Here is a 576716-nt window from a genome sequence, read left to right as displayed (position 1 = left end):
AGGCCACCGCTGTTCTATCAGTTCCCACTGGCAGCGCTGCCGGCGGAGCCACCGTGGTTCTATCAGTTCCCGCTGGAGGCGCTGTTGACGGAGGGCTGTCGCGGTTCTATTAGTTCCCGCGTGCGGCGCTGTCGGCGGAGGATGGGGCGGCTCTGTCATTTCTCGCCGGTGGCTCTGTCCGGGGGGGGGCTGCTGCGATTTCATCAGTTGCCGCTGGCGGCGATGTCGGCGGAGAGCGGCGCGGTTCTATCAGTTCCCACTGGAGGAGCTGCGAGTTAATCGGTGTGGTTTCTGAACCGGACGGAGGCCTTTTGTGCGATGGAGGATCAGGAATTGGAGGCGATCCGGCGCCAGAGACTCGCCGAGTTGCGGGCTCAGCGCGGGGTAAGGCGATGGAGTGAAGAAGGAGCGGGGCTGTGGCTGTGTGCCCGCGGTGGGGGCCGGGGAGGGGGCGCTGATAACCCGGCCGCTGCAGCCAGGCTCTCACCGCCTCACAGCAACCCGGCCTGGGGGCAGTGTCGAACCGGGGCTCCCTGATCATTGTAACTCCCATCGCACCCTGGCTGTCTGCATATTGAATTTCATTCACCCATTCCCCACCTTTCCCTCTGATTAACTCCACTGACGCCCTCCCAATGCCTCTCAGCCCTCAGAGGCGAGTTTGCTCCACCTGTCAGCCAGGGAACAGGCCGGGGAAGAGGCTGCAGAAACCCTGTCTGATTTCACCCTCCAACTGCCCCGGAGCGCCTGCCAACACTACACACGTTGCTCAGCAATATAGTTCATGGCCAGGTTGTTGGAATAGCTTGCATTGCGCACAGTGCAAAAAGATTCCCCTTTATAAAACGCGAGAAGCTGCTAAACCCAGCATTGCTAGTGAATTTAGCAGCGTTCATAGCCCACGTTTGGCCGTCAAAATATGTTCAGTGGGCTCACCAACTAATGTGTAAGTAATTCAGCGACTTGTGAGGGAAAGATACTTGCTGGATTCCAATACAGGATGATTTGCTCTGTCATTCGCCTCGCAAAACCCTCACCATGGAAAGTTAAAGGCCTCTACTGAACGGCACAAGTACGCATTTTGATGATTATATTGATGTTGCTGCAGTGCCAGTCAACCTCTCTGGCCCAGAAAGCGAACAGAGGTATTTGAGAGCCAAGTGTGATATGGGCCAGTCTTCAGCAGGGATTGAAATTAACATTACAAAAGGAACAGGTGAAGGGGGACACTCAGTGGAGTGCATTCCAAAATATGTTTAACTCAGCATCATTACAATTATGCAACTCTTGAAGCTTTTCAGTGCCTGCTTGCACAAAGCTGAAAATCAATCTTATTAAGAACTTTAATCTTACTCAGGAGGCTGCAGGCCAATCGACCTCTAACAACCTGCTCTGAAAACTTTGTTCACATTTTGATAGCTGTGGCAAGTTGCACCAAAGCAGCTCAGACAAGCTACAACATTCTGAAACAATTGGCACAGTGTAAATAAAACAACCAGCAACATTCTATAAATCTGCCTATTTCCCACCAATGGAGTTTTAAAAGCTTCCAGAATACAGATCCACATCTTCACCAAATTCCAATCAGTACTTCCATATTTATGTTGATTCTTGTTGAAGTCTGTCTATTAGTTTTTGAGATATGTTGTTAACAGACTAATTAACAGGGGCAAGAGCATTTCCATCGTCCACCTTCAGTAGCAGAGGTAATTATTAGTTAAGATTGCTTTTCAGCTAAATATGTTGCCTACACTACCTAATATATGTAATTTTCCACAGATTGAGTAGCTCTATTCACTTCTTTTGGCCAGTGATAATTTGAAGCTACGCAGGGTTTTACAAAAACTTTTGTCAATTGCCAATTATTGGTTGTTGCCATTTGCAATTAATTTTTTAAAATAATCTCTATTGTCACAAGTAGACTTGCATTAACACTGCAATGAAGTTACTGTGAAAAGCCCCTAGTAGATGAAAACTGTCAATTTGTGTAACCGATCTTTATTTCATGTATGACGCAGTCATGGAACTTCAAATATTGTGAGGTTCTTCAATAATCATGCCTTAGACATGTTATCTTGATCAGTATAATTGTCGAGTGTTTTTTTAAATCAACGTGCATTTGTGAATAAATGTCATAACCTTTGAAGTATTTGTATCTTAGGATGCTCCCGACGAGCAGCAAAACCAGCAAGAGGCGAAACAGCGGTAAGAATGCCAACCATTTAAAAATAAAATATACCGCAGTATTTACTCTTAGTCATTTGCCACTCCCAGCAAAGATTTAGCAATTGCCTATTTGTAAATGGTCACTGTGGAGGAAATGGGAATGTGTAAGATTGGGAGGGGATGATATGCCCCCTGCATTTTCTTTCCCCCTTTCGAAAAACCCATGGCCTAATAGATTTGGCAATTCAGCAGTACCAAGTATGAAAATGCTTTAAACTGTTATGTGGTGTGTTGACACACTGAATTATTCTTTGTTTGAATTTGTTTCTTTAGCAGAACTTACAATAGAGCATGTCATTATTTCAAATTATTTTAACTACATTAAGTTCACATGCTGATTCTTGCATGGAAAACTGCCCCAGTCCTCAGCAAGTAACATTGTTTTTATTTTCTTGCTTTTGATTTTATTGGAAGCAATGCAATACTGATTCATACCTCCTAATGTGAACACATTGTGATTGCAGGGAGTCCGAAATGAGGAATAGTATTCTTGCTCAAGTTTTAGATCAGTCTGCTCGTGCCAGATGTAAGTAATTGAAAAGCCTACATTACATCTCTTAATTACAAAAGTGGTAAGCTGTCACTTAATAGACTGTAGGATCTCTAACTGATTGGCATTGGTGAAAGAAAATGGTTACAAAGTACATTGATCAATTTATTATGTTGGCCAAAATCCACTAGAAGCAGGAGTAACATAAACTTTATCAGAGAGAACCGCACCATAAGTTTCTCATCTGGATATCACTCCTCCTTCCCTTCCTCAGATTCTGCTCTGACTGACAACTCATCCTGAATCACTACTCTCTTTCATTCTCTTCTCATCCTGCCTGCTGTCACCACTTCCTCCCGTGTTCACCTTTGAGGAGTAAGCTCTGCTACCTCACTTACAGCTGCACTTCAAAGACTAATAGTTGGTAGTTTGAACCTGCATTCACCACAATACTTATGCAGCCATTAATCAATCACTCTCATCTTTGACATCCTTGTACCCTTGCGCTCTGAAAGCTCGTGTTTGAAACAAACCTGTTGGACTTTAACCTGGTGTTGTAAGACTTCTTACTGTGCTCACCCCAGTCCAACGCCGGCATCTCCACATCATCCTTGTGCCCAGCTACTATTACTTCTGGTCTTTTACTTTGAGAGGATATGTAACTTTACTCCCTCAAGTTCAAGGGTGCAGACTTTAGTGCATCTGGAACAGAAATAATTTAGCCGCCCATTGCATGATCTGGCTGGGGGCTCCCTAATTTGTCTCTTATCGTGCAACATTTGAGGATCATCCTAGAATGTAAAAGCAACCCAAGGCTTCTTATCAGGGACATCAAACAGCTGAATAATAGCAAAATGCTGAAGATATTTTTATTGTAGCGTATAATTTTGTCCCCTCGGACACTCCATTTCAAATCAGCCATCATCAAAACCTTTTGCCCTTCTGTCTTCGCAAACTCTGCCACAACTTCAGCCTCCCGTCTCTAAAGTAATTGAATGTGTTATTATCGCTCATATGTGCTTACTTTTCCTGCTTCTCCATTCCATTCAGGTTGCCACCCACAGCCCTAATTTAAAGTCACAAACTACATCCTTTGTGATGTGATTTATCCCTCCTCCTCACCTTTTTGCAGCCTTTGACATAGTTGGTCACATTATTGTTCTCTAATCCATCTCTTCAGTTGTCTAGCTGAGTGGACTGCCCATGCCTATCTGATTGCAGTCAAAGCATTTCCAGTAGAGAACTCTCTTCTGGCTGCTGCACCATTACCTTGGGAGTTCCCTGAGGAACCTTCGCCCCCCTCTTTGTCTATATCATCCAAAGATGTGGGATCAGGTACTACATGTATGCTGAGCAGCCAATTTGACTTCTCCAACACTTCTTTAGAACCCTCTGTGTCGTCAGGTGACTTGTCCATGTCCAGTTTGAATGTCACAAACATTCATTCCTTCCACCTCGGAACAAAGAGTAGTGGGCCATCTGCACTGGAGGAACTCACCAAGGTTCCTTAGACAGTACCTTCCAAACTCTCAAATACTACCAACTGGAACGACAAGAGCAGCAGATACCTGGAAAGACCATCACTCGGACCTTCCCCTGCAAGCCACTCACCATCATGGCTTGGAAATATATCACTGTTCCCTCACTGTTGCTGGGTCAAAATCCTAACTCCCTCACTTACAGCACTGTGGGTGTACCTACACTTCAGGGACTCGAGGCAGCTCACCATCACATTCTGCAACACAATTAGGGATAGGCAATAAATGTTGGCCTAACCAGAGGTACCCACATCCCATCAATTAATTTTTAAAAAAGTTATGGATGGACCACAGTTTCCTCCATTTAAACATTAGACAAGCTGCTGCTTTTGCTGGCTGCCACAAATAGCCATCAATTTGACTGCTCCTCCAGCTGTTATCTCAAGCTGTTTGCAACCCCAGGGGCACATTTTGACCCTGAACTGGCTCAGTCACTCTTCTTCCACAAATACCACCTGCTCCACCCACCTTTGTACCTGCCTCAGCCTAAGTGCTGCTGAAACACTCATCTATGCCTTTGTCAATTATAAGTTCAACTCTTCAATATTTCCCTTAACCATTTCTTGTCCGTCTGGAAATATCAGCTGAACTAAAACGCTGCTGCTAGAGAGAGGGAGGGAGGGGGGCAGTAAACGTGGGAGTGGCTGCATTTTCACAAGTTCTGGCATTACTCATCTTTTTTTATCCTGTGCACAGCCCATAATTATTTGACTTTTGTGTATATGTTCTGTGTTATGTTCCTGCCAGATTTTGGTGATAGGGAGCCCAGTTAAGTCAGGAAAATCCTTGTTTTATTGAGGTGGTCAGAGACGGCTGGGTTGGCAGCCATTTCGCAGTGGTGACTTCACTGGTGTGGGCCTATGCTTTGGCGATGCCACTGGTATCGAGATGATGGCTGGCATTATGAATGAAGTGAACAGCAACTGCTGGACAACAGTTGTGGACAACAACTATTCCCTGGCACAGATTATTGGTGCACACACTGATGAACTGCGAGATACCTAAAGCAAATGGATGAAGCAGAGAAGATAATCCTGTCAGTCAATAGAGCAGTTTCCTTAGTGGGGGTTCACCATCAGTCCTTGGAAATTCTGCTGCACGGTATGTCGAATGTTCTGGTCAATTCAGGGAGATGGGGCCAGACAGGGAGTCCGTGTGCCTGATATCCCGAGGAGAGCTAGGGGTGAATTCCCAGCCGAATTTGAGAACGGGATGCTATGCTTTCACAATCTCGATTTGAAGGCTGGGGATTTAAAGTTCGATGGAGCCCATTGTATCTGGTTTTCGAGGCCTGGGGTCGGTCGGGGACTCTGACCAATGATCTTGCGTTGTCTTGTCCTCTATGTTCGTTAAGAAGAGTTGGAGGCGGCCGAACATGACGAGTCTTTGCCACCCACTCGGGACTAGATTTCTCTTTACTGGAGCTTCAGGCCGACGATATGGCGGAGGTGCAAGGGCTTCATTGACATGCTGGATAGAGCCTGGATGTTGCTCAACAATCCTTTCATGGCTTTGGCCTTTCCAAGCTCCATGGATGGTTATCTTATCCTGCATAAAAGCAAATTACTTCGGATGCTGGAATCTGAAACAAAAACTGACAATGCTGGAAAATCTCAGCAGGTCTGACAGCATCTGTGGAGAGAGAACAGACCTAACGCTTCCAGTCTGGATGACTTGAATCGAAACATTATCTCCGTTCTCTCTCCACAGATGCTGTCAGACCTGCTGAGATTTCTTTGTATCTTATCCTGAAATTTATCATTAATCCTTTGTTCCCTTGTGTTAACCTCTGATCTTGTGTTATTGCCTTTTGTCAAGGGTGTATGATACATGAGCACGGCAGCATCTGTCACCTCTCACTGAATATAGTGAAAACCATGCTGTTGAATAACAAGGGTTGTGCAGTATTTATCGGAATAACGTGAGGGTTGTGCAGTATTTACCTGTTTTTTTTTGTGTGTGCTCTAATCCTTGTTTTTACACGGAGAGAGTACATTTTTAGGCCAGTAATAACTGTATATCCGTGTACGGTGGAGGGTATGTTGGCAGGTGAGTAGGTCACCTTCCCTAGATATCCCCTTTTGTGGGCTTCAGGACCACTCTCCTTGCGATTTGATTCCCCTGGTGATGCCGTATACTGTTGGCTGCAGGGCTTGAATGCAAACTGAGTGCTTTTGTTCAGCTTTGCTAAGTCTTTCTTCGGTCGGCGATTAGGTTGGATGCAGGAGAAGGGCGCCCACCTCCAAGTAGTCAATGATAGGCACCTGCAGTCTGTTGTCCTCCTTGAGGCTTGGGCTCCCCTGTTACTTATGAGGATATGCTATTCTGTTCCTGGTATCCTTTTGGTGAAAGTGTACGTTGCTAGACCACGTCTGACGTCTATTGGCTATTCCTGGTGTTCCTCTGTTTCTGGAGGTTTCCTTCCTTTATCTAGGTTGTAATGGTGCTGATACAGGCTCTGATTTATCATATTTAATTCTAGAGGGTTTCCCTTACCTTGTCGGGGGAGAGGAATTGTATCCCTTCCTGAGATACCCCATTGATGGATGTCTTGACCATTCTTCTTGTCTGTGGGGTTTCCATCCTGGAAAATGGTTCAAGTATTCCGGTAATGGCAGGGCCAGAATGGTGCCTCTGATTTTGCTGGAGAGGAGTGAGGTTTGTTGTGTAGCGAGTCTTGGCATGGTGTAAGAAACCTTGACTTGGCTTCTGCATGTGAAAGTGTGCTGTGCCAAGCCACGTCTTGTACCAATGGCGGTATCCTGTTGGGCTTCTTTTCCTGGGGTATCCTTTCACTGCTTGGAGGTCTTGGGAGGCTGCGTTAGGTCCCAAATGGTTGTATTTTGGCCCATAAGGGATTCAGTGTATTGTGTAGCTTTCTCTTTGTTATCCTGTGGAGGAAGGCGTGCACCATAGTACCATGTGCTCATGGCTTTATCCTGAGATCCCATTCTTTTTTGGTATTATTTTATCCTTTCATTTTCCGCCGTTGGAGCTAATATCTTCACTTTTTTTGTGCATTTTTTTGTTTTGCGGTTAAAGAATAATTAACAGGATCCTGCAAAGATACAGACAGGTCTCATCCTCTTTCCCCCATTATCTTGCTCATTGTTTTTCATTGTTTTTCCCCTGTATGTACAGAGACACCAAGTTAGTTTAATGATTAAGCTGAACCTACTGTATTGGTGTTCTCCTGTCTTTTTCTATATACCGGTACGCAGAAGCATTTAAGCTGTACTGAAACAGTTTTGAAGATTTGCGGCTTTATTTGTAAAAATGGTAAACTCTCTAATATGAAAAATACATAAAAACAACTCTGCTGCCCATTCCTATCCGACATCATGTCAGGCTCAAGCAGCACCACCGTGCACACCGTTGCATACGATTCCTATGCCCAAAGCCTCTTAAGATTCTTTTCCTTCAGCATTGCATAAACGGTAGTAATGGATATATTTGGTTGCTGCCATGACGGTATGATTAAACAATGACTCCAGAAGTTAATTTGTTTTATTACCAGTGTCGCTGTAATCGGTTGTTTGCATTGGATCACAGATACCAGTGACCAAACGCTATTGAATAAGTGTATAATTGTAATGAAGTAAAATCCTGCTGATGTTGGAAATCTGAAATAAAAACAAAACTGCTGGAAAGATTCAGCAGGTCAGGCAGCAGGAGGAAACAGAATTAACATTTCAGGTTGACGATCTTTCCTTGGAACTGGAGAAAGTTGGAGATGTAAGAAGTTTTAAGCAGGTATAGGGAGAGGGTGGGAAGGAAAGACAAGAGGAAAGGTTTGTGACAGGGTGGAAGCCAGGAGAGATTCAATGACAAAAAGGATGATAGATCAAGGCAAAAGGAGATGAAAATGGAACAAATAAAGAAACAAAAGATGTCTAGTTGTGGTGTAAATAGGAATAGCAGAATTGCTGCTGTCCAAAAAAATGGGAGCAGAGACTATGATATTATTGAACACAGTGTTGAGTCCAAAAGTGTAAAGTCTCCAATTGAAATGTGAAGTGCTGTTCCTCATGCTTACATTGGGTTTCCCTGAAATATTAGGGAAAGAGACCAGATAAAAGCAAATTACTGTGGATGCTGGAATCTGAAACCAAAAGAGAAGATGCTGGAAAATCCCAGCTGGTCTGACAGCATCTGTGGGGTGAAACAAACCAGGTGACCCTTTGTTAAAGCTCAAGAGATCAGAGTGGGAGTGGTGGAAATTAAAATGACAATCCTGATGTCTGGAGTCACGTTTATCGACTGAGCAGAGGTGCAGTATACTAAATGAAACTAAAGTAAATTGCTGTTTGACTTGGAAGGAGCTTTTGGGCCCCAGCCGGTGAAGTGGGAGGAGGCGAAAGGACAGGTGTTGCCTCTTCTGTGTTTGCATAGAAGGAAGGTTGTGTTGAGAGCAATTGAGGAGCATACGTGGGTATTGCAGAGTAAATGATCCCTTCAGCATGCTGAAAGGGGAGAGATGAGAAAGATATGTTTGATTGCACCACACTAGAGGTAATGGGGATGGTGGAGAATGATGCATTGAATCTGGAGGTTGGTGAGGTGTCCGATGAGGACAAAGGGAATGCGATCATGGTTCTTGAAGGGAGGGGAAGGGGTGAGGGCAGAAGTGCGAGAAGTCGAATGGACATGGTCAAGGGCCATCAACCACACTGATTTTAATCAATCACCCTGTGAGCTGCCAGCACTCTGACCTCTTAATATCCACCCTGAATGCCATCATCAAACCTTTTGACAAAGGTGGCACTGTACCCAGGGGAGGCTCGAATAGCGCGTCCTCCCTCCTCCTGGACCAATACCCCATCACTGGAAATTAAGTAATTTTCTCCAGGTCTATCATTTAACTTCATTTCCTCTGGACGTCTTTCCTCCGTGCCCTTTCCTCGTATGCCCCAACCTGGCACAGCTCACTTCTACCCTCTTCCCAAGATCTACAAATGGAGTTGCTCTAGTAGATACATCATTGCAGTTTGTTCTTGCCCTACAGAAAAGATTTCTTCCTCTCCAGATACTATTAGTTCTCTCCTTGACCAGTCCATTTCCACCTACATCCAAACTCTTCTGACACCCTCTGTAATTCCACAGTTCCAGTACCAATAGAACCAGAGGAAAGTTGCAGAACAGAGGGAGGCCATTCGGCCACCTGGCCCATGCCAGCCCGAGGACATCTATGTGCTCTTTCTAATCCCACCTTCCTGCACCCGGCCCATAGCCCTGTATCTTATAGCACTTGGGTCTCTGCCCCCACAACCAACTCAAGCAGCAAATTCCAGACTCCCACTACCCCCTGTCGGGGAAAAACGTTCTTCCTCATGACCCCGCTACACTTTCTGCCACTTATTTTGAATCTATGTCCTCTGGTTATAGAATTCTCCACCAATTAAAATCATTTTCTCCTGTCCACTCTTATCATTTCCCCTCACAATTTTGTACACCTCAATTAAGAAACTCCTCGGCTGTCTTTGTTCCAAGGAAAATAACCCCAACCTATCTAATCTCTCCTCGTAGCTACACTTTTCTAGTCCTGGCACCATTCTTGTAAACCTCTCCTACACTCTCCAGAGCAATTACACCCTTCCTGTAATGTGACCAGAACTGCACACAATACCCCAGTTGTGGCCTTACCAGTGTTTTATACAATTCCAACGTTATATCCTTCCTTTTATATTCTTATCTCTGCCAATGATAACAGCATCCATTATAAACCCATTGACTACCATGGCTTCTTAAATAGACTTCCTCCCACCCCTTCCTGTAAGGACTCATTCACTTCCTGTTTCTTCCTCCTGATTGGACAATACCACTTTATTATCAGTTCTCCATGTGTCGTCCTTTTTCTTCAACTGAGGATTCCCCTCAACCATGGTTGGCAAGGCTCTTAGCGATGTCCGTTCCATTTCCTGAACTTTTGTTCTCAGCCATTTGCTTCCAACCAAGAACCACAATAAAATTCCCTTTGTCCTCATCTTTCAGCCCACCAGCCTCCACATTCAACATATCATCTTCTGCAAGTTCCACCACCAAACACATCATCTTTCCCCTGTGCCCGTTCAGCATTTGAAAGGGATCATTCCCTCAGTTGTACCATAGTCCAATCCTCAATCACCCCTTCCAAGGGACCTTCCCATATAATCACAGGAGATGCAACAGTTGCCATTTTACCTCCCTTGCTATCATTCATGGTCCCAAACACACTTTCCTGATTTAACTGCAATTTACTTGTCCTTTTTTTTGTGGGCAGCACGGTAGCATAGTGGTTAGCACAGTTGCTTCACAGCTCCAGGTTCAATTCCCGGCGTGTGTCACTGTCTGTGTGGAGTCTGCACGTTCTCCTCGTGTGTGCCTCCCACAGTCCAAAAATGTGCAGGTTAGGTGGATTGGCCATGCTAAATTGCCCTTAGTGTCCAAAAAGGTTAATTGGGATTACTGGGTTAAGGGGATCGGGTGGAGTAGGTGTGTGCTTGAGTGGGGTGCTCTTTCCAAGGGCCGGTGCAGACTCGATGGGCCGAATGGCCTCCTGCACTGTAAATTCTATGAATTTTCAATTTAGCAAACTATTAGCTTCTCCCATGCGGTCTCCTCTGCACCGGTTATCCAGACGCAGATTGGCTGACCTCTTTGCCAAACACCTCCATTCAGTCCTCAAACGTGACTCTGAGCTCGTCGTCTATCATGTTAATTTTCTGTCCAATTTCCACTCGTGCTCGTGCCCTACACTCTCAGTGAAGTTCGAGAAATAGCGGCTCCTCTTTCAAATAGGTACTTTACAGCCTTCCGGACTCAATGCTGAGTTCAACAATTTCAAATCATAACCTCGGCGCCTGCTTTTTGAATGGCAGCTGTTGGTGATGATTCCCATTTGCACCACCTCTGGACAGCTTTTTGTTCATTTACTTGTCTTATCCCCTGCACCATTGTTTCTTTTCTTTAATCGGTCCTGCCTTCCCCCTTATCACAGATGTTCCCTTTTATTCTTGTCCTCTCTTCCCTTTTCCTGCTTCTGTGTTCAAAACCTGTTACATCTCTAACTTTCTTCAGTTCTGACGGAAGGTCATTGAACTGAAAGGTTGACTCTGTTTCTTTCTCCACAGGTACTGCCTGACCTGCTGAGTGTAACCAGGTATTTGATACTAGCTGATGAAAGTGGAAGTATCATTAACTCATTATTGCCCCCTGGTGGTGTCCATGTACTGTCACAATCGGAAAGGCCAGTGTTGCAACCTTGTAAATGCTATGGTATAGCTTTTACTTAAAAGGCATAATCCAGGGACGAATCTCGTAAGCAATTTTAGTAAGAAATAACTGGAATTTTCCATGATCAAAAATAAAAAAGAAACTTGCCTGTGGAAACCTTTTTTAACTTAATAGTTTAAGTGACACCGAGCGCTGAACATTTTGCAACCTTAGCAATGAGTCTGAATAACATTTCCAGCGGGCAGTTTGTCTTTAATTTTCGCGCAACAAAAACAAATAGATACAAAACAATGGAAGTATTCATCCACAACGCAGGATAGCGATTTGAACATTTTTTTATAAAATGCCGTTAAGTTAAGTTAAGTTGAGTTGAACCTTTGATCTTACAAAATGCCTAGGTTTGCAAATATACTTTTAGTTAGTCTTTCCTGACGTATTCCTTTAATATGTTTTCTGTGTGCTTTATATCATGTTGTGTATTTTTTCATTGCCAGTGAGTAATTTGGCTCTGGTGAAACCTGAGAAAGCCAAATCAGTGGAGAATTATCTTATCCAGATGGCAAGATTTGGACAGCTTGGTGGAAAAGTAAGACATTGTCAGTTTGAATATAACAAACTCATATTCTTTTGTCAATTAAAATTGAATCTTCATCATATTTTGTAGTACAAAGAAGCTAACATGCAGATACAGGAAGCAATTAGAAAGGTAGATGATATGTTAGTTTTTAATGCAACGGGATTGAAAAAGTTTTACTGTAATTCTATCAGGCATTAGTGAGACCTAGAGTACTGTGTACATTTTAGGTCTCCTTCCTAAGGGTAGATATACTTGCCTCAGAGAGAGTGCAACAAAAGGTTTCCTAGATTGATTTCTGGCGTGAGGGGATTGTTCTGTGAGGAAAGATTTGAGTATGTTAAGCCTATATTCCCTAGAATTTAGAAGAACGAGAGGTGATGAATTGAAATATGCAAGATCATTAAAGGCCTTGACAGAGTTGACACTGCAAGGATGTTTCCTTGGCTGGGGAGTCAAGGCTGAGGGATTACATTCCCAGAATAAGAAGTCGGCCTTTTAGAACATAGAACATTACAGCGCAGTACAGTCCCATCGGTGTTGCACCGACCTGTGAAACCACTTTAAAGCCCATCTACACTCTTCCCTTATTATCCATATGTTTATCCAATGACCATTTAAATGCCCTTAATGTCGGCGAGTCCACTACTGTTGCAGGCAGGGCATTCCACGCCCTTGCTACTCTCTGAGTAAAGAACCTACCTCTGACATCTGTCCTATATCTATCTCCCCTCAATTTAAAGCTATGTCCCCTCGTGCTTGCCATCACCATCTGAGGAAAAAGGCTCTCGCTGTCCACCCTATCTAATCCTCTGATCATTTTGTCTGCCTCAATTAAGTCACCTCTTAACCTTCTCTCTAACGAAAACAGCTTTAAGTCCCTCAACCTTTCCTCATAAGATCATCCCTCCATATCAGGCAACATCCTGGTAAATCTCCTCTGCACCCTTTCCAATGCTTCCACATCCTTCCAATAATGCGGCGACCAGAACTGCACGCAATACTCCAAATGCGGCCGCACCAGACTTTTGTACAGCTGCAATATGACCTCATGGCTCCGAAACTCAATCCCTCTACCAATAAAAGCTAACACACCGTACGCCTTCTTAACAACCCTATCAACCTGGGTGGCAACTTTCAGGGATCTATGTACATGGACACCGAGATCTCTCTGCTCATCCACACTACCAAGAATCTTACCATTAGCCCAGTACTCTGTCTTCCTGTTACTCCTTCCAAAATGAATCACCTCACACTTTTCTGCATTAAACTCCATTTGCCACCCCTCAGCCCAGCTCTGCAGCTTATCTATGTCCCTCTGTAACCTGCAACATCCTTCTGCACTGTCCAAAACTCCACCGACTTTAGTGTCATCTGAAAATTTACTCACCCATCTTTCTACTCCCTCCTCCAGGTCATTTATAAAAATGACAAACAGCAGTGGCCCCAAAACAGATCCTTGTGGTACACCACTAGTAACTGGACACCAGTCTGAACATTTCCCATCAACCACCACCCTCTGTCTTCTTGCAGAGAGCCAATTTCTGATCCAAACTGCTAAATCGCCCTGAATCCCATGCCTCTTTATTTTCTGCAATAGCCTACCGTGGGGAACTGTTTTTGGACCGAGATGAGGAGAAGTTTCTTTACTCCAAGGATTATGAATGTGGAATTCTCTACCCCAGACGCTGTGGATGCTGAGTCACAGAGTTTGTTCAAGACAGAGATCCATCCATTTTTGGGTACTAAGGGAATTGAGGAATATGGGGTTAAAATGGGACGGTGGAGTAGACTTGTCCTACTACTCCTGTATCTTCTGTTCTAAAATTACTGTGTTCCATTTAGAAAATTTAGGAACTAATTGAGAGTACTTCTCATTAGAAAACTGCAATGATGAAAACAATTGCAATGTTTGCTGAAGGTGGCATGTGTTTTTACATGTTCCAATCCACCGTGCTTCACACAGAACGATAGGGTATGGTCTCTTGCCAATAGTTCCCCAAAGATTGGGCCTAACCATACCATGGCCAGGAAGGAAATGAGAGTGCTGGTTGTTCCAGCCTGCACTCGAGTGTCACCAAGCAACTGACTGGTATTCAGAATGTTGCCAGCATGTTTTTCTGGCTTCGGAACGTATGTGAAACATGGAAGGCTGCCCAGGAAGGGAGATGAAGACGTTATTATTGCTTTCGTTTAAGATTTTTGGCTGTTTGAGTTTTCAATCGGTCCTGACTTTACTTGAGTAGGTAGATGAGGCTGATTGTCATTGCATTCTGCAATTGTTTTTTTTTTAAAATGCACACATCACTAGCGTAACAAAAAATAAAACCAGCTCCATTACAAACGTACCAAGCTTCATTGTTGTGTTTATGTTTTTAGATTTCTGAATCAGGATTGATTGAAATCCTTGAGAAAGTTAACCAACAAATGGGAAAGCAAACAATTGTCAAGGTAAATGCAAATATGTTGTCAGCACACCTGGCAGCATCTGGGGAGAGAGAAAATGGAGTTAATGTTTCGTGCCCGTGAGCTGTCCTAGCTCCCTCCAATCACCGACCTCCTATTCCGTTCCAGCTGCCCTACCCCATCTTGTACAGTGTATAATCCATCTCACTTCTCCCTCCCTTTATCTCTGAAGAAGTTATATGGACTCAAAACATTAACTCTATTTTGTCTCTCCACAGATGCTGCCAGCCTGCTGGGCTTTTTTGCTTTTGTTTCAGATTCCAGTATCCGCAGTACTTTGCGGTTATTTATGCAAATAGCATGTCGTTGGCATGATTTGGATTGGCTTGCCTAATGATTTAAGCTCTTAATTGTTTAAAAGCTATTCTTGCTGTCTCATTCTTTGTAGCAAAACAATGTAGTTCTAATTTTAATGTACAGTGGGACTACAGAAAAGGCCATCTAGTGAAAAACAAGCTTCAGGGCAGCACGGTGGCACAGTGGTTAGCATTGCTGCCTACGGTGCTGAGGACCTGGGTTTGAATCCCGGCCCTGGGTCACTGTCCGTGTGCAGTTTGCACATTCTCCCCGTGTCTGCGTGGGTTTCACCCCCACAACCCAAAGATGTGCAGGGTAGGTGGATTGGCCATGGTAAATTGCCCCTTAACTGTAAAAAAATAATTGGGTACTCTAAATTTAGAAAAAAAAAGAAATAGATGCTTCAACTAGTCATTTTGGTTAAATTGTGGAAAGTGTGTTTTACAGTACAGAAATAAAAATCAACAGCTGCAGTCCAAAAGATATGGTAATAAAAAATAAACAGGCCACTGTCAACTTTGACAGGAGAAACCTTGAATGTAATGTAAGTCATGACTTAAGATATAAACTGCCCATAATGCTCAGAGGAATTTGTAACCTGCCAGTAAACAAACATTTAGATGGAATATTGTATGTGAATTTAGTTGATTGGGACCCTTTTTTTCTTAACTGTGACCAAACAGTCGGAAACAGGTGAACCAAGTGCCAATCAATGCTTGTGAGAGATCTACTCTTAACATGGTGTATCTGTTTCCTTCATGCTGTGGAAGTCTCCTGTGCTTGACAGAATTCAACTATGGATTAGTCAGGAAAATCAAAAACAAAAGCAAGTTTAGAACTGCTTTTTACTGGATGTTTGCACAAATTTTAAAAACTTTTTTTTTCTGAAACTGTATTTTAAAACATCTACTATATTCAGAGAATGAATAAATATACATATAGATTATCCTTGGTGTTTCTAAAATGCAATCTGGATTATAGTTGTGATCTGCTATTAATTTGGTCTGCCTCTTTAAGACTACTGCTCAGATATTCTTTGCAGGAAAAATGGCACGCTCTTGACATTTAACAGCTACTTTCGTCCCTTGGGAGCGGTCAGGTTATCTCTAAACGTGGGAGTTGTAACATTCTTTTAAGATAGAGCTGCGAGTTTAAAAACTTGGAAGAATGATTTGAGAGTGAGATAAAAGCTCAGCGCTGAACATGTATAATTTGAACAGGACACAGACTATACCAAGAGATACTTGGAAAAACTGACACATTCACACCTTTGTGTATTTCAGTTCAACAGGAGGAAAGTAATGGATTCTGATGAAGAGGATGATTACTGAATGCTGAACATCCAAAGAAGCTAATTTAATAATAAGGGGAATAAAAGCTAGAGAGCTGTGCTGACAATGGACAGATGTATTTGATATTTTTCTCCTTGTTTACTGAGAGGGTTCCTCGCTGTAGAGTTTTGTATCTGTGGGTGGAAATAGCAAATCACTTGGCAACTTTGTCATTCTAAATGCTGTTTTTAAGGCATGGATAGAATCTCCTGGTGGTTATGTGTGGAAATTTAATCCTGAGACTGACCTTTATGAAAAGACTTTGAAGACCATCTTAAACAACTTACCCACTCATTGCTGAGGACAGCCACTAAGACTGTCCACAGACGTGTACGTGGATTCTTATTCATGTCCAAATGGAGGAAATCTCTGCAGTTTCATTTCAATCGAGGTTGAATTAAACTGTTACATTGTGGAATATCAATCAGAAACCAAACCGTTGACATGTAAAATGGGGATATTGTGGAACAAAAGCAATATAAACTTCTTTTCACACATGAGTATTGTGTCTTGTTTTAGTGTCCTCTTTAGGGCAAACCCTGGATTGGAGAATGCAGCAGTGCACTCCTGGGAAATTGCTGGCAGACAACCTGAGATTTTCAGTTCATGGGCTTCTATGAACCCATGGTTTTGGCCCCCGCTGGGAGTCTGATTGTTTTGGTTTCGTATATGGCTAATAATTTAGAAATTTTAATTTAAAGGAATACTATTTGCTTGATTTTTTTTTTAAAAAAGCAATTCCCAAATTTAGTCCAAATTTCATTGTCAGTGAGTAATAAAGATGTGCTTCATTGCAATTCTGTTGGTGTAGTCTGAAATTACTGATTGTTACAGATTGTTGAAATATTCACTAAAATTAAATCAAAACACTGCAGGTTCTGGAAATCTAAAATAAAAACAAAAGTGCTGAAATACTCAGCAGGTCTGGTAACATCTGTGGAGAGAGAAACAGTTCACATTTTGAGTCAATTATGACTCTTCAGAACAGCCAAGCAATTTGATTAGCCATATAGAATGGACCTATAAATGCAAAAGTGCACCTAGTGTAAAGGAAGCCCGATATTTAACATGGTAACTGCAAAAACAAATCCAGGAGCAATGAAATATACTTTTTTTTAAATCACGTGGAGGTCTTTCTCATCATATGATAACTTTGCTGCCCAGGACTTCCATCATACACTATTTTATGATTATCTCAAATTTTGTTTCAATTGTAGAGATTAGTCATCAAACCCACTTTTCCTCATGCAAGATCTTCTTATGGTGACTAAAAAGGTGAAATGAGGGGCAATTTCAACGGTTGTTTTGATTTCTTCATTCAGAGGAAGAAATAATTTAATTTGGACAATAAAGTAGATAGGGATTGAATTTCTTCTGTATAGTTAACTTTGGTGAAATGAATGCAGCACAAGAACATACAAGAGTAGAAAAAATTACTAGTCTTAATTGGCCACCTATGATTTATGTTCAGGAAAAGGCAATGCATTGGGGTGCTAGGTATCTAATCTAAATATTTAATACTGTAGATGAACCTCAGAGGAAATAAAAGTTCAACTTGTACAAATTGGATATTGTAAGCACAGAGGAAAATATTTCAGGAATGTTCCTGCCCAATATAGTTGGGTGTGTGTGTATCTATCTTGGCCTGATGGTTACCTGAAGGAGGCTGTATTGGCACACTGAGTAATACCTAGGGTACTGAAGTGTGTACAATGAAACAGTTCCCAAGTCAGAGACTGGAGTAGTGTAGGGAATGTAATAGGAGTCGGCCTTTCAGCCCCTTGAGCCTGTGCCTCTATTCATTTAGATCATGGTTGATCTATATTTTAATTCTATCTGCTTATCTCGATTTTGTAACCCGTAATACCTTGCAGATGATTGCTGTTTGAAAGTTCAACCAAGCATAGGCAGCCTCCACATATTCGCCAATTATACTATTGTCACCGTTTGCACTCAAAGGTCAGATTTGCCTGCTTAGCATCAAGTCCTGGTTTAGTTATAAATACCTACAGAACGAAAACTGACCTGTTTGACTCTTGATAGCATTCACTTTTTTTTTCTTCCATGTGATGGAATTTGTTGTTCATCCCTAATTGCGCTTGAACCAATTGGCTTGCTAGACCATTGCACAGAGTAGATAAAAGAACCACGTTACTGTGGGAGTCTGCAGTCACATGTGGGCCAGACCATCCAAGGATCAAATTTCCTTCTCGCAAGGGCATTAGTGAACCAGATAGGTTTTTACAACAAAAATCAACAATAGTTTCATGGTCACCATTACTGCGACTAACTTTATAATTTCAGATTTATTACTTGAGTTTAAATTTCAGCAGCTGCCCAAGGAGACTTAGCCATAGTAGCTTGCTTATATTGAGCCAGTCAGCACCATTATATTCAACCAAGAGGATAGGTTCACAGTGTGTTCAGGGTTAGAACAACATGATTGGAACCAACTGTCATAACATACACCAGTGTATCATGGTGCAGACGCACACACACACAGGGACCAATCAACATGTACAAACACCGCAGCCAATCACCAGTTAGAATACACACACTATAAAGGCAGAGGGCACCACGGTTCCCGCTCATTCTGGGTGCTGCCTCTCAATGTAACAAGAACTCATCCAGCCCAGCACAGACTCACACCATGTGCTGAGAGAATCAACTGGTTCGGACAAGGCTTAGGTCTCTAGTTTAATTTAGCATCATTTAGACCCACAGTCATCATGTGTTAGTTAGAAGTAGTTAATAAAATTGAGTTGAACCTTCATCAGTGTTGGAAGTGTCTGTTCATCTCAAGTCTACACTTCCAACACTTCATGGTTCCAGAAGTTGAGGGATGCTGGCACTTCTGAGACCTCCCTTTCAGTGATCTGCCTTCCACCAGTCTCGCGCCATCCTACAGAATGGACTCCGTTCGCTCGCCACCACCTCTCCACGTTGCCGGGAATCTGGGCTCAAACTGGAAACTTTTCAAACCGCTTCCAGCTGTACCTTGAGGCCAGGGACCTGGAAGCAGCCTCAGACGCATGGAAAATTGTTCTCTTCCTCTTCACAGCCGGGGACCATGCTCTGCACATTTTCAACTTGCTCACCTTCGATGAGGACAAATCGAAGTTCAAGACCGTAATTCTAAAGTTCGACAACCACTGCGTGGTCGAGGTCAACGAGAGTTTTGAGACATACATGTTTCAGCAGCGAATTCAGGGTAAGGACGAGCCTTTCCAGTCCTTTATTACCCACCTCTGTGTCCTTGCGCAGTCCTGCAACTACGGGTCCACCTCTGATTCCATGCTCCGTGACCAGATTGTTTTTGGTGTTCAATCTGAGCCCCTGCGCCAGCAGCTACTAAAAGTAAAGCAGCTCACTCTCCCTACGGCCATTGAGACCTGTGTACTTCATGAACATGCCTCCACGCGCTACTCCTGCATCCAGGCTGCTGAAACGGCGCGGCAAGCCCCTTACTAGGCAGAACAGGTCCAAATGATTAAATCTTTTCAGGCTCTGGATCTGAACGATGGCAGCCATTTTGCGTGCTTTTTGCGGAGTCCCGCGCTTACACGCAGCGAGCGTGCCGACGTCACGGACCGCTTCGTGCAGGTGCGCGCCACGCTGGATCGCCCCACGCATGCGCGGTGGCGCGATGAACGTCCTGGCGTGGCAACTGCAGCTCCGTCCACTTAAGGGGGCAATGTCCCGCGAAGTCCCAACGCTGCCTGCAGTGTGGCAAACGAAGCCACTACGCTACAATGTGCAGATCTTCCCTGCCTGCTGTTTTTAGGAGGTCCACCCAGCCCCACAGAGACGTCAGGGCTATCCAGCCTGCCATCAATGAACCTACTCCAGATTTTGCTTCCGACTGTGCCTGTGATGACCCACCGGTCCCGTTCCAAATCGGCGTCATTACCACGAACAGGATGTCCCCCAAGCGTGGCACTGAACCCGTCCACGTTCACAGCGACGGCCAGGATGATGAGTGGTGTGCCACCCTTACAGTCAACCGGTCCCCTGTCAGGTTCCGCCTGGACACTGGCGCTTCTGCCAATCTCATCACCTCGTCTGATTTTCGCAAGCTCTGCATACAGCCTGCTGTCTTGTAAATTGCTGGACTACAATGGCAATGCCATCGCTGCCAGCAGCTCCTGCCGCCTTGAGGTGACACATCGTGCTCACACAGTCATTCTCCCGTTTGAGATTGTTGCTGCCTCAAAAGCCTCCTTGCTTGGTGCACAGGCATGCAAGCTGCTCCACTTAGTGAAGAGAGTACACTCTCTCTCTTCAAGCAATGTGTCTGCATCCTCTGACACAGACTTCAGGGACCAACTCGACTCCATCATCCAGCAATACCATGATGTCTTCGAAGGCATGGGCACGCTCCCGTACACGTACAAAATCTTACTCAAGCCCAACGTCACGCCTGTCGTTCACGCACCTCGCAAAGTCCCAGCGCCCCTCAGGGCCCGCCTCAAGCTACAGCTCCAGGACCTCCAGGACCAAGGAGTCATCTCTAGGGTCATGGAAGCCACAGACTGGGTAAGCTCCATGGTCTGCGTCAAGAAACCGTCCGGCGAGCTGCGGATCTGTATTGATCCTGAAGATCTGAATCAGAATATCATGCGGGAGCACTACCCGATTCCGAAACGTGAGGAGCTCACGTCTGAGATGGCCCACGCCAAACTATTCTCAAAACTGGATGCCTCAAAGGGTTTCTGACAGATCCAACTAGATGAGTCAAGCTGGAAGCTGTGTACGTTCAACACACTCTTTGGCAGGTTCTGCTACAACCGGATGTCATTCGGCATCATTTCTGCATCCGAAGTATTCCATCGGATCATGGAGCAGATGATGGAGGGGATCGACGGCCTCCGGGTATATGTCAACGACATTATTATCTGGTCAACCACTCCACAGGAACACATTGCCCGCCTTAAGCGCGTTTTCAGGCGCATCCACGAACATGGCCACCGCCTCAATAGGGCCAAATGCTCCTTCGGACAGTTGAGTATCAGGAGCTGAAGGCCAAGCTTTCCACGGCCCCAGTGTTGGCCTTTTTCGACCCCACCAAAGAGACCAAAATCTCTACTGATGCCAGTCAGTCGGGGATTGGTGCCGTGCTCCTGCAATGAGACGAGGCCTCGTCATGGGCCCCCGTTGCGTATGCGTCGCGGGCGATGACCCCCACAGAGCAGCGCTATGCGCAAATTGAGAAAGAGTGTCTCGGCCTTCTCACTGGAGTCGTGAAGTTCCACGACTACGTCTATGGACTTCCGCAGTTCACGGTTGAAACCGACCACCGCCCGCTTGTAAATATTATCAAAAAGGACTTGAATGACATGATGCCTCGCCTCCAGCGTATCCTACTCATGCTGCGCAGGTACGACATTCAACTGATCTATACCCCTGGCAAGGACCTTGCCATTGCCAATGCCCTCTCAAGGCGATCACAACTCCGTGTGAGCATGATGGCTTCATTTGCCAAATAGACGCTCACGTTCAGTTATTCAGCCTCCCATTTGCCAGCTATGGATGCACGACTAATGCAAACTCGCCGCGAGACAGCGGCTGATCCACTTCTGCAGCGGGTGATGCGTCTAATGTCAGGCGGGTGGCTCAAGGGCCGATGCCAGCAATTTTACAACGTCCGCGATGACCTGGCGGTTGTCGACGGGGTGCTCTTGAAATTGGATCGCATCATCGTCCCATAGAGCATGCGCCAGCTACTGTTGGAGCAACTCCATTAAGGCCATTTAGGAATCGAGAAATGCCGCCGCAGGGCCAGAGAAGCTGTCTACTGGCCGGGCATCAATGATGACATCGCCAATGTGGTGCTCAACTGCTCTACCTGCCAGCGTTTTCAGCCCGCCCAACCACGGGAGACCCTGATGCCCCATGAGCTCGTCACATCACCTTGGACCAAAGTGGGCATCGACTTGTTCCATGCATTGGGCAGGGACTACTTCATCATCATCGACTACTTCTCCAGTTACCCAGAGGTCATCAGACTGCATGATCTCACATCCTCGGCTGTGATCAGGGCTTGTAAGGAGACATTTACCCGACATGGCATTCCGCTGACGGTGTTTCGCGAGCCAGGAATGGGCCGGCTTCACCCGACACTATAACTTTGAGCACGTTACGTCCAGTCCCCTATACCCCCAATCCAATGGGAAGGTGGAAAAGCAGCTCCTCAGCAAGGCCGCCGACGCCAGCTCAGATTTCCATCTTGCTCTGCTAGCCTATCGCTCCGCCCTGCTCTCCACTGGCCTGTCACCTGCTCAGCTACTAATGAACCGCACCCTCGGGACAACGGTGCCATCGATTCTCATTCCCAACCTCAATTATGTCCCTGTGCTCCACCGCATGCACATGTCTCAACTGCAGCAGAAAACTTCCTACAACTCACGGGCTGCTGACCTTCCCGACATCCATCCACGCGACAAGGTTCGCATCCACCTCCTGGATGGTGGCTGGTCTGTGCCTGCTGTCGTTCTAAGGCAGGTGGCCCCCCGCTCCTTCCTGGTCCACTTACCGGATGGATCCATTTGGCGCCGCAACAGGCGTGCTCTTGGCCTGGTTCCAGGGTCGTCACGGAATCCTCCGAACAGCTCTTCTACTGATCCCGCCGTGGGCTGTGTGGCGCTTCCGGTCATTCTGCCTGCCCTGACAGTGCTGCAGCCCTTCCGGCTCCTGAGGCGCCAGCCATTGCCCCACCCTTGAGGCGGTCAACCAGAGTTCGTCGCCCACCTCAGAGACTGAACTTATGAACTCTGTACACATGTGGACTGTCTGAAAAAAAAAATTCTATATCCTTCATTGTTGCATTCGTTATCCAGTGATTTGTAAATAGATTCGTTGGTTGTTCCAGTTCATAGTAGTCATCTGCACCAGGCACCTTCCTCTAAATAGTCTTGTTCCCTGTATATCGCTTTGTACATATGGCCGCATTTGGAGTTCTGGTCCGCATGCAGTTCTGGTTGTCGTGTTATAGGAAGGATGTGGAAGCATTGGAAAGGCTACAGAGGAGATTTACCGGGATGTTGCCTGGTATGGAGGGAAGATCTTACGTGGAAAGGCTGAGGGACTTGAGGCTGTTCTCATTAGAGAGACGAATGTTAAGAGGTGAGTTAATTGAGGCATACAAGATGATCAGAGGATTAGATAGGGTGGACACTGAGAGCCTTTTTCCTCAGATGGTGATGTCCAGCACGAGGGGGCATAGCTTTAAATTGAGGGGAGATAGATTATAGGACAAATGTCAGAGGTAGGTTCTTTACTCAGAGAGTAGTAAGAGCGTGGAATGCTCTGCCTGCAACAGTAGTGGACTCGCCGACATTAAGGGCATTTAAATGGTCATTGGATAAACATATGGATGATAAGGGAATAGTGTAGATGGGCTTTAGAGGGGTTTCACAGGTCTGCGCAACATCAAGGGCCGAAGGGCCTGTACTGCGCTGTAATGTTCTATGTTCTCCGCACCTCACACGTAGCTAGGTACATTCTCCACACACCCACACTATTTATTATCACATGCCTATATCAACATTTTTTATAAAAGGGGGGATGTCATAATATACACCAGTATATCATGGTGCAGACACACACTGATGGACACACACAGGGACCAATCAACATGTACAAACACCGCAGCCAATCACCAGTTAGAATACACACACTATAAAGGCAGAGGGCACCACGGTTCCCGCTCATTCTGGGTGCTGCCTCTGAGTGTAATAAGAACTCATCCAGCCCAGCACAGACTCACACCACGTGCTCAGAGAATCAACTGGTTCGGACAAGGCTTAGGTCTCTTGTTTAAGTTAGCATCATTTAGACCCACAGTCATCGTGTGTTAGTTAGAAGTAGATAATAAAATTGAGTTGACCCTTCATCAGAAGGTTCTGTTTTGGAAGTGTCTGTTCATCTCTCAAGTCTACTTTAGCCAACACTTCACCAACCAGGGAACAAACTATTTTAGACATGATAATGAGACAAGATTAATTCATGTCTTTGTAGTAATGGATCCCATAGATGCGAGAGATCATTTGGACTGAGGGTAAAATCGGTGGATCATAAACCAGTGTCTTGAACTTTAAAAAAGGCAATTACATGGATCCGAAGACAGAGTTGGCCAAAGTGGACTGGGGAAATAGATTAAAAAGTAAGATTGCAGAAGAACAATGGCAGACATTTAAGGAGCTATTACATAAGTCAACAAAGCTATATTCCATTGAGAAAAAAACGATGCTACAAGAAGGATACACTATCCATAGCTAAGATAGTTAAAGCTGGTATCAAATTGAAAGAAAATGGGTGTGATTTAACCATCACATTGGGCCCGGTGTTGATCTGGGCACGCCAATTAAATAGTGGGAAAGGCCAAAATAGAGATTCGCGCCAGGCACGAATCAATTTGCCAACTAACTGGCCCATTTCCTATGGCGAGTTCTGGATCTCGCCCAAATATGGTGAGCATAAATTTGACCCCGATTTACACTAATTTCCATCTCATTAGCGAGATTGCGTGGCACGGTAGCACAGTGGTTAGCACTGTTGCTTCACAGCGCCAGGGACCCAGGTTCAATCCCAGGCTTGGGTCACTCTGTGCGGAGTCTGCACGTTCTCCCTGTGTCTGCTTGGGTTTCCTCCCACAAGTCCTGAAGGACGTGCTGTTAGGTGAATTGGATATTCTGAATTCTCCCTCCATGTACACGAACAGGCGCTGGAATGTGGCGACTAGGGGATTGTCACAGTAACTTCACTGCAGTGTTAATGTAAACCTACTTGTGACACTAATAAAGATTATTTTATTGAAGTAGAATGCAAAAGCTTCCCAGAATTAACCAGCTCCCCAGCGACAAATCACACGGGCATCATTTAGTACTCCTTTTTAAAAAGGTGAAGCTGGCGCAAAGCTGCTGAGGGGAACTGAGGTGAGTAACCATTTCCATATTTGTGCATTCTGCCCCAGTGCCCGGGGTGGGGAAGGCGGAAACCCTCAGGGGGGTTGGGCTTGATTGTGCTGAGGCATTCTAGGGGGGGGGGGGGGGGGAGGGGGGGGGTTGCCCCTGGCCAGGGGGGTAGTATTGAGGGCTTTTTATCTCTGAGCACTTCAAGCCATCTTTAAATATTGTGAATACCCATAACCAGGGCAACTACAGTTGCTGCCTGTCCGACCAAACACTTGCAGGACAGAGCCCTGTTCTTGTTTATATGCTGACAAGTCACTTTTTAAAATTACTTTGTCAGAGTTACGAAGCCAGAGCTCAGAGTATGAACAGGGGCAAACCCCTGATATAACTCCTTGCCTGCTCCAAAAACTAATTCAAATTGAATCCAATTCATGGTCCCCACAGGAGAGACCTACCAAATCCTGGCATTACACCTGACCTCACGCTCACCTTAGCCAAAAGGCTGAGACCCCCCTTTGACTGTGAAGAATGTCTAGCTTCACAGCTGAAGGATATTACTAATAAGGAATTGGCTTTGTTAATTGTGAGAGCACTTCACAGCTGCAAGTTGTGTTTGCTGCTTGGTAACTGCAATACCTGGAAATTGCTGTTGCTGTTTTCCTCCTTTTCTGTAGCCGTAAAAAAGGACAATTTTTTCTAAGATACCTGGGTCCTGGAACACCAATTTCACACAATGTTATTGTGGGGTGAATGCAGAGAAGATTCATGGATGGAATAGGGAGGCGGGGGCTTTGTGGGTAAGGACGGAGGTGGGCTCATGTAGGGGGCTGGTGTTGCGGCCGCTGGCTCCAGTGGTGGTGGCCACACTGAAGAATTGGAGGCGGTTTCGGCAGCATTTCAGGTCGGGAGCAGGATCCGGGGGGGGGGGGGGGGGGGGGGGGGGCATGGATTTGAGCCAGGGAAATAGATGCAAGGTTCTGGGGATGGGAGGAGAGGGAGACAAAGGATTTGTTTCTGGGAGTGCCGTTTGCGAGCTTGGAGGAGCTGAATGAGAAGTTTGGGCTGGCACAGGGTGAGAGTTTCTGTTACATGCAGGTGTGGAACTTTGTGAGGAAGGTCTTCCTGACCTTCCTGATATCATCTGCTTCGTTGTTGGAGGGAGTGCTGTCAGGGGGGGCTGGAGAGGGGTTGTCTTGGCAATTTATGGGAGGATTTTGGAGGAGGATAAGGTATAATTGGAAGGGTTATGGCTGAGGGAGGAGGAGTTGGGAGCCATGTTGGAGGAGATGAGATGTGAGGTGCTGCGAAGGGTGAATGCCTCGACTTTGCTGGGGCTGATATAGCTGAAGGTGGTGTACAGGGTGGACCTCACAAAGCCACGGATGAGCCGCTGTTTGAGGAGGTGGAGGATATCGGTGAGCGATGTGGGAGGAGTCCTGTGAATCATGTGCTTATGTTCTGTTCCTGCTCGAAGCTGGGAAGGTTTTGGAGGGCAGTTTTCAGCATCATTTCGGGGATTTTGCATGTAGATGTGGAGCCCGTCCCCTGAAAGCCATATTTGGGGTGTCGGACCAGCCGGAGTTGCATATGGGTGTGGGGGCAGATGTCTTAGCCTGCGCCTCGCTGATTGCCCACAACTGGGTCTTGTTGGGGTAGAGGTCACCCTGTGCTTTGGTTTGGCGAGGGGACCTGCTGGCGTTCATCGCCCGGGAGTGAAGAAGTGTGTGGAGTTCCTCAAAAGCTGGGGTTTGTTCATTCTGAATTTTGAAGAGTTGGTTTCTGTTGACTGCTGAGGGGTGGGGGTGGGGGTGCGGTGAGGAGAGGTGGAGGGGGGCGGTGAGGGGAGGTGGAGGGGGCGGTGAGGGGAGGTGGAGGGCGCAGTGCGTGGAGGTGGGGGGGGGGCAGTGAAGGGAGGTGGAGGGTTTACTATGTTGGGTGGATTTATTGTGTCAACCTGTAGAATGTACAAAGTTGAAAATTTGGAATAAAAATACTTTTGAAACGAAACAGAGTTTTAGATCCTCAGAGGGTGAGTTTGGGGAATTAATAAGGGGGGAAAATGGCAGAAACTTTGAACAAGTATCTTGGATCTGTCTTCACGTTAGAAGACAAATAACACAGCCCAAGAATAGTACTAAATCAGGAGGGAGGAACCTCAAGTTATCATGATCACTGGAGAAAAAGTGCGAAGAAAATAAATGGAACAAAAGGCTAAAAGTCCGCTGGAACTGGTGGCTTGTATCCTAGGGTTAAAAGAAGTGGCTGCAACAATAGTTGTTGATTTGGTTGCAATTTTCAGAAATTCCCTAAATTCTGGAAAGGTTCCATCACACTGGTAACCCCCCCCCCCCCCCCCTCCCCCCTCCCCTATGTAATACCACTGCTCAAGAAAGAAGGGAGACAGGAAGCAGGAAACTACGAGCCAGTTATTCTAACATGTCAGGAGATATCTGGAATACATTATGCGGAAGGTAGTAGTAGGACATTAGAAAATTAAAATGCAACTATGGGCAGAGTCAATATGTTTCTTTGAAAGGGAAACTGTGCACACAAATGTATGAGTTGTTCAAGGATGCAATAAACAGGATTGTTTAAGGAAAGCCAGCACATGGGAGTGTATTTGGATTTTCAAAAGGTGTTCAAGGTGTGATATAAAAGGTTATTGCAGAATAGATGGTGCTGGAGATGATATGCTAGAATGAATAGGGGATTGGCTAAGTGATAGGAGTCAGGGCTGAGTGCAGGGGTCTCAACTATTTACGTCTTACGATCTTTATTTAAGTCTTAGAGGAACGGACAAACTATTATAACTAAATTTGCAGATAATACAAAAATAGATAGGAAAGGAAGTTGTGGGGAAGATATAAAGAGTCTGCGAAGGGATATGGCGAGGTTAAGTGAAAGGGTAAAGTATTGGTTAACTTTAGCAGGAAGACAATAAAGTAGAATATTATTTAAATAGAGACAAACTACAATGTTGCAGAACAGGGATCTGTGCGTCCCTGTACATGAAACACAAAAAACTAACATGCAGTTACAGAAATTAGAAGGCAAAAGGAATATTGGCTCTTACTGCAAGGAGGATGGAATGTAAAAGTCTTGCTTCAGCTGTACAGGCCATTGGTTGGACCGCTCCTGGAGTACCGTGTATAGCTACTGTCTCCTTAGGGAGGGGTATATTGCATTGGAAGTAGTTCAGAGAAGGTTCACTGGGCTGATTCCGAGGATGAAGGTGTTTCTGATCAGGAAAGGTTGCGAAGGCCGAGCCCAAACTCATGGAGTTTAGAAAAACGAGAATTGAAACATTTTAAGATTCTGAGGAGGCCTTCTGCACTGTAAATTCTCTGATTCTATTCCGCACTGTAAATTCTCTGATTCTATTCCGCACTGTAAATTCTATGATTCTATTCCGCACTGTAAATTCTCTGATTCTATTCCACACTGTAAATTCTCTGATTCTATTCCGCACTGTAAATTCTCTGATTCTATTCCGCACTGTAAATTCTCTGATTCTATTCCGCACTGTAAATTCTCGGATTCTATTCTGCACTGTAAATTCTCGGATTCTATTCCGCACTGTAAATTCTCTGATTCTATTCCGCACTGTAAATTCTCGGATTCTATTCCGCACTGTAAATTCTCTGATTCTATTCCGCACTGTAAATTCTCGGATTCTATTCCGCACTGTAAATTCTCTGATTCTATTCCGCACTGTAAATTCTCGGATTCTATTCCGCACTGTAAATTCTCGGATTCTATTCCGCACTGTAAATTCTCGGATTCTATTCCGCACTGTAAATTCTCTGATTCTATTCCGCACTGTAAATTCTCTGATTCTATTCCGCATTGTAAATTCTCTGATTCTATTCCGCACTGTAAATTCTCGGATTCTATTCCGCACTGTAAATTCTCTGATTCTATTCCGCACTGTAAATTCTCTGATTCTATTCCGCACTGTAAATTCTCTGATTCTATTCCGCACTGTAAATTCTCTGATTCTATTCCGCACTGTAAATTCTCGGATTCTATTCCGCATTGTAAATTCTCGGATTCTATTCCGCACTGTAAATTCTCGGATTCTATTCCGCACTGTAAATTCTCGGATTCTATTCCGCACTGTAAATTCTCGGATTCTATTCCGCACTGTAAATTCTCGGATTCTATTCCGCATTGTAAATTCTCGGATTCTATTCCGCACTGTAAATTCTCGGATTCTATTCCGCACTGTAAATTCTCGGATTCTATTCCGCACTGTAAATTCTCTGATTCTATTCCGCACTGTAAATTCTCTGATTCTATTCCGCACTGTAAATTCTCTGATTCTATTCCGCACTGTAAATTCTCTGATTCTATTCCGCACTGTAAATTCTCTGATTCTATTCCGCACTGTAAATTCTCGGATTCTATTCCGCACTGTAAATTCTCGGATTCTATTCCGCACTGTAAATTCTCTGATTCTATTCCGCACTGTAAATTCTATGATTCTATTCCGCACTGTAAATTCTATGATTCTATTCCACACTGTAAATTCTCTGATTCTATTCCGCACTGTAAATTCTATGAATCTATTCCGCACTATAAATTCTCTGATTTTATTCCACACTGTAAACTCTATAATTCTATTCCGCACTGTAAATTCTCTGATTCTATTCCGCAGTGTAAACTCTATGATTCTATTCCGCACTGTAAATTCTCTGATTCTATTCCGCACTGTAAATTCTCTGATTCTATTCCGCACTGTAAATTCTCTGATTCTATTCCGCACTGTAAATTCTATGATTCTATTCCGCACTGTAAATTCTATGATTCTATTCCGCACTGTAAATTCTCTGATTCTATTCCGCACTGTAAATTCTCGGATTCTATTCCGCACTGTAAATTCTCGGATTCTATTCCGCACTGTAAATTCTATGATTCTATTCCACACTGTAAATTCTCTGATTCTATTCCGCACTGTAAATTCTCTGATTCTATTCCGCACTGTAAATTCTCTGATTCTATTCCGCACTGTAAATTCTCGGATTCTATTCTGCACTGTAAATTCTCGGATTCTATTCCGCACTGTAAATTCTCTGATTCTATTCCGCACTGTAAATTCTCGGATTCTATTCCGCACTGTAAATTCTCTGATTCTATTCCGGACTGTAAATTCTCGGATTCTATTCCGCACTGTAAATTCTCTGATTCTATTCCGCACTGTAAATTCTCGGATTCTATTCCGCACTGTAAATTCTCGGATTCTATTCCGCACTGTAAATTCTCGGATTCTATTCCGCACTGTAAATTCTCTGATTCTATTCCGCACTGTAAATTCTCTGATTCTATTCCGCATTGTAAATTCTCTGATTCTATTCCGCACTGTAAATTCTCGGATTCTATTCCGCACTGTAAATTCTCTGATTCTATTCCGCACTGTAAATTCTCTGATTCTATTCCGCACTGTAAATTCTCTGATTCTATTCCGCACTGTAAATTCTCTGATTCTATTCCGCACTGTAAATTCTCGGATTCTATTCCGCATTGTAAATTCTCGGATTCTATTCCGCACTGTAAATTCTCGGATTCTATTCCGCACTGTAAATTCTCGGATTCTATTCCGCACTGTAAATTCTCGGATTCTATTCCGCACTGTAAATTCTCGGATTCTATTCCGCATTGTAAATTCTCGGATTCTATTCCGCACTGTAAATTCTCGGATTCTATTCCGCACTGTAAATTCTCGGATTCTATTCCGCACTGTAAATTCTCTGATTCTATTCCGCACTGTAAATTCTCTGATTCTATTCCGCACTGTAAATTCTCTGATTCTATTCCGCACTGTAAATTCTCTGATTCTATTCCGCATTGTAAATTCTCTGATTCTATTCCGCACTGTAAATTCTCGGATTCTATTCCGCACTGTAAATTCTCGGATTCTATTCCGCACTGTAAATTCTCTGATTCTATTCCGCACTGTAAATTCTATGATTCTATTCCGCACTGTAAATTCTATGATTCTATTCCACACTGTAAATTCTCTGATTCTATTCCGCACTGTAAATTCTATGAATCTATTCCGCACTATAAATTCTCTGATTTTATTCCACACTGTAAACTCTATAATTCTATTCCGCACTGTAAATTCTCTGATTCTATTCCGCAGTGTAAACTCTATGATTCTATTCCGCACTGTAAATTCTCTGATTCTATTCCGCACTGTAAATTCTCTGATTCTATTCCGCACTGTAAATTCTCTGATTCTATTCCGCACTGTAAATTCTATGATTCTATTCCGCACTGTAAATTCTATGATTCTATTCCGCACTGTAAATTCTCTGATTCTATTCCGCACTGTAAATTCTCGGATTCTATTCCGCACTGTAAATTCTCGGATTCTATTCCGCACTGTAAATTCTATGATTCTATTCCGCACTGTAAATTCTCTGATTCTATTCCGCACTGTAAATTCTATGATTCTATTCCGCACTGTAAATTCTATGATTCTATTCCACACTGTAAATTCTCGGATTCTATTCCGCACTGTAAATTCTATGATTCTATTCCGCACTGTAAATTCTCTGATTCTATTCCGCACTGTAAATTCTATGATTCTATTCCGCACTGTAAATTCTATGATTCTATTCCACACTGTAAATTCTCTGATTCTATTCCGCACTGTAAATTCTCGGATTCTATTCCGCACTGTAAATTCTCGGATTCTATTCCGCACTGTAAATTCTATGATTCTATTCCGCACTGTAAATTCTCTGATTCTATTCCGCACTGTAAATTCTATGATTCTATTCCGCACTGTAAATTCTATGATTCTATTCCACACTGTAAATTCTCGGATTCTATTCCGCACTGTAAATTCTATGATTCTATTCCGCACTGTAAATTCTCTGATTCTATTCCGCACTGTAAATTCTATGAATCTATTCCGCACTATAAATTCTCTGATTTTATTCCACACTGTAAACTCTATAATTCTATTCCGCACTGTAAATTCTCTGATTCTATTCCGCAGTGTAAATTCTCTGATTCTATTCCGCAGTGTAAATTCTCTGATTCTATTCCGCACTGTAAACTCTATAATTCTATTCCGCACTGTAAATTCTATGATTCTATTCTATTTGTCGGTGGGGGGAATCGAGAGCTCGGAGGCACATTTTAAAAATAAGGGGTCTCTCATTTAAGATGGAGACAGAGGAGGAATTTATTTTCTTAGAGGATCATCAATGTTTGGAATACTCTTCCAAGGAAAGCAGAGGCGGGTGGTTGCTTTAATTAAGGTTGAGTTAGACAGATTTTTGATTGACTGGAAGTTAAGGAATAGAAGGAACAGGACAGGCAAGAGGAGACAAGGCCACAATCTGATTAACCGTGATCTTATCAAATGGAGAAGTAGGCCGATGGGCCAAGTAGCCTTTAACTGCTCCTTTTTGCTCGCACAGTACTTTCCATTACCCATGAATTATCTTCTATCCTTACCCAGGCTTCTCTTACAATTGCTTAATTTCTCACAATCATGATTCCACAGTTTGGAATTGTAGATTGCTTTAAAGCATTGTATAAGATTTGACGAAAGGAGTCATCAAGACTGGAAACATTAGCTCCCTTCTCGCTCCACAGGTGATGTCAGACCTGCTGTGACTGTCCAGTACTTTCTGCATTTGTGTTTGATGTTCGTACCCAGTGTTCCTTTTGATATATTTAACGAGCTGGACTGGGTATATAAGGGTACGTGTTCAAAGCATACAGATGGTTATGAAAGTCAGAAATGTAGTCAGCAATGAGAATAGCAACAGACTTCAGGAGGACCCAAGACTGGTGAAATGAGCAGACTCATGGCCGATGCAGTTTAATGCAGAGACATGCAAAATGATGCATTGTGGTAAGAAGAGATGAGAAACAGCAATAGAAACTAAATGGTAGACTACATAAATGTTAAAAGTACTTATGAACAGGAGTAGGCCAAAGCAAAGTGGGAGGGGGAGTTGGGAGAGGGTAAGGAAGGAGGAGTTCTGGTGCGAGGTGCTCCAGAGAGTGAACACCTCCACCTCGTGCACGAGGTTGGGGCTGATGCAGCTGAAGGTGGTATATAGAGCCTCACAAGGGCGAGGATGAGCCGATTCTTTGAAGGGGTAGAAGATATGTGTGAACGTTGCGGGGCGGCCCCCGGCTAATCACGTTCATATATTTTGGTCCTGTCCAAAGCTAGGGGAGTACTGGTAGGAGGTTTTTAGGGTAATCTCTAACGTGGTGCACGTGAAACTGGACCCGGGCCCCCGGGAGGCCATATTCGGGGTGTCGGACCAGCCAGGGTTGGAAACAGGTGCGGAGGCAGATGTTGTAGCCTTCGCCTCATTGATCGCCCGAAGGCGGATTCTGTTAGGTTGGAGATCAACCTCTCGGCCCTGTGCCCTGGCGTGGCGAGGGGATCTGTTGGAAATCTTGACTCTTGAGAAGGTTAAGTTTGAACTGGGGTAGGATGGAGGGGTTCTACAAGTCATGGGCATTATTCATTATGCACTTTCAAGAACTGGATAACATCGGACATAGTTTGTGGGGGTGGGGGGTGGGGGGGGGGGGGGTTGGGAGGGTTGGGAGGAGGGGGGCTGTGTGTATTAATGGTGACTATGGGTGATCCCGGATTCCTTTTTGTCATTTATGTTAACATGCGGGCTAATATTTGGAGTTTGGTGGGAGGATGGGATCATTGTTATTGAGATTGACATCATATACGTTACTGATTATTGTTTATTGATGGTGCAAATTTGGGAGAAAATGTGAAAAAGGAGAATTAAAATATTTTTTTTTTAAATGAGCAGGAGTAGGCCATTCAGCCCCTCAAGCCTGCTCAGTTATTGAATGAGGTCATGGCTGATCTGTAGCCTAACTCCATATACCTGTCTTTGGTCCATATCCCTTAATACCTTTGCATAACAAAAATTTTAAATTAACTGATCGCACATCAATTTGACATCAATTGATGGACCATCAATAATAGACAAAGCGAGTTATGGAACTAAATTGTGGCTTTAATACACCGAGATGTGTGCCTGCCTGCTGCTGATCCCTCAGTGGGGGCAGGGCCACAGATCAGCCAACTATATACAAAACCCGAGGGGCGGAGCCACAGGCGGAGCAAACAGAGGCAACAACAGTAAGTAACAATGGAACAAACAATAACAGTGAAAATGTATATATATATATATATATATATATATATATACACATATACACACACACAGAGCAGTGAGTAACAGTGGAACAAACAATAATGAAAATATATATATATATTTTCACTGTTATTGTTTGTTCCACTGTTACTCACTGCTCTGTGTGTATATACATACACAGCAGTAACAGTGGAACGTGGTTCACCACATTCACCCGCTGTTTAAAAAAAAGTCCAGCGGGGGTGAAGTGGGCTCACAGATTGAGTTTGACAGGAGCTTTAACCTTCCGCCGTGATCACCTCAGTCCCGGCTGTGTCGAGACCTTCGACTCCTGGAGCGTGTTGTCTTCTTCATCCTGATGAGCCGACGGAGTGAGGGGTGGTGGTAATGGTCATTGGGGAGGCTGCCAGTGCCAAGTCCCGAGTGGGGGTGATGGTGGTAGATGGTGTTGGGGTGGGCGTGGTGGTGATAGTCACTGGGGAACCTGCGGGTGCCAAGTCCCTGAGAAGAAACTGTGTCCTGCCGCCCATCATGGTGTGCCATGTAGGCATACTGTGGGTTTGCATGGAGGAGCAGAACCCTCTCGGCCAGGGGATCCGACTTATGACTCCTCACATGCTTCCAGAGGAGGATGGGCCCTGGGACTGTCAGCCAGGACGGGAGCAAGACCCCCGAGGTGGACTTCCTACAAAAGACACACAAATGTTCGTGAGGGGTCTCGTTGGTGGCAGTACACAGAAGCGACCGGATGGAGTGGAGCGCATCGGGAAGGACCTCCCGCCAGCGGGAGACTGGGAGACGTCTAGACCGTAGGGCAAGAAGGACGGCCTTCCAGACCATCGCGTTCTCCCTCTCCACCTGTCCGTTTCCCCGGGGGTTGTAGCTGGTCGTCCTGCTTCAGCGATGCCATTGCTAAGCAGGAACTGACGCAGCTCATCACTCATGAAAGAGAAGCCCCTATCACTATGGTCAGAGGTGGGGAAACCGAAGAAGGTGAAGAGACTGTGCAGAGCCTTGATGACAGTGGCCCTAGGACTCCTGTTTTCCACGATGTAGCCAAGGATGGCTCGGAGAGTTGTGTGAAACACACATTTCTCCTTATTATAGGTTAAATTAAGGAGCTGGGCGGCGTGGATGAATTTCTGGAGGTTAGCGTCGTGGTCCTGCTGGTCATGATTGTAGATGGTGACATTATCCAGATACGGGAACGTGGCCCGCAGCCCGTACTCGTCAACCATTCAGTCCATCACTTGCTAGAAGACTGAGACCCCATTGGTGACACTGAAGGGGACCCAGAGAAAAAGTGGTAGAGGCGGCCATCTGCCTCGAAGGCAGTGTTTTGGCGGTCCTCCGGGCGGATAGGAAGCTGGTGGTACGTGGACTTCAAGTAAACTGTGGAGAAGACCCGGTACTGCGCAATCTGGTTGACCATGTCAGATATGCAGGGACGAGGGTACGCATCGAGCTGCATGTACCGATTGATTGTCTGACTGTAGTCTGTGGTAATCCACCACTGTGTAATTGTGTGTGTGCCTGTATTAACGGCCACGCGACCTCCTGCCTACTAGGCTCCGGAGCACCGATAGCTTCATCCACCCGGACACGGTAAGGCGCTGCTCCCTCGCGGTCCATCCCGCCAACCAGCGGATCTCCCTGGCCTCTGGATCCCACTCTGTCCCGATCCGAGGTTTCTGTATGGTCAACCTCACCGTACAAGGCGCTGAATTCAGCGGTTTCCGCCTGTACGTTCTCCCCAATCACTGTGCTACACTGTTATTGGGCCTGGATTTCCAATGTAACCTCCAGAGCCTCACCCTCAAATTCGGCGGTCCCCTACCCCCACTCACTGTTTGCGGCCTCATGACCCTCAAGGTTGACCCTCCCTCCCTCTTTACCAATCTGACTGCAGATTGCAAGCCCGTCACCACCAGGAGCAGACGGTACAGCACCCAGGACAAGACCTTCATCAGGTCCGAAGTCCAGCGGCTGCTTCAGGAAGGCATCATCGAGGCCAGCAACAGCCCCTGGAGAGCCCAGGTGGTGGTGGTTAAAACTGGGGAGAAACACAGGATGGTCGTGGACTACAGCCAGACCATCAATCGGTGTACGCAGCTCGACGCGTACCCCCTCCCTCGCATATCTGATATGGTCAATCAGATTGCACAGTATCGGGTCTTCTCAATGATTGACCTTAAATCCGCCTACCACCAGCTCCCCATCCGTAAATCGGACCGTCCATACACTGCCTTCAAGGCGGACGGTCGCTTCTATCAATTTCGTAGGGTTCCCTTTGGCGTCACTAACGGGGTCTCGGTATTCCAAAGTAAAATGGACCGAATGGTTGACCGGTGCGGACTGCGGGCCACGTTTCCGTACCTGGACAACGTCACCATCTGCGGCTATGACCAGCAGGACCACGACGCCAACCGTGCCAAATTTCTCCACACAGCATCTCTCCTCAACCTCACTTATAACAAGGAGAAGTACGTATTCAGCACAAACCGCTTAGCCATCCTTGGCTACGTAGTCCAAAACGGACTCCTGGGGCCCGGTCCCGACCGCATGCGCCCCCTCATGGAGCTCCCCCTTCCCCAAACGCTGCCTGGGGTTCTTCTACTACGCCCAGTGGGTCCCACAATACGCGGACAAGGCCCGCCCACTGATACAGGCTACTCAATATCCACTCACGGCCGAGACACAACATGCCTTCGCCCATATTCGCTCAGACATAGCCAGGACCGGGATGCGTGCAGTGGACGAGTCACTGCCCTATCAAGTAGAGAGCTACGCTTCAGATGTCGACCTTGCCGCCACTCTAAACCAGGCAGGCAGACCCGTGGCATTCTTTTCCTGCACCGTCCATGCCTCCGAAATTCGACATTCGTCTGTTGAAAAGGAGGCCCAGGCACTCGTTGAAGCATTGCGGAACTGGAGGCATTACCTGGCCGGCAGGAGATTCACTCTCCTCACTGACCAACGGTCGGTAGCCTTCATGTTTAACAACACGCAGCAGGGCAAGATCAAAAACGATAAAATCTTGAGGTGGAGAATCGAGCTCTCCACCTATGAGATCTTGTATCGCCCCGGCAAGCTCAACGAGCCCCCAGACGCCCTCTCCAGAGGTACATGTGCCAGCGCAAAAGTGGACCAGCTCCGTGCCCTGCACGACAGCCTTTGCCATCCGGGGGTCACTCGGTTTCCACCTAGTCAGAGCCCGCAATCTGCCCTACTCCGTCGAGGAAGTACGGACAGTCACCAGAGACTGACAGGTCTGTGCTGAGTGCAAGCCGCACTTCTACCGGCCTGACCGTGCGCGCCTAGTGAAAGCGTCCCGCCCCTTTGAAGGCCTCAGTGTGGATTTCAAAGGGACCCTCCCCTCCACCGACCGCAACACGTATATCCTCAGTGTGGTCGATGAATTCTCTAGGTTCCCATTCGACATCCCATGCCCGGATATGACGTCTGCCACCGTCATCAAGGCCCTCGATTCCATATTCGCTCTGTTCGGTTTCCCCGACTATATCCGCAGTGACAGGGGATCCTCATTCATGAGTGATGAGCTGCGTCAGTTCCTGCTCAGCAGGGGTATCGCCTCCAGCAGGACGACCAGCTACAACCCCGGGGGAAACGGGCAGGTAGAGAGGGAGAACGGGACGGTTTGGAGGGCCGTCCAGCTGGCCCTAAGGTCGAGAAACCTCCCAGCCACTCGCTGGCAGCAGGTCCTCCCTGATGCACTGCACTCCATCCGGTCTCTACTATGCACTGCCACGAATAACACGCCCCATGAACGTGTTTTTACCTTCTCTAGGAAATCTACATCCGGGGTGTCGCTCCCGACTTGGCTCGTAGCTCCAGGGCCGGTCGTACTGCGTAGGCATGTCCGACTCCACAAAGCGGACCCCTTGGTGGACAGGGTACGCCTGCTCCACGCAAACCTCCAGTATGCCTACGTGGAGTTCCCCGACGGCCGCCAGGATACGGTCTCACTCAGGGACCTGGCTCCCTCGGGTGCCGGTCCCACTCCCACACACCTCCCCACCCACGTTCCACCCTCCCCTCTGTAAATAATTCACGGATTCTGTCTATAGTTCCACGTCAACCCCGCCGGACTCATTTTTAACAGGGGGTGAATGTGGTGATCCACCACTGTGTAATTGTGTGTGCGCCTGTATTAGAGGATGTACAGCAGTACCTGTATTACAGGTTGGTTGGTAGCCCCTGCCGGTTAGCTCCGCCCACAGGGAGCCGTATAAATATGTATGAGTTCTCCTGAGCTGCCATTCTACCAGCTGCAGTCGGAGGATAAACATCTTACTGTAATAAAGCCTCTCTTGTACCGATTCGAGTCTTTAAGTGCAATTGATAGCGCTTCGTAGTCGACGATCATCTGGTGTTTCTCCCCAGTCCCGACAACCACTTGGGCTCTCACTAGCCTCAATGATCCCTTCCTGCAGGAGTCGCTGGACCTCCGACCTGATAAAGGCCTTGTCCCGGGCACTGTATAGTTTGCTCCTGGTGGCGACGGGCTTACAGTCTGGGGTGAGGGGAGCGAAGAGCGAGGGAGGGGCGATCTTAAGGGTCGCAAGGCTAAAGATGGTGAGAGGGGGCAGGGGTCCACTAAACTTCAAAGTCAGGCTTCGGAGGTTACACTGGAAGTCCAGGCCTAGTAACAGGCCAGTGCAGAAATGGGGGAGGACATAGAGTTTAAAGTTAGCGTACTGTACTCCCTGTAATGCAAGGTTTGCGACACAGTAGCCCAGGACCTGAATGGAGTGTGATCCGGAAGCTAGGGAGATAGTCTGGGACACAGAAAAAATCCGAAGGGAGCAGCGCCTTACTGTATCCGGATGAATGAAGCTACCCGTGCTCCCAGAGTCAAACAGACAGGTCATCTCATGCCCATTGACCCGGACGGTCATCATGGAGTTCGAGGTGATGGGACTGGGTCTGGTCAAGCGTGACGGAGCTGAGCTGCGTAAGATGGCTGATCTGGTCGGTGGTAACGGGGTGGTCCCAAGATGGTGGTCTCCATGAGTAGCATGTGGCGTCGAAGGTGGCGACCCGACTGGCCACACGAGGTGGATGACATGTCAGAAGGGGACGGTCCCGGCAGGTAAGATGCCATGCTGCGGGACCTGTGAGCTTCAGGTCGGGTCTGGCAGACTTTGTGCCTGGGAGCTTGAGGTAAAGTGCCCCTTCTTACCGCACTCATTGCAGGTCACGTTCCGAGCAGGACAACGCTGTCTGGGGTGCTGGCCCTGGCTGCAGAAGTAGCAGCACAGCCCCCCTGGAGTTGGCGGGCTGCCGCGTGGCACAGTCTTGTGACGCGCCTGGGCCGGGTGATGGCCGCGCCTCCGACGTCGTCCACGAGGGTGCCGCGTGGTCGGACATGAAGGCATCCATCTGGAACGCTACTTCCAAAGAGCTACACAGTGTCCTTGAGGTCGAGGGTACCCCCTTCGTGAAGCGTTGTTGGATATAATTAGACTGGACTCCGGCCACATAGGCGTCCCTGATTAAGAGCTCAGAGTGCTGAACCGCCGTAACTGCCAGGCAGTTACAATTCCGGGCGAGTACTCGCAGGTCACGCAGGAATTCGGCCAGTAATTCACCAGGGTACTGACGCCTCAAGACAAGGAAATGTCGGGCGAACACCTCATTCACTGCCCTCATGAACTTTCCTTTTAGCAGTGCGATTGCCTCTGCAAATGAGGCCGCGTCTTTGATCAGCAGAAAAATTTTGGGGCTCACCCGGGCGTTGAGGCGATGCAGCTTGTGCACCTCGGTGACGGCGTTGGTCGATGAGTCGAGGGAAGCCTCGAAACAGCTTAGCCAGTGCTCGAAGATCGCAGTGGCGTCGGCTTCCTGCGGGTTAAGTTCAAGTCGGTCAGGCTTAAGAGTGGCATCGATTGCAATATCTCAGTGTATTAAATTGATGGACCATCAATAATAGACAAAGAGAGTTATATAACTAAATTGTGGCTTTAATACACTGAGATGTGTGCCTGCCTGCTGCACTGGGGGCAAGGCCACAGATCAGCCAACTATATACAAAGCCCGAGGGGCGGAGCCAACAGAAGCAACAACAGTAATAACAATGGAACAAACAATAACAGTGAATATATATATATATTATATATACACAGCTGTAACAGTGGAACATGGTTCACCACAGGGAGTTCCAAATCTCTACCATCCTTTGTGTTAAGAAGTGCCTTCTAACACCTCTCCTGTACGGTCTGGCCTTAATCTTTACACTGTGCCCCCCTGGTTCGAGAATCTCTAACTAATGGAAACAGTTTATCTCGATCTACCCTATCTTAAAATTCTGGGGAAAACTAGCCTAATTTGTAAACTCTCATAACTTAAAAGGTTTATGCAAATTTTTAATATTTCCCTTATAAACAATGTTTCAATGAGTTTATTGTTTTGACTCATGGTGATATTTAACCTTCACCCTTATTTGGGGCTAGTGATATATTTTATATATATATAAAATATATAAAATAAGTATTTGAAGATGGTTACATGGCAACAGCTTGCAGTAAATTAAGTCATGACTGAATACAGTAAATCTTCTGTTTGATGGATATTGGAAGCTTGTGAAAATTAAATTTGATTTCTACCATTTATATTTCTTCAAATCTAAAAGATTCATAGAACATAGAGTGTTTGGCCCATCAGGTCTGCACCGACCCACTTAAGCCCTCACTTCCACCCTATCTCCGTAACCCAATTCCTGTAATATCCAAATTTTATCAGAACATTCTTATGGAAATTCTAGGGCAAAAATCATCATAATTCCTTTTACAAACACTTTATAACTTTCCTTTACTCCATTGATATGCCAAAGCACTTCCCCAGCTGAAGTCATATCAATTTCTTCAAAGAATCATCAGTTCTATAAACAGGATAAATGTGATCTCTGGGAAAACTTTTAGGAGCATCTCTATACTCATCACATTTTGCAGAGTGTAGGCTTTCGCATTAGAGATACATGTAAAGCATCCCACAATCTAATTCAGATCCATAGTTCGGCTTTACATATACTTTGTGCATCTCAAGAGTGGTGAGATTCAAGTGATTAGTAGCATATGTCCAGACATGCTAAAACAGTGCCACCAAATACTACATCTAAGGGACCCAAATTATGAGGCTAGAGTTACTACAAACAGGTTAGACTTGCAGCATCCATGGTCTTTAACTATCTTGAAAGCCTGATCAGTAGCGGCGGCCGGGGGGGGGGGGGGGGGGGGGGGGGGGGGGGAATAGAAAAGAGAACACATTTCAAAATCCAAAGTTTTTTCCAAAGTTTATTTTTGAATAATTATTTGTTTATCTGAACAGTAACATTCCTGAAGCACATTTATAAATTAAATTTAAGGCACACATTGTTATAGAAAGTCCTCTTGAAAAATACAGACACCGACAGAAACAAGCTTTATCTGTGCTTAATAGAAGTTGGCAAAAGTTTAAAAAAATACATTTTTGATGTTTTAATGTTAAAATCACATTGCCAATAACCATGTGTGATTTTTTTTCACGTACATACATATATACACACACACACATAAACAAAATACAGAATGATGCAGGACTATTGGAATACTACACAGTAGCTCATGGACCAAGCTCAATTTCCCTATACAAGTGCAAAGTAAAATATTGCTACTGCAATACATTTATCCGTACGGTTTTAAGTGCTTTCCCCTTTGTGACCTCAGTGGATGTGTTCTTTTTACTTGGATTTTTATCCAAGGTTTCAGTTTTAGCAAATCAGTTCTCCGGTTGAAGGAGGTACCAAGAATTCCAATCCTTTTGTGTACATAATGTAGGTTAGGTACCTTCTTGGAGGCTGCATTTTGTTTAAGCAACTTGTGTACTAACATTTTTTTGGTTCCAAACAAAATTTATATTTTTGTGGCTGCCCACTTTTGCATCACTAACTTTGAAAATCTTGTGAATTTTGTGAACGATTGCAAAGTTTTCCAAACTCCCCCACAAATTCGGCGTTGCCGTTTACATCATTCAGTTTATTGGGTAAACAGTTTGCAAAATCTGCACCTCTCTTTCCTGGATGATCAGTCTTGATATTGTTTGCCGCGATTAACATTTCTTTCTCAGTTACAAGGTCACCTTCGGGATTAAAAAACGATGGCGCACTGTGATCCTTTGTTTCAGTTTGTTTCAAATTTCTTTTGTCAAAAGTCTTGATTGCCAACTGTCAGTCAGACAAAAACAAAATCAATGCAAATGTACACAAATTAGAGAACTACCTTAGAACAAGTAAAGGACAGCATTAATAAAATTGCAGAATATGCACAAAATTGGCAAAGGAGCTTCAATGCAGATCAAATGTGAGGTGGTACATTTTGTAGGAGGAATAAGGAGACCATATATTTCTTGGGCAATAAATGTCTAAATGGACAAGACCAGCCTTTCCCAAACCCTGGGCTTCCATGGGCCTCATCAAGGATTCCGTGGTGAGTCCAGCAGTTTTAAACTTGAGAAAAGCTGTCCAAGGGCAGTTTCTCACTTTGTTGGCGACTGATGGACGCACTAATCAGCCTATGCATCGGAGACCGGCCTCTTATCGGACAAGTCAGGGTGAGAGTAAAGGCCACCAGACAGCAGAGTAAGGTAGACCACAGCCACAGGGCGGAGGAGAAGCCAAGGAAGTCCAAGACCAGGGGTCCAAGGCAGTGAGAAATGAGAGGGTGGGTACGAGAGAGAGAGAGAGAGATGTTGAAGGGAGTGTGTGTGGGAGAGAAAGAGGGTGTGTGGGAGAGTGAGGGAGGGATGTGAAGGAGTGGGTGTATAAGAGATGGGCATGAGAGAGAGAGGGGGGGGGGGGATTGCATGCATGTTTGTACCCGTTGCCCAAAAATAACTCAATATAATGGTTCATAACTTCCTTGGAATTGAAATCAGCAGCGGATTGTCATTCCGTTGTGACTTCACAGCACTTCTCAAGTACCTGTCCAGCCTGCCCTTCCTGACTCAGGCCGGAGGAGATTCAGGCAACAAAGTGAATCTCCAGAGGCGAAGTGTAAAAGGATTGGAGTGAAGGAATACTAGTGGCTGTGAAGCAGGTGACTTTAAATGTCCCATTGAAAAAAAGGCCAGAGAGAAGGTAAGTGTCTAACATTGACAAATGAAATATAGGGGCTGCAGGTCCTGACATGGGGGTGGGGGTGGAGAATTGGTGATCAGGACAATCCCGTGCAGGGCTAGTTCTGGTCTTTAAAATAGTTACTCTGAAGTTACAAGTGCTTTTCTTTCTTCTTATGCTTTCAGAATAACTAGGAGTACAGAACTGGCAGAACGATCTGAAGCAAGGGATTTAAATTGCTTTGTTGGGTGGTTCCCAGCCCAGTGCAATTGCACTGGGGAAGTTATCACTTCTGGGCAATTGCCAGGTAAACCCTTACCTGGGATCTTACAAGAGGGGCTTCCCAGCACATTTATGGGATACACCCCAAATTCGATGTTGGGGAGCAGGAAGTTATGAGCCAATAAGAACGCTTCTTAGGGGTTTGGTCAATACTCTTGGGAAGTCAAAGTGGTTCCATGGCAGGAACAGTTTTGGAAACCCTGGGGTAGGCAAACAGGGACTTGAAGGTACAGATACATACCATCACTAAGAAGTAGCAATGGAACTTATCAGGCCCAAAGAGGTAAACAAAGAACTGGGCTTACTTCTAGAGGCTTATTTATTGTTTGTCCCTCGTTTCGAGGATGACTTCTACTAAGGGTTGTGTGTTTCTGCCAGACTGATTCTTGACCCGCAGATCTGTGAGCATATGGGTAGGATACCCACGAGGGCGAGTGCGGGATTTGCTTCCTTTTCTCGTCTGTCAAAGCTCTGTCTCAAGAAATTGTCACTCAAAGCATAATGCAGTTTAATGGATAACTTATCACCATTTTGAATGATGGTCAGCTAGGTCCTCCCAGTTATTAGTGTCAATGCCGCCATTCTTTAAGGAGAGCTTCCATCATGTCTTTGAAGCTTTTTCTTTGTCCTCCCAGGAATTGCTGGCCTTTGGGGAGTTGAGAAAACTGAACTTGGTGGGGGAGGCACTTTTCAGCCATCCAGACAGTGCCCAGTGCAGCAAAGTTGATTCTTCAGTTTTGGCCGAATGCAAGTGGAGCTGATTTCAAGACGGGCATGAGCGAGTGTTCAATAGTCCTCCTATGAATCCAGAGGATGTAGTCGAGGCATTGCTAATAGAATTTCTCTAACACTTGTGCGTTGTTGGGATGCTTTCCAGGTCTCACTCCAGTACAGGAGCGTAGTCACAGCAACTGTTCTGTATACTCGGAATGTATCCGACTTGCGGGAGCCTTTGTTGTCAGACACTCACTGCCATAGTTTGTAGAAGGTCGGGCTAACGCAGCTGATCTGGTTTGGATCTTTTCATCAATGGTGGCCCTTTGAGAGGGGTGGCTGCCAAGGTATAGAAAGTCTCCAGAGTCTGCGTTGTGATAATTCTGAGATTCTGCATCTTCGCCTCAGCGCTTATGTCCCGATCCTTGACTCAGATGATATTAAGAAAAAGTTATATTCTGAACTTGATGAAGTCCTCACTATCATTCTAAAATAAGAAAAGATCACCCTTGAGAAGGACTTTAATACCAGGATTGGCAGTGACACCAATGATTCGAGAGAAAACACTGGGAAAAACAAGGTGGATAAAGCGAATGCAAATGGTGATCTCCTACTGATAAAGTGTTCAGCATGGACTCATTATGACACAAACCCTCTTCCACCAGAAGGACAAATACAAACCACATGGACGCATTTCAGACTTAAGCACTGGCACCTCCTGGGTTATGTCATTGTCTGAGTCAAAGACCTGAGTGATGTCTGTATGCAGGGGACTGATATTTACTGGACAGATCATTTGACTTGCTTGATCAATGATAATCATCCACCGCGCACCAACACATCGCAAGATCCAAAAGTCCAAGAGGAAGATTAATATCTCCGCTCTAAAGCAGCCTAACCAAAAAGTGAGGAATTCCAAGTACAGTCATGACCAACTGGAAAATCTTCACACATCCAACTAGAAAGTAAACTGCACTAGACTCTTGTGTCCAGACAATTGGGTTCCAGCATTGCCATCACCAGGACAGGTTCAACAAAAATGCTGAAATATATGAGACTTCCTGCAACAAAAATGAGTCGTCCTCATTGCCTAGCAGAATAACCCAAGTCACAAGTCAAGGCAAAAGCGTTCCAACAGCTCAAGGTTGGAAGATAAAGAACATGTGGTGGGTACTGAACATCAGAGAGATCCAACAATATGCTGACCACGACATGTGTAAGATTTTGGAAGCCAAGGTCACCTATACACCAAGGTCAAATGGGCAAAATCCCCATTCCTCACAGGATAGTGCTTCCCTTCTAAAGGATGATAATGCCATTCATTAAAGCAGGAAAGAACGTTTTGAACAGATGAACATTATTCCAGTGGCTGCCAATACTCTCCGGACTATCTCAGAGTATCCTCTGATAGGACCCAGGGGTGAACCACCATTGATGGCAGAACTGCCACAAGTAATTGAATGGACAAAAGCTGCTGCCGCAATAGTATTCCAGCTAAGGTCTTCAAGGTTGGTAGGTTTTTCATCATATCAAGTCTCCAAGCACTCATCCTTAGGATTTGCGGGAAATACAACATTGTTAACTACCTTCAGGAAGGAAGGTAAGCCATGCTGTGGAAATTACCAAGGTGTTTTCCTCTTACCTAGAGCTGGAAAAATCCCGGCACACTCCTGAATTGCATACCATCTGTGGATGAGGAAATCTTCGCGGTGCTGTTTTTAGGGCGGGGACGGGATGCCTGCCACGCCGGTCAGGGGCCGTTAGCAGCGCCACCACCCCACCGATTCTCCGGGCCACGATGGATGGAGCGGCCGTCCATTTTTGGCCAGTCCCGCCGGTGTGGGTTACGCATGGTACCACACGGTGGGACCTGGCAGATACGTTGGTGTGGCAGATAAGTCGGGGGGGGGGGGGGGGGGGGGGGGGGGGGGGGGGGAGGGAGGGAGGAGCCCCGCCCCCCCAGGTGGTCTGGGCCACGATCGGGGCCCGTTCCGTGGGGGCACTTCTTCCTTCCGCGCCGGCCCCTGTAGGGCTCCGCCATGGCTGGCGCGGAGAAGAGACCCCCCCCCCCCCCCCCCCCCCCCCCCACGCATGCACCAAAATACGATGGCCGGTCTGTGCATGCGAGGAATCACACCAGCGGTTCCGCGCATGCGCGAGATCACGACGGCACTTTCGCGCATGCGCAAACTCCCACAGTCCCTTCGGCGCCGGCTGGAGCGACGCCAATCCCTCCGCCGTCCACCTAGCCCACTAGACAGGTGAAAATTCCTCACCTTGGGGGCCGTTGACGCCAGAGTCATTGGTACCAGTTTTCCCATCTGCGTGTGGACTAGGTCTCCGGAAGGGAGAAGGCCGGCTATGGTCCTTGTTGCCAGGCAAGTCCAAGAAAAGTGTTGAAAAGAACACCAGGACTCTTCACTGCATTCATCAACCCAACCAAAACATTTGATTCAGTGAATCACAAAGCTCTGTGGATTGTGTTCCGAAGACTTGGTTGTGCAAGAAACCTTCTCACAATCTTGCAGCTGCTTTATGATTTGACTGTAACTGTTTCTGAAGCAGATGCCTTCAAGTGTCAAAAAGGTTAGATGGGGTTACTGGGTTAAGGGGATAGGATGGAGGCGTGGGCTTGGTTGCTCTTTCCAAGAGCCGATGCAGACTTGATGGGCCGAATGACCTCCTTCAGCACTGTAAATTCTATGATTCTATGATAAAATCCAGGTTACGTGATTGCCCCCATACTATCTATAATCTAGTTGACAGTGGCGAGAGACATAGAATTGAAAAGGAGAGAAGCTATGTTAAACCTGTCTAAATCCTTGGTTCGAACACCCTACAAGCACTACTAACAGTTCTGATCTCCAGGTTTTAAGAAAAATATTAAGACACTGGAGAAGGTGGTTTAAATGTTAAGTCTAGCAGGAAGGATTGGACAGGTCGAGTTGCTTTTCTTTGGAAAAATGACTGAGGGGTAATTGGAAATATTATGAAAGAGTTTGATATGGTAGATATAGAAGAGGCTTCCATTTCCAACCAAGGCCAGTATGTGGAGACATAAAGAGAAGATAGTCACCAATGACTTCAATCGGGAATTCAGAAGAAACCACTTTACCCAGAGTGTGGTAGAATGTAGAACTCAACCACACAGAGTAGTTGAGAAGGTAAAATAAAGAGGAGCAGGAGGGGGATCACATGGATGATAAACATAGGCATGTGTTGGTTGGATGGTTTGTTTCTGTGTTGTTAACACTTTCTTAATGAATTCATTAACAGGATAAATGTACAGATTGCAGAAGTTCATTATTTTGCATCAAATGGCTTCATGATTTTCTTATTATTATCCAATAAGATTAATCTAGTTAGGTTTCATACCTGATGGATTAAGTGTTCATCAAATTTAGGGATACTTTTATCTCTCGTCATTGTCTTCCTTAAATTCTTGGACCTACAGACAAGGAATTAATCAAATAACTTTAATAGTCTTAAAAAAAAAAGTCACATCCAGAACATGGATAGATTTTATTTTAAAAAAGCAAGTTCCTCCATTTGATTTGATCTCATTCTTACAGAAACATTAATCTTACCGACATCCTCTTACTTCTTCAGTGAGTAAAGGAACACTAACCTTTGAATTAATGTTTTTCTTCTTTCCTCTTCCTCCATTTTTGGATTTTTTTTACTCTTTAATTTTTCCCCAAGTTAATTACATCAAACCATTCATGTGACTGAGTGCTTGCACCCTATAGCGCAAAATATGCATTTATCTGTCAAATACGTAGCTAATCTGTAGTGAGCAGGCAGAGATCGAACCCTCCACTGCATTTCAGATTACCGGTAATATTGTGTACAGCTGGCTTCAACTTCTATAAGAAGTAAGTGACCAGATCTCTTAAAGCACTGTAGGAGAGCAAATATTTGTAACAGAACTGTGGCATTATAGAAAATACTCGGAAGACAAAGGGTTAATGTCATATCATAATTAACCACTAGATGCAGAACTATATAAAGCAGTGACTCACAGACTTCTGGGGGAGAGCTGGAGGAGAGCTGGAGGAGAGCTAGAGAGAGCCGTGATAGTGAGTTCAGTACAGTTATAGATAGTGTAGAGAGTACTGTTAGTTGAGTGTAGTTTGTAGATTATTAGATTATTGTTTACTTTTGGAGTAAGTGGTCGAGCTTAATTAAGTAGTGTAAATAAATGCTAGCTTTGTTGATGACCTTAGCTTCTGTGGGGCGGGATTCTCCAATCGCCGACGCTGGAAACGCGTTTGCTGATCAGCCGGAGAATGCGTTAAGCTTAAATAGGGGGCGGTGCCCTTTTTGCGATGCACCACCCCCTCAAAAACAGGGTACTCCGCCACACGCCATATGGACGGTCTCGAGGCCCCCCCCGATGCTCCACCCTGACGTGCCGAGTACCCGACAGCATAGGGCACATGTCCCCTCACTTTTTGTAAACCTAGCATGGCGGCTGCGGACTGCGTCCAGCGCCGCCACAGTCGGGGGGAAACATTCCACTGGCAGGGGGGGGTTTCAGCGGGGGCTGGTAGAGGGTGGTAGGTTTTGACAGGCTGGGTCCGCGCGCGGCCAGCGGATGCTGCATGGTGCGGCCGTCGCAGTGCGCATGCATGGCCACAGGCCCGGCCATTCTCTGGCCGTATCCTCAGATAAAGCCAGGGTATTTACGCCGAGAGACTGCTACCCCCCTCCCACCCCACCGGGCGGAGGATCGCTGCGGGGGTGCCGCCGACTTTCTGGCCATAGGACCTGACGGATCCTGCAGACATAGCCGCAGAATTAGAGAATCCAGCTCGTTGTCTTTGTGAACACTACAATACCCATCCTGAGAACAAGAATCACAAAGAACACCACAAGAATTACTTATAACCGAGAAATACTTTTCAAAATGTTAATCCAACAGAAGGAATTTAAAACAAGAATAGAGGATGATGGGAAGAAAATCAGCAGATCTGCCAGCATTTAAAAAAAAAATATTTCCAATTAAGGGGCAATTTAGCCCCACCTACCCTACACATCTTTGGGTTGTGGGGGTGAAACCCACAGCAGACACGGGGAGAGTGCGCAAACTTCATGCCAGCATTTATTAGGAGAGAAACAGTGTCAACATTTCAAATCATAGACCCTTCGTCTGAACTGAAAGGAGGGAGAACGCGTTGAAGCAAACTGTAATAAAAAGTAACAACTTTAAGAACAAATGACAGATGGGCAATTGTGAAAGGGGGAGGGGGGAATTTGAATTGAGAAAGTACATATATGGAATATTTTGTTATAAATAATAAAAAGATAAGAAAGGGTGCTTTAAGATGGAGGAGAAAGGTCAAAATCTAAAGTTGCTGAACTCAACATTGAGCCCCCAGGGCTACAACATGCCCAATCGGAAGAGGAGATGCTGTTGCTCCACTTGCGCTGGGCTTCACTGGAGCATTACGGCAGGCCAAGGATCGACATGTGGAATGCCGACTGCGGGCAAGGGAAGCAGCTGTTTAGTGGTGACATCTCGCTGGAGTTGGCGGAGGACGTAGAGTATAGTGGGGTGAATACCGAGGACAAGGGGGACGCTATCATCATTCTGGGAGGGAGGAGAAGGGTTGAGAGCAGAGATGCAGGGAATGGGTCGGACCCAGTTGAATACTTTGTTAACTACCTCGGTTAAGGTAAAAAGCAGACACGTCAGAAGCACCATTTCCAAAGGTGGCATCATGTGATGGTGAAGAAACTGGGAAAATCAGATCAAGTCCTCACTGGACTTTGCAGAACACCATCGCTCAGTTCGAAAGCACGATCCAACCTTCCTGTTGCGTGCCATTTTTACTCAGCATCTTGGTCTCATTCCCATATGCCCATCCATGACCTGCTGCAATGCTCCAGAGAAGCTCAGCTCAAGCTGGAGGGGCAGCATCTCAACTTGGGCATTCAGCCCTCGGGGCTCAATGTTGAGTTCAGCAACTTTAGATTATGACTTTTCTCCTCCATCTTAAACCCCTCTTTCTCTTCTCCTACTTCAAAAAAATCATACTACATGTAGTATTTCATCAATGCAAAACAAACTACGATCAAAACCTATTCCCAATCATTCTAGTGACACACACACAGACACACACACACGAGAAAACTGCTTCACTTATGGCACAGTATGCTTACATGATCTAAGCCAAAGAAACATACCATAGAGATTTTACCATGACAAAGCCAGCCTGGGTCAGCTCACAAGAGTGATTTGTAACTTTGTGAACATACAGCTTTTCCATGATTCCACTCAGAACTTACTGCAATAACTGAAACTTTATCCCAAAAGTATGAAGCAGACTTCATTGCTTAGTCACACCGCTGTGAAGTTGGCAAAGACAATGCTTCTCACGCATACATACTTAAACATAAACATAGCTCACAGCTTCCAACTACTGGTACAATCTTTCAATGGTGAAAAAGAATATGAACACGTTAAAATATAAATAATGACGTAGTGTATCAAAGCTCATTTTAATTTCAAAATGTTACTTTGCACTGTTGGAATTTTATTTTGCTGCACATTCTTACCATTATAAAACTATAAACATTTAAATAGACCTTTTAGTACGATTATGGACATCATGATGTTTTGTATTGCACATTTGGGGCCACAAACCAGCTCAAAGGCCACCAAGTTAATGCCAATGTTGTGATGTAAAAGTAGCACCGATGAACTTCAAGAATTAATTTCAAAATTCCAACAAGTGATCTAAGAGGGGATGTTATGCTGCACAATGATACATAGATCAGGCTCAAGACATGTTTGAGGTGATATCAACTTTTTGTGCTAATTGACTGGTTCAGAAATTGAAAAGTATGAATTAGGCTCCCTATTCTTTTTCAGAATTAGAAACAGGCACAGCGCTGAGTTTTACACTAAATTATGAAGAATCACATACATTTTTAAGATTTCTAAATGTAATGGTGCTTATAAATGATGACAATGTTAACTTCCTTATAAATAACAATCTAAAGTAGGTAATGCAGTGAATTGATTTGTAAATTGTTATTATTATCTATAAAAATTGGTGACTGCTTGGGTTGGACTATATTCTGGTTCAAGAAGGACCAGCCATCCCTTCACACCCACTGTCTGAATATTCCCATCCTAGATAATTTGACACATTTGAAAGATACTCTTCGCTGCAAGCTTTACCACTGTAACTTTTGCCACTTCTTTTTTAAAGTAAATTTAGAGTACCCAATTCATTTCATTTTCAAATTAAGGGGCAATTTAGCGTGGCCAATCCACCTAGCCTGCACATCTTTGGGTTGTGGGGGCGAAACCCACGCAAACATAGGGAGAATGTGCAAACTCCACACAGACAGTGACCCAGGGCCGGGATCTAACCTAGGGCCTCGGCGCTGTGAGGCAACAGGGCTAATCCACTGCGCCACCATGCTGCCCTTTTGCCACTTCTAAAGAAATATTCCAGAAAACATTCTCTGCAAAAGATTGCACATGAAAACTAATGTAACTGAATTAAAACCTGACGTTGATAGCAGCCAACTGGAGTGAATTTCCACTCATTGTGAAACTACATTTCCTCCACATCAGAGTTTCACTTACTTGTTGAATTTGTGAATAGACTGCACAAGTTGAATCCTTACACTGTTGGGTTCGTCAATCGCTTTCAGCTTCTTAACAAACACATCAGCTGAAAAGCAGAATAAATATCATAGAATCATAGAATTTACAGTGCAGAAGGAGGCCATTCGACCCATTGAGTCTGCACCGGCCCTTGGAAAGAGCAACCTACTTAAGCCCACACCTCCACCCCGTCCCCGAACCCAGTAATCCCACCTAACCTCCTTGGACACTAAGAGGCAGTTTAGCATGGCCAATCCACCAAACCTGAACATCTTTGTTCTGTGGGAGGAAACCGGAGCATCTGGGGGAAACCCATGCAGACAGGGGGAGAACGTGCAAACTCCACACAGACAGTGACCCAAGCCGGAAATCGAAACTGGGACCCTGGTGCTGTGAAGCAACAGTGCCAACCACTGTGCTACCGTGCCGCCCATCTTCTGAGTTTATACTAAAAGGGAAACAAGCTAAATTTCCTTATTAATTATCTCCCCTTTCCTGAAGACAATGACTTCTGTATTGGAGTATGGTCACCCTCTGGCTATTCAGCCTCAAGGTATCTCAGCCAAGTCCAATTCTGTCTTCACCTGATGCCCACACACATGGACTTCCACTTGTGGGAATCTTGAGTCAATTTTTCCCATTCTTGTCCCAGGGACACTTGTCAAATACAGGATCCAGACCACGATCCCAGTAAATTCAGCCAATTAGCAAGGGTTTGAGAAAGTTTAAGTTGCAGTCCAAAACAATTTTACTGAATGATTGACTTTGAAAAACTTCTTACATTTGTTTTTGATGTCAGTGGGTATTGGTTTCCGAGCAGCATTTATTCTGAAAACACCATCCTCTTCAGTTACATGATCCGAAACGGTTTCTAGGATTTTCAGAATCGCTTCATTCTGAGGTAAAAGATAAAAATAAATTTGATGCAATTTCATTACTTATACATGTATAAGTATTTAATATTTAGTATTTAATAAATCTTCATATAATCTAAATTTGTCTGCTCAAACAACATTCCTTATGTAGCTTCAGAGTGCTGTAATATTGATATGAACAAATAGGAACACAATAACATAGAAACAAGGAGATCATTCAGCCCCTCTGCCGTTCAACTGGATCACGGCTAATTTCTACCTCAGTTCCATTAGCCCATCTTTTCCCCTATATCTCCTGATATGCTTGCCCAGCAATCATTTATCTATCTCAAGTCGTGAAAATTTCAATTGGCCCAGGCTCCACAGCCTTTTTGAACAAGGTACATCAAATTCCTTTATAACTTTAAAGATCTCGATTAGGTCAATTCTCCACCTTTTAAGGACAAGGGAATGCAAGATTAAGCCACTGGTCTTCATAATTTCACTCTCACCAGCAACAACTTTCATTTATATTGTACCTTTAACATAGTTAAACATCCCAGCATGCTTCACAGGAGTATTTTCAAACAGTTGAAGGTCAACATTCCATTAACCTTTTCATTTCTTGGGTATCTAGGTACTTGGCTTTAGATTCCAGGGGAACATCAATCTCACATCCCACTAGAGAACATTCCCTTTAACTCCCCCAATCAGCATTCTTATCTCCTACGTCCCAATGAATGTCCCATCCGGCATTCTTATCTCCTACCTCCCAATCAATGTCATGTGCTATAAATAAAATTCTACGGTCTTTCTAGTGGGAAAATGGGGTTTATATTGGTTTGTCTTTCTTGTATTCAAAATAGATAACTTGACACTTCTCTACGTTGAACTGCATCAGCCATAAGTGGCAATGTTAAAAGCTTAACAAGACACAAACTGAAATACTTTTAATGGAGTCTTGTATAGAGCGACACAGTTCTGTTACATATTCAAATTCTGGAAACTGGAAAATCTGATAGACTGAGTGACTAAATTAATTAATTAACAATTGCAAAAATAGGTTGCCAGTTGCCTAGACACAATACCTACAATATGCGTGCCAAAAAAAAAGATTTACTTTGGAAACAAAACATTTATAGGAACCCAAAAGCTAAAATCTTAGGTTAGCAGTCGATTGGCAATAAATAATTCAATACTAGCCTACATCAAAATGTAACGCAACATTTCTAATAGGGCCTCTGAAATATTTGTTAAGCTATCAAACGCTATAAAATGAAAGAAAAATAAATTAGCCAATTTACCAACTGCTGACAGCACAGTACAAGACCAATGTGGAACAGAAAAACAACCCTGCGGTGCAATATTCATATTTAATGATGCAACAACTGAAGTACAAGATCTAAATTAAAACCAGATGTGCAGTAAAGAAAGCGTGGACGTATTCTCATACATGGAGTGAATTCTAAATTCCTACAAATGAGATTTGCTGCAAAGAAAAACTGCAGTCACAATTTAATAAACTATAAGGATCAATTGTCAATTCTCATAAAATTATTCCATTTATATAGTGAATAAATAGCTCATATAATTTTTATGGTAAATAGATACTTTAGTCGAGCTTATCTGTCCTTTTTTACAAAACTTTGGTGAATTCGGAATCCCTGAACAGTGCCACTTACCCAAGATTGTAATTTGCTCTTAGAATTGAATTTCAAGCCAGCTTTAATGAAAAGTCAATAAACTATAGCCATACAATTTCTCATGTGTATGCGCTTTTGCCAGAGAGCTATTTTGCATTGGCAACCTTTCAAACTGAAACTAATGTCAAATGACAAGTGCAAAGAGAGGAATTTTGAGAAGAATACATTTGCAGTTTGCAGAAAAGAAAATCCAGATTTGGATGGGCCGAATGGCCTCCATCTGCACTGTAAATTCTATGATTATTCATCACATGGTGCACTTTGTGTTAAGAATACGTTTTGCTTTGGAAGGACAGGTCGTTAAAAAAATCTCATGGACAATGAAATCAAATTAATAGACTGGGATAGATTTTATTAATATTAAATAGGAAGAATACTCTTAATTTCCAAAAGTAATCCAAAATATTACCCCATCAGTAGGTAACTGGTTTTCGTCTGATCCCGTTTCATTAACTGATGTTGGTCTGATCGTTTCATTTACATCTTCCAGCTGAGAATGATAATTCATGTAAATAAATGGCAAAACCTGCATCAATTTGGGAAGCAGAGTTGCTTGGAACAGAAAAGTCTCTCTGCAGAACAGACAGAGGAGTTGGAAGATGCAGAATTGGGATGAAACTGTCAAAGCATTGTGTGTGTGTGTGTGTGTGTGTGTGTGTGGGGGGAGGGGGGGCGCGACAGTTCGTCAACCTGTTCGTAGACTGTTCGAAGTCAACAGCGACTAGGGAAAAAGCGAGATGGGAGAAAATAGGCAGGGGCACACAACTCTAAGGGGAGGCGGGAAAGAGCAGATGGGGGGGGGGGGGGGGGAGAGGAGAGGAGGCATGGCAGGAAGAGGGGGGTGCGGAAAGAGAGGGGGGAGAAGGCCCTCCTCCCCCAAACCCACAAGGCCGGCAAAAGAAAACATAAAAGGGAAGGGCAGGAGGAGAAAGGAAGGATAAGGGCAAGGGGACAGAACACTCTGAACGAAAGAGGGGGATGCCAAAGGAAAGGGTGGGGGGGAAACGGCAAGAAAGATTGTATGTACATAAGAACCACACACACTCTAAATATTGAATATAAAGTGTTACTGTGTATAATTGAAAATGCCAAGAAAAACATTTTAAAAAAACTGTTGCACTACTGGTGGCAGGAGGTAAGCAAAGCACAACAGGTTTACACCACCAGTTTCCATTGTTAATGTGAACATTACAATTTAAAAGTGCGATTAACAGGTCAGATTTCATTGGCAGAAACTACATGCAGATGCAAGTAAAAAAAAAATAACTGAATGAGAAAAGAAATGTTCTGAATTTAACTCGTCCACATTTTCAGAAACACGTTATCCACATTCATTTTTAAACACAGACTAACCATGACTTTCTGAAAATGCAAAGGTTCTTTGATCGGCTGTACGTGGAAGAAATGCACAGGCAATGGTCCTTTGGAATAATTTTATTATTACACATATTAGGTGTAGATATAGGCCACTTGCCCACTCGAGCCTGCTCCACCATTCAAGATCATGGCTGATCAGATTCTGTTATCAACTCCATATCTGCTATCAACTCCATATCTACTTTGACTCCCTTGTTAGTCAAGAATCTACCTGCATCCGCCTTAAAAATATTCAATGATCCTGCCTCTGCCATTCTCCATAAATCATTTTCATAAGCAGATTGAACAGTAATTTCCCAAAGGAATTGATTGCACATGAAACATTTGAGAAGAAACATTTGAAAGGCTTTGGTGAAAGAACAGGGTATAAAGACAAATCTGATAGCTACTTCGAAGAGCTGGCACAGGCAAGATGGCTCGAATGGCCTCCTTCCATATGATTCCATGATACATTAGAAGTTAAATGTCAGTTTCAAGCTTGTACCTTTCCACAGACTTCCTCAGCACAATCTACTGGTGTACGCTGTTGTTTATTTCGCAAATTGACTGATGCTCCATTGCACAAAAGTAGATTCACAAGAGCTTCATGTTTTCCCTTTACAGTCTCGTGCAGAGCAGTATTTCCTTGGTTGTTGGCAAGATTAACAGAGGCACCGTGCTGAGATTTTCCAAAGTAAGCAGACATTAGAAACACTCACCAAGTGTCAGGAAACTACATACATACAAAAACAGCAAGACAGAAAACGCAGCCAAGGACCTCAGTTTATTTTCTAACAGTGGCCATGCAGTGACTATATATCACCAACGAGAATATTCATTGCTGGCCCGTAACAACTATTCTAAAAATAATGACATTGGGCTGGATTCTCCAATCCCCCAGCCGCGTGTTTTTTGGCAGTGCCCCCTTCGCTGGCGGCGGGATTCTATCTTCCCGCCGCTGGTCAATAAGATTTCTCATTGTAACCATCCGACACCGCTGCGAAATCCACAGGTGGGGGTGCTCTGCCAGCAGGAAGTGAATCACCACCCTACACCGCTGCGAAATCCACAGGTGGGGGTGCTCTGCCAGCAGGAAGTGAATCACCACCCGACACCACTGCGAAATCCACAGGTGGGGGCGCTCTGCCAGCAGGAAGTGAATCACCACCCTACACCGCTGCGAAATCCACAGGCGGGGGTGCTCTGCCAGCAGGAAGTGAATCACCACCCTACACCGCTGCGAAATCCACAGGCGGGGGTGCTCTGCCAGCAGGAAGTGAATCGCAACGGCCGGAGAATTCCAGCCATTGTGTATCAAATTGAAATATTTCTCTGATCTTTACAGAGCAGCAAGTTAGAATTGGATGGGAAAAATAATGAAACATTGTGCAGAACATGGTGCATGTAGAGCATAGAACATGTAGTGCAGAAGGAGGCTATTTGGCCCATCGAGTCAGCACCAATCCTCTTAAGCCCTCGCTTCCACCCTATCCCCGTAACCCAATAACCCCTCCTAATCTTTTTGGTCACTAAGGGCAATTTATCATGGCCAATCCACCTAACCTGCACGTCTTTGGACTGTGGGAGCAAACTGGAGCACCGGGAGCCACGCAGACACGGGGAGAACGTGCAGACTCCGCACAGACAGTGACCCAGCGGGGAATTGAACATGGGACCCTGGCGCTGTGAAGGGTCACTTGTGCTGCCCTGGTTTCTAGCTTTCTAGGTTGAAAAGGTGGAAAATGGAAAGGGGGTTGTGCGAAGATGGGACAAAAGCACTCATAACAAATCAAAGAAGAACCAGTTTGTATTCATATATCTTTCACATCCTGAAAACATCCAAAAGCTTTACAACCAATAATAATTCAGCATAGTTAATGTAGGGAAACATTTTTTCAAAATATGTTTATGGAAATGTTTTCATATTAATCAAAACAACCCAAAACAATCAACCAGATATAAATAATAGAAAATAACAAAAAAGCGGGCAGCACGGTGGCGCAGTGGTAGGACTGCAGTCTCACAGTGCCGAGGTCCCAGGTTCGAACCCGTCTCTGGGTCATTGTCTGTGTGGAGTTTGCACATTCTCCCCATGTTTGAGTGGGTTTCGCACCCACAACCCAAAGATGTGAAGGCTAGGTGGATTGGCCACGCTAAATTGCCCCTTAATTGGAAAAAATGAATTGGGTACTCTAAATTTATGTTAAAAAAAAGCAAACAAAAACATGCACACCTAACTAACTTTAACACAAAAAACTAACCTACCACCACCCCCCCACCCCCCAAACAGCTGACGGTGACTAACTCCCCCAAAAAGGAAATTAATGGTTGCAATCTTAGGGAGAACCCCTCCACTGACCCCCGATGGTGAACTTGACTTTCTCCAAATGCAGAAATGACATGAAATCACCCAGCCAAGCCACGGCACCAGGCAATGTAGGCGACCTCCACCCAAGCAGAATTCACCTCCAAACCTTCATCAAGGCAAAGGTGAAGACATCCACCTTCACCACATACTGAGCCACCCGGCAAACATTACACCCTAAAATATGGCAACCTGTGGTCATGGGTTCAAGTCTAAACATAGCGGGCATGATTCTCCGCAAATCCTGCGTGCCGTGAAGGCTGGCGTGAAACTGGCCGTGTTTCACGCCAGCCTCGGAGCTCCGTCCCGGGACCCGATTCTCCCCCCCCGGGCGGGGCTAGTATCGGGGCCGGGGGAATCACGGCGACGCGGAGTTAGCGAATGTCGCTAACTCCGCCCGGCAAGAGTCACGGCGGCTGACGCACACGATGACGTCAGCCGCGCATGCGCGGGTTGGACGGCTCCAACCCGCGCATGCGCGGATGATGTCATCACGCAGACGTGTCAAACCCACGCATGCGCGGGCCGTCATGCCCCTCAGCCGCCCTGCGGACTAATCCTGCGGGGCGGCGGAAGAACAAATAGTGCACGGGTATCGGACCCGCTGCCCGTGATCGGTGTCCACTGATCGCAGGCCCATGCTACCCCTGGCACGGCCAATTGGTGCCATGGTTGTCCAGAATGGGCACTTTGCGGCCGTTTTCACGAACGCTGAAACTAGGTGTGATCGCAGCCGTGAAAACGGCCGTAAACTCCACGGTATTCGGCCCATCGGCCTGCGGAGAATCGCTGTTCGCCGTAAAAAACGGCGAGCAGCGATTCGTGTCGGGGGGCGGCCGGAGAATAGCGGGAGGCCGTGAAAATTGTCGGGATGGCCCTGCTGCTATTCTCCGACCCGTCGTGGGCAGCGGAGAATTGCTCCCAGTATCTCTGACATGGGGCGAAATTCTCCGATCCCCAGCAGGGTCGGAGAATCGCCCGGGACCGCCAAAAATCTCGCCCCCGCCATGTCCAGAATTCTCCCACCCGCAAAAAGTCGGCGTGCTGCCAATCCCGCCGCCCGCCTCGGAGAATGGCGGGGGTCGGCGGGAGGCTACGGGTTTCTGTGCTGCCGTTATTCTCCGGCCCGGATGGGCCGAAGTCCCGCCGCTGAGAGGCCTCTCCCGCAGGTGTGGTTTGAACCACCTCTGTGCCGGCGGGATCGGCGGCGTGAGCGGGCCCCCGGGGTGGGGCGATCGGACCCCGGGGGGGTGCCCCCATGGTGGCCAGGCCCGCGATCAGGGCCCACCGATCGGCGGGCGGGCCAGTGCCGTGGGGCACTCTTTTTCTTCCTCCGCCCCCACGGCCTGCACCATGGCGGAGGTGGAAGAGAATCCCCCAGCGCGCATGCGCCAGTGGTGACGCAGCGGCAGTTGACGCACCGGCGCATGCGCGAACCGGCGAAGGCCTTTTGGCCAGCCCCGGTGCCGGGCATCAAAGGCCGTTGTTGCGGGTTTTGGTGCCAGTCGGTGTGGTGCCAACCGCTCCGGCGTGGGCCTAGCTCCTCAATGTGAGGGCTTGGCCCCTAAAGGTGCGGTGAATTCTCCACCTTTGGAGAGGCCTGACACCAGAGTGATTGGCGCCACTCTGCTACGCCGGGACCGCCCGCCCCGCCGGGTAGGGGAGAATTTCGCCCATGGTGTCAAAGAAAGACGTCCAGAAGTCTATCAACTTGGGACAGGACCAGAACATGCGTATAAGTAGCCAGCCCAGGAGAACAGCGCTCACAACTATCCTCCACCCCAGGGAGAAAAACTGCAGATCCTACCCCTAGTTAAACGTATCCTATAAAAAAAAACCTGAATTTAATCAGACTCAGCTGAGCACATGAAGATGTGGTGTTGACCCTGTGAAGGGCCTCACTCCACACTTAACCATTAAGAATGCGACCCAATTCACACCACTCAACCGAGCAAAATCCATTGAAAGGATATAGCCATATATGTCCGAAATAGACCCCCCCACCCGGTCAGGCCCAGCCAGAGACAGAATCTTCTTCAAGAGGGAAGAGGGTGGTGCCAAAGGAATGGAAGAAAAAGCTTTCCACAAAGAATTGCAAATTTGAAAATACCTGAAAAGACTGAAACTGAGCATTTGGAATTTTTCAACTAACTCCTTAAAACTAGCAAACCTCCCCTCCACAACCAGGTCCCAAACTTGATTATTAAAATGAGGACCAGCGAGTGGATAGACATATATGGATGATAAGGGAATAGTGTAGATGGGCTTGAGTGGTTTCACACGTTGGTGCAACATAGAGGGCCGAAGGGCCTGTACTGCGCTGTAATATTCTATGTAAGACAGGATAGAGGGCCGAAGGGCCTGTACTGCGCTGTAATATTCTATGTAAGACAGGATAGAGGGCCGAAGGGCCTGTACTGCGCTGTAATATTCTATGTAAGACAGGATAGAGGGCCGAAGGGCCTGTACTGCGCTGTAATATTCTATGTAAGACAGGATAGAGGGTCGAAGGGCCTGTACTGCGCTGTAATATTCTATGTAAGACAGGATAGAGGGCCGAAGGGCCTGTACTGCGCTGTAATATTCTATGTAAGACAGGATAGAGGGTCGAAGGGCCTGTACTGCGCTGTAATATTCTATGTAAGACAGGATAGAGGGTCGAAGGGCCTGTACTGCGCTGTAATATTCTATGTAAGACAGGATAGAGGGCCGAAGGGCCTGTACTGCGCTGTAATATTCTATGTAAGACAGGATAGAGGGTCGAAGGGCCTGTACTGCGCTGTAATATTCTATGTAAGACAGGATAGAGGGCCGAAGGGCCGCAGGGCCTGTACTGCGCTGTAATATTCTATGTAAGACAGGATAGAGGGCCGAAGGGCCGAAGGGCCTGTACTGCGCTGTAATATTCTATGTAAGACAGGATAGAGGGCCGAAGGGCCTGTACTGCGCTGTAATATTCTATGTAAGACAGGATAGAGGGTTGAAGGGCCTGTACTGCGCTGTAATATTCTATGTAAGATAGATAAAGGAGCTTGAAATGCTGCCCAAACCATTTCCAAATTCTCAGAGAGGAAACCACTGGATTCAATTAAAATCTAACAGGGAAAAAGGCAAAAGTGTAGTCACTATTGCATTAAAAACTAGAGATAGTACAGGAACACGCATCCATTTGACCCCATATGGATCGGGATCACTAAATTAAAATATCATCTTTTTATTGGATGCCCAATTGTAAAACAACAAATTGGGGAGGGCCAAGCCGCTGGTCTCTTGGGAGCAACGCTCCACAGACTCTGGGCGACTTACCCGCCCAAGTAAATGTAGGGGAAGATGACAGCCAATTTGAGAACAGAAAAGTTCTATAAACAGTACTCAAATAAATGACCAGGTAATCTGTTTTAGTGGGTGCTGCTTGAAAGATAAAAGCCAGCCAGGAAACCAGAAGGACCCCTCTGCTCTTCTTTCAATAGTGCCATGGGTTAGACTCTCCTGAAGGGACAAATGGGACCAAGGTTTAAAGGCTCACAGGGCAGCACTCCATCAGTACTGCACGGATGTGTCAGTCTAATGGTGCACTGAGGTCTGTGGAGTGGGAGCTTGGACCTACAACTTCCTGACCTGGCGAGAATTCTACCAATCGAGTCAAGCTGTACAATAAACTAATATTTTTCAACCATGCACATTAAAAAATTTTTTAACAGCATTAGAAGAAACCACAACACTTAAACAGAACACATTTCAGGCAAAATGGTGTTCCTACCTCCATCAACAACTGAGCAATTTCCAGATGTCCTTGAAGGCAGGCATGCAGCAATGATGTATTACCATACGAATCTTTCTTATTCAATTTTGCGTTATAATTCAGCAAGTATTTAACTATCTGTTTAAGAAAGAACAATATTTTTATAATTCTTAATTACTTAAATACAGGGATATTAGAATAATGCAAAGGAAGCAGGTTCCAAAGTTGCTGCTTTTTTCACTGGAACAGAGAAAGTCAAGAAGAAAAGTAATAAAAGTTTTGAAAATGAATGGTTTTTAGAAGTAGCGAAAACTGTTTCCGCAGGTTTACAGATTAGTAGCAAGCATAGACTCCCAGATTAAATTTAGTGTAATGAAAGGAGACATCAGAAAAATTATTTCATGCAAAAGCACCTTGGAATTACGAATAGTTTATTTGACTTTATTATTTAAAAATAAATGTTACAGGAATTTAAAAACAACAAATAGAAGGGCAAGGGAAATGTGACTGGAGACGATAACTCAAATTGAAGAGCTAGCATTGACATAGCTATACTGGGCCAAATGGCCTAAAATTCTAGACTTTTATGTTCTTCAGCGAACATAACATGAAGGCAAAATATAACAAAAGAATGCCATTATTTGAATATGCAAAGTTTTATTTCAATTTTAAAACTTCTAATTCGGTGTGTAACGGAAGTGCAATGTTTATACATGGTTAGAAATTAAAGGCTGTATATTTAAGCTTATAAAAGGTTTTGCTCTGAAAACTGAACAATGACTCCTATAATGTTAATATATGCTGAACACTTAAAATTCCAGACTGATGTTTTAAAGCCTGTTGTCAATCATGATCAAAAGGGTTTCTTGGGCCGGTGAGTAGATAGCTACATATCTGGAGTATTCTTTGAAAAGGTCGAAGAACATTTACATCTTACATTAGATATTTCTGGGTAAATTAAATTTAGATTTTTAGTTATTTTGAAAGAATTACATATACAAATACCAGGAGTAATGCAGATTGATAATCGATAATTATACAGATTTTTTCAGCTAAAAGATGCAATATCTTATTAATGAACTCAGTACTTAATTTCTCTTCTAAAATAAATCAAATAGTTTGCAGTCAATCAAAAAGGAGGAACGCATATAGTGCCTTTCACGGCCTCAGGACATGTTAGGACAAGTGTTTGGCAGAAAATTAAGTACTTGTGATCTGTAATCACTGCTGTAATGTCAGAATTATGACAACCAATTTTCACACAGTAAGGTTTCATAAATTGTAATGAAATAAACAACCAGATCACCTATCTTGTGTATTGGTTAAGGAATAAATATAGGCCAGGACATGGGAAGAATTCCTGTACTCCTCTTCGAAGAATGTCTTGCTATCATTTAAGTTCCCCCAAGAGATAGCCTTGGTTTATCATGTCATCTGAAAGACTGCACCTCTGACAGGATAGTGCTCCCCAAGCAATGCACTGAAGTGAGCGCCTAGATTATGGTTCTTATGCCTTGAGCGGGGCACAACTTTCTGAGTCAGCTGCTACTTACCCAAGGCTGACACCAGTTTCATAGTGAGTGCAGAAGGAGGCCATTCAGCCCATCTGGTCTACACCAACCCTCTGAAAGAAGACTCGACCTGGGCCCACTCCCCCACCCTATCCCTTAACCCTGCACATCGATCACGGTCAATCCACCTAAGCTGCACGTTCTGGACAGTGGGAGGAAACCGGGGCACCAGGAGGAAACCCACGCAGACATGGGGAGAATATGCAAACTCCACATGGATAATTATCCAAGCCCCTAATTGAACCCGGAACCTGGCGCTAACCATTGTGCCGCCTTGCAGTTAGAGACTACTTGCCTGTGGTCAAATTTACTACCTAGCTGGATGACTGTGCCGCAACCTAAAGTTCCCATGCAGACCATGAACAAGTCAGCCCCTTTACATTTTCTTTGTGTGGCCATACATTCATGATAACCTAAAAGGGGTTGTGCACTTACATAGATCACCCACAAACTCCAAAAAAAGAGGGCACCTTGTTTGTGGCTATAGATAAACTATTAAACTTAATTTCAAATAGGACAGAAAAATTATGAGTGAAAATATGGACTGCTAACGTATGCAACAGCCTTTTAGCCTATTCCTTCCACAGACAGTCTTCAATTTCTTGTAAAGTGCACTCTATTTAACTTATCGGATCTGAGGGGATGCATAAATATGGGCTTATCTTGAAAAGATACAAAATTTCCTCTGCAGGCAGCATAACTGTTTTCAAAGATGATGCACTACCATATTCAATCTTGATACCATATTTAATCTTAACCAGGTGCATTCTCCACTAGCAGTAAATTAACAGATATTCAGCACATCAGAAAAAGAGAAAATCTACAAATTGCTTTGAATTAATAACTAAAAGTGAACCAGCTTTATGTCAATTTCACTTCAAGTTGACTATATAAAAATATGAACAGGTCTTGATAATCTAACGTTTCTGCTGTCATACTTGGGTCTGGCACATACAGGGCTAATGTGGCACTGAGTACAGTATTACCCATGCCGTAATGTAAGAAGGCAAATGACCCAGAACCAGGGTTAGTCTAGAAATGAACAGAGATGCGTAAAGATCTAGGGTGGAGTCAGATCATGCCTTACCCTCTGCTCTATGTACTTATATAGTTAAGAGTGGTTAATAAAGACTTGCTGTTAATCTACTCAAGACTATGGCATCCAAGGCAGGACTGTGTCTGGTTCAAAAACCCTCATCCCCACAAGAATGCTGGAAAACTAAGAAAAGGACACGTCAATGAATTCTGAACTGAAATAAACTCCCAACTGAAGCTACAGGTGCAGAGAAAATTCACTGGAAGGAAAAAGCTCCAGAGATGGAAGAGCGTGGAAGCAAAAAGATAGAAGGGTTTACCTCAGCAGAAGACTCCATTGAATTGCCCTTGGAAGTCCAGTTTCAGGAAACAGCTCACAGCCTGCAAGGCTGAGATAATTGCTTAAATTCCAGGATAGCCAGTCCTGAGAAACCCCCATCAGGAGGCGCCTTTTGAAAGAAACCAGTTGTTACCCCTGACTCAGGAATCTTAACAGGTGGCTCCAGAGTTCAGCAAAGAAAAATATATATATTTTGTTCACTTTGGGTACCATGAGACTGTCTGATTTGCTGAACAGCAAGCCTGTGGTTCTTTTCTACAAGTCCCAACTCACAAAGTTTTACCACTGATTAATATAAGTTGGCAGTCAACCGACCCACGAAGCCATGGCGGACTCTTCTTGTTCAGGCAGGAGTTGTTGCTGATATTTGGAAAGAACAACAAAAACTGGAATGCATGGGACAGTCCATTAGAACAGAACAGTACAGCACAGTACAGGCCCTTCAGCCCACGATGTTGTGCCGACCATTTATCCTAATCTAAGATCAACCTAACCTACACCCCTTCAATTTACTGCTGTTCATGTGCCTGTCCAAGAGTCGCCTAAATGTCCCTAATGACTCTGACTCCACCACCTTCGCTGGCAGTGCATTCCACGCCCCCACCATTCTCTGTGTAAAGAACCGACCTCTGACATCTCCCCTATAACTTCCTCCATTCACCTTAAAATTATGTCCCCTCGTGACAGCCATTTCTGCCCTGGGGAAAAGTCTCTGGCTATCCTCTCTATCTCATCACCTTGTACACCTCTATCAAGTCACCTCTCTGCCTTCTTCACTTCAGTGAGAAAAGCCCTACCTCCCTCAACTTTTCTTCATAAGACATGCCCTCCTGTCTAGGCAGCATCCTGCTAAATCTCCTGTGCACCCTCTCCAAAGCAGCCACATCCTTCCTATAATGAGGCAACCAGAACTGGACACAATATTCCAAATGTGGTCTAACCAGGGTTTTATAAAGCTGCAGCAAAACCTCATGCCTCTTAAACTCAATCCCCCCCGTTAATGAAAGCCAACACACCATATGCCCTCTTAACAACCCTATCAACCTGGGTGGCAACTTTGAGGGATCCATGTACATGGACCCCAAGATGCCTCTGTTCCTCCACACTTCCAAGAATTCTGCCTTTAACCCTGTACAGCAGTGAACGGAAATGCCACCTTGGATGACTGTAAAAGCTTAACTTTTAAAAGCTGTACCCACAATTTGAAAAATCTTCAAAATGAATCACAATACAACACTTCCAGCTCCGAAAGGATTCATTCATGGCGCAGACCAGTCTCAGAGTCCTTGAAGGAAAAGATCTTTAAGATACAGCATTGCAGGGCGGCATGGTGGAGCAGTGGTTACCACGGCTGCCTCACGGCGTTAAGGACTAGGGTTCGATCCCGGCTCTGGATCACTGTCCTTGTGGAATTCTTTGAAGATGCAACCACGACAGTTGACAAGAGGGAGCCAGTCGATGTGGTATATTTGGACTTTCAGAAGGCGTTTGACAAAGTCCAGCACAAGAGATTATTGTGCAAAATTAAAGCACATAGGATTGGGGAAATGTAGAGAGGTGGATAGAAAACTGGTTGGCAGAGAGGAAACAAAAGAGTAGGGATTAATGGGTCCTTTTCAAATTGGCAGGCAGTAACTAGTGGGGTACTACAGGAATCGGTGCTGGGACCCCAGGTATCCACAATATATATTAATGATTTGGTTGAGGGAACAAAATGTAACATCTTGAAGTTTGCAGATGATACCAAGTTAGGTGGGAGGGTGAATTGAGACGAGGATGCAAGGATCCTTCAGCATGATCTGGACAGGTTAGGTGAGTGGGCAAATCAATGGTAGATGCAGTATAAGTTGGATAAGTGTGAGGTTATTCACTTTGGAAGCAAAAACAGTAAGGCAGATTACTACCAAAGTTGTAAATTGGGGGAGGGGAGTGTGCAGCGGTACCTGGGTGTCCTTGTGCACCAGTCGCTGAAGGTAAGCATGCAGGTGCAGCAGGCGGTAAAGAATGCTGATGGTTTGTTGGCCTTCATTGCAAGAGGTTTCGAGTATAGGTCTCCTTCTCTGAGAAAGGATATTCTTACTCTCGACAGGGTGTAGCGAAGGTTTACCAGACTGATTCCAGGAGTGGTGGGACTGTCATATGAGGAGAGATTGACTAGGTTGGGATTGTTCTTGCTGGAGTTCAGAATAATGAGGAGGGCAGGGAAGATGTTACCAATGATGGGTGTGTCCAGAACCAGGGGTCACAGACTAAGGATTCAGAGTAAACCATTTTGGGTAGATATAAGGAAACATTTCTTCATCCAAGAGTGGTGATCCTATGGAATTCATTACCACAGGAAGTAATTGATGCTAAAACATTGAATATGTTCAAGAGGTGGCTAGATATTGCACTTGGGGATCAAAGGCTATGGAGAGAAAGCAGGATTAGTCTATTGAGTTGGATAATCAGCCATGATCGTGATGAACAACGGAGCAGGTTTGAAGGGCCAAAAAGCCTCCTCCTGCTCCTATCTTCTATGTATCTAAGTATCTATACTTACTGTATTTGCATGCTAAATTTGTGTTTCATATACAAGGACACCCAAATTCTCTCTGAACACCAACATTTACTAGTCTTTCATCATTTAACAAATATTTGGTTTTATCAACCTTCCTAACAAAGTGGATAATTTCACATTTTCTCACATTGTTTGCCATCTGCCAACTTCTTGCCCATCTATTTGTCTATAATTCCTTTGCCACCTCCTTACAACTTACTTCCTTTAGTTTTGTTTTTACTTTCCTACTTAACTTTCCAAGGGCAGTGAACGTGGATATTCCGTCGCCTTATTAAAGTCATTGGTCTAGACTGTAAATTGCCGAGGTCTAAGCACTGATCCTTGTTGCAGCAGGCCTGACAACGACGGGGTGGGGTAAGAACTACTTTTAACAATCGCCGCACATTAGAAGAAATTGTCAACCCTTACAAATCCTGTTCGATCTTCATCTATGACCCCAGGAAGATAGAGTTCCAACCTCCACGCCAACACCTTAGCTAATAATTTAGCGTCCAGATTAAGCAATGAGATAGGACGGTATAATCCACACTCCACGGGATCCTTATCCTTTTCAGTAGAAGGAAATTGGTGCCTGTCTAAGCACTGAGGGAATGACTTTGGTTCAGAATGGTCAAGTCGCAGGTCTAACATACAATTTAAATCTCCTCCCAGAATCAACTGCTATGTGTCCAGGTCTGGTAAAGGAGGCCAACAGCTCCCTTATAAATGCAACCATCATCCCAATTCGGGACATATACATTTACCAGTATCACGAGCTTGCCTGCCAGTGACCCAGTGACCATCACATACCCACCACCCTGATCCATCACCACCGTGTCCGCCAAACAACAGTCCCGTTTGTTAATAAAAATTGCCACCCACCGGGCCTTACTATCGAAACCCGAATGAAATACCTGGCTCAACCACCCCTTCCAGACACTGTTCTGGTCTCAACAAGGTGGAACCTTTCCAAGGGTTTTTAAAAGCAAGACGAATCGTGTAAAAGGGAAAGTTATCAGTTCAGTGATTTCAACTGGATTTCTGGAGGAACCTCTACAGCTCATCCTACTGGGAAAAACTAACAGTAACTTCTGGGATCCACGCATATCGTCAGTTTCAGGGGAATGATAACACCAAACACTGACAGTTTTGCCCTCAAAATTACTGCAAAATTCAAGCCAATGTAATGTTTTTAATAAAAATGCAGTATTATTGTAAGAGTTACGAACCACCTTCGCTACAAGGAGCAACATAGAAATTTGATTGTGTACATACAAAACAGTGAATCTGTCGTATGGGAGGGGCAGCAACTGCACAACCTGATCGTGCAGCTCTTTATATATTTTGATCCAAGTGTAGAAGTGATGGTTGATCAACTGTTTTGAAGTTTCTTTTCCCGTAGTGTATTCAAATGGATATACTGCTGCAAGAGACAGTGGATTGAATTGTAAAAAGTAAAATGGAAAGAGTAGGATGCCGGAAATGAAATGAAAATTAAACATTATGTCAGGGACTCCCTACATTGGGAGTTCCCACATTCCCAGCCTTTAGGGGCACTCAGTGTATAATCATCAAGGATAATTACCAAGCCAACACAGGTGAAGATAGAACTTGTACTTCAAGGTACAACCATTTTTAAAGTATTTTTTCTCACAACCGAAATGCCAGGAAACAGAAGCAAGGAATAAAATGCAATACTAAATATTAATAATGATGCTTTTCTCTTTTCTTACCTGGAGGTCATTGTGTTGGCATGCCAGGTGGAGCGGGGTTGCATTATGGGCATTTTTCAAATTGACATTAGCACCATGACGCAGTAGAAGTGAGACCAGGTCAAAGTGCCCATGTAGAGCAGCCACATGTAACGGGGTAAACCCATCTTGGTTGGCAGAATTCACACCCAAACCATTTAAAGTAATACTGGAAAATTTCTACGGAGATCAAATTAGCCATTAGTCTTTTACAATTAACATGGTGTACTACGTACCTCAACTGTAGAACAACGTAAGCGTGTATTATAGTCACTCTGCTGCTTTATTAAATCAGTGAATTTTACGTCAAAATTTTAAAAAATATCTACTGAGATTTATAGAGCAGACAAAATTATTAGAATACGTCAAGTTCCCCCTTTCAGGGGCAGCACGGTGATGCAGTGGATAGCACTGCTGCCTCACAGCGCCGAGGTCCCAGGTTCGATCCCGACTCTGGGTCACTGTCCGTGTGGAGTTTGCACATTCTCCCCGTGTTTGCTTGGGTTTCGCCCCCACAACCCAAAGATGTGCAGAGTAGGTGGGTTGGCCATGCTAAATTGCCCCTTAATTGGAAAAAGATAATGAATTGGGTACTCTAAATTTATTTTTAAAAAAGTTTCCCCCTTTCTAATCTTAATTTTAGGCATCCAAAAGTATCAAGCAAATTTAGCATAGAAGCTTGTTCCTCAAATTAAATATAAATATATTAAACACACATCTCAGTTAGTCTAAGCGATGGATGTTACAGAAAAAGGTAACCATACCTTTTGTGCTGGTTCACACTTTGGACACCGACACAAAGGATGACAGAATTCAGATTTCAAAACAAGTCCTTCCTCCTCCTCTGGCTCTTCATCCAACCATTCTAACAGATATCGTACCTATAACATAAAGAAAGTTATCTTCCAGGTGGAGGGAATGGAGTTAGAAGAGAATACTGCTGTGACAATACTTCCATTAGCAGTGTTTTCTCAGCAGCAAAAAGATAGTCACCCAAGCAGAATTCGATTGTTGTCAAAAATCACAGGAGGCCACCACTTAGTTTCTGAAAATATTGCTTGCTCCATTCTGCAGTTAATAAATGTGGAAAAGTACTACTGAACCATTGTAACCAAAAGAAAAAAAAAATATCGACTGCTCATTCTTTTTACAGATATTCCTGACACAGAAAGGTTGTTCAACCTACATGTTTAAATGGTCATTGTACATTTAAAAAAGTGCATAATTGTGTGAGGTATTTGGAGACTTTTCAGCATGAAAGTCACTATTTTATATTATAAACCTTCATTCTAAAGATGACACTTAAGTGTCTGAACTGTGACAAATCACAAAAAGAATGGAGGCTTCCCCAGAATCAGGGAGCACCCAGTCCCGTTTGATACTCTGATGCCATATTACCTGCGGACCACTCTATAATCCACTCAGCAGCAAAGGAGCCTGGATTCCAGAGTTCTAATTTCATTTTTTAATGATATTTTAAAAGCTGGTGGTAGAAAATTATTTTAAGGGTGGCACGGTGGCGCAGTGGTTAGCACCGACATCTACAGCGCTGCAGATCTGGGTTCGATCCTGGCCCTGGGTCCGTCCGTGTGGAGTTTGCACATTCTCCCAGTGGCTGCGTGGGTTTCACCCCCACAACCCAAAGATGTGCATGTAGGTGGATTGGCCATGCTAAATTGTCCCTTAATTATAAAAAAATAATTGGGTATTCCAAATTTATTTTAAAAAAAGTAAATAAATAATTTTAAGCATAAACCTTTAAATAAAAAAGGAACCGGATTGAGGAGAAACTATCCACCCGAGTCTGTCATCCTTTTCTTTTTTTTTTAAATAATCTTTATTGGAATTTTTTACAGAAAATATAAAAATATAACAACAAGTATAGCAACAAGCAGTAATATGCAACTAACAGCCCCATAACACCCACAATTCCCCCCATACCGTAACATCACATGTATCACACTCCCCCCACCCCCCACCCCCCCCCCCCCCCCCCAACAAGAGAACTTAACCATAAATTAAAATTAAATAAATCAAATTTAAATAAAATAAGCAAACATAATCAACGTCCCCCCCACCCGGGTTGCTGCTGCTACTGTCCCAGTACCCTATCGTTGAGCCAGAAAGTCGAGGAAAGGTTGCCACCGTTTAAAGAGCCCTTGCACCGATCCTCTCAGGGCGAATTTAACCTTCTCAAGCTTAATGAAGCCCGCCATGTCATTGATCCAGGTCTCCACGTTTGGGGGCCTCGCGTCCTTCCACTGTAGCAAAATCCTTCGCCGGGCTACTAGGGACGCAAAGGCCAGCACACCGGCCTCTTTCACCTCCTGCACTCCCGGCTCTACCCCAACCCCAAAGATCGCAAGTCCCCATCCTGGCTTGACCCTGGATCCCACCACCCTTGACACCGTCCTCGCCACCCCCTTCCAGAACTCCTCCAATGCCGGGCATGCCCAGAACATATGGGCATGGTTCGCTGGACTCCCCGAGCACCTGACACACCTATCTTCACCCCCAAAGAACCTACTCATCCTCGTCCCAGTCATGTGGGCCCTATGCAGCACCTTGAATTGGATGAGGCTAAGCCGCGCACACGAGGAAGAAGAATTTACCCTCTCCAGGGCATCAGCCCATGTCCCGTCTTCGATCTGTTCCCCCAGTTCCCCCTCCCACTTCGTTTTCAGCTCCTCTACTGACGCCTCTTCCACCTCCTGCATAAGCTTGTAGATATCGGATATCTTCCCCTCCCCGACCCAGACCCCCGAGAGCACCCTGTCACTCACCCCCCTCGCGGGGAGCGCAGGGAATCCCTCCACCTGCCGTCTAGCAAATGCCTTTACCTGCAGATATCTAAACATGTTTCCCGGGGGAAGCCCAAATTTCTCCTCCAAATCCCCCAGGCTCGCAAACCTCCCGTCGATAAACAGGTCCCTCAGCTGTCTAATGCCCGCTCTGTACCACCCCTGAAATCCCCCATCCATGTTCCCGGGACGAACCTATGGTTCCCCCTTAACGGAGCCTCCATTGAGCCCCCCACTTCTCCCCATGTCGCCTCCACTGCCCCCAAATCTTGAGGGTAGCCGCCACCACCGGACTCGTGGTATACCTCGTGGGAGGGAGCGGCCACGGCGCCGTTACCAGGGCCCCCAGGCTTGTATCCCCACAGGACGCTCTCTCCATCTGTTACCATGCTGCCCCCTCCCCCTCCATCACCCACTTACGCACCATCGACACGTTGGCCGCCCAGTAGTACCCAGAGAGGTTGGGCAACGCCAGCCCCCCTCCATCTCTACTCCGCTCCAAGAAGACCCTCTTCACCCTCGGGGTGCCATGCGCCCAAACAAATCCCATGATGCTGCTGGTCACCCTTTTAAAAAAGGCCCTAGGGATAAAGATGGGCAAGCACTGGAAGAGGAACAAGAACCTCGGGAGAACCGTCATTTTGACGGATTGCACTCTGCCCGCCAGCGATAGCGGCACCATGTCCCACCTTTTAAATTCCTCCTCAATCTGTTCCACTAGTCTGGTGAAGTTAAGCTTATGAAGAGCCCCCCAACTCCTGGCCACCTGCACCCCCAGGTACCTGAAACTCTTCACTGCCCTCCTGAAGGGGAGCCTCCCAATTCCCTCCTCCTGATTTCCCGGGTGCACTACAAATACCTCGCTCTTTCCTAAATTCAGCTTATAGCCCGAGAAGCCCCCAAATTCCGCTAACAGCTCCATCACCCCCGGCATTCCCCCCTCTGGGTCCGCCACATATAACAGCAGATCGTCCGCATACAGCGATACCCGGTGCTCCTCCCCACCCCGCATCAGACCCCTCCATCTCCCTGACTCCCTCAACGCCATGGCCAGCGGTTCAATCGCCAGTGCAAAGAGCAGGGGGGACAGGGGACACCCCTGCCTGGTCCCACGATAAAGCCCAAAATACTCCGATCTCCTTCCATTTGTGACTACACTCGCCATCAGCGCCGCGTAAAGCAGCCTCACCCATTTGATGAATCCCTCCCCAAATCCAAACCTCTCCAGCACCTCCCACAGGTACCCCCACTCAACTCTATCAAATGCTTTCTCTGCGTCCAGCGCCACCACTATCTCCGCCTCCCCCTCCACTGCCGGCATCATGATAACATTGAGCAGTCTCCGCACATTCGTGTTGAGCTGCCGCCCCTTGACAAATCCTGTCTGATCTTCATGAATTACCTCTGGCACACAATCCTCTATCCTGGTAGCCAGGATCTTCGCCAGCAACTTAGCGTGTACGTTAAGGAGCGAGATAGGCCTATATGATCCGCACTGCAAGGGGTCCTTATCCCGTTTTAGGATCAAAGAGATCAGTGCCCGCGACATCGTCGGGGGCAAAGCCCCCCCTCCCACGCCTCATTGAAAGTTCGCACCAGCAGGGGACCCACCAGGTCCGCATATTTTTTGTAAAATTCTGCCGGGAACCCGTCCGGCCCCGAGGCCTTACCTGACTGCATTTGCCCGATCCCCCTGACTAGCTCCTCCAACTCTATCGGCGCCCCCAGCCCCTCTACCAGCCTCTCTTGAACCCTTGGGAAACATAGCCTGTTCATGAAGCTCTCCATCCCCTCTCTCCCCCTCGGAGGTTCCGACCGGTACAATCCCTCGTAAAAGTCCCTAAAGACCCCGTTTACTTCTGTCCCCTTCTGCACTACATTTCCACCCCCATCCTTCACTCCCCCAATTTCCCTAGCCGCATCTCGCCGACGGAGCTGATGCGCCAACATCCTGCTCGCCTTCTCTCCATACTCATATACCGCGCCCTGCGCCCTCCTCCACTGTGTCTCCGCCTTTCTGGTGGTCAACAAGTCAAAATTGGCCTGCAACCTGCGCCGTTCTCCCAGCAACCCTTCCTCCGGTGCCTCCGCATATCTCCTGTCCATCTCCAGAAGCTCTCCCACCAGTCTCTCCCTCTCCTTCCTCTCCCTCCTTTCCCTGTGGGCCCGGATGGAGATCAGCTCCCCCGGATCACTGCTTTCAGAGCCTCCCAGACCATCCCCACCTGGACCTCCCCCGTATCATTGGTATCCAGATATCCCTCAATGCTTCTCCGAACCCTCTTACACACCTCCTCCGCCGCCAGCATCCCCACATCCAGGCGCCAGAGCGGGCGCTGGTCCCGTGCCTCCCCCATCTCCAGATCAACCCAGTGCGGGGCATGGTCCGAAATCGCTATGGCCGAATACTCGGCATCCTGCACCCTCAGGATCAATCCCCTGCTCAGGACAAAAAAGTCTATCCGGGAATAAACCCTATTGACGTGAGAGAAAAAGGAATACTCCCGCGCTCTCGGTCTCCCAAACCTCCAGGGATCCACCCCTCCCATCTGGTCCATGTATCCCCTCAGCACTTTGGCCGCCGCCGGTCTCCTACCCGTCCTTGAACTGGACCGGTCCAGTGTGGGATCCAGCACTGTGTTAAAATCTCCCCCCATGATCAGGCCCCCTGCCTCCAGGTCTGGGATGCGGCCCAACAATCGTCTCATGAAGCCAGCATCATCCCAATTAGGGGCATATACGTTCACCAGCACCACCTTCTCTCCCTGCAGCCTACCCCTCACCATGATATATCTGCCCTCCTTGTCCGACACCACCTCAGCCGCCTCAAACGCCACCCTCTTCCCCACTAGAATCGCCACCCCCCGGTTCTTCGCGTCCAATCCTGAATGATAAACCTGCCCCACCAACCCCTTCCTCAGACGGACCTGGTCCGCCACCTTCAGGTGGGTCTCCTGGAGCATAACCACGTCCGCCTTCAACCCCCTTAGATGGGAGAACACCCTGGTTCTCTTAACCGGCCCGTTCAGCCCCCTCACGTTCCAGGTAATCAGCCGGATCAGAGGGCAACCCGCCCCCCTCCCCCGCCGACTAGCCATAGCTTGGCAGATGTTCGCCCCAGGCCAGCACACCCCGCTCGACCCGTTCCCCATGGCGATAGCGCCTCTCCTCTTCCCCCCCGGCCCCCATCGGCTCCTTCCTAGTCGTTCCAGCAGCAACCCGGTATCTCTCTCTCTCTCTCCCTCCCCCCCCCCCCCCCCCCAAGGCTAGGACCCCTCCTAGCCGCGGCGCACCCTCCATGGTACTTCCGTGAGTCAGCTGACTTCTGCTGACCCCGGCAGCTCCCGCCAAAACCTATCCCCTCCCGGCTTGGGGTCATCCCCCTCTAGCCACACCTCCTTGGAATTGCTGCAGCGCGGGAAAAAAGACCCGTAGAGGCCCCGCCCCCACCACAAGCTCCACCCCCCTGCCCCGCAGCACGGGAAACCAGAGGAAAGCCCGCGCTTTCACACTGCCACACCCCACCCTTCTGATGCAGTTCCCCAAAATCCAGTTTCCCCTCAATCCCCAGCCCCGTACAGAAGAGAACATATAGAACACAAACCCCCAACACTCCCCACCTATCCCACAACCATGCCCAACAAACAAATCCACCCGTAACCAGAGCAAACAGAAAACCAGCATACATAACACACATGTCGAAGTTGAAAAAGTTGAAACAGTTGGAACAAAACAGTCACAGCGGAAACAACGCCGGCCAAAGTATGTCCCCAGGCCCTAGTTCGAGTCCAGCTTCTCCGCCTGTACAAAGGCCCACGCCTCCTCCGGGGACTCGAAGTAATGGTGCCGGTCCTTGTATGTCACCCACGAGCGCGCAGGCTGCAGCATTCCAAACCTCACCTGCTTAGCATGAAGCACCGCCTTCGTCCGGTTGAACCCAGCCCGCCGCTTAGCCACCTCCGCACTCCAGTCCTGGTAGATCCTCACTACCGAATTCTCCCATTTACTGCTCCTCTCTTTCTTGGCCCAGCGCAGCACACACTCCCGGTCACTGAATCGGTGGAACCGCACCAGCACCGCCCTCGGGGGCTCACCTGCCTTGGGCCTCCTGGCCATCACTCTGTGCGCTCCCTCGAGCTCCAGGGGCAAATGGAAGGACCCCGCTCCCATCAACGAGCTCAACATCGTGGTCACATACGCCGGGAGATCCGACCCCTCCAGCTCCACCGCCAGGCCCAGGATCCTCAGATTTTTTCGCCTCGTGCAAACGTCCAGCTCCTCCAAGCGGTCCTGCCACTTTTTATGAAGTGACTTGTGCAACTCCACTTTCCCCACGAGGACCACGGCCTCCTCCTCTCTTTCAACGGCCTGCCGCTGCAACTCCCGAATAGACTCCTCCTGTGCCGCCTGGGTCCCAAGCAGCTTGGTCGTAGTTGCATTCATGGAGTCCAGCAGCTCAGCCTTCAGCTCAGCAAAACAACGTAGGAGCGAGGCCTGTTGCTCCTGCGCCCACTTCCACCAGTCCTCGGGTGTTGCGCCGGCCGCCATTTTGTTTTTCTTCCCCCTTTTTTTGGGGGAGTTACTGCAGCCTTTTTCACCATATAGTGTGGGGCAAGTTCTTCCAGGCACCTTCCCCCACCGGGATGCGTAGAAACAGCGCCGTTTGGGGCCCTCAAAACGGCCCAAAAGTCCCTAAATAGCGGGAGCTGCCGAACGTGCGGCTTAGCTCCGCATAGCCGCAACCGGAAGTCGTCTGTCATCCTTTTCAATCACAAAAGTCAGAATGATCATTTTTTGAAAATCTTTTCATTGGCTTTTCTCTTATTTATAAGCAGTTCTTGCCCGCGCTGATTTACTTTATTGTACAAGAATTTATATCATTGTAAACGATGAGTCTTTTGAGATTTTTGTATCAAGTTGTGGAAATAATTAAAATTAGATAACTGTTCCGCAATCCATCACTGATAACCAAGAATAAATTAATATCTTAAAGATACCTGAATTGCAAAAGAACGAAAGATAAATAGAATATTGCTCACTCACATACCTTCCATTAAATTCACTAAATGATTGATTTTGGTACATCAAACACAGCCCAAGCTGTTACAGAAATAGAAGTAGGCCTTTTGGTTACCATGGTAGTAGTACCACCTTTAATCTCATTTTCTGCAGATTCGTCAAATCTCTAATAGCCTATTAGCCATTTTGATACCTTTTTGCACCTGAAATGTAGTTTTTAAAATTACTTATGCACTTGTTTGTTTACGTACATCTTAAAAAAATTTTTAAATTTATTTTTCAAATTTTTCCAACGGGCAATTTAGCGTCGTCAATCCACCTACCCCGCACATGTTTGTGCTGTAGGGGTGAGACCCACGCATACAAGGGGCGAATGTCCAACCTCCACACGGACAGTGACCCAGGATCGAACCCGGGTTCTCGGCGCCCTGAAGTAACAGTGCTAACCGCTGCGCCATCGTGCTGCCCGGTTTATCTACATCTTCTAGCATTAGCACTTCTCCATTTAAATTGAATTCTTGCCATTCTTTCACATAAATTACTTCACACATTTTAATAAAATATTTTAATTCAAATTTTAATCATCACACAACAGAACATTTCCAACTGAAATAACCCCTAAGCAACCCCACAAACTCACCCACCCCTCCCTCTTCCCCTGACCCTTTAGCTCTCCAAAATGTAATATAAACAGAACAATCTCTTGTCGAGCCCCTCACTCATCCCCCTCAATGCGAATTTCACCTTTTCCAAACGCAGGAACTTCATTAAATCCTCAAGCCACACCGAGGCAGAGGGTAGAGAAGCTGACCTTCACCCCAATAGGACCCACCTGCGAGCGATCAACGAGGCAAAGGCAAACATCTGTCCCTGCACTTGTCTGCAACTCTGGCAAATCCGACATCCTGAATATGGCTACCAGGAGATTGGGCTCCACATGCACGATCGCCAACATGGTGCTGAAGAACGAGCCCCAAAACGTCCCAGCTTCGGACAGGACCAGAATATATGCACATGATTGCCTCGGCCCCTCCTGCACCACAACACACACATCCTCCACCACTTCAAATAACCGACTCATCCTCGACTTAGTCAGGTTTGCCCGATGTACCACTTTTAACTGACCCAGCCTCAGCCTCAGCCTCGCAGAAGAAGTGAGGCATTCACCCTCCACAGCACCTCATAACAAAACCCCTCCTCCAGCTCCTTCGCCAACCCCTCCTCTCACTTGGCTCTGACCCCCTCCAGATGACCTGTCCTCCTGCAATATCCTCACATAAATCGGCGAGACAACACCACCCCACCTGCCCTGCAACACCTCCTCGAACACGAGGAGGGCAGTGCCACCGGGAAGCAGGCAGACCTGTTTTTATAAAATCAGGCATCTGCATATACCCGAATCCCTCCCCTCGGGGGACTCCATACTTCGTCTCCAGCTCCTCCAAAGTCACAAATTGACCTTCTAAAGACAGATCCTTCACCTCCGCCAGCCCTCATTCTCCCAACCCCAATACCTCATATCCATCCTCCCAGCCTCAAACCCATGATTGCCACGGATCTTCAACGTGGCCACCACCACCAGGCTTCCGCTATATCCCCCTACGGTAAACGGGAGTGGCGTCGATGTCAGCGCCCACAACCCCAACCCCTTACAGAAACCAGCATCCAACTTCACCCATGACATCTCCGGCTCCCTAATCCAACCCTGCACCTTCTCGATGTTCACTGCCCAATAATAAATGTAGCAAATTCGGAAGGGCCAAACCTCCCGACTGTCGCCCACTCTGGAGCACTGTCCTCCTCATCTTTGCCACTTTACATACCCATATAAATGACAAAAACAACCATTCCATGCCCATAAAAAATTACTTCAGTAAAAAGACTGGAAGGCAGTGGAACATGAATAAGAACCTTGACCGCCTGTACCTGGCCAGCTAATGATGGGGGAGGACTATCCACCTCAGCAAATCTCCTCAACTCTCCTCACTAACCTTGTAAAGTTCAGTCTGCGGAGCCGGACCCAGTCCCAAGTCAAACCTCGCCTGCAGCTCCTTCCTCTTCACCAGAAGCTCTGGCGTCAGATCCTCCACATGCCTTTCATCCACCTCCAAACTTTCCTTAATCCTCTCTTACCTCCCTGTCCACCTGCGTCTTGAATGAGATAACCTCCCCCCTCACTACCGCTTTCAACGCTTCCCGTACCACCAATGGTGACACCTCCCCTGTCCTGTTAAACGCAACATAATCCTCAGTTACCCTGCCCATTTTGGTGCAAAGGTTCAGTCCACCAACAACCCCACCCCAGACCGGCCTTTGTGCTAGCCCCTTCATCAGGGCCACATTATGGAGCATGGTCAGAGATAACAATCGCCGAATATTTTGTCTACCTCACCCCCTCCAACAGCACCTTTCCCATCACAAACAGATGTATTCTCGAATACACTTTGTATACCCGCGGAAAAAAATGAATAATCCCTTTCCCTCAGATGTAAAAACCTCTGCGGGTCCACCCCTCCCATTTCCTTCATAAACACAGGTAATACCCTCACCCCACGAGAGGGTTGAGGGCCGAGGCTTAACACATATCCACCTACGATTTCAGCACCGTATTTAAGTCCGCCCCCAGTATTAGCTGGTGCGTATACCTCACACTTTGTTATGTTAAACTCCATCAATGATTGCTCTGTGCACTCAAACAATCGCATTCTGCTAACCTTTTCACAAGTTACTATGCCTCCTAGTGTCATCTGAAAACATCTTTTTTACTTCATTGTCAGCTAGTTTACCAAGTAGCTCATTATTCAATGATTGCACAAAACATCAAGCACAATGCGCACCCTCTAGGTGTTACTTTATTTAGTGTGCCGAGAGAGATCTTACGGATAGTGGTCCACAATTTATTGATGAACTATTTCAGATTGTGAGAAGTGGAATATTGATCACACAACTTCTTCTCGTCATTACCCTAGATGTAATGGTCTACCTGAATGAATGATTCGCACGATGAAATACCTAATTTTCAAATGAAGACTGGCCAAGCAAGAGCCACACACACCAGCAAACAATACCTTTTAAGTGCAATTATTCCATCACTGGCAGAGCTTATACTTGGCAGACCAGTGCATACCAATTTATCTACTCTTACCCAAACTAGAGAGCAAATTTTAAAGCTACAAAATAAGATAACCAATTTGCACTATTAAAGATGCAGGTATAGAATTGTCACGCTTACAGTTTGGCCAACAAGTTTGCATGCAAGATCCCACAGATAATGCACGACAACCAGCTGTGTTGACCAGGATTTATTCAGAACCAAGGTACTATGAAGTTATAATACACACGGGTGCATTGGTGAGGGGTAACCAAGAACAAATCAGATCCATTCCAGCTTCTCAGCCAGCCTATTGCTTTAATACAAGATCCCAAATGCATCTAGGAACAACATCCAAGAACGGCGATCTCTTCCCAAGATGACTGAGAAATTAAAGAAACCTTCAGACGAGGTTACCATCACATCATCTGGGCATGCCAGCAGATTAGCTTGATGCTTTAGAGACCAAAGATACATCAGTTCTATGCACTTGTATGATGGTAACTAAACATGAACGTGTGTTGTAAATAGTTATTCTTCTTTGGGAGGGCGGAAAGTATCTTTCAAAAGGAAAAATGGATGTTGTAATTTGCCTTTTTAAGGGAAGGGAAATGTTTCATGTGATCCAATTGTAGTTTCACTTGTGTTTTAAGCACCGTGTACACATTGCTTCGATGTCTTCAAACTGTGTATAACTGTTCCCATGTGGGTTCATTTATTAGGACTAGGCACAGTGTTTACCCAATCCCCAACAAACAATTGGTGCCTTGGGTCTTGTACAACAAATAAGGATTGTATCATTATAATAACACATTAAGCAGCGTGTGTCTTCTAGGATAGGAAAAATGCATCCTTCACATGTAAAAATTATGCCCTCCTTATATAATTAACAGGAGATCGAATAAGGTGCCCACCATGTTCACCTGTCTGTCCAAAAAGGCAGAAGATATCACACACTTGTGTGTGCAGGCTAAAACTGAGTTTTAATTGGATGTTAAGTAATATACAGGAACAAAATAATCCTCAACTATATAAGCCTGGAGTTTCTGCCTTAGATGCAATCAATGGAAATTCACCATTCTGCCCTGGGGCACCTAGATTAAACAGTTGTCATGTGGAAGCTGAGGCTACTGAATCTGCATTGAAATAAAGATGACATTCTCAGTTTAGAAGGCACTGGGATGTATGCTGGATCTGCAAACTTTCTTTCATGTACGTACAAAGGACCTGGATTTGAAAGTGTCCATGCAATGGACATGAAATGAGACGATGGACGAAGGATGGGTAGGAACTTCATGTGGAATCAGTCGTGCTTTGTGCTGACAATTACTTCAATTTAATTGTTCATATCTGGCTAACAAATTGCCTCACATGAGTCTTCTTGTCCATTCTATGCCCATGAGGTTTTTGAAGAATATCAGATCACAAAGAATCCAGCATGATGACCTGGTACCTTTTTAAATTTACTCCTCAGAAGATGTCTGGTTCATCCCGATAAGGCCAAAATGGTCTCACATGCTCATGTACTTGCTGAGTGACTCAGGCCGTCTTTCGATGACGACTTTACACGGTTTCTCAAGTGCAGAACCTTTTGCTGTTTCTTCTTGCAGCTGCTGGCATTTGTGTTGCACGAAACGTAACAGATCAATTTGTAGAACATCTTCAAGTTCAATGTCAATGAAGTGAACCGGTAGATCTCAGGATATATTTTGGGATAGACCATCTGCTAGATGTATACGACGTGACCATCAAGTTACCTGCCTTGTACCTAACCTCACAGTCGTAACTGTAACCTTTTATCAAGACATGTTGCAATCCTGGCGGTGCATGGTCAATGGCTTCTGCAAAGTCATGAGTGGTTTGTGATCGTCATCCATCATAAATCTTTTGACAAATAGGTAAGATATGAAAATGTCTGATTCCAAACACTAAAGCGAATGTTTCTCGGCTCAAAATTGGAGTAGATGGATTGCATTACAGACAGAGATTTTGAAGAAAAGTAATAGCTTTGCCTTCATGCAGCATGCACACTTTCTGTGAGGCATCGATCTTCAGGATAGTCGTCTCCGTAGGATCATAAAATTGCAATGTCAATGCTTCTGATAACGACTGTTTCAGTGCTTCGAAGGGGTATTTATTGCCTTCATGCCACAGGAAAGGCACATCATTTCTCAACAATTCCCTTAGCAATGAAGATTTCTGAACAAAATTGGGAACATATGGAGACAAGAAAATAACGAGACCTTATCTTGGATAGTTGGCATGGCTTTAATAGCATCGGTTTTATTTGGATCGGAACATATGCCAGCATTGGCATAAATAGAACCAAATAAATTAACTGCTCCATGTTGATCTATTTCAGACTGCTGAACACTATTTCTTCATTCAATGATGCTTACATCAAAAAGTGTAGATCATGCTCATGTTCTTGCTTTCTTCTTCCCACAACACATATCATCCGCAATACAGATGAATCCTGGCCCAGTGCATGTAATGCAGTCCATGTGAGCTTGAAAGAGATCCTGGCCATCAGCCCAACAAACAGCATAATCCAAATGGGGTATGAAACATAGTAAGCTCTCAGGACTACTCCATGAGATATACTAACCAGTAACCATGCTTGGAAACAAGCTGCAAGAAGAATTCTGCATTTCAAATCTCAGAGTTAACTATTCTAGTGAAAGTATTTGGCAAGGACAATGGGCGAAATTCTCCGACCCCCAGCAGGGTCGGAGAATCGCCTGGGGCTGCCGAAAATCCCGCCCCCGCCGTGGCAGAGATTCTCCGCCACCCGGGAAGTGGCGGCGGCGGGAATCACGCCACTCCGATCGGCGAGGCCCCTGCAGTGATTCTCCGGCCCGGATGGGCCGAAGTCACGCCGCTGGGAGGCCTCTCCCGCCGCCGAGGTTTGAACCACCTCTGGTGGCGGCGGCGCGAGCGGGCCCCCGGGGACCGGGGGGGGGGCGATCGGACCCCGGGGGGTGCCCCCACGGTGGCCTGGCCCGCGATCGGGGCCCCCCCGCTCAGACTCCGGGCCAGTGCCCTGGGTGCACTCTTTCTCCTCCGCGGCTGCCACGGCCTCCGCCATGGCGGAAGCGGAAGAGAAACCCACATCGCGCTTGCACCGGTGGTGACGTCAGCGGCAGCTGACGTCACCGCCAGCGCATGCACCGACCGGCGAAAGCCTTTCGGCCAGCCCCGCTGCTGGGGGCGCCGTTTTTTTTGCGCCAGTCTTCTGGTGCCAACCGCTCCGGCGCGGGGCTAGCCCCCAAAGGTGCGGAGAATTCCCCACCTTTGGGGAGGCCAGACCCCGGAGTGGTTGGCGCCACTCACCTACGCCGGGACCCCCCCGTCACGCCGGTTAGGGGAGAATCCCGCCCAATGTTTCTAAACTGCGTTCAAATCTTAAGGATCGAGGTATACTCGGAATGATCCTCCTTTATGACACATGATTGAGCTACTCCAACCTTTATGCTCTTACAGCCTTCTAATAATGCCGTTCAAAAGGCATCTTGACAAATACATGGATAGGATGGGTATAGAGGGATATGGCACAAGGACGTGCTGAGGGTTTTGGCCAAGGTTAGTAACATGACCGGTACAGGCTTGAAGGGCCGAAGGGCATGTTCCTGTGCTGTATTGTTCTTTGTTAGTTTCATTTTATCTAGTTCGACCTTCAATTGGACTTGCACATGGATGCTGCACCTCTGTGTTAGATCCATTGACAGACTTGCATTTTCCTGCAAGTGTAATATTGCAGCTCCCTTTATTTTGGCAAAACATTCTGAATATTTCGATGTTAAGATCATGCACAGAGGTGAGAGGAGTAGTTTCTGAGCTTGATCTGCCTTGGGATATTGGACTGATTCCATGGGTTGCTACAAGCTTGGGATCACGTCACACCACTAGATCTGCAATCTCCGGGCTTTTAGTTTCCACAATGTAGAATATCTGACTCCCAGGAGCATTGATTGCACTTGCAGTCCAGAACTTTGGATCCTACACATGGAATTAGAAGACCGTCGTACACCGAAAGTTGCCTAGTAGGTTTCGCCATGGCTATCCATGTCTGTGGATCCACGTCTTTAAGAATTTGCAGAGATAGTATGGTGGCACTTTCTCCTGTGTCAATCTTAGCCAATAACTAATAGTTACTAACTTTCTTGGTGCAGATAATTTGAACCTTGGCAAACGCTTTGAAAGGTGTGATGGTATTGATTTTCCATGACATTGAGAATGTAAAGCAGGTGTTCACCACTCTTTGTTTCATTGTGCACATCGTCATTTTCTGATTTGTCAACGACCTTGATGGGATGGCAGATGTTGTTGCATTCGGACATGTACTGCTTCAGTATTTAAGAGGTCTCAAATGGTGCTGAACATTGTGCGAACATCAGCAAAAAGCCCCACTTCAGACCTTATGATGGAACGAAGGACAATGATGGCTGGGCCTAGGACACTGTTCTGAGAAACTCCAGCAGTGAAATCCTCGAACCATGATGATTGACCTCCAATCATCCTGTCAGGTATGACTCCAACCAGTAGACAAGTTTACCCTTGATTCCCACCGACTCCACCTTTTGCTAGGACACCTTGATGTTACACTCGGTCCAATGCTGCCTTGATGTCAAGGGCAGTTACACTCACTTGACCACTGGAATTCAGCTCTTTTGTCCTTGTTTGAATCAAGGCTGTAATGAGGTCAGGAGTTGAGTGATCCTGTGGAACCCAAATCGAACATTAGTGAGCAGGTTTGTTGCTAAGCAAATGCCGCTTCCTAGCACGGTTGGTGACTCTTTCAATCATTTCACCGATGATCGACAGAAGACTGATGGGATGGTAATTGGCTGGGTTGGATCTGTCCTACTTTTAGTGCAGAGGATATACCTGGTTGCTGGTTCGTTGTCCTTGCTGTAGCTGTATTGGAATAACTTGGTTAGTCACATGGCACATTCTGGAGCACAAGTCTTCAGTGTGATTGATGGAATATTGTCAGGGTGCATAGAGCTTTGCTGTATCTAGTGCCTTCAGCTGTTTCTTGATAGCACATGGAGTATATCAATTCAGCTGATGACTGACATCTGTGATGCTGGGGACCTCTGGTAGAGGCCAAGATGGATCATTCATCCAGTACTTCGGGCTGAAGATGGTTGCTAGGTTGGGGTGTTTTAGCGACTGTGTCAACAATCGGATTCTACTTAGAAACTGCAAGTGTGGTTGACCTGCGAGGATCGCTTTATATTTCTGCCATCTTTCGGTAGCGCTTCAATTATACATTTTTGGCCTTGCCTTGTAGATCTGTCTGGAATGCTTCAATGGGAATGGATACGATCGCCAACTCAACATTTCTGTCTGCCAGCTCTGTGTTTGAAAAATCACTGGAATTCAGCTCTTTTGTCCATGTTTAGTCAGGAACCGAATGACCTTTGCAGAACCCAATCAGTGACCAGGTTATTGCTGAGTAAGTGCCATTTGATAACACTGTTGGCTACACCTTCTGTTAGTTTGCTGATGATTGATAGCTTGTAAATAATTAACTTCTGAAGCAGAATCATTTATTTAAAAAGTGGAAAGATTTATTCTGCCACACTGAGATTTAACTATATGCAAAACCTAATTGGTCAGGTCAATAACCAGAGTACATGAACCAACTCCTGCAATGTTAAAGGATATAAAACTGCGGTGTCTCTGCTAAGCTGATCTTACCCCATTTTCTAAATTTCCTTTACGCTAATTAAATAGGAAAGCTTGCTGTGTTAAGGAAAGCACAGGAGGAGAGCAGGATATTGAGTGACCGTTCAATAAATTATACATGACCTCCGGCTATCTAATCAGTTATCACTTTTCTTTCTTCTATTCAAGCCCATCAATTCCTGCAGAGTGGATTTCCAGGATTATGGAAAGGTTAACACAAGGCCATCTAATGTCAGCTTTGTCTTCTAATTTTCAGTCTAGGTACCCAATTATAACAAATAACAGTGACTGAACATTTAAGTAACAACTTGCTATTTTAACTTTCACTATACTTTAGGGTCCCTGCACTGACGTTTTTGGATGTTTCAGCTGAGTAATCAGTTGTAATTATATTAAGTAAAATTAGAAGAATAAATTGGAATTTTGGGGATCACTAAGTGACATATCAACTATGTTTTCCATGTTACAACCCTGAGTACAGAAACACTTTGGGGCAACTACTGCAAAATATATTTAAACTCAAAGCTAAATCTGAATTCCACAAAAGAGAAGTCAGTAAAATTCATTTGAATTTATTTATCTGGTGCTGACAAAGTCTAAACCTTGGTACTTTCGTTCATTAAGACTGCAGGGTCAACTGTTGTTCACTTGGCAGAACTCTCCACTCCAGTATCTGGGCTGACACTCCAGTGTAGTACTAAGAGAGCCCCACACTGTTGGAGGGACCATCTTTTAAATTAAAGATAAAACAAAGGGGGAAGCGCAGAGCTGGTGGTGGTGGCAGTGCAGGTGGGAGAAAGTTTCAGAGGCATAAAGGGGAAGAGACCAAGGTCTGATTTTCTGATTTGAGTGACACTGCCAATCCGAGTGGGGAAAGTATTGGCTTGGGACAACCCATGTATATATAAACCTGTATTTCTTTTTACAAAAAAAATGTTTTTTTTCCCCACTGGAACTGAAGATTGTCATTAACATCAGAACCAATCAAATGGGCCAGAGACCAGAACTGAAGATCACCAGAATCAGGTTGGCTGAGGAATAGAAGGGAAGGCTATTAAAACTAAGTGGGTAGATGTTGCTTACTAACATTGCTAATTATGGACAATCTAGAGGCAAAGAAACAACGTATTATAATGAGCTAGTAATTTCTGAATGTCAATTATAGATTTATTTTAGTATTTTATCTGCAAAGAAATTGTATATCATCACAATTAAGGCAAAAATACAACTTTTAATATAATTTTCTTCAAAGGAATAAGAAAGTCTGCTCAGGGGTGTGTCATGTGAGAGTACCTTTAAGAAATGGGTGTTTTTATAGAACTGTAGTGGGTGAACCTTTAAGAAATGGGTGTTTATTACTGCAGTGATGTCAGAATGTGGGTGGAGCTGGGCTGTCTGCCAGCTTTTAGTTTCACTTTGAGAAAAGCTTGGGTGTGTGTCTGTGTTCTTTTGACTTTGTTTCAGTGTTGGAGCTGCAGTCAGCCAGAGAAGTTGTAATGTTGATCTCTCTGCCATGTAAAGACTATCTCTTGATCATTTGGTGAATTCAGAGTTATAACTGTTCTCAGTAGTGAATTTTAGGTATGTTTTAGAGGTTAACTTGAGTTCATAGAATAAACATTGTTTTGCTTTAAAAAATATTTTCCCTTTTTTCTGTACTCCCCATACCACAATCTATTAAAAGTTGTGAATCATAGAACATAGAACATTACAGCACAGTACAGGCCCTTCGGCCCTCGATGTTGAAACCCCTCTGAAGCCCATCTACACTATTCCCTTATCGTCCATATGCCTATCCAATGACCATTTGAATGCGTTTAGTGTTGGCGGGTCCACTGCTGTTACAGGTAGGGCATTCCACGCCCTTACTACTCTCTGAGTAAAGAACCTACCTCTGACATCTGTCCTATATCTATCTCCCCTCAATTTAAAGCTATGTCCCCTCGTGCTGGACATCACCATCCGAGGAAAAAGGCTCTCAATGTCCACCCTATCTGATCATCTTGTATGCCTCAATTAAGTCACCTCGTAACCTTCTTCTCTCTAACGAAAATAGCTTTAAGTCCCTCAACCTTTTCTCGTAAGATCTTCCCTCCATACCAGGCAATATCCTGGTAAATCTTCTCTGTAGCCTTTCCAATGCTTCCACCTCCTTCCTATAATGCGACGACCAGAACTGCACGCAATACTCCAAATGCGGCCGCACCAGAGTATTGTACAACTGCAACATGACCTCATGGCTCTGAAACTCAATCCCTCTACCAATAAACGCGAACACACCGTATGCCTTCTTAACAACCCTCTCAACCTGGGTGGCAACTTTCAGGTATCTATGGACATGGACACCGAGATCTCTCTGCTCATCCACACTACCAAGAATCTTACCATTAGCCCAGTACTCTGTCTTCCTGTTACTCCTTCCAAAATGAATCACCTCACTTTTCTGAATTAAACTCCATTTGCCACCTGTCAGCCCAGTTCTGCAGCTTATCTATGTCCCTCTGTAACTTGTAACATACTTCTACACTGCCCACAACTCCACCGATTTTAGTGTCATCTGCAAATTTACTCACCCATCCTTCTACGTCCTCCTCCAGGTCATTTATAAAAATGACAAACAGCAGCGGCCCCAAAACAGATCCTTGTGGTACACCACTAGTAACTGAACACCAGTCTGAACATTTCCCATCAACCACCACCCGTTGTCTTCTTCCAGCTAGCCAATTTCTGATCCAAACTGCTAAATCACCCTGAATCCCATGCCTCCGTATTTTCTGCAATAGCCTACCATGGGAAACCTTATCAAACGCTTTACTGAAATCCATATACACCACATCAACTGCTTTACCCTCATCCACCCGTTTGGTCACCTTCTCAAAGAACTCAATAAGGTTTGTGAGGAACGACCTACCCTTCACAAATCCACGTTGACTATCTCTAATCAAATTATTCCTTTCCAGATGATTATACATCCTATCTCTTAGAAACATTTCCAAGACTTTGACTACAACAGATGTAAGGCTCACTGGTCTATAGTTACCGGGGTTGTCTCTACTCCCGTTCTTGAACAAGGGGACATTTGCTATCCTCCAGTCTTCTGGCACTATTCCTGAAGACCAAGATGACTTAAAGATCAAAGCCAAAAGCTCAGCAATCTCCTCCCTAGCTTGCCAGAGAATCCTAGGATAAATCCCATCCGGCCCAGGGGACGTATCTATTGTAACACTTTCCAGAATCGCTAACACCTCCTCCTTATGTACCTCAAGCCCTTCTAGTCTAGTAGCCTGTTTCTCAGTATTCTCCTCGACAACATTGTCTTTTTCCTGTGTGAATACGGACAAAAAAAATACTCATTTAGCACCTCTCCTATCTCCTCGGACTCCACGCACAACTTCCCACTACTGTCCTTGACTGGCCCTACTCTTACCCTAGTCATTTTTTTATTCCTGACATATCTATAGAAAGCTTTAGTGTTATCCTTGATCCTACCTGCCAAAGACTTCTTGTGTCCCCTCCTGGCTCTTCTTAGCCCTCTCTTTAGATCCTTCCTCAGCTGAGCTCCATGATACACTTTCGGGTCCTCTAAACCCTGGCCCATAACATGTGATGTTATGTGAAGGTTCATTTTCATCACAACGAGATAGTTACAGTTGCATTTTGAGAAAAGAAAGGTTCCCTTTGTGGGCTTTGTTGGAATATTCTGGTCCCAAATTGCCAGAACTTAAAGTAAAATAGGGAGTGGGTTGGAGTGATAAGTATTATTTAATTTTAAATAAATTAGAGATTTCCATGTTAACATAGAACATAGAACAGTACAGCACAGAACAGGCCCTTCGGCCCTCGCTGTTGCGCCGAGCAATGATCACCCTACTCAAACCCACGTATCCACCCTATACCCGTAACCCAACAACCCCCCCCTTAACCTTACTTTTTAGGACACTAGGGCAATTTAGCATGGCCAAGCCACCTAACCCGCACATCTTTGGACTGTGGGAGGAAACCGGAGCACCCGGAGGAAACCCACGCGCACACGGGGAGGACGTGCAGACTCCGCACAGACAGTGATCCAGCCGGGAATCGAACCTCGGACCCTGGAGCTGTGAAGCATTTATGCTAACCACCATGCTACCGTGCTGCCCAGAAGGTTACACTTTGATACACGTTAAGGTTTTTAATCACACCATATTGCTATGACGTACAAAACAATAATTTGTTAGGATATCGCACAGAAACCCAAAACTATTTTTTAATTTGTACATCAGTGGGGAAAATATATTTCAGCCCCAAGAGCAAGGACAGTGACCAATAGGTATCTTTCATGTTTAAACAAACTTTAATCTAAACACAGAATTAACCACATTATCAAAGAAATATATTTACAATCATTGGTTAAATAGTTCTTACATAAAAAGAAAAGACTTGAACTTATCAACACCTGCCACTTATTCCAATTAAGCAACCCAATACAGTTCAAATGCCACTTATAAATAAAGTTATCAAAACAGGTTACTTGCTTAGCTGTGTAGAGACTTTTGGAGAGAGATCCTTTCAAGAGTAGATCAAGTACACTTCTGTCTTGTCAGACTATAATCCTATGCCAAACTGCTGTTCAACCTAAGATCTTATAACAGACTGCAAAACTACACACAGACCTGGCTGCTCTCATTAATTACATCATCTGCATCCCACTAGGTTCCATGACCTGTTTAGCTAGGACAAAATACAATCAGTCATAAAGTATCTACACTCCAGGGAACCATCCAAAATATAAACAATGTTCTATTAGCCCTTCATCTGTAATCAAGTAAGTGGTTTGAATGAATGATTACCTCACACTTAATAACTCTTAATTACAGCTTTAACAGACGTACTGCTTGTATGTGTTTTAAACTAGGGTTTTTAATAATATTAGACATAAATATAAAATATAATATATAACAATTTCTACATTAATCACCGTCTGTTTTGTGGGTGCCTATTGTCTGACTGTGCTGTAAAAGTGAACGTGAACGCTGGTTTCAGTTTATGTCCATGCATTTGCTGAAAATCTCTGATTTTACAGTCATGTGGAGAAAGTCTGGCATGGTGTGCTTGCACTATAACAAAATATATTTCAGTGCAGGAATACCACCATATAATCACATTAGTAGTACAGATTAAAAACAGTTGCTCTAGGATCACAGCAGCACCAATGTCAACCTATCGGCAGAGCTCTCGTTTAAAAAAATAAATACCAGTGTTTAATATTCTAGATGAAACATTCTTAAAACATCTATTTTCATTAAATTCCCATAATGTTGCTTCTGACTTAAATATAGTCTGGATCAACGTTGGAAAAAAAAAAACTGTTTTAGTTTATATTATTCTAGATCTCAAGGTAAGGTTTCACGACCTATAATCAAAATCTATTTGAAAAAACAAAATCATTTTAAAATCAAATGCCCCTTCTTCAATTATTTTCCAAAGGATATTTTACTGTCTATACTGTCAAGGAACTGATGCATTGTTTAATTCTGACCAAATACATTGATATGCACAAGGTAAATTGAAAAGTTCTAAAAGCAGGCTTAAAAACTAGCAAAGTAACCCCACATCTAGGGTTTTAAACAATTTTAAGATCCAGATTTGACTAGCAGTACTCACCATTTCTACATCTCCATCAGCTATAGCTCGCAATAATTTTTCCACCTGCAATAAAATTGCAACAAACTAAGCTCCTTTCTTTTAAAAATAAGAAAAATGGATTATCCAATTTAGTGAAATACTTTGCAGCAGTTCAGTAATCTGGTAATGGACATTTTAAAACAAATCAGTTTCAATTTTTTTTTAAACGTGAGCAGGTTTGTCATGAAAGCTTTGTTTTAGGGTGCCTAATTAGCAAAGTTTTCAACTGTTTGAAAATATAAACATATATTAACCCGTAAACCATTATTTTTAAAAAATATATTTCAGCTATAAATTTCCATTATTCTCCTTGAAATCTGAAAATAAACTGGCAGTTTTCTTATGGGCTAAATACGTAATTGTACATTGATCAGTCCCATCATTAAAACATTTTCACTTTTTCTTATAAATTGCATCACTAATAAAGCAAGCATTTCCTATGTTGCTGTAAGATTATTTTAAGTCCTCAAGCTCTCTAAATTTAATGGAATGGTTCGGAGCAAGGCGATGGGACAAATATTTCTATGAACAACTGGCTCAGTGATTTCTGGATGACAAAGTATCTCAATTAGAATCATGCCCCATTAATCTGCCTATTTCTGGATAAAAAACACGATGGCACAAGATCAAAATTAAATTTACTCTAATGGAACCATTACAGACTTGTAAAGTACTTCAGTACTTGCATCATTATTAATCACAAGGCAATGTTGAGAATATCTATTGCATATCTGAGATTTTAAAATGACCCTTTATACAAATGTACAAGTTCAATACAATGAAGAAAAGACAGGAAATTACACCTAAGAATTTAACTAGTTTTGGCATTTTATTAAAGTGAAAATACTGTCTTATTATTGGCCATTTCAGAGTCAAGTTAGAGCACTGGTCACATTTACATCAATTTAATTGTATTTGTGCATTCTACAAGCTGATTACATGTTGAGACAGTGAAATAATTATTTAATCTACCTGTGTGGAACATTTTAAAGTAAAATTGGTATTTCATGATTTATCTGGTTTCCTTTGCAAATATGTGAAAGTGAACACTAATTTCCATACGTTCTATATGCTGCTTAAACAAAGCAGTGCAAGTTGGTTAGCGGAACATTAGATTTAGTGGTTGAAGAGACCCATATGTGAAAAAAACTGCACTGATACGATAAAACAGCTTTCACCTCTTTGTATTTGCCTCTCTCTTCTTCTTCTTCATGCTTGATCTCAACCGATACGGAGGAATAAGTGGAAATAGATGATTTCTGACTACCAGCATCAGTGGAAGGCTGAGTAGATCTACCAGACTGCAGAAAGAAAGTAACAATTAAGTTAGCATAAATTAATCAACAAAAATGGAATTCAAAAAGTTAAAATCTGATCCAAAATTTAAATTGAAGGCTTTGGAAAATACGGGTGCAAGCACAATAACTAAAGATGGCAAAGTATATTTGTGTGTTGACATATGTATTTAAACGTTTTAACCCACAAGGATCCTCAACTGCTTTAAACTTGCTCTTTTTCTTTAAAAGTTAAAGACAGACATTGACAATGGTAGTTACCTCTGGCATGCTCTGCCGTCTGTCATTGCTAACGTGAGGAATTTCCAGCAAATCTAGTATCTGTGAGGATACAGAACATTTTTAAAAGACACCATTTAATCAACAGCCAACAACATTGTTCCATTTAGAATGTAGATATAAATGTTTAAAATTTCTCTCCGTTAAAATATTTTACTGCGCAAGCCAAAATATTAACATGCCTTAGCTACACAATAAGGTGCAATATTCTTCCCAGTGATTCGCGTAATTTGCACAATTTTGAACCCCTCCGCCCCCCTCCTCCCTTTTCTCCCTGGTTTCATTCTGTAACTCCCTTGGGTTCCCTCCTCTTACTCCCTTCCCCCTCTGCTCCTTTCCATTGTGTGTGCTCTTATTTGTTTGTCTCCATCCCTCCTCCCCCCCCCATCTCTCTTCGGTATGGATCTAAACAGGAAGAGGAGCCTCAGGAGTACGTTCACCTTGGTCGTCTGCACTCATCCCGCCAGGGAAAGCGAGAATGCATCCCATCTCTGTACCTCCTTTTTAACTTCCTCCACCAGACTGGTCAGATTCCACTTATGTATCAGTGTCCAGCCATGGGTTATCTGGATCCTCAGGTAGTCAAATTTGTTTTGGGCTAGTTTGAATGGTAGTCCCTCCAGCTTTGTCCCTCTCCCGTTCGGGTTCACCAGGAATGCCTTGTTCTTGCCCAGGTTGAATTTTTAGCCTGAGAAGGCTCCAAACTCTTCCAGGAGCTTCATGATTGCTATCAGGCTGTTCTGTGGGTCCGAGATGTAGAGGAGCAGGTCATCCGCATAGAGTGAAACTCTGTACTCTTTGCCCCCTTCCAGCTTTTCGCGTTTCGCAGAGCGATCGCAAGGGGTTCAATTGCCAAGTCGAACAGGAGCGGGGACAGTGGGTATCGCTGCCTTGTGCCTCTGTGTAGCTGGAAATATTCAGAGCTGGTGGTGTTGGTCCGAATATGCTTGCTTTGGGCATTGTACAAGAGTTTCACCCACGAGATGAACCCCGTTTCTAGCCCAAACCGCTCCAGGACCTCAAATAGGTACTTCCATTCGACTCTGTCGAAGCCCTTTTTTGCGTCCATGGAGACGATCATCTTTGGTGTTCTCTCCCTGGATGGGGCCATTATTACGTTCAGCAGCCACCTGATGTTCGCATTTCTGCGACCACCTCTGGTACACAGCTCTCCAGTATCTTGGCCAGAGCTTTCGTCATTATATTCGTATCTACGTTAAGCAGCGAAATGATCCATATTCTGTTGTGTCTTTGTCTTTGAGTATCAGCGATATCGTGGCCTGTGTTAGCATTGGAGGCAGGGCGACCCTCGCTAGCAAGTCTGTGAACGTATCCCGTAGGTGCAGGGGCCAGGGCTGGTGCACATTTTTCATAGACGTCCACCGGGAACCCATTGGGTCCCGGCACCTTCCCCGCCTGCATGGAGTTGATGCTCTCCATGACCTCTCCCAGTCCTGTTGGTGCTTTCAGCTCCCCCCCAGTCTATCGTCCCCCATGACTGGCATGTCCAGTCCATCTAGGAACTGTTTCATCTCCTCGTCTCCATCAGGGTGGGGGGAGCAATTTTGAGGTGTACAGTCCCAGTTAGCAGTCGGCCTCTGCTATTCTTCATCAGGGCTATTTCTCTTGTGGCTGCCTACTTTCTCAGCTGGTGAGTCAATAGATGGTTAGCCTTTTCTCCATGTTCATAAAAGGTCCCCCGTGTCTGGTGGAGTTGGTGTACCGCTTTCCTAGTGGATAGCACGTTAAAGTCCATTTGTCCTCTCCGTCAGAAGCTCTACATTCGGGGCTCAAGAGTACTTCCTGTCGACCTCCAGGATGGAGTCGATCAGTTGTTGCCTGGCCGCCCTCTCTTCCCCGTCTCCATGAGCCTTGTAGGGTATGATCTCTCCCCTAATCACAGCCTTCCGTGCCTCCCAGAACATGGAAGGTGAGACTTTGCCGTCTGCGAGACTTCCCAGTTCTACTTATTAGTAATGCACTCGGCTATGGCCTGTGATGTTTTCTGGCAAAAGGCCTTATTGGCAAAAAGGTGTCCAACCTCCACGTGGGGTGCTGGGCAGTGCCCGTCTTCAACCTCAAATCCATGTAGTGCGGAGCGTGGTCGGAGATAACTATCATGGAGTATTCCGCCCTGACTATTCCTGGAAGCACCGATTTTCCCACTGCAAAGAAGTCTATCCTTGAGTATGCGTTATGCAACGACGAAAAGAATGAGAATTCCCTCTCAACGGGTTGTAGGAACACCATGGATCCACCACCCCCATCTGTTCCATGAATGTTCCCAGTTCCCTCGCCATCCCTGCCCTTTTCTCCAATCTGGGGCTCAATCGGTCCGTCAGTGGGCCCTGTACATAGTTGAAGTCGCTCCCCATAATTAGTCGCTGAGTGTCAGCGTCGGAGATTTCCGCCATGGTCTTTTTTATGAAGTCTGTGTCGTCCCAGTTGGGCACGTACACATTTACCAGTACCACCGGTGCCCCGTCCAGGACACTGCTAACCATGACGTACCGTGCCCTTTGGTTCGTAACTGCCCTTGTCTCTGTGAACCCGTCCTCTTGCTAATCAGTATGGCTACTCCCCTAGCCCTTGTCCCGTAATGAGTGTTACGTCTGTCCCATCCAACCCTTTCTTACAATTGGTCCTTTTCCCTCAGGTGTGTCTCCTGCAGGAAGACTATGTCGGCTTTCAAACTTCTCAAAAGGATGAAGACCCTGGATCTTTTCACTGGGCCGTTAAGTCCCCTGACATTCCAGGTGATAATCCTGTTGGTGGGGTTTTTGTGCCCCCCTTTTCTGCGGAATCAATTATACTTACCTGGTGGATGCGCCCTTGTTAGGGGACCATCCGAAACGGCCACGGTGGCCATGCTCACCATGAGGTCGAGTCCATGCACTCTGGGGTTTCCCTTTGTCCAGGGGGCACCCAATATCGACGTCAATTGTGTGTACGCCACGTGGGTTCACCCCTGAATTCCGGGGTTTCCCTTTATTTAGGGACCTTCCAAAGTGGCTGCTTGCGGTGCCATCTTGTTTCCTCAACCTGCACCTCACCTGCTGAAGCAAATCCAAAAACCAACTCTTTTCTTCCTCCACCCTGTTCCCTTTGTGTTCCATCCCCCCCCCCCTTCCTGCGAGGCCCTTTCCCCATCTCCCCCTACACATCTACACATTCCCCTTTCCTGTGTAATTCCCCCCTCCCAACTCCCCCGGATGCTCCCTCCCTGCGAGGAAGTGTGCCGCAGCACTCCTTGCTGTCTGTCTTGTGTGATAGCTATCCCTGCTAGTGTGGTGGCCCCTCCTCCCTAGGCTGGTCTAGCCCCTAACTTATGCCTGCTGACTTTCTGCTTTTTCTGCCTATACCCTCATCTGCATTCCCTTGTTCTCGCTTTTTCCTGTGACCTGGTCTTTTTGATCAGAGCGAGGCAGCATAGTCCCGCGCAAACATATTAACTGTCCAATGAATCTATTTCTTTAGCGATCCTCCTTTGATCAACCTTCATCTTTGCCTCGTCTGCCCCTTGTCCAGGCTATTGGTCCATATGAATTAGTTTGCCTCCGCCGTGGTGTTGAAATAGTGCTCTTTGTTCTGGTACATGACCCAGAGCGTGGCTGGGATCAGCATACCAAATCGCACCCCGTTCTTGTACAGGGCCGACTACACCCAATTAAGCACAGTCCTGTGTTTTGCTAGATCTGCGCCAATGTCTTGGTAAATTCGGATTTTGTGCCCTTCCCAGGTGATTGCTTTAGTCTGTCTCAGGGTCCTATCATGATCCTGGTATCGGTGCAGCTTCATGATGACCACCCCTGATTGCTCCCCCGCCTTGGGTCTGGGTCTGAGCGACCGTGTGCTCTGTCGAGCTCTGGGGGGTTGGGGAAGCAGTCTCTCCTGACTAGGTTGCCCAGCATTTGGGAGAGAGATAGCCCGCGGCATCGCTGCCCTCAATACCTTCTGGCATGCCCAATCCAGTCGTTGAGACCCGTTTTCTTGGTCCTCGACTTTCCCCTTTAAAGTTTCCTTCAGCCGCTACCAACCTTTTAACTTCTGCTTCCAGAGCGATGGTCCCGTTGCTCTGGTCCGTCGAGTCTTTCTCCAAGTCGTGGCTTGTCCTTGCTTATGCTTTCAACTTCTTCCCCAACCCATGGGCAGCACGGTAACATAGTAGTTAACACTGTGGCTTCACAGCACCAGGGTCCCAGGTTCGATTCGCAGCTTGGGTTACTGTCTGTGTGGTGTCTGCACGTTCCCCCAGTGTCCGCGTGAGTTTCGTCCGGGTGCTCCTGTTTCCTCCCACAGGTCCCAAAAGGCGTGCTATTAGGTAATTTGGACATTCTGAATTCTCCCTTCGAGTACCCGAACAGACGGCGGAATGTGGCGACTAGGGGTTTTTCACAGTAACTTCATTGCAGTGTTAATGTAAGCCTACTTGTGACAATAACGATTATTATTATTGATCGTCTTTTGCATGGTGACCATCTCCTCTGTCACTGCCACCTGGATTTCAATCCTGATCGCCTTTCATGGCGGTCAGCAACTTCATGAAGAAGGTCTTTCATCTGTCTCCAGGTGGTGGTGGAGATGGTGGGGGGCTAATTCTCGGCCTCTGTCTCCCTCTCTCTTGGGTTGACAGGGCACCCTCTCCTCGTCTGCCTGCTGCTCGTTGCCTTTTCCTCCCCTCCTGCTGTCCCTGCGACCCCTCGAGCTCCCGTTTGCTGGCAATTTGGTGTTGATCCTTTCTTCTCACCGTTGAGGTTAATTTGCCTTCGCATTTTCAGGCAAATTTCGCCTAAAAGTGCCAATGTGGTTCTGGTCTGGAGGAGAGCCACCTGATATGTGCGTCCGCTCAGCCCATCACCCTCACCCGAAGTGCTGAATTTTGAATCTTTTGAGTTTCTGGAATGTATCCTTTAATTCTTGTCTTATGTTTATAACCCCTCCAAAAAGGTGCCTATTCTGTTGTCAGGCGAGTTCTCTTACCAAACTGCCACCATACTGTTAGCAAAGGACAACAAGGTACATGATGAAACTTCGCCTGATTTTCCCCAGCCCCTAGGGAACCTCCAAGCCTCCTTTTGGTGCAATGGCAGAGATTGGGAACTGACAGCACAAAATTCAGATCTACGTCCTCCATCACATAGCACAATGTCCTGAGTAACTACCTAATTTCAAAGCTTTGACTTAGTGATTTCTCAATGACTATAATGCTACCTCATTTTGCGAAGAGACTTGACCAGACTAGAAAGATGTTAAGGATAAAATGAGTGTGCTGATTTGTAAAGAGAATGCAATCCAAGGGAAGAATATTTCATACATAACCCTCAAACTGAGTTGTTAAAGGAAGCTTTTTGACTGCACTAGTATGTAGTCCCCAACTAATAAAGATTGCTGAAAGATAACCTGGTACTTAATAGGAACTCGGGTTTATTTCTTAGTTCAATTATTTTTGACGAGTTGGTGCTCAAATAGACAAGTTCCCTGTCCTTCATCTTCAAATGTGATGCGAGAAATAACCTTTTCACACAACAACTGGTTCAGGTCTGGAATGCTCTGCCTGGAAGTGTGATGGAGGCAGGTTCAATTGAGGCATTCAAGAGGGCATTGGATGATTATTTGAATAGAAACAATGTGCAAGGATACAGGAAAAAAGCCGGGAAATGGCACTAAGTCATGTTGGTGCAGGCACGATGCGCCAAATGACCTACTTCTACACTGACAAACTATGTGATCTTGCAATACAAACATCATATCTAATGTCAAAAAGCATCAACATGTGGATCAATATTCAGTTTAGCCTACATTACCTTAGAATTGAGCGCACATTGCAAAGGTGTTTCTTTCATTTTGTTCCGAATTTCATTATTAGCACCATTCTCCAGCAGAACCTGAATGATGCCGTCATAACCCCATCGAGCTGCAATGTGGAGAGGTGTATCACCTTTGTCATTTGTCATATTTAATTTGCAGGTATTTAAATGGTAATAGACAAGAGCCTTGACACACTGCAAAGAATAAAAGTAAAACTATTACGTTTCACTAAAAGAACACATCTTTACTTCTAACTTTTATCCCATCTGAATATTTATGCAAGGTTACCTCAACAGGAAATTTTAAACAGAGAAAAATAAAGCTGACCAAGTGGTTACTGTAAATTAGAGCACACAGTATGTACTTAATAATCACAAAGTCAGTGTGGTAGTTATATCAATAGTTAAATTATATGTTACATCTTTCAAAACATTGTTAGTAACTATTTAACCTTGTTTTCCAGTTCAAACATCCTGAAAATCAACTGCAAGTAAATTATTTCAAAACTTAGTTCATGAACGATATCAGCATAGTGAAGAGACTAAATATTTTTATCAATTCAGGTAATATCTATTCAAAGAAGAGCAAGAGAGATCCTCCAGTCAACATTTATACTTCCACCAACATCTAAATCAGATGATCTGGTCAGTCATTCCATTGTTGTTTGTAGGAGCTGACCAACACATTTTTCACGTTACAATGGTGACTACAATTCAGAAATATTGGTTATAAAGTGGTTTGGGGTGTCAGCTATATAAATGCAAGTTAGTTATCTTTGAGGAGATCTTTGAATTGTTTATCTGGACCATTTTCAAATCCTGATCCTCGATAAAACAAAATGCTGCTGAAAAGTGTTTCAAATCACTTTCATAATCTATGACCTTATTACTCAATTTTATCATCAAGTACAAAATTATAAGCTAAACATAACTTCATGAAATGATCAATTATAAACAGGCCTGTTCAACTATTAGGTTTGATATTCTTTATACCTTGTGCTGTTATGTCTGTATCCAAGGGCTTGGTAGAAATACAGGACTACTATTTTGGACACCAACAAGGGGACATACATTTGATTTACTGAATTTGTTTTTTTATTGCCATGCTCTTCTCCACTTCTCTCTCGGTAAGCAATTTGCTCTTTAATATGTAGGTCTGTAATGGCACCAGGCCATTGCACAAGCCTGAACATTTCCACATCCCTCACCTGTGATACTTTTTGCTGATCTCTGTCAGAACATTTGTGATGAGATGCCAATTAAAAGCCTTCAACCAGAAATCCTGCTTTTAATCACTAGCTCGGCTCATCGGAAAAGCGATTACCTGGGCACCTATCAAAGATCTCAGCAAGTGGCACCAGCTTGTGGAGAAAGTGGGAGAGGTGGGATTGTGTGTGTGGGGGGGGGGGGATAACAACATTGGAATTAAATTAAATATACAGAGCTTTATGAGTGCTACATGACATTTTCAAACACTTCTTTATCATTCAACAATGCAGTTGAAATGATACGATAAATTCAGTCCTCGAATAGCAGCCTTGCCCTCCTTCAGGCCAACAATTTCTCATCCCACCAAATCTAATCCTAACCCTCATTTTGCTCCACCATTGGAACCTGTGCCATCAATTGCCTGGGCACCACAACTCTGGGATTTCCACTCATCCTGCTCCTTTGAGATCATCCTTAAAATCTACTGCTTTGACAAAGCGTTTGATCAACCATCCTTTGGTTCAGTGTCATTTACTTGACTTCACCTCTGCAAAATGTCTTGAAACGAAAAATAAAAGTATTTCATTCATCTAGCATCTTTCACAACCGTAACATATCCGAAAGCACGTGACAGCCAATTAAGTACTTTTGAAGTTCTATCACTGTTTCAATGTTGGATGCTTTTCTATGTTAAATGCATTATATAAATGCAAGTTTTGCTTGCATTAATATGGTTAAGCATTAGGCTAATGAAAGGTCATTGCAAGGATAAAGATTTAATGGGGGGGGGGGGGGTCGAAGGAAGCAATTGTGGGACTTGTGCAGACAGTCAGTCAGATAAGGGATATTTAGTAAAGGCAAGAGGAGACAGATGATGTTTATTTATAATATGTGCTATTTACATGGGGGCCCGGCTAGACATCACCAGGTCCTCTCTCTCGGTCGGTCGATTCCTACCTGGCCGACCTTATATACACACACACACACACACATGGTAATTGCCCCGTAGTAAGCAGGGGAGCTCATACTCCTGGAGCCACATGGGAAAGACAATCAAGCCAACCCAGTGTGTTTCGTGCAGGTTATTACACCCTCCACCCAACCAAGTCTGAAGACCCCCAAAGCGAACGATTAAGAAGAGTGGCCTTAGTTCAAACATGGCATCAAGGCAACATTTGACCGAGTATGGCATCAAGGAGCCCTAGCTAAACTGGAGACACTGGGAATCAGCGGGAAGCTCTCCGCTGGTTGGAGTCATACCTGGCACAAAGGAAGATGGTTGTGGTGGCTGGAGGTCAATCAACTCAACTCAAGGACAACACTGCAAGAGTTCCTCAGGGTAGTGTCCTAGGCCCAACCATCTTCAGTGTCTTCATCAATGACGCCCCTTCCATGAGGTCAGACGTGGGGCTGTTTGTGGATGACTGCACAATGTTCAGCACCATTCGTGACTCCTCAGATAATGAAGCAGTTCTTGTCCAAATGCAGCAAGACCTGGACAATGTCCAGGCTTGGGCTGACAAGTGGCAAGTTACATTTGTGCCAGGCAGTAACCATCTCCTACAAGAGAGGATCTAACCACTGCCCGATGACATTCACTGGCATTACCATCGCTGAATCCCCCACAATCAACATGCTGGGGTTATCCTTGATCAGGAACTGAACTGGACTAACCACATTAATACTGTGGCTACCAGGGCAGGTCAAAGACTAGGAATAATATGGTGAGTAACTGTAACTCACCTCCTGAACCCCCAAAGCCTGTCCACCATCTACAAGGCACAAGTCAAGAGTGTAATGGAATAGTCTCCACTTGCCTGGATGAGTGCAGCTCCAACAACACTCAAGAAGCTCAACAACATACAGGACAAAGCGGCCTACTTGATTCCACCCCCTTCTACAAGCATTCAAACCCTCCATCATCGACAAACAGAGGCAGCCATGTATACCATCTATAAGATGCACTGCAGTAACTCACCAAGGTTCCTTGGACAACACCTTCCAAACCTACGACCGTCTAGAAGGACAAGAGCAGCAGATACCTGGGAACCCTCAAAGTCACTCACCACCCTCACTTCCTTCACTGTCGTTACAGCAACATCCTAGAACTCTCTCCCTAACAGTATAGTGGGTGTAACTACACCTCAAGGACTGCAGCAGTTCAAGAAGGCAACTCGCCACCACCTTCTGAAGGGCAATTAATGCTGGCCTAACCAGTGAAGCCCACGTTCCGTAAATTAATTTTTAAAAAAGTGCAAGCGGCAAAGTTCGAGTTATCTTCGTCGTCAATTTAGTAAAGGCAAGAGACAGATGAGTAACAAAAAGACGTTTATTTATAATAGGTACTATTTACATGGGGACCTGGTTAGACATCACCGGATCCTCTCTCTCACTGCTGGCCGGTTCCTATCTGGCCGACCTTGTACACACATGGTAATAGCCCCGTAGTTAGCGGGGGAACTCATCGAGCCACACGGGGAAGACAGTCAAGCCAACCCCATATGTCGGTGCAGGTTATTACAGGATGGAGATGGAGGGGCAGATGAGTTAAGGGCGAGGCCAGAGGAGGATATGGGGCTAAATTATGGAATGCAGTGGTGTGGGAGTGTAGTGGAAGCAATTCAGTCAAGTTATCTTTCAGGAATAGAGTTCATAACCACATTTATATATTGCAACTATAAATTGAACAGAATTTAACCTTTAGTTAAACTTACATCTTCATGGCCATGCATGCACGCCAAATGAAGTGGAGTATTGCCATTATTATCTTGTACTTCAGTGCTGGCCTTGTAATCCAGAAGAAGCAACTATACATTTAAAAAAAAAATTAGCAAATGCTGTCTGCAACATAAACAATTTATTAAACTGAGCACATAAAACATTATCAATAATATGGTATATTTTTCATTTATATTGCATATAAAAGTGAAGATCATTCAACCAAAAACAATCAAAACCTGCAGTAAATTTCTCACTCCCATCTGTGGGTTGTGGTCAGGCTTACAAAACTGTAGTACTGTTAATCCGACCGAAATACCCTGAAATACAGTTTCCAGTTAAATGTGATATTATAGGTAGAATTTACAGTGCAGAAGGAGGCCATTCGGCCCATCGAGTCTGCACCGGCTCTTTGAAAGAACGCCCCACCCAAGCCCACACCTCCACCCTATCCCCATAACCCAGCAACCCTACCCAACACATAGAACATAGAACAGTACAGCACAGAACAGGCCCTTCGGCCCTCAATGTTGTGCCGAGCCATGATCACCCTACTCAAACCCACGTATCCACCCTATACCCGTAACCCAACAACCCCCCCTTAACCTTACTTTTATTAGGACACTACGGGCAATTTAGCATGGCCAATCCACCTAACCCGCACATCTTTGGACTGTGGGAGGAAACCGGAGCACCCGGAGGAAACCCACGCACACAGGGGGAGGACGTGCAGACTCCACACAGACAGTGACCCAGCCGGGAATCGAACCTGGGACCCTGGAGCTGTGAAGCATTTATGCTAACCACCATGCTACCCTGCTGCCCTACCTACACGAAGGGCAATTTTGGGCACTAAGGGCAATTTAGCATGGCCAGTCCACCTAACCTGCACGTGTTTGGACTGTGGGAGGAAAACCACGCAGACACGGGGAGAACATGCAGACTTCGCACAGGCAGTGACCCAAGCCGGGAATCGAACCTAGGACCCTGGAGCTGTGAAGCAATTATGCTAACCACTATGCTACCGTGCTGCCTCTCATGTCCATCTCTCATGTCCATTTATTGTATTATACAATTACCAAAAAGTAGCTTCATAGCCAATTAAGTTGCTTTTCATAAAGTTGAAAAATGCCCAAGTAACTGTAAATTGTTTGTTTTTAAAAACAGCGCTCACTTAAAGCAATAAAAAAAACGAAAGACTGCAATCAGTTTTCAGGCGTGCTTCGAAACTCTTGGGTCCGATTTACTTACAGTCACATTTTGATACCCTCTCTGACAGCATAGGTGAAGTGGCGTGGACCCATGATAGTCTGTAGCATTAATCACACCTCCCTTTGCCACCAACACATCAATTAATGATGCTTGACCTGGAGGATGAAATACTTTTGTGAAATACCAATTTAGAAAACCTTTATACCAAAAGTATTCCATGAGTGCCAAATTAGCAAGATGCCATTTATTTAGTTCACCACACAATTTAAACTCAATACGAATTTCAAATCTAAGGATTAAAAATAGATACAAATGTCCTATCTGCAGAAATCTCATCACAGCACAAGTACAGTGCTTACCACAGAAAGCAGCGACATGCAATGGTGTATAACCCCGGTCATCTCTGGAACATGGTGTGACAATCGAGGGGTCATTCATCCGCCTACAAAATAGAAAAGTTGTCTGATATCCGATTCACTTACACAAATAGTTATTCTATATTTTCTTGAAAAACAACCAACTGGATACTATATTGAAAATAAAACAAATTTGTCCTTATAATTTTGAAGATTCTAGGGAAGGTGTACACACATGCACATATTTGTCAGCTGGACATACTATATAGACTTGAAAAGCTCATTGACATTAACCTCCTAAGTTCAGGTTCAGCTGAAAACAGCGAGAATTCCAGGGTCCTACCCATGCACAAGGGTCTTAATTGGTTAAGTCACTAACATTTGTGATGCTTTCAAGAAAATTAAAATGAACCCGTGTTATCCTGTGACCATGTGCAAATGATGAGACCCAAATCTTGTAAACCATGTGCCTATTGAACTATCCCTTGGAGAATGAGTCCCCACTGACCTGTGAGTTATCAACAGTCATGGCTAGCTTCAAAAATACATATTCTCCTCCCATGTGAATTAAAATCCTTATCATAACAAACATATCCATAAAACCAGTGATGGGCAACCCAGGCTAGCGACTGGGACACATAAGTAGCCCTCCTTCATCTCAGTGGGTCGCAAGCTTGTTCACTAACCATGACCCCGTGAATAAAGAACAAATACATTTAATACACGCTGTATATTTTATAATGAGTTATAGAAAATGATCAATCATTTATATATCAACTGAACTATCAATAAAAAATGGTAAAAGCAAAATAAATATTTACACTTTGGATGCAGAGGGAGCGCATGACTCTCAGTCAATGCTGTGGGCAATCAGCATGCAGCTCACTACATTTGCCCTTGCTTTACTTGCGTATCACTTCAGTCATACAGGTAGGATGGAAACCAGCAAGATGTAGCAACCCTGTGCATGGGCAATAGTCAACAAAATGTCTTGTGGGCCGCACTCAGAACCCAGATGGACTACATGTGACGCCCGAGCCGCAGATTAAACACTTTAATTCATGCCAATTTCATCAGTACTCAGGCAAAAGGTCATCAAACTGAAACAATGACTCAGTTTCTCTGCAGATGCTGCATGGCCTGAGTATTTCCAACATTTTCTGCTTCTAATTTAAGTCTACAATCCTTTCCTGGCAACAGAATCCACCCAGGTATCCCCACCCAGAGAGCCTCAACAGAAGTAAAGATGGGTCAAATTGGGAGTGAGCTCATAAGAGATAGAGCTTTACATAAAAGCAAAAAGGGAACCTCAGTCTTACATTACATTCTTGAAGTTAACACACAAATACGATTACACAAACCCATGGCCACTGAAAAATGATATTCACATGTTAACGATCTGTAAAATATCAAGTTGTGTGCCCAAGAATGTCACCATATCTCTGCATATCATACCTAGCCTGGCATGTATACTTTCCGCATATTACATTTTTCTCCAACAGAAATGGTTCTGTCTTCACAAATGACACAAATCAGATACCAGAAATGTTGGAGAATGAAAGGTTTAGTGAGAGGGAAGAACTGAGGGAGATCAACATTAGTAGATAAATGGTGCTGGGAAAACTGATGGGATTGAAGCCGGATATATCCCACAGGGTTAAATCGTTGGCTTTGAAAGCAGACCAAGGCAGGCCAGCAGCACGGTTCAATTCCCGTAACAGCCTCCCCGAACAGGCGCCGGAATGTGGCGACTAGGGGCTTTTCACAGTAACTTCATTTGAAGCCAACTTGTGACAATAAGCGATTTTTATTTTTTTCATATATCCCCAGGGTCTGAGAATCTGCATCCCAGAGTGCTTAAGAAGGTGGCTCTGGAAATAGTGGATGCATTGGTGGTCATCTTCTGGGATTCAATAAGACTCTGGAATTGTCCCTGCAGATTGGAGGGTAGCTCACATCACTCCAATATTCAAAAAGGGAGGTAGAGAGAAAGCAGGGAATTATAGACCAGTATCCTAACATCGGCAGTGGAGAAATTGCTTGAATCCATTATCAAGGATTTTATAGCGGAACATTTAGAAAGCAGTGGCAGGATCAGTCAGAGTCAGCATGGATTTATGAAGGGGAAATCATGCTCGGCAAATCTGTTGGGATTCTTTGAAGAGATAACCAGTCGATTGGTATATTTGGACTTTCGGAAGGCGTTTGACAAAGTCCCGCATCAGAGATTATTGTGCAAAATTAAAGCGCATGGGATTGGGGGGGGGGGGGGGGGGGGAAAGTATTCAGGTGGGTAGAAAAGTGGTTGGCAGAGAGGAAACAAGAGTAGGGATTAATGGGTCCTTTTCAAATTGGCAGGCAGTAACTTGTGGGGTACCACAGGGATCGGTGCTGAGACCCCAGCTATTCACAATAAATACTTATGATTTGGATGGGGGAACAAAATGTAACATCTCAAAGTTTGCAGATGATACTAAATTAGGTGGGAGGGTTGTAGCCACCTGGGGTGGCCACTGCCCAACACAAAATGGAAGATTGCAAGGAATGCAGGGAAAATGGATATGTTGGAAAGCAAGCAGCTTGCAAGGCGATTGTGTATTGGGACGACTGCAGAAACCGGTTTTGACTGCTGCAGAGACCAGACAGCACTGTGAAAGAAAACCCGTTAACATACTAATGAGGCAATACCGGGCGAGGCCCAGATACAATGGACACAAGTTAAGCACAAATCGATACATTCTATGGAAGGCGAGACCCAGTGGAGCCAGAGAAGCCCAAAACAATAGGTCCCAAGAACCGCCCCAGCAACCAAGGAACTGCCCTATGATTGGGGGGTTCAAACATATTGATTGGGAAGAGACCCAATCGATTCCAAGCAGATAAGGGAGTCCGCCCAAAGGGGCGCGGACCCCCTGGGACCTATAAAAGAAAGGTCCCATACATGGTTCAGTCTCCTGTCTCCGGGCTCCTGTCTTCTACTCCAGCCGTCGAGCAGCAGCCACCAACAAGTAAGTGCCTAACGACGACCGCTACCAGAAATAGGCACTCCTGACACCCTTGATGTGACGAGGATGCAGGGATCCTACAGCAAGATCTGGACAGGTTGGGCGAGCGGGCAAACCAGTGGCAGATGCAGTATAATTTGGATAAGTGTGAGGTTATACATTTTGGAAGCAAAATCAGGAAGGCAGATTACTATCTGAATGGTTGTAAATTGGGAGAGGGGAGTGTGCAGCGGGACCTGGGTGTCCTTGTGCACCATTCGCTGAAGGTAAGCATGCAGGTGCAACAGGCAGTAAAAGAAGGCTCATGGTATGTTGGCCTTCATTGCAAGAGGTTTCGAGTATAGAAGCAGGGATGTGTTGCTGCAATTGTACAGGGCCTGAGTGAGGCCACACTTGGAGTATTGTGTGCAGCTTTTGTCTCCTTCTCCGAGGAAGGATGTTCTTGCTCTGAAGGGCAGCATGGTAGCATAGTGGTTAGCACTGTGGCTTCACAGCCCCAGAGATCCAGGTTCGATTCCCTGCTGGGTCACTGTCTGTGCAGAGTCTGCACATCCTCCCAGTGTCTGCTTGGGTTTCCTCCGGGTGCTCTTGTTTCCTCCCACAGTCCAAAGATGTGCACGTTAGTTGGATTGGCCACGCTAAACTGCCCTAGTGCCAAAAAGATTAGGAGGGGTTATTAGGTTGGGGGGATAGGATGGAAGTGAGTTCTTAAGTGGGTCGGTGCAGACTCGATGGGCCGAATGGCCTCTTTCTGCACTGTATGTTCTATGAGGGAGTGTGGCAAAGGTTTACCAGACTGATTCCAGGGATGGCGAGACTGTCATACGAGGAGAGATTGACTAGGTTGGGATTGTTCTCGCTGGAGTTCAGAAGAATGAGGGGGATCTCATACAGACTTATAAAATTTTAACAGGACTCGACAGGGTAGATGCAGGGAAGATGTTACCAATGATGGGTGTCCAGAACCAGGGGTCACAGTCTGAGGATTCAGGGTAAACCATTTTCGGACAGAGATAAGGAGACATTTCTTCACACAGAGTGGTGAGCCTGTGGAATTTGTTACCACAGGAAGTAGTTGATGCTAAATCTTTGAATATATTCAAGAGGCTGCTGGATATAGCACTTGAGGAAAATGGGATCAAAGGCTATGGGGAGAAAGCAGGATGATCAGCCACAATTGTGATGAATGGCGGAGCAGGCTCGAAGGGCAAAAAGACCACCTCCTGCTCCCATCATCTATGTAAATACCATTACATCAGCTCCTTTGGTTATTTCAGCATCACCTTACCCTGAAACAAGTTTCTCGCAGCTATCACAGAAACAGAGGGGATGGCACATTTTTTGAACGCTATCTTCATCAGTTTCACCTTGACTCAATAATGCTTCCACTTCATCCTGATTACCAGCTGCAATGTGCTGCAAGAAATGAGCACAAAATCAAAAACACTTTGTAAACAGTATGGTGGACAGGAGGAAATATCTCACTTCTTCATTACTTTTCCTCCCTCATCTCCCTTTCTAAGCAATACAATACTCCAGGGTTTTTCAAAGTGCAGGTCGCGCCCCTGCAGGTGGGTCATGGGTGGGTTTCAGAAGGGTCGGCAGAGCAATGGTTTTCAGATCTAACACACGTGGGACCCCTTTTTAAATATTAATACATTTTAAAAGACAATGCAGTTATCCAAATGGTGTCATCATGAAGAAAATAGTAATTCTTGTGTCCAGCAATATCAGAACATCAATAAAAATAACTGGTCGGTAAGCGAGCAAATACGGAAAGCTACCAATAGCACAGGCAGATATGACCACCAGGACACCCGGTAACTTCTTGCAGCTCATATGACAAATTGGTTGCTCAGTTTTTGGCAGCAGCAAGCCTATACGTATCAACCACGCAGTGGGGAAGAAGTGTTGGGGGGGCTGTTAAGGTAAAAGCAGGGCCTTGCCGCCTGTTTGTCACAGAAAGTGATGTGATGATGGCGGGAACTTCACCAGATAAATTTAACTAGAATTGTGTTTAAAAAAAAACATGACCAATGTAAATTATAAGGTGAATGAATTGATAAATCTCCCGATCAACAAGACTTAGCCTCTCTTTCAAGTATTAGGTGGTATGCTGTGTGGAAATAAGTGGGCAATTCAGAAACCATCCAGGCAGAATGTATAACAAGTATACTCAATAGGTATGAGTGGAATGATAGCAGAGTATTTAACACTGTGGCTTCACAGCGCCAGGGACTCGGGTTCAATTCCTGGCTTGAGTCACTGGTCTGAGACAATGGCAAAGTGCTTCCCAATCATTTCTGGGCTCACTGAGTCAGCCCAACGGGCAAAGGATTCAGGCCTATCTTTGTGCAAAGATTTTTATGCAGCCACCATGCATTTAATAGTTTCCATAATTACTAACAACACAACCATTGGATTGAAATTCTTTTGTCCTGTCTAAACACTTGAAAATTAATTGCCAGAGTTGATATGCATCAAAGTTATAAATAATTAATTCAGATTTACCTCAAACAATAAATCAATTGGAGTTGCAGACAGCTGCGAAAGCAAGTTCATCCGCTCTCTAAAAAAAACTTTATCATTTAGGTCTCCTGATCCCTAGTAAAAAAAGTCAATTTTGTAACAATGTAATCTGTGTTACAACTCATAAAGTGACATTTTTTGCTGTGTAATTTGTATACATTCAGCATATAGTTTACGCAATATAAAAAGCACAAACTAAAAGAGGACACCCGATGTGTAACAGAACAAATTTCAACTCAAAAGCGAACACAAGGTTTAAACATTCAGACCAAACCTGGCATTAAAAAAGATTAGCTTTACAATAGGTTGTCAGGATAACAGATCCTATTGCTCAATCATATTATTGCTACATATTGACCGGAATTTTGCAGTCAGCAGTAAAGTGACACGACTCACCACCACCTTAAAAGAAAGCTGCCCACAACGACACAGTAATCGCTGTGGGATGGATTTCCCCTTTCTCAATGTTAAGTTTGGTTCTGGAGCCAGTTAGTTTCCAGCAACAGCAATGTCATCAAGCTGGCTATTACATTCTTCTATTTGACACAAATGTAGCAACAAGAATCGGTAACAATAATATGGGTTCTTTATTTAAAGCTATGACAAATAACGTTAATTGAAAGGCTAAGCATACATATGTCTGACCACCATAAGCTGCTGTTCTAAACTGAACACGTCATTTTGTCTCCACTAGTGGTGAATGACGGTAGTTCAAGATGAAAATCGCTTATTGTCACGAGTAGGCTTCAATGAAGTTAGTGAAAAGCCCCTAGTCGCCACATTCCGGCGCCTGTTCAGGGAGGCTGGTACGGGAATTGAACCGTGCTGCTGGCCTGACTTGGTCTGCTTTAAAAGCCAGCGATTTAGCCCAGTGTGCATCCTTAAAGGCACACGTACCTCATCATAACATCCCCCTTTTTCTAATCTAACACTTAAGACTTATCTTATAAAATCAAAATATTTCCATGACAACAAAAAAAAATAACAATGTCTAAATAAACCATTCTACTAAAGCAAAACATCTACAAGTCTCTGAAACGTTTTGGTGCTTTGCTTATCTGTCCAGATGTGGTTATGGTGATCATTGGCAGCGGCTGCTGTATGTTTTCAGGTGGCTGGTTTGGGATGCTTTATTTGTATTGCATCTTAAGACAACATTCTGTTTGCAATAGGATTACTTGGATGTTTCTGGTTGCAATAATGTTATGATTTAGCATACATTTTGTTATACTGTCAGACCATTTGGTGCACATATTTGTTACGATCTTGGTTCTGGGCATATGTTGATCATTTCTGCTGGATTCTGTGTGCCATTAGTTCGGTGTTGTACTCAAGTCCGATGTTCAGATTGGTAATTTGTTACCCGCATGCCAGTCATCAGGATCTTTTACCTACCCCTGTTTTTTGAGTAATGCATCACATACTCCTGACAGTATCAATGAATAATGACTGGGAAGTGTTGTCCACAATGGTCTGCTGAATAGTAAATTCTGGATGTGAGGGAATGGTCACACTGAACAATGTCATTCTAGGGTGCGATAAAGCCACATGCCAATTGGGTTTGTTTCATGGTACTTCATGATGGTACTTCATGATGAAGTATTTTACAGATTAAACTATATGCTCTGCCATGCCATTAGATCTGGGGTAATGCAGTGTGGTGGTATGGTCGACTCTCCACTTCTCATACACCACCTTAAAGGGTTGTGCAGTGTATCATGCTCCATTGTCAGAAACATCCTTTTGGGGTGCCCGGAGAGACTTGAGAACCTAAATGTGTCTGCAATGGATGCGTCAGATTTGGAATTGATAGATAAATCAAGAAATCAACTCCCAAAGATACCAAAGAGGTCAGTTGACAGTCTGATCCATGGAGGTGTAGGTAGCTTATTTTGTGCTTCTTCTGATCATTAGGCATGAAGGATTGACATGCCTTGTATTCACTCCATGCCTTTTCAATGTCTTGGTAGATTCCTGGCCAATATACCATTTCTCTGGCCAATCTTCTGGTTCAATTAATTCCCACGTGTGCTTGGTTCAACTGTTGAAGTATATCAGGTCGCATGGAACCTAGGATGACTACTTTCTTTCACTCCTTCCTCCCCCCAGAGATATCTTGAGTTCATCTCTCTAGTGCCACAATGTACTTATTAGGAAGGACTCTGGCCATCCTCCAGTCACTGTCTAACATAGTTGTTGGTAAAGTTGCCTTAGTCCCAGATGACCAATGGCTGCTTTCTCCTTTGAAGGGGAGAGCTGACTGGTGGCGATATAACCGGAGGATTACCGCACCTCAGGTGAGGGGCAAGGTTGAGAAGGCGGGCCTTCATGAATGACCTCAGCTGGGAATTGAACCCATGCTGTTTGGCCTCTCTCACAAACCAGCTGTCCGGCCAACTGAGCTAAACTGGCACTCTTAAACACAACTTTTGTAGGATACTGGATGAGAAACGCCAAACAACTTTAAATTGTAAAACTGAGGCAAGGATATTTCACCCCAGGATGATGATTCTGACCAATAGGTATCTTTTATGTTAAAACAATCTTTAATTTAAACACAGAATTAACCATATCATCAAAGAAATAGCTTTAAAATTAACAGCTAAACAGTTCTTAAATAAAAGTGAAGAAACTTTATCTCACTATGTACACCTGTCACTATATTCCAACAAAGCAACCAAATACACTTCAAAATCCACTCATAAATAAAGTTAACAATCAAGGTTACTTGCTGCGCAGATCTTGAGAGAAGGACCCTTTCAGGAACAACCTGAATATCCTGTCTGGTCAGACTCAGATCCTATGGCAAACTGTTGTTCAACTTAAAATCTTCCAGCAGACTGCAAAACTACATATATATTATCCTGGCCCCAACCATCTTTAGCTGCTTCATCAATGGCATTCCTTCCATCATAAGGTCAGAAGTGGAGATGCTCACAGATGTTCAGCACCATTCGCAGATCCACAGATACTGAAGCAGTTCATGTCCAAGACCTGGACAATATTCAAGCTTGGGTTGACTAGCGGAAACTAACATTCACACCACATGTGCCAGGCATTGACAATCCCCAAGGAGAGGGGATCTAACGATCACCTCTTGACATTCACATATATGACCATCGCTGAATCGCCTATCAACTTCCTGGGGGTTACCATTGATCAGAAACCGAACTGGACCAGCCATATTAATACTGTGGCTACCAGAGCAGATCAAAGCCTGTCCGCCCCTATGGGGCCATGTCAGGAGTGTAATGGACTGCACGGTAGCACAGTGGTTAGCACTCTTGCTTCACAGCACCAGGGTCCCAGGTTCGATTCCCGGTTTGGGTCACTGTCTGTGCGGAGTCTGCACGTTCTCCCAGTGTCTGCGTGGGTTTCCTCTGGGTGCTACGGTTTCCTCCCACAAGACCCGAAAGACATGCTGTTTGGTAATTTGGACATTCTGAATTCTCCCTCTATGTTCCTGAACAGGTGCCAGAATATGGCTACTATGGGCTTTTCTCCCGTGGGCTAAACAGAAAAAAGTGCAAAAAATGAAAGTCATGGACATGGAGAAACGTTTCAAAAACATACAAGGATTCTTACAGGCTGACCAAGAGTCAGGTTGCCCTGATGAATATACTCGACTGCAGCTTCGAAAGAAGTTAGACAATATCCTAGTTCATCCTTCACTGCACTGCAGAATCTAAAATTCTTGATATAACTGAGGTTGGCCATCCTGTAATGAGAATAAAGTTCATAAATATTTTTACTAGATTTTGTTGTTACACACAAAATATTGATTGTATGTTTCAACTATTTTCCACAGCTGTGAAACAGTTTAATATTTTGAAAGTTTTATAAATGACAAGAGTATCATTGCAAGAACACAACCAAGAGCGGTTTTGAAACATTCAATATCAGGACTATACAAAAGGGAAGGATTTACATTTAATCGCTCATTCACAACCACGGAGCTACTTTTGAAGTGGAGTCTGCTATTTTGTAGGCAGAAACATTAGACAGTTAGCACACAATATCTGAAACAGAAAATTAGATGCATGATCACTTTTGGTGAGGATTATTTAGGAGAGAACATTAGTGGGACTCACTTAGTGCTGAGGGCTTGGATGGGGCAGAGTTTATAAGGTGTATCCAGGAAGGCTTAGAAGAACATAGAACAGTACAGCACAGAACAGGCCCTTCGGCCCTCGATGTTGTGCCGAGCAATGATCACCCTACTTAAACCCACGTAACCCGTATACCCGTAACCCAACAATCCCCCCCATTAACCTTACACTACGGGCAATTTAGCATGGCCAATCCACCTAACCCGCACATCTTTGGACTGTGGGAGGAAACCGGAGCACCCGGAGGAAACCCACGCACACACGGGGAGGACGTGCAGACTCCACACAGACAGTGACCCAGCCGGGAATCGAACCTGGGACCCTGGAGCTGTGAAGCATTGATGCTAACCACCATGCTACCGTGAGGCCCCGCTTCTTGATGCAATATGTAGATAGTCCAACGAGGGAAGGGGCAGTACTGGACCTGGTATTGGGGAATAAGCCTGGACAGGTGGTTGGGGTTTCAGTAGGGGAACATTTTGGGAGTAGTGACCACAATTCCGTACGTTTTAGCGTACTTTTGGATAGGGGTGAGGGCAACCCTCGCGTTAAAGGTGCCAAACTGGGGAAAGGCAAATTACGATAACATTAGACAGGAATTGAAGAATTTGGACACAAATTTGCCAAATGTTTGGGCAGGTTGCTATAACCACATTTGTGGAAGCTTTCCACATATACTGTGAAGGATTTCTTCAAATTTGCAAAGACCATACAGGACTTGCATATCAATAATAATACTGTGTCCGTGTGCTTATTTGGCAATGCTAGCCTAATCATCAATGTTCCACTCATAGAAGCCAATAATCTTGAGTGCGCTATGAATTATGCTAACAACCAATTCAAGATGATCTTTTGGGCTCACTGTATGGTGCACGTAGGCATGCTAGAAGCACATTTATTAACACATAGCATCCTGTATTTGCAGACAGAAAGAACATGTACATACACTGCACCTGTTTCAACTAAATAATATAGGTGATAGCCATTCTCTGGTACATTCATCAGGGCATTGCCTTGATCAGGGTTAATTGGTGTGGTTTGAATTTATACAAAGCTTGGCAGTTAACCGATGCATTCTCCATTGCAAGCCTCTACTTACCAACCAATCAGCACTCTATTCTCATGAAGAATATATTGTTGCTCCATTTACATTTGATGTTCTTGTGAATTATCCCAATGAGTGCAAGCTCAAAAACTTTGACAATGTCTTTTTTCAGCAATACTCAAGTATTTCCAAATAACAGTTTGAGTATTCATAAACTTACCAGTTTGGGATTTCTGTTTTGACCAGTAAATAAAGCAGGACAGGCAGCAGATCATCAGCAGACATAGAATGTAAATTAACTAAAAATCAAAAACAGGTTTTTGGCAAACATTGTACAATCACGTTTGATAAACATGCTGCTTCGAGACAGAGTCCCAGCAAATTCTGGGGGCAATATTTTTAAATTAATGTAAAAGCAAATGTACGGGTACATCACAGGGCTCGTTTAGCAGTGTGGAAGTCACAGGAAATTATGGCAAGATTGATTGATGCCATTATTTACATCATGCTATAATTTCCTGGGACTTATGTACTGCTCCACTTTCCCTTGCCAAGCGATTAATAATCATAGCTTTGAAGGCCCTACCCCATAACCCCCCATCCACAACAATTAAAATCAGTAGTAATCAGGAATTTGTTAAATTTACAGTACTGCACTGCGATTGCTACTTAAATAAAAACTTGGTTATTTTTAAATAAGACTTCTCGCAATTATGATATAAATAAATATAATAAAGATTTTAAAATACTATCCATTCAAGTTGATTGCTGAACTTTTACACAATCTTGGTAATCAAAGACTCTTTGGCTATTACTATTTGTAAGAATAAACATTAAAGTTATCGTAATGTTAATTTTGAAATAATGTATGCTAATCATAATGTATGCTAATCTTCTTGTTCCATTGGGGGAAAAAACACCAATATGCTAACACTATACTTACTGGTATTTGCTCCTCATTAATTTTAATCATTTTTTCACCAATTTGATTAGCGAATAACATTTATCTCATTGATAGATTTATTTATTGTTTTAACTCATAACCAAAGATAATGCATGAAGTAATGTGGGCACAATGTCAGAATGGGTATAGATGTTAGGGGTATAGATGTCGGATTTCTTGGGTTACAGCAGGGGTGGGCAAACTACGGCCCGCGGGCCGCATGCGGCCCGCCAAAGGTCTTTATGTGGCCCACCAAGTCATTAAAAAAAAATTGTTTTTTTTGTTAAGGTTAATGGAGAGGGGGGGGGGGGGGGGGGGGGGGGGGGGGGCGGCTGTTGGGTTACTTACTGGTATAGGGTGGATACGTTGACTTGAGTAGGGTGATCATTGCTCGGCACAACATCGAGGGCCGAAGGGCCTGTTCTGTGCTGTACTGTTCTATGTTCTGTGTTCTGTATGAGGCGCCCAGAATCATAACTGGGTGAAGTAATTATTTTACTTAATATACTATGCGGCCCTTTAAAATTGTGAATTTCTGAATGTGGCCCTTGCACGGAAAAGTTTGCCCACCCCTGGGTTACAGCATCAGACGAAGCACCTATTTGTATGCATGCAAATGTTTCTATATAGGATAACTAGTAGAACTGCAGTTTGCCTCATTGTATGTTATGGATTGATTTTTTATTATTAGGTGTATTTAATATAAAAAATATAGTACAGCACATGAAGCAAATTAGGCTCAACATCCTAGCCCACAGTCATAAAACAAAAACCAGAATCTGTGTATATAAATATGTATTTGTCTCTCGTTATTTACATCTCTATGGAACAGATGTAGAATAAGTTTAGTTAAAAAATATAAATGCTTTTAAGTGACACAAGTGCAGAAAAACTAGAGTCTGATACTTAGCTTAGATAGTGCCCCACAATGTACTACTTTGTTGATTCATTGGAGATTGTGGGCAGGATTCTCCCGTACCCGGCGGGGCAGGGGGTTCCGGCGGGAAATAGTGGCGTGAACCACTCCGGCGTTGGCCCGCCCCAAAGGTGCGGAATCCTCTGCCCCTTCAGGGACTAGGCCGGCGCCATAGTGGTTTGCGTCCCGCCAGCTGGCGTGGAAGGCATTTGGCGCCGCGCCAGCCAGGGCTGAAGGGACTCCACCGGCCAGCGTGGGTCTGCGCATGCGCGGAAGCATCAATGGCTGCTGGCGCCAAATGCCTTCCACGCCAGCGCCGGCCTAGCTCATTCGCGGGCCGGAGAATCGTCGGGGGGGGGGGGGAGGAGGAGGAGGAGGGCGCTGCACGCGGCGCGATTCCTGCCCCTGCCGAATCAAATCTCTGGCGCAGGACAATTTCAGCGGCCGGCAGGGGCGGGATTCACGCCACCCCCCCCAGCAATTCTCCGACACGGCGAGGGGGTCGGAGAATCCAGCCCTGTGGTTCTCCCTAAATCGGACAGGACAAATCCAGACTAATCAAATAGTTGCATTCTTCAAATCCAACAATTATAGCTTAAATTTATTAATGCAGAGAGACCTCCATTCTGAAAAATAGGTACAGACCGCTGACTCAAAGGGGCACTTGGTTCGAATCTCTGGCCTCCATTACCCTGCAGATACAAGGACTTTGGCTGCACCACTTCTGATTCGCTATGGTGTACTATAAATCAATTTTCCAAGAAATTGAGTCATACGTTTGCCATTGAAAGATCAGGGGACCCAACAGTCTAATTTATGCCATTTATTGCCAACATTGTTGTTGCAGAAAGAGTCCTTGTGCTTCATATATAATATATATCCTAACGTACAAGGAGTGGCAGTCATAGTTGGGTTGTCACTCTGCTCCTTTTTACTAATACTGCATATCCTTCACCCACCTTTCGGCTCATGCAGCTCAGTGGGTTCAAGGCCTTTAGTCAAGTGCAGCAGAATCAGCCACAATCTTACGGCCCGAGTGGCCCCAGCCGCTTTGAGCATCCAGGGAGAAGACAAGTGGGTAGAACGGAGGGAGGGGTAGCAGGTGGTCAGTCGCCAGGGTCAGATGGTGGGTCAGGGGGGAGGGAGGGTTACTAGTATAGTTACCCAGGAGTTAGAAGTGGTTTTAATCCTTCTAACCGTTCCTGGGTAACTATTCTGCGAAGAGAATTGGAACCATTCAAAGCTGACAATTTAAAATTGGAGTTTTGGTTAGTTCCTAGTGCAGGGTGATTGCCCTTTAGAAGTTTGAACTTCCCGGCAATTGCTGTCGTCCTTGCGTGGGGACTTCGGGGGATCCCTTAGCCTCTTCTGGGGCACCTGCTGATACATTGCCCCAGAGATCGGAGGTTACGCACCAATGTATTCTTATAGGTATGGTGGATTATCCAAACTTGCAGATGGAATATAATATAAAGCAAAGCATGGACACTGTTTTTTTTTCCCTCCAACCATTCCTAAAGTACTGACCTCGTTGGCTTGGTGACTGCATGACTGCATGTACCACATTTCGTAAGCAGATCAGTTTAAGTTGTGGGCTCGTACACCGGTTCAGCTGACTTAACTCCCGCTTGGCACGAGGTATATTAATACTGAAATATTAAACACAGTCATCAGCTTAGAACATTGTTTGTATTATTGCCACTATATTATTACAATATTTTATTGGGTGAAAAATGTAGAGGAATAGCATTGCCATCAATGATGCAACGGTACTTTTAAAAATATCACTCTTTCATTAATACCCACTTTTACACTAATTTACTTTGAGCTTTTCATAGCAGGTATAAAACCAGCTGGCCTCCATCTAATAACGGCATCCCTACTTCACCCCTACCAGGTAAAGAACATTCTGGAGCACCAGAGATATGTTTTCTTCCCATTCATACATGAATGTGTACGGAGTCATTGCTCTTTGGCCAGAATGATGACAGACATGTGCAAGAAGCCTCACGTGGACACTTTTCTGCTCGTCTCCACTTTGCTTGGAATGCTATGGAGAGATCATCACTGTGACAGCATAGAAAGACTAACCACATGAGCCCTTGTTCAGCCACAACCAGTCACCCAGGTGGATGGAGGTTTTGAATCAGGAGTTGGTTGCCCTTTTGAGGCATTCCACTTCCTTCCATCCGTCCTGCCTCTGACTGCAGTTGAAAGCACAGATTGTGCATTTTGCTGGGATCTCAATGTTATGAGACTCACAAATCGGGAACAAATTTGCTGCAATGCAGACTTCATCAGAGAGGAGAACAAAAGTGAGTTCTTTGACATCCAGTTGCCTCAAAATTATTAAGGTGTCCCTTTAGTCGGCCACTAGTGCTGACCTTGAACTCCACCCACCCAAAAAAGACCTTCCTTCCACCTAGTAGGATTTACCTTCTCCCCTTACCCCTGTCACTAGCGAACTTACCCCCAAATCACTATTGATCCACCTAATATCACCATTCCCCGCCCCTCGATATGGTATACCTTCAGATGCCTTTCCTTCCCTCAGAGCCGACACACGTTACCACCCATGTCCATCCTGCCCAGTCCTGTTACGCGAGACAATTTTGTCTCCTTACGTGAACCACCGATGACACCTTCACCTACCAAATTCTCACCCTGGACCTGCCACCTTACCACATCCCATTACCCTCTCGAACTGTGACTGTTCTCTCCTATCCCCAGTACACTACATTCTACCCCCAGGACCTACCACTGAAGTGGCCCTTTAAGACATGCCCACTGTTATGGGCCAGGGTTTAGAGAACCCTAAAGTGTACCATGGAGTTCACCTGACCCACAGCTTTTAATATATTGTGGTATGGGGAGCACACGGCCACCTCTACAGGTGTGGTACAGCAGATATCGAAAAGTAATTTTTTTAAAAGCAAAACAATGTTTATTCTATGAACTCAAGTTAACCTGTTTAAAACATAGTGAACACCTTAGCAACCATTAATTCAAATACAACCCCCAAAGAACACAACACTAAGTAATCCTTACTTCCCTTTTAACATCCACAAGACATAAAAAAAAACCTTTTACAGAAGCACATCAGGTTTAAATTCACTACTGAGAACAGTTATCACTCTGAATTCACCAAATGATCAAGAGATAGTCTTTACATGGCAGAGAGATCAACATTACAGCTTCTCTGGCTGACTGCAGCTCCAGTACTGAAACAAAACAAAAAAAAACACAGGCACACCCAAGCTTTTCCCACACTCTGACATCACTGCAGTAACTGAGCAGACAAACATTTCTTAAAGTGACATTGTCATGACACCACCGCCTTCCCCACCCAACATTTCCCTGGACACTGCAGCTCCCCCAGCTTCCCATGTCTGCCTGCCTCCACTATCCAGCTTTCGCCAGCCTCCTTTGTTCAGCCTTGGCGCAGCATTTGCTAACGGTAGTACCATTTGCTAATGGCAATCAAGCTAAGTTATGCGAGGTCCCCAGGATGAAAGAAACATCTACAGACCTCAAAGACCTGACAGAGGTGAAGCCCTCCAGATGTACGCCACTTATGTACAGCTGCAGCACTGAACGTTCTAAATTCTCGCTGGCAGAGAACTTAACTTGGAAGGTCAACTTAATTCCAGCAAGGGGCCTTTTAATGAGCATTCAAGGGATGATATATGCAAATGTGGTTTCCAACATTGTCCGTCGGGAAGTCCAACCCTTTAGTCCACCTTGAACGTCAGGAGAACAGAATTTTTGTCCCTAATTTGGGAAAAAGTTTTGCCTCCTAGCAATTAAATGGCCACCCGCCAGGATTCCCATTGTTAGGAGTGGAATATTCTTCCCATTGTATATCGGGACTTGGTTGAACACAACAAATGGGTTTTTGTTGCAAACATGTTTGGTGTGGGATTCAAATGTTCTTGAATATTTCAAGACAGATTACAGTAAACATGTAAAAGTCATAGTTTCAGAATAAATGTAGTAATTTGCAGAATCACAATCTTGCACGGAATGAAAATCTGTACTTATTTTAGGTACAAACGCACTCCCAGAATGGGGTTAAAATTAAAATGTTGCTTACGCACATGCATGTAGAAAGATTTGTAAAGCAATTGTTAATGATATCTTAGTCAATGGAAGACATTTTTTTGGATATTTCAGAATTCATCCTTTTTTCCTTCGAGTTGCCATGTGCCACGAAGACAGGAGGCTCTCAACACACCAGAAATAAAAGAACTCACTACAGGAGAGGTATGCTGATAAACTGGTATTCCAGTTAGAGCTCCCATTCACCACACTGCCAAGTTTGTTTTTATTAAAATTACAACAACCTTATTTAGGATAGGACAGGAATACAAGGCTCATATCTGCCAATATGAAAATAGAAAATGCTAAAATACTCAGCGGGTCTGGCAGCATCTCTGGCAGTTAATGATTCAGACTGATGATCTCTCAGCAGAACCATATCTACCAAAACTCATTTTACTATTCAACTGATACAAAATAGAAGACTTTCACCATCTTTGGGTTACATTCAACGTGGGGTCTCAAGGCTGAAAGGACAACTGCACCTTTTTAGAAAGCAAAAATATATCTAATAATTGAAATAATTTACAACTATTAAATAGCAAGTTTCTCCTTTCAAGCAGAAAGCACACGTTGAATAGTGAAGGAAAGCCAATAACAAAGCTAACCTGAATGTAACACGAAACTGGATTGTCAGAAGCACCCTTAGTTAATACCCACAAATAATTCTCAGAAATTAGGATTGTACAGCCTTCCAGCAGGCACTTGAGCAGCAAAAATCTCACCTAAATTGTGACTTGATTCCCAAATCTTTTAGTTGAAGGTCTTGCAAACCTCGGGTTGTTTTATTAAAAGCGGCATCCTTCAAATAACCAGACAGCACAAACAAGTAAGGAGTGATAGCATTAACTGTACTTCATTGTTCAAAATTCTAACATTTACTTATCAAAAATATTGTTCAATTCAATGCATTTTTACCATAAATATTTATTTAAAGCAATGACATTTTTAACAATTACATGAGACCATCCGCTTTCAAACATGGAATCCAAATAATGAGGTATCAACGCGATCAAGTTACACTGCAATAGTGTCAGAAAGATAGACAAACTGAGTATGAGTAGGTCATACCTGACTGGCCTCGATGGTTCCCACACTCTTGAAGATCTGATCATGGATACCATGAAGTACATACATCTGCAGGGTTAGTGGGTTAATTATAATCACAAATAACAGTTCCAGCATTCTACTAAACATTACTAAATTATGGGCCAGAATTTTAAGTTGCTCAGGCGGGCACACACTTAACCCAGAAGTGCACGAAATCGCATGAAAGGACATCAATCGCGCGCATCCCGATGCAGCATGCACGCGCGCAATATTTTGGTTGCCAGGCACGCGCAAGAGTCAGAAGCGGAAATTTAGCCCGTTAAGGGGCTAATTGATCGCAATTTTACATAGCCCGCCTGCTTTTATGGTTGGTCGACGGGCCATTTGGCCAGGCGGCCTTTAAGTTTTAGTTTTAACCTCTATCCAACACAGGATGAAATATCAGGGCTGAAGTAACACTTTAAAAAGGTGTCTAGGGCCTGAGGTTTGTGTTGGAATGTGACAATGAGACACTGTCTGCATGGTTTTTCCATCACAATTTATTTTTCCAGCTCTGTGGCAGCTGTCCCCCAAAGGAGCCCATTAGAATCACCAACCCTCACACTCCCCTTTCCTCAGCACACGCCCTCCCCAGCAGCGCTAAACCTTTTCCAGGTTAGTTGGCCAGCCCGCATGAATTCACGGCTCGAAGCTGACCGCAGCCTGATGTACGTTTATCACCCACCAAGTGCGCGCGCCCGATGGATGAAACATTCAGGCCATGAAAAATGGTTCTAAGAGATGAAGAAAGAACCTGTTTACGTACTTCAACAGCTTGTTTCAGCAATGCCATTTGCATCTCCTGTTTGATCAAGATTTTCTAAATGCAATAGACATACCACAAAGAAAATATTGATTAGTGATGAGCAGTTTAAAACATGTGCATTTTTCTAACCTTCTAAACAGTGCGAGGAGGCAGAGTAACAACTTACCAATCGTGAATCTCTCAACAGGTACTGAAGGCATTTGGTATAGAGAGCATTTACTTCATCCTGTTTCGTTAAAAATAAAGAAAATCCATTATGTTAAGCTACAGTCCAAGTCCATTTGATGTTAGCTGTTTTAAAGTAACAGTCCACTAGCAGTTGAGCATATATAGGTTGTTCAATCCAATCTGACAAATCAGACGACTACTCAATGAGCAAGTAATACTACTCGGTCTCTGTACTGCTCAATACATCTTTCAACTTACAACTCAAACATTAGCAGAAAATCACCACTGTGATTTACATGCTGGTGGAAGGAAGGCTGGATACACCTAGCATCTTGCAAGTTACGTCAAATGTTTGGTACAGCATTCAGGCAAAAACAAATGCTACATTTTCCAACACCAGTCAAATTATTGCTGTGCATTCAATTTTCATGCATTGAGCTATGATTATTTACTATAACCTCTGCAGTAATATCACAGGAACCTGAAAACCCTTTATTTGACATATCTTACTTGTGTTTTACACCAAAACCAGTGTTGGGGAGCACGCGCTTTACAAAAATGGAGATCAGAAACAATCTATTTTTATATTACCATTACAGAGAGAAATTTGAGACAACAAAACAGAAATATTTTAAAAATTGAAAGTGGCCAACATGAAATTTACCAGACAGACACAAACCATAGGGTTGCATTATAAAGCAGACGACTAGATTAATCATAGGAAATAACAATGAGGAGTGATTGTAGAGCATAAACTGATCTAAGATTTGGGTGGCGTACTTGAACTACTCTAGTTTTGCTTCCACAATCCAAGTACTCTGAAGCTTTCAATTGGATTGGATTATAGTTTTAGAGCTGTGCAAATAATCATTACATTTTTTCTGATGATTTAAATTTTGAAAGAACCAGTTATATTTCCTGAGAAAATCACAGAGAATACAGGGTAAACAAAGATATGGAAGTAGAAAACTAGTGTATCTTCAGATCCACCAAACCACAGCATTCCCACCCAAGTGTGTGATTAGAAAAGGGGAAACAGTCCCAAAACATTGTAGTGGGCAATGGTGCATGGAAGGGGAGGAGCATCCTGGGTTTGGTGGCACTAGTTTACACGTTTCCAAGATGTTGGTGCAAATATTGAATTAAATGCATAATTTAGACCTAAACATCAATATGTGAGACTCACATCCTATGTCTCTGTCCCAGCTGCCACTAATAATGTACATTTTCTAAATGTATCCAAATTTGCTAAATTGTATGAAGAAAGATACTGCCACCCTGTTTCTTTCTCTGATTAGTCCTCAACTTGTTAAAACAAGATGTACGTGTACATCAATGCAATATTTTCCATGAAGAACTTTGTGGTATTCCAAGACAGGGTCACAACCTACCCCAACACAAGAAAGAGAAATAATGATGTCCTTCACCTCCCAAATTAACCTCAACAGTGAAACTGCAAAATAAACCAGACCCATATCACAAGAGGAAATGGACCACAAAATAACAGTTACTAACTATATGATGCCGTAGACTTTTCATTTCAAGCTCTTTAAAGGAGTTTCGGAAAGCCTCAATGTACTTATCAACTTTGGATAACTGTCGACCTAAAAACTCTTTAGCATCCTCAAAGTTTTTCAGGCAGTAGGAATCCACTGGAGATGGATTTTCATCTGAAAATAAAAAAAGGTTTTGGCACAGATAAGCACATGTAAAATGCACCAAATAGACAGAACAATGCAATAGTATCATGCATTCATTGAACTTTTATTTTTTTTAATTCAAAGGATGTAGGCTTTGCCGACGAGCCCAGCATTCACTGCCCATCCTCAATTGCCTTTGGGAAGGTGGTGGTGAGCTGCCTTGTTGAACCGCTGCAGTCCATCTGGTGTAGGTACACCCATAGTGCTGTTGGTGGGGTGTGGGCACAGTTCACATGCAGGTGGGGTGAGCTCCAGCAGTGTACCTTGTGGATGATGCACACTGCTGCTACTGTGCGTTGGTGGTGAGGGAGTGATTGTTTGTGGAAGGGATGCCAATCAGGCAGGCTGCTTTGTCCTGCATGGTGTTGAGTTTCTGGAGTGTTGTTGGGGTGACATTCATCAAGGCAAGGGAAGAATATTCCATCACACTCCTGATTTGGGCCTTGTAGATTGTGGACAAGCTTTGGGGTTGCGGGTCAGCAAGGGAGATACTTTCTGCAGGATACCTAGCTTCCGACCTGCTCCTGCAGCCATAATAGCTATATGGCTAGCCCAGTTCAGTTTCTGGTCAATGGTAACCCCCAGGATGTTGATAGTGGGTGATTCAGTGATGGAAATGTTTTGAGCGCGAAGCAGAAGCGGTTGGTCATTGCCTAGCACTTGTGGCTCAAATGTTACTTGCCATTTATCAGCCCAAGTCTGGACATCGACCAAGTCTTGCTGCATTTGGACATGGACCACCTTCCTCCAAAGTTAGCTTTCAGATCCAGGCCTCTTATGCATACACAAGAACATGCTCATCATTTATGAACTGAAAATAGGCAAGGAAAGCATACAGATTTTCATTCACTTACCCAGGCTGGAACCCTTTTCCAATGGTCGAGCAATACATAAGATACTGAAACTTTCCTCTTTCTCAGTGTAGAAAGTTTCTTCAAAAAGGATTCGTATCGCACATGGCGAGCTAAAACCAACACCCAAACTAACTAGGTTCCCTCGGATGGTTACTTCCTGGAATTGCAAATTATTTAAAGGGAAGGAAAAAAAGGGATGTTTAAACAGTGAATGAAAACTTCCAAAGTTAGCTACAACTACACACCATAAGAACATATTTACAATATCAACAACAACTTATATTGATATAGCAGCTTTAACATAATGAAATATCCAAGGTACTAGACAGGAGCATTACAAAACTAAGTATGACACCAAGCCACATAAGGAGACATTAGGTCAAATCACCAAAAGCTTGGTCAAAGGTTTTAACGTGTTTCGAAAAGCGGAAAACAAGGCAGAGAGCTAGAGACATGTATTCTAGCTCATTTCCAGAGCTTGGGGCCTTTGCAACTTAGGTAACGGGCACCAATGGTGGCACTATTAAAATTGGGATACACAGGTGGCCAGAATTAGAGGAGCGAGATATTTCAGAGGGCTGTGGTGCGGGAGATTATAGAGATGGGAGGAATAAGGCCACCGAAGAATTTGAAAACAAGGATGAGAAATTTAAAGTCACAGCATTTCTGTTGTTGACCACCACATCTTATTTTCATTAGTCTAAATCAATACTGCAGATCAAGGGGAATTTTTCCCCAGCATTCTTTAGTGCAGTTAACATTGGTTAATTTTTCGTTATTTTTCTTGTATGCAAGAGGTAAAGACGTTGCAAAAAAAACAAAACTCACTCAGGATGAAAATATTTACGGTAAACATAACAGGATAGAAAAAGGAGTACAGCATATTAAAAGAACCACTTGCCCTTCCATTCAATGTTCGGTAACTACTATTGGTAGTATCATCCACAGGCTGCAAGATGTAAGACTCAAAATGGGCAGCAGCAAGGCTCCCTTGTGACAGACTGCCTCTGCATGGCACCAATACCTAATGTTTAATCAATATTTAATGTTATTGTATTCGGAAAGAAAACCTTAACCACTAAAACTAGAAAAAAGAGAATATTTACATTTATAGGACAAACATGCAGTGGAACTAGGCCAAGAAGCATTGAAAAAAAAACTTTAACTTTTCCCCAAAATACATACGATACAGACAATTCACACTCTATGTACAATATCCTAAATGGTCTTGTATATCATACACGCTTGCTGTACTGCCAGTAACCGAATTATTTTCTATTAGTATCATGTTATTCCCACACAAAAATACTACATGCAACTGAAAGCTATTTAAATTACCTCTTATTACTCCCTTTGAGTTCCCAATTTGTATTTCCAAGGTTTTATCTCGTCAAAGTTATTGGAAGGAACAATCCTTCAATTCTGAATGCCTCTTCAGCCCTCAAGTGGATTCCCGACTGCTGCTGTATTTGAAATTTTCATCTTGGTGTTCAATACATGGGGGGAAATTTTCTGGCCGTGTCCTCCCCAAGACCGGGCACTTCTGGTCCATCAAATTTTCCGTCCTGCCCGCAACAATTCCCACAGTGAGCAGGACCAGAACATTTACAACTGTATGTTTTAACTCTTGCTGCCATTTTGTTTGCTATTGATGTAATTCAGCCTAGTCCACAGATCAATGTAATCTAAGAAGTATTTTCTTTCCTAACACTCAACCAACCAACAGGATGGGAAAAGTGGCCTTACAGGTTGCTGTTTAATAACAAGTGCAAGAATGGTACAAGCCCCTCACATTTGCTGACCAATCAAATGGGATATTCAAGGCACCCAGTTTCTGATTCAAGTTGTACCCTGCACACTTAGAATTCACCAGCTGCCATCTTCCAGGGTAGATCTAGTATTCGGCTCCCCAACTTTGATTTAACACATGGAAATTGATACAAGAATTTACATTTCTCAGCCAGCCTTGGCTTTTAACTGTGGACTGATTTTTTTGTAAGAGATAATAGGGTCAACACAAGCCTTCACACATATGTGCCACAAACTCTGCACACTGGCAAATTTTCATAGTACTATCATCATGCTTCGTAGCTAGTCTTCCGAATAATTTTACCGCTGTACAAATATTTTCCATTCAAAGTATAGTAAAATACTACAACATGAATCTAGTCAGGTTGTACTAAAGTGCTTTGCTTAACATCTTCATGCACAATATATTGTCATTGTTTATGTTTTACTGCGGCAGTGTTTTAAGTCTATCGCCTTCGTGGACAACTGTCTATCACATGGACTCTCACGGGCCTGATATAAAGTTTAAATCAATGTTACTATATTTTGCAAATATCTTACGTTGTTTGTACTACAATATCTTGGTACTTGGACAATATATTCACCAATGAGATAAAAGTACTTCAAGCAAACCTCAAAGTCTCCAACTTTCAAATAACGCAAACCTAGTTGGTTGATGGTACATCGGTCCCTTTCATGCTCTCAGCGTATGGGAAGCAAGTTCCTCCAATTCTTCATCGTTCAGGTGATTTGCTATGCCTTTTAGCACAACTAGCTGTCCATCCTCCCTGCTTCAGAGTGTGGATTTAATAGACAATTTCTCCTACCATTTTCAAATTAAATAAGAGGCCATTCTAGCTGCTGGGTTGATTCAACTGACCTTCACCGTTTTAGTTTTAAGTAGCCAGTGAGGCCTAACATCCCACAAACTGGCTTGCCTAGCTTTAATACACATGTACAATGCCTAGTCTGTGACGTCTTTCTAAATTCATTCAAATTTGCTGTATTCAAAAACACTCAAAACACAACTAATCTCCAATTCCTTTTGTTAAAGAAAGCAAGATGAAAAAAATCAAAATGTGGCCCAACAGTCAATTTTTATAGAGTAAGAATGTTAACGAGATATAATTCTCAAAAGAACTTGAGCAATATATAACAAACAGAATATGGATTAGATGCACAATTCATGTGGGTTAGATTCATCATTCATAGTTAACATGGAGATAAGTTATTCTCACATGGCAAATACCAATAAAGTAAAGGCAATAAATCCCCTCACAGCAATAGAGAAAATAAAAAGTAAGTGACCTTCAGCCATTGATACACTTTTGTGCAAAGGTTTGAAGAACAGCAAACACAGGCAGAGAGCAGCATCCTACTTGGCCTGCTTGCCCAAGTGTGAGAGATGGTATAAAGGTAGGGGAGGGGACAGAAAACAAAAATCAATTTTATTACAAGGGAGTAGCGATTCTTCTGATGCGGAATAGTCCATTTCTGTCATGTCCCAAAGCCACTTAAATGCAACAGTGGTAACAGTGGTTGGTCCATTGCTGTAATGCAGCAAATTGACTGAAATAAATGTTGAGGCATAAATATTACAGTCATTGTTCACACACAAGAATGCGGCTTCACATTGTTCACTTTAGCAGGAAGAACAGAAAAGTAGAATATTAATTAAATGGAGAGGGACTGCAGAATGCTGCAGTGGAGGGATCTTCATGTCTTTAGAATGAAGTCACAAAATGTTATTAATTAAGAAAGAAAATGGAATGCTGGCCTTTAATGGAAGGGGGCTGGAGTAAGGCAAGGTAAAGTCGCTATCGTCCCAGATGACCAGAAGTTGCTTTCCCCTTAGAGGGGGAAAGCTGGCTGGTGGTGGTTTAACCTGAGGATCGCCACACCTCAGACAAGGGGCAAGGTGGAGAAGGCAGGCCTTCATGAATAACCTCAGCCGGTATGGAAATTGAATCCATGCTGCTGGCCTTGCTCTGCATCACGAACCAGCTATTTAGTCAGCCCCCCCACAAAAGGATGGAGTATAAAAATAAGGAAGCCTTGCTACAACTGTACAGGACATTGGCGAGATGGCAGCTGGAGTACCGTATACTGTTTTGGTAGGATTTACTTGAATTGGAAGCAGTTCAGAGAAGGTACACTGGCCTGATTCCCGAGATGAAGGGGCTGTCTTCCAGAGGAACGGTTGAGCAGGTTGGACCTATACTCATTGAAGTTTAGAAGGATGATAATTGATCTTATTGAAACTCAAGATCCTGAGGTAGTTTGACAGGGTAGAGGCTGGGAGGATGTTTCTTTTCATGTGGGAATCTAGGAAGTACAGTTTAAAAATAAGGCGGCTCCCAGTCAAAATGACGAAGAGAAGGAATTTCTTCACCGAGATCATTAGTCTTTGGAATTCTCTTCAGGGAGCAATGGAGGTCAGTGAATGTAGTAAAGCTGGAGCTGGATAGGTTTTTGATTGACTGGGGAGTCTTGTGAAGAATAGGCGATTAAGTGCTGTTAAGGCTACAATCAGGTCAGCCATCATCTTATTGAATGATGCAGCTGACCCGATGGGCTGAATGGCCTACTCTTCTTAATATATTTAATAAAATAATATTCATCCATTTCAGAAAGTTTGCTCAAAAAGTATTGTTTTCTTCTATTTCTAAAGTCTCTTCTATGCATTTATCTTTTTTGGTCATCTCCCAACATTAAATTTATGATGTTTATGATATTTGCTCACGATAATAATAATAATCTTTATTATTGTCACAAGTAGGCTCACATTAATACTGCACTGATTATGGACGATAAGGGAATAGTGTAGATGGACTTTAGAGGGGTTTCACAGGACGGCGCAACATCGTGGGCCGAAGGGCCTATACTGCGCTGTAATGTTCTATGTTCTATGATGTTAGTGAAAATTCCCGAGTTGACACACTCTGGCGCCTGTTCGGGTACACTGGGGGAAAAATTCAGGATGTCCAATTCACCTAACAGCATGTCTTTCGGGACTTGTGGGACAAAACCGGAGCACCCGGAGGAATCCCACTCAGACACAGGGAGAACATGGGGACTCTGCAGCGACAGGACTCAAACCCAGGTCCCTTGCACTGTGAAACAACAGCATTAACCACTGCTCTACCGTGCCATGAAAGCAATCCTTTACTCCCACTACATCAAAAGCAATTATAAATCATATATGCGAGGGAAATTTTTTTTTCCCTCTGTCACCTCCCATGGACCTGCAAACATTTTTGAAGCTGTGTTCAAGCAGGAACTCGTTTCTCCACCACTATTATCTCTCGTCTTCCTGTCTGTTATCACACAAGGGTTGCCATGGTGAAGACTGGGTTTTGTTTTATTTCTTCATAGGATGTGGGCTTCGCTGGTTGGGCCAGCATTTATTGCCCATTCCTAATTGCCCTTGAACTGAGTGACTTGTTAGGCCATTTCAGAAGTCATTTAAGAGTCAACCACATTCCTGAATCTGGAGTCACATGTAGGCCAGACAAGGCTGTCAGATTTCCTTCACTGAAGTACATGAGTGAACCAGGTGGGTTTGACAATGGTTTCATGGTTAGTATTAGGCTAATGATGATAAGGACAGTCTCTCAGGATCACAATGAGAAATAAAACTTTATGATGCATCCCTGTGTCATGCCCAAAAAGTGACATACATTTATTCATAGGCAGGGACCGGTTCTCTGCAAATGAAAGGAATATGTTCAAGCCTTGGGCATCTTTTGAATTACCGAAGAGCTTGGAGGATCCTATAATTCCCATTGTATTCTCCATGGCAATACCTCACCTAATGAGAAGTGACTTGCCAACCAATCAGCATTCTTTTCTTCAATAGTATAAATTGTTTTGCCAGGTTGCAATTTGACATTCATGCATTTGTCTAAATGAGTTCAAGACAAAAAGCTTTGGCAACATGTCCTTCTTTTCAACAATTAAAAATCACATGGAGCACAAGATTGCTTCAAATTTCCTCCTTTTCAATGGGATTTCTGCTGATTTTTTATTTTAGTTAACCATCTGATAATATCGGAGCCAGGTTTTTTTCTTTGCTGCTACAGATTTAAATATGCTGTGACATCGCTCACATTTAAAGTGAGACTTTATACACAAAACTGCTGTTGGTTGACAGAAACCTTTAGAAAGTCCTCTTCTTCTTCAGTCTGTGTAAAGGCAGGTCCATGGCAATTATTCACTGACCCGCAGCAAACTATCCCAATTTTTACTCAGAGCCTCCCTCCTCACCCTACCTAGGGTCTACCTCAGCCAGAACATGAATCAAACCCAATGCGATTGGCATGAATCATATCCATATGCTAACCATCTAAACTAACCAGTCCCCCAGATAAATCTACCTATGATGAAAACAATTGAAGCTTGATGGGGGTTGTGGAAGAGGGCAACCTGGATGAAGCCAAATCGTACAGCTAAGCGTTCAAGGGTTAGGTTCCAATAACATGTATGGTTGGTAAAAACAAGGATAGCAGGGATATGACTGCAATTTTTAAAATGTAATTAAGGGATAATTTATTATCCAATTAGGCAAGTTATTTATAGTGGATAGAGATGGTATGAATGGAAATCATATTTGTAAAACTGTAAATATAAATGTTGAACACTTTGCCTTACTGGAACAAACTGTTGGGGGAAATGGTGAATACCAATGGTCCTTTTATAAGGAACTGGTCAAGTTCCTCAAAGCAGAAGATATTTCCAGTAATATTGGCCATATTTCTAGTTTGCCAATTTTCTGATGAATCAGGGACAATAGTGCACTCGCTCAGACTCACTGTTTACCTCAGAAGCCAGAATAGTTTAGAGATTGCATAATGAATTTTCACCTGCCCCAGGAGAGCAAATTTCAGGGGTGGGGCGAAGGAGTAGGGGCGAAGGGGTAGGGCTGGGCCAACTTGAGGGACCTGATGCTTTCCCCTCATCCTTCCTTATATCTTTGCAGCCTATGTTTAAATATACCTGGGATTGAAGAATTAAAGGTCCTGATATTTACAGGTAGGTGGGGAGGTGCAGAGGAAATCTGAAGTCTGGGGAAAACCAAGATAGATCAGGAATATAGAATTTCTGAATTTGACCATGGAACCTCATTATAATTTTTTATCCCATTTCCCTTCCACCATTTGGCTAAATTGACTGGCCTCCAGCTGCAACAAGGCCACAGGGATTTGGACAGACCCGGGCAATCTTGAACACAAGGCGGGCAAGAGATTATGATTGAACAAAGTTCAATCGCAAGATATGGGATATGATGTATAGAGGGGACTGGAGGTCACTCACAGGGCACGTTAGAAAGCAATATTTAATCCACAGGAAGAGATATAAAAAGTACTGAACTTCTTGGGGAAAGTTCCAGCAATTGGGAAGTGAGACTTGGGGGTGGTGGGCATTTTTCAACATGGCAGAAACATTGCTGCTCCTCAAGGAATTCTGTAAAAGGAACTGGTCTTCTTTAGCCAACCGCTCCCGCCTTCGTCTCTCTCACTTCCAGGATTCCCAAACACTTATAAACTCACGCAGTAACTGTTACATTTTTATCAGCCTCCAAATTGTACTGAGGGAGGATCATTTAAATATTTCAATGAAGTGCGCCGCCTCTCAATAGGGTCACTTGTACAACACAAAACCCACCCTGGGTGCATGCATAACATTATGTCAAAAATTTACAAAGCAAAATAAAACAAAAAGATAAAATTTCAACCGATAACTGGAACAATGTCCCCTTAACAAAAATACAATCCAAACAAATCCCCGCACAATCCACCTACCCACCCCTCCCCCCACTAACAGCGAGCAATTCCTTAAAAGGCAAAATGAACAGCCACCATCTATGGTAGAATCCATCAACCGACCCCCCTCACAGTGAACCTTTGCGGTACAGAAACTCCATCAAGTCACCTAGCCACATTGAGACACTAGATGATGTCGCCTGCCTCCGACTCAGCAGAATCCGCCGCCAAGCAACAATGAGTCGAAGGCTAGGGCATCCTCCCCCACACCCATCCTTAACTTCAGCTAGTCTGACAACCCAAATGTAGCTATTAATGGACAGGGTTCTAATCACCATTCAGGAATGCCGATATGGTGCTGAAAAAGACCCCCAAAAACCCACCAGTTTGGGACACAACCAGACATGTGCGTGTGGTTCGCAGGCCCTCTCGAACACCGCTCACACCTAACTCCAATCCCCGCAAAAAAATCAACTCATCCTGGCCTAGGTGAGGTGTGCCCTAAACACCACTTCTGAGCTGTATCAAGCTCAACCTCACACAGGATGACGTAGCATTCACCCTGCGCAAGGATTCACCCCACACTCCCTCCTCCAAAATGGATCCCAGCTCCTCCTCCAACCTGGCCTTCACCTCTTGCACCAAAACCTGCTCTTCCCGCAAGACCCATCCATATACCTCAGACGTACTGTCCTCACCAATAAAGGGACCCATCTTGACAATCCCCAGCTTAAAATGCTGATGGAGTTGCCGCCATATTTTCAAAATGGAGACGACCACTGGGTTCGAAGAATATTTTGTTGGAGCAAATGGCAGAGATTCCATCACCCGTCTCCAAGCTAGACCCTTTGCACGACCTTGACTCCATTCTCACCCAAGTAACTTTCTGGTCCACACATCACCCTAACTCCTTCTCCGCATTGACTGCCCAATCATAAAACATCAAATTCAGCAGGGCCAACCCAGCCCCCCCACCCCCCCCCCCCCCCCTCCACCCGCCAATCCCTTTGTAGGACCCCGCTCTAAATCCAAATAGTTCTCGCCCATTATGAGCTGCTCCACCCCCCGAGATAATGGACTGTGTTGAAAAACTGGGAGGCATTGAAATAAAAACAAGAATCGAGGCAAGATATTCATCTTAATTTATTGAACCCGGCCCACTAGCGACAATGGAAGGCTGTTCCACCTCGTAGATTCACCAGGTTAGTGTAATTCAATTTGCGAAGCTGCATCCAATCCCAAGCCACCTGGACTCACAGATACCGTAAACTAGTCCCATGAAAAATGGCAGCTCCCCCCCCCTCCCAATCCCCAACCCAGCTCCTCCCCCCTCAAGGGCTAACCATAAAATACTCGCTCTTCCCAACGTTTAGTTTGTACCCCGAAAAAAACCTCTTCGGTATACCCATGATAACCCTCATAACATGCCCCGGATCCCTTACGTATTACAAAAATGTCATCCGCACACAGGGACACCCAGAGTTTAACTCCACTCCTCTCTATTCCTCTCCGCTTGTCAAAGGCCTTTAAAGCAATAGCCAATGGCTCAATTGCCAATGCAAACAAAAGAGGAGACACAGGACACCCTGCCTCATTCTCCCTATGCAGCCTAAACGGACATGAACTTGTGGTATTCATCCGCACACTAGCAGACGGAGCTTTGTATACCAGTCATACCCACGGCACAAACGCAGAACCCAGTCCAAACTTCTCCAGAACCGTGAAAAGATAGCTTCACTCAGTCCTATCAAAAGCTTTTTCTGCTTTCAGAGACACAATTATTTCCAGTCCCACTGCCGGTGTAAGAACTACACTGAGCAACCACCTCACGTTGGATGAGTTTTCTGCCCTTCACAAAGTCTGTCTGATCTTTCCCCGCTACCTCCGGAAGACAGGGCTCTAACCTCAACGCTAAGACATTAGCTTAAAGCTTCACATCCACATTGAGCAGCAAAATCAAGCGGTATGACCCACACTTTGTGGGGTCCTTATCCTTCTTCAGGAGGAGGGATCTTGCCCCAATGTCCCTGGGAGAAAACCCCTCGCCAATGAATCATTAAATATCCCCAACGTCTAACGGGGCCAACTGTTCAGTGAACTTCTTATAAAATTCTACCTGGAACCCGTCTGGCCCTGGTGCCTTCCCCGTCTACATCTTTCCTAAAGCCATGCAAACCTCCTCCAACCCCAGCGGTGCCACCAACACCTCCTGCAATTCCTCCCCCACCTGGGGAACTCCAAACGCTGGATGAAATCCACCATCCCCTGCTTGCCCTCTGGCAGCTCCAACATATAAAGCCACTCAGAGGGTCCAAAACGCCCTGTTCACCTTTCCTGGGGTGGAGACCAACCCACCCCACAGTACCTGCACTATCTCCAGAGCACCTCCTGTCATCATAACTGATGATCAAAAAAGTGGCTAGCCTTATCCCATATTCATATACCAACCCGCAGCTGGAATACCGCCCAGCCTGTGGACAACAGCTCAAACTACATTTGCAGATTCTTCCCGTGTGCCCATAACTCTGGCGTTGGGTCACTCGCATACTCCCGATCTACTCCCAGAATCTCGTCCACCAGCTCCTTCCTCGCCTCACTGTCTATGATGCCTTGTACGAGATGATCAACCCCCAAATCATTGCCTTTAATACCTCCAACGAAGTAGAGGGCAAGACCATCCCATTCAATTCAATGTACCCCTTTTTGACCCCAGATGAAATCTTCCCGCAAAACCCAATCAGATAACAATCCCAGATCCAGCTTCCACCCTGTGCGCTGCGTCCGACCCACCTCCAACATCAAGTCCATTAAGTCCAGCGCATGGTCCGAAATAACCACCCCCGAATAATCTGCGTTTTTCACCCCATGGAGAAGGGTCCTACCAATGACAAAAAAGTGAATCCCCGAGTACACCTTGTGTACCAGGAAAAAAAACCACTCCTTACGCCCTGGGTGTGTAAACCACCATGGATCTGCCCCTCCTGCCTCCTCCATGGATGTGGCTAACACCTTTGCCATCCCCGAAGGGGCCAGTGATCTCAGCCTGGAGCGATCCAACGTCGGATCCAACACATAATAAAAATCCCCACCTAAAGTCAATTGGTGCGTATCTAATTCCAGAATTGCAGCCAACAACTGTCCAATAAACTTAACATCGTTTGGATTTGGGATATACACATTCACCAACACCCCAGCCATCCCCTCCAGTGTACCTGTAACCATCACATAACAACCCCCATGATCTGCCAAAGCCAAAACTGTCCTCGCCCGAAAGCAAACCCTCTTGCTGACCAGAATCGATAGCCCCGTGCCCTACTGTCAAACCCGGGCCTTCCTCAACTTGGTTTGGTCCCACACCTGTAGGCGAGTTTCTTGTAGGAACACCAATACCACTTTGCCTCCAAATCCTTTAAATGGGGAAAAACACTTGCCTTCTTCACAGGACCACCCCCCCCCCCCCCGGCGCCACAACCTCCCCACCAAACAACGACTAAACTGATTGCGCCCCACTCAACCTGGCCCAACGAGTCGTAGCCTCTCATCCCCACTCCACTCCTGTTCGCTAGCCTCCCCCTCTCTTTACCGCTAGCAAAGTGGCCTCCACCCAGGGTTCCCCTCCAATTCCCCTGGGCTGGTTTAGCACAGTGGGCTTAACAGCTGGCTTGTAATGCAGAACAAGGTAGCAGTGCGGATTGAATTCCCGTACCAGCCTCCCGGAACAGGCACCGGAATGTGGCGACTAGGTGCTTTTCACAGTAACTTCATTGAAGCCTACTTGTGACAATAAACGATTATTATTATAAAACAACGCATCCCATTCTTCCTGACTCATTCCGCCCACCAACGTGTCCACACCACAACATCATTAACAAGCTTCTCGCCCCTCAAGAAACATAGCAATCCCCCCATTTACTGCTCCAACAGAACAAAAACACAAGTACACTGCCCAAACACCTTGCTTCGTACACAGAGTCCCAAACAGTCCTCCTCAGATTTGGTGCATTAATATCGAAGTCAAAACCTTTGACAGCTATGCAAGGATGAAAAGTTTTTACAGTAACAAATTGGTTCTTAAAGTGGAATAGACCAAGGAATCAAACAGTTAACTAATTCACACCAACTAACATCAAATCAGCAGTATGGAGCAAAGATGCTGTGAGTGGGAAGTTGGAAATTCACATTGGTGCAGCAGCCAAGTTGAAGCACATATAGACCAGAGAGCTCCATGATAGTATGGTAATATGAAATATTCTAATCCTAGCATAGAAAATCCATAAACTTGAGTACAAAGAAACAAAACAAATGCAAATCATTTCAAGCCTCTTTATAAAAACACTAACATGATACTCACAATCCCATGCAGTTCTGCTACACGATTGGACATATCAGGCTTCTGCTTCTGAAGTGCTAAATAGAAAGGGTTTCTCGAAATATCTTCATCATACATAGCCATGGACACCCAAACACTTGCTGCTTGAAATTTCAACTGTGTAAGAAATATTTAAATAAAATGCTTTTAAATACATTAAGTATAAGGCACAACTGTAATACAACTGTTATCAATTTTCTAGCACTTAAAAGGGCAAGACACACCAGGCTGGGAGAATAAAAAAAATGAAAAATAAGTTCTAAAATAAAAACTTTTAAAAGGTTGTTACAGAACAAATTACAAAAATGCCTCTCAACAAAAACATGCAGTTTGCTCATTCCTATGAGCTTGCAACACACAGTTGAATGAAAAGCTTCTGAATAGATAGAAGCTCAGCAAAAACATTGTCTGTCACACTGCAAGCTGCTGAAAGCATACGGATTGCAATTTTGCAAATTTAAAAAAAAAGCATTCCAACTCAAACGTGAATTGACCTTTTAAATTAGCTAACAACATATAATTCCTTTGCCACTGAAACATTTGTACAGCAAGAAAAGGAGGCAAGGCATGGAGTTGCCCACTGACACTTGAGTACAGTACAATATCTGGCTAACTAGGCTACTGCATTTCCCTAGCAGTAATGGGAAGTATTGTTAGTGCATTCTATACATCATAAATTGTAGTCTCAAAGAGATCTAAAAGTTTCATCTCTATTTTTCCTCATATCTATACAATCAAACTCTCAACGACAACTATGAGTGGTATTGAAGCATAGAATTTACAGTGCAGAAGGAGGCCATTCAGCCCATCGAGTCTGCACAAGCCCTTGGAAAGAGCACCCTACCCAAGCCCACAATTCCACCCTATCCCCGTAACCCAGTAACCCCACCCAACCGTTTTGGACACGAAGGGCAATTAATTTTAGCATGGGCAATACACCTAACCTGCACATCTTTGGACTGTGGGAGGAAACCGAAGCACCCGGAGGAAACCCACGCAGACACAGGGAGAATGTGCAGACTCTTCACAGACAGTGATCCAAAGCTGGACTCGAACCTGGGACCCTAGAGCTGTGAAGCAATTGTGCTAACCATTGTGCGACTGTGCTGCCCGTATAATATTATATGGCGTCAAACTCATGGAAGATGAGAGTATATGTAGTCAAAATGAATGGAAGGGTTAAAAGTTCTCTGTTTAATAAGCAACAGCCACAGGGTGGGGGGGGGGGGGGGGGGGGTGCGTAAACAGTGACGGAGGAGAAAGGGCAGTTGATATTATTAAGCATTGGTCAAGGAGGGGTTGTTGATGATTAAGGTGCTGATTCAGGAGGGAATAAAGGAAGCAGCAGGTGTATCTCACGGTATGAAAGCTGTGTAAGAATAGATGGAAATATAACAGAAATACGAAGTGTAACAAGTTCAGCATTAGGATGGAGAATAGACAAGAGACTTAGCTGCTCTCCTGACTCGGCTTTCAGTGTCCTCAACCCCACAAGAACCCTCACTTATCTCTCAAACTTTATGTCGTTCACCACTACAAGAAGCACTTCCCATGGATTGGAGTTCTGCATATCTGTAAATCTGAGTGCCTCAGGTTCATGACTATTCTGGCCACCAACAACCAGTTTAAAATCACTTAAAAAAACTTCTATCTCCTCCCTCTTTACCAATGAAATCATCTCATAACTCTTCAGGTTATTTGAGGGGCAGGCAGTGGAAATATCAAAGGCCTTTTCTGTATTACAAACTGCCTCCACCTTATCCCGCGTTGTCATGGGTTTATGCATTTACCAAAGCTGAGTTTATCCCTTCAGTTACCAGTTGATATGCCAAAAGTGAACAAAAGAAAAATTGGTACAATAAATATCCAACATAACTAGAATGTTCCAAACAATCTACACACTTGTCTCTTTATAGAGGAAAGCTCCTCTTCTCGCCCACCACACTTTTGATTGTAGGTGTATTAAAAGAAAAGTGGTGGCACAATGCATCCTTAAGACAAGTCTGTCTTTCGACAAATCTAGATACACAACAAATGTAAAGCATCAGTGAATACAGAGGATCACCACTTAAAGTTGTACGACTTGGATGTAAAAAAAACATTTTCTAATTTAAAGGTCAGCACAATGGTTAGCACTGTTGTCTCACAGTCTGCCTCAGTCCCAGGGACCCAGGTTCAATTCCGGCCTTGGGTGACTGCTTGTGTGGAGTTGGAACTTCCTCCGTGTCTGCATGGTGCTCTGTTTTTCTTCCACAGTCCAAAGACGCCCAGATTAGGTGGAGGGGACTGGGCCTTGGTAGAGTGTTCTTTCAGAGGGTTCATGCAGATGCAATGGGCCGGCACTGTAGTAATTCTATGGAGTCTATGCTAAGGATGTTAACACAATTCAGCTCCTTCCAGATAATTTGCCAGGTAACAATTCTGTTATAAATAAACTGTAATATGTTTCTATAGTTTTATTCTTGACATAATCATCAAATTGTCTGGGCTGGAGTGTTTCAGCTATGGAGGCTGGGGTTGTTCCCCTTAAAACAGAGAAGGCTGAGGGTGTACCTGATTCAGGTATACAAAGTTAAGAGGGGCATAGACAGGAAGGAACTTTTCCCCTTAGTAGAGAGGTCAATAACCGGGGGAAAAGATTTAAGGTAAGGGGCAGGAGATTTGGAGTAGATTTGAGAAGGACCTTTTTCACCCAGAGGATGGTGGGAACCTGTGGAAGAACCCTCACAACATTTAGATGAGCCATAGCATACAAGGCTACAGACCAAGTGCTGGAAAATGGGATTAGAATAGATAGATGCTTGATGGCCAGCTGATGCTTGATGTGTCTTTCTGTGCTGCAAAATTCTATGACTCTAAATCTATAATGCTTTTAATGTTTTTATTGGTGTTTTCAATTTTAGTGATTTTTTAACAGATGTGCCTAATATTTACCTGTTGTACAGTTTCTTATTTACATACATATTTCTTAATATACCGTCTCCCTGTGCCCCCCATTGGTAGCCCCCTTTTCCACCCTGGGTGTCCTACTGCTGAGCTCCTCTCTTTTCTGTGACTTTTGTTGTTGACCTTGTAGGTTGGAAGGGGGAGCTTCCTGCCCCCTCCCTCCCACCTTTTTCCCTCTAGGCTTCTCTCTGTGGTTTCCCTGGGTTTACTCCTCACCTCCTCCCCCTTTGTACCTTCTTGTAGTATGCATTCTTGTCTGCCCTCTTTTCCTAGTCGCTGTTGGCCTCCAACAGGTCTTGAAACAGGCTGACAAATGGCCCCCCAAGCTTTAGTGCAATCAATTACTGTCATAGTATTATGTGACAGCAAATGTGCACATAGCAAGATTCCTGCACATGTTGTAAATTAAACCAAAAGATAAATCTGTCTGTCTAGTGAAAAGGGCCATCAACCATAGAACATAGAACAGTACAGCACAGAACAGGCCCTTCGGCCCTCGATGTTGTGCCGAGCAATGATCACCCTATCCAAACCCACGTATCCACACTATACGCGTAACCCAACACCCCCCCCCCCCCAACCTTACTTTTTAGGATTTAGCATGGCCAAGCCACCTAACCCGCACATCTTTGGACTGTGGGAGGAAACCGGAGCACCCGGAAGAAACCCACGCACACATGGGGAGGACGTGCAGACTCCGCACAGACAGTGACCCAGCCGGGAATCGAACCTGGGACCCTGGAGCTGTGAAGCATTTATGCTAACCACCATGCTACCGTGCTGCCCTTGAACCAGAACACTATTCTTTCAATTACTCCCATGTGATTTTCCCCATCCACCTAAGGGGCCATGTAGGACACCAATTTCATGTCTTATTGGAAAGTTGGCACCTCATAGTGCACTTTAGTCGGCCAAGATTATGTGACGTCTTAGAACTGGTCTTGAACCAACGACCTTCTGACACAGGTGGGATTCCTAGCATTGAGCCAAAGCTGATAATTTGCAAACAATTCAGATCAGAGAAACGATTTAAACTGCCAGCATTAGTTGTTCACTTTCTATTACCTAGCCGACAATATTAAAAATAACAATTTAAGCATCTGCTTACGTGTTCTGTCCTCAATAGGTTCCGCAGCTTCCGTTTGTCAGATCATGAGTGGTTTCTCTCCACCGTAACTGGAAACTCCCCTCACCGAGTGGTCAAACGAAATGAGTTTTGTTACACTTAACTTGGCAGTTGATATAATTTACTAATAATGTGACCACTAAAGTGCCATTAAAGACCTATTTTTCAACCGAATTAGATACCAAATCTTCTCAGTTAAAGTTGGAACTATATAACAGATACAAAATCTAGATTTCCCCCGGACATACACGTTCTACACACTTTTAAATGCAATGTATAAACGCTGGTGATGCCGCCACTATGAATACACGAAACGGAGGCAGGCCTCGCAGAGAGAGAATCCTATTTAGCCAGCGCAAACCTGGCCCACCGACTTGAAGGCATCCGCGCGACTCTTCTGCTGTGCGAGCGGAGCAGGGTCGGTCTCACCAAAGGGCCGCAGTCATTTCAGCCCCACCACCACTTTGTAACTTTGCAGCGCAGCTCGGCGCCTCTGACTGACAGCGGAAACAATGTTGCCATTCGTGTCACTGACAGACCCACGTGCCGGCCTCTCGGCCAATGAGCAGGGCGCGCGAGGCAGAATGACAACATTTGGGACGAGGATTCACTTCCTGGTTTAGAGATGACGTGAAACTGAGGCGCCCCGCCTCCCGTATTTAGTTTGACAGCAGCCGGCCAGCCTGGGAGTGTGTGAGTGGAGCTCCGCGGCGCGGCACCGATTCACACGACAATCACACCCGCCCGGCTTTTATTTACATTTGTGTGCGGCGTTTCTGTGCCATTGCAGGAGGCGACATGTTAAACGTTTTGCAATCACAGCTGTCTGCTCAGCAGCTCCCATAACTTAAAAAGTTTTGGTGCGAAGCGATCCACGGCAACAACAGTATCGTCAGATATGCAATATGAATGAACGGTTGACCGTGGTAGCATTATTGGATGAAGTTTGGATACTGTGGAGTTCTCTTTGAGTTCTCTTTAGGACCGTTACTGTGTTAAATCCGCCCGCGATAACTTTATAACGGGCGTGCCTTCGGGGGTCGCAGCTGAGTGCAGCACTGAAATGAAGGACGAATGTAAGACGCTTTTGGACGCCCTGAACAAAGTGTCTGCTTGCTACCGACATTTGGTTACCTGCGCTGGTGGCACATCAGACTCTCAGAATTTGCGCGAAGAACTGAAGAAAACCAGGCAGAAGGCGCAGGTGTTGGCAAATGCCAACAAAAACAAGCTGACAACTATTTTAAAGGACAGAACTATCAGCCAGGACGATCGAGCTGAATTCGAACGGCTGTGGGTGCTATTTTCGACATGTATGGAGATCTTGGAGATGGACATGAGAAGAGCTCTGGATCTGGGTCAGGTATTTCCATTGAGTGTTCCCACAAAACAACTCATCCAGACAGGGATGATTGGGCGAACATCTGCCGTGGCTGCCCGGGCCATGAATGTTCAGAATGTGAAGTATGAAGAGGGCAACGACATAGACACTGTCGATCTGAACGAATTGGAACAAGATATCAATGAAGTCAGGGGAATGATATACGAGATGGAAACGAAAGTGAATGTACTTCAATGGACGGTGGAAGCGAAACAAGAACCCGGCACTGAGCTAAAGTCACCCGCCAGTGCGGGGGCTTCGTCACTTGGAATGATATCAGTGCATGGCTACAAAAAACTGTTCGACACCAGTAAGATCTGTGCTGGAGTGATGTTCACTGCTGTGTTATTATTTGCCATTGCTCTAGCAGCCTGTGTTGTGAAATTTGCTTAATATCTCAATGTCCGCATCCAGTTTAATTCTATCCAAGAAAATAATTTGGAGCATTTGAATTTTTTTTCTAAATGTAATACCTATAGATTAATCCAGTTTACTTTTTATGAATTGGACAGCATTTTTCTAAAGGCAATTGTGTAAACTGCTGGTCCATGTTTACATTGAATTTTATTTTGTTTTGGAGAAATGGTTACAGCCCCATCATTGGTACGGTATTTATCAAGTGCTTTTTACAGAAGGAACATTTTATTGGCAGGTTTATTTATTGTTTGTGTAGTAACACCTTATAAAAGTGTTGCTCGTTATGCTTATACTTAATTGCTCTACCTTTGCTCTAGTGTCATAGAACAGTACAGCACAGAACAGGCCCTTCGGCCCTCAATGTTGTGCCAAGCCATGATCACCCTACTCAAACCCACGTATCCACCCTATACCCGTAACCCAACAACCCTCCCCTTAACCTTACTTTTATTAGGACACTACGGGCAATTTAGCATGGCCAATCCACCTAACCCGCACATCTTTGGACTGTGGGAGGAAACCGGAGCACCCGGAGGAAACCCACGCACACAGGGGGAGGACGTGCAGACTCCACACAGTGACCCAGCCGGGAATCGAACCTGGGACCCTGGAGCTGTGAAGCATTTATGCTAACCACCCTGCTGCCCTAGTGTCGCTAGGTATCTTTCTGATACCACCACAAAGTTCAAAGCCAAGTGCTGATCAATAACTCAATACACCAGTTAGTAAGTTTCAAACCAAAACACATTTATTATACACACAGTCAATCACTACTCATGCATAAAACTCTACTTATTAAACTATCACTGCTACTAAAGGCCTATACTTAGCTTTAATGGCCCACCAGGTCAGAGGAACAATGGCCTTTCTCCGGTTCTGAATCTGCTGGCTTCAAGCTGGTATGGAATAGTAGCTAGGAGCGTCTATCTCGTAGCGTGCGTTGACTGGAGACTTACTTGGTTGGTGCAGCTGCTAGGCAGGTCTCTCCTTGCTGAGAGTCACGGTCAAGAGTTCTTTGAGAGCTGCCAAGAGAGCGAATTGAACTTGGGGACTCTACTTTATAGACCCCAGGGGTTTCGTGCCCTTTTGGGCGGACCCCGGACTTGGTCCCAATTAATTGGACCATGTCCCAATTGTTTTTATCGATTTCCCTGATCGTTGGGCGGGCCCTATGTGTCCGTTGGCCTGCCTTTATCCTAGCTCCCGTTGGCGCCGGGGAGACTGGTTTGGTCCCGATTGATTCAATGTTTCTGATTGTTTCTGGGGATCGCTCATTAGTATGTAGATGGCTATTGGTTTTGGTTCTGTCTGGGTTCTGCAAATCTTAATACACAGAAAACCTTGCACCTGCTTGTTTTTCCTGTGGCTGGCCAATTTTCCCTGTACTCTTTGCGGGAATCCATTTTGGAATCGGGGCGTGGCCACCCCAGGTGGCTACATTCCCTCCTTGTGATCATCAACTGCGATGTCTTCATTCCCTGACCCAGTGGGCATTCATGCTTGGGCTCTACACTGACCCTAACTATGCAATAAATCTTTAACTAACAATTTTACATACACATCATCAAAACTCTATGGGGGCGCTATGTCATTAAGGACATGCATTACAAACCAAAAAAACTGGAACCTCTAACTATCCTCAATAAACTACTCTCACTTAAATCATTCAAACATACTAACTTCCTAACTGTACAAATAGCAGCATTAAAATTTTCCTCTGGTTTGGCAGTCAAACACAGAGTTTTACAATCCTTTAGTCACAAATGAACACATTTCTTTATTTACAAATGAAGACGCACAAACAAAACGAATGTTCTTTATTCTAGGTCAAGGGGTTCGGGGACCTGGTGGAAACCGAAGATAGGGGATCTTATCCTGTATACCGGGGTGCGAGAGCGGTAGGCTCTTCTTCGCCATTTCTTCATGCGGATAGTCTGCACGATGCTGCAGAGTATCGCCAATGCTAGAAGTGCTTCGACAACATATGAAAGGGAATACCATGTGATAAACTTATCACACTATGTCGGGGTACTGTTAATTGTTACTGAGCTCTGTGTACTATGGGGAGTGAATCATTGACGGCCTGTGGAGTGGGGGTGAGGGGGTTCGAGTTCGCATGCAACCAAATACATAATGTCCAAAAAAGAAAGATGGAGGTCGTCCTCATCTCTTCTCTTGTCCTGGAGCTTCTGGAATTCTGTGAATACAAGCATAATATCTGTTATTATCTTGCTTAAGATCTCGTGTGTTAGTCTGTCTGTCCTTTAGTGCCAATTTCCCTTTATAATTGGTCACCATCTGTGACTCCCTCATTTCTTTTTAAAACCGAATTTCAGGACAAGGCACACTTAAAAATACTGATACAGTGCGAGCCATCTCGCAGCCTGTGTGATTTATCATCCCAATGTTAGAGGATGTAAATAGCATGAGGGGAAGCAACCGAAGGGTTACTATAAAACAAAATCAAAAACTTTTGAAACAAAAGAGCCAAAATGAGGTGCGTATGGGCCGCGGCGGGTAAGAATTGGATGGAATCCCCGGGTAGGACGGGATGCGCTCTACCCGAGCTTAGCTGACCAGAAGGGGGGTCCTCAGACAAGGCGGGGGTAAGTGCCCTTTCCATTCGCGTGTTGGGAGTCAGACTCAATGTCATCATCTTCTCCCGGATGCCATACTCTTGTATGGATAAGGGGCGGCAAAGCTGCGTGGTGTGAGTTGAGGTTCATTTCATCGTTCCGGATGAGCCGGAACGAATTGTCACGGTGCCAAAGTTCGGAGGTAATGGAGTCGGGGTCGTCATCGTAGGGAGGTGGTTCTGGGTGTGGGTCTTTAAGGAAAGTGATCTGGAAGGGATCACTCGAATCGTGTTCAGAGTCGCTGGGAGTGGGGCCCGTTTCAGGGGGATGGTAGCGAGGTGTGCTGTGGCTGTCGTCTGTGTTTCCGTAGTCACTGTCGCTGCTGTCTGTGGGCGTGGGGAGGTGGAGTCGAGAGTCAGGAGGCGGAGTTGAGTCAGGGGGCGGAGTCGAGAGTCGGGGGGGCGGAGTCGAGGTCTAGTCTGTGGATGGGCTGGACGTGCTGGGGGAGGGTGGGAATGCGTCTCCTGTGGCCGGGGCGAGGTCATCTGCTGCGGCGAGCAGGACATGGTGTGCGTGGTTGGCCTGCAAGCCATATGCCTTGAGCTGGTTAATATGAAACCACGCAGACTTTCTGTTGGGGTACTTTATTTTATACACAGAGGGGCTTACTTTGTCCGAAATGGAATACGGACCTGAGTACTTGGGTGACAGGAATGTGCTGGGGTTGTAGAGGGATAGCATAACCTGCTGCCCTACTGCAAACTCAGTCACATGCACTGTCTTGTCGAGACAAGCCTTGCTCTGTTTCTTTCTGGCGCCTAATTTTACTGCGGCTGCTAGCTGAGCCGTTTTAACATTGTTAATGAGCTGTCGCACAGCGTTCTCGTGGGTGAGGGCCGTCACTTTGGGGCTGGTCAAGTCTAATCCTAATAAATATTCTGTGCCTTTCATGGGGCTTCCGGTCATGAGAGTGTGGGGGGTGTATCCTGTGGATGTGGAAACAGTGTTCCGTATAAACATGAGAGCAAATGGGAGGACTGAGTCCCAAGTGCTGTTGTTCTGTTGAACCATCTTTCTGAGGGTGGCTTTTAGGGTCCGATTCATCCTTTTGACAATACCACTTGACTGGGGGTGGTATGCGATGTGAAATTTTTGAGTAATGCCAAATATTGTCAGGACGTTTTTCATAACGCATCACGTAAAATGGGAGCCTTGGTCGGATTCAATGCTGCGAGGGAGTCCCCATCTCGTAAAGATGTGGTGGGTCATAATTGTGGCTGTGGTCTTCGCCATATTAGTCCTTGATGGGAATGCCTCTACCCATTTTGTAAATGTGTCGATGACCACCAACACATATTTGTAACCATTTCTGCAAGGGGGTAAGGGTCCTATAAAGTCAATCTGGAGGTTAGTCCAGGGGCCATTAACGGGGTGGGTGTGGCTAAGTTGAGCTTTTTTTGCATATCTGTCCGGATTGTTTTGGGCACAGATAAAGCAATTCTCAACGTAGTGGGTGATATCTGCTTTTAAATTTGGCAACCAACAGAGCTGCCTGAGGTGGGCTACAGTGGGCTCAATTCCCTGGTGTCCATGACTGTCATGGAACAAACAAATGAGTTGGTTCCTGTCCTGCTCAGGAACTACATAGAGACTATCTTTAAGGATCACACCGTCATGTGTGGTCCGAGAATTCCTAAATTTGTCGTAAGGGGCTGGGAAGTTTCCCTTTAAAACTTCCCTGAGTTTTTCATCTTGTCCCTGGGCCTGTGCTAAATCTTGGATGTTGGTCTGTGAGACCTGAACGGCGTGTACTGGGGCGCTTTCGGGGGGGGGGGGGGGGGGGGTTCCAAAAATAACGGTGTCTGGAACCTGCTTTCGCTAGTGCGTCAGCCTTCACATTTCCAGGTGGGGAAGAACGGTGGTGACTACGAACTTTTATGATTCCATATGTCCTGTCCTTTGCCTGTTTTAAGATATGGCGGAGTAATGGGGCTGATGGTAGGGGTTTTCCGTCTGCGGAAACAAATCCTCTTGCTTCCCACAGGGGTAGGAATTCTGTCAAGTCGTTGCAGACATAGAGGCTGTCCGAGTATATGTCTGCTGGGCTGCGGAACAAATCGGGGTGATATACTATACAAGCAATGGCTGCCAGTTCTGCTGCCTGCGAGCCTAAGTGTCCTGGTAACTTTAATGAAATTTCCTCTAGGGCGCGTCGTCTACATAACTTCCGCATCCTGTTATGCGTTTTCCATCTAATACAGTGGAAGAGCCATCCACATATATTCTCTGGGTACGCACGTGTCTGTGTGCTGGGGTCTCTGGGGTGAACTATCTATCTTCTTGGGAGGTGTTTTAGCGATGAAGGGGCCTGTGTTGTGGTGCGGTGAGATAATCTCACATTCATGGGGGGTGCCTGGATACTGTAAATTGTCTGCAAGGAAAGTGTGGGTTTTGGTCCTTTTAACAGTGATGTCCCGTCCCTGCAAAAGAAGGGTCCAACGGGCTGCTCGGATCTGGCTGGCTGTGCCGTCTTTAAGTCGTCTGTCTAATAAAAGTTGTGTTAGGGTGTGTTCCGTGAGGATTGTGATGGGGTTGAGTCCTGTTATGTATGAAAAATACTGAACTGCCCAAAAGACTGCGAGCAGGTGCCTTTCACAGGCAGGAAATCCCTGCTCCACAGGGTCTAAAACCCTCGAGGCGTATGCCACGGGTCTTAACTGTTCGTGCCGTTCCTGGAGGAGCACGGCCGAAAGGGTGCGGTCGGTGCTTGCTACCTCTATAGCGTAGGGGGAAAGTGGGTCTGGAACCTGTAGTTCGGGGGCTGCGATGAGTGCACGTTTTAAAGCATCCACGGCATCCGTATGCTGCGGAAGCCATTCCCAAGGTGCTTTTTTCTTTAGGAGGTCGGAGAGGGGCGCTGCTTTGGTGGCGAAACCGTCGCTGTGGTTTCGGCAGTAGCCAACCAGTCCTAAAAACGGCCGGAGGGCTGATACATTCTGGGGAAGGGGCAATTTGACAATCGAGTCAATCCTTTTATGCTTGATCTCGCGTTTACCGTGCGTGATAATCGTTCCCAAATGTAATCACCTTGTCTTCCAAAATTTGGGCCTTTTTGGGGTTAACTTTACATCCAATCTGCTGCAGGAGCCCTAGGAGTTCTGACAGAAGTGAGATGTGCTCTGCCTTTGTGTCTGTCTGCAGCAACAGGTTGTCTACGTACTGGACCAGACATTCGGGGCGATAAAATTTAGATAAACCACTTGATAGCTGTCGGTGGAAAATGGAGGGGGAGTTGTGGAATCCTTGTGGAAGACATGTCCACGTGTATTGCTGACCTTTAAAAGTGAAGGCAAATTTATACTGGCACGCTTTAGCCAATGGAATGGACCAGAATCCGTTGCTGATGTCCAGAACCGTAAAATATCGTGGAGTCCCTGTTTGAGCATGGTCTCGGGACTTGTGGCTACAGTGGGGGCTGCTGCTGGGGTGACTTTGTTGAGTTCCCGGTAATCAATGGTCGGTCGCCATGATCCATCGGGTTTTCTTACTGGCCAAATCGGGGCATTATTAGTGGAGGCTACTGATCTTAGTACTCCCTGTTCTAATAAGCTGTCTATTACCTTGGAGATTTCTCCCTCTGCCTCTTGGGGAAATCCATATTGCTTCTGGGGTCTGGGGTCAGGTCCTGTAACCTGAACCGAGCCAGCCATTCTGCCACTGTCGTGCTTATGATGTGCGAATGCTGCTCTGTTTTCCTGCAGAACTGCCCTAACCTGCTTGTCTGTGCTAATTGTACTCGGGTCAAACCAGTATTCGCCTACTGCGCTGATCCTATTAGCATAATCTCCTACTGTGAGCGTGGCGGGGGCTCTTGCTGTTTTCGCCATTTTCCAGACACGTTTGTTTACTGGATCAAATGAAAGGTTGTGAGAGCTCATGAAATCAATTCCCAAAATGTGTTCTGCTGTGTGGGGCAGGTCGACTAAAACTATGGGGTGTTTGGTTGTAATATTGCCCATCTGAATGGATACAGGGGCTGTGATGTGTTCCTGCTGTAAGTGGCCTGTAAAGCCGCTGAGGGTGATGGTGTCTGTAGTGGGCCACGTGTCTTTTTGGAACACGGTGGAGGAATTAAGTGTGGTGCGGGACCCTCCTGTGTACCAAAGAAATTCAACGGGCTGACCCGTACTTTTGCTGCAACGACCGTTCGGCCGGACCTATCCCAAAGGGTGTCGCAGACCCAAGTTGCGGAGCCCGAACACCGTCAGTATGTGCCGTTCATGTCTGCCTGGTCTGAACAGGCGCTTACACTATGAATAGGCTTCGTCCTCATCCTATTCCTATTTAGAGTGCCTGTCTGTTGGGCTCTCTGTGCTTTCTGTGGGGCATTGCACTCTCGTGCAAAGTGTCCTAATTGACCACAGTTATAATATTCTTGAGATTTCTGGGGTGGGCTGTTTCTACCTTCATTTACCCATGCGGGGTTTTGGTGCGTTTTTACTGCATGTATATCTGCCTCTGCCTGCTCTTCATCGGAATTCCTAAATGCTGTTTTATTGTGCACGGATTGCTCCCAAGCATGGGACAACCTTTTAAAAACAAATTTTTCGTTGTGGGCCTCATCTGAGGGGTCGTAATTCGCACAAGCTCTCTGTCCTGCCTCTGTTGCATGAGAGATCAGGATTCAAGTCCATTTGGCCATGTTATCTGAGGACAAATGGGCGCGGGCTAAGTCTCCGAAAACTGCCATGAAATGGATCCACAAGCGTCCAGCAAACGCTGTAGGGTGTTCTGTTTTCTTCTGCCTGAATTTGTTCAGGCCTTCTACTGGGTCTCCTCTATTGTAGCCGATCGCATCTAGGATCGCTGTGTGCATCTCTGCTTGGGTGCCTCCTCCTACTTTCTGTGGGTCGGGAAGGGCTGCTACTACGGAAGGGTCTAGGCTCAAAACTGTGAGCTTCACTTGCTCTCGCTCGTCCAGGCCGTACATGGTTGCCTGCTGCTTAACCTTTGCAAATAATTGGTGGGGGTCTGAAGTGGGGAGGAATGGTGTGATTTTCTCGCACGCGTTCCGTAATTGGGTCACGGTTAAGGGGGTCGTATAAAGGAAATCTATGTCTCCTTCTGCTGCGGCTGTGCAGTGGGTGGTTACTGGATTCATGGGGGTGTGATCTATCTGCTCTGTGGGGGGTTGGGGGTCCTCTTCTTTTCTGGGGCTTCTCTTGTGCACATGTTCCATGTACATACCTATGCGCTGTCTCATTTAACTCTTGCCAATCGGGGCCGTTTTCCTCATTTAATTGGGATCCAAATGTGCTTTGAAAGCCATTCTGGACTGAAAGCAGAGATTGCAATTGTGCAATCTGCTTCCGGCACTTTGCATGATCTACCGAGCTCTGCCTTTGTTCCGTGATGGACGCATGGAGTGCTCGTAGAGCTGCCTTTAAATCGCTGCACTGCTTCTGCAATGCCTCTACCATCTGTTCCGTTTCTTGTCTTACCAGGACCGCACGTTGTGTGTCCTGGTAGGCCTTGTCATATTGGGTCTGGAAGCTGCTTAAGTGCGCCAGACAAGACTGGTGTGCCCTCTTGGCATCATCCACCTCTCTGTCTTTTGCTGCCAACCTCCCTTTTAACTCTATGTTCTCCTTCTCTATGTCGCCTACATCGACTTTACTCATCCTATTCCTCTCATCTATCTCTTTACGGAGCGTCCTAACGACCTCCGTTGTGCCTCGCAATTGTGCCAGACAGGACACGATTGCCATCGGCTTGCGAGCTTTCCCTAAGCTCTTCTTGTGGATCTCTGTCAGGTTCTCCCACCAAGTATGTCCTATACTCCCGGGACCTGTTTCCTCATTTGTACAAAATTCACTCCAAAGGGGCCATCCCTTCCCTTTGAGGTACTTTCTAATCTCTTCTTCCCAAACTTGGGCAGCATGGTAGCATAGTGGTTATCACAAATGCTTCACAGCTCCAGGGTCCCAGGTTCAATTCCCGGCTTGGGTAACTGTGCGGAGTCTGCACATTCTCCCCGTGTCTGCGTGGGTTCCTCCGGGTGCTCCGGTTTCCTCCCACAGTCCAAAGATGTGCAGGTTAGGTGGATTGGCCATGCTAAATTGCCCTTAGTGTCCAAAATTGCCCTTAGTGTTGGGTGGGGTTGCTGGGATATGGGGTTAGGGTGGAGGTGTTGACCTTGGGGAGGGTGCTCTTTCCAAGAGCCGGTGCAGACTCGATGGGTCGAATGGCCTCCTTCTGTACTGTTAATTCAATAAATTCTATGACAAACGGGACACTGTCCTACTCTACTGGTCGCTGCAACCATGAATTCCTGCGGGTTCACAAGGCGTTCCATTGCCGTCATTGCCATTTTTCCTATCTGAGTTCTCTTTAAATTTGGAACAAGGGGTAATAAAGCGGTGCTGCAAACACGGGTACGGCTTTCGCTAATTTCCAGAATACAAACTCCCGACAGTTTTTCGCAACAAAATCTATCAGGTTTATCTTATATCCCTGTTAGTACGCATGCATTAACACACTTCCGAATTCTGGAGGATTGATCAGAACTGCTTGAACACTTGTGGTTATTTCTGTTCCCAATTGGATTCTAATTCAAATTTTGGGTTCTCTCGGACTGGGGGGGGCATATCTAAGTCGAGTCCCGTCAGAGTTCGCCAATAAATGTTGCTCATTATGCTTTTACTTAATTGCTCTGTTTTAATAACCTTTGCTCTAGAGTCGCCAGGTATCTTTTTGATACCACCACGAGGTTCAAAGCCAAGTGCTGATCAATAACTCAATACACCAGTTAGTAAGTTTCAAACCAAAACACATTTATTATACACACAGTCAATCACTACTCATGCATAAAACTCTACTTATTAAACTATCACTGCTACTAAAGGCCTATACTTAGCTTTCGAATGGCCCACCAGGTCAGAGGAACAATGGCCTTTCTCCGGTTCTGAATCTGCTGGCTTCAAGCTGGTATGGAATAGTAGCTAGGAGCGTCTATCTCGTAGCGTGCGTTGACTGGAGACTTACTTGGTTGGTGCAGCTGCTAGGCAGGTCTCTCCTTGCTGAGAGTCACGGTCAAGAGTTCTTTGAGAGCTGCCAAGAGAGCGAACTGAACTTGGGGACTCTACTTTATAGACCCCAGGGGTTTCGCGCCCTTTTGGCCGGACCCCGGACTTGGTCCCAATTAATTGGACCATGTCCCAATTGTTTTTATCGATTTCCCTGATCGTTGGGCGGGCCCTATGTGTCCGTTGGCCTGCCTTTATCCTAGCTCCCGTTGGCGCCGGGGAGACTGGTTTGGTCCCGATTGATTCAATGTTTCTGATTGTTTCTGGGGATCGCTCATTAGTATGTAGATGGCTATTGGTTTTGGTTCTGTCTGGGTTCTGCAAATCTTAATACACAGAAAACCTTGCACCTGCTTGTTTTTCCTGTGGCTGGCCAATTTTCCCTGTACTCTTTGCGGGAATCCATTTTGGAATCGGGACGTGGCCACCCCAAGTGGCTACAAAAGGTGTTCTCTTTGTGCCTCTGGGTGGTACAGGAAAATCATTCCAGTAAATCAGTTGAAGTGTATTAATATCACAAGCAATGTTTTAAGGTTAATATCAGTATTTTGTAGTAAATTGAATATATTCACTATGTACAGATGAAGTTGAAATGTACTGTACAGTATTTATAATAAATGTCAACAGTAGCAGCCAAGTGAAATATTTTGTTTTCATTAATAGATACAGTGAATTACTTTTAGTCAGTTGTCAGATATGTTTGTTCTGGATACAGGATGGGCGGTTGTGAGAAGTCATAAACACTCTACTGGCTCTAACCATTCTTCTTCTCGAGTTCTCTGCCTGAAGGCAGGTCCTTTGCGATGATTTGCTTAACCACATGCAAAATGCGATGAATTTAACCAGGGAAAGGAGACAGGCCCCAAATCAATCTCCGCTTGAAAGGGGATCGAACCATGTGCTGTTGGCACTAATCGGATCCACATGCTAGCTAATTAGCCAACTCTGACCACGATAAGTCAAAATAAAAACAGACTTACCTGGTGTACGGCCAGAGGCTATAACTGCATTGTGACTGTTGACATAACACATCTGTATATACCTATAAGGAGAGGATAAACAGGCAGAGTCTATTTTCTCTCGAAAAATGAACACTAAGGGTGACATAATAAAGATCTTTAAAATCATAAAAACAGTGTTTCTAGTTGTGGGGAAGAATAAAACCTTTAACATAAGATATACCAATAAATGAAAAAGGGAATTTTGAAGAAAGTTCTTTACTCAGACAATGTAGTGAAAATGTGGAACTCATTATCACAAGGAATGATTGACACAAATAGTCTAGAACAGGGGTTCCCAAACTGGGTTCTGCATCAGGCCGGGCAGATTAATATAATTTGAGTTTTGTGCTGTTTCCAATTTGTCCAGTCAGAGGCTGGCTTCTCCATTGTATGGATCAGGATGAGTGCAGATAAGGAGCCATGGTGGAGGACAGGATCTGCAAGGGTGGGCCACGGGAAGTGAGAGCGGGGTTTGCGAAAGGGGGTGGATTTGGGCCTCGGTAAAGGCGTGAGGGTCTGGCCTCGGAGAGAGATGAGCTTCTGAAAGATGAATGTGTGTATATGTGTGAGAGAGTTTATTGTGTGAGTGAGGGTGAGTGTGTGTGAAAGAATCCAACATTTCAGCAGCACTCTTTCTATTTCAACCAAAGAAACAACAATAATCCTCACATAAAAAATGACAAAAAGGGAATGCACAAGTACGTTTATAAAAAGAGAACTTTTAAAATGATTTTAAATGTATACATATAAATAGAAATTACTTCCATAAATGAGATTTTTGTTAATTTGAACCTATTGTACTACAGTAATTTTTTTGTGGTTTGCCTCTTCAACATAATAACAATGTTCATCAGGAGTTCCTTCAGTACTCTTGGAAGGTGAACAGGATTATGTGGCTGGAAAAGTTTGGGAAACCCTGGTCTAGATGCACTTAAAGTTGTGGGGGGGGGAGAGATGACTAGTTAAGAATATGAGGGAGAAGGGAATTAGTGAGGGAGTTATGCTGATAGACATATAAAGACTGGCGAAAGCTTGAATGAAACACAAATGTCAGCATGGGCTAGTTGGGCTCAACGGCCTGTTTTTGTGCTTTATGTAATATGAATGGAAATTCTGACTTCCCAATTTGCAAGGGTAAATGTTGATACAAAAGCATGATGAAAAATCTTGACAACAGCAATGGAGGGCTTATGTACCCGATGCAAGTTTTAAATACTTGGCTGTCCACCAATAAAGCATATTTTGTCTTGCATTCATTAGGTCAAATGCAAGAGTAGCAATGTCAGGGGAACAACAACTTTGTACTGTATGAGAAGGAAGCCATAGATATTTGGACTGCAGCATTATATCATGGTGATCTAGACCTGCCATTATTGCACAAATCAATATTCATTGAGCTTATGACCTCAGCAACTCACAGATTAGTTCAGCTTTGACAACACCATGAATGCGCAAATAAATAGTGTTGCCATGTGATCACTATGCCCAGCTCTCTCAAACATCTTTGTCGGGTTCCATAGAAACATGTATTCGATGGAATGACCACCTAACTTGCTCCCCTTGCATATTTCTGATATGTGAATGATACATTTGCTATATTTAAATGCACAGCAGCATGTAATAATTTCCTTGCCTGTCTTGATGTGCTAGTTGAGGAATCTGCCAGGGTTCTCTTACACATTTGACTGCAAACCTACCTTCACTGCTCAATACATAGGTTGGGATTCTTACAGTTCCACATGCTATAAGTTTGGCCATTTTGGCAACTTCGTAAATAGGGCCCGAACCATGTGCTTACTATGCAAGCTTGATTCTGAAATAGGGTGTAACATGTTGCAGGGCATACTGCAGGATAATGGCCACCCTGATCAAATTATTGTGCGCTGCATATAGTGTAAACCTATGAATGGGTTTACAGCTGTCTCTTTCCCCCTTGAAAAGTGTCCAGTTTACCTCTTCATACCTTTCAAGGGCACGGTATCTCAAAGATTTGAGCAATAGGTGAAACTAGCTGTTTCACGCTGCTACTATTCAGTAGCAACACGAGTGGTATTCACTACCAAAAGGATGCTGCCGTCAAGCCAAAATTACATTCTATCACACAAATGAATAAAGGGGTGTATGAATTTCAGTGCCAGTTTTTAAAAAAAATATTTCTTTTCTCCTTTTTCTCCCGAATTTACACCCACCAACAATAAATAATAATCAGCAACAAATATGTAAATCCCCATAACAACAATCCCATCCTCCCACCAACCCCCAAACATCAGCCCGCATGTTTACATAAACAAATTACAAAAAGGAATCGGGGATTACCCATAGTCATCCTTAATACACACAGCCCCCCTCCCCCACAACCCTTCCACCCATCCCCCAACTAATGTTCGATGTTATCCAGTTCTTGAAAGTGCATAATGAATAATGCCCATGATTTTCAGAACCGCTCTGTCCTTCCCCTTAGTTCAAACCTAACCTTCTCAAGAGTCAAGAATTTCAACAGGTCCCCCCACCATGCCAGGGCACAGGGTGGAGAGGCTGCTCTCCATCCCAACAGGATCCGCCTTCGGGCGATCAACGAGGCGAAGGCGACGATATCTGCCTCCGGACCCGTTTCCAACCCTGGCTGGTCCAACACCCCGAATATGGCCTCCTGGGGACCCGGCTCCAGTTTCACGTGCACCACCTTGGAAATTACCCTAAAAACCCTCCAGTAATCCTCTAGCTTTGGACAGGACCAAAACATATGAACGTGATTAGCCCCCCCCCCCCCCCCCCCCCCACTTCAACGCTCACACACATCTTCTACACCTTTAAAGAATCGGCTCATCCTCGTCCCCGTGAGGTGTGCTCTGGATACCACCTTCAGCTGTATCAGCCCCAACCTCGCACATGAGGTGGAGGCATTTACTCTCCGGAGCACCTCACACCAGACCCCCTCCTATATAACCTCTCCCAACTCTTCCTCCCACTTTGCTTTGATCCCTTCCAGTGGTGCCTTATCCTCTTCCAAAATAGCTCCGTACACCACTGACACTACCCCCTTCTCAAGTCCCCTTGTCGTCAGCACCTCCTCCAGCAATGTGGAGGCCGGTTCCTCCAGGAAGCTCGGTATCTCCTTTCTGGCAAAATCTCGAACCTGCATATATCTATTTCTCCCTGCTCCAGCCCATACTTCGTTTCCAGCTCCTTCAATCCTGCAAACCGACCCCTAAGAAACAAATCTTTTAGCGTCTTAATCCCCTTCTCTACCCGTTTCTGAAAATTTCCATCCCACCTCCCTGGCTCAAATCTGTGGCTCCCCCAAATCGGCATTTCCCTTGACCCTGACCCCAACCCGAAGTGCTGGCGAAACTGCCTCCAGATTTTCAATGAAGCTATTATTACCGGACTCGCTGAGTATATCCCCGGAGCTATCGGGAGCGGCGCTGTTGCTAGTGCTTTCAGTATCGAACCCCTGCACAAACTCTCCTCCATTCTGACCCACTGGGAATCAACCCCTCTGACCCAGCTCCGCACCTTCTCCACATTCGCCGCCCAGTATTAGCACATCAGGTTCGGAAGACCCAAACCCACTGCCTGCCTTCCCCTCTGTAGCAGCACTTTTCTCACTCTGGTCACCTGCCCTCCCCATATGAACGAGGTAATCCTTCCCTCAATCTCCCTGAAAAAACCCTTTGGCAGGAAAATCGGTATGCATTGAAAAATAAACAGGAATTGCAACAACACATTCATTTTAACCGTCTGTACCTGACCCGCCAGTGACAGAGGGAGACCATCCCACCTTGCCAGATCGGCTTTCACTCTCCCAACCGAACTAGAGATGTTGTACCTGCGAAGCCTCCCCCACTCCTGGGCAACCTGCACACCCAGATACCTAAACTGAGTCCTTGCCCTACTGAATGGCAGCCCCCCCACCCCTGCCCCCACCCCCAGTGATGCACGATCAATTACACAAAGACGAGAGTTGAATGCAAATCGAGGCTTTAATACACTAAGATGTGTGGCCTCCTACAGCAGCTGGCGAAATGGCTGCTGTACGGGGAGCACACATGTTTATACTCTGCCTACTGGGCGGAGCCAGCAGGCAGGGAACTACCCCCGTATCTGTAGTACTGGGCCTTACCACAAATCACCTAATATATACATCAGTGGTGACTACCACACCCGGCGAGACACCACAACATACTCACTCTTGTCCAGATTCAGCTTGTACCCCGAGAAAGACCCAAAACTCGCAGTAGCTCCAATATTCCCTCGATCAACGCACTCGGTTCCGACACATACAGCAGCAAGTTGTCGGCATATAAGGACATGCTATGCTCTACCCCTCCCCCCCCTATTCCTTTCCATGCTCCCAAACTTGTTAATGCGATGGCTAACGGCTCAATCGCAAGTGATTGAGGGGGGACATAGGACATCCCTGCCTCATCCCACGGTGGAGTGAAAAGTATCTCGAGCTGATGTTGTTTGTGCGGACACTCACCTTCGGCATCTTATATAATAGCTTTACCCAGTTCACAAATCTTGGTCCAATCCCAAACCGCTTCAGACTGCTATCAAGTACCCCCATTCTACCCGGTCAAACGCCTTCTCGGCGTCTAATGCCACAACCACCTCTGTTTCCTTCTCTTCCGCCGGTACCATAACGACGTTCAAAACCCTCTTAATGTTCGAAAAAAGCTGCCTCCCTCTCACAAACCCCATCTGATCCTCACCTATTACCTTCAGGAGGCACTCCTCCTGCCTACCCGCCAGTACCATCGTGTCCACATTCAGAAGTGATATGGGCCTATACAACCCACACTCCGTCGGATCCTTATCTTTTTTTAGCAACAGTGAACTCTATGCCTGCCCCAAGGTTTGTGGCAACACCCCCTTCCCTATCGTCTCTTCAAACGTCACCACCATCAGGGGTGCCAGCTTATCCTTGAATTTATTATGATATTCCACCGGAAACCCATCCGGCCCTGCCACCTTCCCCGACTGCATCCTCCCAATCGCATCCTTTATCTCCTGCTCCACTATTGCTCCTTCTAGTGTAGCCCTGTCCCCCTCCCCTAGCCTCGGGTACTCCAACCCATCTAGAAATTTCTGCCTCTCACGGTCTCCCCTGGGTGGCTCGGACCTGTACAACCTCTCATAAAAACGCTTCAAAAACCTTGGTAATCAGCTCCGGAGCCACCACCAACTTCTCTGCCCTATCCCTCACCTGAACAATTTCCCTCACCGCTGCCTCCCTCTGGAGCTGACCTGCCATATCTCCATGCTCGTAAACTGCATCCCTTGCTCGTCTCAGTTGGTGCACCGCCTTCCTGGTGGACAGTCGATCGAAGCTCGCCTGTAGTTCCTTCATCTTTTCCAGCTTCGCTGGGTCCCCATCTTCTGCATAGCTCCTATCTACCTCCAACATCTCATCTATTACCCTCTGCCGCTCCAACCTCTCCTCTTTGTCCACCCTGGCCTTAAACAAAATCACCTCACCCCTCAACCACCGCCTTTAGAGCCTCCCAAAGAACTGCCTTTGACACCTCACCCGGACAGTTGAAACCTACATATTCCTTAATTACCTTTTCAATTTTCTCACAGAACACTTGGTTCCCCAAAAGCCCCACATCCAGTTTCCACCCCGGCCTCTGCACTACCCCCTTTTCCAGTACCATATCCACCAATGCAGAGTATGATCTGACACTGCAATTGCCGAGTATTCCGACCCCTTAACCCCAGCCAGCAAAGCCTTTCCCACCACAAAAAAGTAGATCTGCGAGTATACCTTATGGACTGCTGAGAAAAGCGAGTACTCCCATTCCCTTGGGTGCAGAAACCTCCAAGTGGACCCCTCCCATTTCCACCATTAGCCCAGCCAGCATCTTCGTCCCCCCCTGATGGGACCAGAGAGCACGGCCGTGATCTGTCCAACCTTGGCTCCTGCACCAAGTTCCAGTCCCCCCCCCCCACTATCAGTTTGTGTGTGTCCAAGTCGGGGATGGCCACAAACACCTCCGTTGCGAATCCCGCATTGTCCCAATTGGGACCGTATACACTTAACAGCGCCACTAATCTCCCCTCCAGTGCCCTTGTCACAATCACATACCTACCCCCCTTATCTGCCACCACCTTCTCCATCTGGAAGCGTACTCTTTTGCTGACCATTACTGCTACCCCTCGAGCCCTTCCGTCAAATCCAGAGTGAAACACCTGACTAACCCAGCCCTTTTTATGTCTCACCTGGTCCTTCACCCTCAAGTGAGCCTCCTGCAGCATTGCTACATCGGCTTTCAAACTTTTAAGATGCGCAAGCACCCTTGACCTCTTGACCGGACCTCCTCGCCATCTCACGTTCCACGTGACTATCCTTACTGGGGGTCTCTCACACCCCCCCCCCCCACTTTTCTTATCCACCATCATCATACCACCGGGCCCTGCCCCATCGGCCTGACCCGCCCCTGTCCATTGTTAACATCGAACCCCTTCCCACCCTCCCAAGAACCCCCCCTACATTTCCCCTTGAAAAAACATCTCCCAGCATAAATCCCTTTCCCCCTCTCGCTCGCCTCGTAGGCCCATTGAAGCCTGCTATCCAGGCTCCATGTCTGCAGCTCTCACCTCACCTCCGTTCACTAGCTGACTTTAGTTAGCTAGCGTGGGTGGCTCCCCCGCCAAGATATATCATCCTCTTCCACCCAGTCCCAGAGAAAGAAAAAACAAAACCAACAATCCAGCCCATACAATTCACTAACATAAGATTTAACCGTCGCAACATAGAATGCCAATCAACCCAACCATTAACTTGAACTCTGTAACAATGCAAAGAGAAGTAAATTAAAATATACATCAGTAAAAAGAAAGTTGTAGCGTTTATACATTTTCTAGCTGCTGAAACACAGTCCACAGTCTCTCTTCCAGTTCCGCTCCTCACGTCTGTCCCAAGCCTTCTGCCCTCACGAATGCCTCAGCCGCCTCAAAATAAAAGTCTTTAGCATTATACGTTACCCTCAGCTTCGCCGGGTACACCATACCAATTCACACCCCCTTTTTGTACAGTGCCGCCTTCACTCGCCCAAGCACCGCTCGTCTTTTTGCCAACTCCACTGTCAAGTCCTGGTAGATCCGAACCGCGGTACCATCCCACTGCACCTCGCACTTCTGCTTCGCCCAGCTTAATACCTTCTCCTTAATGCAGAACTTATGGAAGCAGATAATTACTGCTCTTGGCGGCTCCTTCACTTTGGGCTTCGGCCTTAATGACCGATGGGCTCGGTCTAGTTTGTACCGGGAGGGGTTCTCACCCTCCCCCATCAGCTCCGCCAACTTCTTGGTGAAGTATTGTGTTGGCCTTGGGCCCTCTGTCCCTTTGGGCAAGCCCACAATTCTCAAATTATGCCGCCTTGAGCGGTTCTCCAAGTCTTCGAGCTTTGCTCAGAGTCCTCTGATGACCTCCACCACCCTCCACAGCTCGTCCCCCATCGAGGTGACCTGGTCGCTGTGTCGTCACACGGCCACCTCCACTTCCTTCATCTTCTCGCCCTGCTCTCTCACCTCGGCCGATGTCTTTGCCACAGCTACCCTCACCGGGGCGATTGCCTCCTCCACCAATGACTTCAATCCGACCACCGTCTCCTTCCTCAAGGCCTCCATGTGCCTCACAAACTGTTTTTCCAGCTCCACCGCCATCGCCTCGGTCACCTTCTCCACCGTAAGTAGTGCGGCCCCACCTTGCGGTTCGGCTTCCGCCATCTTGTCAGCACTTTTGCTCGTCCTCTCATTCAGCGGCAAACCCGTGTTTCCTCCTTTCTTCGACGCTGCTCTTCGCATCCTTTAGCGGCTTATTGTTTTTCCTTTCTTTTCTTCCCCCTTCCACCCTCCTCTCCTTCATCAATCTGAATTTTTTTTAAAAAAAACAATTTTTCTTCCTTTACACAAAAAAAGGGGAAAAAGGGGGAGAAAAAAATACTTTCACCAAACTTCTTTAAACCTCCTTTCTCTTCTCCTCTACATTCCCCCAGAGCTCCCCTGGGACCGGACTTCAGCCTTCTTACTTCATCCTAGGTGGGAGCCATCCGATGTGGGACATCCCACCTACATCGGGCCCTGGCCTCGGGCCTGCCGCCTTGGCCTCCATTTAGCTCCGCCCCCGCTGCTCCGACCTCCGCGCCGCGCTGGGCCCAGCGCCTCAGCCCCCGCCGCCTGACACCCGCGTGGGGTTCTTCGCCGATCTTTAAACCGGCCCCGCTAGCCTCCTGTGACGGCCTCAAAGGCCGACGATAGTCGGGGGGTGAATGATGACTCGGGGAAATCCCCGAAAGCGCCGCAAATCTTGGCCACCGGCGAGAGCTCTTTCTGAAGCGGCCGCCCTGTTCGCATACGCCACCGGAAGTCCAGTGCCAATGTTCTGTAGGCCTTACATTCTAAAGACTAGTGGATTGTATCAAACAGCACTTCCCTTCCAAATGTTCACAATAGGCAAGATATAGACTGTACCCAATCAGCCTGTGCTTGCCAAATGTAAAACACATTGTCCAACAGAAGCTGTGATTCCATGATTGGACAACATTTGATAAATAATCCTCAGTGTGCTAAAAAATCAGGCTGACAACCAATTTAAGATTGTCAGCCAGGCTCTCAGTATGGCACAATTGCATTTGCTGGAAGCTACACATATTAATACACAGGGCCCTATTCTTTGCATGCAGAAATACATGACAACATATTGCACCTATTTCAGTTAAGGGTCTAGTTTAACTCAGCTGGCTGGACAGCTGGTTCGTGATGCAGAGCAAGGGCAAGTGTTCACTTCCCGTTCTGGCTGAGGTTATTCATTGAAGGCCTGCATTCCCAACCTTATCCCTTGCCTGAGGTGTGGTGATCCTCAGGTTAAATCACCACCTGCCAACTGTCCCCCTCAAAGGGGAAAGCAGCATATAGTCATGTGAAACCATGATAACTTTTATTTCAGCTGAACTAAATAACTGATAGCCATTCACTTGTTAATTTAACAGAGCAATGGCTTGATTAATCAGAGTCAAGCTGCCTGGTTTAAATTTCAAACAATGCTTGGCAGTTAACTGTCAGTCATTATCAACTGGTGCATTCACCATGGCAACACTCCACCAGAGTATGCTTTCCAACCAATTAGAACTGTCTTCTCATACAGTAAAAGTCGTTGTCTCTCCTGACATTGGTATTCTTGCAATTGTCCTGATGAGTGCAAGGTGGAAAGCTTCGACAAAATATATTTTTTCAGCAGTACTCCAGTCAGTATGACCAAACAACTAAATTGTTAACCAATCTCAAATATTCTGAAATGTTGGAAGACTACCATTCACAGCAAAAACGTCATACTGTACTTATCTGCTCTGTTGGTATGTTTCCAGTCAAACATTTCTGAATGAATAAAAATAATGATGCTTGTATATCTCCCTAAATTGGCAGTAGCAAAGTGGTTAGCACTGCTGCTTCACAGTGCCAGGGACCCGTGTTCGATTCCCGGCTTGAGTCACTGTCCGTGTGGTGTCTACACGTTCTACAAGTATCTGCGTGGGTTTCTTCCAGGTGATCCAGTTTCCTTCCACAAGTCCCGAAAGACGTGCTTGTTAGGTGAATTGGACATTCTGAATTCTCTCTCTTGTACCCGAACAGGTGCCATAGTGTGGCCATTGGGGATTTTCACAGTAACTTCATTGCAGTATTAATGTAAGCCTATTTGTGACACTAATAAAGATTATTATTATCCCTCAAAGCTCATCTTGTTCATGTGGCTCAACACTTCCTCTCAACCATAACTAACGAAAGTGCAAATCAACCAACTTTTCTTTCTGACCTCCTGCCCGCTGACATTTTAAAAGGTTTGCGTTCTTTATTTCTGCTCCCTTCTCTTTCAAAACAGTTGTCATCATCACAAAGCCAACATCCCTTCCTCTTGGAAACACCAAGAAAATGCTGTCTCCCAAATTCATGCCTAGGTTTTCCACAACTCCTTGTCTGAGCTTCCAATTAATTAGGTTTATATTCTTGCCACAGTGATAAAATGGTGCTAACCTAAGTCATAACTTAAAAACTCTGACTGTAACCATGATGCTCTATTCCTCTTCAAAGCCTTTGACATGTCCAACCACTCCATCTTTCTTCAATGCTTCTTTTTTGTTCAGCTAACCAGGATTACCATCCCTTGGTTTCACTCTTAACTATTAAATCCTAATCTGAAAATCTCCTGAAATTGTTTCTTTCCCTGCCCCAAACCACTTATTTTGGTGTCCCTAAACGACCTATCCTTGCTCCCTCTTATTCATCATCGATACGCAGTTGTTTGGGAACATTATCCAAAGACAGTATCAGGTTCTGTATATGTGTTAGCCACACCCAGCTCTACCTCGCCATCACCTGCCTTGTTTCCCCCCCGCCTTCTTATGTAACCACCCTCAGGCATGCAGCCTTCAAAGAACTTTGTATTCCTCCAATTCTGACCTCCTCTCCATTCCCCACTCCAGGATTTATAACCTTGCCCTCAGCCCAAGCCCTGGAATTCTTTTCCTAATCTTCTCCATTTTTACACCTTTCTCTTCCTTAAAACTACCTACTGAAGCTTCGATCTTTGACCCCCTCTGAATATTGCTTTCTTTGCCTGAGTACTAATTTTGTCTATTTAGCCTTCCGTGAAGCGCTCTGGGTTAGTTACAGACAGTAAAGAGGTTTAATAAATATGTAAGCTGATGTTATTAACATTTCACATGTGCCTGCCCATAAATAGAGCTGAGCAGCTTTAACCTCTGCAGATCAATGTTCATTATGTAAAAGCAAGCCTCGCCTAAGCCTTAGATTAAAACCTGACAAAAGTCCTCAATACGATTAAAAACTAACATTTCACGACAGGAAGGTGTGACTGAAATGCGCATCTCATGAGCAGCATTGATTTGGTATCAACCTCTGACTGGGTTCTTGAGCTCCACTTAACGCAAGCGTCACTCCCATGCACAAAACACTGAAAGCTTGGCATTTTTTGCAAAATCTACAAACTTTCTTCTAATTTGAGAGGTAACATGGCTGGATCATTACGATTAAAGGGCAAATGACAATTTCAACAACCACATTACCTTCACCGCTGCTCTTCCTCCAGTGTAAATTATACCTGGAAGGGCACATATATTTTTCATTTCAGCTGAATGCAAGTAAATAAATGATATTAACTCACAAATATCACATGGGCTTCAGTTGAATCAGATTTACTTCTATAATTCCACAAAGTCTATTTTATTAAAATAAATTTATGATGACATACTTACTGCTATTATAACAGCAACTTCTACCTTATAGTGTATTTAACTTAACAAAACATCCTAAGGTGCTTACAACGTAAATATATTTCCTTATATTTAGAATGCAAATATTTGTTTGGGTCAGACATTTAAATTACTTGTTTTAAGCACGGTAGCATTGTGGATAGCACAATCGCTTCACAGCTCCAGGATCCCAGGTTCGATTCCGGCTTGGGTCACTGTCTGTGCGGAGTCTGCACATCCTCCCCGTGTGTGCGTGGGTTTCCTCCGGGTGCTCCGGTTTCCTCCCACAGTCCAAAGATGTGCAGGTTAGGTGGATTGACCATGATAAATTTCCCTTAGTGTCCAAAATTGCCATTAGTGTTGGGTGGGGTTGCTGGGTTATGGGGATAGGGTGGAGGTGTTAACCTTGGGTAGGGTGCTCTTTCCGGGAGCCGGTGCAGACTCGATGGGCCGAATGGCCTCCTTCTGCACTGTAAATTCTATGTAAAATTAGACTTCACGAGTGAAAGGAAATTGTTTGTGGATATGCTTGTCATTCATAAGATAAATGTTTAGTTAGTCAATTGTACCAACAAGTGCATAACAAAATGTTTCTTTATGTTAATACCTTCACTTTCATGTGTATCCCACTCTTCTTTGACACTATAAGAGCACAGTGAATTATGTAGAACTGTATTACGAAATTCTCAAACTCTGCCCTGTGTAACCCATAACCCCACGGCAAGTTCAGTATTTAATCAAACAATTGGCACATCGCATTTGGACTGATTTCGTAATTAGTCATTCTGCAGTTTCCAAAGAAGGTAACCCCATCATTTAAGTGGAATGATTTTCTGGCAAGTGCTAAGTTGCAAAGGCATGTTGCAATTCAAAATGATAATGACAGAACAGAAAGGATCAGATGGAAAAAAGGACCAGATGCAGGAGCAAATCTGGGAATTATTTATGCTGGACGATCTCCAAATTGCTTCAAATATGAATCTATCAAATACCTAACAGTGGGTTTGCATGTCAGGTCTATTTTGGAGAGTGGGGTGACAAGTTCAGCAAATTAACTTCTGTCAGTTGTTGGTTGGACAAAGCTTATCTGGTCTTTTCATTCAAGTCAGAAGCATTGGATATTGGCGTTTGACACAGACAAGGACTGTAAACAAATTATAGGAAGATATAGATAGGTGGCAGTTGAAGCAATGGGCTAAATAGCTGGCTTGTAATGCAGAACAAGGCGCAGTGCGGATTCAATTCCCGTACTGGCTTCCCCGAACAGGCCCCGGAATGTGGCAACGAGGGGCTTTTCGCAGTAACTTCATTGAAGCCTATTTGTGACAATAAACGATTATTATTATTATTGTGTGAATTAGTCAGGTATTTGTGTGGAAAAGTATAATTAATGGAAAGACACTGAAGGGTGTAAATGAACATAAACACCTAAGGGTACAAATATATAATTCCACGCAAGTATGAACGCAGGTACATAAAACCATAATAGAAAAGGCCAACAGTAATATGAGTTATTTATATCACAAACCATAGTAGAGTGTTAGGTGCCCCATCATAGCAAGTGCATTGAGTGTTCAGTGTCGGCTGACCACGGTGTTGCCAGGGATAGGAATCTCAAGTTACAAAGACAGTTACTGGCACATTTGCTATTGAATTATAGAAGGTTAAAAATGAGAATTTATTGAAGATTTGCAAGGTTGAATTGGGAACAACTATTTATCTGGTCAGTAAGGTGGTGATCAGGGATCTTCATTTTAAAATATTAGCAAGTTACTGAGGCAAATATGGCTGTTGGACCATAGAATATTCTTACATATTGAGTGATTGAGCGAGACATCATGCTATCTTCTGAGGCAAAACTGCATATTTGAAGCAGAGAAATATATACGGTCACGAAGAGAGACAAGGGGCGGGATTCTCCGATAATCGGCGCGAAGTCTCTGGGCCCGAATGGGCTAGCAGCGGCGTGACGTCACCCGCTATGGACGCGGTGCATCACTTGACGTTGGGCGGCGTAATCAACGCCGCTCGGCGTCACAGCACAAAAGACGGCCTCCCCCCCTCCGGAAGATCTGCAAACATGGCCGGCCGCCGCACAGCTCCGAGGTTCCAGGAGCGCGACATCGAGGCGCTCCTGGACACTGTACAAAAGAGGAGGGAGGCCCTGTACCCAGGACGTGGCCGCAGGGTGGCCCCACGCCTCAGCCGGCGCCTGTGGAGGGAGGTGGCAGAGGCCGTCAGCGCTGTGGCTGTGACACCGAGGACAGGCACCCAGTGCCACAAGGTCAACGACCTCGTCAGGGCAGGGTGAGTCCCCCCGCCCCCCATGAGCGGCACACCCCCACGTGCAACTAACCCTAACTCTGACCCTACCCTTGACCCTAACCCTACCCTTGACCCTGATCCTACCCTTGACCCTGAACCTACCCGTGACCCTGATCCTAACCCTAACGTGTTGCGACCTCTGCCAATATACGCGCAACCGCTGCCGTGCAGTCATATACCTGTCTAACACTGTTACATTTACCCCTGCCACCCACCCGCCCGCCCCCCACAGGAGAAGCATGCACACAACAGGGAGCGTCAGAGGACTGGAGGGGGCACAGCTGATGAGAGACCACTCTCCGTCCATGAGGAAAGGGCCCTGGAACTGGCAGGCGGACCTGAGGACCGGGAGGTTGCCAATGCAGAGGTCGGAGGCCCGCCAGCAAGTGAGCCACCCACGGCCCTTCCCCCTCCCCCATAGCCCCCTCCCCCATATCCACCTTCCCCATATCCCCCTTCCCCATATCCCCCTTCCCCATATCCCCTACCCCCATATCCCTCTCCCCCATATCCCTTCTCCCCATATCCCCCTCCCCCATATCCCGCTCCCACATATCCCCCCTCCCCCATATCCCCTCTCCCCCATATCCCCCTCCCCCATATCCCGCTCCCACATATCCCCCATATCCCCTCTCCCCATATCCCTCCTCCCACATATCCCCTCTCCCCATATCCCCTTTCCCCATATACCATCTCCCCCATATCCCCCGATCACCGCCCGCGTGTCTAACCATGCATGCTGTATTGTGTATTGCAGGACCAATGTCATGGCACCCGTCCCCGCGAATGCCGACCGCCCGCAGGATGCCCCAGGGTGGCCACGGGACAGGGAGAGACCCGGCCCCTCTGGCGTGCAATGCCCGCAGGCCCCCCCAGGGCGGCCACGCGAGAGTGAGAGACATGGAGCACCACAGAATCGACGCCCGCGTCTCGTGCGGGTGCGCCGACGCAGGCGTGTCACACACAGCGACGAGGGGAGCAGCCACAAGCCGCCGTCGCAGCCGAGCCCGGACACACCTACCCAGGACAGCCCTACCCAGGACACCCGAACCCAGGACAGCCCTACCCAGGATAGCCCTACCCAGGACAGCCCTACCCAGGACAGCCCTACCAAGGACACCCCTACCCAGGATAGCCCTACCCAGGACACTCTTGACCAGGACACCCCTACCCAGGATAGCCCTACCCAGGACAATCCTACCAAGGACACTGCCACACATGAGACTGGACGACAGGACAGTGACACACAGCAGACGGGTGGAGACGAGGCGCCACCCCAGGGGACCATGGACTCGGAGTCTGACGATGCGCATGACACAATGCCACTAATTTCTCCAACACCCTCCACCATCGCAGAGACACTCACCTCGGTTAGGCACTTTAGTGATGAGGCTTCAGGTACACTCACTGGTGCGCACAACACAGCCGTACAGGTACAGCAGGTGGAGGTAGGAGCAGCAGATGGGCCGCGAGGTCGGAGGGCATCCTGGTGCCAGAGAACATCTGCTGCCCAGACGGGTCCCAGGTTCCTGGAGTTACCACACCCACCCATAGACCCGATGCAGCCACCAAACCTGGGACGAAGGAAGAGGGTGATGGCTGGCTTGCGGTGGCTGCAGACGCAGATGGAGGAGTCCACCCGCGTCCAGGAGTTGGGAGTGGTGCCGGTCATGCGTGCCACCCAGGCCGAAACTGCACGGGTGGCGTCCGCGGTGGAGGCAATGGGTGCGACGGTGTCAGACATGGGGAGCAGGATGCAAGGCCAGGGGCTTTCCGTGCAGGCGGCGTCCATAGCCCAGGACTTGGCTTCCCTCTCACAAGAAGCCATGAGCTTGAGGCAGATGGCAGAGGCGCTCAACGACGTGGCCCAGTCTCAGCAGGCAATGGCCCAGTCTCTGCAGGCCATGGCGCAGTCTCTGCAGGCCATGGCCCAGTCTCTGCAGGCAATGGCCCAGTCTCAGCAGGCAATGGCCCAGTCTCTGCAGGCAGTGGCCCAGTCTCTGCAGGCAATGGCCCAGTCTCTGCAGGCAATGGCCCAGTCTCTGCAGGCAATGGCCCAGTCTCTGCAGGCAATGGCCCAGTCTCTGCAGGCAATGGCCCAGTCTCTGCAGGCAATGGCCCAGTCTCTGCAGGCCATGGTCCAGTCTCTGCAGGCAATGGCCCAGTCTCTGCAGGCAGTGGCCCAGTCTCAGCAGGCAATGGCCCAGTCTCTGCAGGCCATGGCCCAGTCTCAGCAGGCAATGGCCCAGTCTCTGCAGGCCATGGCCCAGTCTCAGCAGGCAATGGCCCAGTCTCAGCAGGCAGTGGCCCAGTCTCAGCAGGCAATGGCCCAGTCTCTGCAGGCCATGGCCCAGTCTCAGCAGGCAATGGCCCAGTCTCTGCAGGCAATGGCCCAGTCTCTGCAGGCAGTGGCCCAGTCTCACAAGGCCATGGCCCAGTCTCAGCAGGCAATGGCCCAGTCTCTGCAGGCAGTGGCCCAGTCTCACAAGGCCATGGCCCAGTCTCAGCAGGCAATGGCCCAGTCCCACAAGGCCATGGCCCAGTCTCAGCAGGCAATGGCCCAGTCTCAGCAGGCAATGGCCCAGTCTCTGCAGGCAATGGCCCAGTCTCAGCAGGCAATGGCCCAGTCTCAGCAGGCAATGGTCCAGTCTCTGCAGGCAATGGCCCAGTCTCAGCAGGCAATGGCCCAGTCTCAGCAGGCAATGGTCCAGTCTCTGCAGGCAATGGCCCAGTCTCAGCAGGCAATGGCCCAGTCTCAGCAGGCAATGGCCCAGTCTCAGCAGGCCATGGCCCAGTCTCTGCAGGCACTGGCCCAGTCTCTGCAGGCAATGGCCCAGTCTCTGCAGGCCATGGCCCAGTCTCTGCAGGCAATGGCCCAGTCTCAGCAGGCAATGGCCCAGTCTCAGCAGGCAATGGCCCAGTCTCAGCAGGCAATGGCCCAGTCTCTGCAGGCAATGGCCCAGTCTCAGCAGGCAATGGCCCAGTCTCTGCAGGCAGTGGCCCAGTCTCAGCAGGCAATGGCCCAGTCTCTGCAGGCAGTGGCCCAGTCTCAGCAGGCAATGGCCCAGTCTCTGCAGGCCATGGCCCAGTCTCTGCAGGCCATGGCTGAGGGTATCGGCGCCGTTGCCCAGGTGCTGGCCGGTGTCGCCCAGACGCAAACAGGGATGGCCAACTCCCTGAGCTCCATGGCTGCAAACCTGCAGACCCCTGTCGATATCAGCATGGGCTCCAGGACTGGCAGCGCCAGGTGTCGGGGGGGTCGCGGATGGCCGGCCTGTTCGCACCCCTGACCCATGCAGAGGCCCAGGGGCGACAGGCACCCCGAGGGAGGAGGAGGTGCTGGGGTCCGTCCCGGGTCCCACAGTAGGACTGCCCCCCTTCCGTCCCAGGTGCATCTGGTGGGCAGCGGACAGGACAGGCTGGCAGCTCGCCATCCCAGTCGCTCGAGCCGCAGCCTGGCCCATCTCGGCCGGGCCACTCCAGGAAACGGCCGCCAAAGGGATCACGAGTCACAGGAGTCCACCTCCAGTTCTGCTGTACCGTCTGGGGAACCACCTAGACGTAGTCAAAGGGCCCGTAAGGCCAAACAATTAGGCACTGAGTAAGTTGGCACGGGTCAAGGGCACAGACGAGTTTTAGGGGCTAGGGCATGTGTATGGACAGTTTGTAATTAAAATCACTTTCTCACCTACAGAAGCTGCCTTTGTGTTCTGTCCGAAGCGTGCAGGAGTGTCATGTACGTTGAGCGCCAGTGTGTGTGTGTGTGTGAGGGGGGGGTGGGTCTGACGTCGGCCCCAGGTGAGTGTGCCTCCACCTGGGCCACCCTCTCCATCCCCCCGGGCAGAGGGTGGGACCGTGTGCTGCAGTCTCACGGCAGCATGCAGGGATGGTCCGGGTGGATAGTGGTACTGTGGCCATGGGTCAGACATTGTCCAACGATGTGGAGCCAGGAGCTCATCGCAGAGCGGGTCGTCATCATCCTCCATGGCCTGCAATAGACACGCTTCCACCAGCATCCGTGTGAGCCTGGCCCGTTGTGCCGCAGGTGGATGTGCAGTGGAGGGGTGGTGTGCATGCAGGTGGGGTGGGTATGGTTGGGGGGGGGGGGGGGGGGGTTAGGGTGTTGGTGCTGGGTGGGTGAGGGGGGGTGAGGGTGTTGGTGCTGGGTGGGTGAGGGTTGTCAGATGTTGCCATGGTGTGTGGTATGTGGTCATACTCACCGATTCGTATGTCCCCTAGTCAGTGAACCGGCGCCTATCAGCCTATCCCATGATCGCTGGCCCAGCCGGTAACGGTGGGCAGCCACCCGCCCATGTCCAGCCCGTCTGCCCTGACCATTGCCCCCATATCCCTCATCTGAGGAGGTCTGCGCCTCTTCCTCCTGCTCCTCCACTGCCCCCTCCTCTGCCTGCGGCACATCGCCCCTCTGCTGGGCGATGTTGTGCAGGACACAGCACACCAGAATGATGTGGCCGACCCTATCTGGCAGGTACTGGAGGGCCCCCCCAGAGATGTCCAGGCACCTGAAACGCATCTTCAGCAGCCCAAATGGACGGACGATGACAACATGTCATCATTGCCCGTACCCCCACCCCCGGGCAGCAAGGTGCCATGGGCGCGACTGTGGGAGGATGGCACTTGGCCAGGCGGACAACCTCCCTTTTCCTTCCCCCTTCTCCAGCACTGCCCCCCCCCCCCCCCCCCCCCCCCGGCACTCGCACTCTCCTCCTCCCCCCCCCCTCCACCAAACCCAGCACTCGCTCTTGCCACCCCCCCCCCCCCCCCCCCCCAACCACTCGCTCTAGCCACTCCCCCTAACCCCCCGGCACTCATCTCACCATCCACCCAACCCCCCGGCATTCGCACTCGCCACCACCCCCCAACCAACCTCCCCCCCACTCCCCCGGCACTCGCTCTCACCACGCACCCCAAGCCCCCGGCACTCGCTTCACTCTCACCACCCGCTCCACCCACCCACAGACTGCAGCCACGCCGTCTCTTCTCCTGCGGCCACCCCCCACGCCGGTGATCTACCTCTGCATTGAACGGCGTCAACCATCAGCACTGGTTGACGCCGTTAAATAGCTGTCTTGATTTACGCCAACGTGACCCGTGCTCACGTCGGCGGGACTTCGGCCCATCTGGCCGGGAGAATACGGGCAGCACCAGGACCCATAGCCTCACGCCGGCCCCTGCCATTTTACAATTAACGCCTCGCCGACTTTTTGCCGGTTGGAGAATTCAGGACACGGCGGGGGCAGGATTGACGCCGGCCCCCGGCGATTCTCTGACCCGGCAGGGGGGGTCGGAGAATCCCGCCCAAGTTAAGTGGCATTCAATTTGGATTGCTCCAACAAAGCCATCACATATAATGGGCTGAATTACCTCCCTCTGTGCTATAAATTCTTCTTACTGGCTACGGTTGTGCATTCTGAGTTCTGCTGTGATTAGTTATCTTCAACACAAAACTTTTTTTTTTTGTAAACAATTTAGCATTAATAACTTGATTCTTCCCGTACCAGCCTCCCCGGACAGGCGCCGGAATGTGGTGACTAGGGGCTTTTCACAGTAACTTCATTGAAGCCTACTCGTGACAATAAGCGATTTTCATTTCATTTCATTGATGACTAATGACTTCAAAATCAATGATAAGCATTAGGGTTAGGGTTAGGCTGCTGCTTTTTGCATTTACAGTACTCGTTCACTTCCCTATTATGTTCCTTTATACAAAATTAATCTTAATCACCTTGACAAGATCATCTGATGATCTTGAGTGGCAAGGCCACCAGTTTTGAGCCATTGGCAGGGCTGAGATTAAGAAAACTGTGGAACTATGAGAGAAGGCTGGAATGACAAACTCGACCATTCCCACCCACCTCAATCCCTTTAATGACAGAATAAATGTTTAACAATTTTTGTAATTGAAGGTTAAAATTAATTTTAAATACTGCTGAATGCAAAATATTAAATTTATGTGCAAGCAAAAAAAATTAAAATGTGAATAAGCAGGTATCTATAATTCAGTCTTTGCTCCAAAGCCTTAACATTTCTTGTTATTTAAATGTAATTGCAACCAGCATGTGAAGATATTTTTTGATTGTCCATATAAACATTTTTATTGAAGCATCTTTTTAAATACTTATTTGAAATAAAATGAATGAAAATACTATTTACGATAATTTCATAGTGATTACACGTATTTACAATATACTACATTACCACTTGAATTGTTGATAATTGCTTAAAAGGTAATCATAAGACAAAAGGATGGTGGTCCTGAAGCAGAATTTAGGAGAATGTTTCATCAAGAGGCCATGACAGGCTACAGCTTCTAAAGCCATTGACAATCAGCAAAAATCATACGTTAGCACAGTTAGTTGTATTCATGCACTGGTAATCCAGAGATCTGGACAATCGATCCTGAGACTTAAATTCAAATCTCAAATGTCAGCACAGCAGCTGGGGAATTTTAATTTAGTTAAGATTAAATAAAGAGCTAATATCAGTAATTGTAAACATGAAACTACCGGATTCTCGTAAAAACCCATCTATTCACAAGTGACAGACAGCACGGCGGCACATTGGTTAGCACTGCTTTTTCACAGTGCCAGGGACCTGGGTTCGATTCCGACCTTGGGTGACTGTGTGGAGTTTGCACTTTCTCCCCATGTCTGCGTAGGTTTCCACCAGGTGCCCTGCTTTCCTCCCACAGTCCAAAGATGTGCAGGTTAGGTGGACTGGCCATGCTAAATTTCTCCTAAGTGTCCAAAGATTATATGGGGCAGGGGACTGGTCCTCGGTAGGGTGCTCTTTCAGAGGGTCAGTGCAGACTCGATGGGCCGAATGGTCTCCTTCCTCACTGTAGGGATTCTATGTAAAAAAAAAATGACTGGGTGAGGATGAGTGACTCCAGACTTACAGTCAATTAACAGTTAACTATTAATTGCCTCTGAAAAGGACACGCAAGCCAGTCAGTTGTATCTAACAGCTACAAAAACGTCCAATAAGAATAAAACCAGATGGCCCACCTGACATCAGACACAGGAAAGGGATACTCTGCCAGTTGACCCTGCTAAGTCCTCCTTACTTCATCTGGGGATATATGGAAGAGTTGTCATCCCACAGACAAGTCAAGCAACAATCTAACATAGTCAAGCTCATAGAATCATAACTTTCAGCCAATGCTCTGGACTCCTCGATCACCAACTGGTGGGACAGAACACACCCACCGACGGTGGTGATACAGTCAAGACAAAATATCCCTGGGAGTCCGCAACATTGACTCCAGACTCCATGCACTCTCAAGCTTCAGGACAACCATGGACATGTAAATCTCCTTCTGATTACGACATAGTTGATAAGTTACTGCTCCTCCACACTGAACATTACTTGGAAAATCACTGAGGATAGGAAATCACTGAGAGTGCAGAATGTACTCTGAGTGGGAAACTTCAACGTTCATCGCTAAGCGTGGCTGTGTAGCTCCATTACTGACCACGCTGGCCGAGTCCTTGAAGGAAATTAGCTATTTCTGATAGGTAAAAGGCCATTTTAATATAACTATTAAAGCCCAGTCTTTAAAACCCAGTATTCATAACCTTAGGTCATGACAAAACACATACCTTGAACATAGGTACAGAACTTGACACATCCACAGACTAGCTGGAGATAAATGCAACATTTTTACTGACAACATGAACTGACTATTGTTCTAATGAACAGAATTCAAAATTAGTTTCATATTAAAAATGAGCTGTACCAGGAATCAGATCAAGGTCGGAATGAGCACCATAGCAAAATGAATCCACCATTGTTCAGAATATGGATAAAATGTGAGTCAGCAGAAAACCAGTAAGAACCAGACTTGATTACAGCACAAAATCATATTCCATAGCACATACAAAAATTCAAACATGGAACATTTAAAACGTATGTTGCACATTGAGGATTGACAATTAACTATCCAATCAAATATATTTTAAACTCACCCAACCAATCAGGACGGCATAGAGGTAGGGACAGGTGGCCTCAGACTGATAACATTTTCCTTAAACATGAGAGTTTGGACAGCCATTTGATCCTGTCTGCCGTCAGCAGTAGTAGAATTATATTCCACCACAATCTGTAACCACATGGCACAGTATATTCCTCACTCCCCCATTATCATCAAGCCAGGGGATCAACCATGGTTCAATGAAGAATGTAAAAGTGCATGCCAAGAGCACCAGCACATGTACCTAAAAATGAGATGCCAACCTGGTGAAACTACAACACGTGACTGCATGCATGTTAAACAGTGGAAGAGGCATGGTAAATACAGAGCTAGGCAATCCCACAACCAAATGGTTTGATCAATGCTCTGCAGTCCCACCACATCCAGTCATGAATGGTGGAGGACATTTAAACAACTAACAGTAGGAGGAGAATTTGTGGACATCCCCATCCTCAATGACATGGTGGAGCCTAGCATCTGAGTGCAAAGGACAATGTTGAAATCATCTTCAGATAGATGTGTAGAATGGATGATTTGTCTTGGTCCCCTCTTGAGATACCCACAATCATAGGTGCCAGTTTCCAGCCAATTCAATTCACCCCACAGTGGTGTTGAAAACTTGTCCTCCAGAATTAGCTGTGCCTCCAGCCTCTTGCCAGATCAGCCCATAATTTCTAAAGTTGCAATCCCGCAAAAAGGGTGTGGGAAGCTTAAGTGATTATATTATTGGATTAGTGATCCAAAATGATCCAGAGACACAAAGCGTTTTTACCATGGCAGTTGGGGAATTTAAATTCAGTTAATTAAATAAACGGGAATCAAAACTTTATGTCAGGAATGGTAACCAAATTCACTTCTTGTGACATCAAGAAATGACTGAAAGCACTGGATACATCAAAAGCTATGAGCCATGACAGCATACTGGCAGAAGAGCTTAAGACCTATGCTCCAGTACTAGCTGTGCCTCTAGACCTTACCAATGTTACAGAACTAGCATCTCCCTGACAAAGTGGAAAGTTTACTCACCAATAGGAGATGTTGCTTTGGGTTCTGCAAGGACCACTCTGCTCCAAATCTGATCACAGGCTTGGTACAAACATGGTTAAAGAGCTGAATTCCAGAGATGAGGTGACTGCCCTTGACATGAAGGCAGAATTTGACTTAGTGTGGCATTACGAAGCCTTCATAAAATTTAAGTCAATGGGAGATGTAATAATTCCAAAAGCACGAAAAAGCAATAGACCTGAGGATTGGGAACAGTTTAATATTCAGCAAAGGCAGACCAAGGGATTGATTAAGAAGGGAAAATACAATTTGAAAGTAAACTAGCGGAGAACATAACAACTGACTGCAAATGTTTCTATAGGTATGTAAAGAGAGAGGGGGCGGCATGTGGCACAATGGTTAGCACTGGGACTGTGATGCCGAGGTCCTCGGTTCGAATCCCGGCCCTGGGTCACTGTCCGTGTGGAGTTTGCACATTCTCCCCGTGTCTGCGTGGATTTACCCACACAATCCAAAGACGTTCAGGTTAGGTGGATTGGCCGCAAAAGGTGCCCCTTAACCGGACAATAAAAATTGGGTACTCTAAATTTATTTTTAAAAAGTATATAAAAAGAAAAAGATTAATAAAAGCTAATGTAAGCCCCTTACAGTCAGAAACGGGGAAATTCATAACAGCGAACAAAGAAATGGCTGAGGAACTAAATTTGTACTTTTCTTCTGTCTTCACAAAGGGAGACATGAATAATGTACTGAGAAGCACAAGTTTTAGTGAGGAGCTGAAGGAAATTAGTATTAGCAAAGAAATGGGTTTGGGGAAATTAGTGGGATTGAAGGTGAACGAATCTCCAGGGCCTGTTAATCTTCCCAGAGTACTTAAGGAAGTGGCCCTAGAAATAGTAGATCCATTGGTAGTAATTTTCCAAAGTTCTTTAGATTCTGGAATGGTTTCTATCGAATGTAACCCTGCTAGTCAAAGAGAAGTTGAGAGAAAGCAGGGAACTATAGACCAGTGAGCCTAATGTTGGTAGTAGAGAAGTTGCTGGAGTCCATTATCAAGGATTTCATAGCATAGCATTTGGAAAGCAGTGATGTAATCAGACAAAGTCAGCACTGATTTACGAAAGGAAAATCATGCTCGTCAAATCTACTGGATTTCTTTGAAGATGTAACTAGTAGAGTTAAGATCTCCGGTTTCCTTCCACAAGTCCCGATAGACGTGGGGCTGGATTCTCCGCAACCTGACGCCAAAATTGTGGCCGACACGGGGGCGGAGAATCCATTTTCCCCGCAAGGAATCAGAACCTGCGCCAGTTCCCCGATTCTGCGGACCCCGAAAAGCGGCTTACTCGGGGAGTACTCAGGAAGGCGTGGAACTAAGGTGCTCCAGCCGGTTGGGATACTCGCCTGGCGGCTGCGGACTCAGTCCGCGGCCGCCCTGGTTGGGGGCGGGCCGATCGGAGGGCGGATCTTATAGGCGGCTGGTAAATGCTTGTGCGGGCGTTGAGGTTTGGCCGCGTGGCTGATCGGGGGTTTCTTTCTTGGGTCCATCTCCGCGGTCCAAGTCCGCCATGGAGCACGCCGTGGCCACTGGAGGCCGCTGCCGTGCGCATGCATGGCCTCCAAACCAGAAGTGCTGGGCCCTGTATCTGCAGCAAAGCTGCAAGTTCTACTCCGGGTCTCTGCTAGCCTCCTGCAGGGCTAGGAAATTTTGTCCTTTTGATGCCAGTTTTTCTGGCGTGAAACTCTATTGTTTCAACACCGGCGTGGGGTCACAATCCCAATAATGGAGAATCCATCCCGGTTCACCAGACTTTCTTAGAGTCAATGTTTTTATTACTCACCAAGATCCACTCAAAATGGATGAATCCCAAAGATGTGTAGTGGATTGGTCACACTAAATTGCCCCTTAATTGGAATTTCTTTTTAAAAACTCCTCAAAGGCCAGAGTTTGTGTGAGATGGAGAATTCTGGACCAGACATGGAGACAGAAACATCCAAAGACTGGGATGACAGTTTAGCAAGGATTGGGATCACAATGATCAGAATTCCCTGCTGGGGCTTACATGCTGTATACTGCGTTGCGGCCTTTACTTTTGTTTCCCGAAATAAACCTTTGTTGATTTTTTAAAATATATTTTTTTATTGCAGCCATTTTTCATTGTTTAACCTTGTCGGGACTCCTTAACATATAATTGGAGGAGACTTAACTTCTATGGGAGATACTGAATAATAATGTAATAATTTCTGTATTAGCTATAAGTTTGGGGATACCCAAAGGGCTACAAGATCCTTATTCTAAGAAACCTTGCAACTGTGTGGATAAAGCTGTTTGCAGAGTGAATATAAATGTTTATGTTTGTCACTTGGAGTCCAAATGGGAATCCCTTCAGTCAGTTGGCCTTATACACGCCATATTGCTAAACTGTTAATAAAGTGTTAGGCAACAAAAGTTAATTATGTCTCATTTGAAATTATGCATTCCAAAAGATAACATCATCTTGTAAAATTCATAATTATATCCAACATGTTTGTTTCAATTTATTTATCTTACAAACATTAACACTTCCCAAATCACCTTTTCAGCATTTTATATGATTTCAATAGGCTCTGCTGTGACAAAAATAAGAATTTTTAGCAGCAGCTTATAGGCTTTATGTGTATTATCTGACATATTATTTTAAAAAGAGGTATAATCCTCAAAATTGTTTCTGAAATTGAATTCTGGGATGTTTTGATGTTGTCTGAAGCATGTTGAAACAATTCAGTCAAGCTATGGATTTAACATTTGCAGAGAATATTACTCAAGTGCTAGAATAGGGCAATTCATAACTACTATCTATGTAGAACATTAGATTTTATGGATTACATCAACCCCACCTGGCACAGTTTTAACATATTTTTATATATATTAATGTAGACTATTATCCATTATGCTAGTAATTGTGGTAAGATCGCATAGTGGCTTTTCAATTGAAAAACTGACGACTTATCAATACAGGAATATAATTTAAATGGCAAATTTAAATTGGCATTAATTTGCCAACGTGTATATTTTGTCAATTGAAAATGATGTCTCCTACACGTTGATTTGGACCCTGGTCCCCTGGAGGCCATATTCGGGGTGTCAGACCTGCCAGATTTGCACATGGGTGTGGAAGCAGATGTCTTAGCCTTCGTTACGTTGAATGCTCGCAGGCGGGTCCTTTAGGGGCGGAGGGCAGCTTCTCCCCCCTGTGCCTCGGCGTGGCTGGGGATCTAATGGTTCCCATACTTGGAGGTGGAACTTGTTCTGAAAGGGCAGACGAGGGGTTCCACAAGAGATGGGGTTTGTTTATCTACTTTGGGGATCTAGATGCCGTCAAAAGGTAGAAGGGACAGTTGCGGGGGAGGTCGAGGGTGTGGGTTGGGTACATTAATGCTATGTAAAAATGGTAAAATATTCTTTAAAAAGAAACAATGTCTCCTACCTGAAACAGCAGTTTGGCTAATATTCCTCTTGTCTGTTTTCCTTTTCTACCTTAAAAGTACTGGTTTAAAACATGTTGTTGTTTAAATCAGTGTCTGCAATTGACAGTTAAAAGATATATGGGTTTCAGTAACTAAATACATTTTCAATCTTGCAGATTTTGGATCATCTAATATATCTCAGGCTGGCAAGGCAGGGATGAAACTAATGGTAATTTAAACATTAGAAGAAACATCTTTCTCTTCCTTTTAATGTAGTAGTTTTCTATAGATAATACAAAGCTGACAAATATTAATATCTCTTATTTTGTTATTGAAATATTTGCAGAAAGATCCTTTATGTCTGTCCTGATGTAAGGTGAAATGTGAGATAATCACTTTTGATAGGGGCTAGTTTAGCACAGTGGGCTAAACAGCTGGTTTGTAATGCAGAACAAGGCAGTAGCACGGGTTCATTTCCCGTACCGGCCTCCCCGAACAGGTGCCAGAATGTGGCGACTAGGGGCTTTTCACAATAACTTCATTGAAGCCTACTTGTGACAATAAGCGATTATTATTATTTCTTCATTTATGGATGCTAAAGGATCTGGTATACATGGCCAGAATTTTCTTTGTTTCTTTTATAAATTATATCTCATTTTATAATATATGACTTTCATTTACAGGCACAAATGATGTAACAAGTGTAAACAAATTGGTCTTTAATCAGTAGCTAACTGCTACACCAGACGATTCCCTGTTTGTTCAAGCACAAGTTTGCATGCCAAATTATAGTTTGATTACACATTCTATTGTCAAAACAACTTTTTTTCAAAATGAATTTTCCTTTGACGAATATATGAATTAGATAGATAGATAGAGAAATACAGCACAGAATTAGGAGAAGGCCATTCAGGCCTTCAAGCCTACTCCACCATTCAATAATATCATGGTTGATCTGATTGTAGCTTCAACCCCACATTCCACCTATCCATGATAAACTTTGACTCGCTTGTTCGTCAAGAATCTCTCTCTCTATCTCTCTCTGCCTTAAAAATGTTGACCCTGCCTCCAATGCTCTCTGGGGAGGATAGTACCAAAGATTCACAACCATCTGAGTGAAAAAAACATTTTCTCATCTCTGTCTTAATTGGGTGACACAAGAACATAAGGATTAGGAGCAGGAGTAGGCCATCTGGCCCTTCGAGCCTGCTCCGCCATTCAATGAGATCCTGGCTGATCTTTTGAGGACTCAACTCCACTTTCCCGCCCGAACACCATCACCCTTTATTACTTTATTCTTCAAAAAACTATCGATCTTTACCTTGAAAATGTTTAATGAAGGAGCCTCAACTGCTTCACTGGGCAAGGAATTCCATAGATTCACAACCCTTTGGGTGAAGAAGTTCCTCCAAAGCTCAGTCTTAAATCTACTTCCCCTTATTTTGAGGCTATGCCCCCTAGTTCTGCTTTCACCCGCCAGTGGAAACAACCTCCTCACATCTATCCTATCTATTCCCTTCATAATTCTGCATTAGATCCCCCCCTCCCTCATCCTTCTAAATTCCAACGAGTACAGTCCCAGTCTACTCAACCTCTCCTCGTAATCTAAATCCCTCAACTCTGGGATTAACCTAGTGAATCTCCTCTGCACACCGTCCAGTGCCAGTTTGTCCTTTCTTAGGTAAGGAGACCAAAATTGAACACAATACTCGAAGTGTGGCCTCACTAACACTTTATACAGTTGCAGCATAATCTCCCTAGTCTTAAACTCCATCCCTCTAGCAATGAAGGACAAAACTCCATTTGCCTTCTTAATCACCTGTTGCACCTGTAAACCAACTTTTTGCGACTCATGCACTAGAACACCCAGGTCTCTCTACACAGTAGCATGCTTTAATATTTTATCATTTAAGTAATAATTCCTTTGCTGTTATTCCTACCAAAACGGATAACCTCACATTTGTCCACATTGTATTCCATCTGCCAGACCCTAGCCCATTCACTCAAACTATCCAAATCCCTTTAGTGACCTCCAGTAGCCTCTATACTTTTTGCTTTACCACCCATCTAAGTGTCGTCTGCAAAAACAGACACATTGCATTTGGTCCCCAATTCCAAATCATCTGTGTATGTATGTTTAATCTGTGTCCCTCTCACATGGGTAAACATCCTTTCAACATCCAACCTGTCAATTCCCATAAGGATCTTGTTTCAATAAAATGACTTGAATCTTCTAAGCTCGAATGGGTACAGGCCCAGCCTTTCCTCAAAACCCTCCATCCCAGATATCAATCAAGTGAACCTTTTCTGAGCTGCTTTTATCGCATTTATCTGCCAAACCTTTGCCCACTCATATTACTTATTTATGACCGTTTTCAGACTCCTTATGTCTTCTACACAAATTACTTTCCAATTTTTTTGGTGCCTTTTGCAAATTTAGCAATAATACATGGTTCCTTCATCCAAGGTATCAATATAAATTGTGAATAGTTGAGGTCCCGACAAGTCACATCTTACCTATCTGAATAAGACCCATTTATTTATCCCCACATCACGCTTCCTGTTAGCTAATCAATCCTCTATCCATGTTAATATGTTACCCCTACATCATGAACTATTACTTTACCTAATCTTTTTAATTATAATCTTTATTGTCACAAGTAGGCTTACATCAGTAACACTGCAATGAAGCTACTGTGAAAAGCCCCTAGTCGCCACATTGCGGTGCCTGTTCAGATACACAGAGGGAGAATTCACAATGTTCAAATTACCTAACAGCACGTCTTTCAGGACTTGTGCAAGGAAACTGGAGCACCAGGAGGAAACACACGCAGACACAAGGAGAACATGCAGACTCCGCACAGACAGTGACCCAAGCCAGGAATTGAACCTGAGACCCTGACGCTGTGAAGCAACAGTACTAACCACTGTGCTACCATGCTGCCATTTTGATGTGGCACCTTGTCAAATACCTTCTGGAAATCTAAGTACAACACATCCATAGGTTTCCCTTTATCCAGGTTGCTTGTTACTTCATCACAGAAATCTTAATAAATTCTTAAAACATGATTTCCCTTTTGCAAAACAATGTTGACTCTGCTTGATTGCATCCAGATTCTCTAATTATCCTGCTATAATCTCCGTGATAACAGATTCCAGCAGTTTCCTTACAACCAGATGTTATGCAGACTGGCCTGTAATTTACTGCTTTCTGTCTCCTTTTTTTTGAATAGAGGAGTCACATTCGCTATTTTCAATCTGATGGAACCTTTTCTGAATTTCGGAAAATTAAAAACAATGCATCTACGATTTCAGTAGCCTGGGATGAAGTTTTAAATTTAACGTGTAACAGACACCCCAAACTAAGGGTGTTGATGCGTTGGCCGAAAACTGGAAATCCACCTGGGTAGTGGCACTTTCACAGTTGTTGAAAAATGCGATCCTCCGAAAAGTAAGCCGTGCCGCGCTCGGTATATCTAAAAGCAGGTGTTCCCAGAAAAATTAAACAGGCCCAGGAGAGAACGCGATTTCCACCATCACTGTGTTTGAATCCAACGCTTCGAAAATCCCAGTTGAGGAAAAAATATAGCAGCAGCGTCACGCCTTATCCCACACACGTGCTGGGGGGAATGGAGAGCGGAAAATTGCTCCTGGCGCGGTGCAGTTAATTTTGCTTCGTGTACAGGAATTACATAAACGCGCGCACATGCTGGGCGAAGGGAGAAGTATATTTTCCCCACATCCCGCATTCGAAGTACCACAGTTTTACTGCGGCAACAACAGCAGATCGCAGCCCCTCACTCCAGACCAGAACTGACAGGCCCCAAAAGCCTGGTCGAACATCCGAGAAGAACGCAGGCGCGGCCACAGCGGCACGCGGGTCGCTGGGAGACGGCCATTAAGGTGCCATTGGGTGAGTTTCAACGGATGCAGCGAAGACGTGGGTTTAAAATTGCACCCCCGGCGCGGAAGAAAGAACAACTTTTGTAACGTAAAGTGCGGCTTTTAGTTGTCGCAGTTTGTAAAGAGGGCGGTGGCTTGCTGTGTGCTCTGGGCAGGCCCGTGGTGAGGGGAGGGAGGACGAGGTGCCGGATAACGCAATACAGGTTTGTGTTTGACAAAACGGGCAAATTATTTCAAAGGTAATAAAAACAGAAAATGCTGGAAGTACTCCGCAGTATACTACTTTCAAATTCTTTCAATATTCTCTTAATATTCATTACAAGCCCACAGACTCCCATAGTTACCTTGACTACACTTCCCTGCACCCTGTTTCTTATAAGGACTCAGCTCTGTTCTCCAGCAGTTCTGATGATGCATTCTTCCACAACAGCACTTCATTTTCCTCAATTGAGGATGAGATCATTCCCTCCACAATACCTCTAACACCTGACCCTCTTCTCATAGCACCTTCCCATGTCATCACATCAGGTATCTTACTCATTCAAGGAATGTGGGCTTTGCTGGATGATCAGCATTTATTGCCAATACCTAATTGCCCAGGCAAAAATGTTGGTGAGCTGCCTTGAGCTGCTGGATGTAATTAGTGTAAGTATACCCACAGTGGTGTTGGGAAGGGGGTTCCAGGATCTTTTGACCCAGTGATGTGTAATACCATCTTTATGTCATCCTCGATGTCCAAGGCCCCAAACACTCCTTTCAACTTTGTCTGTTACATTTGATGCTCACAATGCAGTCTCCTCTGCATTTGGGAGATGAAACACAGAGTCAACATTTTGCAGGATACCTCCACCTCCCAGTTGCTTGCCATTTGAATTCATCACCTAGCTCTCATGTTTCTGTTTTTAGCCTACTGGTGTGTTCCAGTGAAGCTCAAAGCAGACTGGAGGAACATAACCTCATTATACGATTAGGCACTTTCACAACCTTATGGACTCATCATTGAGTTCAGAAACTTCAACCATAAACTCTTTGCTCCATTTTGTATCCTTCTTCCCACGTTTTGCTATCTGACAGAAATGACCTTTATTCTGCTATTAACGCATTCTGCTATTTTGTTTCAGACGTTGCTCAACTTTATTCTGCTATTAACACCTGCGCTGGACCAGTGCTTTGTTCTTTTACTATTAACATTTCCATTATTTTTGCTTTGTTCAATGACATATTTGTTATTTAATCTCCCTATTCCTGACTTTTTCTTTTATTCCAACTGATCCCCTCCCCATTTTCTCCACAGTATGAAACCTGTCACATTTCTGCCTCCCTTTAATTCTGAACAAGAGTCATATTGGACTCGAGACAAACTCCGTTTCTCTCCATGTGCTGCCAGATCTGCTGAGATTTTCCAGCACTTTCTGTTTCTATTTCTGGTGCATAGTATCTGCAGTACTTTGCTTTTATTTTCAGATTTTTATGTTAAGTGCTTAACTTGTGGCATACTGCTACTTTGGTGAAATATTGTAAAATGTCGCCCATTTTCTTTTGGAAGAAGACTGCAGGATTTCACCTTTGCTATTACTTAAAATGTGAAAGCTCCATATGTTTTAATCAGTAATTATTCAACCTCCAGTAGCATTGCACAAGTGTAAATCTTTGAGGTAAAAGGGTGGGAATAATTTGATCAGGATGTATAGATGCAGAATGTCTTTAACATAGAAGGGGGCCGTTTGGCCAATTGAGCTGTGCTGGCTCACTGCGAGAGAAATTTAACAAATTTCACTTCCTACCCTTTCCTCAAAGTCCTGTATACTTTTCCTCCTTCAGGTGCTTATCCAATTTTCTTCTGAAAATCATTATTTAATCTGACTCCATCACCCTTTTGTTCCAGTGCATTCAAAATCATAACTACTCACTGCAAAAAATATTTTTTTTCTTATGTCACCTGGATCTGCCTTATCAAATCTGGAATATTATGTGCAGTTTTGGTCTCCTTATCTGAGGAAGGATGTTCTTGATATAGAAAGAGTGCAGCTAAGGTTTACCAGACTGATTACTGGGATAGCAGGACTGACATATGAGGAGAGATTGAGTTGCTTCTGATTATATTCTCTAGAGTTCAGAAGAATGAGGGGGAACCGCTTAGAAACCTATAAAATTCTTACAGGACTAGTTATAGTTGATAGATGCAGGAAGGATGTTCCCGATGGTTGTGGAGCCCAGAATCAGGAGTCACAGCAAGGACTGAGATGGGGAGAAATTTCTTCACCCAGAGAGTGGTAAGCCTATGAAATTCGCTACCACAGTAAGTAGTTGAGGCCAAAACATTGTATGTTTTCAAGAAGGAGTTAGATATAGCACTTGTGGGAGAAAGGGATCAAAGGATATGGGAGAGAAGGCGGGAACAGCCTATTGAGTTGGATGATCAACCATGATCATAATAAATGGTGGAGGAGACTCAAAGGGCTAAATCGTCTGCTCCTGTTTTCCATGTTTTTTTTATTCTTTTGCCAATCACCTTAAATCTAGTTAGAAAGTTTGGGAACTGTCAAGATTGAGGACTCTTGGACCTACACCCTCCTGATTTTATACCACTGTGCTGCCACCTCTGGTGGCCCCATCTTGCCAGTGGCATGGCGATGGAGAAATCTAGGACATTGGTTGTAAGGTACATTCATACTTCCAAAATCATGCCAGATTGTTGCTTGATTAGGCTGTGAGACAGCTTTCAAAGTTTTGGCACAAGTCCATCGATGTTGGTGAGGAGGACTTTGCAGAATTGACTGGACAAGGTGTGCTGTTTCCATTTCCAGTGCACAGACCAATGCTGGCTTGTCCATTCTGTTTTATTCTTATTTGACTTTTCCGTAGCACTTTGAAACAACTGAGTGTTTTGCTAGGCCGTTTTAGTAGACAGTTAAGAGTAAACCACATTGCTGTCAGTTTTGAATCACATGTAAGCCATACTTGGTAAGGATTGCAAATTTTCTTCCCTGGAGGAGGTTAGTGAAGCAGATAATTAAATTGTTTCAACATCAATGGTCATTAAACTATCTTTTTAGTCCAGCTTTATTTATTAATAGAATGTAATAGATCCCAGCGGTGCAATTTAAATTCTTGCTATCAGAGCATTAGTCCGGCTCTCTGGATTACTAGTTCATTAACATTGCCACTATGCTACCATCTCCCTTGTTTTGCCCTATATTCTGTCCTTGGAGTTACATAACATATTTACATAAAATAGTGAAGCTAAGAGGCTTTCTCTACTATCTTTTAAATATATATTTGTGGATAAATTTGTTGTGTAATCCGATCAGTGAGGCAATATTACAATGTCTCTGGATGTTACCGATTTAGTGAATTGAGTACTGGTGGCAGCCTTTCCTTGCATTCTTCTAGTTTATTAAAGTTCATTTGTCTTCATCTTAACTTTGCATACTTTACCAAATTCCACTATTTCATGAATTCTATATTATGAAATCAACTTAAATGGTCATAAGAAAATTCTGGATGAGAAAAGCCATTGGACTGTTAGTTGATCCATGTAGAATGATGCTGAAGTCCTGTGATTGTGCCATTTAGTTGGTTCTTAAATGATTCTAAGATTTTTGCTTCCACTACTTCATCTGGAAGTTCATTCCATGTTTGACCACTTTTTGTGTAAAGAACTTCTGATCATGATCCTATATTTACAACTTAGTTTAAAGTAAGTCTTTGAATTACATTTTCCCCATTGAAAGCTTTTATGTGAGTAGCTTGAGGCTGGAGATCCCACATTTTTTGAATGGTTCATCATAACACCATCCTCTTAGTCTTGGGGTCAGTCTATTTTTTTCATGTATTTTATTTCAAACACATTCAAAAATGAAGACACAAATCAGTAACCTTGTCAACACCCCTGCACATCATAGTTTGTATAATTCCCACCCCCGACACCAAGCAACTCCTCAAACATTGTCATAAACAGTCCCCAGTGTCTCAAAGCCCTCCCCTGATCCTCAACTCTAACTTAATCTTTTCCAGACAAAGGGAAGTCATACAGGTCCCCCAGCCAGCTGCCAACCCTGGTGGCATTGCCGACTGCCATTCCAACAACATTCTTCATCGGCCAATTAGAGAGGCAAAGGCCACGACATCGGCCCTCCTCCCCTCCATCAGCTCTGGCATTTACTATACCCCAAAGATCGCCACCATTAGGGTCCTGCCTGACCTCTAGCCCCACAATTTCCAGTAGTGTCCCGAGTATCGCCTCCCAGTATGTCCAAAATCTCATAGCCCCAGAACACGTGTGCATGATTTGCTGGCCCTCGTCCGCACTTCTCTCTTGTTTGCCACCCCCCTGGATTAACCCACTCATTCTCGCCCAGTCATTTCTTTTTACATAGAATCCCTACTGTGCAGAAGGAGGCCATTCAGACCACCGAGTTTGCACCGGCCCTTGGAAAGAGCACCCTACATAAGTCCACGCCGCCACCTAACCCTAACCCTAGCCCAGTAACCCAAACTAACCCTTTGGACACTGAGGGGCAATTTAGCATGTCCAATCTACCTATCCACATCTTTGGACAGTTGGAAGAAACCGGAGCACCCGGAGGAAACCCACGCAAACGTGGGGAGAAAGTGAAAACTCCACACAGACAGTCACCTGAGGCCAGAATTGAACGCGGGTCTCTGGAGCTGTGAGGCAGCAGTGCTAACCACTGTGCCACCGTGCCGGCCCCATCGTACCGTCAGTGCACAACCTTGAATTGGATCAAGCTCATCCTTGTGCACAAGGTGGTTGAATAACCCTATGCATTACTTTACTCCACACTCCCCATTCTATCTCTGCTCCTCCCATTTATTCTTGATCCTCACCACCTGCGCTTCCCCTTGCTTCCCCAGCCAACCATATATATCACCAATCCTGCCCTCCCATCCACATCCGGGAGAGTAACCACTCCAGCAGAGTATACTCTTTGGAAACCCTGTCCATTCCTTCCTCGCAAAGTCTCTCACTTGCAAATACCTGAATTCACTCAGATCCATCCCCCGCAGCTCTTCCAGACCTGCAAATGTCTCTTCCAAGTACAAATCACTCACCCTCACCAGCCCACGCCTCTCTCCACTTCCTATATATGCCATCCGCCTCCCCCGGCTTAAACCTGTGGTTCCCCCACCGATGTGTCAGCACCGACATCCCCCACCCCCATCCTAAATTGTCTCCTCAACTGATCCACACCCTGATCGTGGACTGCACTACCATGTGCCTCCACAGCGCCAGAGGAAGCTACGTTGTTACCATGGCCCCCAAACTGGACCCCCTCCAGGACTCCTCCTCCATCTTAACCCACTCTGACCCTTCTCCCTCCCACCACTGTCTCACCGTATCCATATTTGCCGCCCAATAATAATGCAGCCGGTTCGGGAGCGTCAGCCCCACTTTCTACCTCTGCCTCCGTAAGAGGCAGAGGCACTGGAAATACCCTTGGCACCTCCCCATCAACACAAACTCCGAGATTACTGCGCCTAATTTCTGGGGGAAAAAAGGCCTTGGTGATAAAGATCAGGAGGGTCTGGAATACAAACAGGAACCTTGACAGCACATTCACCTTAACCACCTAGACCCTCCCCGCCACTGTGAGGTGCAGCATATCCCACCTCTTAAAATCCTCCCTAACCTCCTCCACAAAGTTGTCAGATTTCACTTTTTGCATCATTGTTCACTCCCCCCATCACCTGGGCCCCCAAGTACCTGAACCTGTCCTGAGCTACCCTAAATGGCAATGCCCCCAGATTGGCTCCTTGACCCGCCTCATTCACCGGAAACATCTCACTTTTTCTGACATTCAACTTCTATCCCGAGAAGGTCCTATAACTTTCCAGTATACCCATAATCTCCAGTGGGTCCCACATGAACAGCAACAGGTCATCTGCATGCAGTGACACCCGGTGTTCCCTACTCCCCCTGCCACTCCATTGACCCCCCATCCTCCCCAAAGGTCAGAGCCAAGAGCTCTATCGGCAGCATGAACAACAGCGGATGCCCTTTCCTTGTTCCCCTGTGCAACCCAAAACTCCATGAACTCATCTCATTTGTCTGTACACTCACATGGGGCCACAAATAACAGACGCACCATCGTCACAAACTTGGGCCAAACCCCACCTTTCCCAGGATCCCGACAGGCACCTCCACTCCACCTGATCAAAGCCCTTTTCCGTGTCCATACAGACCACTACTTCTGGTCTTCACCCCTCCAAGGGGTCTTAATCATGTTTAACAGCGTCCTAATGTTACTAGAGAGCTGTCAGCCCTTGACGAAGCCCATTTGGTCCTCAGCAACCACCCCTGGAACACACCACTCCATCCTCCCCACCACTGATTTGACCGCCCGGCAGTTTCACATCTATGGCAGTAAAATGGGCCTATATCACTCACACTCCAACAGATCCTTGTCCTTCTTCAGAATTAGCATAATTGACACCTATGTCAATGTCTCTGGCAGCTCCCCCATTTCCAGTGCCTCGCTAAACATCCCCAGCAAATGCAGTGCCAACTCAATCACAAACTCCTTGTAGAACTACGTTGGGTAGCCGGCCGGCCCTGGGGCCTTCCCAACTTCATCCCCCTTACGCTATCCATCGCTTCCCTCAGCCCCAACGGCTCTTCCAGCGTCTACGTCCTCTCTTCATACTTGTATTGCACCCTCCTTGCCCTCTGTAGCTGCCCCACTGCTTTTCCTGTCAAACTGATCTGCAACCATTATCTCTCTGCCAACCCCTCCTTGGTAGGAACACTTGAATACTTCCTATCCACCTTGACTATCTTGTCCAACAACCGTCCATATTCCTCCCTACTCCTTCTTCTGTCCCTGTGCGTGTTGAATGATAGACCCCCCCCCCCCGGCGCAAACCATTGCTTTCACGCCTCCCAAAATGTGGCCGCTGACACCTTCCCAAACTGATTCAACTCCACGTAGTACCTGATCAGCAACCGCATCTTCTCACAGAACCCCTTATTTGCCAAAAGCTCCGAATCGAGCCTCCATCTCAGCCTCTGCTCCCGCCTCGAACTATGTCTGACCTCCAGCCAGTGCGCTGCATGATCCAAGATCGCGATTCCTGCATACTCCACCCCAACTAACACTCGACCCACTACAAAAGAAAAATCAATTCTGGAGAATACCGTCCCAATTTTGCGCATATACATTCAATAGCACCACTGGCGTGACCTCCAGCACCTCACTTGCTATCGCGTACCTCTCACCCTCGCATACCATGCTCGGTCACCGACTCTGCCGCATTCTTCCCCCCCGCCTCCGACCTGGCCATCCCCGTGGCCACCTCTCCCACCTCACACCTGTACTCCGGTATTACCTGCCAGTGGGGGAGCTCCTGCCTGAAGGCTCCTTCTACCTTTCCCTCCTTGGTCTATGTGAATGGCTCCCTGTGGACCCCATCCTCCCCAACACAAACAGACAATATAAAACCACAGGCTACCCCCTCCAAAAAAAATCCACCACAGATTTGGGGTGGGGGGGGCAACAGTTGCCTCCTTACAAACTTATAGCCCCGTAACAATCAACAACAGCAGCAAAATCACCCAACCCAAAAAAAACTTTCCAGCCCCCCACAATGCTGCATCTTCTGACTGTTGCTGTTTCAGCTCCTCAATTGATATTCAGTTCTTTCCCAATTTATGGTCTCTTATGGAGTCATTGGCCTCTTCTGGCATTTCAAAATAATACTCCCGGCCATCAAATGTTACCCACAATCTTTCCGGGTACAGTACTCCAAACTGAATCTGCCTTTGGTATATCACTGCCTTGACCTTGTTAAATCTGGCATGCCTCTTCGCCAGGTCTGCGACAATATCTGGGTAAATTCTGATCTGGATAAATACTGACCTGGTTCCCCTCCCATTCGCAATTCCTTTTCTCCTTGGCCTACCGCAGGATCTTCTCCTTCTCCACAAACATTTGGCGCCTCACAATCACCATCACTGCCCATGGTGTCTCCCCAGCTCTCGGCTTTTGCCTTGGGGACCTGTGCGCCCTGTCCACATCTGGGGCTTTGTACAGTACCCCCTCCACCATCAGCCCTGCCAGCATCCTTCAAACGTATCATGGGGCACTTGTACATTCCACACCTTCTAGCAGGCCAACGATACACAAATTCTACCTTCTGGACTGTTCTCCTGCTACTCTACCTTTACCCTCAGTAACTTTCAAAGATCCCCCAGGAGCTCCGCCCCCAACGACACCACCCGATCGCTGTGACCCCTGCACCCCAAAACATTTCTCCACTCGCTCCATCGATCCTTTCCTCAATGGCCTTCGACCGGTCCTCGTACATCTCCTTTAATTGCTGGCGGAACTCTTCTTTAATAAATGGCATCTCCTGCTCCATCTGGGGCTTTCCAACTTGCGATGACCCTTCCCCCTCTGCTAGCTTCCCAATTGCTACTACGCCACAGGTTTCCTCCAGTTCCTTGGCCAGATCCTTAACCTTTTTTTGCTGGGCCTGGTAACCAGCCGACATGCCACTTACGACACACACACACTTCTCATCCACACCTTCAGCTTTCAATTTCCTGTCGAAACTACCCCACTGTTGGGTAAAAAGAGCTCAAACCAATGCCTTCAAGCTGGAGCTGCCCTGTGATCACTCCATGATCGCCACCGGAAGCCTTGGTGTCAGTCTTGACACCTTTCTTCCAATGCTTGCATGTCTTCTTTGTGCCTCGGTGATGAAAATTCTTAAAATGGTACCAGGATGAGAAACTTGATTTATATGATGAGACTAGAGAATTTTTTTTCCCTGGAGAAGAGGTTAAGAGTAAGGAGAAAATGAGTAGTGATGCTCAAAGTTGAGGTTTTCAAGGAGAAACTGGCCAGCATCATCTGGCCGATGGGCATTCCCTTTTGCAAATGGCAGCGCACGCCCGCTCTAGGGTTTACTGGGGGCATGAGGTGGCTTCAATGTGAAATCCCATTGACAAGCGGCGGAAAGAGAGAATCCCGTCGTCAGCAAACGGCCACTGCAGAGAAACGTGTGGCTGAGGGACTAGAGAATCCTGTCCACTGTTTCCACTAGAAGATTAATTGGTATCACAGATTGAAAATAACTGGCCAATGAGAATGTATTTGCACTGGATTTTTATGTTTGGAATGCATTGTCTGAAAGAATGGTTGAAATAGATTCAGTGGTAAAAACAATATTCCGGGCTATGGGGAAATAGTTGGGGAATAGGACAAATTGGATAACTTTCAAAGAGATGGCAGAGTTATGATCGGTTGAAGGGCCACGTGCACTATATGATTCTCGGAGCCTAGTAAGCAAGGGATGGTAGGTAGAGCCAGAAAATTACAGTTTCTTACTGTTTTGGTAATATAATTTGTCGACTTTGCTGCTCCGCATTGGTTAATCATGTCTATTCCAACATCATCCTGAACTATTTCAACACGTTTCATGCAGTACATGTATTGTCAATTTTTCTTTCTAGTATGCAACACCGTACATTTATAAGTATTGAGTTCACTTGCCAATGTTCTGCCCACAAATATATTTTACTGAGTCAAATACAGCTAACTAGATTTTGTACTCGATCTTTTAGAATTTTGAAAGTGAGGTAGGGGAAAATAAGTGTAGAAATATTGCCAGCTGGAAACCAAACAGTCAATGTTTAAGGGGGGGTGGGGGGAGGAGGTTGTGATTGAGGGATCACCACTGAAGTTGACATAAAGCTGAACAGACCAGTTCTGATCTTCTGTTTGGTTGATCCAATGTTAGAAGTAGGTGGCTTACCCAAACTGAACAAAATATTTCCATTCATAGATGCAACTGTATGGGGCTTCTTATTTCCTTTGCTGAATGACATTGCTGACATTTCAAAAGTAGTAAAATAATTGTGATAAACAATATGAAAAATGTTTTTGCTTTCAAACTAGGTCACTTTTTTTTCTTAAAGAAGTATTTGAAATTGTGTGCACGGATGATGATTGAAATTTTCATTATAAAGGTACGTAACCATAACTATTTAATGCATACTGTCTATATCTCCTCGTATAAAATAATTAAACTTGGTTTTAGCTCATTTGATCAGACTGTAGTTTTGTTTAATGTTTTGAAGTTCATTTCTGTTCGCATTATCATTACATATTTCACCAAATTCCACTTTTTCCATCTTTGGACTGTGGGAGGAAATCGGAGCATCTGGAGGAAACCCACGCAGACACTGGGACAGTAACCCAAGTAATTGAACTGGGACCGTGGAGCTATGAAGCAACTTTAACCACTATGCTACCGTGCTGCCTTTGAATGTCACGGCAGGATGGTTAGATTCTCTCTCTCGTTATAGATGGCCATTGCCTGCCACATCTGTGGCCAAGTATTACTGGCCACTTATCAGCTCAAACCTGAATGTTGCCCAGGTCTTGCTGCCTATGGGCATGGACTGCTTCAGTATGTGAGGAGTCATAGAATCGTAGAATTTACAGTGCAGAAGGAGGCCATTCGGCCCATCAAGTCTGCACGAGCCCTTGGAAAGAGCACCCTAAGCAAGCCCACATCTCCACCCTGTCCCCGGAACACCACCTAACCTTTTGGGAACTTAAGGGGCAATTTAGCATGGCCAATCCACCTAACCTGCACAGCTTTGGACTTTGGGAGGAAACCGAGCACCAGGAGGAAACGCACGCAGATACAGGGAGAAAGTGCAAACTCACTGATGATTGCACCATTTGCGGCTCCGTGTGGCAGCACAGAGGTTAGCACTGCTACCTCACAGCTTCAGGGATCTGGGTTCAATTCCGGCCTTGGGTGACTTTCTGTGTGGAGTTTGCACTTTCTCCCTGTGCCTGTGTGGGTGCTCCGGTTTCTTCCCACAGTCCAAAGATGTGCAGGTTAGGTGGATTGGCCATGCAAAACTGCCACTTATGTGGATTCCTGGTTAATTTGCTGTCAGTCTAGATTCAATAAAATCTGAGATGGATTTGCAGGTATCATATCATTTAATAATAACTAACTTGCAAGGCTGACTTAATCCATAGGACCTCAGGACACACACACTGTCTTCTGAGAGCCCAGAATAAAGAGAGACAGAATACAAAGAAGCTTCTGCTGATATATTCAAAATCACAGTAAGATTCACATATAAGCTTCCCATTGGTCATTCTATACACCTCCTGACCTGGCCCTATATCCTAATTGGTCACTTTGCATTGTAACCCCAGCATCTTTGATTCCTTCTGACCACGAGGTTACCATCCCCCGCGAGCCATGAAACTTCTGCTTTCCTTTGTTCTGTCTGTGACCACAGTGCCCTCAGGGTCCTAGTGCCTAATTTTATCACATTCATTTATTCATTTCCTCATTCCCTCCTTTTATCATTTCATGATAAACTATCGGTCCAAGCCGCAGTCACGGCCCCTCATCTAGGAAAACTTGTTGCTGCATTTCTAAATCCTACTGCAGCACCTCATCGGCCGCTGCATGCTCGTGGATCCTAACAGTCAAGACTCTGGCGGCTCCACGGCACCCTGCATTTTACCCATCACGCATTTAAGGATGATCGTGCCCACAAAGATGCAGGCGAGATAGTCAAGAGCATAACGGTTCTGCATGGCAAACAACCTGAGTTGAGATAATTCCCTGGTTAGTGCCCCAAGGGCCCCTAAGGTCTCGTTTCCCAGGATGGTAAGGCCGCAAATAAAATACTTCCTATCGTTGACCGCCAAGGAACCCCCCATACCCCCCTAGTGTCAAGGCGTTCAGAATTCCCCATCCGGCTGAGTGGCCCCGGTTGGGTGCTGGAACCTGAGGTTTCTTCCAACCTTCGCAGAATTCGGCTGAGACTGACCGACGCGCGGTGCAGTATCCACTCAGTGGGGCAGGGGACTGTGGTGGGGACTAGAGTCCCGATAGCAATTTGGCGGGGAAATGGGAGTGACTAAACATTGGCCGCTGTACCATTAAAGAAAAAGTAGTATCCTTGCTCCGTGTACCGGCTAGCATCACAATCAGTGTATTGGTTGAGCAGGGAACCCCCAGTAGCCCATTTCATCCAGCTTTGGAACGCCCATTCGGGCCTCATAGCAATGCGGAACGCCCTAGACTCAACAGTGATATGAGAGACATTCGCCCAGCTACAAAGGAGCTGGATGCCTAGCGTCAACGGGACACAAGTGCCATTGTAACAGGCACATTGACCTGATGTCAGGGTTATGCAACACCTTGGATCAGTACAAGTGGAGGACAGACATGTTACATTCATTTTCATCTCTACCAGCAAACAGCCGTACCTCTCACTGCTGAAACAATTCTCATATGACCGGGAATCTCTATTGGGAGTGAAGGGGCTAGATATATATGCCCTCCACCGTTGAAGCTTATCCTAGTGAGAGTGGGAATTATCCCCAGGAAGGGGAAGGCGAATAGCCGGTGGGCCGAACCTGGATCGGAAGGAAGAGTAACTTGCGCGGACGGCGGCTCGGAACTCTGACAATGAACCACAGTTGGGGGAGTGCCCCAAAGCGGTGAAACAGAACATAACCTAGACACCGATGTGGGGTTTGGGTAGCAGACAACCCTCCCCTGGCCATACAAGCGGTGGTAAATCTAGAAGAGATTCATACCGTCCAGGTTTTCCTCATTCCGGATCCTAAATAAATTAAGTACATCTCCTGATAATCTACGTCTGGTTGTACCTCCCCTCTTACACAGCCCTTCCTCTGTCTAGTCCCTCTTTCTCTCTCACAACCTCTTCCTACCCCCTCCTCATAGTCTGATTTTACCTGTAAGGCATCAAGGTTAACACATCCAAAATCAAATTTACATATGCTCCAAAAACAAGGCAATGTCCATGCAGTCTTCCCTTCCCATCGTTGGGACCGGTGCAATTGCGTCATAAGTCCTGAATGGTCCGTTAACCGGATGACCTTCCATGAGTCGATACCACGTCCTCGTATATGGGGGCAGCGAAGAACGTCATCTTTGCAGAGGTGGAATGTCCGGGTACTTCGGTTGGGGTTACAGATGTAGATGATATTCCCCTGTTCCATTACCGCCGCCGATGTCACTCTAAGCGAGGCGTTGCCGAAGATCACACAGGCGGCGTGTAGCCACCCCATCATGCTTCACACCTGTAAAATAGCGCTGGGGAAGGGAGGCAGGTTAGTGACCAACCTTTTACAGTGGTGGAGGTAGACCCAAACACTCCACCCCTCCACTTTAACTGCAGTGGGGGTGGTAAGGAGAACTTGGAAAGGCCCCTCCCATCGTGGCTCTAACCCTTTCCGAGTCCAATTTTTGACCATGACATAACGACCAGGCTGCACTGAGAGCGAGCTATGTGATAGGGACGGTGACGAGTGAGCTGCACGGTACTGGCCATGGAGCTCCTTGAGGGCGTTAGTGAGGGCTAGAACATAGTTAGTCCTTTCTTTAGTCAGATGGTGAAACTGGACCAATCTGGGAACAGGCAGGTTCCCGGGAGTTCTAATGGGCCTGCCGGAAAAGACTCGGCACGAGAGAGCCAGGCCGATCCTGCAGGTGTGACCTACACCTGAAAGAGGACACCGGAGAGCAACTTAAGCCATGTCGGCCCCGTGTCCGCTCTTAATTTAGCCACTTTAGTTTTGAGGGTCTGATTATGTCTCTCAACCAACCCGGCTGACTGCGGTCTGTCCACACAGTCTAACTGCTAACATATCCCCAACTGGGAGCAGAACTCCTTGTTAATCTGTCCAATCAAATGAGGCCCGTTAACAGAACTTAACTGAGCCGGTATTCCGTACATAAACACCTCATCACATTTTTACAGCCTTTGGCTCTCCGTCCTCTTCCGTCTGGTGTCATGGTCACCAGTGACGAGATGTCATCTTTGGTGAATAATGATGGGCCAAGCCTATCGGCAGCATCCGAGCCCTAGCCAGCGCACAACACATATTAAAGCATCCAATGATTGTGCAGTCTACAATTATAATAACAAGTATTATCAATCCATGCAGCAGGTAAATCCCCATGACCAAGCTATGAGAGATAACCCCGAACTGAATCTGACTAGATAGATAGCCATCCTCAATACTACTGTGTTTCCCTTAGGATTTATATCCTTCTTATAGTTATACTGACTAGCAACTATCCCTCAGCCTTGTCATTCGTGTTTACATGTCAGGATTTGTAAACTGTGCAGGAAAATCAATGGTAAATGCATCCATCTCGCAGACCAGTGTCAATAGACCCTTTGTGAGGTGCTTTCCTCAAGTCCAATCACCGTGAACCATAGCTGGCGCCACTCAGGAAGGTAACACAATAGCCATTCCGGTTGTTCCACTACCTCCAAGGCATCTGACTACCTCGGGGCAGTAGCACCATAAAAGCGTCCTCATGTCCCTTAGAAGCAGCCCACAACTCAGTCCATCAGTGACCACAAGGTCCTTAACCCTCACTGGGGTTTTCTTTTGTAGGAAGTGCGTTCCGTTTCCCATAGGAATGGTAAATGATGATATTTTGTATCATGCACTGATTATCTTGCTTTATTAATTGCAGGAGCGTCAACCAATCCTGTTTCTATTTCTGACTTCCTGACTCTGACGTCGAACATTGTACTGAATCATGTAGCCTGCCCGCCCTGGCTTACTTGAGACAATAGCTCCGTTTTCTTCAACCCCCTGTTGTCTGTTATCATTTTCCTTACCGCATGGATTGTATACTTGCCATTATTTGGTTTTTCTTAAACACCACGCACGCACTTAGTACAGTTAACTTCTTGTGGTTACAACCCAATTGAATTTATACATAACAGTCCCTAACAACTTACAGGACATTTAGTCTGTAACAACTGTTATACTCTCCAATGCTATATTGGTTACAAATTTCCCCTCGCGGCAGCAAGCTGCTAATATTCTAGACCAGTGCCTCTCAAAGTGTGGTACGTGTACGCACCGGTACGTGGAGTGTTTCCAGAAAAGAAAGAGACAGTAATCCTGGATTGGCTTGTTTCGCTCACCGGTCCCTGGCACATTGGGAAAAAAACTGCCGGTACGCCACATCAGATAGTTTGAGATGCACTGTTCCAGACTACTGTCATTTAAAATATGGGGGCTCCTCGTCAGTCACTGCTGTCTGCCGAGACCCTTAATAACTCCTCCGCGTAATACGTCCCTCCTGGAGACCACAGATCACCCATCAGCTAACGTCCCGTTAGAGATGTCTGACCGGAGGTTTCAGTATTCAGTAATAATTTGATATTTTGATTTGTTGCTAACCCGTAAGGTTTTTCTTCCGGGCTCTATCATTCAATTCCCTCAAACATGTAGCCAATTGTATCATTAGTTTTTTCCCATACTGTCTGAAACATTCTTCTGCAGAGTGTTGTTCAGGTTCTTCATCGGTATGATCGTTGCTTCATCTGAAACTAAAACGAACAGGTCAAAGGCGGAGAGGGTCCTATTTCTTAATTTGTATCTTCCTATCCGTGCTTGGATATTCCAGAAGTACCATCTAGCATAGCCCACGTACTGCCTCACAAATCGATACCATAAGTCTGTCACTTGTCTACAAGATTGCACAGCCTTTTAAAGTCACATTGTTGTCGGCCAAATTATCCTTGCAGTAATTGCACGTTGTCATTAATCTATCCCACTTACACTGACACTTATGTAGCATGGTGGTTAGCACAAATGCTTCACAGCTCCAGGATCCCAGGCTTGACTCCCGGCTGGGTCACTGTCTGTGCGGAGTCCGTACGTCCCCCCCCCCGGTGTGCGTGGGTTTCCTCCCACAGTCCAAAGATGTGCGGGGTTACGTGGATTGGCCAGGCTAAATTGCCCGTAGTGTCCCAACAGCAAGGCCAAGGGGGAGGGGAAGCCGTTGGGCCACGGGTATAGGGTGGATACGTGGGTCCGAGCGGGGCGATCATTGCTCAGCACAACATCGAGGGCCGAAGGGCCTGCCCGGTGCTGCACTGCTCCATGCTCTTGGATTCAAAATCCCCTCTGTGGTCACAAACCTCAATCATTAAAGTTGCCTGATATTCCACAAAACAATCAGGACAAACCTGAATGCCCCAAATCTCCCTGGGGGCTGCAGCATCCCATCGCTGTCTTTGCAAATGCATTATCCATTCTCCTGAATACTCAGTATCTGACCGTCTCCTGGGTTTCATATGACTACTACCAGTCCAAACAATCGGGCTACAGAATGCCCCACAATCCAGACTTGTGGTTTCCTGATACTCACTGTGAACCATTTTAAACTGAGGGCCATTAATCACCGCCCTTGTGGCCTGTTAAGCCTCCTCCTTCTGTTATTGCACCCCTGAGTGAGATGCGAAGAATCTCAAACTCCTCCCCTTTTGCTCACCCAGTGATCCAATTTGGTCAAAACCTTCCCTTGATACATTCCTGATAGTGCTACTGCATTTACTTTAATTACTTTATTTTGATAACGACCGGATTTGTATGAAAGTAAGATCGGATTTGTATGAAAGTAAGATCCAAACATGACATTTGAACTTTATCAGCTGTCCAATCAATGCTGCTAACAGGTTTTAATTCACTGTCTTCTCCCCCATCGGATCATTTGTTTTAAATGTGATACAATTTCATTTGCTCCAGACACCATGCTGCCCTAATTCAACTGTATGTGTACTCAGAATCTGAACTAATCTTGTCTTCACATCTTACAGCTTCACGGATGATGTTCCCTGAAGTCTTAGTTGGTAGCTTCACCCAAACTTCCTCTAAATTAGCAATTGGTTTTAATATCTTAATTTTTCTGCATCAATTTTTTCATTAAATATTTCCCTGCAATCAGATTCTCATTTCCTGATACTGCAATTAATTCTCTTAATCTAACTTCTGGTCCAATATCTTTATTCTCCAAATCTCCTTCTTCAATGTCTATAACATGCTAAACATCATTATTTCTGCAAGTGACTTTTTGTGCTCGTCGGGCACTAGGACCCTGCGGAGCCATGCAGTACAGCTTGCACAAAGCTGTCTGCTTGAAATCTCTTTGTCCTGAGCACATTGCTGTGCCGGCCATTTATAACTTCTAATTGATGTGAAACTATTGTATTTATGTCCCTCATTTTATTTATTATATTTTTTTCAGCCAAGACTATGCCGAGTTGCAACTAATCATTTACAAATCCCAATTTATACAGTTTGATTTCACTTTTTGTTTTCTTCTTGAGAATTATGTTTAATTAACATCATTATTGCTAAGGTTCTGAAGAACTTTCAAATACTTACTCCGTTTTAACTCTCACTTTAATACCTCCTAAAACACAACATTTCACAAAACTAGGAACAGAGGTTATCACATTCTTATCAAACAGACTCATTCATTCATTGGAGATCTCCATTCAGACAAAGGAATTCACATCCGTATACGTGCATTCATCAACACACAAGCCATTTATAACCCAATTCTGTTTCATTCAAACAACCCATATCTTCGCGAAGCTATAGTTGAACGGCATTGAACTGTCCGCAAACATTCCATCAGCGGTCCTTCACTGAACTGTTTCGCGACATCACATCAACCCGGTACGGACCTTAACCAATTTTTTAATCAAATTAGAATAGAACGGAATTGAACTGTGCGCCAACATCCCATCAGCGGTCTTTTACTGAACTGTTGCGCGACATCACATCAATCCGTTAAAGACCTTAACTGAATTAAAGTATAATTTAATAGAGCCAATTTTTAATTTGCTACTCACATGCAACGGAGTAACCAGGCAACATCCCATCAGACACCAACTGAACTGTTCGCCTCATGCAACTGAGGAACCAGGCAACATCCCATCAGACACCAACTGAACTGTTCGCCTCATTCCAAAACTTAACCAAACCTGCAATGACTGAAATAAAATCTTTGAATCCATCAGACTGACCTTTGATTTCGTCGAGGCAATCGAACCTAATCAAATGCGAGTGATTAGACTGTTAGCAGAATACGAGACAGAGGAAAAGCGATATAAAGATACCGTGGGCCCATAATTCCTCTCTCGCCGTCTGAAAGCATTCCAATTCTGATTTCGCAGATGAAAGGCAAGATAGTCGAGAAATCCCGATTTCGGCACCAAATGTGGATTCCTGGTTAATTTGCTGTCAGTCTAGATTCAATAAAATCTGAGATGGATTTGCAGGTATCATATCATTTAATAATAACTAACTTGCAAGGCTGACTTAATCCATAGGACCTCAGGACACACACACTGTCTTCTGAGAGCCCAGAATAAAGAGAGACAGAATACAAAGAAGCTTCTGCTGATATATTCAAAATCACAGTAAGATTCACATATAAGCTTCCCATTGGTCATTCTATACACCTCCTGACCTGGCCCTATATCCTAATTGGTCACTTTGCATTGTAACCCCAGCATCTTTGATTCCTTCTGACCACGAGGTTACCATCCCCCGCGAGCCATGAAACTTCTGCTTTCCTTTGTTCTGTCTGTGACCACAGTGCCCTCAGGGTCCTAGTGCCTAATTTTATCACATTCATTTATTCATTTCCTCACTTATTGTCCAAAAAGGTTAGGTGGGGTTATGGGGATAGGGCTTATTAGGGTGCTCTTTCCAAGTCCAAGTCCAAGGGCTGGTGCAGACCCTATTGGCCGAATTACCTCCTGCACTGTAAATTCTATAATACAAAACTTTCAGATTAATAAATATATTTCTACATACCTAACCTTTTGGATTTTAAATTCTGAAGCAATCGCCTAATACATTAAGATGGATTTTGGTGATTGTGTTTACTGAATGAAAAGACCTAAAAATTCTATTCAGTTGGAGCGCAAATCATGTCCACATTCATTCTCAGAATGTGTGTGACACAGGAGTACGAAAAGCTAAGAGCCCATGAGCAAGGTGTATATATGTGCCTTGCTTTTCACTCCTAGTATTCCCACAGCATTAATCCATCCATTCAGAAAAATTAAGTTAAGTTTTCACCATTTCAGCCTTCAATTTGTTTCTTCAAATTCAGGCATTTTCACCTTGTATTTTGTACATTGGTCACTGTGTACAACAATTTTCTAAACTTCTAAATTTTCTTTGCAATTAGTTTGGACCTGTGTCTCCTTTTTCTATTCTATACTTTGAGGACCGTTCCCCAAACTATTGTGCAGAAGAGATCACAACCTGAATGCTTCTTTTGCAGCCAGGGGAACTCCAGATAGAGAGCTATAGATAGATTTTTGTTAAGCAAAGACATAAGGGATATGGGCCAAAGGCATGGAGGATAACTCCAGGATATGGAGTTATTCCGCAGATCAGCCATGACCTCATTAAATGGCAGTACAGGCTCAAGGGGCTGAATAGCCTACTCCTGTTCCTAGTTTCTCCAGTCAGTCCTCATAATTGACACAAAAACTTGCATTTATATAGCATTGTTAAGAAAGTAGAATGGCCCAAGGTGCTTCAAGGAGTATTATCGAGTCACATGAGATACTGGAGCTCAAAGGTTTGTTCAAAGACAGGGGAGGAAAGAGGAATGTAGAGGTTCAGGAAGGGAATCCCAGAACATGTGGCCCAGGCATTTGAGTGAACAGCTACCAATGATCAAATGATTAAAACTGGGGATGCACAAAAGGCCAGAATTGGAGGGAGAGCTGATATATCTGAGTCTTGTACAGCTGGTGGAGATGGCAGAGATAGGAGGAGATGAGACACCTGAAGGGATTTAAAAACTAGGAATGAGAATCTTAAAATCAAGACATTGCTTTATTGGGAGCAGATGTAGGTCAGCGAGCACCAAGGTGACGGATGAATGAATGTAACTTAGTAGAAGTTAGGATGCAGGCAGAATTTTCGATGAGCTTGTTTTTATGGGGAGTGGAAACTGAGAGGCTGTCTAAAAGGGGATTGGGATACAAGTCTAAATACAGGATCAGTCTTTAATTTTTCTTTGTACTACTTTTGATATGATCCCTTTTGTCTCGGGAATTGGAACAAGATACAGTACTTCAAGTAGTGATCTGCATATTACTTGGTTATAACAGTTTCTTGTTAGTATTCTGTTCTTTTTCCGATGTATTTTATTTAAACATCTGTTGATTATTACACTGCATTAAAAACAAAAGGCTCTTTCTTTGGTTGTTTTAAACAGTTGTAGAGTGAATGTTTGCTTGCTCTTTTTTAATCCTACATTCGTCTGCATCAAAGTTAATCTGCTATGTGTCTACCATTTCTGATTGAATTGCCCTTTCTTGTTTGATGATTACAAATTTTACTCCTGGTCTATACCTACCTCCCTTTTTAAATAATGGGACAATGTTAGCAGTTCTCTCGCACCTCACCTATGGCCAGGGAGGACTTGGAACATTTGTGGCAGTACCCCTGATATCTCCTCCCTTTCCTTCCTGAACAGCCTGGGGTACATCTCATTCAGGCCAGCAGATTTATCCACTTTTAAAGCTGCTAAATCTGCCACACTCTCTCTCTCTCGCTCTCTCGCTCTCTCTCCCCTGCTCCCTCTCTCTCTCTCCAATTTCCTCTAATATTGCACACAGTTCTTTACTCTGATGTCTATATCTACATTGTCCTATTTCATTGTGGCGATTGATGCACAGTATTCATTGAGAACTGTACCCATATCTTCTGGGTCCACATACAGATTTTCTATATGATCCCTAATTGGCCATACTCTTTCCTTATTTACCCTCTTGTTCTTTCTATATGTACAAAACCACTTTGGGGTTTCATTTATTGTGCCAGCCAAAGCTTTTTCATGCACTCTCTTGGCTTTCCTAATTTCATTTTTCAGTTCCTCCACCCATGTACTTTTTTGTGCTCCCCTAGGGACTCTGCCGTATTGAGCCCTTGGTATCTGCCATTATCTTATTTTTTTTCTTAATCCGGACCTGACCTTTATGCCCCTTGACCTCCAGGGTTCTCTGGTTTTGGTCCCACCTTTTGTCTTTAAGGGAACATGTGGGTTACATGCTAGCATAGTGGTAAGCACTAAGGCTTCGCAGCACCAGGGTCTCAGGTTCGATTCCTGACTTGGGTCACTGTCTGTGCGGAGTGTGCACGTTCTCCCTGTGTCTGCATGAGTTTCCTCTGGGTGCTCCGGTTTCCTCCCACAAGTCCCAAAAGATGTGCTATTAGGTCATTTGGATATTCTGAATTCTCCCTTTGTACCCGAACAGGCGCCAGAATGTGGCGACTAGGAACTTTTCACAGTAACTTCATTGAATTGTTAATGTAAGCCTACTTGTGACAATAAAGATTATTATTATTATTTGCCCTGCACTTTTGCTGTATCCTCCTTGAAGACCTCCCACCGCTCTGATACAGTTTTATCTCCAAGTTGTGGCTCCAAGTCGACTTGGGTCAAATCATTTTCCATAACTATGCTAAATCTAACTGAATTATGGTCACTATCTCCAAAGTACTTGTCTATGATACATCTTCCACCAGGCTGAGCTCATTTCCCGCTGTTAGACCCAGAACTGCCCTCTCCCTTGTTTTATCCAATTCTTTACTTTCCAACTTCCAACAATGGTAAACCCTGGAATGTTAATGGTGAACGATTCCATGATGGTAATGCCATTGAACATCAAAAGGAAATGGTTCGTAAGATTCTCTCTTTTGTCAGAGATCATCATTGCCTGGCATTTGCGTGGTACAAAGGCCCTTCGGCCCTCCCAGCCTGTACCAGTCATGATGCCAACCTTTGCCAAAACCCTCAGTACTTCCTTGTGCCACATCCCTCTATGCCCATCCTAAACATGTGTTTGTCAAGATACCTTTTGAATGCTGTTAATGTATTTGCTTCCACAACCTCCCCTGGCAACGCGTTCCAGGCACTCATCACCCTCTGTGTAAAAAAAAAAAAAAAAAAACCTGCCTCGCACATCTCCTCTAAACTTTGCCCCATGGACCTTAAGCCTATGCCCTCTGGTGACTGACCCCTCCACCCGGGGAAAGAGTGCCTACCCACCTACTCTATCCATGCCTCTCATAATCTCGTAGACCTCTCTATCAGGTCACCCCTCAACCCCTGTTTTTCTAATGAAAACCTTCCGAGTCTATTCAGCACATAGCTAACACCCTCCAGACCAGGCAACATCCTGGTAAACCGCCTCCACCCTCTCCAAAGCCTCCACATCCTTCTGGTAGTGTGGTGACTAGAATTGGTGCTAATATCACTTTGTGTGTGCTTAGGTGGAAGACCCCGGCTGTTTCTGGGGGCGAATAACTAATGGCTTCAGTGATCTGGTTGAAAATGCAAATCAGTATGAAAGATTGGAGGAAAAGATGAATCAACTCTACCACAGAAGCCATGAAGATTTGGAAGAAATTAAGCTTCCTGTTCTAGAACAAGGGCAGGTAATTAGTTTTTTATACTCTGCCTGAGAACATTTATAAGCAAGGAATTGATACCTTAATTTACATACCAGTGAATCTTCTGATTCTTATGGAAATAAATTGGAACCTCGACCATCACTATCCATACCTGCAAGTTACAACATGCATGTAAAAGTGAATGTTGCCACGGCAATATGGACTCCTTGGGGGCTGATTTGGCTCAGTTGGCTGGTGGGGATCTAATTGGTACCAATAGCACAGGATTTCATCCCCAATCCAGCTGGGCTGGATTCGGGACCTGCCTCTTTGCCCTACCTGTTTCAGATCGTAGTGTTATGGGATGGACTTGCCGAGAACTCAAGAAAAGAAGAAATCTTCTGCTGCATAATCCATGCCGATTGCTCAATGATTGTTCACAATTTTCATAAATGATTTGGAATTGGGGACCAAGTGCAATTTGTCCAAGTTTGCAGACACGAAGATGAGTGGTAAAGCAAAAAGTGCAAAGGATACCAGAAGTCTGCAGAGCGATTTGGATAGGTTAAGTGAATGGGCTAGGGTCTGGCAGATGGAATACAATGTTTTTTTTATAAATGTTTTTTATTCAGTTTTCATGTTTTATATTGAACAAATTACAAATTGTTAGAGAGAGAGAAAAAGAAAAAAAAAAGAACACGCAAAAATTAACATATATATTTACAGGTGAGCATCTTCGTAGTAATAACTGTGGCCTCCCCCTTTTCGCCGGCATACATATTTTACATTCCCCGACATGTTTATTGGCATTTATTTAGTTTGGTTTTGGGCCTTAGCTAGCCATCAAATCCCCGTAACAAGCCCATAGCCCTCTTTTCTCTCCCCCCCCCCCCCCCCCCTGCCGGCTACCTTCCCCCGACTATTCTTCCTCTTGTACGTTGGCCACAAACAGGTCCGGGAACAATTGCATGAATGGCTCCCACGTTCTGTGGAAGCCGTCGTCCGACCCTCGGATGGCGAATTTGATTTTCTCCATTTGGAGAGAATCCGAGAGGTCGGACAGCCAGTCTGCAGCTCTGGGCGGTGCTGCTGACCGCCAGCCAAACAGGATTCTACGGCGGGCGATCAGGGAGGCAAAGGCAAGGGCGTCCGCCCTCCTCCCCAGGAATAGATCTGGCTGTTCTGAAACCCCGAAGACCGCCACTATCGGACATGGCTCCACCTTCACCCCCACCACTTTGGACATAGCCTCGAAGAAGGCTGTCCAGTACTCCACAAGTCTGGGGCAAGACCAGAACATGTGGGCGTGGTTGGCCGGGCCTCTTTGGCACCGTTCACATCTGTCCTCCACCTCCGGGAAGAACCTACTCATACGGTTTCTCATTAAGTGGGCTCTATGTACCACTTTTAGATGCGTCAGGCTGAGCCTTGCGCACGTGGAGGTGGAGTTGACCCTATGCAGTGCCTCGCTCCAGAGTCCCCACCCTGTCTCCATCCCCAAGTCGTCCTCCCATTTCCTTCTTGTTGCGTCCAGTACGGTGTCGTCCCTTTCTACCAGTCGGTCATACATGTCGCTACAGTTCCCTTTCTCTCGGATACTTGCGTCCAGTAGGTCTTCCAGTAGTGTCTGTCGTGGCGGTTGTGGGTACGTCCTTGTCTCCTTTCGTAGGAAGTTTTTGAGCTGCAGGTACCGTAGCTCGTTCCCCCCAGCTAGCCGAAATTTCTCTGTCAGTTCGTCCAGTGTTGCGATCCTGTCGTCCGTGTATAGGTCCCTGACTGTCAGTGTCCCCCCCGTCCTGCCTCCACCTTTTGAAGGTGGCGTCAGTCAGTGCTGGTTTGAACCTATGGTTGTTGCAGATGGGAGCCTTGTCCGACATTTTGTTCAGGCCAAATTGCTGCCGCAGTTGGTTCCAGGATTGGAGGGTGGCTGTCACCACTGAGCTGCTGGAGTGTTTTTTGGGTGGGGATGGGAGTGCTGCCGTGGCGAGGGCCCGGAGGGAGGTCCCCATGCAGGAGGCCTCCTCCGCACGCACCCACTCGGCTTCTGGCTCCTGGATCCATCCCCTTACTCGCTCGGCTGTTGCCGCCCAGTGGTAGAATTGTAGATTCGGGAGGGCTAGCCCCCCCCTGGATTTTGTTTTCTGTAGGACCTTCTTTGGGATCCTAGCATTTTTACCCCCCCATACGAACGCCATGATAAGTTTGTCCAGCGCTTTGAAGAAGTCCTTGGGGATGTAGATCGGAATGGATCTAAACAGGAAGAGGAACCTGGGCAATACGTTCATTTTGATCGTCTGGACTCTTCCTGCGAGGGAGAGTGGGAGTGTGGAATACAATGTTGACAAATGTGAGGTTATCCATTTTGGTAGGAATAACAGCAAAAGGGATTATTATTTAAACAATAAAATATTACAACATGCTGCTGTGCAGAGTGATCTGGGTGTGCTAGTGCATGAGTCGCAAAAGGTTGGTTTACAGGTGATGAAGAAGGCAAATGGAGTTTTGTCCTTCATTGCTAGAGGGATGGAGTTTAAGAATAGGGAGGTTATGCTGCAATTGTATAAGGTATTAGTGAGGCCACACCTGGAGTATTGTGTTCAGTTTTGGTCTCCCTACCTGAGAAAGGATGTACTGGCGCTGGAGGGTGTGCAGAGGAGATTCACTAGGTTAATCCCAGATCTGAAGGGGTTGGATTACGAGGAGAGGTATAGTAGACTGCTGTACTCGTTAGAATTTAGAAGGATGAGGGGGGATCTTATAGAAAAGTATAAAATTATGGATAGATGCGGGCAGGCTGTTTCCACTGGCGGGTGAAAGCAGAACTAGGGGGCATAGCCTCAAAATAAGGGGAAGTAGATTTAGGACTGAGCTTCGGAGGAACTTCTTCACCCAAAGGGTTGTGAATCTATGGATTTCCCTGCCCAGTGAAGCAGTTGAGGCTCCTTCGTTAAATGTTTTTAAGATAACGATAGATAGTTTTTTTTTGAAGAATAAAGGGATTAAGGGTTATGGTGTTCAGTCCAGAAAGCGGAGCTGAGTCCACAAAAGATCAGCCATGATCTCATTGCATGGCAGAGCAGGCTCGAGGGGCCAGATGGCCTACTCCTGCTCCTAGTTCTTATGTTCTTGTGTTCAATGTACTTCTGAATGGATGCTGCAAGCCAGCGATGTTGTCTTCAGATAAGATGTTAAGTTGATGCTTTCCCTGTTCAGATTTATGTTCTAGATCCCATGGTATTATTTAAAGAGCAGGGTTCTCTCAGCATTCTGGTCAAAATCCTGAATCTGCCAACACCACTAAAACAGATTATCCAGTCATTCACCTTATTTACTGTTTGTAGAGGTTTGTTGCACGTGGCCTTGGCTGCCATGTTTGACTGCACAATAGTGGCCAACCATTTAGAAAGTCATTTATTGTTTGAAAAGCATTTTGTATCCGATCACACCCTCTACTAAGTTCCGATGTGAATCCAAATTCTTTCTTTACTTTTCAAAGGAACATTTTACACTTGTATAGATTATAACCCACTATTTAAGAAAGTCTTTTGAAAATAATTTCCTTAGGTCCTGGACCTTTGTTTCTTCTCAGTGAGAAAATGATGAGAACTGTCTTGAAATCTCATCTGTGGATAATGGTGTTCAAAGTTGGTAGGGATAAGTAACGCCTCAGTGCCATCATTTTAACTCTAACAAATTTGAGCTCAAATGTATAGCTGCTTGAGTAATCCATACATAAAAATGGACAATAACTTTTTGTCTTTTGTTGCAGATATGTGCTATTTACTGCCATGAACTACGGTGCTGGTGCAGAGCAATATTAAAATCTCTTGTATCAAGTGGAAGCAGTTATCTTGCAGAGTGTTTCCTTGTGGACTACGCAAAGCACATTCTGGTGAAAGCAAAAGAGTAAGCATTAACTATGCACAATTTGCTTGTACTGTTGAGAGAGTGGAGATTTAAAACTCATTTTATTAAACCAGTGGTATATTAAAGCATTCTAATTTTTAAAATTAATAATGCTATTCATCAAGGTGAAACCTATTACTGTTGGGGATTAGAGCAAGCACTTTCTGGTCCATTGGGGAGACTTTAGAAGAGGAAGGAGTCTGTAGCTCTGAGCCATGTTTTTGTTGGTGTCAGGATGTTAATACTGTCATCCATGATGACAGCATGGCTGGCAGAAATCCAGTTTGATTCAGGGAGAAATATCAGTTGTGATGTGGTACTTTGATGAAAGGGGTGAGTAGGATGGAATGGAGTTGGTGAGCTGAATCTCCACTCTTTTCAACTTTTAGCATTCAACTTTAAGCATGCTCCTTGGGGGATTTTACAATTGGAGTTTGTATCCATGGCAGCATTGGGCTCTATGATGGGCCTAGTGGAGAATGCTGAGGACTTATGGGCCAAAGCCTGTTTTTGAGGGGTTAATGACAGGTGAAACGGATAGTTCAGAATTTGTAATGAGTAGGTATTAAAAGCAGGACTCTATATAAAAGAATTAGCTGAAAGATTACAAAATTGGGGGAGGGTGTTGTTGTAGAAGGGTCTGTACAAAACCATGGGCGGGATTCTCCGACCCCCCCGCCAGGTCGGAGAATCACCGGGGGCAGAATGAATCCCGCCCCCGCCGGCAGCTGGCCGCCGAATTCTCCGGCTTTGGCGGGAGCAGGAATCGCACCGGCGGCCGCTCTTAGCGCCCCCCCCCTCCCCCGGCCGATTCTCCAACCCGCAATGGGCCGAAGTCCCGTTGGTTATTTGCCAGTCCCGCCGGCGTAAATTAGACTAGGTCCCTTACTGGCAGCGCGGGCGGGCTCCGGGGTCCTGGGGGGGGAGCGGGACGATCTGGCCCTGGGGGATGCCCCCGCGGTGGCCCATTGATCTGCGGGCGGGCCTATGCCGTGGGGGCACTGTTTTCCTACGCGCCAGCCCTGTCAGCCTCCGTGATGGCCAAAGCGTAGGTGAACCCCCCTGCGCATGTGTGGGAATGTCGGAGTCCCTTCGGCGCCAAAGACCTTCCATGCCGGCCGGCGGGGTGCAAACCACTCAGGCGCCGGCCTAGCCCCAGAAGGTGCGGAGGATTCCGCACCTTTGGGGTGGGCCGATGCCGGAGTGGTTCACGCCACTCCGTCCCGTCGGGACCCCCCGCCCCGCCATGTATGGGAGAATCCCGCCCCATAAGTTTGAAATCACAGCAATGGGGTTTAGTTGAGTGGTAATCATTGTACACGTAAAAAGACACAACGCTTAAAAGACAGTTCAAGTTAATCAAATTTTGAATTGTTTTTGAAAATTGTATATTTTCCATTTTGCATATTTCAGATGCCTTCAAATAATTCTAATATAAGAATATCTCTGCATGTTTACCAAATGTGGTTTTAATGCTCTGAAGGGCTAACTCAGTTCAGGTTACAAAAGCATGGCATAACCAACCGGTTTACAATTGCGCAAATGAAAATCACCCAAGAAGCTACTGTTGCATGGTATACAACAGAAGAATTCTGCCCACTTCAAAATACCATTAGTATCTGCTGAACCATCATCACTGATCCCTTTACAGCTTGTTTTTCAGTTACATATCCGTTACTAATTACGAATCTACAAAATGTACCGTCTAATTTCTCTTTATTTAACTGCTATAGTCATTGCAAGAGGGATTTTTTTGTAGTTAGCATTCTGATCATTTTCAAATTTGCATATTCGGGTTACTATCTGAGTTTAGTTTTAAATACTGAGAAGAAGCAGACTCTGGATAGTTGGATACCCAGAAGATGTGCTGGGGAACACTTTGGAATTCCAACACAAGGACTATTTTTTTGGAATTACCTGGGAAGTTTAAAATTGCGATGGGCAATTGCCTCCTGATGGTTCCAACTTACTCACTTGGATAGTTACCCAGAAAATGTTAGACTGAAAAAAATCTACTCTTAATACCTGGGTAACTACACAACTCACCCCCAAACACACTCATTGACTCCCCACCGACCCCTGACCCAGACCCAAGTCTCTCCTTTCTCAACCTGACCTGACGAGCTCCCAACACCTGCCTCCTTGCCCACTCGCCCTCTCTCTGGAGTTACTTTGGAATATTAAACCTCTTACTTACTATGTTATGGTAGCCAGTGTTGCAGAAAGAAGCATGGCTTCTGCATGCATCTCTGCACTGCTTCGTACAAGGTTTGTTGCATTGGGTCAGATGTAAAGGATCCTCAGTCAGAAGCTACCTCAAATATCAGAGAAAGGTAAATGTGCACATCTTTCTGATTAGGGTAGGAAATCGGATTTCTGATCTGATCAGGAGATTGGGTCTAAGTGTTTAAGATGATTAATTTTGTGCAGTTAGACCAGGGGTGGGCAAACTTTTATGTGCAAGGGCCACATTCAGAAATTCAATCTGGATCCAATCTGGTCAAAACCTTCCCTTGATACATTCCTGATAGTGCTACTGCATTTACTTTAATTACTTTATTTTGATGACGACCGGATTTGTATGAAAGTAAGATCCAAACATGACATTTGAACTTTATCAGCTGTCCAATCAATGCTGCTAGCAGGTTTTAATTCACTGTCTTCTCCCCCATTGGGTCATGTGTTTTAATTGTGATACAATGTCTTTTGCTCCAGACACCATGCTTCTCTAATTCAACTGTATGTGTACCCAGAATCTGAACAATCTTGTCTTTACATTTTACAGCTTCACGGACGATTTTCCCTGCAGTCTTAGTTGGTAGCTTCACCCAAACTTCCTCTAAATTAGCAATTGGTTTTAATATCTTAATTTTTCTGCATCAATTTTTTTATTAAATATTTCCCTGCAATCAGATTCTCATTTCCTGATACTGCAATTAATTCTCTTAATCTAACTTCTGGTCCAATATCTTTATTCTCCAAATCTCCTTCTTCAATGTCTATAACATGCTAAACATCATTATTTCTGCAAGTGAGTTTTCGTGCTCATCGGGCACTAGGACCCTGCGGAGCCATGCAGTACAGCTTACACAAAGCTGTCTGCTTGGAAATCTCTTTGTGTCCATTTAGTGCTGAGCACATTGCCCACCGGCCATTTATCATTTACAAATCCCAATTTATACAGTTTGATTTCACTTTTTGTTTTCTTCCTGAGAATTATGTTTAATTAACTCCCACATCATTATTCTGAAGAACTTTCAAATACTTACTCCGTTTTAACTCTCACTTTAATACCTCCTAAAACACAACATTTCACAAAACTAGGAACAGAGGTTATCACATTCTTATCAAACAGACTCATTCATTCATTGGAGATCTCCATTCAGACAAAGGAATTCACATCCGTATACGTTCATGCATCAACACAAGTCATTTATAACCCAATTCTGTTTCATTCAAACAACCCATATCTTCGCGAAGCTATAGTTGAACGGCATTGAACTGTCCGCAAACATTCCATCAGCGATCCTTCCTTCACTGAACTGTTTCGCGACATCACATCAACCCGGTACGGACCTTAACCAATTTTTTCATCAAATTAGAATTGAACGGAATTGAAGTGTGCGCCAACATTCCATCAGCGGTCTTTTACTGAACTGTTGCGCGATATCACATCAATCCGTTAAAGACCTTAACCGAATTAAAGTATAATTTAATAGAGCCAATTTTTAATTTGCTACTCACATGCAACTGAGTAACCAGGCAACATCCCATCAGACACCAACTGAACTGTTCGCCTCATTCCAAAACTTAACCATACCTGCAATGACTGAAATAAAATCTTTGAATCCATCAGACTGACCTTTGATTTTGTCGAGGCAATCGAAACCTGATCAAATGCGAGTGATTAGACTGTTAGCAGAATACGAGACAGAGGAAAATCGATATAAAAATACCGTGGGCCCATAATCCTTTCTCGCCGTCTGCGAGCAGTCCAATTCTGATTTCGCAGATGAAAGGCAAGATAGTCGAGAAATCCCGATTTCGGCACCAAATGTAGATTCCTGGTTAATTTGCTGTCAGTCTAGATTCAATAAAATCTGAGATGGATTTGCAGGTATCATATCATTTAATAATAACTAACTTGCAAGGCTGACTCAATCCATAGGACCTCAGGACACACACACTGTCTTCTGAGAGCCCAGAATAAAGAGAGAGAGTATACAAAGAAACTTCTGCTGATATATTCAAAATCACAGTAAGATTCACATATAAGCTTCCCATTGATCATTCTATACACCTCCTGACCTGGCCCTATATCCTAATTGGTCACTTTGCATTGTAACCCCAGCATCCTTTTCACCATGCTCACCACGAGGTTCCCATCCCCCGCGAGCCATGCTCTGCTCTTCCTTTGTTCTGTCTGTGAACACAGTACGCTCAGGGTCCTGCGGTCCACCCCCCTACCATCAGACCGGCCCTACTATCTATCCTATCTTAACTAATAATTCTAATTTTATCACATTCATTTATTCATTTCCTCATACTGTACACAATACATAGCAACTATACTTTCAGTCCCTTAATCCAAGTCATTTATATAAATGGTTAAAACGCTGAGGCCCCAGCACTGATTCCTGTGGCACAACATTTGTTACAACCTGCCAAACAGAAAAGACCCAACTCTCTTTTTGTTTCCTGTACATTACTTTATTTGCAATGTGTCTGTGTGTAGTATATATTTATATATGTGTGGCATTTTTTTCTCACAATTTGATGGCGAGCGTAGGCACAAGGGACCAAAGGGCCCTGTGTTGTAAAACTCTATAAGACTCTTATGACTCAACATCTATATTTCTGTTCAGTGTACGAAGAGCAGTTGATTCCTTTTGGAAGCTACCATACCGTGCTAAAAGGTTTTCATTGTTTGGCATACAGCCAATGACATTGCACATTGATGTTTGTGAAGAGAAAGCAAAAATTGGGTAAGTAAGAACGTTGCAAAATGTTAACTAACTTATCTATCTTTACATACAATTAAAATAACCTTTGTTAGTATAATGTAAAGCACACTCAAATTTACAGGTCTTGCAGATCAATTGTAGTAACCAGTTAATTAATCCTTTTTTAAAACCAAATAATGATCATTATCAAAAGATGCTTCTTTCCTGCATTTATTAATGGTTCAGTTTATTTCACTGATCACGTGCTCTCGTGACCTTCAAGGGTGCGCTATAGGTTCTGGAACATGTTAATAATGTTGTTGGATAACTTGGCTTGTGGATTTAAAGCCACTGCACAATGGCCCTGAAAGGAAGTGCCTCTAAATTGGAGCTTAATTATTGGTGTTGGATATTGCTCCTGGCTTGTTCCTCTTGTTATCACGACAATTTTCCAGGTCGTTGTGTCATTAAAAGAAGGAAGAAATAATCAAGAAAATAAAAGGAAACTGCAATTTTGAAATAAAATTAAGAACAAATCTGGAAATGGACAGATTAACCAGCATCTATACAGGCGAAGGACAGTTGGCACTTCAAATTTTTCACTTTCCCTCGTCTCTCTCCACCTCTCCACAAGAAGCAATAAGAATATGGTTTCAAACATAAAAGCAGAAATTAAATAATTCATAACATATCAAGATGATCTCTGCAGTTAATTTTTGAAATATCTTCAGTGCTTTTTTAAATTGGTGAGCTATGCTAGAAGCTTGGGGTAAAACATAGTTCAGGTCCATGATCTTTCAACTGAATTCAATTTTGATGAATTGTCCTTGAGCTGAAGCATTAACTCTGTTTCTCCCTTCACAGATGCTACCTGACTTGCTGAGAGTTTTCAGCATTTTCTGTTTCTATTTCAGATTATTAGCATCCGCAGTACTCTGTTTTTCAATTTAAAAACCCTGTTTTACTCTCTTTTCACTGCTTCCCAAGTGAAGAAAGCCATGCAGTTGTCTCTCAAATTGCAATTTAAAAAAGTTATTTTTATCCCATCCTTAAAGTTATAAAGCCAATGTGCAGATTGGATAGGGCAAGCCTTTAATCCATCTCATTGCTCATTCCAAAAAAAAAATTCAAATTCAAATTTAAGCCAATTCATGATCTCCACTAGAGAGAGATACAAGATCAAAGCTGACAAGAAAAGGCAAAGCACCTCAACGTGGGCTTGATCTGACGTTTGATCTTAGCCAAAAGGCCAAGAAGTGATTCAGTGTTAACATTTTGATCCCTGAGATAAGCAAACGCGTACCTTATGGGTCATCATGATTTGCTATTAAAGCAAGTGATTTCTGCTCTATGCTGTAGTCTGTTTCATGTCACCTCCTACCTTTGTTATTCAAAAGTTATTACATGGGTACATCATTAGTTCTCAAAGCATGCTGATATTTATTTTAAAGTTCTGTACCTCTACCCACCTCCCAAACCCATTCTCTATTGTCTTGTTCCCTAATCTATTGGTGTACCAGCATAGTCTCATTTTCAGCTGAGGAGTAACTATTGCGCTGTGGTCTGAGTTAACTGAGTAGTGCAGTGAGCACTATCTGATGTGTTCAGAAATGAGAGGTTGGTACCTTGATACCTTCAGCGAGTAGTTAATTATTTATATGATAGCTAGTGCTTTGGGCTAGATTGGTATTGCACATAGTGACATTAGAGACAGTAGGGGGCACTGAGAACACTAGGGCAATTTGGAGGAGCTGATGCTTTTGAAAGTAGGAGAAGTATTTTTTGGGTGATTTCCAGCTGACTGTAGCAAGAAAGATATCCTCAGTCATGATGTTTAACGTGTACTTCATGGTTTTGTTTCATTAAACCGTTGGCACTTGTGAACAATATTTTGTATTGATTTACTTCATTTCTTTGCTTCTCACCCTGCACCCACTCCTTGAAAGTAGGTCTGGAGTTGTGATTGAGTAAGAAATGGCAGCATGCTATCAGAAAAAAGCAGAGCTAATGGTTTTCCCAGACTTTATTCCTAAAAACGAATTGTATTCCCTTCTCAACGATTGGAGTGGATTTTCCAAATATGGAGCTACGTTCTCATTTTTAAACAGTATACTGCCATAATTTGACAATTGTTGAATGACTTTTATGGCATGTATTTGACATGTTTCTGGGACACAGTAGTTCTCACCAGTGAGTATTGTTGGAAATGGGGATTTTAAGATAAAACTTGTCCCATCTTTCTATATTTTGACTTATGGTTTAATTCTTGTTGTAGAAAATGCAAATTTCAATTTCTTTTACAGTCCAGCAGTAAAATGGGATAGTGCCGCAATACAATATTTCCAAAGAATATCTCTAGGTATGAGTTTTTTTCTTTAACCATTTAAAACCACGATCAAAAACACAAAGTCTTGGATGAAATGGAGTATATGTTGTCATTGAGTAAACTGATTAAAGTTTTTGTTTTGTATACGGGTGGGATTTTAAACCGTTATTACAAAATGTCCATTCTACCAAATATCAATAGCTTAATCGACAATAACTGAACATTTTTCAACTTTCAAATGTACTGTTAGGTCTTACTATGGAGCATAAATGACCTGAGTGTCATAGTAAATGTAGTTTTAAAGATTAACTATCGCTGTATAGCTCTGCAACGTGAATAGTTTAAAATCCTGATTAATGCTTTATGTGTGGGTTATTATTTTATTGTCTGTAACAGAATCTGAAGTTGTTGAAGCAAAATTACAGGGTGCTGCTGGGGATACCTTTGCAGTTCAATTATATCTCACTCTGAATGATGAAACGGTAAGTTGTTGATTTAAAGCAAATGGTTGTGCAAGATAAAAGTAGAATTACTCAATTAAAATAAAGAGTTGTGAGAAAACAGTTCATTATACATTATCTGTATTTTGATAATTTGAATAGTTAATTAACTTTTTCTGGAAATGATATAATCTTTATTAGTGCCACAAGTAGACTTACATTAACACTGCAATGAAGTTACTGTCGCCACCCTCTGGCGCCTGTTCAAAAACACTGAGGGAGAACGCAGAATGTCCAATTCACCTAACAGCACGTCTTTTGGGACTTGTGGGAGGTAACCGGAGCACCCGGAGGAAACCCATGCAGACACGGGGAGAACTGACAGTGACCCAAGTCGGGAATCAAACCCGGGTCCCTGGCGCTGTGCAGCAACAATGCTAACCACTGTGCTACCATGCTGCCCTTAATCACTTCAGCGAATACAGTCCCAATTCTTTGTCTGGTGCATTGGCCAACATGGTTTTGATGCAATTGTAGTGGACCTCGTAACTGCAAAACTTAAAGTACTCCCTGTCTGAAAGCATGGGGGCCCTGTCCCTAATGACTGTGATTCTGCAGCCAGCACAGAGTGTGAAATGGGACAAGAATTTGTTCATCTTCCCCTACAATAGCAAGTAGCCCAAGAAGGGCTCGCAGGTATATGAGTGCTCCCAGGAGAAAACTGAAAATGGCAATGCTGTTGTTGCACAGATCGTTTCAGTTATGCAGTCATTAAAAATGAGCAGTCGATTTCTTCTCTTGTCCTTACATGATGTAAATGGGTCACCAAGATGCATGAAAAGACTTAATGAGCAACTCTGTTTAAAAAGGAGGGAACAGCTGAGGCAAAACGGGCATTCTGCATTAACTACTCAAGATAATTTTGCTTGCTGAGTGGATTTTAAGCAACACCTTTGTAATTGTCAGTGCTAGTATAGGCAGCTGTCCAGGATAAGGGAACAAACATTGCGGGCTATATTTCAATTGAAAAGGCTAATTCAGCAGTGCATCCCTGTTATTTTAGTTGTTCAGTAACTGGAGATTGATTGTTTTAAGTCGACCTTGCCTAGAAAATAGACTTAAAAGGTAAGATATTTTCACTCTTGTAGAGGGCGATTCTCTGATATTGAGGCCAAGTGTTCGCGCCGTCGTGAACACCGTCGCGTTTCACGGCAGCGCAAACAGGGCCTGGGCACGACCTATTCTGGCCCCCATAGGGGAGGCCGGCCCGCCGGTTGGTGGGCCCCGATCGCGGGCCAGACCCCTTCGGAGCCCACCCCCCAAGTCTTCACGACGAGTGCCTGCCGGCAGTGACCAGGTGTGGACGCGCTGGCGGGACTGTCATTTATTTCGGAGGCTGCTCGGGCCGGAGAATCGCTGCTCACCGTTTGCGGCGGTTCTCCGAGCGGCTTGCGCGATTCTCACGGCGCTGGTTTCGGCGGGGGGGGGGGGGGGGGAGAATCGCGTGCAGGGGTTGGGGTGGCGTGGCACGATTCACCACAGTGCCCCGCCGATTCTCCCATCTGGCGTGGGGTGGGGGGAGAATACCACCCGTAATTCATTGGGATTATAGTGAAAAATCACACAAGTAATGTAATTTGGATAAAAAGTTTCAGAGTTGAGAAACCTGCCTTTCGTTTGGACAGCATAGACTATTGACTTATATAGCCAAGTCTAAGGGTCCTAAGCTAATTAAGTTTGAATGCCTCCATGTAGAATTTAATGCCCAAAGCATAAAACTGTTCAGGAATTGATGTGGCAGCAGGGTGAATGTTGATAAATCTAAGTTTCCATGAAAGCGGATTATTTTGGAAAATAATAATATCATAATCTTTGTTGTCACAAGTATGCAACACTGCAATAAAGTTACTGTGAAAAGCCCCTAGTCGCCACATTCTGGCGCCTGTTCGGGTACACGGAGGGAGAGTTCAGAATACTCAAATTACCTAACAGCACAAGGGACTGGTTTAGCACAGGGCTAAATCACTGGCTTTGAAAGCACACCAAGGCAGGCCAGCAGCACGGTTCAATTCCCGCACCAGCCTCCCAGAACAGGCGCCGGAATGTGGCGACTAGGGGCTTTTCACAGTAACTTCATTTGAAGCCTACTGGTGACAATAAGCAATTTTCATTTCATGTTCATTTCATTTGTGACTTGTGGGAAGAAACCGGAGCACCCGGGGGGAAACCCACACGACACAGGGAAAACGTGCAGACTCCGCACAGACAGTGACCCAAGCTGCGAATTGAACCTGAGACCGTGGTGCTGTGAATCAACAGTGCTAACCACTGTGCTACCGTGCAGCCCATAAGAGGTTAACTCTACATCTGAACTAGACTTGCAATGATCTAACTATTCTTGATAAGTGAAAGATGTGGCACTAATGTTCCTTTTCTTCACAAAATAAAAAGAAAATAAGCAAGCATTGGTTTGACTCATTGTCATTTTTCACATCATGCAATATATATAGTTTTCATGCTGTTGTGAAATTATTGCTTTAGAATGAAAGCTTCACAGTAACTCCCTGAATTTGTCATTTCCTTTAAAAAATAATTCCTTTTTATTGCACATGTGTTTTTCTTTGAGAGCAGAGAGAGTTGAGGTGATGGGTGGCATGGTGCTATTAGCGCTGATAGAGTGGAGGCGAGCTGATGGAGGTACTAGTTTCGATCATGGTAGAGAGATGCAAATACATCATAGTTTACATTAAATGGGAAATGCTGGCAAGCATGACCAAAATCTTGAAAACTGTGGACAAGAAGTGCATGCCAATGCAAGATTTTTTAACAATGAATCAAATTTCATTCCAAATATGTCCTTGATCATTTCTTGTAGAAGCATGTCTTTTTCATACTACTGTATTGTAACCTGAATTTATGATTAGGATTTTTTTCTAATTCAAATAATTTTTTGGACAAGATGTTAATTTTTCTTTTTAAGGTGTGTCTGAATGATGATTTAGTAGCAAAATTTTTTGCATGTTACATTTCACCAAAAAATCAAAATCTGGCAAAAAATCTGAAATCTTCATCAGAGGTCTCTTCAGTATCGTGCCAGAAAGAAGAAGCACCAGTTAAGAAGAACATTGGTCATGCAGCATTAGCTCTTTGGTCTGAAACTGTACAAGGGACTGCACTTACAATATTAAACCAAGGAAACGAAGGTGAGATCAGGCTCTTGACTGGGCCTATTGCTTTCTTGTTTTTCATATCTTCTGTCAAATTGTCACATTTCATCAGTTGTTAGCTTGCATAAGGCTGTATATTCTACTTGGTTATACTTTCGTCACTGGTCATTTTGGATGTGCAGTTTAATTTTGGATGTGATCTGCTTCCAGGTCATAACTTGTTTTTTTTTTTTTTAATCTTCCTCATCTTTCTCCCAGGCCCCCGCCCATTTCTTGCTTCAAGTCTTTAATTTGTGTGCCCCGCACAATCGGCTAACCCTTTGCTCCAAATAAAACAACCCCAGCTTCTCTAATGTAGCTAAAATCCCCTTTTCCCCAAAATCATTCTGGTAAATAATCTCTGCACTCTTGAGGACACTGGCTTCTGAAGTGTGGTGACCAGATCTAGATGTAATACTCTTAGACCTGACCAGAGCCTTGTGAAGGCTTAGCTTATAGAATCAGAGTAACTTAACCTGCTTTTGCATTCATTACCCCTAGTGAGTATATCTCTTGTCTCTAATGAAGTCCAAAATCCCAATGCTCCATTTGTTTAAGCTCATGAACCCACAGATCCCTATGTCTCAACACACTCTCTTTATAATTGTACCACTAAGCCTATATTGCCTCTCCCTATTCCTTCTGCCAAAATGCTTACCTCACACTTCTGTATTAAATTATTTTTGCCACTTGTTTCATTCATCTATGTCCTATTGCAGTCGACTTGGTTTTATTCTCGATTTGCCAGAACTTCACATTTAATAGCATTGGCAAATTTAGTATTCCAATGTCCATGTCACTCATCCTCCCATTATTTTGTGGATACCCTATTTATATAAGACAACATTTTATCTTTCAAATCAATATCCCAAAAACAGATTATCTGGCTGTTATATTGCTGTTTGTGGGAGTGTGGTGTGCATAAATTGTCTGCTGCATTTCCTGCATTACAATATTGACTATACTTGTTCTGTTGGTTGTAAAGTGCTTTGTGGCATCCTGTGGTCATGGAAGGCACTCTATAACTGTAAGTCTGTTTTTTAGTTTTGGAGTTCTATATTATGTTTACCTTCTTATTGTGAATTAAATATATTTGGACTTCTTAAGTATCTGTAGGCTCTGCTGGCCAAGAGGCAGTTTCTCAATGTCTACAATCTCGAGAAAACCTATCCTGCGAAAACTTGAATAAACAATGCAGCAAGACAACTGTATCAATATCCAGCAGCAAACCAGTGGAGTCAGTCAAAACGTTTTCCCCTTGTCCTTTGGAAAAACAATCAGATTGCAAGAAAACAAGGTACGTGTACATGCATTTCAATTGGCTTTCCTCTGCTAATAAGAATTGTTTATCAGCTATAGCTCTATAAAAAAATGTATTTTATTCATCCTATGGTACTGCTTACGGTAAAATAGAAGAAAAATAGAACAGTGACATTATCTTTTGGAAAACATAATGCATTACTCTGTTTCAGTCATTCTGTCAAATTGTTAAAGTTCCTGTGTTATTTTCAAGTGTGAGGAATTTGTATCAGTACAGTGGAAATGTACACATAGAACAAGGCAGAGTATTTATCATTATGGCAGGTATGCTAGATTTACACTCGCGTTTAATGAATATGTTAGCTACTATAAAAATATACTGAAGACACCCACCTCCATCTCTCTGCCACTTCCCCCATAAGATTACTCCAACATTTACCATCTCTGGTATCATCTCAGTAAATCTTGATTTCACCCTCTCCATCCTTCCTGAAGTAGCTGAACTATTGATTCATACAGGCTGGGCATTATATCTTTGCTTTGTGCTGTGCATCTTTTTTTAATAACTTTATCAACTTGTTCCCAAATATCTATGCTCTTATAGTTTTGCCATTTAGTGCAAATTTATCTTGTTTCTCCCAAAATGTATTGCTTCACAAGTTTTCATATTAAATTTAATCCGAATATTTATCTGCTTAATCTACTACATTCTCTGTCCTCCTTGAAGGTGTTTAATATCCCCTTTATCAGTCTTGTTTTTTTCCATTGGCACAGCACGGTGGCAGAATAGCTGGCACTGCTGCCTCTCAGAGCCAGGGATCCAGATTCAATTTCACCTTTGGGTGACTGTGTGGAATTTGTCTGTGTGGAGTTTGTATGTTCTCCCTGTGTCTGCGTAGATTTCCTCCAGGGACTCCAGTTTCCTCCCACAGTCCAAAGATGTGCAGGTTAGGTAGATTGGCCATGCTAAATTGCCCCTTGGTTAGGTGGGATTACGGAGATAGGGTGGGGGAGTGGGCATAGATAGGGATGCTCTTTCAGAGGGTCGCTGCGGAACTGATGGGCCGAATGGCCTGCACTGTAGGGATTCTATGATTCCATTTCCAGTTATCAGGGTATGAATTTAGGTGAATAGGCTGCCATGTATTCACTTCTCATCCTCGCCCTCTTTTTTTAAACTTAGGTTTTACTTCCATGGTGAAATGAGAAAGGACAAGAAAATCTCCACAGCTATGCAGAAATATGATGAAATACCAGCCTCAACAAGTTATGTTTTTATTCTACTTATTAATGTAATTGAAAATAAATATTTATGCAATAAAATACTATTTTCCAGGGCTAATACATGGTAAAATCTCACTAAAGTTATATTTAGACTATGGATAGTGTAATTCATCTTCATTTAAAATTTGCCAATTGATTCTGGGATGGCCAAGGAAGTTTTTCCAATAAGTCGCTAATCTGATCCTAGCTCTGTGCTGAAAACACTCTGCCAGCAGAAAGGTTGTTTTAATTGGGTTCAGTGCACTGAAGTTAAGGAGAGGAAAATTGGCTGGGATTCCTACTCCTGAAAGCGGTGTAGCAGTTCCTGTGCATGTGTTGACATTGTGAGAGGATCAGAATTGTGTAAATGCTGTGTTTAAGTAGCCTGGCAACACTCTGAAAACATGCATGAATGCTAAGGAAATGGAGAGTGAGCAACAACCAACTTGTATGAAATGCAAACTTAACAAGGAGCCCATATGTTTGGAATGCAAGGAAATAAATTGATGAGAGAAAGAGCAAAATGCCTTCTTCACGAGCACCACTACTCCATAGTAAAATATTGTGGTCATGTAAGACGATAGTTTGTGCTGTGGGGGTCAATTTTCTGTTCGGCATCGCCTCATGTGGCTCAGATAGGAATCGGGGGGGGGGGGGGGGTGCACAAAGCGGGCTGGTTTAGCACAGTGGGCTAAAAGCTGGCTTGTAATGCAGAACAAGGCCAGCATCGCGGGTTCCCATACCGGCTTCTCTGAACAGGTGCCGGAATGTGGCGACTAGGGGCTTTTCACAGTAACTTCATTGAAGCCTACTTGTGACAATAAGCATTATTATTATTATAGTGACAAACCCTGGGGCCAGAGGTCTCGGTGTTATAGGTGAAGTTTCGCATCATCCAGACTGAGCAGCCATCGCTTCAAATCAGCTTTTAAAGCCTGGCAGTTGTATGCTTTAAGTCCGTCTTCAGGTCAGTATCACTGACAATTGCTGGGCTACTGCTTCCACTCTTTTTGTGTAGCTTCATGATTCCAATTTTTATTTTGGAAAGTCTGCTAGGAAACCATGGAGCTACCTTAAGGTCAAAAGAGTGCTCTTGGTTAAATAGCTGCTTGAAAAATGTGATGTGAATGCCTGTAATTTTAGAACCAATTGAATGCTCTGTATGGTGTGGTGAGGGTGGGGAAATTGGGAGGGGTTTGTGAGGGGTGTAGGAGACGGCTTTTAAGGTTTAGTACCTAATTTCTCAAAATTAACTTTTGAATTTAAGGCATATGCCGTCTATCCTCCATCCTCTGGCTTGTCCTCCTCAGGCTCGTTTCAGCACCTTACTCTCTAGGTTACTGGCTACAAACAGATCCTGGAACAAGTTGGTGTTGTGGAAGCCCTCTTCTGACCCTTGGATGGCAAATTTTATTTTCTGCAGTTTGAGAAATTCTGGCAGGTTGGACAGCCAGTCTGCAACCTAGGGTGGTGCGGCCAACCGGCAGCCGAGCAGGATTCTCCAGTGGCCTATCAGGGAGGCAAAGGCGAAGGCATCGGCCCCCTCCCCATGCTAGTCTGAGACTCTGAAGAATGCCATTTTTGGATATTGCTCCACCCTCATTCTCACAGCTCTGGACATGGCCTCAAAAAAGACTGGCAAGTCTGGCAGGCCCAGAACATGTGGATGTGGTTGGCTGGGCCTCACTGGCATCTTTCACACTTGCCCTCGACCTCCAGAGAGAAGCTACTCATTTGGGTTCTGGTTGGGTGCGCTCTGTGCACCACCTTAGTTACGTTAGGCTGAGCCCTGTGCACATAGAGGTGGAGTTGGCCCTGTGCAGTGATTCGATCCAGAGACCTCTCCTATTTCTATGCCTAATTCCTCCTCCCATTTTTCCTTGTCTTGCCCAGGGGGAGCATATCTCCTCCCATAGTTGCTCGTACTGGTCCCCACAGTTTCCCTTCTCTAGGTCACCTGTGTCCAGCAGTTCTTCGACAAATGTAGGTCCTGGTATCTGGGAGTACGTTATCCTTTTCTCTACCTGACTTGTCGGGTTCCATTTGTGGATCCGTATCCATTTGTGGGCTATTTAGATCCCCAGGTAGTGGAATTTGGTCTGGGCTTTTGCTCAATGTGTAACCCGAGAAGGCTGTGAACTCCTTTAGAGTTTCATTATCCTTTCTGTGCTGGCCCGGAGGGGCAGGTCATCTGCGTAGAGTGAAACTCCATGCTCTCTGTCTCTGCTTTGGATAGCCTCTCCACCCCTTCACTGTTTTGAGGTCGATCTGCAGTGGCTCGATTGGCAGAGCCACCAGCGGCGGGGATAGCGGGCATCCCTGCCTTGTGCCTCTGTGCAGCGGGAAGTATTCAGAGCTGGTGGTGTTTGTCTGCACGTACGCTCGCCCTGGGAGCACTGTACAGCAGTTTCATCCAATAGGTGAACCCTGGCCCGAATCCAAACCCTTCCATTACCTCATGGAGGTACTTCCACTTGATTGGATTGGATTTGTTTTATTTTCACATGTACCGAGGTACAGTGAAAGTATTTTTTTGTGTACAGTCCCGACAGATCATTCCATACGGGAAAAAAAACATAGGGCATACATAAATACACAGTGTAAATACACAGACACAGGCATCGGGTGAAGCATACAGGGGTGCAGTACTAGAACAAAGAAAATTACAGCACAGGAACAGGCCCTTCGGCCCTCCCAGTCTGCGCCGATCCAGATCCTTTATCGAAACCTGTCGCCTATTTTCCAAGGATCTACTTCCCTCTGTTCCCCACCCATTCATATATCTGTCTAGATGCATCTTAAATGATGTTATCGTGCCTGCCTCTATCACCTCCGCTGGCAAAGCATTCCAGGCACCCACCACCCTCTGTGTAAAAAAAGATGTCCACGCACATCTCCCTTAAACTTTCCCCCTCTCACCTTGAAATCGTGAATCCTTGTAATTGACACCCCCACTCTTGGAAAAAGCTTGTTGCTATCCACCTGGTCCATACCCCTCTCAATTTTGTATCAGTCAGATTCCTCCTCAACTTCCGTCTTTCCAACGAAAACTATCCTAATCTACTCAACCTTTCTTCATAGCTAGCACTCTCCATACCAGGCATCATCCTGGTGAACCTCCTCTGCACCCTCTCGAAAGCATCTACATCCTTCTGGTAATGTGGCGACCAGAACTGCACGCAGTATTCCAAATGTGGTCGAACCAAAGTCCTATACAACTGTAACATGACCTGCTGACTCTTGTACTCAATACCCCGTCCGATGAAGGCAAGCATGCTGTATGCCTTCTTGACCACTATCTACCTGCGCAGCCACCTTCAGGGCACAATGGACCTGAACTCCCAGATCTCTCTCTCCATCAATTTTCCCCAGGACTCTTCCATTGACCGTATAGTCCGCTCTTGAATTGGATCTTCCAAAATGCATCACCTCGCATTTGCCTGGATTGAACTCCATCTGCCATTTCTCTGCCCAACTCTCCAATCTATCTATATTTTGCTGTATTCTCTGACAGTCCGCCTCACTATCTGCAACTCCACCAATCTTAGTATCATCTACAAATTTGCTCATCAGACCACTTATACCTTCGTCCAGATCATTTATGTATATCACAAACAACAGTGGTCCGAGCACGGATCCCTGTGGAACACCACTAGTCACCTTTCTCCATTTTGAGACACTCCTTTCCACCACTACTCTGTCTTCTGTTGCCCAGCCAGTTCTTTATCCATCTAGCTAGTACACCCTGAACCCCATGCAACTTCACTTTTTCCATCAGTCTGCCATGGGAAACTTTATCAAACTCCTTACTGAGATCCATGTATATGACATCTACAGCCCTTCCCTCATCAATTAACTTTGTCACTTCCTCAAAGAATTCTATTAGTTCTGTAAGACATGACCTTCCCTGATCAAAACCATGCTGCCTATCACTGATAAGTCTATTTTCTTCCAAATGTGAATAGATCCCATCCCTCAGTATCTTCTCCAACTGTTTGCCTACCATTGACGTCAAACTCACAGGTCTATAATTCCCTGGATTATCCCAGCTACCCTTCTTAAACAAGGGGACAACATTAGCGATTCTAATGGACCTCAGTAAGGAGTTTGATGAAGTTTCCCATGGCAGATTGATGGAAAAAGTGAAGTCACATTACCAGAAGGACCTCCAGGACCTCACCCGTGTTTGGGGATGCTGCAAAGATATCTGTTAAGGCCCCAGCTATTTTGTCCCTCGCTTCCCTCAGTAACCTGGGATAGATACCATTCGGACCTGGGGACTTGTCCACCTTAATGCCTTTTAGAATACCCAAAACTTCCCCCTTCCTTATGCCGACTTGACCTAGAGTAATCAAACATCTATCCCTAACCTCAACATCCGTCATGTCCTCTCCTTGGTGAATACCGATGCAAAGTGCTCGTTAAAGAATCTCGCCCATTTTCTCTGACTCCACGCATAACGTTCCTTCTTTGTCCTTGAGTGGGCCAACCCTTTCTCTAGTTACCCTCTTGCTCCTTGTATATGAATAAAAGGCTTTGGGATTTTCCTTAACCCTGTTTGCTCAAGATATTTCATGACCCCTTTTAGCCCTCTTGATTCCTCGTTTCAGATTGGTCCTACATTCCCGATTTATTCTTCCAAAGCTTCGTCTGTCTTCAGTCGCCTAAACCTTATGTATGCTTCCTTTTTCCTCTTAGCTAGTCTCACAATTCCACCCGTTATCCATGGTTCCCTAATCTTGCCATTTCTATCTCTCATTTTCACAGGGACATATCTGTCCTGCACCCTAATCAACCTTTCCTTAAAAGACTTCCACATTTCAAATGTGGATTTACCTTCAAACAGCTGCTCCCAATCCACATTCCCCAGCTGCTGCCGAATTTTGGTATAGTTGACCTTCCCCCAATTTAGCACTCTTCCTTTAGGACCACTCTCGTCTTTGTCCATGAGTATTCTAAAATTTACAGAATTGTGATCGCTATTCCCAAAATAATCACCGACTGAAACTTCAACCACCTGGCCGGGATCATTCCCCAACACAAGGTCCAGTATGGCCCCTTCCTGAGTTGGACTATTTACATACTGCTCTAGAAAACCCTCCTGGATGCTCCTTACAAATTCTGCTCCATCTAGACCTCTGACACTAAGTGTATCCCAGTCAATGTTGGGAAACTTAAAATCTCCTATCACCACCACTCTGTTGTTCCTACATCTTTCCATAATCTGTTTACATATTTGTACCTCTATCTCACGCTCGCTGTTGGGAGGTCTGTAGTACAGCCCCAACAATGTTACTGCACCCTTCCTATTTCTTAGCTCCACCCATATTGCCTCAGTGCTCAAATCCTCCATAGTGCCCTCCTTAATCACAGCTGTGATATCCTCTCTGACCAGTAATGCAACTCCTCCGCCCCTTTTATCTCCCTCTCTATCCCTCCTGAAGCATCTATACCCTGGGATATTTAGTTGCCAATCTTGCCCTTCCCTCAATCAAGCCTCAGTAATACCAATAACGTCATATTCCCAGATACTAATCCAAGCCCTAAATTCATCTGCCTTACCTGCTACACGTCTTGCATTAAAATAAATGCACCTCAGACTACCTGTCCCTTTGGGTTCATCATCCCTTCCCTGTCTACTCTTCTCCTTACTCACAATGAGTTTATAATGTTCTATGTATCTATGTATGTACCTTACTGGCTTTAGTTGCTGCCTCTTTACTGACCTCTAACTTCGTAATCTGGTTTCCATTCCCCTGCCACATTAGTTTAAAACCTCCCCAACAGTGTTAGCAAAAGCACCCCCTAGGACATTGGGTCCAGTCCTCCCCAAGTGCAGACCATCCGATTTGTAATCTATTCAATGTCTCAATGTCTCATAAATCTGAACGCCTCCCTCCTGCACCATCTCTCAAGCCACGTTTTCATTCTGACTATGTCGGCTTTCATACTTTTCAGGTGGGCGAAGACTCTGGATTTTTTTTCACTGGGCCGTTAAGTCCCCAGGTGACTATTCTGACAGAGGTTTCTGTGCCCCCGGCGGGATCAGCCATACTTACCTTATGGATGTACCACTGCACTCTGGGGTTTCCCTTTGTTAGGGGGCCATCCAAGCGATGGCCGTGGTTACCGTCCTCACCACGTGGCTGTGCTGCTTGAGCTCTGGGCCCCCCCCCCCCCCCCCCGATCTATACCTCCCCTCGACCGATGCGTGTCTCTTCTCTTCTCTCCCCCCCCCTTCCTTTTCCTCACCCCCTCTTATCTTACTGCTCTCACCTTTTTGCGACTTGATATCAGATTTGAAGATGTGACGATTCCGTCCGGCGCAAATAGTCTCTACATTTTTTTTTCATGACCGTGACCATTAAGTGTCTGGTTCACTGCTGATTTTGTTCCACCCCATGCTTGTGCTCGCACCTTCTCCTGCTTCCGCCGGTGCGGTGAAATAGTATTCCCTGGCCTGGAAAGTCACCCAGAGCTTGACGGGATACAGTATTCCGGATTGCACATTGGTCTTCTAGAGGACCACCTTGGCTTTGTTAAATTCCGCCCGGCGCTGGGCCAGGTCTGCCCAATGTCCTGGTACAACAAGATCGAATGTCCTTCTCATTTACAGGACCTTGTATGTCTTGCCCAGTTCTGGATCTTTCCCCGGTCTTGGTACTGGTGCAGTTTTGCAATGATGGCCCGTGTCTGCTCCCCGGCCTTGGGCTTTGGCCGAGTGAACTGTGTGATCTGTCCACTTCTGGGGGTTTGGGGAAGTTTGCCCCTCCAACCGGTTTGCCCAGCATCTGGGCCATGTACTCTGTAGGTTTTGTTGCCTTCAGTGCCCTCCGGTGGGCCCATAATGTGGAGGTTTTGGCAGCGCGATCTATTTTATTTTCTTGGTCCTTGACCTTCCCCCTTAGTGTCCCTTGCGTTGCCACCAACCTTGCCATCTCTGTCTCCAGTGAGGCGATCCGATCGCTCTGGTCGTTCAAAGCCTCTTTCAGCCTCCTATGCCTCTAGCCGCTGTTCCGTTTTTTCCAGCACCACTTGCAGGGTGACCAGCGTTTCCGCTACCCCTACTGTCACCGACGCCATCATTTCAAGTTTGATGACATCCTTGGGCTCTTGAAGTTCCTGTATTGTGAATAGCCTCTATTCGTTCATCGGGAGGTAGCCCAGTATATTTTCTGATGGTCCATCCCATTTGGGTATGGCCGGGACCTCGTCGCCCCGTAAGATCACCATCGCCTTAGTCTTTTTCTCCCGGCTTTTACTGCCTCTGCCGTCTCTTGGCTCCTCGGGTTGTTGTTGGTTGGCATGTTTCTTTGTAGTGGTGGTGTTGGCGAAGGGTGGTTTCCCCCCCTCAATGTTTAGTGGGCTACTTTGTTAAATTAAATGGGTTATAAGTACCTAATCTTGAATTTCCAGGAGGAGAGCCATCTTTCATGCCCCCCCCCCCCCAATCCTCCTGCCCCTCACCTTGTACTTGTGTCCCCTCATGACTGACCCTTCAACTCAGAAGAACAGCTGGTCCCTATCAACCCTGTCCATGCCCCTCATAATCTTGTACACCTCGATCAGGTCGCCCCTCAGTCATCTCTGCTCCAACGAAAACAACCCAAGCCTATCCAACCTCTCTTCATAACCTAAATGTTCCATCCAAGGCAAAATCCTGGTGAAGCTCCTCTGCATCCCCTGCAGTGCAATCGCATCTTTCCTATAATGTGCCGACCAGAATTGCACACAGTACTCCAGCCGTGGCCTCACCAAAGTTCTATAAAACTCCAACGTGACCTCCCTGCTTTTGTAATCTATGCCTCGACTGATAAAGGCAAGTGTCCCGTAAGCCTTTTTCACCACCCTATTAACCTGCCCTGCCACCTTCACAGATCTGTAGGCAAACACGGCAAGATCGCTTTATTCTTCAGAACTTCACAGTGTCAGGCCATTCACTGAACACTTCCTTGTCACATTACTCCTTCCAAAGTGTACCTCACACTTCTCAGGGTTAAATTCCATCTGCCACTTTTCTGCCCATTTGATCATCCTGTCTAAATCTTCCTGTAACCCAACACTCAATCTCACTGTTAACCCCCCAGCTAATCTTTGTATCATATGCAAACTTACTGATCCTACCTCCCCCCCCACATAGTCATCTATGTCGTTCATATAAATGACAAATAACAGGGGACCCAGCATAGATCCCTGTGGTACACCAAAGAACATTGGCTTCCAGTCACTAAAGTAGTCGCCTGGCATCACCCTCTGTCTCTAACAACTAAGCCAATTTTGAATCCACCGTCTCAAATTACCCTGTATCCCATGTGCATTTGCTTTTTTTAATAAGTCTCCCATGTGGGCCCTTGTGAAAGGCTTTGCTGAAACCCATTTAAATAACATCAACTGCACTACGCTCCTATACGCACCTGGTAGTCACCTCTAAAAATTCAATCAAATTGGGTAGGCATGACCTTCCTCTTACAAAGCCATACTGCCTATCGCTGATCAAGCCTTGCCTTTCCAAGCGGAGATATATCTGTTCTTCAAAATTTTCTCCAGTAGTTTCCCTACCACTGACGTGAGACTCACTGCACTGTAGTTCCCTGGCTTATCTCTACAACCCTTTTTAAATAGTGGAACCACATCAGCTGTTCTCCAGTTCTCTGGCACCTCCCCCGTGGTCAGAGAGGAATTTAAAATTTGGGTCAGATCCCCTGCAATCTCCTCCCTCACTTCCCACAGCATCCTGAGACGTAATTCATCGGGACTTGGACATTTATCCATTTTTAAGTACCTTCAATACCGTGTATTTTTGTACCTTTGCCAATTTGTTCAAGAACCTCACAGTCTCTGTCCCTGAGTTTCATAATTACATCCTTGGGTGAAGACAGATATGAAGTATTCGTTCAACACCCTCTCCTTTGTTTTGAACTGAGAAGCTAAAGTCAATCGTGGATCTTCCATTCCTGAAGCCACAATGGGATTTAGGGTAGATGCACGGGTACATTTATTCTCTGTACCTATTATTCTTAATTGGAAAAAGTAATTTGGATATGCTAATCTTTGCAATCCAGAAAACTATTGTTCAGAAGCACTAATTGTCTGGAATTTCTTTGGCAGACCCAAACGTTCCTGCAACATTATTTTAGTACTGTATTTAGAAGTAGAAACATGAAAAATGCAATATTTTGCTAAGTAAAATAATTATTGTTTCTGCTTTAGAATGTTATATAATTTTTATATTTAAAGTAAGCAAGTATTTGTATCTATGGTTTTTCTGGTTCACATATTTATGGTTAGGCATTCTAACATCGTTCCATAAACCAGAAAAGTCCAAGATCCAGAAGTAGTTGGTCCCAAGCAATCTAGAATGGAGAGGTTTCATGTGAAAAAAAGTTTACAAAGGCAGCCTAGGAATATTCATGCCGATAGATAGCCGTGTTGAAGATTAGGTAGACCATGCATTTCGTTACCTACATGCATTAAGATTTAATGGGGTATGGGCTGGGCTTTTATAGAAGATATATATGCATTGTTGTTCAGTAAGGGTGACCATTTATACAACTGTTTTACAGGCTTCTACAGTTTTTAAACCCAGATCCATTGAACACAAAAAATGAGCTGGAATTTCATTTGCAACAGGTAACTTGATGAGAAATAGTCATGGCACCACTAATTAGTTTGAATAAGAAAAAAAAATATTAAACATGAAAAGGTTGATTTTTCTCCCTCCTTATCTTCACAAGTACACATAGATTTTAAGGTTGACACGGGTTACAAAGTATACCTTGGGTTATAATGGTCTCAGAGTCCCTTTAAACACATAGGCTGGCTGTGGTAAGACAGACACTACACTCTGAAACCAAGTGAATGTCTGTGGATTTCTTCTCAAAATTCCCCCCCCCCCCCCCCCCCCCCCCCCCCCCCCAGATGATTCTTGTATCATGAATCATAGAAACATAGAATTTACAGTGCAGAAGGAGGTTCATCGAGTCTACACCAGCCCTTGGAAATAGCATTCCACTTAAGCCCACACCCATAACCCAGTAACCTCACCTAACCTTTTTGGACACTAAGGGCAATTTAGCATGGCAAACCCACCTAACCTGCACATATTTGGACTGTGGGAGGAAACCAGAGAACCTGGAGGAAACGCACGCAGACACTTGAGAGAACGTGCAGACTCCGCACAGACAGTGACCCAAGCTGGGAATTGAACCTGACCCTGGAGCTGTGAAGCAACTATGCTCACCACTGTGTTACCGTGCTGCCCCAATAGTTTTTGAATGACAATGTTGGTAAGATAGAGGAGGTTAAAAGTGACTAGATTTGGTGTAAGGGAAATTTCTGGGGTATTGAGACCAGTTCTAGAACTGAAGCAGCCTCCAGAGAATGGATAAGCTTCATCGGATCTGAACAGGACTGGTACCACACCTCCTGCAGAGAGTAATGTGGCCATAGTGCATGGCCATGGAGTCACCTTGTCTCACTGAACTCCGGCTTCCACATGAGTGATTTCAAATTCCGCTTTCAAAAATATACTTTAAAATCTTCTTTTAAACAATGCAGTCCTTCAATTGCTCCCATCAAAGTTTTGTTTTCAAGTTTTACACCTCCCTCTTCAGGATTTCTTTGTCTGAAAGACTGCTCTCCAATCCAGCCCTACTGATTTTTTGCGATTATGTCAAATCAGATCTCTTAAATGGTAGCAAAATCTAAAAATCACTTCAGAATCTTTCTGGCATCTGAGCCATCTTCTCAGCTCTGCCTGTCTAATGAGGCTGGTTTAGCACAGTGGGTTAAACAGCTGGCTTGTAATGCAGAACAAGGCCAGCAGCGCGGGTTCAATTCCCGTACCGGCCTCCCCGAACAGGTGCCAGAATGTGGCGACTCGGGGCTTTTCACAGTAACCTCATTGAAACTGACTTCTGACAATAAGCTATTATTATTATTATTCTTTACTTGGACAGTTCTCTGTGCTAGGACTGTTCACCTTGGATTTCTTGGAAACTTCTTTTTTTTTCTTTAGTTCCCTTAACTAGCTGGAATTTGGCTCTTTGCACTCATATTTTCCTCCATGGTATGGTTTTCTTCTAGCAAAGCTGAAAGAGATGCCCCCTATCTAGCCTTCTAAACTAACTGCCAATCAATTCAGCTAAAATTAAACTCAAAAAACCTTAAAGGGGCCTGTGATTGCTAGGCAACAACCTCATGCTTCTGCCAAGCTTCACTTTTCACGGCATAACCTCTCTATGCACTATGGAAATAGTTTTAATTGAAACCCAAGTCTCGTCACATGCAAAACACCTTTTTTACAGGAGGAATCTTACTTTCTTACACATACACTAAATTAAACCCACTTAATACTCTACCTTATTTCTAATATTTACCAATACAATTATAAATCCTTTAAAACTACCTTTGTTTTCCTAACAGTGTATTCAAATTGAGGGGTAACCTGACCAGATTGAACAAACATACAACAGATAATCTAGATTGTGTACAGCTGCCAGAAAAAACTAGTGGTGCACAGTGCCACGGATGGTGATCATCTAAGTCAGCAAAGCATACTGATTCTGCTGTCAGCGAGATGGATCAAATTACTGATCTACTGTGCACATCCTTTTATACAATAAATAATTGTTCTTTTCAAATTCTCAGTTGTCCACTATATGTATCATAATTTTAAGAAACTGCACAAATTTTGCCGTTTCAAAAGACTAAAATGAATTAAAGTTATTTTAAGGGAGTATCCTAGTGGTTGGTTACTTTATTTTCTGCAAAAGGTTTCTTGCAAAATAGTCTCTTGTATCTTGGTGATAAGGTGCTTAGACTTTAGCTGTTTAGCACAGGGCTAAATCACTGGCTTTGAAAGCAAACCAAGGCAAGCCAGCAGCACGGTTCAATTCCCATAACAGCCTCCCCAAACAGGCGCCGTAATGTGGCGACTAGGGGCTTTTCATAGTAACTTCATTTGAAGCCTACTTGTGACAATAAGCGATTTTCATTTTCAGGCAGCACGGTAGCATTGTGGATAGCACAATTGCTTCACAGCTCCAGGGTCCCAGGTTCGATTCCGGCTTGGATCACTGTCTGTGTGGAGTCTGCACATCCTCCCCGTGTGTGCGTGGGTTTCCTCCGGGTGCTCCGGTTTCCTCCCACAGTCCAAAGATGTGCAGGTTAGGTGGATTGGCCATGCTAAATTGCCCTTGGTGTCCAAAATTGCCCTTAGTGTTGGGTGGGGTTACTGGGTTATGGGGATAGGGTGGAGGTGTTGACCTTGGGTGGGGTGCTCTTTCCAAGAACCGGTGCAGACTCGATGGGCCGAATGGCCTCCTTCTGCACTGTAAATTCTGTGTCTGTGTGCCTAAATTCCCAATGTATGACACTGTTCAAAATTATGTTTGAATAGAATGCCAATGATTTGTGAATGATCACAATGGATTTCTTTAGAAGATGAGTTTAGTCCTTCCTAGTGTCAGATATTTGCATTCTTCAGTCTGGTATTTGACCTCTTCTTGGGTTGGTTAACTGAATTTAGCTGCATAGTTATTCTGCATTTTAGTTTGTTTATTTTGTTTAAGACATTCTACGTACAATAATTAAGTCTTATGGCTCTCGAAACAACACAAGATGACAGAGGCTCTTCGAATAAAATAAGTGGCATTGTTGACCACATAAATTGGTAGTTGTGTCTTTCAACAATGAGAAAGTGTATGGCCAGTATTCTCTGACCCCCACAACCACACCGGGTCGGAGAATCCGAGGTGCGAATCCCGCCCCGACGCCGGTTGCCCTATTCTCCGGTGCCGTTTTTCAGGCGGTATAAAGTTTCCTGCCACATCGGTCGGGGGCCATTGACAGTGCCCCCCTGGCGATTATCCGGGCCCTGATGGGCCGAGCGGCCGTCCAGTTCTGGCCATTCCTGCCGGCGTGAATTACTCGCCTCACGCACGGCAGGACCTGGCAGGTGAGTATGCGGGGGCGGTCCTCGGGGGAGGGGGGGGGAATCCGACCCCGAGGGGGAGGCCCCCATGGTGGCCTGGCCCGTGATCGGGTCCCACCGATCTACGGCAGGCTTGTTCCGTGGGGACACTTCTTTGCTCCGCGCCAGGCCCCTGTAAGGCTCCGCCATATTCCCCAGGGGCCAGCGCGGAGAAGAGAACCCCCCGCGCATGCACGAAAATATGTCAGCAGGTCCACTCATCCGCAAGATCACGCCAGCCGTTCAGCGCATGTGTGAATTTGCGCTGTCCCTTTGGCGTCAGCTGGACCCCTCCGCCGTCCACCTAGCCCCCGAAAGTTCAGAGAATTCCTTACTTTCGGGGGCTGTGTTTGCCGCCGGTTTTCCCGCCAGCGTGGGGACTTAGTCCCCAAAAGGGAGAATCCCGCCCTATATTTTTTTTTGAAGTAATGTGTTTTCTATGGTGAAAGTTGGCTTCTGCGTTTAAGTTTGAGCAAAACCTATGTCTCATTAGAATCTGTTCTTTTTAGCCATCCCACAAAATGGCTTTTGACCTATGGAATGGAGTCTTAGTGCATTCATACAACAAATTGAGTCCTTGCAGAAGCATGGAAATGTCACCTGTTTCTCTGGATTTGAAAAAGGTACAGTTTTTATACACCACTAAATGCAAACTAGTTTGTACAGAAATTTTACAAATCTGAAAATGGAATGAATCCAGAACTTGACTCAGTTGTATAAGAAGTATTCATTCAATACAGACCTGTAATGCACCAGCAAGTTTATTTTTCTTTCTGTGGCAAAAGTTGTACTTGTAAGTGTGTCTCACCTTCTACTTGTATTCTGCTATCTTCTTTTTGACACTTAGCTTGACACGTTTAACACCATCACCTGCAAATGCAGGCTTTGAAAATCCCTGTCATCATTTAATTTGTTGGTACCTCTACAATCGTTTGCAGGTTTATGACCCATTCATTGACTCTGGCCTCCCAGTACATTTTGGTTTTGCACTGCTCTCTTTTTGGATGAGTTTCCAGGGTATTTTTATGACTCCCGCTACATCTGCTTTCCTCTTGGTACTAATCACTACTTTCCTAGCATGTATCATCTTGACTAACTTCTGCTTGCATCCCCCAGCTGTGCAACTCTTTGCAACCCCATGCAATGCCTTGAGATGTTTTTCAATGTTAATAAATCTTCATTACTATCATCATCAACATTGTAAACCTCAGGAAATGTATTTATGAGCTCTGTTATGAACATAAAGATTCGCTAGTAATTTACTTATTTTTAAATTTCAAGTACCCAATTCTTTTTTTTTCCAATTAAGGGGCAATGTAGCGTGACTAATCCACCTACGTGCATCTTTGGGTTGTGGGGGTGAGAGTCATGCAAACACGGGGAGAATGTGCAAACTCACACGGACAGTGACCCAGGGCCGGGATCTGAACCCGGGGTCTCGGTGCCGCAACACAGCAGTGCTGACCATTGCGCCACTGTGCGGCCCAGCGCTAGTAGTTTATGATGGTCAAAAATAACTTGGCATCTGACTTGGGGAGACAGAATTTAATAAATGAAGTCATTGTTAAACTGCAAGAATGCAACTGAATACATTGTAGGCTTTGTCGAAGAGAATAACATATTGTAACCTTTTCTTGTGTTGAACTTCTTTCATTTTCCCTTGATCTAAATTGCCCTGCTTCTCTCTAATATCCAAAGTCATTTAATTAACATAAATGTGTGACACCTTTTGCTTTTCTGTGTATCATGCACTGCCTGGAAAATAGCTTGGCTGTACTGAGTGAAATTGTGTAGCTGCATGGTAAATTCCTAGATTGTTTGCTATTCTTATTTAGCACAACATGTTAAATCATGGAGTATGGCTTCTTTACACAATTATCTGATTTATTTTCTCTCAGGAATTATATAAGATAAAAACTGGTATTCCAAACATTGTGCAATCTTACTGCTGGCCTGCTATAGGTCGTGGTTGTGACTTAGTTGCAGTATCAAAGAAAGGAGATGACCCTCTTCTATACATCCCTCCCTTGTTGACGTTTCTACGGTTACCATCTGTATACAGCTGTCAACCCAGACGAAATTTGGTAAATTCATGTGAATTCTATGTTTGTCTCTTTTGTTTTAATGTTAGTGTTTCACGTATGTTTGTATCATGTCCACAAAAGTTGATATGTCTAAGTATATTTAAAATTCAATTTATATCTGTCTTCCAGTTCTCTGTTATAGCTCCTTTAACTCCGACTTCTTGAATAATTCTCTTCATTTCTCTAATTTTCCTAACTAGCAGCTCTTCAAATTTCTGCACTTGTTTTCTTAACCATTACTCCATGGTATGGCTTTTCGTCTAGTAAAGCTGAGAGAGATGTTCCCTGTCTAACCTTCTAAACCAACTGCTTCTAGCAGATCTGTGTGAGCTGCCTTACCCCTCACTACCTTATCTCCAACTGCAATCAAATTAGCTAACTAAAACTTAAAAGCTTTTCTACCTTGCAAGGCTCAGTTGCTAAGCAACCACTTGTTTATTTACTCTTCACACTGTAGCTCTCTTTAAGCACAATAGCATCACAGTTGGATTTAAACCAACCCCCACACATAGATACACCTTTGTGCACCATGAACCTATAAGTAGGTTACAATAGGTTTTACCCTTCTAGGCACAGAAGTGTTAAATTAAACCCACTTAGAACAAAAATGTATTTCTAAATGTTTACTAATACAGATATAAATCCCTTAAAACTACCTTTTTGTTTTCCAACAAACCCGGCCTTGGATAAATTCAGCGACCCAGCCTCCACTGCTTCATGTGGAAGAGAATTCTACTTTTTTTTTCTCACCTCTGCCTTTAAAGGAAATCCTCTCATTTAATTACAATATATTAATGGCTTAGACAAGGGAAGTGCATGTACTATTAACATGTTCGTGGATGGGATGTAGACAGGGTAAGTGAGGGGAAAAATGTGGCCGACTAAATATATTGCCACAAAAGTGAAGGAATGCACTTTTGTGGGAAGAATAAAAGAGATAAGTATTATTGAAATGCTGAAAGCTGCAGCACAAAGGGATTTGGAGGTCTTCATACATAAATCACAAAAGCTAGCTTGCAGGTTCCAGGTAATTGGGAAAGCAAGTGGAATGCTGGCCTTTTTTTCAAAGGAAATGGAGAATAAAAATTAGGAAATCTTAATAAAACTACACAAGGCATTAGTAGACCACACCTTAAAAATTGTAAACGATTTTGGTCCCACTATCTAAGGAAAGATATACTGGCATTGGAGATAGTCTAAAGAATGTTCACTCGATGATTCAGAGTACGGAGGGATTCCCCTATGAGAAATTGAACCTGTTGGGTCTGTACTCTTTAGAATTTAGAAGATTGAGAGGCGCCCATATCAAGACATGTGGGATTCTCAGGGAGCTTTACAGGCTAAATGCAGAGAGGTTGTTGTCCTTCATGAGATCAGCCATGATCGAATGGTGGAGCAGACTCGATGGGCCAAGTGGCCTAATTCTGCTCCTATATCTTATGAACCTATGCGAGAGTACATGACCAGAGGGTATTATCTCCAGAGTAAGACATCGCCCATTTAAGACCAAGATGAAGAGAAATTTCTTCTCTTGAGAGCAGTGAATCTGTGGAATTCTTTAACGTAGAGGTTGGGGTTTAAGAATGTTCAAGGCTGAGACACAAATTTTTAATCTGCAAGGGAATCGAGGGTTATGAGGAAAGACAGGAAAAGGGTTCTGGGGATACGGCGGGAAAGTAGAGTTGAGGATTTATCCTATCAGATGAGTCATGATCTCATTGAATGGCCTACTTGTTCTCTTGTGTCTTCTGGTGAGTCACTTTTTAAATGGAGTCCCCTAGTGCTAGTCTCTCCCATGAGAGGAAACACCTGCCCAGTACCTATCCTATCAAGTCCCATCAGGATCTTGTCAATAAGATTACCTCTCCCTCTTGCAAGGCATCTACCGGCTGCGCCTTTCTCCCGGTCGAGCAGGACACGGCCGATAGATTTCGCCCATAGTCTCTCATACATAAATATTTCATTTCCACCTTATTCAGTACCTGTCTATTCTTTAAGTCAACAGTATAATTGTTCTATCCAAACAACTAGTGTTAGAACACAAACGTTTAGCATGCAAGTGCAACATGCATTCTTTTTTCTGTTTGAACTGCTACTTTCTGTATCTTTAACTCCTGCAATTCTGTACTCTATTGTTCTCCATTTTACTTAAGCAAATATTTGTTTACGCTGTTGTCTAATTTGCTTATTGAAAGCCCTCAGTATAACTGAACCCTTATCAGTTTCCTTTTATCTAATTTTTTAATCTTCAATTTATCCATGGGAGAAATGGATCTGAAATGCTGCTCCAATTACAGATTCCATTTCTCCCATGATGGTTGCTCCAACTCCTCAAATCGCAGATATCCTCCCTCTCATTTTTGCTGCTCCTTCAGAGACGGAATCTGTGATTGGAGGAACAGTCGGGAAATTAGAGGTAGTATTAGATTCAAAGAAGAGACATACAAATTAGCAAAAAAATGCAATAGACCTGAGGATTGAGAACAGTTTAAAAATTCAGCAAATGCAGACCAAGGGATTGGTTAAGAAGTAGAAAATACAGTATGAAAGTAAGGAAGCAGGGAACATAAAAACTGACTGTAAAACTTTCTACAGGTATGTCAAGAGAAAAGATTGATTAAAAACGAATGTAGGACTCTTACAGTCAGAAATGGGGGAATTCGACTTCCGGCGGAGTCATATAGGTGGAGGTCACAAGTTGGGTAGCTCCTGCTCGAGGTTCTGGTTTTAAATGCCCTGTTACAGGGGCAGTTTTTGTAAAGGCTGGTGCAGGAAAGCATAAAGAAGGTGGGGAATGTCAAAGACCTAGAAGAAAGCGTTGGGAAGAAGGGGACAAGTGAAGCTTCGCCGTCAAGTGAAAGGGACAGCCCGACAGCAGGAAAGATGGCGGAGGCTGGTTCGCCGGGTGGGGCTGTTCCCCTCACAGTTGAAACTCTGACCGAGGTGATGGCCGGAGAACTCGAGAGGCAGATCACTAAGCACATGGAGATGCTGCAAAAGGAGATGATGGCTGAGATGAAGGAGTGGGTGGAGGAGGTGATTGTCCCGGTGAAGGTACGGGATCAATGAGAGAAATTGAAGGGGGTGGAGGATGTTCTGTCGCAGCACACTGACCAGCTCACTTCGATGGGTGAGGAGCTGCAGGGGGTGGTGGAGGGCAACCAAGGGCTCAGAGCCAAGGTGGAGGACCTAGAGAACCGTTCTAGGCGGCAATACCTACCAATTGTGGACCTGCCGGAGGGGATGGAGGGCCCAAGGCCAACTGAGTACATGCGAAGTAGTTGTCCGGGGAGGGGGAAGAAGCTTCTCAATTAAGAGCTGGACAGGGCTCACACAGGCCCAAGCCGAAAGCAAACGAGCCACCAAGGGCAGCTATAATTTGCTTCCACAAGTCTCGCGTTAAGGAGAAGATCCTGAGTTGGGCAAAGTAAAGGCGTGGTGGGAAGGAGTTGGTAGGGTATCCAATTATTTTATTCCAATTAAGGGGAAATTTAGCAGGGCCAATCCACCCAACCTGGGTTGTAGGGGTGAAACCCAAGCAGACACGGGGAGAATTTGCAAACTCCACACGAACAGTGACCCGAGGCTAAGGAGTTGATATTCTAAGATACCAAGACTTGACAGTGGAGCTGGCGAGTAGGCATGCGGCCTTCGGACAGGTGAAGGCAGCACTCTACAGTAACGATGTGAGGTTTGGCATGGTCTGCCCGGCGAAGCTGAGGTTGACCTACAATTCTAGAGACGTTTACTTCAAGGCGGAGGAGGCGTTCGTGAAAGCCGAAGGATTGGGACTGAAATGAGATGGAATTGGGATTTACGGTGGTTTCCGGGGATGTGATTTTTACACTGGTTTTGTTTGTCTTTGTTTCCTGGGACTGGGTCATGGGGGAGGGGATTGGGAGGAGAGGGGCCTGGGCAGGGGACTCCACAGTAGCAAGCAAAGGGTGGCTAGTGAACAGGAATGTGGTGGAGGGACGGTCCGCAGTCGTTGGAAGGGAGGGAGGGGGGGGGGGGAGGAGACCACGTTCAGAATAGTGAGGTGGAACGTGAAGGGCTTAGCGGGGCCGGTGGAGAGATCAAGGGTTTTTACATAGTTGAAGAGCTTCAAGGCCGCGTGCTGATGTTGCAGGAGACCCATCTGAGGGTGAAGGATCAGGTGAGGCTTAAGAAGGGTTGGATGAGTCAGGTTTTCAACATTCGGGGTTCGATAGCAGGGCTTGGGGGTGGGGGTAGGGTTTTGGTGGGCAAGGTGGTGAGGTTTTAGATGGAGACGGTAGTGGTGGATCAGGGAAGGTACGTGATAGTGAAGGGGGCGCTAGAAGGCAATTTGGTGGCACCGGCAAGCATATATGGTCCCAACTGGGATGATGCGGGGTTTGTGAAGCGAGTGCTGGGTGCCACCCCAACACTCGTTGATAGTTGGAATATGGTGCAGGATCCGAAGGTGGACAGGTCTCACCTGCGCTCGCTGGCCCAGTCAGGGGCAGGGGGGGTGGGGTGCGCAAAGGCCCTGGCTGGGCTTAAATTGTGGTTTTCCTTGCTTCCATTTCTTTTTATAACTTTCCTCGTGGTCATTTCAGACAGAAGGACAGAATGCGTAATTGAGGCAGGCAAGTAAGAGGTCAAAATGTGTGGGAAGGGAGAAGAAGGAAAAATCTACCTGTTCATCATTGGGCAAGCTCTTGAGGGTTCCAGAGATGTACAACATAAAATTGTGTTTCTAACATTAACATTTGTGTTAATTTTGGTGTTTTCATTCAGGAAAGCAAAAATTCAGTAAGATTTAAGGCAGACGTGTTTCGACACCTGGGGTAAAGCATTAAACCAGCAATTTTGTGATTTATTTTGGAATCTAATTCATGCAAGTAATAGAACAATCTTTATTTGTTTTTCTTTTAATGTTAGCCATTAGCAATAATTATTTGCCCTGGACGACAGAAGGCCCACTTTGTGTGCCAGGTGTTAATGGACTTAACAAGGTTTTCTCGACCTCTTTCTCTATCGCTGATTTTGGTTGGACAAGATCCAGAAGAAACAAAGAAAATGAAACTTACCAAAGCATGTAAGTGTGATTGTTGGCAGACTGGCTTCTATGCAAATACAGGTCTTTGATGAGAATGAATATTAGGTAAAATCTAATGTATTCTATTCTCTGTTGTAGAATAAATAATTTCCTCTAAATGGGTCCTTGTAATGACATATGGTCAACTGTAATGAAGACTTTTAGGACTTTTGTCTTCTTCCTTTGCTCTAGTCAGTCGATTTAATAATTTACTTTTCCTCTAGTTTCTGCCTCTTGGTCCCAATTACTTTCAAAAAACTATGATTGACACTTTCTGTCTATATTCATATTCAGGTCAGTCTCAAAAATCCAATTGATTCTCCAAAGTTTGGAATTTTTGTGCTTAACGCTACGGTCTACATTGTATGCAACTATTAATATCAACTAATATAATATTGTAACATTTCAAGCAATTTTCCATTATGAAGGAAAACCATGAAATCCGTTTCATGTTTCCAAATATTCTGTCATTTAAAGGGAAACCATAGAGCTGATATTCACCGGGGCTAGATTTCCAAGTGGGAGGGAAGAGTTCTGATTGTGGAATTGTAACTCCACACCGTGTTTTTTAACAGGCTCTGTCCAGAAGCAATCTTTATTGACCGGGTTGGTTCAAAGTCAGGCAGGGAATGTTTCAAAGATGCTGCTCGGGGTAAAGGTTACAAGTGGTAGGTATAGCCTGGTTTAACGGGTTGGTGGATGTTCACGGGGTTTAAAGAGAGATTGAGGGCAGAGATGGGGGTTGAAAGCAGAGGGGAGCATTGGGGGGGATCTTTGGAAACTGTGGAGGGGTATCTGGATCGTTACTGCTGTTGATAATCGAGAAGTGGCTAGGGAAGGGATGGGGGTGGGGGGGCGGAATTGAAATTGTTCGCTGGGTGGCCTTGTAGGCTCGGGGGTAAACACCTCTGGTCCTCCTGGCCCAGAGGCAGTTCCAAAAAGGCACTTGCCTGACAGATCTGAGGCTCTTCGCTTCCTTTTACCTGCCAGATTTCCCAAGTCTCGGAAATCTGGTCGATTGGTTAAAAAAGAAATACGATTAAATTGGAAGCTTGCAGCCTCTCTAGAAGTTTTCAATGGCCAATCTGTCTCTTGGGAGTGGATTACTGATTCACCCCGTTAATGAGGTTCAAGGCCAATTGGATATTTGTTTCAAATGTTTAGATTCTAAATTTCCCATTCCCCACCAGTTTTCTGAAGACTATAATTATAGCAATCTGTTTAAATATTGAATTATTCATTGAGTATATTTTGTTAAAAATATTAAATATTCTATGATAGGTTCTTTTGGGAGGTTAGAAATCCTGATCCAAATGTGCAATTATTTTGGTGCAATTATTTTGGTGAACTTAGAGCTGAAAAGATAGAGGTGTTTTCTAGAGGACAAAGTGGAGGGCTAGGCATAGTTGGATGATGCACATCACAGAATGGTCAGTGAGCAGCTGCAGATGGAACAAGACAGGTGAACATGAAATGCTATGACAGCAGACCCCCTGGAGGAAGATCTACAAGCAGCAGCAGTTATATATTTGAAATGTATTTTGATGGGAAATGACAGAGATGTAAGTCTCTTTCTGAAAACAATTGGAAGAGTGTATCATCTCAGTTTCAGGCTCACAAGGTGTGGTGCCAAAGCAGTAGGAAAATAAAAATTATGCTGGAAATCTGAAAATGAGCATCAGTGAAGCATATAGGAAGAGGGTTTTTTAAAACCAAATATGATGAATATTAAAATACAGCTATATTATTCTTAGAATTTTGGTAATTTATGAGCACTTTTCAAACGTGGATTAAGAAGAAGTAATAATAAATTGGGGTATGGAATATTTTGTATGTATGATGTCTATTTTGTATGTGCTTAAAATTTTGCTTGACAGGTGCAAAATCTTTTTTGAATTCTGTTGGACAAACTGATGGTTTGAAAAAGGTAATCTGAATGAGATGTCTGAGTAGTCTGTTATTTTCTAAGTTTCACCAGTTTAAGGATGACATCTATTAATGTAATCAGTTCCTGACATAAACATTATCTTGGTAAATTCAATTTGCAATTAACCGAAAATTCTAATCTATTACATTGGATAAGCAAAACAGCTCGAGCAGAGCAATCGATTAATTTTTAGAGTTGTGTTTTAAGTTCATGACCTGCACGAAGTTAAGTTAACTTGTGAACAACTGAACTCAAAACTAATTTTAATAAATCTATTGATAGCATCACCTTTTTGTGCTTGCTAATTATACTTTGGTTAAACATGTTTTTCCTCCTAATAGCAATTATCCATGAAACAGTACTTAATGACTCATTATTGCTTACAAATTTTCAGTCTTGACTTTAAAATATAAATTTAATTGCAGGCGATGTAGTTGTTACTACGCCACACAGTCTGATACGGATCCTTCAAGTACATTGCCTATTTTTTATTAGACTCAGCCATTTGGTGTTGGACAGGGTTGATGTACTTTTTGAGGAAGCAATGGATGAAGTGAGTAATGTATTGAAATGTTAGATTAGTAGTCATAATTCTTGATTTCATTATTTGCTTACTGTCACTTTATTGAAGCTAAACATACACTGGTTTAAGATTCTACAATTTCCTTGAAAATCCAAAAAGACCTGAATTGATCAGTATGGGTACATGATGTAAGGATGATACAGTATTCAGTTAAAATATGCATATTTAAAAGGTACATTGAAGACAAAGACAAACATAAGAAACCATGGAGCAGTGGGTTCATATCTTTGTTTCAGATGTCCAATGTAGCTGCATTTGGAGTTGCAGCCTGTCTTCTGTGTGGTGGTACTGCAGGGAAAGTAGGCACTTTTTTGAAGAAAGGAGAACAAATGTAGCGTTCCCTCTCTATTCTTTTTGATGTGCATCCTCATAATTGGCACAAAGCTCCAATGTGGAGGTTTTTGGCTATGTGGCCACTATTGATGCAAAAAAAATAGTTTGGCCTGATTGAAAATAGGTGCAGACATTTCTGGCCTGATGTGTTTGTAACATTGTGTGATATTGGCTGGTTGTAGGCTTTTTTTCCCCTCCCCACAGTAGAAATCCAGGAATAGAGCTCTGCCTGACACCATGAAGCCTGAACAGTTTTCTGAAAAATTGAGCTCATACAGATAATACATTCTGTTGCAAGTTGGGGATTTATTCTTCTGTAACTTGGTGTAAGAAATTAAATAATTTCAGTTATGTTTTGTTCCCAGAAGTTTGAAATAATTACACTTTTAAGATTCATAACTCGGGAGCTTCATTGAGTTTATTTCTTGCAGTTCTCCTTGTGGCTGACTGATATGTTGTTGGTTTGCACCTGGCTGCAGTGCAGCAGTGAATATGGCACTCTGAATGTATATTTGCATCACCATTAGTTCTTAACTCTCTGTGAATAGTAAACAATATAACATCACTTTTTTAAAAAATTATGACGCCTTATCAATATAACTATTCCAGTCATGCCTTTTTTATTATATCTAACCAAAGATGGTTAACAATAAACTTTAATAATTAAGCTGAACACCTTTAGATTCTGTTAGAGCTTGGTTTCTCAAACTTTGATTCATGATATTGCTTGAGTGGTAGAATATTGTGCCTTCATCTTGTAGATTTGGCAGACTTGTCAACATTGGAAGAGAGCTTTTGATGTGTTGGCATGCTGCACAGGCAATGCTGTGTGTGTTGATGTTGTGTTTTGCTCCTGATAAGTTCTGCTTAATGTTGCTAATGTTGTCTCACTTGCTGGTGATGTTGATGTTTCACCACTTGGTGATGCTGTTGATGTTATCATGCTGGTTAGTGATGCTGCTGCTGTTTTCTGCTTTTCCAGTTCTAGTGCAGGTCCAATATAACTGTTCCTTCTCATGTGCTTTTTTATTGCTTTTGGTCTCAATGCTATGTGACTTGATATCGCAGCTTCACCACATTTGCTGGGTTTCAGGTTTCATGATAGAATCCTATATGCATACAGTTTGTCCTTTTCAACAGCTCAGACAAGGAATGGCATGCTTAATAAAGTATTGACCTCCTCCTACCTATGCATCAGTGAGTTGTTGTCTTATTTCCCCCTGGACAATTGAGGAAGTATCTTTCTTGGCAGAATTGTCTTATTTCATGGCAGTCTTGATAGGTGTAGATCAGGGTGACAATAAGGCAGGTTTGGGACTTACTTTGTATCTTGCCACTTTTTTAGGGTTTTCTTGACTGTCTAGGCGTGTCTTTCTATAGACCAGTATTCTGTTGGGAAATATGGGAACAAGATAATTAGGTTAAAATTAGTTTAAATTCTCTAAAGGTGAAATGTTGCTGTTTTGGGACTTCCAGTGGTGGCCTATAGGGAGAGGTCATGCACAAGGTATGAAATGAAAGCAAAATCGCTTATTGTCACAAGTAGGCTTCAAATGAAGTTACTGTGAAAAGCCCCTTGTCGCCACATTCTGGTGCCTGTCCAGGGAGGCTGGTGCAGGAATTGAACTCGCGCTGCTGGCCTTGTTCTGCTTTACAAGTCAGCTATTTAGCCCACTGTGCTGAACCATCCCCATGAGAGGTCATGCACAAGGTAGGGTTAGGGGTAGGGACAGGGTTCTTGATCTTCGGCCTTTTTTGCCCTGTTTCTGGGATTTTTTAAGAAGAATCCCATCTACTAGATAATATAAGGTGCCCAAATTAAAGAGATGCCAAGAAATGCCAGGGGAAAGAAACCTAGGGATAGAAATTCGACAATGGATTCAGCGACTTCACGAGGCTCCTCAGTGGAGAAAATGGCGGAGGCTGCTTCTGTGACACAGGCCATTCCAATCACGGCCCATATATTGGCTGGTGTACCAGTGACCGAATTCGAGAAGCATTGTTGAGTTATGTCTGGGGACCTTGGAAAGTCAATAGAGGAGGCCCTAGATACCATACGATCTAAGGTGGAGAAACCTCCTGAGAAGGTAAAGGTACATGATTAGAGGTGTGGAAAAGGCTTTGTCGAAACACGGCAAGCCAATTGTTTCGCTGAAGACTGAGATCGTTCTGGCAGTTGGTGAGACTAAGAAGCTGAGTGCTAAGGTTGACTGTCAAGCTGCTCGATGAGGCAGGACCTCGGAATTGTGGGGTTAGAGTCATAGAGGTTTACAGCATGAAAGCAGGCCCTTCAGCCCCACTTGTCCATGCCGCCCAGTTTTTAACCACTAAGCTAGTCCCAATTGCCTGCATTTGGTCCATAAGCCTCCATATCCAGCTTTCCTATATAACTGTCTAAATGATTTTTAAAAGACAAAATTGTACCCGCCTCTACTACTGCCTTTGGCAGCTCATCCCAGACACTCACACCCTATGTGAATTAAATTGCCCCACTAGCCACTTTTGTATCTCTCCCCTCTCGCCTTAAAACCTATGCCCTCTTGTTTTACACTCCCGTACCTTTGGGGAAAGATGCTGACTATCTACCTTATCGATGCCCCTCATTATTTTATAGACCTCTATAAGATCACCCCTAAGATAGAGTGAGGGAGTGGGCCTAGGTAGGGTGCTCCTTCAGAGGGTCAGTGCAAACACAATGGGCTGAATGCTCCCTTCTGCACTGTAGGACTCTATAATTCTATGTATTATGGTTGTTATGGGAAATGTGTAGCTCTAGGTGGTGGGAGTAGCTGCAGCTTATACCAGTTTAGTTTGAGATAATGAGCTTAGTGTTTTTGTTTTGTTGGGGTAGGTGGGAGGGTGTGTCGTTCGTTTTCATGTTGCTGCCAAGAAAACCTGGGAGGGGCATTGTTTGGGGATGGAGGGAAGGGTTAGTTTGCTGATGGTGACTACAGATTTTTCTTTGTTTTGTCTTGCTGGTGGATTTGATGGCGATCTTGGGTGGGTGTGCCAGGACACTCTACATAGTTGCTTGACGATCCCTTTTAGTGGAAATGGCTGACTCCGGGATAGGAGGGACATGCGAGGCCGCCAATTTGGTTGGTCACTTGGAATGCAGGGGGGTTGGGTGGCACAATGAAAAGGTCGAGGGAATTGCTCACCTGAAAAGTTTGCTGATGTGGTGTTTTTGCAGGAGAGTCATTTGCGGGTAAGGGATCAGCGCAGATTGCAGAAAGGGTGGGTTAACCAGGTATTTCGTTCAGGCTTTGTGCAATTATGCTGTTGAGCTGCCTGGTAAACCCTCCCCTTAGAAGTTTTCTTTCAAATTGGAATGTGTGTATTAAAGGGATATTTTCAAATATCCCTTTAAATGTATGCCATTGAACCTCCATTTACTGATCCCTTAACCACACTTGCTAGTTCACTTTAGCTAGCTCCACTTTGATGCCTTCATAATTACCCTTATTTAAGTTTAAAGTACTGTTTTAGATGCACTCTTCTTCCTCAAACTGAAATTCAATCATATCATGATAGCTGCTATCTAGAGGTGCCTTCGCTATGAGATTATCAATTAATCCCATTTTGTTGCACAATACCAGGTCTAGTGCAGCCTGCTCTCTGTTTACTTCCAGAACATGCTGTTCTAAGAAACTATGCTGAAAACATTCTATGAATCTCTCATCCATGCTATCTTTGCCCATCTGGTTTTTCCAGTCTATTGGTACATTAAAACCCCCATATCGTGCCTTTCTGACAGCTTCCATTATCTCTTCTTTTATACTGTTTCCTACTGTGTCGTTACAATTAGGGGGCTTGTACAACATTCCCAACATTGACTTTTTGCCTTTATCATTTCTCTTCTCAACCAAATTCACTTCTCTATCCTGGTTTCTTGAACTTCGGTTATCTCTCTGAGGGATAACTTGGGTTATCCCAGAGATCAGTGCTGGGAACATAACTTTCTGCTATATGAATGACTTGGAGGACTGATGCAGAGATGCTGGCGTTGGTCTGGGGTGACTGATGCACGATCAATTACACAAAGACGAGAGTTTGATGCAATCGAGGCTTTATTACACTAAGGTGTGTGGCCTCCTACAGCAGCTGGCAAAGTGGCTGCTGTACTGGGAGCGCACACATTTATACTCTGCCTACTGGGCGGAGCCAGCAGGCAGGGAACTACCCCCGTACCTGTAGTACAGGGCCTTACCACAAAACACCTACACTGACATCCTCTATATACAATATATACATCAGTGGTGACTACCACAGTAAGAAGTCTTACAACACCAGGTTAAGGTTCAACAGGTTTGTTTCAAACACTAGCTTTCGGAGCACTGCTCCTTCATCAGGTGAATGGAGGTATGTTCCAGAAACATATATATATATATATATACAAATTCAAAGATGCCAGACAATGCTTAGAATGCAAGCATTTGCAGGTAATTCAGTCTTTACAGATCCAGAGATAGGGGTAACCCCAGGTTAAAGAGGTGTGAATTGTCTCAAGCCAGGAGAGTTGGTAAGATTTTGCAAGCCCAGGCCCGATGGCGGGGGATGAAATAGTGCGACATGAATCCCAGGTCCCAGTTGAGGCCACACTCGTGTGCGGAACTTGGCTATAAGTTTCTGCTCGGCGATTCTGCGTTGTCGCGCGTCCTGAAGGCCGCCTTGGAGAACGCTTACCAGCTTCCACCCTAAACACATTAAAGAAACCATCCCCTATGGACAAGCCCTCCGTATACACAGGGTCTGCTCAGACAAGGAGGAGCGTAACAGACATCTACATATACTGAAAGATGCCCTCGTACGAACGGGATATGGCGATCACCTCATTGATCGACAGTTTCAATGTGCCACAGCAAAAAACCGCACCGACCTCCTCAGAAGACAAACACGGGACACAACCGACAGAGCACCCTTCGTCGTCCAGTACTTTCCCGGAGCGGAGAAGCTACGACATCATCTTCGCAGCCTTCAGCACGTCATCGATGAAGATGAACATCTTGCCAAGGTCATCCCCACACCCCCACTACTTGCCTTCAAACAACCGCGCAACCTCAAACAAACCATTGTTTGCAGCAAACTACCCAGCCTTCAGAACAGCGACCACGACACCACACAACCCTGCCATGGCAATCTCTGCAAGACGTGCCAGATCATCGACACGGATACCACCATTACACGTGAGAATACCACCCACCAGGTACGTGGTACATACTCGTGCGATTCGGCCAACGTTGTCCACCTCGTACGCTGCAGAAAAGAATGTCCCGAAGCGTGGTACATTGGTGAGACCATGCAGACACTGCGACAACGAATGAACGGACATCGCGCGACAATCACCAGGCAGGAATGTTCCCTTCCAGTCGGGGAACACTTCAGCAGTCAAGGGCATTAAGCCTCTGATCTCCGGGTAAGCGTTCTCAAAGGCGGTCTTCAGGACACGCGACAACGCAGAATCGCTGAGCAGAAACTTATAGCCAAGTTCCACACACATGACTGCGGCCTCAACCGGGGCCTGGGATTCATGTCTCACTACATTCATCCCCCGCCATCTGGCCTGGGCTTGCAAAATCCTACCAACTGTCCTGGCTTGAGACAATTCACACCTCTTTAACCTGGGGTTACCCCTATTTCTGGATCTATAAAGACTGAATTACCTGCAAATGCTTGCATTCTAAGCATTGCCTGGCATCTTTGAATTTGTCTATATATGTTTCTGGAACATACCTCCATTCACCTGAGGAAGGAGCAGTGCTCCGAAAGCTAGTGTTTGAAACAAACCCGTTGGACTTTAACCTGGTGTTATCAGACTTCTTACTGGACGTAGAGGAAGGAAGTGAAGGAAGTCTTGCTGCAACTGCACAAGATACACTTGAGACCACATCTTGAGAACTGAGAGTAATTTTAGTCCCTTTATTAAGGAAAAACATTATTTCATTGGAGGCGGTTCAGAGAAGGTTCACAAGGATGATCCCCGGTACAGCGGGATTGTTTTATGAGCAAAGGTTAAACAGGTTGGGACTCATTGGAATTTAGAAGACTGAGAGGTGATCTCATTGAACTTATAGGATTTTTAAGGGGCTTGACAGGGTAAATGCTGAGAGGATGTTCCCCTCATGGGAGAGTCTAGGACTAGAGGGCATAGAGTGCCAATTTAAGACCGAGATTAGGAGGAATTTCTTCTCTCTGATGGCTGAGAATCTTTGGAACACCTACCCACAGGAAGCAATGAGGGCAGAGTCTTTGTGTATATTTAAGGCAAGATAGATGGATTCTTGATCAGTAAGGGAATCAAGGGTTACAGGGAAAGGGAAGGAAAGTGGACGTAAGGATTGTCAGATCAGTCATGATGCTCTTGAATGGCGGAGCAGGCTCAAGGGGCAGAACCGCCTACTCGTGTTCCTATTTCCTATAGTCTAATGTGATATTACCATCATTAATTAATAGAGCCACCTCTCCATCTTTGATACATTTCTTGTTCTTGATAAATGTCATGTACTCTTCGATATTTGGGTCCCAATCTATGTTATCCTGTAGTGTCCATTTTCTTGTTGGACACATTTTGGTTCATTTTAAGACCTGGCCAGCGGATATGTTGAATGTTGTCAACAGTGAAGAATCCTCTTCATTTTGCACATTCCAGTAGCTATTGCCTGCATCAAACTTGCTGAACATTTTTGCCCCTAATAGTGCTGGTGTGATCTCTTTCAGCTTTGAAATGAGATAATGATTATTTTTTACATTGTTTGATTCAAATCTTTGGGATCCAAGCAAATCCTTATCCTTAGCCATCCATTTGGCTTTTCTCTTTCCATGATGGAATGTATTCAATCTGTAGGTTTTGTGGTGCTGGCAATCATTTTCTTTTCTTCATTCTTTTGGAGTTCTCTTTCAAGCTTTTAAACAGCACCTTCCAAACCCACGACTGATGTTGCCTAAAGCAGGCTTGTCCATCCTTTATGTGCTATGGCCCACAGTTCAATTGATTTCTGACTTAAATGCAGTAAAGATAAGTTTTGCCACAACATTAAACATTTCCGTAAAACATTGAGGGAATAAGAAAAGGAACAGCTTGCTGAGCAAAAATAATGCAAGAGCAATAAACTAATAATTTAAAAATAATAATTATTAAATATGACACTGAGTTTGACTGACTCACTCCCAGTCTCGGTGCGAACATACTCACCCTCTCTTACATGGACTGTGTGAGTGTGTTGGTGTGTGGGGGTGACTGTGAACCCTGAGGCCGAGTTAACCAGAGACTCTCACTTACATACACTTGTGCGCACCCTCACTTGCCATACATGCAGCACCTTTTTCCACCCACCCTACCACTGTCACTACCAGTCTCCTTCCTGCCCCACTTTGTGCTTGCCCGCCCTCTGTGCTTGCCCACCCTCTCCCACCCCGCTCATTACTCGCCCCCGCTTGCCCACCCCACTCGGTCGCCTCCCCTCGCCCGCCCCTCTCAGTGGTCGCCCCCGCTCACCCGCCCCTCTAAGTGATCTTGCCCGCCTACCCCTCTCGGTGGTTGCCCCTGCTCACCCACCCCTCTCGATGATCACACCGGCTCGCCCACCCTACTTGGTGCCTGTCCCGCCCTGCTCGGTGCCGTGTTAAGCCTCTTGAGGTGTGTAAACACTCTTGAATATTTTACTGGCCCATTAAACCCCCTAAAATTCAAAGTAACTATTCTAATCGGGTCCTGTATCACCGAGCTAGTTAGGACTATGGGGGGATTTTACAAGAGAGTCAGCAAGTAGAGTGGATCAAGGTCATGAGAGTCTATGGCATTGTGAGAATAATCAAATGTAAAGTGAGTACTGATTACCGTCAACATATCACACTCCCAAACTGCTGGAACAATAACTAAACAGCAAGATGATTAACTTGATAACAAAAACAAACCATGAATCAAATCCTAAACCCATCAACAAAAACAGGATGAGCAGCAGCTATTTAAACTTACACGCCACATCAGTTAACTAACCAACCTTATCAGATGGGTTCTCTCACTCTCTTTCTCCCCCCCCCCCCCCTCCCCGAACCAAAAAAAACAACTGCATTACTTGTGTACGAATAGAAAGTTGCTTATTCTAACCGCGTGGCTGGAGCAGTGGTATTAATTAATCAGCCAAGCATCCTCTTGATTCGAGCATATTAAATGACCAATACAAGTATTGAGGAAAAGAAAACGTAGAATACGATACCCAGAAACAAACAGAGCCCCCAATTGAGCAAGCCTTTTACAAGTCAAGTATTTGTCTCTGTAGAAAAGAGTCTGCCTTGCCTGATGTGTTGAATAAGTGGTCTTTTCTGTTGAGAGTGATTTGAGACGGGCAGAGTGGATCATCCCAAAGCTAATTCCTTTTTTATGCAGCTCACCGCTTAACCAGGTCGGTGCTCAAGTCTCCTGGCCCTGGTAGCTCAGATTGCAGTATTCTCTCGCCCATCGAAATGCCATCTCTTTGTCTTTGCAGCTGTGGAACTGGACTATAATGGCTCGTGGGGAGTCACTAAGGCAAGGCTTCACCCAGAGGGTGAAATGGGCCCAGTCAAACTCCAGAAGCTCCGGGAACGTGCCTTCACCCACCAAATTTTTAAGAAGCTTGAAAATAAATGGAGTAGGGGTGCGGCCTTCAGTTTCTTCTGGTAACCCCAACAACACGTAGGTTCTGTCATCTAGACTGTTTCTCCAGGTATCGATTCTAATCCGCATGCTATATTCTCTTTACTCACCACAGCCAGGTCAGACTCCCATGCGCCGATCCATCGCTGTAGTCAGAGAGGGCCGCCTCCATATTGGTGATGGTGTTGGCGTGGAAGTCAACGGTTAGGCGATGGAATCAAGGGAAGATCAGATGGGAGCCAGTGTGAATTGCGCTTTCACATAACCTTTCGTCAGTCCAGAAGTAAAACACTCGAACACGTTGGTAACGAATATTCGTTTATTCACGGCCGGGACAAATCTCTAAGTAGTCGGGGAACCACCTTCGAGAAGTGCCAAAGTCCCAGAGTACGGACTGTCCCTTTTATACAATCACAGCTTGGAGGTGGTCCCCTTAAATTCCTAGATACACCAATGATTTGGCAAGGATCCAGAACATGTACTTATATGGAATTATTATCCTGAGGTAGGGTGGTTACTATGGCATAAACATTAGCACGGTTCACTAATACTGCTGCTGCTAACGGTTTTCTTATCCTATCCGTCCATCAGGTCCAACTTCCTTATCTCCTTCCCTCTCATGCTCCTGAGTCAGCTCTTTCACATTCCAATGCCCATTGTCTCAGTTGACAAGGTTTCACACACTCATCTTTGCTGTCTCTGTACTAACAAATACAGAGATCTGTTCTCATTCCATTCCCTCAACCCTTTAACATCTTTTTACTTGATGATCACAGATATATTTCAGAACCTTAATATTACGTACAGACAGCAAGGTTAAAACAAGACAATAAATGTAATCCACTTCCACACCAGCACCACCTCCAGCAGGTTTTCCAGCTCCAGAGCCAAATCCGTCAGGACATGTCGCCGATCAGAGCTTTTCTAAGAGTGTTGGATGTTAGTAACACAGGAGAGGTGGCCGCCATCTTGGTTGCATCCGAATCGACAGAGGCCTCTATTTTCAGTCGTCAAAACTTTTTGGCTAAAATTCTTTTTTAGAAGAACAGCGATTTTCATGGTCTCAACAGTCGATTTGTGGTGCCATAAAAGAGAAAAGTAACCAGAATGTCGGGGGGAGGAGTAGACACCGCATGCGCGTGTTTCACTTACATCGCACTGAACAAGTGTTGCTCAGCACTTGACTCCAGTGGAGCAGTAACTGTGGCACCCTGGATACACAGGTCAACCATACACCTTGAATTTTGGACAGTTTCCAACCCCTCGATATACAGTGGTAGGTGGGTCTTAGACAGTGGTCTTTCCCCTTAAAGCCTTTGTGGTAGCTACCCCCAGCTTTGATGCATTCCAATATGTGGTCTTGGACCTTGGAATGTGCCAATCTGCAATACTTGCTCTTAGCGGTGGAAGGCCAGCCAGTTTCAGGCAGACCGAAAAAGAACATCTTTCACCGAGTTGCAGAACAGCAGTTGATATCTATCTTGGTGTGCACCTTTGGGAATAGCTTGTGGAGCACATGGTCCTCCATTATGGAGATGCTGAGGATGAACCTTAATAGAAACTATTTAATTTCTTTCTACGTCTGCTTTGCAAAGGTCGATTCCAAAAGATAAAAACAAATTACTGTGGATGCTGGAATCTGAAACAAAAACAGAAAATGCTGGACAATCTCAGCAGGTCTGACAGCATCTGTGGAGAGTAAAGGGAGCTAACATTTTGAGTCTGGATGACTCTTTGTTAAAGCCCAGAAGATTCCAGAAGATCTAAATTAATGCTGGAATAAGCTAGAGGGGCTGAAAGATCTACTTCTCCACCTGTGAATGGGGTTCTCAATGCTAGCCATGACTTTTGTGACAATCCACTGTTTTTAAAAAAAAATTAATTAAAATTTTCACATGGTTTCAAAAGTTCACATTTTCAATCCCAAATAGGTCTTAGTGATTGATGAACACATGCTTTCAGGATTTGTGTGTAAAAATGGCTTACTTTTCTATAAACCCCATCAAGCATAAACCAGAATATTTTTCAAATCTTTTTCATTTGTCATATTTTTCATGTTGTAGAACTGCAATTTTATACAGAAATTTGCAAACCAGTGTAACTTATTATATCTCTCAAGTTGCTTCCTCATGCCGGTTTTACCCTGTCTACTATCCCAGCAAAAATGTTTTAATCATTGGTGAAACTTCACTATTTTTACACAAGGATCTCTAGTGCATGTACAATGTTAGTGACTAAGGTTGCAATTTGGTTTGTTTAATTTACTATGAGCTTTGTGCATTAAAATGGCCCCTGTCAATGTGAATATAGAGACACAAATTGTCAAAAGAAAAATTTCCAGCTATGTGATGAAAGTCTAATTCTTGTCGGGCGGCATGGTGGCACTGTGGTTAGCACTGCTGCCTCACAGCGCTGAGGACCCAGGTTCGATCCCCGGATCACTGTCTGTGTGGAGTTTGCATATTCTCCCAGTGTCTGCATGGGTCTCACCCCCACAACCCAAAGATGTGCCCCACAAAATTGTCTTGTGCGGAGTCTGCACATTCTCCCCGTGTGTGCGTGGGTTTCCTCCGGGTGCTCCAGTTTCACCCCACAGTTCAAAGATGTGCAGGTTAGGTGGATTAGCCATGCCAAATTGCCCTTGGGTTAGATTGGGTTGCAGGGTTACGGGGATAGGGTGGAGGTGTGGGGTTAAGTAGGGTGTGTGGTGATATGCATCACTGTAAATACACAAGGGGTTGATGTAAATACACGTAGACTAGATAGACACTAGTGGGAGGACCAGAGACATGACACAAACATTCAACCAATAGGTCAGTAAGATAGGATACGACCAATGGGCATTCACGACACACACAGAGGTGACACTACCACAGGAGGGCATTACACCAACCCATATAAAAGGACACAGCATACATGATCTTCCTCTTTCCAGTGGAGACTCACAGGGTTGATTTGAAACACATCACACCCACCACCTGGATTGTAGCAGACTGGTTCGTCAGTCTGAGTAGCTATAGCGGATTAACAGGAGAGTTGAATCCAAGTAGGAGAATCGTTAACAGTTTAATAAATGTGTTAAAGCTATCTCCAAGTCTGAACCTTCCTTTGTCAGAGTGCACATCAAAGAAGCAGCTTATGCTACGTCAAGAGCAAAACCGGGTGCTCTTTCCAAGAGCTGGTGCAGACTCGATGGGCTGAACGGCCTCCTTCTGCACTGTAAATTCTGTAAATTGAAAAAAAAAATAGTTGGGTACTCTAAATTTATTTGAAAAATCTAATTCTTGTCTATTTTAAACATAGATGACAACCATCCTGCAAAGCTTCAGGGAAGCTACTAATGTTCCAGAGAGAAGGTCGACCCTACAACAGCTCATTGCTGTTGGAAAGCATTGGACAAAGCAAATGGGCAGTTTAGTAAAAGAAAATCAAAGTGATCCTTATGTTGTTATAACAGCCATGGAAGAAGCTGCACTGTATGGAAATGTACATCAGGTTTGTAGTTGTGAAACATAACACGGTCTGAGATAGTTTGATTCTAATGCTGTGATCACCTGACTGCAATCAGATGAGAGTATACAATTTTTAAATTTGCATCTTTGTTTTTAAGTTCTAATTATTGTGACCTACCATTTTGTGGGTTCCAAAATATCAAATAATTACTAGGAAAGAATTGGATGAAACTCTTCCATCCTGTAGAAAATGTTAACATTACATTTTAAGTTCATTTCTTAGAGAAACCTGATATGTACCTTTCAACATTTCTGTCTTCAGAATATGTTAACCCTCATACAAGCTTCATCTTGTGTGTATTCATGCTTTCAAATTAAAAAAAAACATTTGTTCAAGGAGTGAGGATGTCGCTGCTACGGCCATCATTAATTAGCCTTGATAAGCTGGTGGTAAGCCACTGCCTTAAACTGCTGCGGTTCATGGGTGATAGTTACACGCACAGGGCTGTTAGGGAGGAAGTTTCAAGATTTTGACCCAGCAACAGTGGGGGGATAAAAAGCTATGTGAGGGTGGTGTGTAATTTGGAAGTTGAAGGTGATGTTATTCCAATATGCTAGTTGCCTTCATTCCTCTAGGTGATTTGGGAAGCACTGTTGGAGCAACCTTAGTGAGTTACTGCAGTGCATCATGTGGATGATGCACACTGCTGCCACTGGTGGAGTGAGTGAATTTTTGAAATTGTTATTGGGAGCTAATTAAGTGGGCTACTTTGTCCTGGCTGATGTTAAGCTTTTTGCGTGATTTTTGAAGTGGCACTCATCCAGGCAAATGGGGGTATTCCATCACACTCCTTACTTGCATCTTGTAGATGGTGGACAGGCTTTGGGGAGTCAGGTGGTGAGTTACCTACTCAAAATTCCCAGCCTTTGGCCTGCCATTGCATCCACAGTATTTAAATGGTGGCTGGTCCAGTTCAGTTTCTGGTCATTGGTTACTAATGATGAGGATTCAGTGATGGTAAAGCCATTTGATGTTGCGAGAAGATGATTAGATCCTCTTTTGCTGGGATGTCATTGCTTGGCACTTGTATGGTTTGAATGTTACTTTCCACTTATCAGTCCAAGCCTGCATATTGTCCAGGTTTTGCTGGGTGCCAACACAGACACTTCATTATCTACGGAGATGCGAACAGAACTGAACATTGTGTAATTATCAGTAAATATCCTCACTTCTGACCTTAATGGAGAGAAGGTAATTGAAGCAGGTGAAGGTGGCTGGCCCGAGGACATTGCCCTGAGGCAGCGATTCTCTTATGGTTGAGATGATTAGCCTCCAACAACCACGACATTCTTTTTTTGTGCAAGACATGACTCCAACCAGTGAAATCTCCCCGCTGATTTACATTTCCTTCAATTTTACTGGAGCTCCTTGAAATCACATTTGATCATACGCTGCTTTGATGTCCAGAGCCATCACTCTGACCTCACCTCTGGAATTCAACTCTATTTTCTATTGTCCTTTCTACTACAATTTAAGTTTAATTAAAACATTTCAGCAAAACTAAAGCTCCACTACTTTGTTTCACATGTTTTCTTTCCTTTGCAGTGTTTATATTTTGAGCTTTGGGCCTTTATATGTGGTTCTGAACCATTTAAAAAAAAAAATGTGTTCTGCCAATTGAGGTCTTTGGGGCCCTCCAGTGTTTGTTGAAAAGGAAAGTGCATTCCCTTTGCAAGTCTTATTTGATAAATTTATTGAGTAACTCCTGAGATCCTACAACTATTAGATCTATTAGTCTTCCAGTTGAGGCAGTAATTAAAATGGGCTTTTTGCTTGAGAACGAGCTTTTATTGATCAGGGTTGCAGAAGCTTGATTCTTAATGTGTGTTTCTGAAATTATAAAGATTGCTTGGCCTATATTGTAACATTTCCCAATTAGATCCAAGTTCCTACCCTCCATAATGTGTGGCGCTATCACTGTGCTCAATGGCATAGGTTTTGACAAGATCATAAAAATTAGGCATCCATGAGGCGCTGTGGGACATCAGCAGCAAAATTGTGTACAACCACAAGCTTTAACCTCATGCCCTGGCATATCCCCCACTCTACAAACAACTGAATCTGACCATTTCCCCTTTACGGTCAATGATATTGGTGCTTTTGCTAACGCTGATGGGGAGGGTTTAAACAAATGTGGCGGGGGATGGGAACCAAATGAGGAGGTTAGTGGACAGTAAGGAGGTAGTAACTAAAGCCTGTAAGGAACTAGATCATGAAGTCAGCGTGACTAAGGGGAAGAGTAGGCAGGGAGAAGATGATAAACGCAAAGGGACTGGAGGTCTGAGGTGCATTTGTTTTAATGCAAGAAGTGTAGTAGGTAAGGCAGATGAACTTGGTTTGGATTAGTACCTGGGAGTATGATGTTATTGCTTTAACTGAGACTTGGTTGAGGGAAGGGCATGATTGGCAACTAAATATCCCAGGATATCGATGCTTCAGGCGGGATAGAGAGGGAGGTAAATGGGGTGGAGGAGTTGCATTACTGGTCAGAGAGGATATCACAGCTGTGTTGAAGGAGGGCACTATGGAGGATTCGAGCAGTGAGGCAATATGGGCAGTGCTCAGAAATAGGAAGGGTGCGGTAACAATGTTGGGGCTGTACTACAGACCTCCCAACAGCGAGCGTGAGATAGAGGTACAGATATGTTAACAGATTATGGAAAGGAGCAACAGGGACTGGAGGTCTGAGGTGCATTTGTTTTAATGCAAGAAGTGTAGTAGGTAAGGCAGATATGGGATATTCTAAGTTTCCCAACATTGACTGGGATACACTTAGTGTCAGACGTCTAGATGGAGCAGAATTTGTAAAGACCATCCAGGAGGGTTTTCTAGAGCAGTATGTAAATAGTCCAACTCGGGAAGGGGCCATACTGGACCTGGTGTTGGGAAATGAGCCCGGCCAGGTGTTTGAAGTTTCAGTCGGGGATTACTTTGGGAATAGTGATCACAATTCTGTAAGTTTTAGAATACTCATGGACAAAGACGAGAGTGGTCCTAAAGGAAGAGTGCTAAATTGGTGGAAAGCCAACTATACCAAAATTCGGCAGCAGCTGGGGAATGTGGATTGGGAGCAGCTGTTTGAAGGTAAATCCACATTTGATATGTGGGAGGCTTTTAAAGAGGTTGATTCGAGTGCAGGACAGACATGTCCCTGTGAAAATGAGGGATAGAAATGGCAAGATTAGGGAACCATGGATGACGGGTGAAATTGTGAGACTAGCTAAGAGGAAAAAGGAAGCATACATAAGGTCTAGGCAACTGAAGACAGACATAGCTTTGGAAGAATAATCGGGAATGTAGGACCAATCTGAAACGAGGAATCAAGAGGGCTAAAGGGGGTCATGAAATATCTTTAGCAAACAGGGTTGAGGAAAATCCCAAAGCTTTTTATTCATATATAAGGAGCAAGAGGGTAACGAGAGAAAGGGTTGGCCCACTCAAGGACAAAGGAGGAAAGTTATGCATGGAGTCAGAGAAAATGGGTGAGATTCTTAACAAGTACTTTGCATCGGTATTCACCGAGGAGAGGACATGACGGATGTTGAGGTTAGGGATAGATGTTTGATTACTCTAGGTCAAGTCGGCATAAGGAGGGAGGATGTGTTGGGTATTCTAAAAGGCATTAAGGTGGGCAAGTCCCCAGGTCCGGATGGGATCTATCCCAGGTTACTGAAAGAAGTGAGAGGGGAAATAGCTGGGGCCTTAACAGATATCCTTTCAGCATCCTTGAACACGGGTGAGGTACCGGAGGACTGGAGAATTGCCAATGTTGTCCCCTTGTTTAAGAAGGGTAGCAGGGATAATACAGGTAATTCTAGACTGGTGAGCCTGACGTCAGTGGTATGGAAGCTGCTTGAGAAGATACTGAGGAATAGGATCTATTCCCATTTGGAAGAAAATGGGCTTATCAGTGATAGGCAACATGGTTTTGTGCAGGGAAGGTCGTGTCTTACCAACTTAATGGAGTTCTTTGAGGAAGTGACAAAGTTGATTGATGAGGGAAAGGCTGTAGATGTCCTATACATAAGGCATTTGATGAGGTTCCCCATGGTAGGCTGATGGAGAAAGTGAAGTCGCATGGGGCCCAGGGTGTACTAACTAGATGGATAAAGAACTGGCTGGGCAACAGGAGACAGAGAGTAGTAGTGGAAGGGAGTTTCTTAAAATGGAGAATTGTGACCAGTGGTGTTCCACAGGGATCCGTGCTGGGACCACTGTTGTTTCTGATATACATAAATGATCTGGAAGAAGGTATAGGTGGTCTGATTAGCAAGTTTGCAGATGACACTAAGATTGGTGGAGTAGCAGATAGTGAAGGGGTCTGTCAGAGAATACAGCAGAATATAGATAGATTGGAGAGTTGGGCGGAGAAATGGCAGATGGAGTTCAATCCGGGCAAATGCGAGGTGATGCATTTTGGAAGATCCAATTCAAGAGCGAACTATACGGTAAATGAAAAAGCCCTGGGTAAAATTGATGTACAGAGAGATCTGGGTGTTCAGGTCCATTGTACCCTGAAGGTGGCTGCACAGGTCGATAGAGTGGTCAAGAAGGCATACGGCATGCTTTCCTTTATCGGAAGGGGTATTGAGTACAAGAGTTGGCAGGTCATGTTACAGTTGTATAAGACTTTGGTTCAGCCACATTTGGAATACTGCGTGCAGTTCTGGTCGCCACATTACCAAAAGGATGTGGATGCTTTGGAGAAAGTGCAAAGGAGGTTCACCAGGATGTTGCCTGGTATGGAGGGCGCTAGCTATGAAGAGAGGTTGAGTAGATTAGGATTATTTTCATTAGAAAGACCGAGATTGAGGGTGGAACTCATTGAGGTCTACAAAATCATGAGAGGTATAGACAGGATGGATAGCAAGAAGTTTTTTCCCCAGAGTGGGGGACTGAATTGCTCGGGATCACGAGTTCAAGGTGAGAGGGGAAAAATTGAAGGGAGATATGTGTGGAAAGTTCTTTACGCAGAGGGCGGTAGGTACCTGGAACGCATTGCCGGCGGAGGTGGTAGAGGCGGGCACGATAGCATCATTTAAGATGTATCTAGACAGATACATGAATGGGCAGGGAGCAGAGGGATACTGATCCTTAGAAAATAGGTGACAGTTTAGATAGAGGATCTGGATCGGTGCAGGCTTGGAGGGCAAAGGGCCTGTTCCTGTGCTGTAATTTTTCTTTGTTCTTTGATATTACTCTCACTGAATCCCCCAAAATCAGCATCATGCGGGTTACCATTGACCAGAAACTGAAGTGTGCATGCTATATAAAGACTATGGTTGCAAGAGCAGATCATGTGCTGGGAATTTAGAGATGAGTAACTCACCCCCTGGTTTTCCCAAAGCATGTCCACCATCTACAAGGCACAAGTCAGGAATGTGATGGAATGTTGTTCATTTGCCTGGATGAGTACAGCTTAAACAACACTCAAGAAACTCAACACTATCATTGAGGGCAATGTAGGCAGTTTGATTGGCACATCATCCATCACCTTTAACATGCACTCCCTCCACCACTGTTCACCATAGCAGCAGTGTGTGTTTTTTTATTAGTTCATGGGATGTAGCATCACTGGTTAAGCCAGCATTTGTGCCATCCCTAAATGCCCCTGCGATGCACTACAGCAGCTCACTAAGGCCTGTTCCATATCTGTGACCTCTACCACACAGAAGGACAAGGTACATTCCATCCTGACTGAGAACTATATTACCATTCACTGTCACTGGGTCAAAATCTCTGGCCCAGCCAAGGATGCCCACATCCTGTTTTTAAAAAAAAATGTTAAAAGCTATTGAAATGGAGCCTCCTTTGGCCTCTTAATTTTATATCTTGTAGTGTGCTTGCTCAGATGATTTGTATCTAAAATTAATCACATTTTACTTACAAAACAAAATTTCAACTTTTTGGGCTGGCTTTAGGTTTCAAATAGGCATCAGCTTCCTGAATGATCTCCAGGACAGACATCCAAGTCTGGAAATGCGCATGGGAGAGTAACGGACACTGTAATGGATTAACAATTATATTAATGAGACCATGATTATATTAACAATGTAAGTTTGACCTCGAGGATCACCTGACCAAGAGGCTTCAGAATCCAAGACACTCCAGAGACCCAGGTGCAGAAATGATTGTGTTCCAGAAACCATGTACTTGATGTCTTGAAGATGTCCTGGTCACCTACGGCGCACTGTTCTACCCCCAGCTGTCTAGACTATGTCCTGCCACTGTACGCAGGTGAACGTGGGAGTAGAGAGTGAGGCAGACTGTGTGCAACTCTCCTTCACTTAAATCAAATTCACTTGCAAGTGATCTTCATACATTTATTGGACCTCACATCTTGTGGCTATGGGTGAGCAATGAAGCAGCAGGTGTGGTGAGCTGGAGCTGCAAATCTGCACACAGGCGGCTCAGGCCATAGGGTCGTCTTTCACTGAATAAAAGCAGCGGTGAAATCCGGCAGCCACCTGAGCAGCCCTTTTCAGGACCACACTGCTCACCTGTGTAGTTTGAGGAAGGGGCTAGAAAAAGTGCCCCGAGCACTGCCTGCTTCACCAGAACCTGGCTAGGTTAACGGCCGACAGTAGCAATATCAAAAAGAGAAAAAAAGCAAATATGATACAACTCAAGTTTGGCACATGGAATTTGTGGGCTCTTTTTAAAAATATTTTATTAAAGGTTTCATATTTAACAAACACAATCTGAACTACAATACAATTGAACACCAATTTGTTCAAACATGATGCAATTGTCATGTTAACAATACAAGTAATAAGAGATATTAAAAAAACATACAACAAAGGCTATATCCAACCCCTCCCCACCCCACCAATAAAGCTTGCCTTCTTCTCTTCCCCCCCCCCCCCCCCAACCACCACAGCTGATAGAAATTAACTCATTGAAGTATGAGATAAATGGCTGCCAGCTCAGGTAGAATGCTCAACCAATCCCCTGACACTGTACTTGACCTTTTCCAGGTATTAAAAAGTCCATACAGTCACCCAACTAGGCCGAGGAACTGGGCGGAGCAGAACTCTCCTTCGGCAAAAGTGCGCGCATCAGCCTTCACCCTCATTTGCAGCCCCGGCGAGGCCCGACACCCTGAAAATGGCCACCAACGGACAAGGCTCCAGATCAATGTCAACAATCACTGACAGTGCAAAAGAAGGAGACCCAAAATCTTACCATCTTTGGATAACACCAGAACATGTGGGTATGGTTGGCGGGCCCACAAGAACTCTGCTCGCACCTGTCCTCCACTCCACCAAAGAACCCACTCATTCTACTTTTGGTGATGAGCTCTATGAACCACCTTGAGTTGGATGAGGCTGAGCTGCATGCAGGATGAGGTGGAATGTACCCTACAGAAAGCCTCATTCCACACATCCTCATCTAAGATGGGTCCTAACTCCTCCTCCCATTTCACGTTCATCCGGTCAAGGGATCTAGATTCCAATTCATTTCATAGATATTCAAGCGCGGTTGATATGGCAGAATGTGCGCACTCTCATGGACAATGCTCAAGCTGATAGACCAGAACCGAGAACTGTCGTAGCGGGCAGAGAGCTAGCCCAGTGCGAAATGCACCTTGCAGATGAAGGTCAACTCTGGGCAATAGGGGCAGGATACACTTTCTTCTGGGGTGGTCGAGCCGAAGAGCACCGGCACGAGGCTCGTGTGGGTTTTGCAATCAAAAATAAACTGGTGAACAAGTAACCAGCCTCCCAAAGAGTCTAAACGACCGCCTCATGTCACTCAAGATTCCATCATCAGAGCATATGCTGCCACAATGACCAATCCTGAGGTTATAAAAGAGAAACTCTATGAAGACCTCCACTTCCCGACTACAGCAACATCAAAGCCAGACAAACTGGTCATACTTGGTGACTCTTAAAGCACAGATCACCAAACTTATCGAAGTGTTATTGGCAAAGGCGGAGCTTGGAAAGACAACAGCAAACATCATCTACTACTGCAATTCTGTGTGAGCATGAGCTGCTTCTCACCAATGCAGTTTTCTGGCTCCCAAACCAAAATAAAGCATCCTGGAAGCACCCGCGTTCTGGGTACTGACAATTCATCGATAACGCCATTGTCCGGAAGATTGACAGACAAGATGTAAGGGTTGTTGTGTTATGTTATTGCCAGTAACATAAGCTGCCACTTGATGTAGGCTCTGCTGAAAGATGCTCCAGACTCGGAGATAAGTTTTTAATGTATTGAACGATTAACAATGCTCTTAAATGAGTTCGACACTCTACTAATCTGCCTCTAGTAACTCAGTCTATTCTGCTAACTATACGAGCTTGCTCTCGACCATGTGCTAGGATGTGGATGTTGCTGATAATCAACCCTGTCCTGCTCTCTTGGTTTTTGCCGGTGGAAGAGGCAGAGCCTGTGTGTCTTGTCCTTTTTATATGGGTCGTGTAGTGCCCCCTTGTGGTAATGCCACCTCTGGGTGTCCTGATTACCCATTGGTTGTATCCTGTTCTAATGACCCATTGGTTGCGTGCCTGCATGTCACAACATCTCTAGTGGTTACTTAGTCGTAGTGTATCTGCATTAACCCCTTGTGTATATACAGTGATGCATGTCACTGCAAGGGTGACTCGGGCTGTATGTGGCGTTGACTGTTGGACTGACCACAGACTTGTCATCTCTAAAATGTGTCTGAAAGTTCAGCCAAAGAGACACCCTCAAGGGGAGGAGATTTCCAAGTGCCTGAAAATCTGAAAACTGACAACAGTATCTCACTGATGATCTAGAGAAGAAGCTAAATAACCTTCAGACCCCCTCCAACAACATCGAGGAAATCTGGACTTCCCTACGGGATACCATGTATACCACAGCTTAAGGGATATTCAGTCCGACCAAGCACAAGCACCAGGACTAGCTTGATCAAAATAACGCTAAGATCGAGCATCTTCTTGACGAGAAATGCAAGTTACACATAGTATACCTAAATGACAAGTCCACAGCTGTAAAATCTGCTATAACCAACATCCGCAGCAGAGTCCAACGCAGACTACGTGTGATGCAGAACAAATGGCTGAATCAAAAGGCAGATGATATACAAGCCTATCCTGACAGATAGATTCATAGAATTTACAGTACAGAAGGAGGCCATTTGGCCCATTGAGTCTGCACCGGCTCTTGGAAAGAGCACCCTACCCAAGGTCAACACCTCCCCCTATCCCAATAACCCAGCAACCCCACCCAACACTAAGGGCAATTTTGGACACTAAGGGCAATTTATCATGGCCAATCCACCTAACCTGCACATCTTTGGACTGTGGGAGGAAACCGGAGCACCCGGAGGAAACCCACGCACAGACGGGGAGGATGTGCAGACTCCACACAGACAGTGACCCAAGCCGGAATCGAACCTGGGACCCTGGAGCTGTGAAGCGATTGTGCTATCCACAATGCTACCGTGCTGCCCAAATGAAGCGCTTCTACAAATCTATCAGGATGGTCTATGGTCCTGAATTAGCTAACTCCTCTTAGCTTCTCCGTGCTGATGGGGCCATGCTACTGAGGAGAAATCTCAGATCCTGGAGAGATGGGCTGAGCATTTCAATAACGTCCTCAACAGACCATCTAACACCAATGACTAAGCTCTAACTAGACTGCCCCAGGTTAACCCTGCTCTAGGCACTGCACCCACACTGCTGGAAACCAAAAAAGTTGTAGAGCAATTATCAAGTGAAAAAGCCTCTGGAGCTGATTGAATTCCAGCAGAGATCTATAAATACGGTAGATCATAGCTGCTCAGAAAGCTCACCCAGCTCTTTCAGATCACATGGGAGCAGAGGATCCTTCCACAGAATTTCAAAAACGCCTTAATTGTTTACATCTACAACACAAAGGCAGCCGTCAGACTTCTGACAATCACAAGAAGCGGAATGAGGGGTTAAAACCATCAAGACTGTCCTGAAAAAGAACAATGACCCAGAGCTGGCCTTGTTCATTTGATGGACAGAAGGCAGAAAACCCAATTTCCTTCGCTCCATCATCAACTTTAGACTCAACATCACTCTCCAATACTGACTTAGGAAGGTGTCCCAAACAAACAGCAAGAGAGGCAGCCCAACGGTATAACTGCTGCCATAGGACACGAACACTGCTCACACTAGAACCAGGGCATAAAGTCTGGATCGGAGACCATCAAACCCAAGGAATGGTCAAACCCACTAACTGTGGTAATACCTAGTCAACAAACCACCTGGGATTTCACAAAGCAGTAGAAAAGCCCTAGAGACTTACAAGGAGCCAATCCTTCCAATAATATCAAAATGAGGCTGATAAGCCAGTCCTTCCTGCAAACACTCCCAGAAATTGCGTTCAATTTCTGGAAGCGGGTGTACTAACCCCAATCGAACATATTCCAGCAACCCTAACCAAGAGCCCTCGAGCTAAGATCAGGGAGAGTTGAAACACCTGACAGGTTGCACCTATGATATTATAATTTTGGGGCAGATAGCTGGAATGTAAATAGCTTACCAAAATTTTTGAGATTATATTTGGGGGAAGATGTTAAGTAATGGGTTAATGGTTATTTTAATTAGACTATGATGATATTAATGACTTAAGTATGACATCAAGGGTCAGGTGGCCCAGAGAGCCAGAAACCATGCACTCACTACAAAGTCTTGTAATGGTGTAAATAAATAGTTTTTAGAAAATCTCTACACTGAATACCTCAAGTCAATCATTGTCTAAAATTAAACTTCCACAAAACAGGGAGAATTGGATATTCTTTCCTCCCCTGTAACTATTGGATTTATTGTGCTTTTAAGATTATTACATCTAACAGCTTCATTGAGCCTGATGCTAGTTTCGCATTTGAAGCATGTGATTTTGGATGCTGACAAGCTCTTTTTGTGGTTTCATATGGCTTCTTGTCGCCTTAAGAGATTTGATTAATTTTGGGTATTCCTGTGATAATATCCATACCTTTTACAAAGGATTGCTATGTTGAGTAAGCATTGCCAATCATAGTAACTTGGTTAAAACGAAGATACGTTTCCCTTTCCAAAGAGAGTCATAGAAAGTTGCAGCAGGACGTGAGAAAGCTGATGGGTTGGTGACATTATCATCCTGCTACCCAGTGTTTGCCTGTCACCTAACTCAGGCAGTGCAGATGAAACTTCACAAAAGCTGGCCTTTTTTGTTTGTCATATTTCTGTTCTGACCTGTAGTATATTCAACAGCAGAATACTTTTGAGAATTATTGTTGCAATAAGAAGTTGTTGATGGAATTTCTTCTTTAGGTTGTGCAGGTTTGTCTGGATTGTGAGAAGACATCATTTTTGCTAACCATGTTAGACTTCACTTCTGAGATTTTGCAGAAGACTATTATCTTTACTAATTGCGCTGAGGAAGTGGATCATGTGTTCAAAGTAGGTAAAATGGTTAAGATGTGAGTTAATCTCTTTGGGCATTCCGAGTTGTGATTAAATATACCATTTCTGGTTGGTATGGAGTCCTGTCCTAATAATAAAAATGTCACTGTCTACATTGGTGTTTTGAAAACCTTTTCAGATTACACTCTTAATACAGAGATGTAAATTGTGTTGAACCTTTTATGTGTAATTGTCAAGAAAAATATGATGCATGGTTCTTCATACACATTGTATTTGGGGAATAGAACATAGAACAGTACAGCACAGAACAGGCCCTTCGGCCCTCGATGTTGTGCCGAGCAATGATCACCCTACTTAACCACGTAACCCGTATACCCGTAACCCAACAATCCCCCCATTAACCTTACACTACGGGCAATTTAGCATAGCCAATCCACCTAACCCGCACATCTTTGGACTGTGGGAGGAAACCGGAGCACCCGGAGGAAACCCACGCACACACAGGGAGGACGTGCAGACTCCACACAGACAGTGACCCAGCCGGGAATCGAACCTGGGACCCTGGAGCTGTGAAGCATTGATGCTAACCACCATGCTACCGTGAGGCCCCATATTGCCAGAGATAAATGTTTGGGTTGAAGGACAGGAAACAGTAGGTTAACTAGCGAGGTGCTACAAGGATCAGGCTTGGGGCCATAACTAATTATAATCTATATTAATGACTTGGAAATATTATACTTCGTCTAACAACACATCTAGGTGGGAAAGTGGCTAACATCACAAATCTAGGTGGGAAAGTAAGTTGTGAGGAGGATACAAGAAGTTGCATGGGGCTATATGCAAGTTAAGGCAAGAAAGTGGCAGACGAAGTGTAATTGGGGACATGAGGCCATTTACTTAAGTGGGAAGAGAATAAATAACCGGATACTTTTTTAAATGGCAGCCAGCTATTAACTGTTTGTTCATAACGAAACGGGTGTCCTTATAGGTGAAACACAAAATTAACGTGCAGGTGTAGCAAGTTAAGAGGAAGGCTAATGGGATGTTGGCCTTTATTGCAAAGGGAATTGAGTGCAAGAGTAAGAAAGTCTTGTGCAATGTTTCAGGACTTCGTTGAAACCATAGGCCTGGATCTTCCTGTACGCAACCAAACTGTGGTGTACATTGTTGACTGGATTTTTAAAAAATATTTTTATCGGTTTTAGCAAGAGGTTTCTATCCCATTGGCAAGCTGAGTAGCGAGGCCTAGTGTTTGTATAGCCAAAGCAAACCCATGTCCCCTGTTTTGTCATAAACTGAAGGCACTGCTCTTTTGAGGTGTGCTCTCAATTCAGTGTTTCCATTTTTAATTTATTTTCGCACCCCTCCGTTTCCCCCCACTCCACCCTTTGTGGCACTTCATTGTAAATATTTTATCTCAAAAGAAATACTATTATTTCTGTTTACTCGTGGCAGATTTTAACAATGCAAATCAGTGCTAGAATATATATGTTTTTATATGCATTCATGGAATGCAGGCATTACTGCTGGACTAGCACTTATTGCCCATCTCCAATTGCCCTTGAGAAAGTGGGTGTGAGCCACCTTTTTGAACTGCTATAGTCCATTTTTGTAGGAACACCCACGGTGCTATATTGTTGAGTGATCTAATCATTTATTAAAGGCAATATTTATTTTTAAAAGTTTACTGTTACTGAAAATTGGGAGGCACAGTAGCATAGTGGGTAGCACTGTTGCTTCACAGCTGCAGCATCCCAGGTTCGATTCCCGGCTTGGGTCACTGCCTGTGTGGAGTCTGCACGTTCTCCCTGTGTCTGCATGGGTTTCCTCCGGGTGCTCTGGTTTCCTCCCACAAGTCCTGAAGGATGTGCTATTAGGTAATTTGGACATTCTGTATTCTCCCTCTGTGTACCTGAACAGGTGCCGGAATGTGGCGACTAAGGACTTTTCACAGTAACTTCATTGCAGTGTTAATGTAAGCCTACTTGTGACAATAAAGATTATTAGTTTAATTAAATTATAGCTACCAGTGTGTGCAACTGCATGAGGAGACAATGCAATGAGTGGTAATCCACTGGACGAGAAATCCAGAGGCCCAGGCTAATGTTTTAGGGACATGGGTTCAATACCCACCATGGCAGCTGGTGGAATTTAAACTTAGTTGATAAATATGGAATTATAAAGATAGTTTCATGGTCACAATTGTTGAGACTTTCATCAATTGTTGTAAAAAACCATCCGATTCACTAATGTTCTTTAGAGAAAGAAATCGGCGATCATTACCTGGTCTGGTTTGCATGTGACTCCAGACCCACTGTATTGTGGTTGACTCTGTGCTGCCCTCTGAAATGGCCTAGCAAACCACTCTGTTCAAGGGCAATCAGGGATGGACAACAAATGCTGACAATGATGCCTACATCCCATGGCCCATGAAAAACTAATTTAAAACAAAGTTTAAAAACTTCAAATGAATTACAGTTGTGCATTTGTTCTTATTGAAGAAAATAGGAAGTTCACGCTTTTTTAACGTTGATGATATTTGAGCTATCTAAATCCCATGTGTATATTCTAATTTTCATTTCACATTTTGGAAAATGATTAAAAGGTTCATTATAATCCATAATTATTTTCGGTTTGATGAGCAACTTTCTTAGTGAGTTCACAGCTGGTGAATGCCACAAATCACCGAGAGAGAGCGCTCCATAGTCAAAATCCCATTGGAATGGAGGAAATGGACACTTTACAGCCTACTAAATCATTGTGGGACAACATTCTCTAAGTTGGCAGCGAGCAATGCCCTCCGCCGCTGACTTGAATCTGTGTCATAATCTTGAAATGCTTTTGTATATTTTTAAAGTAAGATTTTGATGTATCTAAAGAATCCTGTGGCACTATTTGATTTTCTTCTTTTGGCCAACATTTATCCTTCATTCAACACAGCATTGACTGGTTATTGATTGTTCTTGCTGTTGTTAGGCTACAAAATGATGACTGCATAACCAATGCAATTCATTGACTGAAATGCTGACAGCCATCCTGATGACATTGAATTTACAGTGCAGAAGGAGGCCATTCGGTCCATCGAGTCCACCCTTGGAAACAGCACCCACCCAAGCCTGCACCTTCATCCTATTCCCGCAACTCCACCTAACCTTTTGGACACCAAAGCCAAGTTAGCATGGTCAATCCACCTAACCTGCACTTTGGACTGTGGGAGGAAACCGGAGCACCGGAGGAAATCCATGCAGACACGGGGAGAAAGTGCAAACTCCACACAGTCACCCAAGGTCAGAATTGAACCCTGATTCTTGGAGCTGTGAGGCAGCGGTGCTAGCCACTGTGCCACTGTCCACCGCAAATAGAAAATAGTAAAGTAATATCTATATTGTCCACCCAAATTGAGAGGAAGCTCAATAATAATAATCGCTTATTGTCACAAGTAGGCTTCAATGAAGTTACTGTGAAAAGCCCCTAGTTGCCACATTCCGGCACCTGTTCGGGGAGGCCGGTAGAGGAATTGAACCCTCATTGCTGGCCTTGTTCTGCATTACAAGCCAGCTGTTTAGCCCACTGTGCTAAACCAGAAAGAAAGGGATTGATCGATGTTGATGGGGGTTAGATGAAGTAGGCTGAGTGGAGGCTTAATTTGCGCATAGGTTTTTCAGGTGGAATGACCTGTTATTGCATTGTAAATTTTATTTAAGCTTTTTTTGGCCGTGGTCATTTTTCCTTCTTTCAACTGTATCTTTCATTCACTGACTTTCCATGCATTTTTTTAAAAATACAATAGTGTATGGATTTCTGGACATTTAGAGACTCTTTTCACTAAAGTAAGGATAATGCAAAACAAAACAACTCAGCTGGTACTTTAGCAAAAAGTATGTGAAATTCCAGAGGAGTAATTTGGCTGACAACTGAATCTGAGACTGTTGTAACTATTAGTGAATTCCTATGTTGTCAAGGTAATTTTTAAATTGTTGAACTCTTTTAATAGTATATCCTATTCTTGAGAATCTTGTGGTAACATCTCTCCTCCAGGCTTTGGGCAGTAATTCAAATTTCTGCATGAAGGTCCATGAAGGAATGAGCATCCACGTTAGCAATGTAATGGAGCAGTGGAATAAGAAATTCAATCCTGGCACACATGTGATATTAGGTGAGTATTTCAAACACTGAAGTTTTAAAATCTACAGGAAATATCTACGTTTTAGTTCTAGTATTAATGTTTGTATTTTGCAAGCTGTAGGAAAAATAATAGTTTGTGTACACATTCCCCTGTTCCAGTCTACATATGCCCGAGATCATAGAACATAGAACAGTACAGCACAGAACAGGCCCTTCGGCCCTCAATGTTATGCCGAGCCATGATCACCCTACTCAAACCCACGTATCCACCCTATACCCGTAACCCAACAACCCCCCCCTTAACCTTACTTTTATTAGGACACTACGGGCAATTTAGCATGGCCAATCCACCTAACCCGCACATCTTTGGACTGTGGGAGGAAACCGGAGCACCCGGAGGAAACCCACGCACACAGGGGGAGGATGTGCAGACTCCACACAGTGGTTAACATTCTTATGTTAAGGTTATTTATGGGTTTAAAAAATAACCTTCACCATAACCGATAAATACACGGTTTGGTTAAACAATCTTTATTCCAGAGGTATCTAGGTTTCCATAAAAACAATTAAACCTGATTTATTTTTTTGTTTGATACTTATTATCATGAAAGTGGAATAGTATCTCACATTAGGATATTTTTAATACTGTTGTGTAACATTGTTAACCCTTTAAGAGGACCACACAAATATTGCTTGTTCAGTATTTTAGGATCCCGGACGAGAACCCAACTATTTGAAATTGGTAAAACTGTGCGGAAATGTTATTGCACCGCAGAAGTGATAACATTGACTCATAGGTATCTTTTATGTTAAAACAAACTTTAATTTAAGCACAGAATGAACCACAACAGCAACAAAGAAATAGCTTTACAGTTAATAGTTAAAATTCTTAAGTAAAAGAGAAAACCTTAACTTGCTTCCCAAACCTACCACTATATTGCAATTAAGCAAACCAATATATTTCAAATGCCACTCACAAATAAAGTTAACGACCAGGTTTCTACTTGCTTTTCTCTGTGAAGAATCTTTGGAGAGTGAGCGTTTCAGGACTAAGCTGAAACACCTCTATTCAAATGAGATTCAATGTCCCTCGACTTGTTTAGCCAGGACCAAACACAATACTCCTCATAAATTATCTACCTCAAAAGAGTCCTTCAAACTTAAACAATATCCCATTGGCTAGCTATCTGTAAACAAGTAAATGGTTCTCAATACCTATTACCAGAACATTTCACCTACAAATCAATGATTATCTCACTTTTACAGCAAATCAATGATTATCTCATTTTTACAACACCTTGGTCATTGCTCTTGCAGTCATATATGATAATATATGGGCAGCACGGCAGCATTGTGGATAGCACAATGGCTTCACAGCTCCAGGGTCCCAGGTTCGATTCTGGCTTGGGTCACTGTCTGTGCGGAGTCGGCACATCCTTCCCGTGTGTGCGTGGGTTTCCTCCGGATGCTCCGGTTTCCTCCCACAGTCCAAAGATGTGCAGGTTAGGTGGATTGGCCATGATAAATTGCCCTTAGTGTCCAAAATTGCCCTTAGTGTTGGGTGGGGTTGCTGGGTTATTGGGATAGGGGGAGGTGTTGACCTTGGGTAGGGTGCTCTTTCCAAGAGCCGGTGCAGACTCAATGGGCCAAATGGCCTCCTTCTGCACTGTAAATTCTATGAAATAATACACCACACATTTTGTAATTCATAAATTGAGTTGAATTTTGTTTTGAATATTTATTTCCCTAACAGTTACGACTGATAACTATCTCAATGCCTTGAGAATCACAGATGCCACCTGTGTGATCCATTATCATTTTCCTCCATCTTGGGATATATTTGGAGCTCGCCTATGTTGCATGGTTGACAATTTTGATAATCTGATTGTGGAGGTACAGTACATTGTTCGGAAAAATGTATTTTATTTTAAAATGTTGAAATATCTCTGAAAGTGCGGTCATTGAGCTTCATGCAAGAGTATTCAGATTCAGCAGTTGTTTTTGGGGATGTATTTGTTCTGTGAAGTAGTTTTAGTTGACTCTTAAACCTTGGAGATGTTTTAGCAAGGAAAGAAACTGCAGCATATAGAAGTAGAGTATTTGAAGTGTTAAATCTGAACTTTACCTTGTTCCTCTTTAATTTCTATTCTGCTGAAGAAATTTGAAAGCTTGAGCAGTTGATTTGTCTTGAAACATTTTGGTCGACATTTTGTCAATCTAAATCACTGTCATAGTGATTGTTGCCTCTGCAATGTGCTTTTAAAAATGTATTCTTTCTTGAGACATTAGTGCCGCTGCCTTGGCCAGAATTATTATTTCACGTCACTAAATGTCTTCGTGAAGGTGGTGGTAGGCCACCTTCTTGAACTGCTGCAGTCCATGTGGTGTAAGCACACTCACATTCCTATGAGGGAAGGAGTTCCAGGATTTTGACCCAGCAACAGTGAAAGGATGTGATATTGTAGGGACATAAATTATGTTCCTATTTTTCTTTCTAACGGTGCAATTTTGACAACTGCTTACAAATGTTGTATAATAGCCAAATCTGAAACTTTTAGAGAGCTTCTACGTCCCCGTATCCCTATAACATTCCACAAACCACCCCGGCACTGTGTGAATTCCAAAGATTAATTACCCTCTTGAGAGAAGATATTCATTCTCCTCACCATCTTAAATAGGTGACCCCCCTTTTTTAAACAGTGCTGCCCCCTTCTAGATTCCTCCGCAAGGTAAACATTGTAGCCACCTACAAAGCCCCCCTCAGAATTCAATAAGATCATTGCTTCATGCTTCAAAACTCCAGTAAGTATTGGCCCATCCTGCTCAACCTTTCCTCATTAGACAACTCCTTCATCCAGGAGTCAACCTGATGAACCTTCTCTGAACTGTCTCCAATGCAAGTATATCCCTCTTTAAATAAGGAGACCAAAACTGCCCTGTACAGATGTAGCAAGACTTTTATACTCCACTCCCCTAATTACCTTCCTAGTTACTTGCAGTACCTGAATCCTAACATTTGTGAGTATATAGGACATCTGCATCACTCTACACCATAGCATTCTGCAGTGTCTCTCCATTTAAATAATATTTTGTTTCTTGATTCCTCCTGCCAAAGTGGACAATCTCATATTTGCCACATTCCTCTGTATCTGCTAAATATTTGTCCACTAACCTGAGAGTCTGTCCTCCTCACAACTTGCTTTTCTACCTATCTAGTTGAGGTCGCAGCACTGATCCCTGTTGCATTTCACTAGTTATAATTTGCCAAAATGAAAATGGTCCATTTATCTTGACTATGTATCCGGTTAGTTGACCAGTCCTCTGTCCATGCAAATATATTACCCCAACATCATGAGCTCTTATCTTGTGTTGCAATCTTTTATGTGGCATCTTACTGAATGCCTTTTGGAAATCTAAATACACTATAATCTGCTGATTCCCCTTTATCCACCCTCCTGTTTATATTTGCAACGAACTCTAATAAATTGTCAAACACAATTTTCCTTTCAACAATCAAGCAGATTGAATTTCTAAATCTCTGCCTCTGCTACCTGTGATGGATTCTGGTACTTTTTCAAATATAACATTAGGACAACTGACCCACAGTTTTCTACTTTCTTTCTTTCTCCCTCCTTCCTTAAGTACAGGCATTGCATTTGCGGCTTCCCGATCTGCTGGGACCTTTCCGGATATCAAGGAATTTGGGAAGATTACAACCACTATCTCTGCAACATAATCAAAGACACCTCCCACCCGGCTTACTCACTCTTCCAACTTCTTCCATCGGGCAGGAGATACAAAAGTCTGAGAACACGCACGAACAGACTCAAAAACAGTTTCTTCCCCACTGTTACCAGTCTCCTAAACGACCCTCTTATGGACTGACCTCATTAACACTACACCCTTGTATGCTCCACCTGATGCCGGTGTTATGTAGTTACATTGTGTACATTGTGTTACCCTATTATGTATTTTCTTTTATTTCTTTTTCTTTTCATGTACTTAATGATCTGTTGAGCTTCTCACAGAAAAATACTTTTCACTAACCTTGGTACACGTGGCAATAAACAAAATCCAAATCAATGGGTCTACGGAACGTATCATCCTCTAATTCCTTTACTTTTCCTAGAAGATTTTCCTCTTGTGATTGTTTTAAGTTCTTCCCTCCCTTTTGAAACTTGATTTTCTGCTACTGATGGTATGCTTTTTGTGCCTTCTGTCGTGAAGGAAAAAATTAAATACTTGTTCAAAGTTTCTGACGTTTTCTGGCATTTCATCATTAACCCCCCAGTCTCATCAATTAAGGAACTAATGTTTACTTTAGCTACTCTTTTCCCTTTTTATATATTTGTAGAAACTTATCTTTTTTATTCCTCCTAGTTTACTCTCTTACTGTGATTTCTTCCTTTTTTTTTTAAGACGTCCTTTGTTATTTTCCAGGATTTTCCCCATCTTCTGACCACCTGCTAAACTTTCCAGCATTGTATTAATTTTCTTTCAAATTGATACCATACTCAACGTCCAAATCCAATGTTGAATTGTTATTCATATTCATACTTTTATTGTACTTATCTTCATTACCACGCTTGAGCATAATCAGTGTTACTTTAAAGGTGCATAAGAGTTTACAATGGATTGCTTCAACACTTTTGCTATTTAAAGTAACTGCAGTTTATTCCTTATCCATATTCGTAAACTGGTTATAAGAGAAATGATTGAGGATGATGTAGATTTTATAAATTGACCTTGGAGTCTTGATGTTTTGGCATGTGTACCGCATAGTGCTGAATGTTGCTAGTGCTTTGCAAAAATTAATGTGTAGGACTTTCAGCACATGTTTATGTTATTTGATGTAAAATGTTTTCTTAATACCAGGGATCAACTCTTCAAAGTCAGTCAATCATACTACTGACCGACAAAGACGCACCACAAGCATCTTCTATTCTGCACTATCTGGAAAGAACCGATGCTAAAGTTCCTAAAGAGCTATATACATTTATTTCTGATCTGAATAACATCGATGCCATTTGCTATGACAAATCTTTGTGCAAATACCTAAAAGCATATGGAATCTGCAGGTAAACTCTTAGAAATAGCTTGCTTTATGGACTTGAGGAAAATGGGGAAATATCTAGAGAGCTACAATGACAAGGCAGCTCGGTTGTTCTTTGGACATAGATTTCTATTTGGACTAGTATATCCTTTTATAATGGGGAAAAACAACAAATGAATTAGTTTGTGGCAGATTATATAGCTGGTAAGCAGACTAATCTGAAATTTCAAGAATTTCCATCAGATATTTGGTACAAAAATTATTTTCTTTGATTAGGGATATTTTTCATTTAGTTGGCTTGGTATAATTCCTGGTATGGGAATTCAAATTTTCAGGTCACGAATGGTTACAAACCTCTTTAATTTACATATATAATGTAAAATAATGTATATTAGGTTGCTAAGCTAAAACATTACCTGGAATCTGTTGTAAATAATTCAATAATGATTGGTGCAGGAGCAGGCTATTTTGTTATGATGCCACAAATCAAATGGAGAATTTGGTGTAGTTGTCATGGATTTACCCAGTAACAGCAGCAAAATTAATCTTAAAACAGAATAGGATGCGTTCTGCCTAGCAACAGGTACAAATCTGCCTTGCAACCTCATGGCCAGTATTCAAAAGACTGTATGAGATGCACCTTTCCCAGCCATCGCGATAAATCAGGTGTGAATTGCGTACTAGTAGAAACAGCTTACCTAGACGATTGGGAGATCAGTGAGGAACACCCATATGTTAATTTCCAGGAATGAGAGAGGCAGACATCCAAATACACAAAATGCAGATTCATAGAGGAACAGTGATATAATTGCCAGCACCCTCCAAAGCAGACAGGCTAGTTTACATCTAGTAGCCTGGAGGCCAGTTTTACATCTAACGGCCTCTAAATCTTGGAGCCAAAGCAGTGCATACTGGCCTTCATAACATCTTTGCTGGACCAGGACAAGTCATTTCCCAGACTTATCACCCTTGTGTTGTGTTGTAACTATAAACTGGTTGTGACTTGTAGATCTATTTGATTTGGATGTTGTTTGATGGAAAGGAGAGTCTTGAGGAGTTCAGCAATCGTAGATATATTTTGGAACAAGGGGTACGTTCTACATAAACCATGTTTAGATTTAGAACAGTACAGCACAGAACAGGCCCTTCGGCCCTCGATGTTGTGCCGAGCAATGATCACCCTACTCAAACTCGCATATCCACCCTATACCCGCAACCCAACAACTTCCCCCTTAACCTTACTTTTTAGGACACTACGGGCAATTTAGCATGGCCAATCCACCTAACCCGCACATCTTTGGACTGTGGGAGGAAACCGGAGCACCCGGAGGAAACCCACGCACACACGGGGAGGACATGCAGACTCCGTACAGACAGTGACCCAGCCGGGAACCGACCCTGGGACCCTGGAGCTGTGAAGCATTGATGCTAACCACTATGCTACTGTGCCGCCCCTGTGTGTGTTTAGTAATTCATATACTTAATTGGCTTAACATAAAGTTTTGTGTATTCGTCTTTTCTTCAATTTAATAAATAGTATTTAATAATTATTACACAGTGACTGGGCTGCTTATTCTCACTGGGGTTTTACTTAACTCCTCGCATCATACCAAAACTATACACACCCACGAGCTAGTGATCCAAATTGGGATACCCTCGCAATAACACCGAAGCGTGGTTTTTGGCAGTAGTATCCTTAATTTAATCATAAATGAACATTTTATTTAATGAGCAGGTCTAAACCAAATGCATCAGAATACACTTTTTTGCACCATTTCTTTACTCTTGCAAAGGATTTCCTGCTATTGCACTCATCACGCTGATGTGTCAATGCATTAGGCACCAGAATTCTCTTGATGTAACACAACCTCAACCATCTGTATCAAATTGATAACATCGTGTTTTTGCTCGTTTCAGGGAGAACAAAACATGCCCAAGTCGTCACAGACTTCACCGAGATGTGGACAAACCACGGTGTCTTTCAGGTGAAAAGAAGTTGCCTGCCTCAGGTTACGTTGAGGTAAAATTACTTGTGCTTTATTTTTGTAAAAATGAAAATCGCTTTATTGTCACGAGTAGGCTTCAATGAAGTTACTGTGAAAAGCCCCTAGTCGCCACATTCCGGCGCCTGTCCGGGGAGGCTGGTACGGGAATTGAACCGTGCTGCTGGCCTGCTTGGTCTGCTTTAAAAGCCAGAGATTTAGCCCAGTGAGCTAAACCAGCCCCTATGTGCCTTGCCTTGTGAGCTTGTTTTGAAATTTTGCTTCTTTGTATAGTTTTCACCATTTGTTCAGGATTTGCTTACCTGTCATTAGAAATTTGAGCATTATATCTACGCTGCTATTTTCTGTGAATGCTTTTTTTCTTTATTCTTTCCTGGGATGTGGGCATAGTTGGCAGGTCGGCGTTTGTTGTCCACCCCTTATTGCCCTTGAACTGGTTTACCACACCATTTTAGAGGGCAGTTAAGAGTCAACTATACTGCTGTGCGTCTGGAGTCGCATGTAGAGCAGACCAGGTAAGGTTGGCAGATTGGAAAATCTCAGCAAGTCTGGCAGCATCTGTAGGGAGAGAAACAAGCTAATGTTTCGAGTCCGATGACTCTTTGTCAAAGCAGCTGCCATGGTGGTATTTGACAAAGAGTCATCAGACTCGAAATGTTAGCTTATTTCTCTCCCTACAGATGCTGCCAGACTTGCTGAGATTTTCCAGCATATTCTATTTCCTTTCAGATTCCAGCATCCGCAGTAATTTGAACATACAATAAAGAATATACAGTGCAGAAGGAGGCCGTTCGGCCTATCGAGTCTGCACCGACCCACTTAAGCCTTCACCTATCCCCGTAACCCAATAACCCCTCCTAACCTTTTTGGTCACGAAGGGCAATTTATCATGTCCAATCCAACTAACCTGCACGTCTTTGGACTGTGGGAGGAAGCCGGAGCACCCGGAGGAAACCCACGCAGACACAGGGAGAACGCGCAGACTCCGCGCAGACAGTGACCCAGCAGACCCTGGCGCTGTGAAGTTACAGTGCTATTCACTTGTGCTACCGTGCTGCCCATTTATTTTTATTGCTTTTATTAAGGTTGGGAGATTTCCTTCCTTAATGGACATGAGTGAACCAGGTGGATTTTTACGACAAATGACTATGGTTTCATGACTAGCTTTTTAATTCCAGACCATTAATAGAATTTAAATTCCACCAGCTGCCATGGTGGTATTTGAACCCTTGTTCCCAGAATATGGGCCTCTAGATTACTAGTCTAGTGACGTTGCCACTATGCCAACATTTCCTCCCATGTCACAGTAGAATAGCAATTAATGACCAGTTTCACAATAGCAACTTTATACCCTGTTAGAAACTAATATTTATAATTTGAACAATGCATTATTTATCTTTCTTTTAGCAAAGCATCTAAAGGAACTTTGATTGAATAACTTTTTGATGTACAAGTCAATCTCTGTACATCTTGGTTTAGTGAATTTCTTAATTGATCAAAATGGTTCTTTTTATCCATACGTTTGCAACAGGCAGATTTATTTTCATGCAGCTTATATCCTAAATGAGGTAATGCATTTATAGATACTGGGCTGGATTAATCGGTTCCCCAGCCACATGCTTCTCAGCAGCGGGGGGTGAGAGGTGGTGGTGAGGCAGAGTTGGGTGATAGTAGTGTGCCTGTTCACTGGCGGTGGGGTTTTTTTCTACCCACCACTTGTCAATGGGCTTTCCCATTGAAGCCACCCCACGCCGACGGGAAAACTGAGGATGGGGTGTGCTACCTGCGGGAAAAATGAATCGCAACGGCCAGAGAATTCCGGCCACTATCTTGTTACCACATGAACCATGAAATATTGTATTTGGTATATAGAAAACCAACTCCCATCAATAAATGTACCTTCATTTGATCTCACCATAGGATTCTGCACTTTGCTCCTAAACATCTGGTGGATCCTTGTTCTCTTGAAAAGTTAGAAGTCTTACAGCACCAGGTTAAAGTCCAACAGCTTTGTTTGGAGTCACTAGTTTTCAGAGCGCAGCTCCTTCCTCAGGTGAGCTCCAAAAGCTAGTGACTCCGAACAAACCTGTTGAACTTTAACCTGGTGTTGTAAGACTTCTTACTGTCCCCACGCCAGTCCAACGCCGACATCTCCACATCTGGAAAAGTTAGTATTGAAACAGTTCCTTCTCATGTACCCTATTTTCACATGTACTTCTTCTATTAAACAAGCCCTCTAATTTATTTATTTACATTTGTTCCAGTGGTTTGGTTGGCAATGAAAATATATTTTAGGTGGCAGAGGAGTAGTCTACAACAACTTGCATTTATAGTTGCATATTTAACATAATAAAACATTCCAGGTTACTTCATACGAGCATTATCGACCATAATTTGATACTAAGCCTCCGAGATATTGGGCAAGTAACCAGTTAGGTTTCAAGGAACAAATGAAAGGATGAGAAACAGAGGTTTAGGAAGGGCGTTCAGAATTTGGGTCCTAGGCAGCTTTAATCATAGCCACCAAAGTGAAGTGATGAAATTGAGAATGCGCAAGAAGCCAGGAATGCAAGAGCGCAGATATGTTGGAGGGTTGTAGTGAGTTGAATACAAAAGTGAGAATTTTAAAATGGAGGCTTTGCCAGACTACGAGCCAATGTCAATCAGCAAAAAACAGGAGTGATAGGTAAGTGAGACTTGGTGCAAGTTAGCAGAGGTTTGGATCAATTCTAGCCCATGAAGGCTGGTAGGTGGAAGGCTGCCAGGAGACGTGTGGAGTTTGATGTTGACCATGGTATGGATGAGGGTTTCATTAGGAAATGAGCTAAGGTAAGAGCAGAGACGGCTGATATTATGGAAGTGGAAGTAGGCGGTCTTGGTGATGGAGAGGATATGGGATTACTAGCCTAGCTCAGTGTCAAAAAGGATGCTAAGTTACAAACAATTTGGTTCAGCCCCAGAGAGTGGTCAGGTAGGGAGATGTCAGTGGCTAAGGAATCCAGTCTTTTGCAGGGTCGGAAGAAAATGCCTTCACTCTTCCAAATATTTAAACAGAGCAAATTTCTGCCCCAGTACTGAATATCAGACAAACAATTTGAGAAATACGAGGCAGAGAGGGGGGTGGGAGGTGGTGGTGAGGCAGAGTTGGGTGATGGTAGTGTGCCTGTGGGATCTGGCATTGTATTTTCTGATGACATTGGCATCAAGCAGCATGTAAAGGAGACCGAGGATATACCCTTTGAGGCCACTGGAGATAATGGTGCAGGAATGGGAAAAAAAGCCTTTGCAGGAGTTTCTCTGACGACCACTGGGTAGATGGGAATGGAATTCAATGGTGTCCCGCCCAACTGGGCAATGGAGGACAGGCACTGAGGGGGATGGAGAGGTCAACTGTGTCAAAAGCTGAAAATGGGTGCAGATTTAGGAGATGATAACACATTCAAAATCTAGTGTAACAAGTTAGAACGTTTCCTGTAAAAAGCTATTCCAAAACCTGTTTTGAGAAAGAAAATAATGAAAAACAGTGCTTAGAAAGTGAGCACTGAAAAAGCATAAATTGTAAAAAGCCTACCAGTCCCGCTACCTATTCAAGAGCTTCTCATCTCAAACCAGCTTTGCAGCTTGAGGCAAAAGCTGGAAAAATAGTGGTGTTTTTTGCAAACATCCTGTGACCTTAATGAGACCATGCATGAAATGTCCACTAGTTCTTGAGCGCTGCACAAAATGCAACTGGCCAGAAAATCACGAGCAGAAAATCACTAAATCCCAATTTTCCTAGTGTGAATATCCAACAAAGTTGATGAGAAATATTCTATATATTGAGTTCATCAAAGAGAAGGAAATATCTGTGCTGCTCACACTCTTGCAAGGTCATCTCTTTTCTTAAGGATAGATGTATAATTATGTTGTTATATTGAGTATGAAAATGATTTCTTCTTATGTGGAATTAAACTTCCCTAGATTACTCCAACATGTATCAGTGATGCTACCAGTTATTATGGTAGAATAATTCATCACAGAAGTAAATGGGAGGATCCTCCTGTTTCAATGGAAGAGGACTATCTGATGCTTTTGAAAGATATGGCTGATTACTACTCAGAAGAGAACCACAGGAAACCAGTAGAGCAATTGGTAGTTTCTGCTCTATATGGATTGGAGGAAAAAACATATAGCAGGTAAAATGGGAAATTTAATTTTCATTGTTGACAGTAAAAAATTTAACAAGGGAGTAACAGTTATTCAGACCGGAGCTTTTTAACAGCAAGTATTGTGGCTGCTGAATACAGTCTTTATTTTTTAATTTGAAGATGAGATTGTGGGGTTACGTTTTTTAATCAACCAGATTAAATTTATCAAACCTTTGATAATCTCGAACAATTTTGGGTACACATTTCAGATTATGCAATATGGCTATATCACATATTAATTTAATATTTTTTAACTATGCGATGACCTAGAAATTAATACCAGTAATATATCTTTCTAACAAATTAGACTAGTGATTTGCAATTCATAACAAAATGTGGATATTATATGATCCAAAACTGAAAGTGCTATTAGTGGTCCTGTATTTTGTAATAAAATTCTGTAATTCCTTTAAGAATCATAAAGCTGATTAGTGGGTTATTGTTGAGGATACAGCCACAAGATATTTTATAAATAACAGATTGGCCTTGCTGAGAGGGGAGTTTGGCTTGGGCAATCAAAGTAGGAGGGATATGAGGAATGAGGAGTTCATTGAGCTGTAAGAAACAACGAAAAGATATAGGATTGAGGGACTGAATGGCCTACCTCCATTTCTCTGTTCTTATGAACCACCAAAGCCTAGAAACTGCACTTTCTAGATTGCTGGATGTAGGAATGGAATTGAAGGAGAACATAGTTTGAAGAACTCAAGTCAGAAAAATGTAAAATGAAGGAGTAATTTTTAAACATAACAGAATACCATAACTGGAGTAATGCGATGGTAATACCGTATGAAACAACTGCTGCAGAAAACTTGTCATCGTGAAAATTGGATGTGGAGAAAGTGTAGCTTCTAGGCTTTGTGTTTCATTAGAACATAGAATTAGAGATGGATCATTCAGTTTCTACAGCCTTATCTGCTGTCTATTGGATCATGAATAAACTATACATCAACTCCATTTACCTGTCTTAGTACCTTATTTACTTGATACAGTTAGCTAACAAAAGTATCAATTTTAGCATCTGCATTCAAAGCCTTTTGGAAATAGAGTTTCAGATTTCCAATAACCTTTGTGTGAAAAGGGACATTCTTACTATGCTTCTCTTCCCCTTTTGAAACTTCCTGCTTCCTGAAAATGAAAAAGTAGTGTACAGATCTGGGTGATTTGATGTTCTGTCGCCTGAGAGAAGAATAATCCTGGAGTTAGTACTTTGAATAAATGATTTTCATGATGATGATGAAGTTTTGAAAGAGAGTTTCGTCATTATAATATTTTGATTGAAAAATGTGACATTAATAAATCTAACGTAGATTGGAAGTGTGCATCATATTCAAGATTCGTAATATACTAATTATAGATCCTTCCTCTGACTGCCTCTGTAAAATGATAAATAAGCACATGGCTTTAATAAAACTTTCAAATTCATAACAAATATATTATTGTTATGTTTTAAGGGTACAGTTAATAGCATTGTCACAGAAGACTGAGAGTGCAGTTCTCAGTAATGCAAGAATAAAGTACATTGACATTGGGCAAACTGGACAAGTGATGCAGAAACAGCTGCTCGAACTACCTGCCAAATTTCAGGGTCTGCCACCACAGGTTGTCGAATTTATTATATGTCGAGTAAAACCTATTGACAATGAAATGGATTGGAATCCACAGGTAAGGAGTAAACATTTGTGTTTGAAAAGCTGCATTATGACATTTGGAGGTCCACAATTTCAGATGTTCCTACATTTTGCGAGATAATTTTGGTGGAAATAATGTTTCCCAGCTGATAATGTACTCTCGGGATGTGTCCCTTGTTGTCGGATCAAGCATGGATCAGGTCTTATTCCGTGTGGGCACAGACTGCATCAGGACCTGAAGAGTAGCAAATAGTGCTGAACATCGTGCAATCATCAGCAAATATCCCCACTTCTGACCTTTTAATGGAGGGCTGATTATTGATGAAACAGCTGCACTGGCTGGGCCAAGGACACTACTTGAAGAAACTCATGTAGTAGTGCTCTGAGCCTGAAATGATTTACCTCACAACAACCACAACCATCTTCCTGTGTGTTAAGTATCACTCTCCACACACACACACACACACACACACACACACACACACACACACCCCCCCCCCCCCCCCCCCCCACCCACCCACCACCACCACTCCGGTTCCCATTGACTTTAAGCTTGCTAGCTACTTACATGAAACGTGCAAACGAGAATTATGAGAGGACCAAGGATTGATTCTTGCTGGCATCAAAGTAATATTGAAGGAGCAAGAAAAGAAGCGATTGATGGTGATTCAATGACTAAGATTAGATAAGAATAGAATTGGGCAAGTGCAGTCCCACCCAGAAGATTGATGGTGGAGAGGCATTGGAGGAGAATGTTGCATTCACTCTGTACAAGACTGCGGGCAGGCCAAGGATGTGGAGGATTAGTTGACCATTCTCACAGCCTGATATTATGACATTTGTGATTTTGAGAGCTGTTTTGGTATTGTGGCATTAAATGCTAAATACTAATCTCCTCCCTCAGGTTTAGTTACTCCTCTGTCAAGTTAATGAATTAGTTTCTCCAATGGCTTTTTAAATTTAACACTGATTCCCTACCAGCCAATCAGGTCATAGCTTTACTGTGATGTTACTTCTCAGTTTTTTTTTTCCCCCCCACAATTTGAAAATGCAGAGAGAGAGATACAGGCACAGAGTATCACTTACCTTCCCAGACTGCACTCCGGATTTCTCCCACTCAGCTCTGCTCCCGACATGAAGGCCACAGATCTCTGAGGTACCATCCCATACCAGCCTCCCCGGACAGGCGCCGGATTGTGGCGACTAGGGGCTTTTCACAGTAACTTCATTGAAGCCTACTCGTGACAATAAGTGATTTTCATTTTTTCATTTCATTTCAGGTGTGGTTAACATCACTAGTGGTATATTATATGTATTACGGCACTGTCCGTATATTAGATGTATGTTGGTAAATCCCTGCCTGCTGGCACCGACCAGCTGGCGGCGTATAAATGTGTGTGCTCGCCCATGCTGACGCCATTCTGCTTCCAGCTACAGGAGGCACAATATGTCGTTCAATAAAGCCTCGATTGTTCCACCATTCATTCTTGTATTATGATAATTGACAGTGCATCATGAGGTAAGTTTTTTTTTATAGCACTTATCTTCCCAGACTGCACTCCGGATTTCTCCTGTTCAGCTCCGCTCATGATGTGAAGGCCGCAGATCCCTGAGGTAAGTTGTTTTATATCACTTATCTTCCCAGACTGCACTCCGGATTTCTCCCGCTCAGCTCTGCTCCTGAATTAAAAAAATTATGTAGTAATTCACATAAGGAAACTGATGGAACAGGTTAGTAAGTTTCTGTTTCACCTCAGAGCATTTCAGTCTGAATTCTGCCTGAATAATTAATGAAAGTCTCGCCCACAATGTTTGCAAGGATTGTTAAGTGATGTGGGAAGGCAGTTGAAAGCATTCCAAAAGTGTAAAAATTCACAGCATTAATCTGGACATAATTCGGTACGGATTAGCTGCTTCATTGATGGAAACCACTGGGATGACTAATATAGCAGTTGAGAATGTCAATCTCATAAAGAGTGTTTTTCCACAGGTAACAGTTAAAAGATGTTTGGTCTTTATTCTTCATCTGGGCTTCATTTAAAAAGATGCATCTGAATTGTTCGATGTTTCTAGTGATAAAAGTGAGCGCTGTTGACCTTCATTTCTTTTTTCATCATTTTGAAGTGGTTGAAAACTTGTACTCCTTCCCCAGCCCATAACCTCATTTTATAATGCAGTATATTTTATTCTTGTTTTGGAAAATGAGAAACTGAATAATTAATCAATTCTAACTGCAAGAATTCTGACCTTCATAATGAATATTTGATTTGTTATCTTGGTATGTAAGCAGTTTGGAGCCCATTTTATGAATTAGCCGGTGTCCGAGAACGGTATGATTCGAAGTGTAGTTTTTGTCTTGAAACTTTCTGATTTTTAACAGGTTTCCAGATTTATTAAACAAAAGATCAGCAATAAATCACTCAACGCCAAAATTGTTCTTGCTCTTGGTAATACTTTATGGCTGAATACTGTAGTGAGTATGAGAAATTAAATCTCAAAGCTAAATGTACTGTTCCAAATAAGTTTATTTTTGAAGCGGCTCCTACTTAATTTGCTCACGTATGCAATTATCTTTACTTTTAAATGCTTAATGGAAAACTTAATTATATGTAACCATAGAATTTGAACGGAATTCTTGGAAGTCAATTAGGTGTTTGAAAAAGGATATTTTCATCCTAGCAATGGACAGTCGAAGTTCAGTAGAGGTGGCAGAGGCTGTTGATTAGGACTGCAGGCACTGTATAGTCGGGAACAAGGAAGTAAGATGGAAAGCCATTAAAAGAAAAACCAAGGGCAGCACAGTGGTTAACACTGTTGACGCACGGTGCCAAGGTCCCTGGTTCAATCCCGGCTCTGGGTCACTCCGTGTGGAGATTGCACTTTCTCCCTGTGTTTGCGTGGGTTTTGCCCCCATAAGCCAGATGTGCAGGCTAGGTTGATTGGTCATGCTAAATTGCCCCAAATTGGAAAAAATGAATTGGTACTCTAAATTTATAAAATAAGAAAAAAAGAAAAACAACAATTTGACTGGAGAAAACTCTCAAATGTAAAGATAGAAATCCATAAGAAAGTGATGGATCAAGTGTAACCTACTTAGTTCTAGGAGTCTGTATATACATTTTACAGACAGCTGTTGCCATTGAGATTGCCATTGTAAGGAGTCCCTTTGGAGTCTCGCTTGCGTCCAGAGCCGTACTCTGCACGTAACAGGAATGAGTGACAATGCCAGTTATGTGTTAAAACAATAATTTTGTTGAGTAACAATTATAACATTTATATATAATTAGAATTGATAATGTGGAAGAACTAAGAAAAAATATTTATTGAAAGAAGACATTTTGTATGTTAAAAGGAACAAAGAAAGATAATTCTACATACGATATATTATAAACATTAACCCCAAATTGGTCTGTTCACAACAGCTTCCCAAAATGGATAACCCCAACTTATTCTGTTCTACGACAGGAACTTAATTTGGTGCAATTCCCCTTAGTTCATACATCACCAAGTGTCCAAATAACCTTATAACAGGTGGGCACCAAGGTCAGTCATTCCATTTTTGGCCTTTCCTCCCGTAGTCTCCAGTGGTTGGCTATTCCACTCCGGCTGCAGCACCGAATCCTGGAAACAAGACCCTTTGAGCCAAATTTCTTGCTCCATTCCATCTTTTTGAGACGTTGTTCAGACTTTCTCAACAGGTCTGTAAACAAACGTCCTTATCAATTCTCACAGGCACTACAAGGTTTTGCAGACTTCACAATCCAAGATGTTTACATATTTTTGATGGTGTCTTCCCAACTGTCATCAATTAGCTGGCATGTTTATCAATCAAACTCCATCTCCTGATGACCACACTGCAGTTGACCACCTTACACAAGGCCATTCTTTTTCCGAGTTTGTTTTCCAACGGTCATCAAATTAAGTTTTTTTTAAAAAATACGACTTCTGAATAAAATAAACAACTTTTTTTAAAAATAGGACTTTTGAATAAAATAAACTACCTTTAGTAGTCTAACTTAGAATGGAAATACAGAGCTGTAATCCAAACACCGGATGATTAATTTGGACAACACGTCACTACTGATTATCATTGATTAATTAATCAAAGCACACTCACAGTTAGGTTTAGATCAATGTCTACAACGTTAGATTCAATATAAAATAACTATTTATTCAGTATAGGCTTAAAATCCATAAAATCTGATATGTACATTTTTGCAACCAGATATTCTATATTGTGTGAATCAGAAGTGTTTTTATGATTGATATTTCTTGTTGAGGTACACATGGCTAAATTAACTGATCTGAAGACCACAATATTGGAATATAACATTCGCTCAGAAATCATGAATTCTGGATTTGGAACAGATAATGCAGAGCACATTGAACAGTTGAAAGAACTCTGTAGGATAGCTGGACTTTGTTTGACTGATGAGGATTCTCCCCTGAAGCAGTAAGTTGCTATGCTATTAAAAATGACTTTCTAATCGATCTAGTTGTGATCAATAAATTACAACTATTCAATTTAACATGAGAAACATACTTCCTCATTCAGAACCGTCTGCGTCAGGAATGTCAAACTCCTGATTTGCATGATCGGATCAACATCCTGGTGCTAAACATAGGCCATATTCAGCAAAACACTTTGAACATGCCACGGTAAAAATTAGTATAAATTTCACCCATTTTTTGGGCCTAAAATTAGCACTATGTATACCAATTACTGGAGATGCTATTTTTAGGTGGACCTAGCACTTTCTGAAATCGGCTTTGGATCAAATTAAATATTCAGGGATGGATCCTGTACTTATTTCAGGATCCTCTTGTAAAATGTGCTGGAGAAACTAGGTGGACCTTGTGCCACACAAGCTCCAATTAGTTTAACCAGTTCTCCAGCAGTCCTTTGAAGGGCACTGTAGAATTGGTTGGAAAATTTCATCTTCCAATAAACCTCTCTCAGTTGACAATGAAGAAGCAGGAGTACTCCTCTTGGCTGCACAGCACCACGTGTGGGTCGTACTCGGTCTGTAACCTCCTGCATCTCCTTCATGTATTGGAACTACTGCTGCTTCCTGAGCATAGTGTGAGTCCTCAGTCTCCATTCCCATATACCTAGAAGTGAAAACAATCTTTCACATTTTACCCAAAATAAGGAGCGCAGATATTGTTGCTGAGGCTCCTGTACAAGAAATGCTGAGTCCAGTGTGGACACCACTACTCCACCCACCTCCCCCAACATGTTCTGTTTCCCTCACCTAACCTTGTCCAGTCTCAGCCTCCTAACACCCTCTCAGTCCAAATCTCTGCTTCCCAAACCCCAATCTTATTCTTGTGACCTTTCTCTCTGGTTTCCCATCCATCACAAAAGTCCTAATCATGCACTCCACAAGTATGCTGATGGAGGACATTGATGCTGTGGTAACAGTTTAAAAAGATCTGAGGGATCACATGATGTGAGAGCGGAACATCTGCATTTTTGCAAGCTCTGGCTCTGCTCATCTTTCAATCTTTATTTTTATCCTTGTGGACACCTTTTTATGTCTTGATCTGCATGGTTAGTGCAAAGTATCAAGAGTTATTGGTCAGTGTCTCCGCTTTATTGAGTCGAATTAAAAGGCATTAATCCTTGTTGATTTACGGCAGCTGGAAGAAGGTGGGGCTTGTTTTTGGCGCAGCTAGTTTTGTGAGGATTCCCGTCCTGACGGTATGGTGGTACCGTCCTGACGGTACCGGCGGATGATGGCTGCAAGCGATGAATGGCTTAGTTTTGCAATACAAGTCATCAAAACCCAGTTTCAGGAGGTGCAAGGTGTCTTTGTGAAGCAGTGGTCGCACATGAGGAAGTTCTTGTAACAGAGAGACCATTCTTGGTATGAGCCCAGCACCGCATAGTTGCGATTCTGTTGCATGAACTGTTGTCCATCCTGAGGGGTGAGGGCATGGGGGAACCAGTGTGAAGCCCTGCTGAGCCTGATGTCTCAGATGAGATGGTGGAGAGTTTCTAATAATAATAATATTTATTATTGTCACAAGTAGGCTTACGTTAACACTGCATGAAGTTACTGTGAAAATCCCTTAGGCCGGGTTTGAGAACTGGCTGCCATGTTTTGGGAATCTCGATCTGGAGCACATTTAATCCCATCTTCAAAGCCTGGGATTGGGGTGGCCTTCCAACCTCTGGCTCTATGTGGTCTTGTTCCTGGTGTCGGCCAAGAGGAGTGGAAACTACCTGAGCCCGCCAGGCCGTTTTTCCCCCAACCTGCGGGAGCCTAAGTTGTTGATTGCCTGGGCCCGGTCGAGTTTGCAGCCTGGAAGTACTGAATCTCGTATTCCGATCGCTGAAATCCCTGGAAGATCCTGAAGGATGCTCTCCTGTTTTCCCTTGATGTCTACTTTCTTTGTGCGTCAATGGAGTGATCTTTTATCCTGGTGATGGCCTCGCTCCTCAATTGACCCTGGACTTTACGCCCTGATAATCATGATGTCTGTTAATGTTACTTTATCTGCTTGCAGGAAGGTGAAGTTTTTGGGGGTGGCAATCAATTATCCTAAATGAATAAGTTTGCATTATGTTAAGCTGAATTTGTGCACAGTTTCTTTATCCTTTTGTATCCTGGGGGCAGGATGAGCCGAGCAGGGTGGAGGGTGTGGGTGATGAGGTTAGATCTGTCCTCACTATGTTCGAGGACCGTCCCCACAGTCCGATCTAATCTTTTTCTTTAGGCTGCGCTTATTCTTGGGGCCCAGGCAAGTTGTGTTTTAACCTGTTGAGAACAGGAGTTTGTCGAGCACTCCCTTGGAGGTGGGGGGAGAGGAGTCAGTCATTTACCCTGAATTGTGTCTCCCTCTGACTGTTTTTATGCTGCCAGAACTTTTGTGGTGAGGTTGACCATAGTATCCTGGGGTGGCACAGTGGTTAACACTGTTGCCTCACAGCTCCAGGGTCCCGGAATCAATTCTGTCCTTGGGTGACTGTCTGTGTGGAGTTTGCACTTTCTCCCGTGTCTGCGTGGGTTTCCTCCGGGTGCTCCAGTTTCCTCCCACAGTCCAAAGATGTGCAGGTTAGGTGGATTGACCATGCTAAATTGCCCCTTGGTGTCCAAAAGGTTAGGTGGGGTTATGGGAATAGGGTGGGTTAAGTAGAGTGTTCTTTCCAAGGGCCGGTGCAGAATTGCCTCCTTCTTCACTGTAAATTCTATGATCCTCTATTTTTGGTGTCTGGTCGGTTGGCAGTCTAGGGAGGGTTTCCTTGGGTGCAGTGTTTCCGACGGGATCTGCACATCTGTCATCATCCACTTGGCTGGCAGCTCTCCAAGGTGGGACTTTTTATCCAGGATGGGGTGTGTGTCTAACTTAAGAGCAATTAAAGCTGTTCCAAGCGTAAAATTGCAAGACTGCTGTCAGGATCAGAGGTGAGCTGATTCCCGCTTGGGTAACTGTCTGTGTGGAGTCTGCACTTTCTCTCCGTGTCTGCGTGGGTTTCCTCCGGATGCTCTGGTTTCCTTCACAAGTCTGAAAGATGTGCTTGCTAGGTGAATTGGACATTCTGAATTCTCCAATTTAGTGTACCCGAACAGGCGCCGGGGTATGGTGACTGGGGCTTTTCACAGTAACTTCATTGCAGTGTTACAATAATAAAGATTATTATTAGATTAATGGGTGATTTGGTCAAAGTTTATTTTAGGAATTTGAAAGGCATTGATGGGCTATATAAAGAACTTTCTCTAGCCAAGTGAATGTAACTTTAAAATCAGAAGCCAAACTGTTCAGAAGAAAAGTTAGGAAGCACTCCTCAAAGGGTGACAGATGTGTGGAACTAGCTCAATTAAGTCAAGGATATGAAGCCAAGGTCGTTAGATGAGAGTTCAGATCCCATTCTGTTTCTAAGTTCTATCGAGCGGAAGTTGGATGGTCTTTCCCTTTCCAGGTTGCTTGCAAATTTCTTTGGATGTTATGGATTGCCTGAGCACAAAGGTGAGTTTTTTTCTAATAAAGTGCGGTTCTTTCTCATTGCTGCTTTTTATTCTTTTTAAATTCCTAACATTTGGGGAAAATATCTCTACTACACTGCAAAGGAGGATCATTTAGAAAGACACATATCATACCATGACCATACTGCACTATCTGTGAGATTAGCTCAGTTGGTAGTGCATTTGCGCTTTTAAGATTAGAGGTGTATATTCAAATTAGCAAGATATCAGGAATTTGTGCTCATAATCAAAATAAAAACTCCAAAGTCTGCCTCAGTAATTCAGAGGGACATTATACAGTGCCAAATATCCTGTTCGATGTTCCTCCTGAAACCAATACTAACACAAAACATAATCTCATGACTGGTTTGCTTGGCATTGATGAAAAGAGTAGTTACCATGTTTACCTATGTACCACAATTAATAAGAATGTGCTGCTTGAAGAATTTTCTTCCATTTTGACTATTTCTAATAGTAATCTGTGAAATCAAACTTTGTGCAAGTGTTATGATTTGTTTTATAGGCCACTTTACGACAAGAAGTTAGAATATGCCATTCTCAAGAATGATGGAAACTACTATTCAGTCATAATTTCTGAATTTCATAGTCCAAAGCAATTCTACGTGCAGTTGGTGGAAACACGGGAAGCGTAAGTAAATAATATTGTACTGGTACAGTTAAGAATTGTTTTGTTATTATTGTTACTACTATTTTATTATGAAAAATTCTGCAAAACCTTAAAAATATTTTTTTTTAAATTAAGGATTTATAAAATGGTTTTCCATCTTGCCCCATAGGTGCAAAATTCAAAATGAAATTGACAAATGGCTGAAAATAGTAAGATCAAGATTATTTTTCTGTTCCATTAGGCTTTGCGCTTTAGAGAATGAAATTAACCAAAGAGCCCTGGGAAAGGAAACTTCCATTTCAGGCAGTTATGTGCCAGCTGTTGGTGACTTGTGCTTGGCGTTTTGTGAAACAAAAAAGAGGTAACTATTCGGATGTCCTTACGCTGCAGTTTGCTTGTGTGTGTCTTGCCAAGCAAGTGATTGGGCCGAGCATCAGTTTTATTCTTCAATCGTTAGAGTAAACATGATAAAGTTAGCATTAACCAATGTGGCAGGCAGATCACAGGGGTGCAACTTAGGCCATGTGCTTAGTCTGTAAGAAAACCTGAGACTTTTACAAAAAGCTTTTCTTGGATTTTACAGATTAAATTGAGATCCAGATTGATGGGGAACTTTGAGGAGAAGATTAAATTAAAAATTGTTTTTAAAAACACTCAATTTCTGTGACAAATAGGATAAACAAATGTGGGTCTCAGATAATTGTGTACTTCCAGATTAATGCGTGAACTATTTAATTTCTTGAATTTTGCTTTTTCAATTTTCCTTCGACCTAGTTATATTTATGCCACAGTTGTACCTCCAGACTGACAGTTGGGTACCTAAATGATGCACAAAATCAATTTAATAATTTCTTGAAGTTGATCATAATACAGACACAAATTACTAAATTCTCAAAAATAAAGCTTGTGAACCAGAAATCAGAGTTGTGTGAGTACAGAGATATTTCAGAGTTATTTAACTGGAGGAGATTAGAAAGGGGAGTGACTGTTTCATTAGGAATTTAATCATTTAAACAAAAAGATGCAAATTTTTAAATCTGGCATTGGCAGACCAGTGGAATGCTCTATAAATATGTAGGTTTGGTTCTAATGACATAACTGAGTCCTAAACTGTCAATTTCAATTTGAGGCCTGAATAGGAGAGCTGTGCTTCATGTGTAAAGATAGCAGAGATTCATCAATGTTTCTCAGTGAGAGGCTTATTAAACAGTTACGGTGTCTGTTTACAGAGATTGCCTCATGGCAGAGGTCACCTGACTACAGAAATCCATGTGTGACATGGGAACTGAGTCAATTCAATTCCTTGAAGGCTTGCATGCATGCACTTCAGCATCTCTCCTCTCATCTGAGGGATGATTACTCTTATTTCCTTTGTACAGGATGCCATCTTGGCCTGAGAGTTCAACTCGGTATGCCCAATATGTTCTTGTGACTATAAGATGTGTCCTTGGTGCTCTCAGGCCATCCTTTCATCACTATGTCTTGTTGCGCTGCATCTTGTTGGGTAGTTTGCTTGATTTGAGCAGGGCACTTGTCTGTCAGATTCACTGTCTCTGCTGGGTTGATGACTTCCAGATCATGCATGGCTGCTGCTTCATGCTGAATCTGGAAGATTTCACATACTACCTTAGAATCCTCAACTATCTCCATGAGGAACGCTGTTCTCAACAGCATATCTGCATCTGTTTTCCTCGCTTGCATGTCGTGACAAAATTATATCTTCGTAAATAAAATAACATTCTTTGCAGATGCTTTGGAACAGATTCCAGAAATGCTTTGAAGGGATTTCTGGTTGAATTCCACTGTTACTTTGTCTTTCTCAAGCAGGTACTGATGCACAAGCAAAAACGATAGCCAGACACTTTTTCCCAATCTGAGCATAGTGTTGTTCTTATTTGTGTTTGTGTCCTGGACACACGTGTGACTTGCAGGCTTCATATTGCAAGGTGACTTCCATCATAGTACTTCTGCATAGGCATTGTCGTTACTAGTTATTGATTCTAGTGACTGATGCTTCTTATTCTGTTCCCCAATATCACACCACCTCCTTGCCAGTGAGCTTGCATAGCTGACAAATTAGGCAAACATTTTGCAAAACAGTTCACAAATCCAGAAAATCTTTGGCACTGCTTTCATGTCTGTTGACCGCTGCCGCAGCTTTCATCATGTCAGGATCCGGGCAAAGACCTTTTGCCATCCATACATGACTTAAGTGCTTGATTAACATCAGGCACCTTAGCAAATTTTTATTGGTCGGCTTCAGATTAATCTGGCAAACTCTCCAGCAGTCAGATTAAATTCTCATCCAGGTCAGCTAAGGATTCTTCCATTTTATCTCCACATAATAGATCATCCACTATGGTTTCCACTCTGGAAGATTGCTGACTACCTCATAACATCTACATTGATACTCTTCTGGGATGCTGGAAATGACAAACAACATGCTCAACCATCTGCATCTTCCAACAGGCACCCAGAATGTAGTTAGAAAGCTGCTGCTTTCACCCAGCTTCACTTGTCAATAACCATCCTTTGCATCTCGGATAGCGGATATCTTTAGCTTAGCAAGTTGCAGCAAACTTCCTTCCGTGTTTGGCATGGCATAGTGAGATCTGTTCAGCACTTTATTTAAATCCTTTGGGTCTAAACATGCTAAGATTTCCAGGTTGCTTCCCTGCTATCAAGCTGCTAACCACTCTTTAGGAGTTGTCATTTGTTTTGATTATTCCCCTCTTTTCCACCTCTTCTGACTTGTATTTTAAGCTCGCCATGTGGGTAAGACCCTGAATTGGTTATACATTCTCATCGACTTCTGGATGATATTCTCCTGGTTGACATCCCAACCCTTTAACACATCTTTGTACTCCTCTAGGACTTGCTCTGCTGCCAATGGTTTTGTGTGCTCTGATATGTTGTAAACCTCTGTTGGCACTTCACGGTTACCAATCCAACTTTAGACTGGTTTAAGCTGAAATGGGTAGGGCCTGAGAGGGGTCATGGCCATGAAGGGGTGGGTGGCCTGAGGAGAGTGCCCTCAATGACCCCATCGCGGGCTATTGCATGCTTGAGGGGGTTTCCCCCTGGTGTCAAGAGTTGTGGGTATTGCCCATGACTGCGGTGGGATCATGATGTCCGTAGGTTGGGGGTGTGGGAGACCTTCAACTTAACTTTGAGATCTGGGTACCCTTTAAAAAGAGCATCCCGATCTCGAAGGAGCCGGTCTTGCCAGCGTCTTTAGGTCCCTAATCCTGAAAAAATTCATAGTAGAGGTGAATTCAATGACATTTCCTTGAGCTCCAAAAAAAATGATTGAAGTGTGGGCGGATTGCAATGGGATTCACGCCAGAACAGCTGGTGGAATTCTCACCAGTTTTCCCACCTGAAATGACACTTGGGCATTTTTTGGGAGAGTCACCCCCACTTCCATGTTTCATGTATAGAGACAGCAGTGCTTCATCAATTTACTCAAGTGAGACGCTTTATTGAACTGACTGTTAAGATGTCTGCTTACAGAGGCTGCCTCATGATAGAGGTCATCTGACTACAGAAAACCATATGTGACATGTAGACTGATTGGATTTCAAAACCCAAACATCCTCTTTTTCATAACAAACAAAAAAATACAAGTGAGAATTGTTAGCTTCCCCTCCAAATCAAATCTGCTGAACACTGCAGCTGCTTGAGGCCCAGCAAAGGAGGTTTTACAATTTTCTTTTACCCAGAAGGTAATTTTGAATCCCCATTTCCCTGAACTTCCTTCCCCTCCCCCACCCTGATTGGAATTCCAAACCTCTGCTTGTGTTGTTAGATTTCCCATGACTTGTAAGGTTTCATCTGCCAGGTTTTTGTGGCTGTACAGCTCCTTCTCAGTTGAGTTCTTTGCAGCTTTGGTCAGAAAATTGCCATGTTGCTGCCAGTCGTGGACAGGCCAACTCATTTAAGTCCACCAACTGGCCTAAATGTTGATATGGACCTCAAAACTAGATTGTTTTCTGAAAGAATATTATGTTGATATGACACAGATACTGAAGAATGAAAGTTTTGGCTGTTGGTTATGGATTGGCAGTGTCTTGGACTTTTTCTTCATTTGGAAAACTAATGACAAATTTTCCTTGAAATTTCAGGTGGCGTAGAGTGGAGGTCTTGTCAGTTCTCTACACCAAAAGGAATTGTACGGTGTTCTTTGTGGATTTTGGGACATGCAGCTGTGTTTCATTGAACAACATTCAACCTTTAGTGAAAGATGTCCTTCAGCTTCCTTTTCAGGTCAGTTTTAATTGTTAATTAAACTGCATTTAATAATGGGAAGAATTTTTTTAGAAACACTGCAACTAAACATAAAGTTAGAGAAAGGAAATTGTACTTTTAAATTTAAAGTCTCCATTGTCCCAGAAGACCATAGACTGCTCCCCACTTTGAGAGAGCTGACTGGTGGTGATTTAACTTGAGGTTGACCACACCTCAGGCAAGGGAAAAGCTTGAGAAGGATTTGTGGCCACAAATGGGGACCAGGCATAACCACATTTGGGGTGTCTACCAGGGGAAGGCTCCCAGGTAATTGTTCTCCAGATGGGGTGCCACCTGGGCACCCTGGAAGAGCCACCTGGGCACCTTGTAAGAGAGAATCGCTGAGAATGACGAGATGTGATCAACTCATGGAGGGTTCACCCCCATTGGCTTGCAGGAAGAAGCCGATTTCACTTACTCACAGGAGCTCCTCAATGATTTGGGATCTCTCCTTGTCGTGCGCAAGCTTGGCCTTGATGAAGGCAAACGGAGGGAATGTGCTGGGAAAAGTGGGATGAGAGGTTGAGCCTTGCTCCGTAAGGGATGACGATGGAGTTTGTGCAGCATGATAGATGAGATGTTGGGGATATTGAAATGCCCGTGAGACAATCAGTGGTGTTATGCCTCCTGCTAATATTGAGTGAGATCCCCGAGCAGTGTAACCCTTTCAGTGCATGATGCTGTTATGAGAGTGAGAGATTGGAATGACCTCAAGGTTGACTTGCGCTGGCAGAGCAGATGAATCATTCATTCTCTTCCTACATTGGATGGCGTTTCATGGCTGAGTCCCCAATGTGCTGATCGCCTTTGCAATGGCCTCCCAGGCCTGAGAGGTGAGGTTGTTGGGCTTCCTGGAGCCAGCCCGGGGATAGAGGATATCCCAGTGTTGCCACACATCAATGATGAGCACCTCCAATGAGTCACTGTTGAACTTTGGAACAGCTCTCTTTGACGCAGCCTTTTTGAAACTTTTCCTGAAAGCTGGCCTGAAGAGGGTGAGGGTGGCGTCTAAATATAGCGCCTATACCAACAAGTTCATTAGGTGGTAGCGGGATTGGACAATTAGTTCTCAATCTGCCATGTGATTCAGAGCAAAATGCACCTATGCATAATTAATGCACTTCCGAAAGCAAAATCAGGTGCGATCTCTTGCCACATGCAGTACGAAATGTTTAGTGGAACCTGCCCACCATGGTACTTAGTCACAAAAATGAAAAATTCCACCCTCTGTGAAGTTTAAAGTCCTCCACAATTATTGCAATACCTTTGTTTACAAGCTTCTCTTACTTAATAAGACTCTGTTCAACTATATAGCTCATGTTGGGGACGGGGAGAGGGGTGGGTTTGTAAACCACTGCACTTCACCAGTATTTTTATCCATTATTCATTCTTCTCTCCATCAATATTGACTCTACTCCCTGCTTTCCCTCGCCAAGATCATTCCTCACTTGCTGAACTTGTGTCATTTGTAATTATGAGTGTTGCTACCCTCCTTTTCTATTCTGTCTGTGTTTTTGAAGCATTAAATACCCTGAAATATTAATTTACAGCCTTATGACTATGCGATCATAATGGCTATTACATCCTTCCCATTTATATCTGTTTGTGATATTTGTTCAAATCTCTTAGTGCAAATGCTTTGTGCATTCAGATAGTGTTTAATTTTCATGTTTTACCATTTATTCCTGATTTAATCCTTTCACTGATGCACTCTTGCTATTAAACTCTCTCCCTTCTGTTGCACTTTTTGTTTTTACCTACATTGATCCACTGCCCTAAACATTTGACTTTTCTCTTTAGATTTCTAAATTTCCCCTTGTTTAGTAATCTTACCTTTTGAGGTTCTGTTTATTAATTTGGGCCCTCGTTCCTCAAACCTTCTCAGCAGAATCTGATTGCTAGTTTTACCTATGCCATTGGTCTACACATGAACCGTAACAATTGTTCCACTCAAGGGCTCTTCTCTAGCTGCAAAGTGATGTTGAGCAGGTAGCACAACCTTTGGAGCTCATGGTCACAATTGCAGAATGTTGTGCTTTCGTTTCCTCTGTTGCTCTGCTCTAATTATGGCAATCAGTGAGTTTGCCCTCCTTTCTTTGATATCTATGTTCTGATGCTCAGAGTCGCCAGGTATCAAATGATACCACCACAAGGTTCAACCGGCTATCAATCAAAGAGCCAAACACCAGTTAGTTAGTTCAAGGTCAGGGGTACTTTATTTAAACACACAATGGATCATGCAACATACACTACTAGTTAACTACACCTATCGACTAAGACAACCTGTACTTAACTTCAGGCACCCGGTTTAGGTCAGAGGAACAGTGGCCGCTGTTCGATTCTGGATCTATCGAGTCTGGAGAAGTAACTGCTGCTCAGCTAGGCTCATCCGTTTGGTAGCGAGCGTTGAACTTGGACTTGCTTCTGGTGGTGCTGCGATTGGAGATGGACGTTGCCAGGCGCCAGGTCCAAAAGGGGTTGAACATATGGCGGACTCTCTTCTTATACTTGGGGGTTTTCGTGCTCTTTCGGGCAGTCCTTCAGTTTGGACCCCACTAATTGGGTGATCCTTGATCACTTTGTTTGATTCCTAACCAATAAATGGGTGGATGCCTGGATGGCTGGACGTGTCCCAAGCAGTCACTGATCCCGTTGTTTACGTTTCCCTTGAACAGGGAGTGGCGCCAAAATGTCTGGGACTGTACCGGTCGCTCGAGTACCAGTCCTTTGTCTTGGTGAAGATGGGCCATCAAATGCTAATCAGCCCATCAAAATGCTAATTGGTCGGAGTTTCGATACCAACTGGACTCCTTGCTTGCAAATATACATTTCCGGCTCTGAGCCTGCCTTAATCTGGCTTTGTCCATTTTACCCGCTAGGCTTTGCGAGTCTCTCTGTCCATGGTTGTAAGTGGCCATCCCAGATGGCTACACTAGCACGGTATCTAACTCCTGACTATATTGTCCCACGCTGCTACCATATTCCTATTCACTTCCCTACTTGAATAGTTTCCTATACCATGATGCTGTGGTCAGTTGTTCATGCCCTCTGAAAACTTTCCCCTTATCCATTCAGGCTTCAGGCAGTAAAAGTCTCATACCTGTTGGATTAGGGCAGCGGTCAAGGATCTTCCAGCCCTGCATCTGGGGCACCCATATCTGCCTGACTGAAAGTCTCGCTCTCCTGTTCGTGACCATAAACCAGACCTGTACATTACCTAAGGGATGTGGGGGCAGCACAGTGGTTAGCACAATTGCTTCACAGCTCCAGGGTCCCACGTTCGATTCCGGGCTTGGGTCACCTGTCTATGCGGAATCTGCACGTTCTTCCCGTGTTTGCGTGGGTTTCCTCCGGGTGCTCCGGTTTCCTCCCACAATCCAAAGATGTGCAGGTTAGGTGGATTGGCCATGCTAAATTGCCCTTAGTGTCCAAAAATGGTTAGATGGGGTTACGGGGATAGGGTGGAGGTACGGGCTTAGGTAGGGTGCTCTTTCCAAGAGCCGGTGCAGACTCAATGGGCCGAATGGCCTCCTTCTGCACTGTTATTTCTATGATTCTATGGTCACTTCCTGAATATAAAGTGTCCAGGTAACTTCTCCCTGATGCCCTCCCCAATGTCAGCATCCCAGACTCCAACTCAACAAATCTGAGCTGATGTTCTTCAAGATGCAGCTACTTACTCTGGATGTGATAGGCCAGGATTGCAACGCTCTCCAGGTACTCTGTTTTGCGGCGTACCACCTACATTATCATCCCTATCTAACCTTATCTTTATTTAAAGTTTCTGTATTTAATCATTTCACGCATTCTTTATATGATCTAAAGTTATTAGATAAATTTAAATATTTACTTGCTACCTTTGCCACCCATTTTATGTATGACACCACTGTAATTTATTTTCTCTCTTGCCAGTCTGTGCCTTACCTTTTTCCTTACAACCTAGACCTATTTGTTCAGTTAAAGGATGCAATGCTTTTAGTGCTTAGATAAACAATGACATAAACGCTTAGCAGGTGCAGAAGAATCAGAGCTCATCTCTGCACTAACTGTATTGTTACTTTTTAGTTTCTTCCTCCATTTGCCTACTATCCTGTACCTGACTTGTTTGCATACGGAAGTTTTGACTGAGAAGTGATTGTTGGAGCTCCTTCCTCAATATGATTCTTTAAAACATGATGAATGATTGAATGGTGCAGGGGTTTTTATTCCAATGTAGCCAGGTGTAGCCAGAGAATTGTCTGCATTGCCTTCTCTTTCCACTTGCACATTACCTTTTGGGGTCCCTCACGGATCTATCTTTGGCCCCCACCATTTCTCATTTACATCCTGCCCCTTGACGTTATCATCTGAAAATACATCCGGTTCTACATGTGTGCTGAAACATCTCCCTTTTGTTCATATTTTGTTCAATGCTTGTTCGGTCTAAAAGAAATGCATGCCGTATAGTCAAGTTTTATAGTCACAGAGTCACGTCTGGCACAGAAGGAGGCTATTCAACCCCATGACTTCTATGCCAGCTCGCTGTGGAGCACTCCAGTCATTCCCACTCCGTCACTTAGTTGCTGTAGCCCAGGAAGTTTATTCCCTAATGCACCTAATTGTCCTGTACAATAAGTTCTTTTAACTTTTTCCCCCATTAGAAATACAAATCCTGAAGCCATTACATTACTTAACTGTGACCATCTAGCTTTACATATGATCATGATTGTGGATTAATATAGCCCTATGTGATTATCTTGGTGTTGCAGGCCATCTGCTGTTCATTATTTGGTGTGGAACCTGTGGAAGAAAACTGGAACCCAGAGATTAAAGAGTTGGTATTCAATACTTTTCAGGACAAGGAGCTCCAAGTTAAAGTTATTGAACAAAATAGAAATGATCTAAGTGAGTTGATATAATAATAATCTTTATTAATGTCACAAGTAGGTTTCCATTAACACTGCAATGAAGTTACTGTGTAAATCCCCAGTCGCCACACTCAGGCGCCTGTTCAGGTACACTGAGGGAGAATTCAGAATGTCCAATTCAACCAAATTGATAACATCTAAAATATGTCAAATTAAATTTGGGCGGATGAGTTTCCCAGAATTCATAGAATACCAATAGTGCAGAAGGAGGCCATTCAGCCCATCAAGTCTGCACCGTTCCTCTGAAAGAGCATCCTCCCTCGGATCAGACCCCATCCTATCCTTTTAACCCAGTATCTCCACCTAACCATTTGGATACCAAGAGGCAATTTAGCATGGCCAATCCACCTAACCTGCACATCTTTGGACAGTGGGAGGAAACTGGAGCACCCGGAGGAAATTCACACTGACACAGGGAGAAAGTGCAGACTCCACACGGACAGTAACCCGGAACCAGAATCAAACCCGGGTGCCTGGCGCTGTGAGGCAGCAGTGCTAACCATTGTGCCACCGTGTCGTGCCCACAATAAATTGAGTTTTTTTAACACTTTTTTTAATGGGAACAAAATTTGGAAGTCTGCATTGGGAAGTATACTTCAGTCATAACAGAGAAATGTCATTAATGTATTAAATTGAAATATTTCCCTTGTATTTTTCTTTGTAGCTGCTGTTGTGTGCTACCATGTCGTTGTGCAAGATCCCTCTAATGCTGGCTCTTTAAAACTATCAGAATGTATTGTATCTAAAGGACAAGGTGAAGGGCCACCTGCAATTTTAAACCAATTGTTTCCCGAAGAAGCAGTAATAAATGGTCAAACCAGCTCCATTTCATGCCTCGGTTCTTCTGTTTGTGCCCTTTTAGGAGATCAAAATCTAAATTGTAAGTGATGCTTACCTGATTATAAAGTTAGTAAACTGCTCTGGCAGTTTTTTAAGCTGAAAATGTCCAACTGTTGGCCAAGTGCAATCTGTGTAAGATTCAGTTGCCTAATGTGTAAATTATTACATGGTATCAGCGTGAAGTATGGTGATATCAAGCTGAAAACTTACAATTTTAAGAGGATGTTCCACAGGCATTTGTTGAGAAAATCAACACTGCCTTTGTCCCCGCTCATCTGGAGCTGAAACCATCATTCAAACCTTTGTTATTTGCAGACTTCACTATTCTAATGTTCTCCTGATCTCCTATCCCCTTTATGTAAATTTAAGCTGTTCGAAATCTTAAATACTCTGTTCTCTCATCACTTGCTGACCAAAATTGACTACAGTTTGCCAACCCCTTGATTTTTTAAAATTTAATCTACAAGTTTCATGCTCCACGATTGGTAACTGTGCCTTCAACTATTTTGATCCTAAGCTCTGGAATTCTCTCCTTAAACCTCTCTTAACACTTTTAAGATGCTTTTTAAAACCTACCTTTGACCAAAGGCATCTGTACTATCATCTCTACGTGGCTTTGCATTGATTTCTGCTGATAGTCCTCCTATGAAGCCCCTTGTTATGTTTTACTTCATTAAAAGTGCTTTAAAAATGCAAGAATTACATATTTATTTTTGAACTCTGAATAACCTTCGAGTCTGTCCAAAGAATCTTTTTTTAAATCAGTGCAAAATTGTTTGTAGATTTTCCAATATGTCCTGTGGCATTGTCAGTGCAACACAGTTTAGAAATTAGGAACAGTAATAGGCCATTTTGCCACTTGAATCTGTGCTGCGATTCAGTTGGCTCATAGCTGATCTGAATCTTAATTCTACCTTGTCACCTGATTCTGTAACCCTTAATTACCTTGCCTATCAACAATCAGTCAATCGTCGGTTTGAAATGTTCATGCTACTTAGCTACCACAGTTTTTTTGGGTGGGAGAGCTTTCCATGATCCTTGTGTGAAGTTCGCCCTTTCTGACCACAGCATATTTTTAACTGAGTTTGCACTCCCTTGTTTTGGATTCTCCAGACAGAGTCTTTCTTTAAATCAGCTTAAACAACCAGATGGATCACCACTTAATCTTGCGTTCTCAAGGCCAGTGCAAGCCCGATCAATGCAGTTCAGCCTGATAAATTATCTGTTTTAGCCCAGCTTCATTCTGGTTAATCTGTACTGCACTCCTCAGACCAACATATCCTTCCTGGGGTGTAATATCCCGAACTGAGCTCAGTTCTCTAAATGTCTAACAGCATCATCACTTTCCCCTTTTTTATATGCCAGACCCCTTGAGATAAAGGCCAACATTCCATTAGCCTCTTACATTATAGTTTCTCCTTGTCCATTAGCCTCAAGTGAATTCCATTGGATTGCGACACTTTCTTTTTGCAGGAGGGCTGCGTGGCAGGGGAGGGGATTTCAGATAATGAGATGGATGAGATTTTTCTGTGTGATTATTGTGGTAATTCTATTAATTCTGAAAAAGTTATTTTGTGAAATAATGTACATCCATCGCCTTGCTCCAATAAAATCTCACAAAATAACCCAGTCAAAACATGTTTGAAATGGTTTATCTTTTATTTTAAAGCATCTTCATTAAGAACCACAACAGTGGAGGAACTCAAAAACATGGTGCTGCAGTATCCTGCAGACAATGCATCAGAATCAAGTTTAAGCTTCCTGTGCAGATTGCTACAGTTCCTTTCTACTAAAGAACAAGCTGATGTAATAGTAGCAATGACTCATTTGGCCAAGATGCAAGTAAGGTAATACTACTCAATATTCTTTGACAGTTCAACATGTTCTGTTGGAGAGTAGACCAGAATGTTCCAAAATGTGTGTTTTTTTTCAGTTTGTTTAAACCCTTATTTTGGACACTAGATATTTCAGATATGAAGAAAATCATCATGGAGAAACAGAAACTTGAAGTGTTTTGAGTAATTTTCAGGACAACGGCCTGGATTCTAAGCTTTGGTTCAGGACCCCAAGGTCAGGGTCAAATTTGGAACCCAACCCTGTGCTGTGTCAGAATCAGTCCCCCAACAGTGATCTTGGCTTGATTAGATAATTCGTGGGTACAGGCAATTGGGGATGGGCAATTAAAATGCTGGCCAAACCAATGATACCCACGTCCCGTGAAAGAATATCATAAAAGACAGGAGGTGCACTTGCGTTCAGTTAAGGACAGCATGCAGGCTCGGAAAGCTGGAGAGCCAATAGAAGGCCCTACAGAGATAGCTGCAGCCTGTTGTTGCATGTAAGGGAGACAGAAGGTGACATCATCTCCAGGTGTCCCCTTAGCACATTTAAAACGTGTTAACTAAAAAATAGCCACCGCTACTGGGCTAGCACTGCAGAGGAGAAACCCATCTTACAGGATGACTTGCAGCTGTTGCCAGGTAAGGAAGGGGTTTGTGGTGGCAAGGGTGTCTCAGAGGCATCCTGGAACACTGGCCCCTTCCTAGCTTGCTGACCAGAGGTTTCCCTAGGCACTGTGAAATTGAATGCCTGACCTGTGTTCGTTCACACCTCAAGTTTGGGTGAAAATTTTGCCACTGGTGGCTAGATCATGAAATTAAAGGACAATGCACTAGCACTGGGAAAGATACTTATTCAACTTATTCCAGAATCTATTACCATGCAAGTTACATGGGTAACATATACTGGAATATTTGAATATGTATTCATTGTTATTGAGTTCTCAATTTAATGTGCAGCACATGTATCAAATTATTACATAGATCATTATGTATGGCACCACCAGTGTGCTGAATGGGATACATTTTAGATGCATCTAGTAACTCTAAACTGGGTCATAGGCATAGAGACCTACAGCACAGAAAAGGCCCTTCGGCCCATTGCATCTGCACCAGTCAAAAACAACCACCTAACTATTCTAATTCCATTTTCCAGCACTTCACCCACAGCCTTCTATGTCTTAATATTGCAAGTGCACACCTAAATATTTCTTAAATGTTAAGAGGATCTGTCTCTACCACCCTTTCAGGCAGTAAGTTAGACTTCCACCACCCTCTGGATAAAAAAGTTTTTCCTCACATCTCCTCTCCCTTACCTTAAATCTATGCCCCCTGGTCATTGACCCCTCCACCAAGAGGAAAGGTTTCCTGTCTATTCAATCTATGCCCCTCATAATTTTATACATCTCAGTCATGTCCCCCCTCAGACTTATCTGTTCCAAGGAAAACCACTCCAGTCTATCCAATCTCTTTTCATAGCTAAAATTCTCCAGCCCAGGTAACAGTCTGGTAAGTCTCCTCGGCACGCTTTCAAGTGCTATCACATCCCTCCTATAATATGGATTCCAGAACTTCGCACCATACTCTAGCTGTGCCTAACCAACGTTTTATACAGTTCCAGCACAACCTCCCTACTCTTAAACTCTATGCCTCGGCTAATAAAGGCAAGTATACCATATGGCTTCTTAACCACTGTTTTCGCCTTCTCTGCTACCTTAAGGGACCAATGTACATGTACCCCAAGGTCCCTCTGATCTTCCATGCTTCCCAGGGTTGTGCCGTTTATCATGTATTCCCTTGCCTTGTCTGTCCTGCCCAAGTGCATCACCTCACATTTAACCAGATTGAATTCCATTTGCCATTGATAGCCATCTGACCATAGAACATAGAACGATACAGCGCAGTACAGGCCCTTCGGCCCTCGATGTTGCACCGACATGGAAAAAATCTAAAGGCCATCTAACCTACACTATGCCCTTATCATCCATATGCTTATCCAATAAATTTTTTAATGCCCTCAATGTTGGCGTGTTCACTACTGTTGCAGGTAGGGCATTCCACGGCCTCACCACTCTTTGCGTAAAAAACCTACCTCTGACCTCTGTCCTATATCTATTACCCCTCAATTTAAGGCTATGTCCCTTCGTGCTAGCCACCTCCATCTGCGGGAGAAGGCTCTCGCTGTCCACCCTATCTAACCCTCTGATCATTTTGTATGCCTCTATTAAGTCACCTCTTAACCTTCTCTCTAACGAAAACAACCTCAAGTCCATCAGCCTTTCCTCATAAGATTTTCCCTCCATACCAGGCAACATCCTGGTAAATCTCCTCTGCACCCGTTCCAAAGCTTCCACGTCCTTCCTATAATGAGGCGACCAGAACTGTACGCAATACTCCAAATGCGGCCGTACTAGAGTTTTGTACAACTGCAACATGACCTCGTGGCTCCGGAACTCAATCCCTCTACCAATAAAGGCCAACACACCATAGGCCTTCTTCACAACCCTATGAACCTGGGTGGCAACTTTCAGGGATCTATGTACATGGACACCGAGATCCCTCTGCTCATCCACACTACCAAGAATTTTACCGTTAGCCAAATATTCCGCATTCCTGTTATTCTTTCCAAAGTGAATCACCTCACACTTCTCCACATTAAACTCCATTTGCCACCTCTCAGCCCAGCTCTGCAGCTTATCTATGTCCCTCTGTAACCTGCAACATCCTTCCGCACTGTCTACAACTCCACCGACTTTAGTGTCGTCTGCAAATTTACTCACCCATCCTTCTGCGCCCTCCTCTAGGTCATTTATAAAAATGACAAACAGCAACGGCCCCAAAACAGATCCTTGTGGTACGCCACTCGTAACTGAACTCCATTCTGAACATTTCCCATCAACTACCACTCTCTGTCTTCTTTAAACTAGCCAATTTCTGATCCACATCTCTAAATCACCCTCAATCCCCAGCCTCCGTATTTTCTGCAATAGCCGACCGTGGGGAACCTTATCAAACGCTTTACTGAAATCCATATACACCACATCAACTGCTCTACCCTCGTCTACCTGTTCAGTCACCTTCTCAAAGAACTCGATAAGGTTTGTGAGGCATGACCTACCCTTCACAAAACCATGCTGACTGTCCCTAATCATATTATTCCTATCTAGATGATTATAAATCGTATCTTTTATAATCCTCTCCAAGACTTTTCCCACCACAGACGTTAGGCTCACCGGCCTATAGTTACCGGGGTTATCTCTACTCCCCTTCTTGAACAAAGGGACCACATTTGCTATCCTCCAGTCCTCTGGCACTATTCCTGTAGCCAATGATGACCTAAAAATCAAAGCCAAAGGCTCAGCAATCTCTTCCCTGGCTTCCCAGAGAATCCTAGGATAAATCCCATCCGGCCCCGGGGACTTATCTATTTTCACCTTGTCCAGAATTGCCAACACTTCTTCCCTACGCACCTCAATGCCATCTATTCTAATAGCCTGGGTCTCAGCATTCTCCTCCACAATATTATCTTTTTCTTGAGTGAATACTGACGAAAAGTATTCATTTAGTATCTCGCTTATCTCCTCAGCCTCCACACACAACTTCCCACCACTGTCCTTGACTGGCCCTACTCTTACCCTAGTCATTCTTTTATTCCTGACATACCTATAGAAAGCTTTTGGGTTTTCCTTGATCCTACCTGCCAAAGACTTCTCATGTCCCCTCCTTGCTCGTCTCAGCTCTCTCTTTAGATCCTTCCTCGCTTCCTTGTAACTATCAAGCGCCCCAACTGAAACTTCACGCCTCATCTTCACATAGGCCTCCTTCTTCCTCTTAACAAGAGATTCCACTTCTTTGGTAAACCACGGTTCCCTCGCTCGACCCCCTTCCTGCCTGACTGGTACGTACTTATCAAGAACATGCAATAGCTGTTCCTTGAACAAGCTCCACATATCCAGTGTGCCCAACCCTTGCTGCCTACTTCTCCAACCAACACATCCTAAGTCATGTCTAATGGCATCATAATTGCCCTTCCCCCAGCTATAACTCTTGCCCTGCGGGGTATACTTATCCCTTTCCATCACTAACGTAAAGGTCACCGAATTGTGGTCACTGTTTCCAAAGTGCTCACCTACCTCCAGATCTAACACCTGGCCTGGTTCATTACCCAAAACCAAATCCAATGTGGCCTCGCCTCTTGTTGGCCTGTCAACATATTGTGTCAGGAAACCCTCCTGCACACATTGTACAAAGAATGACCCATCTAATGTACTCGAACTATATCTTTTCCAGTCAATATTTGGAAAGTTAAAGTCTCCCATAACAACTACCCTGTTACTTTCGCTCTTTTCCAGAATCATCTTCGCCATCCTTTCCTCTACATCCCTAGAACTATTAGGTGGCCTATAGAAAACTCCCAACAGGGTAACCTCTCCTTTCCTGTTTCTAACCTCAGCCCATACTACCTCAGAAGAAGAGTCCCCATCTAGCATCCTTTCCGCCACTGTAATACTGTCCTTGACTAGCAGCGCCACACCTCCCCCTCTTTTGCCCCCTTCTCTGAGCTTACTAAAACACCTAAACCCCGGAACCTGCAACAACCATTCCTGTCCCTGCTCTATCCATGTCTCTGAAATGGCCACAACATCGAAGTCCCAGGTACCAACCCATGCTGCCAGTTCCCCTACCTTATTTTGTATACTCCTGGCATTGAAGTAGACACACTTCAAACCACCTACCTGAACACTGGCACCCTCCTGCGAAGTCAAATCTGTGCTCCTGACCTCTATACTCTCAATCTCCCGTACCCCAAAACTACAATCCAGGTTCCCATGCCCCTGCTGAATTAGTTTAAACCCCCCCAAAGAGCACTAACAAATCTCCCTCCCAGGATATTGGTGCCCCTCAGGTTCAGATGTAGACCATCCTGTCTATAGAGGTCCCACCTTCCCCAGAAAGAGCCCCAGTTATCCAGAAATCTGAATCCCTCCCGCCTGCACCATCCCTGTAGCCACGTGTTTAATTGCTCTCTCTCCCTATTCCTCATCTCACTATCACGTGGCACGGGCAACAACCCAGAGATAACAACTATGTTTGTTCTCGCTCTGAGCTTCCATCCTAGCTCCCTAAAGGCATGCCTGACATCCTTGTCCCCTTTCCTACCTATGTCGTTAGTGCCAATGTGGACTACGACTTGGGGCTGCTCCCCCTCCCCCTTAAGGACCCGGAAAACACGATCCGAGACATCACTTACCCTTGCACCTGGGAGGCAACATACCAAACGTGAGTCTCTCTCGCTCCCACAAAATCTCCTATCTGTGCCCCTGACTATTGAGTCCCCAATTACTAATGTTCTACTCCTTTCCCCCCTTCCCTTCTGAGCAACAGGGACAGACTCCGTGCCAGAGGCCCGTACCCCATGGCTTACCCCTGGTAAGTCGTCCCCCCCACAAGTATCCAAAACGGTATACTTGTTACTCAGGGGAACGACCGCAGGGGGTCCCTGCACTGACTGCTTCTTCCCAGTCCCTCTTACAGTTACCCATCTATCTCCAGTCTTTGGTGTAACTACTTCCCTGAAGCTCCTATCTATGACCCCCTCTGCCTCCCGAATGATCCGAAGTTCATCCAGCTCAAGCTCCAGGTCCCTAACACGGTTTTTGAGGAGCTGGAGTTGGGTGCACTTCCCACAGATGAAATCAGCAGGGACACTGACGGCGTCCCTCACCTCAAACATTCTGCAGGAGGAGTATTGTACTGCCTTCCCTGACATCACCTCTAGATTTAAAAAAAAAAACAAGAAAAAGAAAAAGAAAGGAAGAGCTTACCTGATATTCCCTCAAACCCTGCTCCCGCTGAAAGGTAAGCAAATTTAAAGGCACTCACTCACCTTCACGACAGGCCCCTGCTCCCGCTTCCCAACCACCGTGGGGTGGGGGGGTTGGTTAGAGGAGGAGGTAGGGTGGGGAACACTCACGAAGTGTTTCGGGTTTAACTGTCACTTGCCAACAGCCTCTCCGCAAACCACCTTCAACTTAGGCTGACCGCACTGCACGTATGCAAATTTCCCCAGAACAGCTGATCAGTAGCTCTGCTCTGCTGCCCTCTGCTGGATGATTGCCTTCACTCAAACTCCTCGGGTCTCCTTCGCAGATTCCCCTTCAACTTAGGCTGACCGCACTGCACGTATGCAAATTTCCCCAGAACAGCTGATCAGTAGCTCTGCTCTGCTGCCCTCTGCTGGATGATTGCCTTCACTCAAACTCCTCGGGTCTCCTTCGCAGATTCCCCTTCAACTTAGGCTGACCGCACTGCACGTATGCAAATTTCCCCAGAACAGCTGATCAGTAGCTCTGCTCTGCTGCCCTCTGCTGGATGATTGCCTTCACTCAAACTCCTCGGGTCTCCTTCGCAGATTCCCCTTCAACTTAGGCTGACCGCACTGCACGTATGCAAATTTCCCCAGAACAGCTGATCAGTAGCTCTGCTCTGCTGCCCTCTGCTGGATCAGCCCGTCTATATCCTCCTGTAATCTAAGGAAGTCCTCCTCACTATTTACCACCCCACCAGTTTTTGTATCATCCGCAAACTTACTGATCAACCCTTCAACATTCATATCTAAATCATTTGTATCAACCACAAACAGCAAGAGCCCCAACACATACCTGCGGGACCCCACTGGGCACAGGATTCCACTTGGAAAAACACCCCTCAAACATCTGGATCCAATTTGCCAAATTTCCTTGGATCCCATGGGCTCTTACCTTCACTATATGTCTCCCATGTGTTCAAAAGCCTTGCTGAAGTTCAAGTAGACTACGCCAAATGCATTTCCCTCATCTGCATACTAGGTCACCTCTTCGAAAAATTCACTCAAGTTGGTCAGACATGACCTTGCCTTAACAAAGCCATGCTGACTATTCTCAATTAATCCCTGCCCCTCCAAATGCAAATTAATCCTGTGTTTCAGAATTGCTTCCAATTGTTTCCCTGCCACTGAGGTTAGACTGACTGTCCTGTAGTTTCCTGGTTTATCCTGTCCTCCCTTCTTGAATAAAGTATCACATTGACTATCCTTCAGTCCTCCGGTGCCTCTCCTTTGGCCAGAAAGGAATTGAAAATAAACAGCGCCCCTGTTATTTCCTCCCTTGCCTCACTCTACAGCCTGGGATAAGTGTCACCTGACCCTGGAGATTTGTCTACTTTTAAGCCTGCCGGACCATTCGGAACCTCCTCTCTGTCTATGTTAATCTCTTTAATTTTATCATAGCCTTTCTTCCTGATTTCTAAACCCACACTTTTCCTCTCACAAGTGAACACTGACACAAAGTATTCATTTAGAACCTGACCTATTTCTCCTCGATGCATTTTAAGAATTTCGCTCCCTCTAAACCTTTTACACTATGGCTACCCCAGTTAATGTTGGGGAAGTTGAAATCCTCCACTATCACTACCTTATTACTTATACACTTCTCTGAAAGTTGCCTATATATCTGCTCTTCTATTTCTCTCGGATGATTAGGGGGCCTATAGAACACTCCCAGCAATGTGATTGCTTTTTTTTGGTTTTTACATTCTACCTATATGACTTCAGTTGAAGAGTCTTCTAAGATGACATCCCTCCTTACTGCTGTAATTGATTCCCTGATCAAAATTGTGACACACCATCCTCTTTTATGTCCTTCCCTATCTTGCCAGGTGACCCTGTATTCCGGAATATTGAGCTGCCAATCCTGCCCCTCTCTCAAACATGTCTGTGACAGCAATGATCATACCCCAGGTTTCAATTTGTGTCCTCAATTCAACTACCTTGTTCATAAGACTCCTTGTATTAAAATAAATGTCACCAGACTCCCTTGTGACCTAACTGGTCTAGACGTTCAATCCATGAGATGCTGTGCGCCATCAGTAACAGCAGAATTGTATACAACTTCAATCTGTAACCTCGTGGCCTGGCATTTCCTTCTCGCTCCCAGTACTATCAAGCTCAGCGATCAACCCAGGTTCAATGAAGTGCAGAAGGGCATGCAGGAATAGCACCAGGCATTCCTAAAATGAGGTCTTCGCCAGGTGAAAACAAGACTACTTGCATGTCAAACAGTGCAAGAAGCATACGGTAGAATGAGCTAATTACCTACAACCAATGGAACAAATCTAAGCTGAAATGCTGCCACATCCAGCCATTAAAGATGGTGGGGAAATAACTGAAAGAGGTGGCTCCACAAATATCCCATCCTCAATCCAACACATGCACAAGTCAAGACTGAAGCATTCAGCCAGAATTGTTCAGTGGGTAATCCATCTCAGCCTCATCCGGAAGTTCCCAGCATTACAGCTGTCCGTCTTCAAGCAATTTGATTCACTCCATCAAGAAACAGCTGAAGGCACTGGACACTGCCAAGGATGTGGACACTGCCAAGGATGTGGGCACTGCCAAGGATGTGGGGACTGCCAAGGATATGGACACTGACAAGATTCTGGCAGTAGTACTGAAGACTTTTGCCCCAGAACTAGCTGTGCCCTTAACCAAGCTGTTCCTGTACGGCTACAACACTGGCATCTACCTGGCAACGTGGGAAGACTGCCCGGGCATGTCATGATCACAAAAAGGGTGAATCGAACCCTGCCAATTACACACCATCTGTCTACTCTCGATCATTAGCAAAATGATGGAAGGTGTCATCAACAGTACTATCAAGTACCAAGTCTTCGGTACAAGTAAAAGCTGTTTTAAAACACTTTAAATGTTATTTTCTTTTGTCATTTGTTCAGCTTAAGAAGTGGAAACACAGATGGTATGAGCACATCCTAGAACCATAATTGTTTACCTATCATGTCTGTATTGGTTAAAACAATCTAAAACTGATCCCACTGTCCCAATCATCTGTGTAATCCTCTATCATCCTCGATAAGAATGTTATCTGATAAATCACTCCTGGGTATTCATAGTTCTATTCTGTAAAAAATCTTTAATGTTCTGAAGCATTTAAATGCTCTGAATTCTTTTTTAGAATCTAATTCTCAGTCATTATTATTGCAGAAATCTGGATGAAATCAAAAATGAAAAAGGAATTTGTGTGCTTGTGAACCTACTTCAGGGTGAGAAATCCATATCAAATTTCAGCATTAATTAAGATTTCTGACCACCAGTGCTCAGAATTTTGTTCAATGTTATTCTCAAAATTGATGGAACCATTTTTCACTGCCCTGATTTCTCTCTGGTTTTAGTAACCAATGCAGAACTACAAGAAAGCGTCTGCGTTGCACTTGGGATTCTAAGTGAAAACCGTGATCTCAGTACAGCTATTATTGATGCCGATGCATTGAAGCACCTTTGCCATTTACTGAAAAAGCCGATTGAAAATAATGTGTGGGAAGCTATTATTGGAGCTTTAGCTGCACTTCTTTCCTCCAGCAGGTATAAAAGAATGATTTAAATGTTATCTTCCATATATAATGATAGCACTCCTAGAAGAAAGGTCACTAAGCTCTCGCAGGTAGAAACGTTGGGGTTCAGGTTAGAAGGGAACATCGCATGAAATACAAAGTTTGCCTGCCTGATTGCAAAAAAATTTGAATTTTAGCACCTGGATTTGCTTTAACTAGTCCAAAAATAGGTTTCCTTGTGTAAATTATAAACTTGCATATCCTGACAAAACCTGTTCCCTCATCTATCCTCCTTGTATCCCACCTAATCTTCCTCATTCTTACCTTTTTTCCTTATCTCTGTTTCCTTATCTCTGTTCCCATTATCTTTCTCCTTCCTTACTCGGTCCCAGTTACCTTTTTCCTCCTTCCAGTCTTTTGTTAATGTGAAATAAAAGGATAAATATGAGTTATGCATATGTTGTAAAATGAAATGTTTTATTTTCATTGTTATTCAATTAATTTACTTGGCTTGCAATACTTATTGTAATTAAGATGCATGTTTTTGTAAACGTTAAATGTATTTTTTCTGGCCAATCTACCTACCTTCATCCCTTCTGTGAAACTTCAACTTATTGCTGAAGTTCCAAAAGCATGAATTGCTTCCCGTACTCCTGGGTATTGCTGTTCATTTGTGAGTCTTAGTAGGCAGGAATCTCAGCCGACCCTGATTCTGTCCTCAACGGACGTTAATGAACTTCTAGTTCCATCAGAGGTTGCTAAAAATTCTTTTTGAGACTTGATAGCCCATGTGCTAGGCTACAGCAGAACCCTTGGCAGAAAATTCGGGGTGATTATCTAGTAGAGCTCCTAAAATATAGTTGATTTGGCCTTGCAGAAAATATTTGGTAAAGTCACTCAAAAAACAAATTATGAAAGTCTATAATAGAAAGTGGGACTCGGCAAAAATTGAGCACTTATGAAAGATACAGCGTTAAAGGTCAACTTGGGTCACCTCAGCATAAGCAGGCCATGATGGCCTGAAAGTGGCTTACCAACCCATTTGAACAGACACTTTGGCCACTGCCATGTCCAAGGCCATCAGTTACTGGATGACCAGATGCTCACCTATTTCAGTTATCAGTCCTTTTAAATATGATGCTAAAAATATATTCAAGAGGCGGCTAGATATAACACTTGGGGCGAATGGGATCAAAGGCTATGGGGAGAAAGCAGGATTAGGCTGTGGAGTTGGATGATCAGCCATGATCATGATAAATGGCAGAGCAGGCTCGAAGGGCCAAAAGGCCACCTCCTGCTCCTATCTTCTATGTATCTATGAAAATCAATAACCTATACCGTGGAACTTATCCCCAGTATCAACTGGCTATCCAGCTGAAGAGCCCGAGAGTAAATTTCTATTTTTATCCTTATTGGGCCTTCCAGGCTGAACAAATATTACCTGGGCACTGCTGCAAAGGGTATTCAATTTCAAATTGCCACAAAAAGCATGAAGAGAGAGGTTGGGAAAAAATTCTTCATGTAGAGCATGGAATGAGGCAGATAATGTATCACCTTTTAAGGAAAAATTGGTTAAATATTTGCAGCGAAGCGAAATCCAGGTTTGTATGTGAAGAGTAGATCACTGGGATTAGTATTAGATTACTGTAATGAGAAGCTAACACAAACATATTAGGCCTCCCCACGTGCTGTTGGTATCTTTCTTTCTAGGGATGGAAATCAGTGATCTGTTGGTAGTTCTCTCTTCACAACAATCCAATTACTGGAGAAATTTCATGATTTATATTTTGGAATCTAAAATCATCATGTTATAGTTTTGAGAATAGTATAGCATTTTATTGCATGCACATAAATGTGTCCTTTCTTAGGGTTTGTGAAGAAATTGAAGAGCAAGACATTATCTGTCATCTTTGTACAAAAATTCAGCAATCTTCAAAGGATAAGGTAAAATTGAAGATACTAATTTAATTACTATTGTATGAATAATTTACAGGTAGTTTCAAATTATACCATTTAAGGCTAGCTTTTGAGTGACCACAAACCATTTGGTTAGCTTCTGACTCCTGATACCATCATTGAAAACTGGTAATTTATTCAAAATATTGCAACACACCAAGACCTAGTTAACTTGCCTGTGACAATCTACTTGAAGGGAAAGCCCAAGGTCTGAATTATTTCTATTTAATAGTACTGCATTCTGCAATCAGAAATTCGATGCTCGTGGGTCAAAGGTCTTTTAATAGGATTTTAGTTAGATTCATTTGTTTATCCTCATGTGGCTCCCTTTTTGTCTGTGAAGCTGTTATAACCTGCCTGCTTACCATTGGCTGGGGACTAATGACAATCCCACAATCCTATGGGAGTATGAGCTTCCCCAATGAGGGGGGCGGAGAAATCATTAGCAGTCTCCCTGCATAAATAGAGCTGGCCAGTTTGGAACCAGCAGAGAGAAAGGAGTGAGCAGCAAGGGAAGTTGCTGCTGCTGTTTATTGTTATTGTAAATAAATGTTATTTCTTTGTATCCTGAAAACTTGTGCTGGATTCTTCGTGGCCCTCACAAAACTGGCAACGAGGGTTAAAGTGAATAGCTGTCTACACTGCTGAAGCCACCTCCCTGGATTTTTGTTGGATACAGGTTGGAAGTTGTTTTCTATTACACCATGCCTCTATGGACATTTGGATATTTTTGATGCTGCGCTGGAAAGCTGGAACCAGTACGCACAATGGATGCGTTACTATTTCCGGGCAAACAACATCACCGAAAACGAGCGCCAGGTGGTCATATTGCTCACCGCCTGCGGCCCGCATACGTTTGGGGTGATTAGGAGCCTTACGTACCCAGCTGCGCCGGACACCAAAACGTTTGATGAACTTGTGAACTTAGTGCGGCAACATTTTAACCCAACCCCATCCACGATAGTCCAACGTTACCGGTTTAATACCACTGAGAGGACCCCAGGAGAATCCCTTGCCGACTTTCTATCCAGGCTAAGCAGGATTGCGGAGTACTGTGACTATGGTGAGACCTTGTCAGAAATGTTACGCGACGGTTTGGTTTGCGGTATTAACAATGTGGCCACCCAGAGAAGGTTGTTAGCCGAGCCAACATTGACTTTTCAACAGGCCATTCAAATAGTATTGTCCCGAGAGAGCGCAGAACGAGGAGTGCAGGAGCTACAGGGAATGGAGGTGCATGTCTTGGGGCACAACCCCTTCCATCCAAAAGCGTCCCCCTGCACCCCTGCGGTACCTTGGGCGAGGCAACGTCCGGTTCGACGCCAGTGGCCGTCGGACATTCCTCCCCGAAGGGAGCCTTCTCCAGAAACAATGGATGAGGAGCCATGTCCGTGTCAGACTTGTAGGCGCCGAACCCGTCGCGGACGCTGCTCCTGGGGGTGCCAGAGGCGCCATCATTCCAACCGAAACTGGGGCCAGCCCGGGGGCCGTACCTTTCATTTGGATGAACCTGCAGCGACTACTCCCACGTGGAGATGGAGGATGACTGCCTGCAGCTGCATTGTGTGGCAGCTCCCCATGTGGCCCCCATTAAAGTGACAGTACGGGTCAATGGCCACCCGCTTGAGATGGAGTTGGGCACTGGCGCAGCGGTCTCCGTGATCGCCCAGAGGACATTCGACCCCATCAAGCAGGGTATACAGACCCTTACATTAACCGACACACAGGCCAGGTTGGCCACCTACACAGGGAACCATTGGACATTGCAGGAACTATGATGACCCCTGTTGGTTATGGACGCCAGGAGGGGCGTTTCCCATTTATCATGGTGCGTGGCCATGGGCCCAGCCTGTTGGGTCGGGACTGGTTGCGCCATTTGTGGTTGCAGTGGCAGCACATCCTTCAAACAGTTTCTGGAGGGTTGACTGAGGTGCTAGGACGATACCCAGATGTATTCCAGCCCGGTTTGGGGAAAATAAAAGGGGCTGTAGCCCGTATCCAAGTCGAACCAGGAGCCACGCCGCGCTATTTTCGGGCGCGCCCGGTGCCTTACGCCTTGCTTGAGAAGGTAGAAGGGGAGCTCACTCATTTGGAGACTTTGGGTATCATCAGGCCCGTAATGTACCTGTAATGAAGCCAGATGCCACAGTTCGCTTGTGCGGCGACTATAAACTTAGTGAATACGGCTTCCCAACTCAACTGATACCCAATGCCTCGCATAGAGGATCTCTACGCGAAGCTTGCAGGCGGACTCTCGTTCACAAAATTAGATATGAGTCACGCCTACCTACAGTTGGAGCTGGACCCTGCCTCCCGGCCACATGTAACGATTAACACACACCGGGACCTGTATGAATATACACGTTTGCCCTTTGGAGTATCCTCTGCCTGCGCTATTTTTCAACGCGTTATGGAGGGCATTTTGAGAGGTTTATCGCATGTTGCTGTCTACTTAGATGACGTTTTGATCACAGGGACGTCGGAGCAGGAACATCTGGAAAATTTGGAGGCTGTCCTTAGACGCTTTTCGGAGGCTGGAATCCGTTTACGTCGCACAAAATGCGTCTTTCAGGCGAAGGAAGTAATCTACCTGGGTTATCGGGTGGACTGCGAAGGTTTGCACCCCGTCGCAGAGAAGGTGCGCGCGATTCAACAGGCCCCCGCCCGACTGACACTTCGCATCTTCGTTTGTTTCTCGGCCTCGTAAACTATTACGGAAAGTTCCTCTCCAATCTGGCAACTACGCTGGCCCCGTTGCACCTTCTGCTAAAGAAGAATCACACCTGGGTTTGGGGTCAGCCGCAAGAAACCGCTTTCCGGCGGGTAAAACAACAATTGTCGTCGTCTGGGTTACTAACCCACTTTGATCCTGGAAAGCCTGTGCTCGTCACATGTGATGCATCCCCATATGGTATTGGGGCCGTCCTGTCCCACAAGATGGAGAACGGGGCCGAGCGGCCGCTAGCTTTCGCCTATCGTACATTGACTGCAGCGGAAAAGAAGTACGTGCAGATCGAGAAGGAGGGCCTGGCAGTAGTCTTTGCGGTGAAACGTTTCTTCCAGTACGTATATGGCCGCCACTTCGCTATCGTGACTGATCATAAGCCTCTGCTGGGAATTTTCAGAGAGGATAAGCCAATACCGCCCATTGCTTCCGCACAGATCCAGCGCTGAGCTTTGTTGCTCGCTGCATACGAGTATTCTCTGGAGCACAAACCAGGAACTCAGATAGGGAATGCCGACGCACTGAGCTGATTGCCTTTATCGACCGGCCCCATGTCGACTCCCACGACCGGTGAGGTGGTTGCAACCCTAAATTTTATGGACACCTTGCCTGTCATGGCATCACAGATCTGTGAGAGGAACCAGTCCTGTTAAAGGTTCGGCACATAGTCCTGTATGGTGGGCAGCATAGACAGCTACCAGGCGAGTTGCGGCCATTTTCCTCCAAGCTGTCCGAATTCAGCGTGGAAGACGGCATCCTTTTGTGGGGGACGCATGTGATTGTCCTGGAAAAAGGACAGGAGCTGATACTGAGAGACTTGCACAATGGGCATCCAGGTGTGACCAAAATGAAAATGTTGGCCCGGAGTTATGTTTGGTGGCCAGGCCTCGACACCAACATTGAGAAGGTGGCCCAAAACTGCTCTATTTGCCAGGAGCATCAGAAGCTTCCACCGGCCGCGCCCCTACATCACTGGGAATGGCCAGGGCGGCCTTGGGCGCGCTTGCATGTGGATTTCACCGGCCCTTTTCAAGGATCCATGTTCCTTCTATTAATCGACGCCCAGTCTAAATGGCTAGAGGTGCATAAGATGGTAGGCACAACGTCCTGTGCAACAATCTAGAAGAAGCGTTTGTCTTTCAGTACGCATGGCCTCCCCGAGGTGCTAGTCATGGACAATGTCACCTCCGTTCACAAGTGAGGAGTTTGCGAGGTTCATGAAGGTGAACGGCATACGCCATAGCCACACTGCCCCTTACCACCCGGCTTTAAATGGGTTGGCGGAGAGTGCAGACATTCAAATGAGGCCTAAAGAAGCAGTCTTCTGGGTCGATGGACACGAGACTGGCTCGTTTTTTGTTTTCATAAAGGACCATCCCCCATCCAGTGACTGGGGTAGCTCCCGCAGAACTCCTAATGGGCCGGAGACTTCGCACCCGCCTTAGCATGGTTTTCCCGGACATTGGCGCAAAAGTACGCCGCACGCAAGAACGGCAGAGACATGGTTTTTCTCGGCATCGGCCAATTCGGCAGTTTACACCCGGTGACCCAGTGTTCGTTCGGAATTTTGCTGGTGGTGCCCAGTGGGTCCCTGGCGTAATCTTTCGCCAAACGGGCCCTATCTCTTACCAGGTGCAAGCCCAGGGTCGTCTCCAGTGCAAACAAGTAGACCATGTTCGGTCCAGAAGACTATCCCTTCCAAAGATTCCTCACCCCAGGAGCTCATTTCTACAGCCACAGAGACCAGACACAATGGAAAATATTCCTCACAATCTTCCTCTGGTGCCTCACTCAAGCCTGCGCAGGTCGTGACAGAACCGCGTGGAGATAAAAACGCCGAGATGACGGAGGCAGCAGACTCTGACTCCGAGATGGAGACACAAGACACCTCCGAGGGGGAATCCTTGGGCCGACGGGCCGTGGATGTACAACCGTTACGCTGTTCATCACGGAAGCGCCGCTCTCCGTCTCGTTACACGTCGCCCGATCCAGCGCCTCGTGCAGATGGTGTCCGGCCTGCGGCAAAACGAGTCCGACGCCCTCCTTCGCCAGGGTCTTCGGTGGATTCCTTGGACTTTGGTGGGGGAGGGATGTTATAACCTGCCTGCTTACCATTGGCTGGGGACTAATGACAATCCCACAATCCTGTGGGAGTATGAGCTTCCCCAATGAGGGGGGCGGAGAAATCATTAGCAGACTCCCTGCATAAATAGAGCTGGCCAGTTTGGAACCAGCAGAGAGAGAGGAGTGAGCTGTGAAGAAATGTTATTTCTTTATATCCTGAAAACTCGTGCTGGGTTCTTCGTGGCCCTCACAAAAGAAGCCTATTCTCTGAAAGCAGTATTATCTTTTTGGTGGGGTAGACTGCAAAACTAACCACTCCTTTAGGTGTTGTACTCGGTAGAGTAGTGGGGCGGCATGGTAGCACAATGGTTAGCACTGTCGCTTCACAGCTCCAGGGTCCCAGGTTCAATTCCCGGCTTGGGTCACTGTCTGTGCAGAGTCTGCACATTCTCCTTGTGTCTCCTCCTGGAGCTTCTGTTTCCTCCACAGTCCAAAGTCGGGCAGGTTAGGTGGATTGCCCATGCTAAATTGCCCTAAGGAGTTGGGTGGGGTTGCTAGGTTATGGGTATGAGGCGGAGGTATGGGCTTAAGTGGGGCGCACTTTCCAAGGGCTGGTGCAGACTCGATGAGCCGAATGGCCTCCTTCTGCACTGTATATTCTATGTCGATGTCCAGAGTGTGCATACTGAAACCCCAGTTTCACACCAAATTTTTTCTTGAATGACATTTTTTGAACGATTCGTTGATGCCACCTGACATTTTGTTCTGGCCTTGTGAGGAATGATGTCCTTTGTCTCTGCAGTAAGCTAACTATGAAGTGATTTGAAACACGCCATTTGGAGAATTGTAGATGCAGACCAATGTACCACTGATGGTGCTGTGATGAAATGAGTAGCATTTACAAAGTTATGACCATGTTGGCTTGGAGGTTACACGAGAGATGTAAGCTTCTTCTGATGAAAATCTAAACTTACTATAAATTTGATACATGAACCGCATAAAGATCAGAGGTATATCATCTATTTAACATTTTGGGTTGCTATCGGTCTAACAGGAATAACTGCAAACAAAATGTATTTATTGAAGGGTACTATAAAGATCAGGTGAACTGTTGTCTGAATGTGGCAAAAATTAGAATGCTTTGTCCAGTTTTGTGTTTGACTGCTTTACTTTGAAAATATTTCAAACTAGTCTGTCACCTTGTTTTGTTTATATTAAATGTATTTGCCTGGCAACATCATTTGAACCGACTGCTAAAATTACCTGCTCAAAAAGCAGTATGCTTTATGCAAGTGAAACCTTATTCGATGACCGCCTTCACGACCACTTCCCTTCTGCTTGCAATTGGTGTCCTAAACTAACCCTGGCTACCCAATTAAACTTTGCCTTGTATTCCTATGTTGACCTGTCGGCCTGTACTGTGTTCCAATCAAGCTCAACAAAAGCTTCTAGAAAAGTATCTCTTCTTTCCTCCAAATACCCCACAACTTCCTGGTTTGAAATTAATACTATGAAGTTCAGACTTTAGCCATATCCTCAATTTTATAACTGACTGCATTCTGCCCGACTTTTCGCACACCTGCCAACCAAGCTCTCCATCTCTACCATTCTTTGGGGATCTCACCTGAGATGTTTACACGTTCTGGTTGAAGTGTTTATCCATTACTGGTGTAATAAAGGAAAGATTGGAACCACCAGCCAGTATGTATAATGAATTATAACTATTTATTTACAAACTGTATTTACACAGTCTTTGGCAATGTTATCACTACTCACTCTCTGATTTACTCTGGCTGCAAAAGCCGACGTAATGCACCAAGATTCCCATGCTCGATTCTCATTAGGCGATGAGGCCCCATGTTCCTCCTGATGTGCTCTCTTTTAAAGGGGCCAGCTAATACAGCCTTCCCCCTTTTAAGTCCCTTATTATACAATACATGAAATAGTTATCCCATTAACAAAGCACCAGTTCTGAGAAACACTTGTATACAATCCATTAAAATCTCAATTTGTCCGGGGACTTTCTCTTCCTCTGGGAGCGGCACAGCTCAACTGGCTGTGGCTCAACTGTCGAGGTAAATTCTGCTGCAGATATCGCATTGGGACTCTCCTCTGGATTCTGTGTCTTACTTTTTCAGTTTCAATGGAGTCAGCACTTTTGCCTGCCACTGACTAATCAGCCACTTCATCTCTTGAGCAAACCATCTTTCAGGCACAACTGGATGAGGCAGCAACACCAGCTCCACCTTGGGACTTCCGGTGACGGGGATGCACAACAGGTGGCTCTCCCAAGAACCCAAAATTAGGCTTTTTTACCCAAAATAGCTTGCTAAAACAGGGGGAAAATGCATCTCCTCACCCTACCCAACAGCATCACAAGATACGTGGTCGATCAACAGTAGCTCCAGAGGCCGCAAAGACGCAAAAAGCAGCAGAAGCCAAGAGAAGCAAGGGATTTAGATGGCGGACGCATGAGGCCAAGAAACACCGGCCACTGCAGGGCGAGAGGGACTAACCAGACGCACACTGGGTTCCCCCTCACTGGAGAGTGGATGGAGGACATTCCTCACAGGGAGCTCAGGGAAGAGATAAAGATCAATATCAAAGTGGCGGTCAAGGTGGTGGCCCTCATGCAGGTGGCCCTGGACAAGACAGAGAAACAACTGGAAGCCCAGGGGAGCACCAGCAAGGAATTGGAAAGAGTCTCAACGGATCAGAATGACCAGATCATCGGAGACTGAGGTAGGCGAGGTTGGTGGCGACACAGGGAACTCTAAAGGGAAAAATAGAGGACCAGGAGAACCGATCACAGAGCCAAAATCTAAGAATACTGGGTCTGCTGGATGGGACCGAAGGCAGTGACCATTGCTGGGAAACCTGGTGGGAAGCGTCAGCTTCCCCAACCCGCCAGAGTTAGACAGAGCCCACAAATCGCTACGGCTGAAATCCAAGGCCGGGGAACAACCAAGGACGATCAATTGAAAAAATCCACCGGTACCAGGACCTGGAAAGAATCCTGCACTGTGCCAGGCAAGGATCTGTATCTGGGAGGGGCACCAGTTCAGGATTTACCAGGACATTGGGACAGACCTGGCCAAGCAGCGAGTGGAATTCAAAGGTGGCTATGTGCAAAAGCAAGGTGAAGTTTGGGATGCTGTACCCGGCCAAACTATGGAACGCATTCCAGGGCAGGGAGCATTTTTTCATGCCCCCTGCGGACTTGGACAAATTTGTCCAGGAGAATGGGCTGGGAAGACGGCAACAAGGGCGACTATTAGAAGGGGCGCATTCCCCCTGGAGGAGACATGGGGAAAATGGGAGGAAGAACTACGGATAGAAATAGGAGCAAAGCACCGAACAGGGCAAACTCCACCTCCGCATTCGCAAGGCTAAGCTTAATGCAGAGCACACCTAATCAGAACTTGAATGAGCAGGTTCTTTTTGGAGGTGAGGGATAAATATGAACGTGCTAGGGAGCCCAGCCAACCACACCCACATGTTCTGGGCATGCCCCAGACGTGCCGGGTTATGTACATCCTTTTTTGAGGCAATGTGGGGTGAAGGTAGAGCCAAGCCCGAAAGTGGCAGTCTTCAGCCTTCGGGGTATCAGATTGGCTGTCTTTCTCCAACTGGAGAAAATCAAATTCGCCATCTGGGAGTCGGAAGAGGGCTTCCACAAGACACGGCAGCCATGTTCCAAGACCTGTTTGTAGTGAACAGCCAATAGAGGGGAGGGGGAGGGGAGGCTGAGGCACCGGAGAGTCATGGATAGCAAAGAAAGGGGAAGGGGGGGGGGGGCGAGAGGGAGGGAGGGGTAAAAACCCACAGGAAGCCTGTGAGACGGATGGGCACAACTGCAGGGGGATTAAACCCAGGGGCAAAAAGAGGACCAGAGGGAATGGCAACAAGCAGAGAAGCACAAGCCAGGGCCAACAACAAGCAGGGCAGCAAGAGGCAGACCGGCCAAATAAATGGCGCAACCACTGAAGGGGGACAAAGCAGGCAATTATAAATATGTATCGTGAGCCCAGCCTGTTCGCACTCTGGTTGACTTTTTAAAAATCTTTTTAGTTTTTTACTTCTCTTTTTCTCTTGTATAAACCAGAACCGCACCCTGATTACCTTTGTAAAGACCTACTGGCGGGTACGACACCTGTACCTCAGCGTTCAAACCACAAATATGTAATGTAAAATGATTTGTTAAATACAGGATGTGAAAATCCAATAAAAACATAAAAACACTGGCTCCACCTTGTCCGAAAAGCAGCTTATGATCTGTAATAATGGTGAAATGGCGGCCGTACACATATTAGTGAAATTTCTTAATGCCATAAATGATGGCCAAAACTTCCTTTTCTATCTATGCATATCCCTGTTCTGCATAAGGTAAAGTTCTTGATACCAATCCAATGGATCTCTCAGACCTGTCTTCCATTACATGGGATAATATAACACCAGCTCCATATGGTGACGCATCACATATCAAAATGTATGAATAAACTTGAAGATTGAAGCGCCTATTTCATTTGATTGAAAGCTTTTTGTGGGATTCTTCCAGTACAGGAACCATGGCTGTTCAGGTGCACAATACCCCACTCCGGTGGTGGCCCCCTCCCCCCCTCCAATGCCCTCCGTGATCCTCAACACGCCTGGCCCTCCTAAATCTACCACTATATTTTGGTGTTTCCCTAGGATGCACATATGAGGTGGAAGCAGCCAGCTGCCTACCTCGTCCCATAGCCCTCAATGCCCCGGCGGGCATCCTCTGGGGTCGAAGTGCCCAATATAACTTGTCAGTGGCACATGCACAGCCGTGCTGCACTGTCCCGTCAGATGACCCCGAGACGCGGCCTCATCAGAAGGGTTGAAACCAGGGGAACTGGTGCCAACCGTTGCCAGTCCATAGGACAAGTTCAGGTTGGCGCTCAGCGACCCGTCCACCCGGTCAGTGCCCAATGGGCCCTGGGATCCACCTTGGGGTGGAGGGGCAGCTGTTTTGTGCCCTGGCTGCCCCTGCATCCATGCAGTTCTCCAATATCTGCGCCATGGTGTCAACGCCTTCGGCAATGCACCTCAGTGACTGGGACATGTTCTGCAGTGACTTAGCCATGCCCACCTGAGACTGGGACGAGCTCCGCAGTGCCTTAGTCATGCCTATCTGAGAGCGGGACATGTCCCACAGAACGTTGTCAGGGTCAGCCTGGTACTGGGTGATATCTCCCAGCGAGGCTGACATTCTGCCAAGGCCCTCAGCCATGGCCATCACCGACTGTGCGACCCCGTAGACACCTTCACTCATGGTGCTGACGTCATGCACCAGGCTTTCCACTGCGATCGCCACCCTAGCAGTGGCCTCGGTGCCACTCATTGCGGGCGCCATGTCCTGCGCCCGGAGCCTCTGGGACTCCAAGCAGCTATGGAACGACGCTGACATCTCCTCTGAATGTCCCAGCTGCTCCCTATTGTCTCCATCAGCCCCGCATAACCCTCTTCCAGAAGCTCAGCATCAGGCAGGGACCCAGCTGGGTCCTGGGATCCGGCAGCTCTCTGACTGCTGTCTCACCTGGGGGTTCCTGCCGCCACCTGATGCACATCAACAGCACAATCACCAGATTGTGCTCAAGAAGCCTGACCACTAACATGTCCCACTGAGGTGTGTGTATCAGCGTTGGTGGAGGGTGGGGATGACAGCTGTGCTGCGGCTGTAACAGTTGCATCCTCTGAGCTCTCCTCCGAGATGTTCTCCATTGAGTCAGGAGAGGGGACCGCCCGGATGGGCTGGCTCCGTCGCCTGGAGGACCTGCGGGCGAATGAACATGTGGTCAGTGGGAGGAACGGGTCAGTCAGTAAGGCAATCAGTACTTACGTTTGACAGGTCCTTCGGGCAGGGCCCAATGGTTCCTCACCTCTGTGGCATCCACCAGCTTTCGCATTGGTGACCGCCCTGTCCTCTGCCACCCCAGTCACCTCCAGGGCCTGCTCCTCAAAGGTGATGTCTGGCACCCCACCGCTAACCTTGGCCTGCTCCCGCTGATCCTGGGAGAGCTTTTCCTGAGGAGAGGGATTCATTCGCCTCACGTGTTGGTTCACATTGATGGGAGACTGGGTATGAAGGTGGGGAGGGGGGGTGGAGAGAGGGCTGGGGGTGGGTTGGGTGGGTGGATGCTCCCTTTGTGGGGTGGGTGGCGCGTTGGTCATTGATCTTCCTTCTGCACTGGAGGTCAGTCCTCCTGGTCATACTCCCCGAGATGACAGCTGTCGCCACCTCGTACCATCTTCCGGGACCCTCGGGGAACAGGACATCCCTCCTCGTCTGCACCGTGCCCTGGAGCCTCCCTAGGTCAGCGTCCCGAATCTTGGGACTGGTCTCCTGGGTGCCATTGGTACGAGCTCACTGGGGTTGTCTGAGCAACTGCAGCTTAAGTGCTGCTCGACCTTGTTTGCAGGGGGCTGGCGAGTACAGTCCCGGCGAATCAGCTGGCAAGCTGTCATTTGTGGCGAGAAGTCCATGAGACCTTAAGTGGACCAGTTAGCATTGAATTTAGTTGCCAACCTCGCTGGGCTGAGTACCGGGAAGCTCGTGGCAATTCCTGCTCGCTATCGCACCTAGAAATTTTTTCGGAGAATCATGCCCAGTACAAAATATGAAAAATTTGTTTCAACATCGTGTTTGAACTAAAAGCATTTTATGAATTTGAAACAAAATTGCCCCATGGATCCCAGGAGATTTTTGGAACTTAAAAGGGACCGCTCAATACAGCATTGTTAATTTGTGAAGTATTTGAATACTTCTATGGTAAGAAATATTCAGCATAACTTATTGATGAACAGAAAGAGATTGGAAGAAAAATATGTTTAATATAGTGTCTCATGTCCTTGGGACATTCCAAATTGCTTTATAACCAATGAAGTGTTTGAAATGTTGCTACTTCTCAAACTTAGCATCAAACGGGAGTTGCTTATGAAGTCAAGATAATATCCTGCCACATTTGTTCTTTGCAAGGTTTTGGAAAACATTCTGAAGGTTTTGTGTCATCTCAGTGGAAGACCCCAGAGTCTAAATTTAATGTTATCAAGTGGACTTGCTGTGACTGTTGAGAGGTATGTAACATTATAGTATCTGTAAAATGTGTATACAGTTTTGCATGGAGGTACTGTAGGAGCCACAAACCAGGAAAAGATCTAAAACAGATGCTGTAGCATCACAGTATATATTCAAGTATATTCTTATCTCTTTTGATTTCAATTTGATGTACTGCATGGGAACTTAACCGTGTTTTTTTTTTTACTTTCAGGCTGTTAGCGAGCACATCTAACAGGAGTGCTTTATATGAAATTGCAAACAATTTGAAGTTTTCACTGGCCAGTTTTCAAAATTTATATTGCTTACAAAACGGTGCAGCCTTCTGTGACGGAAATACTGGTATTTATTCACCTTTGTAGACTATAATTTGTAGCATTTGTTCTTGTTATGAAATAGAAAATATTCTAAGAATGTTTTTTATGAATATGTTTTTAAAATAAAATAAACAGTAAAATTATTTATTCATCAGATGCAGCATTAACAATGTTGGTTTAAAGGATAAATTTTGACCCGAACACTGATCCTCCTCATAGTGGGATCTTTTACTTCCAACTGAATTGTAGATGGGGTCTCGGTTTAGTTTTTCAACTGAAAGACTCCATTTTAAATGGTTCAGCACCCCTTCAATGCTAAATTGAATAACACTGGTTAACATTCAAATTTAACATTCAGTGAATTATTTTTTTGATTAGAAACTAATTTCGTAAAATGTGTTTCAACTTTTAACTGTGAATCAGTTTGTGGAAAATAAATGAAACTGCCATTAAGTACTTTGACATGCTTAACAGAGGTTAACAAAGGTGGTTTGTGTTTTGTTTGGAAATACAAGTGCTGAATGACAGGTGCAATGCATTCAAACAGAAAAATGAATTGGCAAAAGCAAAACATTTATTTTCAGTTTCCAAGGATTCTTCCACAATTAATATATATTTTAAGATTTATGTTTTATATTATTTTCTAATCACAGATATTGTGGATGTTCCTGAAGATGCAAAAAATCGATCAACAATGGATCATAAAAGGTTATCCGTATTGATATTAAATCTTCCTGTCTGCAAGCTAGTTGTGCAATATGATTACATAATTTAAACAAAATTTTGAGTTTTGAATTTGATTTTACACTTTAACTTGTCATTGTTTATATTTTCCTGTAGCTTTCACCCAGAAATAAAGTGGCATCAGAAGGAAGACCGGCTCATACTGAATGTGAAGTTGCGAAATTTTACAAAACATTCATGCAAATTTGGTGATTGCAGAGTAGTATTTAGGTAAAAGCTAGCTAAAGTTTCGATTACTTACAAAGAAAGTTATTGTCTTTGATCTTTATCTGAGGCTTCATATTATTTAATTGCAGTGCCTTTGTTGGTATCAAATTATATTTGGCGGATTTGGAACTTCAAGGTAGCATTTTAGAGGAAAAGTGTTCATGTGTCGCTATAAATGAAGAGCCTGTCATAACACTGTTTAAAGAAGAGAATGGTGAATGGAGCAATTTGCTGAAATTCAAGGTAATTGTCGTCAAAACGTGGAACAAAATTAATAGCTGGCTGTGATTTAATGTTCAGTTTGGTTGAAGCAAGGTGGATATTATTGCAAATGGTGCATACAGAAACAAATTTTCAATTGTTCCAAAATGCAGTTTTACCAATCAAATGCTGCCAATTTAGTGCTGCTTTTGAATCTGGTTGGATTTTCTATTAAAAAAACAACTTCTATATAGAATTCAGCTCTTGTATCCAGGTTTGGATCAGGTTGCAATGCAGTATGAATCAGCATGGCCCTAGGAGAACCCAAACTGATCATCTGTGAACAGGTTACATGTGAAGTCCCGTTATTGTTCAATATAATGCTTTGATGTGAAAGATACCGTTGGTGTGACACTTAGCTGCTTTGAATTCTGTTTATTCTATGTTCATGACAGCAGATCATGTTTTGTAAAGCTGGTAGCAGTCTAAAGTGAACTAGCTAGATTTATTCAAGTCATTAGTCAGAAAGTCCTATTTTTGAACTAGATTTTCAAATCCAGCAAGTTTACTTTTAGATTGCCATTGACTATAAAATCCATGCTTTAGCTTCTGAAGGATCATCACAACTAGAACTATTTAACAGCAATTATTTATCTAGTTAAATATATTTACATCGAGAGTTTATATGAAGCTGTTCCATTTTGACAAACAAATTAATCAAAACTTGAAATTGCATCAGTTATCACGAGACAAACTTTGTCCTTTTCCTCCTTTCACTATTTCCACTTCTCCCTCTCAGACACTGAGGTAGCTGGGACAGAAAGGGGTGGAAAGGAAAAACGGACTCTGAGACGGACAGGACAAGGAGCAGGAGTTTGGGCGAGCTGCAAAAAGTACAGCTATTCTCCATCACCCATGTTCCTACCACACCCTGTTTAGCACAGGGCTAAATAGCTGGCTTTTAAAGCAGACCAAGGCAGGCCAGCTGTGCAGGTTCAATTCCCGTTTCAGCCTCCCCGAACAGGCACCAGAATGTGGCGACTAGGGGCTTTTCACAGTAATTTCATTTGAAGGCTCCTTGTGACAATAAGCAATTTTAATTTCATATCAACTAGAGTCAGATTGTTCTACATGTGATGCTATACACTCATTTCAAAGTCAAATTTGTAACTAGGGGAAATGTTCAGACCACTGGTTTGGAGCCTTTGAATCACAACACTTTGAATGTGACTGTTTATCATCCTTCTGCCTTCAGCTAACTACATATTAAGAAATGAAAACATGCAGCCGGGCTAGGTAGCTGCTCTGGGGAGCTAAATTGTGTTACTGTTTCAGAGAAATTCTACCTGAGCTGATTGTTTTCTAGCATTTTCAGTTTTCCCCCCCTATTTTCCAGCATTCCCAGTGTATTGCTTTTGTTCCATATTAAGAAGCCTCATTCCTGTCTTGCTGTTCTAGCTGCATTATAAAGCTTGAGAAATAATTTCTGTTCATGCTGCATATTGAAACGGGTTTAGTTCTAGCCTGACTCTATATGCCTTCGTCATCCTACATTTGAGCTTTGATGATTTGCTGCAAGGTTCAGAGGGCTATGTATACTGCGCACTCTGGTTTCTTCATAATAGAGTGGATTACATTTTCTGCACGCCACTGACATTCATTACTGTAAGGATTTCGACTGCATTTTCTTTCAGAATCCAAATGTCACTTTTGATTTCAACTATTTTGAGGAAGCGATGGATGATGTATCTCTTCCAATTTTCAATGGTAAGATTGTTTCTCTAAACAAAAATCTAAGTATTTTTGTCAGGTACTGTGAAGATCCAAGTGTAAAAGATTGATCCTATTTTTACTCCAATAAAAATAATAACTTTGAATAACTTTGCCTTTAACTATGATCACCAAAATATTCATCTTCTGCACCCATTGCTGTTTTATTGGATTTGTTTTTCTTCTACATTCCCCTACCTCCCTAGCAGTTTGCTGAGACAGGTCATTTGGAGAGCTATCCCAGTACTTTGACTTAGCACTGCCCAAAATAAAATGAGTTGGTGTTTTCAAGTTCCTGTTTGAGTTCATTACCCCTATAGATTCTTATGTAAGAAAGACTGGAGGGAAATGCACGTTGCTTGGATTAGAGTATGATTTGAAGTAGTATATCCCAGGTGTCAATGTAAAAATCAGTTTTACTCCTTTGAATTGGGAAGAAAAACCTCAAAATTTACTGATTGCATTAGAGCCAGGGGATTGACAAACTGTTTGTCGGTTACTTTGATTGTTGAAGGACAGAATAATACCAATCCCATTAAATAGTTTACACCAACTGACTCTAAGCTCCAGTAGCAAGTCTCCAGTGGATCACATGGTTAGTTGTTTACAGTTGTTGCCTCCTTGTTGAATCCCAATACAAGATTACTTGCAACTCTGTCGTCTTAAGCGGGGCTGGTTTAGCACACTGGGCTAAATCGCTGGCTTTTAAAGCAGACCAAGGCAGGCCAGCAGCACGGTTCAATTCCCGTACCAGCCTCCCCGAACAGGTGCCGGAATGTGGCGACTAGGGGCTTTTCACAGTAACTTCATTGAAGCCTACTTGTGACAATAAGCGATTTTCATTTCAACATGTAGTCTCAAAGTATTATGTCATGGTACATAGATAGAACAGAAGTCAGAATATTCGACTTGAGACCAAAGGACAGAGCAGTCTCAAAATTACATGCTGTTGCCAACCTCTTACACTGGTTACAGATGCTTCCTTGACTGCTGTCTCCATCATTATTAGGCTGGGCCTGACATGCACTGGTACAGTTTTAGACCAATTAGCATCAGTTGGTGCAAACTGCCTATTGGCATTGGTAGTCTTCTATTCTTCAACAATTAAATTTAACAGATAAGCAGTTAGATCTAAATGGGCAAATTTTCTTCAAATCCAGATAGGACTTTGTCCTTTTGTTCTTTGTGGAATTGCATACATAGTATTTGTGGTATCAGAACCAATTGGTTCTTGCTCCTGAACACTATTAAATATGCATTATCTTGCATTGACTGCTCAGGTGGGAGTGGACATGAACAAATACCTGAAATGAGCATAAATAGATATATCAGAAGGGATATTTGTCCTTGAGTCAAGAAATGACCTTTCCTACTTGTGACTGACTATCCCTCTCTTAGCTGACATTTTATATATAAAGCTATTCAAATTTGAGATTCGGTAGGGGAAAAAATGGGCTTTAAATCCGTATCTCCAGTTTTCATTGTTGAAGTGTTTAAATGGTGGGACAAACAAACGTTATTTTTATGCTGAAAAACAAAATTGTTCCTGCACATACAATATTAATAGTTATATGAATGTCTTAAGTATCAGTTTGTTTTTCCCCTTATTCTGTGCTTGTAGATTTTAGAAGAAAGGGACAACAAGTAATAATGGAACCCAGCGTAGATGAATGTGGTAGTTTTACCAGTGCTAATGACAGTTCTGAAGAAGATTACTGAAGATTCGGGTAAATATCCCTGTTAAAGGTTTATGGTACTGCATCAAATATTCTCTCAAGTACTCAGATTTTTTTTTTCCCAATTAAGAGATAATTTAGCATGGCCAATTCATCTACCCTGCACATCTTTGGGTTGTGGGGGTAATACCCATGCAGATACTGGGAGAATGTGAAAACGCCACACATTCAATGACCCGCGGTCGGGATCGAACCCAGTTCCTTGGCGACGCCCTCGCAAGTGCACAGCTGCTGGTCATTGCTGAAGTTTTGTAATTGGCGGTGTTCTGTATATTCAACATAACTGTAAAATAACATTACCTAGGAATATAGAAAAAGTATCAGCTTCTGTTCTAAATTGAATATTTGTGTCTTTCATATTTTCAAGGCAGACCATGAAAATACTTCATAAAACACCACCAGTTACAAATTGCTAGGATGCTTTATTTCATAGCCATTGAACTAACAGAGCATCAGTTATGTGATAAGTCACGATGGAATGGTGCTTGCTGCTGAACTTATAAAGTTGCTCACAAAGATGTAGCAGACTTGAGTGTAGATTTTATTTTCTGACATTCATTTCAATTTGCTACCTTCCTAAAGGAGTCTGTAACGTCCAGCAACAGGGCAGACAGACTGATCAACCAATCAAATTGAAAGACTCTTACCTACAGAAAAGCAGGAAATATAAATCAAATTTATATCATTTTACAGAAAGCAAGCTAAAAATGGGGACGTATATGTGGGTTAAGAGAGAAGCTTAAATGTCAGAACAAATATTTTTTTTTAAAATCTACTATTTTTAAATGTTTTTTTCTGAGAGAATGAGACTACACTTCGTAAAATGAGTTTTTAAGGCCCTCTGAGGTTGTTCTTTAGTAAGTCATACACCGCTTAGTTTGCTGAATAAATCTCAGTCAGATAAAACAAGGCTTAACTTTATTTATAATGGCCTGATACATGAAAATAGTGCGAATAGTTGAAGTTCATACCATATGAGTGATTTCTAAAGTATTCCATCTGCGAAGACTGCAAAAGTATGGCTTGTGGAGAAGCAGGGTGATACTGAAAGCAGTGTTCAGATTTCCACATTTAACTGCACATGTGCAGAAGTTATCTGTTTTACTCCGAAATAACAGTGTGCAGTGACTTCCATACCATTATTACAATCACAAATTCTGGGTTGATATGCTTGCTCACATTAGTGGGTCATCTTAACTGAATCAAAAGTACTCCACAAGAGCACGTTGACCTTTTTGGTCAGGCCAAAGCTTGTCCTCCCAGCTTCTGTTCAAATTCTTGTTTTTTTAAATTTTGATTTGTGTTGGGTTCCCTGTTAAAGGGCCAGAGAACTCTCAATATAATGGCTCAATTACTGAGACAGGCTAACAAATTACTTTTTAGAGTCTGTGGGCAGCAATTATCAAAACTTACGTTATCAGCATTTCAACCATCCCTCGTCTCAGTGGCTTTTTTTATGAAAAGGTGTGAATATACTTTAGAAATTTCAGATTCAAAGGTAGCTGTTTACATACCCTTCCTGTAGAAAGAAATGAGTCAAAAAAAACCAAAAGCGTGATAGGTCCCTCAGAAAACACGATGTTTTAATAGTTTAGGTAAATACCAAAACTGATCTGCATTCATGCAGTGTTAGAATAAATATTAGCATTTTGGCATATGTATTTTGTATTTGTTTAACCTATACAGATGAACAGAAAAATTCCTTCATGCCACTTCAGAAAATTACCTTCAAATATTGTCAGTCGATAGAGATTGTTTTGGGTTTCATTCCTCTCGCATGTACTTAATGCATATGAGTTTAGTCAGGAAAAACACTTGATACATATTGGCTTTTTCACCCATTCTCAATGGCACCTCATATTATTTGGAGATCCATTTTATATTTCATATTACTCTGTTTTTCGAATATCTTTTTCCAGATCACACTAACTGTCTTTGTTTCCCGTTTCTTCTAACTTAATTTTTCATCTTATCCAAAGGAACTGATGGGTTTAGAAGAGGAGAGGAAACAATTTATTTTCAAAGCACGAATGCTTCACCCGTGAGAAACTTTGCCAGATTTGAAACATTGAATGTCCTTGCTTTGTGAAAAGAACGAGGATGATCTCATTCCACAGAAACTGCCAGACCTGCCGAGTCTTTCCAGTTCCGTTTTTATTATCAAAGAAATAACTTACCAAAATCACTAAAAGTTAATAATGGGCACAATCTACTGGCTGTTCATGCCAGCAGGATATTCCAGTCCCATGCCGGCGCATGGGTTTCCCGGTGACGAGGGGTGCTCACCAGGAAACCCTGTTGACAACAGCGGGCTGCCTCCACTGCCGAAAAACACACGACAGGTTGGTTGGTAAATTACACCCAACTCTTATCGTATCAGTGCCCAGAGATGTACTGAAGGAAAATTTAATTGTGGAAACCTCTACACTCAAGCAACACGTTTTCAGCAATAATTTGAAATGCTGATCTCTGCATTATTATTTTACCTATTATGAGTTCCAATTTTTCTCAAACATATCGCAAACAATTGGTGCTCTTGTGCTCACTCCTATGTATGTCCAATGGTCCAGTTCTTATAAGTTAAATCTGTTCCACGTTATTTGCTGTGGCGTTAGCAGTGTTTGGAATATTCAAACTTTCAAAGCACCAAGTTTTTAATATGTGAAAGTCCAGTGCGTATCTGTCATATTCTGTTACAGATGCCATATCGTAACCTGAAGCCTAAAATTTACAAGTGGCTAACAATTGCTCCTCTTGACCAATAAAATAGTTTGTTTACAGTTAGTTATCTCTTTTTGCTAATTTAATTCAGTTTCACATGGGGAGCATTTGCACAATGGCTTTAAAGTAACTGGCCAGGTTAGCCTAATTATCCCAATTATACTGCAGACATCAGACCATGGATGAGCAGTCTTATACTCTATTATCACACCTTAGAAAGTAAAACACTGCCAAAGCTGCAAGTTATTAACTCATTTTCTCTCTTTGCAGATGTTGCCTGATCTGAGTAATTCCAGCATTTCTGTTTTTTTAATAAACTTTTAGAGTACCCAATTCATTTTTTCCAATTAAGGGGCAATTTAGTGTGGCCAATCCACCTACTGCACATCTTTGGGTTGTGGGGGCGAAACCCATGCCAACACGGGATGAACGTGCAAACACCACACGAACAGTGACCCAGGGCCGGGATCGAACCTGGGACCTCGGCGCCGTGAGGCAAACTGCTAACCAGCATTTCTCTTTTTACCATCACACCCTCACTTCTTCATTTTATGCCTATCAGCTTTAATTACAACTTCTGAAAGCCACTACACCTTCCCCCAGACTCCACATGTTGCACAAAGATGAAATATCCCACACGAGTCTATCTATTCCAACACTCTTTCTCTGTATGTTTTACAATTTTAAAGTACTTGCCAATTCCCTTCTTAACTGGCCTTGAGGTTTCCACTTGTTATAAAGAATTCCAATAATTCTTTAAAATAATTGAGCTTGAAACTTTCATTCTTCTAGCTATGGTTTTTGCGCCCTCTGATGCAGCTAGTTCGTGCCAACCTATGCTGATATTGGACTTGCAGATTCTCTGCATGGGACTATGGACTACAAAACGCTACATATGTTTTTTTACGCATCTAATTCTTGGCTCCTTGGTCAACTAAATGCAGCATTAACAGTTTTTAAATCTGTAAATTCAATAGAATTTTACTGGAGAAGCAAGTGCTAACGCTCAACCTTAACTAGGTGCCAAATGTGGGGGAAGTCTCTATCTGGTTTTATCGTGTTATTTCCACTTGCTAACAAATCCTTAAATAGGCTTGTTTTCAATAATCTACAGTTATGTGTAATGTCTCGTCATTCTATCTGAAAACTTGATCTTTCCAAATGTTAAAGAAAGGTCTCTAACAATCTATAAATATTCCCCAAAAGTGACATTGGATGCAAATGATGGGTCCTTGAAGGTTTCTTAATGTCTTTCGAGTTAGGCTGGAACTGATTTCTTTAACTTAATGAGCAAACAATTTCAAATGTCTGCATTGATGTTCTCAAATGTAATTGTATCTCCTGTTATAAGCAATTCTGAGAGTATTTTTTTTTAAGTCTGTGTGTATTGCTGAGCAAAGTATTTGATTACTGCAGCAACTGGTAATTCTATTCACACTAAATGATCAAGGCAAAGGGCCCACACCTCATACACTCTGCAAATTAAAATTCAAGTGCCACTGGGTCCAGGAACAGTATCCGATTTAAATAGGTGACTTGGGTTACCTTTGATTTCAAAAAGCACTTTCTCTAAGGCTAGTATAAATACATCAAAAGTTTATAAAATTAGCAGCCTTGATAGAACGTGATGTTTTAAAGCTACAGATTACATTCAAAGAGCCCTGACTCTTTAGTTAAAACTAACAAAAATACTTGTCCTTTTGAGTATGTAAATACCTTCCTGTGCTGATTTTTTTTGCTGTGAATTTTGAAGGATACATCTCAATATATTCTCAAGCACATCAAATAAAATAAATTACTTTTTGTCACTGCTGTTATGTAAGAAAACCTTCAGTGAATTTGCACAATGCCAGTTCCCATAAATAACAAGGAGAATAATGACCAGTCACCCATTACAGTTGAGGAACAAATATTAGTCAGGACACTGGGAGAATTGAGACCTGAGTATGTTAATTTATTAAATCAGAAAGAATTGTTTTTTTGATGTTGATGTGTGTCCTGTGGGCACTAGTTTCATTCAATTAGGTTTTTCAATTTGTAGCTAAAATTTACATTGTGCATGATCTGGCATATCGTCATGGCATTTTCTCATTTCACACTGTTATATGCCCAATTCTTGCCGATGGCTGTTCCGCGCCAAGGACCCAGGTTCGATTCCTAGCTTAGGTCACTGTGCAGAGTCTGCACGTTCTCCCCGTGTCTGCGTGGGTTTGCTCGGGTGCTCTGGTTTTCTCCCATAAGTCCCAGAAGACGTGCTTGTTGGGTGAATTGGACATTGAATTCTCCCTCAGTGTACCTGAACAGACACTGGAGTGTGGCGACTACGGGATTGTCATAGTAACTTGCAGTGTTAATGTAAGCCTACTTGTGAATTTAATAAAGATTATATCTGTATGTTAACTCTGTTTACTCATCGATTTTGGCTTCCGGTGGGGGAAAAATGAGGTTGTAGGTGGAGAAGTGCCTGGGGGGGAAGCAAAGTTGTGTCCCACTCCTCGCCGTGAACTTGCAGCCAAGCGTGTAAATTCACCCATTTGGGTCCCCCGCAACGAGAGTGGGAACGAGGTAGACGGAAAGAAAAAGGGGGGGACAAAACGGGAGGGAAAAAAAAGTGGCAAAAGGGAGCCAAAGCAGAGGGAGAAAGGGCACCAAAAGCAGACGGGGCAATGGGCGAGCCCGTTCAGACGAGCTAATTGGCGCACAAAGCGGTGGAACGGGAAGGTTTGCCGCAACAAAAAGAACTGGACAGACAGGAGCATTCTCCCCTGGGCCAGGGGGGGACTGGAACTGGAAGGCAGCCTTTGCCGAGGCACTGAGGGAACATCATCAGGAAAACAAGGCAGAGGCCAGAGCAGACATTGAGGCCGCAGTGCAGGCAGCAATGGCCAAGGCCCAGGTGGAGGGGCAGCTCGTCCTGGGCAGAGCAGGGTAGAAACTGGAAGCCCAAGAGGAGCAACTGGAAGCCCATGAGGCGACCATTAAGGAGCTGGAAAAAGCCGCGACTGGATCACTACCCTGGAGATGGCAAACTGGGCAAAACGCAGGGGAGCCTGAAGGGCAGAGTGGACGATCAGGAAAACCGCTCAAGAAGGCAAAATGTTAGGATAGTGGGCCTACCAGAGGGGATCGAGGATAGAAACGCCACGACATACGTGGCCGTGATGCTGGGCAACTTGGTGGGGAGGAAAACTTTCCACAACCGACCAGAAATGGACAGAGCACACCAGTCGCTGCGCCCGAAGCCCAAGGCAGGGGACCACCCGAGGGCAGTTATAGCTAAACTGCACCGGTACCAAGATAGGGAAACAATCCTGCGCTGGGCCAGGCAAAACAACCTGCAAATGGGAAGGACACTTCATTAGAGTTTACGAGGACATTGGGGCAGAACTAGCTAGGCGATGGGCCGAATTCTATAGAGCGAAAACAGCTCTTCACAAGAACGAAGTGCGTTTTGGTATGCTGTACCCAGAGAAACTCTGGGTCACATATCAAGAAAGAGAGTACTTCTTCACAGCCCCCGCCGAAGCAAAGAAGTTTGTCGAGGAACATGGGCTGGAAAGCCGACAGCTAGGGTAGAAATAAGGGGCCCCTGGCAAGGGGCAACAACACGCCGATTGGGGGAGGAGGGGGGGTCGTGAGGCAACACCAGGCCCGCCCCCATCCCCACCACGGCAAGCGCACCTTGAACAAAAAGAAAACCACTACCCGAGGGACCGCTTCAATGGGAGACCAGGCCCCAGCACGAAGGAACGAGAGTAGCGGAGAATGAAGATCAAGCGAGAGGAGTGCTGGGTAGGATGGGGAAGAGCGGGCAGAAAACTGCAGAGGCTGAGCAAGGGAGAAGCGAGACAGTAACTCCCAAGAGGGGGGACACCGCACTAGCAGGAAAGCTAGTGCCAGAGGCATGCAACAAAGCAGCGCCCCCAACAGGGGGGGGGGGGGGGCAAGGGGAGGCCACTCAACAGAGGCGGGACAGCAAACAGGGATAGGAACAGGGGAAAGAGGGACAAAGGAGGAGTATACAGGAGAGGGGGGAAAACGGGAGGGACCGGGGGTGGGACATAGGAAGGGATGGACCGCGGTGGGGGGGGGGGGGGGGGGGGAGACAGGGAAGGAGGGACAAACAAGGCTAGAAAAGGCATAGCAATAGGGCTACAAAGTGCCACAACCAAGGGAACAAGGAATCGCTGCAAGCGCCCACCCAGTACGGTCTCTGGCCAAAGGAGGCCCAGAGTGCAAGAGACTACCCACGGGGTGGACGCACAGTGGGCGGCCATGTCTGGTGCCCCCTGGACAAAGGGAAACCCTGGAGCGCAGGGACCCGACCGCATGGAGAGAGCAGTGACAGCGGCCATCCTGGACTGCCTCCTAACAAAGGGAAACCCCGGAGGGCAGGGGCGCGTCCACCAGGGAAGTATGGTAAATCCCACAGGAGCGGGGAGGACCGAAGCCCCCCACCAGGATAGTCACCTGGAATGTAAGGGGACTCCGGCCCAGTGAAAAGATCAAGAGTCCTCACCCACCTCAGAAATATGACGGCCGACATTGTCTTCCTCCAAGAGACACACCTGAGAGAGCAGGAACGACTGCGGGTAAGAAAGGGCTGGGTGGGACAAACCTACCATTCCTGCTATGGGATGAGAGCCAGGGGCATGGCAGTACTGATCAGCAAGAGGATGATGTTTATGGTGACAAAGACGTTTACGGACCCAGGGGGACGGTATGCTATGGTCAGCGGGGCCCTGGATGGGGCACCGGTAGTACTAGTTAATGTGTATGCGCCCAACTAGGACAGCACGAGCTTCATCAAAAAGACCGTGGCAGAAATCCCTGACACAGCGATGCACTGACTAATGATGGGGGGGGGGGGACTTCAACTGTGTACAGAATCCAACGACTGACAGATCAAATCCCAAAACAGGGAAAACCTCAAGCATGGCATGGGAACTCGGTTTATGGAACAGATGGGAGCGGTAGACCCCTGGAAGTTCACCCACCCGGGGGAGAAGGAGTTCTCCTTCTCCCCAGTACACAACGTATACGCCAGAATTGACTTTATTGTGGTGGGGAAAACGGTGCTTCCGGGCGTAGACGAAGTGGAATACTCCGTAATTGTGATATTAGACCACTCTCCACACTACATGGACGTGAGGCTGGAGATGGGCAGGGCCCAACGCCCCACATTGCGGTTGGACATTGCACTACTAGCAGACAAGGCCTTCAACGAAAAGATATCGCGGGCCATAGCAGAGTACACGGAGAACAACCAGAACGGGGAGGTTTCACCATCCACCTTCTGGGAAGCGCTAAAGGCCGTACTAAGGGGGGAAATTATCGCTTCCAAACCTCGAAGAGATAGGGAGGAAAGTCCGGCCAGGCAGTAGCTGGTCGAGAGCTCCTGGTGGAGAGGAAAGAGCGACAAAGGAACTTTGATCTGCTCTCCACCAGGAAAGCAGTGCACCAACTCCGCCAGGCATGTGGGACCCTAAACGAACACGGAGACAAAGCCAGCCACCTAATGGCACACCAGCTGAGAAAGCAGGTAGCCACCAGAGAAATTGCACAAATCAGGGATACCAGAGGCACATTAGAAACAGAACTAGAAAATATCAACAAAACCCTCAAGGCCCTCTACCAAGAGCTGTACACCTCAGAGCCCCCAATGGGGGAGTCTGGGATGAAACGGTTCCTTGATGGACTGGACATACCAGTAGTGGGGGAGGGCGGAAAACGGGCCTGGAAGCACCACTAGCACTGGGAGAGATCATGGACAGCATTAGCTCCATGCAGGCGGGGAAGGCGCCGGGACCAGAGGGATTCCCGGCAGACTTTTACAAACAATTTGCAACAGCACTGGCCCCGCACCTGTGGGAAATGTTCACAGACTCGCTAGCTAGGGGCACACTGCCACCCACGCTGGCACAGGCCTCACTGTCGCTGATACCTAAGGAAGATAAAGACCCAACGGAATGTGAGTCATACAGACCCACACTGCTGAACACAGATGCCAAAATCCTAGCCAATAGGCTAGAAGACTGCGTACCAGAGGTGGTCGCAGATGACCAGATGGGCTTTGTCAAAGGAAGACAGCTTCCCTTGGAATATCAGACGCCTGCTGAACGTGATAATGACCCCCTGCGGGGAGAGAGTACCGGAGGTGATCGTCTCCCTAGACGCAGACAAGGCCTTTGACAGTCGAATGGAAATACCTCAGAGGTACTGGAGCGGTTCGGCCTTGGAACAGGGTTCCCGTCCTGGGTAAAACTCCTATACAACGCTCCAAGGGCGAGCGTACGGACCAACAATACCAACTCCCCGTACTTCCAGCTGCACTGGGGCACCAGACAAGGATGGCCACTGTCCCTGCTGCTGTTCGCTCTAGTGATCGAGCCACTAGCAATCACGCTCAGAGCAGCAAAAAGCTGGAGGGGGATCCGAAGGGACAGCAGAGAGCACGGAGTCTCACTCTATGCAGATGACCTGCTCCTCTACATTTCGGACCCACAAAGTAGCATGGACGGAATCACCACACTCCTGAAAGAGTTTGGCGCCTTCTCGGGCTACAAACTCAACGGGACGTTGAGTGTCTTTAAGACAGAAATTGATAAATTCTTGATTTCTCGAGGAATTAAGGGCTATGGGGAGAGAGCGGGTAAATGGAGTTGAAATCAACCATGATTGAATGGTGGAGTGGACTCGATGGGCCGAATGGCCTTACTTCCGCTCCTATGTCTTATGGTCTTATTAGCAAAAGCAAGATCTTCCTGGTACACCCACAAGGAAGGGGGGCAGCACTAACAGGACTGCTGTTTAAACAAGCCCAACAAAAATTCCGCTACCTGGGGATCCAAATAGCCCATGACAGAAAGGGTTCCACAAGTGGAACGTCACCAATCTGACAGAGGAAGTAAAATAGGACCTGCAAAGATGGAACACACACCCACTCTCGCGGGGAGAGTCCAGATGAGCAAAATGAACGTGCTGCCCAGGTACCTCTTCCTCCGTAGATCCATTCCGATCTACATCCCCAAGGCCTTTTTCAAAGCACTAGATAAACTAATCATGGCGTTCGTATGGGGGGTGGGGGGAAGAATGCTAGGATCCCAAAGACGGTCCTACAAAATCAAAATCCAGGGGCGGGGGGCTAGCCCTCCCAAACCTATAATTCTACCACTGGGCGGCGATGGCCGAGCGAATAAGGGGATGGATCAAGGAGCCAGAAGTCGAGTGGGTGCGCGCGGAGGAGGCCTCCTGCATGAGGACCTCCCTCCGGGCCCTAGCCACGGTAGCACTCCCATCCCCACCCGCAAAACACTCCAGCAGCCCATTGGTGACAGCCACCCTCCAGTCCTGGAACCAACTACGGCAGCAATTTTGCCAAAATGTCGGACAAAGCTCCCATCTACAACAACCATAGGTTCACAGCATAGAATTTACAGTGCAGAAGGAGGCCATTCAGCACATCGAGTCTGCACCGGCTCTTGGAAAGAGCACCCTACCCAAGGTCAACACCTCCACCCTATCCCCATAACCCAGTAACCCCACCCAACACTAAGGGCAATTTTGGACACTAAGGGCAATTTATCATGGCCAATCCACCTAACCTGCACATCTTTGGACTGTGGGAGGAAACCGGAGAACCCGGAGGAAACCCACGCACACACGGGGAGGATGTGCAGACTCCGCACAGACAGTGACCCAAGCCGGAATTGAACCTGGGACCCTGGAGCTGTGAAGCGATTGTGCTATCCACAATGCTACCGTGCTGCCCCTAACTCCACTAACAAGAACATTTATTTCCTCAACATCATCGACGAGTTCTCCCGATTCCCTTTTGCCATTCCATGCCCTGATATGACCTCCCACCCTGTTCGGTTTCCCCAGCTACGTGCACAGCGACCGGGGTCCGTCCTTTATGAGCGACGAGCTGCGTCAGTACCTGCTCGACAAGGGCATCGCCTCGAGCAGGACAACCAGTTATAACCCCAGGGGGAACGGGCAGGTGGAGAGGGAGAACGCGACGGTCTGGAAGACCGTCCTACTGACCCTCCGGTCTAGAAAACTCCAAGTCTCCCAATGGCAAGAAGTCCTCCCAGACGTGCTCCACGCAATCAGATCCCTCCTCTGTACAGCTACAAATCAAACCCCTCACGAGCGACTCTTCATTTTTTCTAGGGGCACTACCACGGGGGTCTCGCCTCCAGCGTGGCTGAGGACGTCAGGCCCGGTCCTCCTGAGGAAGCACGTCAGGGGGCACAAAACTGACCCCCTTGTTGAAAAGGTGCGCCTCCTCCATTCCAACCCCCAGTACGCATTTGTGGAGTTCCCGGACGGTCACCAGGACACAGTATCCCTTCGGGACCTGGCACCCGCTGGATCCAGCCCCCCCCCCTACCCCCGCTGAGGAACCCCTTACCCCATTCCCTATGCTGCCGCCCCCTCGCGCCCCCGATTCCGCAAGCTCACCCCACCAGTTCCACGCGCCAGAACCAGCCCGCCCCCAGCGCCCCCAGTCTCCGGTCGAGCCAGAGGTGTATAAAGTTCGGACGAGACCTGCCCCGGGGTCTGCCATCGTACCCCAGCTCTCAACACCCACACAGCCACCATAAGAGGCTGCAACCCCGGTGCTCCGCAGATCGAAAAGAACAATTCATCCACCGGACAGACTAACTCTGTGAGCCACCACCCCCGCTGGACTCTATTTTTTTCACAGGGGGTGAATGTGGTGAATGTGATTCACACCGGATTATAATCTGTATATACATGTGTCTGTATTGTAAGTGCAGTTGCACTACCTGTCCTCCAGGGGGAGTAGCTCTGGGAATGCTCGAGTTGTACGGGGCTTCTCCCTTGGCTCTGCCCAGGACTCCTCCCCCCGGAAGCTGCTGTATAAAGATCAGTGTCACATGGTCAGCCGGCCAGTTCACCGAAAGTTCAATGGCTAATAGGCTGGCTCTGTTGTGAATATATTAAAACCGCTATTCTAATCCTACAAGCACGTGTCCGTAGAATTGTTGGTTCCAACTGACGCCACCTTCAAAAGCTGGGGACAGGATGGAGGGATACTAACAGGAACCTATACACGGACAGCAGGATCACAACACTGGACGAACTGACAGAAATTCTCGCTAGCCAGGGGGAAAGTGCTAAGGTACCTGCAACTCAAAAACTTCCTACGAAAGGAGACAAGGACGTACCCACACCGCCACGACAGATATTACTGTAAGAGTTACTGGATGCAAGCATACTAGATAAAGGAAACTGTAGTGACATGTTTGACCGACTGGACGCAGAAATGGGTGGAGGACTCGGGATTGAAATAGGGTGGGGACTCTGGAGCGAAGCAGTGCACAGGGTCAACTCCACCTCCACATGCGCAAGGCTCAGCCAGATGCAGCTAAAAGTGGTACATAGAGCCCACTTAACAAGAACCCGTATGAGTAGGTTCTTCCCAGAGGTGGAGGATGGATGTGAACGATGCCAAGGAGGCCTGGCCAACCACGCCCACATGTTCTGGTCTTGCCCGAGACTTGCGGGGTACTGAACAGCCTTCTTCGAGGCAATGTCCAAAGTGGTGGAGCCATGCCCGAAGTGGCGGTCTTTGGGGTTTTAGACCAGCCTGATCTCTTCCTGCGGAGGAGGGCGGATGCTCTTGCCCTTGCCTACCTGATCGCCCGCTGTAGAATCCTGTTCGGCTGCCAGTCAGCAGCACCACCCAAAGCTGCAGACTGGCTGTCTGACCTCTCGGAATCTCTCCAAATGGAGAAAATCAAATTCCCCATCTGAGGATCAGACAACGGCTTCCACAGAACGTGGGAGCCATTCACCCAATTGTTCCGGGACCTGTTTGTGGCCAACAAAGAAGCAGAAGAATAGCCAAGAATCGGGAAAGTAGCCAAAGCATGAGAGGGAGAGATAGACCGGGGGGGGGGGGGGGGGGGGGTCGGACAGCTAAACCTAAGAGTAAAGAAAGGTGAACCACAGGAGGGGGGGAGAGGGCATAGGGGGAAGAGGGAAGAGACAAGTCTGAACAATAGAGGAGAACCAAGGAGGTGGGGAGGGAGTCAGGGAAATGATAGCCGGAAGGAGGGCATGGGAAACGATAACAAACTTGGCATCTACAGGAACAGAGAACAAGGAGAATACAGGTGAAAGACGGGAGGAACGGCTGAAGCGGAGGTAGCGCGAGACGATAACGGCAGTGAAATCCGTCCAGGAGAGCCAAGTGACAACACCAACACCAGATCCATTCGAGTATTGCCCTCTGTAATTGTTTCACCTGCACCCAAATGTATATGTACCTCTCCAGTCTCCTCTCACCCCCCCCCCCCTCCCCCCCCACCACAAACAGTTGCCTACTTACGTGCTGCAAATAATTTTGCCAATTGTACAGAGTTGCTGCTGTTGAGCTGGTGCATGATACCCACCCAGTTATTTTATTTTATTTTTTATTTATTTTTTAATATTACTTTTTTTTTGGTATGTTTGTGTGTGCCCTTCTCTTCGATATATCGTATTCTGTGTACATAACGGTCAATATACTTTGTTCAAAAACATTTTTAAAAATTATACAAAAAAACTCTCTTTCCTCATCTTGGTTTCATAGTCCTTAACAATCTTGCCAGCAATCTAATTTTTGAACTTCTCAATTGACTTGGCCTCTACAGTACTTTGTGGGAAAGAACTTCTACACTCGGGAATGCAACATGTTCTAATAATTTAATCATTCTGGTGAATCTATGTTGCACCCTCATGACTAGTTTATCTTCCTGTGGTGCAGTGCCTCGAACTGACCAAAGTACTTGAGAGGTATGTCCTTCGTTGGCCTCAGCCACCCTCTGCAGTTCCTCCCCTATCCAGGTGAGTTGATCGCTGTGTTGTGTCAAGGCCTCCTCCACTCCCTTCATTTTCTCACCCTGCTCCCGCACCTCAGCCGATGCCTTCGACACAGCCACCTTCACCGGAGCAATTGCTAAAATAAGGAATGGAAATCAATACTTCCTAACCATTATGGATGCATCCACCATATTTGCCGAAGCCATACCATTAAGAAACATTACCGTGAAAGAGTTGTCGAAGAATTAACCAAATTCTTAATAAAAAAATCTTACCAAAAGAAATATCATCGGATCAAAGGTCAATGTTTTAACGAAGTTATGAATAGCCTGGAGATAAACAATATAACTTATCAGCATATCATCCAAAGTCACAGGAGTATTAGAGAGATGGCATCAAACTTTGAGTCCCAGGCCTCCATTTTCTAATTAGTATGTTATCCTTTACATATGAGCATTCAGGAATACATTGAACAAACAATTCCGAATAAGCCTTTTGACAAATGTGTTTTATCTTTTCATCTCCTTGAGGTTAGGGGCACCTTGGGGGCTGGTTTAGCACACTGGGCTAAACAGCTGGCATGTAATGCAGAACAAAGCAGCAGTGCGGGTTCAATTCCCATACCGGTCTCCCTGAACGGGCGCCGGAATGTGGCGACTGGGTGCTTCTCACAGTAACTTCACGGAAGTCTACTTGTGACAATAAGTGATTATTATTATTATTTAGCTCCATCATTTATTTGAACTAAACATGCCGGTTTCCTTATCTCCTTCCCTTTCATCTTCACCCATCTCACTAAAGATGGTGTCAGCTAATTGTATCTCACTGCCCTCCTCCTGTTCCTTCCTCTTATGTGCCTTTGATCTCATTCACACATAATCAGGAAACAGTCCTGGATGGTCAAGTTGCAATTCATATGTAGCTTGACTGTCTACAGGCTGTTCAACTACAGTAGGTATCACTATCATCTGTCACCCAGCTGCATCGTTACTCAAGATAAATTGAACCCCAGCAATAGACAATGGTTCTACCACTCCAACAACCACAGCTAAATCCCAACCGTTTCTTTTTTTATCCAAATATTTACTTTTCATTTCATTCCAATTTTCTAATACTTGCCACTTATCAACTCAAACTAAACATTGTCCAGATTGTGCTGCATTTGGGCAAGGACTGCTCCATTGTCTGAGTAGTCGCAATGCACAGTGAACATTGTGCAATCATCAGCAAACATCCCAAAATGTGTCCTAATGATGAAAGGAAGGTCATTGATGAAACAGTTGATAATGGTTTGGCCTAGAACATTACCCTTAGGAACTCCTGCAGGGATGTACTGGGGCTGACATGATTGATTTCCAACAGCCATCACCATCTTCCTTTGTGCTAGCTATGATTCCAGTGAGTACAGAGTTTTCCCACTGATTCCTGTTGGTGTCAATTTTATCAGGGCCCCTTATGCCACCAAATGCTGCCCTGACATTAAGGGCAATCATCTCATCTCTGGAATTCTGTTCTCTTATCCATGTTTGGACCTAGTCTGTGATGCAAAGTGTGCAGCCAAGTGGTCCTGGCAAAACCCGAATTGAGCATCAATGGAATGGTCATTGCTAAGTAATTGCTGCTTGATATAACTGTTGGTGGGTGATACCTTCCATCACTTTGCTGATGATCAAGTGTTGAATGATGGGGCAGTAATTGTCCATATAAGATTTGTCCTGCCTTTTGTGAATAGGACAGTTTTCCAAATTGCTAGGTAGATGTCGGTGTAGTAGCTACTGGAACAGCTTGGCGAGGAATCCAGCTAATTCTGGAGGAAGGAAGAAGCCTCGAGCCCCAGCTTGAAGATGGTGTCTGATTCCCACGTGCTTGGCCAGCACGAAGGTGTAGTGATGCCCCTACGGGTCCATTAGATAAGTATTAGCAGTTAAAATCTATACTTGTAAACTCATAGTGGTAGACCTGGAAGGAAATAGAAGCATTTACGTGTATGATACAGTATAAAAGAATCTATCTTGTAGCAGTCATAGTATTCAAGTTTTTTTTTAACATTTTCCTAATAAAGATGTGATTTGATTCAAAGATAAAGTTGTTGTGTCTATCAATTGACTGGAGCAAGGGTCCTGATAAACATTGTATCACCATATTCTACCAGTGGTTAGGATATATCCAGGATTCTTTTCTTAATTCATGGGATCTGGGCGTTGCTGGCTGGGCCAGCATTTATTGCCCATCGCTGATTGCCCTGCTAGGCCATGCTGGAGTCAACCACATTGCTGTGAATGTGGAGTCACATGTAGGGCAGACCAGATAAGGAATGCAGATTTCCTTCGCTAAATTACATTAGTGAACAGATAAGTTTTAATTCCAGATTGTTATTTAATTCAAATTTCACCATTTCCATGGTAGATTCAAACCTGGATCCCCAGAGCATATTAACTCTGGGTTACTCATTCAATGAAAATAATGCGGCACTATTGTCTGGGACATTGGCTTTAAGGTATAATTCTGTAAGTATGACTACATTAGGCTGTTGCTTGACTATATGTAAGATAGCTCTTCTGGCACAACCAGCACTGCCATCATCTGCTGAGCTTTTGATTGTCCTACTGGTTTTTCACATTCAACCATCTGGCCAGAAATTCATCTTCCTGGGCCATGATCCATTTCTCTGCCACCTCTGAATCTTATGGTCATCTCCAAAATGTTGCTGCAGTTTTTCTGCCTGACAAAAATACCTCCAGCTATGCATTTTCTGATACTCCACATCCTTCAAATAGCTTCTGCACTCACCATGCGTACTGATTTCCAAACCTGGACATCCCATTTCACAATGTTCTTAGCTGACTCATCTTGCCCACATCACCTTTAACCTACCATGGGATCTCAGACTTTATCTCTGGAAACTCTCCAATTCAGCATGTTCACATTAACACTTACCAACTTTTACAGTTGCACCATAGAAAGCATCCTACCTGGCTGCATCACAGCCTGGTGTGGCAACTGCTCGGCCAAGACCGCAAGAAACTTCAGAGCATCATGAAATCAGCCCAGTTCATCACACAAACCTACCTCTCATCCATTGACCCTATCTACACGGGCAGCATAAGCAAAGACCCCGCCCACCCGGCTTACTCACTCTTCCAACTTTTTCCATCGGGCGGGAGATACAAAAGTCTTGAGAACACGCACGAACAGATTCAAAAACAGCTTCTTCCCCACTGTTACCAGACTCCTAAATGACCCTCTTATGGACTGACCTGATTACTACTACACGCCTGTATGCTGGTTTAGCACAGTGGGCTAAATAGCTGGCTTGCAATGCAGAACAATGCCAGCAGCATGGGTTCAATTCCCGTACCGGCCCCGAACAGGCGCCTGAATGTGGCGACTAGGGGCTTTCACAGTAACTTCATTGAAGTCTACTTGTGACAATAAACGATTATTACTATTATTATTCACCCGATGCTGGTCTATGTAATTACATTGTGGACCTTGTGTTGCCCTATTATGTATTTTCTTTTTATTTTATTTTATTTTCATGAACTAAATGATCTGTTTGAGCTGCTCGCAGCAAAATATTTTCACTGTACCTCGATACACGTGACAATAAGCAAATCCAATTGTCTCCTCTCTGTTCCCTTTTTAATACTGGCACATACCTATCATAATCTTGTAATACAACAAAACCAATGTAACTTAAAAGTTTGAGGAGTGTTGAAGTGTTAGTGATGATTTGGGGGAACAGAGTACCTGAGAAGGGAGAAAGGAATAGATGCACGATGACTGGAAAAAGGGATCTAGGACAGGTAAAGGAAAAGGGGAAAGTAGAAGTCACCAGTTTGGGTCTTGAGCATATAGACGAATAGAAATTTGGAACCTCATATGTGCCTCTTAATGTCTCTTAAATCACCTTAATGGTTCATTAGTGGAACATAGGATAGGCATTTAGTGCATCATGCCTGCACTGCCATTGAATGAGATTGGCTAATCCGCAATCTAATTTCATATATCTGCTTTTGTGCCTTATCCATTAATGCCTTTGGCTAACAAAAATCTATCATGGTGAGATTAAAAATTGGCAACTGATTTATTGGGAGTTGGGGAGGGGAGGGGGGGGGGGGGGGCAGCAGTGCTGGCAAACCTATGAGAATGGGGGGAGACAGGCAAAACCTTTATGACAGGGGGAGGGGTTTGGAGACATGAATGGGTACTACCATCACAGCCATGCAAGTGGGAGAAAAGGACAAGTTACGGGAGAGTGTCAGAAAATCCAGGCCCATTGGTCATACTGTTTTTACCACACTTTGTGTGAAGAAGTGCTTCTTAATTTCACCTGTGATAAATCTGGCTCGAACCTGTTGACAGTGCTCCTCTAACACTAGAATCCCAAACTCATGAAAATTGTTTACCCCAATCTCCCATTTGTTCTCCTTGATATCTTGAAAATGTCAATCAAATCATCCCTTAACCTTCAGGATTACAAGGAATACAATCCTAGTTTCCTGTGGTTTAACCTTGGAAGTCCAGATGTCTTTCTTGCAAAATCCATGCTGTGGTCTTTTCAAGGCCAATGTATTCTTCCTAAGCGGTGGTGCCTAGAATTGCCCTGAGTGTGGTCTAACCAGAGTTTTGAATAACTGGAGCATTACTTCAAGCCCCCTTGTATCATATTCCTTTGGATTATTATTAATAATATCTTTATTGTCACAAGTAGGCTTACATTCACAGTAACTTCATTTGCAGTGTTAAACTCCCTAGGCACCACACTCCACCCCCAGTATTAAGGCCAGTATTCCATTAGAATTTTTGACTGTTTTTGGTACCTCTTCATGACATTTTAAAATCAGTGAAACTGGACCCCTAGATCTCTTTGGACTCCACTGTTACTAGCTTTTCACCATTTAGAAAGTACACTATTCTATCATTTTAGGTCCAAAGTGGATTACCTCACATTTGCCTAAAAAAGATCGATAGATATGTCCTTGTTCATTACTTTAATCATCTCTCCAAAAAAATAGGATTTGTCAAGCCTTTGCAATTGATGCTGCCTTTCTCTGATCTGCTGAGAAAATTCAAGCGGTTGAGTCACTCAATCCTTATTAATAGACTAGTAATTTCCCAACAACAGATGTTAGGTTAACTGGTCTGTAATTCCCAGTTTTCACTCTTTCACCTTTCTTAAAAAACAGAGTAACATACAATTTTCCAATCTTAAAGAATGGCTTCTGGAGCTTTGTAGGATTACAGTTAGGGCATCTGCAATGCACTCACTTTTTTAGGATGTCTGGCATGGGCAGACCTTTTCCTCTGCTGTAAACACTTACACAAAACTATTATTCAACATAGCTGGCATTTTATTTCATTGACAGCAACACCATTATCAGTTCAAATCACCATTATCAGTTTTTATCATAACCATTTTTTTAGAAATAGTTTTTTGTATTGATTTTGATATTCCTTGGAAGTTTATTTCCATGCACCATTTTTGTAGCCCTCATCTACTTTGATATTCTTTGCTGCTTTTTTGCTAGGAGCTGTGCTATTTTTGTAGGCTTTATCTTTCCATTTTATTTTGTGTGTTACTTTGTTTGTTCTTAGCTGTCTCTTTCGCCTAGTATAACTCTTGCCCTTTAGGAACATAAAATTGTTCTGTATCACCTTAAATTTTTACACTGCAGTGTCCTGCTGACAGCCTGCGTCACCACATCAACATCAGCCTATGTAAACGTAGAATTTTACTAGCTGTTTCTTTCTAGATATCCTCTGAGGCACTCATTGCTGCTTTATTACAGAGAGTAATCCCCACCTGATCTCTTGTCGACCCTTCCCACCCAGCATGCCCAACGGAGACAAATCTTGTCCATTTCCTTCCTATCCTAGTCATCTCCTCCAAGCTTTGTGGTCTCAGCAAGTGGACACGCTATCACCACCCCGCTCTCTGGGATGTTTGTTCAATGCAGAATGTGCAGCCATTCATATATTGCCTCTTTACCTGCACTGATATGAAATGGTGGGGGGGGGGGGGATGCCAGAAGTTAATCCTGAGTGGCTACAGCACACAGCACGTAAGAACAGTGCAAGGTAAATTGTGGAAGGCATCACCTGTGTCACCATTCTGGCACAGCCACTCGATAATATATTCACCTACTCAAAAAGGGGAAAAACAATTCAAACTAATAATCCCAGTAAAAATCAGTAATACTGGAGTTCCATTGGGTTCAAGGCAAGTTTTACTGGTTGAGATACCCTCACTTACGACACAGGAGAGAAGATTGGTAATTCAAAGGCTTTAATCATCAGAGACCTGAACAGCTGCTGAGTGAGCCCCATTTTATATACCGTTTCCTGGGGGCGAAGAGGCGGAGTCCCCCAGGGTTCCAAGCCCGGTCTTAAAGGGCCAATGTATTAAAGGCAAGGTACAGTTACAGCAGTTACTGATACCATTCATCACACTGGTACTCTTCATTTCCACTTTTCTGAACTAGTTTTTCCTTCTGGGCAACCTGCAAGTTGTTCTTCGTTGCCCGTCTTGGGCCTTTCTAATTTAACTTATTCAAGATGTGGAGATGCCGGCATTGTGGGCACAGTGAAAATCTTACAACACCGGGTTAAAGTGGACAGGTTTGTTTCGAATCACTAGCTTTTGGAGCGCAGCTCCTTCCTCGGGTGAACCTCCGAAAGTGAGTGTAATTCAAAACAAACCTGTTTGACTTCAACCTGGTGTTGTCAGACTTCTTACTGTAACTTACTCAAGCCATTTACTAAGGCCTTGACAACAATCATAATACTGGATGCTTGAGAATACCAGACTCTGAACGAGATCAGTGGCACTGCCCTCACACAGCCCAAGTACCCAGAAGGACAGCAGGAGGAGAGGGGAGATAAGTGACAGGAGGCGAGGCCAATCACGTTAGCGCAGGAGCCTCCGCCTATCAACATGAAGGATGGGCGGGACGTTCCCCATGCCCAATCACAGAGAAGGACCTTGATTCCAAACGGCACCTGTTGCTATGGTGACCACCGCCGGCTGCGATTGGATGGGTTTTGGTCCCTGGCCCAATGGGATTAGGTTTTATTTGGACGTGTGTGCGAGGTGTTGGTGTGACGTTTTGTTGTGGACGGGACTCAGTAGTAAATGGTGCTTTACTAGCTGGCTGTGGCGGGCCAGCCCCGCTTCTAACTGCAAATCAAAATGCCATTCAGGGCTGGAAGAAAGAATAAAATGGCGTTTGTAAGTGAGATCTTATTTCTCCTCCACACTCTGAATGGATGCGTCTCATGACAACGACGTTGCCAGTTAACCGCTTCTAACAGTCTCCCCGGAAAGTAATGTAATTAACTGGCTGCTGTATATTTTTATTCAATCGCAGTAGTTTCACTCATTTAGGAATCTTCATAACAAGATCAGGGAATTGGAGGCAGCAGCCAACGTCAGTGTGATCGTACATAAAAAAAATTATCTTCCGGATAAGGATTTGCATTATCGGTATTGCTTGTTTATGGGATTGTTTTGGAGCAACGAAAGTTCAACTTGGTGACACAGCAAGGGAACATGTTGGCTCCAAAGTGGATGGAGTTGTGATTTTGAGGCTGAGAATTTTTTGAAATCTGCTATCATCACCCTTCAAAAAAGAACAGCTCTTAGCCCCTCTGCGTTTGCGAATATAATCTCCAACCTCGCTTTTCTCTCCAAAGCCCTTGAAATGCTGTTGCTACCCAAATCCATGCCTATTTTTCCCACAACTCCATGTTAGCATCCTCCAGCATGATTTTCGAGACTGTCACTGTGTCATTAATTACATCCTATGTGATTGTGACAAGGATACACTATCCTCATCCTTTTCATTCTGTCACCAGCTTTTGACATGGTTGACCACACCAGCTTCCCCCAATTCCTGCCAACCGTCCAGCAGGATGAGTGCACGCACTTGTTTTCATACTTTCAGAGAACCACGGGTGGGATTCTCTGACCCCACACAGGTCAGAGAATCGGTGGGGGTGGGGATGCGTATCCTGCGACACCGGACCGCCGATTCTCAATGGCACCGGTCGGGAGCCGCTTGACGTGGCTCCCTCGGTGATTCTCCGCACACGACGGGCCGAGTCCCGCCAGCATCATTTGTGTGTGGACCTTGGTGTTCCTGGTGCGTGGGCTGTCCAGGAGTGGGGGAGTGTGTGGGGGAGTGGGGGGGTCCTCCACGGTGGCCTGGTCTGTGATTGGGGCCTACTGACCGGTGGGTGGGCTAATCCTAGGGGGGGGCAACTATGTTCCTCCAGCCTGCCCCATGAAGGGCTCTGCCATGTTGCCTGGGGGCCGGCGCGGAGAAGGCAACCCACATGCATGCGTTAGCCGTGGCGCGCATGTGTGGACTCGCGCCGCCTGTGCTGGCGCCCGTATCGGCAGCTGGAGCTGCCTGAAGCGCTTCAGTGCCGTGCTGGCCCTCTGTGTGACGCAGGATCGCTGTTCCTAGGGGCCAGATGACGCCATCGTAAAACGCTCCGTCGTTTACGACAGCGTCAACACTTAGCCCCAGGGTCGGAGAGTCCTGCCCCTCATGCTCCCACATTGTTACCTCTGGTTTCACCCAAGGATCTCCCTCTGGCTCCTACCCATTTCTCATCTGCATGCTTTCCCTTAGCGACATCATTTGAAAACACAGCCTAAAATCCCCACATGTAAATTGACAATACCCAACTCTACTTCCTCATCACTTCTCTTGACCCTTCAACTGCCTCTAAATTGTCAAATTGTTTATCTGTCATCCAGTACTGGATAAGTAGCAAATTCCTCCAATTAAATATTGGGAAGATCAAAATCATTGTCTTTGGTTCCTGCCCATCGCCTAGCCGGCAGCTTCATCCTCTCTCCCTGTCAACTGTCTCTTGTAGAACCAGGCTGTTTGTAACCTTAATGACGTTTTTGGCACCGAGATGGACTTCTGGCCATATATCCACACTATCACCAAAAATACCTATTTTCATTTCTAATGTTGTCCCTCTCTGCCCCACCTAATCTTATCTGCTGTTAAAACCCTCAACCATGCTTTTATTACCTCTCAGTTTAGATATTCAGTGTACTCTTGGCTGGCCTTCCATGTTTGATCCTCCAGAAATATGACTTCATAAAAAGCCCTGATATCTGAGTCCAAACCAATTACTGTCTACCCTTCAGCTCTATATTTGCTGATCTCATTAGCTCTTAGTTCACATCCCCTCTATTATAAAACAGTTTCTGCTGTCAGTGCAATATGGCTGCCAATAACATGGATCGAGGGTGAGGAAAATAAAGTTTGGCTTCGGTATTGGAGTCGCAGTATGGAAGCAGATGGAAGTCGGTTAGCAATTGTTCTCAGTCAGTTAGGCCTTTTTATCATAAAACAATGATGGCCTTCCTGGGGTTGGAACAGGGTTAGGAATAAAGCCCTACAAGTTCAAGAAAAATCGATCAGTGGGTAAAGGGAATGTGGAAGCTCAGATGGGATCCCCCGCATCGGGGCAAAACCCACTCTTCTTGCCTGGGAAAATGCCCTGGGATTCTAAGAGTATCCAATTCTTTTTTTTCCAATTAAGCAACAATTTAGTGTAGCCAATCCACCTACCTGCATATCTTTGGGTTGTGGGGGTGAGACCCACTCAGACAAGAGGAGAATGTGCAAACTCCACACGAACAGTGACCGAGGGCCAGAATCGAACCAAGGTCCTCGGTGTCATGAGGTAACAGTGCTAACCACTGCACCACCTTAGGGTCTGGTAGTTCTTTGCAGTAAGATAAAGTCGCCATAGTCCCAGATGACCATAGGCTGCTTTCCCTGCTGACTGGTAGTGGTTTAACCTAAGATCACCTCAGGTGAGGGGCAAGGTTGAGAAGGCCTTCATGAATAACCTCAGCTGGTATGGGAATTGAACCCAGCCTGCTGGCCTTGTTCTGCATCACAAACCAGCTGTCTAGCCCACTGAGCTAAACTAGCCCTCCCCAGGGTTCTGAACTGTGTGGAAGGCCCTGCAAAAGGCTCTAACATTGCTGAAGGGAAGAGTGTATACTGCAAAATAGAATGCATTGTGCCAAATAGCTGGCTGAAGGGAGGAAAGCTTTAGAACTACCTAATGACCTTGTGTATCCATCATTGGAGCTATTGGGAATTTGAGACTTAGATCAGACTGGCTCTGTTGATGTTGCTTGTCATGTGGGCTCATTTTAGAGTTTCCGGATAAACTACCGTCAAGAAATATGGCGGCTGGGTGGAGAAAATATGTTCTGGGGTCAGTCTACGTTTGCGTTACTTTCACCGTTTACAGTTTTCTATCTCTTGCTGTGAGCTTTTTGTTCTCTTACTGTTTACTACTCGCACTTATCTTGTTTCTCTCTTTGTTATTCTCTTCATCTTTACTCTTTTTATTTGTCATTTTATCTGTGTCTTCCTTCTCTCAGTGCATTTCTCTAGCCTTCTAGTAAATAAAAAAAAATAACCTTTATTGTCACAAGCAGGCTTACATTAACACTGCAATGAAGTCACTGTGAAAAGCCCCTAGTCGCTACATTCCGACGCCTGTTCAGGTACACAGGGAGAATTCAGAATTCTCAGCTGGTACGGGAATTGAACCCGCATTGCTGGCTGTGTTCTGCATCACAAACCAGCTGTCTAGCCCACTGAGCTAAACCAGCCCTTACCAGCCCACTTCTTAATCATAGAATCCCTAAGGTGCAGAAGGAGGCCATTCGGCCTATCAAGTCGGCACAGACCCTTTGAAAGACCACACCACCTAGGCCCAATCCCCCACCCTATTCGCACAGATGTGCGAGGCAGGTTTTTTAGACAGTGGTGAGTGCCTGGAATGCGCTGACAGGGGAAGTTGTGGAAACAGATATATTTAACGGCGTTCAAAAGGCATCTCAACAAATACATGGATAGGATGGGTATAGAGTGATACACCACTGGGAAGTGCTGAGGGTTTTGACCAAGGATGGTATCATGACCAGTACAGACTTGGAGGGCCGAAGGGCTTGTTCCTGTGCTGTATTGTTCTTTGTTCTTTATTCCTGCAACCCCACCCTAAGGGGTAATTTAGCATGGCCAATCCACCTAACCTGCACATCTTTGGACTGTGGGAGGAATCCGGAGCACTCCGAAATCCACACAGATACAGGGAGAAAGCGCAAACTGTTCCCGTTCCACCAATAGTGGCTATGTCTTCAACACCTCCACCTGCTAAAACTTTCAAATTCTGCACCGCTAGCTTAACACTCTTGTTTTCAAAAACTTCCTTCAACTGCTGAAAATGCTTTTGTCTCCTCACTATATTCGCCTCCTTTCATCCGTGCTTGCCACCATCCTATAAATAGTGAAATAGAAACAGAAAATGCTGGAAAAACGCAGCAGGTTTGGTAGCATGAGTGCGAAGAGAAACAGTTTAACATCTGAAGAAGCGTCATACAGATTTAAAACGTTAACTTTGTTTCTCTCTCCACAGCTTCTACCAAACCTGCCGTGTTTTTCCAGCATTTTCTGTTTTTATTTCATATTTCCAGCAACCACAGTATTTTAATTTTGCTCTAAATGCTGAGATGTTTCTCTGTGAGTAATGATTGCTTCGGAAAAGTAGTTATTTTCTCTGCATTTAGTAAAATCCCTGAATTATGGATTAGAGGGGGGAGTTATGAATGACAATTAGGTAAATGCAAGATTAATGATTTGCAAATCCACAAAATATGTGCAGAATATTAATAAAACGTGTTTGATGAATATTTTCCCCTTTCTGATACTTTTATTAAAGAGAGGTAGGTTTGGCATTTATCATTTATAAGATACCAAAGTGACTCACCTTTGTTCTCTACCTTATCCAAACTATTAACAGTTCCACAAACCCAAATCAATTTCAACTGGAAAGTAATATAACTCTAAATGTCAGCTTTCATGGATGCAGATGCATCAATTAATACTATTTGGTTGAATTACATCTATCATAACTGAGCTATTATAATCATAGTTGAAGCATTGAGACTTCCAATAAGTTTTTGATCTTTACATGTGCCAAAATATCTCAGCCTTAACTGGAATTTTGCTTACTGATAGAATTGAATAGCCATATTAATTTGATGTCTACATTTGCAATATGATTAAGTGTGCAATTTATATTCAACATGACTGATTTCAGCATTCAACTGTTACTTTGAGACAGGAACATAATATATAGGAATCCCCTGTGGCTGTCCCCCTCTCTAACAAGTATACTGTTTGTATACTGTTTGGGGGGGGGGGGGCATAGACCATTAGGCAAAACACCAGCAGCCAGAACAGTGGCACCACAACTGGCTCTGTTGCTCAGCAGGGGAGGATAAAGTGCAGGAGAGCGATAGTTATAGGGGACCCTATTGTAAGGGGCACAGATAGGCGCTTCTGTGGATGTGAAAGCTCTGAATGAACACAGGACATCCTGAAGGGGGAAATGAAATGAAAATGAAAATCGCTTATTGTCACGAGTAGGCTTCAATGAAGTTACTGTGAAAAGCCCCTAGTCGCCACATTCCGGCGCCTGTCCGGGGAGGCTGGTACGGGAATCGAATCTGGCCTGCTTGGTCTGCTTTAAAAGCCAGCGATTTAGCTCAGTGAGCTAAACCAGCCCCTCCAGAGGTCATAGTACACATAGGTGCTAACGACATAGGCAGAAAGCGCGACAAGGTCCTGCAGAAGGTTCAGGGAGTTGGGCAGTAAGCTAAAAAGCAGGACCTCTAAGGTTGATTACTCCCTGTGCCATGTGCCAGTGAGGCTAGAAATTGGAGGATGATGCAGCTAAATACATGGCTAAACTGGTGGTGTTCAGATTTCAGAGGGTTTCAGATTTCTGGGCCATTGGGATCTCTTCCGGGGCAAGTGGGACCTGGACAAGAATGACGGGTTGCATCTAAACTGGATGGGCACCAATATCCTGGGTGGGAGGTTTGCTAGAGTCACTCAGGAGGATTTAAACTAGTGTGGCAAGGGGCGGGAATCAGAGCATTAGCTTATAAGGTATAATAACTGAAGGGGAAATAAAGAACAAAAATAAGAGAACAACAACAGCACCCTGTCTGCTCAAACGCAGTGGTCTGAAGTGTATTTGTTTCAAAGGCAGAAATATGGCAGGCAAGGCAGATAAACTTAGAGCATTGAGTAGTACTTGGAACAATGATGTTGTGGCTATCATAGAAATGTGGTAAAAGGAAGGGCAGGATTGGCAGCTGAACGTTGGAGGGTATGGATGATTCAAGGGAGATAGAGGAGGATGTAAAAGGGGTGGGGGAGTAGCATTACTGGTGAAAGAAAATATTACAGCTGTACTGCGGGAAGACACCTTGGAGGGCTCATACAATGAGGCAATTTGGATAGAGCTCAGGAACAGGAAGGGGGCAATCACAATGTTGGGGGTTTATTACAGGCCCCCCCAACTGCCAGTGAGGGATAGAGGAGCAGATAGGTAGAGAGATTTTGGATAGGTGCAAAGGGTTGTGGTAGGGGATTTTAACTTCTGCTATATTGACTGGGACTCACTCAGTGCTAGGGGCTTGGATGGGGCAGAGTTTGTAAGGTGTATCCAGGAAGCCTCTTGATGCAATATGTAGATAGTCCAAATAGAGAAGGGGCAGTACTGGACAGGTGGTTGAGGTTTTAGTTGGGGAACATTTTGGGAGTAGTGACCACAATTCCGTACGTTTTAGGGTACTTTTGGATAGGGATGAGGGTAAGGTGTTAAACTGGGGAATGGCAAATTACGATAACATTAGACAGGAATTGAAGAATTTGTATTGGGTGCGGCTGTTGGAGGGTAAATCAACATTGGACATGTGGGAGTCTTTCAAGCGACAGTTGATTAGGATTCAGGAAAGTCACATTTCTAAGAGAACAAATGGGAAGTTTAGGGAGCCATGGATATCGAGAGATATTGTGAACTTTGTCAAATAGAAAAAAAGAGGCTTTTGTACGGTCTAGAAGGGTGGGGTCAATCAAAACCCTTGAGTATAAAGAAAGTAGAAGGTACTTAAGTGGGAAATTAGGAGGGTTAGGAAGGGTCATGAAAAGTCCTTGGCAAGTAGAATTAAGATGAATCCCAAAGCTTTTTATTCATATGTAAAAAGCAAGAGGATGACCAAGGAAAAGATTGGACCACTTAAGGACAGTGGGGGGAATCTGTGTTGGGCCAGAGGAAATGGGTGAGGTATTAAATGAGTACTTTGCATTGGCGTTCACCAAAGAAAAGGACTTTGTGGAAGATGTTTCTAGGGTAGGGGGCGTGGACAGTCTGGGTCATGTTGACATCAAAAAGCAGGAGGCATTGGATGTTTTAAAATACATTAAGGTAGATACATCTCCTGAGCCGGATGGGATTTACCCCAGAATACTGAGGGAAGCAAGGGAGGAAATTGCTGGGGCCTTGACTGACATCTTTGTATCCTCATTGGCTACAGGTGAGGTCCCAGGGGACTGGAGAATAGCTAATTGTGTACCGCTGTTTAAGAAAGGTAGCAGGAATAATCCAGGAAACTATAGGCCGGTGAGCCTCATGTCGGTAGTAGGTAGCTTATTAGAGAGAATACTCAGGGACAGGATTGGAAACAAATGGACTCATCAGCAATAGACAACATGGTTTTGTGAAGCGGATGTCGTGCCTCACTAACTTGATCAAATTTTTTGAGGAAGTGACAAAGATGATTGATGAGGAGAGGGTGGGGTGGATGTTGTTTACATGGACTTCAGTAAAGCCTTTAACAAGGTGCCTCATGGCAGACTGGTACAAAAGGTGAAGTCACATGGGATCAGAGGTGAGGTGGCAAGGTGAATGCAGAACTGGCTCGGTCACAGAAGGCATAGGGTAGCAATAAAACGGTGTTTTTCTGAATGATAGGTTTTGACTAGTGGTGTTTCACAGGGATCAGTGCTGGGGCCTCTGTTGTTTGTAGTATACATAAACGATTTGGAGGAAAATGTAGCTGGTCTGATTAATATGTTCTGGGCGTACAGAACCACAGATCTTTGAAAGTGGCAACAGGCTTCCGGTGGTGGCTATGAAGGAGTAAATCGCACATTTGGTGGCTCCCGCTCTGGTCGGAATTTTGGACCTTTCCCCATTTTTCTACCGGACTTGAATTGTAAAACGGATGTTAGTGGCAATTGTTTACTGAATTCCCACTTCGGAGCATGGAGAGTAGGACTAGAAGTGTTCGTAAGGGCAGAAACAAAAAGATAGCGAAGGCTTGGGCTGCAGCTGCAACAGAAGACAGCATGGCGGAGGTTCGGACCTCTGGCTTGTCGAACCAGCAGCCTACGGAGCAGCTGATGCAAGTCATTCAGGAAGGCTTTGCTACGCAGAAACGGGACTGCTTGGACCCGATAAACGAGTCGATTGAGCGGTTGGAGCATAGATTGGACGCCCAGGATCGGGCGATCCAGAAGGTGGAGAAGGCACTGGCTAAGCAGGAGGAACATCAGATCGCAGTGGAGCTGGAGGTAGGGATGCTGAGGGACCAGCAGATGAAGTTCCTGGAGAAGGTGGAGGACCTAGAAAATAGGTCCCGCCAGCAGAACCTAAGAATCTTCGGGCTCCAAAGGAACGGACGCTGGGGCATACTTCGCAGACATGTTTGTGAAGCTGCTGGGGGATGGGGCTTTCTGCCGACCCTTGGAGGTGGATAGGGCTCACAGAGCACTCGCGAGGAAGCCTCGAATAGGATACTCCCCAGAGGGCAATGGTGGTGAGATTCCACAGGTTCTCGGATAAGGAGCGCATTCTACAGTGGGCCTCTGACAGTGGAGCTGTAAATGGGACAATAGCATCCTGCGGGTTTACCAGGACCTGAGTGTAGAGATGGCCAGGAGGAGAGCGGGCTTCAGTCAGATCAGGTCGATTCTTTTTAAGAAAAAGGTGAAGTTTGGAATGTTGTACCCAGCCCGTCTCTGGGTTACGTATGAGGATCAGCAGTTCTACTTCGAGTCGCCTGAGGACGCATTGGACTTTGTGAAAAAGAAAGGGCTGGTGATGGATTTAGAACTTTTGAACTTGGCTGCAACGTTCATCTTTTTGTTTTTTCTTTTTGTTTCTCTTTTTGTAAAATGTTTCCTGTTTTGCGTTTCATGGTAGATGCTTGGGATGCCGTTTGCATTGATTTGGAACCAGCGATAGAGCTGAGTGAGTTAAGGTTTTCATTTGCACTGTTGGGGGATGGAGGTGTGCTTGTTTTGATCCTGGTGTTTTCCTGTTGGGCAGTTGTGTGAGGATTGTTTGATGTTGGAGTTTGTTTGTTTGTATGAGGTGGGGGAGGGAACAATAGGTGGGAGACTATCTGGCGCCAGGGATGGGGGCCACCAAGCTAGCTGGGCGAGCTAGCTCTCGGAAGCGCAGTGGGGGGTGTGCATATGTTTGGTTTAGTAAAGGGGTTGGGCTACAGGGTGTTGTTACTAGGGGGGCGAGGGGAGTGAATGTTCTGCTGACAAGGGAGGGATTTGGGCTGAGGGACAGTGAGGAGGTTGGGGGCGGGGTCTGCCTGGGGATGGACCAGTGGATATGCAGAGCACGGGCTGGAGGCGGGCCGAAAAAAGGGGATGACTGATCAGCGGAAGGGGGGGCAATGAGCCCCCCAACTAGGCTGATCACCTGGAATGTTCGAGGGTTAAATGGGCCGGTCGAAAGGGCACATGTGTTCGCGCATCTTTGGGGATTGAAGGCGGACGTGGTAATGTTGCAGGAGACGCACCTTAGCGTTACGGACCAGGTTAGACTGAGGAAAGGCTGGGTCAGTCTGGTCTTTCACTCGGGACTAGATTCAAAGACTAGAGGGGTCATGATCCTGATCAATAAGCGGGTGGTGTTTGAGGCGGGTAGAATAGTCTCGGACGTGGGAGGTCGGTACATTATGGTCAGTGGGAAACTAGAGGGGGTGCAGGTGGCATTAGTAAATGTGTATGCGCCAAATTGGGATGATGTGGAGTTTATAAAGATGCTGGGGAAGATACCGGACCTGGCTCGCTCAGGTTGGTCATGGGAGGGGACTTCAACACATTTATGGAACCTGGCTTGGACCGGTCAAGCTCGAAAACGGGCAGGGTGCCAGCAATGGCAAAGGAACTAAGAGGGTTCATGGGGGTGGTGGGGGTGGATCCATGGAGATTTGGGCAGCCGAGGGTGAAGGAGTTCTCCTTCTACCCACGCATGCATAAAGTGTATTCCCGGATTGATTTCTTTATTTTGAGCAGGGCCTTGCTGGCTGGGGTGGTGGACACAGGGTACTCGGCGATTGCAATCTCAGACCATGCTCCGCACTGGGTTGACCTGCAGGTTAGTAAAGACAGTAACCAGCGCCCGCACTGGAGGTTGGATGAGGGACTTTTGGCGGATGAAGGGGTGTGCAAGCGGCTGAGGAAATGCATTCAGAACTACCTGCAGGTCACGACACGGGGGAAATTTCAGCAGCGGTGGTGTGGGAAGCATTGAAGGCGGTGGTCAGGGGGGAGCTGATCATGATCCGGGCCCATAGGGAGAAGATGGACAGGGCGGAGAAGGACCGACTGGTAAAGGAGTTACTACAGATAGGAGGTATGCAGAGACCCCGGAGGCAGGGCTTTTAACGGAACGGCGGAGGTTACAGGCGGGGTTTAGCTTGCTGGCCACAGGGAGGGCGATGGAGCAGCTGAGAAAGGCGAGGGGGATGATCTATGAACATGGAGAGAAGGCCAGCAGAATGCTTGCACAGCAGCTTAGGAAGAGGGAGGCAGCTAGAGAGATAGGGAAAGTAAAGGACGGAGATGGGAACCTGGTTAGTGATTCAGTAGGGGTGAATAAGGTGTTTAGGGATTTCTACAGCAGGCTGTACAGGTCGGAACCCCCTACGGGGCCGGGGGGGATGAGGCACTTCTTGGAGGGGCTGAATTTCCCAAATGTGGATGGGGAGCGGGTAGAAGGGCTGGGGGCCCGAATCGGACTGGAGGAGATGGTGGAGGGCTTGAAGGCCATGGAGGCGGGTAAGGTCCCGGGTCCGGATGGATACCCAATGGAGTTTTATAAAAAGTTCTCGGGGATATTGGGGCCGGTGTTGTTGAGGATGTTCAATGAGGCAAGGGAAAGAGGGGTGCTGCCCCCGACGATGTCACAGGCAACGATTTCGCTGATTCTTAAGTGGGACAAGAACCCGGAGCTGTGTGGGTCCTACAGGCCGATCTCCCTGTTAAATGTAGATGCCAAGTTGCTGGCCAAAATCTTGTCCTCCAGGATCGAGGATTGTGTTCTGGATGTTATTGGGGAGGACCAGACGGGGTTTGTTAAGGGCAGGCAGTTGGTGGCCAATGTAAGGAGGCTGTTAAATGTGATCATGATGACCCCGGAAGGTAGGGAGGTGGAGGTAATGATCGCAATGGATGCAGAAAAGGCTTTTGATCGGGTAGAATGGGACTAACTGTGGGAGATGCTGGGATGGTTCGGATTCGGGCAGGGCTTTATTGACTGGGTCAGGTTACTGTATCAGCTCCTGTGGCAAGTGTACGGACTATTTTAGACTGCACCGGGGGACAAGACAGGGATGCCCCCTCTCCCCACTGTTGTTTGCGCTGGCTACAGAGCCATTGGTAATTGCTCTGAGAGCCTCGAGGGGCTGGAGAGGACTGGTCCGGGAGTTGGGGGGGGGGGGGGGGTGGGGTTGAGCACAGGGTTTCGCTCTATGCGGATGACCCGCTTCTCTACGTTTCGGACCCAATAGAGGGGATGGAAGAAATCATGAGGACTCATGGGGAACTTGGCCGGTTTTCGGGGTATAAGCTTAATATGGGAAAGAGTGAGATGTTGGTGGTCCAGGCGAGGAGACAGGAGAGGCGAATGGGAGAGCTGCCGTTTAGGTTAGCAAAGGGAAGCTTCAGGTACCGAGGCATCCAAGTGGCGCGGCTGCAAAAATTTAATCGAGCCCAGCTGGTGGACCAAATGAAGGACGATTTTCGGAGATGGGGCGCGCTTCCGTTGTCTCTGGCTGGGAGGGTGCAAACGGTGAAGATGAAGGTCCTCCCGAGATTCCTATTTGTATTTCAGGGTCTCCCCATCTTTATTCCGCGGTCCTTTTTTAAGTGGGTCAACAGAGTGATCATGGGCCCTGGAAACGGCGCCGTGGCCGCTCCCTCCCACGAGGTATACCACGAGTCCGGTTGTGGCGGCTACCCTCAAGATTTGGGGGCAGTGGAGGCGACATAGGGGAGAAGTGGGGGGCTCGATGGAGGCTCCGTTAAGGGGGAACCATAGGTTCGTCCCGGGGAACATGGATGGGGGATTTCGGGGATGGTATAGAGCGGGCATTAGACAGCTGAGGGACCTGTTTATCGACGGAAGGTTTGCGAGCCTGGGGGAGTTGGAGGAGAAATTTGGGCTCCCGCCGGGAAACATGTTTAGATATCTGCAGGTAAAGGCATTTGCTAGACAGCAGGTGGAGGGATTCCCTGCGCTCCCCGCGACGGGGGTGAGTGACAGGGTGCTCTCGGGGGTCTGGGTCGGGGAGGGGAAGATATCCGATATCTACAAGCTTATGCAGGAGGTGGAAGAGGCGTCAGTAGAGGAGCTGAAAACGAAGTGGGAGGGGGAACTGGGGGAACAGATCGAAGACGGGACATGGGCTGATGCCCTGGAGAGGGTAAATTCTTCCTCCTCGTGTGCGCGGCTTAGCCTCATCCAATTCAAGGTGCTGCATAGGGCCCACATGACTGGGACGAGGATGAGTAGGTTCTTTGGGGGTGAAGATAGGTGTGTCAGGTGCTCGGGGAGTCCAGCGAACCATGCCCATATGTTCTGGCCACGCCCGGCATTGGAGGAGTTCTGGAATGGGGTGGCGAGGACGGTGTCAAGGGTGGTGGGATCCAGGGTGAAGCCAGGATGGGGACTCGCGATCTTTGGGGTTGGGGTAGAGCCGGGAGTGCAGGAGGCGAAAGAGGCCGGTGTGCTGGCCTTTGCGTCCCTAATAGCCCGGCGAAGGATTTTGCTACAATGGAAGGATGCGAGGCCCCCAAGCGTGGAGACCTGGATCAGTGACATGGCGGGCTTCATTAAGCTTGAGAAGGTTAAATTCGCCCTGAGAGGATCGGTGCAAGGGTTCTTTAAACGGTGGCAACCTTTCCTCGACTTTCTGGCTCAACGATAGGGTACGGGGACAGTAGCAGCAGCAACCCAGGGGGGGGGGGACGTTGATTATGTTTGCTTATTTTATTTAAATTTGATTTATTTAATTTTAATTTATGGTTAAGTTCTCTTGTTGGGGGGGGTGGGGGGAGTGTGATACATGTGATGTTACGTTATGGGGGGACTTGTGGATGTTATGGGGCTGTTAGTTGCATATTACTGCTTGTTGCTATACTTGTTATATTTTTATATTTTCTGTAAAAAATTCCAATAAAAATTATTTAAAAAAAAAACAGAGTGATCATGGGCTTTGTTTGGGTGGGCAAGACCCCGCGAGTAAGGAAGGTAATGCTTGAGCGGAGTCGGGGAGAGGGCGGGCTGGCACTGCCAAATTTTAGCAACTATTACTGGGCGGCTCATATAGCCATGATCAGGAAGTGGGTGGTGGGGGAGGGGTCGGCATGGGAGCGTATGGAGGCGGCTTCATGTAGTGGCACCATTTTGGGGGCGTTGGTAACTGCGCCTCTGCCATTCCCGCCGGCACGGTACTCCAGTCCAGTGGTGGTGGCGGCTCTGAGAGTTTGGGGCCAGTGGAGGCGGCATGTGGGAGCAGTGGGAGCATCGGTCTGGGCCCCAATCTGTGATAATCACCGGTTTGCCCTGGGGAGTATGGATGGTGGGTTCCGGTTATGGCGGAGATCGGGGATTGAGAGGGTGGGGAATATGTTCATAGAGGGGAGCTTTCCGAGTATGAGGATGTTGGAGGAAAAGTTTGAGTTGGCGAGGGGGAACAAATTGGGGTATCTGCAGGTGCGGGACTTCCTTTGTAAACAGGTGTCAACCTTCCTGCTCCTACCGCTAAGGGGGATGCAGGACAGGTAGTTTCCAGAGGGTGGGTAGGAGAAGGGAGCGTCTCGGACATTTATTAGGAGCTTATGGGGTCAGAGGAGACGCAGACCGAGGAACTGAAGCGCAAGTGGGAGGAGGAGCTGGGAGGTGAGATAGAGGATGGTCTATGGGCACACGCGTTGAGTAGATTCGACATGTCTGCAACATGTGCCAGATTCAGCCTGATACAATTTAAGGTTGTTCACCGGGCTCACATGACAGTGGCCCGAATGAGCAGATTCTTTGGGGTGGAGGACAGGTGCGCAAAATGTGCGGGAGGACCGTCGAACCATATCCACATGTTTTGCATATGTCCAAAGCTTAGGGGTTTTTGACAGGGGTTTGCGGACGTCATGTCCACGGTGTTAAAAACAAGGGTGGCGCTGAGTCCAGAGGTGGCGATTTTCGGGGTGTCAGAAGACCCGGGAATCCAGGAGGAGAAAGAGGCAGATATTCTGGCCTTTGCTTCCCTGGTAGCCCGGAGACGGATACTATTAGCATGGAGGGACTCAAAGCCCCTGAAGACGGAGACCTGGCTAGCTTTCTCTGTTTGGAGAAAATCAAGTTTGCTTTGAGAGGGTCACTGTTAGGGTTCACTCGGGAGGTGGCAACAGTTCGTCGACTTCTTTGCGGGAAATTAATTGTCAGCAGACGGAGGGGGGGTGTGGGGAGAAGTTTAGATTAGAGTAGAGGGCTATTAAGGACCACCCTGTATGAGAGGTAAATGGCTTTTGCACTATGTTTATGGTTTCATGTATATTTATTTTGTTGTTGTCACTTTACCAAAATTACCTCAATAAAATGTTTATTAAAAAAAAAAGAAAGTGGCAACAGAAGTGGACAAGGTAGTCAAGAAACCATAAGGATTGCTTGCCTTCATTGGACGGGGCATCATGTATAAAAACTGGCAAGTCATGCTACAGTTGTGTAGAACCTTGGTAAGGCCCTGATAAATTCTGCTCTTTTCATTAGTATATTTCTATGTCGCCGCACATATACTAATTGAACGGACCTTGAGCCTGAACTTAAATTGGGTTTTAACATCAATTAGCCACTTTAATTTGATGTGTCTCCTGACGATTGGCTTTCTTACAGATTATTAAGATGTTTGCAACTCAGCCCCGCAGGAGCTTTGTCGAAATGATTGTCTTTTGCAATTACAGATAGGTTGAATTCAAGATACATTAACAATTCAAATCAAATATGCACATAAGTAGACACTGCACAATTTAAATTAGAATAGCAATTTCACAGCAGAAGCAGATAGCATAAGTTTGGAAGCATAGCAAAAAGCACTGACTTATCATCCCGAAACCTAACTTTTTATGGAAATTATTATGTTATTATTTATGAAGTCTGGTTCCTTCAAAGAATTGATTGGTCTGAGATCTTCTATAATTCTTCTAATTTTATCACACAATGGCCTGTCATTTAGTCGAAACACAATTTTAGTAATCTCAAGAAGTTGCTTTAGCATATTCTTTTGTAGGGCAATTTTCTATAGTTATCATGTAATGGTATGTGGTTATCCTGAACAGGCTCCTGGATGTCATCCAGTTCTTTCCTTAAGACAAAGGACTTTTCCTGTAAGTTTTCATGGGTCAATTTGACCTAGCTAGCCACAGCACCTTCATATCTGATTCAATTCCATATCAGCTAGAAAATGCAATGGCCATAAGCCAACTCCAAATTCTTGAATACAAAAGCTTTTCTTTCAAATTGATACTGCAAACGTTTGCAGTATTTATTATCAGATTTTCAAGCAGTCAGCCATTTTATAATATGAAACGTAATGATTTCTTTAAATCATTTGTTCAAATTGAACCCTTTTTATCTATATAAAAAGGTTATATTCTATCTGCCGCACTTGGAATATTGCGCACAATTCTGGTTGTCACACTAGAAGGATCTAGAGGCTTCGGTGAGGGTGCAGAGGAGGTTTATCATGATGTTGCCTGGTCTGGAGGGTGTTAGCTATGGGGAGAGGCTGAATAGACTCGGACTATTTTCATTAGAATGATGGAGGTTGAGGGTGACCTAATAGAGATCTCCAAGATTATGAAAGACATGGATAAAGTGGATGTGCAGGCACTCTTTCCCAGGATGGAGGGGTCAGTCACTAGGGGGCATAGGTTTAAGTCCGTGGGGCAAAGTTTAGAGGAGATGTCTGAGGCAGGTTTTTTACCCAGAGGGTGGTGAGTGCTGGAACGTGCTGCCCCGGCGGGGCAGTTGTGGAAGCAGATACATTAACGGCATTCAAAAAGCACCTCGACAAATGCATGGATAGGATGGGTATAGAGAGATACGGTACAAGGAAATGCTGAGGGTTCTGGCCAAGGGTGGTATCATGACCGGTACAGGCTTGGAGGGCCGAAGGGCCTATTCCTGTCTGTATTGTTCCTTGTTCTTTGTTCTTTATATGAACTGTTTCTTTTAGTAGAATAACTGCAGTAGTATTGCTTTCTTCTTGGATGCCTAGCTTATTTTGAGATGTTCTTGGTGAATCACCATCACCGGCTGTTGTCACATCATTCGTATTTGCCTTCTTTGATTGTTGTTGTCATATCCTAGCTTATTTAACCTGCATGTACATTATCTCTCTACATTACATTGTTAGCTTGAGACTGCACGGGCAGTAAAGAACAAAGAAAATTACAGCACAGGAACAGGCCCTTCGGCCCTCCCAGCCTGCACCGATCCAGATCCTTTATCTAAGGTAGCACAAGTGGATAGCACTGTGGCTTCACAGCGCCAGGGTCCCAGGTTCGATTCCCCACTGGGTCACTGTCTGTGCGGAGTCTGCACGTTCTCCCCGTATCTGCGTGGGTTTCCTCCCACAGTCCAAAGACGTGCAGGTTAGGTGGATTGGCCATGATAAATTGCCCTTAGTGACCAAAAAGGTTAGGAGTTATTGGGTTACCGGGATAGGGTGGAAGTGAGGGCTTAAGTGGGTCGGTGCAGACTTGATAGGCCGAATGGCCTCCTTCTGCACTGTATGTTCTATGTTCTACTTAAGCTATTAGCGAGTAATTGCGAAATAATTTACAAGTTTCATGTTTGACTAAACTCTTAACAGTCTTTGCATTTTGCAGGTCTGCTTTGAAAGTTCTTTATAACCGTTCAGCTATCTTCCCTCTAGAAACTTTCCGAACACTTATTTAAAATCTTCTTGGCAATGTTCTGCTGTCTATGATAGGGTGGGGAAAGCATGGCTTTTATACCTTGAATGCAGCTAGGCTGAATGTGTTTATGAGGTTTATCTTAGATAAGTTAAGATGATTAATTCAAAGTTGGCAGCCACCATTATTGGTGGATGTCAATTTGTTTGCCGATGATCTGGTTCTACACTTAGCTGGTACTTAGTTCTTTACAGGGGTGCTAAGTTGTGAATTCATATGCCTCTGTTTGTCAGCATCTGTGGAGAAAGAATGAGAGTTGACATGTTGAGTCACTCAACACCAACTCTGTTTGTCTCTCCACAGATGCTGCCAGACATGCTGAGCATTTCCAGCACTTTGTGTTTTTATTTCAGGTTCTCAGCATCTGTATCTGCGGTATTTTGCTTTCATCCTTTCCTTTTTGTTAGTTATTTCATTGCAAGAACATTTCCACTGTAACAGTTGAAAGATCTTGTTCTGAGCTGTGAGGGACTCCATACTGTGTAATCCATCCTGCTCATCAATTGACAAAGGAAGCATCCAATCCTGGGAAGCAGTGCGGAGAAGGACCACAATGCTGATTCCTAGTTCGTGGGAAACACTTAGATAATTCAACCTTGAGGGAGGTGAATAAAATGGGACCTTATTGAAATATAGAAGATACTTAGTGGATTTCAAAAAGTTAATCCACTGCATCTGAAAAGGGCTAAATTCTAATCTAATGCCCGAAAGCACTTCATCACAGAGAATGTGAGTCATACCTAGAATGCTGGGTAGCACAAAATCTGGCGTCCTTCAAAATAATTTGTTCCATGATAGGGAGATTATTATTCTGTGGAAGATAAAATCACTGAGTCAAATTACCTCCTTCACCTGCTCTTAACTTTGAAGAGCTGCCTTCATTCAAACATTAAGGCAATCTCTGTGATTTGTGTCCTTTTCCTTCAGTGCTTGGCAACTGCTTCATTTTTTCCAGTAGTGTCACTGAATTGGATTAGAGCTACAAGAGGAGGTGAACAGGAGAAAGCAGTTGTGGATAACACTGACTAGAGAGCTGAAGGAGCAGCCACTGGAAGGCAGGTGCAATGAAGTAATGAGCAATCTCATGCCTTTACACTCTGCATATAAATTCTTAATGTTTGGCTTTAAAATGTGGGTTGGGCCTTGAGATACTGATGGGCCAAGAGTATGTGGGGAAAAATTGTGCTTTTGTGAATGATTGAAGTTTGTTCTTCATGATATGACAGCTCATTTTTAGTGATATATTGCAAACGTGAAACTGTCTTGGTGGCTGTAACCTGAAGATTTAGTTTTGCTAAAAAAGTGATTGGGCTGTTATGTTGCTGCAGAGGGTAAATTCTGTTTGCAGAGGAGAAAGATTTCTGTCATATGACTCACTAATCACAAAAGTAGAAAATAACCAGTTGAAGTGGAGAAAAAAATACATACTATTGATTTTGAGGAAGAAGAAATGGCACTTAGCTAGTGAAACAGAAGGGATTTCATGCATGTTCACAAATGTTTAGTTCAACAAATGGTCGATAGAGTCACAGGACCTTAACTTCTGAGCTCCCCAGCATGGATTGGGGGTATCCCGAAGATGCACTCGAGTTCCCATCGAAAGTTCCCAGGTTAAGATTTGCACGGCAGTTGCCCAGAAGTGCAAACTCTCTCTGGACAATTGTTCCACAGAACACGTTAGAAGGATTGAAACCTCTTCTAAATTCTGGGTAACTATTGCACCGATCCAGACAGACGCCCCATGGGATATCTGCACCCTCGGGTTTCTGATCTCCCCAACCTCCCTCCCTGCTTTCTGATCTCTTTTTGATTGGCTTTCTGGTAAATGGAAAATTAATTAGGTTAACAGTGAACTTGAGATGAAAACACAATAAAAGACAAGTAATAAGACTAAAAGGCATCTAACGGAATAATGAGATGCAATTTGCCCAGTAACAAGAGTAGCTGGAATCGAGAGACATTCAGGTGCGAATGGCCATATCAGAAACCTTGGTTACCAGATATCAATGGGGCTATACAAATGAAAACTTTTAAAGGCAAGGAATTTGAGAGATGTAAACAGCCAAACTCATGGGGTGGAATATCAAAGAGACAGAACAGTATAACTGCTAGCACCCTCATTAGGGAAGCAGGCTAGTTTTCCATCCAACAGTCAGGCAGGCCAGCTCCATTTATGATCCAAGCCATTGTTACGCGAGGGGGATATAAAGAAATTGGGTCCAGAAATTAGACCATGATGTAACAGGCAATTTAGGGATTAAACAGACTGAGGGGGGAGAAAAACCTGCGAACACAGAGTCAGAGGGATACACCCACACTTTTTTAAAAACGCATTTTATTCAAACTTGTATCAAAGTAGGTTACAGCAAATAAACACCCTGGAAAATATTCTTCCCAACAATCAACTGTACAGTTTGTACAGATCTTCCTCCTTTTTCACCCTCCCCTGCGACGAACAGCTCCTCAAACACGGTCACAAACACCCCCCCACCTTTTCTCTCAAACTCTCCAGCTGAGCCCCTTAACTCATATTTTATCCTCTCGAACCGCAGGAAGTCATACAGGTCACCCAACCATGCTGCTACCCACGGTGGCGATGCCGACCGCCACTGCAGCAAAATGCGTCGCCGTGCAAACAGAGAGGCGAAGGCCATGACATCGGCCTTCCTCCTCTCCATGAGCTCCGGCTTCTCTGAAACCCCAAATATCGCCACCAGAGAGTCCTGGTCCACTCCCTCCTCCACTGTCCTGGCTAAGACCGCGAACACTCCCGCCCAGAATCTTCCCAATTTTTCACAACCCCAAAACATGTGCGCATGATTTGCTGGCCCCCGTCCACACCTCTCTCACTCACCTGCTACCCCCTGAAAGAACCCACTCATTGTCACCCGAGTCATATGCACTCTCTGCACCACCTTAAACTGTATCAGGCTCATCCTTGCACAAGAGGAGGTCCCGTTTACCCTTCGCAGTGCCTCACTCCATTCTCCCCAATTGATCTCCATTCCCAACTCCGCTTCCCATTTCTCCTTGATCTTCACCACCCACTCGCCTCCTTGCTCCCCCAGCCACTTATATATATATCCCCAATTCTTCCCTCCCCTTCCACATCCGTAAGCAGCAGTCGCTCCAGCAGGGTGTATCCTGGCAATCTAGGGAACCCCTTCCAGACCTTTCGTGCAAACTCCCTAACCTGTAGATACCTGAACTCACTACCCATCAGCAGCTCTACCCTCCCCCTTAGCTCCTCCAGACTAGTGAACCCTTCCTCCAAATACAAATCCCTCACCTTGACCATCCCCACTTCGCTCCACCTCCTGTATACACTATCCATCCCCCCGGCTCAAACCCATGATTCTCGCACAGCGGCGTTAGCACCGACATCCCTTCCACCCTAAAATGCCTTCTCAGCTGATTCCATATCTTCATCGTGGACTGCACCACTGGACTCCCTGAATACCTACTTGGAGCCATTGGCAATGCTGCCGTCACCATAGCCCTCAGACTAGACCCTTTACAAGGTTCCTCCTCCATCCTAACCCACTCGACCCTTTCTCCTTCCCACCATTGCCGCACCTTGTCCACATTCGCCGCCCAATAATGACGAAGCAAGTTTGGCAGCACCAACCCCTCCCTCTGCCTCTGTAGCAGGGTCCTCCCCACCCTCGGCATCTTCCCCGCCCATACAAAGTCAGAGATGATCGTGTCGACTTTCCAAAAAAAAAAGACCTTTGGTGTGAAGATAGGGAGAGCCTGAAAGATAAACAAGAACCTCGGCAGAATATTCATTTTCACCACTTGAACCCTCCGCACCAACGTTAAGTACAGTGTGCCCCACCTCTTAAGATCCTCCCTGGCCTCCTCTCCCAGGTTCGTTAAGTTCCACCTATGGAGCCCCGTCCATTCCCTCGCTACCTGAATCCCCAAGTACCTAAACCGTGGGCAGCACGGTAGCACAAGTGGATAGCACTGTGGCTTCACAGCGCCAGGATCCCAGTTTTGATTCCCCGCTGGGTCACTGTTTGGTAACTGGAGTCTGCGGAGTCTGCACGTTCTCCCCATGTCTGCATGGGTTTCCTCCGGGTGCTCCGGTTTCCTCCCACAGTCCTCGGTTTCCTCCCACAGGTTAGGTGGATTGGCCATGATAAATTGCCATTAGTGACCAAATAATGTTAGTAGGGGTTATTGGGTTACGGGAATAGGGTGGGTCGGTGCAGACTCGATGGGCCAAATGGCCTCCTTCTGCATTGTATGTTCTATGTTTAAACCTACCCCTCGCTACCGTAAATGGCATCCCCCCTAAATTAGCCCGCTGTGCCAGCTCATTCACCAGAATACCTCGCTTTTCCCTACATTCAGCTTGTATCCCGAGAACCCTCCAAACCTCCCCAAGAGGCCCATAATCCTTCCCATACTCTCCAACGGATCTGAAACATACAGCAAGAGGTCATCGGCATAGAGCGACATCCAATACTCCCTCTGTCCCCTCATTATCCCCTGCCACTCTGCCGACCTCCTGAGAGCCATCACCAATGGCTCGATGGCCAGACCAAACAGCAGCAGCGACAGCGACACGCCTGCCTCGTACCCCTGTGTAAGTCAAAACTCCGTGAGCTCATATAATTCGTCCTCACCCTCGCTCTTGGCGCCACATACAGCAACCGCACCCATGCCGCAAATCTCGGCCCAAACCTTCCCAAAACTTCGGACAAGTACCGCCACTCCAACCGGTCAAATGCTTTCACCGCGCCCATGGACACCGCCACCTCTGGTGCCAGAGCTCTCGGCGGATTCATCATCACATTCGACAGCCGTCTTATATTACTCGCGAGCTGCCTGCCCTTCACGAAGCCTGTTTGATCTTCTGAAACCACCCACGGGACACAATCCTCCAACCTCCCCGCCAACAACTTAGCCAATACTTTCACATCCGTGTTCAATAATGATATGGGTCTATACGACCCACATTCCACCGGATCCTTCCCCTTTTTTGGGATTAGTGTGATTACCGCCTGCTTCATCGTCTCCGGCAACGCCCCCTTCTCCAGTGCTTCATTAAACGCCCCTAAAAGATGTGGTGCCAGGTCCGCTGCAAATTCCTTATAAAATTCTGCCGGTTACCCAGGGGCCTTCCCCGACTTCATACCCCTGATACTTTCCAGCACCTCCACTCATCCCGAGGGGCTCCTCCAACGCCTGCCTCTTTGCTTCCTCCACCTGGGGAAATTCCAGCTCATCCAGAATGTCCTCCTCCTCCTGGGTCTGCCTCATAAAGTCCCTGGTAACGCTCTCTAAATGCCTCATTTATCTTTCCTGGCTCTGACACCACATTCCCAGCCCCAGTCCGGATCTTCAATATTTCCCTGGATGCAGCCTGCCTCCGCAACTGGTGCGACAGCATGTGGCTCGTCTTCTCCCCATACCTGTACTGCACCCCTCTTGCCCTACGCAGGTGCCCTACCGCCCTCCCCGTTGTCAGCCTGTCAAATTGCCCCTGAAACTTTTTTCCTCCTCGCCAATCCCTCCACGGTGGGCACCCTCGAATATTCCCTGTCCACCTCCACTACCTATCTCACTAGACGGTCATGTTCCGCCCTCCTTTCCTTATTTGCACGAACCGTAAATGAGATAATTTCTCCCCGGACCACTGCCTTCAGAGCTTCTCAAAAAATGCCCGCCGATACCACCCCATTCTGATTGAACTCCACATAATCCCTAATCGCCAACCGCACCTTATCACAAAAACCTCCATCCGCCAACAACCCCGAGTCAAACCTCCACCCCGGCCTCTGCTCTCGCCCTATTTTGAACCGAATATCTAGCCAGTGGGGTGCATGGTCCGAGATAATTATCCATGCATACTCTGCCCCCTCCACCCCAACCAAAATCTCCCAACTCACTACAAAGTCATCAATCCTCGACTAGCTTATAGACGTGTGAAAAGAAGGAATACTCCCTTCCCCCTGGGTTCTGAAAGCTCCATGGATCCACGATACCCATCCTCTCCATAAACACCCCCAGCTCCCTTGCCATTTGTACCCTACCCATCGACCTGGGGCTCGATCAATCCACCCTCGGCTCCAGGACACAGTTACAATCTCCTCCCATGATCAACTATACGTGGCCAAATCCGGGATCGCTGCCAGCAATCCCTTCATAAAACCCACATCATCCCAATTTGGAGCATACACATTTACCAACATTACTGATGCCCCTTCCAATACCCCACTCACAATCACATGCCTCCCAGCCGCTTCCCTCACCTCCTTTGCACTCACGAATCCCATTTTTTTGCTCATTAAAATCGCCACACCCCTTGATTTTGAATCAAACCCCGAGTGAAAAACCTGCCCAACCCGCCCCTTTCTTAACCTAACCTGGTCCTTCACACGGAGGTGTGTCTCCTGCTAAAAGACCACCCCCGCTTTCAAGCTCCTGAGGTGCGCGAACACCCGCGACCTTTTAACCGGCCCATTCAGTCCACGGACTTTCCACCTTACCAACCTTGCGCCTCCAATCCCCTCTACCGTCCGTCATCTTCCCCACTTAACTTCTGCCCCTTTAATTCCACTCTGTACCTAACCATCCCAGATGTCCCCTTCCCCCTTGATCATGTCATCTCTCACCCCCTGCCGGGTCGCAAACCACCCCCCCCCCCACTTCCCTTTTCCTCCCTCCCCCTGGCCACCCCTCTTGGCCATCTCCCCCACCACCTCACTTCCGTTCACCAGCATAACCTGCTAGCGCGGCTGCCCCTGCCTAAAAGCACATCCTAATGACTTTGCACTCCTCAGCTCCAAGAAGAAGGCCTCCTGCTGGCCTTACCCTCCCCCACTCAAACAAGGATACACCCACACTTGGCCGAGTTACATTCTTCCAGTCAGACTTAAACCCGTTAGTGGGAATACATAGGATGCCCCAGGTCCATTGTTCTTCAGGACGCTCCTGTCTTACCAGCTATTAGCCCATTATAGAAGTGTGCAATCAAACAGCCAAGATAACACTGGTGAGTTCAAGCCTGGAAACCCCAGCAGAAAGCCTTTGTTCCAGGGGCTGGGCAGAGCTTAGAGAGATAGAGTGAGAGAAAGAATGCTGTTTTGAACAGCTACACAGGAGAAGGCCTTAAACATCGACCGAGAGAGGTCATGAAAGTTGCCACCGAGGCAGGCTTTTGAAAAGGGTTCTAAATGAATTTCCCTAACAAACAAAATATTGCTTCATAAATACAAGTGTTATCTTTGGCGTCGGTGTAAGTGGCACGAGAGTCCCATGTCTGTAAAGTGCTGTTTATTGGGAACTAGTGTGTTAAGGTTCAGAAACTACATATAATCTATTAGCGGTAGAATTGAATTAAAAAAATTTGAATATTGTTTTACTTTGTGTTTATAAAATAACCACACCCTATCTCTTGTATTATCACACCTGGAACGAAGCAATCTTTCTGCACCATCTTAAAACTTAAAAAACGTTATGGCTCTGGTTCAGTCTCTTAGCCACTGTTGAGAGCTGACCAGATGTCTGTAATACTACATAAGACTGTTCCATTTAATAATTAGAACACAGCAAATTGCAGATATTCTCCTTTAAATGACGCAGTTTTGTGCCTTTGCTGAACCAGGAAGAGGCGTTTTCCCAGATTTGGTCAACTAAGCGATGTTGTGTGGTAACTATTAGTTGAATTTGACCTATATAGAATTACTAAAATTGGATGTTGCTTGGGAAAAGGGGTGTCTCAGTAAGTTCAGGGAATGTGAGTATGTTATTGGAACAAGAGGCAACTTCAGATAAAATGGTGTGTTTAGTTATCAGTATATTTAAGTGTCATAGTGTATGACATAGTGTCTTTTGTCGTGTTTTTCAAATTTTCTTTTACTTGAATAAATTTTCTTTATTAATTGTTTACACAATGACTGGACAGGTTCCTCATTGGGTTGTACATTGTTCCTCACATTAATCCAAGCAAATATACACCACTAAGAATTAATGTTTCAAGTTATCCTTCAGGGTTTTGAGACACACTCACAGGTAACTTCAGCAGATTTCTTAACAGACTACTCCTGCTCCTATCCTGATTTGGAATTATATCACTGTTCCTTCATTGTCACTGGGTCAAAATCCTGTAACCCCCTTTCTCACAGCATGGTGGGCATTCAAACTGCACATGCACTCCAGTGGTTTAAAACGGAAGGGCACCATCATCATCTCAATTAGAATGGACAATGAATGCTGGCCGAGCCCATGATGCCCACATCCCATCAATTAATATATATTCTCATGTTCTTTTGTTAATACTGATCCAGTACTGTAACCATAATTTCATTAGTTTTGTACATTTTCCATGTTTTTTGTTGTCTTGACTAACCAAGTGTTTGATCATTTGTCTAGAAACACATAGCTCATGGCTTGGTTCCTGCAGCCACCATAGCTCCCAGAGCTGCTGTTCCCCGCACCCCTCCCCCTCATAGTCCAGACCCTTCTCCAGAGAGGCCAAGGTACATTGGACTATCAGTTTTATTTATATTTTTGCATGCTTGATGTACTGAAAAAAATAATCTAAAAGATTAGTTAGCAATGTTAATTATTTGTTCACTTTCAAAACTACTACATGTGTTCTTATCTGTTTTGACCACATCTCATGATAGTGCTTTTTTGTATTATATCATTATTGATTGCGTATAATAATCATTTTATATAATTGCTCATTTATCTGAAATGACAATACTTGAAATTAATGTGTCGTTTAGATTGTATGAAAAAAGTTTGTTATTTGTTAAATATTAATGCTCATTGGATATGAACATCTTTGTTTTTACCAAGGGCTGGGGTTAGCTCAGTTGGCTAATCTGCTAGCATGTAATTCAGAATAACTTTAGATCCCCATTCTCTGACTGAGATAGACTTTGGGCCTGCCTTCTCATCCTGCGATCATGGCATACTCTGTGGTTTGGTGACCCTCAAATAATTGAGGATGCTATCTGAAGAAGTTGTTGCTACTTGCTAATGCATATTGTATCATCTTATGACTACAGCAGATGTTAATTGCTGTGCAAACCAAGTCCCAGAGGGAAACTTGGCTTCCTGGGCTACATCTTTTTTGTATTCTGAAAATGATAAGAAAATGTATCCAACTCTGCAGCACAAAATGACCCTTTTGTCACTTAAGTAAAAGGTTCATTAACAAGAAGAAAATAACATGTAAGCACACAGGATTAGAGTTATACAATTAAAATTAGTCTTAAAAATCATTCCTCAAAAAGACTCACTACGTCAGACCTACAAGTAAACACCATGCATGCAATGCTCCCCTATAGGTGTTTAACTATAAAAATCCAAAAATATTACCCTCAAGACAAATCTGCTGTCACTTTAATACGGCCTACCACGAGCCCTCTCACTCACGTCCATTTTCCTGGGGACATACAAGTATTCAGTACAAGATTCCTTTCTGTAACCTAAAGACATTTCTAGCTTGAGTGGATGGTTGATTTAAACTGCACTCTTTCCTACCCTAGGCCTGTTTCTAGGGGACCTTCCTCACATAGCCAATCCCTAAGCTCTCCACAGTCACTCTAAAATATATTTTTCTCATCTTTGATCTTAAGTTTCATTGTTCTCAGCACTCCTTCGAACTTAAGTTCTTCAAATTTTAAAAATCTTTCATGTTCTCCTTTAGCCCTTGTTTTGGGTCAAAAAGAATTTAATAACCTTCCCATATTTACTTAAGAAACTGTTGCAAACTGTAAAAGCCTTTTTACTTCCCTTTGAAATTTAGCAGTTGAAAATGACAAATCCCTAGGTGTCTCGAAATGTAAATGTCTGAAACTAACCTATTTATTTGTAACCAGGAAAGTCTCCTTACAAATACATACATCTAACATATTTGTACTTTTTCTCTCAACTCTTCAGATAAAAGGTCTTTGTTGATTTTTTCCCCAGTTTAATTAAATCAGTTGCAGTATACACATACAGGGCGGAATTCTCCGCTCCCCACGTGGCGTAGGAGAATCGTGCGAGGGCCTCCCGACATTTTTTATGCCCCCCAGGCGCACCCAGCGATTCTCACCCCCCCCCCCCCCCCCCCCCCCCCCCCCGGCTCAGAAAAATCGCCGCTCGCCATTTTTCACGGCGAACGGCGATTCCCTGAACCCGATGGTCCGAGCGGCCGGCCCTTCACGTCTGTTTCACCACGGCAGCAACTACACCTGGTCACTGCATTCATTAAACGGGCGGCAGATGCCCGTTTGGGGCATCTAGGCGCCTGATTTGGACGGGAGCACCCGGCTGTGCTCGGGAGGGGACAGGCCCGCGATCGGTGCCCACCGATCGTCGGGCCAGCGTCCAAAACGAACGCACTCTTTCCCCTCCGCCGCCCGGCAAGATCAAGCCGCCACGTCTTGCCGGGCGGCGGTGGAGAAAGACGGCACCGCGCATGCCTGGGTTTGTGCCGTCTGCGCGCTGATGTCATCCGCGCATGCACGGGTTGAAACCGGCATCCCGCGCATGCGCGGATGACATCAGAAAAGCGCCGTTTCCGCGTCATTTGCGGCGCGACAAGGTCGCGGCCGGGAACGACGAGGGCCCGCTCCTAGCCCCCCGGGTGAGGGTGAATTAGGTGCGGGGAGCGGGCCCCGAGGCCGTCGTGAACCTCGGCCGATTTCACGACGGCCATCCCGATTTTTATCGGGAGCGGAGAATACTGCCCACAGCCTTAACATAGAACATAGAACAGTACAGCACAGAACAGGCCCTTCGGCCCTCAATGTTGTGCCGAGCCATGATCACCCTACTCAAACCCACGTATCCACCCTATACCTGTAACCCAACAACCACCCCCTTAACCTTACTTTTATTAGGACACTACGGGCAATTTAGCATAGCCAATCCACCTAACCCGCACATCTTTGGACTGTGGGAGGAAACCGGAGCACCCGGAGGAAAACCACGCACACAGGGGGAGGACGTGCAGACTCCACACAGACAGTGACCCAGTCGAACTTGGGACCCTGGAGCTGTGAAGCATTTATGCTAACCACCATGCTACCCTGCTACCCTACCTTCTTTACAGAATAACACAATATTCCCCCAAAATATAAAACAATTAACATCCATTCTCACAATAGGAGCGTTGGACAAATATTGATTCCTGGGTAGTTTAACTTGTACACTTCTAACAAATGTAAGGTGTTCGAGTTCTGCAAAATAAAATAGAATTCTCGTAATGATAGATAATTGTTAAAGGAATTTCACACTCCATTCTGAGCCTGTAATTGAGTGTTTGTTCCATATTGCATCCTCGCTGTAAGAAATTAGAGGAAATCAATGGTTCTTTTGTCATTATCATCTGGTATGTTGCAAAGTTGAATAATGGAAATCTGAGAATAAAATTTGCAAGATTTCAGTTTGTAAAAGCTAATGGAGGAAACTATTTTTTTTGTGGCAAATCTCATCATACAGAATTATCTTCTGTGAAGAATTTTAAATTGTTCAGCATTTATTGTTTCTGTCGTAAATTAAACTTATTTACTATTTCAGGTCAGCTTTGGCAGCAGTGATTTTAACCTCTTGCTTGACTGGTCGTACTGTTGCCATTCCTCAACCACATTTTACAGGGCTTCGTCAGAGGTCCTATTCTGAAAGTGATTGGACACATTCAGAGCAAAGGAGCTTTCTTGAACCTTATGCCACTGTAGCTGATCTGGAGTTAAGGTACTATACAGTTAAATCGTCGCATCTTAATTGAGTGGTTTATTCAGTAGAACTATTACAAACACTTGTGTCTCTTTAACGATAGGTGCAAAATATGATTCGTTTGATGAACGTAATTACTTACCAACTCAAAATCTCCCCTATTCTTTATCCTTTTTGTCTTTTCGGGTTAACATTGATCTCCATCTAAGTCCACCAATGTGTGGAAGCACAAACATCTTCTTTTGTGTCATAGCTCATAATTGTTGCTAGTTCTCATTTTATATGCGCAAATGCACACTACCCATAGAACAATCCATAGAATCCTTACAGTGCAGAAGGAGGCCATTCGGTCCATTGAGTCCGCACTGACCCTACAAAAGAGCATCCTAGCCAGGCACACTCCCGCCCTACCCCTGTAACCCAACCTAACCATTGGACACTAAGGGGAAATTTAGAATGATCAATCCACCTTAGCTGCACATCTTTGGATTGTAGGAGGAAACTGAGGACCTTAAGGAAACACATGCAGATATGGGGAGAACGTACAAAGTCCACACAATCAGTCACCCAAGGCCCGAATTGAACCCAGGTCCCTGGCACTGTGAGGCAGTAGGGCTACTGAACTATTTTTCTTGCTTTGTTAATTTCCAAATACTTGGAAACTCTTTGTTCCTGACCTGGCGTATCCTTGCAAAGTGTCACGATATACATGCACAGGGCCTTCTTGCTGAATCTGCTAAACGGGTCAGGGGAAGTACTTGCTTTGTTTGCAATTTTGAGTACCTGCAGCACTTGAGTGCATCTTGGATGCTTATCTGCCAAGGAGGTCAGAAAGGCTAGTGGAAGAGTGGTATGCTGGGATAGGCCATACCGGATCTCTCCCAGGAATCATTAGCTAACCTCTCAAGGGCACCTTGGGCTGCATGCAAGCATTGTTTTGAAAATAAATTCAAGTTCTTTTTCAAGCGTCTGCCTGGACTCGCAGATAGTCTGACCAGGCACTGATCCTTCTTTCGACTGAGTGGCAAGGATGCAGGAACTTTGGTTGGTGTCCTTGACCCTGGTGATTTTCTCGCCATCTTTGCATCAAAGGCTTTTTGAGGGGTGGACTCAGGCTTTTTTCTTATAAGGCTGTGCTTGAATTAGTGTAAGCATTTGAGATTCACTGGTGTTCTGGGCCATGTTCCATTTTTTGTACGTTTTGCGTGGAGCTGTTTCCTTTTTTTTAATAAATTAAACTCCCTAATTTTTTTTCCCATTAAGGGGCAATTTAGCGTGGCCAATTCACCTACCCTGCACATCTTAAAGTTGTGGGAGTGAGACCCACGCAGACATGAAGAGAGTGTGCAAACTCCACACGGACAGTGACCAGGAGCCGGTATCGAACCCAGGTCCTCAGTGCCGTGAAGCAGCAGTGCTAACCACTGCACCATAGTGCTGCCCCTAGACTTGACATCATCCTCGCCAACCTTCCTGCTGCAGATACAGCTGTAGAAGTGACCAGCGCATAGTCTTTGTGGAGACAAAATCCCATCTTCGCATTGAGAATACCTTCCATTGTGTTTTGTGGCACTAGCTGGGCAAGCACAGTGGGCTAAGACAGCTGGCTTGTAATGCAGAACAAGACCAGCAGCACGGGTTCCATTTCCGTTCCAGCCTCCCTGAACAGGCACCGGAATGTGGTGACTAGGGGCTTTTCACAGTAACTTCATTGCAGCCTACTTGTAACTCCTAGACTGGGCATCCATGAGGCACTGTGGGCCATCAGATGTGGCAGAATTATAGTCAACCACGATCTACAAGCTTCATGGCCTGGCATATTCCCCACTCTACCATTATGACCAAGCCAGGGGATCAACCCTGGTTCAATGAGGATTGCAGGAGAGCATGCCAGGAGCAACACAATAGTACTGATGACTTGTGCTCCAGAACTTGCCGCACCCCTAGCCAACCTGTTCCAGTACAACTACAACACTGGCATCTACCTGGCAATGTGGAAAATTGCCCAGGGGTGTCCTGTACACAAGAAACAGGACAAATGCAACCCAGCCAATCGCTGCCCTCTCAGTCTACTCTCCATCATCAGCAAAGTGATGGAAGGAGTCATCAACAGTGCTATCAAGCGGCACTTACTCAGCAACAACTTGTTCACAGACACTCATTTTGGGTTCAGCCAGGGCCACTCAACTTCTGACCTAATTACAACCTTGGTTCAAACATGGACAAAAGAGCTGAATGCCCTAAAAGACTGACAAAAATGTTGGCCTAGCCAGATCCTGTAAATTCATTTTTTAAAAAGTGTACCTATGTAAGATTTTAAAAATTAAAAAAGAAGAAACCTGGTGCCTGGGATTATTTTAGCTCTGTTCTGTGTTTCACATTTAGTGTTTTCTATGAAGAAAGTCAATTTTTGATTGTCTCTGCTAACATTTGCTGCAGGTTAGTAAGGGAGACTCAAATAGCATTTTTTGATGTGAGGGAAACTAGTATGAATAAATGAGCTATAAATTCTCTTTGAATGAAAAAGTCTAGCACAGGGGTGGGCAAACTTCCGTGCAAGGGCCACATTCAGAAATTCACAATTTTAAAGAGCCGCATAGTATATTAAGTAAAATAATTAATATTTAAAATAGCCAAAATAAAAGGTTTTTAAAGAAAAAAAAGGCAACTTCACATGGAACACATGTTGTGCCGAGCAATGATCACCCTACTCAAGTCAACGTATCCACCCTATACCAGTATCCCAACAGCACCCCCCATTAACCTTATTTTAAAAAAAAATTTACTTGATCTTGGTGGGCCGCATAAAGACCTTTGGCGGGCCGCATGTGGCCCGCGGGCCGTAGTTTGCCCACCCCTGGTCTAACATGTGTTTTTTTCCTGTAATTTATTAGATTGCATTAACAAGCCACATGTTTTCTTAAAATAAAAGAACAATGATGCCAATGCAGGAATTCTGAAATAAAACAGAAAATGCTGGAAAAATTCAGCCGGTCCAGCAGCATCTGTGGGGAGAGGCACAGAGTCAACGTTTCAAGTCTGTATGACGTAGACTTGGGCTCTGAGAAAGACTCATACAGACTTAAAATGTTTGGCTGAGTTTTTCTAGCATTAACTTTTTATTTCAGATTTCCAGCATCCAAAGTATTTTGCTTTTATCTTAAAACTGACATATGCTTGTGAATATCAAACCTTGATATAGAATTCATTTTTTCATGTTATTTCCCTATACAATATTTCTTTTTACATTATTTCCCTATACATCTGTTAAGTACATTTTGTAGAATTGTGGAAAAGTTGATACTTGTTTCCATCACTGATTTCTCTTTGAAAAGGAATGAAAGGCAAAGTACACTTAGGGGCAGGCCTCGATTGCCACTGCCTTCCGATTCTGATGAAGAATATCATGAAGAAGAAGAAGATGACCTAGATATGAAACATTTGCCCGATAAAGCAGATGAACCACATTACTATGTTCTCGAAAAAGAAGAGGAAGTACAAAATAAAGAGCCCATGTATGCTGTTCCTTACAAGGAGAAACAGGTGAATGTTTATATTTGATATATTGTTGTATTTGAACTATATTGTGAAAAGTCAGCATCCTTTCATGGTAAGGATGGTTTTATATCTCAATATATAAATTGAATACTGTAATACAGCTTTGTATTACAGCGGTGGCGCAGTGGGTTAGCCCTCCTCACGGCACTGAGGTTCCAGATTCGATCCAGTTCTGGGTCACTGTCTGTGTGGAGTTTGCACATTCTCCCCGTGTTTGCGTGGGTTTTGCCCCCACAGCCCAAAGATGTGCAGGTTAGGTGGATTGGCCACGCTAAATTGCCCCTTAATTGGAAAAAATTAATTGGGGACACTAAATTTAAAAAAAAAAAATTTTTTTTTAAAGAAATGGAGCAACCCTAAAATATCAAGATGATATGTTAATCTGCAGAGTTTCATTGTAAATCCTGCTTTAAAACCTTCATATATTTAAGCCCAAGGGATGGTTGCTTGTGTGCATCTGGTGCCCAGTGTTATGACCAGGTGAAAAGGGGTGAACTGGTTCCCTTCTATTCAACCTCCTGGTTGGTCACAACAAAGGTCTGTTTCCTTTTTACAAGGAGTTGCTTTTTACAAATCCAAATGTAATTAACTATTTAAACTGTGAGCAATAAGGAACCAATCAAACAAGTTTTTTCTTGAGTCAACGAAAGAGCAGAGTTATTATCCACAAACAGGAGAAAAAATATAATAAAAACGGGACATCACACACACAGGTGGCAGAAATGAGAGAAGTTAGAATCCAATAAAAAAAGTTAGAAATACATGGTTTAAGTGTCCTTTGGTTGCCCTGACGACATAGGCTTTTCAACACTGTGGCCAATTTAGATGAGCCAATTTTGTAGATGCGATCTGATATAGAAGATGGTCCAATTGTTACGAGTTCTCAGTTCGTTGATAGGGATCTAGTAAAGTTGTCTTCTGGAACAGGTAATACACTTGTTCCCAAAAGTGAGAGAGGGAGAGAGCCTAGCTTTCAGCCAGTTTATTTTTCTGCTGAAAACTTTATTGCAATCTCTCTCTGCAGTAGCTGAAACCTGGCCTGAAATACACCATCCATTGTGGGCCTGCCTGTGGCTCCCATTGTTTCACTATCCAGCACTTTGCATTTTAATAATAATAATCATAATCTTTATTATTGTCACAAGTAAGTTACATTAACACTGCAATGACAGTACTGTGAAAATTTCCTAGTCGCCACACTCCGGCACCTGTTTGGGTACACTGAGGGAGAATTCAGAATATCCAAATTAACTAACAGGACATCTTTTGGGACTTGTGGGAGGAAACTGGAGCACCCGGAGGAAACCCAAGCAGACAAGGAGAGAATGTGCAGACTCCGCAAAGACAGTGACCCAAACTGGGAATCGAACCTGGAGCCCTGGCGCTGTGAAGCAACAGTGCTAACCACTGTGCTACTTTTAATGTGACTTCCTTAGAAAGTGATGAGTTTCAATGGGTTTCTGAATTATAGGAAATGTCTCTTTGTTCACACTCCCTCAGGGCAATTTGTTTGTTTTTCATCTTCTTGATGGAAGGTCGCCGTACATTTTTAAGAAGTTTGTTCTGTCTCATTTCAAATTGCCAAATTTCTGATCGGTTGAAAAATTATTTCAAAATAAAAATCACCGTGTGACAAAAGCCTATTTAGCCATCCATCACCTGACTTAACTAGACCTTGCCTTCCTCTTCCAACATCATTACTCCACTTAAAATGATAAGATACTCTTTATTATTGTCGCTAGTAGGCTTACATTAGCACTGCAATGAAGTTGCTGTGAAAATCCCCTAATCGCCACACTCCGGCACCGTTGAAAAGTCCAGATGTGTGTAGAATGACACAGAAATCCAAAAGTTACTGCCATTGATTCTGCACTCCTCCAGAAGGTGTGCTGTAGACATACCCCCATGCTGCAATCTATGAAAAATCCTTGAACTGTGAAAATTTCCACTTGCATGCTGTTAGTCTCGTTGTAAAACTCCTTTGAATAGTTACACCTTGATGAATGAGGTGCAACTTGGTTTTTAGTGGTGTGCTGACCTCAACATTGCTGCTATTACATCCTTGTGGTCCCTGAAAAACTATTTTTGTATTTGTGGAATGTTAAATTTCTTAATTTATTATTTACAAATTTCAAATTAAAGGTAAAGAAATTAATTATTTTAATTTTCTAGTTCGCTGTCTTTGAGGATACATCAATATGATTGGCTGCTTGTTGACATCACTGCTGTTGCATGCGTGAAGATGCCTTAACTTTGTGCCAGGTTTCAACTGCTGTCAGGAAAGGGAAGTTGCACCAGAGAGGTCCATAGATCTGTGTTGGCAGCTTTTTTCCAAGTCCTGTTGCTTCGCCAGTGACCAAAAAATCCGGATTATTGTCTTCATCCCAAAACACGTCAATACCCTTATTCTTGATTCCATCACTCTCCAGCCACAATCTACACATTTTGTAGGTTTGAAGAGAGCAACAAACTAAAGTTGGGCTTTTGACCCACATCCTATGCGTTACAAAGTTTGTGCCTATTTCCATCCCTGTAACATTGTCCACTGCCCCATTTCTGTCATCTCCTGCAGAAACTCTTAAACCGATCTTATGCAGACCTTCTGTAATCCTCGTGGATCAACTATTGCCAGCTCCTCTAACCAGCTTCAGTTCATTTAAATCACTGCTGCCTATATCTTGTCCCGCTCCATGTCCCACTCACTCTTAAACAGACTTCGCTGACTTGAACTTGTGTTCAAATCCCTTTGACTTTGCTGCACCTTACTTCTGTAACGTCTTCCAGCCTTATAAGTTCACCTCCCCATAAGTCTTCCTTTCACTAACTTAGGCCTCCCAACAATAGTTACAGAATAGCGTAGAAATCAGCAAGTTAGAGGAGCATGTTACAAGGTCACTGCAATCATGTGGTGGACTTTCATCTTTACGTAGGCATGGAAAGCCAAATTGGCAAAAGTTCCAAATTGTAAGACAAATTCATGGAATGTATTGAAGGCAGTTTTCTGCAACAAAATATTGAGGAACCATCCAGGGAACAGCCTATCTTAGATCTGGTATTGTATAATGAACAGGGTTAATTAGTGATCTCGTAGTAAATGATAATTTGGGAAAGAGTGATCACAATCATAGAATTTCACACTGATTGAATGTGATGTGGTTCTGTCCAAAACTAAAGTCTCAAATTTAAACACAACGAGTTTCATATTTTTGCGGGATGAGTTAGCTAAGGTCGATTGGGATTGGTGCCTTTCTTGAATTAAACAAAAGAGTGGGGGGTGGAAATAGTTTCCTGGTGCATTCTCTATGACAAAATCTCAACCATTCACCACGCTGTCGGGACGGCCTCAGAACATCACCTGAGGCTCTCACCCGATGCTCCGCCCCCGATAGGCCGAGTCTACGACGGCGTGGTGTGCATGTCCTCTCACTTTTCGGGAAGGCAGCCGTTCAGCTGGAAGTGGGGGCTTCGGCGGGGGCTTGGGGGCTGTTGGGGGGTGGCGAGAGGGGTTTCAGGGAGGGGCAGTTTTTGGCATGCTGGATCCATGCGCGGCCTGCGCCATGTTGTATGGCTTGGCCGCCGCCATGCGCATGCGCGGCCACGGACCCAGCAATTCTGCGTCCGTACCGCAGGTAAAGCCGGAGTCTTTACGTGGTGCGGCTGCTAGCCCCCACTGGGCGGAGCATCAGTGCGGGGTCGGCTCCAACGTTTTAGTCGTCAGACGAAACGAATCCTGCGGACATAGCTGCAGATTCGGAGAATCCAGGCCATGATGGTAGATAAATTCATGGCGCCGAGGTCCCAGGTTCAATCCCGGCTCTGGGTCACTGTCCGTGTGGAGTTTGCACATTCTCCCCGTGTTTGCGTTGGTTTCACCCCCACAACCCAAAGATGTGCAGGCTCAGTGGATTGGCCACACTAAATTGCCCCTTAATTGGAAAAAATGAATTGGGTGCTCTAAATTTATTTTTCAAAAATGATGGTAGATAAATAATGGTGAACATTTAAATAAATAATTAAAAATTCTCAATGAACATGCTGTCCCTTGATGAATTAAAACTCCACTGGAAAAGTGATCAAATTCTAAATAAATAGAAAGTTAACAATAGTCTTGGGTTAAAGGAAGAGGTTCACAAAATTGCAAAAAGAGTCTAAATCCTGAGGATTTTGGAGGGTTTTAAAAATTAGAAAGGAATGATCAAGACATTGATTAAAAGTATAAAATACAATAAGAGTAAACTGGCAAAAAATGTAAAAATAGATTGTAGGAACTTTTAGAAGTATGTAAAAAGAAAGCAATTAAGAGAAGTAAACATGTGCCCCTTGGAGAGCAATAACTGGAGAAAGTATGCGGGAATAAGGAAATGGAGAGACATTAAACAATCATATCAGCTTTCCACAGTAGAAGACATGATAAACAATGCAGACCCAAGGATTTGACAAAAGTGAGGAACTTGAAGTAATTAATATTAGCAAAAAAATGGTCCAGAGAAGTCAATGAGCCTAAAAGCCAACAAAATCCCTGGACCTGATGACTTATCCTACAATTTCAAAAGGGGTGCTGCAGAGATGGTGAATGCATTAATTTTAAATATCCAAAATTCCCAATTTTCTGGAAAGGTTACTGTGGATTGGAAAGTTGCAAATGTAACCCAGCTTTTCAAGCAAGTAGAAAGGGAACAGAGAACCACAGGTCAGTAAGAGTGATCAAATGATAATGGGGATAGGACAGGAAAATCAACTTATGGAAGAAGTTTATCCATGCCCCTATTATACAGTGGAGCAGACTCGAGTGACCGTATTGTGTATCAAGCTCCTATTTCTTACTTTATGTTCATTAGCAAAGTGATCATGCAGAATGATTGCCGGTTAACTTTCTGGCCTAGCAAGTGGGATAAACTGTGAAGTCCCATTTTTTTGAGTAGTGAAGCACGACCGATACAGGTTCATCCCCTGGCAGAGTCGTGCATCTAGAATCAAGAATACAAATGTGGCTACTGCTGCAGTGGTGAGAGGCCTAAAGCAGCAGAAATAGCTGGTGGCTTCTGGACCTCTGGTTACAGATCATGAAAGAACAGCCAAGAGTCCTCTAGCTGGAAAAATATGTGGAAACTGAAAAATAGAATGAGAGGTGCCAGTATATAGTCAAAAGACCTGGTCATAGATGTTTGTCAGTTTCTTGTGTAACAATACACTAAGAAGCATAAGAGAGATCTGATTGAATTTATTTATGAATCTTGCCACTACGTGGAATGATTGAAACAAAGCAGAGCCTTGATGCAAACTGAGGGAGAGCGGATATAGGGAAATTTCGGCAAGGGGAAGAGAAGAGAGATGCAATGTAGTTCTCTGATTAAAAATCCAAAAAATATTGCTACCACTGATCCTGACGATTTTCTTGGTTTCATAATCCTGGTATGGAGGATGGAAGTGAGGTATTGGAGGTGGATAATGTGGTCAACCACGTCAAAGGCTGCAGTATGATAACATTTATAGAGAATGCCATTTGTGACTTGGTTTAGGGCTGTTACACTGCTCTGGCAGAGGTAGAAATCTGATTGGAGAGATTCATAGAGGGATTTGTGGGAATAGGGATGTGATGTACACATTCAAGGATTTGGGAGGGCAAACCAAGGTTGGCAATACAGTGGTAGTTCACAAGAACTGAATTTTTTTTATTGTCAACTACATAATGTTTACGACATAAACCTTGGATTTAATGCTTAGCTAAAATAGGCTGATAAAATAAGCATCTTATAATAAAAAAACAATACAATGCAATTTATTTTAAATAATAAAGGATGCTGACTGTTCAATAAATGAACTTGCAAGGAAAGGTCTTTCTACAGCCATTGGGTGGTGCTGTACCTACATTGCCAAAATATTTGCTGACCTGCTTATATGACAACTGCTTGAGTGTGTTTCTGCAACATCTTTCTTTGTTTGATATCAAAATTCCTATGACACTACTATCAACGGTGCAATCGGTGTGGGTGGGGGTTTAGCTCACAGGAATGTGTGACTTGGAAGCAAATAGGGACCTAAAATTAATAACTTTTGATTGCATCTGCAATCCAGCTTGAAAATACCCATTGCAGGTTTAAAGGCAGTGAGTATGGATGCCTGAGAGTAACCACCTCCGTCTTTTAATTAGTCGGTCGACAGGTAGTTATTTGCCCAATTAATATGTTTAGGAGATGTTAATGGGGTATTTTTAAATAGAATTTAGGATCTTCAACAGGGGTTTCTTTGGACTCCGAAATCGATCAGTGAAAAAGAAGCGAGATTACATTATAGTTCAGATGAGTACTTAAATTTGCCATTACCCTATCTGATTGAGACTTCACAGATTACAGTTGGTGTTTCAGTTTCCTCTGGTAAACATTTGACATGGAATTCTTTTTTTTAAATATTTTTATTGAACTTTTAACATTTTGTATCAAGAATTTGCAAAGCAAAACCAAATTAGCACTAGGGAGGCAAAGGCAAGAGTGTCAGCCCCCCTCCCCATGTAGAACTCTGGCTGCTCTGAAACCCCAAAGATCACCACTCGTGGGCACGCATTCATCTTCACTCCCACAATCCTGGACATGGCCCCAAAGAAGGATGTCCAGTACCTGACAAGCCCGGGGGAAGACCAGAACATGTGGGTGTGGTCGGCTGGACCTCCCTGGCACCGTTAGCATTTGTCCTCCACCTCCGGGGAGAACCTGCTCATTTGTGGTCTGGTTTGGTGCGCCATGTGCACCACCTTTAGCTGCACTAGGCTCAGCCTTGCGCATGTGGAGGTGAAGTTTGCCCTGTGCAGTGCTTCGATCCAGAGTCCCTCCCCCTATCTACCTGCCTAGTTATTCTTCCCACCTTTTCTTTGTCTTGTTCAGGGGTGAGCGTACCTCTTCTAACAGCTATCCATACATGTCCATGCAGTTCCCCTCCCCTAGATCGTCCGTGTTCAGTAGTCGATCTAACATTGAATGTCCTGGCATCTGGGGGTACGTTGTCGTTGTCGTTCTCTCGTGGGAGCTGGAACTCCTCAGTGAGTTCTCCCAGGGTCGCTACTCTACATTTGTGTACATGACCCTGACCGTCAGTCTCCTCTTGTCCTGTCTTCACCTTTTGAAGGAGGCGTCCATTATTGCGGGAGTGAACCTGTGATTATTGTAGATGGGGCCCATCATGGACAGTTTGGGTAGTCTGAAATGCTGCCTCATTTAATTCCACGTTCAGAGCATGGTTACTACCACTGGGCGTTTTGAGCATCTGGCCATGGGGGATGGGAGTGCGGTTGTGGCTAACGCTCGGAGGAATGTCACTGCACAGGAACTCACTCCATCGCCACCCATTCCGCTCCCGGTTGCATGACCCATTCTCGTACTCTTTCTGCAGTGGCCACCCATTGGTAGAACTGGAGGTTCGGGAGGCCCAGCCTCCTTTTCAGGATGATCTTCCTAATCCTCAAGCTCTTTCCCCTCAAGCAAACACCATGATTAGCTTATCAACTAGTTTGAAAAGGACTTGGAGATGTAGATTGGGAGGGATCTGAACAGGAAGAGGAACCTGGGCAGCATGTTCATCTTGATTGTCTGCACTCCCTTCAAAGGAGAGTGGGTATGAGCCCCACCTCTGCAGGTCCTTTTTAACTTCCTCCACCAGACTCGTGAGGTTCCTCTTGTGGATCCGTGCCCAGTCATGGCTATTTGGATCCCCAAGTAACGGAATTTGATGTGGGCCAGTTTGAACGGTAGACCCCCAGCTCTACTCCTGCCCCCATTGGTTTACAGAGAAGATTTCACTCTTACTCACGTTAACTTTTTAACTTAAGACGGTTCCGAACTCCTTCAGGAGATTCATTATTCCTTCCAAGCTGGCCAGGGGTTTGGGATGTAGAAGAGGAGGTTATCTGCATAATGTGAGACTCTGTGCTCTCTGCCACCCCTTCGGATACCTCTCCACCCCTTCACTGCTCTAAGGGCAATTGCCAGTGGCCAAAATTGTCAGGGCAAACAGCAGCAGGGAACGCGGGCATCCCTGCCTTCTGCCTCTGTGCACCCAGACGTATCCTGAGCTGGTAGTGTTTGGCTATACTCTTGCCATAGGAGCACTGTACAGTAGTTTCACCCTGGACGTGAACCCTTGCCCAAACCCAAACTGTTCGAGTACTTCTCTGAGGTACTTCCATTTGACCCTGTTGAGGCCTTAATTGCGTCCAGGGAGATGATCACTTCCGGTATTCTCTCCCCGGATGGGGTCATGATCACGTTCAGCAGGTTGCTGATTTTGCTGTTAGCTGCCTGCCCTTGACAAAGCCTGTCTGATCTTCTACAACTACCTCTGGCACGCAATTCTCCAGTCGCCGCACCAGGGCATTCGCCAGGATGACATGGAATTCTTGAGTAGAAATAGTTTATTTTCCTCAACTTTGGAAGCTTTCAAACTGACAAGATTGGAACATTGGAGATGTTTAACAACATGTCAGAAGAGGAAAGGCTTCACCAACCAAGGCTGTGACAGCATGCACAAAGAGGTGCCAAGGAGACGATGCCCAATTTACTGGCTTTTTAAAAACATTCAGAGAAAATGAGCATTGCTGGCAAGGCTGACATTTGTGTGTCATTAATTGTATATGTCAAGGTGGTGGTGAACTGTATTCTTGAGCTGCTGTCCATATGATGTAGGTACTGTGATATTTTTAAAGGATAGGCTTGCAGACCATAAAGGTACAAAGAAACAAGAGCTTTATTGGAAAGGTGTTTACTCAACAGGCTGTTAGGATAGACTGCCAGTTTGCCCATGCAAACGGCTGATGATGTCAACAATACGTTACATGATTGGACCTTAAGTGACCTTGTTCCAACCAGTAAAACATTAATATACAATAGGTACACCAACAATGATGTTACAGGGGGCGTTCACAGGTTTTACCCAACGACACCTGGTGCTGTGGTTCCAAACCAGGATTATATGTGGTTTAGAGGGGAGCTTGCTTCCTTGAACTCTAAGAAGACCAGTGCTTCATCAGGTAATGACGAGCATACAGATGCATGGAAGACCAGCTAACTGCAGGACCTGGCAGATCCGTACCAGCCTCCCTGAACAGGCGCCGGAATGTGGTGACTAGGGGCTTTTCACAGCAATTTCATTGAAGCCTACTCGTACAATAAGCGATTTTCATTTCAGTTTATTCATTTCATTTCATTCATTTCACGTGTATTATCACCAACTGTGAAGATCATGACTGCCCTCAATTTTGTTTTGCTTTGTCCCCAGTTTCACCAGGGTGCTACTAGAAACATTATGATAGTTTTGGTGTTCACAACACATAAATGTGCAAGGCAGATCATAGATGGCTTGTTTCTCAGGGCTGAAAGTTGTGTGAATGTTTCCTGTGATGTTGTAGCCAGGATGAATAGGCTCTCTGATTAGCCTCCCTGGCTGGATTCCCCAGGTTCAGGGTTCCATTGACTACATGCATGTGGCAATTAGAGCAGTCGCACAGCAACAAGAGTTTAGATAAACTGAAAGGGATGTTTGTCCATTTGTGCGGAGCTGGTGTATGACTGCAAGAAGAGTTCATGCAGGTCTGTATTAGACTCCTTCCGAACTGTCATGATGCATTTGTACTGTAGACCTTTTTGTTCCTGGGGGCAGACTGTAGAGCTGGATAGTTGGAGACCCACAGGAAATACCCTTGGTGAATTACAATTTCTTAGTGCGTGATCTAACCGAATTACAACAGAGTCCCATGTTGAGCGCGTTTAGCTGGGTATTTCCTGGCGTTCACAGTGCTGAGAAAGACCACGCTATTGAATGGGAACGCCCCGCTGAGTCCTCACTTAGTCCCGTTTCCTGCATTGAGGAGCCCTGCTCGTCAGAACTTCTCAGTGTGAATTCCGGTAGCAGCCATGGTGAGTGGTCGCACATTTGGTAGCTCTCGCTCGTGGCGGTGTTTTTGGACCTTTACCCGTCTAACGGCTGGATGTGTTGAGGGAAAACAGGTGCAGGAGTGGTGGAAGGAAAAGATGTCCCACCGGTGGATGGAGTCATGGACCAGGAGTGGTTTTAAAAGAAAGGAGCAGTTGGAGCGAGAAGCTTTACCTGAGACACAGGGGAAGTTGGCGGAGGGTCAGGGATCGGCCCTACCATCTCAGTGGTCAATGGAGAAGCTGGTGGACTTCTTGAATGAGAAGTTCACCCAGCAGAGGAAGGATACTCTGGAGGACCTGGCAAGGACAGTGGGCCCGATTAAGGCTTGGCTAGGTTGGAAGGCCTGACATGATTCCGGTGGGCAGCATTCGTGAAATGTAAATGTAATTTGTACCACCTGCCAGCATGAAGACTGACCTGCCATTGGGAGAATTGCAACATGATTTTATGCTGGCGCGTTTCTGCCTTTTTGATTCTGACACATTCTCTACGCCAGCCCGCCAACTAATCTGCCACAGGCAGGTTGGGAGATTCTTCCCTAAATCTGTAGGAATGAGACTCTGCATTTGTTAATATTAATTTTCAGTGCCAAAAGGTTGTTAGGCAGTAATTAAAACATACCAAACCTTTAAATGTAGCTTACACTGGAGTGGACAAGCCGCAATTTCTTTGAAGAGTTTAGTGTGTGAATATCAAAATAAGTACATCAACATTACCCACTTCCATGTATTTTAATGGAAAGTCTCTCAGCGAAATGCCATTCTTTTGCAACCTCTGGAGCACCTGAACATCTTGGTAAGCAAGTTCTTACTTTGAATCAATATTATTATGGCAAAGTCTGGAGTTCTTGAGATTTTGATGTGATTCTTAATACTTTCTTGAATCTGGCTTTTTAACTTTCTCGTTTATGTATTATTTGTTTAGGATGAAATCCCAGTATCTGTGAGTAGTGAAATTACTGACATTTCTTCCTATGATGCAGCATCTGCCACTCTCATACATGAACCAAAATCTGGACACGGTACAGGTAAACAACATTAATTACTTTATTACTGACTGTGAAACATATTGTACCTTGCTTTTGTACTTTTAGATTTATATATAAAAACACTTTAGATGATAACCCTGAGATACAATAATCAGGTCTGCTCCATTCCTAACTTGTTTGTGATAGTCAAATGAGTTTATCATATTTATCAGAAACATCCCCAAATGCTTCATGTACAGTAGGAAATTAGATGAATTAATCCAAATTTACTGCTCTAACAATTCCACTTAAGCTATGCAAAAGATTGTAATTTACGGCTCCTGGTGGCAATTGTAAACATAACTTATTAAGTTTTAATTGTATTTTCTTGGGGAGGTTTTTATGTATATATAATATATTTATGTATATAGTGTATGTAATATATTTGCATATATTATATATATATATATACGCAGGTTATAGCATACAATTTGATTTAACATTTCAGGAATTTTTAGTTGGATCAGCAATAGGAGGTTTTGCAAGCTAGGTGTTTTTTATCAGTTAAGATTCACCAGGCACCCAAGCATATGTGGGATTCTTTAAGCCATGATGTAAATTGCTTGGCACTAATCCTTTGCCATTCATCAGTCACTGTTTCGGGGTCCATTACATCACAACTTTGGTTCCTACTTCACCTAGAGCATGACTTGCATGGTAGCACAGTGGTTGGCACTGTTGCTTCACAGCGCCAGGGTCCCAGGTTTGATGATTCCCGACTTGGGTCACTGTGTGGAGTCTGCACGTTCTCCCCGTGTCTGTGGGTTTCCTCCGGGTGCTCTGGTTTCCTCCCACAAGTCCTGAAAGACGTGCTGTTAGGTAATTTGGACATTCTGAAATAGCCCTCATTGTACCCAAACAGGCACAGTAATGTTTTTTTTTAATTTAGAGAACCCAATTAATATTTTTCCAATTAAGGGGCAATTTAATGTGGCCAATCCACCTACCCTGCACATCTTTGGGTTGTGGGGGCGAATCCCGCGCAGACACGGGGAGAATGTGCAAACTCCACACGGACAGTGACCCAGAGCCGGGATCGAACCTGGGACCTCGGCGCCACTGCGCCACCGTGCTGCCCCCAGGCGCTGTAATGTAGCGACTAGGGGCTTTTCACAGTAACTTCATTGCAGTGTTAATGTAAACCTACTTGTGACAATAAAAATTATTAAATTAGAGCTTAGTTTCAAAAAATGTTTTCATTTCAGTATTATTCATCTGTCACCCTACCCCTGCACCCCAACTGCTAAAAGCTTCATACGTGTTTTTGCCATCTCTAGATTTAATTATTCTGCCAGTCTTCTTGCTGGTCTCCCAGCCTCCAATGAGGCCCATTTTATCACATGTAACCTATCCTATACCATGCCCCACGTCCCCACCATCCTTGTTCTCCACTGAAATTTAAATCTTTGTCTTACAACTTCATTGAAGCCTACTTGTGACATTAAGCAATTATTATTATTATTATTATTATTATTGTCTTTAAATCGCTCAGGCTTTGGTCTGTCTCATCTTCAAAACCCCTCATGCCCTGTATCTTTCCTCCCCAAGAACTCAATTCCTTTAGTGGATCTCCCATTCCTTTCACTCCTCCCATCAGTAGGTGAACCTTTGTCTTCCTACTCGTGTAATTCTCTCACAAAAGCTCCCCCAACACTCTACCCCTCATTCCTTCATTTGTAAACCTTCTCAAAACTCACCTCTTTAACCAACCGTTTGGTTACCCCATCAACCCTCTCCCTCCCTAGCTAGATATTGAGGGTTTTTTCTTGACTAAAGAGCTATATAAATACAAAATGTTATTGTAACCTGCATCAAAGTTCTTTGGACTCAGATAAAGAAGTGGCAGTCACACAGGTAGAATTGTCTGACACCGAGCTAATTTAAATGCTTATTTTAACTCGCAATTCTTTTTCCAATATGCAATTGACACTCAAATTAATCACAATGCTTCAAAGAAACCTGTGTTTATTGCTTGTCACAATATTCTTACTTTGGTACAGTTCGCCTTATGGTGATTCACTCCATTTATGTGTGGGATTTGTTCTAGTGCTGGTAACCATCTCACTGTAAACCATTATTAATTTTCCTTAATGTTCTGATCTGGTTCTTATGCCAATCTAACCTCCCATCTTAATTTGTCACAATTAAGTTTTTTCTTGAAACTCCGTCATCTTTTGGGGTATTTTTTTGAAATGTTGAATTGCAAGTGTTATTTTTTTAGATAAATTCTAGAGTATCCAATTTTTTTTTTTTCCAAGTAAGAGGCAATTTAGCATGGCCAATCCATCTACCTTGCACACCTTTGGGTTGTGGGGGGAGACCCACACAGACACGGGGAGAATATAATATAATCTTTATTGTCACAAGTAGGCTTACATTAACACTGCAATGAAGTTACTGTGAAAATCTCCTAGCCGCCACATTCCTGCACCAGTTCAGGTACATGGAGAGAGAATTCAGAATGTCCAAATTACCTAACAGCACGTTATTCGGGACTTGTGGGAGGAAACCGGAGCACCCGGAGGAAACCCACGCAGACACAGGGAGAACGTGCAGACTCAGCATAGACAGTGACCCAAGCCAGGAATCGAACCTGGGACCCTGGCGTTGTGAAGCAACAGTGCTAACCGCATTGTGCAAATTCCACACGTATCAAACCCGGGTCCTCAGCGTCGGAAGGCAGCAGTGCTAACCACTGAATTGCAACGGTTATGTGTGTGTTTCATGTACAGATTGTCCTGTAGGTTTGCATTTTATTGATTATTATTTATGAAAATAAGAGTTTTACAGACCGAAATACGTTGGTGTTTGCTCGGGAATATTTAGCTTCTGTAAATTAGATTTTATGTATTTATATGCAAAGCATCCATTTGTCAGATAATAGTAATTTTGAACAGACTAGAATTCAAAAGCATCATTTTGATCATGACCCCCATTCTAAAGCTTCAGAATTAATATTCTCTCAGAGTTAATGTACTTGGACATTAAGTGGTGCTGACATGATAAAAAGAAAGCTGTCTTATGAGAAGTGCATAGTTAGATTTAATACATTTATCTTTTAATTTGCTCAATTTATTTGGGGGTGAAATGATTAGATTTTATTATTTTTGGCCTATACAGTTAGCACTCAAGCTTTTTAAAAAATAATTCTGAGAAAATATTTTGCGCTTTTATTAGTTCTGAACAGTTTGCTAAGTTTGATATATTTTTAGGATACATGCGACATCCTTCCATGGTAGATTAATTTTAAAAAGTTAATAGCTTTATATTCTGACTGATTGTTCCGAATGTTAGTACATAACATTACTGTAGCTGTGTGGTCATTTCATATTGTTAGAATACAGCCACCTAGAGGATAATTATTGACTACAATTAATAACCGTTTTGTTTGCAATTTGCAAATTTATAGCTGAAAGATCTGAGAAACTGATTGGTATTGTTTTGATTTTTTTCTCATTTTATGCTCCTCTGGACTGATCTGCTAAGTGAGTTTTTAAAAATGTGTGTTTTAAAACAGTTATGTATCTGTGAATACATTCGTGCTGGTTCAGCTGGATGTGTATTGACGTCAGCAAAGTTTGCACGAACTTTGAGAGGATCACTATCTTGATTGTATTGAGCAACACCCTTAATAAACCTCTCGTTGTGTTTACAAGAACCCAGAGTGTTGCTACTGCTATACCGTTTGTCTTTGATGTGACAAAGAAATATAATGAGAGAAAACTGATGACGAGGATTGAGGCAGAAACATCGCTTGAAAGAAGATTTTTGTTGACTATTTGTGGGACGGCATCGGGAGCAATGGAAAATTCTCTGGACTGGACCTGCCTACACAACAGACGTCTGGTGAAATACTGTCACCGATATGAAGATTTAACAAAACCTTTCGACTGTAACTGTGTGAAAGAAGACTGACAATCAGGGAAAACTTGCTTGCGTTGGAGTGAATAGGGCCTGGGCTGTAGCAACCGCGTACGTAGTGAAGCTACACAGGCTGTGGGAAACAGGGATTTCGAAGTCTACTGACTCTGCATGGGCCAGTAATCAGGAGAAAAGTCAAAATTCTCAGGCATAAAAGGGAAAGATTTCTTAGTTGCTTGTTCAAGAGATTGTTAATGCCATCCTTTCCAACATGGTCAGAAGGGAGGAAGTGTAGACCCTAGGAGCCAGGATCCAAAAATGGCACCATGGAAGCGATTGATGAGAACTCTGAAATATGGAATTTGTATGAAGAAAGATTCCAGTTTTTAGTAGCCAATCAGACACCGGAGGACCTAAAGGTCTCAACATTTCTCAGCTCAGTTGGCAATAACATGTTTATGCTGCGACAGAATCTTGTTCACCCAGCCAAACCAGGAGACCAGCCCTTCAATGAATTAATTAAAATCTGTGAAGGACATTTCTCTCCTAAACCGTCATTGATTGCAAAAAGGTTCTGATTCCACCATCATAGCCAGTAAGAAGGTGAAATCATTTTATAGTTTATAACGTCTTTAAGAAGATTAGCTAGATATTGTGAATTTGGTACAACATTGGATTATACTCTTTCAGACAGGCTGGTTTGTGGGTTACACAGTGAAGCAATTCAGAGGAAGCTGCTTTCTATGGAATAGAATAGAATCCATAGAATGGAATCCCTACAGTGCAGAAAGAGGCCATTCAGCCCATCGAGTCTGCATAGACCTTCCAAAAGAGCACCCTACCCAGGCCCATTTCCCCCGTCCTATCCCTGTAACTCCACCTAACCTGCATATCTTTGGACTGTGGAAGGAAACCGGAGCACCCAGGGAAATCCACACAGACACTGGGTGATTTAACTCTGAAAGCTGCTGTGGAAGTTGCCTAACCATGGGGCCTGCAACAAGAGAAGTATTGCAGATAGGGGCTGGAGCTAAGATCCACAAATGTATACCTCAAAAAATGCACTGCAAAGGTGCAACCATGCCACTGTTGTACCCAGGTTGACACTAAGGGAGGAATGTTGGAGTAAATCGAACACATGCAAGAGCTGTGGCAAGAAGGGGCATATTGTGTTGGGCACAGAAAACTACTTCTACACCAAGAAAGTGCAAGAAGATGAACACAAGTAAACAATCTAGTCGTGTCTACAAATTAGTAGACAAAGCTCATAATCACTCAAAAGACAACATAACCAAGCTACTGCAAGAGCTTACACTAGGCGTTCTGTTAATGCAAGGCGATCAACAACGTTTTTGGGCATATCCAAACTTGAAGGTCATGAAATTAAAATGGAAGTGGATACGGGCGCAGTAGAATCGCTAATATCTGAGACAGTTTATCATCAAAAGCTGAAGATTCTGCCTTTAAAACTACCAAATGTGATCCTAAGTTCATACACTGAAGAGGCGGTACCATTAAAAGGATATATTACAGTGAAAGTAGAAGCAAACGGGCAGACAGCAAAGTTGCCTGTTCACATTGTCTGTGTTTGACTTTGCTGTATTTGGCAGAGCATGGTTGGTTAAGGTTAGGCTTAACGGAACAGTCAATCAGTGAATGGATTCAAAGAGCAACTGAAGAAGTATGAGATGTTCAAAGATTTGTCAGGCTCTATGACTGGAGTTAAACTACAGCTAAAAATCAAGCCAGACAGAATGCCTAATTGTCTGAAAGCTAGAACTGTACCATATGCCATCAAGCCTAAAGTTGAAGAAGAACTAGAAAGCTCAGTAAGAACAGGAGTCATTGAACCTGTTGCTACAAGTAATTGGGTGACACCAATTGTTCCTGTATTAAAACGTGTTGGCTCAATGAGAACTTGTGGAGACTTAAAAATTACTTTTAACCCAGTTTTATGCATAGATCATTATCCACTGCCGCTGATTGAAGACTTGCTTGCTATACTTTCTGGAGGACAGAAATTCAGTAAAATTGTTCTTTCACAGGCATATTTGCAGATGAATGTAGCTGCCGAATCACAGCCACTACTTACCATCGTAACGCACAAAGATTTGTTTTGTTACAGAGGACTTCCTTCTGGAATTACGTCTGCACCTGCTCTTTCTCAAAGATCCATGGATCAAATTCAAAGTGGGTTGAATGGTGTGCAATTATTTAGATGACATCACCGGTTCAAGTGAACAGGAACACTTGGAGAATTTGGAAACTACCCTGAAGCGGTTGCAAAGCCACAACCTGAGAGTTATGAAGGAAAAGTGTGACTTTTTCAAGTCATCCATAAATTACTGTGATCATATCATTGACAAAGATGGTTCACACAAAGTGCCAAAGAAAATGTCAGCAATTATAGTAGCACCACGTCCTCAAATATGACACAACTAAGGTCATTTAGAATTGATTAATTATAAGGGAGGGTGACGCGATGAGGCGAGGTTGGAGAAGAAACATGGTCGAGGCGGAGAAAGGGGCCATCTTGGATGGGCCAGGTATTGAGTGAAATTAACAGAGGTAGAGCCAAAAGGGGAGGGTGGCGGATGGTAGAGGGGAATGGAGGCATAAGTCCCCGGTGAGGCTGATAACGTGGAATGTGCGAGGGCACAATGGACCGGTCATAATATCGCGGGTTTTTGCGCATCTTACAAGCTTGAAAGCGGAGGTGGTCTTCTGCAGGAGACGCACCTGCGCATGAAGAACCAGGTTAGGCTAAGGAAGGGGTGGGTGGATCAGGTTTTCATCTCGGGCGTTGATTTAAAGTCGCGGGAGGTGGCAATTTTGATGAGTAAGTAAATGGGGTTTATGAGCCCAAAAGAAGTGAGGGACCCAGGTGGGAGATCTGTGATTGTGAGTGGGGTATTAAAAGGGAATTTGGTGGTGTTGGTGAATGTGTATGCACCGAATTGGGAGGCTGTAGGTTTTATGAGGGGAAGGTTGGCTGCAATCCCAGACTTGGCCATGCAACAGTTCATTATGGGAGGAGATTTTAATTGTGTTCTGGAGCCAATGGTAGATAGAAAGAGCCCCAGGTCAATGGGTAGGATATGAATGGCAATGGAGCTTGGTAGATTTATGGAAACGCTGGTATGGTGGACCCATGGCGCTTCAAGAACCCAGGGGGAAGGACTGGTCAGCAATGCCACTGGGGGTGTGGCCTGGCTGGGTGATTTATATGACTTTCTTCGCTGGAGAAGATTAAATACGAGTTGTGGGGTTCAGCGGAGGGTTTCGAGGCAAGGTAGGGGATGTTCGTGATCGTGTTTGAGGAGTTGTTCATCGGGGGCGGGGGGGGGGGGGGGGGGGGGGGGGGGGGGGGGGGTGAAAAAGGGGAAAAATGTGTACACGCTGTATGGTTGTGTGTGGGGAAGTTTGTTTCCCGAACTGTTTATGTGTTGTAACTTTTCATATACGTTTGGTAAAAATACATTTATAAAAAAAAGAAATCGAAGAGAAAGTTGGCCAATGCCAATCTTGTGCAAAACTAAGGAACACTTCACCATTATATCTGTGGAAATGGCATTATATATCATTGAAAAGCTAGACACAATTTCAAAAGATTTGAAACATTGGAGCAGATTGTCAGTGATAATGGTATACAATTTACTTCGAAGGAGTTTGAGGACTATTTGAAAGGGAACGCTATACATCATATCAAGTCAACTCCATACCATCCAGCAACGAATGGATTGGCTGAATGTTTGCAATCATTAAAGCCTTCTGTCAAGGCTTTGAAGGTTCAGGGGATATTATCAGGAAGAGCAAACAAATTTCTAATATCTTACTGGAACACTGTACATGCTACCATGCAAAGGTCACCGGCAATGCTGCTGTTTAAGAGAAAATTACGAACACAGTTTGATTTGTTAACTCCACCTGATACTTCAGAGATTGTCAAACCACGACAACAACAAGCACAAATATCTAGGAGGGAGGAAATCTCTGAAAAGTGAGTACTCAATCAGGGAGAGAGTGTTAGCTTGGAGCTACACCACCAACAAGGATCCTAGCAAAGACAGGTCCAATATTGTACACTGAACAGATGGATGATGAACGAGTTTGGTGTTGTCTTGCTGATTAGTTACTTGCTGCACAAAGTGAATTTGCAGAAATGTTTCAAGAGGTTCTACAGTCAGAAGATCCAAAGAACTATACTTTGAAGTGGCGAACAAAGACAGTGGTGAGTTCGGATTCTGTTTCTGTGGACTTTTCACTGCCTATAGCGATAGATAGTGAAACAACTACTCAAGAAGTGCTATCTACATAAAGGAACGAGGATAGTTCTGAGGTTGCAAGTAGCTGAATTCAAGAACACCGAATGCTACCAAAAAGGAATTCCACCACAGTGACTGTCTTATTGAATTGTCTCTATGTATAGAAATAATGTATCAGGCAATCTGTTGTATAAATGTGAATTGTTGTTATTGCACTACTTAAGTAAAGAGAGTGGAGTGTTATGTACCTGGGAATACATTCTTGCTGGTGCTGCATGATGTATAGTGATACCAACAGAGCGTTGAGCAGATTGTATTGAGCAACACCCTTAATAAACTTCTCATCGTATTTTACAAGAATCTAGAGTGTGGCCACTTCCATACTTTTCTCTTTACAGCATCAAAGAAATATTAAGAAAACACTTGCAGCGTCTACACTGCCCACAAGCTTTGCTGCTGCTTGTCGTGATACACGGGCACACTTTTGTGACAGCATTCATATTTGCAAATTGCTATTTCCATATTTCCCATTCAACTAGTGTTATTACAGTCTTTGGCTAGCGGTTGGATTGTGGAGTGAATTTATGAACTACCCCACTCAACTCCATCACTATCTTGTACGCAAAATCTTATATTTAGCAACTGATCATTTAGCAGTTTGCAAAATGATTTTGAAACTCTTTTTCTCTTGCAGAACAATCTCCAGTTCAAACGTCTAAGGTAAGAAGGACAAAATGTTAACCATTTTTCAGAGGAGGACAATGATAAAAAATATAAGTTAAGAAATAGAAGCAGGAAGGAATAAGCTATTTGACTACCTGAAGCTGTTTTTCCATTCAATACGCTCATGGCTGATTTGATTGTGACCTTAACTCTCTTTTCTTGTTGGCCTCCCACACCCTTTACTCCCTAGTAGATCAAAACTCTGTCTGGCTCAGTCTTGAATATATTCAATGACCCAGCCTCTACTGCCCTTTGGGTTACACAGCTCCAAGATTAGCGGCACTCTGAGAGAAAGTAAATCTTCCTCATGTCTGTTCTAAACAGGAGTCCTCTTATTTTTAAAATGTGCCCACTAATTCCAGATTCTCCCTCAAGGGGAAACATCATCCCATAATCTACCTTGTCAAGCCCCCTCAGAATACTATTTGTTTTGATAAAATCACTTACCATTCTTCTGAACTCCAAAGAATACAGGCCCAACCTGCTCAACCATTCCTCATAAGACAACCCTTTAAGACAACCCTTTCGCCCAGGAATCAGCCCGGTGAACCTTCTCTGAACTTCTTCCAATTCAAATACATCCCTCTATGTAAGGAAACCGAAACTGTACATAGTAAACCAGTTGTAGTGCCACCAATGCCCTGTCCATTTGTAGCAAGATTCCCCTATTTTTATACTCCATTCCCCTTCCAATAAAGGCCCATGTTCCATTTGTCTTCCTAATTACATGCTGTATCTGCAGAATCACGGACGTGTTATTGCGCAAAAGGAACCCATTTGGCCCATTTGTCTGCACCGGTTCTCCACAAATGAGCATTATGATTTATTGTCATTCGACTGCCTTTTCCCTGTATTCTTGTACTTTGTTTCAATTCAAATAATCACCTAATGCTCTTTTGAATGCTTCAATTCAACCTGCCTGCACCACACTTGGCATTCCAGACCCGAACCACTCGCAGTGTGAAAAGACTTTTCTCACACCACATTTGCTTCTTTTGCAAATTACTTTAAATCTGTGCCCTCTCATACTCAATCCCTTTATAAGTGGGAGCAATTTCTCCCAATCTACTCTGTCCAACCGCCTCATGATTTTGAACACCTCTGTCAAATCTCCTCTTAGCCTTCTCTCCAAGGAAAACAGTTCCACCTCTCCAATCTGCCCATATAACCCAAGGATCTCATTACTGGAACCATTATTGTAAACCTGCACTCTCTCCAATGTGTTCACATCCTTCTTATAGCACCCAGAACTGTACAAATATTCTACCAGCCCGAAAACTATATATTGACCATTATTCTGTTTCCTACTTCTCAGCTAATTTTGCATTCTCGTTATTACTGTCCCTTTTATTCCATGAGCTATAAGTTTTCTCACAAGGCACTTTATAGACTGCCTTTTGAATGTCCATGCATACTACATCAACAGCATTACCTACTTTGACCCTTTCTGCTACCTCCTGTTAAGGCCTGACTAGTGACTTGTATAAGTTCAGCAAAACCTCCTTGTTTTTGTACTCTATGGCCCTATTCATAAAGCCCAAGGTACTATATGCTTTATTAATGCTCTCTCCACCTGTCGTCCACCTTCAACCATTTCCCTTCTCATAGTTTACAATGCTTCAAAATTTTGTGGCGCATGCAGACTTTGAAATTGTCCCCTGGACACCAAGATTTAGATAATTAATATATATCGGGAAAAACAAGGGTCCCAATACCGACTCCTGGGGAATTCCACTACAAATATTCTACCAGCCCGAAAACTATTTATTGACCATTATTCTGTTTCCTACTTTTCAGCTAATTTTGCATTCTCGTTATTACTGTCCCTTTTATTCCATGAGCTATAAGTTTTCTCACAAGGCACTTTATAGACTGCCTTTTGAATGTCCATGCATACTACATCAACAGCATTACCCACTTTGACCCTTTCTGCTACCTCTTCAAAAAACTCAAACAAGTTAGTTAATCTTTAGAAATTCCCTTTAGAAATCCATGTTTTCTCTTCTGAATCAACTGACATTTTTAAATGTGGCTACTAATTCTATCCCAAATAATTGTTTCTAGAAGCTTCCCCACCACTGAAGTTAAACTGACTGGTCAGTAATTGCTGGGCTTATCCTTACAACCTATTTTGAACAAGGACATAATGTTTGCAATTCTCCTGCCCTCTGTCACCTCCCCTAAGTCTGCAATAGACTGAAAGATTATGGCCAGTGTCGCTTCAATTTCCACTCTCATTGCTCCAGTATCCTTTTCTTTTTAAATAATTTTTATTGAGAAATTTTGATTTTATACAACATTGACGCACCTTAGTAAAATACTGAAAATAACAATAATATTAACAATCATATACATTCGCCCCATCCCCATGAACAACCCAGCATTTTAACAACAACGCAAATTAACACACTATAAAGTTACAGAATAAACACTACAATAATGCACCCCCCCCCCCCCCCCCCCCCCCCGGCCATGTCACTGATCCAGGTCTCTACGCTTGGGGGCCTTGCATCCTTCCATTGTAACAGAATCCTTCGACGGGCTACTAGGGACGCAAAGGCCAGGACACCGGCCTCTTTCGCCTCCTGCACTCCCGGCTCTACCGCAACTCCAAAAATCGCGAGTCCCCACCCTGGTTTTGCTTCAGTATCCTTTAGGTACCAGTCTGCCTAACACTCCTTCCTTTCAATTTTGAATCCTTCTAGTGATAGAGTTTCCTCTGTCACCGTGGCCTGGAGAACACCAACCTTCATGGAAAAGACAGATGCAAAAGTATTCATTTAATATCTCAGTCAAGCTCCCTGCCTTCATGTGTAAATTCCTTTTTAGGTTCCTAATGGACCCTACTCCACTTATCACCCTTTTACTATTTATATGTCTATGGAAGACTTATTGGCTGTCATAATCCATCTTTGCCTTTTCAAGCCTCTGACCCTTCTATATTTCTCTTAGTTCTCAATTCTATTTCTACTTGACATCTGTCCGGTGCACACTTTTTCTTCTTTACCTTAATTTCTATCTCCTTTTTCATCCAGGGTGATCTGGATTTGTTTGCCCAACTTTCCATTTTTTTTTAACAGAGAATTTTATTGAGGTGTTTTTGGCATTGTAAACAGTAACAATATACATTAGTGTGCAGATACCAATTACAAAAAACATAGTGCAAATAACAGTACCACTCTTGCAGATAGACCCGCCTATTCTTCCCCCCTACTCTATACTATTCTACCCCCCCCCCCCGCTGACGATTAGTTCCCCGCAAAGAAGTCGATGAATGGTTGCCACCTCCGGGCGAACCCTGATAGTGATCCTCGTAAGGTGAACTTGATTTTTTCCAAGCCGAGAAAGCTTGCCATGTCCGACAGCCATACTTCGGTCCTTGGGGGCTTTGAGTCCCTCCAGGCCAATAGTATTCGTCGCCGGGCTATCAGGGAAGCAAAGGCCACAACGTCGGCCTCTATCAACTCCTGTACTCCCGGGTCTTCCGACACCCCAAAAATTGCCACCTCTAGACTCATCGCCACCCTTGTTTTCAGTACCCGGGATATGATGTCCGCAAATCCCTGCCAGTATCCCCTGAGTTTTGGACACGCCCAGAACATGTGGACATGGTTCGCTGGCCCTCCCCCACATCTAGCACACTTGTCCTCCAGCCCAAAGAATTTGCTCATCCAGGCCACCGTCATGTGGGCCCGGTGAACCACCTTGAACTGAATCAGGCCGAGCCTGGCACATGTTGCGGTTGCATTTACCCTCCTCAGAGCGTCTGCCCATACGCCGCCCTCCAACTCCCCACCAAGCTCCTCCTCCCACTTAAGTTTCAGTTCCTCGGTCCCTGTGTCCTCTGCTCCCATAAGCTATTTATAAATATCTGAGACTCTCCCCTCTCCTACCTCACCCCTGGAAATTACCCTGTCCTGGATCCCCCTTGGTGGAAGGCGTGGAAAGGGCGGGACCTGCCTATGTACGAAATCCCGCACCTGCAAGTACCGAAAGTCATTCCCCCTCGCCAGCCCGAACTTCTCCTCCAGCGCCCTCATGTTCGCGAAGCTCCCTTCCAGGAACAAATCGCCCATCCTTCCCACCTCCGCCACGCTCGAAACCCGCCATCCATCTTCCCCGGGACAAATCGGTGGTTGTCACATATTGGGGACCAGACCGACGCTCCTACTTCCCCCGCATGCTTCCTCCATTGGCCCCAAAACCGCCACCACTATAGGGCTGGTGGACTACCTGGCCAGTGGGAGCAGCATGGGAGCCGTGACCAGGGCTGCCAAGCTGGTGCCCCTGCACGAAGCAGCCTCCACCCGCTCCCAAACCGACCCCGTACCCACCATCCATTTCCTTATCATGGCTATGTTAGCCGCCCAGTAGTAGTTGCTGAGGTTTGGCAACGCCAGTCCCCCCTCGCTATGGGTCCATTCCAGCATCCCCCTCTTTACCCGCGGGGACTTCCCCACCCAAACAAATCCCAGGATGATTTTATTGATTCTTTTAAAGAAGGACCACGGAATGAAAATAGGGAGACACTGAAAAATAAACAGGAATCTCGGGAGGATCGTCATCTTCACCGTCTGTACTCTCCCCGCTAGTGACAGCGGGAGTGCATCCCACCTCCGAAACTCGCTCCTCATTTTCTCCACCAGCCTGGACAAGTTCAACTTATGCATCTTACCCCAGTCGCGCGCCACTTGTATCCTAGATACCTAAAACTTTCCCCAACCAGCCAAAATGGTAGCTCCCTCAGCCTATTCTCCTGACCCCTCGCCTGCAGCACAAACATCTCACTTTTTGCCATGTTCAACTTGTAGCCCGAAAACCGGCCAAACTCCCCTAGGATTTCCATAATCCCGTCCATCCCTGCCGCTTGATCTGCCACATACAATTTTTTTTAAAATAATTTTATTGAAAAATTTTGTATTATATAACAACAAACCGCAATAAAATACCAACAATAACAATAATGATAACAGACATAAACATTCGCCTATCGTCAATGAACAACAAAACATATTAACAACAACTTAAATTAACACAATATTAAGTTAAGTAACCATAGAAAAAATAAAGAAAAAATATAAACAGTAGAAACAATAAATAACACCCTCCTTTCCAAGATACCTATCTTTGAGCCAGAAAGTCCAGAAAAGGCTGCCACCGTTTATAGAACCCTTGTATTGATCCTCTCAGGGCAAATTTGACCCTCTCCAATTTTATAAATCCCGCCATGTCACTGATCCAGGTCTCCACACTTGGGGGCCTCGCATCTTTCCACTGCATCAAGATCCTCCGCCGGGCTACTAGGGACGCAAAGGCCAGAATACCGGCCTCTTTCGCCTCCTGCACGCCCGGCTCCGCCGCAACTCCAAAAATCGCGAGTCCCCAACCTGTTTTGACCCTGGATCCAACCACCCTCGACACCGACCCCGCCACCCCCTTCCAGAATTCTTCCAGTGCCGGGCATGCCCAGAACATATGGGCATGATTCGCTGGACTCCCCGAACACCTGGTGCTCCTGTCCTCACCCCCAAAGAACCTACTCATCCGAGTCACAGACATATGGGCCCGATGCAGCACCTTAAATTGGATGAGACTAAGCCTCGCACAGGAAGAGGAAGAGTTGACTCTCTCCAAGGCATCCGCCCAAGTCCCATCCTCTATCTGCTCCCCTAGTTCCCCCTCCCATTTAGCCTTCAGCTCCTCCACTGGCGACTCCTCCACCTCCTGCATTACCTTATAAATGTCAGACACCTTCCCTTCTCCGACCCACACCCCCGAAAGCACTCTGTCCATCGCCCTCCGCGAGGGCAGCAAAGGAAATGCCTCCACCTGTCGCCTGGCAAACGCCTTTACCTGCAAGTATCTGAACATGTTCCCTTGGGGGAGCCCAAATTTATCTTCCAGTTCCCCCAGGCCTGCAAACCTCCCGCCAATAAACAGGTCCCTCAATTTACTAATGCCCACCCTATACCACCCCCTAAATCCCCCCTCGGTGTTCCCCGGGATGAATCGATGGTTTCCACCTAATGGAGCCTCCATCGAGCCCCCTGTTTCGCCCCTGTGCCGTCTCCACTGTCCCCAGATTCTTAGGGTCGCCGCCACCACCGGGCTCGTGGTATACCTCTTAGGAGAGAGCGGCAGCGGCGCCGTTACCAAGACACCCAGGCTCGTACCTCTACAAGACGCTATCTCCATTCTTTTCCACGCCCCCCCCCCCCCCCCCAATCAGATCTGACACATACAAAAGCAGGTCATCCGCATAGAGCGAGACCTTGTGTTCTATTCCCCCCCCCCCCCCCCCCCCCCCCCCCCCTGACCATCCCCTTGCTGCTCTCAGAGCAATTGCCAGCGGTTCTATGGCCAACGCAAACAGCAGCGGAGAGAGGGGGCATCGTTGTCTTGTCCCGCGGTGTAGTCTAAAATACTCAGATGTCGTCCTGTTCGTCCTTACACTAGCCTCCGGGGCCTGATGTAGCAGTTTAACCCAGTCCACAAAGCCCTCTCCAAACCCAAACCGTCCCAGCACCTCCCATAAATAGTCCCACTCCACCCAGTCAAAAGCCTTTTCGGCATCCATTGCCACCACTACCTCCACCTCTCTGCCCTCCGGGGGCTTTACCCGACTGCGTGGCCTTCAGGCCCCCCATTATTTCTTCAGCTCTAATTGGGGCCCCCAACCCCTCTACCCACCTTTGGGAAGGTCACCCCATCTAAGAAGCGCCTCATCCCCTCCGGCCCCGTGGGGGAGTTCCGAGGTATACAGCTTACTGTAAAAGTCCCTGAATACCCTGTTCAGTCCTGCTGGGTCTCACACCCGGTTCCCTGCCCCGTCCACTACTGTCCCTATCTCCCTGGCCGCCTCCCTCTTCCTAAGTTGCTGTGCAAGCATTCTGCTGGCTTTCTCCCCATACTCCTACACCGCACCCCTGGCCTTTCTGAGTTGCTCTATGGCCTTCCCAGTGGATAGCGCTCCCAGCACCGCCTGCAGTCTCCGTTGTTCCCTAAGTAGCTCTGCCCTCGGGGAGTCCGCATATTCCCTATCCGTCCGTGTCATCTCCTGCACCAGTCTGTCCATCTCTGCCCTGTCCGTTCTGTCCCTATGGGCTCGGATTAAGATCAGTTCCCCTCTCACCACCGTCTTCAGCGCCTCCCAGAGCACCGCTGCTGAGACTTCCCCTGTATCATTGACCTGGAGGTAGTCCTGCACGCATTTCCCCACTCTCTCACACACCCTCTCCTCTGCCAATAATCCCACCTCTAACCTCCATTGTGGGGGCTGGTAACTTTCTTTGCAGACCAGCAGGTCGACCCAATGTGCAGCGTGGTCCGAAATAGTGATCGGCGAGTATTCTGTATCCCTCACCCCCTCCAAAAAGTCCCTACTCATAATAAAGAAGTCAATACGAGAATAAACCTTGTGAACATGTGAATAGAACGAGAACTCCTTCCCCGTCGGCCGGCTGATTCTCCAGGGGTCTTCCCCCCCCTCCCCCCATTTGTTCCATGAACCCTCTCAGTTCTCTTGCCATTGCCGGGACCCTGCCCGTTCTGGAGCACGACCGGTCGGGGTCGAGGACTGTATTAAAGTCCCCACCCATAATCAACTTGTGCGAATCCAAGTCGGGGATTTTCCCCAGCAGCCTTTTGATGAAATCTACATCATCCCAGTTTGGAGCGTAAACATTCGCTAGGACCACCTTCACCCCCTCAAGCTTGCCCCGGACCATGAGAAATCTACCCCACCCGTCTGCAACTGTGCTGTCCGCCTCAAACTTAACCTGTTTGTTAATCATGATCGCCACCCCTCAGGTCTTAGCGTCAAGCCCCGAATGGAAGACCTGGCTAACCCAGCCCTTCCGTAATCTAATCTGGTCCGCCACTTTCAAATGCGTCTCCTGCAGCAACATTACATCCGCCTTCAGAGCCCGTAAGTGCACGAACACACGTGTCCTCTTGACCGGCCCGTTTAATCCTCTAACATTCCAGGTGATCAGCCTGGTTGGAGGGCACCCTGTCCGCCCCCCCCCAACGCCGATCAGCCATTCCCCTTCTTGGGCCCACCCCCTGCCCATCAGCCGCGCCTCCCCGGTCCGCCTCTTGGCAGCTCCCACCCCCGACCCCTTCCCTGAGAGCAGATCATCTTCCCCCCCCCCGCCATTTCCGCCAACTCCAGCGTGATGCCATCACCAAACACATCTTTCCTTCACTCCCTCTGTCAGCATTCCGCAGAGACCGTTCCCTCTGAGACAATCTAGTCCACTCCTCCACCATACTCAGTACCTCTCCCATCACCCATGGCACCTTCCCATGCAATCGCAGAAGGTGTAACACCTGCCCCATTACCTCTTCCATGCTTAACATTCCAGGCCCAAAACACTCATTCCAGGTTAAGCAGCGTTTCACTTGCACCTCTTTCAATCTGGTCTATTGCATTTGCTGCTCCCAATGTGGTCTCCTCTATATTGGAGAGACCAAACGCAGACTGGGTGATCGCTTTGCTGAGCATCTTTGGTCTGTTCGCATTAAGGATCCTGACCTTCCTGTTGCTTGCCATTTTAACAAAAGACCCTGCTCCCATGCCCACATGTCTGTTCTTGGCCTGCTGCAATGTTCCAGTGAAGCGCAACGCAAACTGGAGGAACAACATCTCATCTTCCGGTTAGGCACGCTACAGCCTTCCGGCCTGAACATCGAATTCAACAACTTCAGATGATCAGCCCCACCTCGACCCATTTGTTTTCATTTCATTTTAACTGTCTTTTACCATTTCTTTCTTTCCTGCACCTTTCTCCTCTTTGCTTCCCCCTTCCCCTCCCCCCACACCTACAGTTCATTCTCTGATGTTAGTTTCCCTGCTGTTTGACCTTTCACATCTTTTGTCCTCTCTGGGGACTGCCATTAGCACTCCTTCCCCTTGGTTTCTGTGGCCATTAGCACCAAGTTACACTGGGTTTCTGTGGCTATGACTCATCTTTCATTCCTACTCCACAGTATAAATATTTCCCACTCTCTCTGTCTGCTAGCTTTGACAAAGAGTCATCGGACTCGAAACGTTAGCTCTTTTCTCTCCCTACAGATGCTGCCAGACTTGCTGAGATTTTCCAGCATTTTCCCTTTCGTTTCAGATTCCAGCATCCGCAGTAATTTTCTTTTATCTACCTCCTGGATTTTGGTCTTTCCTTTTGTTATTCCTCTGCCTTGAATCCCATGTGCATTCAAGCTTCCACACAGTCTCTCCAATACCTAGCCATGCTAATAGAACGCGACTGCTTCACAAAACCTTTGATTTATCTCTGACATCTGGCTTCTGACCTAACCATCTTTAACTCTGTTTCTTGCAGTTTCTCTTTACTCCAGAGCACCATCTTTGATTTTTAATTGCCCCATTGTCTCCTTTATGGGGCCAACACAGCCTCTACTGCTGACCTCATTGCCACCATGAGGTCCTCTTTCACCGCTTCTTTGTGCTTCTGGAGCTCTGTTGTGATGAACTCCATCAGCTTCTCCATCATACGCTGGCTGGCATTGGTGATCTTGTTTGGTCCGTCATGCTTCGTTCTGGGCGACTACGCATGTCTCCCTGTTCTGGAGTTGAGGTTTGCCTCTCCCTGCTTTTACTGGTTTTGCGGCCTGGTTGCTGGCTCTTTGGCATCCTGGTCAGTTAAGTAGTAGATGGGGGTTAAGCCGGGGAACATTTTGCACTTTTGGTGCCTGTTTAACGGATTAAAGGGTTTGAACAGAAGTTTCTTGGAGAGAGCCACCTTTCATGTGACAGCTCAGCTCATGGATGAAACCAGAAGTCGCTTTTTAATTGATTTCTCATGAACAGGACCTTGTTCAACTTCTTGTTAAATAAGGTCCTTTAACTTAAACTGTCCTTTTGAGAATTTCTTTATGTTCCAACATCCTGTTCTTGGGACTTCTTTTTGTTCTTTTCAGAAGTCACAGGGCTAAATCGCTGGTTTTGGAAGCAGACCAAGGCAAGCCAGCAGCACGGTTCGATTTCCGTAACAGCCTCCCCGAACAGGCGCCGGAATGTGGCGACTAGGGACTTCTCACAGTAACTTCATTTTTGAAGCCTACTTGTGACAATAAGCGATTTTCATTTCATTTCATTCATTTCAAGTCTGCTCCCTTGTCCTGTCTAGTTTTCCCTGGCTCTAGCTCACAACTAGGTCAAAAGTTCTTTCTGTCCTAAGATAGCCGCTGATTCCTAAGTGGCAACCTAGTTTTCCTTTAAATCGTTTTTTGCTTTCACGTTGTAAACCCTCATTACCATGCATGCATCAAAACCAAACTGAAGTCAGTAACCCTTTCAAATGCAGAAACACAAAATTAAACTTATTTAAAACTTTGCCTTATTTCTAATACCCACAAATACAGATATAGATTATTTAAAACTACCTCTGTTTCCTGACACAGCTCGCAATGATGGCACACCCTTCTCTGTCTTTCTCAATCGAAAGCATCTTCGTTGAGAAGTATGAAATATCTCTTTAAATGTGTGTCAATGTTTCTCTACTGCCTTACTTTTTAACCTATTTTCTCAATCCACTTTAGTCAACTCTGTCTTCATAGTCTTGAAATTGCCTTTATTTAAGTTTAAAACACTAGTTTCAGGCACAAGTTTCTTGCATTCATATCGAATGGGAAATTCTATCATATTCACTGTTGCAAAGTGGATCCTTTACTATGTGATTGTTAATTAATTCTGTCTCAATAAACATTACCAGGACTAAAATATGCTGCTCCTTGGTTGATTCCAGAATATATACTGTCCTGAGTACACCATGTCACCTCATCCTTCAGACTAACTTTGCACATTTAATTTGTTCAATCTATATGATCAAAATTGCCCATGTATGTATGTTTCAAACAGTACGTAATTACTGTGTACTCTCGAACACCGAGGAGCTGTCCTCTTAACTCTTGCGCCACAAAGGCAAAACACCTGTCGGGATTCATGCTCTCAATTACAGAGAATAGTATGCACCCCCTAACTGTGCTGTCTCCTTTTACAACGAATTCCTTCTTACTCACCCACTTGAATGGCTCCCATATATGCATGTTGTGATCAGTTTGCCTATCCTCCCTGCAGTCTCTGCGTTCATCCACACAAGCAGCAAGAGCATCAAACCTGTTGGACAAATGCAAGGGCTGAGGTTCTGCTGTTGCTATCTTCTGGATTCCCACACCTGACTCACTCATCATTCCTGATCACAGATTAAATCTGAAGTACCTAAGGAGTACAAAGTGTTCTGTAAATAGCCCCCCCCGAATGATTAACAATATTCAAACCTTGGGCGCCAGCTGATCAACTCTGGGATGAAATTTGTCAAGCCCACATGCTACAGCTGCAACATATCAACTGTATCACTATAAAGCTTGACTCAATTTTCAACCACATATTGACTCAGAAATTGCTCAGAGCTTTATTATCCTTTAAATATATTATAAATGAGGTAATCCTTATTTTAAATAATAAATAATTTGATATGAGTGGATTGAGCATTCATATGACAACTTTGCAGTAGTCTGTAATGTGTTCTTCAAAGAATATTTCTTTGGTAAGTTATTGGACTTAATTGGTAAAATAATAGACTATGTCACTGTCCAATGACCATCTCTTGTGGGTTGAAAGTTATAAAAAATATGTAATATTGCCACGGGTGTATTGCAGAGGCTGGTATCCAGGGACTGGTTTAGCACACTGGGCTAAATAGCTGGCTTTGAAAGCAGACCGAGGCAGGCCAGGTTCAATTCCTGTACCAGCCTCCCCGAACAGGCGCCGGAATGTGATGACTAGGGGCTTTTCACAGTAACTTCATTTGAAGCCTACTTGTGACAATAAGCGATTTTCATTTCATTTCAGAGGAGGCATAATAGGTTAAAGTGGCAATAGTTCCACATGCAAATTGGTTTTGTGAAATAAAGTTTTAAAAATATTATTAATTTTGATTTCAGGGACAACAAGTAATTGAAACAGAGCAAGCAATTCAGGAGTCCAGTCCAGTCCCAGGTAATGCTAGTCAGTGTCTTTATTTCCTTTTAATCAGCTGTATCACACAGAAGCTTTTTAAGTACAATAAGTATATGCTTTAGGTGCCAATCACATTAGTAATAGTGCACTAATGTGAAGATAAAAAGAACATCCTGTATAAATTAATCAGAAAACTGCAGTATCACATATTAGGCTGTCAGACAGGGAAAATGCAAGTTATTATAAAGATTGAAGTACCAGTTGATATCCTTTTTTTTTAAAATAATTTTTATTGAAAGAGTTTTTCCATACAGACATTTACCCCTACTAATTTTTAAATTATTTACAACACAGTCCCTCTAGGCAAATGTCCCTCCCTCGCCCGCCCTCTCGCGCGCACCAGTCCTCCCCCCCCCCCAGGCAACCTTAACAAACAAGGCAGCCTACAGTTTCAGACATGAGCAGCGAGCAGACTTGCCCGCGTTACAGTCGTGCATGTCCCCCCACGACCCTTGCTGCCCCCCCCCTCCCCTCCCCCCCCCTCCCCCTCTCCCCCCCCCCCCCCCCCCCCCCCCCCCCCCGGGTTGCTGCTGCCACGACCCCGAACGTCTATCTCTGATCTAAAAAGTCAAGGAAAGGTTGCCACCGCCTGGCGAATCCCTGTACCGACCCTCTCAGGGCAAATTTGATCCTTTCTAGCTGAATATAGCTAGCCATATCGTTAATCCAAGTTTCAACGCTTGGAGGCCTCGCGTCCTTCCATTGAATTAATATCCTTCGTCGAACCAGTAGGGACGCAAAGGCCAGTATTCCGGCCTCCCTAGCCTCCTGTACCCCCGGTTCTACCCCGACCCCAAAGATCGCAAGCCCCCATCCTGGTTTGACCCTGGACCCCACCACCTTCGACACCGTCCTTGCCACCCCCTTCCAGAACCCTTCCAGCACCGGACATGCCCAGAACATATGCACATGGTTCGCTGGGCTTCCCAGACATCTGACACACCTGTCCTCACCCCCAAAGAACCGGCTCATCCTTGTCCCCGTCATGTGAGCTCTATGCAGCACCTTAAATTGAATGAGGCTCAGTCTCGCACACGAGGAGGAAGAGTTGACCTTCTCCAGTGCATCCGCCCACGTCCCGTCTTCTATCTGCTCTCCCAGCTCCCCTTCCCACTTGGCTTTCAGCTCCTCCCCTGATGCTGCTTCCGCCTCCTGCATTATCTTGTAGATGTCTGATATCTTCCCCCCTCCGACCCAGACCCCCGAGAGCACCCTATCACTCGCCCCCTTACTGGGGAGCAGGGGAAACCCCTCCACCTGCCGCCTAGCAAATGCCTTCACTTGTAAATATCTGAACATGTTTCCCGGGGGGAGCTCAAACTTCTCCTCCAGCCCTCCCAGGCTCGCAAACCTCCCCTCTATAAACAGGTCCTTCAGCTGCCGTATGCCCACCCTGTACCAGCTCTGAAATCCCCCGTCGATGTTCCCCGGGATGAATCTATGGTTCCCTCTTATTGGCGCCGCCAACAGACCTCCCATTTCCCCCCTATGTCGCCTCCACTGCCCCCATATCTTGAGGGTGGCCGCCACCACTGGGCTCGTGGTGTACCTCGTGGGGGGGAGCGGCCATGGTGCCGTTACTAGGGCCCCCAGGCTTGTGTTGCCACAGGACGCCCTCTCCATTCGTTTCCAAGCTGCCCCCTCCCCTTCCATCATCCACTTGCGCACCATTGACACATTTGCCGCCCAGTAGTACCCCGAGAGATTGGGCAGTGCCAGCCCTCCACTGTCCCTACTCCGCTCCAAAAAGACCCTCCTCACCCTTGGGGTGCCATGCGCCCACACGTAGCTCATGATGCTACTCGTCACCTTTTTGAAGAAGGCCCTAGGGAGGAAGATGGGCAAGCACTGAAATAAAAACAAGAACCTTGGGAGGACCGTCATTTTGATTGACTGCACCCTCCCCGCCAGCGACAACGGTACCATGTCCCACCTCTTAAATTCCTCCTCCATCTGTTCCACCAGCCTGGAAAAGTTCAACTTGTGGAGGGTCCCCCAGTTCCTTGCCACCTGCACCCCTAAGTACCTAAAGCTCTTTCCTGCTCGCTTGAAGGGGAGTCTCCCAATACCCTCTCCCTGGTCCCCCGGGTGTATCACAAAAACCTCGCTTTTGCCCAAATTTAGTTTGTACCCCGAAAAGTCCCCAAACTCTGCTAATAGTTCCATTATCTCCGGCATTCCCCCTTCTGGGTCTGCCACGTACAGCAGTAGATCATCCGCATACAGCGATACTCGATGTTCCTCCCCTCCCCTAGTCAGTCCTCTCCACCCCCCTGAACCCCTCAGTGCCATCGCCAACGGTTCAATCGCCAGTGCGAAAAGTAGGGGGGATAGGGGACATCCCTGCCTGGTCCCTCGGTGGAGCCCGAAATACTCCGACCTCCTCCCGTTTGTCACTACACTCGCCGTTGGGGCCGAGTAGAGCAACTTCACCCACTTAATAAACCCTTCCCCAAACCCAAACCGTTCCAACGTCTCCCACAGGTACTCCCACTCCACCCTATCGAATGCCTTCTCCGCGTCCAGCGCTACCACTATCTCAGCCTCCCCCTCCACTGCCGGCATCATAATTACATTCAGCAATCTCCGCACGTTCGTGTTGAGCTGCCGCCCCTTCACGAACCCCGTCTGGTCCTCATGGATTACCCCTGGCACACAATCCTCTATTCTAGCTGCCAGGATCTTTGCCAGCAACTTGGCATCCACGTTCAGAAGCGAGATAGGCCTGTAGGACCCGCACTGCACGGGGTCTTTATCCCGCTTCAATATCAGGGAGATCAGAGCCTGCGACATTGTCGGGGGCAGAACCCCCCCCTCTCGCGCCTCATTAAAGGCTCGTACCAGTACCGGTCCCACCAAGACCACATTTTTCTTATAGAATTCCACCGGGAACCCATCTGGCCCCGGCGCCTTCCCCGCTTGCATCTGACCTATTCCCTTGACTAGCTCCTCTAGCCCTATTGGCGCCCCCAGCCCTTCTACCAGCCCCTCCTGGACCCTTGGGAACCTCAATTTGTTTAGGAAGTCCTCCATTCCCCCTCTCCTCGTCGGCGGCTCAGACCGATACAACTCCTTGTAAAAATCCCTGAAGACCCCGTTCACTTCTTGCCCCTTCTGCACTACCTTCCCGCCCCTCTCCTTCACTCCCCCAATCTCCCTAGCCGCATCTCGTTTGCGAAGCTGGTGTGCCAGCATCCTGCTCGCCTTTTCCCCATACTCATAGACCGCGCCCTGTGCCCTTCTCCACTGCGTCTCTGCCTTCCTGGTGGTCAGCAGGTCGAACTTGACCTGCAGGCTGCGCCGTTCTCCCAGCAGCACCTCCTCTGGTGCCTCCGCATATCTCCTATCCACTTCCAATAGCTCCCCCACCAGCCTCTCCCTCTCCTGCCTCTCCTTTCTTTCTCTGTGCGCCCTTATGGAGATCAGCTCTCCCCTGATCACTGCCTTCAGGGCCTCCCAGACCATCCCCACCTGCACCTCACCCGTGTCATTCAAGTCCAGATAGCTCTCAATGCTCTTCCGGACCCTTTTACACACCTCGTCGTCCGCTAACAGCCCCACATCCAGCCGCCACAGCGGGCGCTGGTCCCGCGCCTCCCCCATTTCCACATCCACCCAATGCGGTGCATGATCAGAGATCGCAATGGCCGAGTACTCAGCTTCCCGTACCCTCGGGATCAGCCCCCTGCTCAACACGAAGAAATCGATTCTGGAGTACACTCTATGGACGTGGGAGAAAAAGGAATACTCCCTCGCCCTCGGCCTACCAAACCTCCATGGGTCTACTCCTCCCATCTGCTCCATGTACCCCCTCAGCACTTCTGCCGCTGCCGGCCTCCTATTGGTCCTTGAGCTCGATCTGTCTAGCCCGGGGTCCAGCACTGTGTTAAAGTCCCCCCCCATGATCAAGCCCCCTGCCTCCAGTCCCGGAATGAGGCCCAATAGGCGCCTCATAAAACCCGCGTCATCCCAGTTCGGGGCATATACGTTGACCATCACCACTTTCTCCCCCTGCAGCTTACCCTTCACCATCACATACCTACCCTCCTTATCCGCCACCACCTCCTCCGCCACGAACGACACCCTCTTTCCCACCAGAATCGCCACCCCCCCGGTTCTTTGCGTCCAATCCAGAGTGGAACACCTGTCCCACCCACCCCCTTCTCAGGCGAACCTGGTCCACTACCTTCAAATGGGTCTCCTGTAACATTGCTACATCAGCCTTCAGTCCCTTCAGGTGTGAGAATACCCTTGATCTCTTGACCGGCCCATTCAACCCCCTCACGTTCCAAGTAATCAGCCGGGTCGCGGGACGACCCGCCCCCTTCCCCTGCCGATTAGCCATGTCCTGTTCCCTGCTCGCCCCGGGTCGACCCTCCCCTTCTGACCTGCTCCCCATGGCGATGTCCCCCTCCCCCCACCTCTCCAGTCCTCCACTTCCCGTTTCTGGTCTTTTCAGCAGCAACCCGGTGTCCCTCCCTAACCCCCCTCCCCCCCCCCCCCCCAGGCTAGGACCCCTCCTAGCCGCGATGTACCCTCCATCGTACTCCCGTAAGTCAGCTGGTTCACGCTGACCCGGCTGCTCCTGCCACACTCCGACTCCCCCCGGCTCGGGGGGGGGGGGCCTCCCCCCCCTTGCCACTCCTCCCTGGCCCCGCTCCAGCGCGGGAAAGGTCGCCATTGCTAGCCACGCCCCGCACTCCTCCCCTCCCCCCTCCTCTGCCCCGCGCGCGGGAAAACAGAGGAAAGCCCGCGCTTTCGCCCTGCCACACCCCACCCCGCCATCTTCAGTTCCACCCCTGTCCCCGTCCATGCCTGTAAAAGAACCCCCCCTAGGGGCCCATATCCCCGATCTGCTCTCCCCCCCGTCCCACCTCCCCAACTTAACATTATAATAACAGATAAATAACAAATAACAATGTACTTAACAGTCGCCCTCTACCAAACAGCATAAATAACCATAAATAACCATGAATAACCACAATAACAATAACTAAGGGAAGTTGGCAAAGGGGGAAAAAACATCAGAAGAAAAACCACAGCAAGAGTTCAAAATCCAAACAAAGAATTCAGCTGAAAGTACCCGAGCGGCTACGGCCGCCAAGTATCCCCTGGGTCTAATTCGAGTCCAGTTTCTCTTCCTGTACAAAGGCCCACGCCTCCTCTGGGGACTCAAAATAGTGGTGTTGGTTCCTGTAGGTGACCCACAAGCGCGCTGGCTGCAGCATTCCGAACCTGATCCGTTTTGCATGTAGCACCGCCTTCGTCCGGTTGTACCGGGCCCGCCGCTTTGCCACCTCCGCACTCCAGTCCTGGTAGACCCTCACCGTCGAATTCTCCCACTTGCTGCTCCTTTCCCTCTTGGCCCACTCCAGCACTCTCTCACTGTCGCTGAGTCGCTGGAACCGCACCAGCACCGCCCTCGGGGGCTCATTTGCTCTTGGCCTCCTAGCCATGACCCTGTAGGCCTCTTCCAGCTCCAGGGGCGAAGGGACGGCCCCTGCCCCCATCAGGGAGCTCAGCATTTCTGCTACATATCCCGGGAGGTCTGACCCCTCCAGGCCTTCTGCCAGGCCCAAGATCCTCAGGTTCTTCCGCCTCATTCGGGTATCCAGCTCCTCAAAACGGCTCTGCCATTTCAGGTGGAGTGCCTCGTGCACCTCTACCTTTCCCACGAGGACCGTGGCCTCCTCCTCCCTCACAGTCATCTCCTGTTGCAGCTCCCGAATCGACGCCTCTTGGGTCGCCTGGGCTCCCATCAGCCTGGTGGTCGTCGCATTCATTGACTCCAAGAGCTCCATTTTCAGCTCCGTAAAGAAGCGCAGGAGAGCGGCCTGCTGCTCCTCCGCCCATTTCCTCCATTCCTCGGGTGCGCCACCGGCCGCCATTTTAGTCTTCTTCCCCCGCTTTTTTTTGGGAGCTGCTGTTGCTTTCTTTACCGCCCCACTCCGGGTACCGACCATAAAGTTGGTCTGGTTCTCTTCAGGGAGCCTTCCCCCACCGGGATTTGTCCTTACAGCGCCGTTGGGGCCCTCCAATCGGCCCGAAAACACCTTTGTAGCAGGAGCAGCCAAACGTGCGACTTAGCTGGTCATAGCCGCAACCGGAAGCCCCAGTTGATATCCTGGCCAGTGGATTGGGACAAGACTACATTGGATATTTAGGCACTGGGATTGATTTTGTGATCTGCAAATCAGAGAGAAGATGCAGCTTCAAATCAGACAGACAGACACATAGCAGGTCAAAAGAGAAGGTTTAACAAGCAGACATTTACAGGATACGGAGAGTAAAGATTTGCTGACAGGAATTGGAGAATAGCTGAAAGTTAATGTGGGAGCAAGAAAAAGTCTAGAATGAAGGGTGAGAATTTGACACCTGGAGAAAGATAGTGGGCTGGATTCTCCGCCCCGGCACGCCTTTTTTCAGCCTCGACCCACCGGCAGGATTTTCCGTTACGCCGGCCGGTCAATGGGGTTTCCCATTTTGGGGCAGCCCCATGCCGTCGGGAAACCCCCGGGTACCGGCAAATCGGAGAATCCCATCGGCAGAGAATCCCGCCCAGAGAATAGAAGCAAAAATGTAGTTTAAGTGCTTTTAACATAGGAAGATCTTCCAAAGCATTCGCAAGAGAAGTGACATTGCGGAGGAAATCAGAAGGCAGTTTTGGGGAAACATTTTAAAGTAGGCAGTGAAATGGCTGGATGGAAGGATTTGCGAAGAACATTCCAGAATGCATGTGTGAGACCACTAAAGGCTCTGCTACTGATGTGGAACAGATATGGGTGGTATGTGTGAAAGACCAAAATTGGAAGACGACTCACCCCACATCACAAGCACCCCTGCTGTAAAGGGAATGAAGTATTATAGAAAACTCTGAAGTTAATAAAGTAATTGTTTAGCAGTCTGGGGAGGTTTTTAAAGATTATTGCTTGGGATGTGAGTACTGCTGGTGAGGTCAGTGTTTATTGTGCATCCTTAGATGTCCTTGGCAAGCCCAGCCACCGCCTTGAAGCATTGTAGTCCATGAGGTATATATACATCTACAGTGCTGTTAAGAAAGGAGTTTCAGGTTTTTAACCCACCCACAGTGAAGGAACATTGATATTAATTCGAAGTCGGGATGGTGTGTGCTTGAAGGGAACTTGCAGATGATGGTGTTCCCTGCATCTCATGCCCTTGTCCTTCTAGGTGGTAGAGGTTGTGGCTTTTTGAAGATGCTGTTGAAGTAGGATTGGTGAGGCACTGCAGCACATTTTGAAGATGGTGCACACTACTGCCATTGTGCATTGGTGGTGGATGGGTGCTGATCAAGTGGACTGCTTTGTCACACAGAAAGAGAAGATACTGTACTTGAAACATGTGTTGAGCTCTGTTTGAATAATGTTATGAGATTGAAGCCAGAGTGGGAATGAAGGGAGGAACTTAGAGGAAATAGAAGTGGCTTTTTGCCTCAAATGGACAGAATATTGCAACCCTCAATAACGGACTAGAAGGGGAAAAAAGCCTTACATTTATATAGTGTTTTTTACGAAGAGGTCAATTGTAAAATATATCCAAAGGTCATTTCAACCTCAATTCTCTGTCTGTGATTAATGCAGTTCTTGATTCTCTGCTTTCTTCTCCCTTTACTTTTACCTTTTTTTTTTTTGCAACCTTACCGAAAATGCCTCCTTTGTCTTGGTAGGGAATGAGGTGTGGCTGGCTGGTTAGCTGATTATTGGTCAGATTGGTGTTAACAGCACGGCGTTTGACCCCCATTCCAGTCGGGGTGAATTTGGGACTTGCTTCCTTGTCCATGGTAGAGGCTGTGGGTCTGCCTTCTGGCAGATAACTAAAGAAGGAGTTTACATACTAATTGAAACTGACGTGTGATTGATAACTTCTTCTTTGCTGAGCTTTTATTTACACTGTTTGAAGAAAAGATGTCTTAAAATGGTATTGTCAGTATCAACAGCAGAGATGCAATTGCTGCTTTTGATAATAACACCTTGTTCTTCAGCTTTGAAGAACAGCATGAGCATTGAAAGCCCCAGAACACCATCTTCTTCAACTCGAAAAAAGAAGAAATCAAAAATAAAAATAATTTCAGAGGAGACGCAACCAGGTGGGAGAGCAATTTTAATCATAAAATATACCGTAATCAAATGTACAGTATTGGACCAATTACCTTGTGATCCATTGTTGGGTGAGGGTTTTCCTTATTTGAAAATGAGAAACAATGACAATGATGAACAATGAGGCCAATTGTGATACTCTAGCTGCCACTAGCTTGTGATTAATTGGCACAGACCAAAAATTGAAACGTGGAATGATAGAATATGTTGTCACATTCCGTGTGTAATTTCTGGATATTGGTCATTCCATTATTTATAGTTGTTCAGAAATTATGAAAATCTAGTCATTGAAGTAAGAAAATTTAAATGTAGGTGGACCTGGAATTAGAGCTTATTATCTTGTATTTGGTAGCTGAGTATTCAACTGGTTTCAATTACTCACCCCATCCAACAAACGTTCCTATCAGAACTAGTCATGTATTGAATTACATTACATAACCTTACAAATGACAACTTATAAAGAACTATTGTTTATGAATCTTTCTGGATGATTAACATATTTTAATTATTCTTTGCAACTGTTAGCCATGTTTAAATGACTGATTTAGAAAAATGTATTTTTACTCATTTATATAAATCTCAAATCAATCTACTACAAATTACAAGTAGATTCTCAACTGCAATTTAAAAGAAAAAATCCATGTAAAGGAGGAATTCAGTTATACGTTTTTAGCAATGTTGACTTAGATTGACATTAAATATTTTATTGAGATTGTCCTTTGAACTCTATGCAGACAGGTATGTCAAGAAATTATTTTGATTCATATCTCATATTGGAGAAGATAACCAAAAGCTTGAACAAAGAGGTTTTAAGGAGGGGTATATAAGGGGAGCACGCAAAATGCAATGCAAATGGCTTTTATTTCAAACTAAGAATAATTTTAACACTTTGGTGTATTTTGGTCACACAAATCTATGGTGCAGCAGAAATAACGTCCTAAAAACTATGTAAAATATGCATGTGATTTAACTTAATCTAAAATTTTCAAATGTTGTATATAGGTTTGAATTATTTTCATGGATATGCATATTGTTATCCTTTGTTTTGGTGTGTTAAATGTGAAATGATGTTGTATTTGTGATACTGCAGATTTAACAGTTAAAGCTAACCGAGATCTGATGGAGATCCGAAAGGAGCTGTTACAAGAACTAAAGGAAAGAAACCAAACATTGGTTTCTGAAAATCAGGTCATTGCCCAACAGGCTTACAGCCTGACGCAACAGCTCGAAAGGATGAAGTATAAAGTGGAACGACTGGAAAAAGACAATCATAAGCGACATGAAGATGAGAGTCGCCAACCAAGAGGAGGTTGAAATATTATCCTTCCTTCAATAATATTGTTGCAGCTGAAAGATTAAAACTCTTTAATTTCAAAAGTAAAACATTTATTGAAAACATCACTACAAAGTGAATTGTATTTTAATACTGCAGATGCTTTTTTATAATTTATTGTGCACAATAGAAATCTACTTTCTTCTTTATCAAATATTTTTGAAACAATTTGTTAGTAAAATTTGAACAAGTATTAAAACTCCTTTTAACTTTCTAATGACCATTTCTAGATGAAAAAACAGAATTACTTGGACTCAGGCAGCAAGCTCAGGAACTCGTGGATGAAAATGATGCCTTTAAAATGACCATCCATCGTTTAAATATGGAACTAAGTCATTATCAAACCAAATACAGACCTGTGCGTAATGAGGTAAAACAAATTATTCGAAGTCGAATTTTCCACCCTTTTCCCTTTTAATGTAGACTTTTAACAGCATTGAGCTCAGTAACTTCTAAGTCAATACATTCACTCTCCCACCATTGAAATGTGCTCATCAAATAAATTGGTACCCGTGCTGTGCCAAACTTTATCCAAAAGCAGCTTGGGAACGCACACAGGTGTCAGACGGCAGGTACAAACAATCTTAATATTCAGCCTCAAATAATCTGGTATGTTTGCTGGCCAAAAAACACTTAACTGCATGAGACATTCACATCAGGAGCAAGCAGCAGTATTACTAATCATGAACAATTGCACATTTTAATCTTTTTTTTATTGTGACAAGTAGGCTTACATTAACACTGTAATTAAGTTACTGTGAAAAGCCCCCTAGTCATCACATTCTGGCACCTGTTCGGGTACACAGAGGGAGAATTCAAAATGTCCAAATTACCTAACAGCATGTCTTTCGAGACTTGTGAGAGGAAACCGGAACACCCGGAGGAAACCCATGCAGACACGGAGAATGAGCAGACTCCACACAGACAGTGACCCAAGCCAGGAATCAAACCTGGGACCCTGGAGCTGTGAAGCAGCAGTGCTACCCACTGTGCTACCTGTGCTTCCTGAAATCTATCAATATATTTAATCCTAATTTTCATCCCCATGCAAATATTAATATCCAAGCTTCATTGGCGTTATTCCCCAGAGACACCAATTAAAGCTTTGAAAATATAACCTGAACTGGTACCATTAGCAGCTGTCCTTTGCTTCCTTTTAGATTTTAGTTTGTATCTCACAATCTAACTCAAATCAACTCTTGAAAAAAATCCTAATTGGTCCTCAACTACTTGCCTGATACCAGGAAACATGTGCAGATAATGTTCTATTAGTTTCTTCCTTTTTTTTACTCCCATCTCTCCATATGAAAGTAGTGTTTCTTCTCTTCAGATTCCGAAGAGGGAGTTTTTGTAAGTGGTGAAATTGATGTATGCTTCTATGATAAAATCTGTTTTCAGATAATGAGGAATTTTGTAAGTGCTGTTAGATTGGTTCAGCATGGGCAGCACAGTGGTGCAGTGGTTGGCACTGCTGCCTCACAATGCCGAGGCCCCAGGTTCGATCCCGGCTCTAGGTCACTGTTTGTGTGGAATTTGTAAATTCTCCCCATGTTTGCGTGGATTTTGCTCCCACAACCCAAAGATATGCAGGCTAGGTGGATTGGTCCCCTTAATTGGGAAAAATGAATTGGGTATTCTAAATTTATAAATAGAATAAAAAGATTGGCTCAGCACAGTAGTAATGCTGCTTACCTCTGATGTGTAGGCTTTACGCAGCCAGAGACAACCTCAAAGTAAAGTTGTTAGAATTACAAAGCTGGACCCAGAAAGGTCTAACTTTATAAATATTGTTTTTTGACAGCTGTTCTCATTAAATTCAGTAGGATTAAATGCCTCCACAGTCCCTGTGGACCACAGGCTGTTCTCCCCTTTGAGAGCTGACTAGTGGTGATTTTATCTGAGGGTCACCACACCTCAGGTGAGGGGCAAGGTTGAGAAGGTCAGCCAAAAGGGGAATTGAACCTGCGCTGTTGGCATTGCTCTATATCACAAATCAGAAGTCCAGCTAACAGCTAACCTAGAATTACTGTGGAGTTAACGGTGGCAATGCAAGGCCAGAGCTTTGGGATTTGAAATTGCTACTAATTGTGAAGCAACTTTTGTTCCGTTATTTTCCTTGTTTGGCTGTTGATTAATTTATCTTTTCAGACTATGGATTCTACTGTAACATGCACACATGCATTTGTATTTACAAAACTATTAATTTCATTTTAATGTTAAAATATTCCAAAGAATATGTTTGATATATATATAAACTTAAAGTATTAAAAATCTAGTCAATGGGGCCTACTTGAAGTACTGACCAGACTTAAGGTTATGATTTTTGTTACATGTACAGCTGTTAAACTCTCCCACTTCAATTCTGTATCCCACTTCTTCTCTGATTTCTCTGTATCCCCACATTGTTCAAAACAAGCCCCGTAGTGTATCTCTTCTCTCTGCTAGGGGCAAGATTTAATAGTGCCTTAAGCAACTCAGAACCTGAACCTCAGTTTCCATTCTTCTCTCATACTGAAGGTCCTTGTAATTTCTGATAGGTGCTCCAGTGCATCATGAAACAGGGATTGTTGTGAGCTATTTTTTGGGATTGGGAATCTCCTACTGCTGCATGGTTAGTAGAATGGTCTGCACCCTGGGGCTAAAAATTTAAGAAGTGGCGGTTTTAGGATGCAAAGATCACAATGTGCTATTAAACTGTACCCAACTGATGTAATGCAGGCAACCCCCCTATCTTTGCTGCCTTCTAACTCCAATGAATGTGACATAGCGCTAAATGTACTACTGACTGCTACATATTTAGCAGGCAGCCCAGGTGTGTATGTGGTTAGCTAACTGCACAATTCATAGGCAACCTGTACCTCCTAAAGGGGAAGTGCATTCAGACAGCAGCAGTTGGTGAAACCGTATATCATAAAATGTTCCAGAGAAGGACTAAGATTCCCATCGAACTGCAGGCTAGAGAGAGAGCTACCAGGTTCTCTGATACATTGCAAAGTAATAATAATCTTTATTGTCACAAGTAGGCTTACATTAACACTGGGCTGGGAGGGGAGAGGCATGTCTGCAGCTACTGAACCACTTGGAATGGATGATGCTGTGAATTATTGGGCTGGCAGTGACAGAGAGCAACTGGCATTGCTGGTAATATCCAGAAATTTACTGTCCTACGCACCTTGTTACAATCCAAGTTTTAAAAAAAAATAAATTGAGTGCCCAATTTCTTTTCCCAAGTAAGGGGCAATTTGGCGTGGCCAATCCACCTACCCTGCACACCTTGAGTTGTGGGGGTGAGACCTACGCAGACACGGGGAGAGCGCGTAAACTCATCATGAACAAAGACCCGGGACCAGGATCAAACCAGGGTCCTCGGAGCTGTGAGGCAGCAGTGCTCACCACTGCGCCACCTTTTATGATCCCAGTTGATGTTATAACTGGACGTGAAGATCCCAGCATGCAGGGCAGCACGGTAGCATAGTGATTAGCGCAGTTGCTTCACAGCTCCAGGGTCCCAGGTTTGATTCCTGGCTTGGGTCACTGCCTGTGCGGAGTATGCACGTTCTCCCCGTGTGTGTGTGGGTTTCCTCCAGGTGCTCTGGTTTCCTTCAAAGATGTGCAGGTTAGGTGGATTGGCCATGCTAAATTGCCCTTAGTATCCAAAAAAAAGGTTAAGTGGGTTACGGGGATAGGGTGGAGGTGTAGGCTTGCGTGGCGTGCTCTTTCCAAGGGCCGGTGCAGACTCGATGGGCCTAATGGCCTCCTTCAGCACTGTAAATTCTATGAAATTTATGAAACCTGGCTCAAAAGATTGTGGCTTTTACTTTTATGTATAGCACATGTAGGAACAGAGTCAGAGGACCACTAATTAGTTTTAACAAGGAAAAGACTTTTATTACGCCTGGAAAAAATTATGACAATATCCCCCACCCCCCCCCCCCCCCCCCCCCCCCCCCCCCCCCCGCCCTCCCTTAACAATTACATTCAGGTTTTAGGATTAACACGGATTATAAAGTACATCTTTAATCAACAATGATCTTATTAACACAAAGTCCCTTTAAGCACACAAGATGACTGGGCAATACACTCTCCAGAGTACTCGGGACTTTGGTGGGATGCTATGTAGAAGAAGACTGACGGGCATCCACATAGAGTTCCTTGGTGAATTGTCAGGCCTACAAGAGAGCCTCCTGCCATTGTTAAGAACACAGAGGAGCCTGGCTCCAACTTGGCTTCAGAAAAGGGCGCGTGGCAACAAGACTATGCCTGCGTGAGATGTAGACCAAGTGAGAAGTTGGGAGTTTGGTTCACTTTGGGATTATGGCCAGTTTTAATAACTTTTTTAACTTATCAAATTAATGCAATGACCTTGCTTTACTTTTGTTCAGCAACCTTTTACTTTAATATATAACGATTTTTTGAAATTCAGTTAATTGTGCCAAATGGAGGGCGGCATGTGGCGCGTTGGATAGCACTGGGACTGCAGCACCGAGGACCCGGGTTCGAATCCCGGACCTGGGTCACTGTCTGTGTGGAGTTTGCACATTCTCCCCATGTCTGTGTGGGTTTCACCTCCACAACCCAAAGATGTGCAGTTTAGGTGGATTGGCTACGCTAAATTGCCCCTTAATTGGAAAAAAAATAATTGGGTACTCTAAATTTATGTTTAAAAAAATGTTTTTTAAAAATTGTGCCAAATGTTACGGTTCTTAAATTTGCTCGTCTGACCCCTTCAGTGAGAAAAAAATGCAAAATTTGTTCCCCCGAGTAAAAAGGTTGGACAAGTCTGGGTTACGGAATAGGTCAATAGAAATGTAGTGACAGACATTTCAGATGATATTTCAGAACACACAGAATACATTCCCACAAGAAAGAAAATTTTCAAGGGGAGGACCTACCATACATGGTCAACTAAAAAAGTTAAAGTATCAAACTTAATCAAAAGGGTATAATTGCACAAGAATGGGTGGCAGGTCAAAAGATTGGATAAAATATTTTTAAAACAGCAAAGAAAGACTAAAATAATAATAAGGGGGGAAAAGTTAGAGTATGAGGGTAAGCTAGCTAGAAATATGAAGAGAGAGTAAGTTTATATAGATATTTTAAAATGAAAAGTTAACAAATTGAGCATTGGCCCTATTGAAAGTAAGTCTGGGGAATTAAAAACAGAAAATATGTAGATAGCAGATGAATTGAACAGGTGTTTTCATAGAATCATTGAATCCCTACAGTGCAGAAGGAGGCCATTCAGCCCATTGGGTCTGCACTGCCTCTCCGAAAGAGCACCTTACCTGGGCCCTCTCACCTGCCCTATCCCTGTAACACTGCCTGAACATTGGACACTAAAAGGCAATTTAGCGTGGCTAATCCACCTAACCTGCAACATTTGGACTGTGGGAGAAAACTGGTGCATCCGGTGGAAATCCACGCAAACATGGGGAGATTGTGCAAACTCCACATAGATAGTCACCCAAGGTCAGAATTGAACCTGGACAGTAGCACGGTGGCACAGTGGGTTAGCCCTGCTGTCTCACGGCACCGAGGTCCCAGGTTCGATCTCGGCTCTGGGCCACTGTCCGTGTGGAGTTTGCACATTCTCCCCGTGTCTGTGTGGGTTTCGTCCCCACAACCCAAAGATGTGCAGTGTAGGTGGATTGGACATGCTAAATTGCCTATTAATTGGAAAAAATTAATTGGGTACTCTAAATTATTTTTTAAAAATTAAACCCGGGTCCCTTACGCTGTGAGGCAGCAGTGCTAACTACTGGTCCTCATGATAGAGGATACAAGTAACATCCTAGAAGTAGTTTTAAATCAGGAAATGGATGGGTGGGAGAAACTCGTGAAAATTACAATCACCAGGAAACTAGTACTCAGCAAATAGTTTGAGATGCAGGCTGACAAGTGTCCTAATCCTGATGGACTTCATCCTGGGGTCTTAAAATGTTGTCTGGTGAAATAGTTGATGCATTGGTTTTAGTTTTCAAAAATTACCAATTCAAGGAAGGTTCCATTAAATTGGAAAATAGTGAATGTAACTCCTTTATTCAAAAAAGGAGAAAGACAGAAAGCTAGAAACTACAGCTTAATATCCCACACGCAGACGCCCTCAGCCAACTTCCACTGCCCACCAGCATGCCGACACCAGCAACCTTAGATGAGATGATTGCAGCGTTGCACTTCATGGACTCTTTGCGGCCCAGGTAAAGGCGTGGACCCAGACAGATCCACTGTTGGCCATGGGTCTGCCACATAGTACTGTACGGGACTCAACTTCACGCTCTCCTCGATGATCTGAGTGCATTCACCATGAAGGTGGCATAGCTCAGTTTCTTGGATGGCATTCTGCTGTGGAGGGTGTGCAGAGGAGATTCACTAGGTTAATCCCAGAGCTGAAGGGTTGGATTACGAGGAGAGGTCGACTAGACTGGGACTGTACTCGTTGGAATTTAGAAGGATGAGGGGGGATCTTATAGAAACATATAAAATTATGAAGGGAATAGATAGGATGGATACGGGCAGGTTGTTTCCACTGGTGGGTGAAAGCAGAACTCGGGGGCATAGGCTCAAAATAAGGGGAAGTAGATTTAGGACTGAGTTTAGGAGGAACTTCTTCACCTAAAGGGTTGTGAATCTATGGAATTCCTTGCCCAGTGAAGCAGTAGAGGCTCCTTCATTAAATGTTTTTCAGATAAAGATAGATAGTTTTTTGAAGAATAAAGGGATTAAGGGTATGGTGTTCGGGCGGGAAAGTGGAGCTATGTCCACAAAAGATCAGCCATGATCTCATTGAATGGGGGAGCAGGCTCGAGGGGCCAGATGGCCTACTCCTGCTCCTAGTTCTTATGTAAGCTATCTCGGTCCACATTGTAACCCATGTTGGTCACCTCTTTGGTGTGAAAGACACACTTTTCCCTTCGCAGCCGAACTCCAGCAGCCTTGAACTGACGTAGCCTGTCCTCCAGATCCTTCATATGGTCATGGTCGGTGGATCCGGTGGTCAATATGTTGTTGAGGTATACCGCAACTTGGAGCAGTTCGCAGAGAATGTTCTCCATCACCCGCTGGAAAATGGCACAGGTGGAGGAGACTCCAAGAAACAACCTCGTATACTCATAAAGACCCCGATGGGTATTGACAATCACCTATTTCCGCGAAGCCAGGGCCAAGACTAACTGTAAATAAGCATAGCACATGTCGCGCATGGTGAAAGTACGCCTGCCACTGAGCCTAGCGTACAATTGTGGGCACTGGATAACGGTCCAAACAGGTTGAACCGTAATTTTATAGTCTCCGCACAGACAAACAGAGCCATTAGTCTTCATGACCGGCACTACTGGTGCAGCTCAATCCGCAAACTGTACGGGGTGGATGATTCACAGCTGTTCCAGGCTGTCCATCTCCATGTCTACCGTAGGCTTGAATGCATCGGGGACAGGGCAGGTCCAAAAATATCGTGGCTGGGCCTCAGCGTCCACAAGGATCTTGGTGGAGGCCCCTCGGATGATTCCCAATCAGTCCTGAAAAATGCCTAGGAATAACACCAGCACCTCATCTGGACCATCAGGATACATGCAGCCCACCTGTCAATCCAGTCGGAGGTGTTTCAGCCAATCCTGCCCCAGCAAGCTGGTGACCGAACCTCGAACTACAGCAATGATTGGTCGGTTGGCGATTTGCGCACAGCACTCAACAGGGGCCTCCGAGGTGCCTGCAGTTTCCAATAGTTCCCTTGTATACGTCGCCAACCTCGACAGTGTATCTCACAACACCATACTGTGGATGCCAGAGCGGACACTGTTGTACGTGTGTTGGCTGACTACCGAGACCGTGGCCCCGTATCAAGCTCTGTTTGGATGGGAAAATCATTTATCCGGACCGCGACCTGAATAAGTGCAACACTTGGCGTGGAGATACAGTAGAGGTGCTGGTTGCCATCAACCTGGTCCTCCCCGGACGTGGCAGGTGGAGGGGCTTTACCGCTGGCACTTCTCCGTCTGTTTCTCCAGGTACCAGTGCATCCTCGCGACAGCCGGTTGGATGTCTCCGGTGTTGTGGGGCACCTGCGCCTCTCGCTTGTCGGGAAAGCGCTGACACTGGTCCGGGCTCCCCCAGTGGTGGGAGTCCTGAACTGCAGCCGGGGAGGGGGGGGGAGGGGGCACACAATGCTCCGCGTCAGACCAAATGCCCTAGGCTTAGGATGGCCATGACCCGAAGTCCTGAACCCGTTGCTCTGCGCCTACACTCTCCCCTGGTCAAGGCTATGTCAAAGAACAAAGAAAAGTACAGCACAGGAACAGGCCCTTCGGCCCTCCAAGCTTGTGCCGACCATGCTGCCCGTCTAAACTAAAATCTTCTACACTTCCGGGGTCCATATCCCTCTATTCCCATCCTATTCATGTATTTGTCAAGATGTCCCTTAAACGTCACTATCGTCCCTGCTTCCACCACCTCCTCGGGCAGCGAGTTCCAGGCACCCACTACCCTCTGTGTAAAAAACTTGCCTCGTACATCTCCTCTAAATCTTGCCCCTCGCAGCTTCAACCTATGCCCCCTAGTAATTGACCCCTCTACCCTGGGAAAAAGCCTCTGACTATCCACTCTGTCTATGCCCCTCATAATTTTGTCGACCTCTATCAGGTTGCCCCTCAACCTCTGTCGTTCCAGTGAGAACAAACCAAGTTTATTCAACCTCTCCTCATAGCTAAAGCCCTCCATACCAGGCAACATCCTGGTAAATCTCTTCTGCACCCTCTCTAAAGCCTCCACATCCTCCTGGTAGTGTGACGACCAGAATTGAACACTATACTCCAAGTGTGGCCTAACTAAGGTTCCATGTCGAATGCCTTCAAACAAGTTTTCTTGGGTTGCCACAGACTAGCCAGTCTCTGAGCCACTTGGGTAAAGCTGGACCGAATTCGCAAAACTCGGTGAGTTTTCACAAACGGGCCAATAAGTCAGCCACTGACTCCCTGGTGCTGTGTTGCTGTGTGAAAATGAAAACGGCGGGCAATAAGAGGCGGTTTCAGATCAAAGTGGTTGCCCACCAACGCGACCAATTCTGCAAAGTAAAGGGTATCGAGTGAAGCTGGGTAAGTTAAACTTTTGATGATGTTATAAGTTTCCGTTCCGCAGGCAATGAGGAGGATCACTGTTTGCGTTTTGTCGGCCACAATGGCGTTAAGCCGAAAGAAATAATGCATCCGCTTAATATATTGGGTCCTGTCATGTCACTCGTCTTGGTGTCGAACGTCTCCAATTTCTTAATGAGTGGTATTCCTGCAGCCAATTGGGAAGCCTCTTGAGGCCTAGTTAAGGTGGGCTGGGTCTGGAGGAAATGGCGTCTCCCGTGGCTCCACTTCACCCTCGTTGCCAGTGTAAAGTTCCAGGCGAGCAACCACATGGAAGCAAAGACTGTTAGAAAAACTCTATTTATTTAGCCTACTAGATACAACTCCTACCCCCTAATGGGTCTCCCGCACCCAGTCGACACTTGGGCCAGGGTATTTATGTCTCATGGAACCCTTGCTTCAGGGTGTAGTTCTGCCATCTTATCTGGAGAGATTACATTCTGGTATGGCCAAGGGGATTGATGTTACACACCCCAATGTCTCTGGTCGGGTTATAACAGGAATGACGGCATGGTTGCTAAATTTGCCAATGACACAATGATTGGTAGGCAAGTAAGTTATGAAGAGGACATAAGGCTATAAAAAGATTTTAGATAGGTGTGTGAGATGGCAAAGATCTAACAAATGGAGTATGATATGGGAAAATGCAAAGTTGTCAATTTGGTAGGATGAAGCAGCATGTGTTTTAAGTGGTGAGAGATTGCAGAGCCCTGAGTGCACGAATCAGAAAAGGTCAGTATGTAGACACAACGCAAATAGTTAGGGAAGCTTAAAGTATGTTATCATTTATTACGAGGGGAATCAAATACAAAAGTAGGAAGATCATGCTTCAGTTATACAGGGCATTGGCGAGACCAAATCTGGAGTACTGAGTATTGGTCTCTTTATTTAAGGAAGGATGCAAATGCATTGGATGCAGTTCATAGAAGGTTAACTAGACTAATACCTGGAATGAGCGGGTTATCTTATGAGTAAAGGTTGGAAAGGCTAGGCTTGTACCCACTGGAGTTAGAAGAGTTAGACACAACTTGATTGAAACACAAGACCTTGAGGGGTCTTGACAAAGTATTTGCCCATCTAAAATGCTTGAGGGCTGATATAGTCTTTCTTCAACCACTTAAGAGAGAAGGACCAACTGAGGGTAAGGAAATGTTAGGTGGAACAGGCATACTGGTGTGCTTCGGCACAAGGGCGAGGGGGCTGACCATACTATTTAACAAAAGGGTTAAGGAGTTCTCCTTCTCCAATGTCCACAAAGTCTATTCCCGTATAGACTTCTTCATTATGGGAAAGTCAGTTCTTCCAGGGTAGTGGGGGCAGAATACTCTGCAATAGTAATCTTAGACCATGCACCACACTACAAGGATGTGAGGTTGGAGACGGGTTGGTCCCAGCGCCCCCATGGAGACTGGGTACAGCCTCCTCAAATTTCACCATATGGTCTGCTGATGATTTTTAGGGAGGAATACTCTTCTCTCCTAAACACCATCTGAAATTGCCTAGCAAGCCACTCAGTTCAAGGACAATTATGGATGGGCAATTAATGCTCGCCCAGCCTGCGATGCGCACATCTAATGAATAAAAAGCCATTTGTGAGCTGTATATCTGAAGCAATGGGACTCGGAATGCCTCTTCTCTTCTCTCCCACTTCCCAAACCACTCCATCTACTTTCACCCTCCCTCTTGCTGTCGCCCCTCCACTCTTGCTTACGCTGCCCTCACCTCCGCTTTCGACTTCCCCGCCAGCTTTTGTCCATCCTCTCTTGTCCTTCCTCTTTCCTTGTTCTGCCCTACCTCTTCTTCCTTCCCAGAATTTACATTTCCTTAGTCCTCCCCAACTTCTATCATCTGCTCCTAACTGAACACTATTATTTACTTTCTCTACTATACTTAGGTTATCGCCGATCACCAAAAAACCTGAATATTTTCCTTGCTAGTTTTAACAGCTGTCACAACTAACTACTCTCTACTGGTCACTTAATTACAACTGCAGGCCTTCCAAAGTCAGTAACAAAGCCACATTGTCTCAGCTTCAATAAGCCAGTGCTCCATCTGATCTACTTTCTCTCAAAACAATATATCTTCTCATGTACTGTTGACACCACCCTGGGTGACTTGCTAATCTATAAATTAGTACTCTGAGCATAACTAATTCTTGCATTTATTTCAGGAATTACATAGTTCTTGCATTCCAGCATCAGGACCACCACCACCCTGGCTCGTAAGTACATAACATTTTACGATTTTAACAAGTTTAGTTTGACATATGCAATTTATAAATTTTGTTAATGTGTTTTTAGCCTTGGCCATGTTGTAGAATCAAAAAAGAATTCTAAGAATTTCAGGAAGTTGTGTGCAGCATAAAATTGATGCATTCCCCTGAGCTCCCATGTAAAGCTATGGCCTAGATTCTAATCTGTTGCAGATTTCCCTTTCCCTTCAAGTGTGCAATAAATTGATTTCTCATCATGAAACTAATGAACACTGTCCTATTGAAAGCTACTACTGTCTAGTCACTGTTTCAACTTATTCAAATTATTATGAGTATTGCTATTATGATTATTCCAGGACCAGAGGCCTAGAACTATAAAATTGTACAAAAACATTTCCAGGATGAAACCATTGTTCATGTAGTAATACCTCAGTTTTTAAATGTACTTTTTATGTATGTATTGAAAATTGCTTATTAGGTTTGAAATTTGACTTGGATGATAGTGTAAAAAGGAGATAATTAATCCACTGCCAATTTTATACTTTGCCCATATAATAAAGTAACCTGCGCCACACTTTTCAGCCTGCCAAGTATTATTGAATGTACTTTTAACACCAATTTATCAGTAAATAAATACCTTCTCTTCCTCATAATACTCCTGTGCACACAAAAGATTAGATGTATGTACAGAAGTATTATTCTAGATATGATCCTTCATTTCTCAAAGAAAGCAAAGTAGCGGTCTAGTAAACTGATTGCTAACACAATTCAAATCCTAACACGGTAATTCTATAAAACCATAATATTGTATTGTCACCAGTATCCAGCAGTGGGGTCACATCACATAGAGATTGCTCTGTATACATAATATGCTCCGGCTGTTACAGTGGGTCTAATTTGCGAGTGTCTAACTCAAGTGCAAATTCTGGACTGCAGTGCATGCACATTTTCCCAAAGTATTGAGGAATTCTATCCCTTGAATTAATGTTTACCATTCCTTTATATTAAATCTTGTAATTTGCAACCGGACCAGTTAATCTTTGCATATTCATACATTATTTTAGACTGAGATTGTAACAGCTCAAAGTCACTTCAAACTGGTGTGTAGCTTGTTCTCTTTGTACTTTACTGATATATGTGAAATATGAATGTTCAAAATCAATGGTCAGGAAAAGACAAGATGGTTCATCGATCCTGCCCTACACTATGAAGATTTGGCATCATGACTAAACACTTCTTTAACCACACCATACTCACAAACCCCCACCTGTAGCCATAGTCCTGGGAGAGGCAATTTAATTGAGATGTCCTCTGTTGTACATATTTCAGTATTATAGTGTGTAGTACTATTTATTCTAAGCCCTTTTAAAATTGATAGTAAAATTAAACATAATTTATCTCTCAGGTAGATACGAAGTACTTGTCACCCCTTCTTTTGGCCTATGAAGACCGATTACGGGAAAAGGATGCAGCAATGCAAGCACATGAGGTATACTGGTGCTGGTAGAAAACAGTTAATAAGACTTCCTAATAATTCTATCCTGTCTTTTGAAAATTCCAGGTGCCTTCCATGAGTTTCATACAGCAGAAGAGGGCCAGCTGACTTGCGGGACCAATGGGAACCGCATGTGAGTGATCACCCCCAGAGGGTCGAGTCCTCTAAGGCAGAATACATCTAGCAGCCAAGTTGTAAAGATGTTCAGCGGGATTCTTCCTAAGTCCCCACACCGGCGGGAGAACGGGTGCCAACAACTCCAGTGTCAACAGCACCCCGGAGGGGTTGGTTCCGCCATAGTCGGCGCCGAAGGGACTGCGCGAGTTCGCGCATGTGCCGAAGGGCCGGCTTGATCTCGCGCATGCGTGGAACCGCCAGCGTGGTTCTACGCATGGGGTTCACTTCTCCGCACTGGCCATGGCGGAGCCCTACAATGGAAGGAAGGAGTGCCCCCACGACACAGGCTTGCCCGCTGATCGGTGGACCCGATCGCGGGCCAGGCCACCATGGGGGTGTCATCTCCCCCCCCCCCCCCCCCGGGTCGAATCTCCCCGCGCCGCCCCCGAGGACTGTCCAGCCGACTTACCTGCCAGGTCCCGCCGTGTGGGACCATGCGTAACCCACGCCGGCGGGACTGGTCAAAAACGGACGGTCGCTCGGCCCATTGGGGCCCGGAGAATTGCCGGGGGGAATCTCCGACCCGGCAGGGAGTCAGAGAATCCCGCTCAAATTAGGTCCAAGGCAGCTTAATACTGCAAAACCTTTTGTGCCAAAGACTTTTTATTAATAAACAAAGTCTGAAGTGTCTTGTTAATGCTAGGAGTGTGCCATAATACATAATATACTAGTGGCGAGGCGGATCAATTGGATGGCACAGCCTACCTATATTTAATTGAAGTTTGGAAAATGGCAGCTGTGGCAGTTAAAAAAAAAGGTGCTAGCAGTAATGTATTTAATGTACCACATTTAATGCAGCAGCCACAAGAAGGGACAAAGGACAAGAAATTCCGAGAAGGGAGACTTCCGGTGGCGACATGTAGGTGGAGGTCACACGTTGGTTTAAGTAATAAGGAGACGCTGGATAGAATGGGAATGGGACTTCTTCCCTGGAGCGTAGGAGGCTTAGGGGTGAACTTATGGATGTCTATAAAATAATGAGGGACATAGATAAGGTAGATAGTCAACATCTTTTCCCAAAGGTCGGGGAACCTAAGTACCAGAAACGGAGTATCATTACCATTCCTTCACATGTGACAGACAGTTTCTGAATGACTTGGCAAGATGTAAGACTGCTTTGTATTGTGACGATGAGACCTGCATGCATTGTAAAGTAAGGTACATGACAGAGAAATAGATCAACGAAGGTTTGGAGAGTGACACCGTCTGCAAAGTGAAGTATGTAGTCTTTGGTCAGCATAGCCTAGAAACTAGGACTCTGAAAACAGCAAGCCTGGATAATAGTGTCAATTAATTACCCCCGGAACTGAGGAATTGTGCATAGTTGAAGGCTACGAGTTGAAGTGTTATGTCAAATCAAGCCTCAAGATTTCATCATTGAACAATAGCTACATCGATTTTAAAATGTCTAACTTGTGTGTATAATGTTTACTTTGAATGTGGGGTTTGAGTAAATCGATTTTAAAGACTGTATAAACAAAGTAGATGAGGAATGTCGTGTTTGCGGTGACTTTCTCTTTAAGACAATAGAGCAGAAGAGGGTCACCTGACTTGAGGGGCCAATGGGAACCGAGAATGATCACTCCAGAGGGTGGAGTCCTCTCTCAAGCAGAATATATCCAGCAGTCATGTAGTAAGCATGTAAGGACTTGGATCTGTGCTCCAATGCAGTCTAGTGCTGCAAAACCTCCTGTACCAAGCTACTCTTTATTAATAAACATCTTCTTGTTCATAACAAAGTCTGAAGTCTCTTGACAACGCCAACCGTATACTACAATACATAACAGTTTCCACTTTATACATCAAGGGAAGACCTACCTATATAACTACAGGGAGTACTAGCAATTCAGATGCAGCCCTATAATTTACACACCATTTGGAAATACAGAAAGTACCTGGGAAACACACCACTTGGAGATACGGAAAAGTACCTGGAAGCGAGAATTGACCCTGGCTACGAGGTGACTGGAATTGGAAATGAGTCTGAAAGGAGCTGAACTATAACCTATCCAAAGGATTCAAATCCTCAAGATACATATGATCCTGGGTATGTAATGAGCAGGCATCACACAGTCTCTAAATCCAAAACCTGTAAATAAATATGCAGCATGGAGAGAGGTTGAATTCATCAAGTGGACCAAGCTCCAATGCAAGGAACACTATGGTAACGACTATATGTCAAACACCTGGCTGAAAACCTATTACAAATCAAATAGACAAGACTAATCAATGGTCTTTTCCATTGCAACTTTTACCCCACCAGGCCAACATTGACACGGGGCACCTAAACACCATAAAATTGTGTAGGAGATGTGAGGCCATTTCAGGTCCCTGGTGCATATCTCCGGGGCGGCCCATTCATCAAAAACACCTGAATCAAAAGACACAACATCCTGAACCAGTTACAGCAGTTGATCTCCAAATTTGGCTGAAAGGAGAGTTGGTCATGGATGTGACATGGTACCAGGTTAAACAACAACTCGTTGGAGAAAGCCTGGGCCGAGAAGCATCAAAAATACCAGCACCTGAAAAATTAATTAATGGAACTGACCCGAGGCACACCGATCAAAAAATTGTTCGGATTAGTAATGGCCTTGCGAGGAAAGTGGACAGAAGATAACAACAGCCCCATGCCTTTCCTGGGAATTAAAATGTACAAGAACTTCACCCAGCTTGTCTCCAGATTCGCGATATCTTTGTCATTTGAACGTTTACAAATATATGGAGACAAGTATCGTACATAAAGGCCTTCCTGGGAGAAATTACCCGAAGCAAAAGATCAGACGTGGAACAGTAATGAGTATTGTATAATCTCAGGGTGGAGATGGCACCTATCAGCACCTGAACCCCAGAGGACCAGGTACTGTGTGGCATTCAAATTAGTTGGGACAATTTTGTATATGGTTTGTAAACACCTTCTTGGTTTCATTCTTGGTGGTGGATGCATGTCCTATTTATTTAAATGAGATGACGGCACAGTCCGATGATGTACCTAAGGATAGGTCCTTGTAACACTAGCTATGCAGAAATAATTCAGTTAATAGTACCTTTGGGTTATACTCCATGCTTGGCGATATCAAGATTTAAAGTTGGATACCTTAAGCCCCTGTATCCAATCAACAAGGCTTTTTCCTTTTGAAGTGGTAAATTACGGAGTAAGCCCCAATGTGGATGAGCCACGTTAATACTCAAATTGGACAACACACATTTTGGTTAATGTAATAGCCAACAGTAGTCTTGCAACAGTAGTGAACTCGCCAACATTGAGGGCATTTAAAAGTTTATTGGATAAGCATATGGATGATAAGGGCATAGTGTAGGTTAGATGGCCTTTAGTTTTTTTTTCCATGTCGGTGCAACATCGAGGGCCGAAGGGCCTGTACTGCGCTGTGTCGTTCTAGGTTCTATGTAACACATCATCTGCAATGGCTTCTTCCGTCAGGTCACATTGTCATATCAATAATGCTTTTCCTCAACACACCACACCCCTGCCTCTTCCCCATGTCCCATCCAGATTTGACTCATTGACTTCTTATGTTCCATATTGTGTAGACTCCCAATTATCTTCAGAACGTTCCCACCCCAACATGTCTCACAGTAAATTACACTTCCTGACACTTCTGTCCTCATTAACCTCTGTTGGCTTTTTGTTCCCCTGTAAATTGAATATTAAGTATTAGCATTAATTATTGTCTTTGTTTATAATTTCTTTCATAGACTTGTGCATCCCCATCTATGTAACCTTCTGCAGGCCTACACATGTCCTCCACTCTTCTGACTCTGTCCTCTTTTCCAGCTCCTCTTTCCATTCTACCATCAATGGCAGAGCCATTTACCTTCTGAGTCCTTCATTCTGGAAAGTAAACCTCCCTTGTTACCTTTCTCTCAATAATTTTTTAAAAATCTCTCAACCTAACTGTTCAGGTAACATGACTAATTTTTCTTACTACTTCCTGATGTTGTTTCCACCTTTGTGAAATGTAATATGTTAAAGGATGGATGCTTGTAAAAAGATTTAGATTTATTGTCATGTGTACCGAGGTACTGTGAAAAGTATTATTCTGCATACAGTCCAGGCAGATCGTTCCATGCATAAAAAAAACATAGAACATATGATAAATACACAATGTAAATACATAGACATAGACATCGGGTGAAGCATATGGAGTATAGTGCTAGCAACAGTAGAGAAGATGCGTAAGAGGGATCCGTTCAGTCCATAAGAGGGTATTTCAGGAGTCTGGAAACGTTGGGGAAGAAGCTGTTTTTGAACGTGTTAGTGCATGTTCTTCGACTTTTGTATCTCCTGCCTGATGGAAGAGAGAATAACCTGGGTGGGAGGGGTCTTTGATTATGCTGCCCGCTTTCCCAAGGCAGCAGGAAGTGTAGACAGAGTCCATGGATGGGAGACGGATTCACGTGATGGACTGGGCTGTGTTCATGACTCTCTGTAGTTTCTTACGGACTTGGGCTGAGCAGTTCCCATACCAGGCTGTGATGCCGCCAGATAGGATGCTTTCTATGGTGCATCTGTAAACATTGGTAAGAGTCAATGTGGACATGCCACATTTCCTTAGTTTCCGGAAGAAGTATAAGCACTGCTGTGCTTTCTTGGGCGTAGAGTTGATGTGGGCGAACCAAGACATAATGTGGCGATGTGCACATCCAGGAATTTGAAGCTGTCAACCATCTCCACCTCGACATCATTGATGCAGCAGGCGTGTGTACGATACTTTGCTTCCTGAAGTGATGACCAGCTCCTTAGTTTTGTTGATATTGAGGGAGAGATTGTTATTGTTGCACCATGTCACTAGGTTCTCTATCTCCCTCCTGTACTCTGACTCACCATTGTTTGAGATTGGACCCACTACAATCCTGTCATCAGCAAACTTGTAGATGGAGTTGGAGCTGAATTTTGCCACAGTCATGTGTGTATAAGGCGTATAGGTGGAGGCTAAGTACGCAGCCATGCACGGCCTCGGTATTGAGGATTATAGTGGAAGAGGCATCATTGTTTATCCTTACTGATTGTAGTCTATGGGTCAGGAAATCGTGTTCCAGTTGCAGAGAGAGGAGCCAGCTCCTAGGTTTTGGAGTTTGGATATGAGTTTGGCTGGGATTATAATCACTGATATTGGAAATATAAGGAGTGTCCTCTCTAATAACACTACGTTGGATAACAAAACAAAACGTCACCTGGCAAAAATATGCTCAGTGTTTGGAATGCTCATTCACAGACTTTGGGAAGAGTGTGAAGTTTGTCTCAGAACAAAGATCAAAGTCAACCAGGCAGTGGTTCTCACACCACTTCTTTATGTGTGGAAAACTTGGATAACCTACTGGCATCCCATAAAGCAGCTAGAAGGGTTCCACTCTCGCTGTCTGCGATCTATTTGCAACATCAGATGGCACAACAAAATCCCCAACACCAAGGTGCATAATGCTGCACACTTGGCATCTCGAGCATGCTCATCAGAGCTCAACTTTGTTGAGTTGGTCATGTGGTTCAAATAGAGAATTCCTGCATACAAAGGTAGTACTCTACAGCCAGCTGAGCATGGGAACCTGCACCACAGGACATCCCAAACTTGGATAAGAAGACAATCTGAAAGTCAACCTCAGAGATTGTAACCAAGATCCCAATATACGAGGGGGGAAAAATATTCTTGGACATTACCCAAGTGATTTTGACATTTGAAGAGAACATAGCCTTCAGGACAACTGAATGTGGCGCAAAACCAATGCATCCAAACATCCCTCAAACGCTGACTTTAAATACAGTATTTGCAATTAGTTCGGAAAAATGAGACTTGGTCTAACGTCACACATGAGACGACATCAACCTCGACTGTAAACTTTTTTTTCTGAACATTCAACTGTCAAAGTAACAGGAGAATCCATCATAAATATAAATTGTTTCAATATATATTATTTTAAATCAACAAATATTAGCATTGCCAAACATTTGATACGGATTAAATCCTACTTAGGAATCAAGCAGATGTTTATTTGAGGGAAAGTTTCTTTATTACTTTTCTGTCTTTAGTTATTTGTGATTGCTTTACCTGATCTCTATTTATCTATTCATTCACAGAAGGAAATGAAGAATTTCAGAGCTCGAGTGGAAGAGGTGGTGAGAGAGAATAAGCAGCTTCATCAGCAGCGTGAGAGCTTTGGTGCTATAAGCAGCAGAGAGTGGTATGACAAACTAAACTGCACCAGATGCTTTGACTTGCTGTGACTATACCCTGTCTGTCCTTTAGCAGTGCATTGCAGATTAGCAGAAAAATAGTACTTGGGCTGCAGTCCCAAAGTTCCACAAGGCTATATATGTGTTTGACTTTGCACCCCTGAATCAGTACTTGGACCTGCAGTGCTCTAAAATACTCACCCACTAAAATTTTGTTGGTACCACATTTAGCCTTAGTGGCTTGGTAGTGCAAAGCCTGTATAATAGAGTGATGTGTTAGGTATTTGAATGCAAATGACATGTATGGCTGAAATATGCAGCAGAAAGCTCAGGGAATAGGATACAAATAGCAGAATGTTTGGGTCACTGAGTTGACTGGAATCACATAGCTCAACTTGATAGTTTCTTGTTCTTTGTCCCAATTTTAAATAATATCTTCCACCAGAATATCTAGTATAGTTAGCCAAAGAAGGACATTACTAGGCAGAAAATAAGACTTCATCATTTCAATGAGACTGAGTTACAGGGTCTTCTCAATGAGATTCAGCAAAGCAGAGAGATTGTGATTGTGTCTTCATTGGAGGAAATTTTTAAAAATGCCTCCTGCCATGTGGAGGGAGATGGCAGTGACACTGAAAGTCACTTTCCTTGTCCATAAGACGTAGAAGCAGAATTAGGCAACTCGGCCCATCGAATCTGCTCTGCCATTCAATTATGGCTCATATTTCTCTCATCATTATTCTCCTGCCTTCTCCTCATAACTCCTGATCCCTTTAGTAATCAAGAACCTATCTATCTCTGTCTACACTCAGTGATTTGGCCTCCACAGCCTTCTGCAGCAAAGTGTTCCATAGATTCACCACCCTCTGGCTGAAAAAATTCCTCTTCATCTCTGTTTTAAAGGATTGTCCCTTTAGTCTGAGATTGTGTCCTCTGCTTCTAGTTTTTCCTACAAGTGAAAACATCCTCTACACGTCCACTCTATCCGGGTTTTGCAGTATCCTGTAAATTTCAATGAGATCCCCCCCCTCATCCTTCTAAACTCCAACGAGTACAGACCCAGAATCCTCACCGTTCCTCATACAACAAGCTGTTCAATCCAGGGATCATTCTTGTGGACCTCCTTTGGACCCTTTGCAAGGCCAGCACATCTTTCCTTAGATACGGGGCCCACAACTGCTCACAATACTCCAAATGGGGTCTGACCAGAACCTTACAGCCTCAGAAGTACCACCCTGGTCTTGTATTCTAGCCCTCTTGACATGAATGCTAACATTGCATTTGCCTTCCTAACTGCCGACTGAACCTGCACGTTAACCTTAAGAGAATTGTGAACAAGGACTCCCAAGTCTCCTTGTGTTTCTAAGCATTTCCCCATTTAGAAAATAGTCTATGCCTAAATTCCTCCTTTCAAAGTGCAGAACTCACACTTTCCACATTGTATTTCATCTGCCACTTCATTACCCACTCTCCTAGCCTGTCCAAATCTTTCTGCAGCCCCCTTGTTTCCTCAATACTACCTGTTCCTTTACAGATCTTTGTATCATCTGCAAACTTAGCAACAATGCCTTCAGTTCCTTATTCCAGATCATTAATGTCCCTAGAACTGCAGGCCATAGCTCTGACACATTCAATAACTTGTGTGGACAGGTTGGCTAATTCTTTGGTTGCTTTCTTTTCTTCCTTAAACCCTCTTTACCTTCTAAAAGTAATATTTGTAGAAGCAACCATAGAACATTGATTTTGGGAGCATGAACTTGGAGCCTTATTGTATGTGTTGTCATGCTGCTATGAATCCTGTTGATCTTCATTGCGAGGGCATCCTGAATCCTATAGATAAATTGGTTCTGAACAACTTCTTTTTGCGACTTGGAAGATAAGCGATGAAACCCAGTGAGGAAAGGGGTCAATCATGTTAGAAATTATCCAAATAGCAAAATGTTTATGAAACATAGTTTATGAAACTAGAAAGGTAACAGTCAGGAACAACATTTACAATTAACTGCAATACTGTAATGGCTACCCATTACCCATTTAATTACCCCCTCCAATCTAAATCTATCTACATTCCTAAACTCCGTGAATACACTTTCCCCAAAACAACATATATATTTTTTAGTTTTTCCAATTAAGGAGCAATTTAGCATGGCCAGTCCACCTAGCCTGCACATCTTTGGGTTGTTGGGGTGGAACCCACGCAGACACAGAGAGAATGTGCAAACTCCACACGGACAGTGACCCAGAGCCGGGATCGAACCTGGGACCTCATCGCCCTGAGGCAACAGTGCTAACCACTGCGCCACTGTGCTGCCAATAAAATGTTGCCTTGATGTCAAGGGCAGCCACTCTCACTTCCCCTCTGGTGTTCAGCTGTTTTGTCCATGTTTGAACCAAGGCTGTAATGAGGTCAGGAGCTGAGTGACCCTGACAGAAGCCAAACTAAGCACTAGTGAGGAGGCTACTGATAAGTAAGTGCCACTTGATAGCACTGATGATGACCCCTTCAATCACTTTACCGATGATTGAGAATATACTGATCAGGCAGGAATTGGCCAGGTTGGATTTGTCCTGCTTTTTTTGTACAGGACATACTATAGGAATTTTTCCACATCGTGGGTAGATACCAGTGTTCTAGCTGTACTGGAACAGCTTGATTAGGGCTACGGCATCTTCTGGAGCTCAAATCTTCAGTACTATTGCCGGAATATTGACAAAGCCCATATCCAGTGCCTTCAGCCGTTTCTTGATATCATGTGGAGTGAATCAAATTGGCTGAAGACTGACATCTGTGATGCTGGGGACCACTGGAAGAGACCAAGATGGAGCATTCACTCAGCACTTCTGGCTGAAGATTATTGTAAATGCTTCAGCATTGTCTTTTGAACAGATGTTTTGAGCTCCTCCATTATTGAGGATGGAGATATCTGTGGAACCTCCTCCTCCAGTGAGTTGTTTAATTGCCCTGACTGGGTATGGCAGGACTGCAGAGTTGAGATCTGATCCGTTGGTTGTGGGATTGCTTCGCTTTGTCTATCACTTGCTGCTTATGTTGTTTGGCGTGCAAGTATTCCTGTGCTGTAACTTCACCAGCTTGGCACCTAATTTTCCGTGTGCCTGGTGCTACTCCAGGCATGTCCTCCTGTACTCTTCGTTGAACCAGGGTTGGATCCCCTGATTTGGTTTGTTGTCTGTAAAATCTGCAGACACTTCGACCAGTTTATTACTTGAACGTTTTATCCAGGTGCTCTTCTTTGTGAGATGAACAAAGGAGACATATAAGTTTACGGTTTAACGCAATTTTATTCACAATTATCTCATTCACAAAATATGGCTCAGACTCACAGCTGAGCTCTAGGTATTACCCATACTTAGTGAAGGAGGCTGGCGAAGCTACGATCACTCAATGTGGATATCTTCTGTGGGCTGGGAACCCAAGGCTCCTCCTCCTTGTAACGTCTGTGCCTGGAGGACTCCCAGGTTATTGCTGAAGATTTGTTCCTATGTTCCTTCTTTTATACTGGTTCTGCTTGCACTGAATGATAGGTATATGCCCATACCTGGCTTGAGTTCTATTGTCCGATCTGTACTTAAACTCGTTAATCAGCCAGGGTGATTCAATCACTATCCATTGTCCTCTGAAACACTTGTCTGACCAGTTATTAGCCCATTACGGAGCCATTATGGCTTCTTTTGTCTATCATTCGTCCTGCTGCAAAGTTGATCACCTGTGTCTCGAAGTTAGTTTCATATTCATAGCATGGTTTTGTTCTTTTGTGTAAACGTGAGTGGGTAATCACAAAATCCATATAGTTTGTGTTGACATGAGTGCTCTTGCAGACGGTCAATATCAATTCAGCCAGGGCTTCATTTGGCAGTTTCTTTTCGAGCCCTATGGGTCTTGTCAGCCTGTTTTCAGGGATAATGGTAGACTGGGGGATATATTGGGCCTTGGGGTTACAGATTGTGGCTGAATACAGTTATGCTGCTGCTGATGACCTACAGTGCCTCATGGATACCCAGTCTTGAGATGCTAGATCTGTCCTGAATCTATCCCATTTAGCACGATGGTAGTGCCACACAACACGATTGATGGTATCCTCAATGTGAAGACAGGATTTCGTCTCCACAAGGAATGTGTGCTGGTCACTCCTTTTGATACTGTCATGGACAGATGCATCTGCGGCAGGCAGGTTGGTGAGGATGAGATCTAGTATGTTTTTCCCTCTTGGTTCCCTCACCACCTGTCACAGACCCAGTCTAGCAGGGTCCTTTAGGACATGGCCAGCTTGGTCAGGAGTGGTATTACCAGCCACTCTTCGTGATGGACATAGAAGTCTCCTACCCAGAGTACATTCTGTGTCCTTGCCACCCTCAGTGCTTCCTCCACGTGGGGTTCAACATGGAGGAGTACTGATTCATCAGCTGACGGTGGATGTTACATGGTAATCAGTAGGACATTTCCTTGCCCATGTTTGACCTGAAGCTATAAGACTTTATGTGGTCCAGAGTTGGTGTTGAGGACTCCCAGGGGAACTCCCTCCCGACTATACCACTGTTCTGTCACCTCTGAGGGAACAGGACATACCCTGGGCTGGTGCTAGTAGTGTCTGGGATGTTATCTGTAAAGTATGAATCCTTGAATATGACTATATAAGGCTGCTGCTGGCTTGAGTCTGTGAGACAGCTGTCCCAATTTTGGCACAAGCCCCCAGAGGATTGGGTTTGTGTTGTTGATGCCAGGTGGTCAGTCCTGGTTTGTTCCTTTTAGACTTTGTGGCAGTTTTGTTACAGCTGAGTGGCTTACTAGGTCTTTTCAGAGTGCATTTAAGGGTCAACCACATTGCTGTGGATTTGGAATCACATGTAGACAGACCAAGTGAGGACTTCAAATTTTCTTCCCGAAAGGACATTAGTGAACCAGCTGGGTTTTTTAGCACAATCGACAATAGTTTCATGGTCATCATTAGACTTTTCATTCCAGATATTTATTGGATTCAATTTCCACCATCTGCGATGGCAGCATTTGAACCCTGGCCCCCAGAGTATTACCCTGGGTCTCTGGATCACCAGTCAAGTGACAATTCCACTATACCACTACCTCATGAGCATGCTACCAGCCAGCAACACAAGTTCCACTCAACCATGTTGAGTGCAATAAGGCAAATGTCTCAATTAGACCTGAAAAGGGAAGGTCACTAATCATCACCCTTGCACCTGATAGATTTTAGCTTTTCTTTATCAACTGGTTGACCAGTAATATAACTTGGTTAGCACAGACTAATAAAATACAAGGACCATGAAAATATAGCCATTAAATGTTCATACCAACAAAAGATTTAGGCTGAAATAAATTTATTTCAAATTTGTAACGGAAAGTATAGACAAGTTGATAGACTCTTCACATTTTAATAATTTTTATTAGTGCCACAAGTAGGCTTACATTAACGCAATAAAGTTACTGTGAAAATCTCCTAGTTGCCACACTGCGGTTCCTGGTCGGATACACTAAGTGAGAATTCAGAATGTCCAATTCACCTAACAAGCACGTCTTTCAGGACTTGTGTGAGGAAACCAGAGCACCCGGAGGAAACCCACGCAGACACTGGGAGAACCTGAAGACTCCCCGCAGACAGTGATCCAAGCTGGGAATCGAACCTGGGTCCCTGACGTGTGAAGCAACAGTGCTAACCACTGTGCTACCATTTTGAGCCTTACTCCAGTCTTGAGCACACTTCAGTGCAATATGAGAGAGTATTGCACTTTTGGAATTGTGTTTTTGTTTATCAGTTCATCCAAAGACCTCATCTGCCTTTTCAAAGTAGGGCAGGGGAACTCTGGCCAATATTTATCCTTCAAGTCGCATTGCTGGAACAAAGTATCTCATCATTATCACATTGCTGTTTGTGGCATATTGCTGCCTGCAATTGGTTGCTCATTCCCAATACTACATCAGTGACTATACTTTAAAAGTACCTATTGGCAGTAACGGAGCTCAATTAACGCCTGCTGGAAGCAACACATATTCATACGCAGGGACTTTTCCTCTGTAGGCAAAAGGAACTTGTCCAGCCATTTCACCTTTTTAAAAAATTAACCAACAATGTGGGGACAATAGTTCCCTCATGCATTCTCCATGGCAATGTATTTACCAGTCAATGTTGACTTGCCAGCAAATCAGAATCCTTTTCTCTCCCAGTATATTCTAAATTTTGGCATTCTTGCACCTGTTATGACGAGTACAAGATGAAAAGCTTCAACAGCATGTTTTTTTTTAGCAATAATAGAGAATTAGTTTGTAATCTCTTTACAAGTAATGTTGTTTCTAGTTTCTAGCTCTTGGAGTTGGATGCAGCACAGTTCTTTCAATTTTTTGTGCCCTCCCAGGAACCAGTTGCAGAATCAAGCAAAGTTGGTTTTGGAGGAAAATCAAATCTTGATGGAGCAGCTTGAGATACAGCAAGCCAAAGGAAAAGGCAGTCATAACAGACACGTACAGGAAGGTGAGCCCGAGAGAAATATAGCCGGAATTAAAATAATTAAATTGACTCTTTCTTATTTTAATAACTGTCCCAACCATCCACTAGACTTTTCCTTACTATCATCTGACTTTCCCCCCCTTCTCCCTGAAGTATAATTGTCAATTAATAGACTCCAGATTAACCCCCTCCTTTCTGCCAATTTTATTTTATCCCAATGCTGTTTTATGATGAAGAAAACACTCCCTTCTTGGGTGTTTCTCCTGATGTTTGTTTTGTTTATAATGTTTTAAAATATTCCTTCAATAATGCCTGACAGTTTCCAACTTAGAATAACAGCAGACTTTGGTACACGTAGGTACATCGCATATTTGTGTGTTCTAATATTTCAGAAATGTAATCTGTTCTACACGGCAACATAATTACCATTATCCTGCATGGCTTTGGTTTCTCGTTTGGCCTATCATGTTCTGGAGCTTTTCATACTCTTGGTCACCACTTTGGTTTCCCATCAACCATGGTTTACTTTTAAAAGAAACCAATGCCTCAATCTATATTTTTTTATTTTGATGTTAGTGTCAAAATTGACAAAACAACTGAAGCTGCTAGAAGCAGAGAAACAAAGCCAGCAAAAAGAGTTACATGAGACTCAACAAGAGCTGAACAACGTTTGCTCAAAGTATGACCAACTAAAAGCAAACCTTGATGCTAAAGTGGGAATTGATGAGCATACAACAATGGTGAATGACTTCAAAAGGTATATATATATATTCTTTAATTCCTCAAAAGCTTAAAATATGCTTCTAGATACTAAAAATCCTTAACGTTTGCATATAGAATTGGGAGGGGTATATGAAGAAGCCATCAAAAAAACTTACAACCATTATAGATTGCCATTTTGTCATATTACTGTAGGATATTTGTAATTGATCACGGTATAATGGTGATACAAAGATTTTAAATAAATGCATTTAGACAGCTCAAATAGAATTTCAAACAAGGGTGGATCAAAATTCCTAAATAAGACTAGGGAATGATAGGGACCAACGGTAAGCATGCTGGTACCTGTAAATATAGAAACAAGGTAAACAATTCAAATGTCGCATCTTCCCATGACCCAATCCTGTTGCTCTTGTTTATACTAATTTTTGAAGGTTGGTTATTTGAAATTGCACAAAGTATTCTCATGCGGCCGTGCCAATACAGGATTAAAATAACTCTTTTTTAACTTGGAATCCAAGGCACTCAAGATGAATAGCTTTGCTTCACAATGACTAGATTCATTGTGAATCATACCCAAATCGTTTCCTTCCAAATAGTACCTGTTACGTGACCTTATTTCACCTTCCAGTAAGCATTATCTTTATTAACCTATTTAAAAATCTGTTTGACTTTACTTTGCCTATCTCCTTTATTCACATCTCAATAATATCGAATCCTTTTACATTTGAGTTGTCAGCAAATTTTATATTACCTGAAATATATAAAACCTGTGATTTCAGACTAAGCAGGTATGACCCTAGGTGAATTAGCAAATAAGTCAAAGGTAAAATAGAAACAAAAAATGCTGTACATATGTTGCAGGAAGAATTGGATAGAATAATGGGATAAACATAAAGAATATTCAGAAATGTGAAAGGAGTGACAAGAGGGGCAGAGAGATCTAAACAAAAGTATACCTGCAAACACAGAACATAACAGTAAAATGTTCATACAGCAATTCAGTAATAAAAAGTAAGTCAGAAAATATGTGAGAATTTTGAAGACTGGCTTGAAACAGAGGCTGAGCACATAACATTAATTTGGCCTCAGCTGGAAAATTGTGTCCAATTCTGGGCACCACACCTTAGGAAGGATGCAAAGGTTTTGGAGAGGGAACAGAACGGGGCCAAATTCTCCAACCTTTCGGATTCTCTTTTCCCGCTGGCACTGCACCAACGGCCACGGATTTTCCAGTGACATGGGATGGCTTCAATGGGAAATACCATTGACAAGCGGTGGGAAGAGAGAATCCTGCCACCAGCGAACGGTGGTGGGGCAGCTGGGGGAAGGGAGAATCCCTCACCAGATATAGTAGGATGATTCCAGGCAATAGGGATTGCAGTTACGTGGATGGAGTAGAGAAGCTGCAGTTGTTTTCCTTGAAGCAGAAAAGGCTAATAGGAGATGTGATGGATTTGTTCAAAAGAATGAATGTTTTAGATAGAATAAAAAATGAGAAATTGTTTCCAGTAGTGAAAGGGTCAGTAATTAGAGGACAAAGGTTTAAGGTGATTGGCTAACGAACCAGAGGTGACATGAGGAAAAATTATTTTATGCATCAAGAAGTTAGAGTTTGGAATGCACTGCCTGATAGGATGGTAGATACAGATCCCTTTGAAAGGAAATTTGATAAATACTCAAAGGAGAAAATGCAGAATGAGCGAGTAACTAACTAACTTAATTACTCTGTGAAAGACTCAGTGTAGACTTTTAAAAAAAAATTTTATTCAAATTTTCCAACAACAAATTTTATCACAACAAAGAAAAACAGTAACCCCTCCATCCAATACAAAAACAATAAATTAACAACAAGAAAAAGAAATAAGCGTAAAACCATGAGAACAAACCCCCCCCCCCCCCCCGGGTCGCTGCTGAAGTTGACCCCCCTCTAATGCTCCGCCAGGAAATCAAGAAAAGGCTGCCACCGCCGGAAGAACCCTTGCACCGACCCCCTCAGGGCAAACTTGACCCTCTCCAGTTTAATGAACCCAGCCATGTCGTAAATCCAGGATTCCGGACTCGGGGGCATCGCGTCCATCCGCTGTAAAAGAATCCTTCGCCAGGTTACTAGGGATGCAAAGGCCAGAATACTGGCCTCTCTCGCCTCCTGCACTCCCGGCTCCGATGCTACCCCAAAAATGGAGAGCCCCCAGCCCGGTTCCACCCTGGAGCCAGCCACCTTGGACAAGGTCCCCGCCACCCCCTTCCAGAAACCCTCCAACGCCAGACACGCCCAGAACATGTGGGTGTGATTCGCTGGGCTCCCCGAACACCTGCCACACCTGTCCTCTCCCCCAAGGAACCGGCTCAGCCTGGTCCCAGTCATATGCGCCCTATGTAGCACCTTTAGTTGGATTAGACTAAGCCGTGCGCAAGTAGAGGAGGAATTCACCCTCCCCAGGGCGTCCGCCCATGTCTCCTCGTCAATCTCCTCCCCCAACTCCTCCTCCCACTTCACTTTCAGCTCCTCCACCGAGGCCTCCTCCCCCTCCTGCATCACCTGATAAATTGCAGAGATCCTACCCTCGCCAAACCACGTCCCCGAGAGCACCCTATCCTGAACCCCTCCCTTGGCGGCAATAGCGGAAACTCCGCCACCTGCCGCTCAGCAAATGCCCTAATCTGCATATACCGAAAAGAATTCCCTGGGGGGAGACCCCACTTCCTCTCCAACTCCTCTAAGGTCGCAAACTTCCCGTCTAGGAAGAGGTCCCCCATCCGCCTGATACCTGCCCTGTGCCAACTCAGAAACCCTCCCTGGTACAAACTAGTGGTTCCCCCGTATCGGGGACCAAACTGAGGCCTTCACTTGCCCCCTATACCGGCTCCGCTGCCCCCAGATTTTGAGGGGAGCCACCACTACTGGACTCGAAGAGTACCTTGCCGGGGGGAGCGGCAACGGGGCCGTCACCAGCGCCTCTAAACTCGTGCCCACACTGGACGCCACCTCCATCCTCTTCCATGCGGCTCCCTCCCCCTCCATCACCCACCTACGAATCATTGCCACGTTCGCAGCCCAGTAAAGCCACACAGATTGGGCAGCGCCAATCCACCCACCTCCCTGCCTCACTCCAAAAATACCCTCCTCACCCTCGGAGTCTTCTGCGCCCACACAAACCCCGTAATACTCCTGTTAACCCTCCTAAAGAAAGCCTTCGGAATCATAATGGGTAAACGCTGGAAGAGAAACAAAAACCTCAGGAGCACCATCATCTTAACCGACTGGACCCTGCCCGCTAGGGAGAGTGGCAACACATCCCACCTCCTGAACTCCTCCTCCATCTGCTCCACCAGCCTCGTGAAGTTTAACAATGCAGGGCCCCCCAGATCCTGGCTATCTGGACTCTCAGGTATCTGAAGCACAATCCCCCTCCAGTTCCTCGATTCCCTCAGCGCCATGGCCAGGGGTTCGATCGCCAACGCGAACAGCAGGGGAGAGAAGGGGCACCCCTGCCTCGTCCCCCGGTACAACCGAAACCAGCCTCCCGTACCAGCCTCCCCGGACAGGCGCCGGAATGTGGCGACTAGGGACTTTTCACAGTAACTTCATTGAAGCCTACTCGTGACAATAAGCGATTTCCATTTCCAAGTCCTCCGACCTCCTCCCATTCGTCACCACGCTCGCCACCGGAGCATTATACAACAGCCTCACCCACCTAATGATTCCCTCACCAAACCCAAATCTCCTCAACACCTCCCACAGGTAGCTCCACTCCACCCTGTCAAAAGCTTTCTCCGCATCCATCGATGCCACTATCTCCGCCTCCCCGTCCACCACCGACATCATTATGGCGTTAAGAAGCCGCCGCACATTGACATTCAGCTGCCTCCCCTTCACAAAACCCATTTGGTCCTAGTGAATGACCTGCGGGACCACTTCCTCCACCCTCCTGGCCAGTATCTTGGCCAGCAGCTTCGCGTCCACATTGAGGAGCGAGATCGGCCTGTAAGACCCACACTGGAGGGGGTCCTTATCCCGCCTCAAAATCAATTGAATTAATGCCCTGGACATCGTCGGGGGCAAGGCCCCCCCTCCCTTGCCTCATTCAGGGTCCTCACTAACAGCAGGCCCAACAGGTCTGAAAACTTCTTGTAAAATTCCACCGGGAACCCGTCAGGCCCCGGTGCCTTCCCTGACTGCACACTCCCCATCGCCTTGATCAGCTCCTCCAACTCGATTGGCGCCTCCAGACCCTCCGCCCGCTCCCCCCCTACTCACGGGAACTCCAGCTTTTCCAAAAAGCGGTCCATCCCACCCTCCTCCCCAGAGGGCACTGACCGGTACAGCTCCTCATAGAAGGTCCTGAACACTCCGTTAATGCCCCTTGCACTTCGCACCAGACTCCCTCCTCCTTCTCTGACTCCTCCTATCTCCCTTGCTGTCCCCGCTTCCGGAGCTGGTGGGCCAGCATCTGACTTGCCTTCTCCCCATACTCGTATTCCGCCCCTTGCGTCCTCCTCCACTTTCCGGGTGGTCAATATGTCAAACTCCGCTTGGAGACTACGACACTTCCTCAAAAGCCCTTCATCCAGGACCTCCGCGTACCTCCTGTCCACCCTTACCATTTATTCCACCAACCTCTACCTCCTTTTTCTCCCCCCTCTCCCTGTGTGCCCTATTAGAAATCAGCTCCCCTCTAACCACTGCCTTCAACGCCTCCCAGACCACCCCCACCTGCACCTCCCCATCGTCATTAGTTCCCAAATACCCCTCTATACACCTCCGGACCCGCTCACATACCTCCTCGTCCGACAGCAGCCCCACCTCTAACCTCCACAGCGGGCGTTGATCCTTCCCCTCCCCCAGCTCCAGGTCCACCCAATGCGGAGCGTGGTCTGATATGGCTATCGCCGAATACTCCGCCCCTACCACCCTCGGAATCAACGCCCTGCTGAAGACAAAAAAGTCAATCCGGGAGTAATCCTAATGGACATGGGAGAAGAACGAGAACTCCCTACCCCCCGACCTCATAAACCTCCAAGGGTCCACCCCTCCCATCTGGTCCATGAACCCCCTCAGCACTGTGGCCGCCGCCGGCCTCTTACCGGTCCTGGACCTAGAACGAGCCAGGGCTGGGTCCAGCACTGTATTAAAATCTCCTCCCAATATCAAGCCCCCCGTCTCAAGGTCTGGTATCCGGCTCAGCATGCGCCGCATGAAGCCTGCATCGTCCCAATTTGGGGCGTACACATTAACCAGTGCCACCCGCTCCCCTTGGAGTCTACCGCTCACCATTATGTATCTGCCACAGCTATCCGCCACTACACTCGACACCACAAACAACAAGCTCTTTCCCACCAAAATCGCCCCTTCCCGGTTCCTCGCATCTAACCCCGAATGGAACACTTGTCCAACCCACCCTCTTCTCAGCCTAACCTGATCCTCCACCCTAAGGTGCGTTTCCTGGAGCATAGCCACATCCGCCCCTAGCCCCTTCAAGTGTGCAATCACCCGGGCCCGCTTGACTGGCCCATTCAGCCCCCTTACATTCCATGTGACCAGCCATAACTCTCCCTCGGCCCACCACGTGCCCGCAGCACCCCCACAGCCCGTTCCCCACGGTGGCAGATCCCCATCCTGACCCCCCCCCCCCCCCCCCCCCCATCACCATCTGTTCCCCTACAGCCTAGGGCCCCCCTAGCTGCGTTACCCCTCTCGTCGTACTTCCGTAAGTCAGCCAACTCCTGCTGACCCCGGCTGCTCCCGCCACCTCAACGACACCCCCCCGGTGTAACCCAACCGCCACTCCCCCCGACCAGTACATACTCCTCCCAAGGCGCACATCCCAACGGGCCTACAAAACAGCCCCCCCAACTTTCCACCAGAGAGAAAGGAACAGAAATAAATAGTAGAAAAGCCCCAAAAAAGAGGGGGAAAAAAGACCAACAAAGAAGTACAAGGGAGAACAGAGCCTCCGGACAATGTACGTCAGTCTCCAACCCCCCCCCCCCCCCCCCCCCCCCCCTTAATCCTCAGTTCGTGTCCAGCTTCTCTGCCTGGATGAAGGCCCAGGCCTCTTCCGGGGAGTCAAAATAGAGCTGGCGGTCTTTATAAGTGACCCAGAGGCGTGCTGGCTGTAGCAGGCCGAACTTCACCCCTCTTGTGCAGCACTGCCTTCGACCGGTTGAAACCAGCCCTTTTCTTCGCCACCTCCGCGCTCCAGTCCTGATAAATCCGGATCTCTGCGTTCTCCCACCTGCTGCTCCGCACCTTTTTAGCCCATTTCAGCATACATTCCCGGTCGACGAAGCGGTGCAAACGGACCAGCACCGCCCTTGGAGGCTCGTTCGGCCTGGGCTTTCTCAGCAACACTCAATGGGCATCTTCCAGCTCCAAGGGCCCTTGGAAGGACCCCGCTCCCATTAGCTAGTTCAGCATCAAGGCCACATAGGCCCCCAGGTTCGATCCCTCCAGCCCCTCCAGGAGACCCAGGATCCGCAAGTTCTTCCGCCGCGAGCGGTTCTCCATTTCCTCCATCCTTACTTTCCATTTCTTGTGGAGCGCCTCGTGCGACTCCACCTTCACTGCCAGGCCTAGGATATCATCCCCGTTCTCCGAGGCCTTTTGCCATAACTCGCCCGCCGCCATATTGTTCTTCCTGCCTCGCACCTTTCTTTGCTCCAAAGCCGATTTTTTGACCGCCCCGCTCCTGGTCCAGTCCATCCACCGGCAGATAAGCGCAGCAGATGTGTTCCCACACCGGGAAAAGTCCAACCAGCGCCATTACAGGCCCTTAAAAGAGCCCAAAAGACCGAAAATAGCGGGAGCCACCGAACGTGCGGCTTAGCTCCGCATCACCTCAACCGGAAGTCTCGACTCAGTGTAGACTTGATGGGCTGAATGACCTCCCTCTGTGCTGTACTACCTGATGAATCTCTTGCCGTGATAAACATTCTGAATGATTATATTCTCCCAAGTATCCGCATGGGAAATTAAACAGAGTTTATCCAGGCAACATTAATTGCTTGGTAAATCAACATCCTGGGCGTTGCCATTGATGAGAAACTGAACTGGACTAACCATATTACTGTGGCTATCAGAGCAGGTCAAAGGCTAGAAATTCTACGCCGAGTAACTCACCTCCTAATCCCCCAAAGCCTGTCCACCATCTGCAAGGCACAAGTTTGGAGTGTAATGAAATACTCTCCAATTGCCTGGATGAGTGCATCTACAAGATGAACTGCGGAAAGAACTTGCCAAGGTTCCGCAGGCAGCACCTTCCAAACCCACGACCAATACCATCTAGATGGACAAGAGCAGGAGATACCTGGGAATCCCACCACCTGGAGGTTCCTCTCCAAGTCACTCACCACCCTGTGTTGGAAATGTATCACCGTTCCTTCACTGTCGCTGAGTCAAAATCCTGGAATTGTCTTAACAGCACTGGAGGGGACCTACATCTCAGGGACTGCAGCAGTTCAAGAAGGCAACTCACCACCAACTTCTGAAGGGCGAATAAGAATGGGCAATAAATGCTGGTCTTGCCAGCGACGACTAGATCCTGTAAATTATTTTTTTTTAAATGTGATGGAAGCTACAGGTTAAAAAGGCAAAAAAGTAATTAATCCCTCGGGCTAGATGATATTTATCTTGTGGTAAAATATATCAAAGAGCAGATTCATGCGACTCTAACAGTTAATGTGAAGGATTCGCTGGGTGTTGGTGAAGTATTAGTACTTTGAAAGAAGACATTGGCCGCGATTCTCCGCTCCCCACGCTGGGTGGATGAATCACGGGAGGGCCGGGCGACTCACGACACGCCCCCCTGACACCCCCCGCGATTCTCCCAACCCCCGCTCGGAAGAATCGGCGCTCGCCGTTTTTCACGGCGACCGCCGATTCTCCGACCCGGATGGGCCGAGTAGCCTGCCGTTCGCGACTGGTTCACGACGGCGGCGACCACACCTGGTCGCCGCCGTCGTGAGCATGGCGCCAACAGCTGGTTTGAAGCTTGTGGGGGGCGGAGAGGGGAGTGAGCACCACGGCCGTACTCGTGAGGGGACAGGCCCGCGATCGGCGCCCACCGATCGTAGGGCCGGCGTCTCAAAGGGACGCACTCTTTCCCCTCCGCCGCCCCGCAAGATCAAGCCACCACGTCTTGCGGGGCAGCGGAGGGGAAGACGGCAACCGCGCATGCGCGGGTTTGAGCCGTCAGCCGTCGTGACGTCAGACGCGCATGTAGGGTTGGAGCCGGAAAACCTGCCTATGCGCGGCTGACGTCACCGCGCCGGCCGCGTCATTCACGACGCGCCTCCTTGACCTGACGGCCGAGAGTTATGGAGGGCTGCTCCTAGCCCCCCCAGGTGGGGGTGAATAAGGTGAGAGAAGCGGCCTCCGAGGCCGTCATGAAACTCAGCCGAGTTCACGACGGCCTTCCCAATTTTTCGCGGGAGCGGAGAATTCCGCCCATTGTGCTCGTATTTGAAAAACATAATAAATCAGCAATGAACAACTATTATTCATCGGTCTTGCTTCAATTCTCAGTAAAATAATGAAATTGCTTATTTAATGTAAGCCTGAATGTTAAGTGTACACAATAGCTTAGTAAATACCTGTCAACATAGATTTAGAGAGGAAAATACAGTCTAACCAACCTCCTTAGAAGTTTTGAGGAAGTGACGTTTCAAGTGGTTTGTGCCTTGTGAAATGTTTAACCTGGACTTTTGATTGGTTAAAGGAGGAATGCTGGCCAGAAAAAGTCCCTGGTCTCTTTGAAGAGTGTCATGGAATCTTTTACAACCATTTGAACCACAAGATTAGGGAGACAGAGCCTCTGACATTGCAGGGCAGACTTTCAATTTGCCACTTAGCTAATCTGCAATTTCAGTTTTTACACCTATCTGTTATATAAACTAACTGCTTTTTATTTCCATGGATTTGAATGGAAATGAAAGCTGGGCTATTTCTATGAAGAGTGTTTGATCGGATGCACAGAGATGCCAACTAGTACAAATTTTCCAGAATCTGTACGGCAAATCTGTTCGAATACGGAAGTACGCTTTCTCTCATTGCAATACGGAAAAGTCGCCTCCCGAAATGCATTATTTGGTTTCATTGGTCTCAGGTCCCGTGCAGAGACCCCGACCCCTCTCCTCTCCACCCCGCGCACTAACGGCGCATATCTGTCAGAAACGCATGCGCTGTTGATGGGGCATTGAGGTGCGTAGTGTGCGGGGCGCAGAGGAGAGGCGGCGGGGCCCTATCGCCAAGGAAACCAAGATGCACCTCGATGCCTTGTGTGAGACCGAAGGTGATCCTGACCTGCGCGCGGTTTCTAAGGCTTGAGGTGTCTGGATTTTATTGGGATATAAAAGTCGCATTGAGGGAGGGTGGACTGCAGTAAGTAGACTCAACACCAGCTCTATCACAGATCTTTGTAGAGAACTGCTCTGTATTTAAAGAAAAGAAAGTGCTGGAAATACTTCGATCCGGCAGCATCAATGGGGAGAGAAGGAGAGTTAACATTTCAGAATTGTTGAAAGGTCATTGATGTGAAATTTTAACTCGACTTCCCTCTTTCTGTACTGATGGAGTGCAGCTGATAATACATTGCACATTATTAAGTTTCAGCAAGATTCAGTTCATAAATCATTGTTTTACTTGTGGAAACTGTGCTTTTTGCTGTGAGCATGAAACAAAAATGCTGAAAAAATAAACCTGAGTCATCATGCATCTGTTTAAACTTACCTTCTGTTTTCTACTTTTTGTGGCCATTCTTTGTGCTCTTTTACCTTTACTATCATAAACCCGAATTTGAACATCAAATCTGTTAGTGCTACTTCATGAAAATATTTTTTGAAAGAAAGAAATGCAATGGATTCCTTTTGTCTATATACAGTTTCTTGTAAGAATTCAATTCAGTTAATCAAGTGTTCAGGACAATTTTGAACTTCATATAAAAAGCCAAATGTTTTGTTCACATTTTTCATTCTTAGATTTACTGAATGTGTGAAACTTAATTTGAAAACACCCACACATGCATGAAGCATGGATTTGCATTTTCCATTTGTGTTTTAGATTTGTCCAATAAAGGTGTAAAGCTATACTTCAGATTGGTAGGCATTTTCCCTTTGAAATGTAAATCTGATTTTACTGCCAAAATACTGATCTTTGGTATCTGGAGTACACATTTCTGTTGGGAAAGGTTGGCAGCTCTGGATGCACCAGCTTTACACCTCAGCAACAAATTTACCATTTGTTCTGTTAGCTAAAACATTACACCTCTGACCAATACATCACACCCACAGTACTGCACTGAAGATTGAACCTAAATAATCATAGAATCAAAGAATTTACAATGCAGAAAGAGGCCATTCGGCCCATCGGTAATGTTCTGATGTTTTGGCCTATCCAGTGGTGAAAGAGATTAATCCCAATTATTAGATCTTACTAGTCTTAATTGAACTCTGTTTCATAGAAGTGTTTAAACCAATATGGGGGACAAAGGGAAAGAAATGTGATGAGGAAGCAGAATGGAATGTAAAAGAGACAGAAAGAGTAGGAAGAAATAGAAAGCACATCAGAAGGAGGGTGGTGTAAAATGAATACAATTATTGAACAGAGAGTTGCAGATTTGTGTCATCTGTGTAAAAGTGTAGAAAATACTGGGGGGGGGGGGGGGGGGGGGGGGGGGGGCGGAATTCAGCCTTAAGCTTGAATTCCAACAAACTCGGGTAAATGTCAAGAAAATTATGAAAGTAATATTATTTTGGGGGGCGAATTGCTGAACCTTACGAAAATAAGTAAGGAACTTGAAAAAGAGCATAAGTGACAATCCGTGCAATTATTTACGGTTGGTGGACACATTTTCAAGGGACTAATCCAAATAGAAAGTAAAATTGAAGAACTTATGTTTATTTTTATGGCGTAGCCATTCAACTGCCACAAATTATGTATTTACTAAATATACCTTGGTGTATGACCTGAGGGAGCCTCTCAATTATTATCCCAGTCTCCAGAGGACTACCAGTGATTATTGTTTTCTTTTCTGTTAGAAAACTACAGCTTGAACAAGAGAAACAGCACGTAGAAGTGGAGGAATTGATGGGAAGAATTGCATCTTTGCAAGCTGAGAAAAAGAGCCTACTCTTCGATAAGACAGAATTAATAGCTGACAATAAAACTTTAGAAGCAGAGCTGAAGGTATCACAGAAGTCAAACAGGTACAATAAATAGGTAACCAATACTTGTACTTTGAATTAAAATGTCATTCTACTGGGACAGTTACAATTTCTAAATTTAAATTCCAATTTTCATGTTGTAAATATTTGAAAGAAAGTGTTGAGGTTTTTATATCTTTGGTATATCTGATTTTGTTTTCTCAGTTTCACCTTTTATTGGTTCTCTGTTTCCTTAAAGGTACACACTCCAGATGGAGTACAGTTCATCTGTGCAGGCAACCATATTATATCTTGCCCAAGTATCCATTCTTCACATAATATTAAAGGTCATTAAAGTTGTACATGGCTTTGTCCTCATCTAATCAACCACCTAATGTTTGTGCAATTTGATGGCTTGCTAGGCCATGTAAGAAGATAGTGAGAGTCGCATGCATGCCAGATAGGATAAAATAGTTAGGTTCAATTCCCTGAAGTTTGCTACTGAACCGCTTGGAATCTTGTACAAAATATAACGACTCCAGGTTGCTGGTGGATGTAACAGGCTTGGAAATGCTGCAAACCACTTTCCATATTGGTGAGAAATGATTGATGTTAATAATGGAGCAAATCTGCAAAAGTTAGAAAATGGGGCCAAAGATATTGTCATGAAGGGGGCCAAAGATATTGTCATGAAGGGGGCCAAAGATATTGTCATGAAGGGGTCCAAAGATATTGTCATGAAGGGGTCCAAAGAATATTCTGACTGCCAGGGGGGAAGCGCCCTAATGTAGGGATCTAGGCAATGTGTTCCAACAAACAGAAATGCAGTAGCTGAAAGGACAGCTACTAATTATGAAGTGGAGAATCTAGAGTTGAAGGAGATGATGGAATGCATATGGAGGCATGGCTGGAGGAAATCCCTGGGTTGAAATCATTGAAAAGAAAGTGAGGGTGAGTTATTTGGTAGTTGGTTTATTAGAACTTGGGGATCTAGTGGAACATGAAAGGGTGGGTATGATAGGGTTATGAGACATTGTGTACATGAGGATATTTGTCATGGCTTTCAGGAGGGCTAGCAATTTGTAGAAGGATCGGTGTGGGGTGCTTGGCCACGAGGACATCAAAGAAGTTTAACCCTAAAGTGATGAATACATAAACTAAGGGGGGCTTTTAACCACCAGGGGATTAATGTCAGAGTGGTAGGCTAAAATATTAAAGATGAGGAACGTGGCCACAACACATCCCCAATGTACCCATTTCTGCATGAGTATGTTCTATGCTTGCTTTTACCTGTCCTTTTCTTTAAATATTCTAAATTTGATGGAACGATATGCTGTACTTCATTCTCCAAATATAACACTACTTCCTTAATCACTTATACACATTTCAGGAATTCCTCCCCTCTACCCTTGCACTGTTACTATCCCCATCGATACTTGTCAAGACAGTGAGTGGAAGGAAGTGTGCAGCACAGGATGTAAGTGAATTTGCAACTTTGCTCACCTTTCTTCACTCTACACTGGGTCGAGGAATGGAAAATAATGCTCCTGCTGCTGATGTCCTCAGCCACCCCCAACCACAGTTACCTTTGACGGCATCAGGGGCAGGATTCTCTGATCCTGAGGCTGTGTTGACACCGACAGGGGGCCAGCACAGCACTGGAGCGACCCACACCGCTCCAGCTGCCGATATCGGTGTCAGATGGGCGCCGTGGGTCTGCGTATGCGCATAAGCGGTGACTCCCTTCTCCGCACTGGCCCCGATGCAACATGGCATAGGGCTACAGAGGCCGGGGCAGAGCAAAAGAGGCCCCCAGCCCGAGAGGCCGGCCCGCCGATTGGTCGGCCCCGATTGCGGGCCAGGCCACAGTGGAGGCCCCCCCGCTCCCGGGGTCGGATCACCCCCTCCCAACAGGCCGCACCCGGATGGATGCACACCAAGGTCCCGCCAGGTAAAACCACAGGTGGACGGTGCCGGCGGGTCTCGGATTTTTATGCGGTCTGGCGTGGCATGATTCGCGCTCGGCCTGGCGTGGACTCAGAGAATCCCGCCCCAGGTTCTTCCTCCTGTTGTTGGGGACGGTGATCTCCTTCCAGTTCCTCGCTGCACCCAGTATACTTTGAATGATATGTTGTTAAACTACGACATAGTCCTTGACCTCTGAGTGCATCTATTTGCCACCTCTTTGAATAAACTGAACTTGACCAGATGTCATCTTTGAATTGGCCCTTTAAATAGTTAAGTTAAGATCGTGTCACGTGGGGATGCACCACTTCCGCAGTCACACATTGGAAGTAATGTTAGAATTGCATTAAAACTAACACTTTGAAATTTCTTCTGGATTTTATGCCTGCTACTGCCTCCACTCAGGAACTGCCTGTTATTATTGAGCTTAATGTTTTGGCAGCTGTTCAGAGTTAGAAACAGGAACAATCAAATACATTTATACAGTGTCTTTAATGTAATAAAAACTTCTACAATTGCTCACAAAGGCATTGAGCCAAAGAAGGAAAGATTAGGTCTGATGGCCAAAATCTTTGTTAGTTTGTTTTTAAGTGAATGGAGGGTCTTCTAAGAAACTGAGGTGGAAACTAAATGCCATATGGAAAAGAAAATCCTGATGCTGAGACTTAGCTGAAAACACAATTGCCATTGGTGTGAAGGGAGGAATGAAGCACAAGAAGCTAGAGTCAGAGGAGTGGAGCGTTCATGGAGGTTTCAGGCATGAAGAATGTCATAGAGATTGTGAGGGCAAGACCAGAGTAGGATTTCAACGTAGAAAATGAATTCTAAATATGAAGTAACTTGCAGCCAAGTGAAATAAGTGATTTGAACTTGGAGCAGGGTAGGATATGGAGAGCAAAATGTTGGATGAGGTGAAATCTGTGTGGGTAGAGGATGTGAGACTAGACAGGAAAACATTTGCATTATTGAGTCTGGTGGTGACAACAGCATCAATAAGGGCTTTAGCAAATTGGTGCCTGAGATAGGGATGGAGTTGGGTGATATTACAGAGATGGAACAATGTAGTATTTGTGATGGAGGTGATAAGGACTTAGTAACTGCACTTAAAAATAGAAAGGACCATTAGGTATCCTGAAATCATAATAAGGACCCGGGGGTTCGGAGAATCACCCGGGCCCGGCGTCAATCCCGCCCCCGCCGTGTCCCGAATTCTCTGCTCCCGAGATTCGGCAGGGGCGGGAATCGCGATGGGCCGAAGTCCCTCTGCTGACAGGCCTCTCCTGCCAGCGTGGATTAAACCACCTACCTGACCGGCGGGATTGGCGGCGCGGGCGGGATCCGGGTTCCTGGGAGGGGCGCGGGGTGATCTGACCCCGGAGGGTGTCCCCACGGTGGCCTGGCCCGCGATCGGGGCCCACCGATCGGCTGGCGGGCCTGTGCCGTGGGGGCACTCTTTTTCTTCCGCTTTCGCCATGGTCTTCACCATGGCGGAGGCGGAAGAGACCCCCTCCCCTGTGCATGCGCTGGTATGACGTCAACAGCCACTGACGCTCCGGCGCATGCGCGGACGTAGGCCGGCCGGCGAAGTCCTTTCGGCCCCGGCTGTGTGGTGCCAAAGGCCATTCACGCCAGCCAGTGGAGTGGGAACCACTCCGGCGCGGGCCTAACCCCTCAATGTGAGAATTCCGCACCTTTGGGGAAGCCCGACGCCGGAGTGGTTCACGCCACTCCGACCAGCCGGGACCCCCCGCCGGGTAGGGGAGAATCCCAGCCAAGATATTATACGATCATGTTCTTTTTACTTACACTTACTTTTACTTCCAGAATTCATCAAAATATGAAGATATCAATTTAAGTTTCTTGAGTACTTGACATTATTAATTTGGACAGTTAAATTAGGACAGGGAAAGGTTCCGTCTTAATTGAATTTACTTGCCAAAATTAATAATAAACAGGCAATATAGCTCATTTGTATTTTTCCCATTAATTATATTTTATTATTCAAATGTGGCCATGTGTATTTCTTTTACTGCAGGTATATGAAAGGGTAGAATAATTGCATGTGCAAAATACAATCATTGCATTTTCCATGATTAGTCCAATAAAAATAACCTTATTCACAGGGTAGCACAGAAAAAGATTGGTCTTCTGAAACAGCAGGTGGAAGAAGCTATGGAGAAAGAAGTCGCAGCTCACCAGTATCTGGCAAATTTGATCAGTCTTGCTGAAAAGGCAGCTCACGAACGTGACCAGCTTGTATATGTGGTGAGTAATATTAAAGATCCTTCCTCTGATAATGATACTCCTGTCAATTGTTTTTTGATGATAACAGGTTGGAGAGGGTCTGGGGTGATTAAGATAAGTCAGAAACCTGACTCCATTGCTGGCATTTAAATTAAAAACAATAATTGGGATATTTTCAAAGCCACAACTTAAACTAAACTGCTTTTTAAGGAATAATCTGGTGGCAGATCTGAGGCTGGAAGAACCGACTGATTAAGTACCCTTGTGGGCCAGAAGGAACAGAATTGGTGCCAGTGTTTCATCTTGCGCTTCAATTGTATGCTGGCCATCTGGCTAGCTTCCATGTGTATGTCAACAATGCAAAATTCAGACTTCCGGTGGCGACTATGAGGGAGTAAGTTGCACATTTGGTGGCTCTCGTCTGACTTTAAGACCTTTTCCCCGACTTTTTTAAACTTTTGAGCGCTGGAGTGAAAAGCAATAGCACTCTAGATCTGAATCCATACAGAGTTGTATGAACTTAAGGAACAGAAGGGAGCGAAAACAGGCGAAGAAGGGGCTGAACAAAGGTGGTGTGGAAGCTCAAGTGGGAGGAAAGATGGCCGATGAACGGACCAGGGAAAGGACGGTCCAGGCAGCACTGGACAACATGCTGCAGGTCATGAAAGAGAGCTTCGCAGCACTGAAGCGGGATAATTTGGAACCGCTCCAGAACGCTGAGATACCCTCAATTACGACACAGGAGAGAAGATTGGTAATTCAAAGGATTTAATCATCAGAGAACTGAACAGCTGCCGAGAAGTGTGCTCACCACATGCTGCCCAGTGAGCCTCATCTTATATACCATTTCCTGGAGGTGGAGTCCCCCAGGGTTCCAAGCCCGGTCTTAAAGGGCCAATGTATTAAAGGCAAGGTACAGTTACTGATACCATGCCTCACAAGAGCGGTGGAGCGACTTGACCAGAGGCTGGACGCTCAGGATAAGGTCCAGGCACTGGAGAAGACAGTGGAAGAGCAGGCGGATTTTCAAACGGTAGCGGACGTGGAAATTAGTAAGTTGAAGGAGCAGCAAGCAAGGCTGATGGACAAGCTGGAAGACCTGGAAAACAGGTCTCGCCGGCAGAATCTGAGAATCATTGGGCTCCCGGAGGGGGCCGAGGGAGTGGATGCCACGGCATATGTGGCAGACATGCTGCAGAAGCTGGTGGGGGATGATTTCTTCCCGTGTCGGTTGGAGCTGGTGGTCAGGTTCCATAGGTTTGTGGACAAGGAGCGGGTTCTACAGTGGGCCAAGAGCACGAGGAGCTGCTCATGGAACAACAGTGTCCTGCGCATCTACCAGGATCTGGAGCCAGGAGGTGGCCAGAAGGAGGGCAGCCTACAGACAAATTAAAGAGATTCTGTTTAAAAAGGTCAGGTTTGGGCTACTTTCCCCGGCGCGGCTTTGGGTCACATACTGGGAACAGCAACATTATTTTGACGGCCCGGAGGAAGCGATGGACTTCGCTAAGGGTGCCGGTGCCGAACTGAGGACCCATGGACTCGAGTTAGAGTGTTCTCAGGGATGTCTGTAGTTGTTCACAGATTGCCCTTCGTGTTAGCGATATCGTTTGGCATGCTCTTTTATTTAAATTTGGGGGTGTTCTTATGTTTGTGTTTGCCTGTTTGAAAGTTTTAAAGTGAAAGCCAAAGTGATAGTTAAAGTTTAAGTTGCTGGGTGCCTGGGGCTGTTCGGGTTCTCTTTGCTTTTTTTTCTCTTCTGGGAATGTTGCTTTGTTCTTTGTTTGTTTTCTCTCTGCCTCGGTCCCAGAGCGATTGCTCGAATAGGGCTGTTCTGGGGAGGTGGTGTTGATGGGCGGCGGGGGGGGGAGCAGGGGGACAATAGGTGTGAGACATGGTGGCGCCGGAGTTGAGAGCTACCAGGCTAGCTGCTTTGAACTAGTCAACGGGAGCAAGGTGGGGGGTGTGTATACAGCCAGTATATGGCAGGGGTTAGGTTACAAGGGGATGTTACTGGGGGGGGGGGGGGGGGGGGGCAGGGTGCCCTCCAACCAGGCTGATCACCTGGAATGTTAGAGGATTAAACGGGCCGGTCAAGAGGACACGTGTGTTCGCGCACTTATGGGCTCTGAAGGCGGATGTAATGTTGCTGCAAGAGACACATTTGAAAGTGGCGGACCAGATTAGATTACGGAAGGGCTGGGTTAGCCAGGTTTTCCATTCGGGGCTTGACGCTAAGACCAGAGGGGTCGCGATCATGATTAACAAACGGGTTAAGTTTGAGGCGGACAGCACAGTTGCGGATGGGGTTGGTAGATTTCTCATGGTCCGGGGCAAGCTTGAGGGGGTGAAGGTGGTCCTAGTGAATGTTTACGCTCCAAACTGGGATGATGTAGATTTCATCAGAAGGCTGCTGGGGAAAATCCCCGACTTGGATTCGCACAAGTTGATTATGGGTGGGGACTTTAATACAGTCCTCGACCCCGACCTCGACCGGTCGTGCTCCAGAACGGGCAGGGTCCCGGCAATGGCAAGAGAACTGAGAGGGTTCATGGAACAAATGGGGGGGGGGGGGGGGGGGGGGGGGTAGACCCTTGGAGAATCAGCCGGCCGACGGGAAGGAGTTCTCGTTCTATTCACATGTTCATAAGGTTTATTCTCGTATTGACTTCTTTATTATGAGTTGGGACTTTTTGGATGGGGTGAGGGATACTGAATACTCAGCGATCACTATTTCGGACCATGCTCCACATTGGGTCGACCTGCTGGTCTGCAAAGAAAGTTACCAGCGCCCACAATGGAGGTTAGAGGTGGGATTGTTGGCAGAGGAGAGGGTGTGTGAGAGAGTGGGGAAATGCGTGCAGGACCACCTGCTGGTCAATGATACAGGGGAAGTCTCAGCAGCGGTGCTCTGGGAGGCGCTGAAGGTGGTGGTGAGAGAGGAACTCATCTCAATCCGAGCCCATAGGGACACAACGGACAGGGCAGAGATGGAGAGACTGGTGCAGGAGATGACACGGACGGATAGGGAATATGCGGACTCCCCGAGGGCAGAGCTACTCAGGGAACGACTGAGACTGCAGGCGGAGCTGGGAGCGCTATCCACTGGGAAGGCCGTAGAGCAACTCAGAAAGGCCAGTGTAGGGGTATGGGGAGAAAGCCAGCAGAATGTTTGCACAGCAACTTAGGAACCCCCCCACGGGGCCGGAGGGGATGAGGCGCTTCTCAGATGGGCTGACCTTCCCAAATGTGGGCAGGGGGATGGTAGAGGGGCTGGGGGCCCCGATTAGAGCTGAAGAAGTAATGGGGGGCCTGAAGGCCATGCAGTCGGGTAAAGCCCTGGGGCCGGATGGGGATCCAGTGGAGTTCTACAAAAATTATGCGGGTATACTGGGGCCGGTGCTGGTTAGGGTGTTTAACGAGGCGAGGGACAATGGGGTGCTACACCCGACGATGTCACAAGCCACCATCTCGCTGATATTAAAACAGGATAAGGATCCAGAGGTTTGTGGGTCCTATAGGCTAATCTCCCTGATTAATGTAGACGCTAAACTGCTGGCCAAGATCCTGGCGTCTAGAATTGAAGACTGCGTACCGGACGTGATTGTGGAGGACCAAACGGGGTTTGTTAAGGGCAGGCAGCTGGTAGCCAATCTAAGAAGGCTACTCAGTGTGATTATGATGCCCCCGGAGGGCAGAGAGGTGGAGGTAGTGGTGGCAATGGATGCCGAAAAGGCTTTTGACTGGGTGGAGTGGGACTATTTATGGGAGGTGTTGGGATGGTTTGGATTTGGAGAGGGCTTTGTGGACTGGGTTAAACTGCTATATCAGGCCCCGGAGGTTAGTGTAAGGACGAACAGGACGACATCTGAGTATTTTAGACTACACCGCGGGACAAGACAGGGATGCCCCCTCTCTCCACTGCTGTTTGCGTTGGCCATAGGACCGCTGGCAATTGCTCTGAGAGCGGCAAGGGGATGGAAGGGAATGGTCAGGGGGGGATAGAACACAAGGGGTCGCTCTACGCGGACGACCTGCTTTTGTATGTGTCAGATCCAGCGGCAGGGATGGACGGGATTATGGAAATCCTGGGGGAGTTTGGCCAGTTTTCGGGCTACAAGTTGAACATGGCAAAAAGCGAGATGTTTGTGGTGCAGGCGAGGGGTCAGGAGAATAGGCTGAGGGAGCTACCATTTTGGCTGGTTGGGGAAAGTTTTAGGTATCATGGGATACATGTGGCGCCCGACTGGGGTAAGATGCATAAGTTGAACTTGTCCAGGCTGGTGGAGAAAATGAGGAGCACGTTTCGGAGGTGGGATGCACTCCCGCTGTCACTAGCGGGGAGAGTACAGACGGTGATGATGACGATCCTCCCGAGATTCGTGTTTATTTTTCAGTGTGTCCCTATTTTCATTCCATGGTCCTTCTTTAAAAGAATCAATAAAATCATCCTGGGATTTGTTTGGGTGGGGAAGTCCCCGCGGGTAAAGAGGGGGATGCTGGAATGGACCCATAGCGAGGGGGGGCTGGCGTTGCCGTACCTCAGCTACTACTGGGCGGCTAACATAGCCATGATAAGGAAATGGATGGTGGGTACGGGGTCGGTTTGGGAGCGGGGGGAGGCTGCTTCGTGCAGGGGCACCAGCTTGGCAGCCCTGGTCACGGCTCCCCTGCCGCTCCCGCCGGCCAGGTACTCCACCAGCCCTATAGTGGTGGTGGCTTTGTGGATTTGGGGCCAATGAAGGAAGCATGCGGGGGAAGTGGGAGCGTCGGTCTGGTCTCCAATATGTGACAACCACCGATTTGTCCCGGGGAAGATGGATGGCGGGTTTAGAGCATGGCGGAGGGCGGGGGTGGGAAGGATGGGTGACTTGTTCCTGGAAGGGAGCTTCGCGAACATGAGGGCGCTGGAGGAGAAGTTCGGGCTGGCGAGGGGGAATGACTTTCGGTACTTGCAGGTGCGGGATTTCGTACGTAGGCAGGTCCCGTCCTTTCCACGCCTTCCACCAAGGGGGATCCAGGACAGGGTAGTTTTCAAGGGTGAGGTAGGAGAGGGGAGAGTCTCAGATATTTATAAGGAGCTTATGGGAGCGGAGGGCACAGGGACCAAGGAACTGAAACTTAAGTGGGAGGAGGAGCTTGGTGGGGAGTTGGAGGGAGGCGTATGGGCAGACGCTCTGAGGAGGGTAAATGCAACCGCAACATGTGCCAGGCTCGGCCTGATTCAGTTCAAGGTGGTTCACCAGGCCCACATGACGGTAGCCCGGATGAGCAAATTCTTTGGGCTGGAGGACAAGTGTGCTAGATGTGGGGGAGGGCCAGCGAACTATGTCCTCATGTTCTGGGCGTGTCCAAAACTCAGGGGATACTGGCAGGGATTTGCGGACGTCATATCCCGGGTACTGAAAACAAGGGTGGCGATGAGTCTAGAGGTGGCGATTTTTGGGGTGTCGGAAGACCCGGGAGTACAGGAGTTGATAGAGGCCGACGTTGTGGCCTTTGCTTCCCTGATAGCCCGGCGACGAATACTGTTGGCCTGGAGGGACTCAAAGCCCCCAAGGACCGAAGTATGGCTGTCGGACATGGCAAGCTTTCTCGGCTTGGAAAAAATCAAGTTCGCCTTACGAGGATCACTATCAGGGTTCGCCCGGAGGTGGCAACCATTCATCGACTTCTTCACGGGGAACTAATCGTCAGGGGGGGGGTGGGGGGCGGGTGTAAGAGTATGTAGGGGGGGGGGGGGGGTAGAGGAGGGGGAAAGAATAGGCGGGTCTATCTGCGAGAGTGGTATTGTTATTTGCAATTGGTATCTGCAAACTAATGTATATTGTTACTGTTTACAATGCCAAAAATACCTCAATAAAATTGTCTTTTTAAAAAAAAAAAGTTTGGTACAGGCCCAGAACATGTGGATGTGGTTGACTGGGCCCCTCTGCCACTGTTCACATTTATCCTCCACTTCCGGGAAGAACTGACTCATTCGGGTTCTGGTCAGGTGTGCGCTATGCACCACTTGAGCTGCAATAGGCTGAGCCTTGCGCAGGAGGAGGTGGAACTCACCCTGCTCAGTGCTTCGCTCCAGAGTCACCACGCTACCTCTGTCCCCAGTTCGTCCTCCCATTTTAGTCTGGTCTTGTCGAGTGGTGTTCGAGCTCTGTCCAGTAATTGTCCGTATATTTTCCCACATAGTCCCCCCTCCTTGCCACTTGTGCCTATCAGGTCCTCTAATAGTGTCGTTTCTGGGGCCCCGGGGTACCCTACTGTCTCCTTGCATAAGAAGTGCCTTATTTAGAGCTGTCTCATTTCCTGTCCTTTTGTTAGCTTCCACTTCCTCGTCAGTTCGTCCAATGTCGCAAGTGTGTGCCCTACATAAAAGCCCCCGACAGTCAGTGTGCCCCCGTCCCGCCTCCATCTTTTGAAAATGGTTCCATGCGTTGCTGGGGGGAGTCTGTGATTGCCGCAGATGGGGGACATTTTAGTTAGCCCGAAGTGTTGTCACAGTTGGGCCAAGTTCTCAGCGTGGTTACTACCACTGGGCTCATGGCCATAATTTTCTTTGCTTTTACCAATCAACAATCTGGGATGTTGTTCTGGTATAAACCTTGTGATGGAGCCCTCAACTCTCCAATCGATGTTTATGGTACTCTATTCCTCTTTTCCTGACTGCAATCTATCACTGCCTGTCTCTGTGCAGTTTGTTTTCAAACTTGTGCGTTTCTTATCAACTTGCTTGCAAGTGGTTTCTTTTTAGGAGACTGACGTCCCTAAGTGGCTACTGTCTTTCCCAACTGCAACCCACCAGCAAGGCTCTGCTTCCTCAACATATCTAGGGGTCTGAACTCTCTGCATGGCTCTGCTACCTCAACCTAGACCCCTGTCCTGAGTTCTCCTTTCACGTTATTTTGTTACTCAGGCAGGCTTGCTGCATTGACACAGGGTGGTAAACAACATATACTCACCTTGTTTGCAGAGGCATTCCAATGACCTGCTGCGAGTATCCTGCCAACTGTACCAAATTGTTGTGGTGGTCATCCAACTAATCACAGGGACAGGTTACAATAGTTTATTTGTAATTCAAGCATGGAGGGAACTACCCTCGAGAAACCTCTGGAGTAGCACCTTCTTCTAATGCAGCGCTCACAATTCTAACACAACAATCACAAGGAGAGCATTCTAATTATCTCCTACCATGTCACAGATACAGATGACTGTACAGTTAGTCAGAACACTGTTTTAAAATTCCAATCTCCCAGGTTGGGTCACTGTTTGTGTGGCGTTTGCACATTCTCCCCATGTCTGTGTGGGTCTCTCCCCATGTCTGTGTGGGTCTCACCCCACAACATAAAGATATGCAGGGCAGGTGGATTGGCCACACTGAATTGCCCCTTAATTGGAACAAAAAGATTTGGGTACTCTAAATTTATAAATAAATGAACAAAATTCCAATCTTGTTTCCTTAGATTTATTATTAAACCTTCACCCAAAAGCTTGTCTATAATCTTCTAGCTTCAAATTGTCTGTTCTTCAAAAAAGTAAACAACCTTACAATTTTTCTGATGAGTTCTGCTGATCTCAAGTCCTTGAGGTATTTGATTAGCACGTGTTAGACCTATTCCCCTTTTTATACTAAATCTATTAATTTACTCTGTGATAGATTTCCATGTCAGAATTGGGAATAGCTTAGAGTGGAACTTCCAGGTGGTGGTGTTCTCATGTATTTGCTGTCCTTATCCTACCAGATGGTAGTGGATTTGGAAGATGCAGTCTAAAAGCCTTGTTGAGTTCCTGCAATGCATCTTATTCTTATAATATAATTAATATGCAATTGGAAGAAATTATAACCAGTTATTGAAGAAAAGTTTTTTTAAAAACAGAGCACTGAGATTTAAATGTGCTCAAATTTTAAAAGTATTTTAGTTTTTGCAATTTTCTTTTTGTGACTTTCGCCCCATCCCTTCCAAAGGGGTTGAGTTGATTTTCATCCTAAATGTATTTTTTATCCATCTTTGAGCCTTAACAGTGAATATTGACAAGCTGCAGAACAGAGACTGACCCTTAACCAAGAAACAGTGTTGCACGTTTTACTATGGGCGTAAAACGCGTTTATTGGGGTGTATTAACTTCCAAGTGCTTAACACCACTAGGCTCTGTCTTATGTATTTATTCAGCTTTAGGAGTCGCCAGTTGCCGTATAGACAACGTCACGAGTATTCCAAGGTCAAGTTCAAAGTAATAAAGACGATACACCGATTAGTAAGGTCCAAACGATAATATTTATTATACAGTAATAATAAATATTCATGCACACACTAAGAGACTAAGCTATGACTAAACTAAAGTAATCAGAATACTTATCTAACAGGAACAGGCAAGGTCAGGGAGCGAGGCCTTCGTCCTGGTCTTGGGCTGCAACCTTCAGCAAGCGTACTGGTCACTGGGGGTTCTAGCGGGCTTAGTTCGCGTAGCGAGCGTCGTACTGGCACTTACGGTTCGGCGGCTGGTGCTCGACGGCTGGAGTCAGATAGGATCTTCAAGGTCTTGGTCAGAGCCGGAGCACGGAAAAAACAGACCGGACAACACGAGGTCCCTGTCTTTTATAGGGATTCCATTGTCCTTCCCTCTTCTTGGGCGGGCTTTACCTATTGGGTCAATTCCTCATCGATACTGTTTTAATTCCCCAATGCGAGGGGGTCTCCGTGATGGGGGGGGGCGTTTCTTATGCCCTTTTGTTTGGAGGTTTCTGGTGCCTCGATGTCTGGGCCTTGATGAAAATGTGTCCATTCAGAATCAAATGTATCTATTGTGTGGGTGTTCAGGTCTGATTGCCTCATTAGCATGCAAAGCGTTTTGCCATTTGCACCTAGCTAAGGTCTTCTCACCTGAGCCCAAACTGGTTTCTGCTGCTGCAGAATGCAAAAATGCTCTCTTTGCAGACTGCTGTTCTGGCTAAACTGTCTGTTTCCCAGCAGTCTTAGCGCTTGGCGTATTTTGTAGCTCAGCGTCCATTTTAGGTGGCTACATTCCCTCCTTGTGATCCTCACAATCAAAATATTGTGAAGGATCACAATGTACGTCGCCTTGAGTGCATCTGGGTTGCCTTCTTTGTGTCCCCTGACCTCTTGCCAGTTCCTGGGCTACTCTATCTTAAACTATGGGAAGAAAAATTTTTTTACCTAACATTCTACTTGGCGCTATGTCAAAGGGGACATGCATTACCATAAACTGGGAACCTCTACCTATCACAATTATCCTTAACTTTACTTAAACATTTCCTCACACTCTAAAACCTTAACCATTCACACCACAACATCACATTTCCTAACTCGGCAGTCGAGTATAGGACAATACAATACAGGGTCGAATTTTTTTATTCATTACACAGTTCTTTATTCATCATGGGGCAGAGGGGATTGATGAAATCGGAAAATCGGAGATCGAACTCCATAGACGGAAGGGCAAGAACGGGAGGCTCTCCTCTTCCACTTCCTCAACCTGAGCGTCTGTACAAGGATAACGACGATCGCAATCACCAGTAGTGATTCGATTACGTATGACATGGAGTACCATGTCATAAATTTAGTGCACCAGGTCTGAACCTCACTGATCAGAGCTGAGCACTGGGGAGTGGTTGTAAGGGAAACATTTACTGTGGGGGTTGTGGGGGAAACGTGTCTTGTTTCCACACAAACAAATATAACAGTTGACAACAATAGGTGAGCTTCCATCATCTTTATCTTGGTTTCCTTCTTTCTTCCTCCTGTATGGACAATCCTTGCTTCGATCCCTGTCTCTTCCTTCGAAAGCTATGGGATCAAGCACAGTATCTGTCAATACACAGTTTAAGATCTTTACCTGTTAGTGCATCTGTCTTTTATATTCCGATTGACCCTTTAAAAATGACTGGCCAAGTCACACCCTGTGACTCCCCTCATTTTTTTTTTTTCAAAAGCGAATTTGAAGACCAGAATACACCTAACAATCCTTCTCCTGCGAGCCGTCTCGCAGGCTTTGCTAGTTTACCATCCGAATGTTCCTGGATGTAAATAGCATGTGGGATGGCGGCCGAAGGGCTGCCTAACGAAAAATGAAAACAAAATTTTGAAAGAAACGTCCGAATGAGTTGCGTATGGGCCGCGACGGGTACGATTTGGATGGGATCCCCGGGTAGGGCGTGCTGTGCCATACCCGAGCTTGGCTGACCAAAGTTGGTTCTCAGACGTATCTGCAGATAAACTATTGTGTGTGTAAGGTGGTTACAAGCCTTACAACTTTGAAAAGATATCCAATCAAACTGGTTTCTTTGGAACCGAAGTTCTCAAAGGTATCGGCGGACAAGCTAACGTGTATGTGAGGTGGTCACAATCTTTTCAGCTGAAAAGAAGATGTCCATCCTCCAGCTGAACCATTTACATTCCTGAAACAAAACAAACATAAAACGAAGACAAACATACGTGCAGGTTCCATCAGAAAGGACATCGTTTCCCTCAAACGATTCCTATTTTACATCATCTGGACACCTCACTTTTCCTCTGTCTCTGTGAACAGGGTCACAAAGGGGTTGCCGTGTCGGGATTCAGACACCGTGTCGTCCTGCTCTCCCGGATCCCACACCCTTGTGTGGATCAGGCATGCTATTTTCGAATTGTGTGACCGGGGGTCACTTTCATCATTGCGGACAAGTCTGTATGAATTGTCCCTGTGCCATAGTGTTGTGTCAAGTGTGTTGTCGGGGTAGTCGGGGTCGGGTGGTGGTTCTGGGTTTTTAAGGTAAGTGACTTCCATGGGGTCACTGGAGTCGGGGTCGTAGTTGGTGCAGTGTGGGCTGTATGGCTGTGTGCTGTCGCTGTCTTCAGAGTCAGTGTCTGTCCTGCTGTCTCTGCTGTGGCAGCTTGTGGGCGTGTCGGGGCGTGGTCTGTTGTGGTCTGTGGGCGGAGTCGTGGGCGAGTCCGTTGATGAACTGGTCTGTGAGGGGGATGGTGGAAAAGTGTCTCTGGTGGGTGGGGTGAAGTGTTCTGCTGCGTCTAGCAGGACATGGTGAGCATGGTTGGCCTGTGTTCCATATGCCTTTAACTGGTTGATATGGAACCACGCGGTCTTCCCATTAGGATATTTTATCCTGTAAACTGAGGGGCTAATTTTATCCGAAATTGAGTATGGGCCGGAATATTTTGGAGCCAAAAAACTGCTGGGGTTGTAAACAGATAACATTACCTGTTGCCCAACCTGGAATTCTGTGGGGTGTACGGTCTTATTAAAACAAGCTGTGCGTTGTTGACGGTGTTTGCCTAGCTGAACTGCGGCTGCAATCTGTGCAGGCCTCACAGTCTCAACCAAGTCTCTAACCGTCTTTTCGTGTGTGAGGGCTGTCACCTCGGGGCTGGTCATGTCCAGTCCTAAAAGGAATTCTGTCCCTTTCATAGGGCGTCCGGTCATGAGTGTGTGTGGTGTGTAGCCTGTGGAAGTGGAAACAGTGTTCCTTATGAACATGAGTGCAAATGGGAGCACTGAATCCCATGTGGAGTTATTCTCCTGAACCATTTTTCTAAGGGTAGTTTTTAGAGTCCGATTCATGCGCTCCACAATCCCGCTGGACTGTGGATGATACGCAATATGAAAATTTTGTTTTATTCCAAATATTGTCAGGACGTTCCTCATGACCCGTCCTGTAAAGTGAGATCCCTGGTCCGAATCAATACTTCGGGGTAAACCCCATCTCGTGAAGATGTGGTGGGTCAGGATCTTTGCAGCTGTCTTTGCTGTATTTGTTCTAGAGGGGAATGCCTCTACCCATTTGGTAAAGGTGTCGATGACCACCAGAACGTATTTATAGCCATTCCTGCAAGGGGGCAATGGTCCTATAAAATCGATCTGGAGGTTTGTCCAGGGGCCGTTTACTGGGCGAGTATGCCGAAGTTGTGCCTTCTTAGAATACCTCTCCGGGTTATTCTGTGCACAAATAAGGCAATTCTCTATGTAATGTGTGACATCAGTCCTGAGATTAGGCCACCAACAGAGTTGCCTGAGGTGCCTCGTTGTTGCATCAATTCCCTGATGCCCGTGGTTATCATGGAATAAAGCAATCATTGCATTCCTGTCCTGCTGCGGGACCACATAAAGTTGTTCCTTAATGATCACACCCTCATGTGTGGTCAGTGCGTGTTTAAATCTCTCGTACTCTGGCACAAAGTTGCCTTTAAAAACCTCCCGGAGGTCCTTGTCCTGCTTCTGTGCTGCCACAAGGTCTTTAATATCTGTCTGTGAGATTTGGACTGCGCTCACAGGGGCGCTAGCTGGTGCGCTAGCTGGGGGGGTCCATAAGTGTCCTCGCCTGGAACCTGCCTTAGCCAGTGCGTCGGCTTTTACATTCCCAGGGGGGGATGACCTATGGTGACTTCTTACTTTTATTATGCCGAAGGTCCTGTCCTTCGCTTTTTCTAAAATATGCTGGAGTAGAGGGGCTGATGGAAGGGGTTTCCCGTCTGCGGAGACAAAACCTCGTGTCCTCCACAGGGGCAGAAAATCGGTCAAACTGTTACAGACATATAAGCTGTCTGAATATATGTCTGCTGGGCTGGGGAAAGAAGCGGGGTGGTCCACTATGTACGCTATGGCCGCGAGCTCTGCTGCCTGCGCGCCTAAGTGACCTGGTAGTTTAAGAGCGATTTCTTCGAGAGCGCGCCCCTGCGCGTCCTCTACATAGATGCCGCATCCTGTGATACGCTCACCATTTAAAACTGTGGAGGAACCGTCTACATAAATCCTCAGTGGTCCACACGTGTCTGTGGGTTGGGGGCTTTGTTTTGGGTTCCCTATCTTCCTGGGGGGTGTTTTTGCGATAAAGGGTCCTGTGTTATGTAGGGGAGCTACAATTTCACAGTCATGGGGCTGTCCTGGGTATTGGAGGTTGTCTGCTAAATATGTGTGTGTGCGGGTCCGTTTTACTGTAATGTTCCGTCCTTGTAAGAGTAGTGTCCATCTAGCTGCCCTAATCTGGCTAACTGAACCGTCCTTCAGTCGACCGTCTAGGAGTAGCTGTGTGGGTGTGTGTTCGGTCAGAATAGTAATGGGGTTGAGTCCGGTAATGTATGAGAAGTATTGTACTGCCCAGAAGACAGCAAGGAGGTGCCTTTCACAGGCAGAGAATCCTTGTTCTACCGGGTCTAACAGTCGGGAGGCATAAGCCACTGGTCTTAGCTGTTCGTGCCGTTCCTGAAGCAACACGGCCGAGAGGGTCAGATCGGTGCTCGCTACCTCTATTGCGTAGGGTGAAAGTTGGCCTGGGACTAGCAGCGCGGGTGCTGCGCTAAGGGCTCGTTTTAACTCCTCCACAGCCTCTGTATGCTGCGGAAGCCATTCCCAGGGGGCTCCTTTCTTAAGGAGGTCTGAGAGTGGGGCGGCTTTTGTCGCGAATCCGTCGATGTGGTTCCGACAATAGCCAACCAGTCCTAAAAACGACCGGAGGGCTGATACATTCTGGGGAAGGGGCAATTTGACAATCGAATCAATTCTTTTGAATTCGATCTCGCGTTTGCCGTGTGTGATGACTGTACCCAAATACATCACTTTAGTTTCCAAAATCTGGGCCTTTCTTGGGTTAACTTTACATCCAATTGAAGTCAACAGTTCCAGGAGTTCGGCCAGAAGCGTAATGTGCTCTGCCTTTGTGTCTGTCTGCAGTAGTAGGTCGTCTACATACTGTACCAGACATTCGGGGTGGGAGAATTTCTCTAAACCACTTGCCAACTGTCGGTGGAAAATGGAGGGGGAATTGTGGAATCCTTGTGGAAGGCATGTCCACGTATACTGCTGCGATTTGAAAGTGAAGGCAAATTTGTACTGGCACGCTTTTGCCAATGGTATTGACCAGAATCCGTTACTGATGTCCAATACCGTGAAGTATTTGGAGTTGAGTCCCTGCTTGAGCATGGTCTCGGGACTAGTAGCTACCGTTGGGGCTACTGCGGGGGTGACTTTGTTGAGTTCCCGATAATCGATGGTCAGACGCCATGATCCATCGGGCTTCCTCACTGGCCAAATAGGGGCATTATTGGTCGAGGCTACCGTTCTGAGCACACCTTGCTCCAATAAGCTTCCTATCACCTTTTCTATTTCCACCTCTGCTTCCAGGGGAAATCTATACTGTTTCTGTGGTCGGGGGTCCTGTCCGGTAACGTGAACTGGTCCAGTCATTCTGCCACAGTCATGACGGTGACTTGCAAATGCTGTCCTGTGTTTGTTCAGTAGGGCTTTTATTTGTCTGTCGGTGTGGAGTGTAGTCAGGTCGAATGAGTACTCTCCCACTGCGCTAATCCGATTAGCATAGTCTCCTACTGTGAGGGTGGCTGGTGCTCTGTCTGATCTAGCCATTCGCCAGACACACTGGTTCACTGGGTCGAACGACAAGCTATGAGCGTTCATAAAATCTATCCCCAGGATGTGCTCTGCTGTCCGGGGAAGATTTACTAAAACAACGGGGTGTTTGGTTGAGATGTTCCCTAGCTGGATCGCTACGGGTGCTGTGATATGTCCCTGCTGCGAGTGTCCGGTGAACCCGCTAAGTGTAATGGTGGATGTGGTCGGCCACGTGTCTGCGTGTGCCGTGGTCGTAGAGTTAATGGTGGTGCGGGAGCCTCCTGTGTCCCACAGTAACTCTATGGGCTTCCCTTTTACTCTCGCTGTGACTACGGGTCTCCCTGATGAATCCCATAGTGTGTCACAGACCCAAGTGGGGGAGCCCGAACACCGTCAGTTCGTCTCGCCCACATTGGTGGGTCCTGACTGTACTGCTATATTGTGGATGGGTTTTGCCTTACTGCGGTTCAGAGTGCCTGTCTGCTGGCCTCTCTGAGATCGCTGGAGTGCATTGCATTCTTTTGCCCAATGCCCTAACTGTCCACAGTTATAGCACTCCTGTCCTTTCTGTTGTGGGCTGCTCTTCCCTTCATTTACCCATGCGGGTTTCTGATGCTCTCTCACTGCCTGAATATCTGCGGCAGCCTGAGCCTCTTCTGGGGATTGAACCTTGCTCTTTGCCTGAATTGATTGCTCCCATGCGCGGGACAACCTTTTCAGGACCCATTTCTCATTATGGGCCTCTTCTGAGGGGTCATAACTGTTGCAAGCGCTCTGTCCTGCCTCTGTTGCGTGTGAGATAATGGTGCGCGTCCATTTGACCATATTTTCCCGGTTCAAATGCGCTCTGTTTAACTCGCCGAAAACTGCGTTGAAATGAATCCACAGCCTTCCTGCGAATGCTGTGGGGTGTTCGGATCTTTTCTGCCGGCACTTATTAAGACCTTCCACGGGGTCACCTCGATTATACCCGATGGCATCTAAAATGGAGGTGTGCATCTCCTCTAGGGTGCCTCCTGCAACGTTCTGTGGGTCGGGGAGGGCTGCTACTACTGACTGGTCTAAGCTCAGCACGGTGAGCTTAACCTGCTCGCTCTCATCCAGGCCGTACATGGTAGCCTGCTGTTTTACTTTAGCGAAAAACTGGTGGGGGTCTGCGGTGGGGAGGAACGGAGTGATCTTCTCACATGCGTCCCTGAGCTGGGTTACAGTTAAGGGGGTGGTGTAGGTTATATCTGGTGCGCCTTCTGTTATGGCTTTTCTCTGCGTGGTTACTGGGTTCATGGGAGCGGTTATGATCTGATCTGTGGGGGTGCCTGCCTTTTCTGTTGCGCTGCTGGCGCACATGTTCCCTGAACATATCGCTGCGCTGTTTCACTTAATTCTTGCCAATCTGGGGCATTTTCTCCATCTAACTGGGTTCCAAAGCACCTTTGGAACCCATTTTGCACCGAAAGCAGCGATTGCAGCTCTGCAATCTGTTTCCTGCATTTCGCGTGATCCATAGTACTTTGCCTTTGCTCTGTGGTTGCAGCATGGAGTGCTCTCAAAGCTGCTTTGAGATCAGACCATTGCCTCTGCAATGCCTCCACCTGCTTCTCTGATTCCTCTCTTATCAGAACGGCACGTTGCACGTCCTGATAAGCCTTTTCGTACTTGGTCTGGGAACTGCTGAGATGGGCTAGACAAGACTGATGTGCCCTCTTGGCATCATCCACCTCTCTACCTTTCTCTACCAACTTCCCTCTTAGATCCAGATTCTCTTTCTCAATGTCCCTGACATCGACCTTACTCATTCGGTTCCTTTCCTCTAATTCTGCCCGGAGCGTCCGGGACACAATCGCCATCGGCCTACGTGCTTTACTGAGGTTCTTTTTGTGAATTTGAGAGAGGTTCTCCCACCAAGTATGTCCTATACTTCCGGGACCTGTCTCCTCATTCAAACAAAACTCTTTCCAAAGGGGCCATCCCTTTCCTTGTAAATATTTGCGGAGTTCCAGCTCCCACGTGGGACACTGGCCTACCCTGCTACTGTTGCTGGTCGCTGCGACCACAAACTTTTCTGGATCCATCAGACGTTCCATTGCCTGCATGGCCATTTTCTCTGACTCTCTTTTAGTTAATTTGGAACAGGGGGTTGCTGGGGTTGTGTTTCAAGAAACGGGTACGGCTTACGCTATGTTCCGTTCAAAAACTGCCGAAAGTTTGTCGCAACAAAATGCTTTCAGTTTTACCTTACAGCCCTGTTAGTACGCATGCACTAAACACACTTCCGAATTACGCTTATTAGTTTGAACACCTTGAATACTCGTGATTTTCTTTACTTTCTTACTTTCTCTGTAATTTGGAGTTCCAATTCAAATTTCAGGGTCCTGGACGGTGTGGGGTTTCCACTTACAACCGTGTCCCGCCAGGGAGTCGCCACTAAATGTTGCACGTTTTACTATGGGCGTAAAACGCGTTTATTGGGGTGTATTAACTTCCAAGTGCTTAACACCACTAGGCTCTGTCTTATGTATTTATTCAGCTTTAGGAGTCGCCAGTTGCCATATAGACAACGTCACGAGTATTCCAAGGTCAAGTTCAAAGTAATAAAGACGATACACCGATTAGTAAGGTCCAAACGATAATATTTATTATACAGTAATAATAAATATTCATGCACACACTAAGAGACTAAGCTATGACTAAACTAAAGTAATCAGAATACTTATCTAACAGGAACAGGCAAGGTCAGGGAGCGAGGCCTTCGTCCTGGTCTTGGGCTGCAACCTTCAGCAAGCGTACTGGTCACTGGGGGTTCTAGCGGGCTTAGTTCGCGTAGCGAGCGTCGTACTGGCACTTACGGTTCGGCGGCTGGTGCTCGACGGCTGGAGTCAGATAGGATCTTCAAGGTCTTGGTCAGAGCCGGAGCACGGAAAAACAGACCGGACAACACGAGGTCCCTGTCTTTTATAGGGATTCCATTGTCCTTCCCTCTTCTTGGGCGGGCTTTACCTATTGGGTCAATTCCTCATCGATACTGTTTTAATTCCCCAATGCGAGGGGGTCTCCGTGATGGGGGGGGGCGTTTCTTATGCCCTTTTGTTTGGAGGTTTCTGGTGCCTCGATGTCTGGGCCTTGATTAAAATGTGTCCATTCAGAATCAAATGTATCTATTGTGTGGGTGTTCAGGTCTGATTGCCTCATTAGCATGCAAAGCGTTTTGCCATTTGCACCTAGCTAAGGTCTTCTCACCTGAGCCCAAACTGGTTTCTGCTGCTGCAGAATGCAAAAATGCTCTCTTTGCAGACTGCTGTTCTGGCTAAACTGTCTGTTTCCCAGCAGTCTTAGCGCTTGGCGTATTTTGTAGCTCAGCGTCCATTTTAGGTGGCTACAACAGTATGCTGCAATTCATGCACACAAGTGTGCTCATGAGAAAGGGTTTCTGGACAATGAATGAAAATGGATATGCAGATGATTTTCTTGTCTTTTCTTAACTTTACTCCTGCCCTGCCTGAGATCAGGTAACTTCGAATAACTTCCAAACCTGAGAATCCTAGTCTGTGTGACTCAAACAACTGACGCAAATGGCTGGTTGTTTTTGTTTTAAAGAACTTTCCTTGTGTTGATATTTGTTTTTTACCCTCTTCACCTATTTTTCTTTCAAAACCTTTGGTATTTAAGCCTTAAATATTCTTTTGCCTTTTCTTCTGCAGACCAAAAGTCTAGCAAATGAGAAACATGGAGTTTTAAACAGGATTGTCGCAGGCAATGTACGTTTAGGCAAGTTGGAGGAGCAAGTAAAGGTAAGAGTGTCTTCCATTTTCAATCTAATAGTATTGTTTTATCTTTAGATTAACAGTACAAATAAATAGATTGCAGATGCATGTGGGTTGAATGCAACATGAACAGAGGGTATTAGATAGGTCACTGTTCAAGGACTGGTGCAAGACTAAGAGCTAAAGTCCTGTGAAGTAGCCAATGACATAATTCACGTCACGTGACTGTTCCTAAAGAGACATTGCACACAACTACACTAATCCACATATATAACATCACTCCCCTTTACTTCTAAGATCCAACACAACTAATAACTAGTATTTTAACATTGTCGTTTACAAATATAACAAGTGCAGCCGTCAAATTATTACATAGTAATAACAGTTAATGAGATAGACGATCAGGTGGGCATTTTTTTCTCGCTGGTTACCTTGGCACTTCCGGAACTTTGTTATTTTTGATGTATTTTCCGGGTTCTCCAGTAGATGTCTCTACACTGGAAGGCATTTTTCCAAGGGATGACTAGTAGTAGCAGGTGCCATCTCTACTTCTGTAAATGAACTAAATGTCACACAGTCAGATGGAATAGAGACCACTGCCGTGTGAGGTAGTTTTCGCACTGGCACATCATTGTGTGTTGACAATAATTAATCCTCATGGCTTCACACTAGTTCATCTGTTGTTTGGACTGTGTAGGAGATTGACCCGTCTGAGCCAATACCGTCGCAGGGACTTACTTCTCTCTAGTGTTGTAACTGCGCACGAACGTGTTGAAATACTAGTTATTCCCCGTGTTGAAATGAGCGTTTCCTTGAGCTACTTTCTAGTCTCAAGATCTGTGTCTGTTCATTTCACTCTGCCATGTCAGATGTCTCCTGTGGTAAGAATAAATTAAAGGTAGTCCTCTGTTTCCTTTTCATCAATAGCAAAGCTGGGGAACTTCATGTAGTTGCACGTGTCGTATTCCAGTATGTTGTTAAATACTTGTTCACATGGCAATGAAGTGAACCTTGGTCTTTGGCAGTTTTCAGTGCATGCTTCAAGGACTCCGCAAACCTTTCAGCTAAACCGTTTGTGGATGGGTGGTTATGTGCTGACTTTATATGTTGCACTCCACACATCTGTAGTAGCCTTTGAACACTTGGGCTGTAAATGTGGGCCCATCGTCACTCTATCTGTTCTGGTTGTCCAAATCTTGCAAAGATCTTGTCGAGTTTCTCAATAGTTTGTTCTGCAGTGGTTGACTTCATTAGGGCTACCTCAGGCCACTTTGATGCGAGTCTCCAATGACCATGAATATGTGCCCTTCGACTAGACCAGCAAAGTCAATGTGCAGACTTTGCCACAGCATTTTAGGCTACTCCCATGGATGTAAGGGGACAACAGCGGTATGTTCCTTACCCGTACACATGACTGGCACAGTCCTGCTTTTTCTTCTACCTGGGCATCAATTCCTGGCCATCAAAATAACTTTGTGCTTTTTCCTTCATTCAGACTATACCTGGGTGTCCTTCATTTAATTGTTCCGATGGTCATTGTCGCAAAATTGGAGGAATAATCACTCTTATCCCCCACAACATGTGCTGTTAATTCAAATCTCCAGGAAATGTACAGTTTCAATTTGGGATGTTTTCCTGCTATCCTCCTCTTTAACACTATTTCCAGTACCTTCCCCATCATAGAATCATTTGTGGTCTGTCTTTGGACTTGAACTGCAATCACTGGAACATTCTCGATCTGTGCAAAATAAAAAATATTATCATGACTAGTTAGTATCTGACCAGCTGGTAAAGCAGATCTAATAATACATCAGCATTGGCACGATTTTCAGATTGATGGCATTCGGTCTCATTGGGATTTGCAGATAGTACGAAAGCCATTGTTGGAGCTTACTTGCAGCCAATGAACCTTGGTGTGACCCTAAAATATCTGTGAAGGACTTGTAGTCCGTCACTAATGTGAAGTGACAACCAAACAGGTATTGATGAAATTTCTGGACACCAAATCTAATATTCGGTGCCTCCTCCTCCAACGAGTGCAGTTAGATTCTGCACTTGTTCTTCCCCTGAAGGTAGTATATGAGACACCCCATCGCCAACACCGTATGGCTAAGCATCACAGGCAAGTTGTATTGGTAACTAATGTACCAACATTTCTGACTTTTTCATTTTATTTTGCTGATATGCTTTTTCTCAGTCAGATGTCCACTGACATGTATGCACAACAAGGTATATAATGGTTTCAATAGGATTGTCTAATTGTATTGTCTAACAAGTCGCCAAATTCACAGAACTCTGCAAATCACTTGAGGGTTTCAACAAACTGCATAATGTTTTCCACTTCTAATTGATTCCTTCGATTAAATTGTAACGTCTCCATTATAATCAACAGCTTTGGCGTGTGATATTTTCTAATATTTGAACTAATTCTTATCTCTGCGTTTCTCAGGCCAAACCAAGCTTCTTAACGAATTGAAGGTTTTGCTTTGAATTGCGGGGACCTTAATTTCTTCCAAAATCTTATTGGCTAGGATATAATAATGGAATCTTTCTGAATATGGTTTCCTGTTCTCTGAGGCATCGTCAATTGAGCACATCGCGCCACAATTACCCACCATTTTTCACAGTATTAGAATGCTCTCCCAACCTCCCTTAAATTGAAGGCTGCATTAAATAAAGTTGAATTACCAATTTATAACCGCTTAACTCTCATTGCAAGCTGTGAACAAGCTCAGAACAAGCAAGAGGATCCAAAAAGCTGTGAGAATATTTTGTTCTCTGCCCCGCTCTAAGTCCATATCTTACTGAACTGCACGTGGTGAGCTTGAAGTGCCAGTTTAAAATCTGTATGGGCTCTTTCTTTGCATTTTTGCCCCCAAAACATTACCAGTTCGATGTGAGGTGCAATTTCTGACCGTCTGCTAATCTGCTTGATTGATTGTTGAAGCAGTTCAACTCTTCTAATCAACGTCGACGTTCTGACCTTCAAAGTTCGACTTCCTTTTTGGACTTCGGTGGTGACATTTAGAGACCAGTCGCACACAAGTTGGCTCTCTCCAGAGAACTTTGATGTAAGCTCTTTTCGCCCGGTTTTCAGAGGAGATTTGAGGTGGAATTTGGTCAATTTGATGGGTTAAGAACTGTAGGACTCTGAAGCTTTGAGAGCTTTGTTAAGTAAATGGAGGAGACTCCTGCAGCATCGATGGCGACTCCACTAACTGCTGAGATGCTTACAGGCAGCTTGATTGGGGGGGAACTCCAGAAACTGCTGCAGGAAGTCTCTGAGGACAATGAGAGAGTAGTTGAGGGGACTATGTCCAATATTCGAGCGGCCTCGGAAAAAATGGATGAAGTGGTAGAGGTGCAGGGCGCATAGCTAAAGGAGTTGGAAGTGGCCCTTTCAAGGCAATGTGACCAGATCATGGGCGCGATTCTCCGCTCCCCACACCGGGTGGGAGAATTGCGGGAGGGCCGGGCGACTGATTTCACGCCCCCCGCGATTCTCCCACCCACCCCCGCCCGGAAGAATTGCCGCTCGCCGTTTTTCACGGCGACCGGCGATTCTCCGGCCCGGATGGGCGCCAAAGGCCCGTTTGAAGCTTGTGGGGGGCGGAGAGGGGAGTGAGCACCACGGCCGTGCTCGGGAGGGGACTGGCCCGCGATCGGTGCCCACCGATCGTCGGGCCGGCATGTAAAAGCGACGCACTCTTTCCCCTCCGCCTCCCCGCAAGATCAAGCCGCCACGTCTTGCGGGGCAGCGGAGGGAAGACGGCCACTGCGCATATGCGGGTTTCAGCCGTTGTGACGTCAGCCGCGCATGCGCGGGTTGGAGCCGGCCAACCTGCGCATGCGCAGCTGCCGTCACATAGGCGCCGCCGTCGCGTCCTTCTCGGCGCGCCGTCTTGACACAAGCGTCAAGGCCCGGCGGCCGAGAATAACTGAGCGCCGCTCCTAGCCCCCTGGGTGGGGGTGAATACGGTGAGAGGAGCGGCCTCCGAGGCCATCGTGAAACTCGGCCGAGTTCACGACGGCCTTCCCGATTTTTCCCGGGAGCGGAGAATTCCGCCCCATCTCCCTGGAAGTGGAGATGGTGTGGGCCACCAGTAACAACAAAGCATTAAGGGCCAAGGTGAATGATTTGGAAAATCGCTCCAGAAGGCAGAACCTCCAGAAGGCAGAACCTCCAGAAGGCAGAACCTCTAGAAGGCACAGCCTCCAGAAGGCAGAACCTCCAGAAGGCAGAACCTCCAGAAGGCAGAACCTCCAGAAGGCAGAGCCTCCAGAAGGCAGAGCCTCCAGAAGGCAGAGCCTCCAGAAGGCAGAACCTCCAGAAGGCAGAAGCTCCAGAAGGCAGAGCCTCCAGAAGGCAGAGCCTCCAGAAGGCAGAGCCTCCAGAAGGCAGAACCTCCAGAAGGCAGAGCCTCCAGAAGGCAGAGCCTCCAGAAGGCAGAGCCTCCAGAAGGCAGAACCTCCAGAAGGCAGAACCTCCAGAAGGCAGAACCTCCAGAAGGCAGAACCTGAGGGTTGTTTGGGTGCTGGAGGGTCCAAATCCAATGGAGTATATGGCACAGATGTTTGGGAAGATGGTGGGATGGGGAAATTATATCTCCTTGCAGGCTGGATTGGACCCACAAGTCGTTGAGGCAGAAGCCCCATGCTGGTGAGCCACCACATGCGATCATCATCCGCTTTCATAGCTATGAAAAAAGGAAACAGTCCTGCTGTAGGCAAAAGGTCACTAAGACTCCAGATGGGAGGGCCATGTTGTGAGGATCTACTAGGATGTTGGAGTGAAGCATGCCAAGAGGTGTGCAGCATTCAATAGTGCCAAGGCCGCGTTGTACAGGAATAATGTTTGATTTGGTGTGGTTTACCCTGAGTGCCTCCAAGTGACTTGTGAATGGAAAGATTATTACTTGGAGGCTCTGGAGGAGACAGAAGCATTTGTGCAGAAACATAGACTTGGATTGAGATAGTTGTGAATCATATTGGTTGAGAGATGCATCTGGGGATGGGAGTGCACTTTGAGTATTTGGTGATGTGTTTATTGGCCGTTTTGGAGTTTTTTGGGGATTTTTACTGAGGGTTTTAAGGGATGGGCATTGTTCTCAGGTTTTTTTCTGGAACAATTAAAGTAGAATTTCAATGGAAGGGCTGGGTGGCGTTATAGTTTTTTGTTATGTTTATTACTCTGGGCGCCATCCTGATAACTTTATAGCTAGTTAACAGGAGCGAAGGAATGGGGTTATCTGCAGCTCATAACTTTGGGAGTGGTGGATTTTAAGCATGAGCATGGAATTTTTATCTTTGTTTTGGTTGGGGTTTGGGAAGGAGTGGAGGAAGGATAGGAGTTGTTGTTTGCCTTGTTTGCTGGGCTATGTGGTTGTGGTATTTTGACAGTGGCTATAAACATTTCTTTGTTTTGATTTGATGAGGGGGTATGGCAGCCATCTTTGATGGGCCTGGTGTTGACTCTCTTTAAGTAGTTGCTGGATTACCCACATGGTGGAAATAGCTGACTCTGGGTCGGGGTGGAGGTGGTAGACGACCGCTGCGATTTTTATTAATAAGAGAGTATCTTTTTTGGTGGCTAAGATTTTGATAGATCCGAATGGGAGGTATGTTGTAGTCAAAGTGGGTCGTTGGCTGGTACCCGGTGGACTTAGTTAATTTATGTACAGAGCTGGGATGTGTGGTGAATGTAACTTGGTAATTCACACTGTATCTTTGTAAGCGCAGTAGCGTTATCCGACCACTAGGGGGAGTAGCTCTGGGAATGCTCAGGAGTTTGTACGGGGCTCCACCCTTGGCTCTGCCCACAACTCCTCCCCCTTGTGCTGCTGTATAAATACCCTTGTCCCGAGTCAGCCTGCAGTTCACCGAGAGCTCATCAATGGGTAACAGGCTGGCTCTGTAGTAAGTAGATTAAAACCACTGTTCATATCGGAAAGCACTTGTCTGGTGAATTGATGGTTCCATCATGATTGTAGTCATCTAAGATGGACACTGGGCTACAAAATGGAGAACCGCAAGGAACACAGGGAAAAACAGTCATAGTGAGGACACACAGCTTGCAAAAGACTGTTTTGCATTTTGCACGTACAGAAACCAGTTTCCAAAGAGTTGCAGAGTTTCAGCCAAAGGTGCAAATGGAAAACAGATCTGCATATTAATGAGGTGATCTCGGCTCAGGCTCAGGTACAATAGAAACATTTAAGTATCAATGGATACTTTTCCATAGACGCCCAGACAGAATGGCGCCAAAGCAACCAAAACAAAGAGCCGTAGAGACCGCCCCAAACATCGAGAAACGACCCTAGGATTGGGAGTTTGAAAGATATCGATTGGGAAAGACCCAATCGATACCTAGCAGGTGAAAGAACCCGCCCCAAGGGGCACGGACTTCTAGGACCTATAAAGAGAAGGTCAAGCACATGACTCGGTCTGTTGCTTCCAGACTCCGGCCCAGACCTGTTCCATCGCATCCTGACTCCAGTTTCATCACCGGCCGTTGAGCATCAGCCATCGAACTGTAAGTGCCAACACACTTCGATTCCCGGCTGGGTCACTGTCTGTGTGGAGTCTGCACGTCCTCCCCCTGTGTGCGTGGGTTTCCTCCGGGTGCTCCGGTTTCCTCCCACAGTCCAAAGATGTGTGGGTTAGGTGGATTGGCCATGCTAAATTGCCCGTAGTGTCCTAATAAAAGTAAGGTTAAGGGGGGGGGGGTTGTTGGGTTACGGGTATAGGGTGGATACGTGGGTTTGAGTAGGGTGATCATGGCTCGGCACAACATTGAGGGCCGAAGGGCCTGTTCTGTGCTGTACTGTTCTATGTTCTATGTACAACGATCGCTACGTGATCCAGACCTTGCTAACCCTTGACAACTTTGCCGAATCAGAAAGTTACAGACCAAGAACGGGACGAAGGCCTTGCTCCCTGATCTTGCCTGTTCCTGTCTAGATAAGTATTTAGTTGTTTAGTATTAGAAGTAAGTTAGTCTCTTTAGCGTATGCATGTGTATTTATTATATTTGTTATAATAAACACCAATCGTTTGGACTTACTAATCGGTGTATGGATTTATTACTTTGAACCTGACCTTGATATACTTGTGACGGTGTCTCAATACGACACCTGGCGACTCCGAGCATAATTACACATACAGAGCCATAGTAGTGTTAAGCACACGGCCTTTAAACGGAGGCGTGTTAATCACACTCCAGTAAAACGAGCAACATGATGATACGGCTTTTGTCAACAGGTTGCTGGCTTCTATTCCCGATCTGGACTCGCATCAGCATGGTAGCACAGTGACTAGCACTGAGGCTTCACAGCGCCAGGGTCCCAGGCTCCATTCCCTGCTGGGTCACTGTCTGTGTGGAGTCTGCACGTTCTCCCCGTGTCTGCGTGGGTTTCCTCCGGGTGCTCCGGTTTCCTCTCTCACTCCAAAGATGTGCAGGTTAGGTGAATTGGCCATGCTAAATTGCCCTTTGTGTCCAAAAAAAAGGTTAGGAGGGCTTATTGGGTTACGGGGATAGGATGGAAGTGAGGGCTTAAGTGGGTCGATGCAGACTCGATGGGCCGAATGGCCTCCTTCTGCAACATGATACGGCTTTTGTCAACAGGTTGCTAGCTTCTATTCCCGATCTGGACTCGCATCAGCATGGTAGCACAGTGACTAGCACTGAGGCTTCACAGCGCCAGGGTCCCAGGCTCCATTCCCTGCTGGGTCACTGTCTGTGTGGAGTCTGCACGTTCTCCCTGTGTCTGCGTGGGTTTCCTCCGGGTGCTCCGGTTTCCTCTCTCACTCCAAAAACGTGCAGGTTAGGTGAATTGGCCATGCTAAATTGCCCTTTGTGTCCAAAAAAAAGGTTAGGAGGGCTTATTGGGTTACGGGGATAGGATGGAAGTGAGGGCTTAAGTGGGTCGATGCAGACTCGATGGGCCGAATGGCCTCCTTCTGCACTGTATGTTCTGTGTTCTGAAAAGCTATTTTATCACATTTGTTGCTTTGTTAAGATTATAAGAAGCAGAATTGTAGATATTGTGAGCATAGATCCATGTTTGTGATGCCACATGTTGGTATTTCTGTGTTAACCTAGGCCTAAGTCCTCAACCAAGAGTTGAGGATTCGATAAGAAAGACCCATTCTTTCCCCTACAAGCTTTCTCTTTCATTAGCAACTGCAGTGTCAGTCTTGACTGTGATCCAAGTGTGATAATAGCATTATAAGATATCAATTCGCATTGGAAAAGAACAAGATGAAACAACAACCTCGCTCCGCTGGGACCGTGTGGTGGTTGATGTGCAACGACCACTCCACGTTAAAAGAACCCATGCACTTCCATTCCAACCCTACCCTACCCAGCCAAATGAACTCGGGACCTGGAACGTCAGGTCCCTTATAAACAACCCCAACAACAACAGACCTGTACGTTCCACCACCATCATAGCCCAGGAGCTCCGACTTCACAACGCTGCCCTGAGCGAGACACGACTGGCAGGAGAAAGCCAGCTTAAAGAACAAGGGAACAAGGTAGTAGATACACCTTCTTCTGGAAAGGCAAACCAGAAGAAGAACACTGCCTCTAAGGGATCGACTTCGCCATAAAAAATCAAATTGGTCGGACATCTCAACAAACTTGCCCCCTGCAGGGTGAGCGAATGGCTCATGGCCGTACGGGTTTTGCTGTCCGAGAAGCAAAAAAAAAAGGCACTGACAGAAAAACTCTGCCACAGGGGACTCAATGCCGCTGGACTCAAAGAGTCCGACAAGAAAGAGCTACTCAGTTGGCGCCTCACAGCTAACTTGAGGACAAGCAATGAGCCAGAGCCGCAGGATGCCCACAACGCCTGGTCCGCCTTAAAAGCCACCATAGTCAACACCTATAAGGAGACGCTCGAGCTCTTGACCAGGAAAGACCAAGACTGGTTCAACGAGAACGATTAGGAGATCCAGGATCTCCTTGAATGCAAAAGCAAAGCGTTCCTGAACTGGGAGCTCCACCAAAATTTGAGTGAGAAGAAAAAAGCCGACAAGCAACTCACAATCTAAAGAACAGATGGCGGGTGGGAAGAGTGCCGGAGGGTCACTTCCGGTGGCAGCCATGGTGTGAGTGGCCACACACAGGACAACTCCTGCTTGAAGGCGTAGAAAAGTGTGTGGTGAATGTATAAGCACTATTAATTCACCAGTATACTGTGTTGCATTATGCCATGCCATTAACCCTGTGGGCCCCAGCTATGGGCCACTGTGTGGCTACACCTACAGGGGGAGATGTGGAGCATGTACGGGCTCTGCCCCTTATAGGAAGTACAAGAGCAGCTGACCTATGGGACCACCTTCAGTAATGTACCAGTCGCAGGTAGGCAAAGTTGTAAGCTGATTAAGACCACTGTTTACTTCGACTCGAGTCTCCGAGTGAATTGATGGTCGCATCAATTTAATCAGCTTAGAGAACTACTATGGAGTCAGCCCTCAAACCTGACAGACTGGAACTCGATCCACAGGCCGCGGAGGTGAAATAATTATTTCACATTGGCTTCGGTGTTTCAAGGCCTACCTGGCCTTGAACTACCGCGTGTTCTCCACGGTGGATCTGAAGTCTGTATACCACCAGCTCCCAATCCGCCCGGAGGACCGCCACTACACGGCGTTAGGATGGAGGAGGAATCCTGTAGGGGTTCCAGCTTAAGGGCTATGGCAACGGCAATATTGCCAATGGCACCAAGCAGATACTCTGAGAGCTCTGTGGTACAGTCCTCGACATCATCCGTCACGGACGAACAGAGATTGAGTCTGCTCCACGCACGGGTGAGCCATCGCATTTCTGCCCAACTCGACGAAGCCACCTCCTATACCGAGGCCCTCGCGACACTGGAAGCATCTACGTGCGGCCTGTGAATGAAGTCTACGCGCGACATATCTTCACTACTCGCCGCCAGCGCCCTGGGGAGTCGCTAGATGACTATCTGCACGACCTCAAGGCCCTCACGCGCGACTGTAACTATCAGGCCGTTACAGCCACTCAGCACATAGAACTCGCCATCCGAGACATTTACGTTGCAGGGTCCGATCGAACTATGTGAGGCAGCGCCTGCTTGAAAAAGGGGCCCAGAACCTGGAGGTCACGGTAAAACTAGTGACATCGCTGGAGGTCGCTTTTCAGAGTCTCACTGCGTTCCCAGCCGATCACGCGACCCCCTCGTGGGCCCCCGACCAGAGACTACCCCAGGCCTGCGCCGCGCTGCTGCCCGCCCACCACGGGGGGCTATCTTGCCATTTTTGCGGCCAGCCTCAACACCCCCGGCAACAATGCCCGGCCCGCAACGTGAACTGCTGCAGCTGTGGGCGAAAAGGACATTTCGCAAAGATCTGCCTGGCCAAACACAAACACTCGAACACGAATGCACAAACTTGATTCACCGACTCTCAGGCCCGCCGACCCCGTAATGTGGCAGCGTGTCTGCCGACCCCGACTTTAGACAACACGTGCGACTCACGGGGGCCGCCATCTTGGCAATTCCCCCCCCCCCACGCAGCCAGCCACGTGCGATCCATGGGGGGGCGCCATCTTCCTCACCGCCTGCTACGTGCGATCCATGGGGGCCGCCATCTTGGGCGCCATCTTCCTCGCCGCCCGCCACGTGCGATCAACGGGGGTCGCCATTTTGGCCATCACCCGCTACGCCGCCTGACACATACGATCTGCACGGACAGTCATCGCGGGACTGCCCCAGCACCGCCGACCACGCCACCGACTATCCCCAACTCAGTGCAGTCACCTTGGACCAGTCAAGACCCACGCACCTCGAGAGCTCCATGATGGCCGTCTGGGTTAACGGATATGAATGAGACACCTTGCCTGTTCGACTCTGGGAGCACCGAGAGCTTTGTCCACCCAGATCTGGTAAGACGCTGTTCAGTCTCGATATTCCCGACGCAACAAACAATCTCCCTCGCCTCTGGGTCGCACTCAGTACAAATCCAAGGGCGCACTACTGCAATCTTAACAATACAGTATAATTTCAATTGTACGTGCTCCCAGACCTCTGCGCCCCTCTCCACTTAGGACTCGATTTTCAGTGCAATCTCAGGAGCCTAACTCTTAGTTTTGGCGGACCCCTGCCCACTATATGCAGCCTTGCAACACTAAAAATCAACCTCCCTCCCCTCTTTGCTAACCTCACCGCGGACTGCAAGCCAGTAGCCACTCGAAGCAGGAGGTATAGTCTACAGGACAGGGCATTTATTAGGTCCGAGGTCCGGCGCCTCTTGCAGGAAGGAATCATAGAAGCCAGCAATAGCCCATGGAGAGCTCAGGTGGTGGTCGTCAAGACCGGGGAAAAGTTCCGGATGGTGGTTGATTATAGCCAGACCATTAACCGTTTTACGCACCTTGATGCGTACCTCCTTCCCCGGATTGCAGACATGGTGAATCAGATCGCACACTACCGCGTGTTCTCCACGGTGGATCTGAAGTCTGTATACCACCAGCTCCCAATCTGCCCGGAGGACCGCCACTACACGGCGTTAGGATGGAGGAGGAATCCTGTAGGGGTTCCAGCTTAAGGGCTATGGCAACGGCAACATTGCCAATGGCACCAAGCAGATACTCGGAGAGCTCTGTGGTACAGTCCACGGTGAAGATCTGGAACCAGTTGAGTGGGCAGTTCAGGATAAAGGGGATGTTGGTGTTAACGCCGTTGTGTGAAAACCACGACTTTGAGCCGTGGCATGTATAGGAAGTGGAGAGAAGTGGGGCTGGTTAAGGTGAGGGATTTGTACCTGGAAGAAGGTTTGCCAGTATAAATGAATTGAAGGAAACAGTAGAGCTCCCGAGATGTAGTGAAGTGAGTTTAGGTCTGCAGGTAAGGGACTTCACGCGGTAGGTTTGGAAAGAGTTCCCCAGATTGCCGAGGTACACCCTGCTGGAACGACAGTTGCTTCCGGATGTGGAAGGGGAGGACAGGCTCAGGGACATATATAGGTGGCTGGGAAAACAGGGAAGTAAGTGGGTGGTGACGGTTAAGGAGAAGTGGGAGGGGGAGCTGTGAGAGGAGATAAACTGAGGAGTATGGAGTGAGGCGCTATGATGGGTAAATGCGATCCCCTCATGCGCGAGGATGAGCCTAATACAGTTCAAGGTCGTACATATGGGTACATATAGGGTACACCCAGTACATAGTATTGGATGGGGTTACTGGATTATGTGGATAGGGTGGAGGTGTGGGCTTGGGTAGGGTGCACTTTCCAAGAGCCGGTGCAGACTCGATGGGCCGAATGGCCTCCTTCTGCACTGTAAATTCTGTGTAAATCTGTGTAAAAATGACGCGGGCAAGAATGAGTGGGTTCTTTCAGGGGGTGGCAGACGAGTGTGAGAAGTATGGGCGGGAACCAGCGAGCCACGCACATATGTTCTGGGGCTGCAAAAAATTGGAGAGATTCTGGGCAGAGTGTTTGCGGATCCAGCAACGATAGTGGGGGAGGATGTTGAGCCGGACCTTTTGGTGGCAATACACTGAGACCTTAAAACTGAGAAACGCTCATCAAAGACAGAGGCAGTCAATGTTCACTGGAGAGAGAATTTCGAAGATCTCTTCAACCAAGACACAGCCTTCAACGCAAGTCCACGCGACACCATCCCGCAATACACTGCCCGCCACCATCTTAGCGCAACCTCAGCTCATCGTGAGGTCAAAATGGCCATCCGGCAGCTGAAGAACAACAAGGTCTCTGGCAGAGAAGTATTACAATACGGCAGAGAGGCACTTGACAAGAATCCGCAACCTCATCACCCTTGTCTGGAAGGAAGAGAGTATGCCAGACGATCTCTGCGATGCCTTAATTGAGACCATCTTCAAGAAAGGAGACAGGTCCATCTGTGGAAAGTAGAGGGTTTTCCCTACTCTCCAGAACGGGAATGGTCATCGCGCGAACACTCCTCAATTGTCTTCTCCCTGTGGTTGAAGAGCCCTTCCCCGAGTCTCGTGCGGCTTCCCCCCACGAAGAGGCTCAATGGACATGATCTTCAGGATGTGACAAATCCAGGAAAGATGCAGGGAGCAGCATTGACCTCTGTACATTGTTATGGGCCAGGGTTTAGAGAACCCCAAAGTGTATCATGGCGTTCATCTGACCCACAACTTTTAATAGATTGTGGTATGGGGAGCACACGGCCCACTCTACAGGTAGACCAGAAATGGAAAAGTATTTTTTAAAGCAAATCAATGTTTATTCTATGAACTCTAGTTAACCTTTTTAAAACATACAGTGAACATCTTAGCAATGATTAATTCAAATACAACCACCAAAGAATACAACTCTTAAGTAATCCGTAAACTGTCCTTTTAACATCCAGAAGACTTAAAAACAAACCTTTATCAGAAGCACATCAGGTTAAAGTCACTACTGAAAACATTTATAATTCTGAATTCACCAAATGATCCAGAGATAGTCTTTTGATGGCAAAGAGAAGAGCAGTAAACCTGCTTGGTCTGGCTTCAGCTCCAACACTGAAAACGAAACTAAAACACACCCTGCAGCCTACTCAAAAACTGCCAGACTGCCCAGCTCCATCCACTCTCTGACATCACTGCAGTATAAACACACATTTCTTAAAGGTGCTCTCACATGACAACATGGCCTTCATTGATCTCACAAAGGCCTTCGACTCAGGCAACTGTGAGGGATTTTGGAACATCCTCCTCAAATTCGGCAGCCCGCAGAAATTCGGCACCATTCTCCATCTGCTCCACAATGGCATGCAAGATGTGATCCTCACTAACGGAACCACCAAAGACCCGATACATGTGCAAACTGGGCTCAAACAGGGCTGTATCATCGCGCCAAAGCTCTTCTCCATTTTACTCACAGCAACAATCCACCCCACTAACCTGAAGGTCTCCGCTGGAGGGGAGCTAACCTACCGGACAAGCGGGAAACTGTTCAACCTCCAATGCTTCCAGGCCAGAACCAAGACTACCCCAACCTCTATCATCAAGCTGCAGTATGCAGGCGACACCTGTGTATGTGCACATTCAGAGGCTGAACTACAAACCATGGTCAACGCATTCACCGAGGCATATGAGAGAATGGGCCTCAGACTAAACATCTGGAAAACAAAGATCCTCTACAAACTTGCTCCTGCCAAACAAAACCGCTCCCGACCATCAACATCTCCAGTGAGCCCTTAGACAATGTGGATCATTTCACATACCTCGGGAGCCTCCTCTCAGTGCAAGCAGACATTGCCAACGGAATCCACAATCGACTCCAATGTGCCAGTGTAGTCTTCGGATGCCAGGGGAATAGAATGTTCAAAGATCAAGACTTCAATCCCAACACCAATCTCATGGTCTACAGAGCAGCTGTGATCCCCGCCTGTGATCCTGTATGCGTCAGAACATGGACAATGTACAGCAGACAACTCCAATCTCGAGAGAGATCACCAACATTGCCTCCGCAAAATCCTGCAAGTTCACTGGCAGGATAGGCGTGCCAAAGTGAGCGTCCTCTCCCAGGCCAATATTCCCAGGATTGACGCACTGGTCATGCTCGACCAGCTGCGATGCGTGGGCCGCATTTTCCACATGCCCAACACAAGACTCTCAAAACAAGTGATCTACTCCGAGCTCCGCAAGGGCAGATGATCACTAGGAAGGCAGAGGAACACTACAAGGACACTCTGAAAGCCTCCCTAAATAAATGCAACATCTCCATCGACACATGGGAATCACTTGCCTGAGAACGCACAAACTGAAGAGAAAACACCTGCGAGGGTGCCAGTCACCACGTGTCATAGGGTGGAGCACATGGCAGCTAAGCATAAACAGCAGAAGCAGAACGCAAAATCCAGAGCGGCCTACACAGCAACCTCACCAAGCACCACCTGCCAAACCTATGGCAGAGTCTGCAGATCCAGGATTGGACTATTCAACCATTGCAGAACCCACCTCCCCGTAGTGGAAGCAAGTCATCCTCAACGCTGAGGGATTGCCCAAGAAGAAGAACTTAAATTGGAATCAAAGATGGGCAGGCAAAACCTTAATGGAACAATGGGCTGTCTTTAAATAGGAATTGGTTTAGGTACACTCAAGGGACATTCCCTTAAGGAGGAAAGATAGAGAAAACAAAGCCGGAGCTCTCTGAATGATTGAGGCGATAAGAGAGTAAAATGAAACAGAAAAAGGATGCCAATGAAGACGCTAGATTGATAATATAAGTGCGAACCACATTGAATTTAGGAAGTCGAGAGGGGAAATGAAGACGGTAATAAGAATGGCATGAAGAACTATGAGATGAGATTGGCAGCTAACATAAAAGGGAATCCAAAAGTCTTGTATAGGTAAATAAATAGTAAGAGGGGAGGAAGAAGTCTGGTAGGGTTGATTTGGGCCAAAAAGGAGACCTATCCATTGAGGCAGATCATTGTTGAGGTACAACTGAGTACTTTGCATCTGTCTTGAATAAGGAAAAGGATGCTGCCAAAGTCATGGTACAAGAGGAGAAAATTGGCATGCTGAATGGGCTAAAAATGATAGAGGAGGCACCAGAAAGACTGGCTGTACTTAAAGTTGGTAAATCGCCTATTAAGATGGATCTGAGTTGCTAAGCTATGTAAGGGTGGAAATTGTGGAACTACTGGTCATAATCTTCCAGTCCTGTTTTGATGGAAGTGGTGCCAGTAGACTGAATAAATGCAAATGTTTACACTCCTGTTCAAAGAGAATGTAAAGATCAATCCAGCAATTATAGACCCAGAAACATTGATGGTCATTTGGAGAAGATAGTCATTTGAATTTGCAGATTAGTTAAGGAAAGCCAATGCAGGGCAGCACGGTGGCCTAGTGGTTAGCACAGCTGCCTCACGGCGCTGAGGTCCCAGGTTCGACCCCGGCTCTGGGTCACTGTCCGTGTGGAGTTTGCACATTCTCCCCGTGTCTGCGTGGGTTTCGCCCCCACAACCCAAAAATGTGCAGAGTAGGTGGATTGGCCACACTAAATTACCCCTTAATTGGAAAAAAATAATTGGGTAATCTAAATTTTAAAAAAAAGGAAAGTCAATGCAGATTTGTTAAAGGCAGAACATGTTTAACTGATACCCCCTCCCCTCGTGCACGACGAACAACTCCTCAAGCATGGTCACAAACACCCCCTCCACCTTTTCTCAAACCCCTTTGCAGAGCCCCTTAACTCATACTTCTCCAACCGTAGGAAGTCGTGCAGATCACCCAACCAAGCCGCTACCCCCGTTGGAGATGTCGACCGCCACTCCAGTAACATTTGCCACCGTACAATCAGAGAGGCGAAGGCCACGACATCAGCCTTCCTCCTCTCCATGACCTCCGGCTTCTCTGAAATCCGAACTATTACCACCAAAAGGTAAAGGTCCCCCACTATCCTGGCTAGAACCGTGAACACTCCCGCCCAGAATCTCTCCAATTTTTCACAACTCCAGAACATGATTCGCTGGCCCCCGCCCACACCTCTCATACTCATCTGCTATCCCCTGGAAGAACCCACTCATTCTCGCCCGAGTCATATGCACCCTGTGCACCACCTTAAACTGTATCAGGCTCATCCTTGCACAGGAGGTGGTCCCATTTACCCTACGCTGTGCCCCACTTCATACTCCCCTATTGATATCCCGTCCCAACTCTCCTAATTTTTAATTGATCTTCACCACCCGCTTGCCTCCCTGCACCCCCAGCCACTTGTACATATCCCCAATTCTTCCCTCCCTTTCCATATCTGAAAGCAGCAGCCGCTCCAGCAGGGTAAATCCCGGCAACCAAGGGAACTCCCCTCCAGACCTTTCGTGCAAACTCCCTAACCTGCAGATATCTGAACTCGCTCCCCCTCAGCAGCTCTACCCTCTCCCTTAGCTCCTCCAAACCGGTGAACCCTTCCACCAAATACAGATTCCTCACCTTGATCAGGCCCACTTCCCTCCATCTCCTGTATACACTATTCATGCCCCTCTGGCTCAAACCCCTGATTCATGCACAGTAGTGTTAACACTATCATTCCTCCCATCCTAAAGTGTCATCTCAACTGATACCATATCTTCATCGTGGACTACACCACCGGGCTCACTGAATACCGGCTCGGAGCCATTGGCAACGCTGCTGTCACCATAGCTCTCAAGCTGGACCCCTAACAAGATTCCTCCTCCATCCTAACCCTTTCTACCCCTTCTCCTTCCCATCATCGCCGCACCTTAGCCACATTCGCCGCCCAATAATAGTGAAGCAGATTCGGCAAACCCCCCCCTGCTTTCAGGTTTTGTAGTCTTCATTCATTAACATGTACTCTGCTCAGAGGCTGATCCTTTGCTTTTCGTCTGCTGGTGCTTCATTGCGAGGCATTTGTTTAGCAGTTTTTCAGTGGTGGTTTTTAATTGGCTTTCACTCTCGGGAAGGACACAGACAAACATATGAATTCGGAAGAGGAGTAGTCCACGCGGCCCCTTGAACCTGCTTCACCATTCAATAAGATCATGGCTGATCTGCTTGTAACTTCAACCTCACATTCCTGCCTGCCGATAACCTTTCATACCCTTGTTAATCAAGAATCTAGCCACCTCTGCCTTAAAAATATTCACAGACTCTGCCTCCCCTGCCTTTAGAGAAAGAGAGTTCCAGAGACATATCTCTGTCTTCAATGAGCGACCCCTTATTTGTAAACAGTGACCCCTAGTTCCAGGGCCCATTTTTATTCTGAACCACACACTAGGCATCAGACGAACTGGGCCCATATCTCTGCAAATAAAAGCTTGTAAGATATGTTAAAATTAGGCTTCAGTTCTATCCTTCACTGTCTGAGCATGATTTCAAAATTTGAACATGGGTCAAAATCTTGGACATATAATGATTATCAGGTGAAGGAGAGAGTGCTGAGGTTGGCAAAGCAGAGGTGCGAGGTGGAGTGGGAAGCAAATGGTAAACACATATACCAGAGCTTTACGTCAGAGCTGGCAAGGAGGCAGGCAGCCTTTGGATGGTCCAAGGTGGTGTTTTACAAGTGTGACGTGTGGTTTGGTGTGGTCTACCCAGTGAGGCTGAGGTTTGCGCACAATGGCAGAGACTATTACTTTGAGGCGGAGGCATTTGTGATGGCAGATGGCCTTGGGTTTGACTGAATTTGGACTTTTGACGGTTTTGACTGTTTTTCTTTGTTTGTCTTGTGTTGGGTTCTTTTTCTTGTATGGGGTGTTATGGATAACTCAGTTTTGTTTTTCTTTTGAGGTATTGGGGGTTGGAGGAGTGAGGGGGGAGTTGGGGGTGTTGTGGTTTTGTTTTTGATGTGGGAGAAGGATCTCAGGCAGGGGCCACCGCCCGAGTAAATGTATTGTTGGCTAGTGAATGGTAGCCAGGTGGGGGGAGGGACCACCGGTCATATTGGTGGCATGGAGCATGCGAAGGTTAGGTGGACTGGTGAAGAGAGCATGGGTTTTCTTGCATCTAAAGGGCTAGAAAGTGTAGGTGATGCTGTTACAGGAGAGTCATCTGAGGGTAAAGGACCAGATGACGCTGAGGAAGGGCTTGGTGAGTCAGGTATTCCATTCTGGCTCCGATAGTAGGGCACGGGGTTGGCAATACTGGTGGGTAAGCGGGTGACAGATGAGAAGATGGTAGTGGACCAGGGGGGCAGGTATGTGATAGCGATAGGTGCGTTGGAGGGGAGGTTGGCGATGTTGATTTGTGTGTATGCTCCAACCTGGGACGACTCTGGGTCTGTGAGGAGGGTGTTAGTAGCCATTCTGGACCTGGATACTCACCAGTTAATAATGGGGATGGGGGATTGGAATATGGTGCTGGACCTGAGGATGGATAGGTCTCGGCCGCGCTCTCTTGTTCCTTTGCAGGGGCAAAGGCGTCAACTGAGTTTATGAAAGGGTGGGGGGGGCGGAGTGAAAAAGGGAAAAATCTGTACAGACTGTATAGTTGATTGTTGGGAAGTATGTTTCCCGGGGTTTTATTTGCTGTAACCTGCTTTGATTCATGTTTGTAATAAAAATACGTTTCAAAAAAAAAAAATGAAGATGGGAGGGGTGCATTAGTGGAGGTTTTTGCACCCACAGGACAGGGAGTATTCGTTCTTTTCCCTAGTACACAAGGTGTATTCGAGGATTAACTTTTTTGTGGTAGGGTAGGCGCTGCTGGCTCAGGTAACAAAGACAGAATACTCTGCAGTCATGATACCGGTTCATGCGCCGCACTGGGTGGATGTGGTCCTGGAGTTGGACCACATCCGGAGGCTAGATGTGGGCCTGTTGGCGGACCCGTATTTTTGCATTAAGGTGGGGGCGGTGATTGAGGAGTATGTGGAGTTCAACCAAAATGAGGATGTCTCGCCATCGATGATTTGGGAGGCATTGTAGGTGGTAGTGAGGGAGGAGGTCATCACATTTAAGACAAAGGTGAGTAGGGAAGCACAGGAGGAGCGGCAGCAGCTGATAGAGGAGACATTGGAGGTGGAAGGACGATACACCGAAGATCCAGATCTGGGGCAAGGGAGATTGTGCAGATTAGGGATTGAATGGGAGGGGTGGTGATGGCTCCGTAGCAGGTGAACAGGGTATTGAGGACTTTTGTAGGGGGTTGTATAAGTTGGAGCCGCTGGGGGATGAGTTGGAGATGAGGGAGTTTTTGGAGTGACTGGAGTGGCCGGAAGTTAGAGAAGAGGAGAGGGCTGGATTAGAGGAGTCATTAGGGTTAGAGGACGTTAAGGTAGCGATAGGGAAGATGCAGTCAGGTATGTCGCGGGGGCTGGCTGGATTCCTAGGGGACAAGTTGGCGCCGCTGATGGTGGAAATGTTTGAGAATGCAATGGCGAAGGGGGGCCTTCTGGAGACAATGACGCAAGCAACTATTTCACTGTTACTGAAAAAGGAGAAGGATCGGGAGGAGTGTGGGCCTTTTAGGCCCATTTCTCCACTGAATGTGGATGCAAGATATTGGCGAAGGGGCTGGCAATGAGAGTGGAGGGGTCTCCCAATGGTCGTGCAACAGCATTAGACGGGGTTCGTTAAAGGCAGGCAGCTATCATTGAATGTGCAGCTACTGAATGTGGTGCTTTCTCTGGCAGAGGGCGGGGAGTCAGAGGTGATGGTGGCATTGGATGTGGAGAAAGCATTTGACAGAGTGGAGTGGAGGTATCTTTGCGGTACTGGAAAAGTTTGGGATTGGGCTCAAGTTAGTGGCTTGGGTAAAATTGCTATAGAAGGATTGTACAGCTTGTGTGCAGACGAATGAGATGCAGTCGGGGTGGGGAGGAGGGTGTGGGTGTTCGTGTTAAAATGTTGATTAAAAATATATATTTTTTAATTTGCAACGGATGCATTCTCTCTCCACTTGCATTGTCATTGTGTGAAGCAGCACTTTGATGCTCATGTTAATTTCATTTTCTCTAACATGCAAGATCCTGGTAACAAACCAGGGAAAGCAAGAGAGTCATCAGCAGCGTAGAATGAGATGAATATAACACAAACAGCCTAGATCTGGGGAGGGAGGGAGGGCAATGCATAAAGATGCAGAAGCAGCACAATAGTACAACACTCTGTTGCGACACTGCAAAGATTAATGGAGAGGATCCAACATGGATTGGTTACAAAGTGCAAGGAAGCAGAAACACAGCAAAGTTTGAAGAAGCCATTCATTTTATGGACTGTTGCAGCACCGATTGGTCCAGGACTGTTGCAGCACCGATTGGTCCAGGACTGTTGCAGCACCGATTGGACCAGGACTGTTGCAGCACCGATTGGTTCAGGACTGTTGCAGCACCTATTGGTCCAGGACTGTTGCAGCACCGATTGGTCCAGGACTGTTGCAGCACCGATTGGACCAGGACTGTTGCAGCACCGATTGGTCCAGGACTGTTGCAGCACCGATTGGACCAGGACTGTTGCAGCACCGATTGGTCCAGGACTGTTGCAGCACCGATTGGCCCAGGACTGTTGCAGCACCGATTGGTCAAGGACTGTTGCAGAACCTTAAGTGTCAAGTCTGAGAAGTTTAGGGCAAGCTGGAAAATAATTCTGTTTCCGGATTTTGGAGTTAAATTTAAAAAGATTACAGTGTATAGAAGGGGGTGACCTTTCTTCCAATACTTTAAATTTTTTGCCCCGTCTTTAATTTTTTGTAGGTTTTTTTGTGAGGATTCGAAGATGAATTCACCTGCAGGCCTCTGTTGGAGGTGCTGCTGTCAGATGAGATGTTAAACCAAAGTTCGATTTGTTCTATTCTGGAAAACCAGCAGATGAAAGATGATACTGGAGCCAATCTGTATTCGGCCTTGCATTTTATTTACAGAGTAAAAATGACAAGCAAACACCGCCTGACTCAACCTCACCACAGTTTCAGGAGGAATCTCTTCCTATGTGGACTATGTCCTCCACTTCCATTCAGTTAAACAGAATTAACACCATCTGCCTTCTCAGGTGGACACATAAGATCCCAAGGCACTATTTTGACAAAGAGCAGGGAAGTTATCCATGGTGACCTGACCAATATATATCCCTCAGTGAAAATCACAAGAAAAGGTGATCTGGTCATGATCGCATTGCTGTTTGTGGGAGATGTGTACAAATTGCCTGCCACATTTCCTACATTACAAGAGTAACTACACTTCACAAGGACTTAATTGGTTGTAAAGCACTTTGGGATGTCAAGTGATCACAAAAGGTGCAGTATAAATACAAGTCTTTTTAATACATTTTGGACCTATTTTTGGCTGGGCAGTGATGATCTTGTACAAAGTAGGTATTGTTTGATATTAATCAGGGCCAGCGGGATACCTTGAACTAGTTTGGAATACCTATTGAGTTCAGAAGAGACATATTGCTGATTTATTTACCCCAGATGGACCTATGTTTTTTAAATCTAGGTTTTCACCTTCCCAGGGATCATATTGTTTTTCAGGTAGGATGGGTAGTGTATATAGAGATGCATAAGGCATTGCAGTTATGTAAGATTGATTTGATGTATATAATGACCTTTTCCTGCCCATAATTATTCATATGCATGTAATTTGTGCTAACGCATATCAATAGACGTTTTATCATATCTAAATCTTTTTGTGCCATAATCGCGTGAGCAATACCAAAACAAGTGTTGAATCCATAAAAGATCAGATTTGAGTATGTATTGCTTAGAACTAAGACAGATGCATTGATTGCCAACACCACTCTTTTTTTATAGTTAGCATTTGCAACCAATGTTCCCTCTGATTTAGTTTTTGGCATGTGGTAACTTAAAGGGAATAGGACGTCTTTGGCACAGTGGCCAGAAACTCCAGGTTCAAATCCTAATTCAGGACTTGATGACAAGGATGTTTATATCGTGACTAAACAGGTTGAGGGTCAACTTGTGATTCCTTCCAACATACACCAATGGCACGTGGTAAGAGCAGGAGAGATTCCCTATCAGCCATGTGATTCCTTGTCAGACAAGAGATTGGAGCCTCAACCATCATTATCCATAGCTCCAGTCTATAGCAGACATGTAAAAGTGTATGTTGCCACAGCAACTCAGATTCCTTGGAGGCTTGGTTGGCTCTGTTAGCTCGATGGCTTATGTGGATCAGATAGGTGCCAGCAACACGCTGTTCAATCCCTGTTCTAGCTGGATGAATTTGAGACCTCCTTCTTTGCACTACCTATGGTGGAGATCGCAGCACTGTGAATCAGACCTGCTTTCAGGCAGAGAACTCGAGAAGAAGAACAACTTATGGAGGCTGACTGATCCATGGGCTGTTTTGGGACTTTAGGGCTTCTGTAAAGCTTACACAGGGAAGAACATTGCTTGTAACTTGATTTTCAATATATTGGTCAAGTAAGTGATATGTGTATCCCACAGACACACATATGGTATAACAATGCCATATAGGGCTTTAGTACTGAATGGCCATTGTCAAAGAACATTTGATGTTTGTTAGAAAATGTTACACAATCATCACAAGTAAGCCTTGTCCTCTTAGACTTTACTTCATTAGAGAAACTTGACTATTGAAGTAGGTATTTTGTGAAAACATTATAGTCTACAGAAAATGTTAACAATCTTAAAACAGTTCATTAACAAGATTATCAACAAAATCTTTTTTTTTAAATAAGTGCTGTGCAAGCTTATGGTGTTACATCGAAATCTATCGGCTAACAAATGAGCTGTGTTAAAAATTGAAATGGGACATATTGCACTATTTATACCGAGATTTGCTTCATTTTAAAATGGCATTTATTTAGTGGGCATCAAAGATCATTTGTTGACTTCCTGTCAATATTTTCCTGAACTAGAGAAATATGATTAATTTAAATGTTGCAGACACAAAAGATTGCAGAAGAAAATATGAAATGTCAATTACGTACATGGGATAAATAATTCCCGTCTGATTTTGTTGGACTGCAAGTCTTAACATTTGATCAATTGATTAACCGAATTGTGTGCGCCGTTTGATTCACAGATTGAGACTACTTAATTTTGCAGTTTGCAAATTTATGTCCAAGTGCTGATAGTTCAAATCAAAATAGGCAACTGCAATATTATGTTTTCTGGCTTGTAAGGAACATCTTCATAATACTTTATTCATAAGTCAATCCATCTTCCTCATTCATGGAATGAGAAAAATGTTCCAGGCATTTGTTTATTAGCATCTCTATGAAATTTGCATAAATGAAATGTAATATTATTGTTAAAAGCGGTAATCCTTTACCATTCTGAAATATAGAAATTATTTAGAAAAATAGCCATTTAAAAAGTATTTGTTTCTAAATTTTCTATCAATGGCAAGTGCACACCACATGGAAGTATTGTAGAAGTAAAATTTAAAACCTATTGTGAATCAAACAGTTCATTTAACTTATGGAAAATCATAATCACTGTCTGTGCAGTGTAGGAACAGAGTAGGCCAATCAGCTCCTCGAGATTGCTGTAGCTTCCTCTTAATTATATTAGATTGCGACTGATCAGTATCTCAACTCTCATCAATCTCCTTTTGTTCCATATCCTTTTAATTAATCTTTATTTGTGTCACAAGTAGGCTTACATTACACTGCAATGAAGTTACTGTGAAAAGCCCCCAGTCGCCGCACTACGGTGCCTGTTCGGGTACCCTGAGGGACAATTCAGAATGTCCAATTCACCTAGCAATCACGGTTTTTGGGACTTGTGGGAGGAAACCGGATCACCCGGAGGAAACCCACGCAGACACGGGGAGAACGTGCCGACCCTGCACAGACAGTGACCCAAGCCGGAATCGAACATGGGACCTGGCGCTGTGAAGCAACAATACTAAGCACTGTACTACTGTGCTGCCCTATGGCCTTTGACACCCTAGCCAAGCGTTGCAAGAATTTTAAAATGGTTTATTAAAATGAGGCACACCATTAAGGAGAATATGAGCCACATATGGACGTGAGACTATGGACAGGATCTTCTGTAGGCCATGGGGTCAGGTTCAGAGGTGGCCGGACCTGCAGTCTTGCATCATCAGCTGTTGCGCTGGTTTCAGCCATAATCCTGACATAGAGCAATTTTTAAAGAGGCTGCAAGTGGCGGGTAGGCCATTAAGGAGATTAAAAGGCTCCTTATCCTATGCTGACTATGATTTCCAGTCAGCATGTGGAATTTGCACATTTGCCCAAATCACAGTCAATATATCAAGGTGGACTCACAGCAGGAAAGATGGGACTGAAATTAATCCCACAAGGGACCTTCCCATTGCACCCATGATAGCCACTAGGCCACAGCTGCCGCAGCTGACTATTCCCTGAAGGGGTTGTCTTCCACGACCACAGCCAGGCAGCTGTCACTATTATAATTTTTTTCTTAAACAGAGTGTTGGAGGCTGCATCAATGTTGGGGGGAAACAGCAGTTCTTGTTAAATGGGTAATTTGAGCCACAGGTATGTGATACCCTAAAAGTACTTACGGTAAGGAAATTAATTAATTTAAAACAAGTATAAAATGGTAGTAAAATGAAAAGAAATGAAAATCGCTTATTGTCACAAGTAGGCTTCAAATGAAGTTACTATGAAAAGCCCCTAGTGGGGTGAATAATGGGATTTAAGATAATCAAATCTCCTGAACTATTGGTTTTCACTCCAGGGTAATTAGAAGGTAGAGATTGAGAGTAGGGATAAAGGAAATGTTCTTTGGTTGAATGTCACATTGGTGTTTCCCATGAATCCCTATCAAGGCCCCAACTTTGGATAAAGGATTAGAATGTTATATATTGAAGTTTGCAGGTGACACTAAGTTGGAAGGCACAGGAACTTACAATAAGCCAGAGACTGACTAAGTGAGTGTTAAAAATTTGGCAGATAGATTTCAATGGTTAATGTTAGATTATCCAACTTGGATCTGAGAAACACAAATTGATTGTTTTTTAATAGTGAGGAATGTAGGGAACATAGGGGTTTAGATAACCATGTGTACAAATCACTAAAAGTTAGTGAACAGGTACAAAATGTAATCAAAAAGGTGAACTGAATATTGATCTTTATTTCAAAGAAGTTTGGAATACAACAGGAAGAAAGCGATGTTTGTACAGAATCCATCTCAAGTACTGCATTCCGTTTTGGATACCACACCTCAGGAAGGATATATTGATTTCAGATGGAGTACAGTATAGATTCACCAGACTGACAATAGGGCTGAAGGGGTTAAATTGAGGATAGTTTGCATAAACTGGGTCTGTATTTCCTTGAGTTACGAAGGTTGAGCAGCGACCTAATCGAGGTGCTTAAAATGATAAAGGCAATAATGGAAAAAAATTAAAATGGTAATAGTAGAATAGATAGAGAAAAGTCTTCCGGTGCAGGAATCCAGACCTAGGAGCATAATTCTATGACGTCTTCCTGTGTGCAAATTGGCTGCCGTATGTTCTACATTACAACAGTGCCTATATTTTTTAAATACTTAATTGGCTGTTAAACTCTTTGGAACATCCTACGGTCATGAAAGGTACTATAAAAGTGCAACTATTTCTTTAAAATTAGAGTTGAAATATTTAGGAGTGAAATCAGAAAGCATTTTCCCACACAAAAGATAATCAAAACTTGGAACAGTGGCGCCAGAAATCTGTGGATTCTTGGTCAATTGAATACTTATTGTCACAGACACCTTTGTTTGGGTGTCCTTGCCAAATCCATGATTCTGATGTAGTGTCTGGTAGCAACTATTAGCTTCTGGATGAGCAATCACATATACCCTGACAGAGGCACTGACAAAAACCATAGACCAAGCAAACAGTCAGACTAGAAGGAACAAGGCTGACGCACACAATTCCCAGAGTCACCTTTTGGATTACAAGAAGATAAATTCCAAGTGGCAATGAACTGAAATAGAAGAAACCTAATAGCCACACGAGTATTCTTGGCACACGGTTACAAATTTTAGAGAACACATCTTGATCAATCCTGCTTTGGGATGTAACAGACATAGTGTCAAGACTGTGATCTGCATAGTAGTCAGAGGTGGTATGTATGCTTGGAGTCCTCGGGGAATTCCTTTGTACCTCCCTTATAGTAATAACCAAGCAGTTAGAAGAACCAAGAGTTGAACTGGAGGAAGTCAAGTTCTTTGGTGTTAAAACTACTTCTTTGCAACCTGAATTCCATGTTGTCCTGTCTCTTGCTATAAGTTTGCACATGATGTTGGTATCATCAGGGAGACTTGCAATTTCATCCTCATGGACCTCTGTTTCATGGCGACAGAAGGGACAGCTAATGCATTGGGAACCATCACTGATATCTAGGATTTTGTTTAGACATTTTGCACATACTCTGTGTAAACAGTCCAGAATCTTAGGCTTTCGGCTGTGACCATTGTACTTTTGGTAACAGATTTTACATTCCAGATCAGCACTTGAAATGCTCTTGTCTCCTTCTGTGTGAGAGCAGCTCATCTTTAAATCAAACACACTGGGAAAAGAAAAAAGGCACGTAATAGAAAAAAATACATTCTCGAGAAACAGTACATAGATTTATATTAATTGGTTCATAATAGAGATTGATTCACATTTAACCTTTAAAGTAAGCAATATATTCTGCCTATATATGTTAATTGGAAACTATGCCGTTGAACTTTGTCTAACTGAACTGTTGGTTCACTACTGCAGCACACTATTTTGTTCTTTCCTTTGATCAAAATGGTGGAAATAGTCACTATTTCCATTTTCCTAAAATAATATTATTAACAAGGAGGCATAGCCTGTCAGGCTGCTTGTGGCTAATCAAAAGATGGACCAATAACCGATATGGTTAGATTTGTGACTAGGGTGGCAACAATTCCACCATCCCGGATATTGGGCGTTTGTCCTCAGTTGTTTGCTGCCGTGATGCTGTTATGGCCCCTAGTTTTGATTCATGACTTGTACATCAGATGGCATCACATGCTCACTAGGGGCAGCACGGTAGCACAAATGGATAGTACTGTGGCCTCACTGCGCTAGGGTCCCAGGTTCGATTCCCCACTGGGTCACTGTCTGTGTGGAGTCTGCACGTTCTCCCCGTGTCTGCGTGGGTTTCCTCCGGTTTTCTCCCACGGTCCAAAGATGTGCAAGTTAGGTGGATTGGCCATGCTAAATTGCCCTTAGTGACCAAAAAGGTTAGGAGGGGTTATTGGGTTATGGGATTAGGGAGGAAGTGAGGGCTTAAGTGGGTCGGTGCAGACTCGATGGGCCGAATGGCCTCCTTCTGCACTGTATGTTCTATGTTCTTTCCGTTCTCACAGCATTACCAGTACAATTGCCCCCGCCCCCTCAAACCTGGTCATATTGCCCACCATGCTGAAGTGTCCCTTAATTTCTCCCCGAGAACTGGTCATCCTGTTTGTGACACCATTTGTATTGTCTGTACTGTTAAAATATGTCCTTCTATGACACTGATGAGCTCTCGTAACAACATCATTTTCATTGCACCAGGCTATTGGCCTGGTTAGAATGGCAGTTTTATTATAATATTATGAACTAACATGAGGTAACTGCATTGCTAAACATGAAGCTGGCCTCACAAGCAGCTTACTCATATGTTTAGCTTGAATTTTTCTTAAAGAAATAATTTTCAGTATTTAAGAAATTTAACGTATTGGTCCAACAAGCGAGTCTGGACTTTACCTGGATCGTACACTAGGATATACAAAATTCACTGATTTGTATCTGCGCTTGAATTTGGTGAAATATGTCTGCGCACTTAAACTGACTAAATCCAAACCGAAGCAAGTTTTTCCAATTCTATTTGAACATTTTTATTTGTTTTTTACTATTGTATATGCTGGTTTCTCAAGCAAAAATCAATTTCTGCTGTCCTTTTACCTACAGGTATGTTTCTGACCATGTCAGCTGAATGTAATGACCTTTCTTTCAAATAACAACGAATGCATAGTTTATTATTAGATTATTTTCTATCTGCCCATAAATGAGGAATTGAAAGGGCTTTCAGAATATTCACATGTCTCATATTATATCTCCAAAATGGTGTGCAGTTTTGATGTTTTAAGTTACCTAGCTTGCCCTTTAAGGCCACTGCTCAACTAGTTACTCTAGGGATACTGGTATTTTTAAATGCTTATAAATCCCACAGGTAAATTAGAAGTCAGTAAATTGTTTGTAAATGTAAGGCTCTAGAATCAACTACCTAACTATATTTTTCTCAGTTTAAGATTGTTTTTCATTGTTAATGAATTAAAATAATTGATCTAGATAAACGCATACTAAATGCAAGATGTTATGATGTTTGGTTTTTGCCAGGGTTACTTGGCTCCAGGCATGACTCAGTCTTGGTCCAATAGTAGACATAAGTTGAAATACAGAGGTGGGATGAGAGTGACTGTCCTTAACATAGAGGCATATTCAAGCAAGTGTGGCACCAAGAAACCTGAGTGAAGGATCAGGGGAAATTGCTCTGGTGCCTGGAATAAAGGAAGCAGCCCTAGGATATCCTCAGGACAACGTTCTAGGCACAACTATTTACAAATGGTTCATCATTACTTTCCCTCTATCATAAAGTCAGAGGTGGGGCAGTTTACAGATGATTGAAGTGTTTAGCTCCATTCACAATTCCTTAGGTAATGTAGCAGTACACACCTGTCTGTTTCGAGATCTCAACAACATCCAGGCTTGGCCTGATAAGTGGAATTAAAACGTGCACCACACAAGCATTAAGTGATGATCATCTCCAACAAGAGAGAGTTAAACTACTCCTGTTTGGCATTCAATGGCATCGCCATCAACTAATGGGAAGCTAGATAAATACAAAGAAGAAAAGAAGAAAAATTATGCCAATAAGGTCAGGTGAGGTAGGGTGGGAGGAGGTTTATTTGGAAGATAAACACTGGGATAATCTATTTGGATTATAAAGTGTACTGTTAGTTAACATACTGGATGGGGTGGTGGAGGTGACAAACAACCAGAAACAAGTGGAATAGAAAAAGTCAGCAGCTGAGTATTCTCTGCCAAATGGCTCGCCTCACAATTCCCCAAAGCCTGTCTACCATCTACAAGACACAAGTCCAGAAGGTGATGGAATACTTTCCAATTGTTGGATAGGTGTAGCTGGAACAACACTCGCGAAGCTCAATGCATTCCAGGATAAAGCAATCTAATTAATCGGCACCCTTAAGTCCATTCTCCCCTAGGGCTGTGAACAGAAATTGGTTTCCACAGCTAGATGGTACTGACGATTAAACATGGCAAAGACATATGACCTTGGATGGAGTGAAGATTTGTAGTTCAGGACCAAGTTATGTGGAAATATAAAATTATCAGTTGAGCTCATGTACATTAGAAGCAAATGCTAATTTTCTTTAAAGATCTATGAAGGAGGTGCAAACTGTGCTAATTGCTTAAAAAGGCGGATACATAAAGGGTCATGTTTATTGCTATTGCACAGCACTTCCGCAAGCCCTTTTAAAGGTCCAGTCTATACAAGTCCATTATATACTCATTTAATGTTGTAGGGCAGTTACATTATGGTGCAGGAAAATGATGTTTGGTATATTGCCCACATACAAAGCTGAACCAATGTGAACTTAGATTAGTAGTCTGGCTACAAGTATTCTTAGAATTTGATTCAAATCCAGGTTCATTCCTCGGAGTAGAATAGATTAAATCATCTGGTGAAAAGGTATAAAAGTTTGATTTAAAATATTGATGTCTCAAAAATAATTGTAGAGTTAGAATTTTACAGTCACTCCTAGGAGCATAGACAATGAGAAAAGTTTGCATGAGAAACCGGGGTAATGCTTTATTTCATAACTAGATATATCTTGTTTTGTTTGTCTCCAAATTTAAATTAGAGAATGACTGTAATCTTTGTAGCATTTGAGAAAGATGTTGATTTATTAAAAGGGTAACTACAGATCTAATGTCTTGAATTTCACTCAGTTCCTAAGGACATTTGGAATATCCTGATTTTTTTCAACTCTTCCTATATCAAAAAAATTGTATATGAGCACAAAGCTTCAACATGTTGTGATTTTTGAGTAACACTTTTATATCAACATTTATGTTGAAAAGGAACTTGGGCCTGAATCTTGCACTCATCGGGCACATGTGATTGGCAAGACCGGGAGCGGACATGATATGCGCTTCCTGGTGCAATCTGACCCCAACTGCCATTTCAGACTGGCTGGCCAATTAACTGGCAACCAGTGTGAAACACTCACTGATAAAGGCTCAGTGCTGCCGGGGTGCGGGTGAGACAAGGGTGGACTGAGCGAGGTGAGGGTGGGCGTTTCCAGTGAGCCTCCTGAAGGCTTGACAGCTGGTGCGAGCTGCCGCCAGGAGCTGCAGTACTGTATAAATGAAATTATCTCAAAGAAAAGTTGCAAAACTCTGCACAACAAATTGAAGCACCTAACAGCAGACTTAATAGTAACTCAGCCCTCAAACATGTCTTTTATTTTATATCATCATGGACATTTTATCCCACCCTGGAACGTGATTGTTGCAAAAATGTGAAGGCCACCTGGCCAATTGGCTTATCCACCAACCGTAAAAGTGGACGGGTCAAGTAAGATTGCCATCAATTGCCTCCTTAATGGGCTTAATTGTGCATTTAATTGTTGGCAAGTACATGAAAGACTCTCGTACGCACCCGACAACTGTAATGTTGCGTGCACTTGATCAATGTCAAATCCTGGCCTTAAAATTGATTCAAATAATCATCACCACAATCAAATAATTCAAAATTTGTCATCTTTTCTCAGGAATTGAAATTTTTAATCTTCAATTTCTAATGTCCAAAATACAGTTTTAAACAAAAATATGTTTTACCTTACAGTAGTAGTTTGGATCTTTCAACCAAATCTATGCATTCTGAGTCTGTGTAGTCTGCAGAACTTCCCAAAATGTAAACTGTGCATCAACATGACTTGAAAGGTAGAAAGCGCATCCTTCATCCTACAAGCAATTGAGAATTGCTTTGCTTTCGCAAAATCCTGTGAAACAAACAGGATATTGAATCCTCAGAGTTTTTTCAAAATACCTTGGAGTTAACAGCAAACGCTATGTTCTAACAAGAACTACTTCAACAAACAACACCCACACATCCAGCAGTTTGTATCAGGATACTGCATGTGTTAAATACAGGTCAAAACATCACCTAATCTGCCTGAATAGCATTTTTTATCAAAACTTCAAGTTTTTCTGTTTACTTTTTAACTTGAAAGCTTATCCATCTTTATGGCTTTTCTAACTGAAACCACAGGATAATTACAGATGAGGACGTCTTTCTGGTCAATCTTGGTTCATCCATCCGCAATGTTCCCTCTTATTGTAGCATCCAGTTATTTTAAAATAATTTTGGAGTTCTCAATTTTATCCAGAGTTCTGTTCTATCCATAAATCTGTTCCAAGCATTGACCACTCTTTGGTCTACAATTAGATCACCATTTTGGGCCCCTCTGCCCCCGACACACCTGCTTCTTTAATTATTTAATGGAATTGAGCATCACTGGCAAGGCCAGTACTTATTGCTGTGATCATTGAGGCTTGATGTTTTCAAAATATTGGACCTCATTTCGGTATGCTGATGCAGCATGAAGAATCCACTGATAACAAGGTGTCCTAAGTGTTGGCTATTGTTGGGGGTCACAGCGCCCCTCACATAACTGTTATCAGTGATTGGGCCTGACTCATGCTCTGGATGGAGAGAAAAAAAGGATATGTGGTGCAGTCTATGGTACCTTGCAGACAACCTAGTACTCTCCATAGGTAGTGAATCGGGGCATTGTTGCTGATGTCACCTGCTAAAGCCTGAAAGGAGTCTGTAAAATAAAAGTTGAGGGCCACGGTGACCTTGTCAGGCACAAGCAGTGCTGTCAGCTTTGGTTATAGGCTAAAGTTCTGGCTTTAGAGTATATAAAGCAAAGTCACCTCATGCACTGCTCTGAAGTAAAGTTAACGTAGGAAAGGTGCCTCCTGATTACCCACTGTGGGTAAGGTACCCTGCATTAAATGTCATTATCCTCCACCCTCTTGTGGCAGCTGCTACTCTTTCCCACTATCTACTTTGCTGCTCTCCTCTTTCAACTTCAAAGGCAGCTGTTAAAGTGTCCTTTCTGCCTGTTTGTGTCACAAGTTTCCCAGGTGAATTTAGCACATTGAAAATTGAGTGCTGAGGCATACCAGAATCAGAAACAGGTCCTAAATTCTATCAGGGTTTCAGTGTTTTCCATAGCTCTGAAGTTAGGTTTCTTAAGGAAATGCTGATCAATATGGCAAGCAGAGCACTTCCTGCCCGCTATATTGGAATTTATGAGGCCATTTAACACACAAAGAATTGGTGCAGCCGAATCACATTTCTAGTGCCAAGTTTCACCAGTCTCTATTAATTACTTGAATATCCAGCAGTAAGGGATCAATCTTGTGGCTGTTCTTGGCATTGACTCACACCTTTGACTTTCTCCTTTGTGCCTCGATCAACAATGCTGAAGACTTGTGCACTATTGAATTTGATTATGACGTTCTCTGACTTGTGTTCTACAGTTTTGCCTGTTAGCTTTGTTGATTACTGTTATTTATTGGTTGGATGCAGTGGTTATAATTGTAACGTTTGTGGCTGGCAAACCAACAGCTCACTTATACCTGCCCTGATTTTCTTTTCCATTCAGGTCAATGACACTTAGAGTCATGAAATGCTTATGCATTACATTTACCAGCTGTGACTCAAAACCACTTGGGATTTTCTAAATCAGTGTTCTTCAAACTTTTTTTCCGGGGACCCATTTTTACCAACCGGCCAACGTTTGGGACCCAACCCTGCCGACTTTCGTGACCCACTCCGGCCGACTTGCGCGACCCACCATTTTCTCTTACCTTGTTTGCTGCTGACAAAAATGGAGGAAATGGTTTTGGGTCCCTTTGGCCCTCGTACACGCTCCTCCAATGGAACCTGTTGGATGAAGGTGAAGCCTTTCGATGTCGGAAAGTATGGAGTCTCCATCTGTCCAAAGTTCAGAATTTTTTTCCTGTAAAATGTTATCAAATAAACACCCCCCCCCCCACCTGAACTTGTAAAAAAAAAAGTTAAATAAATGAAAAAAATGAATAAAACCCCCCCGAACTTGTAAACAAAAATGAAAATAAATGAAAAAAATAAAAATTAAATGAATAAAAACCACTACAGAACTTGTAAAACAAAAAGCTGCAACTGTTTAAAAAAAATAGGGGTCGCACTGGGCATGCGTGCCCGATTTGTGCATGCGCACCGATCATCGTGCGCGCATGTGCAATGCGGCCGAATATTTTTTTGACATGTTCGCGGAATGCGCATGCGTGCCGATCATCGTATGCGCAATGCGGCCAAATTTTTTTTGACATGTTCCCGGCCGCTTGCAGCCGGCATTATGAAAAGCTGGCTGCTGCGCGGGGATTTGCGCGATCGGGAGCGCCACGGACAACAGCTCCGTGACCCTCCCGACACCCGCCCGCGGATCGCGCGCCCGACTTTGAAGAACACTGTTCTAAATTATGGAGGTTAATTAAAGTCGCCTAATAGAACATAGAACATTACAGCGCAGTATGGGCCCTTCGGCCCTCGATGTTGCGCCGACCTGTGAAATCATCTGAAGCCTATCTGACCTACACTATTCCATTTTCATCCATATGTCTATCCAGTGACCACTTAAATGCCCTTAAAGTTGGCGAGTCTACTACTGTTGCAGGCAGGGCGTTCCACACCCCTACTACTCTCTTGAGTAAAGAAACTGCCTCTGACATCTGCCCTATATCTACCACCCCTCAATTTAAAGCTATGTCCCCTCGTGTTGGTCATCACCATCCGAGGAAAAAGACTCTCACTGTCCACCCTTTCTAACCCTCTGACTATCTTATATGTCTCTATTAAGTCACCTCTCAGCCTTCTCCTCTCTTAACGAAAACAACCGCAAGTCCCTGAGCCTTTCCTTGTAAGACCTTCCCTCCATACCAGGCAACATCCTAGTAAATCTCCTCTGAACCCTTTCCAAAGCTTCCACATCCTTCCTGTAATGTGGTGACCAGAACTGCACGCAGTACTCCAGGAGCGGCCGCACCAGAGTTATGTACAGCTGCAGCATGACCTTGTGGCTCCGAAACTCAATCCCCCTACTGATAAAGGCTAGCACACCATATGCCTTCTTAACAGCCCTATTAACCTGGGTGGCAACTTTCAGGGATTTATGTACCTGGATGCCGAGATCTCTTTGTTTATCTACACTACCAAGAATCTTGCCATTAGCCCAGTACTCTGCATTCCTGTTACTCCTTCCAAAGTGAACCACCTCACACTTTTCCGCATTAAACTCCATCTGCCACCTCTCAGCCCAGCTCTGCAGCTTATCTATGTCCCTCTGTATCCTATAACATCCTTCAGCACAATCCACAACTCCACCGCCCTTCGTGTCATCTGCAAATTTACTAACCCATCCTTTTACACCCTCTTCCAGGTCATTTATAAAAATGACAAACAGCAGTGGCCCCAAAACAGATTCTTGCGGTACACCACTAGTAACTGAACTCCAGGATGAACATTTGCCATCAACCACCACCCTCTGTCTTCTTTTAGCTAGCCAATTACTGATCCAAACCCCTAAATCACCTTCAATCCCATACTTCCTTATTTTCTGCAATAGCCTACCGTGGGGAACCTTATCAAATGCCTTGCTGAAATCCATATACACCACATCAACCGCTTTACCCTCATCCACCTGTTTGGTCACCTTCTCAAAAAACTCAATAAGGTTTGTGAGGCATGACCTACCCTTCACAAAATCGTGTTGACTATCGCTAATCAACTTGTTCTTTTCAAGATGATTATAAACCCTATCTCTTATAACCTTTTCCAACATTTTACCCACAACCGAAGTAAGGCTCACAGGTCTATAATTACCAGGGTTGTCTCTACTCCCCTTCTTGAACAAGGGGACAACATTTGCTATCCTCCAGTCTTCCGGCACTATTCCTGTCGACAAAGACGACATAAAGATCAAGGAAAAAGGCTCTGCAATCTCCTCCCTGGCTTCCCAGAGAATCCTAGGATAAATCCCATCTGGCCCAGGGGACTTATCTATTTTGACATTTTCCAAAATTGATAACACATCCTCCTTTTGAACCTCAATTCCATCTAGCCTGGTCGACTGAACCTGAGTATTCTCCTTGACAACATTGTCTTTCTCCAGTGATGAAAAATATCCATTTAACGCTTCCCCTATCTCCTCTGATTCCACACACAACTTCCCTCTACTATCCTTGATTGGCCCTAATTTTACTCTAGTCATTCTTTTGTTCCTGATATACCTATAGAAAGCCTTGGGGTTTTCCTTGATCCTGTCCGCCAACGACTTTTCGTGTCCTCTCCTCGCTCTTCTTAACTCTCCCTTTAGATCCTTCCTGGCTAACTTGTAACTCTCAAGTGCCCTAACTGAGCCTTCATGTCTCATCCTAACATAAGCCTTCTTCTTCCTCTTGACAAGTGCTTCAACTTCCTTAGTAAACCAACTTTTCTGTGGGTTTTTTTCAAGCACACTTTCTGTCTCTTCATAGAACAGGAGAGTCAAACTACCTGTAATTTTATAATTTGGACCTGATCTGATATCCTGGCACTTGACATCAGCCACATTAATCAAAAGTTATTTAAATATAAGAAGATAAAATAGACTATATTGCTATTTATTTATATTTAGAGATACTTCCATCAGACCCTATGTTTTTAAATGGCTTTCTGCAATTTGATTCATATTCTGCTGATTATTCCAAATTGATGTCGGCAGTGTAAAACATTCAGTTCATGCCCATGGCTAGTAAAAAACAGCTTAAGTTGTTCAATCATGGATAGTTTTAAAAATGAAAATATGAATCCTGCCTCTATGCTGAGGGCAGTCACTCTCACCACACCTCTTGAATTCAACCCTTTTGTCCATGTTTGGACTAAAGCTATGATGTGAAGATGTTGGCGTTAGACTGGGGTGGGCACAGTAAGAAGCCTTATAATACCAGGTTAAAGTCCAACAGGTTTGTTTCGAATCAGTAGCTTTTGGAGCGCAGCTCCTTCATCACCTGAGGAATCACGTGGAGTGAATTGACATGTACAGACAGTACCGATCCGGCTTGATAAATGGCCTCCTTCAGTACTGTGATTCTAAATGAAAATGTAGACAAAGGTGTCCAAATTTGCTTATGACACTAAAATGTGGAGGGTGAAACTGTAAACTATCATGCAAAGGCAGTTTAGGTGCAGAGGAATCAAAGTAGATTAGGAAATTAAGCTGAGAAATGACATGAAATTCAGTGTAGAATGAACATTTGAACTGTAAAGTAAATAATGTTAGTCAACAGCACCACATAAGGCAGGTGTGGAAGCATTGAATAGATAGTTACAACTATCTGCATGGTGCAGCAGCATTTGATAAGGTGAATAGGATTTTGATTGTATAATACACTGGATGAGAATATAAATTGCAGAATATAATATTGAGTCCATTCAAGTCATTGGTTCATCCCTACACTAAATACTGCATGTAGTTGTGGTCATCATTACAGGAAGGCATTTTGAAACAGGGGTACCAGTGAGCTATTTGTAGCATCAGGTACCCCTGAGCAATAGCAGATACTGAAGAGGTTGAATTTACTTCCACATTATAAGAGAAGATTGTATGGGCATCTTATTGAAGCAATCAAGTTCCTTAAAGATATCGACAAATTGAGCCCTGAGAAACTATTTACCCCATGACCACAGCAAGGCTTGTAGTGGCATAAAAAGGAAAAGATCTGGTGTAGCTAGTTCACACATATTTGGGTTGAATTTCGGTGTAATCACTTCTGTTGGGTTGGGGGCAGGCAGAGCAAATCTGCTGGCCCCACTCCATTTTCATGTTCATGACTTTCGCTGCTGATTTGTTAATATTTTTGAGGTGGGATACTTGCAGCTCTATCATGGAACTCAGCTTCTCCAGGGAAGTAAAGTGGGAGGGCCCGAGAGATTGGACATCTGAGGTGTCGGGAACTGATTTTGTGGGATCTGGAGAAGCATTAGAAAATTGTTTGGAATGGGCTGGCCAGCAAAATAATTACAGTTGAGAGCAATTTTAAGAGATGGGTGGGTATTTGGGGAGAAAATAATTTATGGTATATAGTTAACAGTATAATATGAAACTTGGTGCACGGAATGGACAAAACTGTATTTTCTGAACCTGCAAATTTCTATGTTCCTATGACTCCATGGTAGCACACTCACCTTTGAGCTGGAAGTCTGTGGTTAGACCCCATTCCAGAGACTTGGAACTCAAAATCATGGCCGGCATTTCAGTGTAGTGTTGAGGCAGTGCTGTCTTTTTGGATCACTATGACACCAGGTGCCCTCAATACCTGAATTTCCAACCTAGGCGATTCTGTTAAACTGGCAATATTTATCCCTCAATCAATATCACTAAAATATCATTTAATCACTTTGAGCTTTGCTGTTAATGGGACTCTGCTACATGTATATTGACTGCAGTGTTTCCCTGCATTACAACTGTGATCATGCTTGAAGAATATACTTCATCGATTGTGAAACATTGAATTGTCTTGAAGACTGGAAATGATGCTTTATAAACTTTATCACTGCTGAAACTATTTTTCAGTCTTTGAGGTTTGCAATTAGCCCTAGGTTAGAGCTATAAAAGTATCTTTGTCTCTTTAGTTTTTTTCATTGATTGTGAGGAGGCAGCATTCAAGTAGTGTGACCTAAAGCAGGATCTTAATTTTATTCCTTTGAAACATCTCTTCCTTCTAAGTAGCGCTCCAACTAATATCTGAATTGAGAACGAGCTGAACTTACTCAAATGAGGCAAACCTGTTAAACACTGACTCACAGCCTTTTGACCTTCTGTTTGATAGATTTCAGTTCAACTTGTTTACAGCTGTTTCTTTACCAAGGCCATCTAACTGTATAGAAGCCAATATAGATCCAAATCAAGTTAACATGGTATTTTCATGTTTTTAATTATTTTTATGTGGCTACCTTATTACATAACAATGTCTAATTGTTTGTTTGCAGTCTGAGATAGTGCTTGGTGACTGTATCTAACAGAGAGCAAATTGTATAGGATCAGCTCCATTTATGTGGATGCAGCTTTGGGGGCAGATCTCAAGGACTATTAGTCTGATGCATTCATCATGAGTTTGAATACCGTACGATTTTAAGTGATAAATAAACATTCTACGTATTAGCATTTTATTACATTCCTGATAGGAAATTTGAATTCTGAAGAATATAGATTTAAGTGTTGGGCTATTATGGATTTTAATTTTTAATCTACAACCCTAATGGTTTTATTATCCTTTAATCATAAATATTTAACCTACAGAAAGGCAGCATTGCATTTTTCTAAATAAAATTTTTGATGTATCTCTTCTATCTAATTTTACTTCTATTAACAAATCATACATGGTATTATAGATACAGCAAAACAAGCATGTCACCCCCATAAATGCCTCTACATAACAGTTTGTGGAAAACAAGAATGTTTAAACCCAAAAAGGTTAAAGGAAACAAGTTTAAAGAAAGATACCAGATTTAGTTATGTTATGAAACCTTTGTTGGTTCAACCCTTCCATGTGAATATCCTCCATGTGAATATCCTATTTAAAATTAAAAAAAACATACCTGATCATTCCTTAATCACCTTCAAAAGCTTTCATTTCGGTCTGGAAAAATGTTTTTCTCTGGGTAATCCACAGGCCAGTAGTTTATCATTGTATAAGCACTTGCCGTACAGCAGTGAAATGACTGTAACAGTATCATTCTATTCATTCACACAGATGTACAAAACAAAAGCTGCAGTGAAGCTAGGAGACATCAACAACCGTATGAAGGAACAAGAAGAGGATTTTGCCAGAAGGACTGCTCAGTACCAGCGGGAAATACGGCATCTCCAGCAGCTACTGAAGGACAAGCAGGAAACCCTTGATGGACTGCTTGAACAGCAAAGGTAAAGCAGTCATAGGCAGAGCAAGCCAATTAGAGCAAACTGGTAGATAAAAAGATGCACAGCTGCAGGTTCCTGTATTCTAGTGTTCCCATCTGGCACTTTTTTGAATGGCTTATCTTATACGCTAAATTTGACATGAAAGCAGAGAAACAAATGGTGAAAGAAGTCAAAATTCAGTTAACTTGGTTTTAATAACATTTTCCCTTTTTGACACCAGAAACCACAACAGAACCTGTTTCAAGATTTGTAGCTACTTGTTTCTTTCTGCTTCCTGCCAGCACTGAATAGATTGACTGTTAGAAATATAATATATAGAATTTGTGAATGAGGAGCAGTATCAACATAATCCGACCAATTGGTTCTAGATTTATACTGCTGCTTGAAATGGTAAATTTTCCTTTGAGTTAATAATGCTGGTAAAATTATCAGATTGTTCAATGTTGTCAGCTCTGTAATGTTGATTGAAGCACTGCAAGATGAAAAAATTCAGTTAATCCTCTCAGTTGGTACAGGATGAGGAGGAACAGAGACAAATACCAGACGTCATTCATATAATACATGTTGGCAGTGTCTAGGATATTGAAGGGAAAGCTGAGACTAAGCTAAACTCGTCCTTGCAAAAGAGAGGTTATGATTGTGAGAAGAATGCAATCCTGTTTCTAGCAGTACTTGTCAGCAGCGATGTGCATCCTATTGGCAGCTGTGCAGTGCAGTCCCATTATCTGCAGAGTGAGAGAGAGAGAGCAATGAAACAAACCTAATCACCATCTTCTTTCACAGCTCTTCATTGTTTTTTATGGGATAATAGGTTCAAGCAGCCAGGTTGCTGTAGTTACTGAACCATTTAGTAGTTAAAGCAGCAACCGCTGCTTGCAGAGCCATTTATAAGAATTAAATGAAGTTAAAAACAGCACAATGGATAATAACCAATAATATTTTGATACATTTAGCACTTTGGGAGTTCCTGAAGATATTTTTGTATTTAGGCCATTTTAATCTGTACAAATTTACTAGTACTCTTATTTTTGAAAAGAGCAATGTATAAAAATACTAAACAAAAATACTTAATTAGTAATGCAGAGTGAACAATATTTATATTCTTTGAACAGTACTGTTCCTATGAAGCCCCATTATATCTTTGTACAATTAAGTAATAAAATATAATTGGCAGATTCCATTCTGAACTGTCAACTGTTGCTAAAATGCATAATTCCCAGAGGGTTTGAGTACAAATAGAACACAGGAACAAGAATTGACCATTTGTCTGCTTGAGCCAGTTATGCCACTTAATGCAATCATGGATGATCTATGACCTAATTCTATATACCCACCTTTGCCCCATATCCTTTAAAACCTTTGGTTCACAAGAGTCTATCAATCTCAGTTTACAAATTAACAATTGATTCAGCATCAATTGCTATTTGCAGAAGAGAGATCCAAATTTCTACCACCGTTTGCATGTAGAAATGTTTCTTTTGTTCATCCCTGGAAGGTCTGGCTCTAATTTACAGACTCTGCCCTGAGTCCTAAACTCCCCAAACAGGGAAAATGCTTTCTTTATCTAATCTATCTGTTCCCCTAATATCTTAAACTTTGATCAAATCACTCCTTAATGTTCCAAATTCCAGGAAATACAACTCTGCTTTTTGGAATTCCTCCTCCTAATTTAAGCCTTGGAGTCCAGGTATAACCTACCCTGCGCACGCTTCAACAACAATATAGCCTCTGTAAGGTATGGGTCTCGGAGTTGCTCAAAGTACTCCAGGTGTAGCCTAATCAAGACTCTGTATAGCTGCAGCATATTTCTACCTTCTTCTTTTCTACTCCTCTAGACATAAATACCAGCATTCCATTAATCAATATGATTATTTTTTGTACCTGTCAATGACTTTTTCAGGATCTATATACCTGGACCCCAAGTCTCCAGTGGAGGTATGGTAGGCCAATTAGCTTCCTCCTGAGTTGTAACAATCCTGTGATTCTGACTCATTAGACCTCTGCTGCTTCGAACATTTTGCCCTTTAGAAAGTATTCTGTGCTCTAATTTTATGATCTAAAATGAATGACCTCCCATTTGCCAACACTCAAATTCAGTTGCCACAGTTTTGCCCATTCATTTAATCTATCGACATTTCTTTGTAATTTTACACTTCCATCTGAGCTTGTTACAATGCCACCTATCTTTGCATTATTAGCAGATTAGGATACATTGCTTTCCATCCCCATTGTCATTAATTAATATGGTGAATAGTTGAGGCCCCAACCCAGTTCCTTGTGGGACACCAGTAGTCACACCCTTCCATGGGGAGTGCAGAGCCATGTGGGTGCAGTCGATAACACCCTGCATCTGGACATTCCTGCTATGTGGGTGAAGCCCATGATCCTGGCTCACTCGGACCCAGTCCAGGTTGATGTACATGTGGGCCCATGCAAATACCACGTCTATGACCTCTCTTATGCACTTGTGTGCAGCTGACTGGGATATACCACACAGGTCATCTGCGCAGCCCTGAAATGAGCCACTGGCATAGACATTCAGAGCATTCACAGACAATGGGTTACCTCCCAGTCCATGTAGTGCCAACTGTTGCATCACCTGACACAGGTGGTCCACCATCCCCCAGGTCAGACGCGGTTTTCTCCAGCACTGAATCCCTGGCATCTGGAGGTAGGAAACTGTCAGAATACCTGTGGCCAATAGTGTCTCCTCCAAGGCTCTTCCATTTGTGGCCCTCCTCCCGGAAGATCAATGGGCCCTGCCCCCCCCCCCCCCCCCCCCCCCCGCCTCCACTGCAGAACACTGTTCCTAGCCAGGTTGCAGCGTGCTTTTCTCGTTACATTACTGGTGGTAGGTCTGGAAAATCGGAAAATGTGATTTTGCCGGTGAGAATTGTGTTTTCTTATTCTTGCCGAATTCTGCCTGTGTTGTCGTTCTTGCTGATGGCTATTGTGTGCTCAAAATCGCACGCACATTTTTTCCTTCCTTTTTTAGAAAATATTTTTATTAAGGCATTTGTGTATCATTAAACACAACCAAAATCAGAGTAAGAGCAAACAGAAAACCTCATAACAAATAAATAACTCGACACAACCCCAACCTCCCTGCTGTTCCCCTCCACCCATCCTGCCTTCCCCATTTTAACCCCTTTATATTTGGTAAGGCCAGCCCGCACTCCCCGGTCCCCATTCCAACAGCACCTTCTTTACCTGTGAGGATTTCACCGTCCACACAAACCCAGAAATGAGAGCATTAATTTTCCTGAAAAACGATTTTGGAATGAAGATCGGAAGGTTTGGGAAAACAAATAAGAGTCTCAGGAGTACCGTTATTTTCACTGTCTGCACCCGCCCCGCCAGTGATAACCTCTTATCCCACCTCTTAAAATACCCCCTCATCTGTTGCACCAACCGTGCCAAATTCAATTTATGTAGTTGTTCCCATCCCCACGCCACCTGGATGCCCAAATATCTAAAGCTCGCCCCCACCATCTTAGACGGCAGCCAGCCAAACCTCCTCTCCTGTCCCCTTGTCTCGATTGGGAAGACCTCACTCTTCCCCATGTTTAACTTATATCCAGAAAACCAGCCAAACTCCTCTGAAATGTTCATAATTCCCCCAATATCTCCCAGTGGATCTGATATATAAAGCAGCAGATCGTCCGTATATAGCAAGTCCCTGTGCTCCACGTCGCCCCCCCCCCCCCCCTCCCCCCCAGCTATCGATCGCTAGCTCCTTGACGCTCTAAGCACCATTGCCAGTGGCTCTATTGCCAAGGCAAAAAGCAACATGGAGAGTGGGCATCCCTGCCTTGTCCCACGGTGTAGTCTGAAGTATCCCAAACTCACCCGATTCATCCGTAAGCTCGCCCTCAGTCTCCCAAACCTCTATGGGTCTCCCCTTCCCTTTCCACTCCGTGAACCCTTTTTTACCACTGACATCCTCTCTGACTGCAGACTCAACTGGTCCAAACTTGGCTCAATTACCTTATTAAAGTGTGTGTGTCCCGCACCCCCCATAATCAACTGGTGCGAGTCCAGGTCTGGGATCTTCCTTCAAGCTCCTCAAATGCGCAAACACGCGCGACCATTTGACAGGCCCATTCAGCCCTCTCGCATTCCAGGTGACGAGCCTGGTCAGACGGCACCCCGCCCCCTCCTCTGCCGATCAACTATATCTGTTCGTGTCACATGACCCCCCCCCCCCCCCCCCCCCAGGCCCACCCCTGTATGTCCACTATCATCAACTGCTTTCTAACTTCGCCACAGCAGCCTCACCTTTGTCAGCAGCCCCCCCCCCCCAAATCAACACTCCCATCCCCTTCTATTACGATAACCACCTGCCCACCCCCCACTGCGCTCCCATTAACCAGCCGCCTAGCTAATCTGGCATCCCTGCCCAGGGCGCCAAACCTCCTACCCTCCACTGATTTCCCCCCTCGCTCGCATACCTCCATAGCGCAAATAACATTGAAATTCTTTAAAAATGCACTCATCCTCCATGTTCCCCAAGCATCTCGTCACAGCAGCCTTCAAAAAACATCTCAAAGAAGAGAGGTTCTCTCCTAACCAACAACCCAAAAACAATAAAGCAAAAAGGCAGAGAGGCCAACATCTTCTCTCACTTCCTCCAGAGTTCAATGTCCTCCACCTCCTGCCAGTTCATTATCTCTCAAAAACTCCATTGCATCCTCTGGTGTCCCAAAATAATGCTCACTGCCATTGTAAGTCACCCAGAGGCGGAGCGAGTACAGCATTCTGAACTTCACCCCCTGAAGAGGACAGCCTTGACTCGGTTGAACCCGGCTCTCCTCTTGGCCAGCTCCACACCCAGGTCTTGGTACATTCGGAGCTCATTACCTACCTACGTGTCCCTCCTCATCTGCCGAGCCCACCGCAAAATCTTCTTGTCAAGGAATTGTTCGAGCCTCAACACCCTCGGCAGCTCAATCGCCTGCGGCTTCCTCATCAGCGCCCAGGCGCCTGGACGACCTCCAGGGGCGATCAAGGGCCCCCTCCTCCATCAGCTGCATGGAAGCACAGTGGTTAGCACTATTTCTTCACAGCGCCAGGATCCCAGATTTATTCCCGGCTTGGGTCACTGTCTGTATGGTGTCTGTATGTTCTCTCCGTGTCGACGTGGATTTCCTCCAAGTGCTCCAATTTCCTCCCACAAAGTCCCAAAAGACGTGCTGTTTGGTAATTTGAACATTCTGAATTCTCCCTCAGTGTACCCGAACAGGCGCCTGTGTGTGGCGACTAGGGGATTTTCACAGTACATCATCATCATTGCAGTGTTAATGTAAGCCTAATTATGACACAAATATAGATTATTATTATTCTAGCTGCTCCATCATTTTGGCTACACATGAGCAAGTGTCCGCTCCGTCGATACCGTCTTGCGTCCCAACAATTCTTAAATTTTTGTCTGCGGGAGCGGTTCTCCAAATTTTCCATCTTCTACTTTAGCCGCTTCTGGGTCTCCCACATCATCCTGATCTCGGCTGCCAACGAGGTAAACTCCTCGTGCTTCCCCACCGCCTCATTCACTTTCTGGATGGCCTGGCTCTGGTTCTCCAGCCTCTGCACCTCCCAATCGATCCCTGTTTTTAGCAGTTCTCCCACCTTAGCCAGTTCCTCCTGAGCATCCCTCCTCTGCTGGCTCAACGGCTCCTTCAAGAAGTTCCCCAGCTGCTCCGTATATTGGGCTGGTAGGGCCGAGCCTATACCCTCCACCATCTTCACCTGTGGTGCATGAAGAATGTCATGCTCCAACAACTCCTTCCTTCTCGACCCTCTTCTGGTCTGCTGATCCATCCACCGACACCACCAGTGGAGATTTATTTTCCTCTACCACCTCTACACCTTTTTTCCACCAAATCATCTGCTCAGTAAATGTTGAAAAGGACTGAAAAAAAATACTCGAGCGGGAGCTGCCAAATGTGCGACCACTTAATTCATGGCTGCCACCGGAAGTCTTGTTTTTTCCTTCTGTTAATTTTGCCGAGTTCCTGACCCAGATTCATTATTTTATCATGACCACCCTTTCTTAATAAAATTGTGAAAATGTTACATTGATTTTGATAACCCTCGCAAGTTTTTTTCATTCTCTCTTTTTGCACCTCTTGCTATTAGTTTTGATGCCCTTTGGCATTCTTTTTATCTCTCCCATTTATCCAGATCTGGGTTACTTCATGCAACTGTATGTTTTGTTTTTCTTTTAGTTGTTTCTCTCCTCTTTAGTCATGCATGTCTTATTTTTGGCAACTAAAACTCTTGCCCCTTAGGAGTATAAAATGGTTCTATATTTTTGAACACCTCTTGCTGCACTCCTGTCTTTATGCCTATTAACAGATTTACCCAATTTACTGTGGACAGTCTTTGTCTCATCACATTGCAGTCAGCCGTACCTAAATCTAAAGTCTTGAAAATTAACATTGAATCTGCTTCCACCACCCTTTCACACAGTACATTCTAGATCACCAAAAATCACCATCCCAAAAAAATTATCCTTGTCTGGTTCTTCTGCCTATTCTCCTAAATCTGTGCCCTCTGGTACTGTCCCATCAGCCAGTGGAAGCACTAACAAAATCCCTCATAAATTAGAACATAGCCAGTAAAGCTCTCATTAACCTTTTCTAACCGAAGGAGGATAATCCCATTTTCTAATCTCACCACATAACTGAAGTACCTCATGTAAGATATAATTTAAGTAAATGTCTTCTGCATGCTCTCCAAGACTTTGACATCTTTCCTGGTGCGGTGTCCAGAATTGGACACAATACTCCAATTGAGGCATAAATATTAATTTCTAAATGTTCAGCGTAACTTCCTTGCTTTTGTCCCCTGTTTCAATAAAGTCATGGATCTCATAAGATAAAATCTTACTGCCAAAAAGTTTTTGGATCTGATAATTATGAATATGGAATATCAGAGTAAAGACATATATTTGAAGAAAACATTAGTTAGGTCACAGTTAGAATACTGTATGTTATTTTAGGTATACTAAAATCAGAGACTGTGCAATATCGATTCATCGGCGTGATAACAAAGATGAGAAATTCTGGTTATGAAAGGAGAGTTTAGTTACTAGCGCCTGGAATTTCTGCTGTGACCTTCCTGCTCTCCCATTGAAACTTTGAGACCACCTAGAGAAGTAACCTTCCATGGCCTTTGCTTTACTTCCTCCCTCAAGGCCTGCAATCCTAATTGTCCAACACTAGTTTATTTTTCATTCACGACATGATGGTGGTCTTTTCTCCAGTCACTTTGCTCCTTCTCTCAACATCTCTATTTCTCCCCTAATCTCCTCCAAGCAATACCTTTTCTTGGCTTCCATGCTAGTTGTAGTTCTCTACTGCTTCTATACAATATTTAGTGCAAGTGTCAGTTAAGACAGAATTTGTTGGGTACTTACACTTCTGTAACCAACCCTGACCCTATTTTCACCCAGCATAAGGATGCATGTACTTTCTAAGAAGGATCCCAGGATAATGAGAAGATGTTGGAACTGTACCTGTTATTTTTTTCTGCCTCCTTAAAATAAACTGGATCTTAGACAATAGAACAAACTAATATTCTTGCAAAAACCTGAGTGTTTAACCTACATTTTTTGATTTATTCATCAAGCAATTTTTTTTCAATGTACAGCAGCAAATGCAGTGTTTCTAAATTCCACTTATTTAATCAATGTCATCAATAAAGCCTTATTTAAACCTATAGAACAATATAATATGGTGAATTATAAATAGTGTGGCATCACTATGAAAGACAATGCCGTCCAATTGAAATATGGGTACTGATTTGTGCTTTCTTTGTCAGCATACTTTATACAGTGTTTACAGTGAATTATTATTACTAATGAAACCTGTAATTTTTCATTTCAGTTGAACTTTCACTCGAGTGATTTGTTCTCAACCATGTTAATACTAAGTACAGATAAAACATAGCAACATTTTGAGTAGTTTTGTTTAAAGTAATTCTCAATCCTCTTTGTTTCTGAGCATTATGGGTCATTTATCCAAAGCAGACTAATTGTAGAATTCTCCTAACAATATGAAGAATTTATACCAGAGAGACTGAAGGCCGAATACAAGTTGAATTTTTACATTATTTAACTCCTAGTCGTGCAGATAAAATAAATGTTCAGTAAAGCTAATAGATCTAACTGTCTGTTTCCTTTAGACAAGTAGAATCTGAACTTGAGACGGTTTGGGAATCAACCACACGAGAAAATCGGCGGATAAAAGATCTTTTGCATGGCACTTTACATAAAAGTAATCTCTTGGACACTGTCAAATTTGATCGATCAGCTTCAGAAGTAAACCCTCACAGATATTTAGGCAGCCAGTCGGATTTCAGAGCATTCAGCTACTGTGATGTGATGCTCGCCTCCGCTAGAAGGATAGAAGATAGAAGGACACATGAAAATTACCTGCAGCCAAACATTGATGAACGTTTGTCTCATCATGTGGCTGAAAGTGGAGATTGTGCTATCACTCAACAAAGAAAGCAAAAGCCCAGAGAAGAAAGTGTTAAGAGCCCAATGTTTGAGTCTGACTCGGATCAACAACAAATTGCTTCCTCTGATGAAAGTGACAAAAATGAGCATGATTTCTACTCTTAATAAGACCACCAGGGATGTTTTCAAATGTGTTATTCCTGTAAATGTTGTTACAATCTTTGTTGACCGATAACAAAAAAAATTCAAACTTCAATTGATAGCTTAAAGAATGATATGACAAGATTTCAAGTTTCAAAACTTTTACTGTAATAACTGACTGAAAAGAACTATTGATTAAATCCTATTTTCTTTTTGCAGGACTATTGATTAAACCCTATTTTCTTGTTGCAGGCAACTTATACTTTAAACAACATAATAGAATATTTTTTCATAGGCCAACCAAAAAAGACACTTTGCAAGTATATTTTACACTGCCCTTAACGTAGGCAGTCAATTTTCCCTGAATCAATCTAAAGTGATTCTTGGCTCCTGAGGGTTTATTCCTGTTCTTTTATTTTCTCAGCCTCATACAGGTAATTTTCAACTGTCTATCACAGTTTTCTTTTCTTGGAGACTCTTCCAGCCTTGTTTTAACTCACGTTGAATATGAGGATGGATTCTCCATTTCAGGGACTATGTCCCCACGCCGTCGTGAAACCTGTGGCCGTTTATGCCAGAAAAACTGCCGTCAAAAGACCAGTTGGCTGCAAGGTGACGTCGTGGAGCCCGCAGCTCCAGCTGCCGATACGGCCTCCTGCACCTCCGGGTCAGAGACCACGCATACGGCGGCCTCCAGCGGCCATGCCGTGCTCCATGGGGGACTTGGATCGTGGAGCTGGACCGCAGAAATAGTGCCCCTGATCGGCCATGTGCCCAACCCCGACCGCCCGCACAATAAAAGCACAGTCCCATATGAGGACCCCCCCCCGCCCTCCAATCGTCCCGACCACGGCGGCCACGGATTAAGACCGCAGCCACCTTGTGAGTTTCCCGAACGGCTGGGACCATGTTAGAAATACGCCATCGGGACTTCGGCCGGTCAGGGGCGGAGAATAGCGGGGTGGGCCTCAGGCAATGGCCGCAAGTGGGGGATACGGGTGGAGTGCCCCGCTTTTCGAGGGCCGGGAACCGAGGAACCAGCTTCGGTCCCGATTCCATGAGTGAAACTGGATTCTCCGCCTTGGCGCCAGACACGATTTCGGCATTGGCGTGCGGAGAATTCAGCCATGGTCTTTTCAATCTGAGCATAAACTTCCAACCACATTCCTGCGCAGTGAATCAAGGAAATCTTTTGATTTCTAACTGCTCCCTCCCAGATCCAGGGAGATTAAAATCACTGATTGTGATAATCAATGATAGTCCAGGAAAAGCTGTAACCTGATCTTTTTAGTGACTTGCTCTACATCCAGCCCCATGGCAACTTCAATCACATGGGCCTTGTGATCTAGATAAAAATGTTAATTATCCATCTGTGAGAGATTAACTTTCTCTCATTTTGTAAGTAAATGAAAAGTTTCACGTACAACCAATATTCTCAATATTTTTCTGGGACTTTCGAGATGTACAGTCTCCACTGTTAACATTGTTGCTGTCATTGTCTCCAAGCTTATAAACCTTGCAACTTCTTCCTGGTAAAACAATTTATCAGGCTTATTTTTGATCCCTAACAATCAAAGGACTCTGGCTTTATTATTTGTTCATGGGATGTGGGTGTCGCAGGCTGTGTGAGCATTTATTGCCCATCCCTAATTGCCCTTGAGGGGGCAGTTAAGAGTCAACCACATTGCCAAGACGAAGACCAGAAGTAACCCATTTCCTGATCCTGGTGGGTCACAATGTTTCTTTTCTTATTTGTTCATGGGATGTGGGCATCGCTGGCTGGGCCAGCATTTATTGCCGATCCCTGAGGGAACTTAAGAGTCACCCACATTGTTGTGGATCTGGAGTCACATGTAGGCCAGACCAGGTAAGGATGGTAGACTTCCTTCCCGAAAGGGCATTAGTGAACAAGATGGTTTTTTACGACAATCGACAATGGTTTCAGGGTCATCATCAGACTTTTAATGCCAGATATTTATTGAATTCAAATTCCACCATCTGCAGTGGCGGGGTTTGAACCTTACTGTCAGGCAGACTTAAGGTCACACAACCCCCATTCAACTTGCATTACAATTCATAATATAACAATCTTCTAAATCTCAGAATTATTATGTTTTTCACTCATATGCTTGTTAAAGTAGAAATGTTGTATATGTACTAAAAAATTATTTTTTTAGTTGCTTCATGTGCAGATTTTTAAAATTGTCATTTAAAGATGCATGCCTTCCCTGCTCTATTTATGTCATAATGGTATTCATCCCTGAATATATCCTGCCACCTCTAGTTGAAATTATCCAGATTTTCACCTGGTTTAGCGGATGCTTGCACCCATTCAGAGACATGGACATACAGCCCCACCCGCTGCTGGAATTGTCCAGTCCCACAGATAGTCAATGAACTTTTGGCCGAGTCGTCAAATATCCTGCAGTATGTGCTGCCATTATGAGACTGGGAAATCTTGTCCTTCATTTCCCTTTGAAATTTAGTTTAATCGTGTATCAGTGTTTCCTAGACACAGAATAAAATGAAATGGTAACTTTCTTTTTTAATGATAATTAGTCATTATATCCTTAATCTTTTCATACAGTGATTTGCAGACACAATTATGTATAGAAGTGAGTTTTGTGCAGCTAAGGGGCATTGCACAATTTGGGGCTTTTGAATTTTGGAAGGATGGGGCTGGGGGGAATGACTGAAATTTATACCATTGGGACTTTTGTATACAGGGTTCTGAAATTTATATATTGGAAACAAATTTATTAAAAACATTATTTTTTTCTCTGTCCTCTGGACATTGGGCAAATGAGTATGATGAGAATTGTCAGTAAATTGCAGAGTATCTCTATAAACATTTTGTACTTCAACTTGAATGTGACTCCTGATTGAAGTAAAATCAATAAATTAGACAAGAGAATGTTTATTAGTAATGATTGGTATCCTCCAAAGCTAACCAAGGAGGAAATGTTTCATCTGTGTATCTGCTCAAGTTCATAATCACAAGTTCATAATGAGTTTATTAAATGTTAAGAACACTTAGTTAAATTGCTTTTCATTAACATTGAATTTACTGAAACATATGTGTGAATATTTCACTTAGATGGACCATCAAATTTATGGCATACCAATAAGGAATAAACATAACAGTAGGAAAAGCATGTATTTAAAATGTTTGCAAGTACTAAAACTTTTTGTGGTAAAATAACACTTCAGTTTACAATAACATTTGCCAACCTATACAAAACATTTGCATTGTTTCCATTATGTCTTCTATCAATGCCTTTGTGAGGGTGTTTTTGTGACAATTGTATACATTTCTAGTTCATCTTTGTTAGATGTAAGAATTAAAATAAACAGTTTTACCCAAAAGTTTGGTTCTAAATTGCTAATCCATATAACTTAACAAGCTAGGGATGTTTCAAAACTCTGGGCAAGATTCTCCGTTGCACAATCGAAATCGCGATCGGGCGGAGAATCCACTCTGATGGCCAAATCGGGGTTGGCGCTGGTTTGACGCCAATCAGCCATTCTCTGCACCCCCAGAAGTGACGTAAGCGTGCCGCATACCATTGCAATGACGTTGGCGTGTCATCGGCAGGCCCTCCCGCAGTGCTCCGCCCCCAATGGGCCGAGTTCCCGACCACTCGGGTGACGTGTGGTCTGAGTGGTCGGGAACCCGGGACGGTGGCTGCCGATTGTGTCCATTGCCGCCACACTCGGCCGCGATCCGTGCCACTGGCCAGGTGGACTTGTAGGGTGGCCTGTGTGGTCGCGGATGGTGGGTCGGGTCCGTGCAAGGCTGGCGCCATATTGTACGGTACGACCGCTACAGGTCATTGGTGTGCGCATGCACAGCCATGGACCCGGCCATTCTCCAGCTATTTTTGGCGGGGGGGCCGGGATTGTCACGGCGCCGCTGCTAGCCCCTCACTGGTTGTAAAACAGCCTTGAATTCTCCATTTGAGCCGGCACCAGGCAGCTGAAATGGAGAATCCAGCCCCTGTCTTTAGATACATCCTCAAGGCTACTTTTTCCTCTCTCCACCCCCAGCACAGGTGAATACACTGATATCACCATGCTCAGATGACTTACATTTTGTGCAGTATGCGGTTTCCAACTAGGCACATGCTCATTAGGGTGAAGAACATTGGGCGCAATTCTCCCAAAGGGAGTCAGAGTGCCGACTCCAGAGTGAAAACCGGAGTGTTTCACTCCGGCGTCGGAGGCCGCTCCTCACCCCCTATTCTCCCACCCCCAGGGGGCTAGGAGCGGCGGCGCGTCAATTTCGCACGCCAGGCCTTGGCGCCCGCGTCAAAGCGGCGCCACCTGAACGACGCAGCCGGCGGCGCCTAAATGATGTCACCCGTGCATGTGCGGTTGCAGTCCTCCCCGCGGGCGCCCCGCAAGAATGGAGCATTGATCTTGCGGGGCGGCGGAGGGAAAAGAGTGCGTGTTTTAGAGACGCCGGCCCGAAGATCGGTGGGCACCGATCGCCAACCAGATCCCTGCAGAGCACCCCCCGGTGCTCGATCCTCCCCCCCCCCCCCCCCCCACAGGCCCCACACGCAGTGGTCGCACGCTGTTCACGCCGGCAGTGACCAGGTGTGGGTGGCGCCGGCGTGAACCGGTCGGATTAGGCAGGCCGCTCGGACCATCCGGGCCGGAGAATCGCTGCTCAACTGTTAGAAACGGCGAGCGGCGATTCTCCGAGTGACCTGTCGTAAAACACGACACGCCGTTTTGGGGGTGGGTGTGGGAGAATCCGGTGCGGGTGCCAGGGCGGTGTGGCGTGAATCACCCGGCACTCCCACGATTCTCCCACCCGGCGTGGGGGTCGGAGAATTGTGCCCATTGTGTGCTTCCAAAGATCTTGGAGGCATGCAACAGCTTCTTGTCTTGGTGTTCTTTTGTATTTTGCCTGCTTGTATTTGAGTGTTAGTTTTAAACAGCTTCCTATATTTGACAGTACTTTTTGTTTAGGAGTTTACCTGTCTAATCCAGTGCGGTAACGTAAACCTAATATTCAAATACTGAAGTATTATTTGAGGCTACTAGAATAATAGACTAACACATGGAATGGGCTAGGTGCTAGAATGTATTATTGCTCTTTTATTCCTTCCGGTTGCCGATGGAGCGCATGCTGTTCCTATTTAAACAGGTGGAATGTTAAGAGAGAAAGAAAAAGGCTTGTATATAGACTGAAGCTTCAAACTCAATTTACATGGTAGGCCTGACCTTGGCGATGACCAAATTCAGCAAAAGTTATTCACAGCACCGGACAGAAATTGGATCCACTGTGTAAAATGGGTGCAATGTATTCCAATTTTTGAATGTGAGGTGCTGCAGCTCATCTGCTTGGCGGCAGATCAAATCTAATTTGGACAAAATATATTGATCCTCACTATTTTTAGATGTACCTTTGTTGCTGTCTGAAATCAGATTTGCTTCAATTTCAGCATGCAATTTAGAGAAAGGCCCTGTTTCAGTCAGTCATTCCTTTCCATCAAAGAAATGCTAAGGCAAATTTTTTTCTCTATTATGGAGCGGGAGGAACAGACTTCTCTAAACCCACTCTCGGCCCTCCTGCAACTCCTATCATTTGAAGATTGTGATGTAAAATATTTGAGCAACTCTCCGTGCAAAGTGCTAATTTCCCTTATTCGCCATCTACCAACCAGCGGAAACAGTCTTTCACTATTTATCGGAGTATCAACAGGCCCTAGAAAGCGATAAACTCCAGAGTTCCTTGAGAGGTGCAGAAAATGGGTTTTTCTTGCATTATGTGTGGCGGGGTTGTCGAATACTTGATTGTTGTGATTGGTTGACTACTCCATTATTGTTGCACCACACAATAACCAGGGTTATAGAAGATGAACCAAATTCATTTTATATTTAACAATGTGTTATAATCTACCTGCTTACCATTGGCTGGGGAGTAATGACAATCCCACAATCCTGTGGGAGTATGAGCTTCCCCAGTGAGGGGGACGGAGAAATCATTAGCAGACTCCCTGCATAAATAGAGCTGGCCAGTTTGGAACCAACAGAGAGAGAGGAGTGAGCAGCAAGAGAAGTTGTTGCTGCTGTTGTATATATATGTTATTGTAAATAAATGTTATTTCTTTGTATCCTGAAAACTCGTGCTGGATTCTTCGTGGCCCTCACAAAACTGGCGACGAGGGTTAAATTGAATAGCTGTCTACACTGCTGAAGCCACCTCCCTGGATTTTTGTTGGATACAGGTTGAAAGTTGAACCATTCTATTACACCATGCCTCTGTATGGACGTTTGGATGTTTTTGATGCTGCGCTGGAAAGCTGGAACCAGTACGCACAACGGATGCGTTACTATTTCCAGGCAAACAACATTACCGAAAGCAAGCGCCAGGTGGTCATATTGCTCACTGCCTGCGGCCCGCATACGTTTGGGGTGATTAGGAGCTTTATGTACCCATCTGCGCCGGACACCAAAACGTTTGATGAACTTGTGAACTTAGTGGGGCAACATTTTAACCCAACCTCATCCACGATAGTCCAACGTTATCGGTTTAATACCGCTGAGAGGACCCCAGGAGAATCCCTTGCCGACTTTCTATCCAGGCTACGCAGGATTGCGGAGTACTGTGACTATGGTGAGACCTTGTCAGAAATGTTACGCGACCGTTTGGTTTGCGGTATTAACAATGCGGCCACCCAGAGAAAGTTGTTAGCCGAGCCAACATTGACTTTTCAACAGGCCATTCAAATAGTATTGTCCGGAGAGAGCGCAGAACGAGGAGTGCAGGAGCTACAGGGAATGGAGGTGCATGCCTTGGGGCGCAACCCCTTCCGTCCGAAAGCGTCCCCCTGCACCCCTGCGGTACCTTGGGCGAGGCGACGTCTGGATCGACGCCAGTGGCCGTCGGACATTCCTCCCCGAAGGGAGCCTTCTCCAGAACCAATGGATGAGGAGCCATGTCCGTGTCAGACTTGAAGGCGCCGACCCCGTCGCGGACGCCGGTCTTGGGGGCGCCAGAGGCGGCGTCGTTCCGACCGAAACTAGGGCCAGCCCAGGGGCCGTACCTTTCATTTGGATGAACCTGCAGCGACTACTCCCACGTGGAGATGGAGGATGACTGCCTGCAGCTGCATTGTGTGGCAGCTCCCCATGTGGCCCCCATTAAAGTGACAGTACAGGTCAATGGTCACCCGCTTGAGATGGAGTTGGACACTGGCACAGCGGTCTCCGTGATCGCCCAGAGGACATTCGACCACATCAAGCAGGGTATACAGACCCTTACATTAACCGACACACAGGCCAGGTTGGCCACCTACATGGGGGAACCATTGGACATTGCAGGAACTACGATGACCCCTGTTGTTTATGGACGCCAGGAGGGGCGTTTCCCACTTATCGTGGTGCGCAGACATGGGCCCAGCCTGTTGGGTCGGGACTGGTTGCGCCATTTGCGGTTGCAGTGACAGCACATCCTTCAAACAGTTTCTGGAGGGTTGACTGAGGTGCTAGGACGATACCCAGATGTATTCCAGCCCTGTTTGGGGAAAATAAAAGGGGCTGTAGCCCGTATCCAAGTCGAACCAGGAGCCACGCCGCGCTATTTCCGGGCGCGCCCGGTGCCTTACGCCTTGCTCGAGAAGGTAGAAGGGGAGCTCACTCGTTTGGAGACTTTGGGTATCATCAGGCCCATCCGTTTCGCTGACTGGGCAGCACCAATTGTACCTGTAATGAAGCCAGATGCCACAGTTCGCTTGTGCAGCGACTATAAACTGACAGTGAATACGGCTTCCCGACTCGACCGATACCCAATGCCTCGCATAGAGGATCTCTACGCGAAGCTTGCAGGCAGACTCTCGTTCACAAAATTAGATATGAGTCATGCCTACCTACAGTTGGAGCTGCACCCTGCCTCCCGGCCATATGTAACGATTAATACACACCGGGGCCTGTATGAATATAAACGTTTGCCCTTTGGAGGATCCTCTGCCTGTGCTATTTTTCAACGCGTTATGGAGGGCATTTTGAGAGGTTTACCGGGTATTGCTGTCTACTTAGATGACGTTTTCATCACAGGGTTAGTCGGAGCAGGAACATTTGGAAAATTTGAAGGCTGTCCTTAGACGCTTTTCGGAGGCTGGAGTCCGTTTACGTCGCACAAAGTGCATCTTTCAGGCAAAGGAAGTAGTCTACCTGGGTAATCAGGTGGACCGCGAAGGTTTGCACCCCGTCGCAGAGAAGGTGCGCGCGATTCAACAGGCCCCCGCCCGACTGACACTTCGCATCTTCGTTCGTTTCTCGGCCTCGTGAACTATTACGGAAAGTTCCTCCCCAATCTGGCAACTATGCTGGCCCTGTTGCACCTTCTGCTAAAGAAGAATCACACCTGGGTTTGGGGTCAGCCGCAAGAAATCGCTTTCCGGCGGGTAAAACAACAATTGTCGTCGTCTGGGTTACTAACCCAGTATGTATATGGCCGCCACTTCACTATCGTGACTGATCATAAGCCTCTGCTGGGACTTTTCAGAGAGGATAAGCCAATACCGCCCATTGCTTCCGCATGGATCCAGCACTGGGCTTTTGAGATACCCTCAATTACGACACAGGAGAGAAGATTGGTAATTCAAAGGCTTTAATCATCAGAGAACCGGACAGCTGCCGAGAAGTGTGATGCCCAGTGAGCATCATCTTATATAACGTTTCCTGGGGGCGGAGCCAGAGGCAGAGTCCCCCAGGGTTCCAAGCCCGGTCTTAAAGGGCCAATGTATTAAAGGCAAGGTACAGTTACAGCAGTAACCGATACCATTCATCACAGCTTTGTTACTCACTGCATACGAGTATTCTCTGGAGCACAAACCAGGAACCCAGATAGGGAATGCCGACGCACTGAGCCGATTGCCTTTATCGACCGGCCCCATGTCGACCCCCATGACCGGTGAGGTGGTTGCAACCCTAAATTTTATGGACACCTTTCCTGTCACGGCATCACAGATCTGTGAGTGGACCCAGACGGAGCCAGTCCTGTCAAAGGTTCGGCACATAGTCCTGTATGGTGGGCAGCATAGACAGCTCCCAGGTGGGCATTTACCTCCAACTGTCCGAATTCAGCGTGGAAGACGGCATCCTTTTGTGGGGAACGCGTGTGATTATCCCGGAAAAAGGACAGGAGCTGATACTGAAAGACTTGCACAATGGGCATCCAGGTGTGGCCAAAATGAAAATGTTGGCCCGGAGTTATGTCTGGTGGCCAGGCCTCAACACCAACATTGACAAGGTGGCCCAAAACTGATCCATTTGCCAGGAGCATCAGAAGCTTCCACCGGCCGCGCCCCTACATCACTGGGAATGGCCAGGGCGGCCTTGGGCGCGCTTGCATGCGGATTTCGCCGCCCTTTTCAAGGATCCACGTTCCTGCTATTAATCGACGCCCAGTCTAAATGGCTAGAGATGCATAAGATGGGAGGCACAACGTCCTGCGCAACAATCAAGAAGATGCGTTTGTCTTTCAGTACGCATGGCCTCCCCGAGGTGCTGGTCACGGACAATGGCACCTCCGTTCATAAGTGAGGAGTTTGCGAGGTTCATGAAGATGAACGGCATACGCCACATCCGCACTGCCCCTTACCACCCGGCTTCAAATGGGTTGGCGGAGCGCGCAGTCCAGACATTCAAACGAGGCCTAAAGAAGCAGTCTTCCGGGTCGATGGACGCGAGACTGGCTCGGTTTTTGGTTTCATATAGGACCACCCCCCATGCGGTGACTGGGGTAGCTCCTGCAGAACTACTAATGGGCCAGAGACTTCACACCCGCCGTAGCATGGTTTTCCCGGACATTGGCGCAAAAGTACGCCGCACACAAGAACGGCAGGGACATGGTTTTTCTCGGCATCGGCCGATTCGGCAGTTTACGCCCGGTGACCCAGTGTTCGTTCGGAATTTTGCTGGTGGTGCCCAGTGGGTCCCTGGCGTAATCTTTCGCCAAATGGGCCCTATTTCGTACCAGGTGCAAGCCCAGGGTCGTCTGCAGCGCAACCATGTAGACCATGTTCGGTCCAGAAGACTATCCCTTCCAAAGATTCCCCACCCCAGGAGGTCATTTCGACAGCCACAGAGACCAGACACAATGGAAAGTATTCCTCACAATCTTCCTCTGGTGCCTCACTCAAAGCTTGCGCAGGTCGTGACAGAACCGCGTGGAGATAGGGACGCCGAGATGACGGAGGCAGCAGACTCTGACTCCGAGATGGAGACACAAGACACCTCAGAGGGGGAATCCTCGGGCCCACGGGCCGTGGATGTACAACCGTTACGCCGTTCATCACGGAAGCGCTGGTCTCCATCTCGTTACACGCCGCCCGATCCAGCGCCTCGTGCAAATGGTGTCCGGCCTGCGGCAAAACAAGTCCGACGCCCTCCTTCGCCAGGGTCTTTGGTGGATTCCTTGGACTTCCGGGGGGGGGGGGGGGGGGGGGGGGATGTTATAACCTGCCTGCTTACCATTGGCTGGGGACTAATGACAATCCCTCAATCCTGTGGGAGTATGAGCTTCCCCAATGAGGGGGGCCGAAAAATCATTAGCAGACTCCCTGCATAAATAGAGCTGGCCAGTTTGGAACCAGCAGAGAGAGAGAGGAGTGAGCAGCAAGGGAAGTTGCTGTTGCTGTTGTATATATATGTGATTGTAAATAAATGTTATTACTTTGTATCCTGAAAACGTGTGCTGGATTCTTCGTGGCCCTCACAAAACAATGTCTGTGCTGCTATGTTTCCTACTTTCTCCTTCAGGCGTTTTCTATGTTAAAGGAATGCACATGGTTGATTTTTTTACACAAATCTTTAGTGAAAAAAGTATTCAGAGAACAAAAATACTTCAAGATTATGAAAATATTCCTTAGAGCAGCGCGTTAGTGCAATTGCTTCACAGCTCCAGGGTCCCAGGTTCGATTCCCTGCTTGGGTCTCTATCTGTGCAAAGTCTGCACGTTCTTCCCGTGTCTGCATGGGTTTCCTCCGGGTGCTCCGGTTTCCTCCCACAGTCCAAAGATGTGCAGATTAGGTGGATTAGCCGTAGTAAATTGTCCTTGGTGTCCAAAAAGAAAATTAGGTGGGGTTACTGGGTTATGGGGATGGGGTGGGCTAAAGTGGGGTTTATTTCCAAGGGTTGGTGCAGACTCAATGGGCTCTAATGGCCTTCTTTATGCACTGTAATTTCTATGATTCTATGAAAGTAAATGAATCTTGTAGAGCTTGTGACTCTAGTTTCTGAGATGTCAAAGAGTTAATAAGAAAAAACATCCAACAGAAGCAAGTAGCAGCACTAATACATTCATGCTTATTGAAGTAATTTTTGTGACATTTCAAGGCCAAAATGACAAAGACAAAATCACAGGAATACCCTAGAGGGGCATCAGAGAGCATGCTGGTACTTTGAAAGCATAAATCCTGGAATGCAGCACTTGCTGGTAATTTCTGTCAGGAAAACATTTCTGAGTCAAATGACAGAAAAATAATTTATGAAGGCTTTGATATACAATTTAAAAAGCTGTGCTGTAGTGTACCCTGTTGCAGCACTTCAAAAATAGTTAATTGTTTGTGAAACACATTGGGTTGTCCTGGGGTCATTCCAATCATTTTTCTTTACGTTACTTAGAATAATGGCATGACAAATAATTTGCTGCCAAGATTCTCAATTTTAGAACTCATGTGCATTCAGAACCCATTGATAATTTGTGCCACTTTATGTTGCCAACTGTGAATATGTTTATCTTTGTTATCTTCCAAAATATCATATGCACTTGAATATTTTTTTAATTTATTCTTTCGCACAGTGTGGGTGCCGCTGGCTAGGCCAGCATTTTTTGCCCTTAAGCTGGTGGAGTTGCCTTCTTGAACCACTGCAGCCTACATGATGTAGGTACACCCACAGAGCTGGTAGGAAAGGAGTACCAGGACCTTGACCCAGCGACTGCATTGGTGGTGGAGGAAGTAAATATTTAAGGTGTTGGATAGGCGGCCAATCATTAGGCAGCTTCATCATAAATGATGTTGAGCTTCTTGAGTGTTATTGAAGCTGTATTCATCCAGGTAATTGGAGAGCATTCCATCATTCTCCTGACTTGTAGATGGTGGGCAGGCTTTCCAGAGTCAGGGAATTCCCAACCTGCTTTTGTAGCCACATTATTTATATGGCTGATGACAGTTCAGTTTCTGGTCAATGGTAACTCCCTGAATGTTGATAGTGGGGGATTCAATGATGGTAATGCCATTGAATGTCATGGGGCGATGTTAGATTCTCTGTTGGAGCTGATCATTGCCTGGCACTTGTGTGGCGTGAATTTCACATTCCACTTATCAGCCCGAGCCTGAATGTTGTCCAAGTTTTATTGCATATGTACACAGGCTGCTTCAGTATCTAAGGAATTGCCCCAGGAGTTGGGGCAGCACGGTAGCATAGTGGTTAGCACAGTTGCTTCACAGCTCCAGGGTCCCAGGTTCGACTCCTGGCTTGGGTCACTGCCTGTGCGGAGTGTGCATGTTCTCCCTGTGTGTGTGTGTGTGTGTGTGTGTGTGTGTGTGTTTCCTCCAGGTGCTCCAGGTTCCTTCAAAGATGTGCGGGTTAGGTGGATTGGCCATGCTTAATTGCCCTTAGTGTCCAAAAAAAGGTTAAGTGGGATTACTGGGTTACGGGCATAGGGTGGAAGTGTAGGCTTGAGTAGGGTGCTCTTTCCAAGGGCCGGTGCAGACCCGATGGGCTGAATGGCCTCATTCTGCACTGTAAATTCTATGATTCTATGAAATGGTGCTGAATATTGTGCAATCATCAGTGAACATCCTCCCTTCTGACCTTATGATGAAAAGAAAGCCATTGATGAAGCCCTTATCATCTTGCAGTCACATCTGTTTAATGCTATCGGATCATGTATAAGTATTTGTATTTGAACTGGCAATTCATCTCTTTTATTACGAATGCTACATGCATTCATCTACAGAGCCTTTAGTCTTAGCCTTTTGCTTTTTTGCAACCTATACCCATATCTGCTGGCATGCTCTTTAAGTTTGTACGCTCTGTCCCTGTCACATTCTTCTTGTCAATTCCCTTATTGCTACCTTGCTCTCTTGCCTCGTTCTTTCCCTTTAAATTATCACATCTCCCGTAATGTGACCCCCTAAACCCAGCATGGTTCAGAAGCAGACCATCCCAACAGTACGGCTCTCTCTTTCCCCAGTACTGGTGCCAGTGCCCCATGAATCAAAATCCATTTCTCCCGCACTAATCTTTAAGCCACGCATTCATCTCTCAAATCTTATTTATCTTGCAACCTGCTCACTTTTGAGATTCCATTTTCTGATTTAGCCACTAGCTGTTCTTCTCCAGCCCAGAGCAAATGTCCCGAACTTGGCACTGGGCAGTCGCTGTAGCCTTATGGATGTCCATACGCAGATACAGAGAACTGTGCCTATCCCTCTGACTACACTACTCCCACTACCACTACATTATTATTTACTCCCTTGCTTGAATGGCTTCCTGCACCATGGTGCCATGGTCAGTTTGCTCATCCACCTTGCAACCCTGCTTTTATCTGTGCAGGCTGCAAGAACCTTAAATCTATTGAACAATTACAAATGTTGATGCTTTGCCTCTTGCTCCTTCCTGATCCCCATACCTGCCTCACTCGCAGTCAAATATCCTGTCCATGGCCATGGACCAAATCAGAAGATCTTCTCCTCAGGGATGTGACTGACTTCTGCAACAAACTATCCAGGTAACCTGTCTCCTCGCCGATGCATCAAAGTATCTGATGATCGGCCTCCACCTCATTGACTCGAGTTGGGGGACACGGTGGCACAGCGGTTAGCACTGTTACTTCCCAAGGCCAGGGATCCATGTTTGATTCTGACCTTGGGTGACTGCGTGGAGTTTGGACATTCTCTCCCTCTCTGCGTGGATAGGTTTCTGTCGGATGCTCCGGTTTCCAAAGATGTGCAGGTTAGATGGATTATTCATGCTAAATTGCCCCTTAGTGTGTAAAAATGTGTAGATTAGGTTACAGGATTGCGGGGATGGGTGGGGGAATGGGCCTGGGTGGAGCCCTCTTTCAGAGGGCCCGTGCAGACTTGATGGGCCAAATGACCTCCTCCTGCACGCTAGGAATTCTACGATTCTGAATTGAGGTTTCACCAGTTGCATAAACCTATTACAGATTTGTTTGCCTTGGATCATATTGGCACCCATCAATATACTCCTGCTCTCCCCCTCTTATACCCCACTCCTGTATACCCCACTCCTCTGTACATCATGCCTGTAAAACCCTGCTCTTGTATACCCAAATTCTCTATATGCTTTGCCTAAATGCCCCCATGCCTGTATACCCCTGCTCCTGTATATCCTACTCCTCTATATGCCATGCCTGTATAGCCTGGATCTGTATACATCACTTTTCTATACACTGTGCCTATATAACCCACACTTGTATACCCCTGCTCCTCTATGCCCCATTCCTGTATAGCCTGTGCCTGTGTACCCCCACTCTTGTATACCCCTGCTCCTCTATGCCCCATTCCTGTATAGCCTGTGCCTGTATACCCCCACTCTTGTATACCCCTGCTCCTCTATGCCCCATTCCTGTATAGCCTGTGCCTGTATACCCCCACTCTTGTATAACCCCTGCTCTCCTCAAATTCTTGCTCTTTCCAGCCCCCTTTGCCCTCACTGAAGCCTTATTCTTCATTGCATTGGTGCTGTCTTTACCTGGTCTGGCTTAGGACTTAGTTTTTGACCATCTGTAGACATACTCTGATATCTGCTTAACACTTGTTTATTACCATTACCTCTAAACAAGTTTCAAAGTAGGCACAAATCTCTTCGGCATGATACCAAACTCTGTCTCTCAAGTGAGAGTCTAACACATGACTGCCTAGTATCAGTGGTACATCATCATCTATGTCAGTGTTTTTAAAACTTTTTTTCCCAGAACCCGCTATTGCCAACCGGCTGTCCTTCATGACCCATGCCAGCTGACCTTTATGACACACGCCACATTTACTAACCTTTAATGTGAAAGGGGAGCCTGCTTGGTCCTCACAATCTCACTTGAATCCAGTCAAATGAACAGAGAGCAATGCACATATCAGGTGCAGACGTCAGCCAGTTCTTTTGTGCCATCTTCATCTTTATGAAACCGGAAAATCAAACCTTGCACATGTAGGTCGCCGTGAAGGACAATAGCAACAAAATGCGTGTTTTACTCAGCACTGAATACTCCTGATAGATGCTGAACCACGATGCTGACAGCCTCATGGTGTGTATTTAATGTGGTATTACAGGTCAGCTACAGCAGCATAGTCTTTTAATTTGGAGTCAGCTCTACGTTAACAACTGACTTTGGGGTCTCAATCTCAAAAGGAATTTTTCACCTACCACTTCTCTTTCAAAATCTGAAATGCCTTCCATTTGTCAATACATATCTGGATATAACACACCTGGGTTTTGCATCCTTATTTGCATTGGGACAATTGACAAAACCATACCTAAAGAAATCATCTATATACTGCTTTTCTTCCTGAATTAAGTTTCTTCTTTGTAGGCTGTTAACCAGAGGCCCTGGAGCTCTGTACAGAGCTAACACTGGCATTGCTCTGTCCTGCCCTGGGCTCTCCTGCGTAGCTCTCACCAGCAGATCCTGTTGTGAGATTCTGTCCAATAGGTACACTGCCTATTTGACTCTCTGGGCGTCTTCACAGTTCAATTGCCTTGCTTGCCAACAGCTGGAAAATGGAAGCAACACTGCTCTGTGATTTGGTGCCAAAAGCACGCACTGGAGGACGCTTGACATCAAGTATGTGTGCAGGGTGCAAGACCTGCTCTCTGCTGCCACTCCTGGCCAGAAGTCTCCACACAGGCAATTTATTTCCATTTAAAAGATGGCAGCAGCCACCATTCCCGACGTAAAAGCCGATAGTGGCTTCACCCACGACCAGGACCACTGCAGGAACCATGTGACAAATTACTCCGCGATCCATCCAAACCCCTTCCGCAACCTGCACTTCGAAAAACCCTGATCTATATCATACATTAGCGTGTCGCTTTAACCCTTTAAACTACAGACAGGAGGAGAGATGCCATGATTCTGCAAGGAAACACGAGGACGTAAAGGACCATCCTCAGAAGCAATCAGGAGAAGGTGGCCAGGGAGACCACATGACACGTCTCGCTCGCCACATCATGATCACCTCGTGCTGCACCCACACCCCCCTCCCCCCGAAATCTGACACTTTCTCTGATGGGGAGGTTGGTGATCTTGGTCTTCCTGACCCAGCTGGCCTGCCTGGATTTGAGCTCCGCATGGCCTTGTTAGGGCCCCGCTTGGACGTGCCTGAGCCACACCTGTCGGCACCTCTGCTCTCTCGCCGCCATCCTCGGGACCTGAACTCCACGTCCGGTTTTCCTGCTGAGGACATCCACATTTTTTTAAAATAAAAAAAGGGTTTTCCTTGGATGGGGTAGATAAGCCCGAAGTGCCGGAGCCTGTGCAGGAGCCACCCGCGATGCGGCCGCTACTCTATGCCGCCGCACCTGAAAATACTCACTGTCCCTTCGTCCCCTCCCATGTTCTCTATTGCCTGCCAATTTGGGGTCTGTCTTTTCCTTTCATATTTTCTGTTCTTTCCCTGCAGGGAACCTGAAGTCTTGCAGGCTCTTAATGCAATGCCCACAGCCTTCTGTCTATTTAAGTTAGCCGTCTGCACAATTTACAGCAGGGCTCGTGTCTTAACCCATGTTCTGATGGTTGTTCATGTTTCATTTCATCCTCGAAATTTCCAATCGATTCTGCAACACCTCTGGGTCCAGCCTTCCACACAGTATTTGTATCTTGATTTTACCCATTTCCTTTTCACGTTTTTTGTTTTCATTTTGATTTCTACTTTAATGTAGCACATTTGACTGAAAAAAATCTAATCCAATTGCATCAGATAAGAATGAGCGGGCCTGAGGTTGCAATTTGCATCACTGAGATTACAGCTGAATCCCTCAAAGTGCCCCCTGCAGGACATAATGTATCGTGACCCCATTTCAACATTGTTAGACACCAGGACACGCTTCCATCTTTGCATGTAACCACTGATTTTGGTAACTTCTACAGTAATTCAGTCCTACCTTATTTTCAGTGATTTCCTTGATTCTAAGTTCATATTATTAATCTCTGAGCTTCAGCAGCAGTCATTCTGACAACCCTCCCAGTAGCCTTCAGGAAACTGAAATTGCACAGAGTTTGTAGTTCTATCCTAGCTGTGCTGCAATATTCACCAGCCAATGAAATAAATTCCTGTCTAACTAAACTATTGTTATTCCAAATTTAATAATTAATCATCCATTTTAATCACTGCTGATTATTCATCAGTTTTTGACACATGCAATGGAAGTGATCAGTGTAATATTAATAAATGTTTCTATAGTGCCAAGTATTACTCAAATCCATGCTCCCTCAGGCGAAGTAGCATTTTGTTGGACTAGGGTGTGTAGATGTGATTCAGTTGCTATCTCACATATTCTACTCTTATATTTTGAATAAAAATGTATATGTCCACATATATAATGGACACAAGCAACATAAAGTTAGTGCACCTTCCTTTATTCCCATTGACGTCAATTTTACCATGCTCATTGATGCCACACTTGGTTACGTTATTCTCAAAGTCTGAATAAAAACTGTAGACTTCCAGTTAACACAAATACTGTATTCAATGGGTTCATACTGTTTCCAGAGCTTAACTAGATATAATACAGTCAATAGGTATGGCCAGTGAAGCTAAGGTAAACTGTCTATGCTGAGTTGTCTCTGTCTGCTGCTGCTCACTAGCCCTGTGCTTCTGAAAGAGGCGGATCCTCCCTTGGGCTGGACCCGTCTCTGATGCTGCCCTCTAGTGATGCTGTGGCTGTTACATCTGTCTGTAGTCCCTGGTCTATGTGCAGATGTATGTACTGATGCAGATCACTACATCCCCCCTCCCCCTTTTAGTGGACATGTTTTTTAGACTGGCCTCAAGAAAACTGTACATAACAAGTGGTGAGAGTATGCAAATCTGCACACTGTGAAAATGATAAAAGTAATACAGAAACAATTAACTGTGCTGTGAGTCCATCGTGAGAAATGTCCATATTCGTCTTGTGCGTGTGTTGAAGTGTCGTTACAAATCTAGCAGTCAGGTGCCTTACTGTTTCTGCTGGAGCGTCTTAACGGTGGTAATAGGGATGATGGTTTGATGTCATCAAGAATACTGTCTGGCGTTGTGTGGCGAGGAACGTCCTGTGGACAAATGGGCTCGGTCAAGTCCAGTGTGGGAAATACTGGCGTTGCAGATCGAATCTCTAATAGATCCCGGCGGTTACGGTGAAAAAGTACTCCCGCAGACGATTTGACAATGTAGGACTGCGGTACCTCCTGCCTGATCACCGTGGCTGACTCAGACCATCCGCCTTCTGGGTCCCTGATTCTGATGGTGTCACCTATTGTCAGTGGCTTGAGTGGGATTGCATGTTGATCGTTGTATAGTTTTTGTTTGGAGCATAGTGCCCGCATGTCGTCGAGAACCGGTGCCTTGCCGGGGTCTCGGAATTGCTTTGCCGGCAGGGTTGTCCGGATGTCTCTGCCAAAGAGCATTTGTGCTGGCGACAGTCCTGAGGGTTGCTCGGTATGATAACAGAACTAGGTCGATGTCGGAACGTGACTCGGCTGCTTTGCTGATGAGTCGTTTAATGATGTGGACACCTTTTTCCCCTGTTCCATTTGATTGCAGGTAGCGATTCTGTGTCGCACCATTGTCTGACCTCAACTTTTTCCTGTGTTTGTGGTATTGATTCTGTATGTCATAATTTGTGAAAGCTGGTTTGCTTGTTTGTTCTGGAGCAGATGTGAATTTGTGAGATTCTTTATCATGCCCTTGGCATGTTTGTAGTCTTGTCATTGTTTCGCAGTGTGCTGTGGCATTGTCCTTCACGTGCAGAGTTGTACCATGTTGTACAGTTCGTTGTTTCATTGTTGTTGTTTCTGTCATTTCTGTCTTTGTTGTTTTCGTTGTCATACTTGTTGTTTTTCGTGTTCTTTTTGTCGCTCTTGTTGATTCTGCTTTTGTTGTTTTTGCTTTTATTCATGTTCTTTTTCTTGTCATGCTTGTTGTTTCTGGGATGCTTCTTGTTGCTTTTGTCATTCTTGTTGCGCTACATGTTGTTTTTGTTGTCGCTGTTCTTGTTTCTGCTGTGCTTCTTGCGGTTTTTGTTATTCTTGTTGTGCTCAGTGAGTGTGCCATGTGGATGATTTGAGTCATTGTCACAGTTATTGATGTCAGTGTCCTTTGTGGTATCTGTTACATTGAGCGTATCTTCTTGAGAATTGTGAAAATGATCTGATGTTGCATTGCTGTTGGTGACATCAGTCATTTGTGGTGATTCGATTCCTCTTCTTTGCTTACTTGGTACTCCTCTTCTAGAGTCATTTCTGGTTCACTTGAATCATCATTGATTTCTAGGTTCATTTAAATCATCTGTGATCTCTTTGTGCTCCTTTTCTGGAGTCAAAATCTTCAAGATTTCAATTGACATGGTCTCTCTGGACTCATGGGTGGCCGTCCTCTGATTATTGAGTGCTTCTGTGCAGACGAGCTGAGATATGTCAGTCTCGCTGTGATCCTGCACATCCTGTATGGAAATTGTGATTTCTTCGTCACTTGTCTCACATACAGTGGGTAGACATTCAGTGTCTTCCTCTGGTGGCTCAAATAAGCTTTATAGATCTTCATGGTCTTATACATACATGGCGTTCACTATGGAGTATTTGCTTGCTTCCATTTTTGAGTCTGTCGCCGAGCTGTCTGTGGAGGCTTGCATCACTCTCTTTGTGGAGTCCTTCATTGCTCTCTCTGTGGAGTCCTTCATTGCTCTCTCTGTGGAGTTTGTCATCGCTCTCTCTGTGGAGTCTGTCATCGCTCTCTCTATGGAGTCTGTCATCGCTCTCTCTGTGGAGTTTGTCATCGCTCTCTCTGTGGAGTCTGTCATCGCTCTCTTTGTGGAGTCGTGCAGTGTTCTTGCTGTCGAGTCGCTCTGTGCTCTGTCAATGGAGTCGCTCTGTGCTCTGTGTGACGTCGTCTTCGTCTTGGGTATTGCTGTCATCCAATGTACCGACGATCTGCCATGGCACCATGGTATTGGATTCATCTCCCACGGGAAGAGTCGTATTGAGTTTTTCAACCCTGTTGCGGATGTTGTGATCAGGATCTCCGAATAACTCAGCCTTGTCTGAGCAGTATTGTGCGTATTGTTCGTTGGACAAATCATCGCTTTTTGTTTCAGAGTTGTGATCATTCTATAGAATAGAACAGTACAGCACAGAACAGGCCCTTCGGCCCTCGATGTTGTGCCGAGCCATGATCACCCTACTCAAACCTACGTAACCACCCTATACCCGTAACCCAATAACCCCCCCTTAACCTTACTTTTTAGGACACTACGGGCAATTTAGCATGGCCAATCCACCTAACCCGCACATCTTTGGACTGTGGGAGGAAACCGGAGCACCCGGAGGAAACCCACGCACACACGGGGAGGACGTGCAGACTCCGCACAGACAGTGACCCAGCCGGGAATCGAACCTGGGACCCTGGAGCTGTGAAGCATTTATGCTAACCACCATGCTACCGTGCTGCCCAGTTCTCTTCATATTCAATGAACAAATCATCTTCTTGTGTGGAGGCTGGGGCCCTTCGTGGTGCGGGGACCACTCTCTGTTTCTTGGCGTCAGGCCGCAGCATAATCCTGCACTCACGAGTCGGGATGTCATATATGCTGGGCTGAAAGTTCCCTATTCCGAACAACTCATCGTCAGGGTCTTCACGGTACAACACCTCTAGTTGCGGTTCGGATTTGGTACTGGGGTAGCCATCTCCCAAGATTAAATTTCATTTGTGTGCATTTCCCTTTTAAGTGGGCGTGGTCAATGTTCAAACATTTTCCAGTTATAACTTAAATTACCGGTTGTTTCCAGCTGCCATGGAGTTCCAACAAGTTCCATCGAATCAGTTAGTCATCGAGGATCCATTTACTGTGAAGTCTTCCACAGTCGAATATCCAGTTTAAGTTTTTCTTCTCTTGCTGGTGTCTAGCTAGCTTTCTGATACACTCCTGGTATCATATGTTATTCTCTAAGTCTGAATAAAGACTGTAGACTTCCAGTTAACACAAATACTTTATTCAATGGGTTTGTACTGTTTCCAGAACTTGATTAGATATAATAGTCAAGAGGTATGATCAGTGAAGCTAAGGTAAACTGTCTATGCTGAGCTGTCCCTGTCTGCTGCTGCTCACTAGCCCTGTGCTTCTGAAAGAGGGGGATCTTCCCTTGGGCTGGACCCATCTCTGATGCTGCCCTCTAGTGATGCTGTGGCTGTTACATCTGTCTGTAGTCCCTGGTCTATGTGCAGATGTATGTACAGATGTACAAATCACTACATTGGTTATATGTTTCCCTGATGTCAAGGACAGCCACTTTCACCTCATCTCTGGAATTCAGCTCTTTTGTCCATGTTTGGGCCAAGGTAGTAATGAGATTAGGAGCTGGGTGGCCCTGGACAAGCCGGAACCGAGGATAAGTGAGCAAGCTATTGGTAACGACTGTTTGAAGGCAGTGTTGTCAACACCTTCCATTATTTTGCTGATGATTGAAAGCGATTATTGCCTCGCTGCTGAACATATTGGTTTGGAAGCGAACACTGCTGTTGGACTGCTTTGCCACTGAATTTGGATGGTCTTGCAAAGACACTACTGGGCAGGACATGGTGACTGTATACCTGACACCAGACTCTCAAAGCAACTGTTCTACTTGGAACTCAGTTATAGAATCATAGAATCCCTACAGTGCAGAAGGAGGCCATTCAGCCTATCAAGTCTGCACCGATCCAGGGCAGCACAGTGATGCAGTGGTTAGCACTGCTGCCTCACAATGCCGAGGTCCCAGGTTTGATCCCGGCTCTGTCACTGTCCGGGTGGAGTTTGCATATTCTCCTCGTGTTTGCGTGGGTTTCGCCCCCACAACCCAAAGATGTGCAGGCTAGGTGAATTGGCCATGCTAAATTGCCCCTTAATTGAAAAAAATTGATTGGGTACTCTTAATTTATTTTAAAATTAAATAAATAAATAACAAAGAAGTCTGCACTGATCCTCTTAAACAGCACTCTACCTAGGCCCACTCTCCTACCCGTTACCCATAATCCCCACCTAAACTGCACATCTTTGACAATAAGGGGCAATTTAGCATAGCCAATACACCTAACCTTCACACCTTTGGACTGTGGAAGGAAACCGGAGCACGTGGAAGAAACCCACGCAGACACTGGGAGAATGTGCAAACTCCACACAGACAGTCATGGAAGGCTGGAATTGAACCCAGGTCGCTGGTGTGAGGCAGCAGTGCTAACCACTGTGCCGCCCTGCTCTCCAATCATGGCAGGAGACTCCCAGGATAGTGCCCTCAGCACACCTGAAGAGGTCAAACATACCCTCCAATTCATGGGAGTCCCTATCTCGTGACCGACCAAAATGTCTGTTGATGCAGGAAGACACCAAACAAATCAAAGTCCTCACTCGTGGCACACGGAGGTGAAGCCTTCAAAAAATTATATTTTTATTAACAAATTTTCCAATATAACATCAATGATTCATATACGTGGAAACGTTAACAATATTTCGACCCTCCCCCCCCCCCCCCCCTTCCCCCCCCCCCCCCAAACATCTGACAGTGAACAACTCCCTGAAATAGAAAATAAACAGCTGCACCTTCGGTAGAACCTTTCAGCCAAGCCTCTCCTTACATACTTAGTTACTTCCAAGTGCAAAAAATCCATTAGGTCACTTAACCACACTGCGGCCCTGGGCAGGCTGAAGACTGCCAACTAAACCAAAGTCTCCTTTGGGCTATTAAGGAAGCGAAGGCAAGAGAACCCTCCTTCACCCCTGTCTGCAACTCCACTAAGTCTCACAGAGTTTTTGGAAAGACTCACAGGAGCATGTCAGGTAGCCCAAGAGCATTTTAAAGATTTCTGTAGCAAGAATAATACTGTGGGCAGACAAACATGCCAGGTCCAGAACCTTCCAGGCTGGAGATGAGGTATTTGTATTGGTGCCATGACAGGGTGAACCTCTGAAAACAACATTCAGTGGCCTCTTTAAGATAATTAGGAGAGCGAGTAAGCTGACTTACCTAATCCATACTCCAGACTGTAGGAAGAAGGACCGATTGTGCCACATAAATTTGTTAAAGAAATACCATCACAGGGAAGAGAATAGGAAGAGACAAGCAGTGGAAGAGGATAGAAATGGGAAGAGTGAGGTAGGAGAAGAGGTTGACAGTTCACAGAATGACCCTCTGGTGGTACAACGAACAAATGCAAACATCCTAGGACGATTAGAGGCCCTGTTTGTCTGTTAAAATGAAGAACAGCAGAAAGATCTAATAAAGATATTGGAAAAATGTAGGCAGATTTGTAGGGCGTACTACGTTAACTAATCATGATAATATTTATTATTGTCACAAGTAGGCTTACATTAACTTTGCAATGAAGTTACTGTGAAAATCCCCTATGATATAGACATAGGAAACTCTGAACTAATAAAGCAACATCCGTATTGGCTGAACCCTCCAAAACTGGCTGAGTTGGAAGCAGAAATCCAACATATGTTGGAGAATCATTTAATTGGGCCGAGTAAGAGTAGCTGGAGTTCGGCGATAGTGTTAGTGCCTAAGTTGGATGGAACAACCCGGATCTGCATCGATTCACACCTGTTTCCAAGGTTGTTGGATTGCTTTGATAGAATCGGCAGTGCCTCATTCCTGTCGAAGATCAATCTGTTAACAGGATATTGGCTTGATCCGTTAACAGCCAGGGCTAAGGAGATATCTGCCTTTGTAATGCCCAAGGGTTGTCCCAATGTAAGATGATGCTGTTTGGATTCAAGAATGCATTGGCTACATTCCAACTGCTTACGTACCAAGAGGTGGCTGTAGGGCCTAACTGTGTGGTCCACGTGGGACAATGTGGTAGTGTATGTGGACACGTGTGAAGAACATATGGAGCAATTATTCAAACAACTGGAGTTGGCCAAGTTAGTACTGTAATTAATTTGGCCAAAAGAGAGTTTTCTATCTGGGCATGTTGTGGGGTAGGGGTGAGTGGTGCTCAGAACAGCCAAAGTAAGGGCATTATTAGATTTCCCCGCTCCCAAAACCAAATGGGAGATTATGAGGTTCCTGGGCATGTGTGGATTCTGTAGGAAATTCGTACCTGACTTGGTACTATAGCGGTACCTTTAACCAATGTACTGGGGAAACAAGTGAAAATGGTGTGGTCCGCAGACTGTCAAACAGCATTTGAGAAGTTGAAGGCCATATTCCAGCTTTTTAAAAGGTTCAATGATATCTGTTTTACTTCTACCTGGTTCCTGAGGAAGTGTTTCACAGATCCAGTAAACAAGATCCATTTGTGCAAATAGATTCCAGCAAATTCTGATGTTTGATCAAACCATAGCAACTGCTAATGTTTTATAGACTGTTAATTCCTCACTTGTTTATCTCGCATCCTGCTTCTGCCTTTTTCCTAGACCGTGTTCTTCTGTTTCCTTGAGCTGACAATGATCTGTGAGGTCAGGGGCCTCATGCTGTCTTGCATCCTGTTGTAAAAGTTGCGATCCCAGAAAGTCTGCAGAAAGCCTTTGTGATTTCTTTAGTATTTTTGCTATTGGATTACATTTCCCATCAGGCCTAGGGCCAGGACTACAGTATGATGTCAAGTCAATTTTTTCCTTCATGAATTGACAAATTGGTTGGAATGTGCCAATGTGGACCAACTTTGAACATGGGAAGATAGCACAGCGCACACTAGAATTATAGAATTTACCATGCATAAGAAGGCCATTCAGCCCATCGAGTCTGCACCAGCCCTTGGAAAGAGCACCCTACCCCCATGCCTCCATCCTATCCCCATAACCCAGTAACCCCACCTAACCTTTTGGACACTTTGGGACAATTTAGCATGGCCAATCCACCTAACCTGTACATTTTTGGACTGTGGGAGGAAACCTGAGCACCCGGAGGAAACCCACGCACACACGGGGAGAAAGTGCAAACTGCGCACAGACAGTCACCCGAAGCTGGAATTGAACCCGGTCTCTGGAGCTGAGAGGCAGCAGTGCTAACCACTGTGCCACCATGCAGCCCTAGTCATCAAGCTAACAATAAAAGAAAAGAGAAACTGAAAGGTCAATTAACCTGGAACTCAGCAAAATAGCAATAAAAAAAAATCAAATAGCTGTCAATGCTACCCTGGCGGCACAGAGGCAAGGATTACTGCTGTTAGTGGTAAAATAAATACAACAAAAAACTCACACTTTTGAGGCACTTTTCACAAATCGAGGAGATACCGCAGTGCTTCACAACCAATGAATCATTCTTGGAATGTACAAGCAGTTGCCACAGACAAATACTAGTCTAGTTGTCCAAAGCACAATCCCACAAACAGGAATGAGATAAATAACCAGTTAACCTATTGGTACTGGAGTGGGGGGGGGGTTGAACTCCCCCAGTGCCACAGTTACATAACCTCACACGATAATGCAAGGTCAGTTGATTTTAATAAATACACAGTTTATCTGGTGCACAGCACATAATGTACTCAGTGTGGACCAGTGTGAAGGGTGGGTTAACTGGTACTAGCAGCTCCTAACTGGCTGTCTGCCCTTAAAGCTGTCCTACTCTGGAACTGGTAAAGACATGACTGCAGAAAGTGCAGATGCCAGAATAGCTTCAAAATAATTTTAAAAACGTAATGTAGAAACATGTCGCCACACTTCATAATATATTAGCTGCAGTCCATCCACTCTCCATTTCCAAACTTGCTTCGCAATACAAATTTTGAAGATAGCTACTTAAATAACTTGGCTAACAGGGTGTTCCACATTGAGTCATTTACACTCTGCCAAATGTGATTGCAAATTTAAAAAATTGTTCTGCACTATTGCCAAAGAAACTTGCCAGCAATTAAGTTAGATTTTGTAGAAAGTCAGCAAATCACTCCCTGTTTTTATCTGATCAAATTAGATTTATTGAATGTAATGGTTTATTTGGGCAGTAGAAGTTTAAAGCCATGTTGGCAATAAAATAAGGTGTGGAGTCGGGAACCTTTACACTTTTACATCCTACAGCTAACAGTGTTACAATGCAGTTTGATGATCACTTCTGACTTTCTGAGATTCCTCATGATCACCTGTTACCTTCTGAGATTCCTCATGATTCTTTGTAACTCTTCAGAACTTTCTTTCCATGCTACAAAAAATCTTCAGAGGCTTTGTAAAAAAAAACTCTTACTTCCTGGTAAGGATTATCTTTATGATATATTTTACTAACGTCAAAAACAGATTTTTTTTTTTTAGTAGTCATGAAGGAGTCCAGGAAGGAGAGTCAAAAAATTGGTTATTTCCAAAAGGAAAGTCTTTACAAGTAACGGTCCCAGCCGTGACTACTCCACATCTCGGCTCCTACCTGGACCGGCTTTGATGGCAATGAATTAACAGGCCTGCTGATGGGCATCTCAGTGGGGGAGCTCCTACTCCATGAGGCTCATGGGCAGAATAATTGTGTCATTCCTGTGGGACTCGTGGGGGTTATAATTTTTTTTTAATTTCAAAAGGAAACAGATGTGAGACAAATGTGTTTTGACATTTTTAAAAATTTAGTAACTTCCAAGCTGAGGGGCCGGAAGATATCAGGAGAGGCCACTAGCAGATCTGCGGAGAGTCTCGTGCCTAGCAAGATTTACCGAAGTCCCGCGCAACGTCGGTGTCGAACCTCCGCCCAAAGTGGGTGAGACCAAATGACGCTCGCGGAAGTAGGTTTGTAAACCTACTTGCGACCTATCTGCCCGGAATTCACTGGCCTCCGTTGATTTTCCGGCCTCCCTAGGGAGGCTGCAGCCTGGCGTCGATTAGTGCTGGTCCACACAAAGATGGACCAGGCTGAATGGCACCCGGGGTGTCCCCTGAGCCATCGGAGACCGCTGGGCGGTCAGGGTAGGTGCAGATTGGCTCCCTGGCCCTCCGCCTCGAACGCGGGCACCTTTGCACAGCCAGGCTGGCACCTTCCCACAAGCTCACTTAGAGATCGGGGCACACTTTCAAAATAGTGGCCCAATCTCTGAGTTCAGCTCCCCAGTGTTGAAAAAAATTGTAAGTTTGGGATAAACCGGTGATCCCTTCAGTTCAGGAGGAGGCCATTCAGCCCATTGAGTCAGCACCTACCCTGCCAAAGCCCACTCTCCTGCCCTATGCCTGAAACCCCACTTAACTCATATATCTTTGGACACTAAGGGGCAATTTAGCATGGCAAATTCACCAAACACACACATCTTTGAACTGTGGGAGGAAACCGGAGCGTCTGGAGGAAACCCATGCAGACATGGGGAGAATGTGCGAACCCAAGGCCAGAATTGAACCCTGGTCCCTGGTGCTGTGAGGCAGCAGTGCTAACTACTGTGCTGCCCTCTGTTGCTGTCAACATTTTAAACAGTTGACTACCGATTTTATTCAGCAATATTCCAATATTTAAAGACATTTTATGTTACAATCATAAAACAATGGTCTTGCCATGGAACTGTGGCATTATTATGGTTTTACCATCATTTTATGGGCTAATTTAGCAGATTTAAGTGGCACTTAAAATGTGAAATGGAGAACAAAATGTAAGTTCATTGAAACCACACTTTACACTAGGAAAAAGATTGAATGACATCAATATGCAGGCCCCTTTGCAAATTTTATATCATACATTTGACCTTATAACAAATTGACCTCCCACAGTATTTTACAGGGTGAGTCGGGATCAAGTTCAATTCTTGCAGTATCCTAAGGTGGAAGAGCCTTAAAAAATGGGGACTGTTGAAGCATTAAAGAAAAGTAGATGAAGCGAGGACTGGAAAGAACGAGGAGGGAGTTTGGGAGAGAGACATGGAGGGGAAAGAAAGAAGTGGGATAGGTGGGAGAGGCCGGGAGAGTGGTGCACAAGGTTAAAGAGGAAGCAGGGCTCTGTCGGGAGATAAGAGATAAAATTGGAAGGGGTGGGGTGAACACAGGTTGGAGGGGGAGGGGGGGGGGAAGCAGAAAAAGAAGTATGGCAATCTATGGTGCCAACATTTTTTAACTGATAAGAGAATGGGATGGGTTGCTGGAGACCAAGGATAACCTCCATAATCATGATCCTCAGGGGTCAACCAGAAACAATAACAGAGGAGAAATATAAAGAGGGACCTGCAGTCAATAAAATCTTAGCCAAACCGACCTCGAGCGTACTGCAACAAAGATTTAAATTCTGAGATAGTTCAAGATGGGTGTTGCGGTTTGGTCATACAAATGTGCCAAAGATCATTGTTATTTGTTTTGCAAGTTCGTCTTATAAGTACTAAGCAGGACCTTTGTTCAGTAAGCCAGATTCAGCCAAACCATTATTTTATTTTTGTTATTCTCCTTTTTCACATTTTCTCCCAAATTTACACCCAACAATAAACAATAATCAGTAATGAATGTAATGTCAATCTCCACATCAATAACAACGATCCCATCCTCCCACCACACCTCCAAACATTGGCCCGCATGTTAACATAAACAAGTGACAAAGAGGAATCAGGAATCACCCATAGTCACCATTAATACATACAGTCCCACTCTCCCCAACCCTCCCAGCCCCCAAACCCCCTAATGTTCGATGTGATCCAATTCTCGAAAGTGCATAATGAATAACGCCCATGAATTGTACAATCCCTCCATCCTTCCCCTCAGTTCAAATTTGATTTTTTATCAAGCATCAAGAATTCCAGCAGGTCCCCCCGACACGCCAGGGCACAGGGTGGAGAGGTTGATCTTCACCCTAACAGGATCCGCCTTCGGGCGATCAACGAGGCGAAGGCTACAACATCTGCCTCCGCGCCCGTTTCCAACCCCGGCTGGTCTGACACCCCAAATATGGCCTCCCGAGGGCCCAGGTCCAGTTTCCCTTCCACCACTTTAGAGATTACCCACAACACCTCCTTCCAGTAATCTTCAAGCTTTGGACAGGACCAAAACATATGAACGTGGTTTGCCCCCCCCGGCAACGTTCACAAACATCTTCTACCCCCTCAAAGAGCCGGCTCATCCTCGCCCTTGTAAGTTGCGTTCTATACACCACCTTCAGCTGTATCAGCCCCAACCTCGCACACGAGGTGGAGGCATTCACCTCCGCAGCCCATCACACCAGAACCCTTCCTCCATATCCTTTCCCAACTCTTCCTCCCACTTTGCCTTGATCCCTTCTAGCGGCGCCTTCCCCTCCTCCAAAACAGCCCCGTAAACCTCCGAGACTACCCCCTTCTCCAGTCCCCCTGTCGTCAGCACCTCCTCCAGCAATGTGGAAGCCGGCTCTGCTGGGAAGCTCTGTAAGCCAAACCATTATTAAGGCAGCTGTAATTGACACACCATTCCCACAGTGGTTAGCATTGTTGCTTCACAGGACCAGCGTCCCAGGTTCAATTCCCGGCTTGGGTTACTGACTGGAGTCATGACTGTTCTCCCCGTGTCTGAGTGGGTTTCCTCTGGGTGCTCCGGTTTCCTCCCACAAGTCCCTAAAGGCATGCTATTAGGTAATTTGGATGTTCTGAATTCTCCCTCTGTGTACCCGAACAGGCGTCAGTAACTTCATTGCAGTGTTAATGCCTACTTGTGACACTAATAAAGATTATTATTATTATTATTATTATTATTTAAGTGGCTCTTCCAGTTAATGTAAAACTAGTTATGTTCACATGTGCCAAATAGAGTGACCCGATGTACTATCCTCATCATTGATCTTTGCCCCATATCAAGCAATCTACTGATCTCCTACCATATTCAATTACATTCCAATTCATGTGTCAGAATTTTGATTAAATAAACTAATTTTATTTCCCTGTTTTGTGATGTGTATGCCTGCTCAACTTATTTTGAACTAGCACTTCATAATTCTGAAAGTGTGCGGTGTTTCATTGTCTAATACCGGACATAGTGCTCAATCTCAACTGATTCTTCAGCAGGGCAAAGAAAGCAGCCTTGTAGCTGCTGTTAACAGTGAATACTTCTTGGGATGCTCCAGTAACTCCTAATGATGGTTTCTAAGGTAACGTGCAAGGGCTGACTGATACTGCACTGTCTATCATTGTGCTGCATTTAATGGGGAGAGGGTGGGGTGTGTACTGCATGACCTCACAGGAGAAAAGTTGCTTTCAAACCAACCAATTGTAAATAAGGCTGTCCCACAGTGAGAACGCACTCTCCCTGGCCAAGAGAGTTGGACTTCTATCCCTCTGTCATAGGCAGTCTGCCTTCGGCACTTTCAGGCTAATCTGGTTGGCTTCCAGCGGTGCCAGAACTCAGTAGCTGTGTTTCCGTGGCAGAAATGATGCCCCATATTGAAGACGGCAAAGAACAAAGGAGCCGGAATCGGCCATTTGGTCCTACGAACCTGCTGCTGCATTCAACATGATTATAGCTGAAACCAAAAGAGAAAACGCTGGAAAATCGCAGAAGGTCTGGCGGCATCAGTAAGGAGAAAAGAGCTAACGTTTCGAGTCCAGATGACCCTTTGTCAAAGCTAAAATGCATAGAAAGTGGAAGACATTTATACTGTAGGGTGAGGGAATGAAAGATGAGTCATAGCCACAGAAACCAAGGGAAAAGAGTGCTAATGGCAGTCCCCAGAGAGAACAAACGGTGTGAAAGGCCAAACAGTAGAGAAACTAAAATCAGAGGTAAGCTGTGACAGATGTAGATGTGGGTGGAGGGGGGAGATGGGTGAGAGAGAGATAAAATGAGAAAAGGGGGGAAGCAAAGGGGATAAAAGGTAAGGAAAGGGGGGGTAAGATAGGGAGAAAGAGTGGGGAGGAAATATGTATAAAGAAATAAATAAAAGGTAAAAGAGTTAAAATGAAATGGAATGAAACCAAAGAGGTCCTGTGGACTTAACCTGGTGTTGTAAGACTTCTTCCTGTGCCCACTCCAGTCCAACACCGGCATCTCCACATTGAGGTGGGGCAGAGCTAATCATCTGAAGTTGTTGAATTCAATGTTGAGACCGCAAAGCTGTAGCGTGTCTAACAGGAAGATGATTTTCTACCTCAACACCACATTCCTGTGTTCTTCCCGTTAGACTCCTTTAGGTTCTAGAAATCTACCTATTTCCTTCTTCAGTATATTTAGTGACATGGCCTCTGCAACTTTCTGTGACAGAGAACCTCACAGGTTCTCCACTGTAATAATCTTCATGAAACCCACGGCAACGACCCAATTGACTCATGGGACTCATGGAATACCTGCATCAGCTGGGACTCATCGAATCACCTCTTAAAAGCCGGCCCAGATTGGGACTGGCATGATTGATCATCCCGGTTGGGACCTCTGTGCTGTATGCCGCATTGCAGTCTTTTCTTTCGGATGAAAATAAACTGTTATTTTGATTCACCATCTCGGGTCTCCTGAGCTTTTATTTATTTTTATTAAAATAATTTTATTCTCCTCTTTTTTCACATTTTCTCCCAAATTTACACCCACAAACAATATGCAGTAACAACTCCTGAGCTTTTATACTGACGACGAGGAAAAACTATGGCTGCGATTCAGGACGTCCTTAACCCACTTGAATTCCTCAGCACGAGAACAAGGTCAGTGAGATTTAAAAAATGCTGTTCTTTGGAAGGCTGGAGGCCTTTGACGTAGCTGTGGAGGATTGGGCCCAGTATACCGGGATGGATAGGGTATTTCTTCCAGGCAAATGGTATTGTAGACAGTGGGAACAAAAGCCTTACTTACCCAGTGGCTCCAGGATTGAGGCGAACCACGGGGGGGGAGGAGGAAAGGAAAGGCGAACCACAGGGGGGGGGGGGGGGGGGGGGGAGAGGAGGGAAGAGACAGGGAACAATAGAGGAGAGCCAGGGAGGTGGGGGGGGGCAGGAAAATGTTAACCAACCTGACATCCACAGGAACAGAGAAAAAGGAGAACACAGGCGGAGGACGGGAGGGCCGGCGGAAGCGGCAGCGCGCACGAAAAGACAACAGCGGCGAAATCCGACCGGGAGAAGCGAGGGGCAACATTGGCATCAGACCCACTCGAGGATTCCCCTCCGGAAGTGCCTCGCCAACACAAACGGATGCCTACTTACATGTATATAGATACATCATATCCTGTGTACATAATGGCGAAGTATACTCTCTACAAAAACCCAATAAAAAACATTTTTAAAAAAAGATTTGAAGACCTTTAATGAACTCATGTTGCAAATCATTCCGACCCTAAACCATCAGTGATCGTGCAGAGATACCAGTTCAGCATGGCGAGGTGACCCCCAGGCCAATCGGTCACAGACGTTCTGACATGCCTTTGCAAGCTGGCTGAGCATTGTGATTATGGCCCATCCCTCGTAGGGATGCTGAAAGATCGCCTCGTGTGTAGCATTAACAACATGGCAACCCTGTTAGCGGAAGAAATTGCTAAATGTGTCAGGATTGGTATAATAAAGATGTCTCAAAGTATTGTAATAGCACAGGTCAAGGGCAAACCAGCAGGCAAGGGGTTAAACATATATCAAGGGAAAATCAGCAAGCAAGGGGTTAAAGTCACCCACTTTAGAAATGATTTAATCATCTCACAGAGCATTTAAATATGAAAAGGGAAACACAGTAAGTCTAAGGGATCCATTGTCCAACACATTCGCACCTCTTCTCGAAGTTAAATATGTTGAGCACAAACCCATGAGATTGTAAGGAAACATTGTATTCTTTAATCGTTTTCCCATTACGGGGACCGGAATATATGCGTACTGATCACTTTGTATTGTTCCGAATGATTCAGTGACGTCAATATCTGCTTGTGACTCCAACGAACTTTAAATATATATATGCATGTAATTCTGAGGACAGGCAGAGCTGACGTTTGCAAGCTACAGGATAGTCGTGGAATCTATCTCTCCTGTGTGCACACAGCTTTTCCGAAGTAAACAAAGTTTTAGCAACACCACGCGGTCGAGAACAGACTTTGAAGTTTATCTTCCCTCCAGCAGACCCAATGGAAACTGTCCGCAGAATCGGTCCTGGATCTACAAAGGGCTATAGAACTATCATTATCTCATGAAAACGTGGAATAGGGGGTCCAGAAATGCCAGGGCTCCATGGATTATGATGTACACAGGGTTGGCCGCCCCCATTCCGCTGGGTCACCCTGGGTCACCCCCCCCAACCCCCAAGAGCAGGACCTAGGGGGCTCAGTCACCACCTGAGCAACGTCATGGTCAGACCTGTAGACCAAGAATCACCACAGCCCGACAAGATATCTCCCTTGAGGACAAGGATAAAGACTCATAACAGTGCTGTACTTGTGGTCACAGGAATCATGGTGGCTGAGGAAACCAGAATCGATAGCGAACACATTGTCCTAGTGGGTAACACAAGCATCCCGAGCAAGGACTCCACATACTGCCCTGCCCGATGGGGACGATTGCAATAAACTAAATTGCATTACGGTACCAAAAGTAGCCCCAATGAAGATAACCCTCCGAGTGAATGGTCACCCCATGGACATGGAAATCGATGTGGGGGCTGCTGTCTTGGTCATCGGACAACATATTTTCCAGATACTTCGTTTGGGGATCCAGCATCTGGGTCCAAAGGACACCAAGGCTCGACTGATGATGATTACCTGGGAGCCATTGACAATTATTGGGACCACAGTGACCCCTGTTACCCATGGACAACAATCCGTCTGACCACCACTGGTAGCGGTTCAAGGATCCGAACCCAGCCTTCTGGGCCACGACTGGTTATAGACATGCCGCCTGGATTGGCAACTAATCTTTCCAATGAGTACGGGCAGATGTATGAGGTCCTGGGGAAATACCCAGAAGTCATTCAAGAAGGTTTAGGGAAGATAAAGGAGACCACAGCTAAAATTTACATTGACCCGGATGCCCAACCCAAATATTTTAAGGCCCATCCCGTCCCATATGCCCTGCGTCAAAGGTGGACGAGGAGCTGAGCTGGCTGGAGAACTTGGGGATCATACGCCCAGTCCAAATTGCAGAGTGGGCACTATCGGTGGTCCTAGTGCTGAAGCCGGATAAGTCCGTCCACTTATGTGGCCTAGAAAATGATGGCCAACTAGGTATCCTGTTTGGACAGGTACCTCATACCACATGTGGAAGACCTAAAATAATAATAATCTTTATTAGTGCCACAAGTAGGCTTATCTTAACACTGCAATGAAGTTACTGTGAAAATCCCCTAGTCGCCACATTCCTCCGCCTGTTTGGGTACACAGAGGGAGAATTCAGAATTTCCAAATTACCTAACAGCACGTCTTTTGGGACATGTGGGAGGAAACCGGAGCACCCGGAGATAACCCACACAGTGGGCAAAGTTGGCTGGGGGCCATTCTTTCACGAAGCTGGACATGAGCCATGCATACCTCCAGCTGGAGTTGGACACGGTGTCCAGAAAATATGTAACCATTAACACCCACAGGGGATTGTATGAGCACATCCTATTCCCATTGGGGTACCATCTGCTTGTGCAATTTTCCAGTGGGTAATGGAATGCATTCTTTAAGGGCTCCCCAGGGTGGCTGTCTACCTGGACAATGCACTAATTACAGGAGCCTCCGAGAAGGAACACCTGAACAATCTAGAAGAAGTCTTTTATCGATTTTCGGAGGTAGGTGTTCGCCTGAAGAGGGGCAAGAGCATCTTTCATAGAATCATAGAATCCCAACAGTGCAGAAGGAGGCCATCGTGTCTGCTATGTACCTTTTAAAGAGCACCTTAGCTAGGCTCTTCTTGGGCAGTCACTCAGCATCGAGGATGACTTGCTTCCACTCCGTGGCAGTGGGTTCTGTGGTAGCTGAGAAGTCCAGTCCTGGGTCTGCCGACTCTGCCACAGATTTGGCAGGTGGTACTTGATGAGGTTGGTGGGTGAGACATTCAGGATTCTAGGCTATCCTTCCACTTGACCTCCGCGTGCACCACCCCACAACGCTCAAGGTGATTGGGGCCTTTGTGGACGCTTTTCTTCCAGCTTCTGCATTCCAAGGCAAACAATTCCCACGTGTCGGTGGGGATATTGCATTTATTTAGGGAGGCTTTCAGAGTGTCCTTGCAGTGTTTCCTCTGGATTCCTAAAGATCACTTGTCATTGCGGAGCTCGGAGTAGAGCATTTGTTTTGGGAGTCTTCCATCGGGCATGTGGGCAATGTGGCCCCGCCCATCGCAGCTGCTCGAGCATATCCAGTGTCTTGATATTGTCCTGGGAGAGAACGCTCACGTTGGTATGACTATCCTGCCAGTGGATTTGCAGGATTTTGCAGTGGCAGCTTTTGTGTTGTTTCTCCAAGGATTTGAGGTGTCTGCTGTACATTGTGCATGTTTCTAATGCATACAGGAGAGCGGGGATCAGGGTCTATATGTGGACCATGAGCTTGATGCTACTTTTGAGGTCTCAGTCTTCGAATATTCTGTTTCTCAGGCTTCGGAAGATGGTACTGGTGCATTGGAGCCCATGTTGAATTTCATCAGCAATGTCTGCTCGCACCGAGAGGCGGCTCCCTAGGTATGGGAAATTATCCGCATTGTCCAAGGGCTCACCGTGGATCTGGATGGTTGGGGATGGGGGGGGGGGGGGGGGGGGGGGAGAGAATGTGTGACAGGAACAGGCTGGTAGAGAAACTGTTTCCCGGATGTTTAATCTGAGGCCCATTCTCTCATATGCCTCAATGAATGCGTCAATTATTTTTTTGTAGCTCAGTCTTCATACTGCAGCTTGATGACAGAGGTTGGGGTGCTCTTGGTTCTGGCCTGGAAGCGCGAAGCTTGAACAGTTTCCCACTTGTCTGGTAGGTTAACTCCACTCCAATAGGGAGCTTCATGGTGATGGGGAGGGGTGTTGCTGTGAGGAAGATAGAGAGGAGCCTTGATGCGATGATGCAGTTTTCTTTGACCCCAGTTTGCACACTTATTGAGTCTGTGGTGGCTTCGTTGGTGAGGATCACGGCTTCCATGTCATCGTGGAGCAGGCGAAGAATTTTGCTTGTTCTGGAGCAGATGTGAATTTGTGAGATTCTTTGTCATGCCTTGGCATGTTTGTAGTCTTGTCATTGTTTTGCAGTGTGCTGTGGCATTGTCCTTCATGTGCAGAGTTGTACCATGTTGCGCAGGTCGTTGTTTCATTGTTGTTATCTCTGTTGTTTCTGTGTTTGTTGTTTTCATTGTCGTTCTTGTTGTTGTTCTTCTTGTTGTTTTTGTCGTGCTTGTAGTTTCTGTTTTTGTTGTTTTCACTGTTGTTCTTGTTGTTTTTCTTATTGTGCTTGTTGTATCTGTTTTTGTTGTTTTCGTTGCTCTTCTTGTCGTTTTTCTTGTCATGCTTGTTGTTTCTGTTATGCTTCTTGTTGTCTTTGTTGTTCTTGTTGCGCTGCATGTTGTTTTTGTTGTTGCTGTTGTTGTTCTTGTTTCTGCTGTGCATCTTGCGGTGTTTGTTGTTCTTGTTGCGCTCAATGAGTGTTCCGTGTGGATGATTTGAGTCATTGTCACAGTTATTAGTGTCAGTGTCTGTTGTGGTATCTGTTGCATTGAGCGTTTCTTCTTGCGAATTGTGAGAGTGATCTGATGTTGCATTGATGTTGGTGACATCATCAGTCATTTGTGGTGGATTTGATTCCTCTGCTTTGCTTCTTTGGTACTCCTCGTCTAGAGTCATTTCTGGTTCACTTGAATAATCATTGATTTCTTTGTGCTCCTCTTCTGGATTTAGTTCTGGTTCATTTGAATCACCTTTGGTTTCTTGGTGCTCCTCTTCTGGAGTCAAAATCTTCAAGATTTCATTCTCTTGTGGGTTTTGGTGCTCCTCTTCTGAAGTCAAACTCTTCACAATTTCATTTTGTTGTGGGTCTTGGTGCTCCTCTTCTGGAGTCAAAATCTTCACGATTTCTATTGACTTGGTCTCTCTGGACTCTTGGTGCTCCTCTTCTGGAGTCAAAATCTTCAAGATTTCAATTGACGTGGTCTCTCTGGACTCATGGTGCTCCTCTTCTGGAGTCAAATTCTTCAAGATTTCAATTGGCGTGATCTCTCTGGACTCATGAGTAGCCCTCTTCTGATTGCTGAGTGCTTCTGTGCAGATGAGCTGAAATCTGTCAGTCTCGCTGTGATCCTGAACATCCTGTATGGGAATTGTGATTTCTTTGTCACTTGTCTCACATACAGTGGGTAGACATTCAGTGTCTTCTTGTTTGTTAAATGAGCTGGGTCGACTTTCATATTCTTCTTCTGGTGGCTCAAATAAGCTGGGTAGACTGTCTTCTTGTTGGTTAAATGAGCTGGGTTCTGGTGGCTCACATAAGCTGGGTAGACTGCCATAGTCTTTTTGTTGTTCAGGTGAGCTTGGTACACTTTCATATTCTGCTGCTGGTTGCGCATATAAGGTGGATAGACCTTCATAGTCTTGTTCATGCATGGCATTCGCTATGGAGTGTTTGCTTGCTTCCATTTTTGAGTCTGTCACCGAGCTGTCTGTGGAGGCTTGCGTCGCTCTCTTTGTGGAGGCTTGTGTCGCTCTCTATGTGAAGTCTTTCATCGCTCTCTCTGTGGAGTCTGTCATCGCTCTCTGTGTGGCGTCGTCTTCATCTTGGGTATTGCTGTCATCCAATGTATCGATGATCTGCCATGGCATCATGGTATTGGATTCATCTACCATGAGAAGAGTCGTGTTGAGCATTTCAACCATGTTGCTGATACAATGATCATCAATTCCGAACAACTCATCCATGTCTGAGCAGTAGTCTTCAATGAACAAATCATCTCTTTTTGTTTTGGATTTGTCATTGTTCTTTCTGTGAGTGATGAAGAAATCATTTTCTGAGTAGTATTCTTCAATGAACAAATAACTGTGCTCTCCTCTTTGGGTGGTGCAAATTGCTTGTGCCAGGGTGCTGTGGAGGTTATCTTTAACTGTTGGTGTACGTTCGGGCATTGTTCTGTCTTTTGATGTAAGAAAATTTGGTTTTGCAGCTTTGAATGTCTTTTTGTTCATTTTCGTGCATTTCCCTTTTAAGCGGGTGTGATCCGGGTCCTCTGACATCATGATGCTCGTGACATCATGCTAGGAATCGATTGCTAATGCGCAATTTGAATTTCCTTTTCTGTGCGCTCTTTTCACTACTGCATGCGCGGCTTCCCGAGTGTATTTTGCCATTTTCCTTCTTTTTGAGAAGTGCGCATGTGCGTACTGGCCGGAACGCTCGCTCAAGATGGCTGCCAATCAAAAAGCACTGTTGAATCGAGGGAGATCCTCCCTCTGCCTCGTGCTGAGTGTTCGTGCCACTTTTACCAATTTTGTTTTCTAGATACTGATTCTGTATTTGTAATGACTCACAGGATTGATTTTGTTTTTGTTCATAAGCAAGGCAGTTTTGTACAGCAGTTTCTAGAGTTAGATACTTATCGTGTGAATGTTCTTCCTTCAAATTTTTGTCAGATAGTCCAGAAATTAATTGATCCATTATCATAGTGTCTCTGAAATCAGCATAATCACAGCCTTGTGATATTAACTTGAAATTTGTGATAATATCAGTGATGGGCCCTCCGTTTCTCTGGCATTTATGACAAGAGTTAAATCTTTCCAGCATCTCTCCAGACTGACTCTTACAGTGTTCATCACATTTTTTGAGTATTACTTTTATTTTGGTGTTGTCTTCACCTTCTAAGTA

General features: G+C 45.1%; 6 protein-coding genes across 15 annotated transcripts; 4 read left to right on the top strand and 2 right to left on the bottom strand.

The window, feature by feature from the left end:
- Window positions 1-192: 192 nt before the first annotated feature.
- On the top strand, window positions 193-16931 carry pdcd5 (programmed cell death 5). Its single transcript, XM_038806562.1, has 6 exons — window positions 193-384; window positions 2162-2205; window positions 2691-2752; window positions 11961-12052; window positions 14420-14491; window positions 16087-16931. Exons 1-6 carry the CDS (start codon window positions 319-321, stop codon window positions 16132-16134), a joined length of 384 nt encoding a protein of 127 aa, XP_038662490.1. The 5' UTR covers window positions 193-318; the 3' UTR covers window positions 16135-16931.
- Window positions 16932-41507: 24576 nt separating this feature from the next.
- ankrd27 (ankyrin repeat domain 27 (VPS9 domain)) lies at window positions 41508-142103 on the bottom strand. 4 transcript variants are annotated; one of them, XM_038806558.1, is made up of 30 exons: window positions 141536-142100; window positions 137464-137598; window positions 126464-126586; window positions 125563-125719; window positions 124524-124678; window positions 123007-123066; window positions 122841-122894; window positions 122057-122122; window positions 121711-121787; window positions 118415-118536; window positions 115249-115327; window positions 113460-113592; window positions 109857-109949; window positions 108634-108761; window positions 104344-104426; window positions 104024-104139; window positions 102769-102861; window positions 98843-99040; window positions 93021-93080; window positions 92643-92765; window positions 91444-91488; window positions 69960-70076; window positions 69178-69375; window positions 61978-62097; window positions 56358-56531; window positions 54906-54986; window positions 52721-52835; window positions 51919-52006; window positions 47691-47763; window positions 41508-42428 (listed from the first exon to the last, which is right to left on the bottom strand). In XM_038806558.1, the coding sequence occupies exons 2-30, from the start codon at window positions 137563-137565 to the stop codon at window positions 42150-42152; spliced, it is 3312 nt and encodes a 1103-aa protein (XP_038662486.1). In that variant the 5' UTR covers window positions 137566-137598; window positions 141536-142100; the 3' UTR covers window positions 41508-42149. The 4 variants fall into 4 exon arrangements, with proteins under 4 accessions (XP_038662486.1, XP_038662488.1, XP_038662487.1 ...); XM_038806560.1 differs by lacking the exon at window positions 69178-69375; XM_038806559.1 differs by lacking the exon at window positions 54906-54986 and having other exon boundaries at window positions 141536-142098.
- A 127-nt stretch (window positions 142104-142230) lies between these two features.
- Window positions 142231-143780, top strand: LOC119970970 (regulator of G-protein signaling 9-binding protein). Its single transcript, XM_038806079.1, has one exon. It carries the CDS (start codon window positions 142617-142619, stop codon window positions 143325-143327), a length of 711 nt encoding a protein of 236 aa, XP_038662007.1. The 5' UTR covers window positions 142231-142616; the 3' UTR covers window positions 143328-143780.
- Window positions 143781-183178: 39398 nt separating this feature from the next.
- On the top strand, window positions 183179-340685 carry tdrd12 (tudor domain containing 12). 4 transcript variants are annotated; one of them, XM_038806556.1, is made up of 42 exons: window positions 183179-184162; window positions 193883-193953; window positions 206117-206281; window positions 210006-210142; window positions 215008-215127; window positions 217389-217444; window positions 217808-217893; window positions 220832-221054; window positions 222174-222354; window positions 223501-223584; window positions 233144-233210; window positions 237063-237176; window positions 238452-238637; window positions 243543-243699; window positions 246052-246179; window positions 258481-258672; window positions 269964-270092; window positions 274095-274212; window positions 275935-276074; window positions 279057-279259; window positions 281152-281254; window positions 285198-285412; window positions 286879-287089; window positions 289436-289528; window positions 291336-291508; window positions 295549-295674; window positions 295895-296014; window positions 299778-299919; window positions 304689-304824; window positions 305512-305727; window positions 307357-307534; window positions 316563-316621; window positions 316751-316940; window positions 318778-318853; window positions 330658-330755; window positions 330950-331077; window positions 331706-331760; window positions 331893-332006; window positions 332093-332246; window positions 333899-333971; window positions 335596-335701; window positions 337690-340685. In XM_038806556.1, exons 2-41 carry the CDS (start codon window positions 193927-193929, stop codon window positions 335691-335693), a joined length of 5271 nt encoding a protein of 1756 aa, XP_038662484.1. In that variant the 5' UTR covers window positions 183179-184162; window positions 193883-193926; the 3' UTR covers window positions 335694-335701; window positions 337690-340685. The 4 variants fall into 4 exon arrangements, with proteins under 4 accessions (XP_038662484.1, XP_038662485.1, XP_038662483.1 ...); XM_038806555.1 differs by having other exon boundaries at window positions 183180-183969; window positions 222165-222354; XM_038806554.1 differs by having other exon boundaries at window positions 183180-184162; window positions 222165-222354.
- Window positions 340686-356351: 15666 nt separating this feature from the next.
- Window positions 356352-541252, top strand: cep89 (centrosomal protein 89). Its single transcript, XM_038806548.1, has 20 exons — window positions 356352-356498; window positions 381835-381941; window positions 384982-385155; window positions 388473-388680; window positions 399541-399643; window positions 408464-408489; window positions 420457-420511; window positions 428532-428636; window positions 429737-429955; window positions 430210-430349; window positions 441275-441325; window positions 442722-442805; window positions 449083-449186; window positions 455563-455678; window positions 456231-456411; window positions 467412-467579; window positions 471605-471746; window positions 489776-489865; window positions 529118-529287; window positions 537469-541252. The coding sequence occupies exons 1-20, from the start codon at window positions 356460-356462 to the stop codon at window positions 537908-537910; spliced, it is 2724 nt and encodes a 907-aa protein (XP_038662476.1). The 5' UTR covers window positions 356352-356459; the 3' UTR covers window positions 537911-541252.
- Window positions 515318-529122, bottom strand: zgc:165481 (uncharacterized protein LOC100073327 homolog). Of its 4 annotated transcripts, none has more exons than XM_038806549.1 (4): window positions 528963-529122; window positions 521111-521274; window positions 518921-519077; window positions 515318-516758 (listed from the first exon to the last, which is right to left on the bottom strand). In XM_038806549.1, the coding sequence occupies exon 4, from the start codon at window positions 516740-516742 to the stop codon at window positions 516017-516019; it is 726 nt and encodes a 241-aa protein (XP_038662477.1). In that variant the 5' UTR covers window positions 516743-516758; window positions 518921-519077; window positions 521111-521274; window positions 528963-529122; the 3' UTR covers window positions 515318-516016. The 4 variants fall into 4 exon arrangements, with proteins under 4 accessions (XP_038662477.1, XP_038662478.1, XP_038662480.1 ...); XM_038806550.1 differs by lacking the exon at window positions 528963-529122 and adding an exon at window positions 523154-523215; XM_038806552.1 differs by lacking the exon at window positions 518921-519077.
- Window positions 541253-576716: the final 35464 nt, after the last annotated feature.

This window comes from Scyliorhinus canicula, chromosome 9 (genome assembly GCF_902713615.1).
Source record: "Scyliorhinus canicula chromosome 9, sScyCan1.1, whole genome shotgun sequence".
In the NCBI taxonomy this organism is placed as follows: Eukaryota; Metazoa; Chordata; class Chondrichthyes; order Carcharhiniformes; family Scyliorhinidae; genus Scyliorhinus; species Scyliorhinus canicula.
The sequence above is the reverse complement of the archived record's forward strand: the minus strand, read 5'-3'. Positions and strand labels throughout refer to the sequence as shown.

Bases quoted from the DNA above. Each gene is read 5' to 3' on its own strand.
- pdcd5 (XM_038806562.1), top strand. From the start codon at position 319: ATGGAGGATCAGGAATTGGAGGCGATCCGGCGCCAGAGACTCGCCGAG. The intron at 2,206-2,690 runs GTAAGAATGCCA...TTGTGATTGCAG, and splicing joins CAGCAAGAGGCGAAACAGCG to GGAGTCCGAAATGAGGAATA. The intron at 2,753-11,960 runs GTAAGTAATTGA...TTTCATTGCCAG, and splicing joins TCAGTCTGCTCGTGCCAGAT to TGAGTAATTTGGCTCTGGTG.
- ankrd27 (XM_038806558.1), bottom strand. From the start codon at position 137,565: ATGGCTATGTATGATGAAGATATTTCGAGAAACCCTTTCTATTTAGCA. The intron at 122,895-123,006 runs GTAAGTTGTTAC...TATTGCATTTAG, and splicing joins TGTTGAGAGATTCACGATTG to AAAATCTTGATCAAACAGGA. The intron at 108,762-109,856 runs GTAAATCTGAAT...CATTTCTTGCAG, and splicing joins CAATTGATTTATTGTTTGAG to CACATTGCAGCTGGTAATCA.
- LOC119970970 (XM_038806079.1), top strand. From the start codon at position 142,617: ATGAAGGACGAATGTAAGACGCTTTTGGACGCCCTGAACAAAGTGTCT.
- tdrd12 (XM_038806555.1), top strand. From the start codon at position 193,927: ATGATGATTGAAATTTTCATTATAAAG. The intron at 246,180-258,480 runs GTGAGTAATGTA...TTTTAAACATAG, and splicing joins TTGAGGAAGCAATGGATGAA to ATGACAACCATCCTGCAAAG. The intron at 281,255-285,197 runs GTAAAATTACTT...AAACTTCCCTAG, and splicing joins CTGCCTCAGGTTACGTTGAG to ATTACTCCAACATGTATCAG.
- cep89 (XM_038806548.1), top strand. From the start codon at position 356,460: ATGCCATTCAGGGCTGGAAGAAAGAATAAAATGGCGTTT. The intron at 399,644-408,463 runs GTAAACAACATT...TTTCTCTTGCAG, and splicing joins AAAATCTGGACACGGTACAG to AACAATCTCCAGTTCAAACG. The intron at 489,866-529,117 runs GTAAGAGTGTCT...TCATTCACACAG, and splicing joins AGTTGGAGGAGCAAGTAAAG to ATGTACAAAACAAAAGCTGC.
- zgc:165481 (XM_038806549.1), bottom strand. From the start codon at position 516,742: ATGAGCTGCTCTCACACAGAAGGAGACAAGAGCATTTCAAGTGCTGAT.